The sequence below is a fragment of the Gorilla gorilla genome, chromosome 12 (genome assembly GCF_029281585.2).
Source record: "Gorilla gorilla gorilla isolate KB3781 chromosome 12, NHGRI_mGorGor1-v2.1_pri, whole genome shotgun sequence".
Taxonomy (NCBI): domain Eukaryota; kingdom Metazoa; phylum Chordata; class Mammalia; order Primates; family Hominidae; genus Gorilla; species Gorilla gorilla.
Genome location: NC_073236.2, coordinates 100687876 through 101206657, shown reverse-complemented (window position 1 = coordinate 101206657; position 518782 = coordinate 100687876). Strand labels below are relative to the sequence as shown.

Genomic DNA, 518782 nt, shown 5'->3' with positions numbered 1-518782 from the left:
CATTTGGTCCTGTGGACCCAATTAGGTCTTTATGAAGATCAGTGTTAGAAGACAAAGGAACTTTCTCATGCCATATTGTCAGATTCAGCATGTACAGCACCGAGACCCAGGTAATAAAGGATAGAGTGGGCTGGAGGCGTTGCCTTCATTTCTACACAGTGGGAGCAAAGCAGTCCACCAAGTGCTGTGAAGCACAGGGCAGCAGAAAATCAGAAATTACAGGAAGGACCCCATCAACAGGGCCAGCGCCTCCATCCAACAGATTTGGAACAAGGGACTTCTGCCAGGAGACTGGACCTTCATAGGAACATGAGCAGACTTGTTCCTAAGGACATACAGGAAACTTGCTCACAACTCCCAGATTAACTGGTGGAGATTTTGTGAGGGGAAGTTATTGAAACCTTTCAGTTAGGCATTTAGTGTTATTATGACTTTTTTTGGTTTCCATGGGTTGACTAGGTATGGGAACATTCCAACTACCTCTGATTTACAAAAAAAAAAATCCCACCAATTCCCAGTTTTATATTTCACAGGTGTCCCTCACTTTAAAAATAAGTATTTCATAAAAGTTCGCTATAAATAAGACGTAAAGCAAATTCTATTTTCTCATAGGTAGACATTTTTAGGTATGATTTACATAAGCAGTCATCATTAAATTATTTTTCAACGGACAAAAAATTCCAATAAGTGGATCAAAAACTTTTGATAATGAAGGACAGTGAGATGAAGGCTAGCTCAAAGTAGGCTGGGCACTGCAAACCAATAGAGACACATCCCCGACTCTAAAAGTATTCCTCCACCATTGGCCACTGCCGTGGTCACAGTTACCAGATTGTCAAGTTAATATTATGAAGCTGTGAAGTAACAGTGTAATAGCATCACTTCTGCAGGTACTATGATCATTAGTCTGAATTAAAGTTCACTTAAAGCTACATAGAACAAATCAGTTCTGTGTCCATTCTGAAAGTTTAGAATGTTTTATATTGAATGAGGTGATCTGTGTTAGGGGCTATGCTAGCCAGCACACAAGGGCAAGATTCTAATCCATCGGTGGTAAGTGAACCTGTAATGGACAGCTCTCATTTTTAATAGCCAGGTTCCTCCTTCTTATGATAGAACTCTCTTTCCTGTGAGGAACCCGATCCATGTGTCTCAGCTGGAGCTGAACTCTCACTTGGGGCTACACAGCCATCATCACAAGAGTAGGCAAGTGACCCGACCAAGCCAACCAGAGTTCCCCATTTCCCTAGTCTGCTTGGTTGTTCCAGAGAGATATACGTGACCAAGTAGAACATATCAGAATCAACCCCAGGAGTTTTTTATCAGAGCTATTGGGAAAGACTGGCTCTTCTTACCAGATTTACTAAGCTAAGAACATGGGAGCCTGGGATTGGAGAAGCTCAGAATGAAGCTGCAAGAGGTAAGCAGAGCTAGGAGACAGAAAAACAGCCCTAAAGACATCATCTGAGCCCCTGGATCCCAGTTCTGTCTAAAGCTGGTTCCACGTTGACTCTTTTTTTCTCCTACCATCCACTCAGGAACAGTAGGCTTCATTGCTCCAATCCAGACCAGTTTCCCAAGGTCATCAGGAGTAGAGACTCCCAGCATTTCCCAGTTCTGGGTTCCTGGGGTTTCTTCCAGGCAGTGGTGCCAACAAAACAATTGGTGGGACAATAAGAATACACAAACACACAATTCACTGTCTTTGTTAACTTTGACCAAAGTCAGGGCGAGAGAGAACAGTTGGAAGTAACTACAATCACTATCAAGCCTGCAGAGTCTAACTAAACCTTTTTATGTAACATAAATTATTTTCCTTCTGATATTATTCTTCTATTTATTTTATTTTATTTTATTTTAGACAGGGTCTCACTTTGTTGCCCAGGCTGGAGTGCAGTGGCACGATCTCGGCTCACTGCAGCCTCCGCCTCTTGGGTGCAAGCGATCTTCCCACCTCAGCCCGCCAAATAGCTGGGACTGCAGGTGCACACCACCTTGCCTGGCTAATTTTTTTGTATTTTTTGTAGAGGCAGGGTTTCATCATGTTGCCCAGGCTGGTCTCAAACTGCTGAGCTCATGCAATCCGCCCACCTTGGCCTCCCAAAGTGCTGGGATTACAGGTGTCAGGCACGGTGCACCCAGCCAATATTGTTCTTTTATCGGTGGCACAAATCACTTTCAAAGCTCCACTCCAGATAGTCCCCCAAGATTCAGTTAGCTAGACCACCTATAGTTTTGCCCCTAATTGTTGTTTACTTTATTCAATGTGGTCTTTGTCATTATCATAAAGAGGATGTTCTATTGTCAGAACTGGAAGGGGAGCAAACAGCACACCACAACTTGAATGGAACTTGAATCATACCAGGTGAAATTCCCATGGATTCTTGGCTCCCTTTGCATTTGTTTTCACATAAACATTCTGCAATTTCTGCCAATTTGTGTCCTTGCTTTCTCTCCCTTTCTAAAACTTCTGGCTGACAGGTTCACTTTGCCCTGAATGTACTGATTTAACTCATTTTACTTCTACTAACTAACCTAAGGAGCTTTTCTTCCTCCTACATAATAGATTCACGCTCTGAATTTCTCCTTTAGATCAAAAGTGTCCGTTCAACTTGAACCACCCACTTTAGTGAACCAATAAATTCCTCTTTTGGAATTCCTCTTTTGTAATCCTACCTGTTTGGGTAGGATTTCTTTCACCAATAAGTGATTTGAGCTCCTGCCACAATCCGCTGAACTAGTCAATTCTTCTCAGGGGTTTTCATTCCTACAGCCAACTATTGGGATGCTACTATGGTTTGAATCTGTTTCCCAATATTCATGTGTTGGAAACTTAATTTGCCATTGTAACAGTATTAAGAGGTGGAGTCTTTAAGATATGATTAGGCCCCGAAAAAAATGTTATCTCGGGAGTGGGCTCCTGATAAATAGATAAGTTTGGCCCCCATCCTGTCTGTTTGTCCTGTGTGCTTGCTTGCCCTTCTGCCATGGTTATAACACAGCAAGAAGGCCCTCATAAGATGCAGACCCCCCAACATTGGACTTCTCAGCCTTCAGAACTATAAGAAATAAATTCATTTTCTTTATAAATTACCTAGTCTGTTATATTCCATTATAGCAACATAAAACAGACTAGGACAAATGCTCACTACCATACATTCTGGGATTCAAAATAAAGTTAACTAGAAAAAGGAAGGAAAACATGGTAGAGTGACCACACTTCTGTGCCTCCTCCCAAACACCAGTGACACAATAGTAAAGGAATACACAGAAAAGAGGTTTTAGCCCCCAGCAACAAGTTGGAGAAGAAACAAGAACAAAGAATATTCAACAAACTTAGCGAAGATGGAAAGTGAATGGAGAAGTAAAAATGACTTAATAGGATAGAGGAAGTGGAAATCTAAGCATCTTGGCGGGGAATTTCAATGAGTAATGAGCTGTAAACAGTCTCAGTGCTTGCAGGCAGCAAGAGCCACAGAAGGTAGAAGTGAAGCTGTGACTCCAAGATTATTAAGATTGGAGGGCTACATGTGTGGGAAATGGTTGGACTTCCAGTCTCCTCAACAACTCTCAAGCAGCCAGACCCCTCTCTGCTCACTACCCCAAAAGAGAATGGAGGTTCATATTCTGATTAACCCAGCAGTCTCTGAACTTGAAGATTAAGCCACATGCAGGACAAAATGAGTTACAGAGCTGAAAACTGTAGTTTCATGTAAGAGACTATGTACTGAACTGTGAACATGTCAGGCATGTCCCTTTCCTGCTCTCAAAATGCCAGTAACCAAGCATGTACCTACCCCCACCCCATGCCCCACCACCACCAAACCTAATCAGTCTTCTGGAGAAACTGGATAGTCCCAGAGAAACGGCCTTCAGGCTCTGACATTACAGGGTTCCCCAATAATAAAGCTGGTCCTCCATCTAATCATCCTACAGAAAAGCCCTTTAGGCAACACACATTGCCAATGCACCCAGAGTTTCCAAAGAGGCTTTTTAGGAGGCACTCTTAAAAATAATAGCCAGCCAAGGATCCCAGACATTTCAAAACGGTCTGCAACATGAAACACAAATACCAAAACAAACAGAGAAAAATGGAATTCAGATGTTAGAAACCAGAGAGTTCTTGACCCTGGAAAGAGTAAAGTCAAGTTACAATCACTGTTTGTGAAGCTGTTTGATCAACAGAGTTAGTGCTGCTATGGCTACAGTCTCATATCGCCAAGGATAACATTCAACTACAAGTAACAGAAAACCAGACTACAATGGCTTAAACAAACAGCCGTTTATTTTTATGACATAACAAGGAGTTGGAGGTAGCAGCTGCAGGCATTGATTCAATATCTCAATCGTGGCAGAAATGGCACCTCTGTAATTTTCCACTCTTTTCTTCAGGGTCCAAGATAGCTGTTGCAGTTTCAGGAATCACATATATATTGTTCAAGGCCACAGAGGGAAAAAAGGAGGCAAAGATGGTACCAACTATATCTTTCTTTATTGTATCATCTTATTGGCCAGAACCATGTCGTGTGGCCCCCGATTTGGCTGGAAAAGTTCGTATCTATACCAGGAAATGCCATTGCTGCCCTAATAAAATTAGGATTATCTCAACAAGAAAGAAGTGGGAAATAGTCACTAAACAGGTAACTAGCAGTGTCTATCACAGTCTTCAAAAAAAATTGTTGTTCTCTGGAATTTATACTTTCATAAGATCATAAGTGATTTTTAGGTGGCGATATAGAAGAAAGACCTGGAAAATGTTGATGAAACTAAAGGTACAGATTCTGGTGTTTTATCTTTCAGATGACAAGACTTTAGCCTTTTTATAGCTGACATCACTTAAATGTCTTTCCTGTAACGAAGACCAGGAAGAAGCCACAGTACCACAAAAATATGAGGCTATAAAGAGATGGAATTCAACCTAGATGACCATCAGTGGTGGACTGGTTAAAGAAAATGTGGTAATATACACCTTGGAATACTATGCAGCCATAAAAAAGAATGCAATCATGTCTTTTGCAGCAACATTGATGGAGCTGGACACCATTATCCTAAGCAAATTAACTCAGGAACAGAAAACCAAATACTGCATGTTTTCACTTATAAGTGGGAGTTAAACATTAAGTATACATGGACATAAATAAAGGAACAACAGACACTGGAGCCTCCTCGAGGGTGAAGAGTGGGAGGAGGGTGAGGATCAAAAAACTACCTGTTGAGTACTATGCTTATTACTTGGGTGAGAAAATAATCTGAACACCAAACCCCTGTGACATGCAATTTACCCATGTATAAAACCTGCACATATACCCCTTGAAGCTGGAATAAAAGTTGGGGGGGAAGAAGGGACATATTTTAAAGGGAGCGAGAACTTTAGAAATTAACAAATAAATGCTCACAAAATTGAAAAAAATATATATATGTGGCATTTCTATAACATTTTCCAGCCGTATTTCCTACCTCTAATTTCAGTTTTGGGTTTCTACACACCTTCTTGTATATGGTAAATGTTGGCTCACCAATGGCATCAAGAACAGCACCACCACAATTGCTGTAAGAATTCTCGGCCGGGCGCGGTGGCTCACGCCTGTAATCCCAGCACTTTGGGAGGCCGAGGTGGGCGGATCACGAGGTCAGGAGATCAAGACCATCCTGGCTAACACGGTGAAACCCCGTCTCTATTAAAAATACAAAAAAATTAGCTGGGCGCGGTGGCGGGCGCTTGTAGCCCCAGCTACTCGGAAGGCTGAGGCAGGAGAATGGCGTGAACCCAGGAGATGGAGCTTGCAGTGAGCCCAGATAGCGCCACTGCACCCCAGCCTGGGCGACAGAGCGAGACTCCGTCTCAAAAAAAGAATTCTCATAGGTGAATATTTGCATTTAATATCTACAGTATGTTCCAACGTAGCTATAAGAAGTATACTATAGACTCAAATGAGAACATTACACATCATTACGCACCAACAGTTCCCATACTCATGTCCAGTATAACCTTATTCCAGTTAGAATTCCAAATGCAGAGATCTTTGTTTTGCTTCTATTAACAGTGCCTGGAATAGTGCTGGAACCCAGTAGGGCTCAATGAGTATTTGTTGAATGAATGACTGAATCTCTTCGGTCATTTCCCTTTTCTCCTTACTTCCCTATTCCACCTCCCGCTTCTTTTGCAGAAGAAAACCACAACATGTCTGACATGTGAGGGCCTTGACCACAAAAGATAGAATTGTCCCCTACTTCTCATTATATGCTATAGTATTTTCACATTGTGCAGCCAGCAAAATAGTATTACCAGTCACCTACAGATCGTTGAATGTCTAGAATTTTAAAATTATACCTAAAAGATATGATGAAGAAAAATAATTTGCATAGGCTTTACCTCTGCTCCTAGTATGTGTAAAAAGCATACTGTTATGGTTGTTTGTGAATGGATTCTTCCTGATCTGTGTCACGGGCAAATGCTCCTGTGTTCTTTAGGGTATAGTTTTAAGGAGCAGGGAGTGAGGTGGTCAGGATAGGATGTGTCTGCAAGACCGAATACAACACAAGTCTGAAGCAGGACATTTTTAAGCAGCCATTTTGATGTAGCCAGGTCAAAATGGCCCTGTATAAGCGTAAAATCCCGGTTTTGTTTTTTTTTTTTAAGTGCAAGTAATGGATTCAACAGACATTCTTGAACTTAGTTCACCTCCTATCAGCACTATCACTAAGGTACTACCTACAAATTTAATGAGGTTTTTTTTCTGAACTGAGAATAATGGAATCTGTTTGGTGTGTGTGTGTATTTTTCTCTCCAACCAGAGTCTAATGTATATAAGATCAAGGATAATGTAATCAGGAGGTCTACAGAAAGCAGGCTGTTCATCCTCTAGTGTAGAACAGTTAAAAACTCCATTTAGGCCGGGCGCTGTGGCTCACGCCTATAATCCCAGCACTTTGGGAGGCCGAGGCAGGCAGATCATGAAGTCAGGAGATCGAGACCATCCTGGCTAACACGGTGAAACCCCGTCTCCACTAAAAATACAAAAAATTAGTCAGGCGTGGTGGTGGGCGCCTGTAGTCCCAGCTACTCAGGAGGCTGAGGCAGGAGAATGGTGTGAACCTGGGAGGTGGAGGTTGCGGTGAGCCGAGATCACGCCACTGCACTCTAGCCTGGGCGACAGAGCGAGACTCCATCTCAAAAAAAAAAAAACACACACACACCATTTTAAAAAATTTCTCTGGCACAGTGGCTCACGCCCATAATCCCAGCACTGTGGGAAGCTGAGGCAGGTGGATCACCTGAGGTCAGGAGTTCAAGACCAGCCTGGCCAACATGGCAAAACCCCGTCTCTACTAAAAATACAAAAATTAGCCGGGGGTGGTGGGGAGCACCTGTAATCCCAGCTACTTGGGAGGCTGAGGCAGAGAAAGTTGCTTACAACCTAGGAGGTGGAGGTTGCAGTAAGCTGAGATTGCACCACTGCACTCCAGCCTGGGATATAGAGCAAGACTCCATCTCAAAAAAAAAAAAAAAAAAAAATTCCCCTTTTTAGTACAAGAATCCAAGATCCTATAGCAATTCATTTTCCTATCACCCAAAGAGATTTCATCAAGCTTTACATTATTTAATAATTTTATTACTAATATTAATCATACTAATTAATTATTATTTTACCATCAGAAAAAGTGGGCCATTAATTTTTCAGCCTGGAGGGATTAGAAAGAGGTCCTCAGCTCCACAGCCCCTGTCACTTTGGTTCCTTCAGAGGCAGTTCACTGGTCATTTGGGACAGCATGTGATTTGCATGAGGCCTGATAAGCCAAGGAGGAGCAATTGTGAATAGTCCATCAGGACTGGTCACTATGGAGAAAAAGACAGAAACAAATAGATGTCTACCACTTAACTGCTGTGGCCTGTGAGCACCAGAAGACAATGTGTGCCTCGCTAAGGGGGAGTAAAAGTCAAGGTGGAAAAGTGAATCTGAGATGAGAACTGGATTCTAGATTCCAACTATTTGAAAACTGACCAGCCAATCAAAAGTCTCATAGTCTAGGCTTTTAAACAGTCTTCTGGATGACCGAGTCATGGGGACAGATGTCCAGTGGCATCCTCAGGATGGCAGCTCAGTGATACTGGATTGCAGCATTCCGGGGCAGTAGGGGGAGGGGCTTCAGATCCAGTTGGTATCCAGGATCTTTGCTGGTCTCTGCTGTGGAAGGACTAGTTTGGTCTTATTCCTGGATGATGACCCCTGAATGAAAATGTTCCTTTCTCTGCCACTCATGCTATTCTGCTGCCCCCACTGATGGAGTTGATGGTTTTGTCCATTTGCATTTTCATCCTGAAGTCTCTAAGTACATGGCTCTTTGTCCCAGCACATGCCTCTATTCAGTGTGTGCTGGTAAATGTTTAACTGGCTATCTCCAAATTACTTCTTGTCCTCGGGCCCCTAACTGCTCCGGGCTGTCTCTAGCATGCCTCTCCTAGGACTGTCTGTTACTCTGGCTGTGCCCCCATGGACTCTACCTAATCTCCGAATACACCACATGTCAAGCATTTTGTCAAGCAGTTTACATATATGAACTCATGCAATCCTTACAGCAACTCTGGCAAGTAGATACCAGAGGGCAGAGTGTCTCAAAGATCGCACAATGTTTTTTCTCTGGTCTGTAGGTAAATAGAGCTGAGAGCTTAGGGTGGCCAGAAGCAGACAGGGACTCCAGAGAGCGGCACTGAGAAAATTGATGGTGTTGTCCCACACTCCCTTCCCCTTCAGCCCTCTTCTCATGCAAGACTGTGTTACTGGCCAAACCAGAGAGGAGCTGGGAAACAGGCAGCCTTGCTATCACCTCCTGGTCCCACTCCTAGCCTCCACACCCCCATCTTGATCAGCCGCATTCACTTTTTTTTTTTTTTTGAGATGGAGTCTCACTCTGTCACCCAGGCTAGAGGGCAGTGGCGCGATCTCGGCTCACTGCAACCTCCACCTTCCAGGTTCAAGCAATTCTCCTGCCTCAGCCTCCTGAGTAGTTGGGATTACAGGCATATGCCACCACGCCCAGGTAATTTTTTGTATTTTTAGTACAGATGGAGTTTCACCATCTTGGCCAGGCTGGTCTCGAACTCCTGACCTCAGATGATCCACCCGCCTTGGCTTCCCAAAGTGCTAAGATTACACACATGAGCCATGGTGCTCTGCCCCCATTCACTTTTTCAATAAATATTTATTAATTGTCTTTTATGGACAAGGTACATATGTCTTTTATGAACTAGGTATTTCAGGGAATGCAATTGTGAGTAAACCATGATTCTCATTTGTCTTCTGAGTGATTATAATCTAGAACAGACGAGATGTGTACACAAATTACGATTTTTAAAATTTGCTACTTTGTAAGTGTCAGAACAGTTTTAAAGACAGTGAATCAAACCTCTTGTGTGGCCCTAACCCCCAAATGCTCTGTAACCATCTCTCATAGCTCAAGAGCAGCTTGCATTTAGATGGGTGATTTGTCATTTAAAGAAATATGTCAATCACCATTAAAGATACATGGACTGAACATGGAAAAATGAAAATGGTTTATTTTTTTTTTGTTTGTTTGTTTTTTTTTTTTGAGACGGAGTCTTGCTTTGTCGCCCAGGCTGGAGTGCAGTGGCGCGATCTCGGCTCACTGCAAGCTCCACCTCCCGGGTTCACGCCATTCTCCTGCCTCAGCCTCCCGAGTGGCTGGGACTACAGGCGCCCACTACCACGCCCGGCTAATTTTTTGTATTTTTAGTAGAGACGGGGTTTCACCGTGTTAGCCAGGATGGTCTCGATCTCCTGACCTCGTGATCCGCCCGCCTCGGCCTCCCAAAGTGCTGGGATTACAGGCGTGAGCCACCGCGCCTGGCCGGTTTATTTGTTAAAGTACTGGAATTATGGGTGATTTTTCCCCACTGGTTTTGATTTACATTACCATTATATAATGGTGCTTGAGCTTTGTTATGTTTAAAAGGAAAAGCTGAAATTGTTGTCATCCACAACCCAGCTCCAGGGACTGATTCCCAAGTTAGCTTAGCTCATCTCTGAATTAATCTCCTGAGGATCTGAGAAAACTCTATAGAGTTCCACAGAACACTGCCAGCTTTACATAGTCACAGGAACATATCTTTAAACCATTTGAGGATGTTTTCTATATTGTATGTAACATGAAATGGTTTTTAAATGGTGTTAAACCTTTGAAAAGTGATGTGCTTGTAGAACTGTCTTCTTAAGACCCATTGTGGGATTTTTCCCCTCCCCCCACATCCTTTTGATGTCAGTGATAACAGTCCCACAAGGGCACACTGTCAGTTAACTAGATAGGAAGCTTCGTTAGGCAAGCAGGTGTCAGCAGTGGCACGATCTACTAATTTATAAATGAGTGTATTAGTCAGGGTTCCCTACAGGGACAGAACTAATATATATACGTATACATAAATGGGAGTTTATTAAGGAGTATTGACTCACACAATCACAAGGTGAGGTCCCACAATAGGCTGTCTGCAAGCTGAGGAGCAAGGAGGCCAGTCCGAGTCCCAAAGCCTCAAAAGTAGGGCAGCCAACAGTGCAGCCTGCAGTCTGTGGTCTAAAGCCCAAGAGTCCCAAAGCTGCCCTCAAACAAAGACTTGCAGTCTGATGTTTGAGGGCAGGGGGCATCCACCACAGGAGAAAGACGGAGGCCAGAAGACTCAACTAGTCTAGTCTTTCCACTTTCTTCTGCCTGCTTTTTTTTATGGCCATGCTGCCAGCTGATTAGATTGTGCCCACCTAGGTTGAGGCTGGGTCTGCCTTTCTCAGTCCACTGACTCAAATGTGAACCCCCTTTGGCAACACCCTCACAGACACACCCAGGAACAATACTTTGCATCCTTCAATCCAATCAAGTTGACACTCAGTATTAACCATCACAATGATCATTACCTGACTACTTGCATTTAACACCAATCTAAGCCAAGAGTCCTCTGATGAGAAACTGGGCTCTACAAATATGAAGAAAGATTTCTCTGAGCCCTTGGCAGCCAATAAGCTACTCCCATTAACAACCTCCCTTATACTCTGTATAGGATTCCCCACTCATAAAGAAGGGCATGGGGACTGCATCAGCCTTTAATAAGATATGATTCCTGAAACTGCAATGACCATCTTGGACCGTGAGAAAACAAAGGAGAAAATCACAAAGGTGCTGTTTCTGCCATAATTGGGATATTGAACCAATTCCTGCAGCTGCTACCTCCAACTTCTTGTTTTGTCACAATAATAAATGGCTATTTGTTTAAGCCATTACAGTCTGGTGGTGGGTTACTTGCAGTTGAATGTAATCCTTAGTGATATGAGACTGTGGCCATAGCAGTGCTAACATTGCAGATCAAACAGCTTTACCAGCAGTGATTGTAACTCGACTTAACTCTTTCTAGGGTCAAGAACTCTCTGCCTTCTAACATCTGAATTCCATTTTTCTCTGTTTCTTTCAGTATGTGTCTTTCATGTTGCAGGTTTTCTTGAAATGTCAGAATCCTTGGCTGATCATTAGTTTTTAAGAGTGCCTCCTAAAAAGGCTCTTTGGAAGCTCTGGGTGCATTGGCAAGGTGTGTTGCCTAAAGGGCTTTTCTGCAGGACAATTAGATGGTGAACCAGCTTTATTACTGGGGGACCCTGTAATGTCAGCAGCAGCCCCTCCAGAGAGATACTTCCACCATTTCTCCTCATCAGCTTCCCCCTCCACTGTTCCCAACCCCAACTCCAGCCTCTCCAGTGATCTGAGACTTTCAGGAAAGAACTTAGGGAAAATAGATCTTTATTTTAGAGGATGATATGGCCAGAGCGTATCTGAAGCTCTGTGTCAAGTAATGTTATAGCAGTGCTCTATAATTCTTGTTGATATCACAGTGTTCTGTACTCAGTGACAGCCTAACTGGAAAAAATTTAAGTAATAATAATGATATTTGACATATTAAGAACACACCATGTGCCAAGCAGTTCGTTAAACACTTTATACGTATTAACTCATTAATTCTACCCAGCCAAGTATACGCTTGGTATCCCATTGTACCAATGAGGAAAGGGAGGCTAAGAGGTTACATAACTTGCCTAGAGTTACACACCTAGTGAATGGATCATTGGAATCAGGTTTTTTTGTTTGTTTGTTTTTGAGATGAAATCTCACTCTGTTGCCCAAGCTGGCGTGCAGTGGCGCAATCTCAGCTCACTGCAACCTCTACCTCCTGGGTTCAAGATATTCTCCTGTCTCAGCCCCCTGAGTAGCTGGGACTACAGGCACGTGCCAACATGCCCGGCTAATTTTTGTATTTTTAGTAGAGACGGGGTTTCCCTATGTTGGCCAGGCTGGTCTTGAACTCCTGACCTCATGATCCACCCACCTTGGCCTCCCAAAGTGCTGGCATTACAGGCAAGAGCCACCGCGCCCAGCCTGGAATCAGGTTTTCTTACAGTGCAAGCACTTGGCAGGTATAAGCAAATTATCTTTGGCAGGACACACTTTAAACCCAGACTTTGAAGAATTCTCACAAAGTTCCAAGGAACATGACCTCACAACAAAAAATTACATAACACGCAAAGAAACAAGCCACAATATGTGACAGTCATCAGAAACAACAGCAAAACCAGCTTGCAAAAACTTTTGATATTGGATGATCAATTATAGATTTATTTTATAAATATATAGAATGTATTTAACATTGAAAGTATAAACAGGAGAATATAAAAACTGACAAAGTAGATCTGAACAATTAGAATAACTAAAAATTAAAAATTTTAATTGAAATAAAAAATCAAAGGGACTAGTTAGCATATTAAAAACAGATGAAAATTTAACAGTAGGCTGTCATGACCAAAAAAAAAAAAAAAAGAGAGAGAAAATCCGTCCAGGCACGGTGGCATATCCCTGTAATCCCAGCACTTTGGGAGGCCGAGGCAGGTGGATTGTTTGAGCCCAGGACTCCAAGACCAGCCTGGCCAACACAGTGAGAACCCATCCCTATCTTAAAAAGTAAAAAATATTTTTTTTTCTTTTTCTTTTTCTTTTCTTTTCTTTTATTTTTTTATTTTTTATTTTTTATTGATCATTCTTGGGTGTTTCTCGCAGAGGGGGATTTGGCAGGTTTACAGGACAATAGTGGAGGGAAGGTCAGCAGATAAACAAGTGAACAAAGTTCTCTGGTTTTCCTAGGCAGAGGACCCTGCGGCCTTCCGCAGTGTTTGTGTCCCTGGGTACTTGAGATTAGGGAGTGGTGATGGCTCTTAACGAGCATGCTGCCTTCAAGCATCTGTTTAACAAAGCACATCTTGCACTGCCCTTAATCCATTCAACCCTGAGTGGATACAGCACATGTTTCAGAGAGCACAGGGTTGGGGGTAGGGTCACAGATCAACAGGATCCCAAGGCAGAAGAATTTTTTCTTAGTACAGAACAAAATGAAAAGTCTCCCATGTCTACCTCTTTCTACACAGACACGGCAACCATCCGATTTCTCAATCTTTTCCCCACCTTTCCCCCCTTTCTATTCCACAAAACCGCCATTGTCATCATGGCCCGTTCTCAATGAGCTGTTGGGTACACCTCCCAGATGGGGTGGTGGCCGGGCAGAGGGGCTCCTCACTTCCCAGTAGGGGCGGCCGGGCAGAGGCGCCCCTCACATCCCGGACGGGGCGGCTGGCCGGGCAGGGGGCTGACCCCCCCCACCTCCCTCCTGGACGGGGCGGCTGGCCGGGCAGAGGGGCTCCTCACTTCCCAGTAGGGGCGGCCGGGCAGAGGCGCCCCTCACCTCCCGGATGGGGCGGCTGGCCGGGCGGGGGGCTGACCCCCCCACCTCCCTCCCGGACGGGGCGGCTGGCCGGGCGGGGGGCTGACCCCCCACCTCCCTCCCGGACAGGGTGGCTGGCTGGGCGGTGGGCTGACCACCCCACCTCCCTCCCGGACGGGGCGGCTGGCCGGGCTGAGGGGCTCCTCACTTCCCAGTAGGGGCGGCCGTGCAGAGGCGCCCCTCACCTCCCGGACGGGGCGGCTGGCCGGGCGGGGGGCTGACCCTCCCCCACCTCCCTCCCGGACGGGTCGGCTGGCCGGGCGGGGGGCTGACCCCCCCACCTCCCTCCCGGACGAGGTGGCTGCCGGGCAGAGATGCTCCTCACTTTCCAGACGGGGTGGCTGCTGGGCGGAGGGGCTCCTCACTTCTCGGACGGGGCGGCCGGGCAGAGACGCTCCTCACTTCCCAGATGTGATGGCGGCCGGGAAGAGGCGCTCCTCGCTTCCTAGATGGGATGGCGGCCGGGCAGAGACGCTCCTCACTTTCCAGACTGGGCAGCCAGGCAGAGGGGCTCCTCACATCCCAGACGATGGGCGGCCAGGCGGAGACGCTCCTCACTTCCCAGACGGGGTGGCGGCCGGGCAGAGGCTGCAATCTCGGCACTTTGGGAGGCCAAGGCAGGCGGCTGGGAGGTGGTTGTAGCGAGCCGAGATCACGCCACTGCACTCCAGCCTGGGCACCATTGAGCACTGAGTGAACGAGACTCCGTCTGCAATCCCGGCACCTCGGGAGGCCGAGGCTGGCCGATCACTCGCGGTTAGGAGCTGGAGACCAGCCCGGCCAACACAGCGAAACCCCGTCTCCACCAAAAAAATACGAAGACCAGTCAGGCGTGGCGGCGCGCGCCTGCAATCGCAGGCACTCGGCAGGCTGAGGCAGGAGAATCAGGCAGGGAGGTTGCAGTGAGCTGAGATGGCAGCAGTACCGTCCAGCTTCGGCTTGGCATCAGAGGGAGACCATGGAAAGAGCGGGAGAGGGAGACCGTGGGGAGAGGGAGAGGGACAGGGAGAGGAAGAGGGAGAGGGAGAGGGAGAGGGAGGTAAAAAATATTTTAACTAAAAAATATATCATTAGTGTACTAGAAGATAGAAGTCAAGAAGTTTCTCAGAATACAGTACAAAGAGAAAAAGAGTATCTTCAAAAACCCTCTAGCAGGTGGTACATTAAAATCATATCCATTAAAACCAGAAATTTAAAAATGATGGCTACTATCATCATATCTATCAAATATTGTACTAGGGGTCTGAGCAGCCCAATAAGATAAGAAAGAAAGAACTGGGAAAGTAGAAGGAAACTACGGTTATTTGAAAATGATAGAATCTGATGGAATAATCTCCAGATAAATTCTTAGAATAAGTAAGGTTCTTGGATACAAAAATCAGTTCACAAATATCAACAGCATTTCTATAAAGTGTAAGATATAATAAAATTAATTTTTAAAATGCCATTAAAATGGCAATGAAAACTATAAAGTGATTAGAAATAAATCCAGCAAGTTATTTTTATAACAGCTATGTGTGGAACAATATTGCATTTGTGTCCTATTACTGCTGTAACACATGACCACAAACTTGGCATCTTAAAACAACCCAAGTTTATTATCTTACTGTTCTGGAGGTCAGAAGCAGGAAAGTGTCTTCTGGGCCAAAATCAAGTTGTCATAGCCGCATTCTTCCTGGAGGCTCTAGGGGAGAACCTTTTCATCACCTTTTCCATATGCTACAGGCTGCCTGCATTTCTTGGCTAGTGGCCCCTTTCTTGATCTTCAAATTCAAACCCTGCTTCAGTCCTCACATCTTCTCTCTGACTTTGACCCTCTTGTCTCCCTCTTATAAAACCCTTGTGATTACACTGGGCCCATCTAGGTAACTCAGATGTAATGTAACATATCACAGGCTCTGGGCATTAGGACATGGACATCTTAGCAGGGGGCATTATTCTGTCTACCACAAATATAAATGGAAAGACACATCTGGTTGTTTTTTGTTTTTTTTTTTTTTTGAGGTGAGGTCTCACTCTTAGCCCAGGCTGGAGTGTGGTGGTGCAACCACGGCTCACTGCTGCCTCAATCTTCTAGGCTAAAGCAATCCTCTTGCCTCAGCCTCCCAAGTAGCTGGGACTACAGGCATGTGCCATCATGCCCAGCTCATTTTGTATTTTGTGTAGAGACTTGGTCTCACCATCTTTCCCAGGCTGGTCTCGAACTTCTGGCCCCAAGTAATCCTCCTGCCTCGGCCTCCAAAAGTGCTGGGATTGTAGGCATGAATCACCACACCTAGCTAAGACATATCTTTTTCATAAACAGAACATCATAAAGATGTCTGTTCTCTCAAATTGATTTATGGATTCAATGCAATTCTGAATCATACTCCATTAGGGTTTTTTTTTTCATTAAACTTCACAAGTTTTTTCTAGCATTTATATGAAAGAACTAAGTGCCAAGTATAGGCAAGACACTCCTGAAGAACAGGTGTAAAGATCTGCCCTACTGGATATTAAGACTTAATATGAAGCTATAATAGTTAAGACTTAGTGGTATTGACCAGAGACAAATCCGCCAGGAGAACAGACTCATGTAGAGACCTGATATGTAATAGAACTGTACTGCATCAGGTCATAGAAGCATGCATACACTCTAATTGCATTGATACAAAAGTTGAAAACAGGAAATATCAAGCAATATATTACTTAGAGACACACACACACACACACACACACATATGTATGGTAAAACTATAAAGAAAGGCAAGACATAAAATTTAAGACTGGTAACCCCAAGACTTGGGAAGGTTGAGACTGGGGAGTTTTACATAGTGCTTTCCAAAGTACTGCTAATGTTCTGCTTCTTAAGCTGAGTGTCAGGTATAGAGGTGTTAATTTTATTATTAGTCTTTTTTTTTTCTTGAGACAGAATCTCACTCTATCACCCAGGCTGGAGTGCAGTGACACAATCTCAATCTCAGTTTACTGCAACCTCTGCCTCCCAGGTTCAAGCAATTCTCATGCCTCAGCCTCCAGAGTAGCTGGGATTACAGGCGCGCACCACCATGCCTAGCTAATTTTTGTATTTTTAGTAGAAACAAGGTTTCACCATATTAGCCAGGCTGGTCTCGAACTCCTGACCTCGAGCAATCCTCCCGCCTCAGCCTCCCAAAGTGCTGGGATTACAGGCATGAGCCACTGAGTCCAGCTTATTATTAGTCTCTAAATTGTGCAATATGTTATAGATACCCTTTTGTTTGAATACTATCTTCATATTTTTAATATAAAAGGTAATCTGAGTTCATTTAAAAATTTTGTTTAAAACAAGTTAAAATGCATAAAAACAATGTAAAGTTAAAGTATCAGTGTTGTATCCCGTTCATATAAACTATCAGATAAATATTAAGACTACATTAGAAAATGGCATAGAAGTCATTAATAAACAAATTCACACAAGAAGAAATCTAAATGGCAATTAAATATATGGTATTTTAAAAAAATCTTCCATTGATCTAGTAGTTAAAAAATTAAATATTTAAATATTATCGCCTCTCTAATTCAAAGGGGGTTAAATATATCATATTGGTTGTTGGTATGATACTGCTGATAGGCAAATACATTGATAAGAATTTGTGAAAAACAATTTATCAATACCTATCAAGCGTCCTAAAGTGTTTATGCCCTTTTGTTAAATAATACCATTTCCAGAAATCTGTACTAGAGATAATTCTTATATATCAAGAAATATTTTTGTGACCAAAAAAATAGTATTAACTGAATGCTTATGCTGGTGCCAAGTATGGTGCTAAATCCGCCCCATAAATTAGGAGACTTGGGTTACTGCCAACACTACTCAGCCTGGAGATACTAGGAGGGTCAGGATCAAAACCCAGCAGTGCGATTCCACAGCCCATATTTTTAGGCACCACACCACACTGTAGCATTGCAACCTGGTTTCTAATTGTTGAAAAAAAAAAAATTAATGATTAAAAAATCAGTGTGAGACAATTATTCAAAATGAAAATGAAAGAAAAAAACCTAGAAATGACCTGAATGTTCAGTAATAGCCAAATAGCAAAATTAAGCATGGTATATTTATATGTAACAGGCAGGGAGAAAATAGTCATTTCAGAAATTTTAATACATGGAAAAATACATCTTAAAATTGAAGAAATGTGGTATTGTGATTCAGTGCAAATGTATCACTGTTATAATTAAACTAAAAATTAAAATCCTACTGATAGTGGGTCATAGTATCATCTTAATCATCTTAGCAAAGAACCACAAATTGTTTTCTTGTTTGTTTGTTTGTTTGTTTGTTTGTTTGTTTTTTAAGATGGAGTCTCGCTATGTCTCCCAGGCTGGAGTACAATGGCGCGATCTTGACTCACTGCAACCTCCATCTCCCGGGTTCAAGCAATTCTCCTGCCTCAGCCTCCCGAGTAGCTGGGATTACAGGTGCCCACCATCATGCCCAGCTAATTTTTGTATTTTTGTAGAGATGGGGTTTCTCCGCGTTGGCCAGGCAGGTCTTGAACTCCTGACCTCAGGTGGTCTGCCCACCTTGGCCTCCCAAAGTGCTGGGATTACAGGCGTGAGCCACTGCACCCAGCCCACACATTCTTTATTTCTATTTTAATTTAATGTGAATAGATAACACATTCATTCATTCACATTGTCCAAGCAGCAAACAAGTATAAAAATATACACAATAGAAAGTCTCACCCCTACTCTGCTCCAGGGCCCAGTGGTTTCCATTCTCAGCCTCAATTGGGTTATCAATATTAGCAGTTTCTTGTCTGGCCTTCCAGAAGGCTGTTCCTAGTCAAAGACAATATACATTCTTTGTCCTCTTCTTTTTTTATACAAATTACAAAATACTATACACATTTTTCCAGCAAGTTACTTTTTGCATTTAATAGATCTTGAAGATCTGTCTAAATCAATACAAAAGCACTTACTCATTTTTAACAGCTATATAGTATTCCACAGTGTAGCTATGCCATAAATAATTTAAAAAGGCCTGTACTGATTGACATTTATGTTGTTTCCAATTTTTTTTCTGAAAAACTTTTCTGAAGTGACCATTTCTTTTGCTGTTACAAAAAAAAAAAAAGCAATGAATAATATTCCTTCAATACTATCTCTAGAAATCACTATTGAAAGTATAATAGAATGCTGGGTCCAAATGTACATATATTTGTAATGTTTAAAAATAATTTTAACTTTTGGGCCAGGTGCGGTGGCTCACGCCTGTAATCCCAGAACTTTGGGAGGCCGAGACAGGCGGATCATGACGTCAGGAGATCGAAACCATCCTGGCTAACATGGTGAAACCCCGTCTCTACTAAAAATACAAAAAATTAGCCAGGCTTGGTGGCGGGCGCCTGTAGTCCGAGCTACTCGGGAGGCTGAGGCAGGAGAATCGCTTGAACCCGGGAGGCGGAGCTTGCAGTGAGCCAAGACTGCGCCACTGCACTTCAGCCTGGGCGACAGAGCAAGACTCCATCTCAAAAAAATAATAATAATAATAATAATTTTAACTTTTATTTTAGATTCAAGGGGTGCATGTGCAGGGGTACATTTTAGATTCAAGGGGTTCATCCCCATGTTCGTTACACCATGGGTATATTGTGTGATGCTGAGGTTTGGGATATGAATGATTCCCTAACCCAGATAATGAGCATAATACTCAATAGTTAGTTTTTCAACCCTTGCTGCCCTTCCTTCCTCTCCCATCGAGTAGTCTCCAGTATCTTTGTTGTCTTCTTTATGTCCCTGAGTACCCAATGTTTAGCTCCTACTTATAAGTAAGAACATGCAGTATTTGGTTTTCTGTTCCTGCATTAATTTGCTTAGGATAATGGCCTCCAGCTGCAACTATCTTGCTGCAAAGGACATGATTTTGGTTTGTTTCTGTTTGTTTGTTTTTGGCTGCACTATTGTAATTTTAATCGATACTGCTAATCTCTAATTGGCTAACATCTTGATGCTGTTAGGCTTCCTCCCCAAGAACATGGTCTACCTTTCCATTCGTTCCAGCCTTTTTTTGTGAAGGACAACACAATTTGGATCCACTGCTTTTCAAAAAGCAGTGTATATATGCAAAACTTTATCTACCAATGATTTCAGATATGCACCCCAAAAAAAGTTAAAAGGAAATGGGTCACTATGTTAATATGAAATAATCTATCAGGGCAGGTGGGATTTGGGGTTATATGGGATATAGGTTATATGGGTATTCTTTATTCTTTCTTACATTTTTCAATTTCTTGCTTTATTTTGTTTTATCACTTTTGTAATAAAACAAAATAAAGCAAGAAATTGTCACCCATACCCTGGGCAATAGAGCAAGACTCTGTCTGAAAAAAAAAAAAATCTTTTTTCTTTAATCACAGAATAGTCAATAACTTTCAAAGTAATAAAATTTAGCATCATTCACCAGAGAAAAAGCAATATAAATCTATGAAAGTTTGCCCCAAAGGATTAGATACTTTGAGATGAAATTTTAAACTCTCTAGATAAAGCACATTCCCCCTGTGACCTAACCATGTTCCTATATCAGATGACAAACTCATGAAAGACCAGTAAAGAGGAAGCTGTACCCTTGCTCTGAGTTTGACCTTTCTCAAAGCAGAATGTGGTTTTGCTAAAATAAGAAAAGAATCTGTCAAGGTCACGCAGTACTTGATTATTATCTTACAAAATTTGGCAGAAGTTTTGCCCTAAACGTATCAGCAATACTGACAATTCCATTAAAAAATTTATTTAAGCTGGTGCCACTGCTGCTGATGCATAATCTCATTTTAGGAAACTTCATTGTTTTTGGAAATTGCAGTTTTAGAGATTCGTAATTTGATTTTTAAGTAGGATAATTTAAATAAAGATTGCCTGAAAGGAAAAATTCTAATATAATTGAGACTCATTCGAGGAAAATTTTACTGAAAATTTCCTTTAGGGGACATTTCGTATGTAGTATAAATGACTTTTCCCCTTTAGTCAATTTTTATAATAATTCTTTTTTTATGGCCCCAAAGCTTTTGTTTGCTGTCGTCATTATGTTTTGTATGTTTGAGATGGGGTCTTACTGTGTCACCCAGGCTGGAATGCAGTGGCACCAATCGTAGCTCACTGCAGCTTCAAAATCCTGGGCTAGGCATTCCTCCTGCGTCAGTCTCCCAAGTAGCTAGCACTACAGGCACATGCCACCACATCTAACTTATTTTTTTTAATAATTTTTGTAGATACCAGGTCTTGCTATTTTACCCAGGCTGGTCGTAAGCTCCTAGCCTCAAGTGATTCTCCTGCCTTGGTCTGCCAAAGCACTGGGATTACAGGCATGAGCCGCTATGCCTCAAAACCTCTTTCTTCTTATTTTGGGAAGAAGAAAAGATGGAAGAAAATGAAAGCAGGTCTTAAAATCCTGGGGAAGCAGAGGAAAGACCATCCTTAATTATATTAAGGGCTCATCCTAGGCAAAATTACAAGGAAATTTCCTTTTCTTCTGCTATCATACATCCCAGTATCCTTTCCAACTTACCTGTTTTGTATTTCTTCAAACTGTTGCTCCAAGTCAGATGTCAAACATGGACAACTATCTAATAAACAAATTCTCACTGAGATGGTTTCCCTTTCCAAAGAATATTCAGATTTCTAAAGACCAAACAAACATAAGTCTGATAGTGGTATTTTAGAAAATATGAGAGAGCATGGGTGCAGTGGCTCATGCCTGTAATCCCAGCACTTTGGGAGGCCGAGGCAGGTGGATAACTTGAGGTGAGGAGTTCGAGACAAACCTGGGTAACATGGTGAAAACTCATCTCTACAAAAAGTACAAAAATTAGGCAGGCATGATGGTGCACACCTGTGGTCCCAGTTACTAGGGAGGCTGAGATGGGAGGATTGCTAGAGCCCAGGAGGCAGAAGTTGCAGTGAGCCGAGACTGCACCACTGTACTCCATCCTGGGTGACAGAGTGAGACCTTGTCTCAAAAAATAAAAAATAGAAAGAAAATATGAAAGGCTGTTGGAAAAACATAGGAGGCTCTTATCAGCATCCCTGACTCACAACACACAGGTTAGTCACATATGCCGCCTGCTTAAGATTAGTCCCAAGTGTCCAAAATGCCCTAGAGAAAATATCTTGATTATTTCTGCCTTCAAATAAAGAGGGAAAAGATTTAAAGTGACAGCATATAGGTTTTGTTTTTTGAAGCAAAAGAAAACATCCAAATCACACGTCATTAGTGTTTCATTTAATGCACTCAAAATATGTTTAAACTATTAGATACAGGAGATTCACAAAATAGTCATAGAAAAGTAAAAAATGAAGATATATACCACATCCAATGTATATCTCAGTACCAGAAATAATTAATCCTCCCAATTATAGGAGGATTTTTTTGTTACTTGGCAGCTCACTGAGTTTTTCTAGATCAGGGACAATGAAAGCTCCCACCTACTATAGATTTTTATTCTCCTGGCTGGGTGCAGTGGCTCATACCTGTAATCCCAGCACTTTGGGAGGTCAGGGCAGGTGGATTGCTTGAGGCCAGGAGTTCCAGCGAGACTCCATCTCAAAAAAAAAAAAAGATAGTGAGTGAGTTTTCATGAGATCTGGTTGGGTAGGACCTCCCCTTTCTTTATCCTGCTCTGCCATAATAAGGCGTGCTTGCTTCCCCTTCCCCTTCCGCCATGATTGTAAGTTTCCTGAGGCCACCCAGCCATGCTTCCTGTACAGCCTGTGGAACTGAGTCAATTAAATATCTTTCTTCATAAATTACCCAGTCTCAGGTAGTTCTTTATCACACTGTGAGAACAGACTAATACAGTTACCAAGGGATTAAGATGCAGAATTGTAGCAGGGAGAAGTCAGAATATATGTAGGAGAGAGCATCCCACTAAATCTGATGGCTAGAGGGGACTCACAGACCAACTTCTTCAAGGCCTGGTGTCTGGGGATACAGCTGCCACCTGGCTTACCCCAATCCAGCAGGGAAAACTGGAAGTCCCAAGATTAAGATCAAGCAGCAAGAACTCCATTCAAAATAATGAAAGAAAGAAAGAAAGGCCGGGCACGGTGGCTCACGCCTGTAATCCCAGCACTTTGGGAGGCCGAGGCGGGCGGATCACGAGGTCAGGAGATCGAGACCATCCTGGCTAACACGGTGAAACCCCGTCTCTACTAAAAATACAAAAAATTAGCTGGGCGAGGTGGCGGCCACCTGTAGTCCCAGCTACGCGGGAGGCTGAGGCAGGAGAATGGCGTGAACCCCGGGGGGTGGAGCCTGCAGTGAGCCGAGATCGCGCCACTGCACTCCAGCCTGGGTGAAAGAGCAAGACTCCGTCACAAAAAAAAAAAAAGAAAGAGAGAGCGAGAAAGAAAGAAAGAAAGGAGGGAGGGAAGGAAGGAAGAAAAAAGAAAGAAAGAAAGAAAGAAAGAAAGAAAGAAAGAAAGAAAGAAAGAAAGAGAAAGAAAGAAAGAAAGAAAGAAAGAAAGAAAGAAAGAAAGAAAGAAAGAAAGAAAGAAAGAAAGAAGGAAAGAAAGAAGGAAGGAAAGAAAGAAAGAAGGAAAGAAAGAGGGAGGGAGGAAGGCAGGCAGGCTGGCCGGGCGCGGTGGCTCACGCCTCTAATCCCAGCACGGTGGGAGGCCAAGGCGGGTGGATCACGAGGTCAGGAAATCGAGACCATCCTGCCTAACACGGTGAAACCCCGTCTCTACTAAAAATACAAAAAAATTAGCCGGGCATGGTGGGGGGCACCTGTAGTCCCAGCTACTCGGGAGGATGAGGCAGGAGAATGGCATGAGCCCGGGAGGTGGAGCTTGCAGTGAGCCGAGATCGCGCCACTGCACTCCAGCCTGGGCGACAGCGAGAGACTCCGTCCAAAAGGAAAGAAAAGAAAGAAGGAAAGAAAAGAGAGGAGGGGAGGGGAGGGGAGCGGAGGGGAGGGGAGGAAAGAAAACAAAAGAGACAGGAGGGAGGGAGGCAGGGAGGGAGGGAAGGGAAGGAAAGGCATTCATGACACAGAATAAAGAAAATAGTAGGAAGTATGAAAATGAAATTCAAAGGAGTCACAGCAGATTTATGGCAGGGGAGGAGACAGAGATGAGAATGTGATGAGGGTGAGGGTCAAAGATACTTCACATTTATTGGGGACTATTTTATCGCATACATATAAAGCCTAAAAGCAAATATGTCAAGACACAGATAACTCTCAATTCCATGAGGCAAGAAAACTTTATACTTATCTGTATTTTTAACTTATTTAAAATTTTTAAAAATGGAAGAGATTGAAGTAGAAGGGGGTGCATTCGTAAAGGATTCCTGAAGAAGATGAATTTTGAGTGTGTATGCAATGTACCCCTAAATGTAAAAAATGGACCTTGGAGGAGTTTTCCTTTTGGATACTGTGACAACACAGAAAGCGCAATTAACAGTCCCTGTTTTTCAGAAGCTAGTTTGAGATATAAAAATTAGCTATGTGAAACACTCAGTGACCAATATATACTCAGAGTTTAAAGTTATCACTTATTACTAATAAAAGAGAAAGCAAAAAATTACTCAGAATGAATGATTCGGAATTTTTCATGACCCCACCTCAAATACATCATCTATATTTCTTTCAACTTTCCCACCACTATCATCTATACCTATGCCATCATCACATAAATGATTCCTTTGGAATGGTCTTAAACTAAAAAAGAAGGAAGGAAGAAAAGGAGGTAGGGAGGGAAGGAGAAAGAGAAAGAATGGGGGTACAAAGGAGGGAGGGAAGGAGACAAAGAGGGAGAAAGAGAAGGAGGGACAGAGAGAGACAAGGAGGAAAGAGAGCAGAGAGCTCAATATATGTCCAGGTAACTCACTAATGGGCTGGATTATCTTTCATTTTAGAAAAAAAGGAAAAAGCAGATAAACCCACAATATCACAGTGGACAAAAAGAAGTTTTCTTTTTTGAGGGACAAAAGCAAAAGTTGTCCTAGAAGGATATAAGTCTCTAACCCTGTGACTAAAATATACCAGAATATTTTTGGCTCTTTTGGGTTGGCTATTTTTATGAATATATGATTTCAACAAAAATCTTCCCTCCTCATGTTTCCCAATCCTGTGTGTATCCACCGAAGTGCCTGATGTCATTTTTTCTGTTAGGTCTTTTTCTTTTTAAGAATAATTCATGGCCAGCGCTGTGCAACCCTCCAAGTGTGAAGTGACAGCCTTGTGTGTGACACTTTGCCCTCCCCAAGTTTGCATTTTTGACATTAAAGCTTACTTTTTATTAAAAAAAAAAAAAATTCATGGCCAGGTGTGGTGGCTCACGCCTGTAATCTCAGCACTTTGGGAGGCCGAGGCAGGAGGATCACCTGAGGTCAGGAGTTCAAGACCAGCCTGGCCAACACGGTGAAACCCCGTCTCTAATTAAAATACAAAAATTAGCTGGGCGTGGTGGCAGGCGCCTGTAGTCCCAGCTACTTGGAGGCTGAGGCAGGAGAATGGTGTGAACCCGGGAAACAGAGCTTGCAGTGAGCCGAGGTAGCGCCATTGCATTCCAGCCTGGGCAACAGAGGGAGACTCCATCTCAAAAAAAAAAAAAAGAATAATTCATTTCATTATCTTGCTATCTTTGAGTACCATGGTATCAATTAACAACATAAGCCACAGGACATCTGACAACAGGAGATGTCGCCACAGCTGCAGAACTCACCTAGGCCATAAAACTGCATTTACATTTTGTCTTTTAGAGTTTGAATAAAATCTGATTTCATTACTATGCTATTGAGCACATTTATAGTGTGAGCATTCATAAACACCCCTCCATGATAAGATGACTCAATTGCCCTTTTTTCCTGAACTGCTGAAGCCTGAGATGCTACCTGTGAACAGCCTAAAATGTGAGGTCAGAGTCAGGCCAAAAGTATTAAACAGTATGTCTTTTCCAGAGAAAACTTTTAAAAAGAAATTCTGATGCAGATAAAATATTTAAATGAAGGGGGAAAGTAAAAACATTCAAGTCACTCTGAAACTAAATAATGGTAAATTATAACAGCTTTCAACAATACTTAGTTCTCATGAAAAGTATTTATCATGGCAACCATTGCATGAAATTGCTCTTAAACAAGGAATAAATTCAAGAGATCTATTGTACAGCATGGTGACTACAGTCAAAGACAATAATATTGTATTCTTAAGAAATGCTAAGAGAGTGGATGTTAAGTGTTCTCACTACAAAAATGATAACTATATGAGGTAATGCATTTGTTAATTAGCTAGCTTTAACCATTCCACAATGTATATATACTTTAAAACATAATGTTGTATAAATTATTATAATTTTGTATCAATTTTTAAAAATTAATTTGTTCAGCAGCAATAAAAAATAATTTATTTTTAAAATAAATTTTAAATTTTAAAATTTTCAAAATTTTTTAAATTACGGGTGGCTCATGCCTGTAATCCCAGCACTTTGGGAGGCCGAGGTTGGCAGATGACCTGAAGTCAGGAATTTGAGACCAGCCTGGCCAACATGGTGAAACTCCATCTCTACTAAAATTACAAAAATTAGCCGGGTGTGGTGGTGGGTGCCTGTAATCCCAGCTACTCAGCAAGCTGAGGCAGGAGAATCACTGGAACCCGGGAGGTGGAGGTTGCAGTAGGCTGAGATCACTCCATTGCACTCCAGCCTGGGAGACAGAGCGAGACTCCATCTCAAAAACAAATGGCCAGGCGCAGTGGCTCATGCCTGGAATCTCAGCATTTTGGGAGGCTGAGGCGAGCAGATCACTTGAGGTCAGGAGCTCGAGACCAGCCTGACCAATATGGCGAAACCTTGCCTCTACTAAAAATACAAAAATTAGCCAGGTGTGGTGGCGGGCACCTGTAGTCCCAGCTACTCAAGAGGCTAAGACAGGAGAATTGCTTGAACCCGAGAGGCAGAGGTTGCAGTGAGCTGAGATTGTGCCACTGCACTCCAGCCTGGGCAATAGAGTGAGACTCTGTCTCAAAAAACAAACAAACAAACAAAAAAAAAAACAAACAAAAAACAAAAAATAAATTTGAAGAAAATTGTTCTTGAACAGTTCCCAAACTATAACAAAAAAGGGAAGCAAGAGAAGGTTATCTCCTAGAATTATACACTTTCCCTACACATGCTTGTCCATTTTTATGAACTTAAAAGCTCACCTTAAAAATAATAGCACCCTTTGACCCAGCATGTCACTTGCACTCCTAAGTACAAATATTAGAGAAGCACTCACAAGATAATATGTACATAAACGTACATAGCAACATTGGAATTACAAAAATTTGGAAACAAACTACACTTCCATCAATAAGAAGAAAGTTAAATGAATTATACATATAACTCATACAAACTACACAGCACTTATGAAACTGAATAACTTGAACTACATATAACAACAATAGTTAATCTCACAAATAAAAAGTTGAGCAAAAAAGCAGGTTGAGGAAGATTACAGTATGTAGCACTAAGCCAGACATGATGGCTCAGGCTTGTAATCCAAGCTACTCAGGAGGCTGAGGTAGAAGGATAGCTTGAGACCAGCCTGGGAAACACAGCAAGACCCTGTCACTTAAAATGTATGTATACATTTTTTCATATTCATATGAAATATAAATATTTATATATAAATATATATTATCTATATATATTTATAAAATATGTAGCACTACTAGAAGTATACCAAATAAACATTTTGGCATAAGGTCAATAAATTGAAATCAATATTTAGTTGAGGAGAAAATGAATATCAACATCAAAGAATGATTTCTGGGGTACAAGAACAAACCTGAAATTATGGCCGGGTGCAGTGGCTCACGCCTGTAATCCCAGCACTTTGGGAGGCCAAGGCAGGTGAATCACCTGAGGTCAAAAGTTCAAGACCAGCCTGGCCAACATGGCAAAACCCCGTCTCTACCAAAAATACAAAAAAATTATCCAGGCACAGTGCTGGGCACCTGTAATCCCAGGTACTCAAGAGGCTGAGGCAGGAGAATCACTTGAACCTGGGAGGCAGAGGCTACAGGGAGCTGAGATCACACCATAGCACTCCAGCCTGGGCGACAGAGTGAGACTCCATCTCAAAAAAAAAAAAAAAAAAAAGAAGAAGAAACCTGAAATTATATTTAAAACATTGATGACTATTGTATTATTAATTTTAGTAGTAATTGCATCATAACACATGAACAACTATTTCTTTAGCACTGTCAGATGCTGTGTTGCTCTCGTAGTCACTGATCTACCCATGTGTGATACCAAAAAGACACTCCTTTGCACCTGAGGTCAGTTGAGGAGCAAGATATTTGGGGGGTCATCTAATTTTTCTCTGACACTTTTTTCTTTTCTTTATATATTTTATATTTTTTATTAGGTTTAAATCAAAAACTGATTCATTATAGATGTTGTACATGAATTTGGAGTTTTTTCTCGGTGAAATTTTGAGATGACAAAGTTAATATTCTACTTTAAATATATCCTCATTAAGGCCAAGTGCCGTGGCTCACGCCTGTAATCAGCACTTTGGGAAGCTGAGGCAGGTAGATCACTTGAAGTCAGGAGTTCAAGACCAGCCTGACCAACATGGTGAAATCCGTCTCTACTAAAAATACAAAAATTGGCTGGGCATGGTGGCAGCTGCCTGTAATCCCAGCTACTCAGGAGGCTGAGGATGGAGAATTCCCTGAACCTGGGAGGCGGAGGTTGCAATGAGCCAAGACTGGGCCACTGTGCTCCATGCTGGACGGAGTGAGACTCGGTCTCAAAAACAAACAAACAAACAAACAAACAAAAAATTATCCTCATAAAGAGAAAAGAGGCCAGGTGTGGTGGCTCATGCTTGCAATCCTAGCACTTGGGGATGAGACGGGCGGATCACTTCGGGTCAAGAGTTTGAGACCAGCCTGACCAATACAGTGAAACCCCATCTCTACTAAAAATACAAAAATTAGCCGGGCGTGATGGCACAAGCCTGTAGTCCCAGCTACTTGGGGGGCTGAGGCAGGAGAATTGCTTGAGCCCGGAAGGTGGAGGTTGCAGTGAGCTGAGACTGTGCCATTACACTCCAGCCTGGGTGACAGAGCGAGACTCTGTCTCAAAAAAATAAGTAAATAGGCTGGGCGCAGTGGCTCACGCCTGTAACCCCAGCACTTTGGGAGGCCGAGGAGGGCGGATCTCAAGGTCAGGAGATTGAGACCATCCTGGCTAACACGGTGAAACCCCGTCTCTACTAAAAATACAAAAAAGTAGCCGGGCATGGTGGCGGGCACCTGTGGTCCAAGCTACTCGGGAGGCTGAGGCAGGAGAATGGCATGAACTCGGGAGGCGGAGCTGGCAGTGAGGCGAGATCAGGCCACTGCACTCCAGCCTGGGCGACGGAGCAAGACTCCGTCTCAAAAAAAAAAAAAAAGGAAATAAATAAAATAAAAAAGAGAAAATAATTTCCAAATAACACTTTTTCTTGAACACTCATGATCTAAATGGAATTTAAAAGCTAAAAGTCAAATCGAGTTCTTAAAGATTATTTGTTTTGGATACTAGTATACAAACAACTGTAAAATGATTGAAATTATAATATAATGTCTATTATTCTAACGTATTATTATTTTTATAAGGAGTTATCAAGTCAATAAAAATCTACCGTTCTTCCTAAAATTGTCAACTAATACACTGTCAATATTTTTAACTATTTATTTCCCTATTTAACTATTGAAAAGTTCTTAATAATTTTGTACGTAAATTAACAGCTTTCAAAATAGTAATTATTACCGCATATTCCACTTGCAATAATAGACATACATTTGTACTTCACCCTACTGAAAATCTCAACATACACAGGAATACAAAGATATTTTCACTATGAGTTACATCTAGAATATGCTTACCTATGTTTGAAAATGACTTTCCAGCTATTAACAATAAATTGAAATAACATGTCTTGTTTGTGTAACTGATACCATGGCCTAAATGACTATGATCTGCCTACACAATCACATGATCATTGGTTGGGCCTCGACCGCTGAACCAAGTGCCAGAAACTACACTGAAATAGGCATTCCGCTGTTTGGCTTTCCAAAACCCAAAGCTGAGGCAGGAATTGTAGTCCTTCCCTCATCTTGAAGTTTAAAATATGCAGAAACAACCTTATTTTGTTTAGGGAGCACATGAATATTTATCACAGTTATAAAGATATGCCTGAGAATAGACATGAACCCAAGGCATAAATTTGATTCTTTTTGGGGAGAAGGTGGGGAATGAAATAGGGGAAAGATACACAAAAGGGCCAATTGTGTTTGTAGTGTTTTTTGTTTGTTTGTTTTAAGACAGAGTCTCACTCTGTCACCCAGGCTGGAGTGCAGTGGCATGATCTTGGCTCACTGCAACCTCTGCCTCCCAGGTTCAAGTGATTGTCTTGCCTCAGCCTCCCGAATAGCTAGGATTACAGGTGTGTGCCACAACACCTGGCTAATTTTTGTATTTTTTGTAGAGATGCGGTTTCGCCGTGTGGGCCAGGCTGATCTTGAACTCCTGACCTCAAGCAGTCCCCCGCCTCGTCCTCCCAAAGTGCTGGGATTACAGGCATGAGCCACTGCACCTGGGCTGTAATGTTTTATTTCTTAAGCAAAATTTGGAACTTGAATTTTTTTATTCTCTATCCTTTTTTTGCACGCCAAAATATTTTAATAGCAAAAGGATAAGAAAAATAGCAGCTAAGTAAAACCTGTGATTATTAAGAAGCCCATACATTCTAGAAGCCAGAAATATTACTTTCTCATTTATGAACTTTCTAATTTGGAAAAAATATTTGAAAATAGGAACTTTTCTTCAGAGATGACATTGTTGGTTATTAAAGTGATGCCGACTACATTCACTCTGCCAGAGCCTAGTAAAGCAATCACTGTGACAATGGGTTTTGCAAAAGAGAAGATTTATTCCCAGGGCAGCCCAGCAAAGAGGTGGAAGAATAGCTCTCAAATCTGCCTCTCCAAAGATAAGGCTTAGGAATATTTACGGGTTAGAGAAGTGGGGTGGTCTAAGGCATGGGGAAAGGTGACTGGCAGTGGGGAAAAGGAAGTAATCAGTGATCTGTGTACGCACAGTCCAGGTTCGTGGCTCTTCACAGGATGCATGTTCAGAAAACAGTGGTGTTAGCATGATTTGAAGGTGGAGTTTTTGGCCCTCTGACATCAAAAGACCACATCTCATGCATTTGAACAGGTCCAGTTGAACGGGAGGTGGTCTCAACCGGTTTGAACAGAACAGGAGCTGCTCTCAAGTTCCTGACAAACAACTTAAGTAACTGTTACCATGGTGACACATACATCACAAATGTTATCAGTAAGGTAACCAGTGAAGGTTAAGTAATAGCATTTAACAGCATGGCTTTTAGATATATGGGTGAAAAAATTAGCAAAAAGCAACCAACCAAAAGAAAGCCAGGGCAGGTTAAGTTTGGCAGACCTAATCAGATTAGCCCTTCAGTTTTGAAAGCATCCACTTAATGAGTGATTTATGTAAATCTCAGAAAATAAGATAAAAATAAGAAAAAGCTAACTTTATAGTCAATCATTTTACTTTTTTTTTTTTTTTTTTTGATACAGTCTTGCTCTGTCGCCCAGGCTGGAGTGCAGTGGCGTGATCTCAGCTCACTGCAAGCTCTGCCTCTCAGGTTCACACCATTCTCCTGCCTCAGCCTCCCGAGTAACTGGGACCACAGGCACCCGCCACCATGCCCTGCTAATTTTTTGTGTTTTTAGTAGAGACGGGGTTTCACTGTGTTAGCCAGGATGGTCTCGATCTCCTGACCTCATGATCTGCACACGTCAGCCTCCCAAAGTGCTGGCATTACAGACATGAGCCACCATGCCTGGCCTTTATTTCATTATTTTATTTTTTGAGACAAGGTCTTGCTCTGTTGACCAGGCTGGAGTGCAGTAGCACCATATCTGCTCACTGCAACCTCCACCTCCCAGGTTCAAGTGATTCTCTTGGCTCAGCCTCCTGAGTAGCTGGGACTACAGGCGTGCCACCCTGCCTGGTTAATTTTTGTATTTTTAGTAGAGATGGGGTTTTGCCACGTTGGCCAGGCTGGTCTCGAACTCCTGGTCTCAAGTGATCCACCACCCTAAGCCTTCCAAAGTGCTAGGATTACACGCGTGAACCACCTCCTCTAGCCTACCGGGTCATTTTAAACCGCAAACTGATACAAAATGTCTCTCTCCTAAAGCAATCATAATTAAAGGCAAAAGAAAACAAATAGTTCAAAGAAAAAGAAACTTGGTAGTGCGTCCGGAATTGGTGAGTTCTTGGTCTCACTGACTTCAAGAATGAAGCAGTGGACCCTCGCAATGAGTGTTACAGTTCTTAAAGATGGTGTGTCCGGAGTTTGTTCCTTCTGATGTTTGGACGTGTTTGGAGTTTCTTCCTTCTGGTGGGTTCGTGGTCTCGCTGGCTTCAGGAGAGAAGCTGCAGACCTTTGTGGTGAGTGTTACAGCTCTTAAGAAGGCGTGTCTGGAGTTGTTCATTCCTCCCGGAGGATTCGTGGTCTCCCTAGCCTCAGGAGTGAAGCTGCAGACCTTCGCAGTGAGTGTTACAGCTCTTAAGGGCAGTGCAGACCCAAAGAGTGAGCAGCAGCAAGATTTATTGCAAAGAGCCAAAAGACAAAGCTCCCACAGTGTAGAAAGGGACCCCACGGAGTTGCCGCTGCTGGCTCGGGCAGCCTGCTTTTATTCCCTTATCTGATCCCACCCATATCCTGCTGATTGGTCCATTTTACAGAGAGCTGATTGGTCTGTTTACAATCCTTTAGCTAAACACAAATGTTCTCCAAGTCCCCACTAGATTAGCTAGACACAGAGCACTGATTGCTATGTTTACAAACATTGAGCTAGACACAAAGTGCTGATTGGTGCATTTACAATCCTCCAGCTAGACATAAAAGTTCTCCAAGTCCCCACCCGACTCGGGAGCCCAGCTGGCTTCACCTAGTGGATCCCTCGCCAGGGCCGCAGGCGGAGCTGCTCGCCAGTCCCACGCTGGGCAGCCCGCACTCCTCAGTCCTTGGGCGTTTCGATGGAACTGGGCACGGCAGAGCATGGGGTGGTGCCCATCGGGGAGGCTCCAGCCGTGCGGGAGCCCACCAGGGGTGGGGGGCTCGGGCATGCCAGGCTGCAAGTCCCGAGCCCTGCCCCGCGGGGAGGCACCTGAGGCCCAGCGAGAATTTGAGCACGGTGCGGCCGGGCCAGCACTGCTGGGGGACCCAGGGCACCCTCCGCAGCTGTTATCCTGGGTGCTAAGCCCCTCACTGCCTGGGGCTGGCGGTGCCGGCCGGCTGCTCGGAGTGCGGGCCCGTTGAGCCCGCGCCCACCTGGAACTCGCGCTGGCCCGCGTGCGCAGCGTGCAGCCTCAGTTCCCGCCTCCACTTCTTCCTCCACACCTCCCCGCAAGCAGAGGGAGATGGCTCCAGCCTTGGCCAGCCCAGAGAGGGGCTCCCACAGTGCAGCGACAGGCTGAAGGTCTCCTCAAGCGCGGCCAGAGTGGGTGCCAAGCCCGAGGAGGCGCCAAGAGCAAGCAAGGGCTGCCAGTACGCTGTCACCTCTCAGTAGTCTGATCCTGATTGAAACTAAATGAACAAGATTCAAAACTGCAGTCGTTAGGAGTAAATAAGATCTGTCTACCTTAAGTGGTAGTAACTCAATATCAAAAGCCAGCACACTGGGATGCCCCCTCACTTCTGTTTGGGCACAGCTTTCTTTTCTACTATTATCTGGTACAAAACTGGTTTTCTGTACATCTCCTCAACCTCTGACCAGAAAGCCTTGGCCCTGGAACCTCCTGGTGATAGTTGTTTGCCTGTGTTAAATAACAACCTCATTTCCTGTTTTCTCTTTTATCTCGACACAACAGGTACAGAGTGGAGGATGTGACAGTTAGAGGGAATGTTGCAACAATAATGAAAGCAATTACTCTTGAGTCTTAGGGCTTCCTTGCTCGTTTTCGTTTCAGTAGATTATCTCTTATGAATAACACTTAAAGTGGACAGGGCTTGTACAGATACCAGGGGAGAAGAAAAGGCACGTGACTCCAGTGTCACTATCAATGAGCAGCTTGTTTGGCCGCTTCTGGCGTTGGGTAAATTTTCTGTTTTTAACTAAAGCCTTACTTATAATCAGACCCTCAGTTTCTTTCTTTTCTTTTCTTTTCTTTTTTTTTTTTGAGATGGAGTTTTGCTCTTATTGCCAAGGCTGGAGTACAGTGTGTGATCTTGGCTCACTGCAACCTCCACCTCCCAGATTCAAGCGATTCTCCTGCCTCAGCCTTCGGAGTAGCTGGGATTACAGGCGCCCGCCACCACACCTGGCTAATTTTTGTGTTTTTAGTAGAAACGGGGTTTCACCGTATTGGTCAGGCTGGTCTCGAACTCTTGGCCTCAGGTGATCCGCCCTCCTCAGCCTCCTAAAGTGCTGGGATTACAGGCGTGAGCTACTGTGCCCGGCCCCGGACCTTGAGTTTCTTTTTGAGTTTTGTAATTTTATATCTACTTTATGTCTTTATAAATCTCACTTACCTTAAAGAAAGGCTGAACTATAAGACAGCCAAGATTTAGAAAACAGTATGATTATTTAGGACAGTGAAATGAGGAAAGAAATGAAGTGCTTAGAAATTTTGCTTTCACTAAGTGCGGTATGGAATCAGTTCCTTCACAAAAAACTCTCCTACAGTAAATGAATTGCCTTTCATGATATATTTAAATTTAAGTATCTACCCTGCAGCTCATTTTCATAGTGTGTTCTACTGACTTTCCAGCAGAAAATCTGGCTCTTTTAAACATTTTTGCTCAAATAGAAATTAAATGAGCGGTTGCCTGGCGGTGGGGTTTGGGGTGCAGATAGGATTGACTCCTATGGGGTGGGGGTTACTTTTGGAGATGATGGAAATATTCTAAACTTGGATTTTGGTGGTAGTTGCACAGTTCTGTGAATATGCTAAAACCATCGAATTGTACACCTTAAATGGGTGAATTTTATGGTATGTGAATTATATCTTGATAAAGATGGTTTTAAAAAAATCTATTCTGGGCCGGGCGCGGTGGCTCAAGCCTGTAATCCCAGCACTTTGGGAAGCCGAGGCAGGCGGATCACAAGGTCAGGAGATCGAGACCATCCTGGCTAACACGGTGAAACCCTGTCTCTACTAAAAATACAAAAAAATTAGCCGGGCGTGGTGGTGGGCACCTGTAGTCCCAGCTACTCAGGAGGCTGAGGCAGGAGAATGGCGTGAACCCAAGAGGCGGCGCTTGCAGTGAGCCGAGATCGCGCCACTGCACTCCAGCCTGGGCGACAGAGCGAGACTCCGTCTCAAAAAAAATATATACATATATATATTCTGGAGGAAGAATCTAAAAGAGAGAAGACTGCCATAAAAGAGAAGTTAGAGGTCTCTTAGATTTGAGTGATTTCTTTGCTAAACCGAAGAGGCCAAGAAACCAATGACAGACTTTGAGGTTTTTTAATCCAAAATTTCCTGCCGGGTGTGGTGGCTCGTGCCTGTAATCCCAGCACTTTGGTAGGCCGAGGCAGGGAGATCACTTGAGGTCAGGAGTTCAAGACCAACCTGGAAAACATGGTGAAACCACGTCTCTACCAAAAATACAAAAAAACTAGCCAGGCGTGGTGATGGACGCCTGTAATCCCAGCTACTCAGGAGTCTGAGGCAGGAGAATCACTTGAACCCGGAGGCGGAGGTTGCAGTGAGCTGAGATCATGCCACTGCGCTCCAGCCTGGGCAATAAGAACAAAAAACTCCATCTCAAAAAAAATCCTAACATTCCACCATTCTCTCTCTCCACCTTCTATCAAGGTCCTTCATTATTTATCTAATGAGTAATCTCACCCAATACAGCATTGTGATAGACATTGGGGATTCCTGTTCTCTTGCCCTTTTCTGCTATTTAAAGGCTGAAAAGCAAAATTTTCTGTTTTCCTTTTTTACAGCCAAAGGTGGCTATATGATTTACTTCTGGCCAATAAAATGTAAGGTGTCTCTTTCCAGATGAAAAGGGATAGATACAGCTGGAAGAACCCTGCTTCTTCTGTTCCTGTTGCCTCATCCCCCTTTTGCCTGTCTAGAAAGCAGATATAAGGCCTGGAGACGCAGCAGCCAATTGGTAACATGAGGTGTCAAGCATGATGATAAAAGTCCCTAAGCTAGGAAATGCAGAGCAGAAAAACTAAAAGAGCCTTGGCCCTTGGGTGCATTTCTTAGCAGCTACACCAGCATTGCTCCGCTCTTGGCTTCTCAATACCTAAGAAAAATAACTTTTTTTTTTTTTTTTTTTGAGACAGAGTTTTGCTCTTGTTGCCCAGGCTGGAGTGCAATGGCGTGATCTTGGCTCACCGCAACCTCCACCTCCCAGGTTCAAGCGATTCTCCTGTCTCAGCCTCCCGAGTAGCCGGGATTACAGGCATGCACCACCACACCTGGCTAATTTTGTATTTTTAGTAGAGACGGGGTTTCTCCATGTTGGTCAGCCTGGTCTTGAACTACAAACCTCAGGTGATCCGCCGACCTCAGCCTCGCAAAGTGCTGGGATTACAGGCGTGAGCCACCATGCCCAGCTCTAACTTTTTTGTTAATGTACCGTTATTTGCCGTTGAAACCAATATCCTGTTATTTGTGAACAAAAGCACTTAAATAAAGGCCAGGAGCGGTGGCTCATGCCTGTAATCCCAACATTTTGATGGGCAGATCGCTTGAGCTCAGGAGTTTGAGACCAGCCTGGGCAACATGGTGAAACTCCATCACTACAAAAAATACAAAAAATTACCCGGACATGGTGTCACATGCCTGTAGTCCCAGCTACCCAGGAGGCTGAGGTAGGAGAATGGCTTGAGCCCAGGAGGCAGGGGTTGCAGTAAGCCAAGATCTTGCCACTGCATTCCAGCCTGGGTGACAGAGGGAGACCCTGTATCAAAAAAAAAAAAAAAAAAAAGAAAAAGCAGTCTAATAAATCAACTCTGAGATGTTCATATTTTACAATTATGTAAACATGTCAGTGTCTAAAGTGAGTTTGTTTTAATGACCAAGGGCTGCTTCTTGTGCACACAAAAGAGCATTTGTTGTTAATTGGGTTTTTAATTATTATACAATTTATTGAAGAAACAAATTTTTCTTAAATTTTTAAGTTTAATTTAAAATAGTTCAGCTTACATATAGATGTAATAAGTGACATACTAGAGATCCATGCAAAAAGAAAGAAAAAGAAAACATTGTTTCACAGAGAAGCATTTGAGCTAGGCCTTAAACAATGAGAAAAAAAGAAAATTTAAGGCAGAAAAAATAGCACATGGGGTCCTAAAAGGGTGTATTATGTTAGATGTCCACGTGAGGCAGGAAAAATAGAGATGAGGCTGGAAAGTAAATGAAGGCCAAATTGCTTAAGGTCTTATTTAAACCAGACTAAGCAGCTGAAAGTTTATCCTATAGAAAATTGAGGTTGGGCACGGTGGCTCATGCCTGTAATCCCAGCACTTTGGGAGGCCGAGGCGGGTGGATCACTTGAGGTCAGGAGTTCAAGACCAACCTGGCCAACATGGTGAAACCCCATCTCTACTAAAAATACAAAAATTAGCTGGGCGTGATGGCTGGCGCCTATAATTCCAGCTGCTCGGGAGGCTGAGGCAGGAGAATCACTTGAGTCCGGGAGGCAGAGGTTGCAGTTAGCCAAGATCACGCCACTGCACACCAGCCTAGGCAACAGAGCAAGACTCTGTCTCAAAAAAAAAAAAAAAAAAAAGAAAAGAAAAGTAGAAGCTCTTAAGGGTTTTTTATGATCATATGGACATTTTAGAAAGATGCTCTGCAGCTGTGAGAAAGAGACTGGAGGAGGCCATAGGTAGAGAGGCTATTTGGAGACGATTATAGTATAACTAATGATAGAGGACACGAGTCTGAACCAAGAGAAGACTCCACTGCATAGGCTGCAGCAGGCCACTCTTACTACAACACCAGGGCTTCATTCTAGGTCCTACTGTTCACCACACAGAAACCCAATCACTGGGGCAGTGAGTATTGCCAGGGAAGAAGGCTTTAATCGGGGGCTACAGCCAAGGAATTGGGAGATTAGTCTCAAATCCATCTCCCTGATCAACTAAAATCAGGGGTTTATATAGCAAGGAAGAAATGAAACTACATGCAGGAAAACAGAAATAGGGAGGGGTGAGGAAAAGGAGTTGGTCAACAGGAAGCAGGTGGTGAGTTAGGCAATCATGATGGGTGAGGTGTCTGGCATCTCACTGTCCTGATGCAGCAACCTGGTAAGTTTCAGCTTCCTGATACTATCTGGGAGGCATGATGGTTGGTTTCCTGAGAATGGAACTCAGATAAGACAAATGGAACTTACTCAAGTTTTAAGACTAAGAGGATTAATTCATATGTTTATTCAGAAGAAACTATAAACATTAGTTGTATGGGACAATTGGGCAGGTTTCACAACCTGGGCAGGTTTCACAACCAGGGCAGGCGACAAGTGGGGGACAAAGCAGAGGCTAAGGTTCACAGTCAGAGCTGAGGGCAAGTCAAGTCTGTAATGGAAAGGGGGCCAGTGTTCCCAAGATGCATTGCCAAGGCTGTGCAGGACCACGGGACCAGTGCCGGACCTGCAGGACCTTCAGTTCAGGACCACATGCTAACTGCTACAGGCTGCAGCTTCAGAAGCCAGCAGAGCACACAGAAAACAGGTGGACAAAGGAGAGAGAAGGCGGGGGACCCAGAAGGGGCCTGTGGCTCTTCCTGCTGTGGTGAAGACTCATAAGCCATACTAGTCTCTCTTCTCCATACATCTGTTCACCACGTTAAGAGAAGAAGCAGGACGACCGGGAGATTATTGAGATAATTCATCCAAGAGAAACTGAACATAGCTAAAGGAATTATGTCAATGATCAGCATTACCATGCTTTAAACCAGATTGGACATTTCAGTCATCTTCACCACCACCAAAAACAACTAATCAAGTGAGTGGTGGCTTGAGAGAAGACCACAGCAGCTGTGGACAAACTGATAGGAAAACCCATTTCATCTGCACAACAAAGTTGGAGCACAAGTTAAATTATGCAACTCTCTTGGGGAGGCCAAGGCGGGAAGATCATTTGAGGTCAGAAGTTTGAGACCAGCCTGGACAACATGGTGAAACCACGTCTCTACTAAAAATACAAAAATTAGCTGGGCATGGTGTTGCGCACCTGTAATCCCAGCTACAGGGGAAGCTGAAGCAAGAGAATCGCTTGAACATGGGGGGCAGAGTTTTCGGTGAGCTGAGATCGCACCACTGCATTCCAGCCTGGGAGAGAGCAAGACTCCAACTCAAGAAAAAAGAAAAAAAAAATTGTGCAACTCTGATACAGAGGCATAGAAAAAAGAAGAGTTGAAGATACAAACATTGGTTGATAATATCCAGCACTGTCCAGGGAAGACACTGAATCTGAGGAGCATCAGCAGTTCGTCATCAGAGATGAATTCCCCCTTGTGAAGCATGGACCTTTCCTTGGGCTCCTACATTTCTTAGCCAGCTCTTTGCAGCAACTCATGCTCATAAAATGGCCCTTGCTTTTTTTGTTTGTTTGTTTTTGTTTTTGAGATGGAATCTCGCTCTGTCACGCAGTGGCATGATCTCTGCTCACTGCAACCTCTGCCTCCCGGGCTCAAGGGATTCTCCTGCCTCAGCCACCCAAATAGCTGGGATTACAGGCGCCCACCACCATGCCCAGGTAATTTTTGTATTTTTATTAGAGACAGGGTTTCACCGTGTTGTCCAGGCTGGTCTGGAACTCCTAACCTCAGGTGATCCACCATTCCTCAGCCTCCCAAGGTGCTGGGATTACAGGCATGAGCCACCACGCCTGGCCGGCCATTGATTGTTAATTCATCTAATTCATCATCACCAGTTCTTCCATACTAGGAAAGGGAGATTAGAACATTCCAGGCCCTGGAAGAGGATAATCTCTTTTAAATAGATAGAATAGGCTTTTATCCTATATACCAGTCCTTAAAAATGTAGCTGGGGTTAGTCTCTAAGCAGGACGAATCCCGGGGCACTGACAATACTGAGTTTCTTGCCTGAAAGGCTGAGGACCAGACCCTGGACTAAAAGGTGAATTTACACCCTGGTGATCACTTGGCTAATTTCTCCCAACAACACCTCTACCTTCCTGTCCTGTCCCTTCCATCAATGTCATGTCACACTGCGACTCCACCTTGGATGAATAAACAAACTCATGGAAGTACAGCACAGTTTGGCCAGGTGCACATACTTCCTCCAAGCTCCTATTCTTGCCCTGTGACACGCTCCATGTGTGTTGGCCAAGCTGTGGCCTCACAGACTCATCCCTAAATCACCTCCCATCACCTATTCCACTCTATTCTGACCTACTGTCAAAGTTCTGGCTGCTGATTTTTATATTCCTTCTATTTATTTTCCCACTGTTGCTGTTGGATTTGGATTTGGCTTACTCAGAAAGCCCTGAGTGATGCCTTTTCTATTTCAGCCCATCTCCCTCTATACCAGCCCTGAACAGAAGGGCTGTTCTCCTACCCAGCCCTCCCTGGCCTTGCAGACAGGACTTAGGACCAGAGAGCCGTCCAGGGGACATTCACCACATCAGAAGAAGGTCAAATTGGCATCAACCAAGCTAGATTCAGCATTAGATGTGGAGGCTCCAACAATCTCCAGAGCCTTTGGCCAGGCTCTACCTCAGGGATCTGAGATCAGCATATTCTACAGAGAGACAGGGACACATTCAGCAGGACTGCTGATTCCCCAGGGAGGCTTTGAGAAAGTAGTGCTTCAGGAAGCAGCATCTGGGAGCTGATGGTGCTCCTACTTGGTAGCACAGAGCTGTCCTGTCCCTCCCACTGTTCCAGACGCAGTGATGATGGAGCAAAGAGCACTACACTGTGGCTGCAGCAGCTTGAGCTCACAGCCAAGTCACACAAGCTCAACATGTTCCCTGCCCATTACATACTATTTGGGGGTAGACATTGGAGCCAGGCAGGCCTGAGTTTGAATACCAGAGTGACTCTTCGGCCCCAGTCCTCTTTGAGCCTCAATTTCTCAGCTACGAAATGACAGTGGTTATACCTCCCTCACAGATTAAACCACATAAAAATGCATAGCATGCACATCGCTTGATACAGCAGACACTGACCAATGTGAATTCTGATTCCTTTTCCTGAGAATCTGATTCCAACCTGTGGCAGAATCTCCAGGATCCTAAAGTAGACGCGCTCCGCCGAGCCATCCTCTGTAGTCAGCCATCCTTCTGCCTGGCCCTTAAGGAAGAAGGCCAACCTGAGTCAGATGGGGCTCTTCCTTCAGAGCATGACTGAATAGGCTTCATGGGAAGGAGTGGTGCTGGGGATGAGGGACTCAAAAAAATGTATACCCCTTTGTTTTCAAACTTCAGTGAGCGTGGTAATCATTTAGAGAGTTTATTAAAAATAGAGGCCAGGGGCTGGGCGCAGTGGCTCACGCCTGTAATCCCAGCACTTTGGGAGGCCGAGGCGGGTGGATCACCTGAGGTCGGGAGTTCGAGACTAGCCTGACCAACATGGAGAAACCCCATCTCTACTAAAAATACAAAATTAGCCGGCCATGGTGGTTGCCTGTAATCCCAGCTACTCGGAAGGCTGAGGCAGGAGAATCACTTGAACCCGGCAGGCGGAGGTTGCGGTGAGCCGAGATTGCGCCACTGCACTCCAGCCTGGGCAACGAGAGCAAAACTCCGTCTCAAAAAAAAAAAAAAAAAAAAAAAATAGAGGCCAGGGCCAGGTGCAGTGGCTCACGCCTGTAATCCCAGCACTTTGGAAGGCCAAGGTGGGCGGATCACTTGAGGTCAGGAGTCTGAGACCAGCCTGGGCAACATGGCAAAACCCCTTCTCTACCAAAAATACAAAAATTAGCCTGGCATGGTGGCACACACCTGTGGTGCCAGCTACCAGGGAGGCTGAAGCATGAGAATCTCTTGAACCCGGGAGGCAGAGGTTGTAGTGAGACAAGATCACGCCACTGCACTCCAGCCTAGGCGACGGAGCAAGACTCTGTCTCAAAAAAAAAAAAAAAAATAGAGGCCAGGTCCCTCCTTAGACTTACTGTTATTAAATAAAATTTAGAGGAGGCCATTGGTTTGAACTGAGCTCCTGCACTAGGCCTGACAGACCAAACCAAAATAGTCACTCACACTGAAGCTCCACCCCACCAAGTTGAAAATAAGTTGTTTATCTGACCTTCCCAGAAATTGAGAGTGAGATAATAGCCCAGTACCCAAGCTATTTGAGCTGATATGATAAGAAAATCTTCTCTACTTTAACCTTTACAAGGAAAGGAAATTTGAAACCACCAATCCACTTTTCATTTTCTGTTTCTGCTTCTCTCCCCACTTCTCTGTTTCTAAAGCCAACCTCCTCTGCTCAGCTTATCGGAACACTCATCGTATTTTATGGAATGAGGTATTGCTCGATTCTAGAATTGTAAATAAAAGCCAAGTAAGATATTTAAATTGGCCAGGTATAGTGGCTCACACCTGCAGCCCCAGCACTTTGGGAGGCTGAAGGAGGAAGATCACTTGAGCGCAGGAGTTCAAGACCAGCCTGGGCAAAACAGTGAGACTCCATCTCTATGAACAACCATTTTTTTGTTTTCTTTTTTTGAGACAGGCTTTCCCTCTGTTACCCAGGCTGGAGTGCAGTGGTGCAATCACAGCTCACTGTAGCCTGGATCTCCTAGGCTCAAGTGATCCTCCTGTCTCAGTCTCCAGAGTAGCCAGGACTATAGGCATGCACCACTATGTCTGGCTAATTTTTTTTTTTTTTTTTTTTTAAGTAGAGACAAGGTCTTATGTTGCTCAGCTGGTCTCAAACTCCTGAGCTTAAGCGATGCTCTCACCTCGGCCTCCCAAAGCACTGGGATTACAAGCGTAAGCCACCATGACTGGCCTACAAAATTTTTTTTAAGAATTAGCTGAGTGTGGTGGCATGAATCTGTAGTCTCAACTATTTGGGAGGCTAAGGTAGGAGGATCGCTTGAACTCAGGAGGTCAAGGCTACAGTTAGCTATGATGGTGTTACTGCACTCCAGCCTGGGCAACATAGACACTATCTCTAATATATATATAGTCTTGTCCCTTGGAATCGCCTGAGTTATAAGGGTTTTTTTATATATGCTAATGAGATGGCTCAAGATTGGGGGGCCCTCGATAGCTTCAGGATGAAAGCTGGTTGCCAGAAAAACCAACCAAGAGATTTGAGGATGAGAACTGTCAGCCCCACTTCCCTAGCGGGTGAGGAGGGATTAAAGGTTGAGTTTCATTATCAAACACAAAGACTTGATTAATCTTGCCTAGGTAATGAAACCTCCACAAAAACCCCTAACCAATAGGTTTGGTGAGTTTCTGGGTTGGTAAACATATTGATGTGCCGGAAAGATGGGGCACAAGAGACGGCACGGAAGCTCTGCGCCACCCCACTCCCATATCTTGCCCTGTGCATCTTTTTCATTTGGCTTCCCCCGAGTTTTAGCCTTTATAAGAAACCAGTGAGCACATGTAAGGTATTTTTCTGAGTTCTGTGAGTCATCCTAGTGAATTAGCAAACCTGAAAGGAGGTCATGGAAACCCTCACATTTGTAGTGGTCTGGGCAGAAGTGTGGGTAGCCTGGGCACCCTATTTGCAGCTGGTATCTGAAGACACGGGCAGTCTTGTGAGACTGAGCCCTTTAACTTGTGGGATCTGACACTAACTCCAGATAGGCCATGTCAAAATTGAATTATGGGACACCCAATTGGTGTCATAGAATTGGTTGGTGTGATTGGGTGTCAGAGCTGGTGTCAGAAAAAAACACTGCACAGGAGCTTGTCACATTTGCCCTCTCCTGACCTCGCCTGGCCCTTGCATAACCACACATCTTTATAGAATGTGGTTAAACTCAGAAGAAACTGCCAATTCCACTGCAATTCTCTGACCTAGATTCAATGTTAGCCTTTTGAAGAAACACAGAAGCGAGGCTTACATTTCTCTATTCAAGCCTGCCCGAGGCAGGGCTGGATTAGTCTGCGGGCCTCTGACCTTCTGACTACAGTCCACACTGTACCCAGTGGGCTGTTCCAACAGACCACGGAGCACAGGGCCTCTGCTCTAGAACAGGGCGGAACACACTTGCTGGCCATCTAATGGACTCACTGCCAGTCCTGACTGTGGAGGGACCCTGTCTTGTAAGCCTGGCCATATGGGGTCTGCCTGGCCACATGGGGTCTGCCAGAGCCGTCCTATCTGGCTAGATTCTTTGCTCTAGTTCCTCTCGGCCTTTTATCAGTAGTTCAGCTTTTCCTAGGGCCGCACAGTTGCTGAGATAAACTCACTCAGCCATTTCCACTTGCACGTGCCCCAGGAGCCCAGGCAAAGGCTCTGCTGAAAAGACTTCCCTCTTGCCCCTGAGGTCACAGCCATACTTCTGTCCCAGTGTGCGGTTAAACGCCATCTCCCCTCCTTGCCTTTCCCTCTCTCTCTCTCCTTCTGGAGAAGCCACACAGTTTCGTCAATCAATGCCACCTATCTTAGTCCGTTTGTACTGCTGTAACAAAACTACCTGAGACCGGATAATTTATCAACAGCAGAAATTGATTTCTCACAGTCCTGGACGCTGGGAAGTCGAAGATGAAGGTGTCGGAGGGCTTGGTGCCTGGTTAGGGCCAGGTCTCTCCTTCTAAGATGGTGCCTTGAAGGCTGTGTCCTCACGTAGTGGGAGGGAAGGAAGGGCAAAAGCATCTAAACTAGTTCTCTCCAGCCTCTTATAAGCCACTAATCCATTCATGAGGGCAGAACCTTCATGACATCATCACTTCCCAAAAGACCTCACTTCTTAATACTACCACAGTGGGGATTAAGTTTCAACATGAATTTTATAGGGGATACATTCAAACCACAGCACCACTCATCTTGGTGTACCTACTGGCATACTTGAAACCATTCAAAAGGGCTTCATTCTCAGTTTGTTTTTGTTTTGTTTTTTTCAAAAATGTGGCATTTCTTGACAGGAACTGCCTCTGCTATGACCCCATTCAGAACAAAGTTAATCTGGTCAATGAGTGTCTCCCCCACCTGCAAGGAAGAATTTGGTAAGAGATGGCACAAAATCAAGGGTCATGACTGAGGCTCAAAGAGCTGTAGAACTCCAAGTGGAATGTGCTGGCCAAGCTTCTACTTTGAGCAGAGGCTGAAGTCATCCATAGAGAGGCTTTCCTGGAACTACAGGGATACACTGCAGAACTCTCCCATTAATTAGTGGAAACTCCTACCAGCTGCAAAGTCATCCCTGGGGACCTCATCTGCATACGACTTGGGATAGTGCCCCAGGTAGCTCCCAGTCATTGGTCCAAGGAAATTCCTTACTGTAACTACACTGGGTCAGTGTTGACTCCTGGAAACCTCTCCTTCCAACTGTCAGTCTCCTGTGACGTGGAGTTCTCCATGTCTTTCATGGGAGCCAGCTCTGCGAGGGTTGGGGGAAATCCTGCATGGCTTGAGCACTTCTGTTGACAACCCATTGCCATCAAAGTGGTTCTTACTCTGTACCACCACCCTCTGGGCATAATGAACATCTCTGTCTAGAGCTCTTTCGGACCTTCCCACTGCGATCCTCAGGGTCCCTAGCTCCACACTCATAAGTGCACCATCGTCTGGAATAAAATTTCTGTGTTCTTCTATATCCCAGGAAATCGTCTGACTCCTCTGTTTTCTCACCTTGGGTCATGCCTGAAGTGTATCTGACACCCCAGATGTGTGCTCATAAACACCTAGCGACCAGTACACACCCAAGACACAGGCTCAGATTCTCAATGTATATGAAGGATGGGAGGAAAGAGGATGCACTGCCAACCCTCCAAGGTCCCAGGAAAGTATATATTTAAATACGATCAACTATTAATAAAGAATGCAGCAGAGTTCTAGTTATTCCCCCAATGTCTTCTCCTTTTTGCTACATTAACAGAATGCTTAGATTAATGATTATACATTTCCAAACCTACCCTGCAGTTTGATATGATTATTTGAATATAAGTTCTGGCCAATGGAATGTGAGGGGAAGTGATGTATGGAACTTTCAGGATATGTCCTTAAAGAAAGGGGCTGGCCAGGCGCAGTGGCTCACACTTGTAATCCCAGCACTTTGGGAGGCCAAGATGGGAGGATCACTTGCAGTCAGGAGTTCGAGACCAGCCTGACCAACATGGTGAAACCTCGTCTCTACTAAAAATACAAAAATTTGCCAGGCATGGTGGCACATGCCTGTAATCCCAGCTACTCGGGAGGCTGAGGCAAGAGAATCACTTGAATCTGGGAGGCAGAGGTTGCAGTGAGCTGAGATGGCACCATTGCACTTCAGCCTGGGCAACAAGAGCATGGCTCTGTCTCAAAAAAAAAAAAAAAAAAAAAAACAAAAAAAAAACAAAGAGAGGGGCCATGCCACTTCTCCAATATTCCCTCCCCTGTCCCCTTTCTTATCCTGCTGTGGACATGGTGGCATCCTTGGCCAAATGGACTTCAAGCCATACCCCACACCCTAGGGATGGTGAGACAACTAGTTAGAAGAGGACTAGGTCCCAGATTACCATAGTGAGCACAGCTACCATACTAATCAGCCAGGGCCCTGATCATCACTGAACATCCTTTTTGGATATGCCAAAGAGGCAAAAAGAAATGGCCTGACCGCTCTTTAGTTGGCCATTTCCCAGGGTTACGTTTGCATGAGTAGCCTTGAGGGATGAGGTAACATCTCCCAGACAAAAAGCAGGCTTGCTTGCCACTCTGTAAAAATGGTAGATTTCAGCTGCAACGTGAGTCCACTATGTGTACAGTGTTCACCTGGTTCCCTCTGGGTTGTCTTCTTGGGTCTTGGAGGACATGGGGAACTAGCCCCAAAATGATGAGTATGCTACTTGTTGTGCAGTGAGTAATAAAATCCTTTGTCTCACCCTGCCCAGCCTGTTTTGCAATTTTTAATATTATATAAATGATAAATATGTATCCTTTTGTCACTGCTTTTTTTGCCCCCCCCCTCCCCCACTTAACATTGTAGTTATGAAGTTCATGTCTGAGGATCTGTGGAGTCGTAGCACAATCATTTTCCTGTTTTCTCAACTGCCATTGCATGGATATACCACAATTTGCTTATCTGCTCTTCAACTGAAGAACCTGAAGTTGTTTCCACATTTTTATTCTTATACATAATATGGCTATAAATATTCTTACACGCATATGCAAGAGATCATCCAGAGTATATTATACGGAATGAAAATGCTGGGTATTCATGGGGTGTTGCTGGTTTATGTGCAATTTGACTTTATTATATATCAACAATTTGTCCTTCAGAGTGGTTTTACCAACTAAGACATCCACCAGCTGTGTATAAGAGATGCTTCACATTCTCTCCAGCATTCAATCATTCATTCAACACATATTTACTAGTGATCTACTAGTTTGTTCTACTTATGGGTATGCAGTAGTGACAGTTCCCACTCTCTTGGAGCTTCCATTCTCTTGGCATGAGATATCCAATAACAAATAAACAAATTAATACATAATACATCTGGAGGTGATAAGTGCCTTTTTTTTTTTTTTTTTTTTCAGACAAAGTCTCACTCTGTTGCCCAGGCTGGAGTGCAGTGGCGTGATCTTGGCTCACTGCAACCTCTGCCTCCCGGGTTCAAGTGATTCTCCCGAGTAGCTGGGATTACAGGCATGTACCGCCATGCCTAATTTTTTTTTTTTTTTTTTTGAGATGGAGTCTCTCTCTGTCGCCAGGCTGGAGTGCAGTGGCACGATCCCAGCTCACTGTAACCTCTGACTCCCCGGTTCAAGTGATTCTCCAGCCTCAGCCTCCCGAGTAGCTAGGATTACAGGCATGCGCCACCACGTCCAGCTAATTTTTGTATTTTTAGTAGAGCCGGGGTTTCACCATGTTGGTCAGGATGGTCTCAATCTCCTGACCTCAGGTGATCTGCCTGCTTGGCCTCCCAAAGTGGGATTACAGGCATGAGCCACAGCTCCCTAATTTTTGTGTTTTTAGTAGAGACAGGGTTTCACCATGTTGGCCAGGCTGGTCTTGAACTCCTGACAAATGATCCACATTCTTCAGCCTCCCAAAGTACTGGGATTACAGGCGTGAGCCACCGCGCCCAGCTGAGTGCTTTGTTTCTAGGCTCTATGGGTACAAAGGAGTAGCCTTTCTTCCTGGGGCCTTCTTTACTTACAGTAAGTGAATGCAACGCCCTCATGAGCCCAACATGACCTAATTTAAGAAAACAACATTTTAAAACTTGTAATTACTATAAAATTACAAGATGAACATTTTACATTCCGTAATGTGTTAAAATATACAGTATTTTGGAACCCATGATCTCAGATGACCTATATAATACCAGGCAGCATATAAGGAAGTGGTGAAGTATTCCCATCTTTGCAGTCATGCTGCCCAGAATCAAATCTTGGTTTCCTGACTTACCAACCTTGTGACCTTGAACTCTGTAAATTTAACCTCTCTAAGTCTCAGTTTCCGTATCAGATAATAGTGCCTGAGTCATAGGGGTGTTTATCATGGTGCACAATAAGTTTTTAGCATGGTGTCCAGTACATTTTACTACCAGTCAATTAATAATAATTGAATAGGCCAACCATGTGACATTATTTCTCTTTTACAGATGAGGAAACTGAGGTTCTCAGTAGCTGAACAAATTGTCCAGCCAGGAAGTACTGGTGCCTCTTTAACCCAGGTCTTCTGATACCAGAGCCAATTCTCTACTACAACATTGCTTATGTATATGAATGTATCAGGATTCATCCAATAATTATTTATTGAACATCCACTATGTGATAGTTACTTGGTGCTTGGTGCTAGGAAATTCTAAAATAATCCTAACAGGGCTAGTCATCTTTGAGCAACCCTGAAATTACACATATCCTGAGGCAGGTTTCATCCAGCATTGGCTGTTAATGAAGTGTGAAGCTTTTATTTTCACTTTCATGGGGGATGGAGATGAGGATTGTATCACATTTGACTGTAAGCTCCTTGAAGGCAAAGACCAACTTTTACTTATCAGTGTATAACCACTAGTTAGCACAGTGTCTAGCACATACTCATTGAGTATTTGATGAATGAGCAACACACCATACAGTCAAATTTAATCCATTTTCCTAAATAACTTCTCACATGCAGCAAACCATGCAGTCAAATTTAATCCATCTTCCTAAATAACTTCTCACATGCCCCCCACAATGCCTTCCCCAGCAGTTGCTCCAAAATCACTGATGCAATTGAGTAGAATTAAACTATGAAGGCTTGGTGCAGTGGCTCACAGCTGTAATCCCAGCACTTTGGGAGGCCAAGGCAGGCGGATCACTTGAGGTCAGGAGTTTGAGACCAGCCTGGCCAACATGGCAAAACCTGTCTCTACTAAAAATACAAAAATTAGCCGTGCATGGTGACGTACACCTGTAGTCCCAGCTACTTGGGAGACCGAGGCAGGAGAATAGCGTGAACCTGGGAGGCAGAGGTTACAGTGAGCCCAGATTGTGCCACTGCACTCCAGCCTGGGTGACAGAGGAAGACTCTGTCTCAAAAAAAATAAAATAAAAAAAAATTGAACTGTGAATAATTCTACCTCTTGTAAACTTGATGAGATTCTCTCAGATTCCTAGCTTCCAGTACAGGTAGTTTTTGTTGTTGTTGTTGCTGTTGTTTTTGAGACAGGGTCTCACTGTGTCACCCAGACTGGAGTGCAATGGTGCAAATTTGACTCACCAAAACCTCTGCCTCCCAGGCTCAAGTTATTCTCCTGCCTCAGCCTCCCAAGTAGCTGGGATTACAGGCATGCGCCACCATGCTTGGCACATTTTTGAATTTTTAGTAGAGATGGGGTTTCACCATGTTGGCCAGGCTGGTCTCAAACTCCTGACCTCAAATCATTCACCCACCTCAGCCCTCCAAAGTGCTGGGATTGCAGGCGTGAGCCACCAAGTCCAGCATGTACAGGTAGTTTTTATCTGAAATCAAGTATAGTGAGTTTGATTTGCAAAAATATATAAGTTGGGCTGGATGTGGTGGCTTGTGCCTGTAATCTCAGCATTTTGGGAGGCTGAATCAGGAGAAAGGCTTGAGGTCAGGAGATTGTAACTAGCCTGGGCAACATAGCAAGACCTCATCTCTTAAAAAATTTAAAAATGAGCCAGGTGTGGTGGCACATACCCATGGCCCCAGCTACTTGGGAGGCTGAGGCAGGAGGATTACTTGAGCCCAGGAGGTTGAGGATGCAGTGAGCCATGTTTGTGCCACTGCACACCAGCCTGGCTTACGGAGCAAGACCCTGTCTCAAAAGATAAATTAAGTAATTAAAATAAATTAAAAATGGGGCCAGGCGCGGGGGCTCACGTCTGTAATTCCAGCACTTTGGGAGGCCGAGGCAGGCGGATCAAGAGGTCAGGAGTTTGAGACCAACCTGGCCAACACGGTGCAACTCGTCTCTACTAAAAATATAAAAAATCAGCCAGGAGTGGTGGCACGTGCCTGTAATCCCAGCTACTCGGGAGGCTGAGGCAGGAGAATCACTTGAACCCAGGAGGCGGAGGTTGCAGTGAGTGGAGATCGCACCATCGCACTCCAGTCTGGGTGACAGATCAAGACTCCATCTCCAAAAAATAATTAATTAATTAAAAATATGTAAGTCTGGCCAAGCACGGTGGCTCATGCCTGTAATTCCAGCACTTTGGGAGGCCAAGGTGGGTGGATCACCTGAGGTCAGGAGTTCGAGACCAGCCTGGCCAACATGGTGAAACCCCATCTCTACTAAAAATACAAAAATTAGCTGGGCATGGTGGCACATGCCTGTAGTCTCAGCTACTTGAGTGGCTGAGGCAGGAGAATCACTTGAACCTGGGAGGTGGAGGTTGCAGTGAACCAAGATCATGCCACTGCACTCCAGCCAGGGCACAGAGTGAGACTCTCAAAAAAATATATATCTATATATACGTAAGTCAAACTATTGAGTCAGGAAGCCGATAGTTGAGTAAGCAACAATAACAAAAATATACTCATGGAAAGATAAGGAATGATTTGAGACAGTGGCTACTGAGTGCCCATTAAGAAGAACTGACAATAAACAATGTTGGAGTTCAGAGAACTGACAAAGAGAACAGGAGTGTGGTAATGGACCAACGTGACTGGAGAGAATCTTTTCCAGGTCTTTTTATAGACAAACTGTGACTCAGTTTTGTTATTATAACTCAGAGAATTTTCTCTGCATAGCAGCTTGTCAGTAGCTTAAAACTTTGTGTTGTTTTTATTTTTATTTTATTTTTTGAAACAGGGTCTTGCTCTGTCAGCTCAGCTGGAGTGCAGTGGTGTGATCATGGCTCACTACAACTTCAACCTCCCAGGCTCAAGCAGTTCTCCAGCCTCAGCCTCCCAAGTAGTTGGGACCAGAGAAGCCCACTACTACACCCAGCTAATTTTTTTTTTGAGACGGAGTTTCATTCTTGTTGCCCAGGCTGGAGTACAATGGCGCGATCTCCACTCACTGCAACCTCCGCCTCCTGGGTTCAAGCGATTCTCCTGCCTCAGCCTCCCGAGTAGCTGGGATTACAGGTGCCTGCCACCATGCCCGGCTAATTTTTGTATTTTTAGTAGAGACAGGGTTTTACCATGTTGGTCAGGCTGGTCTCGAACTCCTGACTTCACGATCCGCCCGCACCGGCCTCCCAAAGTGCTGGGCTTACAGGCATGAGCCAACGTGCCCAGCCTAATTTTTTTTACTTTTAGCAGAGATGAGGTCTCTCTATGTTGCCCAGGCTGGTCTCAAACTCCTGGGCTCAAGTGATCCTCCTGCCTTGGCCTCCCAAAGTGCTGGGATTACAGGCATGAGCCACTGCATCCGGCCTGGAGTGATTTTATGAAAGCAGGGTCTGACTCCTCCCAGGAACAACACACCCTGCCATTTCTGTGTTGAATGAGGAGGTGGTGGCAGCCTCCAAGAGCTCAGGTTTCCTCACGCCTGGCTTCCCAAGCACTCAGTTTTGGGGACTTACCTCTATCTGATAAGAGACAGACCTTGGCTGGGCACAATGGCTCACACCTGTAATCCCAACACTTTGGGAGGCCGAGGTGGGTGGATCACCTGAGATCAGGAGTTTGAGACCAGCCTGACCAATATGGTGAAACCCTGTCTCTACTAAAAATACAAAAATTAGCAGGGCATGGTGGCATGCACCTGTTAGTCCCAGCTACAGGAGGCTGAGACAAGAGAATTGCTTGAACCCGGGAGGTGGAGGTTGCAGTGGGCTGAGATCACGCCACTGCACTCCAGCCTGGGCAACAGAGTGAGACTCCCTCTCAAAAAACAAACAAAAAAAACACACACACACAAAAAACAGACCTTATTCTTCACCTGGCCACCCTGACACCTCCCCTTCTAGTTAGAGGAAATGCTACCTACTTCAAGTAATTCTCCTTTTTTTTTTTTGAGACAGAGTCTCTCTCTGTCGCCCAGGCTGGAATGCAGTGGCATGATCTTGGCTCACTGGAAGCTCCGCCTCCCAGGTTCACACCATTCTCCTGCCTCAGCCTCCCAAGTAGCTGGGACTACAGGTGCCCGCCACCATGCCCAGCTAATTTTTTGTATTTTTAGTAGAGACGGGGTTTCACCATGTTAGCCAGGATGGTCTCAAGCTTCTGACCTTGTGATCCACCTACCTCGGCCTCCCAAAGTGCTGGGATTACAGGCATGAGCCACCACGCCAGGCCAGTAATTTTCCTTTTACATAAATGCCATAATCACTTTTCCCTTTACCTTATAATCTCATCCCCAGGCCCTTACCCCAAAATAAAAATAAATACCTCCTGAAATTTGACAGTGCTTCATTTTCTAGATTACTACCTTGCATCTGACTTCCCTGCAGATGGAGAATTGCCCCTAGATTTAGGGGTTTTGTTTGTTTGTTTTTAAGTGCACAGATATTCCTTTAGAGTTTCACCGTGGGATAAAAATAGGATATTAGGGTGAGAAAAATCAAGGTTTGTGCCTGACAGTTGATTCAAGCACAAGGTAATCCTATTTGCGACAATATGTTAGTTAAACCCTTCAAAGGAAAATGAAATCGAGAAGTGTACTCCTTACATTTTTTTTTTTGAGACGGAGTCTCACTCTGTCACCCAGGCTGGAGGCAGTGGTGCAATGTCAGCTCACTGCAACTTCCGCCTCCCGGGTTCAAGCAACTCTCCTGTCTCAGCCTCCAGAGTAGCTGGGACTACAGGCACATGCCACCACGCCTGGCTAGTTTTTTTAATTTTTATTTTTAGTAGAGATGGCGTTTCACCATATTGATCAAGCTGGTCTTGAACTCCTGACCTCAGGTGATCCACCCGCTTCTGCCTCCCAAAGTGCTGGGATTACAGGCGTGAGCCACCGGGCCTAGGCCTCTTTACATTTTAGGGAGACATCATGGTACAATCATTTTCTACCAAATGGAGTAACAAGAGCTTCCGTAGAGACATTTAGCATTGGGCAGGCAAATACATTTATTTCCTTCTGTAACAGCATGTGCTTGGCAGAACACTGAGAACTGGAGGTTGAGAAAAAAAAAGTGGTCTTCCTGCTCACTTTCCTAAGACATCCTTGCTAACACAGCATTGCCAAAGGGCTTGTGTGTGAATCACCACAAAGTTAAGTGGCTGATGAAACTGAGAGTTTATGAGAATTTCTGATGAAGCAGCACATAGGAGTGCCTGTCGGTTATTGTATGAGTGTGATGCAGTCTATAATTGGACTTGTTTGGGTCTTTTTATTATTATATGTTGAGCTTCACTGAAGCCTGTTGCAAGCTTTTTTATTTTTCCTTTGCTATCAGAATTCTTCTGCTTCATGATGGAAAATTGAGGCTTTATGGCAAGAATGCTAAATATTCCTTAAATTACAGACAGAAGAAGCTGAGAGATAGTTATTATGTTTTATTAGCATCTGATTCCAGGCACATAATCCCAATTCTCATAATTTCCTAATCAAAGATGCATTTCATTTCTGCACTCACCCCAGTCTAGTTGGATACCCTCTGAAGTACCCAGGAACCAAGCCAAGAGCAGTATCAAGAAAAGATAGATGATTATGCAGATGGCTTGAGTAAAACTTGTCTTTAGGCTCCCAGCACCCTCCCACTTCCTAGGCTCAGTACTCCTCTAAAGTTGCCAGACTTAGCAAGGAAATACATAGGTGCCTGTATGTTATCTCATTAAGGCCCTTAATAGCTTTATCTTAATCCTTCTGCCACCAGAGCCTATTTTTTTGGGGAAAAAAAAATTCAGATTACTCATCAAGCCTTAGAGCAATATTTCTCTAAATCTGGTCCCAGATAATCTGCAGAAGAATAACTTGGGAACATGAAAAATGCAGATTCCTGAGTTTCACCCTAGACTTCCAGAATTAGAAATTCCAGAGGTGGGGACTCGGAATATGCATTTTAAATGTCCTCAGCAAATTCTGAGACACAATCAAGCAAGACAATTATTTAATAACCTTAGTGTCTTTCCTCTCCAACTGTACATACCTGAAGACTCCATCCTACTTGTAGAAAAGGAGATAACAAAGGTTCAGTACCTGGCATTTACAAGGACCTCAATAAATACTCGTTCCCTGAATCCCTTCTTAAAGGAACTGTGGACTTCAGGAGCCAGAAGACACCAGAGGTCCCTTTCCAGTCCCTTGAAGTAAAATAAGTCTGAGGCTGTCTCTAATCACCTCCGCACACCGAGGGCCTAATCCATCTCCCTGACCCTGTCTGGTCCAAGCTCCTCGAGGCTGGCAGAGCTTTGGCCGTCAGGAGAGCCTTCTGGGCAGTGGCTCTAACAGAACCATGTCCAGGACTTCATCCGTGGGACAAAAAGAATGAATCTTCAGTAAGTCTGTGTGCAGAGAAGCCTGAAATGATTTACCTCTTTTCTAAACTACTACTGTACTTTGTTGTTGTTGTTGTTGTTTTGAGACGGAGTCTCGCTCTGTCACTCAGGCTGGAGTGCAGTGGCGTGATCTCGGCTCACTGCAAGCTCCGCCTCACGGGTTCACGCCATTCTCCTGCCTCAGCCTCCCGAGTAGCTGGGACTACAGGCCCCCAACACCACTCCCAGCTAATTTTTTATTTTATTTTATTTTATTTTATTTTTAGTAGAGGCGGGGTTTCACCGTGTTAGCCAGGATGGTCTCGATCTCCTGACCTCGTGATCCGCCTGCCTCGGTCTCCCAAAGTGCTGGGATTACAGGCGTGAGCCACCGAGCCCTGCCAACTACTGCTGTACTTCTTACCCCCTGTATCAGAGTTAAAATCGAATTTTCTCCCAAGATCGGTCTCACTGTAAGTCTGCTATCTGTATTTTCCCATTCTTCGTCTGATAGCCACCGACATTAATGACCAGCTCATTACATGTTGAGGTGTGGGGAGATGGGGGTAGAACACTGTCAACCCAGGATTCGAGTTTAGAAAGACTACAAGCCCCAAAATGCAATTTCACCTCCCAAAAACTACCATTCCCAACATGCAATGCAACCAGGACGAGCCAAGGAAAAGAAGTGCAAGTGTGGCTGCAAAGTTTGCCCCTCTTGTTACCCTCAGGCAAATGATTGATTTAGAAAGGCCCCAGGGGCTATTTTTTTGCAGGAACGGTCACTTCCTAAATCCAGGCAAGGAAAGGGAGGAGTCTGAGCCGAGTCACGCCCCTTCTCCTGTAAACTTGGATCGCCTCTAGCTTAGCGAGCACTGGAGTTTGAAGAGCGGGCAGTGGCTGCACACGCCAAACTTTCCCTATGGCTTCGGTGACCAGGGCCGTGTTTGGAGAGCTGCCCTCGGGAGGAGGGACAGTGGAGAAGTTCCAGCTGCAGTCAGACCTCTTGAGAGTGGACATCATCTCCTGGGGCTGCACGATCACAGCCCTAGAGGTCAAAGACAGGCAGGGGAGAGCCTCAGATGTGGTGCTTGGCTTCGCCGAGTTGGAAGGTGGGTTGAACTGTGCCCTGGGCTGCGAGCAGGCCCCAGGCCCACGCCACATACCTCCCGGATCTAGCGGGCCACTTGCAATGCGAGGGACCAAGGGGGAAAGTCGCCTAGCTTGGGACTGTCTGACTTGCAAGCGCGTGCATCATAGAGGGCCGTGTGGCCATCCGGCATTTGGGAAAAACTATAATAAATAAGCTATGGGAGTTGGCCTCTGGTTATCCTTTCAGGCTTTGCCCCAGTTAACGTAAAAGGTCAGCTGATGGTATGATACACTTCAGCGATCCTGGAGCGATCTTTGAACTGCCTAATCTTTGAACTGCCTGATACTTGGAGAAGGCTGGAGAGGAAAGAGCAGGCAAGAGGGGGTGTGGCTCCCACTTCTTCCCTTCTGAAGAAGGAAATTCAAATACTTGCCTCTTCTACTTCCTTCTTCCTTGATCAGATTCTCTTTGAGGCCTGGTTGTCTCAGAAATGCTCCAGTAAGCTCAGTGGTTGCCTAGTACACCAGCTACCCAATAACCATTTAGGAACAAAATAGAGAAGACCAACTCAGTGTCTTCTCAGAGATCAGGTCTCCTACCAACTAGGATGGACTTTTATCCCAGAATCCATGGGCAATTAGGATCAGGCATTAATTAATACATTTGAAAACTCTATTAATCCGATGACCTCATTAAACAGGACAGACAAGGTCCCCACTCTTGCGGTTTGGCTGGGGAGATAGACTTTAACTCAATAATTGCATAAATAAAGAATGACAATTGCAGCTTGATTGCAGCAAAGGAAAATGTACATCATGCTCTCTTAGCACCATGGTGTAACTAGACAGAAAATGAGGTGTGAAATAAAGCTGGCAAAGGGAAACTGAGAGTTAATACTCTCTGCTCAGTGGTTGGGGCGTAGACAAATTCTGCTGCAGAGGAGGTTTGAGGTTTTCCTTTTGGTGTGTCATTCTGTCTGTTTGGTTCTTCAGATATGTAAGATATGTAACTTGGCTCATGGTTACATGTTGGCCAGACCAGCCTGGCCAGCATGGTGAAACCCTGTCTCTACTAAAAATACAAAAAAATTAGCTGAGCATGGTGGCACGTGCCTGTAATCCCAGCTAGTCAGGAGGCTGAGGCAGGAGAATCGCTTGAACCCAGGAGGCGGAGGTTGCAGTGAGCTAAGATTGCACCACTGCACTCCAGCGTGGGTGGCAGAGCGAAACTCTATCTTAAAAAACAGAGAGCAAATTTCAGATTCCTCAGAGAAAAAAACAAAACTCAGCTTTCTGTTGAACACCACCATGCCCGGCTAATTTTTTTGTGTTTTTGGTAGAGATGGGGTTTCACCATGTTGGCCAGGCTGCAGGTGGGCACCTGTAATCCCAGCTACTTGGGAGGCTGAGGCAGGAGAATCACTTGAATCTGGGAGGCGGAAGTTGCAGTGAGCCGAGATCGCGCCACTGCACTCCAGCCTGGGCGACAGAGTGAGACCCAATCTCAAAAAAATAAAAATATACTCTAACCTTTCCCTCTGCCTTTCTGTGTAACAGCTGACCATAAAGAAATTAAGACCCTCATTCCAGAGGGGTCCTGCCCCATACCCGGAGGAAGGAATGCTGCATGGGGAGGCCAAGAAAAATCTGAACACAGGCCTTGCCGAGTTTCCCCACTCACTCTATTAGCAACAGATCTTACCCTTTTTGTCCAATCATATTTCTACATGGCTGTCCATGCTCCATTGGACCTAAGCATAGAAATGGATTGTTTTCCTTGTATCTGTGGGTCTTCATTCTGAAAGCTCCCGTGTCACATAAAACTATAATCAAATAAATTTGTTTGGCTTTTTTATGTATTTTTTATTTTTTAGAGGTGGAGTCTCGCTCTGTCACCCAGGCTAGAGTGGAGTAGTGCAATTACAGCTGACTTGCAGCCTCAAACTACTGACCTCAAGCAATCCTCCCACTTCAGCCTCCCAAAGTGCTGGGATTACAGACATGAGCCACTGTGCCCAGCTGTTTTGCTTTTCTCTTGTTACCCTGTGTTTGTTGTAGAGGTGTGGGCTGTGACTCTTACAGGGGAGATATACAACACTCTGTTACTATTTTGATGGTGCTCTGATACTACATTTCTAGCGCATTAAAACCTATGTTAACAATAAACTGGTAACAGTGGTTGTTAAGAAAGGATCCTGGGTACCCAGGGTGCAGGGGATGGGAAGGAGACGTAATTGTCACTGCATATTCTTTTAAACCATCACAGTATGTAAGTATATGTAAACAAACAGAGGTAAATAATTTAAAGTAATAAAACTTGACAGAGGCCGGCATGGTGGCTCACGCCTGTAATCCTAGGAGTCCAAAGTGGGAGGATCGCTTGAGGCCAGGAGTTTGAGACCAGCCTGGGCAACATAGTGAGACCCTGTCTCTAAAATAAATAAATAAAAATAAATAAATAAATAAATTTAAATTAAAAAAATTTTTTTTAAAGACTTGACAGAATAAGGGGTTATCTTGACATTACCATATCCCAAAAATGGTTTTGAGCCATGCGGAAGATCTGAGCGTGGATAATTCCATGAGACATGGGCCTTTTGTAACTGCAGAGTTAGATATGAACAATCTCCAATTTCCCAGACAGGTTATATAAACTCTTTGGATGACAGCCATAACCAGAGGTCAGAATGGTTCAGTTTCTCCCTGGGAAAATGAGATTTTTTTTCTTTCATAGAATTCTAAAGAAGAAAATTATATAAATTTTTAGTTACAGTAAGAGAGGAGACCACCCCTCATATTGTCTTATGCCCAATTTCTGCCTCCAAAGAAAGAAGTAAAAACTAAAAGGCAGAAACGAAATCCACAGGCAGACAGCCCGGCACTACGCCATGGGCCTGGTAGTTAAAGATCGACCCCTGACCTAACCAGTTATGTTATCTATAGATTCTAGACATTTTATGGAAAAGCAATGTGAAAATCCCTGTCCTGTTGTGTTCTGTTCTGATTACCGGTGCATGCAGCCCCCAGTCAGGTACCCCTGGCTTGCTCAATCGATCACGACCCTCTCACGCAGACCCCCTTAGAGTCGTAAGCCCTTAAAAGGGACGGGAATTGCTCACGCGGTGAGCTCGGCTTTTGAGACGCAAGTCTGCCTTCTTTAATCCGGTGTCTAAGGAGTTTTGTCTGCGGCTCGTCCTCCTACAACAGCCTAGAAAAATCAGTAATGCCTCCTATGAGTTTTTCTACCTTTTTTTGTATTTAAAAATGTTTTTTGCCAGGCACGGTGGCTCACGCCTGTAATCCCAGCACTTTGGGTGGGTGGATCACAAGGTCAAGAGACGGTGACCATCCTGGCCGACATGGTGAAACCCATCTCTACTAACAATACAAAAATTAGCTGGGCATGGTGGCGCATGCCTGTAATCCCAGCTATTCGGGAGGCTGAGGCAGGAGAATCACTTAAACCTGGGAGGTGGAGGTTGCAGTGAGCCGAGATTGTGCTACTGCACTCCAGCCTGGTGACAAAGCGAGACTTCATCTCAAAAGAAGAAAAAAAAAAGTTTTTCTTTTTTTTTTTTAGTGCCGTGGCGCTATCTCGGCTCACTGCAGCCTCCACCTCCTGGGTTCAAGCGATTCTCATGCCTTAACCTCCCAAGTAGCTGGAATTACAGGTGGGCACCACCACACCCGGCTAATTTTTGTATTTTTAGTAGAGACGGGGTTTCACCATATTGGTCAGGGCTAGTCTCAAACTCCTGACCTCAAGTGATCCGCCTACCTCAGCCTCCTAAAGTGCTGGGATTACAGGTGTGAGCCACCAGGCCCAGACTAAAAATATTTTTCATCGGCATGTCCCACCTACAGTCATTATGATTTCTTTCAAAGCCTGTGCTGAAAATATTTGCTTATAAGCCACAGGTATAAACAACCTACCCATACAATCATTGAAACGCCTTCCTTTTCATGTTTCCCCCAGTTACCACCAAAGACCTGGCTATTAACTGCCATGAGAGGCATTAAGGAAAAAATAGAAAAAGTAAATTTAGTGCCTTTAGAAAACCTGGGTTCAGAAGCAGGGATGAGGGAAAAAAAAAGGATCAGGTTAGAGGCTGCAGTTTATTGTCGCTCACGCCCAGGAGCACCCTGGTGGGAGCATTGAAAATTCCTGGTTTAAAGTTCTGCTTCCTTCCTTAAAGCTGTGCGACCCCGGGCAATTTACTTAAACTCTCCAGACCTATTTTCTCACGTGAAACAAATGGATTGTGATGATTTAATGAGCTATGGGCTGTGATATGTGTCTAACCATATCTGACCACATATTTGATACGTCTCTGACCAGAGTGAGTAATTAATCATTTTTATCCCCTTTCTTTCCTTTGCCCCCAAATACCATCTCTGACTCTACTAGAACTTTTTATTTCACTTAATTAACACTGCAAAAAATGGCATGGAGATTCAACTAGGACAGCAGCAAGCAGCCACTAAAAAGTATATAAATTATCTGAGATTACTAAAGTGCTTATTAATTAAATTGTTTTCTTCATATAACCAAAGGATAAGTCATTCTGTGAATGGGGGTTTTGACTGAGAGTGGCGAGTAATTTTATTTCAGACTTTAGTGCACTCTGGCTAATTTTGGGCTGTCCAAATTGGGTATCACAGTGTGGTCCTTGGGTTGTTAGAGGAGTGGAAAGGGCCATATCCCATGATTAAGCATTTATTAATTTATTCTCGCCAGTGCCTTGCCCAGGAAAAGGGGCGAGCGTTTCCTCTACTCTAAGCTCAGCAATTGACTTGGTTAAATCAACATTCATGGCTTGACCTAGGAACTTTGAACATTTTCATGAAAAACAGTATTTTCTGCATTTCAAAACAAATTTTTAGCCATGCCTTATTCGGGATTTGGGGATTGTCACTTTTTGTAATTCCGATTTGATGTGAAAGCTTAGTAACTGTATTAGTCCATTTTCACACTGCTATAAAAGAACTGCCTGAGACTGGGTAATTTATAAAGAAAATAGGTTTAATTGACTCACAGTTCCTCATGGATGGGGAGGCCTCAGGAAACTTACAATCATTGCAGGAGGCGAGGAGGAAGCTAGACAGATCTTACATGGCAGTAGGAGAGAGACAGAAAGGAGGGGAAATTGCCACTTTTAAATCATCAGATCTCGTGAGAACTCACTGACTATCACAAGAACAGCATGGGGGAACCGCCCCCATGATCCAATTACCTCCACCAGGTGGGATTACAATTCGAGATGAGATTTGGGTGGGAGCACAAAGCCAAAGCATATCAGTAACATTTGAAGGTAGTATAAAATTTATTTGTTCTAAAGGGTTTTTCAGAGACAGGATTTCTGCTGTGCTTAAATTCTTAAAAACTATTCCTCCAGGGGCACAGTGGCTCTCACCTGTAATCGCAGCACTTTGAGAGGCCTAGGTGGGAGGATCACTTGAGCTCAGGAGTTCAAGACCAGCCTGGGCAACACAGGGACACTCTGTCTCTAGAAAAAATACAAAAAGTATCCAGGTGTGGTGGTGCATGCCTGTAGTCCCAGCTATTTGGGAGGCTGAGGTGGGAGGATCACCTGAGCCTGGAGGTCAAGGCTGCAATGAGCCGTGATGGCACCACTGCACTCCAGCCTAGGTGACAGAGAAAGACCCTGTCTCAAAAAAACAAAAACAAAAACCAAAAAACCCTGATAATTATGGGGAAAAACAACAACAACAACAACAACAAAAAACCCCTATTCCTCCAAACCAACGAACTGGCCTGGCAAGTGCTTCTTATCTCCATGACGTGATTGTTTTTGGGTAGTGGTCACTTGTAAGGGAATTCTTGCAAGCCCATGTGGTAGGAGCCCTGCTGTTGGCTTTGTGGTTGTCTCCAACACCCAGTGTGCCTCTGGCAGAGAGCGGGAGCTCAGTGTTCACTTGTTGAATGAATCAAAGTAGGACTCAAAAATCTCCACTGTCAAACATCTTGTTTTTTAGAAAAAAAATTCTGCTTTTCTATAATTTTTGAGCTTCTGAAAAGCGGATGAAAAAAAACCAAGGAAAGATTGTTTGGCTCTTTGGGACTCCTTTTGGTTAACCAGTGTATGGGCTTTTAAAGCTATTTTCAAAAAGAGAAGAAGGTGGGGAGAGGTGGGAATAGGAGAGAGAGAGATCAGCCTGGCCTGTGCCTAGGGATGGAGGTAAGGTTAATAACCAGAAAGCCTGCACTTTTCACATAATTTGATACTGAAGAACATGGACTCATGAGCTAGACTGTCTGGATTCAAGTCTTGGTTCTGCCACTACTTAGGTGTGTGTTTTGGGGCAAGTTATTTAACTTTTCTGTCCTCAGTTTCCACATCTGTAAATTGGGATAGTAATAGTGTCTACATCATAGAAACGTTCTGAGTATGAAATGAAGTAAATGTAGAGCACTTAGAAAGTGGCTGGGACACACTTTGGGAGGCCGAGGCAGGTGGATCACCTGAGGTCAGGAGTTTGAGACCAGCCTGGCCAACATGTTGAAACCCCATCTCTATTAAAAAAAAAAAAAATTAGCCGGGCTTGGTGGCGGGCGCCTGTAATCCCAGCTACTTGGAAGGCTGAGGCAGGAGAACTGCTTGAACCCAGGAGGCAGACGTTGCAGTGAGCCAAGACCGCACACTGCACTCCAGCCTAGGCTATAAGAGCGAAACTCCGTCTCAAAAAAAAAAAAAAAAAAAACATTCAGTAAGTGTTAGCTATTATGATAGTCAATGGGCAACACTCTGATGCACCTGCATGTTAGCAAAGAAGCAAACCAGCAAAGGCCTGGAAGAGAAGGATTAATGTTTAATTTGTACCCAACCGGTTGGGTAATGGAAACCTGTGACCTGTGACTGGCCTAATCAGCTCAGGGTCTGTATCCTGAGAGCCTCTCCATCCCTTGAAAAAATAGTTCATATGCTTGAATTGCATTCTCTGCTGATCTGAAGTAGACATGACAGATACAGAGTACCACGGGAAAAGGGAATGGAATTCAGAGGACATCTAAGTGAAAACTAGAGTGGAAAGTAATCTTGGTAATACTACAGAAAACAATCTCCAGACCTTAATCTTTTCCATCGTAAAGTAAGCACAGAGGAACTTAAAGAGAAGAAAAGTACCATAATATGCCCACACCCAAAGTTGTAAGTATGAGGACGCTACTTTGCTTTTTACAGCCCCTCCCCTAAAAAGGCCCCAAACAGTTTATGCTGATTATTATACCATGTAGCCATCAAAAGTAATATGGGGCCAGGTGCGGTGGCTCATGCCAGTAATTTAAACACTTTGGGAGGCCAAGGCGGGAGGACCACTTGAACCCAGGAGTTTGAGACCAGACTAGGCAACACAGGGAAACTCTGTCTCTACAAAATAAAAAGTAAAAAAATTAGCAGACATGGTGGTATATACCTGTGGTCCCAGCTACTCCAGAGGCTGAGGTGGGAGGATCATTTGAGCCTGGGAGGTTGAGGCTGCAGTGAGCTATGTTGGCTCCACAGCACTCCAGCCTGGGCGACAGTGAGATCCTATCTAAAAAAATAAAAAGGAATATGGTCTGGGCGGGGTGGCTCACACCTGTAATCCTAGCACTTTGAGAGGCCGAGGCAGGTGGATTGCCTGAGCTCAGGAGTTTGAGACCAGCCTGGGCAACATGAAGCATAGTAGAAACCCCGCCTCTACTAAAATACAAAAAAAAAAAAAAAAATTATCTGAGCATGGCGGCATGTGTCTGTAAGCCCAGCTACTCAGAAGGCTCAGGCAGGAGAATTGGTAGAACCCGGGAGATGGAGGTTGCAATGAGCCAAGATTGCACCACTGCACTCCAGCCAGGGCAACAGAGCAAGGCTCTGTCTCTAAAAAAAAATAAAAAGCAGGCCGGGCGCGGTGGCTCACGCCTGTAAGCCCAGCACTTTGGGAGGCCGAGGGGGGTGGATTACAAGGTCAGGAGATCGAGACCATCCTGGCTAACACGGTGAAACCCCGTCTCTACTAAAAATACAAAAAATAAGCCGGGCATGGTGGCGGGTGCCTGTAGTCCCAACTACTCGGGAGGCTGAGGCAGGAGAATGGCGTGAACCTGGGAGGTGGAGCTTGCAGTGAGCTGAGATCGCGCCACTGTACTCCAGCCTGGGCAACAGAGCGAGACTCCATCTCAAAAAAAAAAAAAAAAAAAAAAAAGGAACTCAAAAAAAATAAAAAGGAATATGGTAGATATGTCATGACCTGGAGCGATCTGAAGATATTTGATAAATGAAAAGTTGCAGAACAATGTACGATTATAATGTGATACTCTATAGTATGATTCTCTTTATATGGAATATGTGTGTTTGTGTATTTGTATATTTGCTAATATGTAGTTAATTCAAATTTTTAAATGAAGTGTACGTGCCAGACTGTTAATAGTGGTTACCATTGGAAAGGAGGGGAGTGGAGAGGTGAAGGAAGGCTTTTGTGTTTTAGTCCTTGTTTAGGTTGCTAGACTTCACAAATAAAAGTACAGGATGCCTGGTTAAATGTGGATTTCAGATAAACAGCTTATACTTTTTTTTTTTTTTTTGAGACAGTCTTGCTCTGTCGCCAGGATGGAGTGCAATGGCATGATCTTGGCTCACTGCAACCTCTGCCTCCTGGGTTCAAGCGATTCTCCTGCCTCAGCCTCCCAAGTAGCTGGGACTACAGGCGCAGGCCACGACACCCAGCTAATTTTTGTATTTTTAGTGGAGATGGGGTTTCACCATGTTGGCCAGGATGGTCTGGATCTCTTGACCTCGTGATCCACCCTTCTCAGCCTCCCAAAGTGCTGGGATTACAGGCGTGAGCCACCGCGCCTGGACACAACTTTTAAAGTATAAGTATGTCCCATGTATAATGATAACATGAACATACTTATACTAAGCAATTATTTATTGTTTATTTGAAACTCACATTTAACCAGGCATTCTATATTTCCTCTGGCGAGCCTACTCTATATCCTTGTGTATTACCTCTCTTTAAAGGATATTTTAATGTACTAATTATGTGATAAAAAAATAAGAAGAGAAAGAATAAGATCGTTTCCCCTCAAGACCACACGAAAAGAGAAAAGGAGATTACAAAGCAGTGTTATACAGTCCCCCTTCAACCATAGTTTTGCTTCCTGCAGTTTCAGTTACTCAGAGTTAACTTTGGATTGAAAATAGGTGCATACACTACAATAAGATGTTTTGAAAGAGAGAAAAGCCTGGGTACAGTAACTCACGCCTTTAATCCCAGCACTTTGGAAGGCCGAGTTGGGCGGATCGCCTGAGGTCAGGAGTTCGAGACCAGCCTGGCCAACATGGTGAAACCCCGTCTCTACTAAAAATACAAAAATTAGCTGGGTGTGGTGGTGCATGCCTCTACTCCCAGCTACTCAGGAGGCTGAGGCAAGAAAATCACTTGAACCTGGGGGGTGGAGTTTGCAGTTAGCCAAGATGGGGCTACTGCACTCCAGCCTGGGCAACAGAGTGAGACTCTGTCTTAACAACCACCACCACAACAAATAGTTTTATAAAAAGAAAGAAAAAAGCACACAGATGCATGTACTAAAAGATGGAAGAGTGTGTGCACATAAGAATATTAGCAGTGGCTCTCTCGAGTGATGAGATGAAGGATAATTTCAGTTTTTTCTTTGTGCTGTATAAAATTCTTTACAATTTTGTATAATGAATATTAATTACTTTTGGAAAAGGAAAGGATCATATGTAATGAAAGCCATTTTCTGTGATTCATTGAGGACTTTGACATGCCCAAGATGTTACCATGTGCAGCATTCCTCTGAAGAAGGTGGGGGACAGTGGCATGCAACACACCTTTGGATTGAGGGGTTTGTGTGTGTGTGTGTGTGTGTGTGTGTGTGTGTGTGTGATGGAGTCTCGCTCTGTCGCGCAGGCTGGAATGCAGTGGCGTGGTCTCGGCTCACTGCAAGCTCCACCTCCCAGGTTCATGCCATTCTCCTGCCTCAGCCTCCCGAGTAGCTGGGACTACAGGCGCCGGCCACCACGCCCAGCTAATTTTTTTGTATTTTTAGTAGAGACAGGGTTTCACCATGTTAGCCAGGATGGTCTCGATCTCCTGACCTTGTGATCCGCCTGCCTCGGCCTCCCAAAGTGCTGGGATTACAGGTGTGAGTCACCATGCCCAGCCTGAATTGAAGTTTTAAAAGTGCTGTCATCCTTTGTCCTTGCAGGATACCTCCAAAAGCAGCCATACTTTGGAGCAGTTATTGGGAGGGTGGCCAACCGAATCGCCAAAGGAACCTTCAAGGTGGATGGGAAGGAGTATCACCTGGCCATTAACAAGGAACCCAACAGTCTGCATGGAGGAGTCAGAGGGTTTGATAAGGTAAGTACGGCACATGTGACTGACTTCCCTTTAGGCTCACTTTACGCATACCTTCTGCTTGCCAGGCACAGTCATAGGCCCTAGAGCACATGTGTGGTGAGATACAGGAAAGAGGCCCCTCCCATGGTTCAGGGCAGCAGGTGCAATGGGCATGTGCTAGGACCCATCCTTCTCTAGTTCATCTGTTGGAACAGACAGGGGAGCCCCAAGAGAAAGGATGTCAACCTTTGACTTAGGAAAAATGAGAAACAACTTTCTCACAGTGTTGAGATCAGGGAGTCGGGTTGAAGAGATGCGGATTGATAACAGTATCTTCCACTTATTGGACAAGACATTGACATATATTATCTCTTACTCTTACTAAAACTCTGTGTTATCACTAAATGGGAAAACTGAGGCACTGAAAGGCCACATGGCCAGGCACAGTGGCTCATGCCTGTAATCCCAGCACTCTGGGAGGCCGAGGTGGGCAGGTCACCTGAGGTCAGGAGTTTAAGACCAGCATGGCCAACATGGTAAAACCCCATCTCTACGAAAAATACAAAACTTAGCTGGGCGTGGTGGCGGCCACCTGTAATCCCAGCTACTCTGGAGGCTGAGGCAAGAGGATCGCTTGAATGTGGGAGGTGGAAGTTACAGTGAGCTGAGATCATGCCACTGCACTCCAGCCTGGGCAATAGAGCCAGAGTCTGTCTCAAAAAAATAAAAAATAAAAAATAAATAAAGGGCCACATGACTCCTAAGTGGGACAACCAGGGCTGCCTGGCCCAAAACACTCATTCTTACACCATAGCTGCTGGTGTCCACCCAGGCTGCATGGGTGCCCCCGTCCAACATGCTTCCCTGTAGCTGTCATTAAGCCCCCCGCCCCATGCAGCATGGCCCTGCACCAAGGCCTGCCCTTCCACTGAAGTGCCTCATGCCTCAAAATCATATCAGATTCTCCCCAGTTCCTCCTCTCCACATGAAAACGACCATTCTTTAAGCAGATCCCTAGAAAACAAGGTCAGGAAAGCAAATTGATCGAACAGCTTCTCCCTGGGGTGGGAGTGCTTGGCCTCCTGCTTCCTAGCCCCATGGGAGTCTATGGGTTAACCCCAGTGATTGCTCTCTTACTAGTCTAATTTCAGGCTGTGCAGGAGTAAATTTCAGTAGTTAACTTTCTTTTAAATTATACCACCCAGGTTATTTGCTAGAGAAGAGCCAGAGAAGACAGGAACATGTATGGCCACTAATGGCCACAGTTTCTTCTCTTCTGCCTCTAACCACCACTTGTCCTGCAGAAGGAGGCTGGTGGCTCTGGCTTCCCCGCTTCCATGAGCTTCCTGCTGGTGGCCTGGAACTAGACTGACTGCCCCATAGGTTTCCCTTTCCTCAGTGATGGCATTCTTCATGCCAGGGAGGCAGAGGGCAGCATGTGCTCTGCCAGTATTAGGGCAGAGTCTCTAGAACATGCCAGGATCATGAGCAAACCCCAACCAGAGAAAGTAAGGCCCAGCCTGGCTTCAGACAGGGATCTTCAGAGGAGCCTTAGGACAGCACCTCGTTCTAGCTTGCCCCTGCTCCCCCTGTTCACTGTGGCATTTTCCGTGGTGTTGCTTAACTTATATTCCCTTCAAGAACGCAGCGAAATCGTGAGTGTACCTAGCCTTCAGTGCAGTGTGCCCTTGAGCCCCTTCTGTGAAGCAGGGGGCACAGTAGGCCAAGGACTCCTGAGGCTCACAGTATAAAGAGGGAGGTGGACTCTTACGTGATAACTGTTAAAGGCGAATGGCCACAAGCACCATAACAAGCCAGAGAAGACAGGAACATGTGTGGCCAACAAGGTGCTGTAGGAACTGGGTGTGAACAAATGAAATAGCAGCCTAGGAGATAGGATTGGAACTGGCCTTGAAGAGCCAATAGCATTTCATTCAATACATGGATATGGGAGAGAATGACTGCACAGTGGCCCTGAGAGGGGTGGGGAAAGACTTTGAACTCTTTTTTTTTTTTTTTTTTTTTTTTTTTTGAGGCAGAGTTTTGCTTTCGTTTTCCAGGCTGGAGTGCAATGGCGCCATCTCAGCTCACCACAACCTCCACCTCCTGGATTCAAGCAATTCTCCTGCCTCAGCCTCCCAAGTAGCTGGGATTACAGGCATTCGCCACCATGCCTGGCTAATTTTGTATTTTTAGTAGAGACAGGGTTTCTCCATGTTGGTCAGGCTGGTCTCAAACTCCCGACCTCAGGTGATTCACCCACCTCGGCCTCCCAAAGTGCTGGGATTACAGGCATGATCCATCGCACCCAGCCACCAACACATTTTTTTTTAAGATGACAGTTGAATAAGATTTGAAATGGTATAAGAAGATCTACAGCTGCAGAGTTTCTGGAAATTTGGAAACTACAGGCTCAGGGAAATCCTTCCATAAATAGGAATTATGCTTAACCAATCATATTGGTTTACACAGAAATCTTTCCATTGTGTCCTTTCTCTACAAAAGAAAAACTAGGTAGCGAGTTAAGATTTCATTTCAATTATTTAATTCCTGAAATGTTCCATTTGGGATATTCTATTTCTTTTTTAATTACACATATAACAGGCTTCATATTTTGAGTATCTTGAAAGTTCAACCTTTCTGGGAGCTAACTAGGGTGTAAAATGAATTTTTCACTAAGCTCAGTGAAAGTATTTCACATACCAGCTGCCTTCACTGTAGGTGAAGGCAGAGACCTCCGTTCCTGCTGGGTTCTCCTTCCTGGCAAATGCCACGTCTGTGAGAGCAAAGTGGACAGATCCTGGGCTCAGAGACCACTCCTGTGGCCCACAGAGGCTATTATCTTTCAAGTCTATAGAGTTTGGCCTCAACTCTTCTGTTGAAAAGGAAGATTCAAACAAAAACTTCACTGAGACTAAGATGTGGAATAGAGCAGACAGCCAGTCCTGAGTTTGAACCCCAGCTCTGTCACAAATAACATGTATAACTTTATTTATTTATTTATTTTTTGACACGGAGTCTCACTCTGTTGCCCAGGCTGGAGTGCAGTGGTGCAATCTTGGCTCACTACAACCTCCACTTCCGAGGTTCAAGTGGTTCTCCTGCCTCAACCTCCCGAGTAGCTGGGATTACAGGCATGAGCCACCATAGGTGGCTAATTTTTGTATTTTTAGTAGAGATGAAGTTTCACCATGTTGGCCAGGCTGGTCTCGAACTCTTGACCTCAAGCGATCTGCCCACCTTGGCCTCCCAAAGTGCTGTGATTACAAGTGTGAGCCACTGTACCCAGCCACATGTGTGACTTTAAACAAGATTTTTTTTTCCTTCTAAACAATGGACAGGAAGTATGAAACTCCCCACCCCTCCGACACACACTAGGAATGTAGAAGGTAGATGTGGGTATAAGTTAACTCCACTGAACTCAATTTGCTCATCTGTAAAATGGAGGTAAATAATATTTGTTGAAGCCACATGAAATTGCCAGTGTTCAACTGTTTTGACCTACAGTGATGGTCATTTCATTTGGGCAACCAAATCTTTACCTTGCAAGATGATTTATGTAAAGCACCAGGTCATTGACTATCGAGCACTCAACAAATGGGAGGTCTCATGCCTGCAACAGGCCCCTTCTTTAGTGATCCCAGAGCTCTCTAAAGGCACTGGGAATCTCTGGCCAACTCATCCCCTGATAGTATAGAGTAAAGGAACAGTCTCAGGATCCAGTCCAATGCCACACACTAGCTGTGTGGCCTGGGGCAAGCGGTTTATCCTCACTGAGCCTCCATTCTTTCATTATTCAATGAGGATGATGTTACCTACTTTAAGTCTGCTTTGAGACAGATAGACAGTGTCTGTGAAGTTTCTAGCAAAGAGTCTTGACTCATCATGGGCACCGGATAAGTGTTCGTTTTCCCTTCCCTATAAGTGTAATCTTGGAGCCTCTAGGACAAAGTTGAGAACAGCCACTATGTTAATCCAAGATTCCAATTCCTATTTCCAAAAGCAAAATGCCTTTTATTTATTTATTTACTTTTTTGAGACAATGTCTTACTCTGTCACCCAGATTGGAGTGCAATGGTGTGTGCGATCTCGGCTCACTGCAGCCTCAACCTCCTGGGCTCAAGCGATCCTCCCTTCTCAGCCTCCCGAGTAGCTAGGACTACAGGTATGCACCACCATACCTCGCTAATTTTTTAAACTCTTTCATAGAGATGACATCTCACTATGTTGCCCAGGCTGGTCTTGAATTCCTGAGCTCAAGCGATCCTCCTGCCTCAGCCTCCAAAAGTGTTGGGATTACAGGCATGAGCTATTGCACCCGACCACACAAAAAAACTTTAAAAATAAACTCTTCTTCATACTTTTTTTTGCCAGTCTTAGAATCATATTTTCTGGAACAAGAAGAAACTTCGAGATAATTTCTTCAACCCCTTTATTTTATGAAAGAGATTAATGCCTAGAGTCACACAATGAGCTAGGGACAAATGAGGCCCCTCAAATCAGGACTCTTGACTTGTAGGCTACAACTCTTCTTAATGGCACAAATGCCTTATTTGTTTTGAACTCTGCCTAGGGAACACAGAGAGCCTTGTAGGGATTTTAATAAATATTTGTATATAGTACCCCTAGGAGACAGGGGCTGATTTATTAAAGTTTTTTTAATACTCTCAGCAGATATTGCTATATGGCATTTAGCAGAGTGGGGCTACAAGATTAAAAAAAATCAAATAAAAATCATCAAAGAAGAGGAGAGGAAAATATTGTAGACACGCATCGTACAAAGTTAGAGAAAAGAGAATGGGGAGTGTGAGAAGGTAGAGAAAAACAAACATTTGTAATAATTAAAATCCAGGGACCAGGTGCGGTGGCTCATGCCTGTAATCCCAGCACCTTGGGAGGCCGAGGCAGGTGGATCACTTGAGGTCAGGAGTTCGAAACCAGTCTGGTCATCATGGCAAACCCCGTCTCTACGAAAAACGCAAAAATTAGCCAGGTACAGCGGCTCATGCCTGTAATCGTACTCAGGAGGCTGAGGCTTGAGAATCGCTTGAACCTGGGAGGTGGAGGTTGCAGAGCCAAGACTGTATCACTGCACTGCAGCCTGGACAACATAGTGAGACCCTGTCTCAAAAAAAAAAAAAAATCCAGGCTATCATTAAAAAGTCTTAATTGATTGTATAACCATTTTCCTTGTGAAATCACTTGTCTTTAAATATTGAAATATGGCATTTAGCTTGAGGTTGGAGCAACTACACAACTTTGAAAACACTTTTTTCCAGGTGCTCTGGACCCCTCGGGTGCTGTCAAATGGCGTCCAGTTCTCACGCATCAGTCCAGATGGTGAAGAAGGCTACCCCGGAGAGTTAAAAGTCTGGGTGACATACACCCTGGATGGCGGAGAGCTCATAGTCAACTACAGAGCACAAGCCAGTCAGGCCACACCAGTCAACCTGACCAACCATTCTTACTTCAACCTGGCAGGCCAGGTAAGTGAACTTGTTTCTTCTTTCCTGCTTCGTGCTTTGTGGAATGTCCTGGGCTGTGGCTAGACAGATCAGAGCAGTGTGGAATTGCTGTGGCATTGAGGTCACCCTCATGATGATGAAAAGGGCCCAGCAGAGGGCTTATAGTAGGTGCTCAATAATTGAAAATTATAGAGAGAGACAGAATGATTACATTGTACTGCCAAGAGAAGTACCTGTTTCCCGTTTGCTTCAGACAAGTAACTAGGTGTTTCAAGAACTCCCTCTCAGAATCTAATTGTAACATGTGCTTATATTTGCTTCCCTTATTCCACGTCTACTCCCCGCAAATTTGTTCCAATTAAGGTGCCTTCCACCCTTGGAGCTTTGGAAATGGGCATGGTCCAGCTCCTTTAGATATGCTGCCAATATGTGTGTGCTTCCCCTGTGAGCCTGCCAGCTCCTCCCAGGGGTTTGGGTGGGCCAGTCCTGCCCTGCGCAGTACCGTGGAAAGAGCACTGCACTTGGATTTAGAAGACCTGGTTTTTTTAGCTTAATAAAGGCATATTCTCAATTTCATAGTAATAACACTACCTACTATTTGTCAGCTGCTGTTAGAAGCCCTTTATGAAGTTGTTGGTTAAGACACTAAAATCAACCCAGCAGAGGGATAAACCCCAGTGGGGGACCACTTGAACTGCCCACATAAGAGTGCTGTAGAGCTGCTGACAACCCCCCTGAAGTGATCCTTTCTGAACTACCTCATTCCCTCCTAAAGGTAGCAGTTTAGCTCACTGAGGAGGATATCATATCAGACAGAATAAAAAGCTTAGCTAAACTCTGTAGATTATATCTATTACTTCCTCTTTATCTGAAGAACTCATCATTGTCTACTATACTTGACTCACTTTGGCCTGATTTTCTACCGCAAGATGGTGTTCACAGTCAGCTAGTAATATCTCACCTTTTTATACTGTTTCAGGAGTTTGCTGATGATCTGCTGGATTCTGTTTTCTAGAATCTTCCCAAATTGCAGAGTTAATTGGTTCTTGTAAAATTTCCAAAGTTCTCCCTTTAAAAAAGTTGACCCTTCACTTGTGTGTTCCTTATCCTCAGGAGCTTTCACCATCCTTCTTGAAATCTTAAAAAGAAGGCCAGGTGCTGTGGCTCACGCCTGTAATCCTGGCACTTTGGGAGGCCGAGATGAGTGAATCACCTGAGGTTAGGAGTTTGAGACCAGCCTGACCAACATAGCGAAACCCCGTCTCTACTAAAAATACAAAATTAGCTGGGCATGGTAGTGTGGGCCTGTAATCCCAGCTATTCGGGAGGCTGAGACAGGAGAATCACTTGAACCTGGAAGGCGGAGGTTGCAGTGAGCTGAGATTGCGCCATTGCACTCCAGCCTGAGCAACAAGAGTGAAACTCCGTCTTTAAAAAAAAGAAAAAAAAATCTTAAAAACGAAACAAAAGACAAAAACAAAACAAAAACCCTCAGACCTAAGAGGCTCTACTTCTTAAAATAAGTTCAGAAAGAAACGAGAGAAATAGAACAAAGTATTGTTTTATGTAGGTAATAAACTAGGTGATAATTCTGTTTTTTACATTTTTTGCATACTTAGGACATCCTATTTAATAATAGGGAGGGGAGATCTAAAGGAATAGATTAGAAATAAAAAGAGAAATTATGCATGCAGTATTCCATCTGCCAGTGTGTTCCAATGAAGGAGACAATATGGGAATGTTAGGTTTACTAAGGCTTTTTACCACTCTTCCAATCCTGCAGGGACTTGGAGTGACGGGTATTTCTGAATCTCTTTTCAGAGGCTGAATAGTTTCCTAGATCATAGACCCCACCCAAAAGCGCAGTCAATGAACTTCCTTCCATATACCACAGATTGAATATCCCTTATCCAAAATACTTGAGGCCAGAAATGTTTTGGATTTTGGAGATTTTCAGATTTTGGAATATTTGCGTTATATATACTTATTCGTTCAGCATTCCTAATCCGAAAACTCGAAATCTGGAATGCTCCAGTGACTACTTCTGAGCGTCACGTTGGCACTCAAAAAGCTCAGATTTTGGAGCATTTCAGATTTTAGGTTGTCCTCTTTTTTTTTTTTTTGAGGTGGAGTTTCACTCTTGTTGTCCAGGATGGAATGCAGTGGCACGATCTCGGCTCACTGCAACCTCCACCTTCTGGGTTCAAGCGATTCTCCTGCCTCAGCTTCCCTAGTAGCTGGGATTACAGGCGCCCACCACCACGCCCAGCTAATTTTTGTATTTTTGGTAGAGATGGGGTTTCACCATGTTGCCCAAGCTGGTCTCGAACTCCTGACCTCGGGTGATCCACCCGCTTCGGCCTCCCAAAGTGCTAGGATTACAGGCGTGAGCCACCGCACCTGGCCCCAGATTTTCAGATTAGGGATGTTCAACCTGTATCTTAGTAAGCGTAGCTTGAATCCACAGCCACTAGCTTCAGGTTTGAAGGTGGATGGGGGCACCAGCCTTCCAAGGCACTCCGGTAGGAGTGGATGATCACCAAGCCAGACCTGGAGTCAAGGGCCTCTGCATCTTCAGAATATCTCTTGCCATACCTTGAGAAGCATTATCATGTATCTCAAACCCTCCCCAGGCACATAGCTCAAAACCTGATATTTAAATTAGTCAGCTCATCTTATATATTTTTGTTTGTTTTTTAAATTTAATAAGTGGTATTTTTGTTCTATTTGGGCCCAAGTATTGCTCATCACTTCTAAGTTTGAGGGTTGGAGACCTGGGGAGGAGGGGAGAACTGGCTTTGTCAAAGAATATAAAAGGTATGTAGGTTGCAGGTCGTTTTTTGTTTTGTTTTATTTTTCTGTTCCTTCCTGTGCCTAACACAAAACTGGGATAACTTTTTTTTTATTGAAACTTTACCTAAAGACCTGGGTGTGGTGGCTCATGCCTGTAATCCCAGCACTTTGGAAGGCCAAGGTGGGAGCATCACTGGAGCCCAGGAGTTCAAGACCAGACTGGGCAACATAGAGAGATCCCCATCTCTAAAAACAAACAAACAAACAGGCTGGGTGCGGTGGCTCACGCCTGTAATCCTAGCACTTGGGAGGCCAAGGTGGGCACATCACTTGAGGTCAGGAGTTCAAGACCAACCTGCCCAACATGGTAAAAACCCATCTCCACTAAAAATACAAAAAATTAGCTGGGCGTCGTGGCACATGCCTGCAATCCCAGCTAATCGGGAGGCCGAGGCATGAGAATTGCTTGAACCCAGGAGACGGAGGTTGCAGTGAGCCAAGATTGCGCCACTGGACTCCATCTTGGATGACACAGCGAGACTGTGTTTTTATAAACAATAAAAACAAACAAACAAAAAAACAACGGAAACTTTACCTAAAGAGTTATGAAAGCAGGTCTGGGGGAATTCGAGATGAAAAGCAATAGCATGTGGTACATGACAGGTAGACATGTCATTAAGGACCCAGGTTCTTCCAGTTTTCCATCTGCTTCCTCAGTATTTTGGCTTTTGTCTTCAGGCTTGTCCCCTCATGGGCACAGCTCGAGGAATCACCTCCTCATATAGTCACATCCAGAGACAAAAAGACCTATTCCATTTTTCATATCTCTAATGTCCTCTTTTTAAGAAAAAGCAATGCTTTTCCTAGAAGCCCTCCAGCCAACTTTCTCTGATTTCTCATTGGCCAGAAGTGTGGCCTATGCTCTGCCTAACCCAATCGCCAGCAAGGGAATTAGGCCATGATAATTGGCTTAGACCAGTCAAAATTTGCCCTCTGGGAATGGAGCGTGGGTGGGTCCTCTTCCCTGAATATCTGGTCTAGCATAGGATAAATCAACAAGCCTAGTTTCTGCCTGGGGGCACAGAGTTGCTGGTAAAAGAGTTGCCATGGCTTGTGGGTAGTAACCCACAGTGTCTGTACCCTCCTGCTAGAGGTGATGAGAGCTGAGTTAAGGCTGTGGTAGTGACATTGCACAATGTCTTTAAAGTCCCCTGCAAATCATAATGGGCTCTATAAATGGTTAATGTTACAAACAGGTAGCAGCCAAGCAAAGTTAACCAAAACAAACACTGAACCCAGAGATGGGCCTCAAGGTCTGTTTGTGAATCAGCATTTCTTGCCAAGTTTTCATCAGCCTTGAAAGGAAATGATTCCAACAGTAATATTCCACCAGAGTAGATAATTGCATTTTTCCAGCCTAGAAGAGTCATAAAAAGAAGCATGCATTTTTATTTTTATTTTTTTGAGACAGAGTCTCACTCTGTCTCCCAGGCTGGAGTGCAGTGGCGCAATCTTGGCTCACGGCAACCTCCGCCTCCCAAGTTCCAGGGATTCTCCCGCCTCAGCCTCTGGAGTAGCTGGGATTACAGGCGCGTGCCCCTGGCTAATTTTTTGTATTTTTAGTAGAGATGGGGTTTCACCATGTTGGCCAGGCTGGTCTTGAACTCCTGACCTGAAGTGATCCGCCCATCTCGGCCTCCCAAACTTCTGGGATTACAGGCCTGAGCCACCATGCCTGGCCACAAAGCATGCATCTCTTTAATGAAGGAATGTTACTACCGCTTGGTGACCCAGTGACCCTTAAGAGGGTGGGTGCCTGATGAATGTTCTTTTCCTTCTCCTCCTAGGCTTCTTCCTAAATCTCAGGCTCATCAGTTTATTTGGAGTGTGATTTTCATGTTGATTCATTTCTCTAGGGCTTAAAAAAAAAAAAAAAAACACAGAAAGTGGAAATTTCTTTCTTTCTTTCTTTCTTTCTTTTTTTGAGATGGAGTCTCGCTCTGTCGCCCAGGCTGGAGTGCAGTGGCGCGATCTTGGCTCACTGCAACCTCCGCCTCCCGGGTTCACGACATTCTCCTGCCTCAGCCTCCCGAGTAGCTGGGACTACAGGCACCCACCACCACGCCCGGCTAATTTTTTGTATTTTTAGTAGAGATGGGGTTTCACCGTGTTAGCCAGGATGGTCTGATCTCCTGACCTCATGATCCACCCACCTTGGCCTCCCAAAGTGCTGGGATTACAAGCATGAGCCACCGTGCCCGGCCAGAAAGTGGAAATTTCTAAGCAGCTTTATTTATAATAGTAAAACACTGGAAGCAACCCAAAAGTCTATCAACAGGAGAATGGATAAACAAATTGTGATACAGCCATACAACGGAATACTACTCAACAATACAAAGGAATATAACATGGATGATCCCAGGAGCATTATGTTGTGTGGAAGTAACAAGGCACCAAAGAATATATACTGCATGGTTCTGTTTCTAAGGAGGCAGGCACCTAGGAAACAGAGTGAAGACCTGAATTAATGCTAGGCCAGGAGTCTGGAGAATGGCTTTGCCTCCTGCAGGTGTCCTCATTGGATGACATTACACAGCCTGTGTTCCTCCAGGCTTATTTGTGCACAGGAAGTATGGAGGTGCTTCGGTCCATCTGGGTTCTCCTTTTCTAACACGATTCAGCTCTGTATGTGGGCTGCAGCTCCCAGTTTAGCGCCACCAAGGCCTGGAACCCAACCTTCACACCCCTTGTCTCGACTGACCCAAAGCCCTCTGTGTTGAGCTGAGTAGTGAACAAATAGGGCCAAGGAAATACAGTAGTCCCAAATTCTCTTCCCTCAGCTCCTCTCCCACAGTCCCAGGGGCATCTCCAGGTGCTGGCACCACCCTGAGGCATGAGAGGATGGCAGTAGAGAGAGCCGCACAGAAGAGACATCCTCTCTAGGCTAGACCTGCTCTAGGCAGGGGTACAGACCCTCTCCCATCTTGGACCTGCTGCCCCAGCTCACAGCAGGGTGAGCTGTAGAAAGTGCAGAGGAGAGGCCTTTGCCCTGGCTTTGTCCCCCACTCACTCATACCTCTGCCCAGCACACACCCACTGGGAGAAAACAAGAGCATCATAGTTCTTCTGGCCAGGTGTGGTGGCTCAAGTCTGTAATCTCAGCACTTTGGGAGGCCAAGGCAGGCAGATTACTTGAGGTCTGGAGTTCGAGACCAGCCTGGCCAACATGGTGAAACCCCATCTCTACTAAAAATACAAAAATTAGCCTATCATGGTGGTGGGCACCTGTAATCCCAGCTACTTAGGAGGCTAAGGCAGGAGAATTGCTTGAACCCTGGAAGTGGAGGTTGCAGTGACCCAAGATTGCGCCACTGCACTCCAGCCTGGGCGACACAGTAAGACTCTGCCTCCGAAAAAAAAAAAAAAAGAGAATTGTAGTTTTTCAGAAAAAGAGCCTACTAGTGGTGTAATTAAACCAGTTTCTGTCGTGTTTAGACATGCATTCTCATGGTCTCTAAAATCTTGACCTTTCTTCTCAGAATTACTCAGTTGGATTGTGTGGGCCAGTCTTTCAGACCATAGAATCTGTTTCCAGCTAACCTGTCCTAAACCTGTCTCAAAAAAACCAGTCGGCTAGGCACAGTGCCTCACACCTGTAATCCCAGCACTTTGGGAGGCTGAGGTGGGTGGATCACCTGAGGTCAGGAGTTTAAGACCAGCCTGACCAACATGGTGAAACCCCATCTCTACTAAAAATACAAAAATTAGCCAAATATGGTGGCACACGCTTGTAATCCCAGCTGCTCGGGAGGCTGAGGCAGGAGAATTGCTTGAACCTGGGAGGCAGAGACTGCAGTGAGCCAAGATTGCACTACTTCACTCTGGCCTGGGCGACAGAGTGAGACTCTGTCTCAAAAAAAAAAAAATGTGTACTGGGTGCGGTGACTAACACCTGTAATCCCAGCACTTTGGGAGGCTGAGGTGAGCAGATCACCTGAGGTCGCGAGTTCAAGACCAGCCTGACCAACATGGAGAAACCCCGTCTCTACTAAAAATACAAAATTAGCCAGACGTGGTGGTGCATGCCCGTAATCCCAGCTACTAGGGAGGCCGAGGCAGGAGAATCACTTGAACCCGAGAGGCGGAGGTTGCAGTGAGCCGAGATCGCGCCATTGCATTCCGGCCTTGGCAACTAGAGCGAAACTCAGTCTCAAAAAAAAAAAAAAAGTGAAATGTCAAATATCCCCTGAGGGACAAAATTATCCCCAATTGAGAACCACTAGTTTAGCTTATCTTTGAGCATTCACTAAGCAAAAGCCCTCACTTGGTTTCCCTTCTGCATCTTCTGGTGTGAAGCTTTAAAATATGTTGCTATTGATAATATAAAATAATATTTGTACTAGAAACATGCATGTATAAAGTTATTTGCCGATTTGCAAACAACACAATGCACCTTTCCTAAACTGTTATTCACAAGGACCCTGGAAAAGGTAGAGGCATCATTAGCCCAAATTTATTTTATTTTATTTATTTTGAGATGGAGTTTTGCTCTTGTTACCCAGGCTGGAGTGCAATGGCGCGCGCGATCTTGGCTCACCGCAACCTCCACCTCCCGGGTTCAAGCAATTCTCCTGCCTCAGCCTCCTGAGTAGCTGAGATTACAGGCACGTGCCACCACACCTGGCTAATTTTGTATTTTTAGTAGAGACGGGGCTTCTTCTTTTTGGTCAGGCTGGTCTCGAACTCCTGACTTCAGGTGATCCGCCCGCCTCGGCCTCCCAAAGTGCTGGGGTTACAGGCATGAGCCACTGCACCCGGCCTCATTAGCCCAATTTTAAACCAAAGGAAATGAGAGTCTATGAGGTTAAATGAATTCCCTGGGACCACTCAGGAAGAGCTGGAACTAGACCCCAGGCCTTCTGACACTGACCAGTACACCAGCCTTTGACTCCCCTGAAAAGGGCAGGCTGCATCTTCATGGAGGAGGTGGGCAAATTCTCAAAAGCAGGGACTGCGGTTCTGACACCTGGGCTTCTGTCATGGAGCAGAGAGTGGGGCCTCTGTGTGGAAACTGGGCTAGAGGGGGGTGCCAGGTGCACCCCCAGGAGTGAGCCTGGAGCAGTACCCTGACCTCTCAGGATGTGTGTGTTCCTGGTTACCAGCCATTGCTCTTCTGTTTGCCTGGCAAGTGAGAAGAATAGAAGAAACACCTCCACTAATAAGCCAAGGTCCAAAAGTCTTTCAAACCACTGTGGTCTCTGACTTTTCACCTTCATATTCTATTTAGAAAAGAAAATGCATGCACACTTGAAAATTTCTTCCAGATTATCTGTTGCTATTTTGAGGCCTTATCTACCTCCACTTAAATGATTATATTTAATCATGACCATCAGCCAAACAAGATTTTAAAAGTTTTTGTCAATGCCTGAAAACATTTTTGCAAGATAAGTTAAAAAACAAATATATGAAATAAGACTAAGCAGAAAACCTTTCCCCTACCTTTTCCTCCCAGGGTTCCCCAAATATATATGACCATGAAGTCACCATAGAAGCGGATACTTATTTGCCTGTGGATGAAACCCTGATTCCTACAGGTTGGTGAATTTAACCTTTTTGTGTTATGTGGGATCATGGATTGGCTCTCGAGGCCAAGAAAGGACATTAGTGGAGAAAGTGGTGAAATCTTAATAAAGTCTATAGTTTAGTTAATAGAATTATTCCAGTGGTAATTTCTTAGTTTTGATATGTGTACTGTGTTTATGTAAAATGTTAGCATGAGGGAAAGCTGGGACAGAGATGCAGTATTTTTACCACTTTTCTGTAAGTCTAAAATTATTTCAAAATTTCAAAAATTTTTTAAAAATGGTGAGTAAGATAATACTTTACTGGGGCTGGGCACGGTGGCTCACGCATGTAATCCCAGCACTTTGGGAGGCCAAGGCGGTTGGATCACTTGAGGCCAGGAGTTTGAGATCAGCCTGAGCAACATGGTGAGACCCCGTCTTATTTTTTTTTAAGATTAAAAAAAAATTTTTTTTAACGCAAAAGAAACTGAAGTTAAAAAAAATTTTAAATGAGCTTACTGGATACTCATCTTACACTAGGTAACAGCTTTTGTTTTAGTTGGCTTTTTTGGGAGGGGGGCGGTGCGGGAGGGGATAGGGTCTCATTCTGTTGCCCATGCTGGAGTACAGTGGCACAATCTCGGCTCACTGCTGCCTAGACCTCCTCCCCAGGCTCAGCTGGTTCTCCCATCTCCACTTCCTGAGTAGCTGGGACCACAGGCACACACCACCACGCCTGTTGTATTTTTAGTAGACACAGTGTTTTACCATGTTGCCCAGGCTGGTCTCAAACTCCTGGACTCAAGCAATCTGCCCACCTCAGCCTCTCAGAGGGCTGGGATTACAGGTGTAAGCCACCGCACCCGGCCACTTTGGCCTCTTTAATGGGTTGAGTTTATGGCTGCTAGTTCAAACTTTTTACGAGGAAGAAAGGTAAGCATGTGAGCCTGCATACCCAACAGCAACTTCAGGTAACAGCAGGCATTAGGAACTCCCATAAATATAGTGACTACAAAACTAATTGGAATAATAATGAAAAATTGAGCTCAATGGGGTCAAATTTTTGGCATCACAGTTTTTGAATATTTTCCTGGCTCGAGGGCTGAGTTTAAAGGCTTTTCTGTTTGTCTTGGTAGCATGTGTCATCTTGTGATATTTACATGACTCAATAGAAGGGCATGAGTAAGCTGGCCCATCTGGTCCTAGAGGCAGAATTACTGCAGTAGAACTATATGTTGTGAACTGCAAGGAAAAAATAGTGGTGGCTGCTGTTTTGTGACTGATAAGGAAGAAAGTGAATCAATTAGCTTATAAGTGGAGGTTATGAAATAAGTACATGTTTATTTGTGTATATTTATAAAATCTTCTCATGCTATCCGGTTGAGTTGATCAGATGAAAATCACAACAGGGCATAATTTGTGCATTTAAAGGCCTGTAAAGGCCAAGTTATTTTACTTGATTGTAAAAAATCATTGTGGCAAAGCACAGTAGGGCTTAACATGCACTCTAATGGACTGCATAAAACTTGTGTTCGCTGGGTATGGTGGCTCACACCTGTAATCCCAGCACTTTGGGAGGCTGAGGCAGAGGAGGATCACTTGAGCCCAGGAGTTCGAGACCAGACTGTGCAACACAGTGAGATCCCATCTCAACAAAAAATTGAAAAAAAAAAAATAGCCAGGTGTGGTAACACGCACCTGGGGTCCCAGCTACTCAAGAGGCTGAAGCAGGAGGATCTCTCGAGCCCAGGAGTTGGAGGCTGCAGTGAGCCGTGATCTCTGCTGCACTCCACCCTGGGCAACAGAGCAAGACCCTATCTCAAAAAAAAACCTAATTGGGAATATATGTGTTATATTTCAGTAGTTTTTTTTTTTTAAAAGACCAAACTACCATTTATAATCACCGTCTTTTCATGAAAGAATATTTTAGTACCATAAAAGTGTAAACAAATTTAATCTCAGAATAAGGAACAACTCTTTATGTTGAATTTATGTAGCTTTTTAAAAAATAATATGGTACCACTTGGAGCCAATACTATAAAAAAAATAAATAGCAGATTATCCAAATGTATCTCAGTCTTCTGGGGACCAGTGAAAATGTTATCACTAACTCATAATTGAGAACTAGTAATGGATCTGTAAGGCCACTTCTATTTCTTGCATTCTCCAATTCTACGAGGCTCCTAGCATGACATTTTACTGCTATTTCCACAACTCTTCAAATCCTTTAGAGCTCTATCATTGAAGTAAATAAGTTGCTGCAACTTCAGAGCACATGAAAAATTTGTAATTCTCTCCTACCTATCCATACTTGAGTCAGACCTACATGTTATACCTGTTTGCCGAGTGACACTTAAACAGAAATTGTAGTATTGTTTTCTCTTTTCTCAGAAGTCCTTAAGAAACAAGCTAATTGTCTGATTCCTCTGAAACTTCCTCCAAAAATGGGTGGTAGTAACTGCTACCCTGCACTTTAGGAATGTAAGAATTCACATGTCTGGCCCACTTTCAACTGAGAACAAATCTCTAGGAGCCCAGATTTTCTCTCTTTTTTTCTTTCTGTTTTGTAGAGACAGGGTCTCCCTATGTTGCCTAGGCTGGTCTTGAATCCCTAGGCTCAAGCAATCCTCCCACCTGGGCCTCCCAAAGTGCTGGGATTACAGGTGTGAGCCACCACGCTGGTCCTCATCTGACTCTTAACACTGATCAAAAGCCCATGAGCTTAATTTTGAAAGAAATCCAAAAGGCTTGCCCATCATTTGATCATTCAGAAGTGCTTCTGGGCTCTCTAGGAGTTGGCAGTCTATGGGAGGGGTCAGCCAGAATTGTGTCCATTAATCTGGAAAATATCAGGATAGACATAACTAGGAGACTTGGCACAGAGGGCAGGCACTGCTGAGGGGGCTTCCAGATAGAGGAAATGAGAGTTAAATAAAACCTGGAAGGGAAAGTGGAAGTTTGCCAGGGAGTGAGGAGGAGAAAGGTGTTCCAGATAAAGATGAACAAGCGTGGGCGGTGCAAGAAACAGCAGGACTAGCCCAGGGAAGTGCTGTGCTTTTGAAGCAAAGCATTTGGGGCATAATTTTAGTGGCAGAGAGTGGATGGGCCTGGAGAGGTTGATTGGGGCCATGTCAGATCTGTACCAGGCTCTGTGGAACTGCAATCCCTAGGGTGGCCCTGGATGGCCCCAGGCTGGCCTGGAGCTCAAGGCCGATCCACATAGCTGACTCACAGGTGTACCTGAGTCCAGTCTCAAACTTCAGCGTGTTCTGCCAGAGCTGGACTGAACCACGAGGCCACTTTCCTGAGACGTGCTACAAGAACCTGTTAGACCAGGTCGGGTGCAGTGGCTAATGCCTGTAATCCCAGCAATTTGGGAGGCCGAGGTGGGCAAATTACTTGAGATCAGGAGTTCGAGACCAGCCTGGCTAACATGGTGAAACCCCGTCTCTACTAAAAATTCAAAAATTAGCTGGGTGTGGTGGTAGGCGCCTGTAATCCGAGTTACTTAGGAGGCTGAGGCAGGAGAATCGCTTGAACCCGGAAGGCAGAGGTTGCAGTGAGCCCAGATCACGCCACTTTACTCCAGCCTGGGAAACAGAGCGAGACTCTGTTTCCAAAAAAAAAAAAAAGAGAGAGAGAGAAAATAACCTGTTAGACCAGCCATACTCCATTAAGACTTCTCAAAATAAATATGCGCCATCTACCGACTGTGGTTTTGTTGAATTGAGAAAAAGAAGATACTGATTATCTGTGAGATAAGGTGAAGCTTTATGATAATAATAGCTAGTATTTCAGGGAGGACTTTATAAATAATTCATACCACAAGCCTGTAAGGTAGGTTCTGTTCATTTTTCTTATTTAACAGATGTGAAAACTATAGAACAAGGAGTTAAAGTACCTTACAGAGGATGACCCAGTTAACAAGTTGGGGAAAGCCAGGATTCACACCAAGGTAGTCTGGTATTAGAACTCAGGCTCTTAAGTAGACCTGCACTCTACAGATCTCACAATGTGGTTAGATGTCAAGAAGGTTTGGTGCCAGGCACAGTGGCTCACACCTTTAATCCCAGCACTTTGGGAGACCAAAGATCGGTTGAGCCCAGGAGTTCAAGAGCAGCCTGGGCAACATAGGGAGACCCTGTTAATACAAAAAAATTTTTTGAATTAGCCAGGAGTGTTGGTGCATGCCTGTGGTCCCAGCTATTTTGGAGGCTGAGGTAAGACGATTGCTTGAGCCCAGGAGGTCAAGGCTGCAGTGAGCTGTGATTGTGCCACTGCACTTCAATGTGGGTGAAGAGCAAGACCCTGTCTCAAAAAAAAAGAAGATTTGGGAGGTAGGGGAGAGGCAGAAAGGAGTGAGGAAAGAAAGAAAAGTAAATTAATTTCTTTACTATATAAATACCCAAGTGCAACATATAGTCAAGAAATGAGAAGTAAGCCAAAACAAAGAACAGACTTTTGCCAGCTGTCAATCCTCAGCTCTTTTGCCACCTTTTGTACAGGGAGCCTCCCCAGTCCTCTCACTGTCTCCTCCTTGTTCCTTCCTCCCTTCAAGTTATTTCTACTTTTCTGCAAAGAAAACAGGAAACCAAGTTTGTTTAAATTAAATATAAGAAAGGGAGAGAGAGAAAGAGGAAGGAAGGAAAGGAAAAAGGGAAGGAGGGAGAGGTTTTCTTGAAATTAAAGAGCATGAATTTAAGTGTCTGGCCTTGTCAGTCTGACAAGAAAGGGAAAGTCAGGCTGGGCGCAGTGGCTCAAGCCTGTAATCCCAGCACTTTGGGAGGCTGAGGCGGATGGATCACGAGGTCAGGAGATCGAGACCATCCTGGCTAACATGGTAAAACCCCGTCTCTACTAAAAATACAAAAAATTAGCCAGGCGTGGTGGCAGGCGCCTATAGTCCCAGCTGCTCGGGAGGCTGAGGCAGGAGAATGGCATGAACCCAGGAGGTGGAGGTTGCAGTGAGCCAAGATCGGGCCACTGCACTCCAGCCTGGGCAACAGAGCAAGACTCCGTCTCAAAAAAAAAAAGAAAGGGAAAGTCACCTCAGGTGTCATTGTTCTGTTGCAACATATGGTGTTCCTGACAGATCCCTTGTCTTTCTGGTTCTTGGTTTTCTCATATGCAGAATCTTGTTATGACCAAGTTGTGTTGAAAGTTCACATTCTTTAAGTATGTATGTTGGTCATCTCTGTTGAAGATGATAGAAAAATCACCTTCAGTAGAAAATTTACAAACAGGCCAGGCACAGTGGCTCATGCTTGTAATCCCAGCACTTCAGGAGGTGGAGGCGGTTGGATTTTTGAGCCCAAGACTTTGAGACCAGCCTTGGCAACACAGTGAAACCCCGTCTCTACCAAAAATATAAAAATTAGCCAATCTCACAGCCCAGTCTCAAAATAAATAAATTAAATAAATAAATAAATAAAGTTTCAAAAAAAGAAAGAAAACTTACAGACATAGTCAAAGAAAAGCTGTACCATTTACAGGGTGGCATTCAGCTATCTGGAGCAGTCCCTTATGGTGGGTACTTCATTTATCCTGGGGAGATGCTGGATAATGAGTTCATTTTAGACCCTTTGCTCTACCTGGCTTTTCCTGGGGTGGCTGCTTGGTTGTGCTGAAACCCTCAGAAATCAACAGTAGAAAACTTCTCTAAAACAGCTTTGGCCTTTTTGCATATGAACGACTTTTACTCCGTAAATCAGTTATTTTGCTTACCATCCTAGTCCTCTGCTTTCCACCCCAAATCCTTGTTTATGTGTTTGTGGTTTTGTTTATTTGCTTGTTTGTTTGTTTTTTGAGATGGAGTCTCACTCTGTTGCCCAGGCTGGAGTGCAGTGGCTCGATCTCAGCTCTCTGCGGCAACCTCCACCTCCCGGGTTCAAGTGATTCTCCTGCCTTTGCCTCCTGAGTAGCTGGGACTACAGGCGCGCATGCCACCATGCCCGGATAATTTTTGTATTTTTAGTAGAAATGGGGTTTCACCATGTTGACCAGGCTGATCTTGAACTCCTGACCTCAAGTGATCCACCCTCCTTAGCCTCCCGAAGTGCTGGGATTACAGGTGTGAGCCACCACACCCGGCCTGTGTGTTTGTTTTTTAAATCTCTCTTCTTAGGGTCATGAGATTTCTCATTAATTTCACTTAGAGCTCCTGGAGAGAAAAGCCTCTATTATTGTCACTATAACAGTAAAAAAAGTGTAGAGATTTTTTTTTCTTTTGAGACAGAGTTTCGCTCTTGTTGCCCAGGCTGGAGTGCAATGGCATGATCTCAGCTCACTGCAACCCCCACCTCCTGGGTTCAAGCGATTCTCCTGCCTTGGCCTCCCAAGTAGCTGGGATTACAGGCATGTGCCACCACACCTGGCTAATTTTGTATTTTTAGTAGAGATGGGGTTTCACCATGTTGGTCAGGCTGGTCTCGAACTCCTGACCTCAGGTGATCCACCTGCCTTGGCCTCCCAAAGTGCTGGAATCACAGGCATGAGCCACTGTGTCCAGCTTTTCTTTTCTTTTTTTTTCTTTTTTTTTGAGACAGGGTCTCTTTCTGTTGCCCAAGCTGGAACACAGTGGCACAATCATAGCTCACTGTAATGTCAGACTTCTGGGGCTCAAGCAATCCTCCTGGCTCCGCCTTCCAAATAGCTAGGATTACAGGTGCACATCACCGTGCCCAGGTAATTTTCTCTTTTTTTACACGAAAATGTCTCAACATGGATTTTTTTTTCTTTTTTGGCAGAGATGATGTCTCACTATGTTGCCCAGGCTGGTCTCAAACTCCCTGCCTCAAGCCATCCTTCCACTTTAGCATCCCAAAGTGCTAGGATTACAGGCGTGAGCCACCCCAGGCTGGGGTGCAGTGGCGCGATCTCAGCTCACTGTAACCTCTGCCTCCCAGGTTCAAGCAATCCTCCTGCCTCAGCCTCCCGAGTAACTAGAATTACAGGCACATGCCACCATGCCCGGCTAATTTTTGTATTTTTAGTAGAGAGGGGGTTTCACCATGTTGGCCAGGATGGTGTCGAACTCCTGACCTCAAGTGATCCACCTGCCGTGGCCTCCCAAAGTGCTGGGATTATGGGCATGAGCCACTGCACCCGGCCCCACAGAACTCTTCAAATGCACCTAGTGTCACAAGAAAAGATAGCTAAACTGTGTCTGAAAAAGTGGCTTATGTGGGGAAATTTGTGATGGATTTGGGGAAACTTAGGGTAAATTTTAAACATAAGGCCTTTTGTCAGATTACCTACATTCCTCGGATTGTGCGTGGGTTTGTCGCAGATGCTTGATGTGACAAATTACACAGCTTCTATTGCTTCATTTGATCAGCCGCCCGTTGACTTTCAGCCCAGTCCTGCAGGGTTGCTTCTCAGATTGTATCTTTCTGCAAGACAAAGGTGTTTTCATAGTCTCTCCTTAACTTCTCCCTTTTGTGGCTATTAATTTATACTTATATGTTTTTCAACTCCTTATTTTTGTTTTCTCTTTATAAAAGTTTTAACGTGTGCTATTCTTGAGGGAAATACTGATGCATATCTAAACTTTAGGGGTGTTTTTCACCCTGGCTACAGACACTCGGTAAATAATTTTTCAGGTGATGGGAAAACACATCATCATGAGAATGTAGCAACTTTTATTTTGCAGTAACTGTTAAAATTGTGGCCACAGTGCTCAGTAAAAGGGGACCTTCCCCCTGTAGGTGTTTGGGGAGGAGTGACGTCCTGTCCTCCATTTTGTTAGTAACCCACTTATGGATGGGGCATTATCACCTAGAAAGAAAAGAGATACCATGGTATGCAGTTACAGGGAGCCGGAGCAAGAGCAAGACAAAGAAATTCCCTTACGTCTTCAATGCAGAGCCGGCATTTAGACCTCTACCCCAGGCAGGACCCACAAATCTTTGGCAGTCATGAGCACCTGTTTTGTTCCTGCCTTCTTCCTGTTGGCAATTTTGGGTTTTGGGGTTTTTTTTTTTAGACAGAGTCTCACTCCATCACCAGGCTGGAAGTACAGTGGTGCAATCTCGGCCCACTGCAGCCTCTGCCTTCCGGGTTCAAATGATCCTCTTGCTTCAGCCTCCCAATTAGCTGGGACTACAGGTGTGCACCACCACGGCCAGCTAATTTTTGTATTTTTAGTAGAGATGGGGTTTCGCCATATTGCCCAGGCTGGTCTCAAACTCCTGACCTCAAGTGATCTGCTCACCTCAGCCTTTCAAAGTGCTGGGATTATATATATATTTTAAATAAATGAATAGAATTCATCACCTAACTTCTAAAGCTACCTCTGTAGATGAAATTCCAGCACTTAGGAGTCAGCAGTAGTGTATTGAGTGCATGGCCCTTGCTCACAGGTGCTTCTTTCCTGTCCCATGGCAGGTGGCACCAACAGAAGGTTTCTGCAAGGCTGAGAGCTCCTTTTACCCATGGACCAGAAGCAAAGTTTGCAGGTACACTGTCAGGCTGTGTTTGGATGTTAGCAGTTAATTTAGCTTTGCGTCTTCAGAGCAATTATTCTTAGCTACTTAAAAAAAAAAAAAAAGGAAAAAAATGACACCCATAAAGCATTTGCTGCTCCATAGGATGGGAGCACACTCTGTTGTTGGGCATTTGAGTCCCTCTGGCATGTGTTTTCTATGTTTATTGTTGTCAGGGCTGTCCCTGTAGTTTCCCAGAAGTAGAACTCCCTGAAGCTATTTCCCAGAAAGGACAGGGGTGTAGATAATGGATGTCCAGAGACAAAGAACACTGCAGTGCCAGATCCCTGTGCTGCTTTGTCAGACATTTGTTTATATATTATTTTGTTTGTTTGTTTTTGAGATGGGGTCTCACTATGTTGCCCAGGCTGATCTTGAACTCCTGAGCTCAAGTGATCCTCCCACCTCGGCCTCCTAAAGTGCTGGGATTACAGGCATGAGCCACTGTGTCCAGCTGTTATTATTATTATTATTATTTTGAGACAGAGTTTTGCTCTTGTTGCCTAGGCTGGAGTGCAATGGCACATCCTCGGCTCACTGCAACCTCCACCTCCTGGGTTCAAGCAATTCTCCTGCCTCAGCCTCCCGAGTAGCTGGGATTACAAACGCCCACCACCATGCCCAGCTAATTTTTGTATTTTTAGTAGAGACGGGGTTTCACCATGTTGGCCAGGCTGGTTTCGAACTCCTAACTTTAGGTGATCTGCCCACCTCGGCCTCTCAAAGTGCTGGGGTTACAGGCATGAGCCACCGTACCTGGCCCCAGCTGTTATTATTTTTAATTGATACCTAATACTTGATACCTAATACATATTTTATTGATACCTAATACATATTTACAGGGTACATTGTGATATTTTGATACATGTTTACAATGTATAAGGATCAAATCAGGGTAATTAGCATATCCATCACCTCAAACATTTATCATTTTTTTTGTGTTGGGACATTCAAAATCTGCTGTTCTAGCTATTTGAAAATATACAATAAGTTGTTGTTAATTATAGTCACCCTATAGTGCTTTAGAGCACTAGAACTTATTCCCCCTATCTAGCTGTACTTTTATTTCCATTAAACAACCTTTAGGCTGTGTGCGGTGGCTCATGCCTGTAAACCCAGCACTTTGGGAGGCCGAGGTGGGTGGATCACCTGAGGTCAGGAGTTCAAGACCAGCCTGGGCAACATAGCAAGAACCGTCTTTAAAAAGAAAAGAGAAGAATATTTAAAATTTTATTCACTGATCATTCAGTAGCATATTGTTTAATTTCTGTGTATTTGTACAATTTCAAAAGTTCACCTCGCTGTTGAGTTCTAGTTTTATTCCATTGTGGTCAGGAAAGATACTCGATATAATTTCAATTATTTTAAATTTGTTGAGACTTGTTTTGTGGGCTAACATATGGTCTATTCTGGAGAATGTTTCTTGTGCTGATGAAATAATGTGTTTTCTGAATCTGTTGGATGAAATGTTCTGTAAATGTCTCTTTGTTAGTCTAAAATGCAGGGTTTTTTGTTTTTTTGAGAGAGTCTCACTCTGTTGCCCAGGCTGGGAGTGCAGTAGCATGATCTTGACTCACTGCAACCTCCACTTCCCAGGTTCAAGCAATTCTCATGCCTCAGCCTGCCAAGTAGCTGGGATTACAGGTGCCCGCCACCACACCCAGCTAATTTTTGTATTTTTAGTAGAGACAGGGTTTTACCATGTTGACCGGGCTGGTTTTAAACTCCTGGCCTCAAGTGATCCGCCCACCTCAGCCTCCCAACGTACTAGGATAACAGATGTGAACCACCGCGCTCAGCCTAAAGTGCAGTTTAAATCTAGTGTTCTGTTGTTGATTTTCTGTCTAGATGATCTGTTCAGTGCAGAGAATGGGGTGTTGAATTCCCCAGCTATTGTATTGGTGTCTATGTCTCCCTTTAGATCTAATAATATTTGCTTTATATTATATATCTGGGTGCTCCAGTGTTGGGTGCATATATATTTAGAATTGTTACCTCCTCTTGCTGAATTGATCCCTTTATCATTATATAATAACCTTTTTCTTTTTTTTAATCGTTTTTTACTTGAAGTCTGTTTCATCTGATGCAAGTACAGCTACCCTGCTTGCTTTTGGTTTCTGTTTGCATGGAATATCTTTTTCCACCCTTTCAGTCTATGTGTGTCTTTACAGATGAAGTTAGTTTCTTGTAGGCAACCGTAGTTGGGCCATGTTTTTTAATCCATTCAGCCAGTCTATATATTTTAAGGGGAAGAGTTTAATAAGTTTACATTCAAGATTATTATTGATAGGTGAGGACTTCTGTCATTTTGTTAATTATTTTCTGTTTTTTTAAATATATCCTTTGTTCCTTTCTTCCCCTCTTATTGTTCATCCTTGTGATTGGTGGTTTTCTGTAGTGGTAAAATTTGATTCTTTTCTCTTTCTCCTTTGTGTATGTGCTCTACCAGTGAGTTTTCTACTTTTTTGTGTTTTCTTGATAGTGATTATCATTTCACTTCCAGATGTGGGACTCCCTTGAGCATTTCTTATAAGGCTGGTCTAGTGGTGATGAATTCTGTCAGTTTTTATTTGTCTGAGACATGTCAGGCATTTAGCTTCGGGACCTGATTCTAGTTCCCTGCCCTGTGGCAACAAGTAGAAACAGATCCCTGGTACCCTGCTTAAGTATTACACCAGCTAGATGTGAGCAGATGAGAAAAATCAAATCCTTCTGTTTTGCCAGGGATTAATTCATTCTCAGGATTGTAAATATTACATTTCACCTTTCACTTCACAGAACTGTAGAATTAGGAGGTGAGCTGGGCAGCCTGCCCAGCAAGACATTATGATGTATACAATACAGTGCACTACTAAGGAGGTGTCTTTAAAGGCATTTACAGCACACAGTTTTTTTTTCCTTATAATTTTGCTGCTCTTTATTTGTAGTAGTAGATAAGGAATTAAGGAAGCAAAAATGAGTGCTTTGACTAGGTCTTTTGCCTTTGAAAGTAGCATTAGTAAAATCCCCTCTTCTTTTTTATTCTTATAAAATTTACCCAATTCACTCTGCCCCCCAGCCCATCTGTGTTCACTTGCTGTTCTTGCTGCTCTCAGTTTTTAAAAGCTTATTCTAAAATTACATGAAAGCAACCCCATTTTGACAAAATTAGAATTCTGGTAGGAAACGCTTGCCATGAGGCTGTGGAGAGAGGCCCAGCAAGACTTTTGTATTTTATTTCAACCTCTGTCGGTTAAACCTACAGTTCGGTAGATGATATAATTACCTCTCTGGGGCAGGTCTCTATCTCTGCCTTGGAGAAATAGCAAAGTCCAAAGTAGTCTCCTCATTCAAAGATGTTGCAAACGAAGGCTGTTTTGATCTTTATGTATTAGCATTTGGGTGTTAATCTTTCTGGAGCTCCTGACAGAAAATTCCTTTAAATTTATTATATAATTCTAAAATATTGGACATATTTGTTTCAAGCATCTGTCAGTATCCTTACTCTTTCCATTCCACTCCCCACTGCCTTAATTAGTCATCAGGTCCTACTGATTTTTAACTCCTAAGTATTTCTCAAATCTGTCTCCTCAGTATGTATTGTTGGTTATATAACTTCATCTCCATTTTCACTGTGCTGCTTTAGACTATCTTTTCTTGTCTAGATTAGTGCCTGGCTTATATTATGGGCTTCATAAAGTGGGATCAATGAATGAATGATTCATAATCTGGACAACTGCACTCTAACACTTAACTGGAAAAAAAAAATCTTAAGATCTATCTTCCATGTAAAAGCATCTATCTAAAATGCAAATCTTACTTTGATAACCTCCAGGTTAATAAACCTCTTAGACGGCTCCCAGGCCTCCCCAAAACCATCTCTCATTTCACTGATCAAAAAAATAAAAATTTTAAAATTTTAAAACTAAAAAAAAAAATTGAACATTTCACTGGTCAAAAAACAAAAACAAAAATGATCTCCGAGCATGCCTCCCTCACACCCCACCCTGCTGTGCCTCCCTTTCCCACCCCCAGCCTACAGAGACCACCCAATAACCTCTTCTTTGCTACATAACCCTTACCCTCCTTCTTCAAGAGTCATACTTTCTCCTTAGAAACTTTTCCCCCCACTTTCTGGAAACTGTAGATTCTTTCTTGCTTATGGTTTTTGTAATGACATCAGCCATTTAGAATTCATGATGTGCCCAGTCTCTGCTATCTGCCTCTCCACAGAGCTTGCTCAGATAATCCATCAGGATTTAGTCACAGATCCAAAGTAGGGAGCTAGAAGGGAGCTTCAGGCTTGGTCTCTTTGGGTTGAAGCTAGAAAACTAATCTATACTGAACACAAAAATGAAGCTGAGTAATAGCCAACCTATACATCCTAGGAATTAACTATTGCTTTTTTTGCCCCCAGACAGTCTCTCCACACTCCTCTCTCCTTCTTTACATTTGTTTTAAACACTATATATATACACTTTATTTATATATATACACACTTTATTTATATATATATACTTTATATATATATAATATATGTAATTTTTTTTTAATTAGCTGGGCATGGTGGGGTGTGCCTGTGATCCTAGCTACTCAGGAGGCTGGGAGGCTGAGGTGGGATGATATGTGGGATTTTATATATATATATATATATATATATATATATATATATATATTTTTTTTTTTTTTTTTTTTTTGAGACAGAGTTTTGCACTTGTTGCCCAGGCTGGATTGCAATGGTGCGATCTCGGCTCACCGCAACCTCTGCCTCCCAGGTTCAAGCGATTCTCCTGCCTCAGCCTCCCGAGTAGGTGGGATTACAGGTGTGCACCACTATGCCTGGCTAATTTTGTATTTTTAGTAGAGACGGGTTTCTCCATGTTGGTCAGGCTGGTCTCTAATTCCCGACCTCAGGTGATCCACCCACCTTGGCCTCTCAAAATGCTGGGATTACAAGCGTGAGCCACCGCACCCAGCCTTAAACATGGTATATTAGCCCAACACTGAGTGAGAACTGGGATTCAGAAAACCAAGATATAGGTCTCCGTTCTGCCATCCACTAGCTATGCTATGAGTCAGCCATGAAAATTCTCTGGGCCTCATTGACTGAATCTGTAAAATCTGACTTGATGAGGATTATATTCATTGAACTCTGAGGTCCTGTCCATTTCTTACACCCTGATTCAAAGACCGCACAGAATCTCTAACCCAGATATTCTTAACTAGGGTTCTTGTATGTCTGGGAAGATGATGAAAGAACTTCAAGGGGATCATGAGCTCTTTAAATTCTATATAAAATCCAAGGCTGGGCGTGGTGGCTCATGCTCGTAATCCCAGCACTTTGGGAGGCTGAGGTGGGCAGATTGCCTGAGCTCAGGAGTTGGAGACCAGCCTGGGTAACATGGTGAAACCCCCTGTCTATGAAAATACAAAAACAACCAGCTGGGTGTGGTGGCATGTGCCTATAGTCCCAGCTACTCAGGAGGCTGAGGCACAAGAATTGCTTTGAACCCAGGAGGCAGAGGTTGCAGTAAGCCAAGATCGTGCCACTGTGCTCCAACCTGGGAGACAAGGAGAAACGCTATCTCAAAAAATAAATGAATAAATAAATAAATAAAATAAAATAAAATAAATTCTATGTAAAATCCTTCGTGAACTTGCTGCATCGCCTTGGCCCACAAAGGGGTTTTTTTTTTATCTTTTTTCCTCTTTCAAAGTAATGATAGTCTATGGTTGCCCTACTATGTATTCTCTTTTTATTATTTTATTTATTATTTTATTTTTTTAGAGACAGGATCTCACTCTGTTATCCAGGCTGGAGTGCAGTGGTGCAATTATAGCTCACTGCAGCCTTGGCGTCCTGGGCTCAAGCGGTCATCCCACCTCAGCCTCCTGCATAGCTAGGATCACAGGCATGCCCCCACCATGCTCAGCTAATTTAAAAAATATTTTTTTTGAGGCTGGGCACAGTGGTTCATGCGTTTAATCCCAGAACTTTGAGAGGCCAAGGCGGGAGGATTGATTGGGTCCAGGAGTTCAAGAACCTGAGAAATACAGAGAGACCCCATTTTTACTACAAAAAAATAGAATCAAAAAATTAGCCAGGCCCAGTGGCATTCACCTGTAGTCCCAGCTACTTATGAGGCTGAGGCAGAGGATTGCTTGAACCCAGGGGTTCAAGGCAAATTGAACTATGATTGTGCACTGCACTTAGCCTTGGTGACACGGCAAGACTCTGTCTCCATTAAAAAAAAAAAAAAAAAGTAAGGCTACAGATAAGAAAGTACTTGGATAACGGTAAAAAAGTTAAACTCATGACATTGGACCCTATGAAATGTGCTTACCCTAGAGCTGTTTATTGCATGATAGGTCCCTGCTAGATAGTATTCAAGGTTTAATGCAAAAACTCCAAGGACCTCTCTTGGTAGCAATGGTATTCTTTAAGACGGCACATTACTGAATCCTTCCTGTAAAATGGTCACAAGATCATTTTTATGAGCCTCTAGAATAACTCCTGAAGCTACTCATGTTCCCTACTGGAAAACACATTACTGTTACAAGATTGGCAAACATGAACCAGCACGGTAGAAATCTGGCAGGAAGAAAGCTCAAAATTTAGCACTTGGCCAGGCGATGTGTAATTCCTGTGAAAATTGCAGGCTAACAGTCAGTGAATTTGTCAGAAGGGGAATTATTTGCTAGAGCTCTGACCACCACCCTTGGAGAGCTGATGGTTCACATCTACCCTTCCTCCAGCCCAGGTCTGGACAAGGGCTGCCTCTAGTTCATTCCTGGTGCGTAGCCATCCTTAGTGGTCACTACATTCTGAAGGGGCTTAGTGGGACTGTGGGCCTTGGGCAATGGACCTGATGTTAACTCAAGTAAGTTCCCAGAGCAGATTTGTATTCAGTTCAGCTAACATTTATAGAGCACCTACTGATTGCTACATGCTGCCTGAGAGATAGAGAGGATGGAACACTGTCTCTGCCCTTGAGAAGCTCAGAGGGATGGGGAGAACCTAATGTGGTCAGAGCAGTTGTAGAGATAATGCCTGTGGGACTGAAGGAGTGTAGAAGCCAGGGTAGAAAGAGGCTTCTCAAGATTGTCCTGAGCTGTGAGAAGCCTCTCAGTGTCTGTGAGGATCTAGCCACAAGGAGAGTGAGAGTACCAAAGCACAGAATGCAGGAGTGGTGATGACTGTTAAGCCAAGAAGCCAAAGAGGCAGTTGGGCAGGGCAAGGGCTACAGTGCAAAATTTAAGGCAGCGTCCACTCCCAGGGTCGTGCATGTGCAGGGTCAGCACCTGAGAGTGTGTGTCTTCTTAAATTTTGCACCCTAGGCACCTCATTTGCCCAGCCCTACAGTTGGGTACAGTCGTGATTGTCTTTCTGGGCCATGCCGATGAGCTGGGATTTTTTTTATTTTTTATTTTTGACGGAGTCTTGTGCTGTTGCCCAGGCTGGAGTGCAGTGGCGCAACCTCCCCCTCTGGGTTCAGTGGTCCAACTTCCCGCTCTGGGTTCAAGCTATTCTCCCACCTCAGCCTCCCGAGTAGCAGGGATTACAGGCGTGCACCACCACATCCGGCTAATTTTTTTTTTTTTTTTTTTGAGACAAAGTCTCACTCTGTTGCCCAAGCTGGAGTGCAGTGACACGATTTTGGCTCACTGCAACCTCCACCTCCCAGGTTCCAGCGATTCTCCTGCTTTACCTCCCAAGTAGCTGGGATTACACGTGCCCGCCACCCTGCCCAGCTAATTTTTGTATTTTTAGGAGAGACGAGGTTTCACGATGTTGGCCAGGCTGGTCTTGAACTCCTGACCTCGTGATCCACCCGCCTCTGCCTCCCAAAGTGCTGGGATTACAGGCGTGAGCCACCGCGCCCGGCTGGAATTTTAACTTTAGATCTTGGAGGGCTTTCAAGCATTCTAAGCTGGGAACTGACCTGTCAAGATTGGCATTTTAGAAATATCACCCCAGGTTGGGCGTGGTGGCTCACACCTGTAATCCCAGCACTTTGGGAGGTCGAGGCAGGTGGATTGCTTGAGCCCAGGAGTTCGAGACCAGCCTGGGCAACATATCGAGACCCCATCTCTACAAAAAAAAAAAAAAAATTAGCCAGGTGCTGTGGCCCACACCTGTAGTCTCAGCTACTCGGGAGGCTGAGGCTCAAGGATTCCTTGAGCCAGGGAGGTGGAGTTTGCAGTGAATTGTGATCCAGCCTGGGTGACAGAGGGAGATCCTGTTTCAGAAACAAAGAAATATCACCCCAGCAACTGTTCTGGTGGGACGTGACTGGAGACAGAGACCAGTTTAGATGCTGTTGTTGGAGCTGGGCACAATGGTGTGTACCTGCAGTCCCAGCTACTCAGGAGGCAGAGGCAGGAGGAACACTTGAATCTAGGAGTTCAAGTCCAGTCTGGGCAACATAGTGAGACTCCATCTCTTTAAAAAAAAGGGGGGGCGGGGGGTCGCTATTTTAATAGTCCAAGCAAGAGATGAGACCCAAATTAAGGGTCAGGTGGAAGAAGGCAGTTTAATCATATTTAGGAGGTAAAACTCAGGAGGCCTGAATTGAATGCATAGATGAGGAAGCAGGAAGGCTGTGTGATGACCCCGGGACTCTAGAGCAGCTGCTGGTCAGTAGAGATGGGGATGTTCAGTGAGTCGTGAGTAGGGGAGGAGGGGGAGCTGGCATGGGGGGCTGGGAGAACTATGGATTTGATCTTGAAGTATTTGAGGTTAGGGTGCCTGTGGGGTGTACATCTCCCCTGTACACCTGACCTTACACTTCCAGCAGCTGGATGCATGAGTGTGACGTTAGAGAAATGAGAGCTGGAGGCATACATCAGCGTGTACTTTGTAGATTAAGCCACGTGGATTTCCCAGAGAGGAATCATAGATTGAGGAGAGCAGTGGTCTGAGGACCAAACCCTGGGAAATTCTAGGAACCAACCACCAATATTTAAGGTCCAAAAAGGGTCTACCTTAAAGTGCCAAGGGAGATGGCCAGGGGTAGAAGGCAAAGAAGGAGAGGTGTCTAGAAGTCTTGGAGTGACCAACAGTGTCAATACTCCAGGGAGTCAAGTGGCAGGAGACCTGGGAACCTGCATGGTTGTGGTGGTTGTTCTCCTGACCCCGTTTAAGAATGTAACAGAGTGGTCAGGGCAGAAGCCAGACTGTAACCGTTTGAGAAGTGACAAAAAGTGAGGAAAGATTCAGGAATATAGGCCAATAACTGGTTCCCAACTAGGCAGCTTTCTTGAATACGGAACCCTGCCAGGCACAGTGCCTCACACCTATAATCCCAGTCCTTTGGGAAGCTGAGTCGGAAGGATCACTTGAGGCCAGGAGTTCAGGACACAGCAAGACCTCATCTCTACAAAAAAAATATAAAAAATTAGCAGCCGGGTGTGCTGGCTCATGCCTATAATCCCAGCACTCTGGGAGGCCGAGGTGGGTGGATCACTTGAGGTCCACCGAGGTGGGTGGATCACTTGAGGAGTTCAAGACCAGCCTGGCCAAAATAGTGAAACCCTGTCTCTACTAAAAATAAAAAATTAGCGAGGCATGGTAGCACACACCTGTAATCCAAGCTGCTCGGTAGGCTAAGACAGGAGAATCACCTGAAGCTGGGAGGCAGAGGTTGCAGTGAGCCGAGGTCGTGCCACTGCACTCCAGCATGGGCAACAGAGTGAGACACTGTATCAAAAATAAAATAAAATAAAATAAAATAAAAAAGCCTGGCATGGTGGCTTGCACCTGTAGTACCAGTTGCTTGGGAGACCGAGGCAAGAGTATCTCTTGAGCCCAGAGAGCTAGGGGCTACAGTGAGCTGTGATCACACCACTGCACTCCAGCTGGGTGACAGAGCAAGACCCTATCTCTAAAAAAATAATAATAATAAAAATAAATAAAAAAGAACCCTGGGCCCCACCTCAGAGATTCTGATTCATTTGCTTTAGCACAGGGCCATGGAATCTGTCCCAGCATCCTAGAAGCTGCCTCAGTGAGTTAACAGAAAGGACTGGTATTGAAAGTGCTGTCGCCTGGGCACGGTGGCTCAAGCCTGTAATCCCAGCACTTTGGGAGGCCGAGGTGGGCGGATCACGAGGTCAGGAGATCGAGACCATCCCAGCTAACACGGTGAAACCCCACCTCTACTAAAAATATGAAAAATTAGCCAGATATGGTGGCGGGCATCTGTAGTCCCAGCTACTCAGGAAGAATGGCATGAACCCGGGAGGCGGAGCTGGCAGTGAGCAAGATCATGCCATTGCACTCCAGCCTGGGTGATAGAGCGAGACTCTGTCTCAAGAAAAAAAAAAAAAAAAGAAAGTGCTGTCAACAAGCTGTGACAAAGAGAAGGCTCCTCTGTGAGGCAGGGAAGTGGGGTCAAATAACAGTTTTGTTTTGTTTTGTTTTGTTTTTTTTGAAGGAGAGGAGCTGATTTAGGACAAGTAAAATGGTTGTCAGAGAGCAGAGGAATCCAGGGAAGGCTTGAGACCGTGAATCTGTGGTGGCCTCAGCCGGTGCTTCTGCGGGCTTTCTCCAGCTCTCTCGGCAGGGCGGAGTCAGAAGCAGAGAAGCAAATGGTGGGATGACCTCAAGTTGGGGTTTTATCAGAGAGGAGGAGCAGGAGGACAGGGTGTAAGGCAGATCAAGGAGTGTTACTAAGGGTCTCAGGTCCTAGACAGTGGGCCTAGACAGGTAGGCAGTGAGGGTTGTGGGGGACAGGGAAGACGCGTGGCAAGGGGCCCTGAAAACCAGGGGAATATGGCAACATCAGGGGCCTGGCAGTCCCAGGAGGGGAGCAGGTCTAGCAGGAATGCCCTTGCGCCTGTGCAGGAGAACAGCAAGACTAGGAGGCTGCAGACAGACAGTGGGTAACTGAAAGGTGAACTTTCTACTAGACAGCAAATCCCTGGATGTCATCCTGATGGATCTAAGATGAAAAATACCCCACCATGAAAATGCCTTACATGGTCCCAACCATGAAGCGTAAAATTGCCTTTTCACCTGAAAACGACCTGCAGCTTGGTTTAGCATTTTATGCTTCGGATGTCATGTAACATCCAGAAGCAATACCCTCCCCCGTTGCAAGTCAAAGTAAAATCAGAAAATGCTCAGTGGAAAGGAAAAAAAAAAAAAAACCATAAGACAAAAAGCCAGCAACAGAATAAAGCCGCAAACCCAAAGCAGCAGCAGAGGAAAGGGAAAAAAACCTGCAGCATAGACAAGCTTTGATGTTGTGTGATCTGTGAAAAATGTATAGAAATGTTACCTTACCAAAAAATTCCCAAGGTGCTTTTCTGGCCAACCACTGGAAGGAAGTAAAAATTCCCACCCGGGGTGTTACTTTTAATTATCATCCTCTTTATGTTGTTTCCTAAAATAACAACAGGCATTCTAGAGATGATTTACCAAGATGGCTTAATGAGGTGTCAGATGAGTACCTGTGCCCACGAGCCCCTTTACCGCAGGCCTCCTTATGCAAATTTGACTGACTCTTCTGAGCCCGACTAGATAAAGAAACAGACATAATTGGAGCAGCTGGGCTGGAAGCACAGCTGGGCTATCCCCATGGAGACCAGACTCTAGCACCACGTGCTCTTCCTGCTGCCCCAGTGTCCCTCCCAACTTTTGCTTTTCAGAGTGGCAGCCCACCTGAACCTGGGGCTTCCTCAGATGATCTCCACATCAGTGCTTGTCAGCATTCATGTGCACACAGATCACCTGTGCAACTTGTGAAAATGCAGATTCAGACTCAGTGGCTGGAGTGGAGCCTCTGGATCTATGTGTCTAACAAGCCCCTGGGTGATGCATGTGGTCATCAGATGGTCCTAGGTCCACACTTGGAGGAGCTATTTAGAGCCTAGAAAATAGTTACTCCCCTATCCAGTGTTTGAGTCCCAGACTTCTGCATTCTGCCAGCACTCAGATGCTTCTGGGACAGGATGCTTACTGTCCATCTTGGGTCAACATGTCAGAAAGGCCTTCCTGTATTGAGCTGAGATCTGTCTACCTAGGGCTCACCCTCACCTGGCCTACTTCTGGGCCTTGGATCCTATGTAGCAGGCTTAAGGCATTAGAAAGTGGCTGGCATGTCCCCCAAGTATTTTATCCAGGCAAAACATGCCAGGTCCTCTGGCTATTATTTTAAAAATTTGTTTTAGAGACAGGGTCTCACTATGTTGCCCAGGCTGGTCTCAAACTCCTGGGCTTAAGTGATCCTCCTGCCTCAGGCTCCCAAAGCGCTGAGATTACAGGCATGAGCCACCATGCCTGGTCTTGGCTATTTTTCTTATGCTATGGTTTGGTCATACTGGTCATTTCCTTCTTTTTCTTTTTTTTTTTCTTTTTTTTTTTTAGAGGGAGTTTCACTCTTATTGCCCAGGCTGGAGTGCAATGGTGCGATCTTGGCTCACTGCAACCTCCGCCTCCTGGGTTCAAGCGATTCTCCTGCCTCAGCCTCCCGAGTAGCTGGGATTACAGGTGCGTGCCACCACACCCAGCAAATTTTTGTATTTTTAGTAGAGACGGGATTCACCATGTTGACCAGGCTGGTCTTGAACTTCTGACTTTAGGCGATCCACCCACCTAAGCCTCCCAAAGTGCTGGGACTACAGGCGTAAGCTACTGCACCGGCCCCTGGTCATTCCCTTCTGATCCTGCTCTATATGTCTTTAGGCCTCTCCTCTTGTGATACCCATGCTGCAAAAAGTAGCTTGGGACTGTCACCACCTCATTACAGATAGCCTTTTTTTTTTTTGAGACGGAGTCTCTCTCTGTTGCCCAGGCTGGCATGCAATGGCGCAATCTCGGCTCACTGCAACCTCCGCCTCCCAGGTTCAAGCGATTCTCCTGCCTCAGCCTCCTGAGTAGCTGGGATTACAGGCGCGCACCACCACACCTGGCTAATTTTTGTATTTTTTAGTGGAGACAGGGTTTCACGACGTTGGTCACGCTGGTCTCGAACTCCCAACCTCGGGTGATCCGCCCACCTCGGCTTCCCAAATTGCCTGGATTACAGGCATGAGCCACCACACCTGGCCTTACAGATAGCATTTATGTGACTCATGTTGAACTTGCTGTCAGCCATCATCCTTAAATTCATTTTCACACATGCTGTGGATCAGCCACATTTCTTCCTAGTCAGTTATTATCATAATAATTATACTTAATACTTATGAGAGTTAGTATAGCAAGGTGGTTAAGAACATAGTCTCTGGAATGAGACTGCCTAGTGAGAAGCACTATGATTAGCACTGTGTGTTATCTGTCACCATCACCATCATCATCATCCATCACCATCACTATCACCACCATCATCATTAACATCACCATCACTATCACCACCATTATCACCATCACTGTCACCACCATCATCATCATACCACCACCATCATCACCATCCCTACCATCATCACTACAACCACCATCATCACTGTCACCATCATCATCACCAGCACCACCATCACCATCATCACCAGCACCACCATCACCATCATCACCATCACCATCATCACTACAACCACCATCATCCCCATTACCATCACTATCATCATCATCACCAGCACCATCATCACTATTACCACCATCATCATCATCACCATCACTATCACCATCATCATCACCATCACTATCATCACCATCATCACCATCACTATCACCACCATCATCACCATCACTATCACCACCATCATCATCACCATCACCATCACCATCATCATCATACCACCACCATCATCACCATCCCTACCATCATCACTACAGCCACCATCATCACCATCACCATCACCATCATCATCACCAGCACCATCATCATCACCATCACCACCATCACCATCATCACCATCATCACTACAACTACCATTATCCCCATCACCATCACTATCATCATCATCACCAGCACCATCATCACTATTACCACCATCATCATCATCACCATCACTATCACCACCATCATCATCACCATCACTATCATCACCATCACTATCACCACCATCATCATCACCATCACTATCACCACCATCATCACCATCACTATCACCACCATCATCACTATCACCATCATCACCATCACTATCACCACCATCATCACCATCACTATCACCATCATCATCACCATCACTATCACCACCATCATCATCACCATCACTATCACCACCATCATCACCATCACGATCATCATCATACCACCACCATCATCACCATCCCTACCATCATCACTACAACCACCATCATCACCATCACCATCACCATCATCATCACCAGCACCATCATCATCACCTCACCACCATCACCATCACCATCATCACTACAACCACCATCATCCCCATCACCATCACTATCATCATCACCAGCACCATCATCACTATTACCACCATCATCACCATCACTATCACCACCATCATCACCATCACTATCACCACCATCATCACTATCACCATCATCACCATCACTATCACCACCATCATCACTATCACCATCATCACCATCACTATCACCACCATCATCATCACCATCACTATCACCACCATCATCACCAGCACCATCATCACTATCACCACCATCATCATCATCACCATCACTATCACCACCATCACCATCACTATCACCACCATCATCACATCACTATCACCACCATCATCATCACCATCACTATCACCACCATCATCACCATCACTATCACCACCATCACCATCACTATCACCACCATCATCACCATCACTATCACCACCATCATCGTCACCATCACTATCACCACCATCATCGTCACCATCACTATCACCACCATCATCACCATCACTATCACCACCATCATCACCATCACTATCACCACCATCATCACTATCACCATCATCACCATCACTATCACCATCATCATCACCATCACTATCACCATCATCACCATCACTATCACCACCATCATCACCATCACTATCACCACCGTCACCATCATCACTATCACCACCATCATCACCATCACCACCATCGTCACCATCATCACTATCACCACCATCATCACCATCACCACCATCGTCACCATCATCATTACTATCACCATCATCACTATCACCACCATCATCACCATCACCATCACTATCATCATCATCACCAGCACCATCATCATCACCATCATCACTATTGCCACCATCATCATCACCATCACTATCACCACCATCATCACCATCACTATCACCACCATCATCACTATCACCATCATCACCATTACTATCACCACCATCATCATCACCATCATTATCACCACTATCATTATCACCATCACTATCACCACCATCATCACCATCATCACTATCACCATCATCACCATCACTATCACCACCATCATCATCACCATCACTATCACCACCATCATCACCATCACTATCACCACCATCATCATCACCATCACTATCACCATCGTCACCATCATCACTATCACCACCATCATCACCATCACCACCATCATCACCATCATCATTACTATCACCATCATCACTATCACCACCATCATCACCATCACCATCACTATCATCATCATCACCAGCACCATCATCATCACCATCATCACTATTGCCACCATCATCATCACCATCACTATCACCACCATTATCACCATCACTATCACCACCATCATCACTATCACCACCATCATCACCATCATCATCACTATCACCATCATCACCATCACTATCACCACCATCATCACTATCATCACCACCACCACCATCATCATCATCATCACCATCATCACTATCTTAAGTAAGTGCTTTGCCTACATTTACTGATTTAATTCTCATAACAACTCCATGTTGTAGGGGCTGTTGTTATCCCAGTTTTACAAGTGAGGAAGTGGGGCCTCACAAGATTATATTTTGTGCCCAGGGTAACAGTGACAAGAAGCTAAATCTGAGCAGTGTCCTTTGGTTGGTTTTGTTTCATTGTTGACAAAAGTCCAAGACCATATCTGTTCCTGCTATTCATAAATTTCTTCTTTTAGTCAGCATTTTACCCTTACTTTACACTATCTTTTGGATTCCTGGTTCTGTCATCCCAAGTGTATCTGCCTCCTAGCTTCATGCCGTCTGTTATATTGTGAGAAAAATATGTATCTTCACCTAGTCATACACAAGGTCAGAGGCCATGTGGCAATTCCCTACAGATTCTGCTCACTGAAGCCCTGATGGTGCATATCTCCTGAAGCTCCCTGAGCCTGTAGTCTTGTAACCCACTCAGAGAAGCCTAGAGAGTGGTCAGGCATGATTTGTATTTGAACATATTTGTATTTGGTTCCTGGGAAACATGTTTCCTCTTCGCTTTCAGGTCTCCATTCCAGAATCCTTTCCAAGATGGACAGCACCCTCCAAATTTATAGTTGCTGAAATCAGTCCTCTGGGCAGGGCCAGATGCAAGGAACAAATAGAAAGCAGGGTCTGCAGAACACACATCCCAGAGGGGATAATGACCAGTTAATCCCCGCAGATAGTTAGATCTAGGAGACTGTCCCTGGGCTTCAGGGCTCCCTGCCTCTGACTCCAGCAGTGCAAATGAAAGCCTCTATGTTCCCACTAAACCACAGGGACTGAGCAGCCATGGTGTTGCCTGCATTTCTATAAAGGAGGAGCGCAGGGCAGCAATCTCATCAGAGGGGAGGCTGGGGCTGGCCTCGAATTTAGATTGTATGTTTATTTGCGGCGATGTGCAAGCAGGGGGTGCCCTCATAGAGATTACAGGGGCTAAATCCCCCACATAAAACCATTTTGTGCCACTGCTCCTGTGCCAACTGACCAGAAAGGCTAGACTGATTTCTCCCCTCTCTCCTTTCCTGGTTCTGTTCTCTGACCCTGGGTGATTAATGTAACCTAGCTGTGTTCAATTACCCACCCTTTTCACGATGCTGGGATGTCTGCTACATGTCCCTGGTGCCCTTCTTGGCTTCCTGTGAGTTGTGACTGTGGGAGCCTTGCGACTTTTGGAGGAGAGCAGGAGGCCCTGGGTCTGCCATCAGCATGGGCTCCCTAATCACACCGTTGTCACTGGAGCCTGCCCAAGCTGCTGGGAAGTAGCAAAACCAGCATGCAGGGAACATTCTTCCACCCCAGTATGTTCCCCTCATGAAATCATCAAGCAAACCCTGAATGCCTTCTCTTGGTGTGGTCAGGCAGAAGGGTTGTCTCTCTCATACTAGAGCAGTCAGTGGCCATTGGCTGACTGAGCCTAACGGCAGATCTAGAAAGATTTGGAGAAGGCTATCTTGGTTCTCTTAGAACAGCATGTGGCCCTAGCAGTCCTCCTGTTCTTGGACAGTGGTGCCCCATCATGCCATGAAAACTGATGGGGCAGACAGGGGAACTCCAGCCAGAAACGGGAAGTGTCTCAAACCTTAGTGAAGTGATCTTGAATCACTGATTTACAGGGCTGATTTTGACACATTATTCTCAGGAAAACAGTGGTTTAGGGCATGGTCTCAAGCTCTGTCTAGGTTGAAATCTTGTCGGGTGTGCTGGCTCACATTTGTAATCCCAGCACTTTGGGAGGCCAAGACAGGAGGATTGCTTGAGCTCATGAGTTTGAGACCAGTCTGAGCAACATAGAGATACCCCATCCCTACAAAAAAATTAAAAAATTAGGTGGGCATGGTGGCACACACCTGTAGTCCCAGCTACTGAGGAGGCTGAGGCAGGAGGATCACTTGGTTCCAGGAGGTCGAGGTTGTGATGAGCTGTGATCGTGCCATAGCACTCTGGCCTGAGCAACAGAGCAAGACCCTGCTTCAAAAAAAAAAAAAAAAAAAAATTTACCAGCTGTGTGATCTAGGACAATTTATTTGAGTTCTATAGGCCTCATCCAATGATAATAATTGGACTTACCTTATTGGTTGTGACAACTAAATTTAAAAAAAAATACATGTAAAGTGCTTAGAACAGTTCCTGGCATTTAGTAAGAGCTTTGTAAGTATTAACTATTATTAGTACCATCATCATCTTTATTGCCACTATTTACTGAGTGTCTAATATGTACCAGACATATCTAAACACATATAGTACATGCATTATTAGCTCATTTAACTACTTTGGGGTTTTTTTGCGGGGGGTTTGTTGTTTTTTGAGATGGAGTCTTGCTCTGTTGCCCAGGCGGGAGTGCAGTGATGTGATCTCTGCTCACTGCAACCTCTGCCTCCCAGGCTCAAGCAATTTTCCTGCTTCAGCCTCCCGATTAGCTGGGACTACAGGCGTGCACCACCACACTCAGCTAATTTTTGTATTTTTAGTAGAGACAGGGTTTCACCATATTGGTCAGGCTGGTCTTAAACTCCTGACCTCAAGTGATCCGCCCACCTCGGCCTGCAAAAGTACTGGGATTACAGGTGAGCCACTGCGCCCGGCTGAACTACACTTTGAAACAGGGTTTAACCCTGTGCTTCAGTTGAGGAAGCTGAAAATGGGAGAGTTCAGTAACCTGCACAAAGTTACACTGGTAAGTAATTGGTGAAGTCAAAATGTAGAATCAAGGGGTTTTTGTTGTTTATTTTTTGTTTTGGAGACAGGGCCTTGCTGTGTTGCCCAGGCTGAAGTGCAGTGGTGCAATCACAGCTCACTTTAGCTTCAACCTCCTGGGCTCAAGTGATCCTCCCACCTCAACCTCCTGAGTAGCTGGGACCACAGGTATGCACCACCACACCTGGCTAACTTTTGTATTTTTTGTAGAGACAGGGTTTTGTTGTCCTGGCTGGTCTTGAACTCCTGGGTTCAAGTGATCTGCCCACCTTGGCCTCCCAAAGTGCTGGGATTATAGGCATGAGCCACCGTGTCCGGCCTGCAATCGAGTTTTCCTAACTCCAGAGTTACGCTGTTATTTCCCTCTGCTACTGTCCATAGTAACAGCCATATTACTGAGTACTTACCACTTGCTGAGTAGGGTGCTGGGCACTTTACATGCCTTATTTCATTTAATGTTCGCAATAATCCTATGAGGTAGAGTCTCGTTATCCCCATTTTACAGATGAGGTAAGCAAGCTTCAGAGAAGCTAAGCAGCCTCCACAAATTTATACAGCAAAGAAAGCCAGCCTTTAAATCCAGGCCTGCCTGACTCTAAAATCTGTTCTATTGAGTTTAACTGCCAAACAGGTGAGCAGGATGCTCCTAGGAGGGTGGTAACAGTGATTGGTAATCCATGACTTCTGGGATCCACTGAAACCCAGGGATATGCAGTTTGCCTAATCAGCCCTATTTTCTGAGCTATCATTAGGGACAATTTTCACTTTCTCTGATGCTTCATTTCCCTGCAGCTTCTGAAAGCTGTTGATTTGCTCAGATTAAGACCAGCTTCTGTGCCTTTCGCGTGTCAGATTGTTGTGTACGTGTTCAAGAGTATGGAGGAATCATAAACAGTCCAGAAGGAGGCCCTGGTGTACTACACAAAAGTTTTTACCACATTGCTATGGGAGGAATCTGTGTTGCTTGAGCAAACACTTGAGGTTATGTGACTGTGAGATTCCAAATGTGCATTTCAACATCAGGTCATGACGGTGCAACTTGTTTTGTGATGAATAGCACTATAAGTAGAACATATTCTATAGACCAAGGATTCTTAGCCAGGGATGCATGGCAGGGTTTCAGAGGCTCTGGGAACATTCTGTATGTGTTTGTGCATTTTACTGGAGAGAGATCTCATAACTTTTATAATATTCTCAAAGGAGTTCATGACTCAAAAAAATCATTTAAAAACCATTGTTCTCAATTTTAAAATCACTAGAAGAGGAAGCTTCAGAAAACAGAATAAGCCAGGCACAGTGGTGTGTGCTTGTAGTCCCAGCTACTCAAGAGGCTGAGGTGGGAGGATGGCTTGAGTCCAGGAGTTTGAGGCTGCAGTGAGCTATGATTGCACCTGTGAATAGCCACTGCACTGCAGCCTAGGCAACATAAGAGACCCTGACTCTAAAGAACAAACAAACAAACAAACAAACAAAAACAGAAACCTTAAGTACTCTAATGAAAATGACAGTGTGCCCTGGAGGCAGAAATGCACCTTCCTTTTTGCATGAAAGATTTACGCTATGGGGCCGGGCACAGTGGCTCATGACTGTAATCCCAGCACTTTGGGAGGCCGAGGCAGGTGGATCACCTGAGGTCAGGAGTTCAAGACCAGCCTGACCAACGTGGCAAAACCTCGTCTCTACTAAAAATACAAAATTAGTTAGGCATGGGGGCACATGCCTGTAGTCCCAGCTACTCGGTAGGCCGAGGCAGGAGAATCGTTTGAACCTGGGAGGCCGAGGTCGCAGTGAGCCAAGATCACGCCATTGCACCCCAGCCTGGGCAACAAGAGCGAAACTCCATCTCAAGAAAAAAAAAAAAAGTTTATGCTGTGATTAATACCTGGTCTCTGTATTAAGGGAGTGTGTGTGTGTGTGTGTATATAAAACAGAGTGAGAGAGCACACACACTATGTGCCAGGTAAATGCTAATATTAGTTCCATTTTTCTTTTTGAGACAGAGTCTCACTCTATCGCCCAGGCTGGAGTGCAGTGGCACCATCTCGGCTCACTGCAACCTCCGCCTCCTGGATTCAAGCAATTCTCTTGCTTGAGCCTCCCAAGTAGCTGGGTTACAGGTGCACACCACCATGCCTGGCTAATGTTTTGTATTTTTAGCAGAAACAGGGTTTTGCCGTGTTGGCCAGGCTGGTCTCGAACTCCCGGCCTCAAGTGATCCCCGCCGCCTCAGCCTCCCAAAGTGCTGGAATTATAGGTGGAAGCCACCATCCCTGGCCTTAGCTCCATTTTATGAATGGGGAAATTGAATCTTACAGAGGCATAGAAATACCCAAGATCAGTGAGTAAGTCCATGTGAGCCCTAAGACAGCTTGCATAGATTTGTAAAGCAAAATACGGAACAAATTATATAAAACCATTTTCTTTTTTTTTTTTTTGAGACAGTCTCGCTCAGTAGCCCAGGCTGGAGTGCAGTGGCACAATCACAGCTCACTGCAGCCTTAACCTCCTGGGCTTAAACGATCTTCCCACCTCAGCCTCCCAAGTAGTTAGGACTACAGGCATGCACCACCATGCTTGGCTAATATTTTCTGTTTTTTTGTAGAGACGGGGATCCTGCTATGTTGCCCAGGCTGGTCTCGAACTCCTGGGCTCAAGAGATCCTCCCATCTCAGCCTCCCAGAGTGCTGAGATTACAGGTGTGAGCCACTGCCCCCAGCCAGAAGACAGTTTCCAAATAACATGCTTAATATTTGTACAAGTATTTCTTTTTTTCTTTTCTTTTCTTTTCTTTTCTTTTTTTTCTTTTTGAGATGGAATCTCCCTCTCTCGCCCAGGCTGGAGGGCAGTGGCGCAATCTCAGCTCACTGCAACCTCTGCCTCCCAGGTTCAAGTGATTCTCCTGCCTCAGCCTCCCAAGTAGCTGGGATTACAAGTGCCGCCACCTCGCCCAGCTAATTTTTGTATTTTCAGTAGAGACAGGGTTTCGCTATGTTAGCCAGCCTGGTCTCGAACTCCTGACCTCAGGTGATCTGCCCACTTCAGCCTCCCAAAGTGCTGGAATTACAAGCGTGAGCCACTGCTCCCAGCCCAAGTATTTCTTTTTTAGGGGAGAAAAAATTATTGGAGAAAATTTCTTTCCTACTCATTTCCCAAATTTTTCTAGGAAGTCTATGTCAGATTTCCTTTCTTTTTTCTTTTCTCCCTTAAAATAATTTTTAATTGTTATTATAAACAGAATGTGCCTGTGCTGAGGAGTGTCTAGCAGGACTGTGGTTTTATTCCTGCACTGTCTACTGGGTTGTGTGAAGATGGACTAGAAAGAGGATCTGTTGGGAAGGAAGAGTCTAAAAATGAATGAACGTCAAGAGTCAACGACTCTTACAGCATCTAAATTACCGTCTGTTCCTCTTCTCAGAGAGTCAGTCATGAGGGCCACCAGGCAGGGAAAAAACTGACTTCAGATCATGAGAAATTAAAAGCCTTTTAATTAAAATTCACCCAGGTGAGAGAGTGTTCATGGCCAAATATTACAAAAAAAGCTATTTTCCTGTAATCAGTGCTTGGTCAGAAGTTCATAGACCCAGTTCACTTTCTACCCCATTTCTTCAGTCTTCCCCCTCAAAATTAAGTTAGCTCTAGGAGCCTGTAGAATGTGTGTGGCATAAATGTGTCTTGCCTGTGCTACAGCTGCACTTTCACTGGTGGCTGGAGCCAGTCCTGTGCGTGTTCTCTCCTGCACCTCATCAGTTAGCCAATCCCAATTTACCCTCCAAGATTAGGATCCTGGCTGGGCGCGGTGGCTCATGCCTGTAATCTCAACACTTTGGGAACCCGAGGTGGGTGGATCACGAGGTCAGGAGTTCAAGACCAGCCTGGCCAAGATGGTGAAACCCTGTCTCTACTAAAAATACAAAAATTAGCCAGGCGTGGTGGCAGGTGCCTGTAATCCCAGCTACTCGGGAGGCTGAGGCAAATAATTGCTTGAACCTGGGAGGTGGAGGTTGCAGTGGGCCGAGATCACGCCACTGCACTGCAGCCTAGGCAACAAAGTGAGACTTCGTCTCAAAAAAAAAAAAAAATTAGGATCCTGGCTGGGTGCAGTGACTCACACCTGGGAGCACTTTGGGAGGCTGAAGTGGGCGGATCACTTGAGGTCAGGAGTTTAAGACCAACCTGGCCAACATGGTGAAATCCTGTCTCTACTGAAAATACAAAAATTAGCCGGGTGTGGTGGCGGGCACCTATAATCTCAGCTACTTGGGAGCTGAGGCAGGAGAATCGCTTCAACCCAGAAGGTGGAGGTTGCCGTGAGCCGAGATCACGCCATTGCACTCCAGCCTGGTCGACAAGAACGAAATTATGTCTCAAAAAAAAAAAAAAAAAAAAAGATTAGGATCTGTCACACCTCAGAGAACCTTTAGTGACCCCCGAGGCTGAGTTTGATGCTGCTCCCTGCTCCCCCCAGAGCCTTAGGAATTTCACTTTCCTTGCATGTCTCACACTCTCCTGTAAATGTTTATTGTTTTGGCCAGGTGCGTTGGCTCACACCAACACTTTGGGAGGCTGACCGGGTGGATTGCTTGAGCCTAGGAGTTTGAGACCAGCCTGGGCAAGATGGTGAAACCCCGTCTCTACTATAATAATAATAATAATAATAATTAGCCAGGCGCAATGGCACACACTTGTAGTCCTAGCTACTCGGGAGGCTGTAGTGGGAGGATCACCTGAGCCCAGGGAGGTCAAGCCTTCATTGAGCTGTGATCATGCCACTGCACTCCGCCTAGGTGACAGAGTGAGACCTTGTCTCTAAATAAATAAATAAATTTTTATTGTTTTAATCTGTCTCTTCCACCAGATTCTAGGCTTTCTGAGGTCAGTTTAATGCCTGGCACATAGAAAATGCTCAAAAATTGGTAAACAACAAATTTGTGTTTGTTTTTTCCCCATCCAAAAGTAATTGCAAGGATTAATGTTCTTAAGGTATAATCACGTGAAGGCACTTCTATGTTTAAAAAAAAAAAAAAAAAAAAGGCAGGGGGTGGGGGCAAGGAGGAGCCAGGGAGGAAAATTAGTCTCCTGTCAGAATTTGTGAAGTCAGTGCTAGGAGGTGAAAACATCACCTCTTAGATGCTAGCAGTATACTAGCAATCTATTGCTATACAACAAATTACTCCAGCACTTTGTTTATTATCTCTAATTGTTTCTATTGGCGGGGAATTTAGACAGGGCACATCTTGTCTCTGCACATGATGTCTAGGGCCTCAGCTTAAAAGATTAGAACAGGGCTGGAATCATCAGAAGGCTTGTTCACTCACATGTCTGGCAGTTGAGTTGGCTGTTGGTTGGAGCCCTTGCTGGGGCTGTCAGCCAGAACAGCCCACACACAGCCTCTCCACGTGACTTGAGCTTCCTTACAGTATGGTGGCAGGGCTCCAAGGGCAAATGTCTTGAGAGAGAGAGAGAGGGCGAGGCTGGAGCCTTTTACATAACCTGGCTACAGAAATCACACAGCATCACTTGGCCACATTCTTTTGGTTAAGGTGGTTAAAAAGGTCCATCCAAGTTCAAAAGAGGAAACACAGACTCCACGGCTCAGTGAAGAAGTGTCAACATCACATTGTAAGGAGATCATGTGGATGGGATCTAGACTATTGTGGCCATCTTTGAAGAATGCAATCTGCCACAAGCAGTCATGGGGAAATGGCCAAATTCCTCATAATAGAATGTGGGTGTGAATCTCTTATGTAAGACAAGAGATATGAATCAAGGCAGATGGATTTTGTGAAGGCAGTGAGTTTTTCCTTCACTTTCAGAGTGCAGGTAATTATAACTCTGTCAAGAATGCAAATAGAAAGAGGAAGGTTTAATATTTTGTGACAGAGATCTGGAATGTTATAAAGTCCTATTTCCAGTGATCAGATCTACTTCATCTTGCAAAAATGAGGCAGTTGTAGTGGCTAGAGAAACACCCTCATGAACTCTCTTTGTTAAGTCATCCCCCCTCCCAGTCACTTCCACCTCTTCCTGGCTTACTGTCACTCTAACATCACTCTTGTCATAATCCTTGATTATTTTCTTATCCATGTTGGTGATACCCTGACCACTCTGCTTCTTTTTTGAGACGAGCTCTCACTCTGTCACCCAGGCTGGAGTGCAGTGGCATGATCATGGCTCTCTGCAGCCTTGACCTCCCAGGCTCAAGTGATCTTCCCACCTCAGCCTCCCTAGTAGCTGGGATCACAGGTGTGCACCATACCACACCTGGCTAATTTTTAAATTTTTTGTAGAGACGGGATCTCACCAGGTTGCCCAGGTTGGTCTTGAACTCCTGGGCTCAAGGGATCTGCCCGCCTTGGCCTCCCAAAGTGCTGGGATTACAGGCGTGAGCCACCGCGCCTGGTCCACTCAGCTTGAGATCCACTCATCCAATGATCTTGTCCTTCACCCTTCTCAGCTGCTCACTTCTTTGACTTTGTCATGACCTGTCTTTGCAACCTTCCATGATCGCTATTCTAGATGTCTTTCAGCTCCAATAATTCTTCAGCACCACAAGAACATACAGTTCTTTGGTATAACTACTACCTTTTCACTGTCCCTCCCCAACTATGCCTTCCCTTCCCCACCCCCCGCCCCCACCTAGAACAGAAGTGCATCATGCGGGCCAGGTGAGGCGGCTCATGCCTGTAATCCCAGCACTTTGGGAGGCGGAGGCAGGTGGATCACTTGAGGTCAGGAGTTCGAGACCAGCCTGGCCAACATGGTGAAACCCTGTCTCTACTAAGAAGTTCATCATGAGAATCACCCCTCTGCACACACTCAACTCTCTTGCCCCCTCCCTCCTTCTTGTGTGCTCCTAATAAACCCAACCCTGATTAACCCCACCCCCTACACCCTCCACAGCTGTCACCATGCAGTTTCTGGTCTCTGTATTTATGAAAACAACCTCTAGTGGGCCCTTGATGCTGTCTGCAGTCAGACATTCTCTGAAATAGGGCATGAGCTGCTCCTCTGGCCCAGAGCTGTAACCCTACATTGTTGGGTCAGAGCCCCTCATCTGCCAGGCACTGCTGCCCAGACCTTAATACACACCCATCTGGCCTCCAGGAGAATAAGAAATCCTCTTCAGAAACTGCTTCTCCCTGCCGACACCCCTGGCTTTCTGGTGGCTTCAGAACTAAAGTCGGAGGATGTGACATTCTGTCTGAGGGTACCCCTTCCATTTCCGCTTCTTTTTCCTGAACACTCAGCATTGCTGAGAGCTATTTTGACAGCTCCTTCTATTCTTAGCACCAAAGCACAAAGTCATATATGCAGATAAACCAAGGCTAGAAAAACTGCATGTTCATTTTCTAAATTCTTAGTGAGAAAAATCAAGAGCACCTGTCGGGGTTGGGGGCGTAAGGGGCTGTAACCAAGTCGGACACTCCAGAGGGAGGTGGAAAGTGCCTGAGTGGAGATTCTGACACTATGCAGATGTGTCACCTCGGGCAAGTCCCTTCAGTTGCCGGGGGCTCAAACTCACCATCTGCAAAGTAAGGGGACAGGATGAGGGAATTCCTAAGCCCCTTTCTAGATCTTTCATTCTTCATCACCAGATGCTACAATATACACAGTTGCCTCTGGGTTTTTTTCTGCCTCTCCTGCCTTCATTCATCAGTTTTTCAATCAACGAAAGGCTCTGCTTCATGCCCAGAGGGTACAGAGATAAATAGGGCACAATTCTTGCCCTTTAGGAACTCACTTTCCTTATAGACAAATCACTTGATATATTGGTTATACAAACTGGGTCATTGTCATACCCAACTAACTCAGAGTTGAGAGGCCGGGGGAAAAGAGCAGTTAGGGTACATAGCACCTGCTCCAAGAATTGATTTTTCTGCAAAGCTGAAACAGTCTGCTATAACCCTGAGACCAGTTTCACCCTAGTAATCGCTAAAACGACCTGCTGTGACTCTAACACTAGTTTCACCTGCTGCTGTCACTCACGAGTCAGAGTCTGCCAGCTCCCAGAAGTTTCTTTAGTGCCAATAAGCGTTCTTTCAGAACAGTATGTAACATTTCTCTTTCTAATAAAACTCCCGGCCAGGTGCAGCAACTCACGCCTGTAATCGTAGCACTTTGGGAAGCTGAGGCAGGAGGATCACTTGAAGCCAGGAGTTCAAGACCACCCTGGGCAACATAGTGAGACCTCATCTCTACAAAAAATTTAAAAATTATAGCTGGTGTGGTGATGTACTGCAGTAGTCACAGCTACTCGGGAGGCTGAGGCAGGAGAATCCCTTGAGCCCAGGAGTTTGAGGCTGCAGTAAGCTATGATCAAACCACTGCACTCCAGCCTGGGTGAGAGAGCAAGACACTGACTCAAAAAACAAACAAAAAAAAGCAAAATCAAAAAATATGTATATCTAATAAAACTCCCAACCTTCTCTTTGTTTTCCAGACATGCTGAGGACCACCTAGGCTGTGTGTGCACTCTGAATTGCAATTCTGTGATTCTCTCTTTTTTTGAGACTGAGTCTCACTATGTTGCCCAGCCTGGAGTGCAGTGGCACAATCTCAGCTCACTGCAAGCTCCACCTCCTGGTTCAAGCAATTCTTCTGCCTCAGCCTCCAGAGTAGCTGGGACTACAGGCACACACCACCATGCCCAGCTAATTTTTGTATTTTTAGTAAAGACAGGGTTTCACCATGTTGGCCAGACTGGTCTCGAACTCCTGGCCTCAAGTGATCTGTCCATCTCGGCCCCCCAAAGTGCTGGGATTATAGACATGAGCCACCACGCCTGGCCAATTCTGTGATTCTCAAATAAAACATTGAGAGATTCATCTCTATATTTTATTTGACTTTGACAAATCCTGTAATTATGTCATAATATGATGAACGTTTTGAGAAAAGTCTGTTCTAAGTATAATGAGAACAAAGAAAAAAAAGATTGGTCCTGGCTATAGAGGTTAGAATATTTCACAAGAAGAAGTTATGTTAGAGAATATTCTTGAACGATCAATTAGACTTTGCCAGAGTGTGGTGGGCATAGGGGACCCAGAAGGAACATTCATTCTAGTTATGAGAAAGGGCCCAGAGACATGGCAAATCTGGGGGACAAATTCCACATTTTCCATATACCTGATCATTAAGCACATGACCAAGTGTGTCAGTGCATGAGGATGGACAAGATAGATTGGAGCCTTCACTGTTTTTTTCTTCTCATTTACCAAAAATTTCATCATTTTAGAATTGTGCCAGTTTTCTAATTTTAAGTCAGGGCTTCTTTGTCATGCTTAAAGTCTTACCCTCTGTGCTCTCTGCTCTGTATTCTATATGGTAGCCTGAAATCTGGCCCTGTTATATATATTTATTTATGCCAGACTCCTGAAGGTGTTCAAGCATATCATTTATCAAATATTTCCATGTAATGTGGCAGCTAATAACAGCTTCGTTTTACAGAGGGAAGAGCTGAAGCAAACACTGATTTGTAGATTGCTTGGTAACAGGAAAGAGACCTGATGTATGCCCTCTGTCTTTCCTTCACAAAAATTTTGTAGCTTTCTTTGTTTCTTCAAGCCTTCTACCTGTAGTTATACTTTAAGGGAGATAATTATAAGCAATTTTGATTGACCGGAGTCGATCACACTAGGACTGTCATAAGGGTTAGATTTTCAGTTGACTGTGGCTTTAAGGAAGAATTAAATATTGTAACACCATTTAAAGTTATAGAAGAAAGCATAAGTTACCACTCAGAATATAGGTTGGTAAGACTAAAATCTTCCTAAGCCCATGAGAATACCTGCTTTTTTTTCCAAGTCTAATTGTTTCATGAAGAATTGCTGAGCATGGTGGCTCATGCTTGTAAACCCAGTACTTTGGGAGGCTGAGGCAGGAGGATTCCTTGAGTCCAGGAGTTTGAAACCAGCCTGCGCAACAAAGTGAGACCCCCATCTCTACAAATAATTTAAAAATTAGCCAGGGGTGCTGGTACATGCCTGGGGTCCCAGCTACTCAGGAGGCTGAGACAGAAGGATTACCTAAGCCTGGCAGGTCGAGGCTGCAGTGAGCTGTGATCATGCCACTGCACTACAGCCTGGGTAACAGAACGAGACCCTCGCTCTTAAACACACACACACACACACACACACACACACACACACACACACACACATATGTATATATATAATTGGGCATACACCTGTAGTCCTAGCTACTCAGGAGGCTGAGGCAGGAGGATCACTTGAGCATAGCAGGGCCCTGTCTTTAAAAAAGAAAAAGAAGAATTATTGTTGCCTTTTTCTTTTCATTTCTTTTCTTTTTTTTTGTTTTGTTTTGTTTTGTTTTGTTTTTTTGAGACAGAGTCTCACTCTGTCTGGAGTGCAGTGGTGAAATCTTGGCTCACCACAACCTCCATCTCCCGGGTTCAAGCGATTCTTGTGCCTCAGTCTACTGAGTAGCTGATATTACAGGTACGCGCCACCACGCCTGGCTAATTTTTGTATTTTTAGTAGAGACGGGGTTTCGCCATGTTGCCCAGGCTGGTCTCAAACTCCTGACCTCAAGTGATCTGCCCACCTCGGCCTCCCAAACCTCTGGGATTACAGGCATGAGCCACCATGCAAGTCTGGGAGGTAGTTTATCATGTAAACATTGCAGGACAAAAGCATACCCAAGTGGGTCACACTGCTATCTAGGATTTGGCCTTTGGCTTTCAAGATCCAAAAAGTTCAACTATGAATTCTGCCAGAACTGATGAGGGTTTAGAGGATGTAAAGCAACCTCTTTCTATTGTGTCTCTAGCACCATCTACTGGGAAACAAAAGTGCCTTTATTAAAATACCTTCAGATGAAAGTGTCAGCAACCTAACTCAGGTAGCAGAGGAAGGAGAAAAGGGGAGGAAAGAGAAGCTCAGAGCAGATTCTATCTAAGAAAAAGAGGATTAAATGCTTATATATAGATGGAACCACTAAAACAAAAATAACAAACCTTCTAAATTTAAATTATCAGAAATGCACACAAGCAAACACAGGCCATATGGTAAAAGATTTTTTTTCTTTTTCTTTTTTTGAGACAGGGTCTCACTCTGTCACCCAGACTGGAGTGCAGTAGCACGATTTTGGCTCACTGCAGCCTCGACCTCCTGGGCTCAAGTGATCCTCCCACCTCAGCCTTTCTAGTAGCTGGGACTACAGGTGTGCACCACCATGCCCTGCTAATTTTTGCTTTTTTTTTTTTATAGAAATGGGGTTTCATCATGTTGCCCAGGCTGGTCTTGAACTTCTGAACTCAAACGATCCCCCCGCCTTGGCATCCCAAAGATTTAAAAAGAAAAACAAAAAACCAGAAGTCATAAAAACAGAAAGTATACTATAAAGTATAATGACAGAACTAACAACAGTTAGAACACACACACACATATGTGTTTATATATATACATATATATATATATGCTGTATTAATGCAGTTAAATGTGCCTATTAAACAGAGTCTCTCAATTTTGTGTGTGTGTGTGGTTTTTTGTTGTTTTTTTTCTTTTTTGAGATGGAGTCTCACTCTGTCACCCAGGCTGGGGTGGGTGCAGTGGCACAATCATAGCTACTACAGCCTTGAACTCCTGGGCTCAAGCAATCCTCCCACCTGAACCTCCTGAGTAGCGGACTACAGGCATGTGCTACCACACCCAGCTAATTTTTGTATTTTAGTAGAGACAAGTTTTCACTATGTAGGCCAGGCTGGTCTCAAACTCCTGACCTCAAGTGATCCGCCCACCTTGGCCTCCCAACGTGCTGGGATTACAGGCATGAGCCACCCCGCCTGGACAAGTCTCTCACATTTAATCCCAACACAATGCTGTATACAAACCAAGTGACTCAGAATAAGAATGCAAAAGTAAACCAGACAAATGCAAGCCGAAGTAGTCTCGGCCGGGCTCAGTGGCTCTTGCTGTAATCCCAGCACTTTGGGAGGCCGAGATGGGCAGATCACCTGAGACCAGCTTGGCCAAAACGGTGAAAGCCCGTCTCTACTAAAAATACAACAATTAGCTGGGTGTGGTGGCAGGCACCTGTAATCCCAGCTACTTGGGAGGCTGAGGCAGAAGAATCGCTTGAACCCGGGAGGCCAAGGTTGTGGTCAGCCGAGATCACGCCACTGCACTCCAGCCTGGGCAACAAGAGCAAAACTCTGTCTTAAAAAAAAAAATTGGTTGCATGTGCAAATATTCCCTATTTAAAAATTTGGCCAGATCACACCTGTAATCCCAGCACTTTGGGAGGCCAAGGTGAGTGGGTCACTTGAGGTCAGAAGTTTGAGACCAGCCTGGCCAACATGTTGAAACCCCGTCTCTACTAAAAATACAAAAATTGGCTGGGCATGGGGGTGTGCCCCTGTAATCCCATCTGTTTGGGAGGCTGAGGCGGGAGAATCACTTGAACCCGGGAGGCAGAGATTGCAGTGAGCCAAGGTTGAGCCACTGCACTCCAGCTTGGGCGACAGAGTGAGACTCCGTCTCAAGAAAAAAAAAAAAAAAGAGCAAGGAGTCCTTTGTGCACTTCCCAGATTCTCTCGGTTGAACAGTGGACACCCAGACACCAGGATGGTATCGCCTGGACCTCAATGTCTCACTTGAGTGCTTCATACCTAGGCATCCTGAGGCTGTATGTGAACTCAGAACTCCAGTCTTCAGGCACTAGGAAGACTACATTTCTGAACAGCAGTTCTGAGTTTAAGAAAAGAAATGGTGCCGGGTGCAGTGGTTCACGCCTGTAATCCCAGCCCTTTGGGAGGCCGAGGCAGGTGGTTCACGAGGTCAGGAGTTCGAGACCACTCTGGCCAATGTGGTGAAACCCCGTCTCTACTAAAAATACAAAAATTAGCTGGGCATGATGGTGCGTGCCTGTAGTCCCAGCTCCTCGGGAGGCTGAGGCAGGAGAATCACTTGAACCAGGAGGCAGAGGCTGCAGTGAGCCTAGACCGGCCATTGCACTTCAGCCCAGGCAACAGGGGGAGACTACGTCTCAAAAAAAAAAAAGAAAAAGGAAAAAGAAATGAAATGTCCTCTTTTACTCAGATAGATTTGTGTGTTCTCTCAGCATTTAGGAACCCACAAAAGCAGAACCAAATGTTTTAAATGACTGGCAATTGGTTCTTCTTTTACTTTTTAAATTATTTTAATGGTAAGGTACAAGTTCCTGCTTTTTCTTAGCCTCCTAAGATTTCAGCCTTACTTTGCATGCTACTTCTCTCCCCTAATTACAGTGGAAGCCAAGTTCCTAAAATTGCCATTTGACCATATGAAAGGGAAAAATAATTATCACCCTAAAAGAGTATGTTAACCTCCTAACATTTGCATTTACCTTTAAAATATATGAGACAGCTCTGGGACTATAAGAAAACTTTTTAGGCCGGGCATGGTGGCTCACACCTGTAATCCCAGCACTTTGGGAGGCCAAGGCAGGTGGATCACCTGAGGTCAGGAGTTGGAGACTAACCTGGCCAACATGGTGAAACCCCATCTCTACTAAAAATACAAAAATTAGCTGGGCATGGTGGTGTGTGCCTGTAATCACAGCTACTTGGGAGGCTGAGGCGGGATAATCGCTTGAACCTGGGAGGCGGAGGTGGCAGTGAGCTGAGATTGTGCCATTGCACTCCAGCCTGGGCGACGAGCAAAACTCTGTCTCAAAAAAAAAAAAAAAATGTTTTCTTGGCTGGGTGCAGTGGCTCACGCCTATAATACTAGCACTTTGGGAGGCTGAGGTGGACAGATCACCTGTCAGGAGTTCATGACCAGCCTGGCCAACATGGTGAAACCCCGTCTCTACTAAAAATACAAAAGCATGGTGGTGTGCACCTGTAATCCCAGCTACTCATGAGGCTGAGACAGAAGAATCACTTGAAACCAGGAGGCGGAGGTTGCACTGAGCTGAGATCGCGCGCGCCACTGCCCTCCAGCCTGGGTGACAGAGCAAGACTCCATCTCAAAAAACAAAACAAAACAAAACAAAAACTCAACCGTAACATTGTTTAAGGCTCTGAAACAGAGCCCTTTTCTTTTCCTCCTCAAGAAAAAATGGCTGGAGTGATTTGGCCTGCTACAGAGGAAACTGGTATTCTCTGTACTTGGTGCAAGGTTCTAGCACCTGGCTGTTACTTACTCCTGGGTGGGCCATAATTTTAAGAGGAAGTGGACCTCTGCCATCATCTTATCCTGGGGTTTTCCACCTGAGCTGCTAAGAACCTGTACTTGATTCAGCTAGAACAACTCTGGCTTTTATATATATGTTGCTATATATTTATGAGTATGTATTTTCCATTGTCCCTTGGAATCCATGGAAGATTGGTTCCAGGACCCCCTACTGATACTTAAATCATTGGATACTCTAGTTCCTTCTATAAAATGGTGCAGTATTTGCATATAACCTGAGCCCATACTCCCATATACCCTATTTATTTGAGGGTTTTTTTTTTCTCTTTCCCACCCTCTCCATATTTGTTTTTTAAGACAGTCTCATTCTGTTACCTATGCTGGAGTGCGGTGGTGCGATCATGGTTCACTGTAGCCTCAACCTCCTGGGCTCAAGCAATCCTCCTGCCTCAGCCTCCTGAGTAGCTGAGACCACAGGGACACATCACTATGCCTGGCTAATTTTTTACATTTATTTATTTATTTATTTATTTATTTATTTATTTATTTATTTATTTATTTTGGTAGAGATGGGGTCTATGCATGTTTCCCAGGATCTAGGCGCCCATCTCCTTAACAAATTAAAATGAAGGCGGAGAGAGTAGAACCAGTGAGCCTTTGTGGAGGCTCTATATAAAGATGAGACTTGGGCATTTATCACCTTTGTTTTCTGTCTCTTCCCATCAGGAGAAGTTGCCCCAGTGCAAGGAACTGCATTCGACCTGAGAAAGCCAGTGGAGCTTGGAAAACACCTGCAGGACTTCCATCTCAATGGTTTTGACCACAATTTCTGTCTGAAGGGATCTAAAGAAAAGCATTTTTGTGCAAGGTTAGGTACTTTTCACTTCCTGAGTCTGTAAGGAAGAAATGACACCAAGTCCTATTTTCCTTTGGAGCTTTTCCTCTGGCCATATCAATAGCATTTACTATGCTACAGGTGACCCAATACCACATCCCATATTTTGTCAAAGCTCCCATGGCACAGGTGAGCTCTGTAGAATTTATCCCAGTCCCCCACCTGCCATTACCCCTATTCCCCCTGCTCGGTGCCCCCTCTCTGCCTCTCTGCCTGTTCTTTAAGGCCCATTTTCTCTTAGAAGCCTTAACTCTTCCTAGTGAAGTCATGTCGGCTGTCACTGAACTTCCAGACCCTTTGTGCTTTCTCGATCTGTGACTTATGCCTGCCTACTCCATGGCCAGTTGGAGGCTAGGCATCTCCTGCAGTACTCACCGCCTCCAGCCTTGACCAATAGACACTTGTGTGCACGCTCTCGCCTTCTCACCAAATCCCAGTTCCTCATGCCATTTCATCTTTGTGAAGCCCTACCTCTACCCCAACACCTAATATCATCCTTGGCACTAGCAAATAATGAATAAATGTTTGCAGAATTAACAGTTGTGTGTGTGTGTGTGTGTGTGTGTGTGTGTGTGACAGAGTCTTGCTCTGTCGCCCAGACTGGAATGCAGTGGCGCGATCTAGGTTTACTGCAACCTCCGCCTCCCGGGTTCAAGTGATTCTCCTGCCTCAGCCTCCTGAGTAGCTGGGATAACAGGCACGTGCCACTATGCCCAGCTAATTTTTGTATTTTTAGTAGAGATGGGGTTTCACAATGTTGGTCAGGCTGATCTTGAACTCCTGACCTTGTAATCCACCCACCTCGGCCTCCCAAAGTGCTGGGATTACAGGTGTAAGCCACTGCACCCAGTCAACAGTTTTTAAATAAAGCAGAAAAAATGACTCAAACCAAATAGTGACAGAAAGAAGATCAAAGACCTTCTCCGGGCTGGGCGTGGTGGCTCATGCCTGTAATCCCAGCACTTTAGGTGGCTGAGGTGGGCAGATCACTTGAGGTCAGGAGTTTGAGACCAGCCTTGCCAACATGGTGAAACTCTGTCTCTACTAAGAATACTAAAATTAGCCGGGCATGGTGGCGCGGGCCTATAGTCCAGCTACTCGGGAGGCTGAAGCAGGAGAATCGCTTGAACCAGGGAGGTGGAGGTTGCAGTGAGTGGACATCGCGCCACTGCACTCCAGCCTGGGTGACAGAGCAAGAGTCTGTCTCAAAAAAAAAAAAAAGAAAGAAAAAAAACCCTTCCCTGACTCCGAGCCCCAGCACAAGGCCCCAGCAGTGTTCCTGCAGCTCCACCCCACTTTCTTCCTCTGTGCTCTTACTCACATTCCTCTCCCCACCCCGGGAGACCCTCCTGCTCTCTCCCCATTTACCCAAATCCTAGCCCTCCTTCTCCAGGCATCTTTCTCAGAACCTCTTGGTTGACTACCTGTGGTGGGGATATTTTAACTATTTCATGCATGTGTTTTGCCTCTCAGTGAAACTATAAGACCCAGGCCTTTTTTTTATCTATATCCCTTCAACACCAAGTGCAGGACCAGGCAGGAAACTCCCCTCTATAGAGGCCTGGATTTTTATGTTTTATTTTGCTTTGTTTTGTTTTTGAGACAGGTCTTGCTTCATCACCCAGGCTGGAGTGCAGTGGCGAGACCACAACTCACCTGCAACCTTGACATCCCAGGCTCAAGCAATCCTCCCACCTCAGCCTTCCAAGTAGCTAGGACCACGCGCCTGGCTAGGTTTTTAAATTTTTTATTTTTATAGAGATGAAGTCTATGTTGCCAGGGGTGGTCCCAAATTCCTGAGCTCAAGCAATCCTCCTGCCTCAGCCTCCCAAAGTGCTGGGATTACAGGCGTGAACCACCATGTCCAGCTAAGGCCTGATTTAAAACAAACAAACAAACAAAAAAAACCACAGTGAATCTAGTGAAAACCCACAGCAGGACTGTTGTGAGGGGAGACCTAACTGAAAAACAGCCTGTTTAAGTCCTAGGGAGGGGGACAGTTTAATTAGAAAAGCTTCTCTTCACTTTCATGAGACAGGGCTGGTTGTTTTGCCAGGTCAAGCAGAAACCCAATTCTTTATGAAAAAGAATCTCAGCCGGGCATGGTGGCTCACGCCTGTAATCCCAGCACTTTGGGAGGCTCAGGCAGGTGGATCACCTGAAGTCAGGAGTTCAAGACCAGTCTGGCCAACATGGTGAAACCCCGTCTCTACTAAAAATATAAAAATTAGCCAGGCATGGTGGTGGGCACCTATAATCTCAGCTACTCAGGAGGCTGAGGCAGGAGAATCACTTGAACCCAGGGGGTGGAAGTTGTAGTGAGCCGAGATCACGCCACTGCACTCCAGGCTAGGCAACAGAGCAAAACTCCATCTCAAAAAAAAAAAAAGAATCTCAGGCCAGGTGCAGTGGCTCTCATGCCTGTAATCCCAGCACTTTTGGAGGCTGAGGTGGTCAGATCACCTGAGGTCAGTAGTTCAAGACCAGTTGGGCCAACATGATGAAACCCCGACAATACTAAAAGTACAAAAAATTAGCCGGATGTGGTGGCAGGTACCTGTAATCCCAGCTACTCTAGAGGCTGAGGAAGGAGAATTGCTTGAACCAAGGGGGCGGAGGTTGCAGTGAGCCAAGATGGCACCACTGCACTCCCCCCTGGGTGACAGAGCCAGACTCCATCTCAAAACAAACAAACAAACAAACAAAAATTAGCTGGACATGGTAGTGTGCACCTGCAGTCCCAGCTACTGGGGAGCTGAGGTGGGAGAATTGCTTGAGCCCGGGAGGCTGAGGTTGCAGTGAGCCGAGGTCGTGCCACTGCACTCCAGTCTGGGCAATAGAGAAAGACTCTATTTCAAAAAAAAAAAAAAAAGAATCTCAGCCTCTCCAGGACCTTCCTCTCTCCAACCTGGCTGCTGCCTTCCTCCCTACTCCCCAGCTGGCAGGAGTGAGTCTGTTTTGTGATGCCCCAAAGAAGCTACTGAGGATCCTGAAAGCCACCTGCTCATGCCTTGCCTTTGAGACTGAAGAATTTTCCATCATGCTCTTCCTACCTTCATCTCCTCCTTATATCTTGTCCCTGCTCTGTGGCTGGGTCTGATTCCTGTCTCAAAGCCGCTTCCCAGCTTCTACTCCTCCCCGCCTGCTTTTCTGCCCTGGACTCATGTTGTTTGTATTCTTACCAGGGTGCATCATGCTGCAAGCGGACGGGTACTAGAAGTATACACCACCCAGCCCGGGGTCCAGTTTTACACGGGCAACTTCCTGGATGGCACATTAAAGGGCAAGAATGGAGCTGTCTATCCCAAGCACTCTGGTTTCTGCCTGGAGACTCAGAACTGGCCTGATGCCGTCAATCAGGTAATGCCACAGGCTGGCTTTTCGGAGTGGAGTTGTGTCCAAGGTCATACTATACGACAGAGTTCACTACACTCGAATCAGCTTGTATGATTCAAAAGTTCATGCTTTGTTTGTTTGGTTTGTTTTTTGAGACAGAGTCTCACTCTTGTCGCCTAGGCTGTAGTGCAGTGCCACTATCTCAGCTCACTGCAACCTCCGCCTCCTGGGCACGATCTCAGCTCACTGCAACCTCCGCCTCCTGGGCACGATCTCAGCTCACTGCAACCTCCGCCTCCTGGGTCCAAGCGATTCTCCTGCCCCAGCCTTCCGAGTAGCTGGGATTACAGGCGCCTACCACCATGCCTGCTTAATTTTTGTATTTTTAGTAGAGACAGGGTTCCACCATGTTGGCCAGGCTGGTCTCAAACTCCTGACCTCAGGTGATCCACCTGCCTTGGCCTCCCAAAGTGCTAGGATTATAGGCGTGAGCCACTGTGCCCAGCTCAAAAGTTCATGCTTATTCTCTTCTGCAAGTCACAGAAAACCCATAGCCAAGCTACTGACATGGGATTTACATGGTTTTAAGAAAACTCAAATTTTGTACCTTCAAAGCCTTTATCCAGTTTGTTTCTCCTTACCAATACCTTCTCGTTTTCTGCAGCCACACTTAAGGAGAGCTTCCATATCGTCTCCTCCTATGTGCTCCCTCATAACTTTCTTTTCTGGTTGTTACCTAGAGCAGTACTCCTGAAAGTGCCAGCCCACAATAAGAAGCTTGCAGCTTGGGCTGGGCAAGGTGGCTCATGCCTGTAATCCCAGCCCTTTGGGAGGCTGAGGCGGGAGGATTGCTTGAGCCTGAGATTGAGGCTAACCTGGGCAACACAGGGAGACCCCATCTTTACAGATTATTAGAAAAATTAGCCGGGTGTGGTAGTGCACACCTGTGGCCCCAGCTACTTGGGAGGCTGAGGTGGGAGGATCCCTGAGCCTGGGAGGTCAAGGCTGCAGTGAGCCATGATCACACCACTGCACTCCAGCCTGTGCAACAGAATGAGACCCTGTCTTTAAGAAAAAAAAAAAAAGAAAAAGGGCCAGGTGTGGTGGCTCACACCTGTAATCCCAGCACTTTGAGAGTCTGAGGCAGGTGTATCACTTGAGGTCAGGAGTTCGATACCAGCCCGGTCAACATGACAAAACCCTGTCTCTAGTAAAAATAAAAAAATTAGCTGGGCATGGTGGCAGGTGCCTGTGATCCCAGCTACTCAGGAGGCTGAGGCAGGAGAATCGCTTGAACCCAGGAAGCGGGGTTTGCAGTGAGCTGAGATCGCCCCACTGCACTCCAGCCTGGGCAACAGAGCAAGACTCCATCTCAAAAAAAGAAAAAAAGCCTACACCTTACACCAGATTATAGATCAACACACTGCTTCCCTTCATCAGGAAAGCCTTCCTTTAACAAAGTGTGCTTTTTTCACTCTGATTAAAGTTCTTTATCTCACTATGAGCCAACCATAAACAGTTCCCGCACTGGCAGCCATCCACAGAGCACTGGTCTAGAAGCCCGTCCAGAAGCACACCCAAATGGTTAATGTTGCAGCCTGCGGTGTCAAGCATCACCTGTGTTGTTTCCCCCTTCACAGCCCCGCTTCCCTCCTGTGCTGCTGAGGCCTGGTGAGGAGTATGATCACACCACCTGGTTCAAGTTTTCTGTGGCTTAAGAAAGTGTGAAGATATGATCCAGTCCAGGGCTAGGCTCAGCCACTTGTCTCCTGTCCAGAAAAAAGGTGAAGATTAAGAAGCTTTCAGAATGATTCTATGGATTAAAATCATACAAATGGTGGCTGTTGTGAGAATCAGTCTGGGTACTGATTTCCTTTTCCAGTGACTGGCTCCAGGCCATGTCTAATGACCAGCTCGATTCCCTGTGCAGTTCAGAGGGCAAGTGAACCCAACCAACAATGTCGTCTTCTAAGCCCTGACCCTAGCCAGGGACTCTCATGCTGCTGTTGGCTCCATCTCTCCACACTGCCTCTTTCTTTTCAACTTTTTGCCCTTCCTTTCTTTAAAGCTATTCTCACATTGCTTTTATTTCCTCCTCCTTCACCTCCAACCACTGTCAGCAGCACTCCGGAGTTTTCAAATGTCACATTAGCCTCACCCTGCATGCTAGGAGATGGACCTGTCTCTATACAGCAGTAGATGATTGATAAGTGAGGAAACTGAGGCTTACAGAGGTTGAAGACCAACAAGCTAATAAATAAAAAGTTGAGGCCGGGCACGGTAGCTCACGCCTGTAATCCCAGCACTTTGGAAGGCTGAGGCAGGCGGATCACGAGGTCAGGAGATCGAGACCATCCTGGCTAACACGGTGAAACCCCGTCTCTACATAAAAAATTAGCCGGGTGTGGTGGCACGCACCTGTAGTCCCAGCTACTTGGGAGGCTGAAGCAGGAGAATCGCTTGAACCTGGGAGGTGGAGGTTGCAGTGAGCCGAGATCATGCCACTGCACTGGGCAACAGAGCAAAACTCGATCTCAAAAAAAAAAAAAAAAAAAAAAGAGGGAAAAAAAACAGCTCTCTCTCTCGGGAGAGGGAGGGGACTTCCGAGAGGAAAAGGCCTGCAAGAGCCTTTGGGTTAACTGAGGAAGCACAGCCCGGCCAGCGCTTGGGAAGAAAGGCAGGCAAGCACTGGAGACAGGAGCTATTAGGGTGAGGAGAGAGCCTTGCCTTTCACAGCACAGTGAGGATGACATTGCACCAGGGACAGAGATTGTATGTGACAAGGCTGGGGGCTCCTTCTTTCCTAGACAATCAAAGTATCGGTGATGGGTTTTGGTTGGTGATTTTGAAAAAAAAAAAAAAAAAAAAAAAGTAGTTATAGTAATGTATACTGTACTGAATTGAAATAAAACCAAAATCTGCATCTTCAGAAGACTTGTTCCTTTACTTAGCTTGAAATCTCTCAGGCGTGGACTTTTGGGAAATGGACCAAGAATATGGGTGTGTTCTGGATTCTACTTTGCCCTCCAGTGGGAGCCCTGGCATTTTCCTACCTAACAGGAAAGCTATCTCAGTGGAAGTAGCTTTCCACACTTCCTTTCTTTGTAACTGATAATAAACCAAAGATCTTGTTTATTTTTTAATTCACTTCAGCATGGATTTTCTGAGCACCTGCTCTGTACACAGCCCTCTGCTGGGTCTGTGAAGGGATTCAGGTCAGGTGTGATGCTGCCCACGGCAGCCAGTCAGGCGAGGTACATGCTCAGTTGTCTTCTCACTGGTGAGGTTAACTTTGGTGACTTGAGCAAGATGCTGCCCGCAGATCTCTCCACTCTTATTAAAGTTACCAATGTATACATTAGCCAAGAGGCCTCAGAGGTGAACTATTAAGCTGACTGCAACCCAGCTACCAATTTGATTATTAAATTGTTTGATGCAGGGTTCTCATACTCTAGGTGCCAGCAATCATTTAGGAAATCCCAGAGAAGAAGAGAATGAACATTTTCTTATTCACAAGTGTAGAGTTGCCAGTTGCCCCTGCTTTCTGTGTCCTGACCAAAAGTCACAGAGTGCCTTGACCTTTGTCACCTAGCCAGCTGCAGATTTTTCCTAGCAGGCTTGAACCCAAACCGGGCCTTGAACATTCCCAGGCACTGATAAAGCTGTCTAGGTTGTTCCCTAAAACACTAAAAGAAACTGGCACTGGGCCGGGCACAGTGGCTCACGCCTGTAATCCCAACACTTTGGGAGGCCAAAGCGGGTGGATCACCTGAGATCAGGCATTCAAGACCAGCCTGGCCAACATGGTGAAACCCCGTCTCAACTAAAAAAAAAAAAATACAAAAAAATTAGCTGGGCATGGTGGCGGGCGCCTGTAATCTCAGTTAGTCGGGAGGCTGAAGCAGGAGAATTGCTTAAGCCCAGGAGGCGGAGGTTGCAGTGAGCCAAAATCACACCATTGTACTCCAGCCTGGGTGACAGCAAGACTGTCTCAAAAAAAAAAAAAAAAAAAAGAAAGAAAGAAAGAAAGAAAAAGAAAAAAGAAACTGGCTCTGGCCCTGAGCCAAATTCCTTTAACTGTCATAGAAACTCCCTCACTGCTGATATACCTGGGCAGAACACCCCTTTTCTCTCTCAAAGATTGCTGCAGCACTCTGTAAGGAAGTTCCTCTAATAAATGCTTTGGATTGATCACCCTGGCGCTTAGAGCTTCTTTCTTTGAAATCCCAGCCGGCCCTATCTCGAGATAGTTTGGAGCACTCCCTGATGGGGTCTCCCCTGCTGCCACTATGGGGGCAATTCCAGCCCTGGATCCACTGAGACAAAACAAAGAAATGTAACAACTACAAATTAGTTCTTAATGTAATGGCCTCTAGGTTTGAGAATGCCAAATTAATTAGCCAAGTACTTTGTTTTCTTCTGTCGAAAAAGATTATTGTTTTTATAAGAAGCCAAGTCTACAGTAGTCCAAGTAAGGATATTCATTGCCTGTAGGGCAGCTGAAATAAGTTACTGGCCTTTAAATTAATGGTGTTTATAAAAGCAAGTAAAAAGGCGGCCAGGCGCTGTGGCTCACATCTGTAATCCCAGCACTTTGGGAGGCCAAGGCGGGTGGATTGCCTGAGGTCAGGAGTTTGAGACTAGTCTGGCCAACCAGGTGAAACCTGGTTTGAGACCAGTCTGGCCAACCATCTCTACTAATAATACAAAAAAATTAGCTGGGCGTGGTGGCGTGCACCTGTAATCCCAGCTACTCAGGAGGCTGAGAGAGGGAAATTGCTTGAACCAGGGAGGTGGAGGTTGCAGTGAGCCGAGATCTCGCCACTGCACTCCAGCCTGGGCTACAGAGCAAGACTCTGTCTTAAAAAAAAAAAAAAAAAAAAAAGGCTACATTTGTCACACCATGCATCTGAGGGAAGCAAAAATTTAGAGAAACTCTTTTTGTGGCAGCAACCAATCTGTCCTTTTTCATGAAACACACGATAACTTTGCTTGAGAAGCCCTTCCATGTGCTTCTAAGACATAGATTGTGACATGTGACAGCATGTGCGCATAATTGGGTGATTTTATGATAAAATCGCTGAAGGCCCCAGCAAGAAGTAAAATTTTATAAGGTGCTGGACGCAGTGGCTCACGCCTGTAATCCCAGCACTTTGGGAGGCCAAGGCGGGTGGATCACTAGGTCAGGAGTTCAAGACTAGCCTGGCCAAGATGGTGAAATCCCGTCTCTACTAAAAACACAAAAATTAGCCAGGCATGGTGGCAGGTGCCTGTAATCCCAGCTACTCAGGAGGCTGAGGCAGATAACTGCTTGAACCTGCGAGGCGGAGGTTGCAGTGAGCCTAGATTGCGCCACTGCACTCCAGCCTGGGTTACAGAGCAAGACTCTGTCTCAAAAAATTGTACAAGGTAAGATGTCATATTAAAATAATTACACAAACACTGCTGTGAAGACTAAGATGTCATGCTGTGGAGGTGGAATTGGAGAGTTTACGAAAAGTAGAACATGAAAAAAATGCAGGACTACCAGCACAGGGCAGGAAGGAAGCCCAGCATGTGTCCTGGTCCCCGGCCAGTTCCCATTTTCACTCTTAACCATTTTAAGCAATTGGATCACCAGTTTTCAAGAGGCTGTTTGGACAGGAGTGCAATCCTTTCCCAATCAAGGCATTTCCTGCTTAACTCAGTTATGCAGATCATCATTAAAGTCTCGTGCTTTGGGCAGCACTTCCAGCTATAGTCAGGCAAGGACGTCAGCAAATCCTCTCATTATAGTTCGAGCAATTAAAATGCTGAAAAAATTTGACGAAACATTTTTGTTGTTGTTTATAGAGATGGGGGGGGTCTTACTATGTTGCCCAGGTTGGTCTTGAATTCCTGCCCTCAAGCAATCCCCCCTCCAGCCTCAGCTTCCTAAGTACCCACAACTATAAGCACGCACCACTACTCCCAGCTCAAAACAATTTTGGTGTTCTGGAAACAGACATAAAACCTTCCAGTCTGAGATATGTTGTCTGAAAAACTACTGAGCTTTGAGTAGGAATAGTGGGAGTCTGTAGTGTTCTTGTCTGGGGCTGTTCGCATCCCCTCACTCCTCCAACTCAGTAATTGTGAAGGTTCTGCTGAGGCAAAACAGAACATGAGGACAAGCAAGCAGCTGTGGTTGAAAGAGGGTTTACTCCATTTGGAGGTGTGAGTGGCAGCCATACCCAAACCATCATCAATAGAAGTAACAATCCCAGTGCTGTGCAGGCAGGGAGGGCCTATGGCTCTACTGGCCTGAGGTTGCAGTCGTGGCTGCAAGCAGATTTTTGGCTGATCGGAGGCTGGGTACATGTGCAACAGAGATGAAGGGCTCAACAAAAAGTAAAACTTAAGATAGACTTGAAAGCAGCCTGAATATTAAAATTACTCACCTACCTACACACAGACCCATCAGCAGAGGACAGAAGTCTGACTGGTTGAGGTGTCAGCACAAACTCTCCAGAAAGTGGCTGCCCCCTAAGCTGTGCAGACACAAGGCAACCCCCTAGAATTTTAAAATAAGCATAAGAAGCTGGGCATAGTGGTTCATGCCTGTAGTCCCAGCTACTTAGGAGGCTGAGACAGGAGGGTTGGGGTTGTTTGAGCCCAGGAGTTCAAGACTATAGTATACTATGATCCCACCTGTGAATAGCCAACTGCACTGCAGCCTGGACAACACAGGGAGACTCTGTCTTTTAAAAGATAAATAAACACGAGAATGTTGAAAACAAAAAAACAGAAAAACTGGAGATTATAAAAAGGAATCAAGTAGGCTGGGGCCAATGGCTCACGCCTGTAATCCCAGCACTTTGGGAGCCCGAGGCAGGCAGATCACCTGAGGCCAGCAGTTTGAGACCAGCCTGGCCAACATGGCAAAACCCAATCTCTACTAAAAATGCAAAAATTAGCTAGGTGTGGTGGTGCACACCTGTAATCCCAGCCGCTTGGGAGGCTGAGCCAGGAGAATTGCTTGAACCTGGGAGGCGGAGGTTGCAGTAAGCTGAGATCATGCCACTGCACTCCATCCTGGGTGACAGAGTGAGACACTACCTCAAAAAAAAAAAAAAAAAAAAAAAGGAATCAAGTAAAAGTTTGTTGAAAACAGTACAATGATGCATAAAAAGTTAACTAGAGAGGCCAGGCACAATGGCTCACACCTGTAATCCCAGCACTTTGGGAGGCTGAGGTGGGCGGATCACTTGAGGACAGTAATTCAAGACCAGCCTGGTCAACCTGGCGAAACCCCATCTCTACTAATAATACAAAAATTAGCCAGGCATCACCACGTGCCTGTGCCTGTAATACTGGGAAGCTGAGGCACGAGAATCACTTGAACCCGGGAGGCAGAGGTTGCAGTGAGCCAAGATCACGCCACTGCACTCCAGCCTGGGCAACACAGTGAAACTGTCTCAAAAAAAAAAACAAAAAAATAAAAGTTAACTAGAGAGAGTCAGAAGTAGATTTGAGACAGCAGAAGAAAGAGTAAGTGAACTTCAAGGTAGATTAATAGGAATTATTCAATCTGAAAAACAGAAAAGAGACTGAAGAAAACTGAACAGAACCTCAGAGACCTGTGAGAAAACAAGCACATGAGCGTATGAGTAATGGGAGTCCAAAGAGAGGGACAAAAAAAATAATGGCAAAAAACTTCCGAATTTGATGAAAACCAATTATCTATAAATCTAAGAAGCTCAACAAACTTCAAGAATAGAGATTCCCATCTAGATACACCAAACTGTTGATACATTTAAACTGCTGAATGTTAAAAGCAAACAAAATTTGAAAGCAGCAAGAGAAAAATGACTCCTCGCTACAGGGCACCACCAGCACTAGTACAATTAACAGCTGACTTCTCATCTGGAACAATAGAGTCCAGAATGCCGTGGAATGACATGGTCAAAGTGCTTCAAAACCAGAGATTCAATTATCACCCACAACTATCCTTCAAAAGCAAAGGTGAAATAAAGACTAGGGAATTCATTGCTAGCAAGCCTGCCTTATGAGAAATACTAGAGGAAGTCCTCCATACTGAAATTACACCAGAATCCATGGAAAGAAATAAAGAAGATCAGAAATAGTAAATATATGGATTAATAAGAAAGACATTGTATTTTTTCATTTATTCTCTTAAAAGACGTAAGATTAGCCAGGCATGGTGGCTCACGCCTGTAATCCCAGCACTTTGGGAGGCTGAGGCAGGCGGATCACAAGGTCAAAAGATCAAGACCATCCTGGCCAACATGGTGAAACCCTGTCTCTACTAAAATTACAAAAATTAGCCGGGCATGGTGGCATGTGCCTGTAGTCCCAGCTACTCAGGAGGCTGAGGCAGGAGGACTGCTTGAACCCAGGAGGCAGAGGTTGCAGTGAGCCAAGATCATGCCACTGCACTCCAGCCTGGCAACAGAGACTCTGCCTCAAAAAAAAAAAAAAGACGTTAAGATTGCACAAAGCAATACTTGTAACACAGTAGTATCAAGTTTAGAATACATAAATATAGCATAAAAGAGGGAAGAGTAAAAGGAAATAGCATTGGAGTATTTCTGTATTTTACCAGAGTATTAATCAGAACTAGATTGTGATAAGATTCAACCACTAACTAAAAAATAGTTTTAAAAAATCAAGAGGAATTAAGTAACACACTTTATTTTTTATACTAAAAAAAAATATTTAGGCCAGACATGGTGGCTCATGCCTATAATCTCACCACTTTGGGAGGTCGAGGCGGGTGGATCACCTGAGGTCAGGGGTTTGAAACCAGCCTGGCCAACGTGGCAAAACCCCATCTCTACTAAAAATACAAAATTAGCCGGGCATGGTGGCGCATGCCTGTAATCCCAGCTACTTGGGAGGCTGAGGCAGGAGAAATCGCTTGAACCCAGGAGGCGGAGGAGGTTGCAGTGAGCGGAGATCATGCCACTGCACTCCAGCCTGGGTGGCTGAGCAAGACTCTCAAAAACAAACAACAACACACACACACACACACACACACACACACAAAACGCCGTCCTTCTCCTTCAGTGCCCTGCCAGGGCTTATTATCTTTGTGACAGAGTGTAGGGGGAGTTTAGGTCATCATACAGACCTGGTAAATACTTCTCCAAAATTCCTTAATAGAGGGCCAGGCACGGCGGCTCACACCTGTAATCCCAGCACTTTGGGAGGCTGAGGTGGGTGGATCACCTGAGGTCGGGAATTTGAGACCAGCCTGATCAACATGGAGAAACCCCGTCTCTACTAAAAATACAAAATCAGCCAGGCGTGGTGACACATGCCTATAATCCTAACTACTCAAGAGGCTGAGGCAGGAAAATAGCTTGAACCCAGGAGGTGGAGGTTGCGGTGAGCGAAATCGCGCCACTGCACTCCAGGCTGAGCAACAAGAGCAAAACTCTGTCTCAAAAAAAACAAAAAACAAACAAAAAACAAAAAAACAAAATTTCTGAATAGAATGTTAACTTTTTTTTAAAGATGATTATTTCTTTGAGCACAGCGACCTCTACTGGTACTAATATAAATTAAAATGCAGTTTCTGTTTTTTTCAGTTTCTTTTCCAGCATGGGATCATTTGGAGACAGAGAAACCTAGAGGACAATAGTAGAATCCTTCTTTGATTCACATGTGAGTGCTGCTACTTCCTTATTATAGTAGAATAAACCAGGCCAATCTTCCAATAACTAACACCACTTCCAGAGCAGTGGTTTTCAATTCTGGTTGCGTATTAGAAGAACCAGGGGAGAAGCGACGCACTGTGGCTCACACCTGTAATCCTAGCACTTACGGAGGCCAAGGCCGGTGGAATGCTTAAGCCCAGGAGTTCGAGACCCACCTAAGCAACATGGCGAAACCCCATCTTTAAGAAAAAAATACAAAAATTAGCTGGGTGTGGTGACATGTGCCTGTAGTCCCAGCTACTCAGGAGGCAGAGGCAGGAGGATCACCTGAGCCCAGGAAGTCAAGGCAGCGATCATGCCACTGCACTCCAGCCTGGGTGACAGATGCTGTCTCAGAAAAAATCACCAGGTGAAATTTTTACATTAATACCCAGGCTTCACCCTCAGTGATTCTTTCATTTGAATGTCTTTAAGCACCCTGGGTGATTTTAGTCTGCAACTAGCAATCAGAACCACTACCCTAGAGTAAAAGCTTTCCCTAGTATGGTCTCATTCATCAGTTTTATGGTAAGTGCGTAAATGTGTTTGGCTAGAATTTGCCCCCTAGCTTCACAAAGCACTTCAAGGAAAGAGTCCTGGATAAGTCAGGCTTCCCAGACCAAAAGTCTATCTTGGTAAGGCCCTGGCAACTCTACAAATAATCTTGGTACCCAAGATCTCCAGAGATAAAATTGTTTTGAAAGTTGTAAAGTTGAAGACAAATATCTAAACCAGGGCTGGCAAATATTTTCTGTAAAATGAAAAGGAGAGTAGATTTTACAGGCTTTGTTGGACTTTGTCACAACCACTCAACTCCACTACTGTTAGCACAAAAAGTGACAGCCCATAAGCAAACGTCATAGCTGTTTCCATAAAACTTTATAAACACTACAATTTAAATTTCACACAACTTACATATGTCATAAAATGTTACAATTTTTATTCTTTTTCAACCACTTCAAAATGTAAAACAGCCGGGAATGGTGGCTCATGCCTGGAATCCCAGCACTCTGGGAGGCCAAAATGGGAGGATCACTTAAGCCCAGGAGTCCAAGAACAGCCTGGGCAACAAGGCGAGATCTCTACGAAAAACTAAAAAAAAAAAAAAATAGCCAACTGTGGTGGTGCACGTCTGTAGTCCCAGCAACTCGGGAGACTGAGGTGGCAGAATCACTTGAGTCCAGGAGTTCAGAGGCTGCAGTAAGCTGATTGTACCATGGCACTCCAGCCTGTGTGACAGAGAACCTGCCTCAAAAAAAATAAAAATTTATGCTGAGGCCAGGCGCGGTGGCTCACGCCTGTAATCCCAGCACTTTGGGAGGCCGAGGAGGACAGATCACCTAAGGTCAGGGTTCAAGGCCAGCCTGCCCAACATGGCAAAACCCTGTCTCTACTAAAAGTACAAATTAGCAGGGCGTGGTGGCAGGCACCTGTAATCCAAGCTACTTGGGAGGCTGAGGCAGGAGAATCACTTGAACCCAGGAAGCAGAGGTTGCAGTGAGACAAGATCACACCACTGCACTCCAGCCTGGGCAACAGAGCGAGACTCCGTCTTAAAAAAAAAAAATCTACGCTGAAACACCATTTTTCAACTTGAGATTGGTAAAAATCAAGTTTGATAGCCCATCAGGTAGGAACTGATACAAAGAAACAGGTACTCCTATACACTGCCATGAAGGCAAACCAACAGTACCCAGCAAAAATTATAATGCACATACCCTGACTCAGCAATTTCCGAGGATGATCTAGGTAAGTATGTTCACCTATGATATACTGTACAGTACATCACCTGTCAATGATGTACAGTACAGTACATTCACTGCAACACTAATTTTTTTTGGAGACGGTACAGTACATTCACTGCAACACTAATTTTTTTTTGAGACGGTCTGTCGCCCAGGCTGGAGTACAGTGGCGCAATCTCAGCTCACTGCAACCTTTATTCAATCAGGTTCAAGTGATTCTCCTGCCTCAGACTCCCAAGTAGCTGGGGGATTACAGGCGCGAGCCACCGCACCAAGCAAAAAAAATTTTAAAAATTAAAAATAAAAACTGACTGATTACTCATCAGTGCTAGGCTAGAAGTTTAGAACGAATGAGTCTGGAGCAGCACTTCCAATCAGTGACAATCAATTTGGCAGTCCCAATCACAGGAAACAAGTGGGGGATGCATCAAAGCTTATTTTGAAATGCATCTATGAGTAACGGGTGCCAAGTTGCACATGACATAAGAGGTATTGGCCCAAACAGCCCTTTTCCCCACAAGGCTGGAATTTGTTTAAAACCATTTTTGCCCCTACCCCTCCTCCACACCTTTTTATCCTTTCTATACTCATTTCTAGGACGCTGCTAGCTGCCCATCCTAAAGCTACAGGATTAATGCCTCCTACTTTTGGCTGAGAGCTCCCACTTCCAAAAATTAAGTATCAGGATTATTTGTTCAATCTCTGCAGATTTATTGTTGAGTAAACTTATCTTTAAATAATACAGAACAATTAAAGCTAACCAAGTGCAACAGATAAATAAGCCTGCCAGTTATACACATAACTTTATACCAACCATAATTCAGCCAGTCAAAATTCTAAAAACAATCCAAATAACTTCCAACATACTAGCGATCAAACTACCAAATAAACTTGATGCAGACCAGTATTCCCAAGTTGCAATGGTATCCAATGACTTTGCTGAAATGCATAAAATGGACAAGCCTAGGTATCTGTGCAACCAGCAGGTTTTTTTTTTTTTATACCAAGGCTAGAGAATGCCTGGTAAAAGCTTGACCAGAAAACTCTCAAAAGTAACTGTTACTGCCCTACTATTCTTAAGATATTTAAAATTTGAATAAACAACCTACTGGCTATATAACATTCTAAGGTCTACCAGATGCTACCAAAAAATATTAGCTACATGGAGTGTTGCTAAATATAGCTTGAGATTTACAAAACCACTTTAGTCTCGTTGACATTTCTGATTGACATCTTTAATTACTTTGCACCAGCCTGGCAAAATACAAGAATGTTGTGGTTGGGAACTGCAAAACCTAGCTTGAAGATTAACAACAGGTCTTTGCTCAGAATAAGACAATCCATTTGAATTGATGAAGAGTATCTGGGCTGGAAAATTTTGCAAAGCTGGTTTACATGAAGGTGTTTTGTCCCAATTTCAGACAATTCCTCAAACATGCATTTTTTGGTATAAAACTGGTTAACTAATGTAGAAAGCAAAGAACAAGACCATTGAGTAGAACTCCCCGTATCTTGGGGAGTCCTAATTGACACTATGCCACCTAGTAGCCTGAAAGCTGCAATTAGAATAAAGATCATCCAGAAATCAGTTTCTATTTCTCATACATTTAATCAGTTTCGCTTAGTTCCTGTCTGCTCATTTAGACATATCAGTGGTCCTACTAGCTTCACCACTGATCATACAATACCTACTAACACCAACTTCAAATGGATTAGCTAACTTAAGGATCTGTCATGATGCATTCATGCTGTATTATAGGGGACTCAGGTCATCTTACCCAAAGCTACAAGGGTAAAATGGAATATTCAAAGTCCCTTAAGATCCTGGCCAAGTTTTATGTATAAAATAGTGATGTTCAAGACTTAACCAACACCTTTCAATTCTGAATGTAGGTATGTATGAATAAGGTTAACAATTATAACGTCTGACTCTGAAATTTATCAAATTAAGAAGTGTTAATATTGAACACAAATCAAAAATCTAGTTAGAAACATTTTATTTAAATGTGCCAAATAAAAACCCACATTTTCAGGCCATATGATGTTAATACATTCAACAAAAATTTATATTATCTTACTGCTGTGAATTTACATAGTAATCCAGATCCATTTTGATTAGATGGTTGAATTATCTTTCCTAGGTTACACTTTACAGACATCACAAATCCCTTATAATAATGTAAACAAAATAACTTTTCCCTAAAGGGTGAACTTGAGAGCTTCAGTCCATTCTTTCAGGACTTGCACTTCTGCGAGGACTTCCTGATGGGGAACGACTAAAAAGAAAAACATTAGGTTTGGATCCAATTAGTGTCAATTGAAACTCTCATGTGCATGTACTAACTTTCAGTAACTTCAAAAGTGGCCTAAGGCACTAATTTCCTATAGCAAAGACCTAAAAATGATATGAGACTTACATATATTCATTTTTTGTCCCTGGCTTAAGATTAGGCTACCCTGGCCAGGCACGGTGGCTCGCACCTGCAACCCCAGCACTTTGGGAGAGGCCGCGGCAGGTGTTCACCTAATGTCAGGAGTTTGAGACCAACCTGGCCAACATGGTGAAACTCCGTCTCTACTAAAAATACAAAAAATTAGCCAGGCTTGGCGGTGGGTGCCTGTAATCCCAACTGCTCAAGAGGCTGAGACAGGATAATTGCTTGAACCGGGGAATCGGAGGCTGCAGTGAGCCAAGATTGAGCCACTGCACTCCAGCCTGGGCGACAGAGCAAAAGCTCCATCTCAAAAAAAAGAAAAAAAAATTAGGCTATCCTCCTTGTCAAAATTGCAAGGTCAACTTGCAGTTAAATATGACAACTATTTTAAGTTTTCTGGTCATTAAGAAGCACTAGATAAATATAACAACTATTTGAAGTTTTCTGGTCATAAAGAAGCACTAGGCAGGTAACTATTTGCAAGACTTTTCTCCACACTTTGTATCTATTGTACATGTGGGGAAAAGGCATCTATCTTACCAAAATTTCTACCAAGTACTCATAGGACCAATCACATCTTAATAATCACCCTAACATTTTATGACTAAGCATTTCCAGCAAAAGTATAAACTAATATTACTGAATCAAAAAAAAAGAATTATTTCAGAAACTTAGCATAGTATTTTAATCTATATAGCACCAATTCTCCAAAGAGCTCAAAGACTGCAAAGCAGTAAGCAAACAAATTCTGCAGAGGCCACACTTGACAGGCAAGATTTGGCAACAAAACATTTAGCTTACCTTCTTTTTGGAGATGGAGATCTGGACTTTGATCGGCTGTCAAAACATGAGAAATTCTATTAAAGAAAGAGTACTAACCAATCCCTTTCTTGTAGTCACCAATACCGTAAAACCCCCAAATGTCCTAAGCTTAAAATGTCAGACTGCACTTAAACTGAAAAACATCCTACCAGTTGTTGCTAACAAAAGCCAATCTTTCAACAACTGTTTTTCAAAAAATGACTCAATTACTACATCATGATTAATCTTTTACATTCTGCTTTAAGCGCATCAATTTGAGGATGCTTCTCCATGCACCTATCAGTTCTAACAAGGGCCTCTTTAATATAATCCCCAAAGTCACAAGCTTCTTTCCTACTATAGTTTTACATTCCCTTGTTCAGGGAAAGTCAGCCAGTAATAAATAAGGACATACATAAATAAGGTACTGTGTTCCCACTAAAACCTAAGTTTAGAGTTAACACTTAAAATTTCAACAATTAAAAACACTTTGAACTCTTTGGATATTGGTGCCATATAACTAGAAAAGCATCATCAAATTTTTACCCTACCTGCTTCTTGGTCGTGAAATAGACCTGGATCTTGATCTTGACCTCGACGGGGATCTTAATAAAAAAAGGGAAAAACACAATTATATCAATCAGTACAAAGGAATTTCCTTAACTACTCAACACTGTATTAGGTTGGTTAGGCATAAAGAAGCTAAAACTAAACAAGATGCAACACTTGCCTTATTCTATCTAACACACTGTCAAACAAACTGTTACCAGACATAAGGAACCACCATTTCAACTACTTGTTTCTATCACTCAATTGGTTAGTTTCTGTACAGGAATAACACTCTCAAACACTGTGTAATATCCAAGGGAAATACATGGTTTTCATTTGATGAGACTGGTATGAAGGAAGCAAAACTAACCTCACTTAAGGCACAGATCCCTCAGCTGGGCACTGTGGTACACAATGGCAGTCCCAGCTACTCAGGAGGCTAAGGCAGGACGAAAATAACCAGACCCCTGAACTGAGACTAATTCAGGTGATAAGGCCAGACGAAAAGAAAGCCACCCCCGTTAGTAAGGCTTTATTCCTGGATCAAGTTATGTTTGAGAGCCATCAATCTGTCAGACAAACCAAATCAGACTGACATATCTACCTTTTAAATTTATCTAAAGAGATGGTTCATAGCTTTCTCAAATAGACCACAAGATTCAGAATTCCTGCATTTAAAGGTTTTGTGCTATTAAACAGCAATTTAACTCCCAGGAGCATTCTGTACCACGGTTTTATCGTTGGTACAGATAACAATATTGTTAATTACATGTTGCAATACTTATTTTACAATTTTTTCCATTCTATCTCCTTTTAAGGCCTTCTACAAAGAGTAAAGCTTTGGTTCTTTAGTTTTTTCAGGTCTGAAACTGTCTAAAAAAAAAAAAAATCCACATTCATTTCTGTGTACACACTACTGCCCTAGTCAACTTTCCAGTGTCTCAAATCAACCCCATCATTCCAAAAATGAGAAATGTTTCTACTTGCTTCTGATCTCTTTTCCTGGTTCTAACAGGCCTTTTTGTCGGGAAAATCAATTACCATCTTTCAGAGCTAGTATCATCTAATCTGAAGCCAGAAAAGTTTATAGCAACATGCCTACCCAGAGCGTTCACTAGAACTGTATTGCTTGGGACCCTTCTCTACCACACGGCCTAACAAGCCTTAAAATCTCTAGTAGCCCTTTTCTTCATCTGTAAAACTAGGTTAATATTTATGTTACAAGTTACACATAAATTCCAAACTTTTACATCTCAAATATTCCCTGAAGCAATCCATTTGAATTATGTCCTTAAGACACTCTACTGCTAAGATGTGAACAATCCAAACACAAGTAAGGAAAAAAAGTGTTACATACTGGAAATACCTCGATCCTTTTATAGAACCAGACCTAGATCTTCTGAGTGAAGCTGATCTTGATCTACGAAGAGAGATAGATCTTGATCGTCGAGGAGATGCTGACCTTGACCTAAAATAAACAACTTTAAGTCCATCTCCACAGTTTTTTTTTTTTGGCCTGTGAAGACTTCAACTGGGGAACGGTGCAGTGGCTCATGCCTATAATCCCAGCACTGTGGGAGGATCATTTGAGCCCAGGAGCTTGAGACCAGCCTGGGAAACAGTGCAAGACCATTTCTACAAAAATAAAAATTAGCTGGGTATGGTGGCAGAGCCTATAGTCCCAGCTACTCGGGAGGCTGAGGCAGAAGGACTGCTTAAGCCCAAGAGATCACCAAGGCAGCAGTGAGTCGTGGTTATGCCACTGTACTCCAGCCTGGGTGACAGAGCAAGACCCTGTCTCCAAAAAAATAATAAGCTTTTTCTGTGTTGGACTACCAGTGAATTTAATAATAATACAGAAAGACTTCAGTTAAACAAGATCTCACCTTCGTCCCCTGCTCCTGCTGCGTGAGCGAGAGTATCGCCTTCCTCTGGATCGAGAATGTGATCTAGACCGTGACCTATTTTTCAAGTTAGAGAAAAAACAAAATGTCAGACAATAACTCGTTTTTAAGAGTTTGTGTGCCTCTGCTGAAATCAAATCTCAAAACTATTTAAATTTAGTGTCTCATTTGGAAATAAACTCTGGGCCTATTAGTTGTTGAGTATTTTTTTTTTTTACTACCTAAAAAAAGATTTGTTAAAAGCTGAATTACAACTTAGAATTACATAATATAAAACACTGTAATGTGTATTTAAAATAAACCTTGCAAGTTTGCAGGTCGACCCTCTTTGGCCCATGGTCTAGTAGATCTAGACGATCTAGAAGTATCTATAGCCGATCGCTGCATCTAGATGTTTTCTTCAATCTAACGACGATCAAACTGACAGCCAAATGAGCCAGGTGAGGCTTGATTGACGCAAGAAGATTTTTCTAGTTGGGAATGTGGTCAATCTGGTGTTCCTCTTTCTAAACCGGAGGGGGGCCCCAATTGTAAGCCAAATTTACTGTTACGGCGATCACCGTCTCAAATTTTCTGCCCTTTAAAGAATAAGGTGAAGCTAGGTGTAGATGACTCGAGGGGATCTGGCCTCTTATGCTGATCACCTCAAGGTCTAGGAGGATCTTAATTGTCGGATTTGCAAGGCGCCTCAGCATGATATCATAAGGCTCGTGACATTCTGAATCAAGGCGACTGACTCAAACGAAGAAACCTGAAAGGTTTTGACCAGGTTGATTATTAATATAGTAACATTTTTTTAATTAAACAAAAACTGTAAAATACACCTGTACAATTAACATTCAAGTTTATAGAAAAACACTAGTTTCTGCCTTGCTAATAAAAGAATTACTTGATTAACTAGAATACCAACCATTCCTTTATTAAAATAAATACCTGCTTCTTCTTCGCCGGCTGTAACGATGACAATCATAAGCATAATGTCCCTTTTCGCCACACTCATAGCATCTATCATTTGGATCAAAGGGACGTCGGGCAGGTGGTCTATCAAAACGTGATCTCCGAGGCATGCCTGTCGATAGTTCAACCCTCACTCGGGAGCCACAAATCACCCTAATAAAAGCAAATTAACAAAATTCTAAAGTTAAAAATATATTCAGGACTTATAGATTTAAAAAGAACTCTTTCCAACCACTCACTCTTTCCAACCACTCCTTCCCCCCAACAAACTCTGGCGGTCTTTACCAAGCCCTAACTCCATCTCCGCTATCTTCGTTAACCTTCGTGTGCCTTTAGCATTTAACACTATGACCAGCTATTTAAGGTCTCTTCCAGACTTCAGAATCCAAACTTAGCAGTAAGTTCATTATCTAGCCACAGTATATTTTAATGAACAGAAGATTCATAACATCTTACTTACTTTCCATCCAGTCCTCGTACTGCATCTTCTGCATCTCTAGGATCTTCGAATTCCACAAAGGCAAATCCTGGAGGATTTCTCGCAATCCATACAGTTCTTAAAGGACCATAATAACTGAAAGCCCTTTCTAACTCTCCTTTGCCAGCGCCAGTTCCCAGGTTACCAACATACACCTTGGTTTCTGTTTAAAAACGCAAATAGAAGAATGCACGTTATGCAAAATCTGGCCCAAGTTTCAATTACTTACTTGCCTTAAAACGGGCCATCCTCAAGATTGGGTAAAGCACATTTAATGCCCTCTATCCAAGACTAAACTTAGTCGTAAAACCGGTGAAGGTCCGCAAATCCCTGAGAAACTAGACTTTTGACAAAATTCTTAACGTTCTAAATAATGCGGGGTTACCCTCCCGAACACAAGCAGAGATGCGTGGTAGGATACACCGAGGCGTGGGGCGGGACTTGGCCCGGCCCCGCCCCACCCATGAGTCTCGGCAGCCCCGGGCGCACCGGGAGCGCGCAGGCCCGCAGCGGCAACGGCGTCGGCGGCGGGAGGGCCTCGGTAGGGGCCGGGCCAGGAGAGCAACCGTCCTGCGCCGGCTCTCGTCCTCCGCGGCAACCGTCCCAGGCACAGGCTCGCCCAAGACTCCAGCTCCCCGCCCCAGAGCCATAAACCGCGCTCGAAATAACTAAAAAAAACCCAGCCGCCAGTCGCAGATTACGTCTCCATTCCCATTCCGCAATTTAACCGATTGTTTGACGAGAACATGCAGCTCACAGCTGCCAATTTCGTTCTGTCTCAAACACAACCACGATCTTACAGCTGCGGCCAGATCTGTCCGCTGAAGTGGCGGGAAAGCGCTGAGGAAATGCGCCACCACGGTCTTCAATGTGCGCAAAATGGCAGCCGCCGCCGAGGGCGGGGGGAGGGGGGCCGGCGGGCGGCTCCGAGAAAAGCAACGCGAAAACCGTCATCTCAACCCAGCTTTAGGCTGGATTGGGCCACAAAAATGCCCAAGAGTACGGAACTCGGCAGAGATGTACACCCGCCATCCCGTCTCCCTTCAGCACCCCGCCTCCGCTGCCTCCGGCTTCGTCTGGCGTGCTCCTAAGCCGCCATTACGCACGCGGAATAACCGTCTCCCAACCGCCGCGCCAACCCTACGGCCTCGCAGTGCTCACTACGCCCACACCAACGTCCCTCACCGGACTCCAACTTCTTACCTCCTCCGTACCGCCCGTAACGCGACATGATGACCGACCCGCGTGCTCGGCTCTTTAGCAAGCAGCGCCCAGGGCTCCAGTGACGCAAAAGCTAACACACAGCCTCACCCGCCAAGAGTCCCGGCGACACTACGAGAGAGAGCCCGGGTTCGCATTTATATATGCGGCCGCTGCGCTTTGCGCATGCGTCATCTCGTTGTTCTGCGCGGCACAAAGGAGCTGGGCGGAAACAGCCAAGAAACGACGCGGAAGGAACTGAAGAGACTAACACGCGGGTCATGGGCGGAGGGATACGTTTCTATGGGAACGCCACGATCTCTCCCGTAAACCTGAGGCCTTCCCCATGCTGTCCCGCCCCCTTTTCTCCCCGTTTTCTACACCCTCCTTGTCTTCCTTCCCGTCTCCCTACCCTCTGCCTCCTTTCGTTTTTCCCCAGGCTAGGGACCCTCAGCCTTAACAATCTTAGTACGGATGCATTAGACCGGCCTATGAAAGGCTGTACAATTTAACCGCTGATGTTGCAGCCGTCGCGCCTTTCTGCTAGGGGACCTGGCCTAGTCAGCTACTCTGATCTTTGGGGCTCATCAGAGGTAATCGAAGGTTTGGCCATGGTGAAAAGTCCATGAACCCCGCCATTCTGAGTAGTGGTTTTTACCCTATAGACCTTGACGCACCCAGGGACTGGTGGTAAAGCCTCCTGTCCTGGACGCCCCCTCCAACTTCTTTTGAACCAGTCACCAGTTTGCACCACCACGGTCTGAGTTCTTGGAGTCTGAAAGACAAAGGAATAGAGCTGTGGGGTCCCGCTCCCCCCTCCCCCCTTTATATTGAAATTGTGACAAAACCCTGAATGTTTAAAACATTTTGGCCAGTGACAATTTGGAAATTATTTGCATCTGAAGCTCAAAGTAACTGATTGGCTTTTCCTAATGCTTTCTGCTTTGTAACACGTGTGATCCACCAATACTCAGATCCTGAGGACTGGGACTCCTAAGTCATCTTTGTGTATCTCCACTCAGTGGAAATAGCAGCCTTGCTGCTCAGCCACTCAACAGTACCAAATAAATGCAAAACTTCTTTACATTAGAATTGCTCTAGACACCAACTACAGATAGAGAAAAAGTTCTTTTTTGCTAGAAACATAGACATTACATCGTAAATTCTTGGAATACACAGAAGTTGGAAATGTACATAAAAAAAGACATTTAGGTATTTGCATTTTTATCTTTTTCATCTTTTGCAACTTCATTTGGTGAGTATAGGTGTGGAATGTAGAGTACAGGGAAAGCAGGCCTAGTTGGTGAATAAAGCATGGATTCTCTCCATGTCATGCTATGATTTTATGCATATTTTTTACGTTGATTAAGTTATGGAGAGAATTAATCTGTGTCAGGAAGATCTCTAAGAAGAAAATAGAAGCTCTGTAGAGTATATGTGCTCTCCCTTAGTCTTGGTGATTTTTTTCTTAACAAGGTTCTTCTCAAAAGAAACAATAATTATAAAGATCTATAGGTTCTTCTCAAAAGAATTAAACAATAATTATAAAGACTATATAGGGGCCGGGTGCAGTGGCTCACGCCTGTAATACCAGCACTTTGGGAGGCCAAGGCGGGCAGATTGCCTGAGCTCAGGAGTTTGAGACCAGCCTGGGCAACACAGTAAAACCCTGTCCCTACTAAAATACAAAAAATTAGCCTGGCGTGGTGGCGTGTGCCTGTAGTCTCAGCTACTCTGGAGGCTGAGGCAGGAGAACTGCTTGAACCCAGGAGGCGGAGGTTGCAGTGAGCTGAGATCGTGCCACTGCACTCCAGCCTGGGCGACAGAGCAAGACTCCGTCTCAAAAAAAAAAAAAAAGGATTATATGGTCCCTGAAAGATAAAATATAAATTCTGTAAAGCCTCACTAAGTTGACTTTCTTCTGTTAAGAAGCTATGAAAATTACTGTTGAGGCAGCATGCAGTGGCTCATGCCTGTAATCCCAGCACTTTGGGAGGCTGAAGCTGGCGGATCACCTGAGGTCAGGAGTTTGAGACCAGCCTGACCAACATGGAGGAACCCCATCTCTACTAAAAATACAAAATTAGCTGGGCATGGTGGCGCATGCCTGTAATCCCAGCTACTCGGGAGGCTGAGGCAGGAGAATCACTTGAACCTGAGAGGTGGAGGTTGCGGTGAGCTGAGATCTTGCCATTGCACTACAGCCTGAGCAACAAGTGCAAAACTCCTAGGCCGGGCGCTGTGACTCACGCCTGTAATCCCAGCACTCTGGGAGGCCGAGGCGGACGGATCACCTAAGGTCAGAAGTTCAAGACCAGCCTGGCCATGGTGAAACCCCCGTCTTTACTAAAAATACAAAAAATTAGCCAGGCGTGGTGGTGTGCACCTGTAATCCCAGCTACTTGGGAGGCTGAGGCAGGAGAATTGCTTGAACCCGGGAGGTGGAGGTTGCAGGGAGCCGAGACTGCGCCATTGCACTCCAGCCTGGGCAACAAGAGTGAAACTCCATCTCCAAAACAAAAGAGCAAAACTCCGACTCAAAAAAAAAAGAAAATTACTGTTGAGCCAAGCATAGATAACTGCTTGAAAGACAGTGCATGTTATACTGTATAATTCCTAATAAACCTCAATAAACTTTTTTTTTTCCGATAAACTTTTTTTGACTCTGAATACAAAGTCTAAGTCAGGCTTTGTAGCTCATGCCGGTAATCCCAGCACTTTGGGAGGTTGAGGTGGGAGGATATCTTGAGGCCAGGACTTTGAGACCGGGCAACAGAACCAGACCCCCATCTCTACCAACAAAACAAAACAAAGTCTATAGTTGTACTAAAGAAATTTCTAAGCAAGTAACAGTAAACAGAAGCAGTTTTAAAATTTATAACCAATTGCTTTCAAATCCTGATTCACAGACATGCCTGTCTTGCAGACAGGTGTTCAATAAGCTAATTACATACTATTTATTCCTATGAAAGCAGGGCCAGTACAAGGCCAGGCTTTGTTAATCTGGTTACCATGAAAAAATAATAGTACTGTATACTATTTCCATAGACTATTCTACTTTCTACTGAACACTCTTTCTCTAAGAACAGGCAACCAATTCTTTTCACTAAATGTCAGTCCAAATCAGGGAGATTTTGCTGTGCAGAGAACTTTTATTCCTGCTGATTCTTGTTGAAATCACATTCACCCACATAAGTTTCTGCCTCTAGAAATCTGTTAAATTTAGATTACATTCTCAGATTGTTTGAATATGAAAACTACTTTATTCAAATATTATAATATTTCCTAATATGAAATATTAGTTATTAACATGTTACTATTGTTAAATTTTAACAATATTATTAGTTTAGGAAAGGGGAGTAATTCATAAGCCTTTTACAGCAGTTTTCAAAATGTATCTGCATTTTCTACATTTGGTATTTCCAGATAAATATTAAAGAAAAAGTTCCCTTTTTAATCTTACTTCTCTCACCATTTCAGTTTCACTTTTAAGTCATTATCACCATTTGAGCTTGGATGTGAAAACGTTAAAACAAGAAAGGAAAAAAAATTTAAACCTTTTGCACATTAATCTATTTTGTTTGTTTTTTTGTTTTTAAGGCAGGGCAAGGAGTGGACAGACCTCAGACTCCGCCTCCTGGACCCCAACTTCCCCCTCTGCCACACCAATAATCTATTTTTAATATAAATAAGTAGTCTATGCTAACAAATACTAGTCTTTAATATGTATTTATTTATGTGCTGTGTATGTGTGTACTGTAGGTCAAGCCAAACGGCTATGTTCAGCTTTTCTTTTCTTTTTCAACATTTCATGATTTTCTGTTTCCTCTAGAATGCTGTTAGGACATTCTGGGAAGGAAGAGGCATGTTCATAATTCTTTCATACTGTATTAAGAAACTAATTTCTCATTAGCCAAGTACAGGAGAACCATCAGTACTAAAAGATGAGAGGCTAGAGACAGCAATAGTTAAAGAACTGCAGTGCTTTGACCAACTTCAAGAGTGAAACTAGGAAAAGGAATAATGTGATGTAGGAATGCCCCACTGATACAAATATTACCTAAATGGATGGTTTAGGTGTGTAAAACAATCTAGGTAATGGCGAGGTTTTCTGAGGAATGTCACGTTGTATTATGAAACGGCCGGGTAAGGTGGCTCATGCCTGTAATCCCAACACTCATGAGACAGAGGTGGGTGGATCGCTTGAGCTCAGGAGTTTGAGACCAGCCTGGGCAACAAGGCAAGACCCTGTCTGTATTATTTTTTTTAAATAATTTTATTATTTTTAATTATTTATTATTTATTTATTTATTTATTTTTGAGACAGAGTTTCGCTCTTGTTGCCCAGGCTGGAGTGCAATGGCGTGATCACGGCTTATTGCAACCTCCGCCTCCTGGGTTCAAGCAATTGTCCTGCCTCAGCGTCCTGAGTAGCTGGGATTACAGGCATGTGCCACCACACCCAGCTAATTTTGTATTTTTAGTAGAGACAGGGTTTTTCCATGTTGGTCAGGCTGGTCTCGAACTCCCGATCTCAGGTGATCCGCCTGACTTGGCCTCCCAAAGTGCTGGGATTACAGGTGTGAGCCACCCTGCCTGGCCCAGGGGCTGTTTTTCTAAAGAAGGAATAAAGGTATTTATGCATAAAAATACAATGGACTGAGCCTAGTGGCTCACACCTGCAATCCCAGCACTTCGGAGGCCAAAGCAGGAGGATTGCTTGAGTCCATTTCAAGAGCAGCCTGGGTAATATGATAAGACCCCCATCTCCACAAAACAATTAAAAAACAAAGCCAAAAACAACAGTAAACAACCTTCCATGGTACATAATTGGACAGAATAATTCTAGGAAACGGTGGGGTGGGTTTTTGTTTGTTTGCTTGTTTGTTTTTAAGACAGGGTCTGTCTCCCCGATCCAGGCTGGAGTACGATCTCAACTCATGCAGCCTGGAACTCGCAGGCCCAAGGGATCCTCCCACCTCAGCTTCTGACTAACTGGATCTACAGGCATGCAACAGCACTCCTGGCTTTTTATTTTTTTGTAGAGATGGTGGGGGTCGGGGAGATGGGGAAGGGAATCTCACTGTGCTGCCCAGGCTGGTCTGGAACTCCTAGGCCCAGGCCCACTTTGGTATCCCAAAGTGCTGGGATTACACGAGTGAGCCACTGCGCCTGGCCTCTTTTTTTTTGTTTTGTTTTCTTTTTTTTTTTTGAGATGGAGTCTTGCTCTGTTGCCCAGGCTGGAGTGCAATGGCATGCAACCTCCGCCACTCTGGTTCAAGCTATGCTTCTGCCTTGGCCTCCTGAGTAGCTGGGATTACAGGCCCATGCCACCACGCCTGGCTAATTTTTTGTATTTTTAGTAGAGACAGGTTTCACCATGTTGGTCAGGCTGGTCTTAAACTCCTGCCCTCCTAATCTGCCCTCCTCAGCATCCCAAAGTGCTGGGATTACAGGCGTGAGCCACCGCGCCCGGCCCCATGAATCTTTTTTAAAAAATCACATTCAAGACTGGGTGCGGTGGCTCACACCTGTAATCACAGCACTTTGGGAAGCAGAGGCAGGCGGATCATCTGAGGTCAGGAGGTTGAGACCAGTCTGGCCAACATGGTGAAACCCCGTCTCTACTAAAAATACAAAAATTAGCCAGGCATGGTGGCATGCAGCTGTAACCCCGACTACTTGAGTGACTGAGGCAGGAGAATGGCTTAAGCCTGGGAGGCAGAGATTACAGTGAGCTATCGTGACATTGCACTCCAGTCTGGGCGAGATAGCAAGACCCTGTCTCAAAAAAAAAAAATTAAAAATCACATTCAGTTTTATACCTTCCCAGTCACTATTTGTGACTGTCTGTTTTCTTTAAAAGTCCTGTAGTATTGACATTTTATTTTTTGATAGATTTGCAAACTCAAACTATTTCACTTCTATAGTTACATGAGCCAATTCCTTACACTAAATCTCGATAGATAGATAGATGATATAGATATAGATATCCTACTGGTTTTGTTTCCCTGGAGAACCCCAACTAATACAACGCATTGTGCCATAAACAATTTTCCAAGTCATTAAATGTTCTTCTACAACGTTTTGTTTGCATAGTATTCCATTAATTAGGAATCCTCTAGTAAGAAGTTTAGATTGCTTTCATGTTTAATCTTATAGGTAATGCTGAAGTGAAAAACAACAAGTCTGCAATGGTATTCGATTCTCAGTACCTTCCTTAATACTGGATGTTAATTTTTTAATCTGCCAAATTTGATTTTAAAAATGGATTTTTGGGCCGGGCATGGTGGCTCATGCCTGTAATCCCAGCACTTTGGGAGGCTGAGGCAGGCGGATCACGAGGTCAGGAGATCGAGACCATCCTGGCTAACGTGGTGAAACCCTGTCTCTACTAAAAATACAAAAATTAGCTGGGCGTAGTGGAGGGCGCCTGTAGTCCCAGCTACTGAGGAGCCTGAGGCAGGAGAATGGCGTGAACCCAGGAGGCAGAACTTGTAGTGAGCTGAGATTGTGCCACTGCACTCCAACCTGGGCGACAGAGCAAGACTCTGTCTTAAAAAAAAAAAAAAAAAAAAAAAAAGGATCTTTTTGGCCAGGTGTGGTGGCTCACGCCTGTAATCCCAGCACTTTGGGAGGCCAAGGTGGGCAGATCACAAGGTCAGGAGTTCGAGACCAGCCTGGCAAACATGGTGAAATCCCGTCTCCACTAAAAACACAAATATTAGCCAGGCATGCTGGCATGCACCTGTAATCCCAGCTGCTCAGGAGGCTGAGAAAGGAGAATCACTTAAACTCGGAAGGCAGAGGTTGCAGTGAGCAATGATCATGCCACTGCACTACAGCCTGGATGACAGAGAGAGACTCCTGAGACAACAACAAAAAAAAGAATCTTATATTTTTTAATTTGTATTTTGTTGATTTACAGTGAGGTTGAACATTATGCTTATTGGCAATTTGTTTATGTCCTTTGCTGATTTTTTTCTGCTGGGGTGTATGTTCTAGCTTACTGATTCATAGGAACTCTTTCTACTTTAAGGACATCAGTCCTTTGTATTCACTGGTATATTTTTCTGACTTTTGTAGTATTAACAGTTAAATTATTACTTTATCTTAAGTTTGTTATAGTATATGTATATTGAAAATAATCATAACGATCTGGTAAATGTTAATTTAGGTTGTTTCTTTTTTTTGAGACAGAGTATCACTCTGTTGCTCAGACTGGAGTGTGAATGGCGCGATCTCAGCTCACTGCAACCTCTGCTTCCCGGGTTCAAGCGATTCTTGTGCCTCAGTTTCCCAAGTAGCTGGGACTACAGGCGTGTACCACCACATTCCTTACCTCAACTCCTGATCTCAGGTGATCCACCCGCCTCGGCCTCCCAGAATGCTAGGATTACAGGCGTGAGCCACTGGTCCCAACGAGCCACGTGCCCGGCCTAGGTTCTTGTTCTTGTTCTTTTTCTTTTCTTTGTCTCACTCTATCACCCACACAGGTCACTGTGGGCTTGACCTCCCCAGACTCAGGTGATCCTCCCACCTTAGCCTCTAGAGTAACTGGGACACAGGCATGCCCCACCACATCCGGCTAATTTTTGTATTTTTTTGTAGAGACAGGGTTTCGCCATGTTGCCCAAGCTGCACTTGAATTCCTGGGATCAGATGATCCTCCTACCTCGGCACGCCTCTACCTCTGCCTCTCAAAACGCTGGGATTACAGGCGTGACCCACTACTCCCAGCATAATTTAGTTTAATTAAGTGTCAGTCGTAATCAGTGGTGAAGACAGATACAAGAAACATAATCAGAAGACAAACGTTTAAAAATACAGGCTGGGTGCAGTGCCTCATGCCTGTAATCCCAGCACTTTGGGAGGCTTAGGTCGGAGGATTGCTTGAGCCCAGGCTTGAACTCAAGCTTGAACTCACTTGAGTTTGAGACTAGGCCAGGCATCATAGAAATACTTCATCTCTATATATAAAAGAAAAGAAAAATAAAAATGTCACATTAAAAAAAATAGGACTGGGGGCAGTGTCTCATACCTATAATGCCAGTACTTTGGGAAGTGGAGGCAGGTGGATCACCTGAGGTCAGGAGTTTGAGACCAGCCTGGCCGATATGGTGAAACCCTGTCTCTACTAAAAACACAAAAATTTGGCGAGGGGTGGTGGCTCTCTCCTGTAATCCCAGCACTTTGGGAGGCCAAGGAGGGTGGATCACTTGAGGTCAGGAGTTTGAGACTAGCCTAGCCAACATGGTGAAATCTTGCCTCTACTAATAATACAAAAATTAGCCAGGTAGGGTGGCATGAACCTGTAATCCCAGCTACTCGGGAGGCTGAGGCAGGAGAATCGTTTGAACATGGGAGGCAGAGGTTGCAGTGAGCTGAGATCGTGTCACTGCACTCCAGCCTGGGTGATAGAGCGAGACTCCATTTCAAAAAAATAAAGGAGAAAAAAAATTTCCCTTCTAATTGGCTACATGGCTTTTCCACTCAGAACTGAGCCTGTCAGATAAATGTATAATTAACCTAGCTTTTATTTATTTATTTCATTTTTATTTCTTTTGAGACGGAGTTTTGCTCTTGTAGCAAGCTAATTGGCTGTGCCTGGCCTGATAAATGCTTGTTTTTGCACTGAAGATTCAGTTATGTTTCAGGTTGTTAGCAACAGTAATCACTAACCTTTTCAAAGCTAGGTTAAGGCCAGGTGCCATGGCTCATGCCTGTAATCCCAGCTTGCTATTTGTAATTAGCTTTCCATTGTACCCACTCCCTCCCCAGTTTCCAGGTATTAAATGACTCCTAGTAGAAAAAAAAGATTTCCTACCAAATACTATATTAATGCTGTGATAACAACTGTTAACATTTGAATTTCTTTTTCTTTCTTTCTTTCTTTTTTTTTTTTTTGAGATGGAGTGTTGCTCTTGTTGCCCAGGCTGGAGTGCAATGGCATAATCTCGGCTCACTGCAACCTCCGCCTCCCGAGTTCAAGAGACTCTTCTGCCTCAGCCTCCCGAGTAGCTGGGATTACAGGCACCCACCACCATGCCCGGTTAATTTTTGTATTTTTAGTAGAGACGAGGTTTTGCCATGTTGGCCAGGCTGGTCTCAAACTCCTGACTTCATGATCTGCCCATCTCGGCTTCCCCAGAGTGCTGGGATTAGAGGCGTGAGCCACCGCACCAAGTCTGAATTTCTTTTTCCTAACAGAAACAATGCTAGGAAATCTTTCTAGGTTTACACAACTCTCTCCGTGTCCAAAGTTCTATATAACTGACCATAACGTTTCATTTCATTAAAAGTTAGTTTTAGGCCAGATGCAGTGGCTCACGACTGTAATCCCAACACTTTGGGAGGCAGATGCATGTGGATCACTTGAGCCCAGGAATTCGAAACTAGGCCTGGGCAACATGGCAAAACTTCATCTCTACAAAAAATCCAAAAAAAAAAAAAAAAAAGGTAGCTGGGTGTGGTGGTGCATGCCTATAGTCCTAGCTATTTGAGAGGATGAGGTGGGAGGATCTCCTGAATTTGTGAGGCAGACGTTGTAGTGAGCTGAGATTGCACCACTGCATTTCATCCTAGGCAACAGGGCAAGACTGTGTCTCAAAAAAAAAAAAGAAAAGAAAAATAGAGAGCTACATAAATACATTCCCTTTTCCGGCCAGATTCTTGTCCCCCAAGGCCTTCCCATAGAGAAATTTTACGACTATCACAGTACAGTTCTACAACACAAATATAGAAAACTTGATCTTACGAAATTGATATGTTGGAGGAATGGTTACAAAAGAATTCTTTTGCTTACAAAGGATTTACTTTGCAGTTTTTTATTTATTTATTTATTTTTTTGAGATGAAATCTCACTCCTGTCCCCCAGGCTGGAGTGCAATGGCACGATCTCAGCTCACTGCAACCTCCGCCTCCCGGGTTCAAGTGATTCTCCTGCCTCAGCCTCCTGAGTAGCTGGGATTACAGGTGCCCGCCACCGCGCCCGGCTAATTTTTTTTTGTATTTTTAGTAGAGACGGGGTTTCACCATGTTGGCCAGGCTGGTCTTGAACTCCTGACCTCAGGTGATCCGCCCGCTTTGGCCTCCCAAAGTGCTGGGATTACAGGCGTGAGCCACCGCGCTCGGCCTATAGTGTTTTTAAAAAAAGCATTTTTTCCTCATCTATAGTTAAATTTAGAAATTTTTTAAAAAGCATATTTTGTTTAGTACATTCCAAATGATTTGAACTTTTCAGAAATGCATCTTCTGGGTAACTAAAATTATTTTTTGTTCCCCAGTTTTCTGACATAGATGATAATATCCTAATGCTGCACCTTACAGCTGGTTGGTTGTTTGCCTCTATTTTAACAGCAACACCTCAGACTGAGCTTTGTGTGGAAGAAGTGACCTCAATCAGGAGATCAGGAGCTACCCTCATTACAACCACATCACTCCACTTCCACTTCAGATATTTCTCATCTGTAAGTGGGGAAACAAATATGTCACTTACTCTAAATAAAATAAAAAGTAATCAGGAGGACGAGTTTGAAGATACCTGTGAAAGTATCCCTGTGGCAACAGCAATGAATCTACCATCTTCCTTGGAAGAATGTACCACTGGATTATATTTATTTCTAAATAACAGATTCTCAGATGCAATAAATCTCATTCATCCATGGTCTAAAAACAGCATGTACCATTCCCTAATGTATGGTATCCTTATGGTTGTCAAGGCCGTCCTGACTTTTGAGCCACAGGATTTACAGATTGGAATGATAGCTGCAAAGGACGCTTTGAAAACCTGTGGTAATTTCCGAAAAAAAACTAAAATGACATTGTCTCATCTAGTAAGTAGACAGGGAATAACAGCTATCACAGAAGAGGAATTGCATGCAGAAGTCTGTTATGCTGAGTGTTTGATCTTGAAATCCTTTATGTCATGTACACAGGATGAAAGCATGCTTGCTTTTCTTAAAAGAGGGATCGGTGTTGGATTAAGTTACCAAATATACAAAGACTGTCAACAAGTATTAACACAGATATCTGACAACCAAAGCAAAGCCCACAAACACCTGGTTGGAGGTATAAAATTTGGACTTGGAGCATTCAATCTGATGTTATCACTTATGCCACCAAGGACACTTAAACTACTCAATATTTTTGGATATTCTGGTGATAGAGAAGTGGGCTTGGCTTTGCTTCATGAGAGTGCATCTGAAAACCATATAAATAATATCTTAAGTCTTTTGACTCTACTCTTTTATTACAATTATATCTATGTAGTTTTTGGTGTTGAAAAGGTTTACAATTCTGCTACAGAGGATCTCTTCCTAGTCTACCTCAAGAAATTTCCGAACTGAGTCATATTTAAATTTTTCCATGCACGTTCTAGTATGTTGAAAGGAGATTTTGAAAATGCACAGCTAAAATGACAGGAGTGCATTTTTACTCAGAATGAATGGAAGCAGGTTCATCACCTCTGTTACTGGGAATTCATGTGGTGCCACATTTTACTGCAGGATTGGAGGCAGGCTTACCACTATGCCAATCTACTGTCTCAACACAGCAGATGGTCCAAGGCAATATACATGTACAGTAAAGCTATCATCCTGGCTTTGCTTCCTTCCGATTTTGTGAAATCAGCAAGTGAGGATATGAACTCTCTCTTCTTAAAAGTGGAAAGCCTGAAAATTAAATTTTTAGGCAGTTCTGTGCCAATAGAGAAGTTTGTTGCAGAGAAGGGTCAGTGCTATGGTACTGCAATCGGCTGGTTTACAGCCCAGCCCCTTCTGGAGTTCATTTATGCCTGGAGTGGTTTCCGAGTCATGAGCAAAAAGAATGAGCTTATTTCAAGCTGGCTATCAATAATCAACAAAGGAGAAGATCTTTTACAAGAAAATCCACATAAAGAGTATGGCACAGATGACATAAGTTTATTAAATTTACTGAAAGGCCTATGCCTGAAACACTTAGGCAAATATTCAAGGGCTGAGTATTACTTTAATCGTGTCATTCAAAAGGAGAAATTATTAAAATATGACCACTATTTGGTGCCATATACTTACTATGAACTGGGAATCTTACACTATCTAAAAGGAGACTATGCCAGAGCAACAAAAAACCTAGACAATGTAAGAAATTACAAAGACTATTCCATGGAAGCCCGATTACAGTTTAGGACCCACATAGCACTTGAACAAATAGCCAAAGAAAATGACTTAAACACAAAGTGTGGTTTTGTTTAGTGTAAGTGAAATATCTACAGTGAGCAAGTAATTAACAGGTAGAAAAATCATATCTTTGTGGAAAAAAATCCAAGGGGGGGCTGCCAAGAATCTGATCAGTAACGAGAAAGGAATGGGCCTTGACTTTTCCCTCTTTCTTTCTCACACTTATAAAATGCGATGTCTTAGAGGCAAATGAGGTGAAGCACATTCTTGAAAAAGAAAAGGCAAATGAAGTACATTTAAAAAAATTCTCTCCTATGTTATAAATTTGTCAATTATGTTAGATAACATTTTCAAAACCTCAAAAACATTTTTAACATCTCACTAGATAATGTATACAACTCACTATGCTAGGGATCCCAGTGCCCTATACATATTTTTATTTAATTGTTTTTCTCTCAGCATTAGTGCCATCTTCTTGGAAACCTCTATGCCATGAGAACCAAGTGGAGGAAGACGTGAATGCACAGGCTGAAGTGCAAAAGAAGAAAGATGAGGCAGACGTCCAAGTCAACCAGTAGCTTGTGTACCCAGAAACATGGAATGCCAGAGGCTGGAGATGCTGGTACAAGTTGTTGGACTACATGCTGCTGTCTAAGTGGATCTAGAGCTTCCATCACCATCTGATCACGGAAAGCACCTCTGAGACCCACCTTGCTTGTAACCAAAACAGCCCATGATGGTTCTTTGCCCTGGACCTGTCACATTCTGGACTATTTCTGTGTTCACTTGCGGCTGAGTTTAAAAAACAAGCATGCAATAAATCACCTCTTCTGCTGTCTTAGCGAAGAATTAAAAAATTAAAAAAAAAAGACAAATTTCCAAACAATGATGCACTGAATGGCACAGACTCTGAATGATTTTCCCTTATACACAATCATTTTTATTGGCTTTTTATACCAGAGGGGCTTGTCCGCCCTGTGTGATCAGTAGTATTTCTTACCCTTTTTTAGTAAGAAGCAGAATGTGTTTATAATTTGCCACAGGATAGAGAAGAAAGCCCTCTCCTTATTTTACACACACATAAACTCTTTGAAGATAACTGGGAGAGGCCAAGAGGATAGATACACTGGCTGTCAGAGGAAGAGTTTTGTTACCATGTAACCCTCCCTTTAGTTGTCCTCCCTAAGGTGTAATTCTTAATAAGACCAGCTCTTCAATATAATTAAACCGATTGCATCTATCCATTGTGAGTGGGTCAATCTGAGAGTAAATAGCAGCTGTAGGGATGGGACTTGGTATTGTTTTACTTGCCTTAGGGATTGAAAAATGACCTAATTTCCAGGTCATTAAGTCTGGCTAAGTGTGTCTTCCTGGTAGTCACCCTTTGAAACAGAAGTTGCGCCGGGCATGGTGGCTCACGCCTGTAATCCCAGCACTTTGGGAGGCCGAGGCGGGCGGATCACGAGGTCAGGAGATTGAGACCATCCTGGCTAACACGGTGAAACCGTCCCTACTAAAAAATACAAAAAAATTAGCCGGGCATGGTGGCGGGCACCTGTAGTCCCAGCTACTTGGGAGGCTGAGGCAGGAGAATGGTGTGAACCCGCGAGGCAGAGCTTGCAGTGAGTGGAGATCACGCCACTGCCCTCCAGCCTGGGCGACAGAGCGAGACTCTGTCTCAAAAAAAAAAAAAACAAAACAAAACAGAAGTTGCTAGAAAAGCGTAGCTTACTAAAAACACATCAATGAAACATGCTACCTTAATACTTTGGGTATCCAAACAACCAACTAAAACAAGATGAGGAACTGGTATTTCAAGATTTAGCAATGTTTACTTTTAAAAACATTTTCCTCGTAAATTAAAAATAGACTTTGAAGTGAATAATTGTGCTTCAGTTATTCTTTATTATTTAATTAGTATGGTTATAGTGGTTAAGAGGGCAGGTTCTGGCCTGATTACCTGAATTTGTATCCTAGTTCTGCCACTAACTAGCTGTGTGTGGCCTTGGGCCTCTGTATCTCAAATTCCTTGGCTATAGAATAGGGATAATAATAGTATCTGTCTTGTGGTTTTGCTATGTTAAGATCGAGCTAATAAACATTTATTATTATCATTACTACTACTACTACTACTACATTGTTCTGCAGTGGAGGGAACTTTCTTTGAAAAAGCAAAGGTCCTGTTGTTACTTGCTTTGTCAATCTGAAATCTGACCTGTTAATTTACTTTTTCTGTTCTGTTTATTTTGGTTACTTATGAAACAAGAAACTCTCTGCCTAAATAATGTTTTTGTGTTTTGTAAAGTATTTCAACTTCTTCCAATGAAGAGCACGTTTATTAATTGGTTAAAGAAATATGTATTGAATGCCTACTGTATGCAGGTACTGAACAGTGCTGAGGATATGAAGTATGGTTTCTCTCCTGACGGCCTTATTAGGGAGATAAGTTAGAAAAGGGTTTTGTTTGGCCAGGCACGGTGGCTCACGCCTGTAATCCCAGCACTTTGGGAGGCCGAGGTGGGTGGATCACTTGAGGTCAAGAGTTTGAGACCAGCCTGGCCAACATGGCGAAACTCCATCTCTACTAAAAATACAAAAATTAGCCGGGCATGGTGGTGCTCGCCTGTAATCCCAGTTACTGGGGACACTGAGGCATGAGAATCACTTGAACCAGCGAAGCGGAGGTTGCAGTGAGCCGAGATTGCACCACTGCACTCCAGCCTGGGCGACAGAGTGAGACCCTGTCTCAAAGAAAAGCAAAGAAAAGGGTTTCGTTTGGGTGGAAACGCTCAAAACACAGGGATTAGACAGGCATTAATTTGTCCCAAACAAAAGAAATCTGAAGGTAGGTAGTTCGGGTGTGATAGTTCATGGCTTTTTTGATTTTTCTTTTATCTGTCTACTTAGCATGTAAGCCTTATCATGAATGTCTCCTCATGATGGAAAGAGGCTGCCTCACCTCCAGGCCTTATGTCCAAGCCAGGCAGGCTGAAGGAAGAATGGTAAAGGGACAAAAAGATCTTTCTCCTTCCTAGAAGGTATTGCCTTTTTTATTCCAGAAGGGATGGCCTTCTTAGAGACTTCCATGTGTATCTCATTGGCTAGAGGTATTCATATGGCCAGTCCTACCTGCAAGCGAAACTGAAGATTTTCAGCTTTGAAGCCTCATAAGAAGGTTGTGGGAAATGGTTAAGTGAACCAAGCTACATTCAGCAGCTGCCAAAACATATCTGTCAATAATAAGAAGCTACCAAGTGGTATCAAGGGACACAGTTAAAAAGGGTAGTAGGTCGGGTGCAGTGGCTCACATCTGTAATCCCAGCACTTTGGGAGGCCGAGGCAGGTGGATCACTTGAGGTCAGGAGTTCGAGAAGAGCTTGGCCAACATGGCAAAACTCCGTCTCTACTGAAAATACAAAAAATTAGCCGGCTGTGGTGCCGGGCGCCTGTGATCCCAGCTACTCGGGAGGCTGAGGCAGGAGAATCGCTTGAACCTGGGAGGCGAAGGTTGCAATAAGCTGAGATGGCGCCACTGCATTCCAGCCTGGCAACAGAGCAAGACTCCGAGTCAAAAAATGAAAAATACAATAAAATTAAAAGGGTACTAGGCGGAGTTTCCAGATAGCTGAACACACAGAGATTCCTGGAGGGTGGTGCACCCAGGGAGGGCACAGACACTCCACGTCCCATCCCCCATATGCATTTTTTTCTTTCTTTTTTTTTTTTTTTTTTTTTTGAGACAGAGTTTCACTCTTATCGCCTAGGCTGGAGTACAATGGCATGATCTTGGTTCACTGCAACCTCCACCTCTCAGGTTCAAGTCATTCTCTTGCTTCAATCTCTCCAGTAGTTGGGACTACAGGCGCACACCACCACGCCCGGCTCATTTTTGTATTTTCTGTAGAGATGCGGTTTCACCATGTTGGCCAGGCTGGTCTTGAACCCCTGACCTCAGGTGATCCACCCACCTTGGCCTCCCAAAGTGCTGGGATTACAGGTGTCAGCCACTGGGCCTGGCCCCCCATATACATTTCTTCATTTGTATCCTTTATAATATTGTTTATAATAAACTGGTAAATGTTGGATCAGGTAGTGATGCATATAGGAGTACTGAGCTTGAAAGAATCATAAGAACTGGCCCAACATGCAGAAGAAATAGAAGCCAATAGCATTGCTGTCACTGCCCCTTTCTTTTCAAACCATGAAACAAAGATGCTCTGATTAATTTTCTAATGGAGGCAGCTGCTGCTACCCCTGCATTTTATTACTATCACATTCCTGCCTTGACAGGGGTGAAGATTTGTGCTGAGAAGCTGTTTGATGAGATTCAGCATAAGAGCCCCACTTACTTTTTTTTTCTTTTTTCTTTTTTTTTTTTTTTTTTTTTGGAGACAGAGTCTGGCTCTCGCCCAGGCTGGAGTGCAATGGCACCATCATGGCTCACTGCAACCTCTGCCTCCTGGGCTCAAGCAATCCTCCCACCTCAGCCTCAAGAGTAGCTGGGAATACAGGGATGTGCCTCCACACCCAGACAAAATTTTGTATTTTTTGAGGGGATGGGGTTTCACCATGTTGCCCAGGCTGGTCTTGAACTCCTGAGCTCAAGTGATCTGCCTGCCTTGGCCCCCAAATTGCTGGGATTACAGGTGTGAGCCAGTGTGGCCGGCCAAGAGCCCCACTTTCTAAAGGCTGAAATTCAGTGACACAGATCTTAGACTTCGGGCAATGCGTTGATCAGAATCGCCAGCAATAGTTGACCTTCCTTTTGAGGGTGGATGAGCAACTGTTGAGTGCTCTGGTGATGGGAGCAACTGGAGCAGTGGGCAGATTTATATCGACAGATTTATAAACTTTTTAGTCAAACTAGGTTTTCTAGTGTCACAGATCAAAGCCATCATGACTCTGGTCCCTGCAGTGGAAGTGGGCCCACCCCATCTTCCGCTGCAGAAAGGCTCTAGGGAGTTTACTGATAGTGCTGAAGCCAAACTAAAAAGCTTGGATTTTTTTCTTTCACTGGCTTAAAAGATGGAAACTTGGAAGCCTATAGGCCAGTTCCTGTCTATCCAATCAGGCTGTGTGCATTAAGATATAGTCTACCCTAAATAGTGCATTCTTTTCTCAGGGACTTTTTAGAAAAACTTGAACTGAACTCTCTCCTAGCAAATGAAATCTTGCATCAATCAACAGATATTTAAGTACTTACTATGAGCCTTAAAAAGGTTTATTTTAGGCCGGGCACGGTGGCTCATGCCTGTAATCCTAACACTTTCGGAGGCTGCTTTTGGGAGCTGGAATTAATCAATTACAGTTATCTTTATTTCTAGTTCTTAATCTGATTTTAAAGTTTTCTACTGGACGTAGTGGTGCACGCCTGTGGTCCCAGCTACTTGAGTGGCTGAGGTGGGAAGAACAGTTGAGCCCAGGAGTTTGAGGCTGCAAGTGAGCTATGATTATACCATTGCACTCCAGCCTGGGTGACAGTGTGAGACCCAGTCTCTCAAAAAAGAAAGTTTTCTAATTTTAAACCACTATAATGTACAATATTTTTTTTGGTGGTGGTGGTGGGGGAATGTAATTTCATTTTAATAAATATCCATTTGGAATCTAGGTAACACTGAGCTACAGCATTTAGACAGGTACTTTAAAACCAAATTATAACATGACTGAACTATATACAACTATGAATGCACCAGCTCATTTGGCTGTTCAGTCTAACTCTAGAGCACATGCTTTCAGATTAATTGCAATATCACTGTTTTCTCCCAATACACTGTTATAGGACCAATAGGTTTGTATGCCCACTGCACAGTAACAGATCCATTACACTGAGACATCAGGGATGTGGCATAGAGTTTAATGATGGCAGGGTGCCAAGTGAGGAGATGAGGAGACGGGAGGAGATTTTCAAACCCATCTATCCAAGGAGTTCTGAGCTTGGGTTTTTTTCTTTTTTTTTGAGAAGGAGTCTTGCTCTGTCGCCCAGGCTGGAGTGCAGTGGTGCGATCTCGGCTCACTGCAAGCTCCGCCTCCCGGGTTCACGCCATTCTCCTGCCTCAGCCTCCCGAGTAGCTGGGACTACAGGTGCCCGCCACCACGCCCGGCTAATTTTTTGTATTTTTAGTAAAGACGGGGTTTCACCGCGTTAGCCAGGATGATCTCGATCTCCTGACCTCGTGATCCGCCCGCCTCGGCCTCCCAAAGTGCTGGGATTACAGGCGTGAGCCACCGCGCCCGGCCTTGTTTTTTTTTTTTTTTTTTTTTTGAAACTGAGTTTTGCTTTTGTTGCCCAGGCTGGAGTGCAATGGCACGATCTTGGCTCACTGCAACCTCTGCCTCCCAGGTTCAAGAGATTCTCCTGCCTCTGCCTCCCGAGTAGCTGGAATTACAGGCGTCCCACACTACGCCTGGCTAATTTTTTGTATTTTTAGTAGAGACGGGGTTTTACCATGCTGGCCAGGCTGGTCTCGAACTCCTGACCTCAAGTGATCCACCTGTCTCAGCCTCCCAGAGTGCTGGGATTACAGGCGTGAGCCACCATGCCCAGCCTTGGGCTCGGGTTTTAAAGGCTATCATGTAGGGCAAGGGGCCAGAAATTTGGGGTTATCAACTGGTCGGGGCAAAGGGGATGAAATCATCAGGATGTGGAAACTGCATTCTTTGGTGAATCAGCTTTTTGTGAGGTCCCTCAGACCAGGTGGCATCAGCGAGGTCCTGCAGATCAGCTGGCATAGGAGTTTTACCAGAATGTGGTATCTAAAGGCATGTGTCAAAGGGAAACCCTTTAGTAATGTTCAAGTTATCTCTAGAGCAGTTAAGGGGAACTAAAATCTTCTAACGGGGTCTACATGATCCTAGGATAATAGGCACCAAACAACTATGAGGAAACAGGTCCGGGAGCAAGCTGACCTCAGGATTAATGCTGAATGTGCTGCAAACTTGGTTTACTTTTGTTTCTTCCCCGATTAATCTTATAAAGTTTATAGGGGCGGTTTCAACATTGGAGTTAGATGAGGACTTGCTTTAGTTCTATAACTAAAAGGTCTTTTCTCACAACAAAGCAAAGACCTTCTGCAAAGATGAATTTAAGTTTCCACTTCCTGCAATGTAGGAAACTTCTCAAAGCTCAAAGTTTCAAAATTCCAAAGGGCTCTTGAGGGCCTTTTCCTCTTCGAAATCCTCTCTCTCTCATTAGAGAGAGAGCTGTTTTCTTTTTTTTTTTTTGAGATGGAGTCTCGCTCTGTTGCCAGGCTGGAGTGCAGTGGCGCGATCTTGGCTCACTGCAACCTCCGCCTCCCGGGTTCAAGCAATTCTCCTGCCTCAGTCTCCCGAGTACCTGGGAATACAGGTGCCCACCACCATGCCCCAACTCCTGACCTTAGATGATCCACCTGCCTCGGCCTCTCAAAGTGCTGGGATTACAGTCTGGGCCATCGCGCCCGGCCCTTAATCTCTTTTCTAACAAAATTTGGTGTATGCTGTGTTTTTTCTTTTAGACAGGGTCTTGACAAAGTGTTGGGATCACGGGTGTGAGCCACTGCACCCAGCGAAGTGCTCACATCCATTCAGTTTAATTTTTAGTGCCAGTTTATTAGAGCTTGGAGAAGGTACCTCACTGTCACTTTCCTGTACATAAACACAGATATAGTGCTATTGAAGCACTTTTTCCTTCTTTCTCTTTTTTTCTTAACATTTCCATTAAACAGATGATTTTTTTTTCTTTTTTTTTTTGAGATGGAGTCTCGCTCTGTCACCCAGGCTGGAGTGCAGTGGCGTGATCTTGGCTCCTTGCACCCTACCTCTCCTGGTTTCAAGCGATTCTCCTGCCTCAGCCACCCAAGTAGCTGGGACCACAGATGGGCATCATCACACCCGGCTCATTTTTGTATTTTTAGTAGAAATGGGGTTTCACCATGTTGGCCAGGCTGGTCTCAACTCCTGATCTCAAGCAATCCTCCCGCCTCAGTCTCCCAAAGTGCTGGGATTACAGGAGTGAGCCACCACACCCAACCAAAGCATTTTCATGCTTGGAAAACAATCTTACCTTCACTTTACTGCTAGGGAAACCAATCCTCCCTCTCTGAGGTTGTAAAACCTTCCCTCTGGGCAGGGCAGATTACAGCAATCAATTTGGAGACACCCTCTCTAAAATTGGATCTTTCCTTCCTTCCTTCCTTCCTTCCTTCCTCCCTCCCTCCCTCCCTTCGTTCTTTCTTTTTTTTCAATGTCTTGCCCTGTCGCCCAGGCTGGAGTGCAGTGGTGCAGTCTAAGCTTACTGAAACCTCTGCCTCCCAGGTTCAAGCGATTCTTGGTTCCTTGGCCTCCTGAGCAGCTGGGACTACAGGTGTGCACCACCACATTCGGCTAATTTTTTGTATTTTTAGTAGAGATGGGGTTCCACCATGTTGGCCAGGCTGGTCTCCAACTCCTGACCTCAAGTGATCCACTGGCCTCGGCCTCCCAAAGTGCTGGGATTGTAGTCATAAGCCACCTCTCCCAGCCTAAAATTGGATTTTCTTTCTTTCTTTTTTTCTTTCTTTCTTTCTTTCCTTCTTTCTTTCTTTCTCTCTTTTTTTTTTTTTTTTGAGATGGAATCCTTCTCTGTCGCCCAGACTGGAGTGCAGTAGTGCGATCTCAGCTCACTGCAACCTCCACCACCCGGGTTCAAGTGATTCTCCTGCATCAGCCTGCCGAGTAGCTGGGATTACAGGCTCAAGTCACCATGCCTTGCTAATTTTTGTATTTTTAGTAGAGATGGGGTTTCGTCATATTGATCAGGCTGGTCTTGAACTCCTGACCTTGTAATCCTCCCACCTTGGCCTCTCAAAGTCTTGGGATTACAGGCGTGAGCCACCGTGCCCGGCCTGGATTTTCTACTAGAGAGATGGTTGTTCTGGAGTCTTTTTCGTAATACTATTAGTCTAAGCAGGAAAGTATATTTTACATAATGTCTCATGGTGTAGCTGCTCTGTACTTCACTATTTTCCCCATATCCAATTTCTCAGCATCCTTTCTAATATGCTAATTTAATCATATCATCATCCCATAAATCAAAATTTCCTCATTCTCTGTAGCTTATTTACTGATTCTAATCCTTTCTAATATACTAATTGAATCATGCCACTCCATATATCAAAATTTCTCCATTGTCTATAGCCTATTTACTCATTCACCAAATGAGTGAATGTTTGAAAGTAATTAGAATAGTGCCTGGCACAAGTTCTAACAAACAGAAGTTTGTAAAGAAGTGGCCGGGTACTGTGTCTCACCCCTGTAATCCTAGTACTTTGAGAGGCCAAGGCTGGCAGATCGTTTGAGCCCAGGAGTTCAAGACCAGTGTAGCAACACAGTGAGACCCTGTCTCTACAAAAAATTACCCAGGCATGGTGGAGCGTTCCTGTAGTCCCAACTACTTGGGAGGCCAAGGCAGGAGGATTGCTTGATCCTGGGAGATCAAGGCTGCAATGAGCCGAGTGACGCCACTACACTCCAGCCTGCATGACAGAGTAAGACTGTGTAAAATAATAACAATAATAAATAAATAAAATAAAATAAGTCATTTTGGATTTGGCAGAGAAAGGTATGTGTGTGTTTGTGGGTTTGAGGGTGAGGCAGGCAAACCTTTGGAAGGAGATAGAGGAGAAGTAGAAAAGAAGAGAATGTGAGGAGAGGGACACCAACTGGTGTGAGAGAGGCTCTAGGGGGACCAAGGGTAAGGGCTGACCTAGGAAAGGAGGTGGCACCATTTGAACTCAGTGACAACCAGCTACAGGAGAGGGCCATTCTGAGAACTCGTATTAGGAAGTGGGCTGGGCAAGTCTCTTAGAAGTCAGTGATTTGCATCAGCAGTTCCCGAGAATTTTACTTAGGAGGCTAAAGGGGCAAAAAGGTAGGGAAATTGCCCCAGTCTCATCACCTTAAAAAGGGTAACTGGCCAGGCAGGGTGACTCATGCCTGTAATCCCAGCAGTTTGCGAGGCCGAGGCAGGAGGATCGCTTGAGCTCAGGAGTTAAGAGACCATCCTCGGCAACATGGCAAGACCTTGTCTCTACCAAAAATTAAAACAAACAAACAAACAAACAGAAAAACATTAGCAGGGAGGGCATGGTGGCACATGCCTGTAGTCCCTGTTACTCTGGAAGCTGGGACAGGAGGATCACTTGAACCCAGGAAATCCAGTCTGCAGTGAATCATGATCCTTGCACTGCACTTCACCCTGGAAGAAAGAATGAGACCCTGTCTCAAAACCAAAACCAAAAACAAAACTAAAAAAGATGGGGAGTAACTGAAGTTTACCTTGACACTAGTTTCTACTTGTAGAATACACACACACACACACACACACACACACGCACAAAGGCCAAAGTCTTTCATTCTGGAGTATAGAGTATAGCTTAAAATGAAAATGTACAGTTTGTTGGCGGGGCACGGTGGCTCACGCCTGTAATGCCAGCATTTTGGGATGCCGAGGCAGGCAGATCACAAGGTCAAGAAATCGAGACCATCCCGGCCAACATGGTGAAACCCCTTCTCTACTAAAAAAATACAAAAATTAGCTGGGCATGGTGACAGGCGCCTGTAGTCCCAGCTAGTCAGGACACTGAAGCAGGAGAATCGCTTGAACCCGGGAGGCGGAAGTTGCAGTGAGCTGAGATCGTGCCATTGCACTCCAGCCTGGTGATAGAGCGAGACTGCGTCTCGCTAAAAAAAAAAGAAAAGAAAATGAACAGTTTGTCACATGTTGGTTGTAACTCTTTTGGACTGAATTTTTACGAGTTCAAGTGTTTCCTTCACACTGTGATAACAATTGGCACTTATATGAGCTCTTTGTAGATTTACAGAGGGCTTTAACCAGCAAAATCTAAGAATCCACTAAAACTACATTAATATAATCAGCCAATCATGCAATGAATAAAGGCTATGGGAAAGATTCAAATGATGACAATAAGAAAATATACTTTGAAGATTATATGGAACCTAAATCTCAAGGAGTAAGGGAAAAGCTGATTAATTTTTGATGTTTTCTACACCTTTGTTTAATAGTGTTTTCATTTGGTTTTTGTAAATCTCCCTTGGTTTTTACATTTCCAGGAATTCAGCGTTTACCACCTTGTACCATTTTTCAGTCCTAAAAAAGATTCTGGATCATGCCAGAAGCCAGTTAAGTGCGTGACCAGAAATCCGTAGCAGAAGCAAGTCTTTTGCACTTTTCCACTGGAGGGGTTTATAGAGTGATCTGCTAGAAAAAATTCAACCCGGTTTGGTTCATTTCTTTCCAGCTTCTGCACCTTTCTCAAGATTGTACTGAGGGCACATCCCAAAGGAGCAGGCATTTTAATAGCCTATACAAGCCAAGCAAACAAGAAATACCTTGGCCGTGTCAGAGGCGTTGGAACCAGAGTGACTCCGTTTTGAGTGAGGGCTAGGAAAATGAGGCTGGGACTTGCTGGTCTGCATTCTCAGAAAGTTAGGCATTCCCAGCCTCTAGATGTTTATGGTTAAGGGAACAAATTAATAACGTTTACCGCCGGGCGCGGTGGCTCACACCTGTAATCCCAGCATTTTGGGAAGCCGAGGCGGGTGGATCACTTGAGGTCAGGAGTTTGAGACCAGTCTGGCCAACATTGCAAAAACCCGCCTCTACTAAAAATACAAAAATTAGCCAGATGTGGTGGTGCATGCCTGTAATCCTAGCCACTAGGGAGGCTGAGGCACGAGAATCGCTTGAAGCCGGGAGGTGGAGGTTCCAGTGAGCCTCGATCGCACCATTGCACTCCACCTGGGTGACGGTGTGAGACTCTGTCTCAAAAAAAAAAAAAGAAAAAGTTTACTAAACAGACCCAGACTTGGGAGTGTCCAGATATCCCAATACCTGGAGAACAAAGGCATTCCTAATTTTGCTTTAAAGATGATAGTATTGATGCTTGAAAAATATAGTAATTAAGAAAATTAATCCTTTATCATAAACCCTTGTAGCAGAGCGCATCTCCTCATACATAGGACTATTGTATCTAGGGTAGACACTTTCCTCTTACTTTCGGGAACATCCTACTCTGTCTATGGAGCAGCTGTTCTTTCACCACTTTACTTTCTTAATAAACTTGCTTTTGCTTTGCACTGCAGACTCGCTCTGAATTCTTTCTTGCGCGAGATCGAACAACTCTCTCCTGGGGTCTGGATCAGGACCCCTTTCCTGTAGCAACCCTATCGCTCTTCTCCACGGCACGTTCACCTCACATTCCTAGAGCTTTAGGATTTACTCTGAGGGTTCATGTGCTTTGATTCTAAGGCAAAAGTGCATTTCCAAGTCTACTATCATTGAGGACCCGGCACGAGGTTTTTCCTCTTTATTTATTTTTATTTTTAATTTTTTTGAGACGGAGTTTCGCTCTTGTTGCCTAGGCTGGAGTGCAATGGTGCGATCTCAGCACACTGCAACCTCCGCCTCCCGGGTTCAAGCGATTCTCCTGTCTCAGCCTCCTGAGTAGCTGGGATTACAGGCGCCCGCCACTAGGCCCGGCTAATTTTTGGTATTTTTAGTAGACACGGGGTTTCACCATGTTGGCCAGGCTGGTCTCGAACTCCTGACCCGTCTCGAACTCCTAATCCACCCGCCTCGGTATCCCAAAGTGCTGGGATTACAGGCGTGAGCCACCGCGCCCGGCCGCTTTTTCCTCTTTAAAGAAAAAAAGATTATTTGAACTGTCCATCGTGGCAATGGAGAGGGATAGCCCTAGAGGACATGGCGGCTCATTATTATTATTATTATTACAGAACAATCTTAGACCCTGTCCGCACCCTGCACTCGAGGCCCCGCGACTCTCAGACCTCCAAGTAGGACTACAAAACAGAGGATTCTGGGGGAAGGAAGTGACGATCGGCGCAAAGCATGCTGGTCTCAGGCGGGCTCCGCTCAACGATCCTTCCTCAAAGCATGGTTGCTGAGTACCCAGTGTTGCGAGGAGTTTTTTAACTGGTATTTTTCTCGTTTGTCAGGGTTAAACGTTAAGTACCATTTGGTTTTGAGTACAGTGTTAGGTATCGTGTGGCTGCAGGACAGGACCAGAAATCTAAGCTCTAGAGCTGTAGCCGCTGCCCCCTTGTTTGTGCATCCTTCAAACAAATTTTAAGGGGCAGTTGTCATAAATCGGGGGTGCCTCTCGATGGCGGGATCCAGCGGAGACACAGAGCCAGAGAGCGCGTGGGTGGATATTAGGAGAGTTCTCTGCTTCATTTGAGGAGTGAGGTGAACTCCTTTGATCGATGGAAGGAAAAGCAGAGTTGAAGGGTTTGAGCATCATCTGCAGGCCAGAGTGAAAGCGATTTGGAATGTGGTTGTGGATCGGAATAGACCTGTGCCAGATGAATTTCCTCAGACTGCACCCGCGGCAAATCGGTGACCCCTCTGCTTTAGGCCGAATTGTACATATTAACTATTTTCCTTTTTCTGATAAAAATTCTCAAGCAGCCTTTACACGTGTTCTTTTCCCTAACTATAGTATCAGTTCCTATCAGTACATGCATTAATACTTAATTGTATTAAGTAACTTATTACGAACTTGAGGCAAATCACAGATGTTCTCTGTCTCTAGGATAGGATGGAGATTAGGGATAAGACATTTGCTTACGTGGAACATATATTAACCAGCACTGGTGGTGGTTTCAGATCTAGCCAGGTGGCAATCATGAGTGAATGGATGAAGAAAGGCCCCTTAGAATGGCAAGATTACATTTACAAAGAGGTCCGAGTGACAGCCAGTGAGAAGAATGAGTATAAAGGATGGGTTTTAACTACAGACCCAGTCTCTGCCAAGTGAGTATGCATCCTACTTGCCTGAAATCTTGACACCCCTTTGTGCTGCCTGTATCCTATAGACAAACTAAGAAAGCAGATAAATGAAAAGCTAATTATTAATATTTTCATATAAGAATTTTTTGTTTGAGACAGGGTTCTACTGTCAGCCAGGCTGGAATGCAGTGGCGAGATCTCGGCTCTTTGTAACCTCCACCTCGCAGGTTCAAGTGATTCTCCTGCCTTAGCCTCCTGAGTAGCTGGGACTACAGGCATTTGCCACACGTCTGGCTAATTTTTGTATTTTTTGTGGAGACGGGGCTTCGCCATGTTGCCCAGGTTGGTCTCAAACTCCTGAGCTCCAAGGATCTGCCCACCTTAGCGTCACAGAGTGCTGGCATTACAGGCTGAGTCACTGTACCCGGCCGACATATGAGAACTTAACTGCCTTTGAATCTAAATGCTGTTCTGACTATGGATTACCTTATCAGACCAGGCAACTTCATAGAAATTGGGCATAGAAATTATTCTTACTATATATATATATATATATATATATATATTTTTTTTTTTTTTTTTTTTTTTTTTTTTTTTTTGGAGGGGGGATGAAGTCTCACTCTGTTGCCCAGGCTGGAGTGGTGCAATTACGATCTTGGCTCACTGCAACTTCTGCCTCCCAGGTTCAAGTGATTCTCATGCCTCAGCCTCCCCAGTAGCTGGGGTTACACACATGTGCCAACATGCCCCACTAACTTTTTGTATTTTTAGTAGAGATGGGGTTTTGCTATGTTGGCCAGGCTGGTCTCAAACTCCTGACCTCAGGTGATCTGCCCACCTTGGCCTCCCAAAGTGCTAGGATCATAGGCTTGAGCCACCGTCCCCAGCCTATAATTTTGTTTATAAATACTTCACTATATCTCTTAAAAGAAAAGGACTTTAAGGCCTGGTATGGTGGCTCACGCCTGTAATCCCAGCACTTTGGGAGGCCGAGGCGGGTGGATCACGAGGTCAGGAGATCGAGACCATCCTGGCTAACATGGTGAAACCCCGTCTCTACTGAAAATACAAAAAAAATTAGCCGGGCGTGGTAGCAGGCGCCTGTAGTCCCAGCTACTCGGGAGGCTGGGGCAGGAGAATGGCATGAAGCTGGGAGGCAGAGCTTGCCGTGAGCTGAGATTGCGCCACCGCACTCTAGCCTGGACGACAGAGCGAGACTCCGTCTCAAAAAAAAAAAAAAAAAAAAAAAAAAAATATATAAGGACTTTAAATAAATATAACCACAAACACTTTTTTTTTTTTGAGATGGAGTCTCGCTGTGTTGCCCAGGCTGGAGTGCAGTGGTGTGATCTCAGTTCACTGCAACCTCCACCTTCCCAGTTCAAGTGATTCTCCTGCCTCAGGCTTAGCTGGGATTACAGGCGTGTATTTTTAGTAGAGATGGGGTTTCACCTTGTTAGCCAGGACGGTCTCCATTTCCTGACCTTACGATCCACCCACCTGACCTCCCAAAGTGCTGGAGTTATAGACGTGAGCCACCTCACCTGGCCTTTTTTTTTTGAGATGGAGCCTTGCTCTGTTGCCCAGGCTGGAGTTCAATGGCTCGATCTCGGCTCACCGCAATCTCTGCCTCCCGGATTCAAGTGATTCTCCTGCCTCAGCCTCCTGAGTAGCTGGGATTACAGACGTGTGCTACCACACCCGGCTAATTTTTGTATTTTTAGTAGAGATGGGGTTTCACCATGTTGGCCAGGCTGGCCTTTGAACTCCTTACCTCAAGTGATTTGCCCGCCTTGTCCTCCCAAAGTGCTGGGATTACAGGCGTGAGCCACCATGCCCGGCCTAGTTATTGTTTTTTTAACTCTAAAAGTTAAGTCTACCGTGCCTTCTTTTTTTTTTCCACGACAGAGTCTTGCTCAGGCTGGAGTGCAGTGGCACGATCTCGGCTCACTGCAACCTCTGCCTCCCAGGTTCAAGCAATTCTCTGCCTCTGCCTCCCAAGTAGCTGGGATTACAGGTTACTGCCACCACGCCCAGCTAATATTTGTATTTTTAGTAGGGATTGGGTTTCACCATCTTGGCCAGAGGTTGGTCTTGAACTCCTGACCTCGTGATCCACCCGTCTCGGCCTCCCAAAGTGCTGGGATTACAGGCGTGAGCCACCGCGCCTGGCTACCCTGCCTTCTTTTCTAATACACATTTAAGGCATTCATAACTTGTTTAATCCTTTAATTGTATCCCACAATGATTGGCTGTAGGCTGGGCAAAAAGTTTACCTATTTAGGATCCTTAGTGAATGTTTGTTGAATAAATGGAAGCATTCATTGGTGACAGGATTAATTTCAAACAGAGTAGAGTGTCATCTGTTATTTTAGTGACCTACTTGGGTTGATGATGCCTCTAAACTTACTTTTCCTCCAAAGTATCGTCCTTGTGAACTTCCTTGAAGATGGCAGCATGTCTGTGACCGGAATTATGGGACATGCTGTGCAGACTGTTGAAACTATGAATGAAGGGGACCATAGAGTGAGGGAGAAGCTGATGCATTTGTTCACGTCTGGAGACTGCAAAGCATACAGCCCAGAGGATCTGGAAGAGAGAAAGAACAGCCTAAAGAAATGGCTTGAGAAGAACCACATCCCCATCACTGAACAGGGAGATTCTCCAAGGACTCTCTGTGTGGCTGGGGTCCTGACTATAGACCCACCATATGGTCCAGAAAATTGCAGCAGCTCTAATGAGATTATTCTGTCACGTGTTCAGGATCTTATTGAAGGACATCTTACAGCTTCCCAATGAGAGGCCAGGAAGTGTGAACATACTGATAGAAAAAGACTATATTTTATCCCTCATAAAATGTTTTAAATGTAAATGTACATGACTGTGTGTGTGTATGTGTGTGTGTGTATAATTCTTTGTTGTTTTGGTAAAATCAGAGGAGTGGGTTATAAGTGCTAATTTCCTTGGGAAATTAATGAACTAGGGCAAGTATAGCATCCCATGCATAAAATTAGCACAGGGACATCAGAATTGTATGGGTCTTCTTTTTTCTTTTTTTCTTTTTTTTTGAGATGGAGTCTTGCTCTGTTGCCAGGCTTGAGTGCAGTGGCGCAATCTCAGCTCAGTGCAACCTCCGCCTCCCAGGTTCAGCCGATTCCCCTGCCTCAGCCTCTCCAGTAGCTGGGACTACAGGCGCGTGCCACCACTCCCAGCTAATTTTTTGTATTTTAGTAGAGATGGGGTTTCACCTGTATGGGTCTTTTCTTGTGATGGGGTTACACCCCCATTTTTGTTAGGCAAGAAAAGCATTTGGAAAAAATGTAACATGTTAGATTCAGTATAAAATATTATGGTAAGATCATGGTCTTGTTAAGTCTTTTCACTAACTGTATGTGTCTGTTTTTAAAAGATTTGTCTTGGCGGGGCGCGGTGGCTCACACCTGTAATCCCAGCACTTTGGGAGGCCGAGGCAGGTGGATCATGAGGTCAGGAGATCAAGACCATCCTGGCTAACACGGTGAAACCCCTTCTCTACTAAAAATACAAAAAAATTAGCCGAGCGTGGTGGCAGGCGCCTGTAGTCCCAGCTACTCAGGAGGCTGAGGCAGGAGAATGGCATGAACCCAGGAGGCAGAGCTTGCAGTGAGCCGAGATCGTGCCACTGCACTCTAGCCTGGGTGACAGAGCGAGACTCCGTCTCAAAAAAAAAAAAAAAATTATTGGAACACAGCATTACCTATTGAATTACAGTTTTCTGGTTTTTTTGTGGAGTTTTTGTTTTGGTTTTTGAGATGGAGTTTCACTCTTGTTCCCCAGGCTGGAGTGTAATAGTGCAATCTCGGCTTACCACAACCTCTGCCTCCCGGGTTCAAGCAATTCTCCTGCCTCAGCCTCCTGAGTAGCTGGGATTACAGGCATGCGCCACCATGCCCCACTAATTTTGTATTTTTTTAGTGGAGACGGGGTTTTTCCATGTTGGTCAGGCTGGTCTCAAACTCCCGACCTCAGGTGATCCGCCCGCCTCGGCCTCCCAAAGTTCTGAGATTACAGGTGTGAGCCACCGCGCCCGGCTGTTTTTTGTGGGGTTTTTGTTTGTTTGTTTGTTTTTGAGACAGAGTCTTGCTCTGTCACTCAGGCTGGAGTGCAGTGGCACAATCTCGGCTCACTGCAACCTCTGCCTCCTGAGTTCAAGCCGTTCTTCTGCCTCAGCCCCCCCAGTAGCTGGGATTACCAGGCACATAGCACCATGCCCAACTAATGTTTGTATTTTTAGTAGAGACAGGGTTTCACCATGTTGACCAGGCTAGTCTCGAACTCCTGACCTCATGATCTGCCCGCCGTGGCCTCCCAAAGTGCTGGGATTATAGGCATGAGAGCCTCCGTGCCTGGCTTTTTTTTTTTTTTTTTTTTTTTTTAAAGAGGGTCTTGATATATTGCCCAGGCTTGTCTTCAACTCCTGGGTTCAAGTGATCCTTCCACCTTGGCCTCCCAAAATGCTGGGATTATAGGTGTGAGCTGCCATGTCCAGCTGTAAGAAATATTTTAAAATATTTAGGCTTCAGGGCCTTTGAATACAGGCCCTGATAACATAGGTATTTTCCTGCATAGTTGTCTAATAACAAGATGGTATAGCCCAGTGCTTCTTGCACTTTAGCAAGCATCAGAATCAGCAAATATTTAGGTTTCAGGGCCTTTGAATACAGTCTGATAACATAGCTATTTTCCTGCATAGTTGTCTAATAACAAGATGGTATAGTCCAGTGCTTCCTGCATGTTGGCAAGCATCAGAATCAGCTGCAGGGCTTTTCAAAACAGATTGCTGGACCCTCCTCCCAACAGATTCTGATTCAGCAGTTCTAGTTGGGACCCAGGAATTTGCATTTCCAACAGACTCCCAGATAATGATGTTACCGTTCCCAGACCACACTTGCAGAAGCAGTTCAGAAACTTTAGGGGAACAGAAAGTTCCTCCCTCACGGCTTCAAAGTTCCATGATCCTGAAAGCAAAATTTAGCACACATCACCTTTCTCCTAGTGGCTAAGACTCTCCTGTTCAAACCCTGGATGTCTTCAGAAAGCAAATAGAAGGGGAATATGAACAGACTGAAGTCAGCAAGGAAATGACTCTGACAAGATGAGGGAGGCCTTTGAAAAGGAAGAAGCCAGCCGGGCGCGGTGGCTCACTCCTGTAATCCCAGCACTTTGGGAGGCCTAGGTGGGACGATCGCTTGAGGCCAGGATTCGTGACCATCCTGGGCAACATGGTGAAACCCTGTCTCTACTAAAAAAAAAAAAATAGCTGGGTGTGGTGGCGAGCGCCTATAATCCCAGCTACTCAGGAGGCTGAGGCACTCGCTTGAATCTGGAAGGTGGAGATTGCAGTGAGCCGAGATTGTACGCATTCCAGCCTGGGCAACAGAACGAGACTCTGTCTCAAAAAAAAAAAAAAAGCCATGTAGGAAATTATCCACAGCATCAATTGGACTTGATTTTGGCTCAGGGACCAGGCCCGGTGCCTTGATATTGGTAGATTTATTTGCCATCAGACTAATGAGCTGGGGACGTTGACTGTTTCCTGGCAACTGACTCCTCTGATTGTGTAAACAATTTGCCTGCAAACAAAACCTGAGTGCTTGAAAGGGTAAGTGATCCTGATCTGCCATAGAAACCTTCATGCTTAGGGAGTTTCCCTAGCTAATTCCTCAGCTAAGATTCTCCCCAGGAGTTTCACTCACCTGTTTCCAGTTCCTCCTTTGGGCTGTCAGCATCTGTGATTCCACATTCCCCAGAGGGAGATTCCTCCCCAAAGCTGGTTGTATTTACTGCCAGTCCTGGGCGGTAGCCAGGGCAGTCTTTGAACACATTATCAAGAATACTTTTTAAAATAAAAGGCTGTTTCGACTTCCACTGTGTGTTTTTTTGTCTCCTTGGAAGCAAAGTTTCCAATGTTTGCACTGATTTCTCACCATCCCCTTTTCATCTGATTTCCTAAGTCCACTTTTTTCTTCTAAAGATACTGAAGTTGATTTTTCCATGCACTTAGTTTTTTTTAAGTGACATTTAAAACATTCAATCAATTGTTTTAATTTGCTGAGAATTGATGAAAATTTCACAATCCTTTTTTTTTTTTTTAAGAGTCAAGGTCTTGCTCTGTCACCCAGGCTGGAGTGCAGTGGCGCGATTATAGTTCACTGCAGCCTCAAACTCCTGGCCTCAAGCAATACTCCCACCTCAGCCTCCTGAGTAACTAGGACTACAGGCACACACCACCCATGCAGCTAATTTTTTTTTTTTGAGACGGAGTCTTGCTCTGTTGCCCAGGCTGGAGTGCAGTGGCACGATCTCGGCTCACTGCAATCTCTGCCTCCCAGGTTCAAGTGATTCTCCTGCCTCAGCCTCCTGAGTACCTGGGAGTATAGGCGTGGACCACTACGCCCAGCTAATTTTTTGTATTTTTAGTAGAGACGGAGTTCCACCAAGTTGGCCAGGGTGGTCTAAAACTCCTGATCGACCCACCTCGGCCTCCCAAAGTTCTGGGGTTACAGGCATGAGCCACCACACCCGGCTCTCATTAAGTGTTTTTTCAAGCAAGAATAAAATTATTCCAGTACCCATACATGTTTTTCGCTTTTGCATATTAATATCCTTTAAAGATTTTTAGGTAATTGTAATCAATGTATATGCTTTTTTCTTTGTTTCTGTAGTCTTTATTTATTTATTTATTTATTTTTGAGATGGAGTTTTGCTCTTGTTGCCCAGGCTGGAGTGGAATGGTGAGATCTCGGCTCACCACAACCTCCGCCTCCCGGGTTCAAGTGATTCTCCTGCCTCAGCCTCCCAAGTAGCTGGGATTACAGGAATGCGCCACCATGCCCGGCTAATTTTTGTATTTTTTTAGTAGAGACGGGGTTTCTCCATGTTGGTCAGGCTGGTCTCAAACTCTTGACCTCCGGTGATCCGACTGCCTCGGCCTCCCAAAGTGCTAGGATTATAGGCATGAGCCACTGCACCCAGCCCATATTTTTTAAATAAAATTGTGATTACTTAGACTTTGCTGAGTTTTTTATTTTTAATTAATTTTTGATACAGAGTCTGGCTCTGTCACAGGGGTTGGAGTTTAATGGCAAAATCATAGGTCACTGCCACCGTGACTGCCTAGGTTCAAGCAATCCCGCCTTCAGGTGCAGGCCACCAAATGGGCTAATTTTTTTTTTTTTTTTTTTTTTTTTTGGCAAAGAGGAGGTCTGGTTGTGCTGCCCCGCCTGGTTTTGAACTTCTGGGCTCAAATGATCCTCCCTCCTCAGCCTCCCAAAGTGCTGGGATTACAGGCTTGAGGCACTAACCACACCCAGCCTTTGTTTTTGATGACACCCATTCTAGTTAAGTTGTGAAGCAGTATCTCCTTGTGGTTTCGTTTTGCATTTCCCTGGTGACTAAGGATATTGAGCATCTTTTCATGTGCATATTAAACCATTTGTTTATCTTCTTTGTTGAAACGTTTATTGAGATATTTTGCCTTTTTTTTTTTTTTTTTGCAACTTCTTCCAGGAAGGCACTAATTTTTAAAATAGGGTATTTACTGGCTGGGCGCAGAGGCTCACGCCTGTAATCCCAGCACTTTGGATAGGCCGAGGCGGGCGGATCACGAGGTCAAGAGATTGGGATCATCCTGGCCAACATGGTGAAACCCCGTCTCTACTAAAAACACAAAAATTAGCTGGGAATAGTGATGTGCGCCTGTAGTCCCAGCTACTCGGGAGGCTGAGGCAAGATAATCGCCTGAACCTGGGAGGCGGAGGTTGCAGTGAGCCAAGATCACGCCTCTCAAAAAAGAAGATAAGTGATTTGCAAATATTTTCTCCCAGCCTCTCTCATTTGTATGTTCTTAACGGTGCTTGTTTTTTGTTTGTTTGTTTGTTTTTGGAGACAGGGTCTCACCCAGTCACCTAGGTTGGAGTGGAGTGGCACGATCTCAGCTCACTGCAACCTCTACCTCCTGGGCTCCCACCTCTGCCTCCAGAGTAGCTGGGACTACGGGCGCCACCATGCCTGGCTAATTTTTACATTTTTCTTTTTTTAGAGACAGGGTCTCCCTATGTTGCCAGGGCTGCTATGGAACACCTGGGCTCAAGCAGTCCTCCCACCACAGTCTCTCTAGTAGCTGGAACCACAGGCACACCCACCATGCCCAGTTAATTAAAAAGTTTTTTTTTTTTGGTAGAGGAAGGGTCTTACTATGTTTCCCAGGATGGTCTGGAACTTCTGAGCTCGGCCTCTCAAAGTGCTGGGATTACAGGCATGAGCCACAGAGCGCCGCCTGAGAAAGTCTTAAAAAGCACAATTAAGAGACTTGGTTGAATCCCTTAGCTCCCTTTTAATTTCAACAGACATCCATACTCTTCAGACCCTTCTGGAGGCTAAATTATGGTCCAGATTGAATTATTCAAATAACTTGAACCTGGGAGGTGGCGGTTGCAGTGAGTCAAGATCACACCACTGCACTCCGGCTTGGGCGACAGAGTGAAACTCTGTCTCAAAAAAAAAAAAAGTATTCAAATAAACTTTAGTTCTCTGTTCTCATGTATCCCTATTTATCTTTGTATTCTGAGTTCCTAACAGGGTGACTGACACATAGCACTTCTTTAAAATATGTTAAATTGAAATTTTAAGGCCAGGTGCAGTGACTCACACCTATAATCCCAGCACTTAGGGAGGCCGAGGCGGGTGGATCAATTGAGGCCAGCAGTTCTGGCCAACGTGGTGAAACCCCATCTCTACAAAAAAATACAAAAATTAGCTGGGCGTAGTGGCTCACGCGTGTAATCTCAGCTACTCGGGAGGCTGAGGCATGAGAATCACTTGAACCTGGGAGGTGGAGGTTGCAATGAGCTGAGATTGTGCCACTGCACTCTAGCCTGGGCAACAGAGCAAGACACTGTGTAGAAAGAAAGAGAGGGAAGGAGGGAGCGAAATAAATTATAAGCATAAACATGGAGGGCATTTTTGCAACCCCAATATGGGTTTCGAACTAGCCAAGTGGCAAACATTAGGTATAAACTGGACAATTGGATTTTTTTTTTTTTTTTTTTTTAGATGGAGTTTCACTCTTGTTGCCCAGGCTGGAGTGCGATGGCGTGATTTCAGCTCACCGCAACCTCCGCCTCCCAGGTTCAAGCAATTCTCCTGTCCCAGCCTCCCGAATAGCTGGGATTACAGGCATGCACCACCACGCCCAGCTAATTTTGTATTTTTGGTAGAGATGGGGTTTCTCCATGTTGGTTAGGCTGGTCTCAAACTCCTGACCTCAGGTGATCAGCCTGCCTCGGCCTCCAAAAGTGCTGGGATTATAGGCGTGAGCCACCGCGCCTGGTGGCTTTCTTGTTAACTAATCAGATTTCATGCTTCAGTTAATTCAGTCTTAGTCATGCTTATTGTAAAAAAGGATGGTATAAATATTTATGAGCTAGAAGTAATAGCAAGAGCTGGAGTTTGAATGGGAAGGTGCACAGGTGAATTTCAGAGACAGAAGGGCAGCATTAACAGAAACGTTTCTAATTACTAATTGTTTTGCTCTTGGTCTATAATCAGTGGATGAGTTTCTTTACCACATGGGATAGTCCCTTGGTGCCCATCCTATAGCATGGCTCCTGATTTGTAAAGACATCTGTCTTCTAAGGAGCATAGCATGTCTTTGCTGTTCTGTCTGGTAATCTTACTAATAATCAAGTCCTAAAACAAACGGATTTTTCCAGTTCACGCTATAGGAGAAGGGTTACTGAGCCTAGGAACTAAAGTTTTTAATCAGGCTCACTTTAAACATCCTACAGTCAGCCAGGTGCGGTGGCTCATGCCTATAATCCCAGCACTTTGGGAGACCAAGGCGGGTGGATCACCTGAGATCAGGAATTCGAGACCAGCGTGATCAGCATGGTGAAACCCCGTCTCTACTAAAAATTAGCCAGGTGGTAATTAGCGTGGTGGTGAGTGCCTGTAATCCCAGCTACTCGGGAGGCTGAGGCAGGAAAATTGCTTGAACCCAGGAGGCGGAGGTTGCAGTGAGCTGAGATCATGCCATTGCACTCCAGCCTGGGTGACACAGTGACACTCCTTTTCAAAGAAAACAAACAAAAAACAACAAAAAAACAAAAAAAATTCTACATTCATAACCCTCTAGAGTCATATACTTTAAAACAAAACAGGCTGGGTGCAGTGGCTCAAGCCTGTAATCCCAGCACTTTGGGAGGCTGAGGCGGGTGGATCACGAGTTCAGGAGATGGAGACCATCCTGGCTAACACGGTGAAACCCCGTCTCTACTAAAAATACAAAAAAATTAGGTGTGCGTGGTGGTGGGCGCCTGTAGTCCCAGCTACTTGGGAGGCTGAGGCCGGAGAATGGCGTGAACCCGGGAGGCAGAGCTTGCAGTGAGCAGAGATCACGCCACTGCACTCCAGCCTGGGCGACAGAGCAAGACTCTGCCTCAAAAAAAACAAAACAAAATAACAAAACAGGCCGGGCGCGGTGGCTCACGCCTGTAATCCCAGCACTTTGGGAGGCCGAGGCGGGCGGATCACGAGGTCAGAAGATCAAGCCCACCCTGGCCAACATGGTGAAACCCCGTCTCTACTAAAAATACAAAAAAAAAATTAGCTAGGTGTGGTGGCGGGCGCCTGTAGTCCCAAATACTCAGGAGGCTGTGGGAGGAGAATGGCGTGAACCCGGGAGGCGGAGCTTGTAGTGAGCCGAGATTGTGCCACTGCACTCCAGCCTGGGCGACAGAGCGAGACTCCGACTCAAAAAAAAAAAAAAAAAAGCATATTGGCCAAAGTCGACTAGGTTGGACTTTGTTCAAAGATAAGGTAACAGGGTGTGTGTGTGTGTGCATGGGTGTGTTTTAAACATTTTAATGTGGGCCCAAGTGTGATAACTTGAATTTTGTAGTGCAGAGGTTTAGCAGTGGTAGCATTCACATACAAGTCATGTCTTCACATTTTCAAAATAAGTGATTCTGGCCAGGCGCGGTGGCTCATGCCTGTAATCCCAGCACTTTGGGAGGCCGAGGCAGGCAGATAACCTGAGGTCAGGAGTTTGAGACCAGCCTGGCCAACATGGTGAAACCCCATCTCTACTAAAAATATAAAAATTAGCCGGGCATGCTGGCAGGTGCCTGTAGTCCCAGCTACTCAGGAGGCTGAGGCAGAAGAATTGCTTAAACCCAGGAGGCAGAGGTTGCAGTGAGCTGAGATTGCTCCATTACACTCCAGCCTGGGTGACAAGAGTGAGACTCCATCTCAAAAACAAAAACAAAAGAAAAGTGATTTTTTTGGTAAAAAGCCAAAACAATATTTAATGGTAGAACATGTTTTTAAAGTAAATGTATCCCTATTCATCTGTGCCAGGCTTTTCTCATTTGTACATATAATTTCTTCAAATTCTTAAGTACTCAGAATTCTTGATAACAACACAATGTACACACAAGCTCTTATTCACACAGTACATATTTATTAGAGTTGATTTGGCAGAGATTTTCACTTTATTTTTATTTTATTTTTTTTTGAGACAGTCTTGCTCTGTTGCCCAGGCTGGAGTACAGTGGCACGATCTCTGCTCACTGCAAACTCTGCCTCCTGGGTTCAGGCAATTCTCCTGCCTCAGCCTCCTGAGTAGCTGGGATTACAGGCGTGTGCCACCATACCTGGCTAATTTTTTTTTGTATTTTTAGTAGAGACAGAGTTTCACCATGTTGGCCAGGCTGGTCTCGAACTCCTGACCTCAGGTGATGCACCGGCCTCGGCCTCCCAAATTGCTGGGATTACAGGCATGAGCCACTGTGCCCAGCCGAGATTTTCACTTTCTGTAGTTCAAAATATATTTTCATTTTCAGAGATGTCTATGGGCATAATTTACACCTAATAGCTATTAGACTTTGTTAGTGATTACTTATCTCATTTTGTTTAAAGCAAGGTTTTCTTCACCTTGGCTATATTGACATTTTGGACTGAGTAATTTTTTCTTTGGGTATCCTGTGCCTTGTGGGATATTTAGCAGCATCCCAGGCCTCTAAGCACTAGATGCCAGTAGCACCTCCCACCCCACAAGCTGTGAAAACCAACAATGTCTTTGGACATTGCCAAATGTTTCCTGCCCCCTCAAAACTGCCCCCATTTGAGAACCATTTGTTTAAAACAAATAAGAACTACATTGAGCCGGGTACAGAGGCTCAAGCCTATAATCCCAGTACTTTGGGAGGCAGAGGTGGGTGGATTGCTTGAGCCCATGAGTTGGAGACCGGCCTAGGCAACAGCAAAACCCCGTCTCTACTAAAAGTACAAAAAAAAAAAAAAAATTAGCCCAGCATCGTGGCGCATGCCTGTAATCCCACCTACTAGGGAGGCTGAGGTGGGAGGATCACTTGAGCCTGAGAGGCAGAGATTGCACTACTGCACTCCAGCCTGGCCTACAGAGCAAGACCCTGTCTCAAAAAACAGAAAAATAAAAGAACCCCTACATTGTCTGCCAGGTGAGGAAACTTCTTTATACTCTTTGTACAGGATAGGGCCCCATATTTGTTAATCTCTATGGACAAATAAAGTCTTATTTGAAAGGTTAACAGGCATTGTTGTTAAAATACATTTCAAACTCAAGGATGGACCAGCCTGGGCAACATGGTGAAACCCCAACTCTACAAAAAGTACAAAAAATTAGTTGGGCATGGTGGCACATGTCTGTAGTCCCAGCTGCTCCAGAGGCTCAGGCAGGAGGATCCCCTGGGCCCAGGGAGGTTGAGGCTGCAGTGAGTGGTGATCGTACCACTGCACTCCAGTGGCATTGGTGTGAGACCTTGTCTCAAAAAAAAAAAAAAAAGAGGAACCAAAGGATGGAATGAAGCAACACTTCCTCAAAGTGGAATCTCAGGACATAAATGGACCTTCTTGGCTGCTATTCTGTCTTTTATTATTATTTTCTTTTTGTCCACCTGAACATTCATGTCTTTTATGAGGAATAAAATGTTCATGTTTTTTCTAAGGAAGAAAACCAGACATGGATAATCTCTATAGTATAAATTCATTCAACATAGAAGAAAAATAACTCCTTCAGGCCATTTTCAGTAAAACCTAGGATGGAGAAGGTAGCAGTAACTGCATTTTCTGAATAAAGGAATAATTAATGACACCTCACTGAAATGCTCTTGCTGAGAATGTTTATTAAATAATAATAATATATTATGATGATTATTATTATTATTTGAGACAGAGTCTTGCTCTGTTGTCCAGGCTGGAGTGCAGTGGCACAATCTCGGCTCACTGCAACCTCTGCCTCCCGGGTTCAAGTGATTCTCCTGCCTCAGCCTCCTGAGTAACTGGGACAACAGGTGCGTACCACCACGCCCGGCTAATTTTTAAAATATTTTTAGTAGAGACGGGGTTTCACCATATTGGCTACGCTGTGCCTAGCCTCCTGACCTCGTGATCCACCTGCCTCGGCCTCCCAAAATGTTGGGATAGCAAGCGTGAGCCACCGCACCCGACCCAATTATATATTATTATAACTGACTTCTCAATATTGTGTTTGTAGCATATCAGGGATCATTTTAAACACTGATTTTCATTGCTAGTAGTTATGAGATCGGGCTGAATTTCTAAGACCACCCCTTAGAAGTTGGTTTTCCAACAAATGCCTCATAATGGTTTTTGTTGCCATTTCTCTCCTAAAAAATTCAAAGAGGTGAAAAAATCTAGGTGACTAGATTCTAAGCCATCCCTTATCATAGCTGTCTCAACTGGAGCCCTGTGTCCTGGCTTATTTAGTCAATTAGCCAGGCATGAACTGACTCAGGAGCAGCTCCGGGGCTAGCCTAGATGGGGCAAAGAGGCTGAACTATCTGGGGGAACAGGTTGTTCATGTTTTGGTTGCTGCCCTGTATCTTTTTTGTTTGTTTGGTTGTTTGGGACAGGATCTTGCTCTGTCACCCAGGCTAGAGTGCTGTGGCACAATCACGACTCACTGCAGCCTCAACCTCCTAGGCTCCAGGTGATCCCCCTGCCTCAGCCTCCCCAAGTAGCTGGGACTACAGGCACACACCACCATGCCTGGCTAATTTTTTTTGTATTTTTTGTAGGGACAGGGCCTCCCTATGTCATCCAGGCTGGTCTCGAACTTCTGGGCTCAAGCAATCCTCCCGCTTCAGCCTCCCCAAATGCTGGGATTACAGGCTTGAGCCACCATGCCTGGCTGTCCTGCATTTTTATGAAACAACACCATGGCCAACATGGTGAAACCCTGTCTCTACTAAAGATACAAAAATTAGCCAGGCATGGTGGCGCGCGCCTGTAATCCCAGCTACTCAGGAGGCTGGGGCAGGAGAATCACTTGAACCTGGGAGGTGGGGGTTACAGTGAGCCAAGATGGTGTCATTGCACTCCAGCCTGGGCGACAGGGCGAGATTCCATCTCAAAAAAAATAAAATAAATAAAATATTTGTTTTACTTCTATTGGAATCTAGCAAGGGAACAATATTAATAAAATACTTGCTGTGAAATGAATCTGCTCTTCTATTTTGTACTATGACTAATTGGGAAGATCTTAGGAAATGAGATGAGCTAAGCATTCTGATCGAAGGGGTCAAAGGCTGACAAAGCATGAGCTTTGTCTTCTTCCTCCTTGAGTTCCATATCAGATTATTAACAACTCAAACTCCCTGGCAAGTAATGAACTTTGATCTTTATCCTCCTATTTAATATTATCTGAGCAGCTTAATTTAGATAAAACTAAGCCTAGCATGTGGATCTGTAGGCATATGGTAATGTTAGTTCCTTTTCCTTTCTGGGCAATGGTTTGAACATGGTCCTAAGAGGTTAACATAAAATAAGATTTTGTGGGCTGGGCACAGTGCCTCATGCCTGTAATCCCAGCGCTTTGGGAGGCCAAAGCGGGCAGATCACCTGAGGACAGGAGTTCAAGATCAGCCTGGCCAACATGGTGAAACCCAGTCTCTACTAAAAATACAAAAATTAGCCGGGCATGATTGTATGCACCTGTAATCCCAGCTACTCAGGAGGCTGAGGCAGGAGAATCAATTGAACCCGGGAGGTGGAGGTTGCAGTGAGCCAAGACTGCGCCACTGCACTCTACCCTGGGTGACACAGCGAGACTCCGTCTCAGGAAAAAAAAAAAAAAAATCTTGTGAAAGCAATTTGTAAAATTAAAATACAGCAAATGTAAGGCATTAAGACTGAGGATGTGATTTTTCAGGTGCAGCCCAGGCTGGCTCTGTGGGGACTCCAGTCTGTGTTGTGTTTTCTTGATTGCAAGGCCCATAGCAGGTGAACTTGGGGCATCACACTATTGAGGTTGTCTCGTGGATGTCACTCAGTTGCCACATAAATAATGAATTCCTGGAGGCAGCAGAATATGCTCATACTGCATTATGCTTGAACAAGCCTAGGCAGAGGTTGGCTTTTTCCTCCTAAATCACACGGGAATTAAGCATAATTCCTCTGGCTTATTTTCCCCCACATGCAGGGGTAAAGTTTGCTTAAAATACTCTGCTAGTTAATAAATACAAGGCTAGTTGTTGTTTTCAGAAGTTAGATCTTGGTCACGAATCTGTGTCAGTCAATACTTGCATGATCACAGTACAGAGGTGCCCTAAATGGAAACAACGTGGAAACAGCTCATTCAGTTTGTTGTCAGAGCAATAGTTTCAGACTGTTCCAGAGTGATAAGCTTCTTCTATGTCTTTTGGTCCCATAAATGTAAAGCGATGGAATGACTGGGTGAACAGCTAACCGTGATGAATCATTAACATGGAGAGACTTTCTGCTGTTTCTAAGCTGTCACCTCTAAAATTATTTATCAAAGACATTGGTCTTAGATGAGATTTGTAGCCAATCACTTATACCTAAGGGGCTTTAAAATCTTACAAGTTTTAATCATTTGTTTATCAAAGAGCAGAAGGAATCTGCACTTTGGGAGGCTGAGGCAGGTGGATCACAAGGTCAGGAGTTCAAGACCAGCCTGGCCAAGATGGTGAAACCCTGTCTCTACTAAAAAGACAAAAAAATTAACCAGGCATGGTGGCAGGTGCCTGTAATCCCAGATACTCAGGAGGCTGAGGCAAGAGAATTGCTTGAACCCGGGGGTGGAGGTTGCAGTGAGCCGAGATTGTGTCAGCCTGGGTGACACAGTGAGACTCCGTCTCAAGAAAAAAAAAAAAAAATCCTTGAAACACTATACTGCATTCTGATCTTTCTTTCTTTTTTTTAAGACAGAGTTTCGCTCTTATTGCCCAGGATGTAGTGCAATGGTGCGATCTTGGCTCACTGCAACCTCCGCCTCCTGGGTTCAAGTGATTCTCCTGCCTCAGCCTTCCAAATAGTTGGGATCACAGCATGTGCTACCATGCCCAGCTAATTTTGTAGTTTTAGTAGAGATGGGGTTTCACCATGTTGGTCAGGCTGATCTCAAACTCCTGACCTCAAGTGGTCCACCCACCTCGGCCTCCCAACGTGCTGGGATTACAGGCGTGAGCCACCATGCCCGGCCTGCATTCTGATCTTTCATCATAAATAAGTAATTCTATTTCATTTCTTATTTCATTATTTTAAAAATGAGCTTAAGAAGTTTAGTCTTTGGGGCGAGGATATTCTTACTCAATGCGTTATGTCAAGGCTTCCCAACCTTTATCACATTCTGGCACATCTATACCATGACAGTATTCGTGCATCTATATGTGGTTGGAAGTGACCATTCAAGAGCTGGCTTTCCCGAGGGAATCAATTTCACTGGGTGGAAAGTTTTGCTGTTAATTATCTCCCAGCTGAGTGCTCTGGGGCAAACCTGTGTTAAATGCTGCAGGCCCACTTGGGCAGATGGCTCTAGCTAGGGTGGCATGAGCACCACTGTAGCACCAAGAGTGAAAACTGATCGGTTTTTTTTGTTTTTGTTTTTTGAGACGGAGTTTCGCTCTTGTTGCCCAGGCTGGAGTGCAATGGTGCGATCTCGGCTCACCACAACCTCCGCCTCCCAGGTTCAAGCAATTCTCCTGTCTCAGCCTCCCGAGTAGCTGGGATTATAGGCATGCGCCACCACGCCTGGCTAATTTTGTATTTTTAGTATAGACAGGGTTTCTCCACGTTGGTCAGGCTGGTCTCAAACTCCCAACCTCAGGTGATCCACTCGCCTCGATCTCCCAAAGGGTTGGGATTACAGGCGTAGCCACTGCGCCCAGCCGTGAAAACTGATTTTTAAAAACTTTTTTAGGCTGAGTGCGGTGGCTCGCGCCTGTAATCCCAGCACTTTGGGAGACCGAGGTGGGTGGATCACGTGAGGTCAGTAGTTCGAGACCAGCCTGGCCAACATGGTGAAACCCCATCTCCACTAAAAAAATACAGAATTAGCCGGGTGTGGTGGTACGTGCCTGTAGTCCTGGCTACTTGGGAGGCTGAGGCAGGAGAATCGCTTGAACTCAGGAGGCGGAGGTTGCAGTGAGCCAAGAACCCACCATTGCACTCCTACCGGGGTGATAAGAGTGAAACTCCGTCAAAAAAAAAAAAAAAAAAAAAGGAGAAGAAAACTTTTTTAGAGGCTTAGTGCAGTTTTCTTCATTTCTTCTAAAGGTCTCAGCCTAATCAGTTCTGTAATAGGAGCCTTGTTTCAACAGCAAGTCAGAATTTGGATTCTGTGGGTGCTTGCATATGTATGTTTTTTATTTAAAGCGATGACATGAATCGATGCCTTTTAAAAATACTGCTTAGAGTCTAAGCTCTTCAAGTGCACCGAAGCTTAAATATACTTGATAATAATCATTTTGGACAGCCAAGCAGACTTCCTGAAAACTTAACTAAAATAATACCTTGAAAAGTGAATACCTTTCACTGATTTCACTGAGATGGTTTTGATTTAGTTTGAATTCTATCCATACTATGGAACCTGTAGTGACCCTGTCCTGAGGTCCATTTTTTAATTTTTATTTTTGAGACAGTGTCTCACTCTGTCACCCAGGCTGGAGTGCAATGGTGCAATCTCGGCTCACTCCAACCCCCACCTCCCATGTTCAAGTGATTCTCCCACCTCAGCCTCCCGAGTAGCTGGGACTATGGGCACCTGTCACCATGCCCGGCTAATTTTTGTATTTTTAATTGAGATGGGGTTTCACCAAGTTGCCCAAGCTGGTCTTGAACTTCTGACCTCATGTGATTGGCCTGCCTCGGCCTCCTAAAGTGCTGGGATTACAGGCATGAGCCACCGTGTCCGGCCCTGAGGTCTAAACAAACATACAAATATTTTTTCTACTCAGCAATTTGGGATCCTTCCTTGCCACACTGATAGATGTCCAGGGAAAATGTAAATCCCCTGATGTTTTTCCAAAATGCCAGCGCCCCATTAACCTAACAGGTGGTTGAAAATAAGCAATTTCATGGAAAGCACTGTGGTGGCTGTAAATCCGATGGTAACCGTTTTGACCTCATCCATGCCAACTCTGCCCCAGGAATACTATTAAAATTCTCCTTCGGTGATTCGTGTCTGGGTGAGTTGATAAGAGAGAGTAAAGATTCCTAAATGTAGAACTATGAAGACATCCAGATTGTTCTGCTTTTAAGAATAGGAGTGTTATCGATAAGACTAGCTTGCATTTTAATACCAAAAGAGAACTCAATCAGTTTTTTTAAGTTGACTTTTAATGAGTAAAAATAAAAATCCCTCACAAGTCAAGTTTACTCAGTAGCCAATAGCCTAAAATGAAATTTTAATTTTGCTTGTTCACATAATTTTGGGTTTTTTTCCCCTTCTCTGTTCTGACTTCTCTCAGTCGAGCCTTGGCGACAGGAAAAGAAAAAAAAAAAAAAGGCGTATTTCTCTTCATGCCCCTGTCTCACCCCAGTAAAAAGTAGGAGAAAAAGAATACACAGATTAAAACAGAATTGTATTATACATTCACTTTTGAGTGAGTTATCAGGTGAACTTAATTCACTCCAGAACAGTCACAGAGACAAAGACAGGCAAGCTGGGTTTTAGGCTCTCACCCTTGACACTCCAAATTGTGCTGGGAGTGGCCAAGGCTTTGTTAGAAATGGCCCTAAGGGTATACACACTGCCTTAGCTGTCTTGGGCTGCATGCCCTGGGCTCCTCCACCAGGGCCAGCCCCAACAGGTCTTTAGTTGGAGGTAGAGGTTCTGCTGTTATTTCCCAGGTGAGCTAGAAGCAGGTGAGTAGCAAGCACTCTCTAAGACTGCTTTTTATTGTGTGGTGACAAGTTTCACAATTGTGCTGATGATCCGGGATCCTCGAGGACACATACACAGATCAATGCTTGGGTTTTTAATTTTATCCTGGAGAAGCTGATCAAGTTCGCAACGAAGCTCCTTTACCAGTTCAGCCACCTAAAATGAAAGCTACAATATAAGCAGTGCTTGGAGGAACAGGCAGGATAGGTTATTGGAGGGAAATACCCCAGTTATGATTACCATTATTTAGATTTCTGGTACTAATTTTAACTCCATTAGGAGCAAAAACCCTAAATACATTTTCATTTTGTAATAGACTAAATGAGGTCCATTGTAAAAAAGTGCCTCTATCACATCTCATCTAAAGAAAAGATTCGGGCCAGGCGCAGTGGCTCACGCCTGTAATTCCAGCACTTTGGGAGGCCGAGGTGGGCGGATCATGAGATCAGGAGTTCAAGACCAGGCTGGCCAACATGGTGAAATCCTGTCTCTTCTAGAAATACAAAAATTAGCGAGTTGTGGTGGCATGCGCCTGTAATCCCAGCTACTCAGGAGGCTGAGGCAGGAGAATGGCTTGAACCCAGGAGGTGGAGGTTGCAGTAAGCTGAGATCACGCCATTGCACTCCAGCCTGGGTGACATAGCGAGACTCTGTCCCCCCCGCTCCCCAAAAAAGAAAAGATTCAGTCTGGAAGTATGGCTTTTATATAGTGTTGTCCATATTAAAGTTTGGTCAATTTTTATGATTTATTCCACGAGGAGAAGCAGGAAAATGGGGAATTAAAAGTGGTAGACAGGGCCGGGCACGGTGGCTCACGCCTGTAATCCCAGCACTTTGGGGGGCCGAGATGGGCAGATCACCTGAGGTCAGGAGTTCGAGACCAGCCTGACCAACATGGAGAAACCCCGTCTCTTAGTACTAAAAGTACAAAATTAGCTGGGATGGTGGTGCATGCCTATAATCCCAGCTACTTGGGAGGCTGAGGCAGGAGAATCGCTTGAACCTGGGAGGCGGAGTTTGCAGTGAGCCAAGATTGCGCCATTGCACTCTAGCCTGGGCAACAAGAGCGAAACTCCATTTCAAAAAAAAGAAAAAAAAAGGAAAAGAAAATTTACTGATCACTGATCACTCCACTGCAGACCTTGTTGTCTCAAAAAAAAAAAAAAAAAAGGTGGTAGATAGGCTGGGCCGGGTGGCTAACGCTTGTAATTCCAGCACTTTGGGAGACTGAGGCGGGCAGATCACCTGAGGTGGAAGTTTGAGACCAGCTTGACCAACATGGAGAAACCCCATCTCTACTAAAAATACAAAATTAGCCAGGCATGGTGGCACATGCCTGTAATCCCAGATACTTGGGAGGCTGAGGCAGGAGAATTGCTTGAACCCGGGAGGCAGAGGTTGTGGTGAGCCGAGATTGCACCATTCCACTCCAGCCTGGGCAACAAGAGCAAAACTCCATCTCAAAAAAAAAAAAAAAAAAAAAAAGGTGGGCCAGGCTCAGTGGCTCACGCCTGTAATCCCAGCACTTTGGGAGGCCGAAGTGGGCGGATCACAAGGTCAGGAGTTTGCGATCAGCCTGTCCAATATGGTGAAACTCCGTCTCTAATAAAAATACAACAATTAGCCGGGCGTGGTGGCTCATGCCTGTAATCCCAGCACTTTGGGAGGCCAAGGCGGGCAGATCACCTGAGGTCGGGAGTTCAAGACCAGGCTGACCAACATGGAGAAACCCCGTCTCTACTAAAAATACAAAATTAGCCGGGTGGTGGTGTATGCCTGTAATCCCAGCTACTCGGGAGGGTGAGGCAGGAGAATCGCTTGAACACGGGAGGCAGAGGCTGTGGTGAGCCGAGATGGCACCATGGCACTTCAGCCTGGGCAACAACAGTGAAACTCCATCTCAAAAAAAAAAAAAAAAAAAAAAAAAATTAGCCGGGCTTGGTGGTGTATGCCTGTAGTCCCAGCTACTCAGGATGCTGAGGCAGGAGAATTGGTTGAATCCGGGAGGCGGAGGTTGCAGTGAACCGAGATTGCGCCACTGCACTCCAGCCTGGGTGACAGAGCAAGACTCCATCTCAAAAAAAAATAAATAAATAAGTGGAAGATATTAGATGAATCAAAAATCTCTGTAGCTTTGGGATATACTGTATGCTTTTATGGCATTTTGCTTATGCTGATGTTGTGGCACTGTAGACATCTTCCCAGCATCTGTTTTGCCCCTTCCCCACTGTATGGGAAACATACAGTTTGGACCCTGCTCTAACTCAGGTTCAGACTGTGAGCCTTGCCAGGGTGAATGGCTCAGGTACTCCAGGTCTTCAAGTTCAGGACATCCCTTTGGTCACAGGGATTGGTTTAGGAGGGGAGCTTTGATTGAGCTTGTAGGCAAGAAAGTTTCTGGCTCTTCTTCTGGACCATATGCTGCATACATGTGATGCCAGGAGCTATTGCAGCCCTTTCAATACCACTAGGTTAACCACGTTTTTGTCACCACTCAACTGCTAAATCAAACCAACGTTGCCTGGCCTTCTTGACATGGACTATCCAGTAAGGTAGCCACTAGTCACAAGTGGCTTATCTAATGTCTATATGAAATGTGGCCAGCCCAAACTGAGATGTGCTGCGAATATAAAATATATACCCGATTTTGAAGACTTAATATGAAAAGGTAATGTAAACCATCTCAATAATTTTATATTGATTACGTGTTAAAATTAAAACATTTTGGATGTATTAGGTTAAATAAAATATATTAAGATTAATTTCATCTATTTCTTTTTACTTTTAAAAATGTGGCTACTAGAACAATTAAAATTACATATGTGCGTCACATTATATTTCTGTTGGACACTGCTGCTCTGGACTTTAAAGTTAAATATGCCAATCAATTTCTTTTAATGTTTGAGTTGGCATATCTGCTTCTTGTAACATAAGAATTCTAACAGATGCAGATATTAAAATGAAGTTTTATTTATTTCTTTTTTTGGGACAGAGTCTCACTCTGTCACCCAGGCTGGAGTGCAGTGGTGCAATCATGGCTCACTGAAGCCTCAACCTCTTGGGCTTGAGCAATCCTCCCACCTCAGCCTCTGGCAGCTGGGATTACAGGTGTCCACCTGAAGTTTTATCTATCTATCTATTTATTCATTTATTTGAGACGGAGTCTCATTCTGTCACCCAGGCTGAAGTGCAGTGGTGCAATCTCGGCTCACTGCAACCTCTGCCTCCTGAGTTCAAGTGATTCTCCTGTCTCAGCCTCCTGAGTAGCTGGGATTACAGGCGCCCGCCACCACGCCCAGCTAATTTTTTTTTTGTATTTTTATGTATTCATTTTTTTGAGATGGAGTTTCCCTCCTGTTGCTCAGGCTGGAGTGCAATGGCGCAATCTCGGCTCACTGCAACCTCCGCCTCCTGGGCTCAAGAGATTCTCCTGCCTCAGCATCCTGAATAGCTGGAATTACAGGCGCCCACTACCACACCTGGTTAATTTTTTAAAATTTTTAGTAGAGATGGGGTTTCACCACATTGGCCAGGCTGGTCTCGAACTCCTGACCTCAGGTGATCTGCCCACCTCGGCCTCCCAAAGTGCTGGGATTACAGGCGTGAGCCACCGCACCTGGCTGAAGTTCTGTTTCTTAAATATGTACTCTCCATGAAATGTTTTTCACAGAGACTCCATATAGGGAATAATTGAGACCTGAGAATAAATGAAGAATTCAGACCCATTATCTTTTTCTCAAAATGGTAGTGGTGGAATCAGGGTGGTTTTTATTCATTTATTTTTGCTTATCTGTATTTTCTGACTTTTCTCTGGTGAACATCTATTATTTATATAACAATAAGGAAGGTCCAGCACCCTCACTTTACAGCTTCTGTCCTAGCCTTTTATACCAACCCCAGCCCGTACCAGACTTCCCCTCACAGTGTGCTTTCTGGAACTCTTACTAGGGCTCCACTCCGGGCTTCACTTCAGCCTCACTCTTTCTTAGTGTCCCATTGTAGACCATCATTCATTTTTTTTTTTTTTTTTTTGAGACGGAGTCTCTCTCTGTTGCCGAGGCTGGAGTGCAATGGCATGATCTCGGCTCACTGCAACCTCTGCCCCCTAGGTTCAAGCGATTCTCATGTCTCAGCGTCCTGAGTAGCTGGGATTACAGGCACCCACCAACATGCCCAGCTAATTTTTGTATTTTTAGTAGAGACGGGGTTTGACCATGTTGGCCGGGCTGGTCTCGAACTCCTGGCCCCAGATGATCTGCCTGCCTCGGCCTCCCAAAGTGCTGGGATTATAGATGTGAGCCACTGGGCTCGGCCACCATCATTCATTTTTAATTAGCTCTGTTACCTTGGTCCCTAGAGGAATGCCCTTGACTTCATAACTTCATATTGTCAAAGCCTCTCATGGCCTGAGCCTCATAAAACAGACCAATTCTGCCTTTACCTGATGGGAAGCAGCTACAAAACGGATCCAACCATCATCCAGGGAGACAACGAACTCTCCTCTTTGAAGCTGCACATTCACTTGGCCTCCTCCAAACAAGACCAGCGGGTACACAGACACCATGCTGCAGTCTCGGATGAATACTCGACTAGTTTTTATCTTCTCGTGGTACAACAGGTAGGGGCTGTCAAAGTGTCTCACCTGTAACAAAAAACCTCAGATGATGACAGTGATGTCACTGGCAACAAAAAGGGAACACCCCCCCAGTCTCGTGGATTTAAATACTGCCTATTAATGACTCCCCAAATTTATCTATAGCCCGTGACTTTCCTGAGCTCCAGATTTGCATGTGTAACTATTGACTTGCCATCTCCTCTTGGACATTTAATACATATCTCACACTTGTGTTAAAAAAAAAAAAAAGCTTTTATTTTTTAAATTTTTTCGTAGAGATGGAGTCTCACCATGTTGCACAGGCTGGTCTCGAACTCCTGGGCTCCAGCAATCCTTCTGCCTTGGCCTCCCAAATTGCTGTGATTACAGGTGTGAGCCACTGTGCCTGGCCCAGATGGAATTCTTGATTCTTCTTCCTTGCAGTGTTCCCTATCTCAGGAAATGATGCTCCCATTCACCCAGCTGCTCAGGCCCCCAATTTAGCAGTCATCATTGACTATTTTTTTCCCCTCACACCATCTACACTGTCACTAAGTCTAGTCAGCTCTCTTTTCAAAATACAAAATGCCTTGACATATTCTCACCACTTCTACAGCTACCAAATTTTTTTTTTTTTGAGACGGAGTTTTGCTCTTTTTGTCCAGGCTGGAGTGCAATGGTGTGATCTCGGCTCACTGCAACCTCTGCCCCCTAGGTTCAAGTGATTCTCCTGCCTTAGCCTCGAAGTAGCTGGGATTATAGGCGCCTGCCACCATGCCTGGCTAATTTTTGTATTTTTAGTAGAGACAGGGATTTCATCATGCTGGCCAGGCTGGTCTTGAACTCCTGAACTCAGGTGATCTGCCTGCCTCGGCCTCCCAAAGTCCTGGGATTACAGGTGTGAGTCACCACACCCAGCCTTTTTTTTTGAGATGCAGTCTCGCTCTGTCACCCAGGCTGGAGTGCAGTGGCATGATCTTGGCTCACTGCAACCTCTACCTCCTAGGTTCAAGTGATTCCCCTGCCTCAGCCTCCCAAGTAGCTGGGACTACAGGCTTGCACTATCACACCTGGCTAATTTTTGTATTTTTAGTAGAGATGGGGTTTCACCATGTTGGCCAGGCTGGTCTCAAACTCCTGACCTCAAGTCATCCGCCTGCCTCGGCCTTTCAAAGGGCTGGGATTATAGGCACCCAGCTACCAATTTAGTAAAAACCATTGTCATCTCACAGAAACCACTGTGATGCCTTCTTGAGTGCTCTCCCCACTTCTAGTTTTGCATTTTTATAGTGTCTTTTCTGCCCAGCAATCAAGGTGATCTTTTAAAAACATAAGTCTGGCAGGGCGTGGTGGCTCACGCCTGTAATCCCAGCACTTTGGGAGACTGAGGCAGGTGGATCACCTGAGGCCAGGAGTTTGAAACTGGCCTGGCTAACATGGTGAGACCCCGTCTCTACAAAACTGCAAAAATTAGCTGGGAGCGATGACGCATGCCTGTAATCCCAGCCACTCAGGGGGCTGAGGCATGAGAATCGCTTGAACCTGGGAAGTGGAGGTTGCAGTGAGCTGAGATTGTGCCACTGCACTCTAGCCTGGGTGACAGAGAGAGACTCTGCCTCAATAAATAAATAAAATAAAAATAAAAATAAAAACAAAAACAATAAGTCCAATTATGGCTCAAAACCCTCCAATGGTGTCCAAGGATAAAAATCTCAAGTCCTTGCCATGGCTACCAGATCCACCCAGCCCTACCCCACCCCTGCCTACTCGTCCCCATGCATCTCTCACCACTCTCACCCTTGATCATCCCTCTCCACTGGCCTCTTCATGCATTTACTGGAACACACCAAATACACTCCCACCTTGTGATGTTTGCACTTATGTCCTCTGCTGGAATGTTTCTCCTTTCTCTCTATCTGCATGACTTGCTCTTCATTTAGGATTTGCTCAGTTGTTTTCTCATCCCGGAGTTCTTCCCTGACCACCCCACGTGCAGGGCCCCTCTCCTGTCACTCTCTGTCTCTCTATCCTGCTCTATTTTGCTTTATAGCATTACCTGAGATTCTGTTTACTTATGTATTGCCTGTCTCCCTCACTAGAACATAAGCTTCTTGAGGGCAGAGACTGTGTCCATCTAGTTTCTTCCACTGTCCTCAACAGCCTACAACAGTGCCTGGCACAGATTAGGCACTAGTAGATATTACATGGATACATGAACGATTTGGATTCTCAAAAGAGGAGTAGTTCTTTCTTGAGAAACATGCAAAACAACAACAACAAAAAGTATATATAAAAAAGGAGGGGGTGTGGAGCTAACTCAGGCGTCTGGTTCCTAACAGGCTGAAAGGGCAGATGACCTCCTGACCCTCCAAGTCCTCTAAGCTTAAGGAAATCCTTTCCAGGCTTTGTGAACATGGTCCTCAGTAGTTCCAGAGGATAGAGCAGCCTGAATGTTTCAAATCTGGTGACAAGGCATAGGAAGGGCCATGTAAGGAGTCATGTGAGAGTGTGTGGTACACTCTGGATATGAAGATTTAAGCAGGGAATTGACATAGTCTAATTGATGTTTTGTAAAGGTAATTCTGGCAGCAGTAGAGTAGTAGAAGGTTGGAGACAGAAAGCACCAGATGTAAGATTATTATAAAATTTCAGGCAAATGATGTTTGGGGTTTGAGCTAAGGAAGTGGCAGTGGGGATAAAAGGCAAATCTTAGAGATGTCAAAAAGGAGGCATTCTTGGGACCTGGTGACCAACTGAGTTGGCATAAGAAAAGAAGTGGGAGTCTATGTGACTTCAGGGTTCTGGTTTTGATGGTATCATTCCACCAAGACAGCACAGAAAGAGAAGAGTGAATTGGGGATCATGAGTTTGATTTTTCAGCTTTTATGTTTGAGATGACTAAAAGACTTCTAGCTGATGTTTTCCAGCAGGAGAGCTCAGAAAAAAACTGCAGGTCTGGAGAGACAGATTTGGGGTCTGCGTCTGTGTGTAAGTGGCAGTTGGGATGTGTAAGTGCTGTTGTGCCTTTGGTGGTTCAGGAAGAGGGCATGATGGTGAGAGAATAAGGACAAAGGATAGAACCACTGTTTCAGAGCAAAGGAAGATAAGCTAATAAAGGAGATAGAGGGGATGAATAGAGAGAGAGAAGAAAGTGATATTTCAGAAGCAAAAATAACATCCAGGAGAATTTCAAGAGGAAGACAGATTAGCAATGTCAAATACCATGTGAGAGGTGGCATGATGAGGACCAAGGGATGACACTGGCTTTGACAACTAAGAAGTTATTTGTTACTTCTGATGGGTTTAGTGAAGTGGTGGGGGCAGAAGCCTCACGGTGGCAGGCTGAGAGCTGAGGAAGTGGTATGCAAGAATAGGTCATTCATTTCCTTTTAAGGCACAGATTCAGTGATGTAATTAGCTCATGACTTCAATTACCATTGCAAAGAAACAATTTTATATCTGAAAGCAGGCTTGAGTACTTTTTGGTATTCAGTAGAATTTTCTTCAAATGGAAATAGTCTTTCCAGAAATAGTCCAATTTCCAGTCTGTTTATTCTTATTCAATCTTCCCTCAGTCAGTGGTACTGCTGGGGACAGCAAGTGATAGAACATGGTGTGGCTGAATTTAAGGAATTGTGTTTCCTACCCCAGGACGACCTGTAAACATTAAGTATACTCCACCATTCTGACCTGATAGTTCACTGATGAAGGGTGAATGTGTACATATCCATCGTTCTTGGTGACAAACTTCAACTCAGCTGATTTTGGTTGCATTCTGACAGCTCCGGTACTGGTCTTCTGAAATTTTCCTTCTGGGCTTTTCACCTAAACAACAAGTATTTGTAAAAATAGACATATAATATATATATTCTCATAGAAAGTATCTCTTGGCACAAAAGCACAAAACCAGTCTTGCTCAGTCTTGCTTGAATAGCTTTCCTGTTTGTTCCCTTTCTTTCTTATTGTTTCCTTCTGAAAGCAGAACAAGCACATGCTTTTTTTTTTTTTTTTTTTCCCCACCAAGAAATATGAATATAGGTGCAGTGGCTCTGGGTGACTATACCACACTGAGGCCATGTGGGAGAAAACTATATTCATATTTTGGGTCTGTACTGATGATCAGGTGCAGTGACCCAGCTGATGACACTGGACCAGAGATCTGAGTATCCCAATCCCAACATATTTCTTGTTTTTTTTTTTTTTTTTGAGACCGAGTCTCACTTTGTCTCTCAGGCCAGAGTGCACTGGTGCGATCTCGGCTCACTGCAACCTCTGCCTCCCAGGTTCAAGCAATTCTCCTGCCTTAGGCTCCCAAGTAGCTGGGATTACAGGTGTGCGCCACCACACCCAGCTAATTTTTGTATTTTTAGTAAACATGTGGTTTCACCATGTTGGCAAGGCTGGTCTTGAACTCCTGACCTCAAGCGATCTGCCTGCCTCGGCCTCCCAAAGTGCTGGATTACAGGCGTGAGCCACTACAACCGGACCAGTAAATATAATTTTTTTTTTGAGACGTAGTCTCCCTCTGTTGCCCAGGCTGGAGTGCAGTGAAGCGATCTGGGCTCACTAAAAGCTCCGCCTCCCGGGTTCACGCCATTCACCTGCCTCAGCCTCCCTAGTAGCTGGGACTACAGGTGCCTGCCGCCACACCCGGCTAATTTTTTGTATTTTTAGTAGAGACGGGGTTTCACCGTGTTAGCCAGGATGGTCTCGATCTCTTGACCTTGTGATCCACCCGCCTCGGCCTCCCAAAATGCTGGGATTACAGGTGTGAGCCACTGTGCCCGGCCTTTTTTTTTGAGACGGAGTTTCGCTCTTGTTGCCCAGGCTGGAGTGCAACGGTGCAATCTCGGCTCACTGCAACCTCCGCCTCCTGGGTTCAAGTGATTCTCCTGCCTCAGCATGCACCACCACGCCTGGCTAATTTTGTATCTTTAGTGTAGAAGTGGTTTCTCCATGTTGGTCAGGCTGGTCTCGAACTCCCGACCTCAGGTGATCTACTTCCCTCGGTCTCCCAAAGTGCTGGGATTACAGGTGTGAGCCACTGTGTCTTCCCCTTTTTTTTTTTTTTTTTTTTTTTTTGAGATGGAGTCTTGTTGTGTCACCAGGCTGGAGTGGAGTGGCGCGATCTTGGCTCACTGCAACCTCTGCCTCTTGGGTTCAAGTGATTCTCCTGCCTCAGCCTCCTGAGTAGCTGGGACTAAAGGTGCACACCACCACACCCAGCTAATTTTTGTATTTTTAGTAGAGACAGGGTTTCACCATGTTGGTCAGGATGGTCTCGATCTCTTGACCTTGTGATCCACCCACCTCAGCCTCCCAAAGTGCAGGGATTACAGGCGTGAGCCACCGCACCCAGCCAGTAAATATCATTTTAATCTTCTCTTCCAAATTTATATTTATATATAGAAAAAGAGAAAATCATAAACAAATAAAATAGCTTGAAAATGATGTATTTTCAATGATGTCTTGAAAATAAACATGTCTTGAAACTAAAATAGAATCTTTTTTTATAGCCTACTTTTTTAAACTTAATATATTAAGAACACTTTTCCATGTTGTGACATATTTTCCTAAAACATAATTTTTGATGGATATATAAGACCTTGTTGTAAGAATTTATAATAATTTAACCAATAAATACCCTGTTTTTTCAAATTTAGATTGTCTGCAAATATAAAGTGCTGAAATGAATATTCTCCTAGCTGTATCTTTGTGTATATATGCAATTGTTTCCTAATAACAAATCCCTAGGAATAAAACTGCTATCTAGAAAGGGGGTATAAACTTATATTCCCACCCAGAGTAAGAGTACTCATTTTGGGGGGTTCATGACAGCACCAGCATTATATTATTTATTTATTTGCATTATTATCAAACAACTATTTATTTATTTTAATCTATTTTTGGTAGAGATGGGGTCTTGCTATGTTGCCCAGGCTGGTCTTCAATTCCTGGCCTTACGCAATCCTCCCACCTGGGCCTCCCAAAATGTTGGGATTGTAGGTATAAGCCACCTTACCTGGCCTATTTTTAATTTTAGGGACAGGGTCTCTCTGTGTTGCCCAGGCTGGAGTGCAGTGGCTATTTACAGGCACAGTCATAGCTAACTGTGGCCTTGAACTCCTGGGCTAAAGTGATCCTCCTATCTTAGCCTCCCAAGTAACTGACATTACCAGTGCATGCCACCACGTCTGGCAGTATTATAATTTTTAAAAAGTTTTGCCTACTTATTATTTTTTGAGACAGTGTCTCACTCTGTCACCCCGGCTGTAGTGTAGTGGCACAATCACGGCTTACTGCAGCCTCAATTTCCCAGGCTCAAGTTTTCCTCCCATCTCAGCCTCCCGAGTAGCTGGGACTACAGGCGTGTACCACCATGCCTGGCTAATTAAAAACAAAGTTTTTTTGTAGAGACAAGGTCTCACTCTGTTGCCCAAGCTGGTCTCAAACTCCTGGCCCCATGTGATCTTCTCACCTCAGCCTTACAAAGTGCCATGAGCCACTATGCCCAGCCCGGTTTTGCCAATTTAAAAAGTAAAAAGAGGCTATTTCTTTCTGTTTTTTTTTCTTTTTTTTTTTAGACGGAGTCTTGCTCTGTCACCCAGGCTGGAGTGTAGTGGCACAATTTCAGCTCACTGCAACCTCTGCCTCCCAGGTTCAAGCGATTCTCCTGCCTCAGCCTCCCAAGTAGTTGGGACAACAGGCACCCGCCACCATGCCTGGCTAATGTTTTTTGTATTTTTAGTAGAGACAGGGTTTCACCATATTGGCCAGGCTGATCTTGAACTCCTGACCTTGTGATCCACCCTCCTCGGCCTCCCAAAGTGCTGGGATTGCAGGCGTGAGCCACCGCACTCGGCCTTCTTTGCTGTTTTAATTTGCATTTCTTCTTACTAGTAACACTGAATATAATTTTTGTGTATGTATTATCTGTTCAGTCATGTCCTTTGCCCACTTTTCTATTAGGTTCCATTAGATCTTTGATTTAGTCTTTATTTATTTATTTTTTTGAGACGGAGTCATGTTCTGTAGCCCAGGATGGAGTGCAATGATGCGATCTCTGCTCACTGCAACCTCTGCCTCCCAGGCTCAAGCTATTCTTCTGCCTCAGCCTCCCAAGTAGCTGGGATTATAGGCACACACCACCACGCCCAGCTAATTTTTGTATTTTTTAGTAGAGATGGGGTTTCACCATGTTGGCCAGGCTGGTCTCAAACTCCTGACCTCAGGTGATCTGCCCACCTTGGTCTCCCAAAGTGCAGGGATTACAGACGTGAGCCACCGTGGCTGGCCTTAGTCTTTTTTTTTTTTTTTTTTTAATTGTCATTTTATAGCTCCCCACTGTAGCTGCCCCTCACCCTTCCTTTTGATGACCATTTCAGTGGGACCAGGGAACAAAGCTGGGGCCCGGCAGCCCCACTACACTCTCAGCCAGGGAGAACAAGTCACAATTACAAATTATCACAACAATTAGTGCCTGTACTAGGGGAATCTGCAAAGTGAGGTGGCCCTAGCTCCCCATTGTACCGGGGTCTATTTGGCAGTGACCTTGCTTTGGAGATGATGATATTCCTTCATCCTGAGGGAACTGATGTTGATGAGACTGGTGTCACCGACTGGCTGGCTCATCATTGCCCTGCACATTCATGCTCACCTGCTCTCCACTGTAGAGAGACAGTGGGGGCTCCTGGCAGAGGATGTACACCTGGCCCTTGAAGATGGACACCTGCACTTTCCCTTCCACTCGGTCCTGGGACTTGGCGATGCAGTGGTGGGCAAAGTCACACTGAGGGTTGTGCCAGAAACCGGTGTACACCAACTCAGCAAATTTCAAGCCCAGGCCTTGTTTGATTTTGCGCACTTCCTGTTCCATGGCAAAGCCCTCAATGTCTAAATGAGGGTGGTAAAGGATGGTGCCAGCTGGGGTCTTGCAGATACCTCAGGACTTCATTTCAATGAAGCGGTTCTCCACGATGTCAATATGGCCCATGCTGTGCTTGCCTGCGACTTCATTCAGGTACATGAAGAGCACCAAGGAGGTCTGGTGGGTGGTGCCATCCTTGATGCTGGTCACCTTCACAGGGACCCCTTTTTTACTCAGTCTTGAAAATGTTGGGGGTGTTGGGGGCTTTGGCCAGGTCCTGGATCTTCATGTAGAGACCTGAAGGTGCTTGGTTCTTGGGGTTCTCCAAGATTCCAGCCTCGTGGCTGATGTGCATGAGGTTCTCGTCCATGTTCCATGGGTGCTTCAGAGTGACTGGGATGGGAATCCCATGTTTCTCTGCATATTCCATCAGATCACTGCGGCCCTTGGACTGGTTGTAGAACTCAGGGATCCTCCCGGGAGCAATGACCTTAATCTGGGGGGCCAGCGAGTAGCAGGCGAGCTCAAACCAGACCTGATCGTTCCCCTTTCCCATGGCACTGTGGGACACATACTTTGCCCCCTCCCACTGAGCAATTTCCACTTGTTTGCGGGTGATGTAAGGCCTGGGAAGAGAGGGGCCCAGGAGGTAGCAGTCCTCATACAGGCCGGATGAACTCCTCCACGAACTCCTTGCTGACGTCCTCAGTGAACACCTTTTTGGACCCAAGGTTCAGTGCCTTCTTCCTGGCTTCCTTGAAGTCTTCCTTCTGGCCGATGTTGGCCAGGTAGGCAATAATGTCATAGCCTTGTTCCTTCAGCCACATGAGGATGCAGGAGGTGTCCAGGCCGCCACTGTAGGCCAGAACCACGGAGCCTTTGCTGAACATAGCATCTGGGATTGGAGGTGCACTTCCTGGTGCCTGGAATCTGTCTTCATGGCTCAGTGAACCACTCGGGGCCTGGGGAGCAAAGGCAGGCGACAGAACAGGGCCCACGTCTTTCTTATTGGTGAGTTCTTAGATATACAGTCAGATATATCTCCTTTTCCTTTTTGGTTTAGCCTCAAAACTATATTGTCACCTAAAACTTCTTATACCAGATTTATGTTCTTTGTTTCTACATTTTAAGTGTCCAAATGATTTTTCCCCACATTCTTTTTCTTTTTCTTTTTTTAGAGACGGGGTTTTGCCATGTTGCCCAGGCTGGTCTCAAACTCCTGAGCTCAAGCAATCCGCCCACCTCAGCCTCCCAAAGTGCTTGGATTATAGGCATGAGCCAATGCTCCTGGCCCCCACATTCTTTTTTAAATAATCTTTTTATTTTGAAATAATTATAGACTCACAGGAAGTGGCAAAATAGTACAGAGTTCCTTGTACCCTTCACCCAGCTTCCACCAACGGTAAGACCTTACATTACTAGAGTATAATATAAAAACCAGTAAATCTATATCCAAATGAATTTTTTCCCTTTCATAACCACACTACAAAGCACAAACAATTTTTTTAAAGTACATTTCAAATGGTTTGAAAAGCATACAAATGCTAAGCAGAAAATGAGCCATAAATCAGTCAGATGTTAACTGAGGATTTAATAAAAAAAGTTAAGGCTTTGAAAAATGATTCAGTATTCTGCCAAATTGAAACTCTTTGGGGGAAAATGGTGCCTTGTTAGGGATGGATAATCAAAACTCAGGTAAAAGTCCAAGAGCACACTCAAGTAGGGTTTCCAGAAGGCTGGCCACAGGTGGTCTTACGGCAAAGCACTGATTTTTTATTTTTATTTGAGACGGAGTTTCGCTCTAGTCGCCTAGGCTGGAGTGCAATGGTATGATCTCGCCTCACCACAACCTCTGCCTCCCAGGTTTAAGCGATTCTCCTGCCTCAGCCTCCTGAGTAGCTGGGATTACAGACATGCACCACCACGCCTGGATAATTTTGTATTTTTAGTAGAGATGGGGTTTCTCCATATTGGTCAGGCTGGCCTCGAACTCCTGACCTCAGGCGATCCGCCCGCCTCAGCCTCCCAAAGTGCTTGGATTACAGGCGTGAGCCATCGTGCCTGTCCCTTATTTACTTGTTTGTTTGTTTGTTTTTGAGACAGAGTCTCGGTCTGTGGCCCAGGCTGGGGTACAGTGGCATAGTCTTGGCTTACTGCAACCTCCGCCTCCTGAGTTCAAGCAATTCTCCTGCCTCAGCCTCCTGAGTAGCTGGGATTACAGGCATGCACCACCACACCCAGCTAATTTTTGTATTTTTAGTAGATACGGGGTTTCACCATGTTAGCCAGGCTGGTCTTAAACTCCTGACTTCGTGATCTGCCCAACTCGGCTTCCCAAAGTGTTGGGATTACAGGCGTGAGCCACCATGCCTGGCTATTTTACTTTTAGTCCAGAGTAGAGAGTGTAAGATAAACTGTAGTTGAAACAAGTTTCCAACTAACATAGAAAGTTAGTTATATATAGGTTGGCCGACTGACATTTATGTCTATTTTAATTTTTGGAATATCATATGTCAGAAGGATTAAAAATTTTATACAATAAATGTGTTATTGAATAATGTATCCAAACAGATTTTGGGAACTGAAGGATTGAAAATGTATACTAAGTTTTTTTTTTTTTGAGACGGAGTCTCCCTCTGTCACCCAGGCTGGAGTGCAGTGGCGCGATCTCGGCTCACTGCAAGCTCTGCCTCCCGGGTTCATGCCATTCTCCTGCCTCAGCCTCCCGAGTAGCTGGGACTACAGGTGCCCGCCACCATGCCTGGCTAATTTTTTTTGTATTTTTAGTAGAGACGGGGTTTCACCGTGTTAGCCAGGATGGTCTCGATCTCCTGACCTCGTGATCCGCCCGCCTCGGCCTCCCAAAGTGCTGGGATTACAGGCGTGAGCCACCGCACCCGGGCGAAAATGTATACTAAGTTTAAAAGGGTGTGCGTGTGTGCACACACGTGTATATATCTCTTTAAGATTATTAATATGCACATCTTAACTTACATCACTTGGCTACAAATCAAACAAAAAATGGAAAGATCTAGGAAAAATGTTTTGTTACCTGCACCACATTTGGATACAAAGCAGCACACAGCATTGCTGATATCAGCTTGGGGTTCTCAGCATTTGAGTTTGCCTATGAGAAAAGTACAGCATTAATTAACAAGTGATATGGCTATTTCTTTTTTTTCTTTTTGAGATGGAGTCTTGCTCTGTCACCCAGGCAAGAGTGCAGTGGCGCCATCTCAGCTTACTGCAACCTCCGCCTCCCAGGTTCAAGCGATTCTCCTGCCTCAGCCTCCCGAGTAGCTGGGATTACAGGCATACACCGCTATGCCCGGTTAATTTTTGTATTTTTAGTAGAGATGAGGTTTCAGCATGTTGGCCAGGCTGGTCTCTAACTCTGGACCTCAAGCAATCTGCCCACCTCAGCCTCTCAAAGTACTGAGATTACAGGCGTGAGCCACTGTGTCTGGCTCTAATATGGCTATTTCTGTCTGTGCCGTAGGATTTACCGTTTTATTATATTTGATCTCTATCTTAAAGCAAAAAAAAGAGCATCTAGTTTCTATCTCTTTGCTAGACAAATTATTTCTAAGTAAAAAAACAAATCTACTGGACCACAGTCACACTGGACCCACTCCAAGGAGCCTACAATGACTTTCTAGACTTTTGCAAAGCGTTACAAAGCTAGTGTTCCTGAGTATAAATGGAGAAAAAAATTATGGTTCATGAGATGTTCAGAATCTCCAGAAAGTGCTAACTGCACTCAGAACACAGGGGCATCAGGTTCATCTTACAGAAGTGCTCTTCCTATAGTTATAGAAAAAACTGTCTTTTGTTAGAAAAAATGCTGGCCTGATTTGAGAAAATTCTACCGGAAGTCTATTTTATCTCTTATGAATTTATCAAGAAGCAGCATGAAATTTAAAAACCAAAAACAACAGCAACAATGAGCAGAAAACCCTCTTTTTTTTTTTTGAGACAGAGTTTCGCTTTTGCTGCCCAGGCTGGAGTGCAATGGCGCGATCTCGGCTCACCGCGACCTCCACCTCCCGGATTCAAGCGATTCTCCTGCCTCAGCCTCCCGAGTAGCTGGGATTACAGGCATGTGCTACCATGCCTGGATAATTTTGTATTTTTAGTAGAGACAGGGTTTCTCCATGTTGGGCAGGCTGGTCTCGAGCTCCTGACCTTGAGTGATCTGCCCACCTTGGCCTCCCAAAGTGCTGGGATTACAGGCATGAGCCACCGTGCCCAGCCCCCTCTATTCTTATGAGTGTTAGCTGACACTTAAAAAAATTTTTTTATACTTTTTTTTTTTTTGAGACAGGGTTTGGCTCTGTTGCCCAGGCTAGAGTGCAGTGTCTCAATCTTAGCCCACTGCAGCCTCTGCTTCCTGGGATCAGATCATTCTCCCACCTCACCCTCCCACATAGCTGGGAAGACAGGTGGTACACCACCATGCCTGGCTAATTTTTTTGTAGAGAGATGAGGGATTTCACCATGTTGCTCTGGCTGGGCTCGAACTCCTGAGCTCAAGCAATCCACCTGCCTCAGCCTCCCAAAGTGTTGGGATTATACGCACGAGCCACCATGCCAGGTCAGCTGATATTTATTTGTGTAAAGCAGAAAATCAAGAATGCCATTAACCCACTGCTCAAAGGCTTAAGTGAAGAAGAATGTCTACAAGTGTTCCCAGGTTAAGATTGTATTTAGGTGCTAATTAAAGAGAAATAAGAACCAACTCCACATTCTTTACCTCTTCTCCTGTGGCATCTAAGACACCATCTCCTCCTTGGGCCCTTTTCTCAATTTCCCTTGCTCTGAGCCCTTCCCTTGCAAACCCTATATCCGATAACAGTTCCGTGAATTGTCGTTTGAGGCTGGCCATTTCCTGAAAGAAGTGGAAAAACCTTTAAGCAAGGGCATCAGCATAACAAAGTGTTAAGTCTTACAAAAATGAATGATTACAAAAATGCATTATTTCAGGGGGTAGCAATGAGGCTCAAGTGGATTCATTCCTCAGGTATGAAGAGGATCTTGTCTGGTCATTTCCAAGAAGCAGCTTTCACTTACGCAAACTGGCAGGCAAACTGAAACAGTTATGCAGAAATGCAAAAATTCAGTAAATCCAAGGATCATTTATTTAACTCTAGATTACAATTTTAAACACTCTCATTGGATTTTGGGTAGGTCTAATTTTCCACGAAATTCTTAGGACAGCAAAAAATGCTGTTTGTTTTGACTGGAATTCCAAGTGCTGCGGCACTGTCTACTACCTAGCTTTTCCTACTTGCATTTTTGCTCCTGTCCTCTCAGTTCCTTACTCAGGCCTAGAGTGGTTCGTGCTCTCAGTGGAACTCAGCAGAATGTTTCCTCTTTCTCCTTCATTATGGTCTTGCTGGCTCATCTCTTTTCCTAGGAATAGGGACATCATTAAGTGGTTCAAGATTTTTTTTTTTTTTTTTTTTTTTTTGAGACAGAGTCTTGCTCTGTAATCCAGGCTGGAGTGCAGTGGCGCAATCTTGGCTTACTGCAACCTCCGCCTCCTGGGTTCAAGTGATTCTCTTGCCTTAACCTCCAGAGTAGCTGGGGCTACAGGTGTGTGCCACCACGCCCAGCTAATTTTTGTATTTTTAGTAGAGACGGAGGTTTCACCATGTTGGCCAGGCTGCTCTCGAACTCCTGATCTCAGGTGATCCGCCCACCTTGGCCTCCCAAAGCGCTGAGATTACAGGCATGAGCCACCACGCCCGGCCATGGTTTAAGATTGAGACGCTCCTTTTAGTGGCTGAGCACAAATGTGAGAAAGAAAGCACAAACTTCTTTTTCTTGTGGCTACTGTTCTCACATAGGCTGCACATCAGACAAAGAGAAGGAAATAATAATCATTCAAGGAACTGAAAGCTAAGCAACACTACCCTGTCTCTCAATGATGGTTTAAGTATTTTCTTGGAATGTCTCAAGTATACATGGATAACTAGAATATAATTAGGAGTTAAATATACCGCAGTTTCTATTTCATGACAAAGTTTTAATTGAAATCTTAATAAAAACAATCCTACAATCTAAGTTGAAGTTTAGTGAAAAGATGCAACTCTTGTTTGATGGACCTTATAAGTCACAGCAAAATCTACGCATATCCTAATGAAAAAAAAATTTAGTAGGAAATATAATTTAAAAGAAATATCCTCATCTTATATTTAAGCATCTTAATGACTTGAGAAAATATTTCTTATTGCCCTGTACATATAAACACCGCCCCCCGCCCGCCTTTGATTAGTGATTCTCAGCCTCCCAAGTAGCTGGGACCACAGGCGTGCACCATCACGCCTGGCTAATTTTTATATTTTTTGTAGAGATGGGGTTTCGCCATGTTGCCCAGGCTGGTCTCGAACTCCTGGGCTCAAAGGTTCTGCCTGCCTTGGCTTCCCAAAGTGCTGGGATTATAGGCATGAGCCACTGTACAGGGCCCCAAAATCTTTGAGTAAAATATGCTTTGCAAAGATGTGTGCCATCATTATTTTGGCTTCTCATACCACTTTGGAATTTATTTATTTATTTATTTATTTATTTATTTATTTATTGATTGATTGATTGAGACAAAGTCTCCCTCTGTTGCCCAGGCTGGAGTGCAATGGCACAATCTCAACTCACTGAAACCTTCATCTCCTGGGTTCAAGCGATTCTCATGCCTCAGCCTCCCGAGTAACTGGGATTACAGGTATGAGCCACCATGCCCAGCTAATTTTTTGTATTTTTAATAGAGATGGAGTTTTGCTATGTTGGCCAGGCTGGTCTTGAACTCCTGGCCTCAAGTGATCTGCCTCCCTTGGCCTTCCAAAGTGCTGGGATTACAGGTGTGAGCCATAGTCCCTGGCCTCATCACTTTGGAAGGGCACCTAAAACACTGTTGCAACAGGAGACAGAAGCCCTGTCTACATTATACAGAAGATAAGACATTTTTTATTTTTATTTTTTGAGGCAGGATCTCCCTCTGTTGGCCTAGGCTGGAGTACAGTAGGGCATTCATGGCTCACTGCAGTCTTGACCTCCCAGGCTCAAGTGATCCTCCCACCTCAGCCTCTGGAGTAGATGGGATTACAGGCCCATGTCACTAGGTCTGGCTGATTTTTGTATTTTTTGTAGAGATGGGGTTTTGCCATGTTTCCCAGGGTGGTCTCAAATTCCTGGGCTCAAGTAATCCTCAGCCTCTCAAAGTGCTGGGATTACAGGTATGAGCCACCACGCCCGGCTAAACATTTTCTTGTATACTCATTATATTCACATAGTAGGTTCTGATAGATGTAAGAAAAATTAACAAAATCTGGTTCAGTATTAGTTCTTTGGTTTTGGGGAGAGGGGAAGGGGATTAGAGATGGCCATGGACCCCTCTGAAAAGCTGATGAAAGCTATGGTCCGTCTCTCCAGAATAATGCACATATGTATAAGCATACAATTTTGTATACAATTTCAGGGGCTTAGGGATTCAGGTTAAGAATGCCTGGTGTAGCCCGGTGTGGTGTCTCACACCTGTAATCCCAGCACTTTGGGTGGCCAAGGCGGGCGGATCATGAGGTCAGGAGTTCCAGACCAGCCTGGCCAGCATGGTGAAACCCCATCTCTACTAAAAATACAAAAAAATTAGCTGGGCATGGTGGCATGTGCCTGTAGTCCCAGCTACTCAGGTGCCTGAGGCAGGAGAATCACTTGACCCCGGGAGGCGGAGGATGCAGTGAGCCGAGATCGCACCACTGCATTCCAGCCTGGGAGACAGAATGAGACTCTGTCTCAAACAAACAAACAAACAAACAAAAAAGAATCCCTGGTGTAATTACTGAAAAAACTGACTTCCAGTAAGCAGCAATCTTACTGCCTATATTCTACCCTATCTTCCACATAAGTAAACAAAAATTCACCACAAAGAGGAAAAGGAGGTCAGTGGAAAGGTTCAGCACAGAAAGCCTGATGCCACAGTGCGGGAGTCCATTTTACACGGCTGGTAAAGCCAAACATATTCCAGAAATAACATTTGCAATGTTAAGACAGGACACATGAGACAAAGTCACAGCACCCTCTGGTGAGCTACTCTAATACAAAAATGAAGAAAAAGCCACAGACACAACTCACCTGCAGAACTCTTCCGGACAAGAAGTTTTGTCTGCAGTAATTATAACTTGCACGCACGCCTTCTTTTGTACTTAGCTGCCATCCCTAAATTTTGGAGAAAATCAAACTGAACTTACTCAGTCTTTAGTGCCAACACTGGTAATAAAACTAAGCTATTAGGTTATATACTTACCTTATACGCTCGTAGAAGGGCCAGATAATCACTGTTTGCGAATGCAAATTCCAGCTTTTTCTGGTTAGCTTCTTCTTTTTTATCCCAGGGAGATACCTAAAGGAGAGAGGAAAATCAGATTTAAAGAACACTTTTTTTTTTTCAAAGACAGGGTCTTGTTCTGTTGCCCAGGCTGGAGTGCAGTGGTGCGATCATAGCCCACTGCAACCTTTATCTCCCAGTCTTAAGCAATCCTCCTGCCTCAGCCTCCCTGGTAGCTGGGACTACAGGTATGTCCCATCATGCCAGCTAATTTTTTAAAATTTTCGGTAGAGACGGAGTCTCACCATGTTGTGCAGGCTGGTCTTGAACTCCTGGGCTCAGGCAATTGGCCCACCTCGGCCTACCAAAGTGCTGGCATTATAGGCATGAGCCACCACACCAGGTCCTACAGGACACTTTTTATCTGAGGTTTCAAATGGCATTTTCCCATTGCTAAAGCCAGATGCCTTGGGAAAGGATTTTGTGTGGAAAAAGTGTAATCAGTGGGTCAGCTAATGAAAGGCAATTATGACGGTAAATGGCAAGCTCACAGTCTTTGCTCTGTCAAGTCTGCCTGCCCACCCAAAATAAGCTCTTCTGGGTCTTTTAGTTCCAAGTGGCAAGAGTCATCAGAGAGCCACTCATTCTAAAGCTATATCTAAAACCTAACATTCTGTTATCTGTGTTCTTTATTTTACAGATTCTTATTCGTCTTCTACGTTTGAGTCTCCCTTGCTTCTATACCCATAACTAGTGTTTTACTCTTATTTATTGTTTTACTTGAAAATCTACACTGGGAAGAATCCTCTTATTTTATTACAAATGTTTACAAGTCTTCCTTTTCCCTACAAATGTGTAAAATCAGCAGGGAAGTTAATTTTCACCACTTTACACATACCGATTCATTAATCCAATAATATTTCTCTACCTTCTCAGGCTCTAAAGATATCAGCATGAGCTGCAGTAGTTTCTCATGGCAATCTAAACCAATGCCCTAGTTGCAACACCACTGAAAATCATTCTAAACCAACCATAGTGCTTCTCTCTAATTTTTGTATATTTAAATAATCTTATAACTAATACAATAGCAATAAAATTTTAATTTCTACTTGAAAGTAAAATTCCTTCCTTTTTAGACAGGCCAGTGGGAAAAGGATTGCACGTGGGAGATTAATATTATGTTTACAGAGTCCAGCAAAGGACAGGTGCTCAGTTTTGGCCAAGGATGACATCAATATTTCTTTTCTTTTTTTTTTTTTTCTTCAGATCACTAAACGAAGGCAGACATCAACATTTCTGGATTCAGAGTCCAGAGTGCTCACCATTACACCATGGAACCTCAAACCAGACATCAACATCTCTAATGAGTCTTTCTTTATTCCAATAAAAGAAAATGGTCAGTGAGAGGTTGGTTTAGATGATTTGGGAAAAGGCAATGGAAGTCCTGTTCACAAGGTTGATACTGTGTACCCCCAGCAAGTTATGTCACCTCTTCTGGTCCTTGGTTTTATCATTTCTTTTTTTCTTTTTTTAAAGAGTAGTCAAGTCTCAACAATCAATTGAGATAACTCACTACCACTGGACCAGCTGGTTTATAATTTGTTGTTAAGTCAGGGAGCTGGACTAAGATATTTTTGCAGATCTGTGAGTTTATAATTCGATGACATATAACATTAAAACTGAAGAAACTGAATACATCCATTTATTCTCCTAACTATATAAAATAAGCCATGATAAAAATAAAGGCAGATTGCTTATCATGAAAGGACCAGTAAAAAAAGATTTTTTTAATGAAGGAAAAAAAAAAAAAAAGGCAGACTGACACTCTACCCAACAGCAAAAAATCCTTTCTTCTCAAGTATACGTGGAACACCCTCCAGGACAGACCATATGCTTGACCATAAAACAAAGCTCAATATGTTTTAAAGAGGATTGAATAATAAAAATATGTTCTCTGTCCACAATAGACTGAAATTAGAAATAATGAAAAAAAAATTGCGAACTCACAAATATATAGAAATTAAACAACCCATGCCTAAATAATCAAAGGGTCACAGGAGAATAAAAAGGAAAATCAGAAAATACTTTGAGATGAATGAAAAGGAAAACCAAAATGTGTGGGATGCAGCTAAAATAGTCCTTAGAGAAAAACTGAGAGCTATACATGCTTACATAAAAAAGAAAGATCTCAAAACAAGAACCTAAACTTCTACTTTAAGACACTAGAAAAAGAAGAGCCACCTACACCTTAAGTAAACAGAAGGAAGGAAAGAATAAAGAGCAGACAGTAAAGAAATAAAGAACGGAAAAACAATTGAAAAAAATTAATAAAACTGCCAGGCACGGTGGCTCACACCTGCAATCCCAGCTCTTTGAGAGGCTGAGGCAGGCAGATCACAAGGTCAGGAGTTAGAGATCAGCCTGACCAACATGGTGAAACCCCGTCTCTATAAAAATACAAAAATTAGCTGGGCATGGTGGCACACACCTGTAATCCCAGCTACTCGGGAGGCTGAGGCAGGAGAATCGCTTGAACCTGGAAGTTGGAGGTTGCAGTGAGCCAAGACTGCACCACTGCACTCCAGCCTGGGCAACAGAGCAAGACCCCATCTCAAAAACAAAAAATACAACCAAAAGTTGATTCTCTGAAAAGACAAAGAAAATTGACAAATCTTTAGCTAGACTGACCAAGAAAAAGAGAGGGAAAGCTCAAGTTACCAGAATCAGAAAAAGGGACATTATTACTAGCCTTACAGAAATAAAAAGGATTATAAAGGGACATTATGAATAATTATATGCCAATAAATTAGATAAGTTAGACAAAATAAAATTCCTCGAAAAACATAAACTATCACAACTGACTCAAAACAACTGACTCAAAAAGAAATAGACAATCTGAAGAGTCCTAGAACTAATGAAGAGATTGAATTAATAATAAAACAACTACCCACCAACCCTCCCGCTCCACCACCCCCCGGCCCAGGTGGCTTTATACCACTGAATTCTACTAAACATTTAATGATAATTTTTTTTTTTTGAGACGGAATTTCGCTCTTTTTGCCCAGGCTGGAGTGCGATGGTGCGACTGGCTCATTGCAACCTCTGCCTCCCAGGTTCAAGCGATTCTCCTGCCTCAGCCTCCCAAGTAGCTGAGATTATAGGCATGCACCACCATCCCAGGTAATTTTGTATTTTTAGTAGAGACGGGGTTTCTCCATGTTGGTCAGGCTGGTCTCAAACTCCTGACTGCAGGTGATCCACCTGCCTCGGCCTCCCAAAGAGCTGGGATTACAGGCGTGAGCCACCACGCCCGGCCCTAAAGAAGAATTAATATCAGTTGTTCTTTTTTTTTAGACGGAGCCTTGCTCTGTCGCCAGGCTGGAATGTGGTGGCGCGATCTCGGCTCAGCAACCTCCGCCTCCCAGGTTCAAGCAATTCTCCTGCATCAGCCTCCCAAGTAGCTGGGACTACATGTGCACATCACCACACCTGGCTAATTTTTTGTATTTTTAATAGAGACAGGGTTTCACCATGTTGGCCAAGCTGGTCTCGAACTCCTGACCTCAAATGATCTGCCCGCCTCAGCCTCCCAAAGTGCGGGGATTACAGGCATAAGCCACCGCACTTGGCCTGGATTACTTTTAATAAGTTATCTCTCTAGTTCTCAGTCTTTAATTGGAGGGTGGCTCTCTTTGAGGATTGGATGACATTGTTCCCTAAAAAATCTTTTTGTTTGTTTTATTTGTTTTTGTCTTTTCAGAAATTTATTTCTTACCTTCTCCCTCCCATGCAGATGCGCTCTAAAAATTCACATCTAACATACAAGCAAATTTTTAGGGGGCTCACATGCCCTTGATTCCCCCATGGTCCCCTTAGAGACCTATGGTCCTCTTAGAGACTCCAGTTTAGATGAATGTTGTTTACTTACAAACGGAGACTTAAAAGCCAAACTGGCAGCAATGGTGAGAGCAGGATCCAAACAGCGGAAGATAGACCCAAACAACATTAGTTTGCCAATTCTCACATCCACGGGCAGAGAGGCCAAATGATACCCAAGAGGGGTCAATTTTTCATCTGGAGTTAATGCTCCTAAGTCTCGTAATCGTATTTTTGAGGCGCGAAGAGAATCGGTGTGTGGAGGTTCAATGAGCCGAGAGAACACAGACTGGAGATTATGAGCACTAAACATCTCTAAAATTTTAATTCTGAAAAGGAAACAAAATAATAATTTGTCAATTTTATTTCTGGTGGGATGACACAGAGGAATAATTTCTTTTGTGAGTGATAATAATTTACAAGTTTAAATAAAAAATTTTAAAATCTCATGTTTTCTACTTCTACCAATAAACCACAAAAACACTTTCAGATTCTGAAACTTATTCATATTCAGAACAAAATTCTCTCTATAAACTTTCAAAATGCTTCTTTCCATAACAGTGGGATCGAATTATGAAATAGAGTTCATGACAAAAGATAATAAGTGTTGGCAAGGATGTGAAGAACTTGGAACCCTGCACGTTGTTGGTGGGAATGTAAAATGATGCAGCCACTATGAAAAACAGGATAGAGATTCCTCAAAAAACTAAAAATAGAACTACCATATGATCCAGCAACCCCACTTCTAAGTATACATCCAAAAGAATTGAAGTCAGAATCTTGCAGAGAGGCCAGGCGCAGTGGCTCACGCCTGTAATCCCAGCACTTTGGGAGGCCGAGGTAGGTGCATCATTTGAGGTCAGGAGTTCAAGACCAGCCTGGCCAACATGGTGAAACCCAGTCTCTACTAAAAATACAAAAATTAGCCAGGCATGGTGATGTGCACATGTAATCCCAGCTACTTGGGAGGCTGAGGCAGGAGAATCACTTGAACTCGGAAGTGGAGGTTGCAGTGAGCCAAGATCGTGCCACTGCACTCTACCCTGGGTGGCTGAGCAAGACTCTGTTTCCAAAAAAAAAAAAAAAAGAATCTTGCAGAGCAGAGATACTTGCACTCCTGTGTTCACTGTAATATTATTCACAATACCCAAGATGTGGAAACAACCTAAATGTTCATTACAGATGAGTGGATAAAGAAAGTGCAGTATATACACAGAGTGGAATACTACTCAGGCTTAAAAAAGAAAGAAATTCTGCAATATGCAACAGTATGGATGAAACCTTGAGGACATTATGTTAAGTGAAATAAGCCAGTCACAAAAAGACAAATGCTGGATGGTTCTACTTGTATGAGGTATCTAAAATAGTCAAACTCACAGAAGCAGAGAGTAGAATGGTTGCCAGGGGCTGGACATGAGGGGAAAACGGAGAGTTGCAGTCCAATAGGTATAAAGTTTCAGTTTTGCAAAATGAGTAAGTTCGAGAGCTCTGCTGTACAACATTATGCCTATAGTTAACGGTACTGTGTTGTAAAATTAAACATTTGCTAACACGGTAGATCTCATATTAAGTATTCTTACCATAATAAAAACCGGACATGATTAACTTAGATAGTTCTGACTGCTATACAATTAAAGGTATTTATGAAAAAGGTTTAAATGATCCACTTATTTCTTCTCACATCTGAAGTTGCAGTCATTATTTATTTATTTTTATTTTTTGGGGGGGGATGGAGTTTCATTCTTATTGCCCAGGCTGGAGTGCAATGGTATGATCTTGGCTCACTGCAACCTCCACCTCCCGGGTTCAAGTGATTCTCCTGCTTCAGCCTCCTAAGAAACTGGGATTACAGGCGTGCGCCACTATACCTGGCTAATTTTATATTTTTTTAGTAGAGATGGGGTTTCACCATGTTGGCCAGGCTGGTCTCGAACTCCTGACCTCAGGTGATCTGCCTGCCCCAGCCTCCCAAAGTGCTGGGATTACAGGCATGAGCCACCACACCCAGCCCAAAGCTGCAGTCATTGTTTATAAAATTAATCTGCATTGTGTCCTGCCTTGTGATAGCTCTTCAAAAACCAGTGTTTTAAATTATGAACTTCATTCAGAAAAAGAGTTCTCATTAAAAAAAAAAAAACAAATTATGAATATCAGCAACTTAGAGAAAAGTGCAACATAAACAAAAAATTTTATTTACTTCACATACAGCTCCTTTTTAAGTTGCCAATCTATATACACACAATTTTACATTTTTATTAACATGTATATTTTTTGGTACCTAGCCTTTTCTCACTTAATGTAGTTCACTTTAAGACGTGAATTGACAGTAATCCACTTACTTAAATTTCATTTTTATTTTATTCATTTATTTAATTTTTATTTTTTGAGATGGAGTCTCACTCTGTTGCCCAGGCTGGAGTGCAGTGGCACGATCTCGGCTCACTGCAACCTCTGTCTCTTGGGTTCAAGCGATTCTCCTGCCTCAGCCTCCCCCAGTAGCTGGGATTACAGGCACGCACCACCACGCCTGGCTAATTTTTTTTTGTATTTTTATTAGAGATGGGGTTTCACCATGTTGGCCAGGCTGGTCTCGAACTCCTGAACTCAAATGATCTGCCTGCCTCAGCCTCCCAAAGTGTTGGGATTACAGGCGTGAGCCTTGGCACCCAGCCCATTTTATTCATTTATTTTTGAAATGGGGCCTTACTCTGTCTCAGAGGCTGGTGGGCAGTGGTGCATGGCTTACTGCAGGATCAACCTCTGGGGCTCAAGCGATCCTCCCATCTCAGTCTCCCAAATAGCTATAGGACCACAGGTGCGTGCCACCATGCTCAGCTAAGTTTTACATTTTTTTGTAGAGATGGGGTTTTGCCATGTTGCCCAGGGTGGTCTCAAGCTCCTGGGTTCAAGTGATCCTCACACACTGGCCTCCCAAAGTGCTGGGATTACAGGTGTGAGCCACCACACCGGGCCTACAAATGTATTATTATTATTTTTTAATATTCAAATTTTATTTTATTTATTATTATTTTTTTGAGATGGAGTCTCACTCTGTCACCCAAGCTGGAGTGCAGTGGTCCGATCTCAGCTCACTGCAACCTCTGCCTCCTGGGTTCAAGAGATTCTCCCTCCTCAGCCTCCCAAGTAGCTGGGATTACAGGTGTGCGCTATCACACCCAGATAATTTTTGTATTTTTAGTAGAGATGGAGTTTTGCTATGTTGGCCAGGCTGGTCTCGAACTCTTGACCTCAGGTGATCCACCTGCCTCGGTTTCCCAAAGTGCTGGGATTATAAGCGTGAGCCTCCATGCCCGGCCCTACATATGTATTCTTAAGCTCTATTTTAGGGCCATGCTCTGCAATGTAAGAGATCTTCATGTGCAGAAATGTAAAAGGAATGGTAAAGGCAACACTAAGGATCTCTTTCTTTGCAAATAAATGAGATTATTGGTGGTCATTCTTAGCCAAATATCTTCTAGAAGTAAAAGGAAAACATGGAACTTAATAGAGTGAGAAACATTTAGACCTTTTGGAAGCAAAACACAAAAAACCAGATGTCACCTTAGACACAGTTGTTCCAGTGGCACTCTTTGTATTTCTGGTAGCTGTTGTTTTAAAAGCTGGTGATTGTAGTGATGGCTAGTGAATAAATGGAAGCAGACCCCAGATGCAACACGGCCTGCTCGGCCTTTCCTTTGTAGAGCATTAGCTTGAGATACAAAGGTGTCCTCTAGACTTTCCATCCCTTTGCTGGCATCATATCTATAAAGAAAAAGAAAATACAAATTGAGTCATTTTATAAAAACATGGCCAAGACTGCTTGCTATGGACAGAATAGATGAACCAGCTTCCTCCTGTAGAGGGACACAGTGCCCTGTATATTCTGGGATAGTTGAGTCCCTGGTAGGAGCAGCTAGTGCTGATTTAAGGGCATCAAGTGCAGAGTTTCCCAAACTACTCAGTTTCTTTATTCAACCCTTTTTCATACAAGCACATATAAAATCACATGACAACTAGAGAGAAAAAGCAATTCATTACTTTTCATCCCCATTTGATGTTAAGGTCCATGGTCCTGGCTACAGAATCATTCGCACATCCACGTACAGTTTTCATAAAGTATTTTTTCATACAGTAATCCGTGTAGCTTAATAGCATTAGCCACTAACAACTGTGTCTCCCTAAATGAAGCATTTTTAGCCCCTCTCTTACATCACCACAAGACGGAATACCTCTTTTCTTTCATTTTCCCAGAATCGATAACATAGACAACATCATCGATGGTTATGGATGTCTCAGCAATGTTGGTGGAAATTATAATTTTAGTTACTCCTGCAGGAGGTTTTACAAACACAGCCTGCTGCTCTTCACTGGATAAAGATGAATGAAGTGGGTGAATAACACATCTGGAAGGAAATAAAAGCACATGAAGTATTCTAGCACCTGGCACCGAAACTAGATTACAGTGGGTGAATTTCTACTAAAACCAACAATATGACTTCAGGTATTAGCAACTTCCCCACAACCTGTCCTCAGAGCTCAGCTCTTCTACATAGTAAAGTCTTGGCCGGGTACGGTGGCTCACACCTGTAATCCCAGCACTTTGGAAGGCTGAGGCAGGTGGATCACCCGAGGTCAGGAGTTTGAGATCAGCCTAGCCAACATGGTGAAACCTCGTCTCTACTAAAAATACAAAAATTAGCCAGGTGTGTTGGTGGGCACCTGTAATCCCAGTTACTCGGGAAGCTGAGGCAGGTGAATCACTTGAGCCCAGGAGGCAGAGGTTGCAGTGAGCTGAGATCCTGCCATTGCACTTCAGCTTGGATGACAATAGTGAGACTCTGTCTCGAAAAATAAAATAAAATAAAAGGTAAAGTCCTTTCTGATTTTTACAAAATGTTTACTTAGTTCTAGGAACCAAAAACCTCATACCAACTTGGGAAAAATGTTGGAGTGTAATTCAGTAGTAAATAATGAAGAGGAATAAATAATTGATATTCTACAACCAACAAGCCTAGTGCAAACTAACCAGCAAAGAATTATTCTTCCTTTAAATACAAGATGAGCCTGTAATCCCAGCTACTTGTGAGGCTGAGGCAGAAGAATCACTTGAACCTGGGAGGCGGAGGTTGCAGTGAGCCGAGATCACGCCACTGCACTCCAGCCTGGGCCACAGAGCGAGACTCCGTCTCAAAAAAAAAAAAAAAAAAAATATATATATATATATATATATATACACACATACATACATACACACACACAGAGAAGACAGGCAATGACAATGATGTAACCTCAGAAACTTCACTCTTACATTTTAAGGGAGTGTTCGTTTGTCAAATAGTTTTCCCCTTAAAAATGAAGACACACCCAGTGTGTCTTGCTCCTGGAATAGGAACTATTGATGATTTTCTCTCATAATGGTAGGACTTCTTTGTTGTTACTAATGCTGCCTTTCCCCCACCTTCCCCCCCACTATCTGGGGCTCTGACATCTAAAATTACATGCAAATTTGCTGAGTCACTATGCTAAGTGAAGAGAATTTTTTTGAAACGGAGTTTCACTCTTGTTGCCCGGGCTGGAGTGCAATGGTGTGATCTCAGCTCACCAAAACCTCTGCCTCCCGGGTTCAAGCTATTCTCCTGCCTCAGCCTCTTGAGTAGCTGGGTTTATAGGCGCCGGCCACCACACCCGGCTAATTTTGTATTTTTAGTAGAGATGGGGTTTCTCCACGTTGGTCAGGCTGGTCTCGAACTCCTGACCTCAGGTGATCCGCCCGCCTCAGCCTCCCAAAGTGCTGGGATTACAGGCATAAGCCACTGAGCCCGGCCAATATTTTTCTTTAATAAAAGGGGAATAACTGATTTCCTGCAGCAAATAGGTTTGCTCATTTCCAGCTGGCATAAACAAATGTATGCTCGAAGACTGGTGCTCTTCCAGGGTCTAAAGAGGGTGATGATATCTTTAGAGGTAACTGCAATGGATGATTAAGAATATAGAAAGCAATTAGCTTACCGATTACTACGTCTGTTGTTGAAAAGAGAATTAGACTGTAGCTGTTCGTAAAGCATTTTGATTTCTGCTAGTCCTGGTAAAAATACAAGTATAGCACCTGGGTATATAAAAAGAATCAATATGTGGGTAAGCATAGGCACAGAAAAGAAACAAGAAAAAAATTTTTAAAAAAGAATATGATAAATGAAGCAAATGAAAAACTAATATAGATTATAAAGCTGTTTTTAACCAAAATATGCAATAATCTGAGAATTTCGCCTGTGGTCTCAGCTACTCGGCAGGCTGAGGTAGGAGGGTCGCTTGAGCCAGGGAGGCGGAGTTTGCAGTAAGCCAAGATTGTGCCACTGCACTCTAGCCTGGGCAACAGAGCGAGACCCTTTCTCAAAAAAAAAAAAAAAAAAGAGAAATTTTCACTATCAGTTTTATTTTCTTTGTAAAGTCCCAGAGGATTTAAACAAATAAATAATTACATGTTTTATATATTCTCTGACTTAATAAGGACAAAATGGAGATTTATCTTTCTATAACCAGAAAAACTGAGGTGTGGAAAAGTATAATGTCTGTCAGTATAATGCCAAGAATTATTAGCTAAGCTCTTTTTTTATTTTAATTTTTATTTTTTGAGACAAGGCCTTGCTCTGTCACCCAGGCTGAAGTGCAGTTGCGCGATCATGGCTCACTGCAGCCTCAACCTCCTGGGTTCAATTGATTCTCCCGCCTCAGCCTCCTGAGTAGCTGGGATTACAGGCACACGCCAGCTAATTTTTGTATTTTTAGTAGAGACAGGTTTCACCATGTTGGTCAGGCTGGTCTCGAACTCCTGACCTCATGATCTGCCTGCCTTGGCCTCCAAAAGTGCTGGGATTACAGGCATGAGCCACTGCGCTTGGCCCCACTGGCAACTTTCTATTTTTTTATTTTTTTAGAGACGAGGTCTCACTATACTGCCCAGGATGTTCTTGAACTCTTGAGCCCAAGCAATCTTTCTGCTTTAGCCTCCCGAGTAGTTGGGACTACAGGCATGCACCAGCACAGCTGACCTTGACATTCTATTTCTATAGGAAGAGTTATTCTCCTAACCTTATAAGACAGGAAGACTATTTTATTAATAAATAAAATCCATAAACATTTTACTGGAAATGAGAAAAAGAAACTATAATTGACTGGCCAATCTGGTAATCTAAATTCAGATATATTTTAGAGACAGCCCATTAACTAATCATATCATGTTAACAGTTTATGGGCTTTTAAATTTTACATTAAATAAAATAAGCATGAAAACTGATTATAGTATATTTCTGCGTGAAGAGCAGTCACTCAGCAATAGTCACCTTCTTTTGTGCTTTATTCAGGGAGAAAAATGGTACTGTTTTCACCAGCCCCCCTTTAATCCCACAAATATTTATTGGGTGCCTATGTCAGCTCCATGTGAAGTGCAATGGGATATAAAACAAGCATCTGTCAGCAGAGAACTCATGACCTATTATTCAGTCATAGTTATCCTTCCCACTAAATAAATGAGGAATCTGAATTACCACAAAACTGGAACTCTGATGAAGGCTGAAAGAGATCTTATAGTATTTTAAAAAATACCTCATAGTAACAAAGAATGTTCACATATATTATCCCATTTAATCCTCATAGCCATCCATTGAGAAGGTTATTAGTGGCCAGGCATGGTGGCTCAGGCCTGTAATCCCAGCACTTTAGGAGGCTGAGGTGGGTGGATCACCTGAGGTCAAGAGTTCAAGACTAGCCTGACCAACATGGTGAAACCCCATCTCTACTAAAAATACAAAAATTAGCCTGGCATGGTGGTGCATGCCTGTAATCCCAGCTACTTGGGAGGCTGGAGGCACGAGAATCACTTGAACCCAGGAAGTGGAGGTTGCAGTGAGCTGAGACCATGCCATTGCACTTCACCCGGGGCCACAGAGTGAGACTCCGTCTCAATAAAAAAAAAAAAAGAAGGCTACTAGTACCCCTACTAGTGACTCAGTAACTTCAGACTCAGGTCACAGAGTTAGTAAGCATGGAGCTTGGACACAAACCTAGGGTTTCTGGCATCAGATCCATGTTCTTTCCATTACATACCCCATGATCCTCTGCTAAAATGCCACAAAATTTTATTGAGGTCAGGTGTGGTGGTTCATGCCTGTACTGTAATTACAGCACTTTGAGAGGTTGAAGTGGGAAGACTGCTTGAGCCTAGGAGTTTGAAACCAGTCTGGGCAACACAGGGAGACACCATCTCTACAAAAAATTAAAAATTTAGTAGGGCTCGAGAGGCTGAGGGAGGTTGTAGGATTGCTTAAGCCAGGAAGTTGGGGCTGCAGTGACCCGTGATCATGCCACTGTACTCTAGCCTGAGTGACAAAGTGAAACTCTGTCTCAAAAAGAAAAATTAAAAAAATTATTTATTAAAAGATAAGCAAAAAGAAAAATACAAAGGAAAAAAAAGCCACAAAATTAAACAATGATGAAACATACTATTATATATGGATTGAAAAAATTTTTGTCTATATTTTTATGTGCCTCATCTGTCCGGGATATCTTTAATGTTCACAAATATGTCACATATGTCACTGACTTCCTAGTCACTATATCTACTCTGCTTTAAATTTAGGTAATTTTCTTTCTTTATTTCTTTCTTTTTTTTTTTTTGAGACGAAGTCTTGCTCTTGTCCCCCAAGCTGCCAGGCTGGAGTGGAATGGAGGGATTTTGGCTTGCTGCAACCTCCGCCTCCTGGGTTCAAGCGATTCTCCTGCCTCAGCCTCCCAACTAGCTGGGATTACAAAATTTAGGTAATTTTCTAACATTTCTTCTTCATTTCTGATTTTTTTGCTATGCTTGATTTTTTTCAATAATAGTCTTCTCCTTTGGAATGAAACAACATAGGCTGGGCATGGTGGCTCACGCCTGTAATCCCGGCACTTTGGGAGGCCAAAGCGGGCGGATCACCTGAGGTCAGGAGTTCCAGACCAGCCTGGCCAACATAGTGAAACCCTGTCTCTACTAAAAAAACAAAAAAATTAGCCGGGCATGGTGGCGTGCACCTGTAATCCCAGCTACTCGGGAGGCTGAGGCAGGAGAATCACTTGAACCCGGGAGGCGGAGGTTGCAGTGAGCCAAGATCACACCATTGCACTCCAGAGCGAGACTTCATCTCAAAAAAAAAAAAAAAAATTACAAAAATTAGCTGGGGGACATGGTGGTGCACACCTGTAGTCCCAGTTACTCAGGAGGCTGAGATAGGAGAATTGCTTCAACCTGGGAGGCAGAGGTTGCAGTGAGCTGAGATCCCACCACTGCACTCCAGCCTGGGCGACAGAGCAAGACAGTCACAAAAAAAAAAAAAAAAAGAAACAAGATATTCAGTCCAGTGAAGTGATACTGTATTAGCCAACACTCACTACTTGCCAAGTAAAAATAAGGTATTTAAATAATTTTATATGGCTCACAAGTCTCTTTAGACAACCACACAGCTGGCCGGGTGCACTGGCTCACGCCTGTAGTCCCAGCACTATGGGAGGCCAACACGGGCGGATCATCTGAGTCAGGAATTCGATACCAGCTTGGCCAACACTGTGAAACCCCGTCTCTACTAAAAATACAAAAATTAGCTGGGTGTGGTGGCACATGCCTGTAGTCCCAGCTACACGGGAGGCTGAGGCAGGACAATTGCTTGAACCCAGGAGGCGGAAGTTGCAGAGCCAAGATTGCACCACTACACCTCCATTGCCTGGGTAACAGAGACTCTGTCTCAAAAAAAAAAAAAAAAGAAAAGAAAAGAAAACCACATAATGATTAAAGTGTAAGCAGAAGAGAGCAGCCATTCTCATTTCTCTTAAGTTCTTTATGATCACATAGATTAATATATATATATATATTTTTTTTTTTAGAGACAGAGTCTTGCTCTGTTACCCAGGTTGGAGTGAAGTGGCGCAATCTTGGTTCACTGCAACCTCCACATCCTGGGTTCAAGCAACTCTCCTGCCTCAGCCTCCCAAGTAGCTGGGATTACAGGCGCCCATCACCATGTCTGGCTAATTTTTAGTAGAGATGGGGTTTTGCCATGTTGGCTAGGCTGGTCTCGAACTCCTGACTTTAGGTGATCCACCCACCTCGGCCTCCCAAACTGCTGGCATTTCAGGCATGAGCTACCATGCCCAGCCAACATAAAGTAATTTTTTGATCTATTATTCCATTTAATCATTACATTCATTTAGTCATGCAACAAATATTTACTCTGTACCTAAATGCTGTAGGCACTGTTCTAGGGTCTGAGAAATACAGTGGTGAACAAGAAATGTCTATTCTTCTTTTTTTTTTTTTTCTGAGACGGAGTTTTGCTGTTGTTGCTTGGTGGTGAGCCACTGTGCCTGGCCGAAATCTCTACTCTTAAGGAGCTTACATCCTACTGAAGTATGCAAAACTCCAATTTCAGACAGTGTTAAGTGCTACAATGAAAATGAATTCTTTTATTTTTTTTTGAGGTGGAGTCTTGCTCTTGTAGCCCAGGCTGGAGTGCGGTGGCGCGATCTTGGCTCACTGCAACCTCCGCCTCCCGGGTTCAAGAGATTCTCCTGCCTCAGCCTCCTGTGTAGCTGGGATTACAGGTACCTGCCACCATGCCCAGCTAATTTTTGTATTTTTAGTAGAGACGGTGTTTCTCCATGTTGGCCAGGCTGGTCTCGAACTCCTGACCTCAGGTGATCCACCTGCCTCGGCCTCCCAAAGTGCTGGGACTACAGGTGTGAGCCACAGCACCTGGCCTATTTTTAGATATTAGGATAGAGTAAGGGGATTGGGGCAAGACAACAGATAGGGTGGTCTGTAGAGGTAAATTGAGGAGAAACCTGAAGAAAATAAAGGATTTAGTTAAGAGAAGATTTGGAGTATTCATTCTAGGGATAAGGGACTGCAAGTGAGGTTAAGAAGGCTACTGGGATGGGAAGACAGTGAGTAAAGTAGCGATTGCTCTGTGTTTAGTACAGTAGTAGTAATAGTGTTTAACTATAATAAGTGTTCAGTTGATCCTTGAACAACATAGGTTTGCACTGCATGGGTCTACTCATTGGCAATTTTCTTTCAATGAATATATTGGAAAATTTTTGGAGATTTGTGACAATTAGAAAAAAACTAGCACACAAACTGCATAGCCTAGAAATATGAAAAAAAATTAAGAAAGAGATATGTCATGAATGCATAAGACATATATAGATAGTAGCCTATTTTATTATTTATATCATAAAATACACACAAACCTATTATAAAAGGTTAAAATAATCAAAACTCACACACACACACTTATGGACCACACCTGGCGCCATTTGCATCTAGAGAAATGTGAACAAATGTAAAAATGCAGTATTAAATCAGGCCGGGCATGGTGGCTCATGCCTGTAATCCCAGCACTTTGGGAGGCTGAGGTGGGTAGATCACCTGAGGTTGGGAGTTCAAGACCAGCCTGACCAACACAGTGAAACTCCATCTCTACTAAAAAAATACAAAATTAGCCGGGTGTGGTGGCACATGCCTGTAATCCCAGCTACTTGGGAGGCTGAGGCAGGAGAATTGCTTGAACCTGGGAGGCGGAGGTTGTGGTGAGCCGAGATCACACCATTGCACTCCAGCCTGGTCAACAAGAGCAAAACTCCATCTCAAAAAAAAAAAAAATAAAAATAAGTGGTATTAAATCAAAACTGCATACAATGAACTATAATACAGTATACTACTGTAATAACTTTAAAAAATGATTTTGTAGCCACCTCCTGTTGCTACTGCAGTGAGCTCAAGTGTTGTGAGAATCCACTTAAAAAATGTATTGTGACACTAATCATCTCCAAGTAAGTCATTTGTTTTGTCAGAATATTGTATATCATAGTAAAAAGTGATCTCTGTGGTTCTTGTGCATTTTTCATTGTGTTTAGTGGAATACAGTAAACCTTGAATAACATCATGGCTATACGAAGTGCCACTAGTGATGCTGTAAGTATTCCCGAGAAGCAGAGAAAAGTCATGACATCACAAGCAAAAGGTGAATTGCTCAATATGTTCCGCAGATGGAGGTCTATAACCGTGGTTGCCTGCCATTTCCAGATAAATGAATCCAGAGTAAGGGCCATTGTGAAAGAAGAAAAAGAAATTTGTGAAGCTGTCACTGCAGCTATGCCAGCAGGTGTGAAAATCTTATGCTTTTTGAGAAATACCTTTTTATCTCATTGAAAATGCAGTTTTTATGTGGGAGCAAGATTGCTATAAGGCATACCTGTATGAGTCAAGAAAAAGCAAAGTATTATACGACAACTTAAAGCAAACGGAAGGGAAGGATCTAAAGCTGGGAAATTTAATGCCAGCAAAGGATAGTTTGACAATTTTAGAAAGAGGTTTGGCTTTTAAAATATCAAGATAACAGAAGCAGCAGCTTCTGCTGACCAAGAGGCAGCAGATAATGAGTTCCCAGATGCCATTAAGAAAATCATTGAGGAGAAATGTATCTGCCTGAAAAGGTTTCAAATAACTGATGAAAGCACCCTCTTCTGGAAAAAAAATGCCACAAAGGACATTTATTAGTAAGGAAGAGAAGTGAGTACCAGGATTTAAGGCAGGAAGGGATAGGCTAAATCTACTCTTTTGTGCAAATGTAGTTGGGTTCATGATCAGCACTGCCCTGTCTATAAAGTTAACCCCTGGCCTTGAACAGAAAGAAGAAACACCAGCTGCCAGTGTTCTGATTGTACAAGAAAGGCTGGCCAATGGGAACCCCTTTTCTGGACTGGTTCCATCAATGCTTTGTCCCTGGAATCAGGAAGCACCTTGCCAAAGTTCTTTTCATACTGGACAGTGCCACTGGCCACCCAGAACCCCATGAGTTCAACACCAAAGACACCGAAGTGATCTACTTTTCCCTAAATATGTCTCTAATTTAGCCTCTATATGAGGAGTTCATGAGGACCTTTAAGGCTCATTATACAGGTACTCTATGGAAAGGACTGTCAATGCTACGAAAGAGAATTCTGATAGAGAGAACATCATGAAAGTCTGGAAGGATTATTCCATTGAAGATGCCACGGTTGTTATTGAAAAAGTGCGAAAGCCATCAAGCTTAAAACGATAAACTGATGCTGGACAAAGCTGTGTCCAGATGTGCATGACCTCACAGGATTTATAAGACAAGTGAGAAAATCATAAAAGAGACTATGGATATGGAATAAAGGTGGGGAGATGGTGGCAGTGGTGAATGATTTCAAGATATGGATCTTGGAGAAATTCAAGAGCTAGCCAACACCACACCAGGGGAATTAACAGAAGATGACTTGATGGAGATGAGTGCTTCTGAACCAGTGCCAGACAATGAGGAAGAAGATGTAAAAGAAGCAGCAGTGCCAGCAAACACATTGACATTAGACAATCTGGCAGAAAGACTCAAGACTGCTTTTAACTTCTATTATGACGTGGACCATTCTATGATAGAGCACTGAAACCAAAGCAAACAGGGGAAGGATTGGTACTATATAGAAACATTTTTAGAGAAATGAAAGAGCAAAGTCAGACAGAAATTACAATATGTTTCCTTAATGTTGCAATGAGCGTGCCTGCCTCTTCTGCCTCCCCTTCCACTTCTTCCACCTCTGCCACCCGAGACAGCAAGAGGAATCCCTCCTCTTCCTCCTCCTCCTCCTCAGCCTACTGAATGTGAAGGCAACAAAGATGAAGACCTTTATGATAATCTGCTTCCACTTAATGAATAGTAAATATATTTTCTCTTCCTTATGACTTTTTATATAACATTTTCTTTTCTTTAGTTTACTTTACTGTAAGAATACAGTATGTACGCCAGATGCAGTGGCTCACGCCTGTAATCCCAGCACTTTGGGAGGCCAAGGTGGGCGGATCATGTGAGGTCAGGAGTTCAAGACCAGACTGGCCAACATGGCAAAACCCTGTCTCTACTAAAAATACAAAAATTAGCCAGGCGTGGAGGTGCACACCTGTAGTCCCAGCTACTTGGGAAGCTGAGGCCAGAGGATTGCTTGAACCCAGGAGGAAGAGGTTACAGTGAGCTGACATCATGCCACTGCACACTCCAGCCTGGGCAAGAGAGTGAGACCCTGTCTCAAAAAAAAAAAAAAAAAAAAAAAAAAAAAGAAACAAAAGAGAATACAGTATGTAATACATATAACATACAAAATGTGGTGTGTGGTTTTTTTTCTGTTTTTTTGAGACAGGGTCTTACTCTGTTGCCTAAGCTGGAGTGCAGTGGTGCGATCATGGCTCATGGCAGCCTCCACCTCTCAGGCTAAGGCAATCCTCCCACTCCAACCCCTTGCTGGGACTACAGGCATGTGCCACCACGCCTGACTGATTATTGCCCTTTTTTGTAGAGATGGGGTTTCACTGTGTTTCCCAGGCTGATCTTGAACTCCTGGACTCAAATGATTCACCTTCCTTGGCCTCTCAAAGTGCTGGGATTACAAGTGTGAGCCATTGCACCTGGCATGTATTATTATAATTATAATGTCATCAGTATTAGGGGTAGTATCTACTAAGCCTTAACTATACTGTGCTAAGTGCCTTACATATGGTTTCTTTTAATCCCCAAAATAGTTTTACATAACAGGATTTATTACTGTCTTCATTTTACAACAAGGAAATTGAAGCATAGAAAAGATAGGACTAGGCCGGGCACGGTGGCTCACGCCTATAATCCCAGCACTTTGGGAGGCCGAGGCAGGTGGATCACCTGAGATCAGGAGTTGGAGACCAGCCTGGCCAACAGGGAGAAAACCTGTCTCTACTAAAAAATACAAAATTAGCCAGGTGTGGTGGCACATGCTTGTAATCCCAGCTACTCAGGAGGCTGAGGCAGGAGAATCGCTTGAACCCGGGAGGCGGAGATTGCAGTGAGCTAAGGTCACGCCATTGCACTCCAGCCTGGGCAAAAAGAGCAAAACCCTGTCTCAAAAAAAAAAAAAAAAAAAAAAAAAAGATAAAGACTTTATTCAAGGTTACAAGATTCCTGAATAGCAGAGCTGGGAAGTTTACCAGACTGCAAAGCCTGTATTCTTAACCCCACTGCCTTGTAGCCTGTGTGCAGAGTCTGCATGTAATTCAAGCACTCATGAATAGACTCCCATTTAGCCAAGGACTAAGTATTTCAATTGTCACTCAAGCCTGAATAAAGAAGCAGTTACCTGGAGGGTAGGAGTGCTTTCCATCCACAATCCACTCTAATAAGGCCTCTATTAATTCAAGATTCACCTTTTCAAAATCCATGATGGACATTGTTTTGATGACTGACTTGCTAACCCCTGAAAGAAAGAAAGGTAAAAATGAGAAGGATATTTATACCTTGTTGATGTATTTTATTGTATATTTATACCATATACAATATGCCTGTGAATTAGGTGAGTGTTGGTTTAATAGCACAGATATTAACATTTAATGTACTGAAATGAATTTTTTTCTTTTCTTTATTTATTTAGAGACAGGGTCTTGCTCTGTCACCCAGGCTGGAATGCAGTGGTGTGATCACAGCTCACTGCAGCCTCGACCTCCCAGGCTCAAGTGATCCTCCGATCTCAGCCTCCTGAGAGGCTGGGACTGCAGGCATGCACCACCATGCCTGGTTAATTTAATTTTATTTTTTGTAGACATGGGGTCTCGCTGTGTTGCCCAGGCTGATCTCGAACTCCCGGGCTAAGGCAATCCTCCTGCCTCAGCCTCCCAAAGTGCTGGGATTACAGCCACCACAACCAGCCCACTTTTTTCTTTTAGTTTCCCAGAAAATCCAGCCTCATCAGAAGTAATTTTTGCTTGAACAATGACCCAAAAAGCAGGCTCCTGCCCCTGTTGGAAAGACCCAGATGGGCCAGTTTTTACTCTCCTCATTCCTTCCCCTCTTTTACCCTTCAAATATTTATTGAAAGCTTAAGTTCTGGAAACAAAATTCAAAGTCAAATACATTTTAGAAACTTCTTCTAGATTCAATCGAATCATGAATGAGATATGCTGGAAGTCCAGGTAACACTAACCTATGGCAATCAATGGACAGAGACCACAGCTTTCACCAGCATTTTTATAACAGTGACTCGCTGAACCTTTAGGTTCCTTTGAGAAAATGATAAGTGATGGATCTTCCCTGAAAAATAAATGTGATTGTAATATCTTCATTAACACCCATGGAGTCTACTCATAGACCCTCACAATCTCCCCACTCACAATCTCCTAATCTATCTGTGATCTGGTAAACGATGTAGTTCTGTAGGATGTACTACAAGCCTCGGCTCTTTTATTTTTTTATTTTATTTTATTTTTGAGACAGAGTCTTGCTCTGTCACCCAGGCTGGAGTGCAGTGGTGTGATCTTGGCTCACTGCAACCTCCGCCTCCCGGATTCAAGTGATTCTCCTGCCTCAGCCTCCTGAGTAGCTGGGATTACAGGCACGTAGTACCACGGCCAGCTAATTTTTGTATTTTTAGTAGAGATGGGGTTTCACCATGTTGGTCAGGCTGGTCTCGAACTCCTAACCTCGTGATCCACCCGCCTCGGCCTCCCAAACTGCTGAGATTACAGGCGTGAGCCACTGCGCCCGGCCACCTCAGCTCTTTTAAAAGCAATAGTATATTGTTGGGGTGACTAACTCTTCAAAGACTGCTGCCCTTTCTTCTCAGGCTCTCCTAATGACCTATCGCCCTAACTACAGTCTAACTGGAACAAAATAACTATAGTTGGTACCAAGGAAGGGAAACTTCCTATATGATGCTGAGAAGTTTGAAGAGGGACAAAAGCAGTTTCGGCTGGGCGTGGTGGCTCATGCCTGTAATCCCAGCACTTTCAGAGGCTGAGATGGGTGGATCACCTGAGGTCAGGAGTTTGAGACCAGCCTGACCAATATGGGGAATCCCCATCTCTACTAAAAATACCAAAAAAAAAAAATTAGCCAGGCATGGTGGTGGGTGCCTGTAATCCCAGCTACTTGGGAGGCTGAGGCAGGAGATTCGCTTGAACCCAGGAGGCGGAGGTTGTGGTAAGCCAAGATCGCGCTACTGCACTCCTGCTGGGCGACAAAGCGAGACTCCGTCTCAAAAAAAAAAAAAAAGGAGTTTTGAAACAATGTTGTTCTGGTAGAATGAATACCATGTTGGTCAAAAATGAAAAAAAGGAAGAAACAGGCTGCACAAACAAGGGTGTGGTTGGGTGAGAAAGGTGGAGCAGAATCACTTTTCTTTGCCAAGATTCCAAAAAGCCAGACTTTTCAAAAAGAAGAAAGGATCAGCTAATCGAAAAAAGAAAACTGAACATAGTTTTGTTTTTTAAAATTATTATTATTGAGACAGGGTCTCACTCTTCTCCTCAGGCTGGAGTGCAGTGGCGTGATCATGGCTTACTGCAGCCTTGGCCCTTGGGGTTCAAATGATCTCTCACCTCAGCCTCCTGAGTAGCAGGGACTATAGGTGCACACCACCACACCAGCTAATTTAAAAAATTTTTTAAGAGACAAGGCAGCACCATGTTGCCCAGGCTGGTCTTGAACTCCTGGGCTCAAGCAATCCTCTGGCCTCAGCCGCTCAAAGTGCTGGGATTATAGGCATGAGCCACTGTGCCCAGCCAAATCAATAATATATTTTAAATGACTGATCATTAATTTTTTCAAAGAAAAACTAGAAAATGCCTTAAAAATTGAGCTAGGAAACATTATTTAATTTTCTGAAAGGTGAAAGAGAACATTGAGATCAACAAGTTCAAGGCATTTTTTTTTTTTTTGAGATGGATTCTTGCTCTGTTGCCCAGGCTGGAGTGCAGTGGTGCAATCTGGGCTCACTGTAGCCTCCGCCTCCTGGGTTCAAACGATTCTCATTCCTCAACCTCCCAAATAGTTGGGACTACAGGTGTGTGCCACCACACCTGGCTGATTTTTGTAAGGACTTTTTTTTTTTTTTTTAAACAAACAAACAAACAAACAAAAAACAGAGAACCAGAAGCTCAGAAAAGCTAAGCAATCAGCCCAGTACCATACAGAAGCTGGTGGCAGAGTCATGTTTCCTCACCTCAACTCCTCCATTCTCCTTCCTTAAAAAGGGGGTCCCAAAGGTACTTTCTGAACTTTAGTAACCTTTGTGCTTAAAATTAGAAAGTCATGGATCAGATTCAGTGATAATTTTAAAAGAAAACTCCAAAATTTTGAAAGAAGCCAAAGGGATTTTCTTTTTTTTGAGACAAGGTCTTGCTCTGTTGGGGCTGGAGTGCACTAGTGTGATCATAGCTCACTGCAACCTTGAATCCCTTTGCTCAAGCAATCCTCCCGCCTCAGCCTCCTGAGTAGCTGGGACTACAGGTGCCAACTACCATGCCCGGCTAATTTTAAAAAACATTTGTAGTAGAGACAAGGTCTCAATATATTGCCCAGGCTGGTCTTGAACTCCTGGGCTCATGTGATCCTCCTGCCTCAGCCTCCCAAAGTGTTGGGATTATAGGCGTGAGCCACCGTGCCCAACCTCAAAGGAATTTTCTTGTTCCATAATTTAATGGAATAAGGGAATTTGAATTATCAGTTGGTATGACGTACAAAAAGCACACAAATTTTTTAGTTAGACATATTTTAATTAGAATCATGGATCTGTACTTACTAGCTGGGCACTATCCTTGTGGGTTTGTATTATACTCCTCTAAATGAGTCCACTTTATAGATAAGGAAACTGAGGCACAGAGATGATAAAGAACTTGCTCAAGATCATTAGCTGGTTTTATGAGAGCCTTGGGAGTTGAACCCAGATCTATAAAACACAAGTCCATTCTCTTAGCTTTACATCTCTCAATATTGCGAAGATGAAATAAAATGTTAGGGAGCTATGCTTATCTTCCTAAACAACAGAATAATGGCTAATATCTTAATTCCTTGGTGATTACCATTCCACATCCAGGATTGGGAACTGTCTTTGGTAGATACAGAAAAAGGAAAATTCATTTGCCTTGTATCCTACAGAAGCAGTAACGGGTTGGAAGCTCTTACTCATTAACAATAAACACCCTTTTTTGGGAAGAACTAAGAACAGGGTGACAGTCTACGGAAAAAGGAGAAAGAAGGGCAGCTGAGACCTGCTTGTAGTCTAGGCTTCAAGGAAGAAAGCAAAAGTAGTGATCCTGGGGTTTCTATGGGCTCAGTTTAGCTTATATGGATAGAAGACCACATAGGAACAAAGAGTAGCCAGCTAGAGTCTGGCATGGGAGGAGGAAGTACCTAATAACATACATAAAAAGCTCAGCACAGGGTAGGCCTCAAAAGATGTTATTTTAAAAGCCCACGAATAATGCTAAAACTATTGGGATATTAAAGGATTTTAAAATCATGTCAAATATTGCTTCACAAATGACTTATTAACTACAAAAGAAATAGTAATTACCAGGGGAGAAACCTAGCAAACATTACCTTTACCAAGTGAACAAGTTAACATTGCCAATAATGGGACAAGCCAACACCACAGGGCCCATGTGCCCTTTGATATGATGCATTGAGAAATCAAGATCGTTTTTGGGATGCTCCAGCCAAAAATGTATAACCTAAATTTAATCATGGAAAAATACTAAACCCACATGGATGGACATTCCACAAAATAATCTTCAAAAATGTCAAGGTTACTAAAAGACAAAGGATGATGAGCTGTTCTAGATCAAAGGAGACTAAGAATACATGACTGAATGTAATATATGATCCATGATAGGATCCTGAATCAGGAAAATACAGCAAAAATAAACATTATTGAGATAATTGTTCAAGCCTGAGTATGGACTGTGAATTATATAATTGTATCAGTGTTAAATGTCCTCATTTTGATCACTGTACTGTGGTTATGTAAGAGAATGTCCTTGTTCTTAGGAAAGACACACTAAAGTATTAAGGGTAAAGGAGCATCATATCTGTAACTTACTCTCAGGAGATTCAGAAAAAAAAAAAAATACATGAACCCAGAGCAAATGATAAAGCAAAAAATGAAGTAAACATTAACAACTGGTGAATTGGGGTAAAGGATATATGAGAGTTCATCGTTTAGCCTTGCAAACTTTTCCATAAATTTGAAATCACATCAAAATAAAAAGCTACAAAATGTACAAGAATATAACTTATATTTTACTACCTCACAATTTTTCTCTAATGAGCACATATTTCTTTTATAATTAGAAAAAAAACCCATTGGCAAATATAGTAACAATTGTATTCTAAATATGTATCTGAACTATTTTTCTAGGTTTAAGGTTGCTCTGATGAATTAAAGGCAATGTAACTATGAAACAAGAATCATATTTTTCTTCTTCCGAATCATGGTAAGAAAGAATACTAGAAATCTTTGGCATAATTATAATATTCCCCCAGGAGGCATGTTACCTTTATAGCGGGCCAGGAGCTGCTTAAAATCTAACTGTTGATCTGGCACTGCATCTTTGACAGAATCCTGATCCTGGAGGTGAAGGGAGAGCCTCAGGTCTTCTTCCACTTCTTCAAATGCAGTTCTGTTCCGCCTTGCTTTAAGCTTTTCCTTTGAAATCTGTTTCATGGACCGCATATACGGGCTCCCATCCTGTAATACATACCTGAGAAAGACAAAGGAATGTGGTTGTGTGTATGTGTTTCTGTTGGTGAGGAGGGAATGAATTCACCTGTTTCACGTGCTCGTTCAGCAAAATGTCACTGTTTCTGCCCAATTCATGTGCCATCCTTCCACCAGGCCAGGATTCTGGCTGTACCCTATTTCTGGTTGTGAACACACTGCAATGCTTTTAGGTCTGTCTCGGAGACCAGCTAAGAATTTGGAGAAAAGCTCTATCCAGGAATAATGGCATGGACATTCAGAAAACACATTTGAGTTATAGCCTTAGTAACACCCCTCTTCATTTTTGATTTTTCTTCGGCAATCTTATTGATCCTCTTGTTTCTATGATAATTCCCAGGCAGCTGATTTCCTTTTGTTGCAATCAAATTTGGACCCAAGTTTCTAGCTGTTGGCTGAACATCAACCTAAGACTATTCTTAAAACATTTCAAAACTCTTACAACTGGATAGTTTAATATTTGTTAGTGACAATACTATTAGACATCATGGCAAAGCAGAAAAATGAATAGATTTGGAAACAAAAGCTCTGGATTTGAGTTCTGTCTGCCACTAAACCAATCTGCCATGAGACTTCCAACAAGTCAATTTCAAAAGGCTTTACTTTCTCATGTTTTGGGAAATTGGCATAGGTAAGTGGCTCGATTTTTTTTCCCTGGAGCCTCAAATGTTGCTCAAAGCCCCAAGGAAAGGTAAGGGAATGGGAGCAAAGTAAGTAACTGGGGGCTATTCTTTCAGCCCAATCATTCTTGTTTTATGTTTCATTTCTCTATGATTTCCTATAAGATTTCATTTGCATAAAGTGTACTGTAGCTTTTTTAAAAAAAGATTTAAAAACCTATGATTCTATAATCCTGACTTCCTCCAACCCCTTCTCTCCATTAAATGCCAACACTCTTTTCACATTCACCGTTTGTTTGTTTATTGAATATTTACTGAATGCCTATTTTGGACAAGGGACTATGGTGATGGTGGTGGTATGGTATAGAAAAATAAATATACTTTCAAGGAGCTTACAAACTAGTGAGAACAGAACAAAACAACACACTATACTGTAAGACAGAAATAAATGTTATTAGAGGCACAAGAAAAGTATTCTGTGACTTCTAAGAAAGAAATGATTAATTTTTAATAGCAGAAAATAGGAAATTTCATGGAGGTAGCATTCAAGCTGGGTGTTAAAGAATGACTAGAGAAGGAAGTGGGAAAAAGAAATACAGATAGTAATAGTATGGCATCTTTCAGAAATAACAAGTAGTCTGAGAGTGCTAAGGTTTTGTAGGTAGGAAACTAAAGAAGGAAGGGAACTTAAATATTGGCTGGGGTCAGATGATATGGGCCTTTAGTGTCCACAAAGTGTGAGTGATAGGGAACCAATGAAAATTTCTAAGAAGAGGAGGAATGTGAACAATTCTATGTTTAAAGATAATTCTGAGCCTGGGCAACATAGTGAGACCTTGTCTCTACTAAAAATAAAAAAATTAGCCAGGCGTGGTGGCACACATCTGTAGTCCCAGCTACTTGGTATTCTGAGGTAACAGGATCACTTGGGCCCGGAAGAACAAGGCTGCAGTGATCTATGATAGCACCACTGCACTCAGCCTGGGTGACAGAGTGAGGCTGTCTTAAAAAAAAAAACAAAAAACAAACAAAAAAAAACCCTATATATATATATATTCTGGAAGCAGTGAGTTTGAAAAAGTAAAGACAGGTAAACTAGTTGAAAGATGATTTCCTCAGAAACTCATATTCAATGGTAGTGGGATACGGCCCAGAAAATAATAATTCTAATAAGCTCCCTAAGTATCCTTATTGCACATTAAAGTTTGAGAGCCACTGGTTTTGGGTTTTTAGCTTGAGAATATAGTACCATTAAATGAATATGGAATTAGGAGGGGGGCTTATTAGAGAAGGAAGGAACAGAGAAGGAGAAAAATTCTGACTTGTATTTAAGCTGTCAGATATTAGGGGTGTTTCATTCTAGAGCTCAGAGGTCAGGAATGAAGATACTGATCTGGGAGTTCTCGGCACAGGGATGACAGCTGAAATCACATGAGTCTAAGGTGGCCAAGGGAGAGTTAATAGTGAGAAGAAACAGTGCAAGGAAAATCTTGCGGAATCCTCAAGATCAAAGACTAAGAAGAGAAAGTAGGGCTTTCAAAGAAGAGAGATCTGTTTATATGCAATACACATTAACATTTTCTACCTAGTACTTACAATTGTTTATACAGATATCTTAACACTCAGGCTATACTGCAAACTCTATGCGAGTACAATGATGATGATGATAATAATAGCTAACTTTTTTTTTTTTTTTTTTTTGAGACAGAGTTTTACTCTGCCGCCCAGACTGGAGTGAAATGGCGTGGTCTCAGCTCACTGCAACCTCTGCCTTCCAGGTTCAAGGGATTCTCCTGCCTCAGCCTCCAGATTGGCTGGCATTACAGGCATGCACCACCATGCCCAGCTAACTTTTGTATTTGTAGTAGAGACACGGTTTCACCATATTGGCCAAGCTGGTCTTGAACTCCCGCCCTCAGGTGATCTGCTCGCCTCAGCCTCCCAAAGTGCTGGGATTACAGGTGTGAGCTACCACACCCAGCCAATAACTGCTAACGTTTGAGAGCATGCACTATGTGCCAAGCACAGTTCTAAGCACTTTGCAAGTATTAATTCATTAATTTTTTAATGCTCTCAGCAGAATCAGCAAGAATAAATTCATTAAAACTAAAGTACAGAGAGATTAAGCTACTTGCCAAAGTTATAGTAAGTAGAGGGGGCCAGGCATGGTGGCTCATGACTGTAATCCCAGCACTTCGGGAGGCAAGGCAGGAGGACTGCTTGAGGTCAGGAGTTTGAGACCAGCCTGGGCAACATAATGAGACCCCTGTCTCTACAAAACCATTAAAAAAAATTAGGCATGGGGGTGTGTGTCTGTAGTTCAGCTACTCAGGAGGCTGAAGTAGAAGGACTGCTTGAGCCAGGTATTCGAGGCTGCAGTGAGCTATGATTACACCACTGCACACCAGCCTGGGCAACAGAGTAAGACTCTATCTCAAAAAAAAAAAAAAAAAAGAAAGAAAGAAAGAAAAAGTAAGTAGAGGGATTTAAATATTGGCAGTCTGTTTGCTGAAAGAGAGGGGAGAACAAAATATTCAAACAGAAAAAATTGAAGAAAATCACTTCTTGGCTTTTTGGCTGAAATCAAGTATAGAAAAATTAGAAAAAAAGACTAACACATGTATTAGTATTCTGGCACATTGAGGGTCAAATATTATTCTGTTTTCAAAGTTTCACTGAATCTTTTTTTTTTTTTTTCTCAATAGATGGGGGTCCCAATATGTTGCCCAAGCTGGTCTTGAACTGGCCCCAAAGGATCCTCCCACCTTTGCCTTCCAAAGTGCTAGAATTACAGGCATGAACCACCATGCCAGGTCATTTCACTGAATCTTAATTAGTATCTTCCTTACCTTGTCACAGCAATTGCATCTTCCAAAAAAAATTGATCAACAGGAAATGTACGACCTAGAAAAACAAGGAGACAAAATAGAAAAGCCTGAGAACACCCATTCAACCATCTTGAAATAGTTTACATATATAAAATTCTCTTAAAGCTTGTCATGCTAACGTCCTATTTGTTCTGTGGTCTTAAAAGTATCAAGAAGAAAAGTTCTGGTAACAGAAATTGGAAAGGGCAGACTTCAGTCAGTAAACAGAAGCAGTGTACAGGCAGAGAAATGATCCTTTGCTAAGACTTTTTTTCTTTTACCTGTTACACCTTTCATACCCTCCCCCCGGCCCCCGCCACTTCCACCATAGAGGACCTTTAAACATTCAACAGTTGTATTCTAGATCAAACACAAAGTTTCTTCCTTAGATTTATTGCCAGCATTCTCTATAATTAAAACAAACTGCACTATTTTTTATCAGTCAGTGTTTCCAAAGTGTCTTTTTAGTATTCAATTGAAGAAGGATAAATCAAAGCTCAGGGTGATAAATTAATTCCACAGTGAGACTGTGGAAGTGCCCAAAGAAAACACAGACTGTCCAACCTCACTTTCTGCCAGAGTGGACCAACATCCAGAAATTTAGCAGAATCCAGAAATGAACAAATATACTGTCACAGACACAAGTTCCCTCTTTATGACAGACTGCCACTATCAACTTTGATGTTAAACACAATGGAATGCTAGAAATAAGTAACTATGACTTTTTTTAAAAGTCCCCTAAAAAAATTAAAATCTCCCAGCAATGGCCGGGTGCAGTGGCTCACGCCTGTAATCCCAGCACTTTGGGAGGCCGAGGCGGGCAGATCATGAGGTCAGGAGATGGAGACCATCCTGGCTAACACAGTGAAACCCTGTCTCTACTAAAAATACAAAAAATTAGCTGGGCGAGGTGGCGGGTGCCTGTAGTCCCAGCTACTCGGGAGGCTGAGGCAGGAGAATGGCATGAACCAGGGAGGCGGAGGTTGCAGTGAGCCGAGATCACGCCACTGCACTCCAGCCTGGGTGACAGAGCGAGACTCCGTCTCAAAAAAAAAAATCTCCCAGCAAGATATGTTACCTCCTTATCAGCTGCATTATATGGTTTATGATTTTATGTTATAAATGAATCGCTTCTCTAGAAAGAGGTATAAATATCTACTTATGTCTCAAACTTTAAAATAATTATATTTGCTTATTAGAATGATACATATTTAATGATGCATTTTATTCACCTGGTATAGTAATAACTGGGCAGGAATTAAAATAGTCTGAAAAAAGCTCAGCGTTTAGAGTCGCACTCATTAAAATAACTTGAAGACCTGGCCTCTGCGATACAATGTCCTTCAAAACTAGCAGCAAGAAGTCACTAGAGAAAATAAAAGAAACACCTGAGGATCAAACAAATTCAACACATGAAAATTAGTAACTTTTACTATATTTTGAGCGAGAAATGTGTAAGATCTCTGTGAAAAAAAAAACCATTAACATTCATAGAACAATATGTCCTGTTCTTGGATGTGAAGCCTTACTATTACAGGTTGAATATCCGTTATGTGAAATGCTTGGAACCAGAAGTGTTTCAGATTTCAAATTTTCTCAGATTTTGGAATAGTTGCATATACATAATGAGATATCTGGGGGATGGGGCCTAAATCTAAACAAGAAATCAATTTATGTTTCATATATACCTTATATACACAGCCTAAAGGTAACCGTATATAATATTTTGAATAATTTTGTCTGTGAAATAAAGTTGGTGTACATTGAACCAATGGAGAGCAAAGGTGTCAGGTGTGGAATCTTGCCACTTGTAGTGTCATGTCAGCACTCAAGAAGTTTCAGATTTTGGATTATTTCTGATTTTTGGATTAGGGATGCTCAACCTGTATAAAGATATAAATTCTTTCCCAAAGAAACCAAATCCAGGCAGTACCAATCAAAATCCCAACAGGATTTATCATCAAATTTTATAATTATTATTTTTTTACTCTTAGCTGGTATAGGGTACAAATTTGATAATTCTACTTCTTGATATCTACGTGTACCACAAAGAGGCACATACAAAGATTTTCATTATAGCATTGTTTGTAATAATAAGACAATAGAAACTACCCAAATGTCCATCAACTAACTGATAAATGGTTAATTATAACAATATCATCCAGTCTATGAAATAACATGAAGCAGATACAAGGAATAAGGTAGAGCTCTAGATAATAACATGAAAACATCTCTAAGACATATTTTTAGTAGGAAAAATCCCAAGTTGCCTGGAATAATATGCACGGCAGAGTAACACCACCCTAATTGGTCTCTTGGCCCTTGCCCCCTTGCAATCTGTTCTCAATACAGCCAACCAATAATGCTCTTTGAATGTCAGTCTGATTGTGCTGACGGGGTGCGGTGGCTCACACTTGTAATCCTAGCAGTTTGGGAGGCTGAGGTGGGAGGAATGCTTGAGGCCAGGAGTTCAAGACCAACCTAGCCGATATAGCAAGACCCCATCTCTTAAAAAAAAAAGAAAAATCTGATTGTGCCACTCTTCTGCTTAAAATCCAATGACTTCTCATTAGAATTCTTACTAACAAGGCTCTATATGGCACGGTCTACACCCCATGCTCCCCATCTTTTTCTAGTGCTCTCCCGTTCATTCACTCAGCACCGGCTCACTGTTCTCCTTGCTGTCTTTGAGGCATGCACCTTGGGTCTTTTGTACATGTTATTAATCTGCCTGGATTACTGGGCTTCTCTTAGCCCTTCACACAGGTAGCTCTCTCACTTCCTTCAAGTCCTTACTCCAAAGATAGTTTTTCAGTGAGGACTTCCTTGGCTACCTTATTTAAAATTTCAAATGCCCTCCTCCCTTAAATTTCTATTGTCTTTTTTCTGCTTTATTTTTTCTTCTTAGCACTTACCATATTCTGTATTTTACTTATTTATCTTGCTTATTGAGGAGCTCTCCCACTAGAATAGAAGTTCTACAAGGACAAGAATTTTATTCACTACTGCAGGATCTACAACAATGCCTGGGACATAGTAAGTACTCAATGAATATTCATTGACTTACTAAATGAATATATCATCTGTGTAAGAAAAAAAGGTCAGAAAACAAAAGTAACTATTTCTAACAAAGTAAACATCTATATCCATGCATAGAAAGATGTACTACAAGTTTACTTCTAAGAAAGGAACTGAGAGTGGTTTGGGAGTAGTAAGAGGGACTTTCACTTTATCTATAACATTTTTCTTTCTTTTTTTTTTTGAGACAAGGTTTCGCTCTGTCACCCAGGCTGGAATGCAGTGGCGTTATCATGGCTCACTGCAGCCTTGAACTTCTGGGTTCAAGTGATCCTCCTGCCTCAGCCTCCTGAGTAGCTGGGGCTAATTTTTTTGTTTTTGTTTTTATAGTAGAGATTGTGTCTCCCTATATTGCCCAGGCTGGTCTCAAACTCCTGGGCTCAAGTGGTCCTCTTGTCTTGGCTTCCCAAAATGCTGGGATTACTGAACATATAATCAGTAATCCCAGAATGGAAGGCCTGTAGGTGTGAGCCACTGCACCTGGCCTGTTTGAGTTTTTAATGAAAACATATTCTTATACTACTTAGCTCTTTTTAATGAGCTAATTTAATTACATTTATGACTATTTTTGTTTCTTTTTCAGGGAAAAGGGAAATAATCCAACAACAACAGGCAAATGGTTAAGTAATTTATGGTATATCCAGACTTCAGAATTTCCTTATGAAATTCTTACTTTTACAGATAATTCAGCTGGGTGTGGTGGCTTACACCTGTAATCCCAGCACTTTGGGAGGCCAAGGCGAGCATATCACTTGAGCTCAGGAATTCAAGACAAGCCTGGCCAACATGGTGAAACTCCGACTCTATTAAAAAAATAGAAAAATTAGCCAGGCCTGGTGGCATGCACCTGTAGTTCCGGCTACTTGGGAGGCCGAGGCAGGAGGATCGCTTGAACCTGGGAGGTGGAGGCTGCAGTGAGCTGAGACTGCACCACTGCACTCCAGCCTGGATGACAAAGACTTTGTTTCAAAAAAAAAAGATAATTCATTAATTCATGCTATCATTCTGTTAATTCAAAAACAGCACAACAAAACTATATAATCCCAATAGTGTTTGTGGAAATACATCTCTCTTTCTACCATATCCCTCTTCTAACTCCCAATATACTCCCAGAAGAAAAGAGACTAAAATTATAACATGTAACTAGCAATTTTATAAGGGACAGAGATTCTTCTTTTACATTTTTTGGTATTTACTATATGCTTTAGAATGATCATGTCATCTCTGTGATTAGAAAATTTATTAAAATTTCAAACTAACACAACTGTCACCTTTCTATATTCAACCTTTAATCTTGTCAATATTTTTACTGATTTTTGTTCCTAGATTTTACTAGTTTTTGCTTTTTTCAGTCAGAGTTAGCAAATATTCCCCTACTTTTCCTTGTAATTTATATACCCTTTCTTGTAAACTGGTATTTGTAAATATTTGAAGCACCCTTCTCCACTGTGTAATTAATCTTTATTCAGATGTGAACATCTTTTGAATTTTTAACATTCATATTCTACAGATCCTTAGGTTTTATAAAAATCTTTCTCCTATTTTAGCCAGGAACCAAATCCAGTGCTATGTTCTCATTTCTTCAAGTTCGTGGAAGTACAAATGTTATAGAATCCAAAGCTACTCTTCATATTCAAAATTATACTGGATATAGGTTTCCCTAAAAGTTTAAACTTATCTTTATAAATCAATCATTTAAATACCATTAATCTGAGAGAATGTTTTATTTGGCTTCCTCTTCCAAGTTGTTCAGTGATTTTGTTAAAAAAATTTCTTCTTTCAGATGTTCATTTCCAACAGTGGCAAAATGACATTATTTACCATTAATTTTTTTTCCCATTGTTTTCTGGAGTTTCTACAAAAAGATTATTTGCCCCTTAGAGATTTCCAATGTTTTCTGTATAGTCATTTAATATTTATTATTGTCTTGTTCTAGGAATTATTTCTTTTTCTTTTGGTTCATTCTTTTTATCTAAAAGTCTTTCTTTAGTTTCTAATTACTTCATATTTCTTATTTACTAATAATAGTAATGTATTATTTCTTCTAATAGTTCTTCTGGTTATATGCCTTCTCTGTTCAATTCCTTTTTTTTTTTTTCTTGCTCTGTCGCCCAGCCTGGAGTACAGTGGCGCAATCTCGGCTCACGGCAACCTCCGCCTCCCAGGTTCAAGCGATTCTCCTGCCTCAGCCTCCCGAGTAGCTGGGACTACAGGCGCCTGCCACCAGTCCTTTTTTTTTTTTTTTTAATGTTTTGCTTTTAGCTATTTTCTGCTTTCCTATCAGTCCACCAAGTTTACTTAGACTTTTTTTCTTCTTCTCAAGATATTTATTGTGGTACAATACTTTGTGGGAAAACTTCATAATTTTCACAGGACTTTCTCTTTTTTCCCACTAGTTTTCTTTTACTGCTCTAGGGCATGATCCACATGACAAACTATGATTAATGCCATCCATCTTCCTGGCCCTCCTCAGTACTTAAAATATTGAGACTTTTAATTTTTTTTTTTTTTTTTTAGAGATGGAGTCTCATGATATTTCCCAGGCTGAAGTGGCTCTTCACAGGTGCAATCATAGCATACCACAGCCTTGCACTCCTGAACTTAAGCAATCCTCCTGCCTCAGCCTCCTCAGTAGCTGGAACTACAAGCATGCACCACTGTGTCTGGCAAGAATTTTTATTTTATGCCTCACCCTTTAATGACTTCTAATTTCATAAGATAAAATCCACATGCTTTATTATTCATGGTGCTTAAGGCCCTGGAAGGTCTGGCTCCTGCTGCTTCTTCCCTGTGCTACTTTCCCCTTTGCTGCTACACAGCAGGTGCACTGGGCTTCCTTGTTTCTGGACTCACAAAGCCCCTTCCCACTGCAAAATCTTCAAACATACTTTCCTTTCCCCCATTTGTCACCTGGGATTCCTTCTCATATTTCAGTTTTCTTTTCTTTTCTTTTTTTTTTTTTTTGAGACAGGGTCTTGCTTTCTTGACCAGGGTGGAGTGCAGTGGTGCTATCACAGCTCACTGCAGCCGCAACATCCTGGGGGCTCAATTGATTCTCCTGCCTCAGCCTCCTGAGTAGCTGGGACTTTAAGTGTGAGCCATCACGCCTGGCTAATTTTTTTTTTTTTTTTTTTTTTTCTGTATCCCCAGTAGAATGACAACTGGCTATTTTTTTTTTTTTTTTTTACTTTTCGTGGAAACATGGTCTCACTATGTTGCCCAGGTGGGGCTCCAACTCCTGAGCTCGAGCGATCCTCCCACCTTGGCCTCCCAAAGTGCAGGGATTATGGGTGTGAGCCATTGTGCCCGGCCATACTTCAGTTTTGAATTTAAATTGTCATCTTACAGAGATATGATCTTTGAGCATCTATGGGTCTCTCCCTCCAAACACAGCATGCCGTTTATTTCTTCATAGTGCTTATTCCAATTTACAATCATTTGCTTGTTTACTTGTTGATTATTTGTTTTTTCTACTGGACTGTAAGAGATGAGGGGGAGCCATACATGCTTGTTCATCACTGTATCCCCAGCAACTAATATATCACTTGGCATTTAATGCAGGCTGAATAAATACATGAATCAATATCAGGACTGAATGGCCAAATAAACAAGGAAGAAGATACATTCAGCCACAGCATGCATGACATCTGTTATTTCTACTAAGTATGGTATTCAACTTAGCATAATGCCCAGGATGGTGTGAAGTATACCTTCTAACCTAACAGGATGACTCCATCTAATAAGTGATGAGCATGTGCTGTCCTTTTTAGTGTTACAGACCCTGGAGATGAAGAAAGCAGTTGCTCTTCTCTAACATAGGCCTTCCTTGTGGCAAATTATCATTACTAGCTGCATGAAACTGAATTGGAACTAGAAAACAATTTTTTCTGCCATGCCTTCATTTCAGGTGAGTGTGTGTTCCCTGGGAAAGTCTTTGTTTTACCTTTCTTCTGTCCTCTCATGAACTTCATCAACAATGATATGGGAAACTCCTTGTAGAGCTGTATCTCCTTCTAGCCTTCTCAGCAGCACTCCCGTGGTGCAGTATAACAGTCTGGTGGCTGAGGACTTACACATGAAAGGGCAATATAAATCATTAATAAAATTTTCAAAAAAAGGAAACATTACTGGAAAGCCATTTTGAATGGATAGTGATAAAAAATATTGAAAACACCAGCAGTTCCATTTAATAGGAAACCATACTAAACATAGTTTCTTGCCAGGGACAGTAATAAAAGCCTTTCTACTTCATATCAAAATGTTAAGATTTTCATAAAAAGCATTAAAAAACAGTGAATAATGAAAACAGTTCTCAATCTGTCTGCTCCTTATTTGGTTAAATGGATTATGTCCCAAGTTCAAGAGCAAAACAGTCTTTACTAGATGACTTCTGCCAATAAAAAATAAAAAGCTTTACAGAGGAAATTTAGTACAACCAAATAAGAGTTTTTTTGTTTTTTTTTTTTGAGACGGAATTTTGCTCTTTTTGCCCAGGCTGGAGTGCAATGGCGCAATCTCGGCTCATTGCAACTTCCGTCTCCCAGGTTCAAGGGATTCTCCTGCCTCAGACTCCGGAGTAGCTGGGATTACAGGCGTGTGCCACCACACTCGGCTAATTTTTGTATTTTTAGTAGAGATGCGGTTTCTCCATGTTGGTCAGGCTGGTCTCGAACTCCCGACCTCAGGTGATCCACCTGCCTTGGCCTCTCAAAGTGCTGGGATTACAGGTGTGAGCCACCGCGCCTGGCCATAAGAGTTCTTATACCAAAATATTTCTAAATATTTAAATAAATGATTACCGAAGGTAATCATTAATTTAAAAATAACCTGAAAGTATATATCCCAAATTGCCCATAAATCTCCTAACCCCCAAAACTTTTTATACCTAAAAATCATAAATTTCTGTTACCAGGAAATAAGCAGAGCAGACAAACCTTGACACTTTCTAACCGAATCTGGTATCCCACGGTCAGACCCACCCTCTCTGCTCTTTCTTTAGCAACGCGTTCAGCAACAGAGATTGCAGAGATTCGTCGGGGTTGGGTACAGATGATGTTGGCTACCTTCTCAGGTGGTCCATTCAGAGAATCATCCAGAATAAACTGTGGAATTTGTGTGGTTTTCCCACATCTGTATATTAAAACAAATAAGTCCTAAAATGAAGTTTTCAAGGGCTAGTTAACTAAAGAAGCAATCATATGGAATGAGAAAAGTGATAAAGCTAATTAGAATAAAAGTTGTTCAGTTTCAGGTATTTTCTAAAACAACCTCCTGACTTATTACCAAGAGATGGGAAATTCTAGGAATTTGCACTCCAATCAAAAGGACAATCAAATAATAGTTTAGTAACGTTTGTAAAATTGGGACTATTGAACAGACATTAAATTAAGGTCTGTAAATGCTTCTAGGAATGTAAACTCTACACATGAACCCCAAAGAAAAGGAGTATTAGCTTATGATTATCAAAATATTTTATAGGTATTAATTTAGCTATGATTAGGCTGAGGTTAAAAAGATAAACTAGAAGATACAAATTATTACCATATCACTGAGTCTGGACACAAATATAATTATTAAATTGTATACTCTTGAATAAATAACTAAATTAAGTCTGCAATTTGTCCCTGCTAAATAGGAGAATGTAAAACAGGAAAAATAACGCACCATAATTCAGTTGTTTTTAAAAGAAAAATAAAGGCTGGGTGTGGTGACTCACACCTGTAATCCCAGCACTTTGGGAGACCGAGGCAGGCGGATCACTTGAGGCCAGGAGTTCGAGACCAGCCTGGCCAACATGGTAAAACACCCCTCTCTACTAAAAACACACAAAAATTAGTGGGTATGGTGGTGCACCGTAACGGTGCGCCTGTCTTCTCAGCTACTTGGATGGCTGAGGCATGAGAATCACTTGAACCCAGGAGGCAGAGGTTGCAGTGAGCCGAGATCATGCCACTGCACTCCAGCCTGGGTGACAGGAAATCAGAATAAATTCAGAAGATAAAAAGCTCTCAAGCTAAATGTTCTAGAACTATCCTTTAAATTTAAACATGAGCCTTGTTAAAAGTCTTCAGCTGGATTTTTTTGCCTTATGTCTCAAGGCAGATGTATATAATATCTATAAATCCAGCTACAGTTTTTAACAAGTTGAACTGGTTATGGTAACCAGGGTGCATATAATATTTATAGATGAAAGCTGCAGATGAATAAACTGCATTCTTACCCAGTCATACCACTTATGACAACCACCTGGTGCTTACGCAATAAGTTAAGAATGGTTTCTCTTTCTTCCCAAGCAGGGAGTGATTGCCTCTCTTGCAGAATGGACTGGAACTGTCTGGAAGCCTAATAAAATCAAAGATAAGATATCAGTTGGGTTGCTTTTTTTTTTTTTTTTTTTTTGAGACAGGGTCTCACTCTGTTGCCAGGCTGGAGTGCAGTGGTGTGATCACGGCTCACTCCAGTCTCCACTTCCCAGGCTCTAGCGATCCTCCCGCCTCAAGCTCCCAAGTAGCTGGGACTACAGGTGTGTGCCACTATACCCGGCTTTTTGTATTTTTTTGTAGAGACAGGACTTCAGTATGTTGCCCAGGCTGGCCTTTTCAAACTCCTGTGCTCAAGAATCCACCTGCCTTGGTCTCCCAAAGTGCTGGGATTACAGCTTTTTTTTTTTTTAATTATAGAGACAGAGTCTTGTTATGTTACCCTGGATGGTCCTGCACTCCTGGCCTCGAGTGATCCTTTGTTGGATTTGTTGGGATTGGATGTAGAAGACTTTATTCAGAATGCTGCTCAGAGAATCAGCCAGAATGAGTTGTGGAATCTGTACATTAGTTTTCCAACATCTGAATAAACTGAAAGATTTTCTGGGTGAAATAAAGCCCTCTTGCTTAGCACATATCCGGTTCTTCCCAACAAGAGTCTCTATACCAGTACTGTCCAATAGAACTTTCCGTATTGATGGAAATGTTCTATACCTGTGCTGTCCAATACAGCAACACCTGGCTACATGTGGCTATTGAGCACCTGAAATGTGAAGAATAGTGTTACTGAGGAACTGAATTTTTAATTTTAATTAATTAATATAAACAGCCAAACATGGGTAGGGGCTACCATATCAGACAGCATAGCTCTAAACAATATCAGATTTTTACCTAGATCAATAATAGAAAAGCACTCACTAAAGGGTTATTTTTGGGCAGTCACTACAACTATATAAATCAATTTCATATTTAATGGCCAATGCTATAAAAATTGCCTTGTTTGTTAAAACTCTGGCTATACTTTTGAATACTGTAATAAATTTACAGGAACATGCTATTTCCTACATATAATTTTATCATAAACTTATCACACTGATCAAATTGAATATCTAATTTTTTGTTTCTATCATCTTACCTACAGTGCAATTTATATACATTCTGATGTTCTATGGGTATTGTACTACATATGTGATGGTGTTACATGGTGTCAAAAATCAGACTCACAGAACTTTAGAACTGGAGGGCCCTTAGAGAGCATTTAATCCAATTCCCATATTGGTTAAGCAACTTGCCTCTGTCCTATCTCTAACTTTGCCCTCAGGATTCACTTATGAATTCTTTTAAAATAACCTTCATGTGAATGGGGTAAAAACAAAATGGACTTTAGAAACAGAATTGGCTAAACCACTTACTAGCTATGTGATCTTGGGCACATTATTTATCCTTTGAGTCTTTGAAACAGGGTAAAAGTCCTTCCTTATCCTTCTCCTTTTATATATTAATTTTTTCTAAGGTAAATCGCAGTATTTGTTTTGTTTTGTTTTTAGAGACAGGGACTCATTATGTTTTCCAGGCTGGCATTGTCTCAAGTGATCCTCCTGCCTCAGCCTTCCAAGTAGCTGAGACTACAGGCATGTGTTACCACGCCCGCCTGGCTCTAAACCACAGTATTTGTTTTTATTTTGTTTTGTTTTGTTGTTTTGTTTTGTTTTTGAGACGGAGTCTTGCTCTGTTGCCCAGGCTGGAGTACAGTGGTGCAATCGTGGCTCACTGGAACCTGCACCACCAAAGTTCAAGCAATTCTTGTGCCTCAGCCTCCCAAGTGGCTGGGATTACAGGCACCTGCCACCACGCCCGGCTAATTTTTGTATTTTTAGTAGAGACAGGGTTTTGCCATGTTGGCTAGGGTGGTCTTGAACTCCTGACCTCAGGTGATCTGCCTACCTCGGCATCCCAAAGTGCTGGGATTACAGGTGTGAGCCACCATGCCCGGCCAGTAAACCACAGTATTGATATTCCTTTTACATACCAGATTGTCTGTCACAGTACCAAAGGCACATGACTCTGAGACTATTTGGCATATATGTGTGTGTTTGCTATGTACCAGCTATAGGATTTTCCAAAACCATCTAGCATATGCACTTAAGTTTGCTGTGGCCTGTAGAAACTTTGACCACTCAGGGAGAAAAAGAACCAAAAGAATATTAGGGAGGGTAGCCAAAGCTCCCTAATTCCTAATCCCATCATCCAGATATTAGGGAGGCAATGCTACTCATTCTCTCAGCATACCATACCTGTTTCATTCGGAACTGCTTGCAGATTTTACCATTTTCAGCATGTACTGACTTTGCCTGCCAGTCATATCTTTTGGAAATCTTTTTCTTAAGGTTCACATAGCTTTCATTCTCTACTATAACAGGTGCAGGACCGTCATCCTCATCTGACTCCTCAGATTCTGATGCTTTTTCAACTTGAAGGAAAAAAAAGAAAACATTTCAGTACGGAGCCCTTCCTTTAACAAAAGGGGAAAGTCACTGTCTAACAGAGTATCAACAACAAAAAGTCAAAATGGAGAAAAAGTGAAAACTTGAATAAAGTAAGTTCATTCATTTCTAGTATTTCTATTTCTAAAGAACTTAAAATGCATCCTCAAATAAACTTTTATCAAGCATAAACAAAGTAATTAACATTAAAAGAATTAGCAGTGAATGTTTCAACTGTATGCAAGTGTCCCCAAATCCCAACATAAAACAACATAAATATCTATCAAATGATGAATCAATGAACAAAATGTGGTATGTCCACATAATAGAATATTATTCACTAATAAAAAGGAATGATGTAGTGATATGTGCTAGAACACGGATGAACCTTGAACACATTAGCTAAGTGAAAGAAGCCCATCTCAAAAAGCTGCATATTGTGTAATTCCATTTCTATGAAATGTCCAGAGTAGGCAAATCCATAGAGATAGACAGCAGATTTGTGGTTGTGAGGGGCTGGGGGAAGGTGAAAATGAGGAGAGACTGCTATGGGTACATGGGTACAGGGTTTCTTTTGGGGTTGATGATAACGTCCAGGGATTAAAAGGTGGTCATTGTTGCATAATTCTATAAAAATACTAAAAACCATTGAATTGTGTATTTTAAAAGAGTGAATTTTATGGTATATAAATTATGTCTCAATAAAACTATTATTTTAGAAAAAAAGTCCATGACACATAATTTTCATTTCCCAAGGAACACATTTGAATCCCATGCGCTAGAAGCTGCCATCTGGGAGTGGGTCAGGTGGTTAGTGAGTGAATCTGGCTAACTGACCAGCAGCCACATCTCAGAACAGTGTCACTGTTCTCTACCCATTGAAGTTTACCCAAGGACTCTTACGAAATAATACAAACTTTTGTTTCTCTGGAAGAAAGATAGATGGCAACCAATAAAAGAGGATCCTTTTTTTTTTTTTTTTTTTTTAATTAAGAAATAGAGTCTCACTCTGTCTCCAAGGCCGAAATGCAATGGCTCACTGCAGCTTCTACCTCCGAGGCTGAAGTGATTCCCCCACATCAGCCTCTTGAGTACCTGGGACTCAGAGGAGTGCACAACCATGGCTGACTAGCTAAGAAAATATATATATTTTCTAGAGATGGGGTCTCATTATGCTGCCCAGGCTGGTCTCAAACTCCTGGGCTCAAGCAGTGCTCTTACCTCAGCCTCCCAAAGTGCTGGGATTACAGGCATGAGCCACCACACCCAGCAGAGAATTCTTTGAAAGGGGCTTACTTGTGGTGTAAGAATCTGCATAGCAGGCCATGTGCGATGGCTCACGCCTGTAATCCCAGCACTTTGGGAGGCCAAGGCAGGTGGATCACCTGAGGTCAGGAGTTCAAGACCAGTCTGGCCAACATGGTGAAACCCTGTCTTACTAAAAATAGAAAAATTAGCCAGGCGTGGTGGCGGGTGCCTGTAATCCCAGCTACTCAGGAGGCTGAGGCAGGAGAATCGCTTGAACCTGGGAGTCAGAGGTTGCAGTGAGCTGAGATCATACCACTGCACTCCAGCTTGGGGGACAAGAGTGAAACTCCATCTTAAAAAAATAAAAATAAAAAGAATCTGCACAGTAAACCTAGATCTAGACAAAGCTAGAAGCCTGCACAAGTATTTGAGGATTTAGGGATTCATAGAGCTATCCCTAAAGAATTCTGGGGGTCTAGTACACCAAAAGCAGGAGGGTATGGATAGTGGTATAGAAAGCAAAATATCTCTAAAAATTCATTTGAAAGTAATTCAGTATACAGTACAAGAACTAAACACAAGAAAACCAAATGAATTAAATAAAACAGATTTTCTGAGAACGTACCTTAAGGTCCTTCCAAGCCTCGGATTTTGTATAGTTAAACATACATCACTACAAACTTTCAATTCAGGGAGCCCAACCACAGCAACACAATTGAGCCTTACAATTAAAGTCAGATACAATTACAGTTCAGGGAATTCTCATTCCCTTTTGCCCATGGGACTTAATGGCTTGTTCAGCTTGTTCAAGATCACTAAGCCATCCTAGACCAGCCTTAAAAGCTTTGACTTCTAAATCCATCATTCTGAATGCCTCCCTCCACAAAATCAATGCCTTACATACCTTCTGGAATTTGATTAGAAACAAAAGAATTATTTGGAATCACTGGTTTATGACAGGCAGGATTATTTATTCTGGTCCTAGAGGGTACTGGCAGAAAGTTCACAGGAGGGACACTATACTTGTGGTGGGTATTCGTTAGTAACTTGACTATTTCCGACTCTTCCTCTAAAAGGGTTATCAAAGAATATACGACAGGTTCTGAAGTTTCCGCAAATGTCAAGGCCTTGTCATAAAGAAACTCAGAAATATGTAAACGACAAGCCAGAGGTAGGTTCTCATTGGTGGAATAAAATGCCACGAGGGGAGCTTGGTAGGGATATTTGTGGTCTTTAGAAAATCGAATTTCAAGTTCATATAAAAAAGATGCATCTTCATTAGCATTAAGATGAGAATCATCTACACTTCTTTCTACTCTTCCAACAATTTGATTTGGGGGCACTTCATGTTTGAATTTGCATTTTGATCCAAATTTACAATTTCCTTTGAGGTAAAATTTACAGATTTCAAGTGAATTCTCTTGTACATTTTTGGTGCTTTCTTTTGGCTTGGATTTGCGGAATCTACTTGTCAGATACTCCAGTTCTAACCCAATGGTCCAGACTCTGTTCTGAATTCTTTCCATAAATTTTTCTCCACAGATGGACTTGAGAGCAAATGCCTCTTCCTGTCGCTGTTCCATACACTCATCCAAGCTTATCTGGTTGACTGCCTCAGAGATCTTCATCCTCTCTCCAAATGTCTCTGAAAAACACTGGGTAAGGAGATGCTCTAGTGATGCTCCCACATCTCCATCACACATCCTCAGGACCGCTTGACAGCGTTCAATATTGAAACCATACCTGTCAAGGGCAAAACATGACAAAAATGACACATAAAAAGCAGTATCACACCATTACAGTAAAATTCATTTAAATATGCTTAGATGAAGTTATGACTATACATAGGCAGGGCTTGTATTTTGAAAAAGCATCCCTGACAACAATAAGCCCTCCTGAATGACCCCTTCTGATAAGATAGAATATTAGGCCTATCAGGCATTGCTGGAACCCACATAATAGGAAAGTACACAAAGAGGGGTAGTGGGTTTATATGATTTCGGTTTCCTTGAATTCTTTCCCAACTCCCATATATGATCAAAGCAATCACCTGGAAAGTTTTTGCACTGCAAATGGGGAGACTGTAAATTCTGGAACATAAGGCTCCACTGAGGCTAAGCCAGCATATTCCAAAGGATCCAAGTCGGGAACGAGGGAAGGTTCCTGCCCAGCTGGCCAGTACCGCTCATCGTTACAGCAATCAGGCTCATCATCTTCCTCCTCCCCAGAAATGCCTCTTCTAGCAAAGGCAACATTTTCATATATTAGATATTACTTTCTACTTACTTCAAAGAAAAATTTAGCAAAGGTCTAAGAATTTAATTCATAGGATCCTGACTACTCTTCAGTTGCTGATTTAATCTTATATTGAACTATTAATTTATATCTTGGCAATTAACATTTACCAGGCATTTATTAAATGCCAGGTACTGTGTTAACTGCTTTATATGAACTAACTCCTTTAATCATCTTCCCAATAACTGTACCAAATACTACTGGAATGTCCTTTTTTTTTTTTTTTTTTTTTTTTAGATGATCAACTAAAACTCAGAGAGGATTAGTAACTGCCTAGGTTACACATTAAGGAGCAAATAGAGATTTTGCCAAAGGCAGACAGATTCCTGTGTTCTTAACCACAGAAACCTTGGCTATTCTCTCTCTTCTCATTCATAAAAAAACTATCCCTAATTGTTTGTTTTGCTACATAATCTCCCTTTCTAAATCTAAAACAGATAAGAGATTTGTAGATAGGATGGAAAATGAGCTGTTCATGACTGGCCACTAATTAATTCTGGTAAATGGAAAGAAGGAATTAACTTCTCCAACTGAAATCCAAAGCAAAAGAGCCGAAATGCAGTAGAGTGGGAAACGACTAAGATTTAAGAGTAAAAGCTTTCTCTTAGGCAGACAGTCATGACAAGCAAATCCTAAGACTGCACCTGACCGAGTCAATATTTGCTCCTTGAACACTACTTCTACTTGTTCATTACAAGGGTTTATCTGGAAGGTTACAGATAAATCAGTTACTGAATCCATATGAGCACTGCCCTGGAAAAAAATAAAGATAAAAAGGCAATCCCATGGATGTTGCAAAACAAACTCACTCTAAAATTGTGGCTGAATAATTATTCTTGTATTTCTCTTGGCTCACTTTCAACTAATTAAATGGCCACAATAGAATCAGTACTGACACAGCATTCCAAAGATGCACAGGACCTTCACACTGCCAGTATGTTTTCCTTAATATAATAATTGACTCAAATAAAACAATTTACTCAGATCCAGCATCAGCATCTTGTTCTTGCAGGTCTCGGAGAAGAGCTTTCACTTTCTCTTGATTCTCAGAAGTCATATGTAGAGTCTGAAGGGGTACTTTGGCTTTGGGTTTCCATTTTGGGCGTGACTCTCCTTTGCTTATGTTACTGTTGCTAGGTCTATAGAGAACAAAAGAGCAAAATTACACACATACCTTCAATCAGAACTTTTACACTCTCCTCAGGGGTCCCCAGATATACACAATACAAACTGGATTGTCAAGTATCTTACAAAAGATGACAATGAATGTGAGGAGATTCTCCATTTTCTAAAGTATTTACCAGACTTCATTATATCAGACCTGCTGGAAAAAAACCTTACCAGATTCTTGGCCAGGCACAGTGGCTCACGCCTGTAATCCTGGCACTTTGGGAGGCTGAGGCTGGTGGATCACCTGAGGTCAGGAGTTTCAGACCAGCCTGGCCAACATGGTGAAATGCTGTCTCTACTAAAAATACAAAAATTATCTGGGCGTGGCAGTGTGCTCCTGTAATCCTAGCTACTCAGGAGGCTGAGGCAGGAGAATCACTTGAACTTGGAGGTGGAGGTTGCAGTAAGCCAAGATTGCGCCACTGCACTACAGCCTGGGGAACAGAGCGAGACTCCGTTTAAAAAAAAAAAACAACAAAACTTAACAGATTCTTAATCATTAATTCTGGCTTCACTAACTCAAGAATCCTTGGGAAAAAGCAATGCTAATGATGGTTTCCTCTGCACTATAGGACATGAAGAGCATTTCATTTCATTCTGCATTAAAATCTGAAAACCACTGAGTTTCATTCTTCCTTGTGAATATTAAGGCCCTATTTCTAAAATACCCAATTATCTTTATTTCTGATTATTTAAAAAAAAAAAAAAAAGGCCAGGCGCATTGGCTCACACCTGTAATTCCAGCACTTTAAGAGGCTGAAGTGGTAGGATTGCTTTAGCACCAGGAGTTCGAGACCACCCTGGGCAATATAGCAAGATCCTGTCTCTATTTAAAAAAAAAAAAGAAATAAAAAATTACACAGCATATATAATCTCTTATGATTTGTCTGATCATTAGGAAATGATCAGTTAAACATGAGGAGGAGTTGGGAGTTTCACATGTTCCTATCTTAAAGTCATCCTTTATCTTAAAGTCAGTCTTTCTATTTGTAAACTATATGCCAATCTCTTTAATCTCCTCAAGGAAATCATTCCAGCACTTATCCCCCTTTCTAAATCACTGGTTTTTCATTCTTCTTTGGATCATTCCCATCAGCATACAGACATACTATAAGGTCTACCCTCTTAAAAAAATGAAACCAAGCCAAATCCTCCCTTGAGTGCACATCTCCCTGTAGCTACTGACCCATCTCTCCTCCCTCTAGCTCCCTTATAGTAAAACTTCTCATTTAGGTTATCAAAATCATTGTCTCTGTCTCCATTTGCTTTCCTCTTCTCTCTGAAACACAACCCAATCAGTATTTCCTATGCTACTACAGCTCTTGTCAAGGTTAACCATGATACCCACATTGTCAAATCCAGTGGACAATTCTTAGTGCACATTTTCCTTGACCTACCAGAAGCATTTTTCCACAAATGTGTACCCTCTTTAAGCATACAATTCGATCTTATTGGCTACTCTCCTTTAAAACACCTTTGTCCCTTGGCTTCCAAAAACCACTCTCTTAGTTTCCTACTTCATTGGCAGCTCCTTCTCAATCCCCTTTGTTTTTCATACTTTCTCTTAGCTTTATTTATTTTTTAACTAAAAATTTTTATTGATACATAATAATTGTACATTCTTTATACAGTTGATAATGGTTTGGCTGCAAGTCAAATCTCATCTTCAATTGCAGTTCCCATAATCCCCACATGTTATGGGAGGGAACTGGTTGGGGGTAGTTGAATCATGGGGGCAGTCTCCCCCATGCTATTCTCGTGACAGTGAGTAACTCCTCACGAGATCTGATGGTTTTATAAGGGGCATCCCCCTTCACTTGGCTCTCATTCTTCTTTCTCCTGCCACCTTGTGAAGAAGGATGCTTTTGCTTCCCCTTTCAGCATGATTGTAAGTTTCCTGAGGCCACCCCAGCCCTGTGGTACCGTGAGTCAATTAAACCTCTTTCCTTTATAAATTACTCAGTCTTCGGTACGTCCTTATAGCAGCGTGAAAATGGACTAATACAGGGGTACATGTGCTATTTTGATACATGCATACAATGTGTAGTGATCAAATCAGGGTAATTAGGATATCTAACACCTCACACATTAATCATTTCTTTGTGTTGGGAACATTCCAAATTCTCTTAGCTTTAAAACCTAGAGTGTCCCAGGGCTCAAACATCAGATACCTTCTCTATTCAATTTTATCCAGACTCAGAACTTTAGCATTTATCTATAGAAGACTCATACATTTACATCTCCAGCCTAGATCTTTTTCTTGAACCTCAGATTTATATATTAAATTATCTATTTTATATCTACACTTGGAGAACATCTCCTAACTGGTCTCCTTGCTTTCAACTCATGCCCCTTTATAGTTTATTCTCTACAAAGCATACCCAGTCAATGCTATTGAGTATAGATTCATAGACTGTACACTGCACAAAGGTTCCTGGCTGGGAGGGAAGAAGAGGGAGGAAGGGACAGCAAAATCCGGTCCATGCTCTGCTGGCTAAGCCATGATCCTGGTGTGGGGCTATAACTGTCCAAAGGAAGGAGCACCATTTTCTAATTCACATAAAGGCATATACTGAATAGAAACAACTCTGGCCAGACTGACTGATAATATCACACACCCTTGCCTCAAACCCTCCAAAGGCCTTCTGTCTTACTTCATGCAAAAGCCAAAGTCCTAATAATGGCCCATGAAGTCCTATACAGTCTGGCCTTTCTGACCTAATTGCCTACCACTTGCCTTCTTGCCCACTCATTCTAGCCACATGGTTCTTTGCTATTTCCTAAACCTTCCAAGCACATTCTTGCCTTAAGAAATTGCTATTCCCTCTGCCTTGAATGCTGTACACTCAGAACTTCACAGCTTATTCCTTTACTTACTTCTTGCCTCTCTTCACGTGATACCTTATTAGGGGGGCTTTCTACATAAATTAACAATTCTATTTTGGTATTTTATATCCCTGTTACACTCGTTTATTTCTCTCCATAGCATGCGCCACCTGGTAATGTTATACATTTGTATATGGTTTTTCTATCTCAAATCCCATTCTATCTAGATAAGGACAATATTTTACTCCCTGCTGCAATTCTAAGTCCCTAAAACAGTGCCTGGTGCATGGTAGGCATTCAGTAAATACTTACCAAATGAATGAACATCTACGGACTCCAAGAACCTATAATGTCCATGTTTTGAAAAACTATGGAGCTGCAGCTAACTCAGAAGTTAGGTTCTTGGCTAGGCACAGTGGCTCACGCCTGTAATTCCAACACTACGGGAGGCCAAGGAAGGAGAATCGCTTCAGCCCAGGAGTTCGAGACCAGCCTGGGCAACATAGAGAGACTATGCTGCTTGCTATTTATAAAGTCTATAGTAGTGTACAGTAATATCCCTAGGCCTTCACATTCACTCACTACTTCCTCACTGACTCACCCAGAGCAAAATCCAGTCCTGCAACTTCCATTCATGGTAAGTGCCCTACATAGGTATCATTTTTAATCTCTTATACTCTATTTTTACTATACCTTTTCTATAACTAGACATGTTTAGATACACAAATACTTACCATTGTGTTATAAGTGCTTAGAGTATTCAGTACAGCAACATGCTGTATAGATTTGTAGTCTAGGAGCAATTGGCTACATCATATAGCCTAGGTGTGTTGTAGGTTGTACCATCTGGGGTTGTGTAAGTACATTCTATGATGTTTGCACAACAATGAAATTGCCTAACAATGCATTTTTCAGAACACATCTCTGTCACTAAGTGATGCCTAATTGTAGTTATACTGTATAACATGCAATAGCAAAACATTTACTTTTATTAAATACTCATTAGAATTACTAGAATTCCCATAATTTATTCATTAGTTAAAAGTTGAACAGGAGAGAAACCTAGATAAGGCATCTGTTACTGGTCACCACATGTAACACCATCAGATGATGGCTGATTTGGCTGGAAAATACACAGCTCATCAACTAGAAAGACACAGTACAGTCATGTTGCACTTTAGGCTGTTCAATGTTTGTTTTTTGAGATGGAGTCTCTGTCACCCAGGCTGGAGTGCAGTGGTATGATCTCAGCTCACTGCAACTTCTGCCTCCTGGGTTCAAGCAATTCTTCTGCCTCAGCCTCCCTAGTACCTGGGATTACAGGTGACCGCCACCATGCCTGGCTAATTTTTGTATTTTAGTAGAGACAGGATTTCACCCTATTGGCCAGGCTGGTCTCGAACTCCTGACCTCAAGCGATCCACACACCTGGGCCTCCCAAAGTGCTGGGATTACAGGCGTGAGCCACCGTACCTGTCCATGTTCAATGTTAACATCATCATTTTAACATCAATCTATGATGCATAAGGAATACTTAAAATAATTTTCATCACACTATTTCTGTATTTACTTTCCTAGTAACACTGGGTATAATAGCAGTATTACACTCAATTCACAGCGTCATGCAACCTACATACACACAAAAGCTGTTATTTCCCATCATGCCTTCAGAAAAGGGTTACAAAGAGGAAGACAATTAATTTGACCAGAATTACTTGATTTTTTTTCCCTTCTCAGCCATCTGTTGTCCCATACATTAGAGGTTGATACCATTTCCATATTTAAACATTCAAAGAGTTATAATGACCTGGAAGGGCGCCTTGATTCACTGAAGATACAAAAGTCATCTCCATCATCCCATATTCTACTGGAGGCCTTTCTGTTGCCGCCACCTCCACCACCACCACCGCCACCGCCACCACCACCACTCCCATGAGATTTACTGGCGTGACTCCTGCCCCCTCTTCCTCCTCTAGAAGACCCTTTTCCACCTCCTTTGCCTGGCTTGCCTTTTCTTCTTACTGAAGAACTCATTTTCACCTGCAAGAGAAAAAAATTAATGTAGACATCATAAAACCAGACATGTATGATAATCCTTTGTTTGCCAAACTTATGAATATAGGCTACTTTAAAGAAACAAAGGAAAATGCATATGTAAAAAGAGCTGTTCTTGGGGCAGGATTCTGAATCTGTTCCAGTGAAAAAATTTTAAAACTACAAAATAAAAAGAGCCAGCCAGTTTAGGGATAGTATGGATAAATCTTCACAAAAGATTTATAAGCACTTCTACCTCAGGACTAATATTTAGTGAATGTCTCTGATACAGATTTCTAAACTAAAGTTGTACATCATAAACACATGGAGAAGTGTCAAAATACACATGTCTAGGCTTTAATCCTAGATTCTCATTTGGTTAGGTCTAATTTAGAGTTTTATTTATTTATTTATTTATTTAGAGATGGAGTCTTGCTCTGTCGCCCAGGCCGGACGATCTCAGCTCACTGCAACCTCTGCCTCCTGGGTTCAAGCAATTCTCCTACCTCAGCCTCTGGAGTAGCTGGGACTACAGGCACCTGCCACCACGCCCAGCTAATATTTGTATTTTTAGTAGAGATGGGGTTTCACCATGTTGGCCAGGCTGGTCTCGAACTCATGACCTCAAGTGATCCGCGCACCTCAGCATCCCAAAGTGCTTGGATTACAGGTGTGAGCCACTGCACCCGGCCTAGCATAGGATTTAAAAAATCCAGTTGAGAAGTTTTCATGTATTTAATATATGTTTTGAAAAAATTTAAATTTATATATGCTCTATCAGGAACACAGCTTGGGCTCAGAGATTCTGCCAAGGGCAAAAGGGAAGTAGGCCATAAGACAGATAGCTCCTAATCTTTTTCCAAAGGACTGACTCCATTTACAATGGAGTGTGGAGAAGTTCAAACCTAAAGGTGCTTTCAAGAATAGTGAGGTTGTGGGGAAAGGGAGATTACAGGATTAAATGAAGATGTAGTTTAGACTGTTGGCCAACTAGTTTGCAGGAAGCAAACCAAGGAATAATATCACTAGGAAGTTCCTTTTTGGGATTAGAACAAGTATTAAACTGGGATCTCAGAAACTATTGCTTCAAAGAAGCCATACTTTGGTTGGATTAGTTTGTAAAGGAATTTACTCTCCAGAGCATTGTTGAAAACAATTCAGCAATCAACCATGGGCGTACCCAAAGCTGTACCTCCCAGAGGAGCAACAACAGAGGCTTAAAATTGTAGGAGGCAAATAGACTTCACTAAAATATTCTAGCCAGTCACTAAAAATTAAACCAGCAAATAACAATAAGAAGCCCCTGAAAGGGGAGAATCAGTACCCAGAGTTGTTACAGTATGTTATCCAAAATGTTCAGTTAACAACAAAAAAGTCACAAGGCATGCAAAGAAACACGTATGACCCATACACTGGAGAGAAAAAGCACAAACTGCCTATGAGTGAGATCAGATGTCAGATTTAACAGAAAAGGAGTTCAAAATAGTCATTATAAGTATGTTCACAGAAATAAAGGAATGCACAATTAAAGCAGTAAAGGAAGGTATGATGACAATGTCATATCAAATTGAGAACATCAATAAAGAGATAAAAAATTATATATATAAAAAGAACCAAATGGGAATTCTGGAGTTGAAAAGTATACTAATTGAAATTAAAAATTCGCTAGAGAAGCTCAACCATAAACATGAACTAGCAAGAGAAAGAACTGATGAACTTGAAGACAGACTGACATTGATTATGCAAGCTGAAAACAGAGAGAATGATAAATGAAGAAAAGTGAACAGAGCCTTGGAAAAATGTGGGACACCATCAAGGGTACCATATACATATAATGAGAATACCAGAAGGAAAGGAAAGAAAGAAAAGAGCAGAAAAAATATTCAAAGAAATACTGGTAGAAAACTTCTCTGATTCATTAAAAATCAATAACCTCCACATGCAGGAAGCTCAATGGCCTCCAACTATTAGAAAATAAACACAGAGATGCACAAAATAGACATGTTGCAATAAAAATGTTGAAGGTCAAAAGACAAAGAGAAAATCATGAAAGGAGTAAGAGAAAAACAACTTATCACTTACAAGGGGGAACCCCAATAAAATTAATGACTGATTTCTTCACAGAAACAATAGAGGGCAGAAGGTAATGACATATATATTTAAAATACTCAAAGAAAAAAATAGGGCTGGGCGTGGTGGCTCACGCCTGTAATTCCAGCACTATGGGAGGCCAAGGCGGGCAGATCACGAGGTCAGGAGATTGAGACCATCTTGGCTAACACAGTGAAACCCTGTCTCTACTAAAAACACAAAAAATTAGCTGGGTGTGGTGGCACACACCTGTAGTCCCAGCTGCTTCAGAGGCTGAGGCAGGAGAATCACTTGAACATGGGAGACAGAAGATGCAGTGAGCCGAGATTGTGCCACTGCACTCCAGCCTGGGTGACAGAGTGAGACTCCGTCTCAAAAAAAAAACAACAAAAAAAAAACAACAAAAAAAAACAAAAAATAGTTAACCAAAAATCCAGAAAAGCTATCTTTCAAAAATGAAGGTAAAATGAAAACTTTCTCAGACAAACAAAACCGAGAGAATTTGTTGTCAATAGACCCACCTCACAAGAAATACTAACAGTTCTTCAAGTTGAAGCAAGTATCCCTGGATGGTAATTTAAATCTACATGAAAAAACAAAGAGTACTGATAAAGGTAATTGAGTAATTATTTTTAAAAATCCACATTTATATTGGACATTTATTTATTTGAAAACCAGTATAAAAGTATTGTCTCTTCTTTTCTCTGAAATGATTTAAAAAGCAATTATATAAAATAATATGTATATGATATAATGTTGGGCCTGTCACCTATATGAAGGTAATATGTATGTAATATATTTGCCAGTAACAGCACAAAGAAGATTGGTGGGAGCGTAATTGTGCTGTGCTGAGAAAATGACTACAGACAGTAAAGTAATACTTGTAACAAGTATCGTTGGGTATATAACATTAATAGATATAATATGTATAACAATACTATAAAAAGGAGGAAAGGAATAGAGCTATATAAAAGTAATACTTCTATGTATCTGTCTTAGTCTGTTTTCTGCTATAACAGAATACCACAGACTAGGTAATTTATAAACAACAGAAGTTTATTTGTCTCATGGTAATGGAGGCTGGGAAGTCCAAGAGCATGATGCTGGCATCTGCCGAGTGTCATCTCATGGTGGAAGATGGAAGGCAGAAGTGGGCACGATACAGAGAGAGGTACCAGCTGCCAGACTTATTTTATAATAACTCATTCTTTTTTTTTTTTTTTTTGAGACAGTCTCGCTCTGTTGCCCCGGCTGGAGTGCAGTAGCATGGTCTCGGCTTACTGCAAGGTCTGCCTCCCTGCTTCATGCCATTCTTCCACCTCAGCCTCTGGAGTAGCCGGGACTACAGGTGACCGCTGCCGGCTAATTTTTTGTTTTTGTATTTTCAGTAGAGACAGGGTTTCACCGTGTTAGCCAGGATGGTCTCGATCTCTTGACCTTGTGATCTGCCTGCCTCGGCCTCCCAAAGTGCTGGGATTACAGGCATGAGCCACCGCGCCCGGCCTAATAACTCATTCTTGCTATAACTAACCCACTCCCATGCTAGTGACATTAAACCATTAATAAGGGCTCTGCCCTCATGATTGAATTACCTGTTATTAGGCCCCATCTCCTAACACTGTTGCATTGGAAATTAAATGTCTAATACATGAACTTTGGGGGTAAACATTCAAACCATAGCAATATTGCTGGAATTAAGCTAATATAAATCTGAAGCTGTTCATAAACCCCAAAGCAATCACAAAAATACTACATTAGAAAATATTCACTTAATGACTAAATGCAAATGAAAGCATAAAGTAAGAACAGAAGAAAAAATAGACACTGAGAAATACAGACATCCAAAAGTAGAATAGAGTTAGATGTAATTCTCAGTATATAGACAATAAAAATAAATGTGAGAGAATAAAGCAGTCCAATCAAAAGACAGAGATTGTCAGACTTGATTAACAAACAGAATCCAAATATATTCTGTCTGCAGGAGAGGCACTTTAAATTCAAAGACACAATAAATGAAAAGTAAAAGGATGGAAAAAGATGATCTTGCAAACAGCAACTACAAGAAAGGTGGAGTGGCTATGTTAATAGCTGACAAAACAGACTTTAAAGCAAAAAAATATTACTAGAGATAGGGATATTTCTTAATGATAAAAGGGTTAATCTGCCAGGAAATGATAACAATTAAAAACACATATGTACCTAATAATAAGGCACCAAAATACACAAAGCAACAACTGACAGAAATGAAGGGAGAATTAGACAATTCAATAATAAGAGTAGGAGACTTCAGTACCTCACTTTTAATGGTAGAACAACTAGACAGAGGATCAACAAGGAAATAAAAGACTTGAACAACACTCTAACCAACTAGACCTAATAGGTGTCTATAGAACACTCCACCCAACAACAAACTATACATACTTCTCAAGTACACATGAAACATTTTCCAGGATAGACCATGTTAGGTGATAAAAGAAACCTCAATACATTTTTTTTTTTTTAGACAGAGTCTTGCTCTGTCGCCCAGGCTGGAGTGCAGTGGCGCAATCCTGGCTCACAGCAACCTCCGCCTCCCAGGTTCAAGCAATTCTCCTGCCTCAGCCTCCCGAGTAGCTGGGACTACAGGCACCCGCCACCATGCTCCCTGACTAATTTTTGTATTTTTAGTAGAGATGGTGTTTCACCATGTTGGTCAGGCTAGTCTCGAATTCCTGACCTCAGGTGATCCGTCCACCTTGGCCTCCCAAAGTGCAGGGATTACAGGCGTGAGCCACTGTGCCCAGCCGTAAACCTCAATAAATGTAAAAAGAAAGAAATAATATGAACTATGTTCTCCAACCAAAATGGAATTAGAAATCAAAAGCTAGAAAAAATTTGGGAAACTCACAAATATGTGGATATTAAACTAGGTCTTCCTAGGTATTCCTTTCTTCAAAATTCCTGATGATTATACATATGTATTCAGTGTTTATCTTAAGTTCGTCTCTCCTTTCTACTCCCAGAAAGCTCTTTGAAAATAAGACCATGTCTATTTTGATTACCACTGTACCCTTAACACAGTGCCTAGCATATGGTAGGAATTCAATATCTATTTGTGGAATGAATGATTGAAGGTTGAAAAAACGACTTATGTGGGAATGGAGATTTGTTCATCTATTTATTCATTCCACAAATATTTATTGAGCACTTATTATGTGCCAGATCCTAGGGATACAACAGCAAAAAAGACAAAATTTCTGCTTCATGAAGCTTACCTTCTAGAGGGTAAGACAGACATTAAACAAATAGATATATATTATAACTTAAGTGCTATCAAGGAAAAAAAAAAACCCTGAGGCAGTTATTTTAGATAGAGTGGTTGGGAAAGGCCTCTTTGAGATTTTAAAGGACATCCGGAAGAAATTGAGAGAATGAGCTATGAAATAGTCATCCCTCGGTATACACAGGGGATTGGTTCCAGAACCCCCATGTATACCAAAATCCACGGATACTCAAGTTCTCCAGTCAGCCCTGTAGAACCTGCATAGAGGAAAAGTTGGCCCTCTGTATGTGGGTTTTGCATTCCAGGAATACTGTCTTTTCTTTTTTCTTTCTTTCTTTTTTTTTGAGACTGGATCTTGCTCTATCACCCAGGCTGCAGTGCAGTGGTACGATCACAGCTTACTGCAGCCTCGATCTCCTAGGCTCAAGCAATCCTCCTGCCTCAGCCTCCTGAATAGCTGGGACCACAGGCGCACCACCACACCCAGCTACTTTAAACATTTTTTAGTAGAGATGAGGTTTCGCTTTGCTGCCCAAGCTGGTCTTGTACTCCTGAGCTCAAGCAATCCTCTCACCTTGGCCTCCCAAAGTGCTGAGATTACCGGCATGAGCCACTGTGCCTAGTTGAAATACTGTATTTTTTTTTATTTTTATTTTTGAGACAGAGTCTCACTCTGTCGCCCAGGCTGGAGTGCACTGGCGCAGTCTCAGCTCACTGCAACGACCACCTCCCGGGTTCACGCCATTCTCCTGCCTCAGCCTCCTGAGTAGCTGGGACTACAGGCACCCGCCACCATGCCCGGCTAATTTTTTGTATTTTTAGTACACCGTGTTAGCCAGGATGGTCTCGATCTCCTGACCTCGTGATCCGCCCGCCTCGGCCTCCCAAAGTGCTCGGATTACAGGCGTGAGCCACCGCGCCCGACCTGAAATACTGTATTTTCAATCTGTGTCGGGTTTGAAAAAATCCACCTGTAAGTGGAGCCGTGTAGTTCAAACCCATGTTGTTCAAACGTCAACTTTACTCACAAAAATGTAGAGTCATTAAAATCTTAACAGGCAAGAAAAATAACAGGTCAAACTGAATTCTGTAAGGTTGTGCACCAATAATTACCTATTATTTCTAAAATTTAGGGAAATGAAATAACAAATCAGACAGATTAGAACTTCATCTCAAAAACCATGCAGCCCAGGTAAATTTGTGTACTGAGAAACATTAGGAAAAAGCAAGAGGATACTTACGCTGATTCAAAACAAGTTGTCTCACACCAACCCAGAAAATGTTACTTTTACAACTAGATCTGAGATATGCGCTTAACATTTTAAACGAAGATTTACTGACTGTAATGGTATCCAATACCACTCTCCCAGAGTTTTCCAGGGAATAGGAATTAGGTTGTATAATCCACTTGGTTAGATTCCACTATCTATTCCATCTAGCCCGGGAAGACTCCAACTATCTTTCTTCACCATGGATACAGGGACCTAAGTTTGGCTGTAAGAGTATTCTTTGTTTGATAGCCAAGGCACTGAAAAGTGACTACACACTACTCTCCTCCCAGGCAGATCTCTGACTGATCACAATATATCCAGCTCCATCCAGATATCCAGATCTCGTATCCTTTTTCGAACTCACATCGTCCCCACCCTTCTCCCCAAAAAAGCCACACAGACGGAGACAGAGAATGGAGCCTGATCCCTTCAATCAACCCCTTAGCCTGCTCCAAGCCTGAATTTCACGCCCCGCCCCCCCGGCCCCAACCTGCAGTTTGAGCGTGGACAACCTCAGCGGCAGAGCTCGCCTTGGTCCGGTACCAGTGCCTGGGATCCTGCTGGTCCAGATTCACCGGCCCCAGGCAGACAGGATGAAACACACTGGGCCGCGATGCTCCTCAGATCCCGACCACTCCTGGAGCAGGAGGCGGCAGACACACTGACAAACAGGGTGACGCGCACAGCGTGCGCACAACGCGCATCACTTGTCCGCAGAAGTGGAAGACGTACCTGGCTCGCAGAGTTGGGTCCCGAGCCGGCTGTCGGGAGGTGCTGCCCAAGGGTCAGAGGTCCAAACTGGACTTGGCCACCCTCACGGTTCTCACTTGGAGCAGCCCTGCGGTGGCCCAGCTGCAGCGGCACAGCCCCGGCGCCTTCTGATTGGCTCAGCTTCAGCCCCTCGCGTATTCGCTTCCGGGTGAGAGGTGCCCGGTAGCCCCAGCAACCAAGTCGCACCTGGAGCTGTCCTAGCGCCTAGTTCTCTCCCGGCCGCAGAGCTGGCCACCCAGGGGGAGTCGCAGTGTTTGGAAGATCTCTCTAACACCTCTCGGCCAAGTGAGTGCCCCTCCTCCTAACGACCCGGGCAGAGAAGAGCTCCTTTAAGTCGAACTAGCGTGGAGTCAGAACCTGCTTGGCTCCCGGTAACTCCTGTGGGGGTGTGATATGTTTCCTGACCGTCTAGCCGAGGGGCACGGGGGAATCCCTGGTCTGGGAATCTAGCTCTGATTCTGTTGTTAATTCGCTGTTGAGACACCCGAGGCGCGTGCCAACCTCCCTGGGCCTCAGTTTCCGCTATGGTGCCGGGTGGTCTCTGTGAGGTTCCCTCTAGCTCTGACATTCCCAAGTTTCGAATGTAGAACATTTTAGCGGCAATTGAAAACAGTCCAGTTTCTGATATGATTACGTTTAATGCTCTGCTTCATAGGCACTTAACGATTCCTTCCGAAGTGCCCTTCATTCACTAGACGTTCTGTTACTATTAGTACTAAACACGGAGTCGGACAGTAGGGTGAGAAGAGATTTGACTAATCTGCCATCCGTGTCCTGGAGGAACTGGGTAGGATAGGGGATCCCGATACAAAAGCATGGTTTTAATAGAACCTTAAGTACTACAGTAGGAACAGGCCCAGAGTGCCGTGGGGGTTCCTGAAGGGGTCTGAGGTTGACAAGTAATGAGAAGAAAGGCTTTGTGGGAGAGCTCATACCTGAGCTGGGGCTACAAGAATACAATAGCTAATATTTACAGAGTTTAGACACTGGGCTAAGTGCTTTAACTAGATTAGCACATTTACTTAATTTGCCCCATCTAAGGATGAGGAAACTGAGGCATAAGATAATTATTTGTCCAAGGCCAAAGAAAATGGTGGAGTCTGGATGCAAAGCTAGGTAGTCCGATGCCAGAGCATGAACCCCTACTACTCTATTTTGCCAACTCTTGAGGATGAATAGCCGTTAACCAGGTAAAGAAGAGAAGGGTGTTCCACCCAGAGTACAGCATGGCATCTGTGGGAAACTACAAGCAGGTCTGGTAATCTAGTTAGTTATCATTAATTAAACGCTTAGAAAGTAGCTCTGACGCCTGTAGTTCCAGCTACTTGGGAGGCTGAGGCAGGAGAATGGCGTGAACCCGGGAGGCGGAGGTTGCAGTGAGACGAGATCAAGCCACTGCACTCCAGCCTGGGCGACAGAGCGAGACTCCGTCTCAAAAATAAATAAATAAGAAAGAAAGTAGCTCTGTGTCCCTGCTCTCTTGGAATTTCAAATCTTGCAGACATGTAAATAACTAATTAATGAGCACACATGGCAATTTCTATATACCACCATACTTCACCCTTTATCCACAACCAAATCTTAGAAATTATAGGGAAAAAATAAGCAGACATAACTAAATTCAGATTTTTCTAAGATTTAGTGTTAATTAGTGTCTACATTTAACCCCTAAATGAGATCAGAATTCTAGCAAGATTGCTCTCTATCCTCCACACCATTTCCATATTGATATTACCTGAGTTTTAGTTACAGATTCTTTTTTTTTCTTTTTGAGTTTTTAATTTTGGTGGAGATGGAATCTCACTATGTTGCCCAGGATGGTCTCAAACTCCTGGGCTGAAGCAGTCCTCCCACCTCACCCACCCAAAGCGTTGGGATTACAGGCATGAGCCACCAGATTCTATTTTTAAAACTTAATTTTTTTTTATTTTATTATTTTTTTAAGACAGAGTCTTGCTGTCTCACCCAGGCTGGAGGGCAGGGTGTGATCGGACTCACTGCAGCCTTCACTTCCTGGGCTCAAGCGATCCTCCCGCCTCAGCCCCCCAAGTAGCCTGGATGACAAGCATTCAACACCACACCCAGCTAATTCTTGTATTTTTTGTGGAGAATGGGTTTCACCATGTTGCCCAGGCTGGTCTCGAACTCCTAGGCTCAAGCAACCCACCCTCCTCAGCCTCCCGAAGTGCTGGGATTCCAGGCATGAGCCAGTAATTCATCCTACCAGTGTGCCTGCCAGTTTCCATGATTTTAGACTGATAGTTTCTTTGGATGTAGAATATTAGGTTGGAAATAATTTTGTCTCGGAATTTTAAAGACATAGTGCCATTTTTTTTAAGAATCCACTGTTGCTAATGTCAGTCCTTTGTAGTTTATTGTAGGTAATCTGGTTTTTGTTTGCTTGTTTTTAACTAGCCTAGCTGGCCTTTGGTCTTTATGTCATGAAATTGTACTGTAACCTGTCTAGGTGTGGGATTTTGCTTAGTTCCCATTTGTAGTCCAAGCAGTCATTTTCTTCAGTTCTGAGAAAAATTTGGCTATTTATTCAAATATCCCTTATTCTTTCCCTCTGGAATTCTTATTAGACTGACAGTAGCCTTTTGGATCCACTTTCCATTATTTTAAAATTCTTTGTGCTACTTTCTTTTTTTTTAATTAAAAAAATTTTTTTCCAGCCATCTCACTCACACTTTGTGCTACTTTCTAAGCACATTTTTCAGCTTAATGTTCCAGTTCACTAATTTGTTTTCAATCGTATCTATTCTGCTTTTCATCCCTTCTAAGAAGTTTTATTTCACCAATTATATTATTCATTTCCTGGATTGCTAATTGTTTTTTGTTTTTTATAATCACCTGTTCCTATTTCAAGGATACTAATACTCTCCCTTTCTCTCTGAGGATGTTACAGTTTAAGTCCTCTACCTATTGTGTTAACTCTGTTTCCTCAGTGATGAGCCTCCAAGCCTTTCTCAAGTGGTACCTAAATTAATTTTTAAATTCCCTTGCCCCACCCGTAAAGACTGATTCAGTAGATGTGGGGTAGAGAGAAGAAACTTAGAAGCATCTCAGGTGATTCTGAAGGATGGGCCTGCATACCCTCTCTACATAAGTTTTCTTCAGTATCGGAAAATACAGTTTCTAATGTTTTAGTCCACAAAGTGTCCAGGGATCTGAGGCCCAGAGTCCCCCTCAGTCTTGCGGTCCTCTTTCTTCCTTTTTCACTTGGTCTCCATTCCAGTCTCATTCTGTGTGGACCTACCAGCCCTTCCCCACTTGCTATCTTTATTTTCCATTTCTTCCTACTGCCAATTTAAAGATTCCTCACTCCACCTTACCTCTGTGGGACAATCAGTAAATCATATGGGCTACCAAAGAGAAATAAAAACATATCCACACAAAAATCTGCACACCAATTTTTTTTTTACTCCTAGGAAGCTGTATGTTTTGAAAATGTACATCAGTGTTTATAGCAGTATTATTCATAATGGCCTCAAACTGGAAACAACCTACATGTCCATGAACTGATGAATGAATAAACAAAATATGCTATTTCTGTACAACATATTTATACAATATACTTGGCTATAAAAAGGAATGAAGTACTGATACACGATACAACATGGATGAGCCTTGGAAACATTAAGTGAAACGAGCCAGACATAAAGGACCACATATTATATGATTTCATTTATAAGAAATGCCCAGAATAGGCAAATCCCTGAGGCAGAAAGTAGATTAGTGGTTGCCAGGGGTTTGGGGTTGTCGGGGGAGGGGTGTTTGAGGGGAATCATAATGGGTAACTGCTAATGTGTACAGAGTTTCTTTCTGGGATGATGAAAATATTCTAAAATTAGATTGTGATGATAGTTGCACAACTCTGAATATACTAAAAAAATCAAATTGTATTTTTTTAAAGGGTAGATTTTGTGGTGTGTGAATTATATATTAATAAAGCTATCATAATAAATAAATTTTAAAAGAGATCATCTAGGCAAAATTGTTTATTTCCCCGGGACCCTACATTAGACAATGGAAATACCAAGTAATCATGATATGATGTGATCTTGAGAAGTAAGTCCATTTGGATAGTGCTGAAAGCACATTGGGTATAGGTCTTATGACATAAGAATATTTACACTTGGTTGGGTGTGGTGGCTCACATTTGCATCCCCAGCACTTTGGGAGGCTGAGGCGGGAGGATCGCTTGAGCCCAGGAGTTTGAGACTGGCCTGGGCAATGTAGTGAAACCTTGCCTCTATCGAAAAAAAAGTAAACTTATGTCACTGTTTTTAAATCTTGTAAAACAGCTTCAGAAGTGTATAAGATCAGCTTTATCTTTCCAAATGGAGACAAGTATGGTAAGCATACGCTTCAATTACTTTTTCTGCACAGAAAATTAAATAGCTTAGGAATAAAAAACTGAGACTGTTAAATTTTATAAAACTACTATTAGGATATTAACTTTATTAACTAAAATAACAGAAATCCTAATAGATAAAGAGCTTTTAAAATCAAAATTCCAATGCCTTGGAAACCTATGGGATCTGTCAATCTTCCTGGCCCTTGAGTCTCAATTGTTACAAGATGTTCTATGTCCATGGATTTACTCATCTCCGGTCTCACTGGTTTCAGTGCTAGGGAGCCAAAGAAACCCATGAGGTGTAGTTGCGATTAGGCCCAGACATAACTATTCTCATTTATAATCTTCAGTATTTCTCCTCTGTTTAGATGGTGACTGCACAAGAACATCTTCTGGAATCTACGAGAGAAATGGAATAGGTATTCATACCACTCCTAATGGGATTGTCTACACAGGAAGCTGGAAAGATGACAAGGTATTATTGTTGTTTTTAATACTGGCAGTGGATAAATAACCCTGTGGGTTTAGTGATTCCAGGCATTTCACCATTAATCAAAAACTCCTATGAGTAGACTATATAATAAAAATAACAAATGATCATATTAACATATATTAACTTATGAGTAATATTAAATTCACTGTAGAAAGCTAATCATCGTTACTTTCTTTCTCATCTCCTATTCATTCAGTAAAGCTGAATCCGTTACATAATTTTCTCATTTAATCCTCATAATAACCTCATGAGATAGGTACCATTAATACTCTATTTTACAAATGAGGAAAAAATCAGGCTCAGGTTTCTTGCCCAGCTAGTAAATGATAAAACAGGAAAGTATACCCTGGTCTGCTCAAATCCAAATTTGAATTCTTAACAACTACTTTGTACTGGTTTCCTGAACTAACTAAACTGGTTGCCCTTTAAGATTTCTGATACATTCAGGGTATCTTGAGGACCCCTATTATCTTCATCATGGACCACCTGATGTTCAAATGTCCCAGATCCAGAACATTTGATTTACTGGGCTTCACAGATAGATACAGATGAAGGAAAATGATAAAAATGTTGTCTTTATACTATGGAAATAAAGGACAATACAAAGTTGGTTAAGTAATAATTAGCAGATGATAGACTTATATTTGTACATTTTTTAAAGGTTCTCGGGAAACTGAAGATTAGTTTCTAAGGTAATTTCCTTTGTTACAAACAGATGAATGGTTTTGGAAGACTTGAGCATTTTTCAGGAGCAGTATATGAAGGACAATTTAAGGATAATATGTTTCATGGACTGGGGACTTACACATTCCCAACTGGGGCAAAGTATACTGGAAATTTCAATGAAAATAGGTAAGCTTAAAATAAAAAAAAATCACTGCATTTCTAAAAGATTCTTTTCTGGTATGTTTGCTTAAATTCTTATTTATTTATTTATTTATTGAGACAGAGTCTCCCTCTGTCATCCAGGCTGGAGTGCAGTGGAGTGATCTCGGCTCACTGCAACCTCTGCCTCCCGGGTTCAAGCGATTCTCTTGCCTCAGCCACCCAAGTAGCTGGGTCCACAGATGTGCACTACCACACCCAGCTATTTTTTGTATTTTCAGTAGGGACGGGGTTTCACCGTGTTGACCAGGCTGGTCTAGAACTCCTGACCTCAAGTGATCTGCCTGCCTCGGCCTCTCAGAGTGCTGAGATTACAGGCGTGAGCCACTGTGCCCAGCTGCTTAAATACTATATTTAGTTAATTCTAAATATTCTTTTATGATATAGTTTCTAAAAATTGTTGGAGGCCAGGTGCGGTGGCACAGCACCTCAAACATCATTGATAGTCAGGAAATATTTGTTGAATAAGTGAAGTAATTAAGCTAGATAACCGATGTAAACTTTTCATTTTTTTAACTCATTGTTTTGGTTTTGTGTGAACCTAGATTATGTGATCCTAAAATCTTGGACACCAAATAATTGTTTGTGTTTGTTTGGAATAGTACGTGGTTTTTTTTTTTTTTTTTTTGGTTTGTTTGTTTTTTTGGTAGGATATGAAAGCAGGATGCTGGGTTTAAAAGCAAAGCTTGAAAGTAGAGGATATAATCTTCAGACATAGTATATATTATGCTAGAAAATCTTATATCTGGACTGTAAATTATTCATCTTTGTTAATGGAAAACTTATTTTCTACTGTTGCAGGGTGGAAGGTGAAGGGGAATATACTGATATCCAAGGACTAGAATGGAGTGGTAACTTTCATTTTACAGCTGCTCCAGACCTGAAATTAAAGCTTCACATGTAGATGTGATGTTAAATTAAAGTTGAAATGTAGTAATTGAAGCTTCTAGTTGTAAGGAAAGCAACTTAATCTGTTATATGAAATGACTTCATACACTACCCCTATAAGTTTGCCAATAAAACCATCACTTGCTTACACCTTTTTGAACTTTATATTCATTGTCTTAGAATTAGTTTAAAATAAATGACATGATTCAATTCAGTCTGCTTATTATAATAACTATGGCAGAACCATCCAAATCTTGGCAAAGTTGATTTCCAATCCTCTGTTTGAGTTTTGTCATCTTTTTTTTTTTTTCTAGTTTGTGCTTGGGTGTCCTGGTCAACATCCGACCTCTTTAAAAAAAACACTTTTTTTTTTTTAGGCTGTAATACATTTTATTCATTTCTTATTATTTTCTAACTTTTATTTTAGGTTCAGGCATACATGTGCAGGTTTGTTATACAGGTAAACTCATGTCACAGGGTTTGTTATACAGATTATTTTGTCCCCTAGGTACTAAGCATAGTACCAATAGTTATTTTTTCTGATCCTCTCCCTCCTCCCAACCACCATCCTCAGGTAGCCCCAGTGTCTGTTGTTCCTTTCTTTGTGTCCACAAGTTCTCATCATTTAGCTCCCACTTATAAGTGAGAACATTCGGTATTTGGTTTTCTCTTCCTGTTCTGTTAGTTTCCTAAGGATAATGAACACAATTTTAAGTGTACAATACGTTATTGTTGACTATAGGTACAATGTTGTACAGCAGATCTCTAGAGCTTATTCATCTTGCTTGACTGAAACTTTATGGCCTTTTATTAGTTACCTCTTATTTTCCCATCACCCCAGCCCCTGGTAACCATTATTCTGCTCTTTGATTCTATGAATTTGACTATTTTATTTTTCTTATTTTTTATTTTTTTGAGATGGGGTTTCACTCTTTTTGCCCAGGCTGGAGTGCAACAGCGCAATCTTGGCTCACTGCAACCTCTGCCTGCCGGGTTCAAGCTATTCTCCTGCCTCAGCCTCCCGAGTGGCTGGGATTACAGGCACATGCCACCATGCCCAGCTAATTTTTGTATTTTTAGTAGAGATGGGGTTTCACCATGTTTGCCAGGCTGGTCTCGAACTTCTGATCCACCCGCCCTCAGCCTCCCAAAGTCCTGGGATTACAGGTGTGAGCCACCCCACTCGGCCACATTTGACTATTTTAAATACCTCATACTTAAAAGTGGAATCATATAGTACTGGTGTTTCTGTGACTGGCTTATTTAGAATAATGTCCTCAGGGTTCATCCATGTTGTCACAAATCACAGGATTTCTCTTTTAAGGCTGAGTAGTATTCCATTATATGTGTAAACCACATTTTCTTTATTCATTGTGGTGGACTGCTGCTATATGAGTCAGCAATCCTACTTCTGGGTGTTTATCCAAAAGAATTGAAGCCGGGTGCAGTGGCTCATGCCTGTAATCCCAGTACTTTGGGAGGCCAGGCAGGCCAGGAGTTCAAGACCAGCCTGGCCAACATGGTGAAACCCCATCTCCACTGAAAATACCAAAAAATTAGCCAGGGGTGGTGGACGTTTAGTTTGTTTCCACATCTTGACTATTGTGAATAGTGCTGCAGTGAGCATAGGAGTACTAATATTTATTTGAGATCTTGATAGCAATTCTTTTTTTTTTTTTTTTTTTTTTTTGAGATAGAGGAGTCTCACTCTGTTGCCCGGGCTGGAGTGCAGTGGTGTGATCTCGGCTCACTGCAACCTCTGCTTTATGGGGTCAAGCAATTCTTGTGCCCTGGCTACCCGAGTAGCCAGGATTACAGGTGTGGTCCACCATCCCTGGCTAATTTTTTGGTATTTTCAGTAGAGACAGGGTTTCACCATATTGGCCAGGCTGGTCTTGAACTCCTGGCCTGCCTGGCCTCCCAAAGTGCTGGGATTACAGGCATGAGCCACTGCACCCGGCTTCAATTCTTTTGGATAAACACCCAGAAGTAGGATTGCTGACTCATATAGTAGTTTTTTGTTGTTGTTATTTATTTATTTATTATTATTATTATTTTAATGTGGACCACTTCACAAATCTGCATGTCATCTTTGCACAGGGGCCATGCTCATCTTCTCTGTATCATTCCAATTTTAGTGTGTGTTCTGCCAAAGAAAGTACAGTAGTTATATTTTTAATCTCTTGAGGAACTTCCATAGGATTTACCATAGCAGCTGCACCATTTTGCATTCCCAGCAACAGTGGGCAAGTGTATGGTAACCCAGTTCTTCCCACTTTCTTTCTGTGCCCTTACTGAAAATCACAGAGTACCTTGACTGCTCTGTGACCCAGCTGGCTATATGTTTTTCTCAGCAGGCTTGAACCCAAACTGGGCCTTGAACATTCCCAAGCACTGAGAAAGGTATTTCGGTTGTTGCTCAAAACACTGAAACTGGCCCCCAGCCCTGAGCCAAATTTCTCAAACTGTCATAGAAACTCCAAACTCTGATCCCCTTGCTGCAGACATACCTGGGTAGAACATTCCTTTTCTCTCTCAGCAATTGCTGCAGCGCTCTGTAAGGAAGTTTCCCTAATAAATTCTTTGGACTGATCACCCTAGAGCTTAGAGTTTTTTCTTTGGTATTCCAGCCAGCCCTATCTCAGGACAGTTGGAGACTCCCTTGTGGGAAGTCCCCCTGCCACTGCTTTTGGGGTGATTCCAGCCGAGGATTTGAGGGTTTAGAGAGACAAAACAGCAAGGGTTCAATTTCTCCACCTCCTTAGCATTTGTTTTTTGTTTTTGATGATAGCCATCCTGTCTGGTATAAGGTGGTATCTCATTGTAGTTTTCATTTCTATTTCTGTGATGATTAGTGACATCGAGCATTTTTCCAAATACCTATTGACCATTTATATGTCTTCTTTGAAAAAATGTCTGTTCAGTTCCTAATCCATTTTTAAATCAGGTTATTAATTTTTTTTACCATTGAGTTGTAAGAATTCCTTATATATTTTACAGATTAAATCCTGATCTGATATATGATTTGCAGATATTTTCACCCATTCTGTAGGTTGTTACCTTTTCACTCTGTTGATTGTTTCCTTTGCTGTGCAGAAGATTTTGGTTTGATGTAGTTCCACTTGTTTATTTTTTGTTTTGTTGCCTGTGCTTTTGGTGTCATTATCCATGAAATCATTGCCAAGATCGATGTCATGAAGATTTTCCCCTGTTTCCAACAACACATGGAAAGGGTCATATACCATGACCAAGTGAGATTTATCCCTGGGATGCAAGGATAGTTCAACATACGAAAGTCAACTAATGTGATATTCCACATTAACAGAATAAGAGGACTAAAATCACGTAATCAGCTCAACAGATGCAGAAAAAGCATTTAACAAAATTGAGAACCTGTTCATTATTTTAAAAAAAACCTCTTAACAAATTAGGAACAGAAAGAAATTACCTAAACATAACAGAGGTCATATATAAAAAGGCCACAGCTAACATCATACTCAACAGTGAAAAACTGAAAAGCTTTTACTCTAAGATTGGGAACAAGGCAAGGCTGCTAACTCTTCTCACTTCTATCTTTAAAAAAGTATACATTAAAGGAGACTATCAAGAAAATGGAAATACCATCCTCACAATGGGATAAAATACTTGCAAATCATATCTGATTGTCAGAAATTTGCTTAATATAGTCACTGCCTAAGCATCCATTTTTAGGCCTGACATAAGTTGTCTGACGTCCAGTCATATCCCATTACTCTTGGCCTAGTTAAAACTTTCCTTCCTCTTGTAGTTGTTTGCAATACAGCCCACTTGTTCCTTACCCTGCTGACCCAAAACCCAACACATCCCACAGGTGCTGACCATGATAAAACCTAAAGGTCAAAATAAGTCATGCAAAAATAAGTTCCCCCTTTCCACATGTTTTCTTTAAACTAGCCAATCCACAACCCCAGAGGGAAATCCTAAGGGATAACATCCGTGGACCTTAATAAAGGTGTAGTCCTGTGGTCTTCTCTCTCACCCCCACCCCACTGGTTGAGCTCACTGCTACCTCCAGATTTCCAGAAACCATAGCAATAAAAATTATGACACCGATAAAAAGTCTAGTTTCCAAAATGCATAAAGAACTTTTACAACCCAACAATTTAAAAAACCTCAATTTTTAAAATGGGCAAAGAGGCAGGGGGCAGTGGCTCACACCTGTAATCCCAGCACTTTGGGAGGCCGAGGCAGGCAGATCACCTGAGATCAGGAATTCAAGAGCAGCCTGGCCAACATGGTGAAACCCCATCTCTACTAAAAATACAAAAAATAGCTGGGCATGATGGCGGGCACCTGTAATCCCAGCTACTCAGGAGGCTGAGGCAGGAGAATCGCTTAAACATGGTAGGCGGAGGTTGCAGTGAGCCAAGATCGCACCATTGCACTCCAGCCTGGGCAACAGAGCGAGACTCCCATCTCAAAAAAAAAAAAAAAAAAGGGCAAAGAATTTGAACAGATGTTTCTCTGAAGGAGATATACAAATAGCCAATAAGTAAACAAAAAGATGCTTAACAACCTTACTCTTCAGGGAAATGCACCTTAAACCTACAAACCCACCGTGAGATACCACTTCACACCAACTGGGATAGCTATTTTTATTATTATTATTTTATTTTAAGTTCTGGGGTACATGTGCAGGATGTGCAGGTTTATTACATAGGTAAATGTGTGCCATGGTGGTTTGCTGCACTTATTAACCCATAACCTAGGTATTAAGCCCAGCAAGCAGTAGCTATTTTTCCTGATGCTCTCTCTTCCCCCACTTCCACAACATGTGTGTTGTTCTCCTCCCTGTGTCCATGTGTTCTCATTGTTCAGCTCCCACTTAGAACATGCATTGTTTGGTGGGATGGCTATATCAAAAAAAAAAAAAACAGACAATACAAAGATTGGCAATGATGTGGGGAAATTGGAGGCCTCACACATTTCTGGTGGGAATATAAAATGGTGCAGCTGCTGTGGAATACATTTCCTCAAAATATTAGACATAGAGTTACTACGTGACTCAGCAGTTCCTAGGTATGTACCCAAGGGAATTGACTTGCACACGAATGTTCATAGCAACATTATTCATTGCTATAGTCTGAATGTGTCCTTCCAAAATTCATGTTTAAACCTAATTTCCTCACGCCTGTAATCCCAATACTTTGGGAGGCCAAGGTGGGTGCATCATTTAAGGTCAGGGGTTTGAGACCAGCCTGGCCAACATGGTGAAACCTCCTCTCCACTAAAAATACAAAAATTAGCCAGGTGTGGTGGTGTGTGCCTGTAATCCCAGCTACTCGAGAGGCTGAGGCACAAGAATTGCTTGAAACTGGGAGGTGGAGTCTGCAGTGAGCCAAGATGGCGCCACTGCACTCCAGCAGGGGCAACAGAGTGAGACTCTGTCTAAAAACAACAACAACAACAGCAAAAACCTAATCTCTACTGTGGTAGTATTAAGAGTTGAGGCCTTTAGGAGGTGATTAGGTTATAAGGACAGAGCCCTCATGGATGGGATTAGTGCCCTTATAAAAGAGATGTGAAGGAGATTGCTTGCTTCTTCTGTCACAAGAGAATGCTGCAAGAAGGTGCCATCTTTGAAGAAGAGAGCAAGTCCTTACCAGACGCTAAATCTGCTAGTGCCTTGATCTTGGACTTAACAGCCTCCAGAACTATGAGCAATACATTTCTGTTGTTTACAAATTACCCTGTCTAAGGTATTTTCTTATAGCAGTTCAAATGGACTAAGACATTTATAATAGCCCCAACTGGAAACAATCCAAATGTCCATCAACTAATGAATGTATAAACAAAATGTCCACATAATGGAATATTATTCAGCCATAAAAAAATGAAGTACTGATACTACAACATGGATGAATTTCAAAAACATGGTACTGGCCAGGCAGGTGGCTCATCCTGTAATCCCAGCACTTTGGGATGTCAAGGTGTGTGGATCGCTTGCCAGGAGTTTGAGACCAGGCTGGGCAGCATGGCAAAATCCCATCTCTACAAAAAATACAAAAATTAGCCAGGTGTGGTGGCACATGCCTATAGTCCCAGCTACTTGGGAGGACTGCTTGAGCCCAGGAGGCAGAGGTTGCAGTGAACCAAGATCGTGCCACTGCACTCCAGGATGGGTGACAGAGCAAAACCTCATCTCAAAAACAACAAACAAACAAACACTGTCTAAGTGAAAGGAGCCAGTCACAAACGGCCACATATTATATGATTCCATTTATGTGAAATGCTCTGAATAGGCAAATCCTTAGGGACAGAAAACAGATTAGTGGTTGCCAGGGGAGGAAGAAATTGGGAGGCATGAGGTTTCTAGAATTAGACAGTGGTGATGGTTGCACAGTCTTGAAAATGTACTAAAAACCACTGAATTGTTCATTTAACAGGGACAAATTTTATGTATGATATGTAAATTATGTCTCAATTTCTTAAAAAGTAGATCTGTGTGTTGTCATATATTCTATGTCCAGAAAACTTCTTTACTTTTTACATAAAATAATTTAAAAATTACCAGAGCAGTATATGTCAACTACATTTAAAAAATTACAATAAAGACCTGAATGTTTTTGCTGAAACTCTATATTCTAAAACTAACAAAAAATAGTGTACACAATAGATAACTTCTTTGTCATATTTCTCTATTCAAAATCTTGTGAATATTTGTATTTCTCAATATGTTATTGCCAAAAGATGTATATTTTTATTTTTTGCTGTACTGGCACAAATTTGGGTTACAATGTCTTCTAAAATGTTAAAATAAAAATGGCATTTTTGTTAGTTTCTCATAATAATAGCTTTATGGCTAATTTCGAAAGACCCTATTTGTAAGTTTTCAAAGATACATTTTAAGAATTGGACATTTTTGTATATGTTGCTTAACATTAGCTGGCATGGTTTTAGAATTAAATATTATTATTATATGGAAATTTATGAAGAGACAAATACTGGACAAGTTAAGATAAGGTGAGAAGATGTTTTCAGGGACCAGGACATATAATTTAAATTCAAAAACTTCTGGAAAATATAGAAAAGTATCTGCTTTGCTGCAAAATAAATTTTCCCTAATTTTTTTTCAATTTATTTAAGGCAGCAAGATATATATTTTACTCTTAAAATATTTAACTTGTATTGCTATGTTAACAACTTTTCAAAGTACAACTTTTCAATTTTCTAATATACCAAAGATATTCCTCCTAAATGGGTTTCTTCCTTTTTACTCATTGAAACTAAATGCAGTTCAGTTATTTGATTAGTTGATGCTAGGATTTGACCTGGAGCTTATATAATTAGAAGAGACACTAGTTTTCCTCATTTAAAAGCCTGGTTAGCATACTACGGTCTCGTTTCAGGGGAAGTCAAGCCTCTCTACTGCTTCTGTTTATAACCTTTAAGTTAATTCAGAACCCAGATAAGCCTTGATCTGAGGATGATATAACCACCGCAAGCAACATGGGGTAAGTATGCGCTTTTATACGCTTTAAGGGGCACTGAAAGGGGAAACAATTTTATAAGAGATGAAAACCCATCAATCCTTACCACATGGTGTACTAATTTAAATCCAATATATGCTAACATTTATTTAAGGTAGCCATTCAAAGAAATAACTTTTATTTAAAAGTTATAACAATTTGTAAAACATTTATTTCCTTGCTTAATTTTTATATTATGTCTTAACTGCGCTTTGCAGGTTATCAATAAACTGGAGACTGAAGTTGTTCTGCATATTAATAAATATAGTTGAAGATGAGTTAAATTTTGAGAGCAGTCTTAAAGAAAGGATGCTAGGCAGCGTAAATCTGACATGGACATGCCTCTTTGGGATTAAGAATAATTAAAGAATGAAAAAGATTAGGGATGGAGGGAGATTGGTTTATTCCTTTCTAACACAGAAAAAGAATAGGGGAATCTTCAGCATTCACTCCCCTGTGTACAGAACAAAAAACACATCCTGATTGAAAATGTGTACTGATTAATGACATGGGGGCTTTATTGGTGAAACCTAATTCTAAACACTTCATGGGGCTTTGGTGTGTAATGAGAAGAACTGAGTTTCAATTAAACATTGTCTTAAGTGAGAATAGCGTTCTATTATAATTAGTATTGGAATTATGTGAGTTTTTATATGTTGAAATAGTATTCTGAATATGTAGAAATCTCTATATCACCCTTTTATATTTTTAATAGCCCCTTTTAATACAAAATCATATTGCCGTAAATGGAATAGCTATTTCATTGAAGGCTACTTCTGAAGGATTCAACACAATGATCAGAAATTTATCCTAGAGAAAAAAGTTTTTGATGCACATTTATTCTAAACATTTTTCACAAACTGAATTAATTAATGTCTACATTTTTCATAACCATGGGCTCTGGAAATGCAATCTAAACTCATTTGAAAACTCAGAGGCTTTTGAAAGAAGATGACCATATTGGTTTTTTTTTTTCTTTTTTCTTTTCTTTTTTTAGACAAGGTCTCACTTTGTCACCTGGGCTCAAGCAATCCTCCCACCTCAGCCCCCACAGGTAGCTGAGACCACAGGTGCACACCACCACACCTGGCTAATTTTTGTATTTTTTGTAGAGATGGGGTTTCGTCATGTTGCTCAAGTTGGTCTTGAACTCCTGATCTCAAGCAGTCCTCCCACTTCAGCCTCCCAAAGTGCTGGGATTACAGGTGTGAGCCACCATGCTCGGCCTTATTGTTAACTTTTTCTTAATTCCCTTTATTTACCTTCCCTTTTCTCTGTGTATAAGGGTGTACTTCAACACAGCAGGCCAGTAATAAACTAAGCAATGTGGATACAAAGATCAACTGATCTTCCTCCTTCCCTTCCTCTCTCCTTTCCTCCCTTCCTCTCTCCCTCTTCCTTCCTTTCTTTTTCTTTAATGACAGCAGTTCTTAACCTTTTCGGTGTCAAGAATTGCTTTTAGAATCTTCAGAAACAAGTCCACCATTTCTGCCAAAAAAAAAAAAAAAAAAAGTAAAATCACACAAAATTTTGCATACAATTTCAGGAGATTTACAGATGACCTGAAACCCTATTCCTGGGACCACAGGTTAAGACCCTTAGACTTTGATTTTAGGACTGGAGTATGATTTGTTCAATATTTCTCTTTGTTTGGATTTTTATAAATGTAAGAATCTTTAAGTTCATAATTCTTGCTAATCTTCTCAAGGACAGTGTGGAAGATTCCCCACCCACCCCCCACACAATTTACATGAGTGTGAAACATAGTTTAACCAACATGCATCACATTACTGCTGCTGGGCCCCAAGGACTTGACTAATCACTTGTGCCTTTTGAGAGTACCAGGAATCACCTTGGGAGTCATGGAATGAAAAAAAACCCTCACTATGTTATTTGTAAAGCACTTTGAATGCCCCAAATAAGATGAAAGAAACAAATCATAAATGCTAATATTACAGAGAGCACTCTTCTGATTGGTATGTTCATGATTATTTTGTTGTCTGTTCATGCCTTTACTGACAAAAAGACAGGGTAGTAAGTATTAACATCTGTTTGAGTCTTCCTAAAATAATCAGAAAAATAAAGAAAAAGTGGCAGCTAATCGGATTCTCAAATTTATCCATTTGAGGAAATCTCTAGAATTTATTTCCTGAGAATGAGGGAGTAGCTGTTTTGGATTTGTCTTTGGGGCCTACTTATCTCAAATGATTTGAGGATATAATTCCCTTATATGGGGCAATGCCAGCCCTTTCCACCTTTCCCCAGGCTATGCTGGCATGGTTTTAGCAAGCAATGAAGAAGCAAATACTGGGAAATTCTTACGCTCTCTAAAAAAATCTCCTCCTCGTAATTTTCACTGGGTTTTTTATGGAGTGTGTGAGTAGGTGGGGTGGGTAGAGATGGTGCCTAAAGGTGGGTAAACAGATAACTGGGGAAGAGTAGAAAAATCTAACTGACATCTGCTAAGTACCATAACACCCGGGCAAAGGATGAACAATGGGAAAGAAAGGATGGTTGTATTTCTTTTTTGAGATATTTTTAAATGTGCTTTCCCCATCTCCTAGCAGAGTTAGTCAGTGCACCCCCAATTGACAAAAACAAAAGTTAAGGCTCTGCTAAAATTGTAGAACCAACAAGTTCATTATTATAGCATATTCAGCCTTCTTTTAGTCTCCTGGTTCAAATAAGTTAGAGTAATTTTAAAAATTATCTTATGACATATTTCCTCCTTCTGAATCTGAGAATGACTATCCAACTCTTTTTCTTGGGTGAAGCATACATTTGGCTCATGGAGCAACCTTTGAAATGTCGCTTCTATCTGTGCCCTCCTTTCCTTTCTAAGAGTCACTTCCCTAATTCAGGTCATCATTATCTTTTACTTGAGTTATTAAAGGTGCCTGCTCACTGGCCTCTTTGCAGCTGCTCTTTCCTCTATAGTACCACTAAGTCATCTTCTTACCAGAGATATGTGATCTTGTTATACCTCTGCTTAAACATTTTCAATGACTCATTCTCTCCACTGCAGAGCAAGCTCCAAAGAAGAGATTCAAGGCCCTCTATCTGCCCCCAATCTACCTGTCTAGCCTCAACTTCTACTCTACCTTCTTTGCTCCCTAGGGTTCCTAAATCCACCTAGGCCTTGTGCTTTGTTCCTCTGGTAATCCTTTTTTTTTTTTTTGAGACAAGGTCTCACCCTGTTGCCAGGCTGGAGTGCAGTGGCACAGTCTTGGCTCACTGCAACCTCTGCCTCCTGGGTTCAAGCAATTCTCCTGCCTCAGCCTCCTGAGTAGCTGGGATTACAGGCACCCGCCACCATGGGCTAATTTTTGTATTTTTAGTAGAGACAGAGTTTCACTATGTTGGCCAGGCTGGTCTCGAACTCTTGAGCTCAAGCGATTTACCTGCCTCAGCCTCCCAAAATGCTGGAATTACAGGTGTGAGCCACTGTGCCTGGCCCCTCTAGTGATCCTCTTTTGACCATTGCTACATATCCTGCAAAGCCTGGCTCAAATCCTATCTTCTTAATGAAGCTTTCTCTAATCCCCACAAGGGAATTCATCTTTTCTCTGAAAATTTTAGGCACTTTACACTTTTCTTTTTCATTTGTCACAATCCATTGTATGTTACAGTTATTTGTGTGTCTCATCTTCCCTTCTAGACTGGAAGCAGAAACAATGGCATCCTTTCATTTCTCCTAGCACCTGGTACAATGCCTTTTATGTGGTATATGCTTATTAAATACTTGTTGAATGCACGTGAACTCTGTTTAAACCCCTAAAAACTTAATTTTAGCCAGACTTTCTTTCTTTTTTTCCCAAGTGAGTTGCCTCATTTTCCAGGTTTCTATCTGAAGAGCTCAAATGAGTGAGTAGTATCTAAAATGTAGGCAATTCAAGGGAGATAGGGCACAAACAAGGGTTGGAGTGAAGACTTTTAAAGTCTGAAGACTGAAGACTGAAGACTGTTGTTAATAAGCAGAAAGCACACATAGGCTCCAAGGAAATATAAGAAAACTTTCCAGAATTAAAAATCGTTCTTGCCAGGCTGGCTCACTCTTGTGATCCCAACACTTTAGGAGGCCGAGACACTGGGATCATTTCAGCCCAGGAATTCGAGACCAGCTTGGGCAACGTGGCAAAACCCCATCTCTACCAAAAACAAAAAACAAAAAACAAAAAAATTAGCCAGGCATGGTGGCATGCACCTGTAGTTCCAGCTACTCAGAGGCTGAGGCAGGAGGATTGCTTGAGCCCGGGAGGCTGAGGCTGCAGTGAGCCACGATTACACCACTGCACTCCAGCCTGGGCTTCAGAGAGAAAACCTGCCTTTAAAAAAAAAAAAAAAATGTTGCTTTTGGGCTCTGGATAGCTTCCTAGAATGCCAGCATATCAGTAAAGATTGAGTTAATCTGTATATGCTGGGGAAAAAAAAAAGAAGAAGAATAGAGGCTTAAACAAGCTAGAAGTGGATTTCTCTCTTACATTAAAAACAAACAAACAAACAAGCCCACAAAGGTAGGCAGTCTAGTGCTGTTAGATGAGTTCCTTAGTGAGAGGCCCCCAGGTTCCTCTCATCTTGCTCTTCTGCCATCCTTAGTATATCACCTCTTGGTCCAAGACAGTTGCTAGGTCTCCATCTATCTCACTGATGTTCAGCCAGCAGGAACGAGGAATGGGGAAAAAAGTGTGTTCTCTCTTTCAGGAGACTTCCCAGTGGTCACTCAGTGTTTCTACTTGTATTGCATGGGTAGAAATCTAGTCTCATGGTTGCACTTAGCTGTGAGGAAGAGGGGAATACAGTCTTTTAACTGGGTTTCCAAAAAAAGAGGAGAATGAATACTGGGTGGCAACTAGCAGTGTCTGTCAGAGCCAGTATCAGGCCTTACATGGCCTCTTATATTCCTTTAGACAAAGTACAGCATTATGTACAAAATTAATCTTTTAAGAAAAAAAAATTAGTAAAATTAAAGGAAAAAAAGAGCAAGCCAAGCTGGGAATAAACAGATTCACCCAGAATAAAGGCCTCTTGATTAAGTGACAAAAGGTGACCAAGTAAGGCTTTGCCCCTCCCTGCACTCTATGTCCCAGTCTCCCTCCCTCCAGGCTTCGTGTCCCTGAATCTTCACATCCACACTGTGAGGCAAGTATTACTATTACTAAGCCAATCATACAGGTCAGGAAACCGAAGTCCAGGAAGATTCAGTGAATTGGCCAAACTGCCTGTACTGCAGCAAAAATTATATAAATCACAGAATGGTTTCTAAATAGATTTGTTCTTAATTTTGAGTATAGATCACTTCAATTGGCGCCTAAAGAAAAACCTATTACAAACAAATTTCACTTGTCACTTGATGTAGGTGATTTAATGTGGAATATTAGAAAAGACTCTAGATTTGTGGCTTTCAATATTTTACGGTCATATCAACTGCTTTGAACTCTTCTGATTCAGCAAAGCCCCCTAAGCCATGTTGGAGTTCTCCAGCTGTGTTTTTAAATACATAGAAATTTATTTTTATTAGTCCCCCAAACATATGAATACTGAGGTGATTGTACTTGCTCAATACCAAGTGACTTAAAAATTAAAAGACTAAAAGAAACAAAGACTTTTACTTTTTTACTTTATATGTTTTTTACCTATTAGAAATCTTTAACAACAGTGAATTGCATATATAATAAGAACTTTTAATTACAAAATTATAGGAAAAAATGATGGTATAAAATGCAAGGTAGCTATCATTATCAATGGCGTTTTTTTTTTTTTTTTACAGAACTTCTAGAGAAAACAAGAAGAAGACTTCAAAAAACATGCTGTGATGTCTCCCAGTGGAGACAGGGCACGAGGTGAGTGAAAATTGCAAAGAACTGTTTTCTAATAAGAACACAGGCAAACTGAGAACTTAGCTTAAACCAGTGATCATTATTGAAGCAGAAGTATTATAAATTTCTTTGTAGAATTTTATAACCATTCTTGGTTTGATAACCATCAAATAAACAAATTGTGAGATTACTTAATTAGCTAGCAGTAAGGGCAAATAGCCACCTTCTAAACCAGCTATGTTACATCAGACTTGATTGCGTATATGAATGCTAATAGCATTGAGACAAGAATGAACTATGTTTTTTTGTTTGTTCGTTTTGTTTTGTTTTGTTTTGAGATAGAGTCTTGCTCTGTCGCCCAGTAGTGCAGTGGTGTGATCTTAGGTCACTGCAACCTCTGCCTTCCAGGTTAAAGCAATCCTCCTGCCTCAGCTTCCCGAGTAGCTGGGATTACAGGCTCACGCCACCATGCCCAGCTAATTTTTGTATTTTTATAGAGACAGGGTTTCACCATGTTGGCCAGGCTGGTCTTGAACTCCTGACCTCAAGTGATCTGCCTGCCTTGGCCTCCGAAAGTGCTGGGATTACAGGTGTGAGCCACTGCGCTCAGCCATATTATGTTTTAATTAAGTTCTATTTTGGATGTCTTTGATGATTGTGAAAAAGAGACAACATCTACTTTCCATTCAAGTGATGTATTCTGAGTTCCTACTTCATGCTGGGCTTTGTCACTTAATAACCATGTGGGCTAGGTAACTATTATGCCCGCTTGACAGTTGAGGGAGCATAGGCTTAGGAAGATTAACTTTCCCAGGTCAAAAAACGAAATAAGTAGCAGAGCTGGGATTGGAAGCTAGATGTCTGACACACTTAAGAAAAAGTCTCATAATTTAAAACATTATTTTTAAATTTCAAAACCCAAAAGTGCTCATTGTAAAATAAAATACAAACATGATCATGACAGAAGAGTTTAAGTAAGATTTAAAAGCCCATCATCCTACTCCTAACCCCATTCCTCTTTCCAAGCATAACCACTGTTAGTAGTTTGGTATAAATCCTTCCATATCTTTCTTTTTGCCCGGCGTACTTTTCTTTTTTTCTTTTTTTGAGACTGAGTCTCACTCTGTCACCCAGGCTGGAGTGCAGTGGCACGATCTTGGCTCACTGCAACCTCCACCTCCCGGGTTCAAGTGATTCTTCTGCCTCAGCGTCCCGAGTAGCTGGGACTACAGGTGCACACCACCACACCCAGCTAATTTTTATACTTTCAGTAGAGATGTAGTTTCATCATATTGGTCAGGCTGGTCTCGAACTCCTGACCCAGTGGTCCGCCCGTCTCGGCCTCCCAAAGTGCTGGGATTACAGGCGTGAGCCACCACACCCAGCCAACCCAGTGTACTTTTCATAGTACACTCGGCAAGAGAAAGATATGGAAGGATTTTCACAGTATCACACTTGAATGTATGAAAAATATCCATACTTTTCACAGTATCACACTTTCTATCCACTTAAATAAAAAAACAGAGGAAGTTGAATTTACTATATATCTTTACTAGAATAAGCAGCAACCTCTAAACAATAACTGAAATGCTCATTCAGCTAATATTAGGCATCTATCTGTAGAAACTCAAAGAACTCTAGAACTCACTGTCTGGTTCCCAGGGACTCATAATCTAGTGCAGTGGTTTCTAAGTTTATTTTTGAGACAGTAATTATAGACTCCTTTGAGAAACTGATGTGAGCTCTGAACTCTTTCCCAATAAGAAAATGAACCTATAAAATTTTGCCTATAATTTAGAGGATTTGTGGAAACCTTGGGAGTATGGACCCCTGATCTTGTAGAAGTGAGACTTTTAAATTTATAGTTTGATAGAAATACTATAATGGAAGTGTAGACAAGATGCTATACCACAGCACAGAAAAACAGGGCTGAACTCTCCTGGGTCATATCAAGAAAGCCAGGGAAGAATGACATTTGCACAAAATATTGAAGGACACTAGGAGTTTGACAGCTAGCCTGGTGCAGGGGAAGGATGTCCACAGATGGAACAGCCCCAGAGGCTAGAATGGATGGGGAACCATGACTGTCTTCGTGATAGAAGCCCAGTATGTGCATGGGAGTGACTAAAGATGAGTCTGCAGAGCTGGGCAGAAGCCAGAGCACAAAGGGGTTGGTCCGTTGGGTTAGGACATTTGAACTTCAGGAGTCACGGAACGATTTTGATCAAGACTTTCATTGGTAGGCAGAAAGTCTATATTAGTGCATGGCTAAATAAATCATCATGAGAATAATAATTTGGATGATGGAATAAGGTATAAAAAGTAGACGAGACCACTTGATTCTGATTTTGGAGGGGATCATTGACTAAATGATATATTACTTAAAAAGATATATTGCTCAAATCAAATTGAATTGATTGGAAAGCCATTGCTTTTACAAAGGAAGTTGGGAGAATAAAGTTCTGAAACTGTATGAGAAAAAACAGGTGCGTGTCAAACACAAAATTTGGGCAGCACATTGACTCCTTGGCTGCAGTAAGTCCCATGCACAGGCAAGCTAGTATCAGTCACTCAAGGTGGATCGCTCACTCCTGATTCAGCCACTGTCATGCCCTCTGCTGTCTTCCAGGCGCTCCAGATGGGCCACGTGACTTCCCATTGACCCTTCCATCTACAACTAGCAGGAAAGAGAAAGAGGGTACAGTGAGTCAGGTTTTTAACATCTCTATATTAAGCACGTATTGCTTTTATAATTGAGATTTTAAAGCAATGTAGTATAAAGCAAGGCTTGCAGATAACATCATAGCTGATTCATTTCTATTTGGCTGTACTTAACCTAATATACTTAAAAAAAGGAAAATATTAGTTTTACATCCTGCTTCTTGGCACTGGCTTCATAAAGTCTCAAGGATATTTCACTTGATAAATACATCTTATTTATTATTCATTTAAATTTTTTACTTATCAGATACTGTAAAGACTTGGAAGAGTAAACTGTGCATGTATTGCATATGCTATTTTATATGTGTAATGTATCTTATAAAACATTTTTGAAATACAAAGAATCATTTGGTCTTTGCCAAAGGGTAGTGCTCTGAAAGATTCTCAGACATGTTTAAATAGTGAGCTTTGTTAAGCCAAAATTTACAATTTAGGTGAAGTAGCATTGATTTTTCCAGTTTGCCTTTTCTAACTCATTAATTTTTTTTTAAAAGAATGGTCTTCTTGCTATTAATATGAATAAATAAACTTCTGTGGTTTTTTTTAGGGAAAGAAATAATTGATTATAAACATCTCCTGAAATTAAATTCAACTTAAACTTGTGTTGAGTGCCCACTGCGAATAGTTCCCATGTCAGAGGAATGTGAACAAATAATTTAAATGTAGTTATCTTTAAAAGTCCAGCTAATTTTGCACTCTCCTCCATAAAATATCTGATCATTAAAAATATTTGATAATTTTTTAAATTGCTGAAAATTAAGTAAAATTGCTAGTGTAAACAGTAAAATTGCTAGTATAAAGAGTAAAATTGCTACTATAAGGAGATATGCCATGTTTATCCTGAGGCTTCAAGTCCAGCACTCTGGTATCATAAGATATTATGCTCAGAGAAATAAGCTAGCACCAAGCAGCAAATACTACATGAGCTCACTTATATGTGGAATCTAAATAGTCAAACTCATGGAAGTCAAGAGTAGAATGGTGGTTTCCAGAGGCTGGGGGTGGATGGGTGAGGGGGTGGAACAGAGACACGTTGGTCAAAGGGTACACATTTCAGTAAGACAGGAGGAATACATTTTTGAGATCTATTGCATAACAGGCTGACTTTAGTTAATATATTGTATATTTCAAAATTGCTAAGGGAATAAAGTTGAAATGTTCTCACCACAACAATGACAAGTATATAAGGTGACAGGTAGGCTAATTAGCTTGATTTACTTATTCTATGTTGTATACATATATCATAACATTGCACTACACTTTCTAAATATATACAATTATAATTTGTGAATTAAAAAAAGAAATTAAAAAAAGGATCATTACCTGCCAGGTACAATGGATATGAATATGAAATGGTCAGCTGGGCACGGTGGGTCATGACTGTAATCCTAGCACTTTGGAAGGCTGGTGGGGGAGGACTGCTTGAGGGCAAGGAGTTCAAGACCAGCCTGGGCAAGAAAGTGAGACCTCACTTCTACAAAAAATAATTTAAAATTAGTCTGGTGTGGTGGCATGCACCTGTAGTCCCAGCTACTTGGGAGGCTGAGGTAGGAAGGTTGCTTGAGCCCTGGAGATCGAGGCTGCAGTGAGCTAGGATTATACCACCGCATTCGCTCCAGCTTGGGCAACAGAACAAGACCCCATCTCTAAAAATAAATAAGTAAATACATAGAGACTATTGCCTATAATTCCTGGCAGGAAGAAATACCAATAATGCAGTTTGAGAATGTAGCAGAAGAGGGATTGACTAATTATGACTTAGAGGATAGGGGCAAGCTTCATAGAGAAAGAGGTGCTTGAAGTGAGCCCTGAAGATGAGAAGTATTTCATTAGATAAAGAAAGATGTTTGAGGGATAGAAGATGGGAGGAACAAAGGCACAGAGGCATGAAAGTGTTTGGTGAAAGGCATGAACTGTGATCATCTGCACATGTATATCACATATGCTAACTACTACAAAGTTTTATTTGAATTACTCTGAAATAGAGGAACAAACCAAGTGAATTCAGCTAGTCCAGTCACTAGCTGTTACAAGTAGCAAAATCATATCAACCAATGTCTAATTGGCTACCGGGACACACCAGGAGCTCCTCCCAGACAATCTTTCCAGATTCTGATTAGAGGAGCTGTCCCATAGGATATGGGGAGGTGTGATTTGCAGAGCCGACGAGGTGGAGTTAGTGAGATGGGGTTTCTGAGATTTAAGATTAAGGTCCCACAGACAGAGCTGAATCAAGATACCTGAGGCAGATTAAAAGTCTGGCACTTGCTTGAATGGATTTTCTTTCAATATCTCACACTTGAATGAAGACAGGGTGATCTCTTCCTGGAGGAAGGGTGGAAGAGGAGGCTCCCGAGAGCAGTACTCAGCTTCCTGTCCAGGATCAATAACAGTTCAGCTCTGGCCTCACACTTGCTACACCACTCAGCAAAATGAAAATCCCGCAAGAAAACCAGACTCAGCCTTCTTTGAAGGCTGAAAGCTTTTTAGTGACCATGTGTTGCTACTCAAGTCTGCATTTAGGATACCCCACTCTCACTCCAAACACACACACACACACCTGCCCTCAAGGGGCTTATCGGAGCATTTCTTTCTTTTTATTTATTTATTTATTTATTTATTTATCTTACTTTTTTGTGATCAGTAAAACTGCCAGAAGGAAGCATTCTTTCAATCACACAAGAGACTTTCCTTAAGAGAAATCCTGATAAATCTAGTTTTCTCCTTCTCACATTTCGGGGGATGTTTTAGCACCTCTGATAAATTGGTGCCAGGGCAGCTCCTTTATCCCGCTCTAACCCCAACTTTAGGCCCAGAGTTGCCAAGCAGCTGGTTGCTGGTGGGCTCCCTTCCTACCCACTGCTGGGCTGAGGCTGTGCTGTGGATGGGAGCGCTCCATTCTGACGGCTGCAGCAGTAACCAGCTCCCGGGTGGGGCTCACTTCTGAGCTCGGTACTTCAGACCTTGGAAGCTAACACATCCCTATCCTGGAAGACCTTTACATCTGGACTCCTCAGGAGAATTCTGCATTTGCTTCTTCTCTTATCTCTACTGATCTCAGGCTAGAGCTGAGCTTCCAGCTTTGTACTAGGACCAAAATGCAAAGCATAGCAATAATCACAACTGGAGTCTTACGGTCGTTCCAGAGACTGAGCCAGCAGACTCAGAGAGGGTAAATAATTTTCCCAAGGTCAACCAGCTATTTAAATCATGGACTTGGGATTTGAATTCACATCTTCCAGACTTCAAACTCAAATTCTTCATTTCTACTCCCTATTAACAACTAGCATGAGGCCGGGCACGGTGGCTCACGCCTGTAATCCCAGCATTTTGGGAGGCTGAGACGGGTGGATCACAAGGTCAGGAGATCGAGACCATCCTGGCTAACACAGTGAAACCCCGTCTCTACTAAAAATACAAAAAATTAGCTGGGCGTGTTGGCGGGCGCCTGTAGTCCCAGCTACTCGGGAGGGTGAGGCAGGAGAATGGCGTGAACCCGAGAGGTGGAGCTTGCAGTGAGCCGTGATCGCGCCACTGCACTCCAGCTTGGGTGACAGAGCAGCCTGGGTGACAGAGCAAGACTCCATCTCAAGAAAAAAAAAAAAGAAAGAAAAACAACTAGCATGGTTCTCGGTGTTGCTCTCAACTGGCTGAAGTATTAGCTGAGAACAGATTAAAGTGTGTTTTTAAAAATCTCTCAAGATTCTCGAGAATAGAGTCATAATGTTGACGACAGGCAGTGAGGTTGATATATTTGGGCAAGGCATCTGACCTGACAGCCATTTTATACCACTTACTTCTGAGGCCTGCCTCACTGAGATTAAAGACGTGTTATCCGATTCCATAATCACCATATGTATATAAGAAATTGGGACTCTGTAGTGAATCATTTTATTTTTTCTGTCAAAACAGGAGCTTATGACTTAGCCAAGTCACTTATCCTCTCTGGACCTCATTTTCCATATTTGTAAAGTGACAGGGCTTGGCTGGCTGATCTCTGTATAATCTTTCTGTTTAATTTTCTTTACCACTCTACACTGATTCCTTAGCTAAATATTGCAAGTAGTTATGGTGGGTGCGGTTTTATTTCGTTTGGTCCTTCCGAACTGTGAGATTGGTTTATTCATTTATTCAGCACCTATTTATTCAAGGCCTATTCTGTGCTGGACACTGGTTTAGGTCTTGGGGAATACAGAGTGAACAAAAATGTCCAAGTCCTCATGAGGTGGCAATGATAAGCCAAGATGGTCAATGAGCAAAGAAATATATAACATTATCATTTGATTGGTAAATGTTGTGAAGAAAAATAAAGCAGTGAAAGGGAGATAGGGTATAGAGGCCAGGACTCCTCTCTTATATGTATGAGTCAAAGAAGGCCTTTCTAATAAAGTGACATTCAAGCAGAGACCTTAGATCTTTTTTATCCTTGATGTAGGGTAGTAGGATATTGTAAATTTGAGAAGATTCTGAAGTTGCCAAGAGATAGGAAAGAAATAGGCCTTGGTGGAGATAAATCACAGCCTGAGGTTCAACCTAGCTCTTCTTCCTCATATCCCTTATAGCCCAGGATTTCCACAAATGAGCTTCTCTGGGCTTCTGTGATTCCAAACAGTCTTTTAACATTTTAATGACTTCTCAAGTGTGTTGCATGTACTTACTTATTTATTTAATTTTTACCAATGGGCAATTAACAGTACATTAAAAAACTATGATAACTGAATTTACAGGATTTTAAGAAGCAGGGATCTGTTTTGCATGTGAGTTTTACATCCAGATTTATACCACACGCTAAAGGAAGGGCCTAAGCTAAAAAATGTATAGGAAGAAGTTAAAGATGCAAGGACTAGGCTGGAAATACTATTTTCAAAGGGATAGATTTTTTTTTTTTAGATTTATTCTGCATCTGCTGGCTCATTCAAAGCCCATCACATAATTTGTTTTGGAGACAGGAGCATCCAGGAGCAGATGAATGGCAGACACTAGGGGCCAAAGGCAAGCCCTCCAGGTGTTAAGAGGAAAGAAGTGGGCAAACACCAGGCAGTAAGGATTCTAAGGTCTATTCCAAAGTGGGTGAAGGAAGAAAAGGATTGAGTTTTCTTCTAAATTTTAAACACTAGAATCTAATATACATAACAAGGACTAAGCTATTGCAGATCATCCTATTTTATGACCCTGTAACTCTGCAAATGCCCTTTAGGGCCTAGATAGAACACTAAATCCTTTTGTTCTACTCACCCAGTCTGGATTTTCTTCTACCAATTATTTCTCCTTTAATCTCTACATCCATGATTTTTAGATGCGAGAACACCTTATCAATTAATTATCAATAATTCATTAATTGAGGGGGATTATTTGCTAGATAGTTACCACTGCCAGTGTTTAGGACAGTTTAGTGTCTTTGTCAACAAACCTTTATTGAATTTCTACCCTATGTTAGAATATATCCTATGTACCAGGGATAATAAGAGGTGGAAAAAATAGCCTCTTTTCTCAAAGAAGTTTACGATTAACTTAGAAAATGAGATTATTTACATAAAATGAATAACAGTAGAAAAATTTGTTTTGATTCCTATTGAGTTTTACAGTTATTCCAAGAAAGGAAGGATAATTTCCCATTGGATTGAAGGGGGAAAGTTCTAGAGAGGGAATGGGCCTACATTAGACTTTGGAGAATGAGTAAGGATTTGTCCATTGGAGTGGGATGAGCAGGGCAGACCAGGCAGCAGGGAGAAGGAGAGACAAAGTAGAAATGCAAGTGGCAAACAAGGCTGAGGCAGCTGGCAGACCTCCTACACATCAGAAATGAGGCTGGAGGGGCAGGCCAGGGACATTGTGGAGGACTTTGAGATCTCGATTTTATTTTATGAAGATGAAAAAACAGGCCGGGTGCAGTGGCTCACTCCTGTAATCCCAGCACTTTGGGTGGCCAAGGCAGGCAGATCACCTGAGGTCAGGAGTTCGAGAACAGGCTGGGCAACATGGCAAAATCCCATCCCTACTAAAAATACAAAAATTAGCCAGGCGTAGTCATGGGTGCCTGTAATCCCAGCTACTCCTGAAGCTAAGGCAGGGAGAACTGCTTGAACCTGGGAGGCGGAGGTGGGCAGTGAGCTGAGATTGCACCACTGCACTCCAGCCAGGGAGACAGAGCGAGACTCTGTATCGAAAAAAAAAAAAAAAAAAGGAAAAGAAGAAAAAGAAAAGAAAACGCCTATTGCAGTTTTTGAGCAGGAACAAAAGATCATGTAAGTGACATTTAAAGGAAAACAATCTACTAGCAGTGAAGAGGATGGATGAACTAACTAGGATGCTCCTAGAGACGTTTAGGCATGAAGCAGTCAGGGCTGATCCAAAGAGGCGACAATGAAAAGCAAAGGAGAAAATGAAAGACACCTTACCAAGGAAGACTCGTAAGGATTTCAGAGCTGGTGAATTTTAGGATGAGAGGCGATCATTCCGAGGTCTTGAGAGTGGGTCAGTGGTGGTGCTAGTGGCAGAGCTAGGGGAACCTGAAGGGGGAGCCTGGAAAGGTTAAAGATACCAATGTGATTTCAACAGACTGAGATTCAGGTGACCATGGAACAGCCCAGTGACAATATTCGTTGGAAAGAAATATAAGGGTGATCAAGAACATTCATTTAGCCGAAAAAAAAAAAAGGCAGTTTTGTTTCCTTTCCTTAAAGACCTGAATACTAAAACATAGGTAAAACTGCATAGTGAAAATACTAGTGATTGAGAAATGATGAACTGTTTAGCATAATTTCAGTTTAGGGTAAGGTGATGATTTGTTTGGATTAAACAAAAGAACAGTTACAGAAGGCTTTGGGGGCTGGAGGGCTGGGGAAGGGAGGCCATTGGTTGTGATATCACCATGTTACCACACTGCTGAGTGATATTTGGAATTACCCTGTTAAATTTTAGCCTCAGCATTTTAGAGCTACCAGGACTTTGAAACCCTCCTTATACTACAGATGAGGAAATGGAAGCCCAGAGAGAGTGCCTGGCTTTCCTAAGGCCCCACAGTAAGAAGTCAGTGTTAGATCTCAGTCTAGTATTCTTCTATTCCCAGACTGTATGGGCCAGCAGGTGCCCTGCCTTCCTGACTCTTTGAGGAACCCTTTTATTTAGTTCTACAGCAGGAAGCCTGATGAAAATGTTCATAGATTGCATTATCAGAAATCAAAATGGAAGACCCTCTGAAGAGCATTAAAGGCAGGAAATGGTGTGGGGCAGCGTCTGTGCCCTGTTAGATCAACTTGTCTTCAGGTGAAGGAATCATTTTCCAGTGGCATCAGAACAAGATGAAATGAGCATAATCTGCACAGGGACTGACTGCCTTACAGAATGCTTAAGCAGCCCTAGAATAGACTTCAAGTGAGGTTGTTCAGTATCTTTCCTCACATACTTTAAAAAATGCTGAAGAAGCCAGGTGTGGTGGCTCATGCCTGTAATCCCAACACTTTGGGAGGACCAGGTGGCCAAATCACTTGTGCCCAGGAGTTCGAGATCAGGGCAACATGACCTGGGAAACATGGTGAAACTCCATGTCTACAAAAAAATACCTAGGAGGTGGAGCCAAGACTGTGCCAAGATTGAGCCAAGATTCTGCCACTGCACTCCAGCCTGTGTGACAGAGCAAGACTCTGTCTCAAAAAAAAAAAAAAAAGAAAAAAATTCTGAAGAACAGGATTGCTATCTAACTATTTGGGACAAAGGAGAAGTATGTAATTCAGTTTGGAGGTAGGGGGATGGAACACTTCTCTTCTTTTTTTATTAACTTATTCCTGTCCCAACTTGTTCCAAACGAGGAAATTGAAATAATGCAACAATAGATTGAGGAATCAAAAAATAGCTTCTTAGCAAAACCAGCCCCAGCATGTTCTGGTCTCCTTATGGAATGTCTCTAGCCCTTTTCTCATTGTTCCAAACTTTTCAGATGTGGTAAAAATGTACTAATTTGTGGGGTTCAGTATGCCTTAGCTCTAGGGAGGGCATGTATGAGGTAAGCTGGAATTATAAAAGAAATAATCAAACTAATGATGAATTTACACTTTTCATTGATCAACAAAAATGTTGACTCTTTCCCATATCTAGGCTTCTGCTGCTGGACTTTGTGATAATAATCGGTTATAAGATGAGACTTGGCTGGGTGCAGTGGCTCATGCCTGTAATAATCCCAGGACTTTGGGAGGCCAGGGCAGGAGGATCGCTCGAGCGCAGGAGATTGAGACCAGCCTGGGCAACATGGTGTAACCCTGTCTCTACAAAAAAAAAAAAAAAAAAAGGTCTGGGTCTGGTGGCAGCTACTCAGGCAGCTGAGGTGGGAAGATTGCTTGAGCCTGGGAGGTCAAGGCTGCAGTGAGCCATGATTGCACCACTGCCTGGGTGACAGAATGAGACCCCCTGTCTCAAAAAAAGATGATCCTTGGTTTAGGTGAGGAGAGCTGACAGATGACAATTGAGGAGAATGGCCAAAGCAGGCTTCATAAAGGGTATAAGACATGAGTTGCCCTTTGAGGGTTGAGCAAGACTTGGTTGACAGAGAGCAGAGGGTTGTAGGACCGAGATCCCCAGGTAGGAATGCCTAAGGCCTGTGAGTGGACTAGTTCTGTAGGGGAAAGTGCTGTGGTTTTAGTACCCAGGGACCATCGCTGACCCCTGTCAAGTATGCACGGGCTGTGGGCTATTTTTCTAACTGAACTCATCCATTTTCAGGGTTTGACTATGATTTCCAACTTTTGAAGGCTTTGCTCACTGGGAGTCTTTGTTCACTGGGCAGTAGTGGGAAATTATAGTCATTCTGAAGATTGGATTGTACTCTTTTTCTCCTTTCTAGCTGTTCTGAGAGCACCAAAGGCAGCTCCAAATTGGATGTCATTTCATCTGAACTATGAAAAAAATTCTCCCAGGAGGGCCAGCAGTAACCTAGTTTCCCCTCTCACCTAAATTAAGCTTTGGTGACTGATGATCCGTTTCACAAGGTACTACTAACTCAGCCACCTGGTTCAGATCTTGGGAGTCCTGCAACTGCCTGTGATTTAGCAGAAGGAACATTTCCTGAGGACTAAAGTTTTTCCATGTTAATGTACCCCTCTGCAAATCAGGGCCATCTCTAGGACTGGAGGGAGTTGTCTCTGGAGCTCAGGGTTCTTTCCCTCCAGCATTTCCCAGGAGAGCACTCTTGTCCTTCTTTGTCTTTCCTTCCTATCAATTGGGACTTACTTAGTGAAAGTATAGTGACAGTCACTTTATTGTCTTTTTAAGTAGATATTAACATTGTACTGGGGCTCTCTACCTCTTGCACAGTGTCTCTGGGAGGATTTTTTTTTTTTTTTTTTTAGACAGGGTCTCACTCTGTCATCCAGGCTGTAGCGCAGTGGCACAATCATGACTCACTGCAGCCTTGACCTCCTGGGCTCAAGCGATCCTCCCACCTCAGCCTCTCAAGTTGCTGGGACTACAGGTGCATGCCAACATGCCTGGCTAATTGAAAAAAAAAACAAAACTTTTTGTAAAGATAGGGTCTCACTATGTTGCCCAGATTGGTCTCGAACTCCTGGGCTCAAATGACCCTTTTGCCTCAGCCTCTCAAAGTGCTGAAAGTTATAGGCTTGAGCCACCGTGCCTGGCCTCCAGGAGGCTTTTAACTTCCACTCAGATGAATCCAGGGAGAGAATCTGTTTGAAAGATTGAGATTAAAGAGAGTCAAATCAGGATAAGAAAAGAGATGAAGCATATCTTCCCTGACCAGGCACAGAGGCCATGAGACATTCAGGCTCACGAAATCTGGTTCTGACACAGTTAAGTATGTCAAGTATTAAAATGAGTCAGAAGAGCCCCTGGAAGTGACTTTCAGCCCTGATCTGAAACTTTTGATAAGTTGTTATGTCTTCAATGAGGCATTTTTAAACTTAAAATATCTCTGGCCAGTGGTTGGTTTTGTGTGTGTGACAGCATGCTGATGTTCTTTTTTTCTTGACTGATGTAGACACATGTTAACTCTACCAATTTACTCTATCCTGACTGATCTTAGGTGAACAACGACAAAAAATTAACATGCCAGTGGAGTGAGGATGGAAGGATCTTTGTTATTTCACTTCTGAGCCTTCTGTGCTCCTGAGCTATGGAATTACCTATTCTCTGTGCTTTGCTCCTATTCTCACTGGCTCTGGGCACTTTGGCGTTGCTGGCCATGATGAACATCACTACAGTTAGTTTTGGTGTGGGACCATTTACTAGGAGAGCCTGCTCTCTCTTGGTTTTTCAAGCCAGGGAGTGGGAACAAGGGGATATATTTCTGCCAGTGGAACTTTGCTTGTTAAAATAAAATAGGGCTTTTTTCCTAATAAAAATAATCTTCAGGCCAAACTCTCTATATTTACCACTAAGTCTTTATTGTTGATGTGAAGCAAGTTGTAGTAAAAAGCGTGTTTCACTGGTAGTCTACTGCATGAGAATTCAGGTCACTTCCATAAATATTTGTTGAGAGTATGTTGAGAATGGTGCCAGGAGCTGGAGACAGAAAGAGGAATGAAACTCCGTGTATACCCCTTAGTTGCTCACAGTCTGGGGAGGGGACAGCCATGCAGGCAGTTAACTAAGGAGGGGTGATGGCCTTGTGACCTGGTTCAGTGGCAGGAGCCACCTTGTTTCTAGCAGCACCCATATTTGACAAAGGGTCACGTAAGGGGCTGACTTGAGCACCAAGGACCATTTTCAAAATAAGGCCACTTATTGTTTGAGATGTCTGATGGCAGAGTCCTATTTTAATTCTTTTATTTATTTCATTAAAAAAAATTTTTTTTTTTAGACCAGGTCTCACTCTGCCACCCAGGCTGGAGTGCAGTGGCTGTATCATGGCTCACTGCAGCTTTGACTTCCTGGGCTCAGGTGATTCTCCCACCTCAGTCTTCCAAGTGGCTGGAATTACAGTAGTACACCACCACGACTGGCTAATTTCTTTTTTTTTTTTTTTTTTTGTATTTTTTGTAGAGACAGGGTTTTGCCATGTTGCCCAGGCTGGTCTCCAACTTCTGGGCTAAAGCTAACTGCCTTCCTTGGACTCCAAAAGTGCTGGGATTACAGGCATGAGTCACTGTGCCAGACCCCTATTTTAATTTTAATTCTTTAATTTATAACCTTTGCCACTTTAAATTGCTATGTATTCAAGGATGATTTTTTTTTTTTTTTGGTTGTGGGCATAAAAAGCTGCATTTTCATTGAGGTATCCTAGTTTTAAGCACTTGTGTATCTGCATATTGTGAGAATTGTCTTATCTCCTTACCATTTTGCTTCTAAGGGTCACACTGTACTCTTTGTTTTCTTGCGTTACATTGATTAATTAATTCTATTAATAGTTTTATAACCATTAATTTTTATTTTCTAGAACAAACTTTGCTGATCATAGTGTTATATTTTTGTTTTCTGACATTTTATTTAGAATACGTATAGTTATTTATTTATTTATTTATTTATTTATGTAGGCTATCCTAGAGTTGGTCTCAGAACCTCATAGAATAAATTTAGCTATTTACATATATTCTATCTATAGCATAGACTAAATAACACAGACGCTGTTATTTATAGAACCTTCCTGTGATATTATGCTGAATCATTTCCTATTGGGGAGTAGATATTTGACCTTCTCTTTTAATATTTTCTGCAGGTAGTTGTTCTGGATAAAAAGATTTCTACTGTTTTTAAAACAAATTTCAATAATGTATGTTTTCCTAGAAAATTATCCATTTCATTTAGCTTTTAGAAATTATTGGCGGCCAAGTGTGGTGGCTCATGCCTGTAATCCTAGCACTTTGGGAGGCCGAGGCAGGCGGATTGCCTGAGCTCAGGAGTTCAAGACCAGCCTGGGCAACACGGTGAAACCTCGTCTCTACTAAAATACAAAAGAAATTAGCTGGGTGTGGCGGCTTGTGCCTGTAGTCCCAGCTACTCGGGAGGCTGAGGCAGAATTGCTTGAACCCGGGAGGCAGAGGTTGCAGTGAGCAGAGATCCTGCCACTGCACTCCAACCTGGGTGACACAGCAAGACTCCGTCGCTACAAAAAAAGAAAAAAGAAAGAGAGAAAGAAATTATTGGCAACAAATATTGCATATTGAATTTTACAAATAATATTTCATATTCTGTGAATTGGTGGTTACATCCCTCTTTTTAGTCCTACTTTGTATTATTTCTCTTTCTCTCAATCTCTTTCTCTCATCAGACCTGCCAAAACTTTCTTCCTTGTATCAGTCCATTCAACCAGTTTACTCATATGGCTATCAGAGCCCACACAGGAATTGATACCTTTTTTTAATGACAATGGTACCTTAAAGTGGTACCTTAAATTAGAGTACTTTGAAATACTGTGGCATGAGGCAGTTTATTTAAAGTTAGAGAAACATAGAAAGACTACTGGTCTTACTTGAAGCGACTTCCAGTGTAACTTTGGGCAAATAATTTGTACGAGCTATGGCTTCCTTGGGTATAAAATGAATGGAACGTGTGTTTGGCCCACTGCACAGCATTGCCGTAGTGATCAAGTGAGATAACATACATGAGAGTGCTTTGAAAACTACGAAGCATGAACAAACAGGGTGTTACTGTCACAAAATAATGTTGCTTTTAGGCTCTATAGAAAAAAAAAAGCAAATAGCCCTTTTCATAATGTTTATAGCATTTTTTCTACACCACAAAGATCATATAGACTCTCTTCTTGAAAATGGCTACAGGATTTGTCCTGATGAATTATTTTAGTTTCAGGGGAAAGTATTTCCTCATCACCCTCCCCCCAGCATAAAAAGTTCCCATTCTACTAAATTAGAAATGTGCACTAAAGACCCATTCAATAAAGGACACTGAAATGGAAATTAACTCAAGTCTGCTTTCAATTAATTTCAATTCCCCAAAGTGCCAAACTTTCCTTTTCTGTCACAGCAGTAATTGGAAAGTAATAGACAATCCTCAGTTTTTGTAGTCTTATGTGTGTATGTGGGGAGGAGGGTACACGTTCTAGGTCAGTCTAGGGGAGGGTCAGGAGACTTTTCAGTATTCTTTAGGTTTCTGTTAACTTATTATTTTAAAAAATTTTTCTGAATTAATTTTACACAAATATGGCTATAACTTCTTATTGTTTCAACATTCTTATTTCTCTATATCAATAATTTTAAAACCTTTGTTTTTAAACAGCAGAAACTGATCTTCAAAGGAAATCCTTCCCCGCCAGGCACTGTGGCTCATGCCTGTAATTCCAGCACTTTGAGAGGCTGAGGCAGGTGGATTGCTTGAGCCCAGGAGGTTGAGGCAGTGAGCCATGATCATGCCACTGTACTTTGGCCTGGGTAACAGAGTGAGACCCTGTCTCAAAAAATAAAAAAATAAAAAAAGGAAGTGCTTCCCCCAAAGCTGTAGTACGTGAATCAGACAAGAACAGAGAGGCTCTGGTTGAAGGGGGTAAAAAGGGGGACCCAGAACCCCACCAGCTTGGTGGCTTCCTCTCTCCACTCAAGACAGACTCAAGAAAGCCTGGGCTTCAAAAAATATAAACTGAAAACCATGGCTTTGTAACATGATCAGGCATGATATAGAGACCAACAGGCTCACTTAACATTATTTTCCCCAGTGTCTGCCAAGGCCTGAATGGGTGTTTTTAGAGGTTAGCACTGCAACTGTAGAGACGGAAAGAAATGAGGAAGGTCAGGGAGGAATAGGAGCCACATTAACTTGGTGAGAGGCATGTGGCAGCATCTGATGGTTATTTATTCAAAGGCAGGCAGTGATTCAAGGGCTATCAAGGGCACAGTGAAGAATCACTAGGCTCAGAGTGAGAGATTCCCAGTACAAAATGAAGAGCAGACTACAAGTGAGATCTCAAAGGGACTTTCATAATCATAGCAAGGCTTTTTCCAAAATAAGTCATATTACCTTTCTGTGTAATCCTGTTATTAAGCTCCCTTTTAAACTGTACCCTTTAATACATATTCATTATTACAGTCATTCTCGTCAACCTAGAAATTCTGTTCTGGAAACTTAAGAAAAAATGTCCTAAATATGAAGAAAAAGGACTCTATTCCTTTGTATATCCATTTATTATAGTAAAAAATGAAAATTACCCTAATAATTGGGGGAGGGAAAGAAAATGATGACATGTTTTCTCAAGCAACTATTTCTTAGTCAATAAATATAATGATTTTTGAAACTATCTGGAGAAAGCCAGGAGTAATAAATGAAAGAACCAGTTCTGAAATCATATGGACCTGCCTGAATTACAATTCTGGCTCTGTATGCCATGATCCTGGGCATATTATTACCTCATTTTCCCAAGCCTCAGTATTCTCATCTAGAAAATGGGGATAATGATACATCCTCAACAGAATCAATATGAGAATTTAATTAAATGAGAAAATATAAATAAAATATGAAGCATCATGTTTGGCATATAGCAGCTGTTCAACAAAAGTTCATTCTGTCTCCACCATTCCTTATATAGCATATGGGAAAATGCTTGTGCTCTGTCAACAAATTTTTTTTTCTTTTTTTTTTTGAGACAGGATCTTGCTCTGTCGCTCAGGCTGGGGTGCAGTAGTGCAATCGTGTCTCACTGCAGCCTTGAGCTACTGGGCTCAAATGATCCTTCCACCACAGCCTCCCAAGTAGCTGAGACTACAGGCTTTGTCAACAAATTTGATGAACTTAAGGAAATACGTAGTTTCCTAGGAAAATACAAGTGACTAATTAAGTTGAAAAGCTGCCTAGATAAATTTCTTTTGAAGAAATTGAAAAGGCCTTGAAGATCTGACTACTTTTTTAAAAGATCAAATGGTTTCATAGCTCTGCTCTATTATCTTTTAAAGAACTGATAATTCCAATGTAATTGAAGTTTTTATAGGTTATAGAAAAAGATGAAAAACTTCCAATTCATTATGGCTAACATAAGCTTAATGACAAAATAAAATAGAATAAAAAACAAAAACAATGTACCAGCTGGGCAAGGTGGCTCATGCCTGTAATCTCACCACTTTGGGAGGCCATAGTGGGTGGGTCACTTGAGACCAGGAGTTTGAGACCAGCCTGGCCAACATGGCAAAAACCCATCTATATTAAAAATACAAAAAATTAGCTGGGCGTGGTGGCGCATGCCTGTAATCCCAGCTATTCAGGAGGCCAAGGCATGAGAATCACTTGAACCCAGGAGGTGGAGGTTGCAGTGAACCGAGATCGTGCCACTGCACTGGGGGACAGAGTAAGACTCTGTCTCAGAAAAAAAAAATAAAAAGAATATTTCAATAGCAAAAGTGACCACAAAGTCAAAAGACAAAAAGATAAATGGGAAAAATATTGCATATAACAAATAAACAGTTAATACGTATTATTTAGAAGCTGTCACTCCTTGGTTAAAAAAAAAAGGCAGATAACCCAAAAGAAAATTAGGCAAATCAGAGGATTAGATAATTGACAGACGAGCAAATCTAAACTTATAGTAAGTATATGATACAGAGATGCTCAATAGCACCAGCAATCAGCAAAAGTAGCTATAAACTATCACTTGTCACCCATCTGACCAACAAGAACTAAAAATGTTAACATCCACTATTGGCTGGAATGCAGGAGAAAGGTATTCAGGCAATGAATATTCCTGGGGGAAATGAGAATAGTTATAGCCTTTTTGGAAAGCAGCCTAGTCACATCTATGGAAACTCCACATAAATAAAAGCACCAACATGTAAGGCTCTATGTACCAAGATGTTTGTTGCGGCATTGTTTGCCATGGCAAAATAATGAAAATAAAGGGAATGTTCATCAGTGGAGAAATGATTAACACAGTTCATTTGTACCATGGAATATTATGCAGTCATTACAAGTAATTTCTTAGGGCCAAGTGTGGTGGCTCACGCCTGTAATCCCAGTACTTTGGGAGGCTGAGCCAAGCGGATCACCTGAAGTCAGGAGTTCAAGACCAGCCTGGCCAACATGGTGAAACCCATCCCTACTAAAAATACAACAATTATCCAGGCATGGTGGCACACACCTATAATCCCAGCTACTTGGGAGGCTAAGGCAGGAGAATAGTTTGAAACCAGGAGGCGGAGGTTGCAGTGAGCCTGGATCTCACCACTGTACTCCAGCCTGGGCAACAGTGAGACTGCATCTCAAAAAAAAAAAAAAGTAATTTCTTAGATCTATATCAATTAACTTGGAGAGATTGCCACAATGTATTACGTGGGAGTGAGATGCAGAGAAGTACAATATATAAACCTACAATAACAACCCCACTCCATATATGTATATTCTGTATATGATTTTGTGCAATTATATGAGGATGGAAAAAATACCAGAGATTATTAACATCAGTTGGGATTGGGGAGGAACACTTTTATCTCTGCTCAAACAGCCACAATAAAAACAGTATAAATAATAATGGTCCATTTTTTTTTAATTTTTAAAAAGTTTTTTCTTCATGTATTTTATCTGTACAACAATAATGATCCTATGTTTATTTTATTTTTTCCATTACAGAGATGGGATCTTGCTATGTTGCCCGGGGTAATCTTGAACTCCTGGCCTCAAGCAATCCTCCATCCTTGGCCACCCAAAGTGCTGGGATTACAGGCATGAGCCACTGCACCCAGCCATGGTCCAATTTTTATTTTTATTTTTTTTTTTTTTATTTATTTTTTTTTTTTTATTGATCATTCTTGGGTGTTTCTCGCAGAGGGGGATTTGGTAGGGTTACAGGACAATAGTGGAGGGAAGATCAGCAGATAAACAAGTGAACAAAGTTCTCTGGTTTCCCTAGGCAGAGGACCCTGCGGCCTTCCGCAGTGTTTGTGTCCCTGGGTACTTGAGATTAGGGAGTGGTGATGGCTCTTAACGAGCATGCTGCCTTCAAGCAACTGTTTAACAAAGCACATCTTGCACCGCCCTTAATCCATTCAACCCTGAGTGGATACAGCACATGTTTCAGAGAGCACAGGGTTGGGGGTAGGGTCACAGATCAACAGGATCCCAAGGCAGAAGAATTTTTTCTTAGTACAGAACAAAATGAAAAGTCTCCCATGTCTACCTCTTTCTACACAGACACGGCAACCATCCGATTTCTCAATCTTTTCCCCACCTTTCCCCCCTTTCCATTCCACAAAACCGCCATTGTCATCATGACCCGTTCTCAATGAGCTGTTGGGTACACCTCCAAGCCGGGGTGGTGGCCGGGCAGAGGGGCTCCTCACTTCCCAGTAGGGGCGGCCGGGCAGAGGTGCCCCTCACCTCCCGGACGGGGTGGCTGGCCGGGCAGGGGGCTGACCCCCCCCACCTCCCTCCTGGTTGGGGCGGCTGGCCGGGCAGAGGGGCTCCTCACTTCCCAGTAGGGGCGGCCAGGCAGAGGCGCCCCTCACCTCCCGGATGGGGCGGCTGGCCAGGCGGGGGGCCGAACCCCCACCTCCCTCCCGGACAGGGCGGCAGGCTGGGCAGTGGGCTGACCCCCCCACTTCCCTCCCGGACGGGGCGGCTGGCCAGGCGGGGGGCTGACCCCCCACCTCCCACCCGGACAGGGTGGCAGGCTGGGCGGTGGGCTGACCCCCCCACCTCCCTCCCGGACGGGGCGGCTGGCCGGGCTGAGGGGCTCCTCACTTCCCAGTAGGGGCGGCCGGGCAGAGGCGCCCCTCACCTCCCGGACGGGGCGGCTTGCTTGGCGGGGGGCTGACCCCCCCACCTCCCTCCCGGACGGGGCGGCTGGCCGGGCGGGGGGGGCTCCTCACTTCCCAGTAGGGGCGGCCGGGCAGAGGTGCCCCTCACCTCCCGGACGGGGCGGCTGGCCAGGCGGGGGGTTGACCCCCCCACCTCCCTTCCGGACGGGGTGGCTGGCCGGGCGGGGGGCTGACCCCCCCACCTCCCTCCCGGACAGAGCGGCTGGCCAGGCAGAGGGGCTCCTCACTTCCCAGTAGGGGCGGCCGGGCAGAGGCGCCCCTCACCTCTCGGACCGGGTGGCCAGCCAGGCGGGGGGCCGAACCCCCACCTCCCTCCTGGACAGGGCGGCAGGCTGGGCGGTGGGCTAACCCCCCCACCTCCCTTCCGGACGGGGCGGCTCGCCGGGCGGGGGGCTGGCCCCCCCACCTCCCTCCCGGACGGGGCGGCTGGCCGGGCGGGGGACTGACCCCCCCCCCACCTCCCTCCTGGACGGGTTGGCTGGCCCGGCGGGGGGCTGACCCCCCCACCTCCCTCCCGGACAGGGTGGCAGGCTGGGCGGTGGGCTGACCCCCCCACCTCCCTCCCGGACGGGGCGGCTGGCCGGGCTGAGGGGCTCCTCACTTCCCAGTAGGGGTGGCCGGGCAGAGGCGCCCCTCACCTCCCGGACAGGGTGGCTGGCCGGGCGGGGGGCTGATCCCTCCACCTCCCTCCCGGACGAGGTGGCTGCCGGGCGGAGATGCTCCTCACTTCCCAGACGGGGTGGCTGCTGGGCGGAGGGGCTCCTCACTTCTCGGGCGGGGTGGCTGCCGGGCGGAGGGGCTCCTCACTTCTCAGACGGGGCGGTTGCCAGGCAGCGGGTCTCCTCACTTCTCAGACGGGGTGGCCGGGCAGAGACGCTCCTCACATCCCGGACTGGGCGGCAGGGCAGAGGTGCTCCCCACATCTCAGACGATGGGCGGCCGGGCAGAGAGGCTCCTCACTTCCCAGATGTGATGGCGGCTGGGAAGAGGCGCTCCTTGTTTCCTAGATGGGATGGCGGCCGGGCAGAGACGCTCCTCACTTTCCAGACTGGGCAGCCAGGCAGAGGGGCTCCTCACATCCCAGACGATGGGCGGCCAGGCGGAGACGCTCCTCACTTCCCAGACGGGGCGGCAGCCGGGCAGAGGCTGCAATCTCGGCACTTTGGGAGGCCAAGGCAGGCGGCTGGGAGGTGGTTGTAGTGGGCCAAGATCACGCCACTGCACTCCAGCCTGGGCACCATTGAGCACTGAGTTAACCAGACTCTGTCTGCAATCCCGGCACCTCGGGAGGCCGAGGCTGGCTGATCACTCGCGGTTAGGAGCTGGAGACCAGCCCGGCCAACACAGCGAAACCCCGTCTCCACCAAAAAAATACGAAAACCAGTCAGGCGGGGCGGTGCGCGCCTGCAATCGCAGGCACTCGGCAGGCTGAGGCAGGAGAATCAGGCAGGGAGGTTGCAGTGAGCTGAGATGGCAGCAGTACCGTCCAGCTTCGGCTCGGCATCAGAGGGAGACCGTGGAAAGAGGGGAGAGGGAGAGGGAGAGGGAGAGGGAGAGGGAGAGGGAGAGGGAGAGGGAGAGGGAGAGGGAGAGGGAGAGGGAGAGGGAGAGGGAGAGGGAGAGGGAGAGGGAGAGGGAGAGGGAGAGGGAGAGGGAGAGGGAGAGGGAGAGGGAGAGGGAGAGGGAGAGGGAGAGGGAGAGGGAGAGGGAGAGGGAGAGGGAGAGGGAGAGGGAGAGCTCCAATTTTTAAAAGAAAGTAAAATGTTTATGCTATAATATAGGTGGGAAAGGTAGTTACAAAATTTTAGGTAGGCTTCATTAATAATTATGTAAAACATTCCAGAGAAAAAATATTAACAGGCAATACAAACAAGTGATCATGATAGTTGTTTAAGTAGAGGCGTTATAGTTGCTTTGTCCCCTGTATAGTTTCCAAATTTTCTCTAATATAGTTTTTTTATTGACTTTTTTTTTTTTTTTTTTTTTGAGACAGAATTTCGCCCTGTCCCCCAGGCTGGAGTGCAGTGGCGCGATCTCGGCTCACTGCAATCTCTGCCTCCTGGGTTCAAGCAATTCTCCTGAGTAGCTGGGATTACAAGCGTGTGCCACCACGCCTGGCTAATTTTTAAATTTTTAGTAGAGTGGGGTTTCACCATGTTGGCCAGGCTGGTCTTGAACTCCTGGCCTCAAGCTATCCACCTGCCTCGGCCTCCCAAAGTGCTGGGATTACAAGCATGAGCCACCATGCCTGGCCTCTAATGTAGTTTTGTTCCTTTTGTAATTTACTAAATAAAATTTCTAACTTACTATCCATCACACGTGTTTATTATGTCTCATGGTGGCTCATGCCTGTAATCCCAACATTTTGAGAGGACAAAGTGGAAGAATTGCTTGAGGCCAAGAGGTCAAGAACAGTCTGGGCAATATGGGGAGACGCTGTCTCTACAAAAAGTGAAAAGTTAGCCATGAGTGCTGGCACATGCCTATAGTCTGAGCTGCTTGGGAGGCTGAGGCAGGTGGGTCCCTTAAGCCTAAGAGTTCGAGGTTACGTTGAGCTATGATCATGCCATTGCACTCCAGCCTGGGAAGAGCAAGACTCTGTCTCTACAAAAAATAAAATAAAAGAAAGTATTATGTCTTGAAATAAGTTGTCATATGTACATATGTGACCATATGAGCATGGGGATATTCTAGCTCAGAAAATGTGTAAGTTTTCATTTTACCTATGATATATGGATTTTGTTGTTGTTGTTGTTTTCAATTAGTTGTAGACTAACGACTAAATCTCCAGGAAAAATCACCCACAAAAATCCCATAAATATATGGCTTTGCATATTTAAAGATTTTCTTCCCCCAAATAGTAACAGAAATCACTTCTAAAGACCGTTTTTAAAGCCGGATGGCTTTGGGCAGGCCACTTCTCTTCCCCTCCTTAGGTCTCATTTGCTTCTTTTACAAATGAAGAACTTGGATAGAATAATTTTCTCAGAGTCTCTTTGGCTGTAACATTCTGTGATTTAATTATATTCATCCTAGAATGGATTAGATATCAAGTAAATTAACAATTGCTAAGGAGAAGAAAGTTTTCATCTTAGTAATATTTGTATCAGCAATGAAAAAAGATTCAAGATAGTTAGGAAAGATGCCCTAGTTTGACATAACTTTTATGCTTACGTGAAAAATGTGAAAGAGTTTAAACAGCATATGGCCTTGACTTTGGGCTTTTCTTTATATTCCTCATTTATAACCATGTAGCTATTTCCCAATGGCTTTTTACCTGTGTGTACCCTCCCACCCTGCCAACTTATTATTTTGCTTTATAAACCTCAGTATGTGAATAAAAAAGTCTTTTTCTTTTGGTTTGGACACACTCCATATTTTATAATAAAGTCTTTTTTTTTTTTTTTTTTGAGACAGAGTTTCGTTCTTGTTGCCCAGGCAGGAGTACAATGGCACGAGCTCAGCTCACTGCAACCTCTGCCTCCCAGGTTCAAGTGATTCTCTTGCCTCAGCCTCCTGAGTAGCTGGGATTACAGGCATGCGCCACCACGCCCGATTAATTTTGTATTTTTAGTAGAGACAGGGTTTCTCCATGTTGGCCAGGCTGGTCTGGAACTCCTGACCTCAGGTGATCCACCCACCTTGGCCTTCCAAAGTGCTAGGATTACAGGTGTGAGCCACTGCACCCAGCCTTCTTTTTTTTTTTTTTGAGATGGAGTCTCGCTACGTCACCTAGGCTGGAGTGTAGTGGTGTGATCTCAGCTCACTGCAACCTCTGCCTCTCAGGTTAAAGTGATTTTCCTGCCTCAGCCTCCCGAGTAGCTGGGATTACAGGCACCTGCCACCATGCCTGGCTAATTTTTGTATTTTTAGTAAAGACGGGGTTTCACCATGTTGGCCAGGCTGATCTCGAACTCCTGACCTCAAGTGATCCGCCCACCTCAGCCTCCCAAAGTGCTGGGATTACAGGCGTGACCCACCGCATCGAGCCCATAATGAAGTCTTAAATCAACTTTCTTCAGGTATAATTTATGTAAGATAAAATGCACCCAATTAAAATATACATTCAATGAGTTTTGGCAAATTTGTGCACCAATATACCACTAACACAATTAAGCAGTAGAACATTTCTATCATCCAAAAAAGTTTCCTGTGCAGCCAGGCATAGTGGCTCATGACTGTAATCTGAGCACTTTGAGAGACCAAGGAAGGGAGTCGCTTGAGCCCAGGAGTTTGTGACCAGCCTCAGTAACATAGTGAGACTCCTGTCTCTACAAAAATAAAAAAATTAGCCAGGCATAGTGGCATCCACCTGTAGTCCTAGCTACTCAGGAGGCTGAGATGGGAGGATCACTTGAGCCCAGGAGTTCAAGGCTCCAGTGAGCCATCATAAGGCCACCGCACTGCAGCCTGGGCAACAGAGCGAGACCGTGTCTCAAAAAAAAAAAAAAAAAGTTTCCTGTGCCATTTCCCAGTTATCCCTCCACCTCCTGCTCTAGGTAACTGTTGATCTGCATTTTGTCACTATAGATTAGATTTGTCTATTCTAAGTGATGAACAAAGTTTAAACTTGAGTTTTCTTAATCTTCGATAGTGTTCATATATTTGTATTGTTTCAATCAGGTTTCTTAGTTGTAAGCAACAGAAAACAATCTCTGGCTGATTTAAGCAGGAGAGGAATTTGTTGAAAGGAGATGGACAGCTCATGGAATTGCTGGGAGGCTGGAGAATCGAGTTTGGGATTCTACGGCCAGCAGCAATGCCTAAATCACATAGTACAACTGTCCTAGTGAGGAAAGCACTGAAAGCAGAACCTTGAATTTCCTAATATGTTTCTAACAGATAATGGTCACCACCACTACCCTCGCTGCCACTGCTGTCTTAGAAGGTAGAAAGAATATCAAGTATCTGCCTTAGGAATTCTTTTTGCAACTGCCAGTGTTAATTGGGGTAGGTGCATCTGAGTGATATGTCCCAGGTCATGTATCTATCATGCCTTAGCTGCAAGGGAGGCTAGAAGAACCTGGCTTTTTCAGCCTCTACAGTGGGAGGCATCTGATCAAGTCTCATAAGGCAGGGGAATTCTTCAAACTTAGGAAGGGGTTAAAATGCTGGATGGCTAAAAAGAGGGCCAGTATCCACAACACTGACTGTGTGTTAGACTGCATTCTGACCTTGCAGCTTCATGTCTAATGGTCGTGTCAGACACAGCACATTTGCTAAGCATTTCCTGGGTGCAAAGGAGTCTACCAGATGCCGAAAGTGGGGACAAGGCTATCAAGGAACATACTATTTAATGGAATAGAAACAGATGTATTGGCCTTCATATCTGCTCAAGTTTTTTCTCCTTAAGATAATTTTCCTGGGGCTGGGTGTGGTGGCTCACACCTGTAATTCAGCACTTTGGGAGGCCAAGGTTGGAGGATCACTTGAGCCTAGAAGTTTGAGAACAACCTGGGCAACATAGGGAGACCCCATCTCTACAAAAAAAAAAAAAAACAAATCCAGGTATGATGGCATATGCCTGTGGTCCCAGCTATTTGGGAGGCTGAGGTGGGAGGACCACTTGAGCCCAGGAGGTCAAAGCGGCAGTGAGCCATGACTGCATCACTGCACTCTATCCCGGGTGACAGAACAAGACCCTGTTTGAAAAATAAATAAATAAAATAAAATTTCTTTAAAATATAACTTGCTAATCAAACCAATAGATCTTAATTAATGGATTTGATCCAAATAAGAATGTAGCATTTTGAAAAACTACCCTAAATTTGAATAATGAATTTCATATGTATTCACAAAATATTTACCTTTATGCTAAATGTTTACTTAATTTAATATTTTTCCTCTTCTGAAATTTCATGTACCTCAAGCTGTGTTCATTTCAATTTTTTTACTAATATATGAAGTAAATACAGTTTCTTTGACAGTTTTACTTGTTATCCCTTACTCTTGATTTGAATTGACAGGTGCAGGGAAGAGGAGGTGGCCTGAGCCAGGACGATGAGGATGCAATGTTGAAGAATAAGCTGGAGAAGAGAAGTAACCGGCACTATGGAAAAAACCAAAACAAAGCAAGGTCAGATTTTTCCTATGTCTTGCTTTAGGACTTAGGATTCGAGGAATGTAGGTTTTTGTCTTGTCTTACCACTGTCTCGAGACATGACAGTATGTTAACTATTTTCATTTCCCTATCATCATATAATGACTATGAAGAATATAGACTGGGTGCTGAAAAAATAGGAAATGCTATTAGAATTTGGTCTGTGTTGTTACTTTATTTTTCTTAGCAATAGCTTTAGGACTCCCTCAGAACAACATGCTGGGTAAGGCCAAGATACAGATTCAACTACTAGACATCTATCACCTTCTAGACTAGCCTAGAAGCATGAATGCTTTCTCTTTTAATCTTTACCATATAAAAACAACTATATAGAAGTAGATTCTCTTATCATCTCCAATTTACGGAAGAGGAAACAGTCATAGGGAAGTCAGGTGACAACTGCAAAGTATCAAAGTTAGGTCTGGGATCTGGATCTTTCCTCCCAAGCCCTGATTCCTGTTATTATACCAGGCTGTTGGGACATAGTATGAAATTGTCTAAATAATCTATTCAAGCTTATGCAGGAAGTTTGGGTAACCTCAAATTATATCGATTTTATAGGGACAGTCTTCTGTGTGTATAAATCCTGGGCTAAGGTTATGTATTACTTATGGACTTAAATACCGAGGTTGGAGGGGTTTCCTGTACCAGCATGCCTTAGGAGAACAATATACACATCCACACAACCAAATGTTTGCAACCAGGGGCTTCCTCTATAAACTGCTTGATGCATACAGTGTGACACACTGGAGATGAAGCTAAACAGATAAGCAACGAGCTGAATGTTTTACATGGATTGCCTCATCTTTATGGCCAACCAATGTGGTGCTGAAAAGTACATTCCAGGCCAACCTCTTTTTCTCTCTAGGTTGTGAATGGTTTCTTTTCTTTTCTTTCTTTCCTTTTTTTTTTTTTTTTTTTTTGAGACAGAGTTTTGCTCTTGTTGCCCAGGCTGGAACGCAATGGCACGATCTCAACTCACTGCAACCTCCGCCTCCCGGGTTCAAGCGATTCTCCTGCCTCAGCCTCCCGACTAGCTGGGATTACAGGTGCCTGCCACCACAGCCAGCTAATTTTTGTGTTTTTAGTAGAGACAGGGTTTCACCATGTTGGCCAAGCTGGTCTTGAACTCCTAACCTCAGGTGATCCGCCCGCCTTGGCCTCCCAAAGTGCTGGGATTAGAGGTGTGAGCCACCACACCTGGCCTGTGAATGGTTTTCTACAACCTAGCACTTCCTCTGTGTGTGCCCTGTGTTTCTCTAAGTCTAGTATTATACATTACTGTTTTCTTCTGCCTGCATCCTTCCCAGAACCTTTCCATTGACAATTCCTTTTATCAGCCCTGTTGCCCAGGAGGACAGCAAGATTCCCTTAGCTGAATTTGGCAGTGACAGCAGGGCAGAGTTCAGAAGTCTGTCAAAGATCAGAGGTGGGAGAAGTAGAGGATATTTTATGCAAGCTCGCTGAGGTCACTAAGTGCCTGGTGAAGAGCCGCCTTCCTGACTGTAGAACTGTCCCTGCAGGTCAATTCCAGTTAGCCTCAAGAACGTAAGGGAGACACTTCCTGCAAATTCCTTTGTGGCTATTTAATAATCACACATCATTCAGTTTGGTTGAGAAACTTCCCTACTGTAGTAGAACGTGGTTTTCTATTGCAAGAGTATATCAGGCAGATAATGGTTTAGTGATTAGGATGTGTGAATATGGACACCACCTACTTCAGCTCATTTTTTGTTCCCCTGGAATCATTGGTTTCTTGTCATGTGGGCACAAATGTAGGATCCTGTAAGTTCCCTTATTCCCTGCATGTATCTGGAGGGGATAGGGACAGAATGAGTAGTGTTGATTAAACAAAGCTCTTTCTCCCTGCAGGAGAGAATGAACATATGCCGGTGAATAATCCTTCCACGCAGATTTACCAGGTAAAGACAAATTGATTGTTTCGAATGCTCCCATGTATAATAGCAATGACTGACTATTCTTTATGTGTAGACGTTTTTAGCACTCACAAGTGCTTCCACATATATCGTTGCACTTTTTCTCTTAACAGGGCTGTGAGACAGGCACCTCAGTGGGTCCCGCCACTCACAGTGTACTTTGGAGAGAACTGATTTTTTTTTGAGACAGGGTCTTGCTGTGTTGCCCAGTCTGGTCTTTAACTCCTGGGCTCAAGCTCAGCTTCCTGAGTAGCTGAGGCTATAGGTGAGCACCACTGTGCCTGGCTGAGAACTCATTATTGAAAGACAAGTTATCTCATTTATAAAATGCAGCACTACCGCCCCCACCTCAGCTCTGCTTCTCTTGCCTGCTGCCCCTGTCGCCATGGCCATTACACTGCAAGATAACATTTCCATCAGAGAGGAGAGGGCAAAATCTGTTTTTCTTACTTTTCTATTTTAGCAGGGAGAATTGAGAATGAAAAGGGGGGTAACATTGCAAATGTTCAAATATCTGTACAGGAAAAACTTTCAAGCTCTTTTTAAACAATGGAAACAATTTGCTTTACAAGGAAGATAAAAGTTCTGCAAAACATCTTTGCAGTAAGAGTCATATGAGATTGTTTTGGTCCTCTAAGTGGTATTTACTTGGCTTCTGTCTCCCAACTGTAAATTTAAAGCACATCTCTGTTCTTAAAAATCATGGAACTTTATTCTGACATAATTTGTAATATAAAAGCAGCTTGGGCTAGGGAAACCAAACCCATGCTTCTCTACAGACTTCAGGCAGTGCTGTCTGAAATATGTGAAAAGGAAGAAACATTGACAGAGCTTCGTGGGAGTTGGGAGAAAGGATGCTTTCAAAGTTGATCTAAGGTTTTAAGCCCTGGTAACTAGGAAAAAGAGTGCTCTCACAAGCAGAAATACAGGAGTCCAGAAGGGTAGATAGTTTAGGGGAAACATTATTTAGATTTGTCGAGTTTAAGTGACAGTAAAGTGAAAATGACAACTACTTCCCAGAATTATCATGTAAGAGACCATTGCTATAAACCAAACTAGGGCAAGTCAACACAGGATTATGAAAACATTATTTAACCATATTGCCCCTAGACTCGGGACAGCTGTAGGATGAATGGGGGAAAGAGCCTCATTTCAACTGAATACGCATTTATTGAGCAGTTACTATGTGTAAAGTCTACTGCTTGGCCTCATGGCAGATTAAACAGATGAAACAGACATTCTCATTGATTTTTATGTGTCCACAGCCTGAAAAACACATAGAATAATAGCTCTTACAAGGTAGGCTGTTGAAAGGATTGCGATAGAGGCATTGATACAATTCTGTGGGGAAGGAATGAATTAGTATTGACTGGAGGATTTGAGCTAGGTACTTAAGGACAAGTTGATCATTTGACAAGTAGGTATAGGTAAGGTTGTTTTGGGCAGGGGGACTAGCTTGAACAAAGGCCTAGAAGCAAAAAACGGGTCTTCACTCAGTGCTGCTTTGATGCTTCACTGGTCCAAGTCCTCCAGACGCTTTCCCTGCCCACTTCCCCTCTGTTCTCATCTGACCTGTGTATAACATTTGAATGAGTATGTGTACCTCTTTAAAGTCAGGTATGATTTAAAGTCTGTTATAGATTTTATGTAGGTCACTCCCTGAATGTTGGCTAAATATAGCTGCAGTGGGGGTGGCCTCATTATCTTATTGCACTACAAATCCTAGTACATCTGTTCGCAGTGGAACACACAAAGCAATGGAAGTGAAGTTGGTCTATATGACCTCTGTGATGCTATTATAACCCCATCCTTGTTTTAAAAGAACACTTCCTAAGCCCCAGTCTGTTTACTCCAAGCAACATTTAACCAAAAGAAGAAGAAGAAAGGGGAGAAGTAAAGAAAGAAGAAGAGAAAGAGAAAGAAGGGAAGCTGGGGAGGAGTTAACCATAATAGAATAAAATCTATACTAGAAGGGAGGGCACCAGAAGCAAAATATAATATTTTGGTAATTCTCTATCTCATTTTATTTTCTGGATAGATCTTATCCCACCTGACATTATCGTATGTATCACCTTGTTTGTTTTTTAATTTTCTGTCTCCTCATCTAGAATGTAAGCTCTAAGGGCAGGAATTTAGTCCATTTTCCTCTCTGTTGTATTCTCAGTGTAAAGTACAATGCCTGGCATATAATACATATTCAATAAATATGAGTTGAATGAATGAATGGATGACTATATTACAAGATGTCTATATTGCTTTGAGCCAAGAGGTCTCATGCAGTCATTCAGTCTTGTGCCAAACAGTGTTGGAAAGATTTTGTCTGGTTCTTTGGAAAAAAAGAAGAGATCCTCACTTCATACCCTAATCAAAACAAATGCCAAAGTGGATTAAAGGTTTACATATAAAAAAATTCAAACCATAAAATTTTAAAATAAGTGAATATTTATTTTGTCTCCAAATGTGAAATGTCTTTCTAAGTTAAAAAGCACTGGAAGAAATCACAAAGAAAGAGATTTGAGAATTCATCCACTTTACAATTTAAACTATTTCCATCATGAAAATATTTTAAACAAATTCAGAGGCAAATAACAAAATCAGAAAGACACAACAAATATTTCAAAGGTTTAATTATAAATAAGTAGTTCATGAAGGTCAATAAAAATGGAAACTTCTAAAACCCTAGTAGAAAATTAGTAAAGAACACAGACAATTTACCAAAGTAAAATTATAGATAGCTAAGAAAAAGTTGAAGCTCAAAGAAGCAATGATTAAAATAAGGAGTATTATACTTTGACTAATTAGCAAATAATAATTAATAATATTTAGTTCTGGTGAATGTGTGTAATTGTTAGAAACTTTTAGAAAAGTCTATTCCCTATTTCCTTTTTCTCTTATCCTTTGTCCACTGCACATACCCCTCTCAAAGTCGTTGAATCAGAGCTCTTTTCCCGAGTCAGGTGGTCTTGTTTCACCCTAGATTACTTCATTTTGCATATAGATTATTAAAATTATGATCCCATTAACATGAGAGGGGATCCCATAATTAAGGCAACAGATGTGGTAACTGCACAATTTAGTGCTAGCCCAACACTCATACTAATGATTTCAACTCCAACTGTGTTTTAAGCTCACTTGTAGCCTTAGGAATGTAAACACTGTGGCTTCTTCTATTTCTATTGTTTTATGTATTTTATTATTCAAGTTATGTTTTTCTAAATCCATGAATTTAGGACATTACATATCATATATAATGTTTCCCAGAATATACAGCCATATTGCTATAACTTTTCAAATCCTCTGGTCAAATATAATTTGTATAGTTACTAATTAGTTGAATATATTGCCTCTGTGATATAGTAGCTTCCCCTTTGGGTCATCTTTGACCCACAGGCATTTCATATTAAGGAATTTATTCTAAGGACATAATCTGAAATATATACAAAATTTTAAAGCAAAAACATAGTATGACAGCATTAGTTACAACATTGAAAAATTACAAGCAACATAAATTTCCAACAAAAGAGAATGGGTAGGTAAACTCTGGCAAATTCATAGGATGGGATATCATGTAGCCATCAAAAGTAGACATTTAGAAAAATTTTGAAGGCTACTGTAAATGCCTTATTAGAATATTAGGAGGGAAAAAAGAGAGGTAGAATCAAAATGTATCTGCAGTGTGATTTCAACCATATAAACATCTGCATTTATATGCATAGAACAAAATAGAAGGAAATGTGAGTGTTAATGGTTATACTGAAATAATGAAATTTGGAATGATTCTACTTGGCGATTCTCTTTTTTCTTCATTTTTCTCTGTAATGAAAATAATTTAAGAAAATAAGTGATGTGCCAAAAGGACCTCTAATTGAGACACTATGGGAACCAGTCCTACAGTAATAGGTTTCATCGTCAAAACTGCCATTGAAAGTTTTCTAGGATTTGTAAATCCTGATTGAGACTCAGTCTCTTTTTGCCATTGAGGAATGTTCTTCTGATACTAGAGAAGTTAACTCTTCTAGGCCTGTGGTGTATCCAGGGATCAATAAGCACACCAGGCTGCATGTCAGTCTCAATAAGGCCCTGCAAGAATTATTTGAAGGGTCAGCTTCTGCAGGGAATGTAGAGGAGTAGATATGGGAAGTTTACTCTCGACATTCAGACTACTTGCTGCTCACTTTGTATTTTAAATAATTGGAAGATGGAAGTTGGCAGAAAACTCGTGTTGCTTCTGCAGTGACCCTGGTTTAGGGGGAAACCCAAGCAATTACCTTCGCCTCCTTGCCATCATGTATGTGCCACTGCGAAACACCTGGATTTTGCTTTTATAGAATCATAGGAATTGGGAGGTTTCCCAAACCTTGACATTTATGACTTTGCAAGGTTCCCAAGGTACAGGTCCAGTCCCCCTAATTTACTTCTTGGTAGCCTCCTGGCCTGGGTAATGTGGCAAAAAGGAAGAAATGTCCATAAAACACAAGTTGAAATTTGTGAAAATTAAGTATGAGGCCTGAGGGATCTTTCATGAAAAAAAAAATTGGAAGACACTGACTAAAATTCATCTTAAGAAGAGTTAAGAAGCCAAGAAAAGAAAGAAAATTGAGAATCAGAAATTGAGAGCAGGAAATAGGAAGAATTCGGACTCCTCTCCCCTATTTCTCTGAGCCTAAGATGCCCTCTGTGGTACCGTAGGCTTCGAAGTACAAGTCTTCCCTGAACCTACCTCCAGTGGGAGCCCGCCTCCAGCGGCAGGATGGAGGGATCATAACCTCTCTAGAGCAGCTTCATGAAAAAATCAACGAGATGAGGAACGTGTTCAACTCGCTGGAGAACAAGGTAGACACCCATTTCTAATCCTTGGGGTGGGCTGTGGGCTGTCAAAAAAGAAAGCTGAAGAGAGAGCAGAGAAAAGATGTTAAGATCGTGTCTTCACAGTATTCATAGTTTACAAGGGAGTGGTCAGGGTTGGTAGTTGAAAACCGCTCTGTAGGGGCTAAAGATACTAAGATCCCTCAGCATCTTAAAAGTGACATGTTGTATCAGGTGTGTGTTCTCCTGATGGCTTCCCCTCCCGGGCTGGTCAGGGCTGTGAAGCTGTTTACAAAGCAGTAGCAACACTTCAGTGGCAGGCACCCATGGAGCTCAGAGTAATATGTTGGTAGGAAATGGGCACATGACTCAAAAATAGCCTCAGAATTCCCAGAGTTCCTATGTCACCTGGCTGTTAGGGGAAAATTTTAATAATTTTTTGAGAGCTGGGGTTCTGCAGGGAGGAAGGTCCTTTTCCTAGGAGTCTGCTGCTGCCTTTTGGTCTCTGCAGAAAACTGCCTAAGGGAGCAAGGATAATGAAACCTATTTCTGTTGGATAGTGGTTCCCTTTTTATTTTTTTTTTCCAAGCAGGAAACCTAAGTGAATGTCGCTAAGAAGAATGTCAGCTTTCCTTCTTCCAATTTTAAAACTCACATACATTTTTGATTTAATGTTATATAGCCATCAATTTTGTTTATTTTGCTCACAGAAGATACATTTACATAATGAAAAATTACCAGATCAGAAAGTGGTTGATCTGGTGATTTAATCCACCAGGATGACTGAATTAGGACATGAGCCAAAATCCATTGCAAAGATTAATTATAATTAAAACTGATTGAAATGAAAAATAGATTGCTCATGATGTTTCCCAGCCTTCTAGCCCCAAATACTTGACAGGCCCTGCTTTTTTCCTCAAAATGATCTCTCTGATTCCTCTTATTGCTCTCTATTCCCAGCAATCCTTTGTAAGGCACAATGAACCACAAAATCCTATATTTTAAAAATGTGATATAGGAGACAAAGTCACTGTATAGTGAGTGGGAGGTGCCATTGCAGGTGGGAATCATGTGGATGACCTGATTCTGAAAATGTTCAGAAATACACATTCAAAGAAACTTTGTTAAGGTATCTGGACTTTAGTTTTCATTCCTTTAAAGTAAAAATACTTGAGGCCGGGCACAGTGGCTCATGCCTGTAATCCCAGCACTTTGGGAGGCCAAGAAGGGTGGATCACCTGAGTTCAGGAGATCAAGACCAGCCTGACCAATATGGTGAAACTCCGTCTCTACTAAAAATACAAAAATTAGCCGGATGTGGTGGTGCATGCCTGTAATCCCAGCTACTTGGGAGGCTGAGGCAGGAGAATCACTTGAACCCGGAAGGCAGAGGTTGCAGTGAGCCAAGATCATGCCACTGCACTCCAGCCTGGGCGACAGAGCAAGACCCTGTCTGAAAACAAGACAAAACAACAACAACAACAAAAACTTGATTATAGGATAAATCTTCTAAATGGTTCTGTTTTAAAGAGACATGTGGAGCTAAGAGTTCCTCCACTTGATAGAGTGTAAGATCATAAATGTCAAGAAAGTAATGTTATTATCCTGTTGTTACTATTAACTTACTGTCTGTTGAAAATGCTTTTTTCATTTGTTCAATAAATAAAACTGAACTTTAGAAGTGCTCCATTTTCTCCACATTTCTGTTTGTGCTTAACTTTTTGATTTACCACCTAAAGGGGGAGAAGAATGAACGTTTCTTGAACATCTGTGTACCAAGTATGCGCTATGGTAGGCAGCTTACCTACATTTACTCAGTTAATTCTCAAGGCAGCCCTGTGAAATAGATATTATTATAGCTATTTTATGGACGAGGAAACTGCTACAAAAAAGTTAACCAACATGCCTAAGGTCCTAGTACTTTAGGGTAGAACTAGGATTTGTACCCTACCTGATCCAAAACACCTCTTTCATGATGTCAAAGTTGACCTGCATGACCAGGACTGACTGCTGGAGATGATTCATATCACCATCAACAATATTCTGAGCTCCTACCGTACCCTACCAGATATTTCTTTGCCTTCCTTATGAGTTAAAGCCCACCGTCATTGAAAATACTGTTACCTCCTTTCCCATGATATCATCCAAGAGTATTTTTTTTAAAAAAATCTTCTTTCCTTTCAGATAAATTCTCAGTTATGCTTAGTTGTTACTCTGTTTATTCTTTAATTTCTTAAGAAAACAAGAACTGAATTTCCTTGCCTCTCATAATAACCAGAGAGAATATGACCCATTTTCTTCTTTCACAGAATTCAAAGAGTTATTGGATAAAGATTCACATACATGTTTCTTTTCAAGCAAATCTCATTTTAATCAAAGGTGTTAGAATAAATAGAAGCTTGCAGAAGCACTTGTAAACTTAATTAACAGCTTGCTTTCTTGTCATTTATCAAGCTTCAGCATATGCTATATATAAAGAAGACACTCTTTTTCTTAGATAAATGGGGCCAGGGTTGTCTTAAGTTGTCCAAACTGAAGTACACTAGTAAATGAGGTCTGTAGATTTTCAGGAGGCTTGTTTCTCAAACAAAAGAAAAATTCAAGGTCCAATGGTGCCACTTACAGTAATTTCCAGCAAATTGAATTAACTTTTCATGCATTATTTAGTTGCAGGCCCTAGCCTCTGAACTCAAAACTGGTTTCACAGAAGCAATGCAAGAACTGTCAAGAATTCAACATGGAGAATATGCTTTGGAAGAAAAGGTTAAGAGCTGCAGATGTTCCATGGAAGAAAAAGTTACTGAGATGAAGAATTCATTAAACTATTTCAAGGTAGGCCCCTCTTTAATTTCCCTGCTGACAAGAGAATTTTGGTCTCAGTAACAGGAGTAGAAACTTGCCTTTTTCTGGCTGGGTGTGGTGGCTCACGCCTGTAATCCCAGCACTATGGGAGGCCGAGGCAGGTAGATCACAAGGTCAGGAGTTCAAGACCACCCTGGCCAATATGGTGAAACCCCGTCTCTACTAAAAATATAAAAATTAGCCGGGTGTGGTGGCAGGCGCCTGTAGTCCCAGCTACTCGGGAGACTGAGGCAGGAGAATTGCTTGAGCCAGGAAGTGGAGGTTGCAGTGTGCTGAGATCACGCCACTGCACTCCAGCCTGGGCGACAGAGCAAGACTCTGTCTTAAAAAAAAAAAAAAGAAAGAAAACTGCGTTTTTCCATAGCAGCCAAATATAAGAACTTTTCCTCTGGGCCATTCATAGTTATCATGGAAAAATATCTTTCATGTTTTCTTTTTTGGAGCTCTGTGTTAAAATTTGAGGCCACGATGGAAGTAAATTTTTTAATCTCTCATTCATTCATTCATTCAATAAATATGTATTAAAAGTGTACAGTGTGCTAGATTATGTTATATACTTTTACCCCATGTACCACTTTAAAACATAGCAATTCTTATTTTTTAGGAAGAGCTGAGCAATGCCATGTCGATGATCCAAGCCATCACTTCCAAACAAGAAGAAATGCAACAGAAAATCGAGCAGCTTCAACAGGAGAAGCGAAGAGAATCTCGAAAAGTTAAAGCCAAGTGAGTGTCTTTTAAAAATGTACCAAAGGCAAACCCATAAGCAATGGCTTCTGCAGAGGCACCTGGTACACCTTCCCCACTATCAGTGTATAGCTAGCTGGCCACTGTGCTCCACAGCTTGGCATGCGATGGAGGTTATAGAATTCTAAAATTGGTTAATACCAAAGATGGATGGTACCTATTACATAGAAAAATCCATTTAATACAATATGTAAAATGAAAGTGACATAAAATGGCATGAATGCTTTGATTACAAGTGTAAAAATACGTAAAATAACAACTAGAAAGATATACTTAAAAATAATGATAGTTGTGTTAAGATAGTGGCACCATCAGTGATTTTCTTTTTTTATTAACTTTCTAAAATGTCTCTAATGAGATTATTATTTTAATTCTAGGGTTGAAAATAAATTTATGTTAAACGATGTCTGGACTAGGTTGAATCAAGTAAAGTTTCACCATTAAACATATATAATCTTTATTGCTACTTATTTGGTTTTCTTTTTCCTTTTTTCTTTCTTTTCTTTTTTTTTTTTTTTTTTTGGAGACAGAATCTTACCCTGTTGCCCACGCTGGAGTAGTGGTATGATCACAGCTCACTGCAGCCTTGAACTCCTGGGCTCAAATGATTCTCCCACCTTAGTCTCCTGAGTAGCTGGGACTATAGGTGTGGCCATCACGCTAGCTAATTTAAAAAAAAATTATAGAAATGGGTTTCCTTATGTTTTCCCAGGCTGGTCTTGAACTCCTGGGCTCAAGTGATCCTCCCACCTTGGCCTCCCAAAGTGGTGGGATTACAGGCATGAGCCGCAGTGCTCAACTTACTTATGTGTTTTTAATATTACCAAATTGAAAATAGAAATGTAGGAATAATATGTGTGTGACCCTGGAGAATAGGTTGTTTTCAGGAGAGGACCTGCTGCTTCCTGATACTTTTGAGTTGCATTGCTAAGCGAATATAAATCATTTCAAGCAAATTGTCACCACTGCAAACTCTAAAGATCCCGATGATAAGGAAGCCAGCAACAAAAAAATAAGAATGTGGATGTTATAATTAGAAGGGTGATTTGTAAATATTTGAAGTTTTTTCTCCAGCTGAGGTGATGAATTAAGTTGAACCATATGAATTGCTAGTATTTGACCACTTTTAATTTTCAAAAATAGCAATTTATGTAGTTCAACCTAATAATTCAGACATTTTCTTGAGTTGTTCTGAACTGAATCTCCTCGTAACCTATCAGATATTAAGAACCAGAATAGCCTTGTCTTTGTTTCTCTTTCCTAGGAAAACTCAAAAAGAAGAGCACAGCTCACAGGCCGGGCCTGCCCAAGCACAAGGAAGTCCTTTTCGTTCTATCAATATCCCTGAGCCTGTTCTTCCAAGCGAAGACTTTACCAACCTTTTGCCTTCTCAGGCCTACGAAAAAGGTACAGTTCACAAATCATACTGAATTAATCAAGTATTTTTTTCCCAATTCCCCCAATTAAGAATGGGCTTAAACCCTCCATCTTTGTTAGAAGAAAATGGTGTATTGCCTAGAATTTTTCTGCTTGTAACTGGAATTCAGAAGAATCCAGAGGATCTAAGGGACCACAAGAGTGCCCAATTTTAAATATTTTTTTTTTGGTGTGTGTTCGGGGGAATACTAATCTGGATACTTCTAAATTTCAATTGAATTAAAAATAATTTATTGTACAATCATTACTATGCTAACCCATAAGACAGAAATGTTAGAAAAAAATCACTTACTCTAACAAGTCATTTTATTGGCAGTCTAACTCAGCACCTGTCTTTCTCTGGAAAACCAGAGCTGATGCTGCCTGTGGGCTGAAACAGTTACCAATCTCATTCCTGACCTTAGGGATGTTAGAACAGATATTAAAAAATGGTATCGAAGAAACTGGCTTTCCAGTGGAAGTCAGAGTTTTGGTTATTAACTTACGTTCAACTCAGGAAAAGTAAAAAACAAAAAAAATTTGCCATGTCTTTGTATCCTCAACCATGTCTAGCAAAGCACCTATACACAGAAAAATAAATGTAGATATTAACGTTGTTTAGATGACATTTCCTCTGATTTATGGTCTCACGTAGAAAGTCCTCAAAAGAAAGACTCAATGATTTCTCAACTGTCAGTGTGTCAAAGACAGGGTTGGTGGTTTTCTATGCTTAAGACGAATGGAACAATTTGATTTATATACTCATAGACAATGTGTATTCTGAATAACTGAATCTAAAAATCTAAATCAAGTGGCTTTTAACTGGCATACTTCAAAGTAAAGATTTGCCTTTTTAATATTTTTTATTATCATTTTTATTTGAGACAGAGTCTCGCTCTGTCACCCAGGCTGGAGTGCAGTGGCACAATCTCGGCTCACTGCAACCTCTGCCTCCCGTGTTCAAGTGATTCTCCCACCTTTGCCTCTGCCTCCCAAGCAGCTGGGTCTACAGGCGTCACCATGCTCGGCTAATTTTTTGTATTTTTAGTAGAGACAGGGGTTTCACCTTGTTGGCCAGGCTCATCTTGAATTCCTGATTTCAAGTGATCCACCCGCCTTGGCCTCCCAAAGTGCTGGGATTACAGGCGTGAGCCACCATGCCCGGCTTGCCTTTTTATTTTTATTTTTTTACCTATTTGCGTAATTCATTGAGAGACTGATAGGTGCAGCCTGGGAAAACTCACTTGATCCATCTGGGGACTGGGTTCATTGCAGGTGGCTCTATTTTCTTTCCTCTAGGACATGAACAGCTCTACATAAAAGGATGATCCTCGCTGGGAAAGAGTATAGTATAGGATAGGCTTAGAATGTAAAAGTCAGTTCAATGCCAGGTCTGGAGCAGCTAAACATGTTCATAAGATAAAAGGTTAAAAATTATCTTTACAAAGTAAATTTGTGCATGTTTAGACAATGTGTAACAGCCCCCAGGGACTTAAATAATCACAGAATGTGTGGACTCCACTGCAAACAGCTGATCCAGATGATTTCAGTGCCTACATGGATTTGAATGAACTATTTATTTAGTGGCAATTCCTCCTTCCTTTCCTCCTGTATAGACGTGGTCATAGTTTATTCTACTGAGTTGCTGCAGAAATTTAAGAATAATGTGCCATGATAAGACATTCTGCACATACTTGGTGGCAGCTTGTGTTAAAACTCAGGGCTCAAGAACCAAACACTCAGAAAGTCTTGGCTTATCCACTGTTGATAAAATGGTACAACTGTTATCTATTGTCCCAAAATTCAGTAGCTTAAAATAGCAAACATTCATGGTTCACAGTTTCTCTGAGTCAGAAATCTGTGCACAGCTTAGGTGCGTGCCTCTGGCTCAAGGTCTCTCATTAAGGCTGTAATCAAGGTGCTGGCCATGGCTGTCATCTCACGTGAAGGCTCTACTCATGGGGGATCTATACCAAGCTTATCACGTGGTTATTGGCAGGCTCCAGTTCTTGTAACCTGGGCCTCTCCAAGTTGCTGCCTTACAATTTGGCAGCTAGCTTCTCCCAGGGCAAGTGATCTAAAAGAATGCTCAATACAGAAGCCACAGTGTGTTTTTTTGTTTTGTTTTTTTTCTTTTTTTGAAACAGAGTTTTGCTCTTGCCGCCCAGGCTGGAGTACAATGGCGCGATCTCGGCTCACTGCAACCTCCACCTCCTGGGTTCAAGCAATTCTCCAGCCTCAGCATCCTGAGTAGCTGGAATTACAGGCACCCACCACCATGCCTTGCTAATTTTTGTATTTTTAGTAGAGACAGGGTTTTGCCATGTCTCTGGTCTCAAACTCCTGACCTCAAGTGATCTGTCCACCTTGGCCTCCCTTGCTGGGATTACAGGTGTGAGGCACCACGCCCGACCCATAGTTTTTTTATAACCTAATCTTAGAAATGGTATTCCATTTTTTCTGTCATATTCTATTCATTAGAGACTAATCAGTAAATCCAGCCTTTACCTAAGGGAAAGGATTACATAAGGACGTAAATGCTAAGGGGTGGGGATAATTGGAGCCATCTGGAGCTGCTTACCACAAATGGCTGATGGCCCCATCTGAGAAGGCAGCCAATTTATGTGAGCCATGATGCAACATCATTTATGTGCCTGATAACTGTAGAACTTGTCAGTTGAAAATGTCATTTTACAGGCCCAAGTATACCTTTCCTTTAGGTTCCCTTCCCCACCCAAGAAACTCTCAAGATGTTTAGCCTCCCTACTCCTGACATATTCTTGCTCGAGAAAATTGAAAACTAATTTTTTTGAAAGATATGGTTTTATTATCCATCTCTTCTTTTTTACTTTGTATTTATTCTACCCGCTCAATATTGGCTTTCATCCTTACCACTCCTGATAGTTTTTGGTACCCTTGATACCCACCTTCTTGAAACATTCTCTTCTTTTGGCTGACACTGTGCTTCTTTGATTTTACACCTACTTTCTGGATGCTCCTTCTTAGATTCTCTTTGATTCCTCATCACCCTCAGAATAAAGTCCAAGTTCCTTAACACAGTTTACATGGCCGTGTTTTAACTTGTCTCTGCTTTTCTCTTCAGACTTATATTTTGTTACCCTCAACTTCTCCCTCTGCATTCAAGCCACCCTGACGTTTTCCCTCCCTCCATCCCTCCCCCTTCTCTCCCTCCCTCCCCCTTTTCTCTCTTCCTCCTGCTTCTCTCCCTCCCTCCCCCCCTCCCTCCCTCCATCCCTCCCCCTTCTCTCCCTCCCTCCCCCTTCTCTCCCTCCCTCCCCCTTCTCTCCCTTCCTCCCACTTCTCTCCCTCCCTCCCGCTTCTCTCCCTCCCTCCCGCCTCTCTCCCTCCCTCCCGCTTCTCTCCCTCCCTCCCGCTTCTCTCCCTCCCTCCCGCCTCTCTCCCTCCCTCCCCCTTCTCTCCCTCCCTCCCCCTTCTCTCCCTCCCTCCCCCTTCTCTCCCTTCCTCCCACTTCTCTCCCTCCCTCCCGCTTCTCTCCCTCCCTCCCGCCTCTCTCCCTCCCTCCCACTTCTCTCCCTCCCTCCCGCCTCTCTCCCTTCCTCCCGCCTCTCTCCCTCCCTCCCGCCTCTCTCCCTCCCTCCATCTCAGTCACTGTTTTAGGTGGTAAGATATAGGAATGAACAAAACAACAAAAATTCCAGCCTTCATGGAGACTTTCCTCTGAGGCAAGCAGACAATAAACAAGATAAGTAAGATATGTGGTATGTTAGAGAGTGATGAGCTAAGGAAAAAAATAAGTAAAGAGGAATTGTAATTTTAAATAGAGTGCCAGGCAAAGACCTGAAGGAAGTGAGAAAGTTCGCTTATGGGTACTGAGGGGAAGAAACGGAGCAGCCAGTGTCAGGGTCCCGTGAGAATATGACTGACGTGTTCAAGGAATACCAAGAAGACCAACGGGGGTAAAGCAGAGTGAATCAGGGAGAAAACAGTAGGTGCAGTTAAAAAAAAAAAAAAAGAAACAGCAGGCATGAGTTGGGGGCAGATATTCCAGGGCTGTATGATCATTATAAGGGCTTTGGCTTTTACACTGAAATGGGAGCCATTGGAGGGCTAAGCAGAGAAGTGATAGGGTCTGGTTTATTCTGTTTTTGAGACAGGGTCTTGCTCTGTCACTCAGGCTGGAGTGCAGTGTCACAATCTTAGCTCACTGCAGCCCCAACCTCCTTGGTTCAAGTGATCCTCCTATTTTAGCCTCCCAGGTAGCTGGGACCACAGGCACATACCACCATGCCCAGCTAATTTCTGGGTTTTTTTGGGGGGAGGGGGTGGGGGGTAGAGATGGAGTTTTGTCATGCTGCTCAGGCTGGCTTACATTTTAACAGTACCATTCTGTCTCTTTTTATTATTACCATCATACCACTGCCACCACCATTATAGTTAAACAACTATTTAACTCTTACAATATGCCAGGTAGAACTTCAAGCAGTTTACAAATACTAACTTATTTATTTCTTATTGTAATCCTTGAGGTAAGTACCACTATTATATCTTTTTACAGCTGAGAAAATAGCACTTGCCACACTATACTGTAATTTCTTTTTTTTACTGCTCTGCCTCCCCCATGAAACTGTAGAATCTCTGAGTCTGCCCCCAGTGCCAGGCTCGTGGAAGGTGCTTAGTCCATGTTAGTGGAATGAATGCTGAATGAATGCTTTCCTTTCTCTGCAGCCCAAGAGTCCAGATCTGTTCATGTAGGAGACAGTAATGTAAAAGGAATGATGGGTCCTGGTAAGTGACTGTTCTCTTAGTTTTCTTTTCTTCCAGCAATTCCATTATTTTCCACTTCTATCTTCCCTGCTTCCACTTCCTTAGTTTCAAACCAGGCATGAAAGAACTCACAAAAGATAAAGTTATGAAGTTACGAAGATTCCAAGATGTGTACTAGAGCAGGTCAGTGACTCATTTGAACCAAGGAGAGAGAAGGGCTAGGGAAGCTTAAGACAAAACCAGTATGTTTCATTCTTTCTGGCTTATTTCAGTGACTAATAAATTCACATTTGCCAAAAACGTGCAGGTGAATGTAGCATGATGTAAGTTTTCCGTGGATCACACACTGTATAGTTTAATTCAAAAGTAACTTACTTTTACATCTGGGTAGTGCAGGTAATAAAGGACTAAATAATAGAAAAGAAACAAAAGAAGATAAAAGAAAACAAAATTTAAAAAAGGATTTACTTAATTGACAATTCACCAGGATTTTATAAATTATTTAAGCTTCCCTCTCTCCTTCCTTTCTAGCATTAGGGTCAAGCGAAAAATGGCCAAATAAGACATTGTTTTTGGCACCCTTCCTCCTCCTCTTTCTGTTTCTCTTCCCAGGAGTGCTCCAGCATCTGGTGTGCTCACCTGAAAGGAAGCAGATATAAGGAGTCAATACATACTATAAATTAGCTATACTATTTGATAAATTCATTTAAAAAACTCCTTGTATAGTAAAGACTATGTATAAAGCATAGAGGATGTATAGACTAGAAACAGAGGGAACCCCGTGCAGCTGTGGACACTTTTAATCCTTAATTGGTATATTTAATCCTCAAGGGATAGTTGTACCCAAACAGAGGCAGATTCGTTAAGAGTTAGCAACAAGGCTGGGCACGGTGGCTCATGCCTGTAATCTCAGCACTTTGAGAGGCTGAGGCAGGTGGATCACCTGAGGTCAGGAATTCAAGACCAGCCTGGCCAGCATGGTGAAACCTCGGCTCTACTAAAAATATAAAAATTAGCTGGGCGTGGTGGCACACACCTGTAATCCCAGCTCCTTGGGAGACTGAGGCAGGAGAATCGCTTGAACCTGGGAGGCAGAGGTTGCAGTGACCCGAGATCGCCCTATTGCACTCCAGCCTGGGTGACAAAAGTGAAACTCCGTCTCAAAAAAAAAAAAGTAACAAACTTTTTTTTTTTTTTGAGACGGAATCCCACTCTGTCACCCAGGCTGGAGTGCAGTGGCACAATCTCGGCTCACTGCTTCCTCTGCCTCCCGAGTTCAAGCCATTCTCCTGCCTCAGCCTCCTGAGTAGCTGGGACTACAGGTGCCCGCCACCACGCCCAGCTAATTTTTTATATTTTTAGTAGAGACAGGGTTTCACCATGTTAGCCAGGATGGTCTCAATCTCCTGACTTCATGATCCGCCTGCTTCGGCCTCCGAAAGTGGTAACAAACATATTTTTTAAAAAGATTTTGATAGCAGTTTTCTTTGTTTCCCCGCCCCTCCCCCCACCCCACCAGGAGTGAACCCAACAACTCCAGAAGCAGAAGAAAACCTCAAGTCTTGCCTCTCGGCTGATATCCAGTCCAAGGGCCATCTCCCATCTGGCATGTGGAGGCAGCCTAAGGATGGTAAAGAATGGGGTGAAGAATACGTCACAAAAGACCACCCAGATAAACTCAAGGAGGCTGGCCAGGGTAGACACAGCTCCTTGGAAAACGTTTTATGTGAAACCTCCTTAGCTGGTAAGTTCCAAGGGGGAATGCAGGCTGATAGTTTAAAGAACAGGATGTACCAGAGCTTTGAACTCAAAGGCGAGAATCCTTGCAGTTTAGATTCAGTGGACACATGAGGCCACCTAGTTCCTGGTTTCCTTTTCAGATGAACTAAAGCCTATAGAGGTAAAGGGACTCATTAGAGGTCACAGGGCCAGTGACTACCACCTTGATTCTGCATGTTCAAGACACTTAGTAATGGAGTGCTGTGGGCAGGAGGGGGAAGGCATAAGGTTGGTGGAGAAGAAGGCAGAACTATTTAGCCAGTGATGTGGAATCTTCTAGAAACAAGCCTTTCATCAACAGTCTACCACCAAAATATCACACACTGCAACAGAGCCTGTCCTCCCTCCTTTTTCCCTCCCTCCTTCCCTTCATATCACAAAGTATTGCTGAACAATTACTGTGTCAGACAATGGCATTTCCCCTGGCTATTTGGGGGGAGGTAATTTTTAAAAATTATTTTGAATTTTTAAAGTCAAATACATGAAAAAAAAGTATTAAAAGGTTTGTTATGAAGAAGAGCGCCAACAACTTTAAACTCTTTTGACAGTTTTTTCTGGTACTTGCTTCAATGTTTTCTTTTCGGGGGCATGGGGGAGGGAGAATGGCAGGCTCAGGCTGGGTACGCAGCCTGAGTACCCTGGGTACCCTGCTTCTATGTTTTTAAAAGATGTTTAGCCAGGCATGGTGGTTCACACCTATAATCCCAGCACTTTGGGAAGACAAGGTGGGAGGATCCATTGGGCCCAGGAGTTGGAACCAGCCTGGGCAACATAGTGAGACCCCTGTCTCTACAAAAAATAAAAAAACAAAGTAGCTGGGCCTCCCGGCATGTGCCTGTGGTCCCCGCTACATGGGAGTCCAAGGTAGGAGGATCACTTGAGCTCAGGAGGTCGAGGCTGCATTGAGCTATGATAGTGCCATTGCACTCCAGCCTAGGCAACAGAACAAGACTCTAACTCAAAAAAAAAAAAAAGTTTTACACTATTTTTTTTTACTAATACTTTATTGAAGGTGAATTTACATAGAGTAAAATTCACAGAGCTTACATTTAAGCTAATAGACATTTTACATGTGTCTATCCCCTGTGATCACCACCCAGATCAAGATATACAATATTTCTGTGCATGAAAGAACCTGAGAAAGTTCTTTCATGCACTTTGCCAGTCAATATCCACCCAAAGAACCACTATTGTGACTTCTATACCACAAATTAGTTTTGTCTGTTCTTAAACTTCATGTAAATGGAATAATACAGTGTACTCTTTTGTGTCTGGCCTCTTTCTCCCAACATAATGTTTTTTTAAAAAGATTTATGCATATTTTTGCACACAATTCATTCCTTTTTATTAATCACATTGAATGAATTCATCACATTTTTAAAAATCCATTCTCCCATTGATGGACATTTTTTTTTGAGACAGAGTCTTGCTCTTTCACTGAGGCTGGAGTGCGATGGCGTGATCTTGGCTCCCTGCAACATCTGCCTCCCAGGCTCAAGTGATTCTCCTGCTTCAGCCTCCTGAGTAGCTGGGATTACAGGCGTGCACCACCACATCTGGCTAACTTTTATATTTTTAGTAGAGACAGGGTTTTCACTGTGTTGGTCAGGCTAGTCTTGAACTCCTGATATCAAGTGATCTGCCTGCCTTGGCCTCCCAAAGTGCTGGGATTACAGGCGTAAGCCACTGTGCCTAGCTAGCTATGAATATTCTTGTATAAATTTTTTTTAGCGGGGGGCTGTATGCCCTTATTTCTCTTGGGTGTATACCTAGGAGTAAAATCTCTGGGTTGTAGGTTATGATTATGTTTAACTTTAAAAGAAAATGTCAAGCAGTTTTCTAAAGCAGTTGGCCAATACTCCCACTAGCAATGTTTGAGAGCCCAGTTGCTTCACATACTTTCCAATACTTGGGAAGGATGGTTAGTCCTTTCAATGTTAGCCATTCTCAGGGATGTGTACTGGTATCACACTGTAGTTTTAATTTGCACTTCCCTGGTGATTATTAGTATTAAGTATGTTTTTATATGCTTATTGGCTATTCATATATTCTTCTTTTATAAAGTGCCTAAGTCCATTGCCCAACTTTTTTTGAAGCAGGGTCTTGCTGTGTTGCCCAGGCTGGAGTGCAGTGGCATGATCACAGCTCACTTCAGCCTTGATCTCCTGGGCTTACGTGATTCTTCCTCCTCAGCCTCCCAAGGAGCTAGGACTACAGGTGTGCACCACTGCACCCAGCTGTCAATTTTAAACTCTTAAAATAGCTCGTGACTTTCTTGTCTTTCTAAGAAACCTTTGCTATCTCACAGTTGTGAAGGTACTCTGGTATGCTTTCTTCTAAAATCTTTATAGTTTTAGCTTTCACATTTAGGTCTATGACTTATGGTGAATAAATTTTGATGTACAGTGTGAGAAAGGGCTCCAGGTTCATTTTTTTTCCAGATGGCTATCCAGTTGTTTCAGCATCATTAATTGAAAATACCTTCTGTTTCCCATTGTTGTATGTAGAAAGTCAAGTGGTCTTATATGGGTATCTAATTTTAGACTCTCTTTTTAAAAATTCCAATTATCAGATAATTGACATCTTGACAGTATTGAGTCTTCCATTTAAAGAACATGGTATATCTCTTCATTTATATAGATCTTGAATTGTTCTTAGCAATATAACAGAAACTTTACTATTTACATCATCAATGTTTTTAGTTTTTAATTTATTTTTATCCATTTAGTTTTTCAGAGGTGGGGGTTTCCCTTTGTTGCCCAAGCTGGCCTCAACATCCTGGGCTCAAGTGATCCACCTGCCTCAGCCTCCCAGGTAGTCAGCACTACAGGCACAAGCCACTATGCCCAGCCATCTTTTTTTTTTTTTTAAAGAGCATTTGCCTCCATCATCCTATTCTGCTTTGGCCCAATGTACTCCCATCATCCTGGGACTTTCCAGTCTTCTTAAGAATTCCCTTTATATTTCTCCTCTGTTCGATTCCTGTTTGTTGCTGTTGTTGATTTTTTTCATCTTCTGTATCCTTGGTTTCTTGGTTTACTCCTGGTTTTGGTGGAACACATCATCCAGTAGTTTCCACATATGTAATCACTTGGCGGGTCCTTCTTGCCGGCTTGCTGTGCAGGTGGAGCTGATTTACTGCAACTGCTGTATTGCAATTGAGAAAAAGTTGAATAAACATACAGCAAGCTATGCAGCAGACCAGAGTTTATTACTCAAATCAGTCTCCCTGAAAATTCAGAGACTGGAGTTTTTTTAAGGATAATTTGGTGGGCAGGGGGTTATGCAGATGAAATCACAGGGATGTGGTCCTCATATGCTGAGTCAGCCTCTGGGTGAGGGCCACAGGACTAGTTGAGTCATGGGTGTGGGTCCAGGTGGAGTCAGTCAGCTTCCAGAAATGCAAAAGTCTGGAAAAATGTCTCAAAAGACCAATCTTAGGTTCTACAGTAGTGATGTTATCTATAGGAATAACCAGGGAAGTTACAAATCTTGTGACCTCCAGAACAATGGCTGATTATCATTTAACTATGCCTACATCTTAGTGTAATTCATAATATGAATTCATAATTCATAATCCTAACCTTTTGGCCTTTCTTTAGTTTTTCTTTTTTTTTTTTTTTCACTGCTGAATTCTACCAAACATTTATTTTATTTTATTTTATTTCTTTTTTATTTTTTATTGATCATTCTTAGGTGTTTCTTGCAGAGGGGGATTTGGCAGGGTCACAGGACAATAGTGGAGGGAAGGTCAGCAGATAAACAAGTGAACAAAGTTCTCTGGTTTTCCTAGGCAGAGGACCTTGCGGCCTTCCGCAGTGTTTGTGTCCCTGGGTACTTGAGATTAGGGAGTGGTGATGACTCTTAACGAGCATGCTGCCTTCAAGCATCTGGTTAACAAAGCACATCTTGCACCGCCCTTAATCCATTCAACCCTGAGTGGATACAGCACATGTTTCAGAGAGCACAGGGTTGGGGGTAAGGTCACAGATCAACAGGATCCCAAGGCAGAAGAATTTTTCTTAGTACAGAACAAAATGAAGTCTCCCATGTCTACCTCTTTCTACACAGGCACGGCAACCATCCGATTTCCCAATCTTTTCCCCACCTTTCTCCCCTTTCTATTCCACAAAACCGCCATTGTCTTCATGGCCCGTTCTCAATGAGCTGTTGGGCACACCTCCCAGACGGGGTGGTGGCCGGGCAGAGGGGCTCCTCACTTCCCAGTAGGGGCGGCCGGGCAGAGGCGCCCCTCACCTCCCGGACGGGGTGGCTGGCCGGGTGGGGGGCTGACCCCCCCACCTCCCTCCCGGACGAGGTGGCTGCCGGGCGGAGACGCTCCTCACTTCCCAGACGGGGTGGCTGCCGGGCGGAGGGGCTGCTCACTTCTCAGACGGGGCGGTTGCCAGGCAGAGGGTCTCCTCACTTCTCAGACGGGGCGGTTGCCAGGCAGAGGGTCTCCTCACTTCTCAGACGGGGCGGCCGGGCAGAGACGCTCCTCACATCCCGGACGGGGCGGCAGGGCAGAGGTGCTCCCCACATCTCAGACGATGGGCGGCCGGGCAGAGACGTTCCTCACTTCCTAGATGGGATGGCGGCCGGGCAGAGACGCTCCTCACTTTCCAGACTGGGCAGCCAGGCAGAGGGGCTCCTCACATCCCAGACGATGGGCGGCCAGGCGGAGACGCTCCTCGCTTCCCAGACGGGGGGGCGGCCGGGCAGAGGCTGCAATCTCGGCTCTTTGGGAGGCCAAGGCAGGCGGCTGGGAGGTGGTTGTAGCGAGCCGAGATCACGCCACTGCACTCCAGCATGGGCGCCATTGAGCACCGAGTTAAGGAGACTCCGTCTGCAATCCCGGCACCTCGGGAGGCCAAGGCTGGCAGATCACTCGTGGTTAGGAGCTGGAGACCAGCCCGGCCGACACAGCGAAACCCCGTCTCCACCAAAAAAATACGAAAACCAGTTAGGCGTGGCGGCGCGCGCCTGCAATCGCAGGCACTCGGCAGGCTGAGGCAGGAGAATCAGGCAGGGAGGTTGCAGTGAGCTGAGATGGCAGCAGTACCGTCCAGCTTTGGCTCGGCATCAGAGGGAGACCGTGGGGAGAGGGAGAGGGAGAGGGAGAGCCCTTTAGTTTTTCAAAGCCAGTTTGGGTACCAAATTGGAGGGTGTGGGGTTGGTTTGGGGAAGGGCTATTATCATCCTTGCTTTAAGTTGAACTATGAACTAAATAAATCCCAAAATCTCAGCCTATGCTCAGGAATGTACAAGGGCAGCTTGAGGTTAGATGTAAGATGGAGTCAGCTATGTCAGATTTCTCTTGCTGTCATAATTTTGCAAAAATGCTTTCACATAGTTGATTAATAATTTGGCCAAATAAGACATCTTTTTTCCTCATGATTTTGAAGCAATTGTTCCACTGTCCTCTAACTTCTAATTTTGCTATTAGGAAGTCCAGTACCATTCTGATACTCAGTTTTTTGCATGTTACCTGATTTTTCTTTTTCTTTTTTTTTTTTGAGACGGAGTCTTGCACTGTCACCCAGGCTGGAGTGCAGTGGTGTGATCTCAGCTCACTGCAACCTCTGGCTGCCAGGTTCAAGCAATCCCCCTGACTCAGCCTCCCGAGTAGCTGGGACTACAGCCGTCCACCACCACACCTGGCTAATTTTTGTATTTTTAGTAGAGATGGGGTTCACCAGGTTGGCCAGGCTGGTCTCCAATTCCTGACCTCGTGATCTGCCCGCCCCGGCCTCCGAAAGTGCTGGGATTACAGGTGTGAGCCACTGTGCCCAGCCCGTTACCTGATTTTTCTATCTGGTAACTTTTAGGATCTTGTTTTTATTCGTGGTGTGCTAAACTTTCACAGTGATGTGATATGCCTTGTAATGATGTGAGTCTTTTTTATTAATTTTGCTGGGCACAAGGGCCCTTTTCTCTGGAAATACATGTCTTGGGATTTTTTTTGCCTGTTATTAATTTGATAATATCTTCTCATCCATTTTCTTTCTTTTTTCTGAAACTTCTACTAATTTGATGTTGGATGTCTTGGACTGATTTCTCAACTGCCATCTTTTGCTCTTCTATTTTTCTTCAATACATTTTTTTTTTTTTTTTTTTTTTTGTTTGAGACGGAGTCTTGCTCTGTCACACCCAGGAGGAGTGCAGTGGCATGATCTCGGCTCACTGCCACCTCTGCCTCCCGGGTTCAAACTATTCTCCTGCCTCAGCCCCCTGAGTAGCTGGACGACAGGTGCACACCACTATGCCCAGCTAATTTTTGTATTTTTAGTAGAGACGGGGTTTCACCATGTTGGCAAGTCTCGACGTCTTGACCTTCTGATCTGCCCACCTCGGCCTCCCAAAGTGCTGGGATTACAGGCGTGAGCCACCACGCCCAGCCCCTCTTATCTTTTTTTTTTTTTTAAGAAAGGGAGATTTCTTTTCTTCATCTTCTACCCTTTTAATTTTTTCTATCTTTTAAGCAATGTTTAAAAGTTTCTCCTTTTTAAAAATTAGCCTCTCTTTTTAAAAATAGCATCCTGCAATTGTTAAATGACTGGAATATGTTTCTTATATTTCTTTGAGAATATGAATTGTAAGATTAAAAATTTTTATTCTTTTGTATCCTGCATTGTCTCTGTTTCTTCAGGGTCCCCCCTCCTTATAAAAAAAATATACGTGTATATGCTTTTTTCTTCTCATTCTTTTATCGTATAAGCTTTATGCAAATGTATGAGTATCCTTAGCTAAATGTATGTAAGAAAGAGCTCTTAGAAAAACTCTGGAAATTTTGTATTGACCGAGCTTGTCAATCAGTGGGCTTCATTATAGACAGGCTAATCAGATGGCAAATTAACTTTTGATAATTGACCTCTTTTTGTTTTTTGAGACAGAGTCTTGCTCTGTCGCCCAGGCTGGAGTACAAGGGCGTGATCTCAGCTCACTGCAACCTCCGCCTCCTGGTTTCAAGCAATCCTCCTGCCTCAGCCTCCCGAGTAGCTGGGATTACAGGCGTGTGCCACCACATCTGGTTAACTTTTGTATTTTTAGTAAAGATGGGGTTTCGCCATGTTAGCCAGGCTGGTCTCGAACTCCTGACCTCAGGTGATCTACCTGCCTTGGCCTCCCAAAGTGCTAGGATTAAAGGCATGAGCCACCATGTCCGGCTGATAGCTGACCTCTTTGTGTCAGTGTCTGTGGATCTTTTTCCCTTGGGCAGTTCAGTTTCTCAAGTGGAAGACCCTCCAATTTCCTGCCTGAAGAGTTTAAACCTGGCTTCTGGCACTCTGGGATCTACAGGGGAAGGAGGCTGAGGGAAGTCTCACTGTTCAGTATGAAGCCTTCCCTGAGTCCCTTTGTTTTCATTTTAGCATCTGAACTCTACTATGTCTAAAGTCTTTAGCCCAGATCCCAGAAACCAGGGCTTCTCTAGTTTCATTTTTCTTGTTTGCCATGGGGAGGAAGTGAGGAAGCCATCTGGTATGGGGGTGAGGATCTGGAGGTTCAATTGCCTCATATGTATACTTTCAATGATTGCTCCTGCTTTCAGCATTGTCCCTTATTTGCACTATCTATATTGCCCCTGGTGTCTCCAATCCTTGAGCTTTCCAGATGCTTCTCAGCAGATTTTCCAGCTGCAGATGGGGACACCAAGACTTTGTGCCCTTTGCTGTGCTGAATGAATTACTGCGCCTCCATTCTGCTTTCTACCTTTCAAAAACTTGCAGATAGTTTTTTTTTTTATTGCTTTCAATATCCTTTTATCACTTTTATTGCTTGCATTTAATGGGATTTTAGGAAGAAATGGTTAATATCAAGTCCTCTTTGGTTTGTTTCTAAAGCTAAAAGACAGACTGTGGCCCTGGAACTGCTTGAATCTGAAAGAAAATATGTCATTAACATCTCTCTGATCTTGAAGATAAAAGCCACATTCCAGGGGTCAGATGGAAAGAGGAATTCCAAAGAGAGAAGGTATCCATGCACTCATTGCCTTTGCTTTTCAGATTGATTAGGATTTAAGGTAAGTGGTTTATTGTTTCCACTTTGGGATTTCTGGGGCCTATAAAGAGTTCCAGAAATAGTCTTTGAAAAGAGAAGAGGCAGTGATGGCAGGTGTCTCGGTTCACTTTGTGCTGCTATGACAGAATATCGTAGACTGGATAACTTTTAATGAACAGAAATTTATTCTCTCACAATTCTGGAGACTGGGGAGTCTAAGATCAAGGTGCTGGCAGATTGAATCTCTGGTTCCAAGATGGCACTTTGTTGTTGTGTCTTCCAGAGAGGAGGAACATTGCAGCCTTACATGGCAGAAGAGCAGGAGAGAGCAGGAGAACCCACTCCCTCAGGCCCCTTTTGTAGTGGCAATAATCCATTCATAGTGCGGAGCTCTCACAACCTAAACACCCACGATAGGCTCCACCTCCCAGTACTGTTGCATTGGGGGTTAAGTTTCCAGCACATGAATTTTGGGGGACACATTTAGATCATAGCAATAGGGAACCCCTGGCAAGTCTTAAACTTAGATTTTCATCAACATAAGAAAATGAGTATAGTCTCCTGGGCCTTCAGTGTCTCTAACATGTCTTTTAAAAACTTAAAGGAGGAACAAATGCTACAGTGAGGGAGGCATTGGTCTCTGTTGCCATCTGCATGGAGTCCCCATGGGTCACAGGTCTCTTAGAAGCACAAGAGAATGAATGTGTGGCAAACCGAAGCACTCAGTGGCCATTAGAGAAATGACACAGGGCTGATATAACTCTGGACCTGGGCCTTATTATTCATGTGGGTGATCTTATGGTACTGGGTAATGCATGGGTATGTGTGTGTGTGTGTGTGTGTGTGTGTGCTCATAGGGTCTGCCACTGGTTGTAACAGCACGCTTTCCCAATGTCGCAACACTCCACCTATATCTGTTCATAGTCTAGATTTTTTTCTGTTTCCCTCTCTGTTGGGAGAAAGCAGGAGGGAGGAAAGTAAGACTTGGTGAAAAAGATTAATGTAATGAATATATAATAATCCAGAAAAATTGAGGAAAAGGCCAATCCAAAAGAATGGAAAGTCTGGATTATGGACTACTGTGGACATATGTGGCATTATTACTTTCAACATTCCATTGGGTAATATACACTGGTGGTTCATAAATTCTGAATCTACCCAGGGAAGCCCCTAATTATATTTTCTTGCTCCTTACCATCCCCCCAAATCTATTTGACTTGGTGGCTGCCAACAGTACACTCAAAACACACGCTGCCCTCCTACCTAAATGACCGAGTGAGGCACTACTCCCTGACAAACCCACGAGTGGCCTATTTTCAAGAGTTATTTTACTACAAAACAGAGGTAAACCAAATATGAAGCAACAAGAACAGAAAGGCCAAGGTGACCCAGCTAAAGCTGTGACCATCTGGACTGGGCCTCACCTCTCAGATACTGCCCAGATTCTCAGCCATCCTTCCTTCCCCATCTGGCCCTTCCAGTTCCCCCTCCTTGACCCTCCCAGCTGCGCTGCAGGCCTCTGGAAGTCTCTATGGGCTCCAGCTGTCTTGCTGTTGCCAAAGACCTACTCAGTTTATGGTAATGAAATCTAAAGGTGGTGTACCCTTTGGTGTGGCTTTGCTTCCACATAGAAAATTCTAAGCCAGCAGCGTCTCTTCTTAGTCTGAAAATCTGGGGAGGCGGGGTAAGTCAGGGAAAAGAGAAAACTGTTTACTGTGGAAGGGAGTAGTAAGCAGCTGCTCTGCTAGGCACTTGATTCATAACTTCACGAAATATTTAGCAGAACCCTGTGACCCCTACCTTACAGACGAAGGAACTAAGGCCCAGAGAAGCTTAAAGCCGCAGAACCAATTAGTGCCGGGATTCAAACGCAAGCCTGCCCGACCCTGTAGTGTGTGCTTATACATCATACCACTTCCCCAAAGCCACTGGCTTCATTAACAGCAATGTGTAAAGTTTCTCAGAGAGCCAGAAGCATACAGTTGTCTCTTCCTATTTCAAAATTCAGTCTTCCCTCTTGAACAGCCTGTACGTTTTTACTTCAGATCTCAGTTGATTTGTTAAGTGGGACTGCTAGATATGTTGTCTAGCCCTTGTTGCAAGCCTCCAGCAGGCGGGAGGTCATAGGGGAGAGACCAGACCCTGCAGAAGATTTGGGTAGATAAAGAGAAGGCCCTTATTGACTTGCTGCCACTTCCTATTTTTCTAAGTTGTTCTCTTATGACCCATCACTGGGAGGAAGGAGTAGATCTCTCCCTCAAATCCTACGAGATTGAAAAATTAAAGCTATCATACAATCCTCTATGAAAGTAAGATCATAGTTATTTCAAGATATCTGCGATAATGCTATTCATGTTAGTTATTTGCTAGACTAACCTTCTTTTTTCTTTGCATGGACCAAGCAGAGAAAAGCTTCAACCCCACCCTCTTCGTTAGTACTGAATGTGAAGTCTCTGTTTCTGAGCTTGGTGGTACTGCTGTTTTTCTATTTTAGGGTTAGATTTTCATTATCCTCCTCCACTCATTATCTTTCTTCTTTTTTTAAAGCTTTCCTGAAACCTCTGTGTGTACTTTATTTATTTCTTTATTTTTTTGAGGCAGGATCTCACTCTGTTGCCCAGACTGGAGTGCAGTGGCATTATCTCGGCTCACTGTAACCTCCACTTCCCGGGTTCAAGCGATTCTCCTGCCTCAGCCTCCTGAGTAGCTGAGATTACAGGAACACACCACCATGCCTAGCTAATTTTTATATTTTTAGTAGAGATGAGGTTTCACCATGTTGGTCAGGCTGATCTCGAACTCCTGACCTCAAGTGAGCTATCCACCTCAGCCTCTCAAAGTGCTGGGGTAACAGGTGTGAGCCACTGTGCCCAGCCTTTGTGTGTACTTTAAATAGACCAGCTGAAGGAAATACAAAGCAGAATGAGATTGTTCCATTTCTCTATCGGCATTTTTCTCCATGCAAAGATGAAAAGAAGTATATTAACATTTACTAACTTTCCCATCACAAACCACAAGCCTTCAGCACTTTTTACCCCATTGGAAAGTAAGCTGGGATGCAAATAACCTCCACTGCAAGTACAACTTGACATTCAAGCCTGAGGTGGCCACATCTTCTCCAACCTATTAAATAAAACCTTAGGTTTTTCCTAAAGAAAAGTGAGTCACTCAAGAGCTTCCTCAGCCTGTTTGAAGCCAGCCGTGCCCCTGGCTGAAAGGGCTGGAAGTTGCAGGGGCACATTGCTGCTGGCTGAAACCTGGGCAGAACTTGAGGGCTATGATTCATTTGTTTGTTTTGTTTAGAGACAGGGTCTCTGTCTGTCGCCCAGGCTGGAGAAGGGTGCAGCGGCCCAGTCACAGCTCACTGCAGCCTCAAACTTCTGGGCTCAAGTGATCCTCCCACCTCAGCATCCCCAGCTGGGATTACAGGCATGAGCCACCCTGTGCTCTTATACATCATACCACTAACAGCTACTTTTTCAGTTTATTATAAAGACGGTGTCTTGCTCTGTTGTCCAGGCTGTCATTTGTAGAAGGATCACAGAAGTTGGAGTTCTGGGCTTTTTGGCTCTGACTCACCTAGGTAGAGCCACAGCCTCAGGATCACAGTTCTGTCTGAACACTTATGGAGGGAGCCGTGATCAGCTCAGCAGGATTGTCAATTAGCCTTGTAAGCTAAACTCCAGTGCTGTGTCCACCAAGAGCTCAACAAGCTTCGTGCTACAGATCACCACCAGGTGGCACACGTTTAATGATCATGCCCATCCAGGGTGGTGGGAACCTGCTACTGCCAAGCTCAGGAGTTATTTTGGCCTCATTCTGGGCTGGCAAAAGCTAAGTTATTAACCTGAAACTATAACTGGATTTTTCTTGCTTGCTTTTAGTGTATTTCCCTCATTGATTAAGTACTATATTGTTAGGAGATAAAAACTTTGAAGGCTTTAGAAATAATAAACTACTAATGTTGCCAAAATTTCATCCCCAGTAAGGAATAGGAAAAAAAAAGCTGAGCTCTGAATACTTCGTCTTCATGAAAAAGTTGCTTCTGGGCGTCAGGTCTGGCGCCAGGCAAAAGAGTGAAACAGGTGAAGTGTGGCTGTACTTCTTGCCGTCTTTCTCCCTTTGCTCTCTGTCTTCTGATTTCACACTCCTCCCTAATTTCAAATAATACCCTTGTTAAATTTTTTTAAAAGGTTGAAAGCCCGTTTTCAATGTTTCGTATAGAATCCACTGTAGGTCATTGTTTTTCATGTAACTTATGTGCTTCCACAATACTTGATGGAGGCCTTAGCCTTCTCCAACCCCACCCTGAAATCTCAAACAGTCATCCCGGTGGGCATTCCAGGAGGAGATTGGTACCAGCTCTCCCATTCTCCAAGTACATTGACCACAGTGTAGCAGAATGCAGCTCTCTAGAAAGAAAGGGAGAAGGAAGGAAGAAAGGGAAGGAGAGAGGGAGGGAGGGAGGGAGAGAGGAAGCGAGGAAGAAAGGGAGGGAGGGAGGGAGGGAAGGGAATGAAGGAAAGAAAAAGGAAATCGATAATCCAAGACATATTATATACATATATGGACAATTCTTCACAAAGTCAGATCTTCCCATGGTGCCCTAATATCTTCCAGGGTCACACCAGGACTATTACACAAAGTCATTTACAACCACTGGGTAGGAAGAAATCTTTTGCACCTAGATCTTTGGCTGGTGCAGCATTTTACTCTTTCAGTACAATCAGTTGTGTTTTTCTCCATCAGGTTTATGGTCTTCTCCCAGTCAGTATACCCCCTAGCTACCCCTCCAAATTCCCCTGTGACCTGGACAGGGATTTCTTTGATCTCCTAAACCCACTGTTCCATTGTAAGCGCTCAGGTCAGGAGGCCTCTCCTCTTTTGTACCTGTAGGGGATCCAGGCACAGGAGGTGGAGGGAGTGGAAGATGGGAGTGGAAGGCTTCCTCATATCCTTTCACAGGGGGCTAGGTACCCTATTCTCGTGTTTGTGTGTCTCCTCTGAGCTACAGTCACAGGGGTCACTTTGCTTTGCTTGGAAATGAGTTGCAAAAAACCTCCTCTCGATCTGGCATCCTTCCTATTGTTCCAACAAAGGTTTGCTTGTTGGGAAAGCACCCCAGTTGTCCACGAGTTTACTCTCATTTGACCCTGGGGAAATATTCAAGTAAGTTCAGATCAACCAGACCATCTCTTTTCTGTTTGTTAAACTTGCGGTGCTGAAAGCATAAAGGGACCTACCTTAAGTCCCCAAGTTAGAGCTCCAATCCTTGCTGTAACCCAAAAAAACTCTGCTTCTTTTTATTTTTTTCCTCCTCTTTTCTATAGGCCTCTAATCACATCACTCTTACCCAGCTAGTCCCCCTTCCTCTTCCTCCCATGATTCTCTATCTCTCCTCTCCACCCCACCCTTCTCTGACGTCTCCCTTCTTCCCTTCATTACTTCTGAAAAAGGGGGGGGGGGGGAAAAAGGAGGTACATTGCAAGATGGAGAAGAGAGGGATGGAAGGGTAGAAAAAGTGCTTTGTAAAATTCCAGGGAGTAGCAAGCCAGGCCTGGTCAGTAGCTGTGTTAGGCCGTTCTCACATTGCTATAAAGAATACCTGAGACTGGGTAATTTGTAAAGAGGTTTAATTGGATCACGGTTCTGCAGGCTGTACAGGAAGCACGATGCTGGCATCTGCTCAGCCTCTGAGGAGGCCTCAGGAAACTTACAATTATGGTGGAAGGCGAAGGGGAAGCAGGCATGTCACAGGGCGCAGCAGGAGCAAGACAGAGAGACGGGAGGCGCTATGCACTTTTAAACAGCCAGAATTCATGAGAACTCACTCACTATCACTATCACTTGGTGGGACAGTACCAAAAGGGATGGTGCTAAACCATTCACGAGAAATTCACCCTCATGATACAATCACCTCTCACCAAGCCCCACTTCCAACACTGGGGGTTACATTTCAGTATGAGAGTTGGGTGGGGACACACATCCAAACTGTATTAATAGCCTACCCAGACAAGACTGTCCTGGCCCAGTATTCCTCTTAGAAACTGAAGAAAAGGAAAAAAGAAACCCTCTGATACCCTACAACTCCCTGAGCTTTTTAGTTGCCAACTTTAAACAAATTTTCCTACTTACCTAAATAGCAGTCTCCTACTGGTAGCTGAGAATGGTCATGTAGATGCCACCTCAGTGCTGCATCTACAACACTAATTAGAATAGACTATTTTGCACATCGAATAGGAATAGCTCTAAAACGTTGAAAAAGGTATCCCTTAGAATTTCCACTGCGTGTCATTTAAATGAGCATGTAAAAAGGTCTTTCAAGTGATGTGCTCTTTATTTATTTGTATCTTATTTATTTATTTATTTATTTATTTATTTTGAGACAGAGTCTCACTTTGTTACCCAGGCTGGGGTGAAGTGGCGTGATCTCAGCTCACTGCAACCTGTACCTCCTGGATTCAAGTGATTCTCCTGCCTTAGCCTTCCAAGTAGCTGGAATTACAGGTGCACGCCACCATGCCCAGCTAATTTTTGTATTTTTAGTAGAGACAGTGTTTTGCCATGTTGGCCAGGCTGGTCTCGAACTCCTGACCTCAGGTGATCCGCCCGACTCCCAGAGTGCTGGGATTACAGGTGTGGCATGCCAGGCCTCTTTATTAGTTCAATACACATTTGTTTAGAAGCCATTAGTAAAGGTTTTTTTTTTGTTTTGTTTTGTTTTTTTTTTTTTGTAGTCGGGATATCTGCTATTAGGTGTGCAATGAAAAACTTTAAAAAATCCTAAATGCAGGCCTGTGACTCACAGTATGTTGGATGGCTGGGAGAATGGGCCCTGCTGCACGTATTTTTGTAGGGTCCTTTCTTCTCTACATCTTGTTTGTGTGATTCCGTCTCTATTCTGTTCCAAGCCTCTTCCCTGGCTCTTTACGGTACCTCGTCCAGCAGCACCTGGATCTGCTTCACGCACTGCAGGAAAGGGTCCTGAAGTGGCCACGCCAAGGCGTTCTTGGAGATTTATTCCTTAAGTTAACAAATGACGAGGTAAGGTTTTTTCTGCCCCTCTATACATTTTACTTATACGGATTTGTGTCTCATTTGTCTACTTCTCTTAATAGAGAATCTAGAAGCAGTGAATTTCACAGCTAGAACCACTGAGATCTAGTCTAACTTTCTCATTCTACATACAGATCATGGAATGATTCAGAGAGATTTAAAAGCCTTGCTGAAATCACCCCGCTAGCTAGGTAGTTGGAGATGTGTGACTTTCAGAGCCCTAAGTTAGGTCTTCTGACTTCTAGTTCATAACTTTCCACTGTACTATAACTGCCTCCATTGAATACGCATGTGGATGTGTGTATGTATTGTGTGTGTGTTTGTTTTTATATAAATGTATGTATATATATTTGTGGGCCGGGTGTGGTGGCTCGTGCCTGTAATCCCAACACTTTGGGAGGCTGAGGCAGGAGAATTGTTTGAACCCAGGACTTCAAAACTAGCCTGAGCGACACAGCAAGACCCTGTCTTTATTAAATTTAAAAAAAGTATATATACATTAAAACATGTATATATATGCATCTGTGTATATATATACACAAATATATATGCATCTGTGTGTATATATACACAAATATATATATACACACATGAGATATATACACACACATGCATATATATATACACATGAGAGTTTGTATATACATGTGTATTTTCACACACAATTTTCATTCCTTGGAGATTTTTTTTAAAATGTGATGGGTGGCTATTATCTTGAATTTTGCAATCTCTATAATATCCTACAAAGAAAATATGATCCAAGCCAGAGGCTGCAAACTCAAATGCCTACAGGGCCAGACAGTGGCATAAATGAGTGAAGTGAACACAGTATGGACTGGTGTGAAGTGTGAGCTGCAGTGGAGCAGCTGTGTTGTTCTACAAGGAATAGCTACTCAGCTTTATCCAATCATTATGCAGGAAAAAAGGACTAGAGTTGCCAGAGCTTCTGATATTTTAAGAAAAGCTGGAAATCCAGAATTTTGTGGGAAATTTTCTTATTTTTAAAAGATTGTGTGGGCTAATTAAAATTGGTCTGCAAGCCAGACTTTGCCTGAAATCAATTTCTGTGTATCAATTATTCTCAACTGTGGATAACAATACAAAGTTTACAAATTATTTTCTTCTACAGACTATAGTGCGTATAATGTACTAATATCCTCTAATATCATTTTTACTCACTTGTGTTCAGTATGCTTCCTTTAGCTGAGAATTATTATAACTTTAGAAGCTGAGAATGATTTTCCTAAGGGGATAATGCATAGATAAATATGCAAATAGTGGAAATATGCAATTACTAGAAAATGTTGTGAACTACTGATCTGGATGACATGAAGTGGGATGGGCAGAGTCCCTCATCTGGACGTACATGATTGACTGAAATGAAACGGAATTACAAAAATAAAAGATACATTTTTATTGTTAAATGACTAAAAAAATACATTTTCAACTTACATGAACCTCCCTCCTCCCTGGTTTCATTATTTCACTTTCTCTCATTAGGGAGGGGATGCTGAGTTTTGATTCCAAAGCAGTAGGAATGTTTACCTTAAAACCAAAATTTTTTTTAAGAAACATTTTTTTTTTTTGAGCCAGAGTCTCACTCTGTCCCCTAGGCTGGAGTGCAGTGGCGCAATCTTGGCTCGCTGCAAGCTCTGCCTCCCGGGTTCACGCCATTCTCCTGCCTCAGCCTCCTGAGTAGCTGAGATTAGAGGCACCTGCCATCATGCCTGGCTAATTTTTTGTATTTTAGTAGAGACGGGGTTTCACCGTGTTGCCCAGGCTGGTCTCTATCTCCTGAGCTCAGGCAATCCACCTGCCTTGGCCTCCCAAAGTGCTAGGATTACAGGCGTGAGCCACCGTGCCCGATCTAAGATTAATTTTTTAAAGCCTCAAAATATATAAAATGAAGAACATATTAAATGAATAAGATACTCTCTGCAAAGTACTCTTCTTTTACATATATGACTCTATAAAAATATTATAGATCCTGTTTTCAGGTTCTTACCATGCATTTTTGTGTTTGTTTTAAAGAATAATTTCTTGGATTATTATGTTGCCTACCTAAGGGACCTGCCTGAGTGCATCTCATTGGTTCATGTTGTAGTCCTGAAAGAGGTGAGTTAACGCCATATATATGCTATCCTTCATCTGCACATGGCATCATATGATGTTGCTCATCCACCCAGTCAATACAGCGCATGCACTGTGCTTTCTAGGCTGGGGAATGGCCTGAACACAGCCACTAATACCACTACCTGGCATTAAAGGAACTCACTTGAGGATCAGTGCCATTGTGTTGGTCCTCTCCCTGCCTTACTGACCCTCTGTTCCATTCCGTTGGAACTATAGACAAACTATAGTTCTATAATGGGCATTCTATGCAGAGATCTCCAGGCTGCAGCTTACATGCTGTATGTGGTGGGTTTTTTTCCAGTCTCAGAAGATGTGAATCTGAATATTAAACTTCAGTCATCCTTTGTCAGTTTATAAGATCATAAGGTGGCTCTAGTCATGTTGCTTGAAGTATTGCTACTGCAATGATACATCAGGTGCTCAGTAAGCACATACACACCTATAACAACTTAGTTATTTCAGATCAATAGGAAAAAACAGTATCAGAAGCCCTAACACTAAGAGTTAATCAAATTTCACAAGAGATGAGAGGCTCTGTCTTACTAAGTTTCTACTTCAACCCCCCACTACTCCCAACCCAGTATAATGCCTACCATGTTAGCTTTCAGCAAATATCTGGGAAAGAGAAGAGAAGGAAAAGGAAGGGACGCAGAGAAAGTGCAGCATGTTTTCTGCGGCCAGGCCAGCTAACTAGGTTCTAATGACACTCCCTTTTCCGTTGTCCTGAAGCGCCAAGTCTCCCTTAGAGCCTGTTACTACACCATTGTCATGATTACTTGCTGGAGAGTCTTAATGAATTAATTCAGCTCAAATATAGTTCATTGAGTGCCCGCTTCTGTCTGGAACTGCGCTGAGTGGAAGGAGAGGGTAGTTTGGAAATTTGGGTGGATTCAAAATAAGTATATGATATGCTCCCTGAGGGAGAAGAGCTGTCTCCTAGGGCATGTCCCTGAACATGTGGCCTCTCCTATGAGAGATCAATGCTCTATGACAATCTCTGGGAAGAAAATGCTCTGGGAGGAAACCCTTCCTACCCTGGTGGGACTGATTCGAGGCTCTGCTGCCACAGCTGGAGGAACACTGAAGAGTGACTTGACCTTTCTTTCATTCAGGGTGATGAAGAGATTAAATCTGACATCTACACGTTGTTTTTTCACATAGTCCAGCGCATCCCTGAATATCTGATACATCTGCAGGTAGGCATGGGTGGGAAAGCCACCAAACTGATTTGCATGCTAAATAATTATCGGTTTTGGCTCCCAACTGAGAAATACTGTAAAGCCTCAAGAATCATTAATATTTCTAAGAAGTGTTTATTTAGATTGTTATGATTACCCGATAACCCATAATACCCTGTGGTATGAGCTAAAACCTTTTTTTTTTTTTTTTTTGAGACAGAGTCTTGCTCTGTCACCCAGGCTGGAGTACAGTGGTGTGATCTTGGCTCACTGCAACCTCTGCCTCCTGGGTTCAAGTGACTCTCCTGCATCAGCCTCCCGAGTAGCTGGGACTACAGGCATGTGCCACCATGCCCAGCTAATTTTTGTATTTTTAGTAGAGATGGGGTTTCACCATGTTGGCCAGGCTGGTCCTGAACTCCTGACCTCAAGTGATCTGCCCGCCTCAGCCTCCCAAAGTGGTGGGATTATAGGTGTGAGCCGCTGCAGCCAGCCTAAAATCTTTCTTTCTAAAAATTTTCAGCTCATGATGCTTACCTCTGAAGTTCTATCTTTACTTACCAGCAACTTCCACCTCAGCTGATCCAGGATCTTTCTAGAACCACTCCTGCTAGATTCTAAGCACCTCATCCAGTTCTTTCCATTTTGGTTTTACAGCTATCTAAATGCCACCACCTGACATCTAAATATCCATCTAACCTGTTCACTTAACTGCTATCCTGACTACTTTCTTTTGGCATGGGTCCAAGGTTCTACCATGCCATGCTTAAGCTTTATGTCACAGAAGAGGCATGAAGATGATGAGCTGATGTCTTCACATCATTTTCCTGCAGGACTTGTGATATCCTGGAGGAAGAAGAGTTGAAAGAGAGGTTCACTAACCCCCACCAGACCCTCTTCTTCCCACCACCCACCTGTTCTGGTTTAATTGCTGACTGATCTTCTTAAGTAATTCAATGAAAGCGTCTTAGAAATGCTTGGGATTAATTTCAGGTAGAAGTAGTCCAGTAGTCCAGTATCAAAATATCAATATTGAAAAGACTTTTTTTTTTTTTTTTTTTTTGAGACAGGGTATGGCTCTGTTGCTCAGGCTGGAGTATAGTGGTGTGATCTTGGCTCACTGCAGCATCAACCTCCCAGGCTCAAGCAATGCTCCCACCTCGGCCTCCTGAGTAGTTGAGACTACAGGCACTTGCCACCATGCCTGGCTTATTTATTTATTTATTTATTTATTTTTATTTTTTGAGATGGAGTCTCACTCTGTCGCCCAGGCTGGAGTGCAGTGGCACGATCTCAGCTCACTGCAACCTCCGCGTCCCGGGTTCATGCCATTTTCCTGCTTCAGCCTCCGGAGTAGCTGGGACTACAGGCACCCACCACCACAACCGGCTAATTTTTGTGTTTTTAGTGGAGATGGGGTTTCACCGTGTTAGCCAGGATGGTCTCGATCTCCTGGTGATCTGCCCGCCTTGCCTCCCAAAGTGCTGGGATTACAGGTGTGAGCCACCACCCGTGCCCTGAAAAGACTTTCAATTGTATATAGCTTTAGATCCTAAAAGCATTTTCTCACAATAATGATCTTATTTAATCCTTTCAACAATCCCATGAAATAGGTATTATTGTTGTCATGTTTTACAAGAGAAAATGCAGGGCCAAATAAGTTAACAATTTACCCAAGTTAACACACCTATAGTAGGTAAAAAAAACTAGGACTGAAACCCAGGTTTTGCAAATAGTAGAATATGGCAAACAAGCCCTGGTTCTACTCTCTGACTTGAGTTCAAATCTTGCCTCCATTATTTACTAGATGTGTGACCTGATGAAGATCATTTACCTTCTTCGTACCTCCATTTCCTTACTTGTTAAATGGAGTTTATAATGGTACCTATTTAAGCAGGTTGCGGTAACAATTAAATGAGATAATATACATAAAGGGCTTACTACCTGGCAATAGGAAGTACTCGATACATTTTAGCTTTCCCAAATCCAAGTCCTAGGCATGTTCCACTACAGCACAGCGGGGAATGTAACAGGAGGGGCCACAAGGCTTGATCATAAACATTCCCCTCCCTCGCCTGCCTTGATGCCTGACGTTCTCATCATTGGTCTGGCTCTTTTGAGTTAAGGCACTACTTATAGACAGTAATCGTTAGAATGCCGCTATTATTTCAGAGGTCCAATTAGGAGATGCTTCTAACTTTTCAGATGAAATTATTTTATGTTCACATTCAACTCAAACAGGTACGATAGTCACTTATTTTCCGTTGGTATGATAGAGAGCAGCCAGTTTGACCTTTCAGCGTATAATTAGATGGGGGTCATGTGTATTGTTCATTGTTTTGATTAAATGGCTATGAATCTCCCACAATAGATCAAGGTGAGGTGCAGAAGAGAAAAAACAAATTTTCATGCTGATTATGCAATGCTACTTCCTTTTCCCCTCCATCCAGAACGTCCTGAAGTTCACAGAGCAGGAGCACCCTGACTATTATCTACTACTGGTGTGTGTCCAGCGCCTCCGAGTATTTATCTCACACTACACCCTGCTGTTTCAATGCAATGAAGATTTGCTTATTCAGAAACGGAAAAAGCTCAAGAAGTAAGGTTCTGATGGTGTGGTCTAGAGGGTCGAAGACCAGTTACTATGGGTGTCTTTCACAAGTAACCACGTTGTGTGTTAAGTACCTGAAATGCAGTGGTGGGAGGTAGAAGGAAAGAGAGAAGGGGAGAGAAGGAGCTAGTCAGACTGGCTATAGGAGCAAGACACTGACTACCCAGTGGAAATTATTTTAGCAAAAAAAACACCTCACTCTACTGCTTACATAGACCCCCTCTCATCCCATGTTGCTAACCACCTCAAAAATAGTTCAACTGCCCTAAACTTGCCTGGTTCAAAACTGCAGTTAAAAGGCCACAACATAGTTTTCTTTATTAATTCAACAGATATTTATTGAGCACCTATTGTGTGTCAGGCACTGTTCCATGCACTGAATATAGTGAAAGGAACAAAATGGCCCCAACCAAATCTTTGCCACATGGAGCTTCCTTTTTAGAGTTGGACAGTGAACAAATAAGTAAGATGGTGATATGTGATATGGATAAAAATAAAGCAAATAAGGGAGAGGAATTTCAGATAGGTTTTATATTAGGGAGAAATAGGAAGTGTTGATTAGGGAGGATCTGATCTTCGGAGGGAACAGAAGCAACCCACAGCACAGCTTCCTAATGACCTGGATTTCCTTCAATTTCATCCCAACTCCTGTGGAGGAAAACAACCATTTCTGTAGAAGCCTCAGACCAGAAAAAGATGCTGTCTCCCAAGCCAGGATTCCTGTTATGGAAGATGTCTCTCCATACCCCCAACCCCTTCCCCCAAGCTCTTTTCAGCCAGTGAATCAGCTTCCCTAGTCCTGCCAGCTTGCACCCTATTAAGCAAAGCAACTTAGTTTGCAAAGGCCCCTGGAGATAGAGACCTTCACAGCAAACTTTATCTGAGACATCTCTCTATCTTTTTTGGCATAATATGTGTTCAGAGAGCCAGTTTGCCACTGTACAACCTGAGAACTGTTACCTCCATTCTGTTAGGTCATCCATGGCGAAGCTGTACAAAGGGCTGGCTTCCCAGTGTGCCAATGCTGGGCAAGATGCTTCCCCCACTGCAGGTCCTGAGGCTGTCCGTGACACTCGGATCCACTCAGAAGAGTTGCTGCAACCCTACCCTTCTGCTCCCAGTTCTGGCCCTGCCGTCACGTAAGCACCTGTTGCTGTGGGAAGGTTAATGCCAATGCCTTTGGGACCCAGCCAGTCTGTGTGGGTTAGCAGGGCAGCCTAGATTCCTCCATCCCCTTTCCCTATCAGGCCTGTATGTGCCAACCAAGCAGCCAACCCGATTCTTGGGTCCCAGAGGAAGGCACTAATGTTAAGGGACAGGTGTAGAAAGTGGGAAGAGAGACAGAAAGTAGATATTTACTTCATGGGTCACTTCAACTCTTGAGGCAGTTACAAAACTTCATCTTCTTTGAAATGCAACAAATAGAGCCAAAATATGAAACCCCTAGAGATTATACCCAGACTGAACAATATGGCTGCCACTGCACTCTGCGTATGGAAAATAAAACCCCCAATCTTTCTTCCAAGTTAAAAGAGAATTCAAATGAAGTCAATATTTTGTTTCACTCTTTCACATGTTAACGTGAGACCTAATTTTCATTTTCAGACCACCAGAGTAATATATTGGTTTTAGCATTTATATTTGCATTGTTTTTATTTTTTTTGAGACCGAGGTACAATGGCATGATCTCAGCTCACTGCAACCTCCGCCTCCCAGGTTCAAGGGATTCTCCTGCCTCAGCCTCCCGACTAGCTGGGATTACAGGCGCCTGCCACCATGCCCGGCTAATTTTTGTACTTTTAGTAGAGACGGGGTTTTACCATGTTGGCCAGGCTGGTCTCAAACTCCTGACCTCAGGCGATCCGTCTGCCTCGGCCTCCCAAAGTCTTTATGCATTTTTGTGGTAGAATTAAAATATGAATACATAAACTAGCAGAATAACCACTTCTGGTCAGTGTCCACTTATATCTGTCAATTTAAGTCCAGAACAACTGGACATCCCATCTGATGGTACCCTATCCTAGTTTGTAAACTGTGTAAATTATCCATTACCCATGACTCCAAAACCAAAAACCCTCCATGAAATTGGGCATATCGAGTGACAGCTTTTACATGTTGGTAATTCTTTGTGGGTGGAAGTTTGAGATGAATTATATAGCATGCTTTACAGTGACAAGGAATATTTTAAAATTTTTATTATGAAAATTTCAAATTTACATAGAAGAGTTCAGTGAACTCCACATGCCCTCATCCAGATTCAACAGTTATCAAGATCATGCCACGTTTACTTTATCTAGGAACGTAATTTGTTTCGGAGTGTTAAGATCCACAAGTCGAACAGAAGTTGAGTTTCCATTATTTCGTATGACTCTGCTAGGGCAAGCAAGGGAGAGAAGAGAGTTGAAGGTGTGCCTTGGAGCACCGCAGGTCGTGAGGAGGGTCAGGGCTTCCACGCGGGGTGATGACAGTCCCTGGCCCGCAGGCCATTTCCCAGAAGCTCAGACAATACCTTCGGGCCTCCGCTCGACGGACTGCCTTGTCCACTCTCCGCCTGGGAACGGGGGTTCGTGGGAGCGCCTTAATGGAAGTTTGTGGAGCTCGGGAGGTGGCATGCACAGGCGCCTCGGAGCGCGGCCCCGAGGGGCGCCGGCAGGCGAGAGGCCTGCACTAACCGGCCGTAAGCACACCTCTTTTGTACTCTGTTTTCCCCCTAAAGACATCTGATGCCCCCAGTGAAGAAAAGCCAACAGCAGCAAAGCCTGATGGAGAGCATGCAGCCCGGGAAGCCCAGTGACTGGGAGCTGGAGGGCAGGAAGCACGAGCGGCCCGAGAGCCTTCTGGCACCGACGCAGTTCTGCGCAGCCGAGCAGGACGTCAAGGCGCTGGCCGGGCCCCTGCAGGCCATCCCGGAGATGGACTTCGAGCCCTCTCCGGCGGAGCCGCTGGGCAACGTGGAGCGCTCCCTGCGCGCCCCGGCCGAGCTCCTGCCCGATGCCCGCGGCTTCGTGCCCGCGGCCTACGAAGAGTTCGAGTACGGCGGCGAGATCTTCGCGCTGCCCGCGCCCTACGACGAGGAGCCGTTCCAGGCTCCGGCCCTCTTCGAGAACTGCTCGCCCGCCTCCTCCGAGTCCAGCCTGGACATCTGCTTCCTGCGGCCCGTCAGCTTCGCCATGGAGGCCGAGCGGCCGGAGCACCCGCTGCAGCCGCTGCCCAAGAGCGCTACGTCGCCGGCGGGCAGCAGCAGCGCCTACAAGCTGGAGGCGGCGGCGCAGGCGCACGGCAAGGCCAAGCCGCTGAGCCGCTCTCTCAAAGAGTTCCCGCGTGCGCCGCCAGCCGACGGCGTGGCCCCACGCCTCTACAGCACGCGCAGCAGCAGCGGCGGCCGCGCGCCCATCAAGGCCGAGCGCGCCGCGCAGCCACACGGCCCAGCCGCCGCCGCCGTCGCCGCCCGCGGCGCACCCAGGACCTTCTTCCCCCAACAGAGGTCCCAAAGCGAAAAACAGACCTATTTGGAAGTAAGGAGGGTAAAGTAAAACCGAACCGAAACCCAGAGCGTCGACGACCCCAGGCCTAGATCTGCAGGAAGCATCCCGAGTTCTCCTAGCGTGGAGGGGAGCGGGGCCGGGCCAGGCTAGGGGGCGGCTGCGCGAGCCGTCGGCGGGTGGAGGCGGAGGGAGAGCAGGGGCAGCCCCCGCGCCCTGCGAGCTGTAGGCTGCTGGGCCCTGGAAGGCGAGTGGCAGCGCCTGTTCTCCAGTACCAGGACCCAAAGAGCTTGCCTCATATGGTACACGAGGGATGGCAGAGGTAGCAGAGAAGCCCGCCACTCTTTAGACCTGATTAACACACACGCATTTAGGGAGTTATGGGTAATCTCTTCCTGCTTATGTGAAGAGTTGCACTTTTTTCAGAGCCCCACACGCAGGTCCCGGGCCAGTGTGTTTCTTCTGTCTGTGGGGTGTCGTTTTTATGTTGAGAATATGGAACACGGTGCGCCAGCCTACCCCGCTTCCTCCCGGCAGCATTCTTGCTTGTAGCTAGGGAGGAGGCAAGTTGCCCTAGCTCAAGGTAGACTCGCTGCGCAATTTGCTGCAAAGCCAGCTTTATTTCTGCTTGCTTTTCTTTTGACTGGAAAAGAGTGTCCTATTGATTTGCAAACTCTGTTGGGACAGGGACATCCCAAAATAGAAACACCTTCTTTGGCCTCAGTGAATGTTAAGGTATTCTGATGGCCAACCCCTGTGTCTGCAGGTCTACAGGTGTTTGATATTTTGGTGTCTAATTGTGGTGTCTGCAAGCCTGGAGGGCATTTAAAGAGGTCTTTAAATACTTATCCATGAAGTGCTAATAGTTTCTGAGCAAATAATTGCTCTGATCTGATTAAGCAGAGCATAAGTAACATGATAGCTCTGACCTGTGCGACCACCCTTCCGTTCCAACTATTCTCATTTTCGAATGGAAACAGTGATGACACTGACTTTTCTCATTCATTAATTTTTCAGCAAACACTGAGTTCTTGTCTTGTACCAGGCTCTATGCTAATTGCTGAAAATTCAGAAATAAACCAGTCTCTATCCTCCGGGACCACTGGCTTAGTACAGCAATGAGACACAGGAACACAGAATTATGTAATAAACTGGGAGCACATGGGAGGGATATTTAAAACCTTTGGGGTCATGGTGGTCAGAGAAGGCCTCCTAGATAAGTTGAATGTCCGAATTAGATTGTAAAAGCTGCCTAGAAGTTGGCTAGGGGAAGAGTGAGGTAGGGAAGCGTGAGAAAAGCATGGTGATGCCTTTTCTCTGGCATACTGTGCCATGTCAAAGTGGTGGAAATTAGGCCAGAGGAACAGGAAGGGGCAGGATCATGAAGAGCCTTGGAGCTTGCTGCCCACTTGCACTCCAGCAGTGAAAGTCTGTGTCTGGTCCCTGCAGAGGACAAAAACATGTAATAGTGTGCTCAGCTAAAGCTGCTGAGGTTCCCTTCGGTTCTCAGATTTTCCTCTAGCTCTGATTTTCAACTCCAAGCTTTGTAAAATTTGATTAGGCAGAATTTCTTGGAGAAATCAATCTTAGGCATGTGTCAGAGTTTAGAAGTTTATTGAAAGGGGAAGTAAATGGAAATTATAGTGCCAATTCAGTGTGACTTGGGATAAGCAGAGGTTTACATACAAAACCTTCTAACTAGTATAGTCTGTACTGTAAAGAACTTTTATTTCATATGTAATAACAATGTCCTTTTGTAGTTGATTTGTGAAAAATTTGGGGTTCAACAATTGTAAGGCAAAAACCATAATCGGAAATATATCTGAGAAGCAAACAATGAGTAATATATTTGTGGCTGTTTACCAGACATACCAAATAACAATAAACAATGTATCAGGAACCGTTAATTGCACATACTGGCCAGCAAGTTTCATCTCCTAACAGTGTAAGACATGCGTCAAGTCAGTTCAAAATGAGATACCAAGAAAATTGCAAATGGAAGTCAGTTAAAAGAGGCATTTTCTCTAGCAATATTGTTAAAATTTTCAAGCATGCAAAGTTCCCATTACTTATTTCTGTTTCTGGACACAATTTTTCTTTCTAAAAACTTAAAAGGCCCTGGTTGTGGCTGGGTGCGGTGGCTCACGCCTGTAATCCTAGCACTTTGGGAGGCCGAGGTGGGCGGATCATGAGGTCAGGAGATCGAGACCATCCTGGTTAACACGGTGAAACCCCGTCTCTACTAAAAATACAAAAAAAAAAAAAAAAATTAGCCGGGCATGGTGGTGAGCGCCTGTAGTCCCAGCTACTCAGGAGGCTGAGGCGAGAGAATGGCGTGAACCTGGGAGGTGGAGCTTGCAGGGAGCTGAGATCGCATCACTGCACCCCAGCCTGGGCAAAAGTGTGAGACTCCGTCTCAAAAAAAAAAAAAAAAAAAAAGGCCCTGGTTATTAGGAGTCCTAGAGAGAGGTAGCATGCAGAGTGCAGGTGGGCAGAGACCATGTGGGTATACATATGTGCATGGGCATATATGTGCATGTCTGCATGTCTAAGTATATATGTGCATGTTTGTATGTGTTGGAGGTGATGGTGGAATGGTGTTTTAGTTGCAAAAGATAAACCCCTCAAAAGCTCTATCCTTAAAGGTATCAACTCTTTGCTTTTGAGATGTGCAAAACTTCTAGTGTTTCATCCCTTTAAGTACTCTGTATATCTTTCACCCAGCCCAGCAGAGCTAGCCGATACCTAGTCTTTAGTGTTTTGTCTCTTTTAGAGTCAAGAAAGAAGATGGTATGCTCTAGTGAGAACACATGACTGTCAGGAGCTCTAGGTTCTAGTCCTGGCTCTGCTGCCCAGTAGCTGTGTGCTTTTGGACAAGTCACTTGGCTTCTCTGTGCCTCCAGTTGTCTCAAAATAAAACAACCTATCTCACAGGGTTGTTGGGAGGATCAGGCCAAAGAAGATACAGTTTTTGAGTAGGCTTTATAAAGTATGAAATGCTATTGAGATCATGGTTCCATAGAACGATTTTCCTTAAACCATTAATAGATTTAGTCACTAAATAGTCTCTAAAAGCCCATTTCTCCAAATATGGGGGTGTTAGCAAATGCATTGCCTGGGAACTTGTTATAGATGCAGAATTTGCACCCCAGACCTACTGAATCAGAATTTAGGATCATTCGCAGGTGATTCATATAAACATTAAGTGTAGGTGGGCAGAAGCATGCCTTAAGTCAGTGGTCCCCGACTTTTTTGGCACCAGGGACCAGTTTTGGGAAAGGCAATTTTTCCACAGACTGTGGAGGGGGAGGTGGTTTCGAGATGATTCAAGTGCATTACATTTATTGTGTACTTTATTTCTGTTATTATGATGTTGTAATATATAATGAAATAATTATACAACTCACCATAATCTAGGATCAGTGGGAGCCCTGAGTTTGTTTTCCTGCAACTAGACAGTCCCATCTGGGGGTGATGGGTGAGAGTGACACCTGAAGTGTGTCACTTATGTCCAATCTACTCTGTAATCTCATTTTGGTTGCTGTCACTGCAGAAAACCCTGCTTCACAAAGATGGGATGCTGGAAATGGAAGCAGGCTTTTCAGTGCTTTGTGGCAGTCTCATGATATTCTGCCTTGACTTTAATCCAGAATGTATGGAGATTTGAAATAATCTCAAACCTACTTTTAAGGCCACCAGATGCAGCTGTACCATTGAAGTTCATCAACTCACTTGCCACTGTAAAGCCTGCCACCAGATGCAGCTTAATTGTCACTTGCCACTTACTGATAGGGTTTTGATATGAGTCTGCACGCAATTGATTTATTATGGTCTCTGTGCAGTCTAACCTCTCTGCTAATGTTAATCTGTATTTGCAGCCACTCCCCAGCACTAGCATCATTGTCTCAGCTCCACCTCAGATCATCAGGCATTAGATTCTGCACAACCTAGATCCCTTGCATGTGCATTTCACAATAGGGTTTGTGCACCTATGAAAATCTAATGCCACTGCTGATCTGACAGAAGGTGGAGCTCAGGCAGTAATGCAGGCAATGGGGAGCGGCTATAAATACAGATGAAGCTTCGCTTGCTCACCCACCCCACTGCTCACCTTCTGCTGTGTGGCCCAGTTCCTAACAGGTCACAGACTAGTACTGGGAGTTGGGGACCCCTCCCTTAAATCATTCGTTTTCAAATCTAAGTGTGTGTAAGGATTACCTAGGCCTAACTGCAGAGATTCGGATTCAGAAAGTCTGGGATGGGGCTTAAGAAGCTACATTTTAAATAAAGGCCCAACCTGATCCTGTAGTCACAGGACCGCACTGTAAGAAACACTGCATGTCTGGCTCCATGGTCTAGTTATGAATCTTAGTAGAATCTCAGAGAATTTCTGTATCTGCAACCCCCAGTTTTCAAAGTCAGACCCATATGTTTCCCGAAAAAAAAAAAAATCCACCCTCACACTTTGCTTCTCTGTCAGCAAGCAGTCACCTATCTAATTCATGAGACTTTTAGGGCATCATTGGTGTGGTTTTTGCTTTGACTTCTTGGGGTTCTCTAAAGGTTATTCAAAATTCAGCAGCTGTTTTTAAAGTTGCTTTTATAGTCACCTCAAGGTAAATACTTTGTTCATATGGAATATAAACATGTATATAAGTGCATATCTGGCTTATATGCATATAAATGTACATGCACTTCTATTTAGCACATCTCACACTTAGAAAAAACGAGAGAGGTCACAAAAGATACAGCCTTATTTTTAACTTATTTTACTTTATACTCCAAATAGCATGGGTTAAGAATTGTAAAAACTATATTACAGGCATATTTTCAGGTTGAAAGTATTAGTTGACATTTACTTCTAAACAGGTCTGACTTCTCAAAAATGCCTTCCCTCGATTATGCTTAAAATGGAGAGTTAGGAACATGAGTTTAAAACTAGCATTACAAGTAAGGAACATCCTTATTTTGTAGAAAGAGAAACACCTAGAGATAAGAGGGGACTGCTACTGGTTTTCTAGCACGACAGTGTTGGTGTCAAAATAAGAATTTATTCACTCGTGGAGGACGTTCTTGCAGTCTTCTTTTAAAGTCCACTTTTTAAACATTAGCTAATGTTCTTTATTTCCTTATCTTTAATTATTGTTATATATTACACTAGACTATTTGCCTTGATACATAGAAAATACTACACTCAGCAGGAAATTATCCTCTTTTCGCCTGCTGGTTTCTTCATTAGCCTAGGTTTGCTTTAGTTGGGATTGGGTGCCCACTGGTAGTCTTTTGGCATGGGAGAGGAAAGTCACAACACTACAAAATTGTCCCATAGTCAGGATCCATAATAACGTTGGAAAGGAGTAAAGAAAAAAATCCCTCTTTTTTGTTTCCAGGAGATGCATTTAGAAGATACTACCAGATTCTGTCCCAAAGAAGAAAGAGAAAGTGAACAAACATCTTTCAGCGATCAAAATCCCAGGCAAGACCAGAAGGGGGGCTTTCGCAGCTCCTTCCGCAAGCTCTTTAAAAAGAAGTGAGTAGCCCTTAGACAAGACAGCATTGTAACTCATTTCCCTTTGAGCTAAATCTTGAGGTTTTAACAATAATAAGTATCAAGTAGCCTGGTCTCACACAACTGCTTCAAGTACAGTGCCTGCACCCAGTAGCCACAGTTCCGGCGGGGTGAAAATGTTTCTCATTGTAATATCCCAGAGTAGAAGCAAACTCAGCTCTCTGCCCTGCCTCTTCTGTCTTTTATCCCTCCTTCCTTGTTCCCAAAGTCATGTGTCTTGAGAGGAGTGGGCAGAGGTGGTTCCCTTGAGAAATGAGCTGGTGACAATCAAAGCCCCTTTAGACTGGGAGGAGTGGGATCCACTATTGGGGTTGGGTGTCATGGGTGCTCCATCAGATCTCCCCATCTGTGGAAAGTTTTCTAAGGGATCTCAGCACTTCTGCATTTAGGGGCCTGTTGTCATCCTGGGTGCTAATTCATGTTTATTGGGACTTCTGTTAGTGCTTTCCCTGAATGAGTGGATTTGGCTTGGCCCTAGTTAGAAATCACTTTAATGGAGTTTCTGTATTCCATAGGAGGCAAAAATAAGGCATTTTCCTCCTGTGGTCCTTCTGAGATTCTAAGTCGTTGTTGTATAAAACATCACCCACAGGCATTTTGGTCAGCACTGTCTTACAGTCTGGGAGGCAGTGGCCAAACCCCAGCATAAAATGTAAGGAAGAGAGAGGTGAGCATTAGCATTTGACTGTAGAGGGATCTGCCAGTCCAGCCACTGCCTGCCTGAGAGACTGCTGTTTCAATCTCCACTGGCTCAGCCTACCTCCCTCTCCCTTAGAGAGATTTTCCCTGCTGCTTAGTTACTCTTGGTGGAGGATGTTCTTGCAGTCAGTTTTAAATAACAAGTCTTCATATTTTAGTAGATGGAAAAGTTAAACAGAGGCATTATTGCTGCCTTTGGAGAGTTGCCAATAAGTGAAGAAGCACAGGGAAATCACCTTTTCCTTGAAGGTCGAGGTCACTGGCTGATTTAGACTGTGGTCCTGATGGAGGAATTGGGGGCAACCCTGGAGTGAGGACTTTGTTTTTGCTGGTTTGTTTAATTGTAATTATCCTCCTGTGGGGAGGGTGGTAGTGAGATTAGTGGGCCTCTGACTGTTGGTCTCTGCCTGTTGTTACTGGAGAAGGGGGAAGAGGAAGGAAGAGCGACAGCTCTGCATGTAGCTATAGCCCTGCATTCTCTCTCAGTTTTGCTAAGGAACCCAGTGCATGCTTGCATGCTGCTTTGCTGGATCCTCAACTCACCTTACTCAGGGTTTGAAGAGTTGAGAATTGTATTCCTCTTTCTAGGATCATATAGACTTAGATCTTTCTTGACCTAGCGCCAACATCTGTCAAGTTGACAGGGGTGGGAGAACCTGGAAACAGACACCTCTCCAGCCCACCCTGATTTAGACTCCTGAATCTTTCTTGAGACGGAGTCTGGCTCTGCTGCCCAGGCTGGAGTGCAATGGCGCAATCTCGGTTCACTGCAGCCTCCGCCTCCCGGGTTCAGGCTATTCTTCTGCCCCTGCCTCCTGAGTAGCTGGGATTACAGGTGCCCGCCACCACGCCCTGGCTATTTTTTTCTTTTTTTTTTTTTTGTAGAGACAGGATTTCACCATGTTGGCCAGGCTGGTCTTGAACTCCTGACCTCAAGTGATCCGTCTGCCTCGGCCTCCCAAAGTGTTGGGATTACAGGCGTGAGCCACCGCACCCGGCCAGACTCCTGAATCCTTCTAAGGACTGCAAAATCCTAAGGGCACAGCTTGAGCCTATCTTTTTTTTTTTTTTTTTAAACCACAGTATTCCCAAAACAAACAGCCATTTTTTGCCCACTGTCATTTATAATGACTGGGTGCTGTCTATTGGAAAACAATGAGCAATAGATTCACCACTGGTCCCTTTACTAATTCCTATTTATCAGAGAGATGTAAGAAAATGTTTTGCCAGTGACATGAGGCAGAGGGAGTGGATTTGTCCTCTCTGGATTCAGAGGGCAGAACTAGGAGCAGTCGCTAAGAGGAAGAATTTCCTAAAAATGCAGCTGCGTGGAACTGGAGCTGGCTGCGTCATGAAGGAATGGATTCATGGGATGCCCCTGGTCAGGGATGCTATGAAAGTGGTCCCTGCATCGAGTGGGAGATTGTTTAAAAAATCACCAGAGTCCTTTCTAGTGTGGAGATTTGCTTTATCTGTAGTTTGACTTTGTTGTAGCTTGATCTGAGTAATCACATCTTTATATCACCTGAAACAAGAAATTAGTGAAGCCTTGGGACCTATAATTTTGAAGCCCTAGCATGTAGAAGACCAGGTTTTATCTTTCTGTAGCTCCCCACTGACCTTGGTATAATGTAGAGGACTTGCTATGGGCTCTCCAAGTTCATGTTGGTTAATTGCTGTCAGTCCTCTTGTGGCTGTTCGGGATTCTCCTTAGATAAAGAGCCAGTGGATTCCCTTAGTCCTCTTGTCCTTTCTCATCGATCAGTTCCTCCTGCATCAATCATGTTGCCACCACCAATACTGGTGCTGTCCTTTGTATTTAAAATCCGAAGTGTTGTCTGAGTGGAAGTAAAGGTGGAGCCACAAAGAAGACTGTCTGTCTGGCAGGATTTCCTGGCTTTTTAGATCTGGCCTAGGGCAGTCAGTACCATCAGGTGCTTAGGGTGCTGCAGTGGGCACTTTGGAGACTTTGCATGGGTTGAAGAGGCAGCTTAAGTAGCGTTTTCTGAGTGTTTTCATATGAGGACCATGGAAAATTTGCTCCATTATAAGGTAGAGAGGAAGGTCAGGGAGGCCCCAGTGTAGCACAGGAAGGGCAGTGGCTTTTAACTCAGATGAGAACACACCATTCTTCTCATCAAGTAAGCATTCAATCTTACATGCATGCACTATGCAAGACACTTGTATAGGAACCATGAGCGACATAGTCCCAGCCATTACACAGGAACTTGCACTCTGAAGTCAGGCCTGTGGACAGGTATAGGAAGGAACCAGAAGAGACATTCAGCCGATTTTCCTCCTGCGTGTCAGGAGGTCAGGCTGGCAGCAAGCCCTGGGACTTTAAGAAGTGGCCAATCCTGAGTACTGGAACCATTGCAGAGCCTGGCCTCACAGGTCCAAATGGGCCAGTGCCAGCAAAGCCACTTGTGTCATGTCTGGGGCTTGCTACCTTCCTCCCCCACAGCCCTCTGGAGGCTCATTCCTGTCTACACTGACACACTTTTTGTTCCATAGGGGCTTGTTTGGCTGGTGGCCCCACACACCCAGAATGCTGCTTCGGGATGAAGCTAGGCATGGAGCCAGATGCAACAGAAAACCTGAGAAAGGGTTCTCTTCCCTCTGAGGCTGGGAGGGCCGAAGGCTCATACCCACAAGGATTCAAAAGGGAGAGTCAAGTTGACATCATTAAAAAAATCCTGAAAAATGCCCAAAATATTTGGGGAAAAGAATGACCTTCTGATTGTTTCCATCTCAGGCACATTTGTCCTGGGCAGACACAAGGTCACATGTCCCTGAAAGGTATCCATAATTGATCAGAATAAAGGCTACATATCTTAAAGTTTGGAAATGTTAAGTGATTTTACACATTTTAAATGAGGATTCTTAGAGGGAACAGACTTACTGTGGTAGGCTGATGTTAGCTAGACCAGTACTTATTCCCCTGCCTTTGAGGCAAACTGTCCCATTCTAGAAGGATCTATACAGAGGCTGTCAAAGACTTAAACCTAGATTATTGTGAAGTCTGAGGCAAATGATACTTCATCTTAATAGATACATCTTGCAACACTTACGTTAACCCATATTCTTGATGGCAGATGTGGCAGTGGGGAAGAGGATCACATGAGATAGCTTAGGAGTAGGGAATGTAGATGGTACTCTCTCTTTTTATCCTTAAATTTTGGGATAGTGGAAGATAAGGAATATGGCTTCCAAATGATTAATTCTACTTCCTCGCTCATTCTCTTCCTCTTTAGCACTTTAAAATTTACATGTGTCAGAGTGTCTCCCTTCTCGTCATCACCCTCCATTAATCCCATCACTGTCTATTTTCTTAATCACACACAGAGAGAGTACTTCTACAGGGCCCCGTATGTAATCATTTTATCTCAGTGAATCCTCTTCTTTTGGTGTCTTCCCAGCAGTTTTTGTATATGCCCAGCTTCAGCTGTTGAACAGACCATGTAATAGAAAGCAGGGCTGCTAAAGAATCCATTGATAACTTTATCTCACCTATTCTGTCTCCTTAAAGCTCATTTCAAGTCCCTCTCCCACTTTTACCCACTTTGGGGTTCTCTCTCATTTTCCATTTCATTTCCTATATAACTTGAACATTAAAGGGGATAATTGAAGGGGTAAACATTTTAGATTACTTAACCTTAATTACAAATGTTTCTCAATAAGCCATTTGAAATCAACCATTCAATTAAGTGTCTTCAATGTACTAGGTTCTGTCCAGCACAAAAGATGTAAGAGAAATAGTTCCTGCCCATTAGGAGCTTACAGATCAATTTAAGGATAACCTAACTATTGATACAAGGTATAGTACGTAGCACATAGTAGGCACTCAACAAATATTTATTAAATGAATGCTCATTTGCTTTGGGCTCTCCAAACTCATGTTGGTTAATTGCTGTCAGTCCTCTTGCAGCTGTTTGGAATTCTCCTTAGGTAAAGGGCCAGTGGATGCCCTTAGTCCTCTTGTCCTTTCTCATATATCAGTCCCTCCTCCATCAATCAGATTGCCTCCACGATACTGGTGCTGTCCTTTGTATTTAAAATCTGAAGTGTTGTCTGAGTGGAAGTAAAGGTGGAGTCACACAGGGCTTTTGCTTTGATTACCAGGGCTGACTGACTGGCCGACAGGATGGGTGTTTCCTTGCCCCTTTACTTCTTGAGACAGATGCATGTCTCCTAAAGCTTTCAAGGAGGATAGTCTTTCCAATCAGAGAACCAAGCCTTCTTAAATCAGAGGTTTTTGCAGCACTGGATTCAACTACCCCCATCCCCAGCTCCAAACAAAAGGTTTATTTATAGCAAATCTAGACTTGGTATGACCTACTGAATTTGCTATTTTCTTTGTCACTTGAGTGAAAGGAAAAGTTAGCAACAGGTCTGTTGTCTTTTCCTCTTTCCATCAAATACTTGGATGGTTATGTGTCAGTATGTCCTGGCAGCCATGGTACCCTTCCCCAGCGAGTGTTTGCCTGTCCCTACAATGTCTGCTCAGATGTGCCCTGCGGTTGGCCACGGTGGCTCCAGGAGCTCAAAAGCCATTTTTGTTTTATAGAGAAAGGGAATAAAAGCAAATCTGCTGGCCTTTTCTCCTTGATCGTGCAGGTTATTTCCTAGTAATTTAGGTATGCAAGGTATGCACTACTTCAGAGCCTAATGGCCACACCTTTGGAAGAGTCCAGGTGGCCATGTACATGTAAGCGTTATAAAGAGGTCAGTTAAAATGATCTTTACAAGGATGAAAATGAGCTTTTAGTCATGGCTATAGTAGAATGCTGGATTTTGAAAAGGATGAGCAATTTAGCTGTTAGTTTAATTAATATCAAGAAATGCAGAGAAATTCAGACATTGGAGACATAGGGAAGGTACAATTTGTGAGAAGAGCAGTTAAAAAAATTTAAGCTGAGTTTATGGACTTTGAAAACTAGACAGGGCGATTTTGGCATTTGTTTCAGAAATGGGAACGCAACTGGTGAAGATTTCTGTGGTCCTTGGGGCTGGTGGTGACATCAAAGCTTTCCTATTTTCAGGTAAACACTAAACAGTTGCATGTTGGAACCATCAAAGTGTGACATGTTGGGTTTTGGATAGACCAGATGTAGCTAAGAGGGGAAATACGAGGCAAAGATTTCAAGTTTTGAGTAATGACTTTCTGATGAGAAACTGTCCTGTGGGGGAACAAGAAGAAATAGCAGCCCAATTCAAATCCTGCCCCCAACCTCCTGCCCCTAAAACATAGGCATTCCTAGTCTTCTGAATAATGGAAGACATAGAGAAAGAATGAGATGGTCAAAAATATATCTTACTAAATTTGGGGCACAACTGCACTAATCAGGGATGATTTGAACTGGAGGTAAGGGGGATCTGTGAAAGACAAGAGAAGGCCCGGAGTTTTAGGGTGGGCCATGTGGAGGCTCTTTCAAGGGAGAACTCGGGGGGTTCCTGAAAAGGAAGAGAACCTCTTCCCACCCAGATATCTTGCTTGATGAGTATCCAGATGTACTGGAGTTGAGAGATAGAGTAGTTTTTCCTCTCTGCACTGGGATGTAGTGGAAAAGTGTTCCTTACCAACCAGAAGTAGAAAGCATGGTGGGCGGCTATGGCTTCATCTGTGATATTGAATATCAGAGGGCAAAGTGAAAATATCTAGTCAGTCATCAGGTTTCCAGACGTTAGGGTTTTTAGTCTTTGTGGATCCAACTTCTTTCTTTGAATAATGTAAAGAGATGTTTGAATTCTGCCCATTAATTCAGTAAATGATAGTCATGATTAACTTATCTAATAACAAGAGTGAGGACTCAACAGTAGCAAACCAATGATAGTGCAAGGACTCGGAGGCCCTGGATCCTTCTTTGGTGGATAGTGGAAGCATACCTGACAGCCTCAGCATATGGAGAACTTGGTCAGTTGTATAGAAGCTTTGGACAAGCAACTTCATGTCTAACATCACTTTCATACACCCTGCATGAGGTTTTTTGATATTGGTTCTTAGTGTCTGGACGAGTTTTACCCATTCTAGGTCAGAGTTTAAGCTAGCCAAAGGGCCCCAGTCTAGCTTATCAGAGGTTATTTCCAGAAAGCCTCCTCCCTCCAGGGACTTCTGACATGAGAAAACTGGAGAAGGTGCAGAGCTGGAATGGATTACCCAAGTGGCTTAACCAAGATAAAGGAAGAATGCACCCTCGACTGGGGACTCAAATGGACTGATCTGAGTTGTTGACTATTGATTGGCTTTGGTCTCTTTTGTGGTAGTTGAGATTATAGTATCTCTGCAATCTGATTACTGTACGAATTTCTGCATTCTACCAAATGTAGCATATATGTGTGGTTGGCTTCAATAAATCTTTCATTTAAAAATGGAAACAAGCAAGAGTTTGTAATGTAATGCCAAATTCAGTGAAGGTCCTTGATAACCTTGGTTGAGAACCATGATTTCCATCCATTTTAATTTAAGATCCTTGATAATTTGTGGAGTTGTTACTTCATTGAATCAAAAACAGGATTTCTTGAATTTTCTGAGCTTTTGTTCCCCTATTATGATGTTATTACACAATATCTTACACTGACATATACAATTGTCACAATTGTCCCCATAAAGCATTAGAAAGATATTCTCTTTATGTTCAATGCAAATCTTAGATACACATGTCCTAAGTCATGAAATTCAGGGGAGTAAAAAGTATTCCAGTTCTAGGAAGCAACGGTTTTACAAATGCAAAACAATTGGGATAGATAAAAATATTTGAAAACAATTAAAACCAAATCAACCTGTACTTTATCTGTGTGCTGAGATTTTAGGTCCAGTGGATCAGAATACAGGGAAAAAACTAATGAGAATCCCTCAATGGATCCTTCACCCACCAAACAAGATTTCTTCAGAAACCGACTTGCTCTTGCAAATGACCTTGACCAAGGAACAGCTGTGTAAAACATACTTAAAGTTGTATTGTCAAGTGGTAAGATGAGGATAAAAAGCTTGTATATATCTGTGTAGGAATATATATATATTGATGTATAAATCCCTGAGGAAAACTAATATAAATACTTACACATGAAACTAAACATACAAGACATTGAAGAGATGAAGGTTAGTTTCTGGTTAAGATCTGGCTTTTTGAACCTCAACAGTGGGGAAAAGGGAAATGAAGACTTTTCACATCATTACAGAAAAACACAATAAATTTGGAGGAAAATAAATGTTTATAAGAATGAAAACTTCCAACTTGAAGTCATTCCCCGAGTATAATACTGAGCATGTTCATATTTAACATGGATTTGAATTTTATGCTTCCTAGGCATTTAACTTATTAACTCATCCAGTGTTCTTAGACTAATATACACTATGTTAGGGGCCAGTTCTGTCTTGCTTCATGTCTTCCAAAAACCCTAAGGCAATATCTAACATCCCTTAAGGCAAAGGATTAATTAACAGAACTGTATTTTATATGTTGCATATCTGAGTTATGGAGAATTTGTGCTTAAACCATGATTCAGAAGGTTCAAAGCTTAAAAACACATTGATCTCCAAACTTGTTCTGTGATTATGGAAATCAGTAAAGGGAACAAGGATTTCTGTAGAAACTGGGAAGAGAGGAAGGCAAAGAAACATTTTCCCTTGTGTGGGTTGAGCTGAGGATGGAAACAGTCCAGTCTGTGTTTTATTGAGTACTCAGTATTCAAGACCCACTAGTGATCTTGAGTGTCACACACACTCACGACCAGATGGACCAGGAAAAAAGCAGTGATTTAGCCACATCTTGTTAAGAAGACTTTCTGCAGCCTGAAAAGAAGGTGGCAATAGCACCAAAACTTCCATGGCTCACACACAGCAGTTGCTACAAACAGCAGGTCAAAGTGAAAATTCAGGATTGCAGTACTTGACTGTTTTCCTATTTTGTAAAGAAACCAAGCTCTTAAAGCTTAGATAGAGGAATCAAATTGCAACGAGGCCTGCCTGGCTCTGGGGTGATAAAATGTGCTCTGTTTCCACATGGATATGTGCAAGATGGTCAGCATCCTTGATATGCCCCAAACATCAGATTTATAATAGAAAAAAAATTGGGTTTAAACAATTTGTCTTTATTCCCAGGCAGTTCAGTATAGTAAATTAGGGGTATTTGGTTTCTGTTCATTCAAAATCTTGGTACTCAAACTGGTGTCTTCAGAAGCTGTTCCTCTATTGAAGCGTTTGTTGATAAAATAGGCAAAGGTTCACATGTAAGTGTTGCAAGTTTTCTTCTCCTTGTCTGATGACAAATTAGGAACTCACCTGCGTTTTGAATAGTAGTTGTCTGGAACACATAAAGGATCACTGCCAAGTTTTTTGAGTTTCCAGTATCTAAGTTTAAGCCAAGATTTTTGTTTCCCAGAAGTTTATGAATTCATTTGAAATTAGATTTTTCTCTTATTATCTGGCCGGCAGTGCTTGCAAGCACAATGCCAAATCGACTGGACGTGGAAGGTGAAATACTACAGAAGTCACAATCTATTAAATAAAATGTTAACATAATAAAATTCTTTTCCCTTTCATCTTCTGTTTATCACTAAAATTGATCAGTTACTAGAAAGGTTTAAAAACTATCACACACCTCACCAATTTTATTTTGGCAGCATCCTCTGAAAAATCTTGATGCTACATCTGTAGCGTAACTCCAAAATAATTGAGTTGTATTTTATGAAACTAGCTTATGAAACTAGTAATAATTAACGCTGCTACTTACTTACTTACTCTCCAGGTGAGTTCCCATCACTTGATACCTGGAGTTTTCCTGAGGTTTCTAACTGTCTCCAAGTACTCTTTGCTCCCATCTATCCTGCATGTCTCTAATACGGTATTCCCAAATACTGCTTTATGTGAAACTCTTCTGTTTTTACTTGTCTACAGTGAAATTCCAAACTTCTTGATGTGACATCCAAGGCTTGCTCTCTCCAGTAAGGCTTTCTTTCTTTCTGGCTACCATCTCATATTTTTCAGAGTCCTAGGTGGACTGACTTACCTCAAGTAAACTGGGTTTTTACCATTTCCCAGTCAGCTATGCACCTTCCCCAGGCTCACTCTTGCTTCATGCCCTTTCTCTAGTTCTTTCCTCTCTGCCGATCTTAAGACCCGGTTTAAGTCTCTTCATCTTTTTGTGACTTCTTGTGGTGTAACTTGTTTATCTCTTTATGTGTTTGTTGTGTCTTCCCAGTAAGAATGCAAGTCCCCTCAAGGGCAGGAACTATGCCATGTATTTTTAAATTCCTTTCCACCTCTAGAAGACTGCATAGTAGGTGCTCAATAAGTAGCTGATGCCAACATTAATGGTGGTGCTTTAATAAGCAGAAAGCTACAGAAAATAATTTTTACTCTTAATTTGACAGAGAATTCAGTTATCACTCTACCTCCCTGCCTTTTTTTTTAAAGAAAAAATATCAGTCATGAAGGAAATAAAATATAGTTGCCTTCAGAAGCAGTTAAAGCCACCACTGCCACTTTCACAGCATCTAGCATTAGAAAACATCTCTCCAGTTTAAAAAAGGTCGTAGCTCACTGCAGCTTCAGACTCCTCAAGCAGTCCTTCTGCCTCAGCCTCCTGAGTAGCTAGGACTATGGGTGTGCACCACCACACCTGGCTGATTTAAACATTTTGTAGAGACAAGGTCTCACTATGTTGCCCAGGCTGGTCTCAAACTTCTGGGCTCTAGCTATCCTCCTGCCTCAGCCTCCCAAAAGGCTGGGATTACGGGTGTGGGCCACCAGGCCTGTAATGTAATGTTGCATTATGGCCTATTAATGTAATGTTGCATTACATTAAATAATGCATGGATGGAGCAGTGTGGAAAAGAACTTGACAATGACTACATCTGTGACCTCCAGCCCTCTGGAGAAGTGCACTTTACATAGGAGACCACAGATGTCTTTGAGAAGTATTTGGGTTGATAATCAGAAAGAAGCACTCTACCAAAAGATGAAGTAGATATTTTGCACAGGCTAGGAGTCGCAATAGGCCCTTTCTACAGGCTTGCGAGATCAATATATATAGGCCCAAGCAAGGACTGCCCTCCTTCTCTGACTACAGAATTGGAGCCTTTGAGAACCAAGGATTTGTGGACCAGTACTCTAGGGTTCTCCCCAGTGGGCTATTTCATCCCATAAGAAATAGTTTAGTCTGGGACCTGAAACTAGAACATCAGGGAAACCCTTTGAGCGTGTTTTCTATAGCACCTCATGTCTCATTTCCTCACTGCCTTTAAGACTTAATACATCACCTCCATGAGGGCACTTGTAGAAAATGCAGATTCCTGGGCACCATTGCAGTCCCACTGTATTAGAATATCTGGAGGTGGGGGCCTGGAATCAGCATTTTTAAACTTTTAGGTTCGGGGTACATGTGCAGGGTTGTTATACAGGTAAATTGTATGTCATGGGGGTTTGCTTTACAGATTATTTTGTCACCTAGGTAATAAGCATAGGACCCAATAGGTAGTTTCCCAAAGGAATCTGCATTTTAATGCAGTCCTGCGAGTCATTTTCCCACTGAAATTTTAGAGATACCACCTATTAGACCAATAAATAGTATGATCTATATGTAAGTTTCAGCACTCAGATTCTATTCATAGACTGCATTTTAAAACAGAATAAAGAACTGATTCTTGAGATACAGAAAACAAACTGTTCATTGAAACCCAGTATTTTTGTATTCGTAATTGTCTGTAACCTTTGCTATCACACACAGTAAGATTCTGATTTAAGAATATACATATGCATATGATCATTACTCTATAAATTGGTAAAATTGACTGTATATTCCAGATAACCAATTGCATGCACTTAGAAAAATGACAAATTTTTCTGCATTAAGTTGTATCATAAAATTAGGTCTAGTTTTCAGATTAAACTTTTTCTTGAAACATCACCATTAATAACTTTCTGCCTGAGCCTAGAAAAATAATGCTTTTGGTACAGTTGGGATTCTCTTATCCTGAAAGTTCATTTGGAGGTGTGAGAGCAGCATTCTCAGCATCTGAGCAGCCTGATATTTATAGTATATGGGCTGGTGAGTCTCACCTGGTGGGGATGGGTTGGGAGGAAAGGAAGGGAGAGGTACAGTTTTTCAAATAGGGGTATGGATAAAAAGAAGGTTGAGAAAACTGATGGAGACCTATATATTTTAAGGGAAAAAAATAGAAATTGATGTGTAACACTACAGCTGAGTTTTAAATATAGAACATAAAGGGATGAATTTAGGCAATACTAAAAATATCTTTGTGGGAGATTGTCAGATGTTCAAAATAATCAAAATTTTTATTCCCAAACCAAGTAACTTTAAAATCTGTTGTTTTCCAAGAGCTTAGTACATAATCTTTAATAAGTCATCTAAACTTGTTCCTTATCTACAAAATAGAGATTTTTATGCCTTCTTGCCTCATTCCCTTCAGGTATGTAGTAGCTGTAAATGCTCTTAATTCTTATCAAGAAAACTGAATGTGTTGGGTTTCGTCTCATGTATGTAAGCCTATCTATCTGAAGATATTAATAGGATCTACTGTAAAGGACTGTTGGTAGATACCATCTGTGCTTCTGTCTCTTCTCCTCATTATCACATTTTTCTTTTCAACTGGGACAAACCCTTCAGCATTTCTCCCATCTTTAAAGCAAAAGAAATCCTCTCTTGACGGTTCTAGCCATGCCCCAGTTTTCTGCTTCCCTTTCATAAAACTTCAAAGAGGAAACTGCTCCAGTTCCTCTCTTGCCATTCTTTATCATACTAGGGCCCAGGCTTTTGCCCACACCACTCCCCTGAACTGCTTGTGTCAAGATCACCAATGACTTCCACATTGTCAAACAAATGGTTCCTTCTCAGTCATCTTACTCTATCAAGCAGCATTTGACAGGCTGATCACGTCGTCCTTCTATCTTAACTAGGCCTCAAAGACACAACATACTCCTGGTTTTCGTTTTTCTTCACTGGGAGTTTCTTCTTGGTCTCCTTGCTGATTCGCCATCTATTCCTGCCTTTTTTTTTCTTTTTTTCTTAATTGTTTAATTTTAGAGACAGGATCTCCGTGTTGCCCGGGCTGGAGTGCAGTGGCTACTCACAGGCACAAGCATAGCTCACTGTAACTTCGAATTCCTGGGCTCAAGTGATCCTTTCGCCACAGCCTCCAGAGTAGGTGGTGTTACCAGGCCTGGCTTGTCCCCTCTCTTTTAACATTAGAATGCCCCAGGGCTCTCCTTTGCTTAGAGCTCTTCTTTTTCTAGTCTATACTCAGTTCCTTTGTGATTTTATCCAGTCTGCTAGCTTTAATATCTTTATGAAAGTGACTCCCAATTCACTATCTTTAGCTTATTCTCCCAAACTCCAGACTAACATCTTCAACTGCCTCCTTGACATCTCTGAAAATGTCTAATACATTTATTGAACTTAGTATGTCCAAGCCTGCTTCAACCATATCTTCCCCACGCCAGTTAATGGTAAATTTAGCCTTCCAGTTACTCTGGCCAAAACCTTGAAGTCATCTTTAACAATTCTGTTTTTCTTACACCTCACATTCAGTCTATAAGCATATTGGCTGTCTTTAAAATATATCTAGGCCCTGACCTCCTCTTATAAGGCACCTCCACTGCTATCACCCTGGTCCAAGCTATTTTCTATTGGGTTAGCCTCCCTATTCCCACTATTTTATTCTCAACAGGGCAGCCAGAGTGATCCTGTTAAAATGTCAATCAGATCTTGTCCCTGGTTACTCTGCCACTAAGAAGTCAAAAGTCATTACAAGGGCTTTTAAAGCCTTAAGTGAGCTTTGTCAAACCTCTGATGGCATCTCCTTCTCTTCTGCCCACATTTATTCTTCTCCAGATACAAGCAGCGTCACTCTGCCTCACATGTACCAAGTACGCTCCTGCCTCTGGGCTTTTCACTGGCTGTTTCCTGTGACTTGACATAGTCTTCTCCCAGATATATGCATGTCTTGTTCCCTCACCTCTTCCAAGTCTATTAATGTCATCTCTATGAGGCAGGCTTCTGACCATCCCATTTAAATTTCACCTCCCCTGGACTTCCACATTCCCAGTCACCATATCCTTTTTTGTTCATAAGTAAAAACATTCGAATGTATAATATATTTATTTATTATGCTTACTACTTTTTATTGTCTGCATCTCCTCACTAGATTATAAAACCACATGATGACATGTACTTTTGCCTGTTTTGTTTATTGCCGTATTCCTAATATCAGAATTGTACCTGAAGAATAAATATTTGTTGAATGCTGAATAGTCAGATGGGCCCTTATCAAATGCTTATAACCTAAGGTCACTCAGAACTAATTTAAGTGATGATAAACAGCAAAGGAAATCATAAAGAATCAAATTATGAGGGCTTCAGGATAAGCAACCAACCTCTTAAAAGATACCTAAAAGCCAGTCAACTTTGACAATGCATCCCTCGTAACTTTAGTTAGCATTTACTAAGCACCTACTCTGTGAAAGGCATGTGCTTTGCACATATGACCTTTAAACCTCATAATAGACTCAAACAGTACATCTGTTAACCTCCTTGTATTGATGAGAAACAGATTAAATAACTAACTTCTGCAAAGTCACTCATGTAATAAGTAGTGAAACCAGAAGGTGAACACAGACATAATTCCAAAGCACCTGCTTGTTTCTATCACATTGATTCTTCCTTTTCCTGATGAGTTACTGAGGTAGAGAAATTAGCTTTTAAGTGGGCTATAGTTTTTCTTGCCTCCAGTAAGAATCAAGAGTCCTAAAATGTTAGAATGGCCATAAACTGCTTTTTTGGAATTGTACTCTATATTGAAGCCATCCTTCCCTCTGGACACCATGTGCACCTATCAGCAAAAAGGCAGGCTTAACTATGGACTGTACCAAACAGACTAATCTGTGATGACCTAAGAGGATTAAAATAAATTAAAAAGTAAATCACTGGGTTAAAGCTCACAAGAAGTGACAATTCAAGAGAAAATTCAGAATCAAGTTTAATAAAAACATTATTTTCCTATAACTATTAAATTTATTACCTAGAATATACTCGATAATTCATGCTTGGACTGCCACATGATATTGGCTAAGTCATCTCTTTTCTCTAGGCCTCATCTACCTTAATTTTTAAATCAGGGGATTGGCTCTCTAAGGATTCATCAATTTTTACATCCCATAGTTCACACTGAATGACAGTACATTTGCATCATTCTTTAGTTACAACCCTAAACTCACATTTTCATGCCAAGCCTAGAAAAAGAAAGAATTGCTAAAGGTCAGGCTACCTCATTCCAGCAGATCTCAGCAAAAGCTGCCTGTCAGGGAACGTGATATCTCAAAACTTCTTTTATGGAATACAAATGCCTTAGCACTCTGAAACTTCATCCAGGTGACACTCAAGGTCACTTTAAATTACTAGTTTTCATCCCAAAGGCCTCCCACTCACTACAATCAGCAGATTTGACACAGAGGGAAATGTGGAACTTCTTTTATCCTTTTATAACTTGATACAGGAAAAAAGTGCCTCCAAAGAAAGACCACAATAAAAATGCAAAATATTTCTATATGGCATATATGAGCTAAATGAGAATCACTAATGATTTCAAAAATACTGCCCTCTAAAATAAATACATGCAAAAATAATACACTTGTGGGCTATGTAAGGCATTTTTCTTTATTATTTTTAAGTTTATCTTAGTAATGCCAGAAAAATAACAGCCGTTATTTTCACTTTAAATGCAAACCAAATACTGCTGCACACAGAGTACAAAGATTACCTATGAACATGGTTAGGTACAAAGGCCATATTAGATGTATAGACCACACTTTGTTCTTACATCAAAGTAAGACCAACAGAGCAATTTTTTGACAATTATTTTAGCAAATAACTGTGCTACTAAACAAAGGCAAATACACATATATACACAAACACGTCTCAACTAAAATTATACATGTCACTTTGACAAACAAATTCTCTGGTGGTTTCACCAGATATTTGCACCCCAAAGTTCCCTGCCCAAATCCCGCCCCCAAATGCTGACTTGATCTGAAGAAAAAAATTAGAGATGTTCTTAATTAAAGGCACATTTGGCAGCTACTGAAAGTGGCATGCATCTGGCACAGGTGCGCTCTCCCTAAGCCACACCACATGTACCTTCCATCTGTTATGCATCTTGTTTCTTTGAGTGGTAGTCCAATGTGACCCACTGTTAGCTAATTTGCTTTACAATTCTGCAGCAATTGGCTACTTAATGCACTATTTTCATTAAAGGCAAAAGGGAAATTTGCTCACAGTCGACAGAAAATGCACTTTACGGTGTCAAAAATGGAAAATAAGGCATGGAATTTACTAAACAAGTTACAAGTGCTTTTGTTGTTTAGATTTATAATATAGACTTCATGCTTCTTAAGTAGAGCTCAAAATATTTCATTGGCTCATGTATAAGGGATTATGAAATAATTTTAAAAGTTAGTAATGAGATGTTTCAAAGAAGAAAAATATTGAATAAAGTCATCATGTTCCCTTATAAATAACTTTACTGCATAATTCTTTCAGCCAAACCAATATTAACCTTGTGATGTTTAGTTACTGGTAAAGATTAATGTGCAATACAACAGGACCTATACTTGCGTAGTCACACAATATATGTTAAAATAATAAGTAAACCTATTCACAGCAGCAGAATACCAAGAAATAAATGGTTAAACTGTTTCTTTCTAAATCTGAAGGAACAAAAAGGTTTTCCTCAATATGTACAACACTAATAAATTGGGACACTCCTATTTTGCTGAGTCACTTAAAAATCTGAATTTAAGCTGTCATATTAGAAGACAAACAGTGAAATACAAGATTAAGCTAAACTTGAGAATTAAGATCATGACCATAAATACCAACTAATTTTTGGTTTACATAAGGTAATTTTTGATTTATGGAGGGAAAAAAACCTTTAAGAATTTAGAATCATAATATAGCCTCCAGCTGACATAGTAATTGTTCTCTGGGCTGTTGTTGACTGTAGTATTAGTGTGGCATGCTCTTTGTCAAATTCAGATCCATTAAAGCATCCTTGAGTTGTTAGAGAATAGTAACCTACTAAACATAATTTGATGCCCAACAACCTTTAATTAAGCAAACTCTCAGTGTATGTTTCCTGATAATGTGTAGTCTTAAAATACATCAGCCTTGAAATATTTTCATTTCTAGAAGAAATGTTCCACATTTTGGAATGTGGTTAACAAAAAGTCATGCTGCATTTACCCCCTTGTAATGTCCAGGATTCAAAAGCAGAATTTTGTAATGATGCATTTATCTCCTCGGCCATTTCTGGTCCCTGATTAAATATATTTTCATTACTACAAGGATAAATTTGTCAACTAGTTAATGTTTCATATTGAGAAGAAGGCAAGGATACCATTTTCTCACCTCCACCTAAGGGCATCCAATTGGCATTTTTCTAATCAGTTACCACTGCAGAAAATATTTTTACCTAAATGTAACAGTTCAGAATAAAAATATCCTCCATCCACAATGCATGTAAAACTGTTGCACAGTGAAGTGGTCTCCTAGAACCATGGGGTAGAAGAATAGTTCCCTTTGGGAGAAATAAGATTAGAACTCCAAATTTGAATTTTTCCTCTTTACAGACTAGATAGGTTGAAAAGGGGTTATCACCTTATTGAAGGCTAACACATTAGCCGAAGACATACTGAAGGGGGTCCAATGTGACTTTTACCAGGTTCTCATTTGGAATGGGCCTGGGGCAATTAAAAAGAGAAGTAATCCATGAGACATAAAAAGAGAAATCTTAGGGACAATGAGGCTGGCCCAGTAAAAAGTCCAGGGAGATTCTGGACTGTCTATCATGATTAGTTGTAGCGGCTCTAGTAAGTTGGCTCACATAAATACTGTTGAATGGATGGTCTTAGGGACACTTTGCATCCAAGAGGGGATTTGAAATTAATGTTTTAGGACGCTTTTCAAAGAGGAAATATTTTATAAAGAGAAAAATGGCTACCATCATAGGAATGGTACAGATATTGAAAAAGGATTCAATTCTAACAAATAAATAAGAAAATAGGATAGACTGCTTAATGACGGTGCAGTTAACATACCTTCTGGTCTTAAAGGACTACATACTGTACTATCGTGATGTACATTTTATGCTCTAATAAATATCATAGGAAATTATTAAAGTACTAGGTTCCCACCATGTTGCAGCACTTCTAAAAATGTCTCTAATGGTGTGGTTAACAGAATTGCTGAAATGTTGCTTCATTATTCAGAGGATACATGCAGATGCTGATGAACCAGATAACTCTCTAAGGATGGAATACTGCACATTTCACAGACATTATAGTGGAGATTAATAAAATGTTTTCTCTTCAACAAGGTGCATGCATTTCAGTCACAGTATTTGTTAGACTCAGAAGAACAGTACATACGCTTTATGAATAATCCATATTATGATAGTAATGATGCAGGTAGATGTTCTATTATGAATAGTTTTGATAAAGCAGAAAACCTCAAGCAAGGTAGAATGTTCAATATAAACCTTAACAAACTGTATACATTTTGCTTAGGAACTTAAAACTTACAAAGTTCTGCTTAAAAGATACCCATCCTATTCTAACCAAGTATCTTCCTATATGCCAAGCTGTGACTTTAGATCATTCTTTAAGATTAATACATATATCCAGAACTAGAAACCAAGGCGTACCACAAAACGTGCTTTTATGTTTAGTGTTTTTGTGTGTTTTTCAACTAAAAGAAATAAGAATCAACCATTTTCTTCATATAATAATTTAATATATGCCAGCCAAACAAAGTATTTGTATCTTTATTCAATTAAATTAAAACAGACCTGCCAGGTATATTATATAACATTCACTATATACATATGATTTAGGCAATGCAAGATAATTCTAGATATGCTGATTACTCAACTATGTGTAAAACATGAGCGGTGTCAGTGATGCCCAGCAAGTGCTCCTTTTCACATTGGGTGCCTGCATTTCCATGGTATGGTTAGAGGGATAGCTACGAGCCATGACATGGACTACCAGTAAACTTTTGTGGGAGAAGGAGGGAAAATGACAATCTAGCATAGATTAACAGTCTCCTAAATGCAAATAGAATACTTGACAGTTATTTTTTTTTAAAAAGTTGTTCTGTCATGTTAATGACACAAAACTTCTCTTTTTTGAAGGCAACACCACCACATTTTGTTTGGGTGTGTGGGGACAGGTGGGGGGAATGCTCTTAAAATTGGTACAATTATTCCTAAAACAACAACAACAACAAAAAAGTACCTCTTTGGTGAAGCCTCGGTACCCATTCAGTTCACCGTAATAATCTGTAAACAGGACTGTAGTACAGTGCTGGGCCTTGATTTCAACAAGGTCAGGTACCACAGCCTTTCCTCACAGTCCTTTGAGTGATTTTTAAGAAAATATTCTAAAGTAGAAGAGTAAAGCAAAGGAAAACAAAGGAAGATATTAAGATCCCTGTTTAAGTTTTTTTTTTTTAAAAGTGCATAATTTGAATTACAAAAACTGTCATGTGGGCCTGCTGGACACTAGACTGTGTTTTCCATCCCTTTAATGATCACTTCACAAAAGATCACTTCACAAAAAGAGGACTCCTGCCTATTGGCCAGAAAAAGTCCCTTTATGATTTTCAGGTGCAATCAGTTGTCCAATTCCTCTAGGTCGGTCTTTCCATATTCTAAACTGGAATACCATTTCCATTTTATAATTACATCTAGGTTAAAATTCATTGTCTTATACTGCATCTTGAAGAAGAGTCGTTAGTGTTTGGAGTTCTCATTTTAACTCCTCAGTGCTGGCACATTCAGTGCATCCATTGCCAGCAATGGATTTGGGGCTAGGAAAATATACATCCCAGTACAGAGGAACTCAGGAAGAATGGGCATTCTCCAACAGTGGTGGTCCATCTCTGTGCATGGATGGGTGTGTGTGCTCCCTTTTGTAAGTTTTTGGAGGGAGTTTAGGGATATGTTGAGAAGTGCTTTGTCGTGGAGGAACAGGCGGCCCAGCAATGGAATGAAGGTCCACTTCTTGTGTCAATGGTGGTGATGGCAGATGCCTTCTTGTGCCATGAGGAGAAGGTGTTTGAGGAGGAGGTGGTGTAAAGGGGGAAGGGCTGTTTGGGAAGAAGGCATTGCCATGGTCACTTTTTTTGCCCAAAGGGGGAGGTTGGAGATGTAGTGGTGAGCTTGAGAAAACATCAGGTGTCCTCACAGGTTCTCGTGGTGGTAATAAGGGAGGGCTTTCAGGAGGGTCTGAGATAGAGGTCCGGTCTGATATTGAATATCGTGGTGAATAGGCTTTTGATGTGGGTTGCCTAGGAGGAATGGCTGGGGGACTGTCCAAATGCTTAGACATAATCTAACAAATGAAAAGAATAAAATACACATTTATTAATAAATTTATGAAGTATCATGACTATAAGAATTAAGTTGGGGTTTTCAAACATGTTATTGGCAGGATGCTAAGTGTGGAACAGGGAGTTTTGCCATATGTTTTCTTTTTAATTAAAAAAAAAAATTTTTTTTTTGAGACAATGCCTTGCTCTATTGCCCAGACTGGAGTACAGTGGTGCAATCATGGCTCACTGTAGCCTCAACTTCCTGGGCTCAAGTGATCCCCCGACCTCAGCATCCCAAGCAGCAAGGACCACTGGCATGTACCACCATGCCTGGCTAATTTTTTTCATTTTTTGTAGAGTCAAGGTCTTGCTCTGTTGCCAAGGCTGGCATATGTTTTAAATGGGAGGTTCTGTCAATTCATAGAAAAAAAAAGTTTGCCGTAGTTTTTACTTAAATTTTTTTCCTCAAAATTTTGTTTGCTACTGCTTGCTTAGCTTATCACTCAATCTAAGATCATTTCTAATTTAGCATAAAGTAACTATTTTATAATTTTAAGTTAACTATGTTAACATTCATGAAGTTCTACAAAGAGTGTCTTGTCTTGACTTATCCTGGTGCTCTGCACTCTGGACAGCTTAAGAACTAATGAATTAAGTTTAACAGCTGGCCAAAAAGAAAAAAACAAAATTAAATAAGTAGAAATAATAGCTATTTTGAGCCTTTGGGGTCTCTTCCAAACCCAGAATTTTCATGAAAACTCCATTTAAAAGTATGTCAGATTTACTATTAAGGGCTCAGATAAGTAAATTTTAGCATATGTCAAAATCCAGTTTGACTTATAATGTGCCTTCATACAAAGCTTCAGGACTTTTTCTGTATGCTTTTAAAGAACTGCTTGAAACCAAATTCCTCTTACTTTACAGATTAAAACTTTTGTTTTTTTCTGAAAATAACCATAGCCTTAGGTTTACAAGGGTCTTGAATGCATACCAAAAAACTACCTTCAGAAGAAAGAAACATTACTGCATGCTAAATCTATATGTAATCCTTGTTTAAACTATTAAGCCTGTATACTCTGAAATGTTAACTTATCCTAGTGAGAACTAAACTAGACAGCCGTTTATTATAATGTAACTGTAATGATTCCAATTTCTACACAACAAGATTTCTTACTTTACCTTAGATGGTGAAGATTCTGCTGGGGCAGATTCTGGTCGTCTTCGTGGAGGAACAGGAGGAGGGACAGGCACTTCATCAGTGCCTTTGGTTAAACTTATAGATGATACAGAAGCAGATCCTGTAGGATGTTAAATTTTTAAGAAAAAGTCCACAGGAATTTTATTTCATTTATTTACCTTGAAAAGTCTTAGCTGGAAATTGCTTATAGTTAAAAGTAATGTGTAGAAATACCAAAAGCTGTTCAATAAACCAATACCGAATAGTATTTCATTAAAGCAAACTGCCATAAAAGCATGCAGACATTTTTTAGCAGAATATTTAGAAAAAAGCTGCCTAAGGTATTCTGTTATTTTGCCTGAACAAAATAACATTCCCATGGTTACTCTATTATTGAAATTTTTAATTGAGTCTGATTCTCAGATGTCTGGGAGACAGTGAGCTACTGAAAATCTTTGGAATGGTAATTTTTAGATTCTATAATGGGTTCATTTTTTTCTTTGACTTTATTAGAATTTATAGAACTTCCCCACCTTACTGGATAGTCCCTGGGAATAGAGTTTGTGCTCTTAACCACTCTCTCCGATGTCTCTCCCTAGCATTTCTCTCAAAGGATGCAAGGGAAAGAATCATAGTGTCTAGGTGAGGGGCCTCTCCTCATTTTGTTTAGTTATAGGCTCTCCTTTGCCTATCAGCAAAAAGAGGCTCATTATACTCTAAATCCAAAAATTTTAACGGTGATGGCACTATTCAAGACAACGGAGGCAGCCCTGACCATGAAAACAGAAATTACATTAAAATCTAGTGAATCTGATTTAAGAATAAGTTGGTGGACTGGCACAAAAAAAGTAAGTAAAGCTACTAATTAGAACCTCTCTTACAGACATTTGTGGTAACAAGAACATAAGGTAGGCATATAAATACACTTTGGAAAACAACACTTAAGTTGTGTATACCTACTATAAAAAAAGATGTGAAAAAAATACTTAAATAAACCATCATTCAAAATTATATTGGCAGTTTTTATTCCCTTTAAGCATTAAGCTTTTTATTTTGTCATATGTTATAAAATATAGAACTTAAAAAGAGTACTTTGTGTACTGATATTATTTAAATGATCAACATTTTGATCACCTACCTTTTTTCTTAAGAATATACAGTTAATTCAGCTTGTAACTAGTATTTTCCATTGTACATATTTTGAAATTGTATGAAAGGACAGCAAAAAAATATTAGCTTAAATAATTAAAATAATGGAATTTAGTGACTTGTTAGTTTACCTTAAAATTAAAATGGAACTTTATTTTGTTTATCAGTATTTAGGCTATACTTTGAATAATTACAATTATAAGAAAGTTCTTCTAAAGTCAAAAGCAGTTGTCTATAATCTATCCTGCCATCAGGCTAAGTATATTTTGTGATTTAGAAACTGCATGTAGCTGCCAGCATTCCCATATGCGCATGCATGCTCTTGCCTTTTTTTTTTTTTTTCAAAGTTGAGCATTAAAATATATTTAGAACTCTATAGTTGGAAAAAAGAAATGGTTAAATGTGGAAGCCACTTATTTAATATGTTCTTTTAAGAGAGAAACAAGGTTTTATAAAAAGCATGAAAAATATACAAATTTAAGCAAATCACTTATGATCTAAAGATAGCACAAGTGAAGGCCTCACTTCTAGGATGTTGCAAGCAAGGTACCAATGCTGCCAGACCCAAGAAGAGTTTTAGCAGGAAAGGTTACACTTGGTTTGATTTTTAAAGCCAAAGCAAGAATTATGAGTCTTAAACCAAATATACTAACTTGGGCCATGGGGCAGAGTAACTTGGATAAAGACGGTATCATTGCCTGTGAAAGGAAACAAGAAAAAGTAGATTTTTTTTCTTTCATTGATATATTCAACTCATCTGCAAAAATTTGTATTATGATGAAAATGTTATTGTCATTGTAGTTTTAAAGAATGCTGTAACAGTTTATAGTAAAACCTCATTACTACTTACTTTTGAGAAGAAAAAAATATCATATTGGGAATTTAAGATTCCTTTTAGCTTTACTTGATTTCATAATTATTAAATGAAAAACATTCATAAAAAATCGTATATTACTGAAAGACTTTAAAATGTAGAAACCCAATTCAAGCAAAAAGTTCAGCTGGATGTATATAAATATGCCATTTAGTAAAGATTATTTTGAAAACTCAAACTTGTGAAACAAGTAATAAATTTATTTTATGTAAGTTGAAAAATAAAAAAATTACTAATTATATGTCTTTGAAAAATGTTCTTGGGATATATAGTCTCATCACAAAATAAGTAGCACTTTGGATATAAAACAAGCTTGAAATTGATAAAGGGTTTTTCCTTTTATAGTCATAAACTTTTTTTTAAAGCCATTAAACATTTGGTGCCTAGACTCATTTTACATAGGAAATTCTGATAAATTTAAATTTAGAAAGTCTAATTTCAACAATATTAATTATTTTAAGAAAAAAACTGAAAATCAAAAGCAAAAGCCCCAAGAGCATTAAAGTAGGAAAATTGAGACAAAAAGCTAGGTGATCTATACTGATTCTAAATCAATATAGTTGTTTGTTTGTACAGTGTCTCATATTAACAACAGATGGAATAGATAACGTTATAACATCCAAGAGACTAAAATAATACTAGACTGTGGTAATTTTTTTTAAATTCAGATTTTTTTTTTTTTTTTTTGCACAATAGGCAATCCCTCACATAATTTGGAATATTAAGTTTATTCAAGCATATTTGGTCAGAAGGAGGATGATCTCACGTTCCAGATTTCTAGGCAGCCCTAATTTCAAATAATCTGTCCCATTATCTGATTTCCGTATGTACTGATATTTATTTGGAACCTATGATTCCTAAGTGTAGCAATCCAGCTAATTCTAATATTACCTTTCAGAAGATTAAAATTCATTTTTATACTCTGAAATTACATGAAGCTGTTGCTCTGCCGATGATTTTCTTTACTATTAGCCACCTATAATTGAAGATTGCCTGGTTGTAAAGGGGAGCCAGAGATCTGACGTAATAGAGATTAAAGGAGTATCTAGCTCTAGCGTTTACCTACTTATATATGTCCCACTTTTCTTGGAAAAGAAATAAACATATCTCCTGGAGATACGCCTCAAGAACATGATAGTACACTTAATACAATACAGGAATAGGAGTAAAATCAAAACACAAGCTCATGACTGTTAAAACTATAGTCTTTAATTGTACGTATGCATGCACACTTGTGTACACAGATGTAAACTTGGCTTTGAGTATATTTATATATAGCACAGGCTTAGACTCATGCATTTGGTAAATTTGGGGCACTAGTTGTCTTATTGCCTGGAAAATACTATAAAAATTCTTTTAGAATTTTACATGCACTAATCAAGAAATATATGCTAGAAATTCTTGTCAGTTAGATACTGAGCAAATTTACTGATAATGACTTAGAAGTGAAATCTAATTAATTTAAAAAACAGTATTAATTTATTAAGCATAATCCCAGATGACAGACAAATGGTCCTCAATCTTGGCTGTACATTAGAATCCTATGGGAAGTTTTTAAAAAATACTGATACCAGGTACCAATGCCAGTCTAGTGTGGGCTGGGCCTACATATTTTTTTTAAGCTCCTCAACCGATTATACTATACAGGCAGGGTTGAAACCACTCTTAAAGATACTCCCCAGTTTATAAAGGAGTCATTCTTGATAGAAACAAGCATTTTTCTATAGAAAAAAAAACATATGATAGATAACTTCTTAAACTCACAAAAGCCTGGTAAATGCAAATATATTTGGGATTAGAAACTCATCACCTACACCAATCTTCCAGGAGGAAAAGCCTTGCATTATCAGCTTGACATACTTGTAATACATTCTTTTTGTTGTTAAAGAGTGCCCTAAGGGATGGAAATAGAGAAGTCAGACCTCTGACTCCCATTTATGACCAGGCAATCTTCAAACAGGAAGGGAAAAAGAACATTTCATCATTTTCTCCTCTCTATTATAGCAGCAGAAACAAGTAGTGAGCCAGTGGTCTTTTCTCTTTTCTCAGCAACTGTCGTCATCACCGCAAAGGTGGACCTGGCCAGGGCAAGGTGTGGAACAGGGCTATGAATGTATATGTGGCAGCACTAAGTATGTGGCCACTTCTCTGCCCTGTCTTTACCACAACGCTTTCCATGACCACTCTTGCTCATTCTGAGGTCATCATCTTTCTATAAGCCTCTCCAGTATTTATGTCTTTACCACTTTTTTTGGCATTTAACTGTGAATCTCTTTGCACTATGATTATTTTCAATCTCTCAGTAAGACTGCAAGCTTTCCCAATGAAGACGTGTAAGTGTTTAGCAAGGAATAAGATATGCAGCAGATACTGGCTGAAATAATTAATTATAGGTTTAAAAGTAGATTATTTTGGGAAAAAACCGTAAGAGTAAAAAAAGAATAGTATTATAACTGATAAAAAAAAAATTCTAGTCAAACTTTGCCTTTTGAAAAACTTAAACAATGGAACTTTGTACTGCTTTGAGTGGAATATGTTGGGATGACATATGACTGTAGTCAAGGCAGTTCTTTTCTGCCAGACCCTGAGGGAAACTGAGGGAAACAAGGAAGTAGGTATTCACTCTGGTGGCAAAACAGTGGGTAGCAAGTTGGAGGCTCTGGGTGATCCTCTGGCACTCGCACATCTGTTAGTTAGGCAAAAGTGAAGACAAAAGCATGTGGAGGAGACCTTTAATACACAAAAGCATGTGGAGGAGACCTTTAATACACAAAAGCAACTGATAGGTTTTAAGTAAGGGATTAGCAGAACACAATGGATGGCTTTATATTACACTGGTTTATTTGATTTCAAAATCAGTTATTTTCAGTTTTTAACCAAAAACAAAGGGAGTAGTAATAGGGTTTTTCTAATCATAAACAAAGAGAAATTGAGAAAACCCTCAAGTCTAAGATTACAAAGCCTAACTCCTGAAACAATGTTTTCTCCACCTGTCCAGCTGTTTAAGTTAATACTGTTAACTTAATGCTATTATAACTGTTTATAACAAAGCAGGATCCAGAGCAATGCATTCTAGAATGATTTCTTCTTCGCTGCTTAGCTAGTCATTTAAAGATTCAGCAATAGTAGAGAACTTAATATGCTTATATCCTGTTTTTTCCACCACTTTCATTTTTAGCTACTTAAACAAAGAGAAGTAGAATTTGCAACTGATGGCTTTTATGTGGTTTCAATAGTTCACTTATTTGAGAATCCTTAATGATACAGGCCTATAGCTGTCTGCTTTAGGGAAAAAATCCTGCAAACAGTTAAATGGGTCAGAATAAATAATGATTTTAAGTCAGATATACTGAAAAGGTGCTGGTTTCATTTCATTACTTAATTTAGGGGGTTGGCAAGCTGGGGAGAATAAATGGGAATCTTTTTTTACTTGGTGTCTATTTGAACTTATCAAAAATATCTGACAGCTTACTATGTGTATCACATGACTCCATGGCGGGGCACAGTGGCTCATCTATAACCCCAGCACTTTGGAAGGTTAAGGCAGGAGGTTTGTTTGAGGCCAGAAGTTTGAGATTAGCCTTGGCAACACAGCGAGACCCTATCTCTACCAAAAATTTTATAAAATTAAAAAAAAAAAAAAAGACTCCATGACCTTCAGTCACCAAATAATGCCAAGTCATAGTATTCTCAAGACAAATACACTTTATTTATTTTAAGACAGGGTCTCACTCTATTGCCTAGGCTGGAGTGCAGTGGCATGATCACAGCTCACTGCAGCCTCACACTCCTGAGCTCAAGCAGTCCTCCCACTTCAGCCTCCCAAGTAGCTGGGACTACAGGTGCACACCTCTATTCTCAGCTAATTTTTTTATTTTTTAGGAGAGATGGGGTCTCGCTATGTTGCCCAGGCTGGTCTCAAAGTCCTGGCCTCAAGTGATTTTCCCACCTTGGCCTCAAGTGATTTTCCCACCTTGGCCTTCCAAAGTGTTGAGATTACAGGTGTGAGTCACCATGCCCAGCCCAAATATACTTTAGATGGCCCAAAGACAACAAAGACTACTGGGTAACTACAGATGTATGTATACTACAGGAATAAACAAATAGGATTCTGGACCAAATTTCAAAATAATATACTACCAAAGAATTATTTTAAGTATATTTTTAGTTACATTTCTTCCAACTGAGAGAATCTTAAAAATCGAATTTGACCCCCAGAAGGCACGGAAAAAGTATTTTGTCTTAAATCAGAAAGCTAATTAGCAGACTGGGATGACAAACCAGAAATTCTAACTTCGAGGTTAGTGCTTCTCAACCTCCTCCCCCATAATAATGTCATGCTGCCTCTAGTATTAGATTCTAGTATGTCAAATTAGGGGGAACTTGATTAGCACATCGAGCTAAGATAGCCAACGGTAAGGGCATGTGGAAATGGTCATGAAAGAGTTAAAGGTGACTGGATTGAAGTTTTGATTTAATAACGAACAAATGAAAAAGGGTTCTTAGAAGAGCTTTAAAGTTTCATATGAAATTAATTTAAAAAATTACTGGTGATCTAGATTGAAAAGGTAGCCTTTCAAAAGGTGAGCTGTACAGTCCGGCAACCACTAGCCACATGTGATTATTGAGCATCTGACTGTGGCTTGTCTGAACTGAGATGTGCTGTAAGTATAAAATGCACGCTGGATTTTAAAGATTTAGAACAAAAAAAGGGAATGTAAAATATCTCAATCATAAATTTTTATACTGATTTCATGTTGAAATGACAATATTTCTGATATACTGGGTTAAATAAAATGTATTAAAGTTATTTTTGCTTTTCCTAATGTGGCTAACTAGACATTTGAAGTTATACATGTGGCTCACATATTTCTATAGGACAGTGCTGGTCTAGAAATAAGAGATGGATAAGCAGTAGTGTGCAGTCTATGAGATTTGTTTCGCTGCACTGAAAAGCATAGATAGTGTATTAGCAGCCATTATATACCATCAGGGGACCACTGGGTAGACGAAAAGGGCTTAAATCTGATACATTGCAAAATTAAAAGCTACTAAAGAATTTGGTGGAGAGTAGATGGTGTACCCTGCCTAGTATTCAAATACATGTTAAGTATCCTTTATCTGAAATGCTTGGGACCAAAAGTGTTCTGTACTTCAGAATATTACATCATACTTACTGGTTTAGCATCCCTAATTGAAAAATCTCAAAACTTCCAATGAGCATTTCCTTTGAGCATCATGTTGACACTCAAAAAGTTTTGGGTTTTAGAACATTTTGGATTTTGGATTTTTGGATGAGGGATATTCAGCCTGTATAATAATTTTGGAGCCAGGCAGCATTTGAAACATGGGACTAAAATTACTTGCAGATTTTAAGAGTGATCTTTGTCTCCTCTGGATAAGAGGAATGCATTTGAAAAGCTCAAATGAAATTTAAGCTGCCAATTTTACCACTAGGCTTTTCATTAACATATAATAAATTTAAAGAGGGCTGTTCCAGCAGATTTTTTAGAAATTTCAAGTTGGTGGAGTTTAGAATTTGTCTTATATTTTTATAATGTTATCTTTTGAAATGGCATTTGACTTAACTACAAGTTCACACATACACAAAAATAACAGAGATTCTTTTTTACCTCTAGCATGTATAATACTAACAAATACCTTAATGCACTTAGAATTTTTGCACCTACTTGAGTGAAAAGGGCTCGAATGATCGGAATCAAATACACTGCAAACATCTGTGGTACTGGAAGCACCAGAAGCAGGCGGAGGTGTTAACGGTGTTCTTGGAGAATTTGGTGCAGATGCTGTACTTTCTGTTTCACTTTCAGGGATCCTACTATAACTAATTTTCCTTGGCTCCTGCTGCAGAGGTGTGGGATGCCTCATGGTACCTGGTCTTGGGTTTGATGGACGAACACCAGGAGATTTTAGGGGATAGCTATATTTTTTTGGCTGTAGACATATCAAAAGAAACACAATACTTTAAACACTGTAGTAGAAAGGAAGGTTTTTCTATATGTGCCTGGTAAAATTCAGCTAATATACAGGAAAATCATAAATCACTAATAAGGACATAATTATTCAAATAAAAGTAGAACATTTAAAGCATTAACATTCTGTTTTGCTAAAGCCCTGGTATCTAAATTGTTAAAGAATGCATTTCTTTAAATAACTAAGTTTTAGTCCTATAAATACTAAAGTATTTGTTATTTTAATACATTTGGGTAGAAGTTTTTCTAAAATGTATATTTCCCTGGTTTTTAAAACAGACTATTTTGAGCAAATTTAACCTTGTTGAAAAGCCAGGATCATCACTGTGAATTACAATACCTTCCTATTCTGTAATACAGTGATGCCATCAGGACCATTTGAGATATTTACGAATACATTAAATTGCCCAATTTTCATTTGTGTATGTATGTTGGTTTTATTGCATTTTCCTTGCAAAATGATCATTTCTCAGTGAGTGCTTCACTGGATCAGATTATATACCTATTTCTAATTTTCTATTTTTAATCCATCTTATTAAAAACTGAACAAGGGCTTGAGAAATTTTGCTGTCAGGCAATTGCATACACTTTAATTAAAAGACATTATGTGATTTATCTTGGTCACTTAGAAGCCATCTATGTTTAATTCAGGATTCTTGACTTTTTTTTTTTGAGACAAGTCTTGCTCTGTCTCCCAGGCTGGAGCTGGATAGCCATGGCATGATCTTGGCTCACTGCAACCTCCGCCTCCCGGGTTCAAGTGATTCTCCTGCCTCAGCCTCCCAAGTGGCTGGGACTACAGGCTCCCGCCACCATGTCTGGCTAAGTTTTGTATTTCATTAGAGACAGGGTTTTCACCATGTTGGCCAGGCTGGTCTCAAACTCCTGACCTCAGATGATCCACCCGCCTCAGCTTCCCAAAGTGTTGGGATTACAGGCACGAGCCACCGCGCCCGGCAGACTTTTGACTTTTTTATGAACAAGAGAGTACATAGTCAAATCAGTGAGTTGGTGATTCTATTCATAAATTTGGCTGGGCACTGACAAGTAACAAAAAACAATGGAAACTCTATTTTCCCAAGAAAGTATTGTTAGCAAAACTTGGTATTTTATGGCTCATGATTCATGGTTGAAAGTTCTAATAAGTCATTACTTTTAAAATGTCATAAGTAGATATTTTATTACAAGTGAATTGGTATAAATTCATTAAAATTCCTGTCTTTAAAATCTTAACATTTTTTGGGGTAAAAAAAATTAAAAACTTACACAACATTTGCTCAATTTCATCATCTTTGATATCAGGATTTACTCAAATTAATATTAACATTCATTTATTTGGAAGGAAGTGGGATATTCCTGGACATAATTATTAAGTACTTTTTCATTACTTTTAACTATCACATGTATACTTCATCCCTGAATACCTTTATGGAAAACTATATAACACATATGGTAGTAATGACATCACCAGATATAGATAACAACTGAAAAAAGTATATAAATGTAAAAGAAATACAAATATACAAATGCTTACAAATCTTGGGAGAGGCTTAGGGTTTCGTGGTTCTATTTCTAGGGATTTGTTGAAAAGATAATCTGTAAATTCCTTCTCCATGCTATTTCCCATCGGATTCAAGTTTTCAAAGAACCTCTAAAATAAATGTAAAGAAAAAATTATTAATATTCAAAATTATAAATTCAGTTTGAAATTCATGGAAAGTTAAGAAAACATTTAATACAAGTAAATTTGAATTATTTCTTTTAAGGTTTATTTTACTTTTCCTCCCCTATAAAATAAACCTGCCTTTTATTAGTTTATAAACTTAATCAGAAGTATGAATCTTTAAATAATTCAACTTACTTTGATATCTGATTCTACTCGTAAACAGTAAGGCTGATTTTGGTACTGCTGGATCTCTCCTGTTATTTCTGCTACTTTCCTCCTTTTGCTAAAGTTTATAAGCTCTTTTCCATGTCTTTTTAGGACCTCAGGGTTGCCTTCTTCTGTTTTCAAGATATTAGTGAGATAAATTCCTAGAAGATATAATGGAATGATTTCAAGGATAAAGAAGGAAAATGCAGGTTTTTTTCTGTCTCATTAATTGTGGGTATATTACACTGTACCATCTCAGTTGCCAAAACAAAAGAACCAAGGCTCAGATTTCCATGATATGAAAACAGCAGCTTAAGAGAAAGTATCTGTGAAAGACTTAAATTTTATAAACATCCAAGAAAAAGGGAGGGAGACCAAGTTTAATAAAATTAATAGATTTGTTAGGAAGAATAATCAATTTTCCATACCCCCTCCAAGCCATTGTTATTTAATATAAATCACAGTTTTGTTAAAGGAACTTTAAGAATAACTTCGTCACTAATGACACATCATTTTTGGCAAACAGGAAAAATACTAAATTCAGAGGATCATAGTTTCTGCTTAGTCAGCTCTGACGGCCACACAAGAGGTTGTTATGATTTGCAGTTGAGAAGTAGTACTATTTGGATAGGCTTACTCATGGAAATGTGGAAGGTTTTGCAAGCCTGTCAAATGTGGGACTGCATACGATTTATGTAAATTCTGGTCTTCAATAGTTTCTAGACTTAGTGGCAACCTAGTAATTGATTTCCTGTTTCCCCATCACTACAGTTGTACACTGGACGAGGAGGAGAATGAACAAAATAACAGGCACTTTCTATTCTAGCATAAAGGCTCTGGAACCAGTTCTGCCGCTTTCTCTGTGTGTGATCTTATTTTTTTTTATATTTTATATTTTATATTTTTTGAGATGGAGTCTCACTCTGTCTCCCAGGCTAGAGTGCAATGGCACGATCTTGGCTCACTGCAACCTCCTCTTCCTGGGTTCAAGCGATTCTCCTGTCTCAGCCTCCTGAGTAGCTGGGATTACAGGCATGTGCCACCACACCCAGCTAATTTTTTTATTTTTTAGTAGAGACGGGGTTTCACCATGTTGGCCAGGCTGGTCTCAAACTCCTGACCTCAGGTGATCCACCCACCTTGGCCTCCCAAAGTGCTGGGATTACAAGCGTGAGTCACCGCGAGCAGCCTGTGTGTGTGATCTTGTGCAAATTGCTTAATTAGTCTCTCTGTGCCTCAGTTTTTCTCATCTGTAAAATGAGGACAGGAGGGTTGCTGTGAGAAACAAATGAGTGAATATATGTATGAGCTTAGAATAGAGCCTGACGAAAGTTAAGTATTAATTAGCCGTGGTTGTGATTGTTGATGCTGTTGTTGCATCTTGCCCTAATATTCTTATGCTTCTACCTTTTTCCCTAAAGTACTGATTACAATGCTTTGAGGAGAAAAAAGATCCTATCTGAGTTCGTTCACTCCCCACATGTGTACGGATTCTCTGCTGTAAGCCAAGTCCTGCATTAGGTACTGCAGCTACAAAGATGAGAAAGACCTCCAGCAGTCCAGTGCTTAAGGCGTTCCTGACCTCAGGGATCCAGAGCTTTGAACTGTTGGCTACTACAGTATAATTTGCTAAGCGCTACATACTAGGAGGTGCTATATTAGTAGTAATGCATAAGATGCTATGAGAGCAAAAAGGAGATATTCCAAACTCTGTCTTGAGCTGGGAGGACTAGAAAAAACATCACAGATGAGATAATGTTTAGAATAAGTCCCCAAAAATGAGAAGTGTAATGAGTAGAATAAGGTAGAAGAGCAGTCTAAGCAAAGCAGCAGTGTGTATAAAGGCATTCATTCATGATGAAGCTTGCTTGAAAGGCATACTTAGAGATAATTTGCTCTTTAGTATGGCTAGACCATAGGGGTTTGGTGTGTGGGGTAGAGGAAGAGTGGCAGGATATGAGGATAGACATAGGCAAGAGCTGGGTTTGTACTTCTAAATGCTTTTGTGGTAGAGGCATACCACAGAAATCTTTGGCCACATCCTTGGAAAGATAAAAGGATCCAAATCAATATTGAACAGATCAGCAATAATGAAATCTGACATCAATGCCTGTTTGGTTTTTAAAAGGATCCAGTTATTAAGTGCATTAGTTACTTGGTTATTTCTCAGCACCTGGGCTATGCCTGATGATACATTCATAAGACAAAGTGACTGTGTGTTCTAGTAAGCACAGGCTTTTTTATTTTCACATCTGCCTGTCATTTGGCTTTTATTTTTAGCCATTTATACTGTCCTCTACACAAGTTGCATAATCCACTCAGCTCAGTGTTCAGTCTGACAGACATGTCCATAAGAGTATGCATGCTCAATGGCAGCCCAAATCAACCTTCCATATTGGTCACAAACTGATGGCCCATCTGTGAAGAGTTTATGGGTATTAGCACTTGGACTGGGTCATGAAGTGCCTTTTGTCAAATAGCTTAACTTTTATCTAGGAGATAATTAGGCAATTAGAAGGATTTTGTTTGCATTCTAGAAGGATTACTCTAGTTGTACTATGAAGCCTGGTGGGTTGGAAGGAGTTAAGACCAGTAACAGGAAGAGCAGTTAGTAGGCTAACAATAGTCCTGGTGAGATGATGAGGGCTGCCCTAGTGTCTATGGGGATAATGGGGAGTGGATAAATATTTAAGAGGTAGACTCCCCAAGAACTGATTAACTGGTTTGGGGAGGAAATGGGGGCAGTGGGAATGAAGACTCACAGCTTTGTTCTTGAAAGCACACTTGAAGGAAGTTGTGAAAATGCTTATAAGTAGCACTTTGGTACAGTTCGGGATGAAATTTGGAAATTATTTTATGCCTAACTGATGGCTAGCTAAAAGAACAAATGATCACAGCAGTGGTGTCCAAACTCTGATCTTACACTGCATCAGTAAAAAATATTTAAGCACATATCCTCACTTTCTCCCTATATACACATATATAGTTTAATAAAAACATAGCATATATGTATGTATGTATAACATAAACCTGAGAATTATATATTAGTAAAGCTTAGGTTTTTTTGTTCATGTTTTAAAAAATATATAAATAGAAAGTCTAGTTATTCCTGTACTTCAATATATCATTTAACATACCCTACCTCTGGAGGCAGCTCTTCTAGGGAAAGAGAAAACAGCATTATGACAAAGAAGAGGGCTGAGGTTTCACCTTTTTTGCTGATGTCTTTCCCATCCTTCCCAGGATAAAGTAGCTGCTTAGGATTCTAGGCTTCTATGGCATTTGTCCACACTTCAATCTACACTTTTCTACAATACAGTGTTATACTTACTACACTTACTACACTTATTTCTCTGCTCTTTCAAGGGAACAGAAACTATGGAACTATATCTTGTCTATTCTTAGCATGTAGCTCTGGGCATAACACATAGAGGCATTCAGCAAATGTTTTTGATTGAATGAAAGAAGTATATTATTTCAAAATAGAAGAGAGACATTTAAAAGATAGGCCAGGATATGAGAATCAATTCTAAAATAGCTGGAAAGCAAGAATGGAGACAAAGCAAATTTACACATAACAGAAGGAGGACACAAGATCAGAGCTGTGTAAAAGCAAAGGGCAAAGCCAGTGCTAAAGGCTTGGATGTTTCATGACAAACCTGATTAAGGTACATCCTCCTTTTACCTTAGAAAAAATTCTATTTTTGAAACAGAGTCTTGCCTTGTCACCCAGGCTGGAGTATAGTGGTGCGATCTTGGCTTACTACAACCTCTGCCTCCTGGCAGGTTCAAGCGATTCTTGTGCCTCTGCCTCCCGAGTAAGCTGGGACTACAGGAATGCACCACCATGCCTGGCTAACTTTTGTATTTTTAGTAGGGATGGGGTTTTGCCATGTTGGCCAGGCTGGTCTTGAACTCCTGGCCCTAAGCAATTCGCTCACCTCAACCTCTCAAAGTGCTGGGATTACAGGCTTGAGCCACTGCGCCCAGCTGAAAAAATGCATTTCTTAGCCCACCTATCCATTTTCCTATCAGTAGAATATTTTAGTTTATGGAGAAAAACTGTGTTATAGACCTGAAACATCTGGCAGAGCTTTGGAAGGAGTAACTGCCCTACTTTTATTCTTTAAATGGTGGTTGTGCCAGCAAAAGATGGGAATAATGCTGGTAAAATAATAGAGGAAGTATCAGCTACTATCCCTGACCCTCCCCCAAAGAAGGGGTTTGAAAACCAGTATCCAGAATTTAGGAAAAGAATCTGGAAGGAGTTTCTATAAACTACCATATAGACAGGATGGAATTCAGAAGCAGCAATAACATCTGGCTTTACCCACCGGATCAGAACTGTATGAAAGGCTGTCTAACTCCAGAGACTGATAACTTTTAGCTTAAGAATAGCACAGATAGGGCACCAAAACTGACCAGGGTCAGTTGTAGATAAACTACCTTAAAGGAGCAGAGGCTCAGGAACTAGGAAGATGAGCAAGAAGAAAGGGGTACGAAGGCTGGCAGATGGGCTGCACCTATTAAACTTTGTGTTTCTATCAAACTACCTACATGTTTGTATTCACTCAATAAATCACACAGCTCACCTTAAAACACCTTATGAAATCATACTCTAAAGTAGGTCTGAAACTTCCTTCTTTCACTTAAGAACATGTTATGGCCAGGCGCAGTGGCTCATGCCTGTAATCCCAGCACTTTGGGAGGCTGAGGCAGGTGGATCACCTGAGGTCAGGAGTTTGAGACCAGCCTGGCCAACATGGTGAAACCTTGTCTCTAGTAAAAATACAAAAATTAGCCGGGTGTGGTGGTGGGTGCCTGTAATCCCAGCTACTTGGGAGGCTGAGGCAGGAGAATCGCTTGAACCCGGGAGGCAGAGGTTGCAGTGAGCCGAGATCGTGCCATTGCACTCCAGCCTGGGCAACAAAAGTGAAAGTGTCTCAAAAACAAAAGAGAACATGTTATGAAGATCAGTTAAGTTTATAAAGATCTGAGAGAGGACTTTGGACAGTTTCAGTTTGTATGAATAAATACCAACCATTAGGATGTTACAGGAGCAGGGGCCAAATAGTGAGTCAGTGAGTGGGTCCTGAGGTTTCTTTTCATGTCTGTGTACCAGAGACCACGGGATATCATGAGTAGCATGACTATAAGCTAGGTGAGCAGACTGACTGTGTATTTTTCACTTTTCTAAGCACCTGACGTAGTCCTGGTACTTAGTAGGTATTCAAGAAATATACGTTGACAGATTGAATGACATCACGTCAGATATATCCAGAGCCTTTCCAGTTCCTCTTAAACGAACTGGTAATATATTTAAGCAAAAACATATAGGCTTTAATATTTTACCAGGAAGAGAAAATCAATGAACTCAATATTTTTATCAAGAATGTAGAGGGTCAGGCTGGGTACGTTGGCTCACACCTGTAATCCTAGAACTTTGGGAGGCCAAGGCAGGTGGATCTCTTGAGCTCAGGAGTTCGAGACCAGCCTGGGCAACCTGGTGAAACCCTGTATCTACAAAAAATAAAAAAATTAGCCAGGCATAGTAGTTTGTGCCTGTAGTTCCTCCTACTTGGGGGATTGAGGCAGGATGACTGCTTGAGCCCATGAGGTGGAGGATGCAGTGAGTCAAGATGGTGCCACTGTACTCTCTAGCCTGGGTGATAGAGTGAGACCTTGTATCAAAAAAAAAAAAAAAAAAAGAACGTAGGGGTAGGGGAAAAGTCCTCAGGAAAACTAGGAATTAATAATGATTTTTTTAAACCTCATAAAATCAGCAGATAATTAGAGACCTTATCTTTTTGGAGAAAAAGTAAATTAAAGCAAGTAAGCAAAAACAGAAATGAGAAAGATATATTACAAATAGGGGTAATTAAAAAAAGTCTGTAGATATAAATTGAAGGCTAGTATTTTTAAAATAATGAAAGGAAGCAATGCTGTAGCAAGAAGGATGCTTTCTTAAAATGATAAAAACCATCTAATCAAGCAAGTAGTAAAATTATACTTTATCCCTGCTAAAACTGAGTTTAAAACAAGCTGCTTATTTCTGCCATTATTTTTAAAGCTTTGTTTGGGAAGTTAATGACCAATTATGTAAGGTGTAACACAGAAATAAGGTCAAAGGAAGAGACACTGTATCATATTTTGTAAACATGATTAAATATTTAGAAAACCCAAGGAAATTAAAAATTCTTGGAATTAAAGGTAACTTAATGAATACCATTCAAACCAAAAATACCCAGGAAAAATAATAAGGGGAAATGCTAAATATAATAAATGTTCTTTACAAATTAATTGACAGATTGTTCCAGTTACATTTGGGGGCATCCCCCCCACTCAAACTTATAAAGTTCATTTGGAAAAATAGGCAAAATTGGCCAAAAAAAAAAGGACTGAAGAAACCCTGAAGAACCAACTTTATCATCTGTGAAAACACTATATAAAGCAGGGTTTCTCTGTCTCAGCACTGCTGACTTTTTGGACTGGATACTTATTGGCTGTGGGGAAGTGTCCTATGCATTGCAGGATGTTAACAATATCTCTATCCTCTACCCACTAGATGCCTGTAGCACCATCCCAATTAGGACAATTAAAAAAAAAATTGTCTCCAGGCATTGCTAAATGCTCCCTAGGGGGGCAAAAACTGCCCCCTGCTGAGAATCACTGATTATAAAGTGACACTCCTTAAAACTGTGGCAGGGGTATAGGAAGTCAGTGAGATACAATACATATTAAAGAAGGAGGTCCCTGGCCGGGTGCGGTGGCTCAAGCCTGTAATCCCAGCACTTTGGGAGGCCGAGGCGGGCGGATCATGAAGTCAGGAGATCAAGACCATCTTGGCTAACACGGTGAAACCCTGTCTCTACTAAAAATACAAAAAGAAATTAGCTGGGTGTGGTGGTGGGCACCTGTAGTCCCAGCTACTTGGGAGGCTGAGGCAGGAGAATGGCGTGAACCCCGGGAGGCGGAGCTTGCAGTGAGCTGAGATGGCAGCTACTGCATTCCAGCCTGGGTGACAGAGCAAGACTCTGTGTCAAAAAAAAAAAAAAAAAAAAAAAGGAAGTCCCATATGTAAACAGGGAAAAAGTAGAATCATTCAATAAACCTGGATTAACAAATAAATAATTTGGGTGGGGAAATAAATTTGAGTATTTCATAAGATATCAAAGATACTTCAGTTTGGTATTAGAGTTAAATATAATTTTGAAAGTCATAAAAAAGCTAGAAGAAAATATGATTATTACTAGATTATATGAACTTTCTAAGGTTAGAAACAATAGAAACCAGAATGAGAGGACAGATGGTAGAATTTAAAACTAATACATGTCAATGAATAAAAAGTAGAAGGCAGATTGTTTGCAGGAGATATGAAAAATGACATGGACAAGAGGAAATGCAAATATTAAAGAATGTATGATAAAAATCTCCACAGTACTCAAAGAATGGAAATTATTGCAACAAATAGCTTAGTAGTTGTAATAATAGAAATGAAAAAAAAAAAGTATCCAAAATTGGAAACCATGGGATGAAATTTGCTTTGTCATACACTTGATGGCAGCATAATTGTCATACACTTCTCATGGCAGCCTTTCAGAAAGCAACTTAAAATTACATATCAACAGTTTAAAAATGGACACCTTTTAACCTATGTATAGTAGTCCCTCCCTTATCCAAAGGTGATATGTTCCAGGATCCCCGGTGGATACCTGAAACTATAGGTAGTACTAAACCCTATACATACATATACACATACATACATACCTATGAGCTTAATTTATAAATTAGGCACAGTAAGATTAAAAATAGCTAATAATAAAATGGAACAATTATAACACTCTATTGTAATAAAAGTTACATGAATGTGGTCTTTCTCTCCCAAAATATCTCATGTTTTTGGACCACAGCTGACCATGGATAACTGAAACCGTGGAAAGTGAAACCGTGGAGATGGGAGCACTACTGTAATTCCTCCTCTGGTTATTTGTCTCAAGAAGATATTTTCAAATACAGAAAAATAGTATAAATGAAAATGTGAATCAGAAAATTATTTGGAAAGCAAAAAAGCTGGAAACAATGTGTCCAATCACAGGGTACTGGTTAGAACAAATTGTCCAACTTTATGGAATATTATGCAGCCATTATAAATAATTAAGATTATTTAATAAAATACAAAAATATAAGATATGATAAGTGAATAACCTTAATATGCACATCATACAATTACAATTATATACAATGTGCACAGCAAAAAGATTAGAAGTAAATACAAAAATGGTTGCTATAAAGCCCAAACAATAAAATGTGGGAAAATATATTAAAAGTATCAGGACATAACATTGTTATATGCAGTGGAATTTAAAACTATATAAAAAATATAGATGAGGAAAAGGCTAGAAGAAACTATAGCACATACTAAAGAGACTATAGAGAGATCATAATTTCTATAAGCATTCAAAAGAAGGATCATCAGAGCATATACTCAGGCAGAGAAAAGATGAGAGTAGCAAAGAGATATTGAATACATGAAAATAAAGGAAATAAAGAACGGAAAAAGATAGAGGAACCTACAGAAAGGGAGATTCAGGTGGTAGATTCAGTCCTAAAAAGGAAGGAAAAGGTACTTCCTTCCTCTGATGCAGAAGGGGAAAAATAGGAGAGGATGAAGAGAATAAAATTTTGATGTGCCAGAGGTGTGGGTCCAAAGGCACAGCAGGCACACTATGATTTTTAGCCATGTGAAACTGTTTACAAAAATGATTATAAATATAGTTGAGTTTGGCTATGCCTCTGCTGTATTTAGTTTATTAAAATGCAATTAAAAAGGCTTTTATAAATATAAAAACACAAGTATTATATAATATCTAATGGCTGCCTAAGATGAAAATAGAAAATGAAATGTATATTAGACTTCACCTTAAGTCTTAATGAGAAAAATTCTAAAGGGCTTCAGGTGCTAAATATTGATCAAACAAGTATTTTCTGCTGGCATATTACACATGTAATTATTCAGTCATTTAATGAAATAAGTGTTTTGTTTTATCCAGAAATGCAATAAAAATTCAGAAAGAAATACTTACCAAAGAAAGGCACACATGGTGGATTAATAGACCTGAGTTTTGCCAAATATTTCTTATAGTGATCTTCACTCAATTCATGAGCTTCTTCTAAAATTTTCTTCTGGCGACTTGGTATTTGCTATAAGGAAAAAAAATAGGCATAAGTTTACAAAAGGAATCAAAGGTCTTGTCAAAAAAAATACTAGGCTAACAGAAATGCCCAAATACAACAGTATCAATTTGATTTTATGACTGTAACATTGCTTCAAATATTGCGTCAAATAAATTATCTTCATAGACCTCAGTATAAACTTAAAGTGTGTGTGTGTGTGTGTGTGTGAGAGAGATCTAGTTTATCATGTCATTCCTTACATAATTATGTGAACATTTAATTGTACATTATCTTACAAATTAAGTGCCGAAAGTTTTTTCTTCTAGCTTAGGCTGGGACCTGTGAATACATTTTAATAGGAATGCTTAAATTTTAAAAAGCAACCAATTCATTACAAAACTTAGATAATTCAGTCTTTTAATCTACTACTGAAAAGACAAATGAGACATTTAAAAATTAAAGATAATAATTGTTAAAAATCTAATTTTTGTAATAGGGAATGAAAGTTCATTTTAAAAACACATGTAGAAACCTACCTCAAATGTGTGGTCTAGTCTGTAAACAGGTGATGAATTCATAGCACTGACAACCTCAAGGACACCATTAAAGTTGTTCAACTCTTGAAAGACTTGTAGAATCTCAATAATTCGACTCACCACAGCTACTCTTTCTTCTAAATTTTCAGTTTCTACAATACATCTGGGAATAAAAAAAAAGTGAACTAAAGGTTTTAGAGTTTTTCCAATAAAGTTATAGCTTAAAGAATTTAGTAAATAAAATAATGTAGAGAGTAGGGGGGTGGCTATAGTATAACTACTGTAGAGAAGACACATTCAGGGTGACTGATAGAAGGAAGGCAGTGCGTCCAGTCAGGCATACTGCTCTTTCCTGTCTTCTAGACTGTTACAGTCAAACAATCATTTTCCTATTATATTTGGTGCATCCTCTATTAGCATCAGAATTAACTGGTGAGGCCACTATCTTGTGGAATGTATGTAGGTCTTTGCGAGGTCTTTGTGATGTGGGTGTATTCTAGTAGAATTCAAGAATTCTGTTGTGTTCTATTCTTCATCTAATTGCAAGATTTTAGTGATTAATGCTCAATTTCTTTCTTTCATATATTATTGGCTACATACATTTCTAGGAACAGCATTAAATGTAATGGCAAAAACTGCAATTACTTTTGCACCAACCTAATATATAATTGCATTGAGATTCTGGACTTGTGGTTTGATAGTATGAGGAGCTTCACTGAGTGAAACTGGTAAAAATTATTAAAACACACACACACACAAACACGCACATGCACACGCACACACCCACATTTAAAGTCTCTAGTAATGGTCCTGAGAGCAAATGGCAAAAGAAACATCTATTCAGGAAAATCTACAAAAATTTGGTAAGAGAGGGGAGAGAGTCTGTGGTATTTGAACCAAGACTGGTCCCTCCCTTCTTTCTCCCAGCTCAGTGAGGGTGAACTGAGCATCTACTCCAGATTCCTGCAGTCAAGAACACCTAGCTCCCAGCGAGGTGCAGGAGCAGGACTTCAGTTTTCTCATCCTGTCCCTGCTGCCTGTTGCTGAGGCCAAGTCCCAGTTGAGTGCAGCTGAGAAGTGGGAATACCCTTTTTTGCCCAACTTCCACTTATGGAATGGAGACTCTACCTTGGGTGTGATGTTTTGAGCATACTGAGAAAAGAGCCCTTCCTCTGGTTCCTGAGGGCGTGGTTCCATGCCAGAAGAGGCAGGTAAGAAGACCTCAGGCTACAGTAGCATCCGTCTGCCACTCTACCTGCTCAACCAAGCACTTAGCTCCTAGGGCAGAAGTGTCACTCAGAGAAAAGCTTGCCATTGTTCCCCAGCCCCAGAGCCCTGTTTCAAACAGATAGCTCCTAATTTCTTGTCATTTGCAACAAAGTATAAAGTAGTTTAAATTTAATGGTGCCCTTAGGAACAGTGGAAATTGTGGAGAAAGGCAATGGGGAAGAGATTTGTGGATCTAATGAAGATACACCCTAGACTGTAGGCAGAGTAGTTTGCAGGAGACAACTAGGAAAGAAGACGGCTGAGAGGAGCCCTCCTGGGGTCAGAACAAGTATCAAACAGAAATCTCAGAAACCATTCCTTCAAAGGAGCCACAATTTGATTGCATTATTTTGTATACCATTTATGCCACCAGAAAATTGTTGAAAACATCAGAGCAATCAGCTGGCAAATTGTGGAGTTTCATAGCTGGGTGTGTGTGGTCAGGTAAGGAGTGGATGAGTCTTTCCAGTACCACTGCCATGCAATAAGAAGCCCTGGAAAGGGGGCTGGGGAAGGAGGAGCAGTACTCAGAGTTGCTACACTACATTACCTGAAATGTCAGGTTTCCAGCAAAAACAGATTAGGTATGCAAACAAATAGGAAAGTATGACTCTTACATGGGGCAGGGGTGGGGCGGAGGGGGTGGAAGGAACAGAAACTGCCTGTGAGAGCAACCAAATGTCAGATTTAACAACAGTAACAAAAAAGATTTCTAAGTAGCCATTATGAATACGGTCACAGAATTAAAGGAAAGCATGAAAAAGAAGGAAAGGAAGGTATTGATGACAATGTGCATCGAAGAGAGGATATCATTAAAGAGACAGAAACTATAAAAAGGAACCAAAGGGAAATTCTGGAATTAAAAAGTACAATAACTGAAATAAAAACTTACTGGAAAAGCTCAATAGTATATTTGAACTGAAAAAAAATATTAACTTGAAGATAGAGCCATTGTTCAAAAACGAAGGTAAAATAAAGATTTTCCCAGATAAACAAAAACTGAGAGAATTTGTTGCTAGCCCACCCTCCAGAAGAAATACTAAAGGAAGTTCTTCAGGCTGAAAAGCAAGTGATCCCAGATGGTAATTCGAATCCACACAAAGACCATCAGTAAAGGTAATTGTGTAATTATTAAAGACATTTTGTAAATGCGTATTTTTTCTCATTTCTTCTCATAACTGACTTAAACAACTGTATAAAATAATATAAACATTGTTGAATTTATTAACATAGAAATGTAATATATTTGTAATATGTTGCCAATAATACACAAAGAAGGTGGGTGAGAGCAAAGCTTTAATGGGCTAAGAGGATGATGACAAATGGTAAAGTAATAACTGTAACAATGTATTGTTTGATTTGCATCATTAATAAGATGTAATATGTATTACAGTACCACAAAAAAAGGGAGAAAGGGAATAGAGCTACATAGGAGTAATATTTCATATGTCACTGGTATTAAGCTACTATAAGTCTGAAGCTGATTCTGATAAGACGTGTATGGTAAACTGTAAGGCAACCAGGCAACCACTAAAAGGACCTCAAAGTTAATGAAAAAAATTAATGCTACATTAGAAAAACATTCAACATTTTCTAATGACAAATATTATCATTTTCATCAACACTCAATGCAAAAGAGGAGGAATAGAGGAAAAAGACATGAGACATATAGAAATAAAATTGCATTGGTCAGGAGCGATGGCTCACGCCTATAATCCCAGCACTTTGGGAGGCCAAGAGGGGTGGATCACTTGAGGTCAGGAGTTCAAGACCAGCCTGGCCAACGTGGTGAAACCCCATCTCTACTAAAAATACAAAAATTAGCTGGGTGTGGTGGTGTGCGTCTGTACTTGCAGCTACTCAGGAGGCTGAGGCCTGAGAATTGCTTGAACCCGGAAGGTGGAGGTTGCAGTGAGCTGAGATCACACCACTGCACTCCAGCCTGGGCAACAGAGCCAGACTCTGTCTCAAAAAAAAAAAGAAAAAGAAAAAAAGAAAATTAAAATTAGGTGAGTGTGATATCACACACTCGTAATCCTGGCTACTCTGGAGGCTGAGGTGGGAGGATCGCTTGAGCCTGGGAGGTGGAGGTTTCAGTGGGCCGATGTGCCACTGCACTCCAGCCTATGTGACAGAGCAAAACTCCGTCTCAAAAAAAAACAAACAAAAAAATTGCATTGAAATTCATAACATAGCTGACAGCTATAAAATATAAGAATGCTAGGAATACTTACTTCTCAAACCACAGAGTGAGGTTGGTGGTATGTCGAATCATTTTCAGAAGATTAGGAGAGTTAATTTCTTTGTCTTCTTTTGTCCACACACTTCCAACTAATTCTGATGGCTGTACAGCTCTAAAATCATCAATACATAATTCTACATGACACTTTTTTCTCTAATATAGACATTGTTTTATTAAGTAAAGGAGACAAATAAAAACTAAACTCTCATATGAACTTTCCTCCTCTTATACCAACAGAAAGGTCTGTGAAAACAAGGCATAACAAAAAAGTGTAATTATGCATATTTCCTTATGGATTTTTTTTTAAACTTTTTTTTTTTTTTTTTTGAGATGGAGTTCCACTCTTGTTGTGCAGGCTGGAGTACAATGGCATGATCTTGGCTCACTGCAACCTCCGCCTCCCAGGTTCAAGTGGTTCTCCTGCCTGAGCCTCTTGGGTAGCTGGGATAGGCGCCCGCCACCACGCCTGGTTAATTTTTTGTGTTTTTAGTAGAGACAAGGTTTCACCATGTTGGCCAGGCTGGTCTCGAACTCCTGACCTCGGATGATCCACCCGCCTTGGCCTCCCAAAGTGCTGGGATTACAGGAGTGAGCCACAATGCCCAGCCTTTAAAAACTGTTTTTAAAAACTATTTTTATGGAAATACCTGTGTACTTTTAGCGTTGCTTTATAGTAGCATTTTGCTTTGGGCAAGGTTGAGACTCCTCCATAATATCTTTCCCAGCACTTATAAACATTATTAATAAATTAGGGTGACAAAGTAGACATTTAAGTAATGATGTCTGTTATAATCAGTTCAAAGAGGGTACAGTAATCAATGCATTCACACATCTTTTTTTTTTCTTTTGGTCTAAAGGAGGAGAGGAAAAAAACCTACCACAAAAGGGTCCTAGGAAATAAAATAGATTCTAACACTGTAATTTTCAGAAATATGATTTTTAGTGGGAGATCTATAAATTTAGCTCATTTTCTCATTTAGTTATTAAAAAGTGAATAATTTAAGATTCTAAATAGTCTCCATTTAAAATCAGAAGGACATTTTTGAGGTAATTACATCAATGTAGTATGATAAACTAAAAAAGACTATAATGGCTCTAAGTTCACAATAAAGCAGTGGCTAACATTTATTGAGCCCTTACTTTGTGCGAGGTAATGTACATATATTGACTTGCAAACCTCAAATCAGCCCCAGGAGTAGGTACTATCAGTAGCCCCATTTTACTCTTGAGGAAAATAAGGGGCAGAAGGATAAAGTCACACAAGGAGGTTAAAGTTGCCCAGGGCCAGCAATTGGTAAAGCCAGGATTTGAACCTAGCCTTACCAACTAGGGGTGAACACAGAAAGACAGAAGGTGTAAATTCAGCTAGAGGGACCAGGGGAGTGAAAGAACAGGAACTGCCTGCCTGGCCTTATTACTAGACACTTCATGTAATATTTCAGTTAAGTCTTATGAAAACCCTATAAGGCAGAAATCAGTATTTCATTTTAAAAGTTAACTCTTTTGAAATGATTTTTCAACTTGAATGTTAAGTTACGTACCGGTATAGATCTGATTCAAGTAAAGTGAGTTGTCGAGCAATTTCTATTGGGTGTAAGGTGAGCAGGTCAAAAGTCTCTATGTGCCCAGGTCTGCTTATATGCCACTCAACTGTGGGAGGTGAACTCTGAAATGTAATATTATGACCTGGTCCATTGTCTCTTGCAATTTTTTTCCTTTGGATTATTTTAGTGATGGATTCAACCCATTTTTTCATTGCTTTACCTGCAATACATTATATTTTAAATAATATTTAAATATTCTTTAATATTTTATATTTTAAAAATGGTTTAAAATCACACAGATGACACCTGAATGTATCTTTGCTATAAAAAGTTCAAATGATCAAAATGAAAAATGCAAGTTCTCTTTTTCCATTTCCCGGTCCCCAATCCTAATCTTATTCTTCTTCATTTGGGTAACCACTGTTAATAGCCTGGTATGTATTCTTCCAGATCCTTTCCAAATAAAATTAGAACGTACTTAATTTGTAGAGATTGTCCATCCCATTGTTCTGATCTTCAGTTTAATGTATTATTTTATAATCCTCCAAGAAAAGGTATATCTTATGTAAATCACAAGATTTATAAGGATAGATTATACACAATATTCATCTAATTAACACTGCATTTTATAAACCAATAAATATCAGTGCCAGAGGACTGATTCCTTCATTTTTAGTGTGAGTTTTGATGTGGCTCTGTTTTATATTGTACATGAAAGTACTATTATTTAACTATTTTCTGATTATCATTTAGAGCATACAAAGGAAATAAAAATAAGTTCATCTAAGACATCCTTAGAGCCATACACTCACGTAATCTTTAAAACTAGAAGGAAAACCTTAGAGATCAATAAACCTAGCTCCTTATGTTATTGATAAGAAAACTGAAGTCTAAAGAATCTAAGTGATTTTGCCCAAAGTCACGTATCTGATTAGTGACAGTGTTAGACACAGACTCTCAATTTAATCCACTCTGCTTCCTCTCTGATTCTATTTGCCTGTGGCCCACTCGACCTCCATCAGTGGTGTTATAATGGCACAACGTAATTCCCAAATGCCCCCATACTTCGGGATATATGTGAAGACTTGGCTTAATCAACTCTAAAATAATCAGTAAGTTGAGTCACTAAATGAAAATACATTGGATCAACAGGGTGACTGTTGAGCAATTTGCAGGTCTAAATGCTATTTGATGAAAATTTTTAACTTTTTGAAATGGTTATGCTGGTACTATTATAAACATCTTACATTACTGAGCCCCAATGACATCAATTGATAGTCACCGTGTTGGTACTTTTATTACATATAAAACTAGGCACCTAAAAAAAAAACATACCTCTTACTGTTCCAATAAATTCTTCCATTCGTTGCAAAAGATATGCATCTCTTTCAAAATCATAGAAGTGGTGCTCTACCCAGTGCCGACATACATTTAATACTCTATGGCATTAACACAGAATTGAATTACATGGGAATCAAACATAAATGTTTATCACAATGCACAGTACAATACAAATGAAAATGCAGTAACTCTTACCAAATTAATCTTATCAGTGTGCTTAACACTTCCAAAATTCTATGTTAAGGCTTATACTATAATTTCTGATAACTGCTCTAATTAGTAAATTTAATTTACTAATTTTATTGTCACCCCTCTCCTTGTTTGGGAAAGGTCCTTATATACTTCAACATTGAAATGAAAGTTTGATAAAGACTTATTTACTTCATTTATTTAATGCTTACCGCAGTTGCACAGGCTGTATATATTCTTTTCTAAATCTTTTTAGTTCTGCACTCAAGGGTTGATCTCCATTCTCTATAGCTATGCGATCAGCTTCTGTCGGCTCAGGCTCTGGAATTTCAAACCTAACATAAAATAGAACAAATTAATGAAAAGACTAATTATATCGAGTTATACAAATAGAAAACCACAAACGTTTTCACCAGTCAGCAAAATCAAGAGAATACTGTAAAAAATTACTGAAGATATGCATATCAGTGTAAACAAGTGAGACTCCTATAGTATTAAAGGCTAATAAAATTATTTTAAAATTTTTAAAAGAAATTAGTACTTGCCAATATAGATAAAACTAACTACAAACAAAATAAAGAATACATGCAAATTCTAAAAATAAATGTGACTATAAAGTTACGGGACTGATACTCATTTTTGGTCTGTGGAATTACTCTAAATCAGGTGACATAATCACTGTTAAGGGTAATTCCAGAAAAACTGACTGCTCTTTGTTTGGGTACATGAAATATTTTCCTTCCATCACAGTATTTGTTCACTGACAAGTTCCATTTTACTCAACATGAAGTATGTTTGAAAACTTACTTAGAACATCTAACTCATCAGAATTTGAATTTCTTGACTCTATAAATTTTATATAGATCTTTAGTTCTGTAAATTTGAAATTTCAAATACTGAGTTTTCACATACAAAAAAGAATATTTTTGTATTGAAATAATAAAAGCTAACATTATTATAAAATAAATGTTCATCTAAGAGATTTTATTTATTGAAAAAGTGCTTGTGAAGTATATTTTAAAGCTCATCTAACATTTCTGAAAAAGATCTTAGCTCAATCCCTTTTTTAACAAAAAATAATGAATTTAAATATTTTTTAAATGGACAGACCTTTCTATTATAAGACTCAGTAGTTCTTGAGGTTTGCAAAAGGATCTGTATGTTGTAAGAAATGTCCGAACAAAATTGGGATCTAAGAAGAAAAAGGAAAAATATCTTATTAAACTCTTTGATTCAAAATGATTAAAACTGTTATGTACATTTTCAAAACAGATCAAATAGTCAAGTTTAAAAGTTCCAAAATGTTTTGCCAAGTAGAAGGCTTTGGACTTGGTAATGCACTGCTAGCTTAGTGCCTCCTAAATTAGTGGTGATATTAAAACTTTACATCAACTTATTTCTTGCCCTCTGCACACTGACAAGATGATCTTAAACTCATCGGCCACAGGAATGAGCAAGAAAGAAAAGCAAAGGTAAAGCAGGGAACCAGGCTCCCCTCCCACCTGCTACCAGGATCTCAAAGTATCACCAGTTGGTTTATCCCCCTTATAAAGAGAAAGGCCACAGCAATAACCCATTACTTTTCCTTACATCAAGATGAGTTTATCTAGGATTACTTATCTAGCTTTCTTTAAATCATGTTAACAGAGCATACAACTGGAAATTGGAACTTATAAAGTAGTAGCTAAAGTTAAATACAGTTTTTAAATTATTTGCTAAAAATCTCAACTACTTAAAGATGCTTACAAATACTTATAAGCTATTAAAACTATTAAATGTGATAGAATATGTTGGTTTGGTCCTATTCTAACCTTTAATTGCCTTTATTTCAAGTAGTCACAATGAGAGGTCAATCATAAATATAGGAGTCTCCAGTCCCTTCCATGAAAGGACCTACTTTTCATTCACATCTCCATGAAGTAAAACAAGAGGGTGAGTGTGATCACTCCCCCAGGCCTGGCCTACTCCCGTTTCTCCTTAACAATATTCTCCTAAGTTGTGGAGAAAGGAAGGCTGCTCTCACCAGCACAAGAGACTTGGGCTGTTGTCTTCTGCATGAAGAGGGGGAAAGACATCTCCCATAATAGGGGGGAGAAATCACTCACTTCTATAACTCAGATTTTATCAAGGCCCACATTTAATTGTAAATCTTTTTTTTTTTTTTTTTTTTTTAAAGGAGGGGAAAGTTCAGTAACTTGAGTCTTTTATTGGGAGCATTCTTTTCCTATTTGTATTAGGGACTGGTAGACTCCAATAGTAAATTCATAGAGGGTAGCAGATGCCTTTATTTCTGTTAGGCTACATAATGTGGGTCAAAGTTTTATAAGAAGCACAATGTCTTTTATTAGCATAGGATTTAGCAAAAGCAGAATGTATTTGTTTGGAAAATTTTGATTTAGGCTGATTCTCACTAAGACCCACCCTAGGTTTAGCCTTAAAATAAAATGTTTATAATAACTTTTTCCTCAAAAAGCAAATTCATGGATTTATCATAAAACAGAAATATACTTCCAATCTATTGATATGTGGTCATCGAGATAATAACTGATTTAAATATCAGACAACCTTGAATTTAAAATACTATTTTAAGTTAAAGATTTACAGAATAAAAATACATTGGTTTTAAATGTCCCCTTCTCCTTTAGCTTTATACCTTCTGAGGCTAGAGTGGGTTACTGATAAAAGTAATTTAAATACATATAATCCTTTAATAATTTCCTCTCTGTTGGTATTTTATTGTTTGTCTTCAGTTACAGAGTTCCTCAAAAGTTAAAGACTAATGTCTCATCCAGAAGAAAAGATATTAAAACAGAAGGCTGTACAAGATTTTAATACAGAGATTTTTATCGGTTTCATCACAATCTTCCCTTTCAAGAATCTTCTTCCTGTTCTGCAAATCTATTTGTAAGGTGAGGCTACTCAAAACAGCATGTTTAGGAAGCAAAAGCAGTGGCCACTAGAGAGATGCTGAGTTGTCACTGTTGGAGAGAGCCCATACCCTCAGTACAGAGTACTCCAAGCATCCTTGACCTGTGTTCCAAATTTAGGATGCCCTCTCCCTTTTTAAAGGAAAAGTTTATTTCAGTCTAAAAATCTAAAATCAACACTCACCTCCATATTTTCTCAAATGCCATGAAAATCAGGCTAAAAAGTTGAGGGACATCAAGAGGAATTTTAAGTTGAAAAACAGAATAAAATCAAGTTCTAAGTGACTTAAAGTATGTTTTAAGAAAACTGTGGCTATGTTTAAAGGCAAGCTATTTCTAAACAGACTTTTCATCTTCTTAAGCCAAAACTTCTGGCCATTTCAGTTCTTTAGTAATTGATTATAATGCTGGGAAAGCCATGATGTGTCTCAGTGCCACAGTCAAATGGGATCACACCAATTCTTGGTCTATTATGTAACATTCTCAAAGAACTTTGACATAACTTATTTCATATGATTTATGTGAGGTGAGCAGGGCTGGAAGAGATGTAACTAGACTTATCTAAGGTCATACTGTAGAGTGGCAGAGATGGACCCAGAACCTAGATCATGTGATTCCTGATTTAGTGCTCTTTTCTATCATATCGTATAACCTCCCTGGATTAAAGAAACCCTTAAAGTTTCCACAGCTGTGAGATCTAAATATAAAGAATTAAACCTTGAGTTATATAACCACTATAGAAATTTACATGAATGATTAACTCAGAATGTACCTGTACTGCTAATCTTGGTTAAAGGCACCAGAAAGTCACTGAAAAATTAGCAGTCTAATTGTGATTCTGTAACTCTTGATCAGCCTTCTTCTAGATTTTAGGAATTAACAGCTGTACCTTCCTGTATGCTATACTGTATGCTATACAGGGTTTCTGCAGCTGGCAGTGAAATAAACACTCCCATAATCATGACTGTTGTATTAGGTTCTAGAGTTGTTTTTAGCTTGACTGGAATTAAGAGTAGTCTTGCCAAAAAGACAAAAGCAGCAGAAACTAAAAACAAACCAAGAAAATCTGGCAAAAATTTAAGTACTTTCAAAAAATATCTTAAAGGCTGCATATAGTCCCAGGCTTGTATTAATTTATATTCTATTTTTAGTCTAAAGCAATGAAAAATTGCTAATGAATGAAAAACATATTAAGACGACAAAATACTTATATTTGAAATTTTACACAGAAAAGCATAAAAATTCCAGACATTATTTTTATTTCTATTGGATTTGTTTCTCCATTTCAATGACTGTAACACACACCATGTCGCTAACCACTGGAGACCTTTATCTTACTGATGATGTAAAGAGCTAAGATAATATAAACAAATGCCCATCAATAAGGACAGGTTATATAATTTTGTAAGAAAACAGAATACCTAGTTCCATTGATTAGGCAATGGTAAAAGCTAAGTTTTATACTGCTGTTGTTAGTTATGGAGCAGCAGTTATCTACCCATATTCTAAAACCATGTTGCAGAGAGAGATGAAAGGTAAACACATAAAAATACAAAAGCCAGTCTGGGTTTGGCTTTAAAACATAAGCAAAAACATATAATCTTAGAAAAAAATTAAAAATAGCCCATTTTTATATTCTCCTTTCTGTTTATCACTTACTTGTGGAGATAATTCCACAAAGTTCTTTCTCAAACATGATCTCCTGATGAATTTCAATATGGTCAACAACCAAAACTTTTTCTACAGTTTTTCCCCCTCATCATTACAGATAACATTACTTTGCTACTTGACTCTCAAATCCCTGCGCTAAGGTTTCCACCATGTTCACTAGTTGCTCTGCTTCCCCCAATCAAAACAGCTAGGTTATTTTCAAACAGAAAATAACCGGGTTATTTCAAACAGAAAATAACCGGGTTATTTCAAACAGAAAATAACCGGGTTATTTCAAACAGAAAATAACCGGGTTATTTCAAACAGAAAATAACCGGGTTATTTCAAACAGAAAATAACCGGGTTATTTCAAACAGAAAATAACCGGGTTATTTCAAACAGAAGCTGTAGTTATTTTTTTCTGCTGACGTTCTGTCTCTGTTTTCCTCACTATAAAACCATTATTTGATATTTTACTGCACAATACTTCAAAATTTTAGGAACTCAGAGTATACCTACATTAGTGTTCAGAATATAGATTGGAAGTGATAATCCAATCCTTTTTCCTTATGTGCCTATTTTGATTGACATGACATTTTATTTGACAAGGTCAATGAAATTTGTATTTATTACATAAAAAAGTTATTTATGTAAAGACCACCCCACCCCCAACCACCATAGTAAAACAGTTATAATCAGGATGTCTGTTCATGTGATAATTCTCCCTTTAATGCAGCCATTTAAAAAGCTACAAGAAACAATAAGCTCCTCAACAAGGATTTATAAACAATCAGTCTTGAATTCCTTAAAAAAGGAAACAGACGCTATGCTGACGCACAAACACTTTTTTAAAAAATCAGAGAGTATAAAAATAGAACAGCGCTGCCCTATAGATGAAAAATTGTTCAAAAGATTTAAATAAGTTAAAACACCGAAACTGAGCTTATATAGGACACAAACTCAAAATAAATCTAATTCAGGTTTTTGAGGCTTTTCCATATGAAGGTATAAAATAGCAGTAAATACTTTAAAGAAAACGATCTTCTGGCTTAAGTTTTTTCAGTACCATCTTCTGGAAAAGAGAAATTCCCAGGCAAGGGAAACACCTTTTCCCTCACTTCAATATGCAAAGCTTTTATTTCCCATAAAATGTCAATTCTGAATTATTATCCTTACTTCAGGGTCATCTCATTTTTCTAAAATAGACTACCAAACTGGACACAGCACCACCTACCATTTATCTACTCATGTTGTTTTAGGTCTCATTAACTTGTACTTTGTTGCCTACAACAACTCTGTAACAGATGTGAAATTCCTACTCTCAACTTTTTATTTGTGCATATTGCTTTGTGCTTTCTTACTTAGGATAAGGAAATAGTCTCTTCATACCATTGCCAGATTTAGAATGATTCATCCAATTGGATAATTTTTCCCCTAGTTTTTGGGACAAACCCCAAAGTTCTGATATAGTTAGCAAATTATGATACATCCAGAAACACTGAATTTGAGAGACAAGCTATAAATTAGATTCCACATAAGACCCTGTTGCAATCTTTTAAGCAAGTTAACCACTTTCTAATTCACCTAAATTTAAATTTTTCTTTCCACAAAGCTTTCCCTTTAGCGAGCAAACTACATCAATAGACTAATGATTGGGTTTTGTAAAAAAATAAAAATAATAATAATGACCAGTATCTATACATAAAAAATCTATGCATTCCAATGGAAGTGTATCTATAGTCAGAGCTTACCTATATCCTATTTCAAGAAAAAAAAATTACTGACAATATCTTCATAGTACACACGTTTGCCCAGAAATGAACAAGCCATTTATATTATTGGCAGTTCAAACCAAGGAAGTAATTTATTTGTTTATTTTTTTTGAGCTCACATCTGTACCAGATCCTTTTACTTAATTATTAACACATATAAGTTAAAAATTACAACATATTCTATTCATGAAAACAATCACCTTATATGAGTCAATGTAACATGGTAGAAAATACACTCTATTTAGAGTCAAGAAACCTAATTCTTGACTTGTTCTGGAATTAACTCATAATAGAACTTCTGGGAAATCATATAATCTTCAGGGGCCTTGGGATTTGTCTACAAAGTGAAGGCTTGGACATCTCTTTTAGCATTAGAGATCTATAGCTCCATTTTGTACATTACTGTTAAAATATTTGAGGGATAAAGTTGGCTGACACCACAGTGAAGTCTGAATAAAGTAAGGTTAAACCAGTTTCTCTTCTGTTTTTATGACAATGTCTAACCAAACTATAATAATCTAAAAGATGTCTGTAAGTGGTGTCTTATAGTATTCTTTAAATTTTCTCATGTATTATATCCAATGTCTTTTATTACAATTCTATATAATAAAATAAAAATGTGTAAGTTAAATGTTAGCTTTGTTTCAGTGTAAGCCACAACCTGTACTGTATGTTCTCCAATAAACATACCTACTAACCAAATCACAAATCCTTTTTCTTTGGGGAGGCTGAAGAAAGATGAGAGGAGAAGAGCAGACCAATAGTTCTTAAAAACAAATGGTAACTTGATCTGTTACCATTGTAGTGAGGCCTTAAAAGTCCATTTCAGTTTTACAGGTTCATAGATGGTCTATTAAAAACCATTCTATGTTGCCAGTAATAACTTCAGTAACAGACCTTACAGAATAGCCCAAATAAGCTAACAGTTAAACCTAATTTGTGTGTACTGTAAACCACAACTCACGAAAGCTGCTTGTAGACTCCAGTTTCACCAGTAATATATTTATGACATAAATTAAAATATTCAGTTAAGCTTCAAAAGAAGACAGAAAAGAAAAATGTCAAAAAACTTAGCCACAACACTGGCCTTTTATTTCTCAAAAAATTATTGGAAGGAATTTTTTAAAAACTTACTTTAAGTAAAATAATCTCATCAACTTAAATTTTCAATACACTTAACTTTGGCAGAGTTCTATAAATCTTGAAATTTAAGTGTTTTATATTCATTATAAGTAAAAGCACTCAAAATATTACTCTATACCAAAGCTAAAAATTGATATAGAAAAGAAGTATCAGACAGAAATAACTAACAAAACATCATTACAAAACTACCATGTCCACGGACTTTACCTAACATTGTACACATTAAGGAAAGAAGACTTTCAGGACTACAAAACAAGTATCAGCTTGTTCCAGTTAATTTTGCTTTAAAGTGTCCACATTTAAAAAAATAAATAAAAGGGACAGTTCCCCAGACAATAGTTGTAACCATTCTTCAGCTGCTTATTAATAATCATAAATTAACTTTGTGAAATATAGCAATTTAGAGAAAACTTCTATCACTCAATCAAGTCTTACAGAAACAATTACAAATTTTGTAATTTGAAAATGTTTTCCTGCCCAAGTATCACTGACTTGTGACAGTAAACACTAGTGGTAAGTCTTCTTATGATGCTCTACAGGAAAAAAAAAAAAAAATTAAAACTTCTTTCTTACAAACACAGAAAAATCTAAAGATTAATTTTACTCCAAATGAGTCTAGGAACCCCAAACAAAAGTACTTAGGATGAAATGATAACGTTTAGAATGCTCACGTTATAAAAATTCTATGAGTCCTCTAAGGGGACTTAAAAACCAGGAAAATGTGGCAAGAAGGGCAATTTGAACTTTTATAGCCTTAAAAATCCCTTAAGCAGAAAAGAAGTATTTTGCAATCACAAATTTTGGGTAACTGAATAAAAAACATTTTTATAGTTGTAGTCTAGATCATAAAGAACATAGAAAAGGTTGGTGAAGCGCAACTAAATTGGCAGGTCATACTACCGAAAAATTGAACCTCTCAAAAAACAGCTTTATATGGAAAAAAATGACAATAACCTATTTGTTTTTCATGTAAAATCTAGGCAGCCTATTTACATTTCCTATGATTTTTTAAATTTTTGGGTCAGTAAAATAAATACACTGACTATAGACATTTCTAGGTGAAAAATTATAATAAAACTGGAATCCTTGGCTTCCAGGATTGCAACATTTAATATTAAATAATCAGGTTTAGGAGTGGAAACTGAGAGAAAGCAATGCTGTGTATATTTGTACTACCAGCACAATTTTGTTATATTAAAATTTTTATTTATAATCTCAGTAATGGAAAAAGAAGAAAGAAAAAAAGATAAAGGAGTAAAAAACTTTTTAGATCCCAATAATGATGATTTACTACTAACTTTAGTCTTGTTTCTGTCACTTTCTAACTGGATAAATTTAGCCAAGTGACCTCATTTTCTCATCTATAACTGAAGGTAAGGTTAAAAAAAAGTATTTAAGTGTAGCAGAAAAAGTAAAACATTCCAAAGCAATATAAAGTGGGGTATTTTTAGTCAAAGAAAAGAGGTCTTTGGTTGTTAGTTTCTTTTCTATTTTAGGCACAATAACCCATGCAGGAAAGAAAATCAGTTTGAAGCAGGAAAACAAAAGTGACAGGCAACTTCATAATTCTTACCTGCGTACATATGGTACGTAAGCCTCTCTATAAGTTTAATAACAGTTCCTGCTTTGATAATTGGAATTCCAGCCTTGGGCTGCATGTTCTCTTCAAATATAATATTCTCTTCAGAGTCAGGCTCTGCAAATCTATAAACATCAGCACTAGGCAGCCTCATCTGCTCCTCTTTCTCTTCCTGTAGCATTGTTACATCAAGCATCCTTTCCAGTGTACTCCGGTACTGTAAAGATATCAATGCTGCCATCCAATTGTTTTTCTCTTCAGCTGACTTGGCAGAAAATATAACACTATTTTCATCTTTTAAAATTATTTCAAAAGCATGCTTGTATTCATTGGTGTCATCTTTATCATTAATTTGTACCTTTCGCATAAAAAACTTTTCTTTAAGACGATATTCTGCATTGCTAGCACCAGGAAGTCTTGGCTGCCCATGATTTGATTTACAGCAAATCATTAAGCCATCAAAGAGAAATATGTGTCTCTCATGTTTGGCTCCTACACGTGTAAGAGTTCCTTCCATTATAAATTCATTACAACACTGTCCAATGTCTTTTCCCTCCCAACCATCAATATTCTTCTGAATCTCGTTCATTTTCTTGATTGCTAGTTGTTTCCCCTTCATTTGCTGACTATAAAACCGACATGCAGATTCACTGGAATAAAGAAAAAGACATTATTAGTACACAGATGACAGAAAACCTACAGTTCATGTAAGTAAGGGAAAGTGTAAAAGTAGATTTTTACAAGTCTCACTGAGAAGGTATTCACTAATTCCCCAAATAGATTAGTATTACAAAATTACACAATTTTGAAAATTAAAGCAACCTAGAAATTTTTTTCAGTGTTCTAAAAAGCACAATGATTGCTGACAAAATTCTCCTTAAATGTAACTAACAAAATGATTATTTCTATCTTGGCTACTAAATATTTAGAATGACAGATAATAAAAAGTAGCCCAATACAGTAAAAAAAAGTAATCTGAAAGATTAAATTATTTAGAAGAGTTTAAATGGACAAGACCCAAAGCTAAACACATGTAGCACATATTATAATTAGGAAAGTGGAAGCAATGTTATCTGAATTAATGCCTCAAGTTATATAATCCCTAAAATAAAGGACACTAATAATTTTACTTTGACAGAATAACTATGCCAACATAAATCTACCCGATACATTTTACTCTGTCTCTCCTTTAGCTTACCAGTTGACTCTCAGGAGGTCTTGTCTGGGAGTATGCAAGGAAAATGCACAAATATGAAAGGTTTTTCAAACAATAACAATTCTCTTGGCTTTGATGTCACTTCCTCTAAAAGACGAGGCTTGTCACTAAAACTATTTTCTTCATTGTTTACTTTAGGAGGGAACTGGGATCCCTGAATTTACACCACAATATTCAGGGTAAAAAGAAGGATATTTTAAAAAGTAAAAATATTCACCTCAGTCTTCGTTTTGCAAGACTTTTAGAACATATTTTTTCCATACCACTCTGAACATTAAGCAAAGCTGTTATTGCTTGTTTTAAACATTCCTTGTCTTCTTGATCTTCACTTTTTTCTTCTAACTGCTGTAAAGCCAAAATGACAAATCTGAACCAGTAGTACATTTTTGGATAAAATAATAATAAACTCATTTAAGGATAAAAATAACATTTATTCAGCTGTCACCACAATAAAAATTTTAAATGTGTCATCAAATATTCTTTTTAAAAGTGTTTTTCTTGTGTGTTACTATTAATACACAACCAAGTTTTCTACATTAAAAGACCAAGATTAGCAGTGTTAAGATGGGTTACATCTTGTGACAGGCAGTAATATGTAGTTTTTCAAAGTGCATACCACTGAAAAGAAATGGGGAGCATAATCGATCTACTGAATTATCATAGGAGTTAGCATACCACTAAGCATGTAGACGAGGTTTTTTTTTTTTAAGTGTGGAATTTGGTCTTAGGTTTCTGACCCCTATATTATTGTTATATAATACTGAGATGATAAGGAAGATAAATATACAGAGAACGATGCAATATAGTAGAAGGAATCTCAATTACAAAATCTAGGATCAAATTTTGACTCTACTTCTGTGTGACCTTGGGGCAAGTCACTTGATCTCTGAGTCTTACTTTTCCCATTTGCCAAATAAGGCTTATAAAAAGCCTACCCTGCCTACTTTTAGGGGTTGTTATTAAAAACCAAAGCACTTTGTAAATGGTAACACACAATGTAAATGTAAATGGTTTTCTTTGTAATTATACTACAGAATTAACAATAGTATAATAAAGAACTTTGTCCATATCCACATTAAGATTTTGAGTGAAGCTGTAATATACATATTTGTGAAACTGAAACTCAAGCATATTTTCTATTACTGGCAAATATCTGTGTCAGACAGAACGTCTCTACTTAAGAACTAAGTCATCAGTAACTAACTGTCATTACAGTAAGGTGGCTATGATTCAAGCAAGCACTTAACAGATGTATGAGTCACAATAATTCACTCATACATCTAAACCTGTTCCTGGTTACCAAAAGGAAAAGTTAAGAAATCACATACTAGCTGGCTGCAATGGCCTATGCCTATAATCTCAGCACTTTGGGAGGCCCAGGTGGGAGGATCGCTTAAGCCTACGAGTTTGAGATACCGTCTATTAAAATAAAATAAAATAACATTTTATCAATAGAGTTTTCATCCAACAATTTAGGAATACCTACTCTCTATCATAAACTAAAAGACTTGAGATATACAATCATGAAATATTCAAAGTGATTTATAAAGAAGTTTATTTTTCTTTTTTTTTTTTTAGATGGAGTCTTGCTCTGTACCCCAGGCTAGGGTGCAGTGGTGCGATCTCAGCTCACTGAAACCTCTGCCTCCCAGCTTCAAGCAGTTCTCCTGCCTCAGCCTCCCGAGTAGCTGCGATTACGGGTGTCTGTCACCACGCCTGACTAATTTTTTTTTTTTTTTTTTTTACTTTTAGTAGAGACAGGTTTTCACCATGTTAGCCAGGCTGGTCTCAAACTCCTGACCTCAAGTGATCTGCCTGCTTCGGCCTCCCAAAGTGCTGGGATTACAGGCGTGAGCCACCATGCCTGGCTAGAAGTTTACTTTTCAATTAGCTTAAGTATTCATTAGTACATTAGTACTTTAAGGATTTTGTGTTTTTCACAGGTATTCCTTAAAGGTCAACAACACATTCCTTTCTGCTTCAATTGATAAAAATCAGTTACATGCATGCGCACGCACATACCACATGCACTGATGACCTGTGAAAAGTAAACAGATTTCTTACTTATATTCTAAACCATTTTTATTAAAATTTACTTAAAATACTTTAATGGTCAAATATTCTAGAAGTAATGAATACCATATTGTAATGTTTAATACTTAGCTTTTATTATCCAGATTTCTTATATTCATTATTAAAAACTCACCATACTTTCTACTAGAGGCATAATCTACATTTTTAGGAAAATTTTCAGTCTTAACTGTGTTAAGTAAAAGAAAAATTTTGGCTGGGCACGGTGGTTCATGCCTGTAATCACAGCACTTTGGGAGGCTGAGGCAGGGGGATCACGAGGTCAGGAGTTTGAGACCAGCCTGGCCAATATGGTGAAACCCCGTCTCTACTAAAAACACAAAAATTAGCTGGGTGTGGTGGCACACGCCTGTAGTCCCAGCTACTCGGGAGGCTGAGGCAGAAGAATCGCTTGAACTCGGGTCAGAGGTTGCAGTGAGCCGTGATTGTGCCACTGCACTCCAGCCTGGGCAACAGAGTGAGACTCCATCTCAAAAAAAAAAAAAAAAAAAAAATTTATTCATAACAATTCTCAACATAAAAAGGGTAATGAAAGATATTTTCCAAAGGATAAGAGACTTTAAAAGTGTACATATTAATACAAAAATCAAATATCTTTTATTCATAATATTGTTCTTCAATATGGCCAGCTAGATTAAAGAAAGCCAATGGCCAGGGTTCATAAAGAAAGATACTAGGTTTTTACTTAACAGATATTACTAGCAGGCTGAAGGCTGGAATCCAGGTAATCTCTCAAAGTACCTTCCCATCCCTATCATTTGAAACTATTTGCCTCTCACATGGCAGAATTCTGGGAGACAAATAAAATGTTACCATTAAACATAATCAAGTTTAGTCTTTAAAGCAGCAGATAATCTAACATTGAAAGCTATATACCAGGGGTATCCAATATTTTGGCTTCCCTGGGCCAAACTGGAAGAATTATTATCTTGGGCCACACATAAAATATACTAACACTAATGAGAGCTGATGAGCTTTTTAAAAATTGCAAAAAAATCTCATAATGTTTTAAGAAAGTTTACAAATTTGTGTTGGGCCGGGGGTTAGACAAGCTTGCTGTATACCTTAAGAAAACGCAAATTTAATGAAAGCACCACTGAACAATGAATTAGTTCAGAGTTGATTGAGAATTTAATCACTCAAAAGCAAAGCCCAGAGAAATTCAAGTCAGTAAGATACAAGGCAATTTTTCAGTCTTAAATAACTAACAGGTAGCAGAATATTGAGCATTTGATATTTTGTCCTGGATAAATTTTTTATATTTTTAATTCAGGAAAACATACCTAATGGTAGACAAAATATATAATTCTCATACACATAAAAATATTTATAAAAGAAAAAATCCACTTGGACATCCTTTGATTTTCTATCCTAAAAATGTTTCAAGTTTTGGAATCGTGTATCTACTATTTAACTGTAGCATTTTACATACAGAATATTCTGGTATCTCAAAAATGTTAATATTTTAAAAGCCACAAACCCAAAGTACATTTCAAACCCATAAAACTTACCTGATGAAATACTTTTAAAATGTCATTTTTACCTTTATAACATTAGGCAAGCCTCTAAAATAAATTTCAGTGTAATAAATGACCTTTCTTGTAGCATTTTTTGCTTCTTTTACTTAACATAGCTAATTTAAAGTTGGCACTGGTGCAAAATAATTCAAGCTAACTACCATCAAAAGGGTGGCTTATTGTGGCTACAGAGACAAAGCAGTGGCAATTAGTATGTAAATGAGACTCAACAAAGCAGCATCCTCTTGTTACCAGTGATATTCAATACCATGCTTTTCATGAGTGCCTATTTAATAATAATGTGCAACAGTAACAATTACATTTGTATAAAGGCAGTTTATTTGAATAGTTTACAAAAAAGTACTAAGTCCTGAGATTATATTACCATATGAGATTGTACTTAAACTCATCTAGGGAATCATATTATTATTATTATTATTTTTCTTTTTTGAGATGGAGTTTTGTTCTGTCTCCCAGGCTGGAGTGCAGTGGCACAATCTTAGCTCACTGCAACCTCTGCACCTCCTGGGTTCAAGCGATTCTCCTACCTCAGCCTCCAGAGTAGCTGGGATTACAGGTGCATGTTACCACACCCAGAAAATTTTTGTATTTTTAGTAGAGACGGGGTTTTGCCATGTTGGCCAGGCTGGTCTTGAACCCCTTGGCCTCCCAAAGTGCTGGGATTACAGGCATGAGCCACTATGCCCAGCCAGGAATCATATTTTAAAGCAGAATGAAAACTCATATGCTCTATTGAGATGATAAAAGTTAACTTTTCACAAGAAAGAAACCACTTTTACCAGTGACTAATTTTTTTGGTCCCTTAGAAATAAGTAAAGAGGCAATAGTCAATATGGTGTGTTGCATGTGCAAAGGAAACCCTGGGAGATAAATGGGATTAAATGTAAGGAGCTGTCAAAAGAAAAAGCTACAATGAATATAAAGAATATAGCAGTATTCAGGAGACTAAAACTCAAGATTGTTTGATACATAAAAAATAAATTGTTGTACCCAGTGCATTTTATATGCTCAATTCACTCACAATCATATAATGGCTTCCCTTTGATTAAAAAAAGGAATGCTTGAATTCGTTTTTATTCCTTGGAATTAATTTCCTCCAACGTGGCATTGTATACAACGAAGGACTACCATTTACTTGAAGGCACTAACAGGCAGGTCCAGGATCCACAATTCTTGACTTTCAGTCCCGTGACTTTTCACTATAATAGGTACCCAAATAACTGAAATGACTTTGAAAAACCTCAATATTCACTAAATAAAACCTATTCCATAGAACAGGTAAATTGCAATGCACAAGAATGACAAAGTATACAGCCAAGAAATATACATTATAATTGTCTAACATTTGGGATATAAAAATAAAGGATCTCCATTTATTTTAAATATTATATACATAGAGTTCATCACAACGTAAGAGAACACAAGCAAAGATTAGGTTCACATTTCGATTTTGGAATGTTATTTGTATACCGTTTGATGAGACACCACAGTGGATTACAACATAGAAAATGCAAAGAGTAACACTTGATTTACTAGCCCTCTTAGCAAATGTATGAAATATTACCCAAATTATTCCAGAACTAATTAGCTAACTGCTGAGTAATTCAAGCCTTTTGCTCCTGTTTGCCATGACATCATTTTAAACATCCTACTAAAAGCTGAGGGAAAGAAAGGTCATGACATTCAAATAAATTATTATTTTATGGTACCAGCACACCTAAAAGGTATGGGTGGAGAAGATGAAATTCTTAATTAAAACGAAATTTCAATTCCAAACATTAAACAGGCAATCAACCCTAAAAAATGTTAGGATATGTCATTTATGAAAACATACCTTTTAAAACCACCTCTCTGTTCTAATCAGAGAAAACATCACTAACTACAAATGCACCTCACAGCTGTCAAGTTTATTTAAAATTAAAAATTGGCCAGGTATAGTGGCTCACACCTGTAATCCCAGCATTTTGGGATGCTGAGGTGGGCAGATCACTTAAGTCCAGGAGTTCAAGACTAGCCTGAACAACATAGCCAGATGCCGTCTCTACCAGAAAATAAAATTAGCCAGGCATGGTGGCGCACAACCGGAGTCCCAGCTACTCAGGAGGCTGAGGTAGGTGGATTAATTGAGCCTGGGAGGTTGAGGATGCAGTGAGCAGTGACTGTACCACTGCACTCCAGCCTGGGTGACAGAGTGAGACCCTGTCTCAAAAACAAAACAAAACAAAAAACAAACCCCCAAACACCAAAACCAAAAAATTAAATTAAAAATTGGAGTAATACAATAGTCAGCTGTTTGTTTACAATGGCTCCTGTGGTACACTATCCTATGTTTAACTTTAGACATTCAACATTTGTGGTCAGCTCCAATACCATGTAGCTTTGAGCCCATGGTTTCTAGATAAGAATTTCTGAATTTAGAAAGCTGGTTCAAGGGAATGTACACTGGAGAGAACCTCCATTCGTTCTCCACCAGACTCGGTGGCTTACGCCTATAATCCCTGTACTTTGGGAGGTCTAGGTGGGAGAAGCCCTTGAGCCCAGAAGTTTGAGACCACCCTGGGCAACAGAGCGACATCTCATCTCTACAAATAAAAATTTTAAAAAATTAGCCAGGCGTGGTGGCATGTGCCTGTGGTCCTAGCTACTTGTGAGGCTGAGGAATCACTTGAGCCCAGGTGGTCGAGGTTACAGTGAGCTGTGATAGCACCACTGCAATCCAGCCTGGGTGACAGAACAAGACTCCATCTCAATAAATAAATAAATAAAAATAAAAATATAAGATCAGGATGAAACGATTAATTGGCCTAACGCAAAAAAAGAAAACAGAAAAAAAAAAAAAGCGAAAGACGGGAAAAAAAAAAAGGCTGGGTGCGTTGGCTCATGCCATTAACCCCAGCACTTTCGGAGGCCAATGTGGGAAGATCCCTTGAGCCCAGGAGTTTGAGATCAGCCTGGGCAACAAAATGGGACCTTGTCTCTACAAAAAAAATAGTTTAAAAAATTAGTTGGGCATGGTGGTGCATGCCTGTAGTCTCAGTTACTTGGAAGGCTGAGATGAGAAGATTGTTTGAGCCCATGAGTTCCAGACTGTAGCAAGCTATGATCACACCACTGCGCTCCAGCCTGGGTGACAGAGCGAGACCTATCACTAAAAAAGAGGGATGGGGGTGTTACGGGGAAGCCAGCGTATAAAGCCAATGTAGCCAGTGTATATGCTGGAGAATCAGAACAACAAAAATTTAATTTTTATAGTGTACCAAAAACTTATTGTTAAGGGTTGAATTGTGTCCCCCATGAAAGATATATTCAAGTCCTAACGCCTGGTACCTATGAATGTGATCTTCTTTGGAAATAGGATCTTTGCAGATGTAATCAAGTTGAGATGAGATCATCTTGGATTAGGGTGAGCCCTAAATCCACTGACTTGGTGTCTTTGTAAGAGAAAGGAAAGCGAGATTTGGATGCAGACACATAGAGAAGAACGTGAAGCTGTGAAGAAGCTGATGTGCAGATGGAGGCAAAGACGGGAGTGATGGCATCTATAAGCCAAGGACCACCAAGAATTGCTGGGGTCCACCAGAAGCTAGGCAGAGGCAGCAGGGATTCTTCCTTAGAGCCTTTAGAGGAAGTGTGGCCCTGCCCACACCCTGATTTCAGATTCCTCACCTCCAGAACCGTGAAAGAATAAATTTCTGTTGTTTATAAGCCTCTGAGTTTGTGGTACTTTGCTGTGGCAGCCTTAGGAAACCAAATACACTCATGTACACATAACAACATAGACTTCAACCTGAATTTTAAAATAGAGGGAAACTTACTTTCCCTTAGGTTACAAAGACCCAGCATACAAGAAAAAGAATAGGCAATTCTCTAGGGAATTCAAAGTCATCCTGGATGGTTTTTTTCTGAGGTTTGTTTGGGTGCGTCTTGGGGAGAGGGAGATAAAATCCCATGTCTAAGGAACAAAGAAAAAGTTAATACTTTTGTGGAACCAAACATGTACTGATTTGCTAACCTTTAAAATATTGGTCAGGCCAGGTGTGGGGGCTCGCACCTATAATCCCAGCACTTTGGGAGGCCGAGATGGGCAGATCACTTGAGGTCAGGAGTTCGTGACCAGCCTGGCCAACATGGCAAAACCCTGTGTCTACTAAAAATACAAAAATTAGCCAGGCACAGTGGCGGGCGTCTGTAATTCCAGCTACTTGGGAGGCAGGAGAATCACTTCAGCCAGCGAGGCAGAGTTTGCAGTAAGCCAAGATCGTGCCACTGCATTCAAGCCTGGGTGACAGAGTGAGACTCTGTCTCAAAATAAAATAAAAATAAAATAAAATACTGGTCAATATATTTACTTAGCCCCAAGAAAGAAATCTAAATTTGTTTAATGAAGTAAATTAAACTTCACATACAAAAATCACATTATTGAAGCAATATAGTTTTCAAAAGGGCACAAAGGAAGTTTTTTTACTTCATAAAAAAATTAACTTTAACTTTTCAAGTTAAAGAGTCTGAAGACTTGACTGCTATCTTTAACTGCTGAAGGAAAGAGTATTTTTTCAGTGTCAGTAGCATTAAAGTCACACTATTTTTAATTTATTTTTTAATCAACAAGTAAAAATCGTATGTTTATGGTATATAATAGGATCTTTTGATAGATGTATATAATCTGGAATGGCTACATCAAGCTACTTAAAACATGTGCATTAACAACATACTTTTTTTGTGGTGAGAACACAATATCTACTTTCTTAGCAGTTTTCAAATATGCAATGTATTGTTATTAACTGTAGTTACCATGATGTACAGTAGATCTCTTGAATTTACACCTCCTAACTGAAATTTTGTGTCATTTGACCAGTATCTCCCTACTCCCCTACCCTCCAGCCTCTGGTAACCACCATTTTATTGTTTCTTTGTGTTCAACAGTCTTATACTATTAACAGCTAAACTTATCTTTTGACTTTGTAAAGTTTAAGGCATTCTACCTAAGTTTCCAAAATAAAGGTAATTATATAAAATTTACAGTTAAACTTTCTTTAAAATATAAGACATAAGAATTTAAAGGAAAATGTATATATATTTTTTGCCATTCATTTTTTAACAAGCATTTACTGAATGCCTAAATGCCAGACACTGTAATACGTATGAGAGTTCAAAGATAATAGGGCTCCATTCTTCACAGAGCGAACAGTTGAATGATAAGGCAGACAATAAAAATGGAACAAGTTCTCTAAAGAGATGTATGTAAAGAAAGGAAGGAACTCACTCTGGGCATGACGACTCACACCTGAAATCCTAGCACTTTTGGGAGGCTGAGGTGGGCGGATCACCTGAGGTCAAGAGTTCGAGACCAGCCTGGCCTACATGGTGAAACCCTGTCTCTACTAAAAATACAAAATTAGTCGGCTGTGGTGGCACACACCTTTAATTAATCCCAGCTACTCGGGAAGCTGAGGCAGGAGAATCGCTTGAAGCTGGGAGGCAGAGGTTGCAGTGAGCTGAGATCACGCCACTGCACTCCAGCCTGGAGAGGGTAGAAGAGGAATTCCAGATAAATGGGAAAAAAGAACAAGCGAAGAGGGAGTAATATGAACCGGGATACCCACGGAACCCTGAACACATTTGGCATATCCAGGGCTGCTAGGAAATTCTTTTCCTTCTTTTCTTTTTTTTTTTTTTTTTGAGATGGAGTTTTGCTCTTTTTGCCCAGGCTGAAGTGCAATGGCGTGATCTTAGCTCACTGCAACCTTCGCCTCCCAGGTTCAGGTGATTCTCCTACCTCAGCTTCCTGAGTATCTGGGATTATAGGTGTGCAGAAAAAAAAAAAAAAAGTGATGAGAGTCTTGTGGACTAATCAGGCAAAATTTCCTGCCCAATATACTGCTAACTTTGCAATATAACTTAGGCAGTAATACGAACCAGGGATACACATGCTTAAATCAGTAGAAATCTTAAATTGCTAAATGATGCACTTATTAAAATTCTATTAATGTAAGTTATAATTTTAGAAATGTTAATTGCCTACACTTGAAGGAGTAAAAATTTCTTTTATATTATTAAGATGATTGGGTTTTATAGCCTTCTGAACTTTCATCAAAGCTTCTTGGGTTCATTTGGAGGGGGAGGTTGTTTTGTTTTGTATTTTTGAGACAGGGGCTTGCTCTGTTTCTCAGGCTGGAGTACAGAGGCATGGTCATGGCTCACTGCAGCCTCGACCTCCTGAGCTCAAGTGTTCCTCCTGCTCAACCTTTTGAGTAGCTGGAACCACAGGTGTGCACCACCATTCCTGGCTAATTTTATTTCTATTTTTGTAGAGACAGGGTCTTGCCATGTTGCCCAAGCTGGTCTTGAACTCCTGGGCTCAAGAATCCTCCTGTCTTAGCCTCCCAAAGTGCTGGAACTACAGGCGTGAGCCACCACACCTGGCATTCTTGTTTTTATTTATAAACTGATAACAGCCTTAAGATTTTATATGGCCTTTGAATGTTTCTGAATTTCATTACAGGCTCAGGTTAAAAAAAAAAAAATCCCGTTATTAGAGAAACCATTACAAAGAAAAATTCTATATAACAAAACAGTGTGTAAATGTCCCATTATAACTATAGTTAGTAATAATGAATTCTTTCTAAAGATTTTACATACTAAATGCTTCCTCTCTTGATTATCCTCTTAAGATACTCATCCTGTATTTCCAAAGACCTTAAATGGTATGCTATTGCTAAGAGCTTTGTCATTTCTGCCTAGTGATTAAAAATACCTTTTAACTGCCTTAGTCCTTTCTCAATGTAAACATTCCTAATTGAGAAACCAAACTGAATTCCAAGTGACTACTATGTAGTGCAGAGACCTGAGAAAATGTAAGGATGAGAGTTCCTCCAGTTTACTGTTAATAAATTCACAGACCTTCTATTCATTCATTGATTCATTACAGAGAGCCCATTTTATCATCTGCAAACTATAAATATGATTTCCAGTAATACATTCTCCGTGAAAGAATCATGATACTAAACAGAAGTTTTCTTTGATGAAACAAATACTCATTTGAAAGCTAAAGAAATAATAACGCTATTAATGCATGTCTTCTTTTGTCTTTACAAGGCTAGTCCATTAAAGGTAGAGAGAATATCACTTTGAGCTACACTATTGCATTATAATTTATACAGACTTTTATTTAATTTCAGTATATAACAGGAAAAGAAAAAAGAGACAACCCCTTTCCTTTCAGTCAGTGCTTAATATTTTGAACTGTGATCAAATGGGCAATTTTTACTGAGATTATAGAAATTTATTGTTTCTAAAGTAATGATAAACAGTTTAATACAGATAGTTGCAAACTTGAGCTATGAAAGTCAGGTAAACTAACCTTCCCCATTACTTTGGCCTTATCCTCACACTGGCTCCCTTATCCTCACACTGAGTCCCTGAGTCTGCTGAGGTTCCCACATGGAAACTGCGATGCATAAATCCAAGGTTGTTTTCAAAGAATCAGCCATGTAAACAAAAAGTAAAGGTACAAGATAAAAATATCTGACAATTGCTTTAACATTCACTAAAAAAACAAAAAACACAAAACAAAAAAATTAAAAAACAACAAAAATAAAATTCACTACTAAAACGAGAAAATATGCTACTCTTTTGCAGACTGATTTCCATTTGCTTCTTAACTGGAAAAAGAAAACAGAAACACACTAATGTGCAGGGTACTCACACAATAATTTACAAATGAAGTAGCAAAAAAAAATTCACACTTGAATATGTTATAAATAACAATAAAGAGTTTTCTTACCTTCAAAAGTTCAAAGTAATGGAGACAGTGGTAAACAGGGGCCAGAAGCAGCCTGGGTAAAACATATTGAACAGCTTCTTTGAAACCTTCGCCTATTGACTGGAAAAAAAAGTGATTTAATTTTTTTTTTAAGTTTACTTTTCAGACATTGTACATCTTGATTTAAAAATTACTATACCTGCAAATAAAGTGCTGCCCCAGGCTTTGATAACTGACTAAGGAAACGATCATGAAAACCAGGTCGCAAAATATCTCGAGCATACGATTCATATGGATCAAATGCCAGTTCCTTAGAAAATAAAGAAGGTAAAACATAAATAATCTACCATTACAAACACAGAAAGATTTCATTATGGGGCACGACTATGCGAGCACAATTATGTATTTCTTTGAAAGTCTCTAAGCAAAAATTATATGACTACTAATTATAATTTTAATAGAAGAGATCCCAATATTCTCAAGTAAGAGAGTAAATCAGTTCTTTCTGATGAATAATAAAATCCTTATATGTTATAACAGCTCTCATTAAAGGTTTCCAGTAGAGTATTATCAACAAACATGGCCACAAGAGTGGGCAGACTTTTCGTTCTAGAAAACAAAGCTTAACTTGACAACAACAAAGAATATAGATATGTACAACGAGGTAAGGTATACACATTTAGAATACTGAAGCCAGACATGTTTTTATAGTTCTCAGTGGTGGACATGTACTTTCGTATTCTATAAACCAGAAGTAACAGTTCATGTCATCTAAAATTCATTGTGATAATTTCACAAAACAATTAAACAAAATCCGAACTGCCCAAAATTTTGCCATCATTAATATCACCAATCAATAAACTAAATTCTAATGGCTCAGTTAAAAAGACCAGAATCTACTGGTTTTGAAGATTTCTGGGGAAAAAGAGAGTAGGTATCTTGATTTTAGCGGGAGAAATAGAGTCGCTACTCTTCTATCTTGTATAGAACTATTATGAAAATGGTGCTCTAGATTCTAGCATGAGCTCATTTCCATAAAGGGTAATTCTAGCAAGAGGAATAGGACATCTAGTGGAGAAGCATAGTAGAAAAAGGCAGAAGGGAATGAAACAATGAAAGGTGGTTATGAATTAAATCACCCTTAATGTTATTTTTCAGATTGCTTTTTTTTTGAAACAGGATCTTGGTCTTACTCTGTCACCCAGGCTAGAGTGCCGTAGTGCAATCTTGGCTCACTACAACCTCTGCCCCCTGGGCTCAAACAATCCTCCCACCTCAGTCTCCTGAGTATCTGGGACCACAGGCGCACACCACCGCGCCTGGTTACATTTTTTGTGTATTTTGTAGGGACAGGGTTTCTGCCATGTTGACCACCCTGGTTGTTTTTTTAGTTTTTTCTTTTTGGGACGGAGTCGGCCAGGCTGGAGTGCAGTGGCGCGATCTCGGCTCACTGCAAGCTCCGCCTCCCAGGTTCACGCCATTCTCCTGCCTCAGCCTCTAGAGTAGCTGGGATTACAGGCATCCGCCACCACGCCCGGCTATTTTTTTTTGTATTTTTAGTAGAGACAGGGTTTCACCGTGTTAGCCAGGATGGTCTCTATCTCCTGACCTCGTGATCCGCCCGCCTCGGCCTCCCAAAGTGCTGGATTACAGGTGTGAGCCACCGTGCCCGGCCTGACCAGGCTGGTCTTGATCTGCTGGACTCAAGTGATCCTCCTGCCTCAGCCTCCCAAAGTGCTGGGATTACAGGTGTGAGCCACTGCACCTGGCCTCAGATTGCTTTTTAAGAAATGATTGAACAGTAATACCACCAGATCAGAAATCAGAAGACGTGAGTTCTGGTTGTTGCATTTTGCAATATGGCATGTAAACTTCCAAGTCATACTGGATTCCTCGAGCTGGCTCTTAGTTGACTTCCCAATTTTTAACTCCTTCAACTTTCTTCTCAACTAAAAATTGCTATCATAATATAACACCAGAAATTGGAGTCTATTACGTTTTACAGAAATTGATAGTGAAGTTTCAAAAATAACAAGAGGATGGAGTCAGGCATGAATACAGTGGACGGAAAAGAAGACTAAAAATGTGAAGAGATGCTTATAGCTTAGGTCTCTTCCAATTCAGAAATGATCATATGCCAAATATCATAATGTATACATTCATCTATAAGTTGCTTTTTATACTCAAAAATTTTTCAAGATTCATCTATTGATTCATACAGTTCCTTTCAGTTTATTTTAAAACTCTCTATAATATTCTACTGTATGAATATATCAGTTTTCTCTAATCCATTCTCCACTGATAGATAACTGTTTCTTGTTTTTCACAATTATAAAAAAAAAATTCTGTAATTTGCACTTGGTATGCAGGTACACTTCACTTTATGGTGCTTCACTTTATTGTGCTTTGCATATATTGCCTTTTTTTTTTTTAACAAGTTGAAGATTTGTGGCAACCCTGTGTGAAGCAAGTCTTTTGGCCCCATTTTTCCAACAGCATGTGCTAATTTTGTCTCTGTGTCGAAATATTTCAAACTTCTTCACCATTATTATTGAGCCAGTGTTCACTTACCATTCTGAAAATCCTAGGGCCCTTAAGAATTATGCTAAATCTACTCTGGCTGTGCCCTATAAATGGAACAGCAAAGCCTGGATGATAGTACAACTGTTTACAACATGGTTTACTGAATACTTTAAGCCCACTATTGAGACCAACAGCTCAGAAAAAAAATATTTTCTTTCAAAATATTGACATTGCACCTAGACGCCTAAGAGCTCTGATGGAGATATACAAGGAGATTAATGTTGTTTTCAAGTCTCTTAACACAACATCCATTCTGCAGCCTATGGATCAAGGAATAATTTTGACCTTCAAGTTTTATTATTTCACAAATATGTTCTGTAAGGCTGTAACTGACATAGATAGTGATTCCTCTGTTGCAGCTGGATAAAATCAACTGAAAACCCTCTGGAAAGGATTCACCATTCTAGATGCCACTAAGAACATTTGTTATTTATGGGAAAGGTCAAAATATCCACATTAACAGGAGTTTGGAAGAAGTTGATTCCAACTCTCAGGGATGGCTTTGAAGAGTTCAAGGCTTCAGTTGGAGGAAGTAACTGCAGTTGTGGTGGAAATAGCAAGAGAAATAGGATTAGAAGTGGAGCCTGATGATGTGACTTGAACTGCTGCAAGTTTATGATAAAACTTGAATGGAGAATTTGCTTCTTATGGATGAGCAAAGAAAGTGGTTTCTTGGCTGGGCGCGGTGGCTCACGCCTGTAATCCCAGCACTTTGGGAGGCCAAGGCGGGCAGATCACGAGGTCAAGAGATCGAGACCATCCTGGTCAACATGGTGAAACCCTGTCTCTACTAAAATACAAAAATTAGCTGGGCATGGTGGCACACACCTGTAGTCCTAGCTACTCGGGAGGCTGAGGCAGGAGAATCGCTAGAACCCGGGAGGCAGAGGTTGCAGTGAGCCGAGATCACACCACTGCACTCCAGCCTGGCAACAAAATGAGACTCCATCTCAAAAAAAAAAAAAAAAAAAAAAAAAAAAGTCGTTTCTTGAGATGGAACCTACTCCTGGTGAAAATACTATGAACATTTTTATGACAACAAAGGACTTAGAATATTACATCAACTTAGTTGATAAAGCGGTGGCAGAGTTTGAGAGGATTGACTCCAATACTGAAAGAATTTCTACTGTGGGTAAAGTGCTATCAAACAACATCACCAGCTACACAGAAATCTTTCATAAAAGAAAGAGCTAACAGTTGTGTCAAACCCCATTGTTGCTTATTTTTTAAACTGCCAGTCACCCCAACCTTCAGCAGCCATCAACATCAAGGCAAGACCCTTCACCAGCAAAAAGATTATGACTCATTGAAGGCTGAGAGGATTATTAGCGTTTTCTTAGCCGTATTTCTAAATCTAGGTATATATGTTGTTTTAGACATAATGCTACTGCATGCTTACTAGACCACAGGATAGTGTAACCATAACTTTTATATGCACCGTAAGCCAAAGAAATAGTGACTTGCTTTATTGTGATATTCACTTTATTGCAGTAGTCTGAAACCTAAGCCACAATATCTCTGAGGTATGCCTGTATAACTTAGTGTGCACATATGCATGAATATTTTTTAGAGCATGTAAACTAGAAGGGGAAGTTGCTTTCCAAAGTGATTATATCGATTTATATACTTAGCAGCAGTGATTTTTCCCAGTTGTCCACTTTCTTGTCAACATTTGATACTATCAGACTTAAAATTTGTTAGCCTGATGTTGTGAGACTATGCCAGTGTTAATTTTATATGTATTTCCCTGATTATTAGTAACGTTGAGAATCTACTTATATGGTTGTGCGCCATTTATTTGTATCTTCTCTTCTGAGAATTGTTTATTAATAGCTTTTGACCATTTTTATTAGCTTGACTTTACACGTTAAATTTATAGTTTTTAAAAAAGCTTTATTGAGATAAAATTCATATACATTCACTTCACCCATTTAATGGGCAAAATTAGATTATTTTTAGTTTAACAGAATTGTGCAACTACCATCATAATCTATTTTGGAATATTTTTATCACCCCCTCAAAGAAATCACACACTCTTCAGCTATTACCTCCCAATCCCCTAAACCCCTCAGCCCTAGGCAACCATGAATCTACTTTTTGTCTCCATGGATTTGCCTATTCTGGATATTACATGTAAATGGAATCATACAATATGTAGTCTTTTGTGACTGGCTTCTTGCGTTCAGCATAACATTTTCAAAGTTCATCCATGTTATAGCATGTTTCAACACTCCCTTTTATTTTTTTATTTTTTATTTTTTTGAGATGGAGTCTTGCTCTGTCGCCCAGGCTGGAGTGCAGTGGCGTGACCTCGGCTCACTGCAAGCTCCGCCTCCCAGGTTCACGCCATTCTCCTGCCTCAGCCTCCCGAGTAGCTGGGACTACAAGCGCCCGCCACTACACCCGGCTAATTTTTTTTTTGTATTTTTTAGTAGAGATGGCGTTTCACCGTGTTAGCCAGGATGGTCTCCATCTCCTGACCTTGTGATCCGCCCGCCTTGGCCTCTCAAAATGCTGGGATTACAGGCATGAGCCACTGCGCCCGGCCTAATTTTTTTTACATTGTGGTAAAATATACACATGAAAATTTCCATTTTAGCCATTTTTAAGTGTACAATTAAGTGGCATTAATAGACAATGTGCAACTGTCCATTTCCAGATCTGAACTATTCTATCATCCCAAACTGAAACTCTGTATCCATTAAACAGTAACTGATCGTTGCCTCTTCCCCGTAACCCTTGGTAACTTCTATTTTCTGTCTCTATGAATTTGACAACTCCAGTTACCTCATATTAGTGGAAACATACAATATTTGTCCTTTTGTGTTTGGCTTATTTTATTAGCATAACGTTTCCAAGGTTCATCCATGTTGTAGCATGTATTGGAATTTTATCCATTTTTAAGCTGAATTATATTCCACTGTATATTCTACTGTAATGTATTTACCATATACATTTAATTTAACCATTCATCTGTTGATGGACATCTGGGTTGTTCCCAGCTTTTGGCTATTGTGAATAATGCTGCTATAAATGTTGGCATACAAGTATATGATTGAATCTCTGCTTTTAGTTCTTTTGGGTATATACCTAGGAGTGAAATTTCTGGATCATATGGTAATTCTGTTTAACTTTTTGAGAAACCAGCAAACTGTTTGCCAAGCAGTTGCTCTGTTTTATATTTCTATCAGCAAAATGCGAGGGTCTCAAATTCTCCACATCTTCATGAACACTTGTTACTTTCCCTTTATTTAAATTTTAGCCATCTTAGTAGATGTGAAGTGGTACTGCATAATGTTTTTTCTTTTAGAGATGGAGTCTAACCTTGTCACCCAGGCTGGAGTGCAATCATGTGATCATGGCTCACTGCAGCCTCAACCTCCTGGGCTCAAGCAATCCTCCCACCTCAGCCCCCGAGTAGCTGAGACCACAGGTGCACACCACCATCCTGGGCAAATTTTCTAATTTTTGTAAAGACAGGGTCTCACTATGTTGCCCAGGCTTCATAGAGGTTTTGATTTGCATTTCCCTAATTTCTATTGATGTTGAGCATTTTTTAATGTACCATGTTGGCCATTTATATATCTTCCTTGGAGAAATATCTATTCAAATCCTTTGCCCATTTTTAAATTGGGTTATCTTTTTGTTATATACACTGAATACTATTCTTATCAGAAATATCATTTGCAAATATTTTTTCCCTTTCTGTAGGCTGTCTTTTGCTTTCTTGATGGTGTCCTTTGAAACACAGTTTTTAATTTTGAAGAAGTCCAAATTATCTACTTTTTCTTTTATAGCTTGTGCTTTTGGCATTATCTAAGCATCCTTTGCCAAACTGAAGATTCAGACCTGTTTTCTTCCAAGAGTTTTACAGCTTTAGATCTTACATTGTCTTTGATCCATTTTGAGTTAATTTTCGGATATGGTACACGGTTCCAACTTCATTCATTTGTGCTTCCCTTATAACTATGGTGTCTTTTCTTGAACAGAAGTTTTAAAACTTAATCTCTTCCTTTCTGGTTTACTCTATGTGTTAAGAAACCTTCCTATGTCAAAGTCATAAATATGTTCTCCTATATTTTCTTTTGAAGTTCTACTCTTCATTTTTAGATTTTTAATCTGTTGAGTACTTTCTGTGAATTATGTGTTATGGAATGAATTTTTTTCCATTTAACCAGGTATGACCCGGTGTCATTTATTAATGAGTTCATTCTTTCTCTACTGATTAATGTAATATCTGTCACATTTCAGGAGAAGTATCTATGTATATATTTTTTTCAGGGCTCTTTATTCTGTTCTGCTACCTAATTGTTACCTGCACCAGTACTACACTCTTGTTTACTCTGGCTTCATAGTAACTCTTAATATGTGGCAAGACTTTATCTAACAGGTACTTTACGTAACAAGTACTTCAGGGGACAAGAACAAGTCCCCTCAACTTGTTCTTCCTCAAAATTGTTATTTTTGCTCCTCATTCTTACCATGTGAATTTTAGGATCAGCTTGCTATGCACTAAATTTGTAGATTATCTGGGGGACAACTGGTATCATTACAGTACTGAGTCTTTCCATCCCTGAACATAGTATATATTTCCATTTATTCAGATCTTCCTTATGAATCTAATTTTATTTATTTATTTATTTATTTTGAGATGGAGTCTCACTCTGTCACCCGGGCTGGAGTGCAGTGGCACAATCTCGGCTCACTGCAACCTCCGCCTCCCGGGTTCAAGTGATTCTCCTGCCTCAACCTCCTGAGTAGCTGAGATCACAGATGCCCGCCACTACGCCCAGCTAATTTTTTGTACTTTTAGTAGAGATGGGGTTTCATCATGTTGGCCAGACTGGTCTCAAACTCCTGACCTTGTGATCCACCCGCCTCAGCCTCCAAAAGTGCTGGGATTACAGGAGTAAGCCACTGTGCCCAGCTAATTTTATGATTTTTTTTTTTTTTAAACAAAGGTCCTGTGTATCTTTAGTCAGGTTTATTTCCAGGTACTTTATGGTCTTATTTCTATAGTGAATGTAGTCTTTAAAAATATTATATATTCAATGGACTGTAACTGAGCACAGTAATGCTACCAATTTTTACAGGCTGATCTTTTATCCAATAGCTATAATGAACTTGCCAACTAGTTTAATATTATACAAATTTTCTTGGGTTTGCTATATAGATAATTATACTGACTACAAATAGGACAATTTTGTCTTGTCTATTCCTTTTCTGTCTTTTTGTATTGGATAGTACTCGCTATTAGAGTGAATAGAAGTGGTGATAGTGGTATTCTTTTCTAGTTTCTTAGTTTTGCTATAGTTTAACCACTATTATATCTCTTACAGACTTTTAGTAAATGTCCTTTATTAGGTTAAGAAAGTTCCCTTCTATTTCTTGTTTGCCCAACATTTTAAAGAAATTCATGAGTGAATGTTTAATTTTAAGAAAGCCTTTTTCTTGAGATTTTAACCTACTAAAGTAGAATACTACATTAAAACTTTAAAATGTCAAACCACGTAAGAGTAAACATCATAAGATATATAGACATGTTTTATTGTATCATAAACTGATTTTTCATTGCCATTTCGTTGATATCTGAGAATGTCTCATAGTTTTTTCTTTACTGTCGTTATCTAGTTTTGATAATGTATTCATACAATCCTGATAAACTTGTTAGCCTTCATGTTTCTATTCATTGTAACAATTTGCAAAAGAGTAAGATTAACTGTTTCCTGAAGATTGGCAAAACTCATTGTCACATGCTGTTTTCTGTCGCTATAACTAAATACCTGAGACTGGGTAATTCATAAAGAAATTTATTTACCACAGTTTTGGAGGCTAGAAGGTCAAGACAGGCAGGTGCATCTGGTGAGGGCTTTCTTGCTGGTAGGGACTCTGCAGAGTCCTGAGGCAGTGCAGGGCATCACATGGCAAGGGAACTACAGCATGTCAGCTCAGGTCTCTTTCTATTTTTATAAAAACAGGCCTGCCATCATGGGGGCCCCACCCCACCCTGATGACCTTATCTAATTCTAATTACCTCCACAGGCCCCACCTCCAATCAATATATACAGAAACTTCCAATACATAAAATATGGGGACACATTCAAACCATAGCATTCACAACACCTGGTCTATGCCGCAAGTCATTTGTTGAAATACACTTTTGACTATTCATTTTTTAATGTTTTTTAACTTAGGACATTGATGCTACTCTTTTATATATTTTAAAGGTTATTTCATTACAGTTCTAAAACATTTTGAAGTGGATCTTAGTGTTCTTTCATGATTTAAAAAACAGGCCTGGTACGGTGGCTCACGTATGTAATCCCAGCACTTTGGGAGGCCGAGGCAGGTAGATCACTTGAGGCCAAGAGTTGGAGACCAGCCTAGCCATCATGGCAAAACCCTGTCTCTACTAAAAATATGAAGATTAGCTGAAAGTGGTGGCACAGTAATCTCAACTACTGGGGTGGCTGAGGCATGAGAATTGCTTGAACCTGGGAGGCGGAGGATGCAGTGAGCCAAGATCACACCTAGTATGTGTGTTTCCTTTTCCTGTTGATCAGCCATGAGAACTTTTGTTATATCAATTTCTAATTCATTAATTCTGTTCCGTTACTTCCTTACATATTATTCTCTTAGGTGTATCCTGTTATCTTTCTTCTTTCTTGGTTTGAAAGCTTAACTCATTCATTTTTAATTATTCCTATTTTTTCAAAAAATGTGTAAAACTGTAAACTTCTCTGCAAAATTTATAGTTGAAACTTAATCCTCAAGGCAACAGTATTAAGATATATACAGCTGACCTTTGAACAACCCATGGGTTAGACCTGCATAGATCCACTTATATGCAGATTTTTTTCAACCAAATGAGGATCAAAAATACAGTATTTGTGGGATGTGAAACCCTTGCATACTGAGGGCTGGCTTTTCGTATATATGGGTTCCACAGGGCCTATGCAAGTTTTGCAGGGCTGATGTGGCACTTGAGCATGTGTGGATTTGGGTATCTGTAGGGAGTCCTAGAACCAATTTCCCACATATACTGAGGGATGACTGTGTACACACACATGCACACACACACACACACACACACATTCTGTTGTCCCTTTTATCGGTGAGGGATTGATTACAGGATCCCATGCAGATACCAAAATCTAGGGATGTTCAAGTCCCTGATATAAAATGGTATATTTGCATATAACCTTCAGAGGATTCCCTATATTACTTCTATCTAATATAATGTACGTTATGTAAAGAGTTGTTATACTTTATTGTTTAGGGTATTGTAATGTACCCTGATGTAATGTATTGTAATGTGCTCAACATTATGTTAGCACAGATACAATTATGCTTATTTTTCCCAAAAAATATTTTCAATCCACAGTCGGTTGAATCCACAGAGGTGGAAGCCATGGATATGGAGGGCTAATTGAGTGTGAGGGAATGAGAGAGAGAAAGAGAGAGAGAGAGAGAGTGTGTGTGTGTGTGTGTGTGTGTGTGTGTAAAATCAAATGTGTTAGTCTAATCTTCTGTAGCCTAATGTTTTTTCTGTTTGATCTTTTAATTTCTGATGGAGACCTGTTACAATTTCCTATGATAGCAATTTTTTTCATTTCTTATAATTCTGTCAGTTTCTACTTCTTATATTTTGAGGCTTTATAATCAGGTGCATACACATTAATGGTTGTTGTATCTTCATGATAGTATCCCTTTTACTGTTAGGAAGTGTTTCTCTTTTTTCCTCCTCAGTGCTTACTTTGTGTAATTTTATCAGTTAATTTGAATTAATATTGGTATACAGGTTTGATTAGTTTTTATATGTTATGATATTTCATCCCTTTATCTTAAAATATTTCTGTGGTTCTGTTTTAAGAAAATCTTTTATAAGCTGCATAAAGTGGATTTTATTTTTATTTATTATTCATTTTTTTGAGACGGAGTCTTGCTCTGTCGCCCAGGCTGGAGTGCAGTGGCATGATCTAGGCTCACTGCAACTCCGCCTCCTGGGTTCAAGAAATTCTCCTGCCTTAGCCTCCTGCGTATCTGGGATTACAGGTGCACACCACCATGCCCAGCTAATTTTTGTATTTTTTTTTTTTAGTAGAGACCGGGTTTCACCATGTTGGCCAGGCTGGTCTCAAACTCCTGACCTTGTGATCCACCCGCCTCAGCCTCCCAAAGTGCTGGAATTACAGGCATGAGCCACTGCACCAGGCCTAAAATGAATTTTTAAAAATCAAATATAATTACTCTCTTTAAATAGGCTGAGTTTCATCAGTTTGTATATACTGAGTTACTAATGTAGTTGGATTTTTTTTTATATCATATCATTTTATCTTCATTATCATTGTTTTTGTTTGCTTCATTCTTTCCTATTATCAGTGAAAATGATTAAAAAAATTACTACAGTTCCTTTTTCCCTATCTGTACATTATAAGCTACAGGTAGTATTTCTGTTCTTTTGGTGATTTTCCTACGTTTTTAAAAATAAATACAGTTATCTATAGATTTTTCAAGTTATTCTTCTATCACAAATACAAGTCCACTTTACATACTGTATATTTTGTTACTAATACATAGAAATATAGTTTAGTCTTTCCAAGACGAAAAACTTTAAACTTATTTTTAAAACTATTCGGCAATTCATTAAATTTATCAACACACTTTGTAATTATTTATTTATTTATTTTGAGACACTGTCTCAGTCTGTCACCCAGGCTGGAGCACAGTGGCATGATTTTGGCTCACTGAAACCTCAACCTCCTGGGCACAAGTGATCCTCCTACCTCAGTCTACAGAGTAGCTGGGACTACAGGTGCGCACCACCACACCTGGGTAATTTTGGTGTTTTGTAGAGATGGGGTTTCACCATATTGCCCAGGCTGGTCTTGAACTCCTGAGCTCAAGTGACCTGCCCACCTTGGCCTCCCAAAGTGCTGGGATTACAGGTGCAAGCCACCGGCCTACATCTACCAATTTCTTTTTCACCATTAGTTCTTGTATTTCTTGACTTCCCTTTGAGTAAAATTTTCCTTCTTGCTAAAGAACACCATCCAATGCATCTTATAATGAGTGTCTACACGTAGTAAACGCTCTTGGTCATTGTATGTTTGAAATGGTTTTTATTCCTCACTTCTTCCTCATTTTTGATAAATTCAGGAATAACTTCACATAAAGTCTGTAATTTGATGACTTTTAACATATGTATACAATGCATTTCTGTAACCACCACCCAGATAAAGAAATAGAACATTTCTAGCACCTCAGAAATCTTCATGTTTCCCAGTCAACCACTACTCTAATAATCTGTTTCCAAAGATACATGTTTCTGAACTTCCCATATATCAATATATATGTACTTTGAGTCTTATTATACTCAGTATTATCTTGCTGCTTTTATCAGCAGTTATTCTTTTTTATTGCCAGATAGCACTTTATTGTGTGAATATACCACTAATTATCCCTTATGAATAAACCTACTGTGAACATTCTTAAATATGTCTTTCAGTCAACGTAAGCACTCATTTTTGTTTGGTATATGCCCAAGCGTTAAAATGCTGGGTCACAGGGTACATTGTATACTTAGCTCTAGTAGATATGCCAAACGGTTTTCCAAAGTGGCTGTACCAAATTACACCCTAGCCCCCACCAGCAAGTAGACTTCCAACTGCTCCATGGTTTCAAAATGCATTTCCTTGATGAGTAACAATGTTGAGCATCTTTTTTGTGTGTGAAGTACCTACTTAAGTCTTTTGCCTATTTTCTGAAAAACGAAACAGAACAAAAAAACCCTGAAGTTTTAGTTATTGATTTGTAGGCATGTAGGAGTTATTTTGTTTTTGGGTTGTTTGTTTTCTTTTCCAGACAGTCTCGCTCTGTCGCCCAGGCTGGAGTACAGTGGTGTGCTCTTGGCTCACTGCAACCTCTATCTCCCGAGTTCAAGCAATTCTCCTGCCTCAGATTCCCGAGTAACTGGGATTGCAGGCATGCACCACTATGCCCACCTAATTTTGTATTTTTAGTAGAGACAGGGTTTCACCATGTTGGCCAGGCTCGTCTCAAACTCCTGACCTCAAGTGATCCACTGACCTCAGTCTCCCAAAGTGCTGGGTTTACAGGCATGAGCTACCGTGCCCAGCCAGGAGTTCTTAATATACCCCAGATATGAGTCTTTCATTGGCTATGCATATTACAAATATTATCTTCCAGTCTATAGCTTGCCTTTTCATTCTATTAATTTTGTCTTTTGATGAATGGATATTCTTACATCTAACGAAGTCCAGTTTATCAATTTTTTTCTTTCATGGTTAGTGCTTTTGTGTCCTGTTTAAGAAATCTTTGTGTATTTCAGAGGTCACGAAGAACACTTATGCTTTCTTCTACAAACTTGATTATTTTAAAATTTGTCCTCATCCTTGAATAATACTGTAGTTGGGTAGAAAATCCTATTCTACCTTAGTACTTTAAAGATATTACTCAACTGACTGTTAACCTCTGTTGTTAAAGAGAAACGTGCTGCCATTCTAATTATAGTTCCTTCGCAAAATATTTTGTCTTAACAGCTTTTAAGATTTTCTTTTTTTTTTTCTTTAAGACAGAGTCTTGCTCTGTCACCCAGTCTGGAGTACAGTGGCATGAACTCAGCTCACTGCAACCTCTGCCTCCCAGGTTCAAGCAATTCTCGTGTCTCAGTCTCCGGAGTAGCTGGGATTACAGGTTCCCACCACCATGCCTCGCTAATTTTTGTATTTTTTAGTAGAGATGGGGTTTCACCATGTTGGCCAGGCTGGTCTCGAACTCCTGACTTCAAGCAATCCACCTGCCTCAGTCTCCCAAAGTGCTGGGATTACAGGCATCAGCCACTGGACCCAACCCAAGATTTTCTCTTTATCTTTGATGTTCTATAGTTTCACTGCCATGTTTTTAGCTGTGTGTTTATTTTTATTTGTCCTGAACGATATTTGGAATTCATTTTTGATCTGGGAACTAATGTCCTCATTTCTTGAAAATTTTCCATTTTTATCTTTTCAAATATTGTTTCTCCATCACTCTTTGTCTGGAACGCCTATTAGATGTATATTAAACCTCTCAGTGTATCCTTATTACTTTTTTTTGAGATGGAGTCTTGCTCTGTCACTGGACTGCAGTGGTGCGATCTCGGCTCACTGCAGTCTCCACCTCCTGGGTTCAAGTGATTCTCCTGCCTCAGCGTCCCGAGTAGCTGGGATTACAGACATGTACCACCACGCCCAGCTAATTTTTGTATTTTTAGTAGAGATGGGGTTTCACCATATTGGCCAGGCTGGTCTTGAACTCCTGACCTCAGGTGATCTGCCCACTTCGGCCTCCCAAAGTGCTGGGATTACAGGCGTGAGCCACCATGCCTGGCTATCCTTATTACTTCCAATTGGCCTTTCATATTTCTTATCTTGGTCTGTGTGTCACATTCTCAGTGAAGTCCTCAATTCCATCTTCCAATTTACTAATTTTATCCTTGAACTGGGTCCAGCAAATGTTATACTACATGAGTTATTTCAATGCTTGTATATTTAATTCTCGAAATCTCTGTCTTTTGATATCTAGAAATCTGCTCATTTCCTTTCCACCTATTTTTGTTTCACAATATCTTCTTTATAAATGGATTGTATTCCTTTTTTTTTTTTTTTTTTTTTTGAGATGGAGTCTCACTCTATTGCCCAGGCTGGAGTGCAGTGGCACGATCTCGGCTCACTGCAAGCTCCGCCTCCCGGGTTCACGCCATTCTCCTGCCTCAGCCTCCGGAGTAGCTGGGACTACAGGCGCCCACCACCACTCCCGGCTAATTTTTTTAGTATTTTTAGTAGAGACGGGGTTTCACAGTGTTAGCCAGGATGGTCTTGATCTCCTGACCTTGTGATCCACCCACCTCGGCCTCCCAAAGTGCTGGGATTACAGGCGTGAGCCACCGCGCCCGCCCAGGATCATATTCCTTCACTTATCTCTTTCAGCATCCTAAACTTCTTTTAAACTTTTTGTATGTCTATTATACAAAATCAATTTCATCTGGAATAAATTCATGTTGTAATTGTTGATTTTATTAATTACCATTCTGAGAATTAGAATTTGCCTTGTTTTTTGGAATTTTGTATTATATGCTTCTTAGTGGGAGACTTAATGTTTTGTTTCCTTTTTTTCTCCCATTATGATCACTCTTCCAAACCAGAACCTGCTCTTAAAATGACTTTGGGGGTTCAGGCTTCATATTGACTTAATATTTTGGGAAACTTTGTTAAGTTATTATTGTAAGGCAACGATTTTGTCTCCCCACATCAAGTCCACAACTTTTTAGAAAACTTTACTGTAGATACCAGGTTGGCAGATTTTCCCAGCATCCTGTTATAAGGAGGGACTTGAGCAAGAAATCTTGCTCTGGCTTTCATGGAACACATTTGAAACAATTCATTGTCCTTAACAGCCTAAACACCCAGATACCAGAGTTCACTACCTTGAATGTCTATTCCATTCCTGATCTTGTTTTCTAGTTATATATATATTCCATATTTTTCTTTTTATACTTTATTACTTATGTGTGTTTGGAGCAGGAATGGAAGGGCTGTGGTGATGCTTGAACTTACCATTCTATTTTGCCTGAAAGTCTTAATTAAAAAAATATTTTACAAGCTCAATGCTGTATCATAATGAGTGGATTTTAGAGTGAGAACACAGCAAATGCTAGAAACCTCAGAATGACTCTTAATGCTAACTTATTAGGACTGACTCATGTTATTTTAGCATTTGAAATATCTGAGGAGTTAGTTACCTGTCTTTCTATCTCGTGGTATCTGAATCACCCAGGTCCTGGACCTTATTGTCCTATTTACCTCATTCCTATTCTAAATAATAATGCACTTATCACATACTGAGTAAGCTTACTATGTGAAGGTAGATAGGTAAATATTTCAGATAGGTTATTTAATTTTTCACAAAAATCCTGAGATTACAGATCGAGTATCTCTTACCCAAAATGAAGTGTTTAAGATTTCAGATTTTGGATTATTTGTATTATACCTACTGCTTCAGCACCCCGAGTCTGAAAATCCCAAATCTGAAATGCTCCAATGAGCATTTCCTTTGAGCATCATGTTGGAATAGTTTCAGATTTTGGAGCATTTCAGATTTGGGATTTTTGGATTAGGAATACTCAACCTGTATTATTCTTATTTTACAAATGAAGATACGGAGGTTTAAAGAAATGAAATAACTTGCCACTGGTCACACAACTAATAAGCAGCAGAGCTTAGACTGGAACACAAGTAATCTGACCTCAGGTGCAAATTCTGTGGTCTCTTACTTAATAGTCATTCATTGATATATCTTAACGTTTTACAGTAGGCCATTGGGTGACAGCTGTAATACCTCCCCTTGGCGGTATCGGTCTTTCTGTAATTAACAAGAGACCACTTTTTCTGTTTGTTAAGATAACAGAAACATATGTTGACAATGACCCTATGAAAAAGGAACAATAACAGATAGTCAACAATTAGTATCTATGACTTTAGCTGGAAAGAAGACTCTCAATTTTAATGTAAATGTAGGCTTTTATGCAGATTTTCGGGTATATAATTGAAGTACTTACCTCTGCTAAGTCTTCAAAGCAGCTTCCTACTAGTGGATGGGGACTGCCTTCATCTGTCATTTCTACTGTATCTTCTATATGGCCCAGTAACTTTACACTAAGTTCATGTATATCTACTATGCGACTAAATATATTTTCTACATCCTGTTTGGGGGAAAACACATTAATTCAGTGAGGCTGTATTATTATAATATTAAACAAATTTTGAGCCAATAAGTCATTTTATAATCACAAAATTTAACATGTCAGACACAGTGAAAAATTTTAATGACTTACAAATATGAATAAAGGACAATTCAAGAATTCCTTCTGCAAAGATGTACAATTTGCAAATACATTTCTCTAGGTCAGTGGTCTTGTAACTTTCTGGTCTCAGGACTCCTTCACACTCTTAAAAATTATTGAAGATTCTAAAAACCTTTTGTTTATAACTATGTATTTCAATGTTTACCATATTAGAAGTTAAAACCAAAAATTTCAAAAAATATTTAATTCATTAAAAATAATAAACCCATTATGTGTTTAACATAAATAGCACTTTTATAAAAAGTAACCAAATTTTTTTTAAGCCATAACAAAAAACATTTAGTAGAAGAATGGCAATGTTTTACATTTGCAAATCTCTAACATGGCATACTAGAAGACAGCAGGATTTTCGTATCTATTTCTGCATACAATCTGTTGTGATACATTATTTCGAAGTATACGAAAAATCTAGCTTTTCTGTGTAATTTTTTTATTGAGATAAAACTCACATACCATAAAATTCACTCATTGAAAGTGTAGTTACTAGTCAATGGTTTTCAATATTGGTTGTGCAGTCATCACCAGCATCAAATTCTAGAACATTTCATTACCACAAGAAGAAACCCTATTTTTTTGGAAGGTGGATACCTAAATACCCAGTACAGTCACTCTCCATTCCTTTCCTCTCCCCAGTGCCTGACAACCACTAATCTACTTTGTCTCTATGGATTTGCCTATTCTGGACTTTCCATATAAATAGAGTGACTATCCTTTTATAATCCTATACTAAAATTCAACAAATGATAGTTTCTTAAGGGTTAGTTGCAATGTAGAATCTGCAACCATATCCATTTTGTATTTAAATTAAAATTGGTTACTATTATTTGATTTCTTTTTTTATCAGTGACTATATTTATCAAGTTGACTTTGAGGCACAGTTTATATAAGAAACTCCTATTTTAAATGTTCTTTTGGTGAGATTTTGTGTAGCTATTCACCCTTCTAACCATCAGCACAATCAAGGTACAGTACCTTTTCATCGTCTTAAGAAGTTTCCTTGTCCCCCATTTCCATCAACCCTTACTATGCCTCACTCCCAGGAAACCTGTGATCTCCTTTTTGTCTCTATAGACATGTCTTTTCTAGAATATTAAATAAATGGAATCATATATTGTCTTTTGTGCCTAGTTTTTTGCTTATATTTCTGAGATGCACCCATGCTGTTGCACGCATAACTATTTCATTTCTTTTTATTCCTGAGTAGCATTCCACTGTATGGTCATACCACAGTTTGTTCATAGATTCACCTGCTGATGGACATTTGGGTTGTTTCCAGTTTGGGGCTATTACAAATAAAGCCGCTATGAACATTCATGAACCAGTTTTTGCATGGACATGTTTTCATTTCTTCTGGGTAAAAACCTAGGAGTAGAATTGCTGGGCAATATGGTTAGTTTATGTTTATTGTTATAAAGAACTGCCAAACTGGCCAGGCACGGTGGCTCACGCCTGTAATCCCAGCATTTTGGGAGGCCGAGGCTGGTGGATCACTTGAGGTCAGGAGTTCGAGACCAGCCTGGTCAACATGGTGAAACCCTGCCTCTACTAAAAATACAAAAATTAGCCAGGCATGGTGGCACACACCTGTAATCCCAGCTACACGGGAGGCTGAGGCAGGAGAATCGCTTGAACCTGGGAGGCAGAGGTTACAGTGAGCCAAGATCACGGCCCTGCACTCCAGCCTGGGCAACAGAGAGAGACTACGTCTCAAGAAAAAAAAAGAGAGAGAACCACCAAACTGTTTTCCAAAATATACTAGTTTACTTTCTCAGGTAATGTGGGAATTTTATATTCCCACAAGCAGTTGCTCCATACCCATTTCAACTTTTGGTATTATAAGTCATTTACATTTTAGCCTTTCAAATGAGTATGTAGTAGTATGTCATGGTTTTAATTTGCATTTCTGTAATGATTAGTGATGTTGAACATCTTTTGATGTGCTTTTTGGCCATTTTGGTTCTTGATTTTTGTGTCCTCAGAAACCTTTGCCTCTTCTTTACTCTTTTTTTAAAGCAACTTTATTGAAACATTATTTAGAAACCATGCAGTGTATCCATTTAAAGTGAGTAATTTAATGGTCTTTAATATATTTACAGATTTGTACAACCATCACCATAATCTACTCCTTTATTTTTTAATGTTCACTCATCGCCATAGCTTGAGCCCAATCCCAGCCTCTGTAGTGAGCACTGTTTCTCTTATCAGTCATTTATGGCTGTGTGGCTACAGTTCCAGGAATTACCAGTGTGTAATTCCTATGACAGTCTCACCTGTTCTCATTCAGCATTTCTTCAGGACCCAATTAGGTTAGTTTGATTACTATCTTAAGATCAGTAATCCTTTGTCTAAGTTTCAATGTTACTGGCCCCTTCCTTTGTGCTCCCAATACTACTGCTGTCATACTTCTAATATGGTAATTACCATATTTTATTGCAATTTATAGTTTATATCTCTGTCTTGACTAGACTAAACTTAAGGAAAGGAACTCTTTTTTTTTTTTTTTTTTTTCTGAGACGGAGTCTCGCTCTGTCGCCCAGGCTGGAGTGCAGTGGCGCGATCTCGGCTCACTGCAAGCTCCGCCTCCCAGGTTCACACCATTCTCCTGCCTCAGCCTCCCGAGTAGCTGGGATTACAGACGCTCGCCACCACACCCGGCTAATTTTTTGCATTTTTAGTAGAGATGGGGTTTCACCGTGTTAGCCAGGATGGTCTCCATCTCCTGACCTCGTGATCTGCCCGCCTCGGCCTCCCAAAGTGCTGGGATTACAGGCGTGAGCCACCGTGCCCAGCAGAACTGTTTCTTATTCATCTTTGAATCCCTGCTGCCAAGCATGGTACCTGACAATACAGTTGGCATTGATGAAGTGTAGGTTGAATGATTCAAATGACTCAAACAAAAATATCTTCCACCTAAACAAGCAGCTTTATCCTTTGGAGTACATGGACAATTCTGTGAATTCATTTTCACTTACATAATCAGTCTACTTTGTATTTTGTCTCTTAATTTCTAATGTTAAATCTCTTGAAACTGTTGTAAAACTTTGTGATCATGAATTAAGTCCCACAACTTAAAAAAATTAACAAATTAGTAATCATGAACTATACAACTTCAAATTTGAAGTGGTCATGCAAATTTCACAACACATTCAATGACAGGCATATATACAATGATACTTACATTAGCTGAAAACAATTTTGAATTGGAGACAAAGGGCTCTCTAAAAACTTTTATAATTAGATTTAGTTCCCTTATATATTGTCGAATTTCTGCCATAAATGCTTTTACCAAATCATAGTAAGTTTGTTCTCCTGAGGTGGAAGGCTCTTCATCAGTTAAAGATAATATATTAATATCTTCTACATCTTGATGAAACATATCCATCAATACCTATACAGTCAGAGATATAAAAAAGTATAATAAAATATGAAGCTTTCGTAGAATTTGATGTGAAATGCTCTAAGTTCTCTGAATGAAGTTCTTAAATGATAAAAAAGCAGACAAGCAAATTTATCTTCTTGGATATATTGCCAGCATCCCTCCACAGCTTCTCTAAAACAGAATTCGACATCTGATATCACTTACTACACTCCTCCAAGTTCTCTATCACTACTAGTGTTTATCTGTCTGTCTCTCTTGTTAACCTATTACTTCCAATTTGTTTCCAGATCCTGTCTTTAATTTCCCCGGTTTTCTCTGTTTTATACCCTGCCATCATCACTTTATTCCATGGCCTCAGTATCTCATATTTAAATGTTTATAGCTATCTATTTGGCTGATTTTCCTACATTTGTTGGGAATAGGTCAAAATAAGCTATTATTTTCTGCAAGAAGTCTACTGTTACTACTCTTGCTAGAACACATCTTTCCCCTTCTTGCGAACTTCTACAGCATCATATCTCTATAACACAATAAAATAATATTTTATCTTGTGTGCTTTCTGATTGTTTCATGAATATAAGTATACCTTCATCAACTCTGGAGCCTTGTTTTATATATACTTATCTTGCATCTCCTCTCTGTGTAAACATGTAGTAGGTACTCAAAAATATTTTATTTATCTGATTCATTAAAAAGCATCAAGTATTTCGTATTCGTGTCTTCAGTTAAAAATACCCAAACATTTGAAATTCTTCTTCAAATCAGGTGGGTTTTTTCACTCTATATGGCCACATTCTCAAAGAACAAATAAATACTAAAACATAATTTAGTGGAATCAGTAATCAGAAATAATATTCCAAATCAGTAAGAGTATAATGAGGAAAATGGAATGAAATGCTTCATCAGAAAACATTTTCCTTTCTGCAAAGTTGTTTTCATAAAGTGAACATCCTTAGGTAATGACTAAAAGCTTTAGACTCAGAGAGACCTGGAGTTCAAGTCTAGGCTTTGAAACTTCTCAGAAAATTCTGGACCAATTTCTTTATCCCTGTGAATTTCAGTCTCCCTTTTATAAAATGTAGATAAGATCACTTAACTTAGAGGAATATCGTAAGGACCAACGGAGATAAGCCACATATATGCTTAACCTTCAATAAGTGTTTGCTCTTATTATTATTATTGTAAAACCACAAAGTAGTATCTGAAGAAAGCTAGGTGCTGAAGTAGAACTATCGTTTTGTGGTTTTACATTTTGAAAAATTGTTTTTAAGTAAATCCATAACCTTATACATCTTTCAATCCAAATAAATTTTAAGAAATTAACTACTAGCCGGGTGTGGTGGCTCATGCCTGTAATTCCAGCACTTTGGGAGGCCAAGGCGGTCAGGAGTTCGAGACCAGCCTGACCAACATGGTGGAACCCTGTCTCTACTAAAAATACAAAAAAATTAGCTAGGCATGGTGGTGTGTGCCTGTAATCCCAGCTACTCAGGAGGCTGAGGCAGGACAATCACTTGAATCCAGGAGGCGGAGGTTGCAGTGAGCCAAGACTGTGCCACTGCACTCCAGCCTGGGCGACAGAGTGAGATTCCGTCTCAAAAAAAAGAAAAAAGAAAAGAAATTAACTATTAAGAGATTACTCTAATTAACCCTAGTTGTAACAGCACAGAAGAAAAAAACTGCATGACATATTTAAACACATTTTAATATTATATATCTAATATCTTATTTCTATAAAGTGGTATCTTGAATCCCTACTATTAGGTTAATGGAGATATTCCCCAACACATAATACAATTTTATTCTATATGAATAGTATGTTAGTATCTAATAAGTCATAAAAAGAAACTTAAGAAAAAAATAGAAAAGCTCAGTTTCCTACCTTGTCAGCACACATTGCCACTTTAATATCTTGTTTTGTAATTTCATAATGCCGTATATTTCTTACATAATTCCCAACCAGCTTTAAAATGTCGGCAGAAATGTATTCTAAGACTGCTACTATGTAAACAGAAACCTGGTGGTCAATTTTATAACCTAGGACCTCCTGCAAAATTAAAAGAAAAGCATGTTTAAACATCATATACTGTACATTTAACACACTGATTAAAAATAACATATTTGCACCTTAGCTTACACTTTTTTCCTGAGGCCTGTGCTTACCAACAACATTTAATTGTAAGTGGTTCAACAATGAATAATATATGTATTACTATTGAAAATGTAAGCTAAGAAAAGGCAAGGCAAAATTACCTCTAATGATGTAAAATACTTAAGCGGAGATTACAAATAGATAATCCCTAATCTATAAAGGAAGGCCCAAGTTTGGGGAAGGGAGCAAATGCTCTTTGTTACCTAATTCAGAATACCTGGAAGTAACTATAACAAACAAGTTTTTTCTTTTACAAAAAATGAGAGTTAATATATTATTGGTATCTAGGAATCTCTACCAGGCTTATACTTTTAACTTTTCCAAGGGAAGATGAGCTCCCCAAAACCATAGCGGGCATATTCCTGGTATTCCTGGCAATTTCTACGAAAATAAAATTCATGTTATGTCCTACTGAATAATGGTTGCTGTTAAGAAAATGTTAAATAGCCCTAATATTAAACTTTGAAGAGAATATGGGCTTTTGTGGGACTGGTCTGTTCATACAGAATAACAAATTCTATTTTCCAAACAACGCATTTAAGGGAAAAAACAACTTTGAAATAAGAAGTTTGTTACAAATTGGAGACAGGCTGCATTTACCTTTTAGGGTATATAAAAACTAATAAGTGTATCATGATAAAGGTGTATTAAAATAAATTGAAATGATATTCACAATTAGCACATAAAACTCAAAATTTAGGATTATTAACATAATATTTATATACCTCAATTTGTTAATTCCCTTAGAATACAATTCAACATATGGCCAATGAAAATCATGAAGAGAATGATGAATGCCTTTTCCATAAGGCAGTTATTTCTATTCAAAGAACTGAATGCAAAATACAACCTTAAACTCATTCAAGTGTTTAACTTTAAATTTTGGACAACATCAAGCAAACCTGAACTTTCTAACACTATCACTTAGAGTCTTGTGAACTTGGCCTAGAAGTTACTTAATCACTTTCTGCCTCTGTCACCTCATTTACAAACTGTGGATAATAATAACTTTGTTGAATAATAAAACTCAGACAATGTATACAAGTATTAGCATTTTGTCTGTATTATAGTATGTACAAAATTACTGGCATCAAAGTTTTTAATTATTATAATACCTATATTTTTGTTGTGAAAGATAATAGTAGTTTGTTACATTAACTAAAATAGAAATAGCATTATTCGAGCTTCCAGCAGTTATTCTATTAGTTCTACAGAGATTCAACTGACTGACTGACTTATTTACATGATAAGTAGGACTGGAGAGTTTAGGTGATCTTTTTGTTCCAAGATTACACATAGCCTTGTAGCCTTTTCACAGAGGTCTCTACACAAAGTACTAACATCAAAAGGATTTATAGGAACACTTAGGTCTAACCAACAAGAAAGGAGGAGTTTTATAAATTCTCTTTGTGGTCCTAATTACATCTGAGATAAACAAAATCCACAATAACTTTCTTAGTCCTCTCAACTTGCTTATTACTATTGATATGAAATTACTTTAAATCATGTTGCCCAGTTTATATTTTCTTATTATCATAGCATCCCTTCCCACCACATAAATCTCTGGAAAACTCAGAATGAGAGAATTTTACTCTTAAGTTGACTCAATTATCCATAAAATATATTCTTATTGTATAAAAATGGTGGGTTTTATTTTTCCCTTAAAAGGCAAGAAGGCAGTAATTCAGCATTACCTTTAATAAAGGATGAATTTTTTCTACTGGGAGAGATAAAGGGTTTCTTCGCTTCCTCTTTTCAATAGCTGATTGGGCATCAGCTATTGCCCATTTATCAATTGGATGAGGGAAACTTTTTTGAACACGTTCCTTGGAAAATAGGAAAATAACAACTAAGCAAAAAATATATTAAATAGTGCTCTTCACTTAAAATTTACTTTTAAAATCAAAGAATACCAAAAGTAGAGCTTTTCACATGTGGTATAATTTACATTACAAACATATGAAGCTAAGAGAAAACAGTAATTGTCAATGTATTAGTTCCTTAATTAGACAATAAGAGACTAAACATTCTTTCTATTATCTAGGAGGAATATCACATCCTGAATTTCAACTTCACTGTGATAAAGCTAATTACAAGAATGAGTAGAAGCTACTTTAAATAGTACTTGTATAAAATTTCAAGGAACACCACCCAAGATCAAGAAGTAAATATCTAAATCCAGTTCTCACTCACTTGTCCTTACTTTCAGTAGTAATTACATGCAGCATTTTTCAATTGAAACCTCTACGAATATTCTTTATCCACCATGCAAAGGCACTTCAAAACTATTTACAAATCATGGAAAGCAATGGTTTGCATTGGTGACAGCAATTTTAACACATTGTAGTTTCTTTAAAGTCCTCCCATAGTCATTCGTTTTTAACAAAATACTTCAATTTAATTTCCAGAAATTCTTTAGTTAAAATTTCCACTGAGAGTGAAAGAACTCAGATTGCTATCACAGCTGAATTTCCTTCCTTATTAAACTAATATAATTCACTTCAAAAAGGCGCTTTCATCCTCTCAAAACTTTAAAAAATCCACTTGCAGGATACCATAACTAAAACCAGTAGAGGTCGCTATTACATAACTTTTACACATGTGTTTTGAATAAATGAGTATTCAACTAGTATGTAAAAACTACTAGATGAAATTAAACATCATCATAATTATAAATCTGAATAAAAAGTTTTATTATTTGCTAGTAAAATGGAAAATTAAAAAAGTGTGATGCCATGTGATGCCCTTGGTGGTGAGGGAGGGGTGGAGAACACAATGATTCTTGGAAATCTTAAGAGCAAATCTATAAATTAAGGAGTGTAATCCATTCAATTTTAATAAATTTTGATGTATGTCCAAGGCTAAGTCAGCTTCCAAATAAAGTTATTTTAATTCTAATTAATGGCATTAGAAGCATGTTGAAAGAAATTATAGCAGTTAAAAATGGGGTTTACAAACCTTTTCAACTGTCTAGTTGAAAAGCTGTTTGCCAGGACACCAGCCTCATGCAGTAAAAGGCAATACAAAGGCCCAAAATATTGAGGAGGCATCGCAGGTGAAAAGGGAGAAAAGGGAAGGGGTAAAGGGAGAGAAGGGAACATCCAAAACAAGAATTCTTTTCTTTTTTCCAAGTTTATTTTACAGACTTGTTAATCCAAAAATGACAAGATATTTAGGACAAACTTACGTGGTTTTCAGTTAAAATGTTTATAGTGATGGGTTTAACCCATGATTAACTAAGTGCAACCATGGTACAAACCTAATAATGTTATGACCCTGTGGCTTTCCAACATTTTTTAAAACCTCAACTCAGAGTAAGAATAAATTTTCAACACATTTTTACATTATACCCTTACATACTGCACACATACTCAAATGAAACAGTTTCCTAAAACAAACCTGTCCTTATTATATGTAGCACACTGGCATTTTCTATTCTGTTTTTTATTTGTATATTTATTTATTTTGAGACAGAGTCTTGCTCTGTTGTGCAGGCTGGAGTGCAGTGGTGCAATCTCAGTTCACTGCAACCACCACTCCCAGGTTCAAGTGATTCTCCCACCTCAGCCTCCCAAGTAGCTGGCATTACAGGCGTGTGCTACCATGCCCAGCTAATTTTTGTATTTTTAGTAGAGATGGGTTTCCCCATGTTGGCCAGGCTGGTCTTGAACTCCTGACCTCAGGTGATCCATCCACCTCAGCCTCCCAGAGTGCTGGGATTACAGGTGTGAGCCACTGTGCCCGGCCTGTTTTATTTTTTAAAATGAGGGTTGGGCAATGCACTAAAGTAATTTTATGACTTACTAATGGCCATGACCTGGAGTCTAAAAACACTGGTGCACAGTGTAGACATAAAAGCAGTAGAAAAAAGTAAAAATAAAAAAATAAAAGCAGTAGAGAAGGACAGAAGTTGAACTCAACCTAATAATTAATTCTAAATAGAGTTACATGTCTTTGAAAAAAAAAAAGTCACCAGCGGTGGAATTACAGAGACTAACTGTAGGCAGGGGTTGAGGCAGAAGAAAAAGAAAACAGAACAGCAACCCCTGTCCATATCAATTGTCTACCTCATTCCAGGTTTATTGTTTTGAGGAAGGAAAGAAGAGGAAAGAAAATCTCAAATGATTTTTAAAAAGGCAAAGTGGTAATAATGAAGCATAGCACATTTTAAACTTACTTACAAGGGTATTAATGAAATCAAATTACCAAATACATACTTAGGAGACAATGTTAAGGGTCAAAATGCATGCGGAAAGATTCGTAGGGTTAAAAAAAAAAAAAAAACAACAAAAGGTGTTTCAAATGTGGAGAGGCCAAACTGAAGGAATTACTTTATTTCTTGTAGTGGCAAATTTATAATTTTATGGTAAAATAAAATTTCTTTCACATTTTATATTTCTTTACTTTTTATTTATTTTGGGGGGGGAACAGGGTCTCGATCTATCACCCGAGCTGGAGTGCAATGATGCAATCATAGCTCACTGGAGCCTCAACCTCCTGGGCTTAAGTGATCTCCCTGCCTCCGCCTCCCAAGTATCTGGGACTATAAGTACCTGCCACCATGCCCAGCTAATTTTGTTATTTTTAGTAGAAATGAGATCCTGCTATGTTGCCCAGGCTGCCCTGGGCTCAAAGTGATCCTTCTGCCTTGGCCTCCCAAAGTGCTGGGATTACACACATGAGCCACTGCACTTGGCCTTCATGTATTTTTAAAAAAAAGCCCAAGGAGGACTGAACAATGAAAGATTCATGAATTAGAATACTATTACTCTCCTAATTTCAAGATTAATAATTTTATTTGTATTAAATGAGAAACTCTATCTTGATTAATATCTAGTACCTCTAGGAAACATTAATGAGATACAGAGCTAAGTTGAAGATTCACCTCTATTATTAGCAGAACCCTGTCTTTTCCTTTACATAATAAATAGGTTTAAAAAGATAATCTTGATCAATTCCAATATAAATATTCTAGGTCCTATATAAATTCCTACATATGTACTTCAGTTAAAAAAAAAATCAGATCCCCACATACTTTGGTATGTGTGGGAGAAATTTGTTTTTGTTTAGAAAGGTAGAAAATATGGATAAATTATTTGGGGAATCTAAATGTTAATGGAAAGCTTATTAGAAATTATAGGGACTTGGCTGGGCGTGGTGGCTCATGCCTGTAATCCCAGCACTTTGGGAGGCAGAGGTGGGCGGACTGCTTGAGGTCAGGAGGTCAAGACCAGCCTGGCCAATACAGTAAAACCCTCTCTCTACTAAAAATACAAAAATTAGCCAAGCATGGTGGTGCTGGCTTGTAGTCCCAGCTACTCAGGAGAGGCATGAGAATCACTTGAACCTGGGAGGCGAAAGTTGCAGTGAGCTGAGATCACACCACTGCACTCCAGCCTGGGTGACAGAGGGGAGTCTCTGTCTCAAAATAAAAAAAAAAAAAAAAAAAACAGAAAAGAAAGAAAGAAATTATAAGGATTCTTTAGGATTCCAAGGGAAAAAAAGCTAAAGAAAAAAAATGAATGGAAAACGAAAGCAGACGTTTTACATTTTACGATGAAGGGCTAATGACAAAAAAAAGTCTAAGATAAAGAAGTTAAAAAAAAAAAAAAAGCCTGAGATGAATGAGGGAGAAGAAAAATGTATCACTGTCCTGAGAAATCAAAGCTGGTTAAATATAGGTACATATAGACCAGAAAGGGAAGGAACAACAAAGGAAATCAGTCTAGTCAAGTAAAGAACAAGTGCAATTATGAAAGGACAAGACCTAAGAAATTAAAGAATATACTTTACTAGGGTCATAACACAGGAAAAAAATATTAGCTTTTGCCTCTATTTTTTCAAAGTTTAAATACAGAAAATTATATTTATTATAAAAGAGGGAAAAAAATAGATTGGAGCAATTTTTATACTATCTTTTAATACTTGAATGAATTGGAATCAACAGAGCCAAATAATATACACCCTTCTTCTGCCCTCCCAGAGCATTAAAATATATATAATACAGTTGGCCTTCCATATCCATGGTTCTACATCTGTGGATTCAACCAACCGCAGATCAAAAATATTTTTTTTAAATAAAAAAATACAAAATTTAAAATACAATGTAATAACTATTTACATAGAATTCAATTTTTTTTTTAAGAGTTAGGGTCTCACTCTGTCACCCAGACTGAAGTGCACTGGCATGATCATAGCTTCCTGCAGCCTTGAACTCTTGGGCTCAAGTGATCCTCCCACCTCAGCCTCCTAAGTAGATAGGAGTACAGGCACAAGCCACTACACTTGGCAACATTTACTTTTTATTAGGTATTATAAGTATTCTAGAGATGATTTAAAGCATATGGGAGGGTGTTCATTAGTTATATGCAAATACTATGCCATTTAATATAAGGGACTTAAGCATCCATGGATTTTGGTATCTTGAGGCAGCAGCCTGCAACCAATCCCCCATGGAAACTGAAGCACGACTCTACTTCCTTATTCATCTGCAACACTGCCTGATGGTAAATACTAATATATTGGCAGTACCGATTAGTGATTATTGGCTACATCAATAAAACAAAATTCCGTTCATTTGGACTATGATACTTTATAATTTGTGATAATCTGTAGTACGATTTATCAAAACTTTTTAATTACCATCAGCAAAACATGTATGCAATCTATCTGTTTTCAAGTACTTTTGAAGCACCTATTTTCCTAAAACTATACAGCAACTAAAAATCACCCTTAGACATATCCCCTAGGAGCTACCAAATTAAGCAGTAATTGCTACCATACTTTGAATTATGCTTATACTTTAAAGCAAAGTGTATTCTTTAAACATTTTTTTTTTCAAACTTCTTTTTTCTTCCTTTTGAGACAGGGTCTCACTCTGTCAAGAGTGCAGTGGCGCAATCACAGCTTACTGCAACCTCAACCTCTTGGGCTCAGGCGATCCTCCCACCTCAACCTCTCAGGTGGCTGGGACTACAGGCATGTAGCCCCGTGGCCAGCTAATTTTTTGTATTTTTAGTAGAGACAGGGTTTTGCCATGTTGCCCAGGCTAGTCCTGAACTCTTGGGCTCAGGCAATCTGCCCACGTTGCCCTCCCAAAGTTCTGAGATTACATGTGTGAGCCAGCCACCACACCGGCCAAATTTATTTACTCCTTAAATTGATGTATAAAACTGTACATGTATATCATGTATAACATGATGATGCTTAGAAGTACATATACACTGTGGAATGGTTAAATCTAGCTAATTAACAAATGCATTACCTCACATAGTTATTTTTGTGGTGAGAACAATAAATACCAATTCTTAGCATTTTCAAGTGGTGTTAACACCTCTTAATACCACCACAGTGGGGTTTAGGTTTCAACATGAATTTGGGAGGGGCACAAACATTTGGACCATAGCAAATGGTGTCTTACATTCTTTTATCAGGAAATAATTTTCCATTTTCCTCATTGACTAGGATTCAGTATTTCTTTAATACACTTACAAAGCTTTGTATTAAAATAATAAGGGGCCATTTGAAGAATATACCATCATTAACTATAGTCACCATGCTGTACAATAGGGTCTCTTGACCTTATTCCTCCCAACTGTAAATATGTATTCTTTGAATGAATCTTCCCCAGTTCCCTTTCTCTCCAATCAACACAGCCTCTGGGAACCATTATGAAGCGTATTCTTCAGAAAGATTTTTAAATGTGTATATTCTGCTAATTCAGATTGATCTATTTTTAAAATACATTTTTTTTTTTTTTTGGAGATGGAGTCTTGCTCTGTCACCCAGGCTGGAGTACAGTGGTGCAATCTTGGCTCACTGCAACTTCTGCCTCCCGGGTTCAAGTGGTTCTCCTGCCTCAGCTCCCGAGGAGTTGGGATTACAGGTGCCTGCCACCATGCCCAGCTAATTTTTTGTATTTTTTTTTTTTTAGTAGAGATGGGGTTTCACCATGTTAACCAGGCTGTTCTCAAACTCCCAACCTTAGGTTATCCGCCTGCTTCGGCCTTCCAAAGTGCTGGGATTACAGGTGTGGGCCACTATGCCCAGTCTCTGTATGCATTTTTCTTATGTGACCCTCAAAACTTAAGAAAAATATTTTATGACTCATCCCAAAACACACTTAGGGCTTGCTAAATTTAGGGCCCTTATTATTTTAATAGAAAGCTTTGTAAGTGTATTAAAGAAATATCGAATCCTAGTCAATGAGGAAAATGGAAAATTATTTCCTGATAAAAGAATGTAAGACACCATTTGCTATGGTCCAAATGTTTGTGCCCCTCCCAAATTCATGCGGAAACCTAAACTCCACTGTGGTGGTATTAAGAGGTGTTAACATCACTCTTCCATTCTCATGTAAAGTCCTGCTACCATTTTGTCCAACTTTATGGTTTACATTAGGGACACACAAAATACCCTGGCCTCTTAATTCTATAAAGACCTCATCTTGGGGACCTTCACCCCTGGTCTAGCCATATCCTGCTTTGTAACTATGTTACTTACGAAATCTTACATTCAAACAACTCTTTCTCTGATCTCAATCTGCTCTATTTCTCTCTTTCAGATGTCCTAATATTATCAGTTCTCTGACCTTACTGAGAACTCTAGTACCCTTTTCTCTCCATGTTTTTCCATTATATGTGCCCTCTCCTACCTCGTATTAGAATGCATGCTCAAAAAGCTAGACTTTCTGGTTAAAAGTCTTGGCTTCACTACTTAATAACTTGGGCAGGTTATTCAACCTCTCTGTGCTTCAGTTGAATCATTCATTCAACTTATATTTTCTGAGTGTCTTCTCTGTGCCAGATATTGTTCTAGGTGCTGATGATTCAACAGTGAACAACAACAAAAAAAATCCCTGGAGCTTACATTCTAGTAGGGAAAAAACTAATACCATCTTGATGGGATTATTACAAAGTTTAAATGAAATGTAAAGCATGGAAGTATTCAGACTAGTGCATAATACTATATAGCAAACCCATCAGCTATTATCACATTTCACTTTTTTCCTTATCCAATTTCGATTCATTGATGCTCTTCTCAGCAGTTTCTCATTGGATATGCCTGTCTATCAATCCCTCAGCCTTCAGGGTAGAAGGACAAGGCCTGAGGTTGCTAGAGATTACTTCCTACCCAATCACACATAAAACCCAATGTTTTATGTGTGCCATAAAAACATTACTTTCTATGTGTGTTGTGTCCTGAAAAGGTTGCAAAGCACTGCCATTACCAGTTTTTACAATTCCCTTGCCCTGCTGTTCTCCTGCTATACATCCATGAGGAAACACCATTCAGTCCAACTATCTTTTTTTGTGCTCACACTTGAGTGCTGCAAAAGCAAAGTCACAGAAACCCAAAGATTTGAAGTACTGTACACTTGAAGTCATTGAAGTCAAACGGTCCTTCATCATTGCCAGGGAACTCTTTCTATTTCTAGCTGTATCTCCCATTTTCTACAGTTGGTACTTCAAAAACCTTATTCTTCTCTCCAACTTTCGACTCCTTCCGAACTCAGTTTAGATATATCTTTTTCTTGGAAGCTATCCCAAACCCCAAAGCATCTATCAGTTGCCCCTTTCATGGTTTCCCATATACTCTTTACTCACAGAATATCACATTATGTTACTGACTACATATCTGTCTGTTATCTCCATTAAATCACAAGCCCTAAAAAGACAAGGGCCATATCATCTTTCTAAGAGATTACAGAACCTCCTTCCTAGGTGTTTAGATGTTTCCCTCTCTCTCAATTGGTGGGAAATAATTCACTTGCCACCTAAAATACATGTAACAACTGAAGATCAAAACATTAACAGAAGTCTTTTTGGAATGTTAGCTGGCTTTAATAAAAGAAATGCTTGGACATATGCCACTCCTAAAGGTATGGGTATATCATTCTATCATCAAGAAATTGTTTGTTTTAGCTTACAAACAAAAAAATGTATAGTTTAACAGCTAGAATATATACAAACTATCCTATATGCAATACAGGTTGATTATCCCTAATCCAAAAATCCAAAATCTGAAACTTTTAGCATTCTTTTTTTGGAGTCATGGTTCCACTCTTTCATTCAGGGCTCACCGTAGCTTCGATCTCCTGGGCTCAAGTGATCCTCCTGCCTCAGCCTCCTGAGTAGCTGGGACTACAGGCACATGCCACCATGCCTAGCTAGTTAAAAACAAATTTTTTTTAGAGATGGGGTCTCACTTTGTCTCCCAGGCTGGTCTCAAACTCCTGGGCTCAACTGATTCTTCTGCTTTGGCCTCCCAAAGTGCTGGGATTACAGGCTTGAGCCACCACATCAGGCCAAAATCCAAAACTTCTAGATGCTGACATGATGCTCACTGGGACACATCAGAGTTTGGGTTTTTGGATTTGGGATGCTCAACCAATAAACATACTGCAAACATTCCAAAATCCAAAAAAAAAACCTCAAAATCTAAAACACTTCTGTTCCCAAGCATTCTGGATAACGGATACTCAACCTGTAAAGAGTTAAATCCAGGCTTCATTTTCTTATATACCATATATATAGAGAGAGCAAATTCTTTCCCTGTTCACTGACATTACAACAAACACACAAATTAGATATAAAGTAAATACAAGACAACATTTGTCATACCTCTACATCTGAAGCACTTCGGGGCTGAGCTTGGCATAGCATATTTAATAATTGCAAAATTAATTCTTCTACATACTGAAGAGCATCATCATTAGACTCGAGAGTAGGATGAACTTGCCCCTGGACCTATAAACAAAAAGCAAAGTAATTAAAATGTGGATTCCATATCATTAAACAAATTTTTAAAACTTTAAAAAATGTGGGTTTGTGGCCGGGCACGGTGGCTCATGCCTGTAATGCCAGCACTCTGGGAGGCTGAGGCGGGCAGATCACCTGAGGTCAGGAGTTTGAGACCACCCTGGCCAACATGGTGAAACCCGGTCTCCATTAAAAATACAAAAATTAGCCGGGCCTTGTGGTGTGCGCCTGTAATCCCAGCTACCCAGGAGGCTGAGGCAGGAGAATTGCTGGAACCCAGGAGGCAGAGGCTGCAGTGAGCCAAGATCTTGCCACTGCACTCCAGCCTGGGCAACAGAGCCAGACTCTGTCTCAAAAATAAGAAGTGGGTTTGTACTTAAAAATGTGGTCTGGCTTGCAAATACAGATTTGAATGATACTGACCTAGAAGTCAGGAGTTCTCAACCCTTTTTCCCAGCCACATGCTTATATGCTCCTGGAGATCCAGTTTACCTAACTAAATAATTTCAGTATGTTTTTTCTCATACTATGGTTACAATATGATGCAGAAATGGGGAAAGGAAGGGAGAAGCTGAGGTGATGATAAAAGATACAGTTTGTATATTTTTGCCAGGAACCAGTTAGAACATTTATTCAACATTCTGCTTGGGCAAAACCGACCTCCTATGGGCCTCTGACTGTGATTTAACTTTACCATTCCTAATAAATGATAAAATCCAGGAGGGGCATGTCTCATCAAGTTCACCAGTGTATCTATGGCAGCAAGCACTGTGCAGGCACGCATATTACAAGCTTGATAAATTTAAATAATATTTGTGAACACAAAGTCACCCTGTATCAAAGGACACAAAATTTGTGACTGTCTATACTTCAGGAATATTGGTGGCCTAAAAATCTTTACCTTCTTTCTCCTCAACCATTTCTTTAATTTTTTTTTTTTTTTATGAAAAGTTTTACTTAAGAGTCCACACTGGAAAGAAGCCTTGACCATTTCTTTAGTTGAGTCTCAGGCCAGTGGCCTCTGTAAAGCTTGCATGTTAATAAACAGCATGATAGTCTTTACTTGCATCCCTTTGTTCCTCCCTAAATAAATGGCAAGAAAAGACAGTTCCAGGAGAGAAACAATACATGTTCCAAAACATGCTCAACTCTCCATCAGGTGGTAGGGCACTTACTGGATGAAAGTGCACAGTACTCACTGGCTCAGAGCACACAGTATGGCCTGTCCTACTACACTTCATTAGCTGAGAGGGTGTGACAGCCTCAGTGTACAGGGAAAATTTTATAAACAGTGTACTAGACTGAGTGTGGTGGCTAATGCCTATAATCCTAACACTTTGAGAGGCTGAGGAAGGAGGAACACTTAAGGCCAGGAGTTCAGGACCAGCCTAAGCAACACAGGGAAAACCTGTCTCTACCAAAAAGCAAAAAAAGAAAAAAAAAGCCCAGTAGGGTGGCACATGCCTGTAGTAGTCCCCACCTACTCCAGAGGCTGAGGTGAGGTGGAAGGATCGCTTAAACCCAGGATGCCAGGGCTGCAGTGAGCTATGATTAAACCACTGTACTCCAGCCTGGCCAACAGAGGGAGACCCTGTCTCAAAACAACAATAAAAGATAGTATCCTACATAATAATTTTTTAAAAGTACATATATGTATATATACATACGTATGCATTCATATACATTTTAAAGGCAAATAGCATTGTAACAATCCAGAACTGCATGAAGAGGTACTACATAGAGTATGAGCTTTAAAACAAAATTTATTCATTTTTTATTTTTTTGAGACAGGGTCTCACCCTGTCACCCAGGCTGGAGTGCAGTGGTGTGATCTCGGCTCACGGCAACCTCTGCCTCCTGGGTTCAAGCAATTCTCCTGCCTGCACCTCCCTAGTAGCTGGGATTACAGGCACCTGCCACCACGTCCGGCCAATTTCTGTATTTTTAGTGGAGACGGGGTTTCACCACCTTGGCCAGGCTGGTCTCAAACTCCCGACCTCAGGTGATCCACCCGCCTTGGCCTTCCAAAGTGCTGGGATTACAGGCATGAGCCACTGTGCTTGGCCTAAAACAAATTTTTTTAACAATTTAATTTTACAGGTGAAGAAACCCAGAAGGCTTAAATCATTTGCCCAAGAACTTTTGATCATATTGAGTACAACAATTACCAATCTGATTATAATTTATCTGTTTACAAGTATCCCTGTTAGGTGACTGGATGGTTGTACAGTTAAAATAATAGACAGTGTGTACTAGAGCCCAGAATTCATAATTCTGAGTTCTGTGCTCTCCATTCACCATACCACCACACTCTGACTAATGTGTGTAGGTATCAAACCATATAAACTTATTCCTCTTCAATACTTAGCATGACCTTTAAAAAAAACAAAACTGGAACTTGCAAAAGTTTTCTTTTTGTACACTGATTTGCATGCCCCCAATGGCTTAAACTGTCTTTTCAGATAACCTTTATCTTAATGAACAACATCTTCATTTTGCAGTGAATGCTACCACCACATGGTAGGCTATTTCTATCTGGTTCTCAGTCAAGTTCCTTTCATTTCTGAAACTCTTTCCTGAGTATTAGGACATACTCTATTCAATTTCTTCCCTAATTTCCTTATTCCTTTTCCATGTCCTTGTAGAGTTCCATATCTTCCTCCATTCCTCCACCCCTTCTACTCTTGTATGTTCACTCCCTTCTCTTCTGCCCCCTAAGTAACCTCATTTACTTCCACATTTAACAGTCACCTGCATGGATAACCCCAAATCTATCCCTAGTCCTGATTTCTCTCCTCAGTTTTAGACCCAAACTTCAAATTACCTGTAGGATAGTTCCACCTATTCTACCAAAATCTCAAACTTAACATGAAAAAAAGAAGAACTTAAGTATTTTAGAAAAACACAATATAGACTGCTCCTGATTTCACTTAGATGTAGCCCTAGAAAATGTAGCTGTAATTGGGGGTTACATTCCAGTTCAAAGCCCCAGCATCACATAAACTATAGCTACAGATTTATAAAACCACAGACTCAGAGTTAAAAGGGACTTTAGAAGTTATTTAACTAAGTCCTCTATTTATTGTATTTATTTATTTGAGATGGAGTCTCGCTCTGTCACCCAGGCTGGAGTGCAGTGGTGCAACCTTGGCTCACTGCAACCTCCACCTCCTGGGTTCAAGCAATTCTCCTGCCTCAGCCTCCCAAGCAACTGGGATTACAGGTGCCTGCCACCACGTTGGGCTAATTTTTTTTTAGTATTTTTAGTAGAGACCGGGTTTTACCATGTTGGCCAGGTTGGTCTCGAACCCCTGACCTCAAGTGGTCCGCCCACCTCCACCTCCCAAGGTGCTGAGATTACAGGCGTGAGCCACTGCACCAAACCAGTCCCTCTATTTAGATGATGAGAAAGAAAAATGATACACCCACAATCCTGTCGCTAACTAGTAATACTGCAAATATTGAACCTGGGCCTCCTGGCTCTTTCCACTAAACCCTTGACTGTTGAACCTGGAGGAATCTGCGGAGTACCCTAGCGTACGGAGTGGATGCCCATGGACCATATCTACTTATATAGTGGGCTTCCATATAAAACTTGGCTTGAAGTATGTTGTCATACTATTTAATAAACATCTATCTCATGTCATAAATGCAACTACAGTCCTATAAATCTTTACAATTTGAAAAGGGAAAATCATCATTGGTTACACAAAGGATCCCAATGTTTATAAGTTACATAAAATTATATTAAAAATCTGATATAAATCTCAAATGTTAGAGAAGATAATAAATGTTAAAATGAAAATATTTCATCAATAATTCGAATTACCTTTTAAAAATATCACAGGCCTTTGAAGAAGGGGTCTAGGCATTCGAAAAGATGTTTTAGAAAGTATTCAAGAAAGTATGATTAAGTTTTTTTAGTAAAGTTCACTGTTTTTCAAAGAAACCCATGTATATAATTCTTCACTAATATAGCTCCATTTCCAGCTGCTCTTCAATTTACACTTTATGCTAATGCAATCTGAACTATCTGCAGTTTGCTAAAACACGGCATGCAGTTTCACTCACACTGTTCCCCATGCCTGTCATTCATTCTCTCAACTTTTTTTATCTGCCTATTTGGCTTTTTTTTTTTTTTTTTCAACTTGTTTTCTTTGTCCTTTTCTTCTTCTAAGCTATTTGAATTTCAAAGCCCAGATTACACCCCATTTAGGAAGACTTCCTTGTTTCTTATCTCTAAGGCAGAATTAATCTCATTCATTTAACTGATTTGTTGAATCTATTAAATACTAGACCCTCTGTTAGGTACTGGATATACAGATATGAATCAAATATAATCCCTGCTTGTATGGTCCTTATACTCTTACTGGGTTAATCCCTATACTATATACCACATTTCTGTTATTGGGTTTTATCATGTTGACTTATAATTACATGTTCCCTTGTCTGTTTCCTCTTTTGGATAGTGATGTTCCAACTGGGCAGGGCTTTATGTACTTATAATTTTCTCCTTGCTTTTCACTCTAAACCCCTGACATTCAGGGGATACTCAAGGCTTCTGTGTTATAGAGGTGAGGGGAATAAAATATTTCTTTCTTGGAATTAAAATTGAAAAGGTGTGATGGTAAGACTAGAGAGTCTGTTTGGTTGTTTGGTTGATTTCAGGAGCACAAGCCTTTAAAGCAGAAACCATTCACAACACAAAAGCAGTTAGAACTAAAACAGATGTTAATTATGCAGAGTTGTATATAGCCACAATGCAATGAAAATGCAATGGTTAAAGACAACAACGTGATACTGCTTATAATTCTAGCACATATAATTCAAATGTTAAGTTTGGCACTTTGTATAAGCAAAATTTTGGAAATTCATATTCAGTTTTATTTATTGATGGTTACTAATATCCAAATAAGAACTATTAAATAAATCAAACAAAGAATTAGTCAGCTTAAACAGAAAATAACACATGATGCCAACTGCACTTCTAAGCTTCTAGACATTAACCTTTTTCACATCTTAAAATCTGTCAAATGGGAATCACAAAACTCATCCATGTATTTAAGAGATCAATAAATTGTTTTACCCCCTTAAAAACAAAAATAAAACTTAAAAACTCTAACTGAAAAACAAAGGCAACGGTCCATACTTAAAAGGCAAGCAGAGTACCAACTCCTAAAAATATACAGGCTGTTCTTTATTCTTTCAAGAAGATGCTGTTAGGATATTTCTTTAAAGAGCAAACAGAAGTAGTATTATATTTCACATGTAGGCAGAATAAACACACTTCTATTCCATGAGACAGTGTTACAGCCAAAGTGCTCCATTCCATCATAAATGGTACTCAGAGACATTTAATAGATCAAATGATCCAAGTTATTTAACTCTATACAGAATAGGTTACCCTGTCAAATCTTACGGCAGTCTTCAGAAGCCATGTACAGCTGATTCAGAGTTGCATGTGTGTTTATGAGCAATTATAAATAAGCATTTCAAATTGGGTCTAAACTATGTGGGTTTTCCCGGTTTTGCCATTTAATGGCAAAACATCAATTACTTTTGCACCAACCTAATAGTTTTCAAAAAACATTACATTTTATCCTTATGTTTACTGACACAGAAAATTTCATATACTTCTTTATATTTTCTTAAAGTAATTTAAGTACAATTAATGCAAATACTTTACTAAATAATTAACAACAGCCTTAATAAGAATTTTATAGTAACTGTTCTTTTAAGGAGTAATCACTATATTCAATTAAAGATGAAAACTCTTGAATTATAAACCTTCCTTAAGGACTACTTGATTCTATCTTGACAGTTCATTTTGTCTCTAGTAAGTTCCAGCAGATTCTGAAGCAGCTTTGTTGGCTATTATTGCCAGGTTTTGTGGAGTCTGAAAAGGCAAAGGGATTTAGGTGTATATCAATTCCTAGTTGTTTGATACATGAGTTCTCCAAGTGTATTCAGGAACCCCTTGGGTATACTGCCAGAAAATACTCTGTTGAATTCTGATGAATCTTTCATATCCCTTGCTAGCTAATGGCTTTCTGGAGAATTGGAAAAGCTTCTAAATTATGCTCTGTCATGTCTTGAGCTCAGATCTGTTACTTTTATTTAGAAATATAAAGACAGAATTTGAGATAAAACGTAATAAAGATCGGAATAATCAAATCTCTTTCTTAGTGTTACAATTTTTTAGTCAATGTTTGATGCTTTAGGTGCTTATCACTCTGAGGTTAAAAAACAAGGCAAAAATCTTTCATCAAGAAATAAAATTTAAGACCAGCCTGGGCTGGGCGCGGTGGCCTACGCCTGTAATCCCAGCACTATGGGAGGCCGAGGTGGGTGGATCACCTGCATCAGGAGTTCGAGACAAGCCTGAGCAACATGGTGAAACCCCGTGTGTACTAAAAATACAAAAATTAGCCACGTGTGGTGGTGCCCACCTATAATCCCAGCTACTGGGGAGGCTGAGACAGGAGAATCGCTTGAACCCGGGAGGCAGAGGCTGCAGTGAGCTGAGATCGTGCCACTGCACTCCAGTCTGGGTGACAGAGTGAGACTGCATCTCAGAAAAAAGAAAAAAAAAAAAATAGACCAGCCTGGCCAACATGGCAAAACCCCATCTCTACCAAAAATACAAAACTTAGCCAGCCGTGGTGGCGCACACCTGTAGTCCCAACTGAGGCAGGAGAATTGCTTGAACCCGGGAGGCAGAGCAAAAGACAAAAAAAAAGACAAAAATCAAACAAATCAGAGCACTTACATCTTTCCCATAAATAAAATAAACTAAAAATATTTTCTCTGGCTGGGCACGGTGGCTCATGCCTGTAATCCCAGCACTTTGGGAGGTCGAGGCAGGCAGATCACCTGAGGTCAGGAGTTCAAGACCAGCCTGACCAACATGGAGAAACCTTGTCTGTACTAAAAATACAAAATTAGCCGGGTATGGTGGCACGTGCCTGTAATCCCAGCTACTTGGGAGGCTAAGGCAGGAGATTCGCTTGAACCCGGGAGGCAGAGGTTGTGGTGAGCCAAGATCGTGCCATTGCACTCCAGCCTAGGCAACAAGAGCAAAAGTCTGTCTCAACAGGCAAAAAAAAAAAAAAAAAAAAAAAAAAAAAAGGCATAGAGACTAAGAACAAAATGATGTGTTGGGGAAACTAAGTTGGACCATGGACCAAAAAGTACATGTAGGGAGACTGGAAGGCGCAGGTTGTATATCATGCTAAGGAGTTGGGAAGTGATCAGGGTAGCAGAAAATAATTGTAAGGTTTTAAGTGAGACACGGACATAATTGGACTGTTTGCTGAAGTCAAAAATGTCAGTATGAAGGATCGGTTAACAGAGATGAGGTTGAAGGAAGCAAAACTAGTTGGAATGATGCCACAGGCTCTATAAGAAGAGAGACTGAAGACCTGGACCGAGGCACAAACAGTGGGAGGTGGGAAAGAAGGGCCTGTTAAGGTAGAAGGAGGTAGGCTTGGATAACTATTTTTTTGGGTGGTGGGGGCAGCAACAAGAGCGAACCACCAACTTAGGACAGGAAATACTAGAAGACAATATTTTCCAGGAAAGATAAGAAATTCAAGTTTGACATTATGAGTTTAAGGTTCTTGTATTACATCTAGGGAAACAAACCTGAAATTCTTTTTTTATCAAGTGGCTCCTAAATTTTTTCAGCCTTTTTTTCTCCTCTAAAAGAAGGAAAGAAATAAAGAAAAGCAACAGTTAATAAATAAATAAAAAACAAACTTGAAAGTCAGGTGTGGTGGTTGACGCCTATAATCCCATCTACTTGGGAGGCTGAAGCGGGAGGATTACCTGAGTCTAGGAGTCCGAGACCAGCCTGGACAAAACAGACAGACTCCATCTCAAAATATTATAATACATTTTTTAAATAAAAAAAATAAAAAACAAAGTTGACACTTTGAAAAGTACTAACAGAAAAATTGCTAAAAGATCAAGAAAAAAAGAGAAGGCACAAATACTACTGTATTATACACAAGAAGGAGGGGCATAACTACAAATATAGCAGTTTAAAAAGAGAAAATTATGAAAAACTTCAAATCAAGCTTTGAACATTTAGGTAAAGTGAACAAATTCCTAAAAATTATAAATTATCAAAACTGACTCAAAAAGAAATAAAACATTTCTAATGGTTTTCTAATCATTAAAGAGATTGTATCAAAGGTTTAAAATCTTCCCACAAAGAAGGTAATTTTACCTTTCCAGAAATAGACAATTCCAACCTTATACAATGTGTGCTGTGTACAACTGACATTAAACCAAACCAGCGCTATCTAGGAAAGAATAACTGTTCATGGACATAGATGAAAAAAAATCATAAGCAAAAGTAGCAAACTTGGCTGGGTGTGATGGCTCATGCCTACAATCCCACCACTTTAGGAGGCTGAGGCTTGAGCTCAAGAGTTCGAGACCAGTCTGGGTGTAACAAGGCAAAAACCCATCACTACCAAAAATACAAAAATTAGCCAGGCATGGTAGCACACATCTGCGGTCCCAGCTACTGGGGAGGCTGAGGTGGGAGAATTGCTTCAGCCCAGGAGGCGGAGGTTGCAGTAAGCCAAGATCAACCACTGCACTCCAGCCTGGGTGACAGACTGAGACCTTACCTTAAAAAAAAAAAAAAAAAAAAAGCGGGTAGCAAACCAAATTTAGAAATGTTTAGAAAAGATACTACACCATGACCGACTTGGGCTTATTTCAGGAACTGACTGAGACCGGTTCAACAAAAGTAAATCTTTTGTGATTCTCACATTAACAGATTAAAGGAGAAAAATGACAATAGATGCAGAAAAGGTAACAATTCATGGTTCCTAACAAATATACAAGCAAAAATTCAGGGCCTAGAAATAGAAGAACATTTCCTAAACTTGATAAAGGATATAAACAAAAAGTGTACAACAAAAATCATAATCAATAGTGCAATACTAACAGAACTACCTTTAAAACCAGGGACAAGACAAGGATACCTACTATCACAATGTCTACTCAACATTGTCTGGAGGTCCTAGCCAATAAGATAAAAAGGATTGGAAAGGAAGGAATAAAACTGTTATTATTTGCAGGTAATATAATTATTCTAATTGAAAATCCAAAAGAATCTATAGAAAAATTACAAGAGTTAATAAGTGAGTTTAGTAAAATTGTTGAAATAATCTATAAAAGATAGTTGCACTCCTACATAAGCAACAAACAGAAAATATAATTTTTTAATGATAGTTGCAAAAATAAAGTAATAGAATAATTAGGAAAATAATCTTATAAAATGTGTATAAAACCTTTATGGGCTGGGCTCAGTGACTCACACCTGTAATCCCAGCACTTTGGGAGGCCAAGGCAGGTGGATCACCTGAGGTCAGGAGTTCGACACCAGGCTGACAAATATGGTAAAACCTTGTCTCTACTAAAAATACAAAAATTAACTGGGTGTGGTGGTGTGCATCTGTAATCTTAGCTACTTGGGAGGCTGAGGCAGGAGAATTGCTTGATCCCAGGAGGCAGAGGCTGCAGTGAGCCAAGATCGTGCCAGAGTGAGACTCCTTCTCCAAAAAAAAAAAAAAAGAAAGAAAATCCTTTATGAAGAAAAATTTTTAAACTTTAATGATTGACATTTAGAAGACCTTAAATAGTATTAAGGAAGTACCATAATATCTCAAGATGTCAATTCTCCCATACTCTAAACATTATAATTCCTATTAAAATTGAAACAATTTTCTGAAAAATTGAGATGCTGATCCTAAATTTAGAAGAGCCAAGAACAACTAAGGCACTCCTAAAGAAAAATCAGGCAAAAAACTATTTTTCCTGCCAGATAAAGACACGATTACGCTACAGTGATTAAGATACTAAGATATTAGTGCAGAAACAGAAAGACCACCATAATGGAGAGCTTGTATACAGATCTTGTATGAAAATAATATAAAACAAAGAGCCAGTAGTATAGATTCATGAGGAAAGGATGGATCATCCAATATATAGTGCTAGGACACTGGCAAATTATTCCCTATCACACACCATATATAAAAACCAACTGAAGATGGATCAAGTACATAACGGTGATAAGCAAAAGATTCAGAAACTTTTAGTAAAAGCATAGCAGGATATCTTTATAACCTGAGTTAGGAAAGAATTTATTTAGAAAGACACAAGAAGTATAAAATGAAGAAAAATTCTAATTCAATTTCATTAAGAACTACTGCTTAATCAACATACCACAAAAAGTGGAAAGATAAGTCACACACTGGGACACATATAACCTACAAAAGAAATATCCAGGATAAATAATAACAAAGTTTTAATAAAAACAAACCCTCAGTTTTCTAAAATGGGCAAAAGTCATGTACAGACATTTCATGGAAGGGGAAACACAACTGCCCCCTAAATATTAGGAAGGTGCTCAGCCTCAATCTCGATCTCAATCTCAAGCCTCAGCCTTGTATTTATTTGTATTCAAGTAAATACAAATAAAAACCATAAGACATTATTTTACACCTACTATTTTGACAAAAATTTTAAAATCTAAGAATATCAAGTATTGGTAAAGACATAAAGAAATGTGAATTTTCACCCATTACTGGTGGGAATATAAAATAACAATTTGGATTAAAGTTTAACATTACTTAGTAAAGTTAAATACACACACACATTATGATCCAGCAATTCTACTTCTAAGTACATTGTTGGAGGAGTCCCCAACACCTGGCTGCCAACCAATAAATCTCCTCAAACCCCATTAGGAAACAGGCCACAGAGCAGGTGAGCAGCGTACCGGGGAGCATTACCACCTGAGCTCTGTCTGTCAGATCAGCAGGAGCATTAGATTCTCATTGTCATGGGACCGTGAACCCTACTGTGAACTGTGCATGTGAGGGATCTAGGTTGCACACCTTATGAGAATCTAATGCCTGGTGATCTGAGGTGAAAGAGTTTTATCCCGAAAACATTCCCCCACCATGGAAAAATTGTCTTCCACAAAACCAGTCCCTGATGCCAAAAAGGTTGGGGACTGGCCGGGCGTGGTGGTTCATGCCTGTAATCCCAGCACTTTGGGAGGCTGAGGCAGGCAGATCATGAGGTCAAGAGATCGAGATCATCCTGGCCAACATGGTGAAACCCCACCTCCACTAAAAATACAAAAATTAGCCAGGTGCGGTGGCATACACCTGTAGTCCCAGCTACTTGGGAGGCTGAGGCAGGAGAATTGCTTGAACCTGGGAGGTGGAGGTTGCAGTGAGCCAAGATTGCGCCACTGCACTCCAGCCTGGGTGACAAGAGGGAGACTCTGTCTCCAAAAAAAAAAAAAAAAACCCCGTCTCTACTAAAAATACAAAAATTAGCCAGGCTTGGCAGCGGGTGCCTGTAATCCCAGCTACTTGGAAGGCTGAGGCAGGAGAATCACTTGAACCCAGGAGGCAGAGGTTGCAATTAGCATCAGTGCACTCCAGCCTGGCCAACAGAGCAAGACTCTGTCTCAAAAAAAAAAAAAGAATGTTCATAGTTATTAAATTAATAAATATTGGTAAATATTTTTATAAAAACTTGCTTATTCAACCTTTTTTGGTAAAACCAATTTTTAAAAAAAATTTTGTAGGTACATAGGTGCATATATTTATGGGGTACATGAGATACTTGATACAGATATGTAATGCATAATAATTACGTCATGGTAAATGGGGTATCCATTCCCTCAAGCATTTACCCTTTGTGTTACAAACAATCAAATTATACTTTCAGTTATTTAAAAACGTACAATTAAATTATTACTGACTAGTCACCCTGTTGTGCTATCAAATACTAGGTCTTATTCATTCTAATTACTTTTTGTACCCAGTAGCCATCCCCACATCCCCGCTACAAAACCTGCCTGTTCAATCTTTAAGACTAATTGGAAATAGTAAATAGTTAATTATTAATATTTAATTCATAAGAGTTTTTTGGTGGATTTTGTTTTTAGATGGGTTTTTAGATTAGTTGAGGACTGCTACATTATAGAACTCTTATATGTGTACAACAGATGAACAAGCACAAAAATGTTAACAGTAATGCTTGAAAAGCAAAACTTGTAAACAACCAGAATGTCCATCAACATTAGAATGGACCAATACATTGCAGTAGATTTAGAAAATGAATATTACTTACCAGCGCAAATGAATGACCTAAAAGTTACACAATAACATAAATGAAATCTCCAAAACATAAAATGGGGCAAAAATGTAAGTTACAGAACAATAGAAACAATATGATTCATTTATATCAAGTTCAGAAAAAAGCAAAACCAAACTATGTTCATTGTTTATTAATTTATACTTATGTGACAAAACTATAAAGTAATTTAAGTAGTTGATTAATCTAAAACTCAGCTATTACCTCCAGGGGAGGGGAAAGAAGATGCAATCAGTAAGGAAACCAAAGAAGCCTTTAAAAGTATTAGAATTTTTTTTTTTTTTTTTTGTGAGACGGAGTCTCGCTCTGTCGCCCAGGTTGAAGTGTAGTAGTGTGATCTCGGCTCCACCTCCTGGGTTCAAGCGATTCTCCTGCCTCAGCCTCCTCAGTAGCTGGGATTACAGGCACGTGCCACCATGCCCGGCTAATTTTTGTATTTTTAGTAGAGACAGAGTTTCACCATGTTGGTCAGGCTGGTCTCAAACTCCTGACCTCGTGATCTGCCCACCTTGGCCGCCCAAAGTGCTGGGATTACAGGCATGAGCCACTCTGCCTGGCCAGAAATACTTCATTTTTTAACCTGTATGTTAAGTACATACATGTTCATTTCATTATTATTTAAACCAGCAGTCTCCAACCTTCCTCTGGCATGAGGGACTGGTTTTGTGGAAGACAATTTTTCCACAGACTAGGAGGAGGTGGGTGGGGAAGCATGCCTAAAGTCAGTGGTCCCCAACCTTTTTGGCACCAGGACCAGTTCTAGGCAAGACAACTTTTCCACAGACTCGGGTGGGGAGGATGGTTTCGGGATGATTCAAGTGCATTACATTTATTGTTTACTTTATTTCTATTATTACATTGTAATATATAATAAAATAATTATACAACTCACCATAATGTACAATCAATGGGAGCCCTGAGCTTGTTTTTCTGCAACTAGACGGTCCCATATGGGGGGGAATGGGAGACAGTGACAGATCATCAGGCATTAGATTCTCATAAGGAGTACACAACCTAGATGCCTCACATGCACAGTTCACAACAGGGTTCGCGCTCCTGAGAATCTGATTGATGCCTCCACTGATCTGAAAAGAGGCAGAGTTCTGGCGGTAATGCGAATGATGGTGAGTGGCTGTAAATACAGATGAAGCTTTGCTCACTCACCCACTGCTCACCTCCTGCTGTGCGGCCTGGTTCCTAACAGGCCATGGACCAGTATCAGTCTGTAGCCTGGGGGTTGGGGATCCCTGATTTAAACTGAACATTTAAACTGAGGTTATATGCACTCTTTTCAATGTATATTTCAAAGCTTTAAGAAATTAAAATAATATTTTTCTAGTTTTGAAAGTCTTAAGTATTTTCTTCAATGAATGTTACAAAACATAAACAGTATATCACTTTTTAAAGTAAACAAAAATACTCCTATTTTTAATCTGGATGCTGAGTATTGAGAAAAACAAATAAATTGATACAACTATAAACGCGGTCCTGGTATTTAGGCATATGAGATTTTTACAAGTTTTTAACTGCAATTTTTTTTTTTGCACTGATAGCCTAGCAATAACCAAATTAGAATTTGTTGGCTATCAATAAATAATATTTTATAAGCAACAGAAACCATTTAAAAACTTGGAAGAATTGTGATAGGCTAGCTAAAATACAACCTACAAAATAATTTTTGTAAGGCCAGGAACAGTGGCTCATGCCTATAATACCAGCACTTTGGAAGGCTGAGGCAGGTGTATTGCTTGAGCCTAGGAGTTCAAGACCTGCCTGGGCAACAAAGTGAGACCTTGTCTCTCCAAAAAAAAAATTATAAAAAAATTAGCTGGGTTTGGGTGGTCCCAGCTACTCAGGAAGCTGACCCCAGGAGTTCAAAGCTGCAGTGATCCATGATTTTGCCACTGCACTCCAGCCTGGAGTGGCTGGAGACCCTGTCTCAAAAACAAGAACAAAAAATAATTTTTGTAGCTGTAATGCAAGATAGTGTTTATTTATTAGTAAAGAATGTTCATAGTGGCTGGGTGTGGTGGTTCAGGCCTGTAATCCCAGCACTTTGAGAAGCGTGGGCGGGCGGATCACTGGAGGTCAGGAGTTCGAGACCAGCCTGGCCAACACGGTGAAACCCCGTCTCTAACAAAAATACAAAAATTAGCCGGCCATGGCAATGTGCAGCTGTAATGCCAGCTTCTCGGGAGGCTGAGGCAGGAGAATCACTTGAACCCTGGAGGCGGAGGTTGCAGTGAGCCGAGATCGCGCCACTGCATTCTACCTTGGGCAACAGAGTGAGACCGTCCTCGATAAAAAAAAGAAAAAAAAGATAAAGAAAATTTGCCAAGCACGGTAGCTTACGCCTGTAATCCCAGCACTTTGGGAGGCCAAGGCAGGCAGATTACCTAAGGTTAAGAGTTCGAGACCAGCCTGGCCAACATGGCGAAACCCCGTCTCTACTAAAAATACAAAAATTAGCCAGGCTTGGCAGCGGGCGCCTGTAATCCCAGCTACTTGGAAGGCTGAGGCAGGAGAATCACTTGAACCCAGGAGGCAGAGGTTGCAATTAGCATCAGTGCACTCCAGCCTGGCCAACAGAGCAAGACTCTGTCTCAAAAAAAAAAAAAAGAATGTTCATAGTTATTAAATTAATAAATATTGGTAAATATTTTTATAAAAACTTGCTTATTCAACCTTTTTTGGTAAAACCAATTTTTAAAAAAAATTTTGTGGGTACATAGGTGCATATATTTATGGGGTACATGAGATACTTGATACAGATATGTAATGCATAATAATTACGTCATGGTAAATGGGGTATCCATTCCCTCAAGCATTTACCCTTTGTGTTACAAACAATCAAATTATACTTTCAGTTATTTAAAAACGTACAATTAAATTATTACTGACTAGTCAGTCACCCTGTTGTGCTATCAAATACTAGGTCTTATTCATTCTAATTGCTTTTTGTACCCAGTAGCCATTCCCACATCCCCGCTACAAAACTTGCCTGTTCAATCTTTAAGACTAATTGGAAATAGTAAATAGTTAATTATTAATATTTAATTCATAAGAGTTTTTTGGTGGATTTTGTTTTTAGATGGGTTCACATATGCTAAGCAGTATAGTAGGCATCTGGGAAAAGCAGAATAAGACAAAGTTCCAGTCCTCACAGAACTTACATCACTTGCTCTATTGTTAGCTTTGTGGTACTGCATCTTTTCCTTTTCCTCTACGTTTCTGGCAAAAAAAAAACAAAAAAACTGGATCTATGTTAATGAAAGAATAAAGAGAAACAGAGAAAAACCCCAGAGGTATCTTACGGTAAATTTTACTTTAAATTTATTAGAGTACAGGTTGAAATCTAGCTAGGTCTGAGGCTCAAAAAAGAGCTTAGTGCTCGCTTTGGCAGTATACTGAAAACGAAACGATACAGAGATTAGGATGGCTCCTGCGCAAGGATGACATGTATATTTGTGAAGCGTTCCATTACTTTTATTTTAATTTTTTTTTAAAAAGAGAGCTTAAGGCCGTAAACATGGATCTGGAATTCAACCAATCACCTACAGGTGTCAAAGTCAAAATAAAAATGTAGATGCAAACCTCTAAATTTAACGTTTTATTTGGGAAGAAAGAATTGTACTTTGGGGCATACACGTAGACTGGGTGGTCTTCAGTATGTCCAAATAACAAAGATATGGTTGGGGGTTTTATAAAGAAGAGGAAATGTTATATGTGGTCTTGATAGAAAGTTTATCGGTATTAGTAAGGCTTTGGGGAGCTGGCAAACTCCAGTTGGTGAGCAAAATTAGTCCCAGAGTTGTAGCAAGTTATCTCAGCAGACGTAGATAAAATTGGTTTTTGTTTATATAAATAGGCAGTTCTAGCTGCTGGACTTGCAGAGAATTACATTTCTAGACCAATGTTACAGACCCTGAATGCTTTTTCCCCTTGGCCCCTCTACTGATTTAGTTGGGTATGACAAAAATGACCCAATTCGGATGATTAACTTTCACACAGGTAATAGAAATAGTACAAGCAGATAAAAATCTCCCAGTCCAAGGTGGACAGGAGCAATTTAAAGCAGAATGGAATCTAGTGAAGCACCTACATCCAAGCAGCAAGCAGATGAAGATGAGGCAAAAGAATCAGGAAATGGTGGTTAGGGTATATTCTTAAGGAAGTCAGGAGAAGTAATATACAAAAACCAGTCTCCAGGAGCTTCAAATGTTGCAAAACGCAAACAGAATATTTTTAAAAGAACAATTAATGTAGCAATAGCACATAATTAGTGGCCTTTGGAGAAGAATATGAATAGAGTAGCTGGAGCAAAACCCAAATTATAAGCAGTTGAGGAGTAGATGGGAGGAGAAAGATGGGAAGAGGGATCCTCAATATAGACTGTTCTTGGAAAAAGTTATTCTCATACCTTACAAGTAGAAATGCTAACTGATAAGACTTTTTGAAAAGTAATCTGGCAACCACTATCAAAATTAAAATACATCCTTTGCCCAGAAAATCCACTTTTGGGAATTTATCCTGTAAAAATAAAAGGATATACATACAAAGATTTTATTGCATGGTGGCAAAAAACAAAAATAATGTAAATGACCACCAGTAAGGGAATGGTTGGATACATTGTGGAATATGATTGTTATGGGCTGAATAGTGTCCCTCCAAAATTCATATGAAGTCCTAAGCCCCAGCACCTCAGAATGTGAATGTATTTTGAGATAAAGTCTTTAAAGAGGTAATTAAGTTAAAATGAGGTCATTAGGGTAGGCCTGAATCCAATCCAAGACTGGTATCCTTAATAAGAGGAGAAAACTTGAACACAGAAGAAAGACCACGTGAAGAAACAGGGAGAAGACAGCCATCTATAAGCCAAGGAGAGAGGCCTCAGAAAAAAACCCACCAACATCTTCATCTTGGGCTTCTAGCCTCCAAAACTATAAGAAAACTAATTTCTGTTGTTTAAGCCACTTAGTCTGTGGTACTTATTATGGCACCCCTAGCAAACTAATACAACTATATATGTAGCCATTAAAAAGAACAAATTAGAGCTATTAAGTGAGGTATTCTTAAGTGAAAAAAGAAGGTATTCTTAAGTGAGAAAACTCATTAAAAAATGTAAAATACAGAGAATTCTCAAAAAAAAACCACATATACATATATACACGTGTATGTGTAATTATAAATTAAGTATATATTTATACATGAGCAGGACAGCATGGAGAAAAATATGGAAGAATATAACCTTTGTTGTCAACGTGGGTTATAAATGGTCCTGGGCAAGGCAGGGATGTGAATAGAAGAGAAGAAAAAGGGGGAAAGAATGAATCATTCCTCCCCCAAAGCTCTACTAAAAATTACTCATATTTGTGCACATTTATAACATTTATGTCTATGTGTATATAAAATAAAATATAAATTTAATTAAACATTTTCATTGGTATGTGGTTTACGCCAGTGTATATATTAGCCATGGGAAAGACATATTTAAAGTCCTTTCCCACAGAAAATAACTATACACATCAAATTCCAAACATGTGTCAAGTGCTAAATTCATATCATTTTTCATGTGTTTTGCTTTAAAAACAGTATGACCTTCCTAAACAACTTTTTAAAAATATTACTATGTGATAACAGAGTTCCCACCAATAAAGCAAGGAACTGACTCAAGAAAAGAGTCTCTGATGATTTTTTAGTTCCTCTTCAACTATGCTCTTTATCTTCCAAAAGTGGCATGTATCCCTTTATCAATGATGTCCTGACACAGATGGGGCGCTTTATCAAATTCCCAGTGTTTTCTCTGCTAGTGTTCCCATCTATCCTATCCTATTTTTATTTTTATTTATTTTTTTGAGACAGGGTCTTACTCTGTCATGAGGTTGGACTGCAGTGTCGTGTTCACAGCTCACTGCAGCCTTGACCTCTTGGGCCCAAGTGATTCTCCCACCTCAGCCTCCTGAGAAGCTGGGACTACAGGCATACACCACCATGCTCAGCTAATTTTTCATTTTTTTGTAGAAATGGGTGTCTCACTGTGTTGCTGAGGATGGTCTCAAACTCCTGGGCTCAAGCGATCCTCCTGCCTCGGCCTCCCAAAGTATTGGTATTCCAGGCATGGGCCACCACACGCAGTTATCCTACCCTATTTTAAGTTTCAACCACATTTTAAGAGGTATTTTTAAGCTGGAATGGCAATTCACAATACATGTGATGTGTGTCTACTGTCTATCATTGGCAGTCTTCCTTAAAATGCCAACAGATAGCAACTGTGATCCAAGTGTCTTTCTACTATCTTCACCAATTAATTTGCCCATAACCTCTAAGCAGTAGATTCTAGTTTTTAGTAAACCAAAGCCATAACAAACAAGGAAAAAAACTTTTCAAATTCAAACTTCTCCAAATGAATCACGTTCCTTGATATACGACCACTTCACAGTAAACTGATTTACTAGATGAACTAAACAGATTGCTTCATATTTATAGAAACCATCATTTCTAGACAATAAAACGGTCAATGTCATCTGTGAATTCCACCTACAAATTTTTATCAATTTTCAGACTTTCTGAGTAATGGAAAGGCTATATCCCAAATATGATATATGCACACATTCAAAAGATAGTATAAGAGACACAGCCCCCATCCTCAAGGAGCTTAGAAGTACAATAGGGGAACTAGACATTAAACAAATAATTTAAACATAATAATAAACAAAAGTATAACTATGTAAGAGGCAGAGTAGTAAAAAGGTTAAGTGTGGGCTACATTGCCTACATTAAAATCTTTGTTCTTTCAATTACCAGACTGTAACCCTGCACGAATTACTTACTCCTTCTGGTAATATTACATACCAATATATTGTCAATCTTTAATAAATGTTACCTGTAGCTATTATTGATGTTCTTGTTAAAGTACAGGATACCATGAGGCTACTAAATGGGTGCCTAAGTTAATCTAGTGGTTCGGAAAAGATTAAAGTTGAAAGCTGAAGGGTGAGCAGAATTTAGGTGAAAAGTATATTGGTGAAGTGAGAGGGATAACATTCTGGGCAAAGGAAGCAGACTATATACAAGTGAAGGGAAAAGTAAAGGAAATGAAATGAGAGCTAGGTAGGGCCCAGATCACCGGCCAGATACAGGTGCATATACTAGGATAAGGAATACTGTAAGATGAGCAGATGTTTTCATAAGTGGGAGAGGGAACGAGATCAAGAGTTCTGGACTCCATTATGCTTGAGATCTTTCAGACATGCAATTAGCAAATAGGCAGTTTAACATATTAGATATTGGTAAGCAAGCTGAATTACATTTTTAATAATTTTATCATATAATGCCCTATCCTATCAAAATAAGAAGTGGTTAGATATTAAATCACTATAAAATAACAATGCCCTTCCCCCAACAATTCCATGTTGGTAAACAGGAAGGCCAGAGGAAAATTAGTGTAAAACAGGAACACTAGAAATGGCTTTTCCCCACATCTTTCTACTTTACTAAAACATGGCTGGATGTTCTAGGAAAGGAAGGGAGTCTGCTGACTCCTGGGCTCAACTGTGGCAAATACATTCTTCAAAATGGAAATAGTCACAGTTGCATTGTTGTTCTTTTTTTTTTTTTTTTTTTTTTTTGAGACGGAGTCTCATTCTGTCACCCAGGCTGGAGTGCAGTGGCACGATCTTGGCTCACTGCAACCTCTGCCTCCCCGGTTTAAGCAATTCTCCTGCCTCAGCCTCCCAAGTAGCTGGGATTACAGGCGCCCACCACCACATCTGGCTAATTTTTGTATTTTTAGTAGAGACAGGGTTTCGCCATTTTGGCCAGGCTGGTCTTGGAACTCCTAACCTCAGGTGATCCACCCACCTCAGCCTCCCAAAGTGCTGGGATTATAGGCATGATCCACTGCATCTGGTGACAGTTTTTGAAAATTATAGTATTATGCACAAATGGTTGGGTATAGAGGAAGAAAAACTGCCAAAGAATCATAGATCTGCTTTAGATTTCCAGATAAATCATATTAATTAGTATTTATTAAGTATTCACATAGCAATACTTCATAAGAATACTTTCCTAGACAAAATAAAGTATCTTAGTTTCGTAAATATTAACCACTGCCAACATGGCAAGAACAGTGGAGCTGTCATATGATAACATTCATGTTTACATAATAAAGTGGTCTTAAGTCTATGGTTCATGATTAACTTAGTAATTTTACATTTTTGTCACAAAACAATTAAACACAGAATATTTACAATGGCCTGAATAACACCTGCTCTTTTCTTGGAGACTGCTAAGAGGAGTTGTAATCAGATCTATCTTGGACATCTGACTTTATCTGTATGATCTTAGGCAACTCATTCAATCTCCAAAGTCTCAAGCGTCTCGCCTGAAAATGGCAATTATCACCACCAGAGGATAACATGATGATCAAATGAGATCACATATCAGAAAGTGCTTTATTTTATTTTTGAGACAGAGTCTCTGTCACCCAGGTTGGAGTGCAGTGGTGCAATCTTGGTTCACTGCAACCTTTGCCTCCCCTCTCCTCCCAGGATCAAGAGGTCCTCCCACCTCGGCCTCTACAGTAACTGGGACTACAGGTGTGTGCCACCATGCCCAGCTAATTTTTAAAATTTTTTTAGAGATGGGGCTTAGCCACATTGCCCAGGCTGGTCTTGAACTCCTGGGCTCAAGTGATCCTCCTGCCTCGGCTTCCCAAAGTGCTGGGATCACAGGCCACTGCACCCAGCCGAAAGTGCTTTAAAATGTGGTAGAATGCTAAATAATTATTAGTAGTCATTATTCACATTACCACATGAAGTAATGTGTAAATATTAACAGCTGAATTAAACATAAAAATCTAGATGAAGATTATACTTTAATTCCTCAATCTGATAAATTTCTCTTTAAAGATAATACCAACAAAATCCAGTTTACCCCACTTTCCATTAGATAATCCCACATATCAGTGGTTCTTAAACCATGCATAACAATAAACTGAAAAGCTTTTTTCTTTTTTTTTAAATGCAGGATTCTGGGCCCGACCACTAGAAATTCTACTTTAGTATGCCTGAGATGGAGCGAAGGAAGTGACTTTTTTTTTTTTTTCAATTGTGGTAAAATACACACAACACAAAATTTACCATTTAACCATTTCTACATGCATAATTCAGTGACACTGTTGTGCAACCATCACCACTATCCATCTCCAGAACTTTTTCATCATCTTGGCCTGGAACTCTGCACCTGTTAAACAATAACTCCCCAATTCCTCCTCCCTGCAGGCTCTGGAAACTACCATTCTACTTTCTGTCTCTATGAATTGAACTATTCTAGGTATCTCAGAAGTGAAATCATATAGTATTTGTCCTTTTATTTTTGGCTTCTTTCACTTAGTAAAATATTTTCAAGATTCGCCCATGCTGCAGCATCAGAATTCTATTCCTTTCTAGGGCTGAATAGTATTCTATTATATGCATGTATATACTACATTTATCTATTCATCTGGTAACTGAAATGTGGTTTGTTTCTACCTTTTGGCTATTGTGAAAAGTGCTGCCTATAAACACTGGTGTACAAATATCTGTTCAAATCCCTGCTTTCAATAGCTAGAAGTGGAACTACTAGATCATATAGTAATTCTATGTTTAGTTTTTTGATGAACTGCCATACTGTTTTTTACAGAAGCTATACCATTTTAGATTCCCACCAGCAATGCACAGTTTCCAATTTCTTTACATCCATGTGGTTGTCCTTTGGTTTTCATTTTTGGTTTTTTATTTTAAATAATCGCCACCCTAATTGGTATGAAGTGGTATCTCACTGTGGTTTTCATTCCCATTTCGCTAATGATGAGTGTGCCTTTACAAAACAAAACAAAACACCTCTCGTGATACTGACAGAGTGGCCAGTTAAGAGATCATATTCTTCATAAAACACTGATCCAATATTAGGCAGCCCTCAAAATAGGGAAGAAACGAGCAAGAAAGTTGACTCATAAAGTAGCGTTCAAAAGTAGCCAACCTGGCCCGGCACAGTGGCCCATACCTGTAATCTCAGCACTTTGGCCATCCCTGGCCAACATGGGCAGATCACCTTGAGGTCAGGAGTTCAAGACTAGACTGGCCAACATGGTGAAATCCCATCTCTACTAAAAATACAAAAAATTAGCCAGGCATGGTGGCACACACCTGTAATCCCAGCTACTCGGGAGGCTGAAGCATGAGAAGTGCTTGAGCCTGGGAGGTGGAGGTTGCAGTGAGCCATTGTGCCATGGCACTCCAGCCTAGGCAACAAGAACAAGACTCTGTCTCAAAAAAAAAAAAAGAAAGAAAGAAAAGAAGCCAACCTAAAAAAGCTCCCAATGACCAATGCTGCAACAATTTACACAACAAAATAAGTAGCAATAGTATTGGATTATAACCCAAAAAGTAAAATAAATGTCCTTGAGTCTCCTACTAGAGGGCAGTGACTGTCTCACTCATCTTCATATCCTAACACTTCCCATGTTCATGGTACTAGTATAGTCAATCAACTGATGTAATCTTGGCTTTCATTTATCCTCTCTTTCTGAGATCTGAGTCTCACTCTTTTTATTGAAATAATCTATTTACAAAAACTCTGGGCCAGGCACAGCGGCTCACACCTGTAATCCCAGTACTTTAGGAGGCAGAGGAAGGTGGATCATTTGAGGTTAGGAGTTCGAGACCAGCCTGGACAACATGGTGAAATCCCATCTCTACTAAAAATACAAAAAAAAAAAAAAAAAATTAGCCAGGCATGGTGGCACGCGCTTGTAATCCCAGCTACTTGGGAGGCTGAGGCTGGAGAATCACTTAAGCCTGGGAGGCGGAGGTTGCGGTAAGCTGAGATCACACCACTGCGCTCCAGTCTGGACAACAGAGTGAGACCCTGTCTCAAAAAAAAAAAAAAAAAACACTCTATGCATAAACACTAAATGCAGATTACTAAATAGCAAATAATTCATCTTCAAATGGTAGCGCCTAGGGCTAGTTTAGTTCAACAAACTCTTATCAAGCACCTTTTAATATGCCAATCCAGAGAAATGTCTGATCCAACTTTTTCCTCTATGATCATTTTTCTTCTTTGTGGGGGCTGGGGGCTGGTTGACATAGTAACATAGTAACTGAGCTCTTACATACAGTATTTTTTGTTTGTAAGAATCTTTAGCAGGCCTGGTGTGGTGGCTCATGCCTGTAATCCCAGCACTTTGTGAGGCCGAGGTGGGCGGATTACCTGAGGTCAGGAATTCGAGACTGGCCTGGCCAACATGGCAAAACCCCATCTCTATTAAAAATACAAAAATTAGCCAGGCGTGGTGGCAGGCGCCTGTAATCCCAGCTACTAGAGAGGCTGAGGCAGGAGAATTGCTTGAACCTGGGAGGTGGAGGTTGCATTGAGCCCAGATCGCGCCATTGCACTCCAGCCTGAGCGACAGAACGAGACTCTATCTCAAAACAAACAAACAAACAAAAAAAACCAAAAAACTTTAGTGCTTATTGCATCTTTTTAATGTATAGTTTATGTATATCAGTGCTTTTCAAACTTAAATCACCTAGCAATTTTGTTAAAAATACAGCTTCCAATTCAGTAGTTCTTGGGTAGAGCATTTTTTGTTGTTGTTGTTTTGTTTGTTTGTTTTTTGAAACAGAGTCTTATTCTGTCACCCAAGATGGAGTGCAGTGTTGCGATTTTGGCTCACTGCAACCTCAACCTCCTGGGTTCAAGCGATTCTCCTGTTTCAGCCTCCCGAGTAAATGGGACTACTGGTGCACGCCACCACACCTGGCTAATTTTTGTATTTTTAGTAGAGACGGGGTTTCACTATATTGGTCAGGCTGGTCTCAAACCCCTGACTTCAGGTGATCCACCCGCCTCGGCCTGCCAAAGTGCTGGGATTACAGGTATGAGCCACTGCGCCTGGCCAAGCATTTGGTATTTTTATCAACCTCTCAGGTGGGACCAACACTGCTAGTCTGAGGAATGTCCTTTGTGCAGTGAGAGTGTACACATCTGTTTATTTGCTGGATTTTTACCTCCTCGAGGGTAGTGAGCAAGTCTTACTTTGTACCCTAGTTCCTGGTACTTAAGCAGCTCAAGTACTACACTGTGAATAAGTGAATGAAATTACATAATGCAGTGTGTTCTACTTTTGATGTTTCACCTGTGAATCCAAATGAAAAATTCTACTTTCCCATACGTATAAATAATCGTCTATAAGCCCCTTAACTCTTTTCCAACTCCTTTTTTCTACTGTTTTAGCTCAGGAAAGCCTCACCTCATTCATGAACAAAAAAATGAACTTAAACATAACGGGATCACTCCTATTGGCATATAAAAGAACTCAAAACAAGAAAAAAAAAGTTTTCCTTGTCCTCACATCCCCCAGTGTTCACCACATTCTTTGCCTTTCAGAGGCAGATTCCTCAAAAGGATCTCCACAGTCACCTTTTCTATACCAGCCCCCCAGGCTTCTCCACCCAGGGCTGTCATGGTCACCAGGGGATGCCATTCTATAATATGGCCAGGACTAAATCCCTGCCCGCATCTCATCTGACCTCTTGGCAGTATGACAGTTGACCACTTCCACTTTCTTGCCACTCCTTCTTCATTTAACTTCCAAGTCACCATTCTCTCCTAATGGTTTACTCCAATGGACACAACATAGCCCAATTATGATCATTTCTCACCACCTACACTACTACTAGTTCATACTGCCATCACCTCTTTCTTCTAAAATAGTCACTTTGCTTCATTATTACGCCCACAAAAGTCTGTTTTTCTTCACAAATTGACCATAATTAAATTTTCAACTTAAGTTTATGTCGCTCCTTCGCCTAAAATCCTCGAGTGTTCTACTATCACTAGTGCTAAAGCCCTACATGAAGTGGTCCCTGTCTCTGTCTCCAAACGTAACTTTTCTCACTCTTCTTCACATATGCTATACTCTAGTCATACTAGCTTTTTTTCTTTTTTCTTTTTGGAGACAGGGTCTCACTCTTTCACCCAGGCTGGAGTGTAGTGGGAGGATCATAGCTCACTGCACATACTGCTTGTCTTGATGTTTCTTGCACATCCCAAGCTTGTCTTGCTTCAAGATCTTACACTAACTACCCTCTTCTAGGGTGCTCCTCCACCAGATTTTTTGCATTATTGGCTGCTTCTGAACATTCTGGTCTCTTCTCAAATGTCACCTCCTCAGAGAGGCTGTCCTCGACCATTATTTTTAAGAGTACCCCCTGCTCTCCTGCCTCTCAGACCCTACTTATCACAACCTCCTTTATTTTCTTTATTCTACTTACTGTTATCTAAAACTACAGTATTTCTTTGTCTATTTATTTGTCTGCTTTCTCCTACTAGAATGTAAGAGACTTTGTCTCATCACCCGATTTCTCCTGGTATCTAGAACACTGCTTGGCATTTCTGTTGGTGGGTTGAATGAATAAATGAAATGATTAAAAACCAAAACACACTAAATAAATTTATAATTCAAGAAAAAGCAACTTGAAATTTTACAAAACTAAAAGAAATCTGAAAGTGTGATATGAAATAAAATATCTTCAAAGCAAGACAAATTTAAATCCACTTGAAAGCTCTAAATTAGTTGTAAAAATAGTCTCTCCAAACTAGGCATTTGAGAAAAACTTCGTAATACTTAAATTCCCAAATTAAAAGTTTAAAATGAAAATGACAATTTACTTCTAAGTATCAAAGTGCTACAATGTTAACTTCAGAAATTTAATGAGGCAATATTACTTCTTTGGTAAACTGTGACTCTTAAAAAGCCACGTTAAGCATATACAAAGATGTCAAAAAATCAGTTATTAATACTATAGAAATACTTTTTTAAATAAATGCATTTTTTAAACTAACATGATTTAACAAAAGGATCTCTAACCTTCCAATGATCTTGAAAGATAGGCACTATTTTCCCCTACACATATAATGAAGATATACAGGCCATTCTTCCGTATGTGAATAATTAAGACCTGGGTTAGAATCTTTCCTATTTCTATCATATTTTCCTGAAATGCATGATCATCTATGTGGTTAGTTCTTAGTAAACTACAGTAGTAAACAACTTCTAGTGTTATTGCAATGAGGAGGCACATTTCTGTACTCTATAGCAAAGTACTGGCAATCCAAATGACTTGGTATCACTTACACTTTCACTTCCACCAAGACATAACACGGTCAGAGTCTGACATAAAGGTGTTGAGTGTTTCTGATTACAATGCCATTGCCAAATATATAAGCAGTTCTGTTCAGAGATAATTTTCACACTCAACAAATATATTCTGGTAGGTCTTCACTAAATTAAGATTATTTAACACAATATCTAATCTATTTGTTAAGAAATGAGAGGGAATGACAAGCACAAAAGCCCAGAGACAGGAGATTGTTTAGGGGAGCAAACAGCAAGGAGACCAGTGTGACTACAGCAGAGTCAGCAGAGCTGGAGATGAGATGAGAGAGATAGTAGGAGGCCAGATCACGTAACGACTTTGACTTTTGAGTGTGATGGAGTGGCAATTATGGAAAGCCAAATAGAAGGCCTTTCCAGTCTCTCTAAAAGGATACATTGCTACTTTTACTGGAAGGAACAAAAAGTTCATTGCTATAGTTTCAGATTCCATGTTGCAATTAACCTAAAAGAAACTACCACTTGTGGGGTTTGACATTAAAGAAAAATACAGTATTGATAATATCTGAAAAAGCTGTTACATACCTTAACTCTTTTCAAATACTGAATGTAGGAGGCTGAGTTTTTCTTCATATATTTCAACTAAAACAGCATATCACAAACCGGTTGAATGTAGAAACAGAAAATGAGAATCCAGATCGTACTATTAAGAGATTTGCAAAAAATACTAAACAATGCCACTCTCTGCTAATTTTTGTTTGTTTGTTTTGGAAAACAGTTTTCTCTTTTTCTTTTTTCTTTCTTGGAAAACAGTTATCTTAGTATTAAAAATGTTACTGTTGTTAACATGTAATGGGTTCATTATTTTTAAATAAATCAGTAATTATTGAAATTTTTTCTTTTATTTAAAAATTGATGGGTATAACGCATACAAACAGTACTTTTGGGGAGCCTTGATAATTTTTTAAGAGTGTGAAGGGGGCCGGGTGCGGTAGCTCACGCCTGTAATCCCAGCTCTTTGGGAAGCCGAGGCGGGTGGATCACGAGGTCAGGAGTTCAAGACCAGCCTGACCAAGATGGTGAAACCCCGTCTCTACTAAATATACAAAAAATTAGCCAGGTGTGGTGGCGAGAGCCTGTAATCCCAGCTACTCAGGAGGCTGAGGCAGAGAACTGCTTGAACCCGGGAGGCTGGGAGGCGCAGGCTGCAGTGAGCCAAGACTGTACCACTGCACTCCAGCCTGGACGACAGAGCAAGACTCCGTCTCAAATAAATAAATAAACAAATAAAGACTGTGAGGGGGTTCTGAGACCAAAAAACTTGAGAACTACTATCTACCAATCTAAGATAACCCTGGAATAACATTCCCAATTACCAGTAACAATTTCTAAGGACTCTTTGTTTGGTTAACTATGAAAAATCTATTTACAAATAACTTAGCCACATACAGCCTCTTTGTAAGGATACATTGCTACTTTTCCCTATTCCCCTACCAAAACCACAAGCCATAAACCTGTTAGTCCAGTGGTTTTCAAAACTTTTAGATGGAGAGAAGCTCCCAAGAGAAATCTTCACTGAGCCACAATATATAATACAAATAAAAGTAGGGCCAACCAGGTTAAAATGGGGATGGTGTCCTCAGTCTCCAGTTCATCCTTCCTCTCAGCTACCGTAACAGCCACGTAAGGCACTTCATACAGTTAGACTGAATGAAGTTTAAAAACCTCTGTTACAAACCAGCTGTTCAAATTTGCTGCTTGCAAAAGTTTCAGAAAGATTCTGGCATTGTTTCACAATGATCATTTTCAACTCCACCCTCCAGTAGACACCAGATGTATGGTGTTTGCATCTACACAGAGAACCACAAAACTGTTTATATCTCAGAGAATTCTCAGACTCCTGAGAATATCTAGAGATTCCAGTTTGAAAAACTACTTGAGGACTGGTAGATGGGTACAGGTCAACCTGAAAAGGCTTCCTGTACGAAGACACACTATGATTAAGCTAGGGGAAAAGTCTTAGCGCAGAGATGAGAGATTCAGTTAGGAAAAGCTAAGGTAAGGCATATTTCCTAGGTTATCAAGAGAACTAACAGCCAGGCAAAATGTGGCTCATAAGTACCAGAGTTCTGCAGGCTACATTTGCAAGTTTGTGTTTGAGACACTGAAATAAGTCCTCATTCTCCTGAATCTGGGGCAGAAGTGGCGTTTCCTACTCTAATGAGTTCTCTATTCTAGTCAAAATTAAAATGATGAAAACACACCAAGCCTTAATAGGAATACTTGCTTCTGAGATAAAAATTATTTCAGTTCCACATATTCTGAAATTTATATAGGATAGAGCCATGTGCAAAGAGGACAGAGAGGAATCATTAGAGTTTTAACAATGAAGCAGGAAAATTATTTTAGCAACATTACAGAATGGTTGAGATAGACTGTTGGGTATGTAGAAGTCTAGGTATGTGCTGACCAAAGGCAATTAGGAAATAATTTCACAAGTCAGTCAACGGTGCTTTCAATCTCTTTTTAGTGTTTAATAGCATTTTCTATGCATTTTACAGTTGATACCTGAGAAGCTAGATGTTTATGTGGAGCTATCTGGCTACCCAAATTCCTCCTATAAAAGAAACAATGCAGATCATCTAATTTAGAAAAACAAACCTTGATTGACTACTAAGGTGAAGGGCTAAGGAAAAAAGATTTTAATAATTCAGTAAGTATTAAAATGAACATCTACAAGCTATAACCTAGACAGGGGAAAGCGAGACTTTCTCCTTAAGCAGACTTGGCTAGAGATAAAATTTTTAAAAGAAGGAAGAGGACAGCCTTATATTTTTACATTACATATCCCTTCCTCATCATTCCCTCTAAACTTTCTAATAGGTTTAAGACATCTCTAGGAAACAACCTGTTCATTCTACTCAATTTTACATAAGTTTATTGATGGAAATCTGTGCCACATCTCACTAGCACATACTCTTCAACTATCTTCTTTCTCATATTAAGAGCAGAATAAAAGAGATGCCTATGAGACATACTTTTTAAAAATTATTTATCAGGCTAAATTCATGTATTACTTTGGTGTAAAATAATCAAATAGCATTTAGCACAGAATCAAGTCATTTCAAATATCTTAAGCTTATTTATTACCTAATAAAATGTTACCAAAGAGATCTGTATTTGAAAGTCACTAAAAATATCTTGGCTGGCCGGGCACGGTGGTTCACGCCTGTAATCCCAGCACTTTGGGAGGCCAAGGCGGGCGGATCATGAGGTCAGGAGATCGAGACCATCGTGGCTAACAATGTGAAACCCCGTCTCTACTAAAAATACAAAAAAATTAGCCAGACGTGGTGGCGGGCGCCTGTAGTCCCAGCTACTCGGTAGGCTGAGACAGGAAAATGGCGTAAACCCAGGAGGTGGAGCTTGCAGTGAGCCGAGATCGCACCACTGCACTACAGCCTGGGCAACAGAGCGAGACTCCATCTCAAAAAAAAAAAAAATCTTGGCTGAAATACATATTTACTTTTCTTCAAGCAATATAAAGAATTGCCAGAAATAAAATCCCTAAGAGCTACCTATACCTACCAATAATTAGCTACACAATCTTGGATTAAGAGATTTAACCAATCTCTATGAGGGATGGGGAGAGTTGGATGATCTATAAAATCTCCTTAAGCTGTAACATTCTTTACTATTTTCTTAAACTCAAGGAAATTCATGAGGATCTGACAGGAGACAAGCCTATGGAAAAAAGTAGACTTTATGTATGGCAAGAGTTTTAAAAGAAATCCAACAATTTAGGCACCAACCATGACTATATAACACTTTATATATACAAATATATGCAAATTGAAGAGATGCAAATATGAGCTATAAATTAAAATTTCGTCATTTTTATCAGGTAGAATTTCCTACATATCAGCATATAGCTAATTCTTTATGACAGTTATAGGGACCATTAAGGAAGTGGTCCATGAACCAAAGCATCAACATGTTCTGTTAAAAATGTAAATTCCTGGATGCCCCACTCAAGACTTTCTGATTCAGAAACTCTGGGAATGCAGGCTAGCAAAGAATGTTTTAACAAGCTGTCCAAGTGATTCTGATGCTTGATAAAGTTTGGCAACCACTGATCTAAAGCACAAGACCTCTTTTTTTTCTTTATTGAGATGGGGTCTCGCTCTGTCACCCAGGCTGGAGTACAGCAGTGCCATCTCAGCTCATTGCAACCTCTGCCTCCCAGACTTGGGCTCAAGTGATTCTCCCATCCCAGCCTCCCCAGTAGCTGGGATTACAGGCATGCACCATCATGCCCAGCTAATGTTTTGCATTTTTGGTAGGGATGGAGTTTCACCATGTTGCCCAGGCATGTCTTGAACTCCTGAGCTCAAGCAATCCACGTGCCTTGGCCTCCCAAAGTGCTGGGATTACAGGTGTGAGCCACTTTGCCCAGTGAAGTTAATTCTTAACCCTTGATTAAAACAGTTTAAGTGCTGAACATTATTATTTCTTGGAAATTAAATGTCTAAGCTTTAAATTAACTATTTTTTAATTTACATATTTTTATTAGGAAATGTTTATATCAGTACAGCAAAACTAAATTTTAGAGACACTGGGCATCATTAGTTTAGATATCATTAGTTTATTACAAAAGAAAGACATGAAAATTATTTTTACATGATAGAAGATTTCAGAATTACAGAATGGGCAGCTTCATGTTGATGCCATTTCAATATGATTTATTTCAGTCCATATAGTTTGCAAGAATGTCACCATCTTTAAATGAGAAGTAATCCTTGCTGTCTAGAACTACTTTGGTGCCTACATATTCTGGGAGAACTCTATCTCCAACTTACATGTTAACTGGTTAACTCTCCACCCTTTACTTTAGAGTCTGATCCAACATCTACTGTTGCTTACAATACTTTTCCTTGAGATTTTTCTGGAAGCATGTCTCCTTTGGTTACAGTTTCAGGCATATTCCTTTCATCAATACATGGTCATACAGTGGAAGAAACCTTCTAAAAGCGTGTGCTGACAAAACTCCCACTGCTACAGCTTGTACTCTACTCTCCTAAATTAACTATTTGTTATTAATCACAATACTATATCTATAAGAAGACTTCACTTCACATAATGGGAAAAAATACTTGCAATTCATATATTTGATAAGGAACTTACATTCAGAATATATAAAAAATTTGGCCAGGTGCGGTGGCTCACGCCTGTAATCCCAGCACTTTGGGAGGCCGAGGCAGGCAGATCACGAGGTTAGGAGATCAAGACCATCCTGTCTAACACAGTGAAACCCCATCTCTACTAAAAATACAAAAAATTACCCAGGTGTGCTGGCAGGCGCCTGTGGTCCCGGCTACTCAGGAGGCTGAGGCAGGAGAATTGCCTGAACCCGGGAGGTGGAGGTTGCAGTGAGCCAAGACTGTGCCACTGCACTCCAGCCAGGGCAACAAAGCGAGACTCCACCTCAAAAAAAAAATATTCTTACAACTCAACAGTAAAAAGACAACCCAATTTTAAAATGGGCAAAGGATCTGAACAGATATTTCTTCAAACAAGATCTACAAATGTTCAATACGCACATGAAAAAATGTTCATCATTAACTATTAGGGTAATACAAATGAAAACCACAATGAGATATCACCTCATATCCACTAAGATGGCTAGAATAAAAAAGACAAGTGTTGGTGAAAATATAGAGAAACTGAAACCCTTCCACACTGCTAGTGGGAATGAAAATATGCAGCTATTCTTAATAGCCAATAGGTAGAAACAACCCAAATGTTCATCTATTGATGAATGTATAAGCAAAATGTAGTATACGTCAATGCAACACAATACTATTTAGTCGTAGAACAAAATGAAGTACTGATACATGCTAAAATATGGATGAACCTTGAAAACATTTTGCTAAGTGAAAAAAGGCAGTCATGAAAGACTACATATTATGAGTCCATTTATATGAAATGCCCAGAACACACAAATCCATAAAGACAGAAAATAGATTAATGGTTACCTGGGGCTGGAGGTTTGGAGGATGATAGCTAAAGGGTATGGAGTTCTTTCTGAGGTGATGAAAATGATTTATAATTGATTGTGCAATAGTTGCACAGCTCTGTAAATATACTAAAAACTACTGAATTGTATAGGTTAATACTAGTTCCTTGATATTTTTTTGGATGGCATACCATAAGCCCAGGCAACAAAAGCAAAAATAAACAACTTGGACTACATCAAACTAAAAAGCTTCTGCACAGCAAAGGAAACAATCAACACAATGAAAAGGCACCCTACAGATTGGGAGAAAATGTTTACAAACCATATATCTTTTTTTATTGTTTTGGAGACAGAGTCTCACTCTGTTGCCCAGGCTGGAGTGAAGTGGCACAATCTTGACTCACTGCAACCTCCGCCTCCCCAGTTCAAGTGATGCTCCTGCCTCAGCCTCTGGAGTAGCTGGGATTACAGGCCCTGCTAATTTTTAGTAGAGATGGGGTTTCCCCATTTTGGCCAGGCTGGTCTCAAACTCCTGACCTCAAGTGATCCACCTGCCTCGCCCTCCCAAAGTGCTGGGATTACAGGCATGAGCCACTGTGCCCGGCCAAGACTGTTTTTTTCTGAAGAAGACATACTAATGACCAACAGGTATATGAAAAGGTACTCAACATCATTAATCATCAGAGAAATGCAAACCAAAACCACAATGAGATATCATCTCACACCTGTTAGAATGACTCTTTTGGTAAGAGATAACAAGTGTTGGTGAGGGTGTGGAGAAAAGGAAACCCTTGTAGACTGTGGATGGGAATATAAATTGGCACAGCCATTATGGAAAATAGTAATGGAGGTTTCTCAAAAACTTAAAAATAGAACTACCATATGACCTAGCTGGGTATGTACTCAAAGGAAATGAAATCAGCACCTGGTAGAGATATCTGTGCTCCTGTGTTCATTGCAGTATTAGTCACAATAGCCAAGTTATGGAAACAATGTGTCAATTGACAGATGAATGAAAAAAGAAATTGTGATACACACAGATACACACAATGGAATATCATTCAGCCTTAAAAAATGAGATACTGCCATTTGCAACTACATGGATAATAAACCCAGAGGACATTACACTCAGTAAAATAAGCCAGACACTGAAAGAAAATGCTGATGACATCGCTTATATATGGAAATCTGCAAAAAGTCTAACATATAGAAACAAAAGAGCAGGCCAGGCGTGGTGACTCATACCTGTGATCCAAGCAGTTTGGGAAGCCAAGGCAGGAGGATTCCTTGAGACCAAGAGTTCAAGACCAGCCTAGGCAACACAGTGAGACCCTGTCTCTACAAAAAATTTAAAGAAAAATAGCTGGGTGTGGTGGTACACACCTTTAGTCCTAGCTACTTGAGAGGCTGAGGAGGGAGGATCACTTAAGCCCAGGAGGGGGAGGTTGCAGTGAGCCGAGATTGCACCACTGCACTCCAGCTTGGGCAACAGAGTGAGACCTTGTCTCAAAAAAATAATAAAATACAGCAAGGAGACATGGAGAAAAACAAAAACAAAAACGTGTTTAACTGTCTTTTAGTCTATTTGCATTGCTATAAAGAAATACCTGAGGCTGGGTAATTTATAAAGTAAAGAGTTTTACTTGGCTAACAGTTCTGCAGGCTGTACAAGAAGCGTGCCGCTAGCATCTGCTTCTGGTAAGGACCTCAGGAGGTTTCCAATCATGGCAGAGCCAAAGGGGGAGCAAATGTGTCACATGGCAAGAGAGAGGGGAAGTGTGTCACGCTCTTCTGAACAACCAATTCTCACATGAACGAATAGAGCAGGAATTCACACATTACCTCTGGGACAAGGATGGCACCAACCCATTCATGAGGGACCTGCCCCATGACCCCAAACACTTCCCACCAGGCCCCCACTGTCTAACACTGAGATGCGAGACTGGAGGTGGACAAATTTCAACATGAAATTTGGAGGGGTCAAATATCCAAACTATATCAAACTGCAAAAGTAGTTTCATTATTATGCCTAGATCAACTGTTGAACAACTAGATGATACAGAAATAAACTTTATGCATAGCATTATATGTATCCTGACAGCATTCTAGGCACCCATCCTAACTATACCTAGTTTGAATTATATTTATTTAGAAACTATAAAAATTTTGTTCCAAATGTTGAAATTTCTGACAAAGCAACATTTATATTAGGAATATAAGGAAATGTTTAAAATATACTTAAACAGAAAACAAACTAGCAATGTCTCCTTCATAAAATGCTTGACAAACTTCAGAATAATTTTTTGCTTTTAATTACCAGCAGTATATAGGGAAAAAGGATTTTCAAAGTTGAGGACTTCCTAAATGTACTCCAGGTAACACCAGGTGAAGGTGAGGGAACAGCTTAATGCTACTCACTGCTTGCACAAAAGAAAAAATCATTTTTTATGACCTGCCTATGTATTGAGTTTCATTTTGATTCTTTTTTTAATTAAAAAGTACTACTTTAGGCCAGGCTCAGTGGCTCATGCCTGTAATCCCAGCACTTTGGGAGGCTAAGGTGGGCGGATCATTAGGTCAGGAGTTCGAGACCAGCCTGACCAACATGGAGAAACCCCATCCCTACTAAAAATGCAAAAATTAGCCAGGCGCGGTGGCAGGCCCCATAATCCCAGCTACTCGGGAGGCTGAGGCAGGAGAATCGCTTGAACCTGGGAGGCAGAGGTTGCAGTGAGCTGAGATCATGCCATTGCATTCTAGCCCGGGCGACAGTGTGAGACTCTGTCTCAAAAAAAAAAAAAAAAAAAAAGTGCCACTTTGGCCCGGTGTGGTAGCTCAAACCTGTAAACCCAGCACTTTGGGAGGCTAAGGCAGGAGGATTGCTTGAGCCTACGAGTTCAAGACCAGTCTGGGCAACATAATGAGAGTTCATCTTTACCAAAGGGGAAAAAAAATTAGGTGGGTGTGGTGGTACACACTTGTAGTCCTAGCTACTCAGCTAGACTAGGTTGAGGTAGGAGGATTACTAAAACCCAGGAGGCCAAGGCTGTAGAGAGCCGTGATCATACTACTGCACTCCAGCCTGGGCAATAGAGCAAGACTCTGTCTCAAAAAAAAAAAAAAAATTCTGCTTCGTTTTAAAAGGGTTATTGAGGGGAAACAACAAGGATTTTGAAGTCCAGAAGATCAGGTTATATAGATTCTGGAAAAGAAAGACTGGTGCGGCCGGGCACGGTAGCTCACGCCCGTAATCCCAGCACTTTGGGAGGCTGAGGCTGGTGGATCACTTGAGCTCAGGAGTTCAAGACCAGCCTGGCCAACAAGGCAAAACCCTGTCTTACCAAAAATACAAAAATTAGCCAGTGTGGTGTGTGGTGTGGTGGCATGCACCTGTAGTCCCAACTACTCAGGAGGCTGAGATGGGAAGATTGCTGGAGCCCAGGAAGTTGAGGCTACAGTTAGCTGTGATCGCGCCACTGCACTCCAGTCTGGGTGACAGGGCGAGACCCTGTCTCAAAAAAATAAATAACTTAAAAAAAAAATTTAAGTAGTTGTGTTTCTATGCATCTGCAATGAATAATCTGAAAAAGAAATCAGGAATGCAATTCCATTTAACATTGAAAAGAACAATAACATCTAAAAGAGTACCTAGAAAGAGATTTAACCAAGGAGGTGAGTTTTACCCTGAAAATTACAATACGCTGCTGCAGAAAATTTAAAATAACCAAAATAAATTAAAAGCCATTCTGAGTTATTGAGTAGGAAGGCTTAATATTGTTGACATCAATACTACCTAGAGCAATGTACAGATTCGATGCAATCTCTATCAAAATTCCAAAATCTTTTCTTGCAGAAACGGTAATGCTGACCCTCAAATTCACAGAGCTGCAAGGGACACTGAAAAGCCAAAACAATCAAGAAAAAAAAAAAGTTGGGACACTCACACTTTCTGACTTCAGAACTTACTACAATGCTACAGTAATCAAAATAATATGGTACTGAAAAAGCATAGACATATAGACCAATAGCATAAAACTGAGCATACCAAAATAAACTGATATATCTATGACCAACTGATTTGTGCCAAGTCCATTCAATGGAGAAATAAGAGCCTGCTCAACAAATGGTGCTGGGACAACTGGATTTCCACAAGCGAAAGAGTGACGTTGGACTCCTAACTCATACCAAATACAAAAATTAACTGAAAATATATCAATGACCTAAATATAAGAGCTAAAACCATAAATCTCTTAGAAGAAAACACAGGGGCAAATCCTCATGACCTTGGATTTGGCAATGAACTCTTAAGATCTGACACAAAAAGCACAAGACAATGAAAGAAAAAACAGATAAATCTGACTTCATCAAAATTAAAAACTTTCGTTCATCAGAGGACATTATCAAGAAACTAAGGGTTTAAATGAGAGAAAATATTTGCGAATCATATATTGGATAAAGGTCTAATATCAAGAATATATAATAAGGATCTCCTAAAACTCAACATCAAAAACACAAACAACCAAATTAAAAAATGGGCAATGGTCCAGGCTCAGTGGCTCACGCCTGTAATCCCAGCACTTTGGAAAGCCGAGGCGGGGGTGGATCACCTGAGGTCAGGAGTTCTAGACCAGCCTGGCCAACATGGTGAAACCCCGTCTCTATTAAAAACCTAAAAATTAGCTGGGCATGGTGGCAGGTGCCTGTAATCCCAGCTACTCATGGGGCCGAGGCAGGAGAATTGCTTGAACCGAGGAGGCAGAGGTTGCAGTGAGCCGAGATCACACCATCACACTCCAGCCTGGGGGACAAGAGCAAGACTTCACCTCAAATAAATAAATAAATAATTTAAAAAGGGGCAATGAATTTGAATAGACATTTCTATAAAGAAGACATACAAATGGCCAATAAACACATGAAAAGATTAGAGAAATACAAACCAAAAAGACACCAACTAAGATGGGATAAGAAAAGAAAGAAAATAGCAAGTGTGGGCAAGTAGGTAGAGAAATTGACATGTGTACATTGCTGGTAGGAATGTAAAATATTGCAGCTTCTGTGAAAAACAATATGGCAGTTCCTGAAGAAGCGAACCACAGCGAATTACAAAAACAACCCAGCAATTCCATTCCAAGGAACATACCCAGATGAATCGCAAATAGGGACTTAAACCAATAATTGTATGCCAATGTTCACTGCAGTATCCAGTTTAGCCAAAAGGTGCAAAATGTCCACCTGAATAGAGTATTACTGAGCATTAAAAAGGAATGAAATTCTGGTACATACTGCAACACAGATGAACCTTGAAAATATTATACTAAATGAAAGTAGACACAAAAATACAAATATTTTATTATTCCAGTTACATTAAATATCTAGAATAGTAGATATTCTATTGTATGGTAGAGACAGAAAGTAGATTAGAAGTTACTAGGGATTGGGAAAGAATAGATGGTAGTAATGGTTGCACAACATTGTGAATGTAATTAATGGCATTCAATTGTACATTTCAAGTGGTTAAAATGGCAAATTTAATGTTGTATAAATATATTTTACCACAATAAAAAAAAACAAAGAAAAAGTTATTAAATGTTCTATAGAAATCAGCCCTAGCAAAGCTCTTAAACAAAACATCTGTGAATTATCAGTAAGTGCATTCCATTACAAATTACTGAGCCATACATAGAAAATAATTGTTTCAGGCATTAAAAAAGAACAACTGAAATTTAAGTTAGCTTACTACAAAAAGTTTGTATCAATTAAAAACAACTTATGTTCTGTCAAGACTTGTTTTTCATTTTTTTTAATCCTGAACTATTTTTTTTTTTTAAATAGAGATGGGGTCTCACCATGTTGCCCAGGCTGTCTCAAACTCCTGGCCTCTAGCTGGTACAGCATCCTAAAGTGCTGGGATTACAGCTGTGAGGCACCAAGGCTGGCTGCCAAACTACTTTCTATATACTAGGATTGATCATATTTACAGGTGGGCTGCTTAACTCATATGGACAGATTACAGATTTTTTTTGAACACCACATATAAGTTTCATAAAAGCAACAATTATGTTTTATTTTTAAATTTTATATCCATGCTTGCCATACAAATAGTGCTCAACTAATTTGGTAAATAAAATCAAACCAGTGGCCAGGCCTGCTGGCTCACTACTGTAATCCTAGCACTTTGGGAGGCCGAGGCGGGTAGATGACCTGAAATCAGGAGTTCAAGACCTGCCTGGCCAACATGCGAAACCCCGTCTCTACTAAAAATACAAAAAAAAATAGCTGGGCGTAGTGGCAGGCACCTGTAATCCCAGCTACTGGGGAGGCTGAGGTAGGAGAGTCACTAGAACTCTGGGTGCAGAGGTTGCAGTGAGCCGAGATCGCACCATTGCACTTCAGCCTGGGCAACAGGGTGAGACTCTGTCTCAAAAAAAAAAAAAAAAAAAAAAAATCAGTCCAGGTGTGATGGCTCACACCTGTAATCCTAGCAATTTGGGAGGCCCAGGTGGGTGAATCTCCTGAGCTCAAGAGTTTGAGACCAGCCTGGGCAACATGGTAAAACCCTGTCTCTAACAAAAAATACAAAAAAATTAGCCACGCATGGTGGTACGTGCCTGTGGTCCCAGCTACTTCGGAGGCTGATGTGGGAGGTTCACTTGAGCCTAGGAGGTGGAGGCTGCAGTGAGCTGAGACTGTGCTACTGTACACACACACACACACACACACACACACAAATCAGCATGAAGCATTAAAGTAGCATTAAAGATTCCTCAAGTAATCTTCCTGTTACAGTTTTAAAAAAAAACTTTCTTAAGTAACATCTGAGTAATTCAGGGTCCATAAAACCAAATCTTTAAATTACTTATTTTCCCATGTATATCTCCACTCCCAACTCTAACAGGAAGTTACCAGAATTTGACATTCTGAGGAATTTCATTCACTGGTTTGCACCTGTCTGCCTGTGAGGTAGCCCAGACTAGCAAGGAAAACCAACAAGGAGTCATCTTCGTGGCCACATGGTTGGACTATTCAGGAACTTACTGCTGGTTTGCCTCAAGTACTCCTGGTTCACCAGTTCATAGAGTAATAATTTGGGGTGTTACTTGAATTGTTTTCTTTTGTCTTACTGTTCTGTTTGTAGTTTTGCATATTAAGTATTTAATTACATAAACATTGAATATGAATGCAAAGTTTATATGATTAGCTACTGAAGTAAATTGTGTACCATTAATTTCAATGAAAATTAATTTCTGACTTCTAAGAATTCACCTTAAGGCATCCTTTTTTTTTCTTTTAAGTACAGGGGTTTTTTGGGAACAAATTACCCACCTGAAATGGGGAAAAACTGTACTTTATCCCGAATTAGGCAATTCATAGCCAGAGATGACCCTAATTGATCATGAGAATGAGCCTCTCAGATCTCTGACTACAGGAAGGATAATAGACTGAGTGCTGCAGCAGCTGCACTCAAATCCATCACTGTGTTTGTGTCGAGGCCAGTTTCTCACTAGCTCCTCCCAGTCACTGACTGAGCATGGCAGGCCTATTCCTGGGAGACACATCATTTTTCCAACAGGCACCTTTCACTCAAAGACTTTCTGAGGCCTTGCAAACTTTCCTTAGTATTGCACTACAGTCTAAGACACTTTCACTCAAAGTTCCTTCCTTCCTTACCTCTCTTTTAACTTGGAGTCAGACTTTCATCAGTCTGACAACTCTCCCTGTCTCCTTCCTTTTCCCCCCTCACAAGCATTTCACCTAACAAATTTCTTATGTGCTTAATCCCATCTTGGCATCTGCTTCTAAGAGGTCCTGGACTAATACAATGACAAAGGCTCCCCTTGAAGCATCACACTAAAAAAAAAAGAAAAAAACCTAGCCATTTTACATTAACTATTTCTAAAATATAGTATTTGCTTCCCTATTTGCTAAAACAAAATATACTAAACATGACTATTCCAAAATTCTGTAGGTACTAAGAATATGAAGAGATTCACTCTACTTAGGGGATGGAGTTGTAGTAGAAAGGCTTTGCGGAGGAGGTGGTGTTTGAAATGTACTTTAGAGCCATCCTCAAAGCCTTGAGGCTATACCTGCCTGTGATTATCAAGGACAGTCCATCAAACAGGCCTTCCACGCTTGGATATCTGCCAAAGAGTAAATCCCTCCTATCACAATTCTCTCACAGCCCTCTAATCTCTAGAATACTGATGGTGCCTTAGTCTCCCTCCAAACGTGATCCTCTCCCAATATTCCCCCTTTCATCACCATCCCCACTTAGACACCTCAGTCAGAAACCTGGGAATCCTCTCACTGCCCTGCTCAATTCAATCACCAATCTGCCTCTAAATCTCTCTAATTAATTTGTCCACTTTTCTCTATCCCCACAGCTATTGCTGTAATCAAAGCCACCTATCATCCCTTCCATGAACTACTGCAAAATCTCCTCAACTGGCTTTCCTGCCTACAGTTCAGTTCCCATTTAATCCATGCTCCATACAGTCTGCAGCAGTCCTTCAAAATTCATGTGTGTCAGCTCCCTGCTTAAAACCCTGCAGTTGCTCCCCACTGCTGACAAGATAAAATGCAATAATTTGATTCACACGATCTGGCCCCCACTCCAGACTTCAGCTACTCAGAACTCCAAAAATGCTGAGTTCCTCTTGGCCTCCAAGCTACCACAAATCCTTGGAATTTATTTCCTCCTAATCCTTAACTGGCTAACTCTCATTTCCATTCACTCATTCATTCATTCATTCACCCATTTATGGTCCCACTTCCATTTAAAAAGTCACTTCTGGCCAGGCACAGTGGCTCACTCCTGTAATCCCAGTGCTTTGGGAGGCCAAGGCAGGAGGATCACTTGAGGCCAGGAGTGTGAAACCAACCTGAGTAACACAGTGAGACCCTATCTCTACAAAAAAATTTTTAAAAAATTAGCCAGGAGTGGTGGTACACACCTGTAGTCCTAGCTACCTGGGAGGCTGAGGTGCAAAAATCGCTTGAGCCTAGGAGTTCAAGGTTACAGTGAGCTATGATTATGCCACTGCACCCCAGCCTCGGTGACAGAGTAAGACCTGGTGTCTTTAAAAAAAGAAAATTATATGGGCTGGGTGCAGTGGCTCACATATGTAATCCCAGCACACTGGGAGGCTGAGGCAGGTGAACTGCTTGAGCTCAGGAGTTCAAGACCAGCCTAGGCAACATGGTGAAACCCCGTCTCTACCAAAAATACAAAAATTAGCTGGGTGTGGTGGCATGTGTCTGTTGTCCTACCTACTCAGAAGGCTAAGGTGGGAGGATTGCTGGACCCCAGGAAGTTGGGGCTGCAGTAAGCCATGATCGCACTACTGCACTCCAGCCTGGGTGACAGAGCGAGAACTTGTCTCGAAAAAATAAAATAATAAAATGAAATAAAATAAATTAGATGTCACTTCCATCACTTCCAAACATAAGCATACAAGGACAGTCTCCTAGCTTCTCATTGCCACTTAAAGACCATTAATCTCAGCCAGTTCCTTTATGGTCTGTGCTATCTTTCCATTAACCAGCATCTTTTAAAATTCTACCTTTTTTAATGCAACAGAACCCTTTTTTTCCAAATGAAATTCTATGCAAAGCCCCAATATGTAAAAGGGCTGAGCTCCTCAACTTAAAGTAGGTGATTTCAAAGCCCTGTCCGTTCAGCCTCCCTCTCTCCTGAGATACTTCTTCCTTAAAAACCTAAGGTTCAGGACAATTAGAGCACCATCGTACTGCATTATACTTCCTACTCAAAAAAGGCAACACACTGGAATATAAAGAGTTGTCTTTGAAGCTATTCTGACTTAGGTTCAAATCCTGATTCTACTCCTTACTAGTCATAACATCTTGTGCAGTTTGTCCTCATAAAATCTATTTCCTCAGCTGTACAACTGGGACATTACCACCTTCAAAAGTCAATGGGTAGAACAGAGATAAGCAGGTACACAATACTGCCTAGGATACTGGCACATAGCAGGAACTCAATAAAATACTATCTGCCATGGTTTATTAACACAGGAATGAAAGACTAACATTCAAAAAGATCTAGAAATACTAAAACATAGCTTTTAAAAGAACAAAATTGGAGTATTACACTACATAACGTCAAAACTTACTATAAGTAGAGAAATCAACAATTAGATAAATGGAGAATGGAGAGCCTCGAAATAAACTGACACAGAGATACAGATACAGCTGTGTGTGTGTGCGTGTGTGCGTGTGTGTGTGTGTGTGTGTGTGTGTGTGTATGTGCATGTATGTATATAGTCATCCCTTGGTATCCATGGGGGATTGGTTCCAGGACCTCCCTCAGATACCAGAATCTGCAGATGCTCAAGTCGTAATCCTACAGGAAATGGTGTAGCATTTGCATACAACCTGTGCACATCCTCCCACATACCTTAAATCATCTCCAGATTACTAATAATAACTAATACTATGTAAATAGTTGTACTGTATTGTTTAAGGAGTAATGACCAAAAAAACTGTACAAATTTAGTATAGATGCAATTTCCCCCCATCCTCCTCCCGCAGATACTTTTGATCCACAATTGTTTGAATGCACAGATGCAGAGGACTGACTGCATATATACATACACACGTGAATCATGTAATTTTCATAAAAATATCAACACAATCCAACAGAGAAAAGAAAATCTCTTCAACAGGCTACTACTCTAGGCATACTGCCTATAGCACAGCCCTGCTCTGCAAGGAGCAATAAAAAAAAAAAAAAAGAAGAGGGTCTCTTCAACAGATAGTTCTGAAATAACTAGATATCAGCATTAAAAATAAATGTATCTCAATTCCTACCTTGTATCACAACACAACAATTAACTTGAAATGGACCACAGAGTCTATGAAAGCTAAAAGTATAAAGCTTTTAAAAGACAACATTAGGAAAATATCAGCAAAGGGTTCTTAGATATAAGAGAGCAATAACCTTAAAAGAAAAAAACATATATTTGACTCCATCAGTATTAAAAACTCCTGGCTGGGCACAGAGGCTCACACCCGTAACCCCAGCACTTTGGGAGGCTGAGGCAGGTAGATCACTTCAGGTCAGGAATTCAAGATCAGCCTGGCCAACATGGAGAAACCCCATCTCTATTAAAAATACAAAAATGGGCCAGGCATGGTGGCTTATGCCTGTAATCCCACTTTGGGAGGGCGAGGCAGGTGGATCACCTGGGGTCAGGAGTTTGAGACCAGCCTGGCCAACATGGCGAAACCTTGTCTCTAATAAAAATACAAAAATTATCCAGGTGTGGTGGCACATGCCTGTAATCCCAGCTAATCGGGAGGCTGAGGCAGGAGAATCACTTGAACCCAGGAGGCAGAGGTTACAGTGAGCCGAGATTGTGCCACTGCACTCCAGCCTGGGCGACAGAGCAAGACTCCATCTCAAAAAAAAAAATAATAATAATAAGATGGATTCAAGGATGAAGGGATGGATAGGCATGCCATAGAGCAAACATAATAAAATTATAATAAAATGTTAATTATAAAATCTGAGTGATGGGTATACGGGTGTTACTGTACAATTCTTTAGACTTTTCTGTGTATTGAAAAATCTTCATGACAAAATGTTAGGGTAAAAACTTTATCACAAGACAAAATTCTAAAATGAAGTACAAAGTTTCTTCCTATTTTGTCTATAGCTGTAATAAATACTACATCAGAGGAGGTGAGAAGTTGCCACTTTTACTATTATTTGATTAAAACATCCTTACTGCTGTTACTTCTGGACCTTCCTGCCACTCCTAGAATACAGTCTCCCTCTCTGCTACAGTACACTCCATAATCTCTGTGGACTTCATCATCATTCCCATATGCAACCCAATACATCAACTTTAGAGCCCCTAATTGTCTTACCTGCTTCATCTCTGGAATCCTTTTTTTTTTTTTTCTTTTTTTGAGACGGAGTTTTGCTCTTGTTGCCCAGACTGGAGTGCAGTGACACGACCTTAGCTCACTGCAACCTCCACCTCCAGGTTTCAAGCAATTCTCCTACCTCAGCCTCCCGAGCAGCTGGGACTACAGGCACGCACCACCACATCCAGATAATTTTTGTATTTTTGGTAGAAGTGAGGTTTTGCCATGTTGGCCAGGCTGGTCTTGAACTCCTGAGCTCAAGTGATCTGCCCTCCTTGGCCTCTATCTCTGGAATCTTAAAACTCCAAAATATAACAATTGTCATCATCTCTAATCACAATCCCCTATCTACTCCCACTACCCTTCTCTTCTAACTCACCAAGATTTTGAATCCATGGAGCCCTAATTTTTCTTCCAATCCATTATTTCTCTTATATACCCTTACTTCCTCTCTATCACTTAAAATATCCCTATCTTCTTAATCTCTACTGCCGCTACCTGCAACCAACTGTCTTCTCTCCTGGCTTACCTGAACAGATAAGTGCTGTTGGAGGAAAATCTCACAACCACCAGATGAACCCTACTCTGAGTTTATGGTCTCCACATTCAGCGCTGCTGAGCAATTCCTCTCTCTCCCTCTCTCTCTTGCTCTTTCTTTCCCATGGCTCACTGCAGCATCAGCCTCCTGAGCTCAAGGGATCCTCCCACCTCAGTCTCCCAAGTGGCTGGGACTACAGGTGCGTATCACCATGCCAGGCTTTTGTTCTGTTTTGTTTTTTGGTAGAGACGGTGTTTCACCATGTTGCCCAGGCTGGTCTTGAACTCCTGGTTTCAAGTGATCCTCTCACCTCAGGCTCCCAAGTGCTGGAATTGCAGGCATGAGCCACCGCACCTGGCCTGCAATTCCTTTCTAAGGCACTGGTTGGCTCCTCTACACTCCACAGCAGCAATTCCCAGACTTCATTATTCCTTCTGAATTCCTTACTACTTTCCCTTTCTTCACTCTGTAAAAAAATTTTGCCTTTCATTTCATCATGAAAATGGAGGTGATTTGGCCAGGTGCAGTGACTCATGCCTGTAATCCCAGCACTTTGGCAGGCCGAGGTGGGCAGACTGCCTGAGCTCAGGAGTTCAAGACCAGCCTGGGCAACATGGTAAAACCCTGTCTCTACTAAAACACAAAAGATTAGCTGCGCGTGATGGAGTGTGCCTGTAATCCCAGCTACTGGGGAGGCTGAGGCAGAGTGGCTGGAACCTGGGAGGTGGAGGCTACAGTGAGCGGAGATCACACCACTGCACTCCAGCCTGGGCGACAAGAGCAAGACTCTGTCTCAAAAAAAAAAAAAAAAAAAAGAAAAGAAAAGAAAATAGAAGTGATTATTTAGCATGAACTCCCTGCTCCCCAAACTACAAACCCCTCTTTATCACTTTCCCTCCTATATCTCATAAGAAAAGACGTCATCACCCCTGCCAGAGGTAGCATCACTTAGTGTTTTATTAATTAATGTATTTAGAGACACAGTCTCACTCTGTAACCCAGGCTGGAGTGCAGTAGCCCAATCATAGCTCACTGCAGCCTCAAACACCTGAGCTCAAGCAATCTTCCCACTTCAGCCTCCTAAGTAGCTGAGACTACAGGCATGTACCACCATACCTGTCTTTTTTTTTTTTTTTTTTTCCTTGTAGAGACAGGGTCTCACTATGTGGCCTAGGCTGTTCTCAAACTCCTCCTGCCTTGGCCTCCCAAAGTGCTGGCGTCAATAGCATGAGCCACCATGCCCAGTCAATATAGTGTTTAAAAATACAGATTTTAGAGTTGGGGGAGGGAGGCCATGGTGCAAAAATAAATAAATAAAAGAATTTTAAAAATAAAGATTCTGTAACTAAATTACATGGGCAAATTTAACTTTCCAAACCTTGATTTTCTCTCCTGTAGAAAGGAAGCCGTAATAGTATCCTATGAGAATTAAATGAGAACACAGGTGAAGTGCTTACCTTATCTCCCAAACAGTTCAAGGCAAATCCCATTGCTTTGTGTTCCTGAATCTTCACCAGCATTCTCTATTAGCTCCTTCCTCAAAGGCTCTTAACAAGTTTTTGTCATCTCCAAGCAAGAAGCAAAAATGTCTTACCCAATCTTGAATCTCTTTTTTGCCTCAGCACTATCTCTTTTCCCTTCCTTTCCAAGCTTCTAGAAAAAAATAATCTGAGCAAAAAGGTCAGCGCCCTTGCTATTCTTACTTTTCCCATGTTCTTCCATCTTCTACTGTCACAATAAAACTGCTCTGACATAGTGACCAATGACCCCTTAGCTGCCAAACTTAACACTTTTCAGGCCCTTTGACTTTTCTATAGCCTGGTATGATCAATGACTCTTTCTTTTCTATTTTTCTTTCTTTCTTTTTTTGAGACAGGGTTTTACCCTGTCACCCAGACGGCAGTGCAATGGCACGGTCATGGCTCACCTCAGCCTCAACATCCCAGGCTCAGGCAATCCTCCCACCTCAGCCTCCTGAGTAGCCAGGACCACAGGTGCGTGCCACCAAGCCTGGCTAATTTTGTTTTTTTGTTTTTCTTTTTCTTCTTTTCTTTCTTTCTTTTTTTTTTTTTCTTTTTTTCTGAGATGGAGTTTCACTCTTGTTGCCCAGGCTGGAGTGCAATGGCACAATCTCAGCTCACCATAACCTCTGCCTCCTGGGTTCAAGCAATTCTCCTGCCTCAGCCTCCTGAGTAGCTAGGATTACAGGCATGCGCCACCACGCCCAGCTAATTTTGTATTTTTAGTAGAGATGGGGTTTCTCCATGTTGGTTAGGCTGGTGTCGAACTCCTGACCTCAGGTGATCCCCCGCCTCAGCCTCTCAAAGTGCTGGGATTATAGGCGTGAGCCACCTCGCCTGGCTGATTTGTTTTTGTTTCTTTTTGAAACAGAGTCTAGCTCTGTCACCCAGGCTGGAGTACAGTGGTGTGATCTCAGCTCACTGCAGCCTCCAACTCCCAGGATTCTTGTGTCTCAGCCTCCCGAGTAGCTGGGATTACAGGCGTGCACCACCACGTCAGGCTAATTTTTGTATTTTTAGTAAAGACAGGGGTTTCACTATGTTGGCCAGGCTGATCTCAAACTCCTGACCACAGGTGATCCACCTGCCTTGGCCTCCCAACATGCTAGGATTACAGGTGTGAGCCATCGCACACAGCTAACTCTTTTCTTGAAGCATTCCTCTCTCAACTTCTCAGACACTAGGGTTTCATTCCTTCTGCCTGACTCCTTGCTTCTCGGTCTCCTTACATCATTCCTTTTCCTCTGCTATCTCCCTATACACTATTTTCCACTCCCTTCCCCCACTTCTTATGCCAGCCCTTTTTCAGTCTTACTCAAATCATTTTCAGCGTGTGGTCTCATCTACTTTTTAAAATACCTTCATTGAGGTACAACTGACATACAATAAACTGCAGATATTTAAAATATACAATCTGAAAAATTTCAGGATATGTATACACCCCTGAAACCATCAGCACAATCAAGATAAGTAAACATAAAAAGCCTCTCCCTAAACAACCACTGATCTGCACTAGTTTGCACCTTCTAGAATGTTCTATAAGTAGACTCATATAGTATATACTCTTTTTTTGGTTTCCCTTCTTTCACTGAGTATGATTATTTTGAGATTCAGCCATGTTGTCATTTGTATCAAGTTTGTTCTCTCTCTTTTTTTTTTTTTTTTTTTGAGACAGGGTCTCATTTTTTTGCCCAGGCTGGAGTGCAATAGCACAATCACACCTCACTGCAGCCTTGACCTCTCAGACTCAAGCAACGCTCCCACCTCAGCCTCCCAAGCAGCTGGGACTACAGGCTCATGCCACCACACCTGGCTAATTTTTTTTAAATGTTTTGGCTAATTTTTTAAGTTTTTTGTAGAGACAGGGTTTCATTATGTTACCTAGGCTGGCCTGGAACTCTTGGGCTCAAGTAATCCTCCCACTTTGGCCTCCTAAAGTGCTGGGATTACAGGTGTGAGCCACCACACCCAGCCAGTTTGTTCCTTTTTATTGCTGAGTAGTATTCCACTGTTTGTATCACAATTTGCTTATTCATTCACCTGTTGACGAACATTGGATTGTTTCCAGTTTTTCACTGAAAAGAGATGCCATGAACATTCATGTATAAGTCTTTGTATAAGCTTCATCTATATTTATGGCTTTACTTACACATCTAGAAGTTCCAAATCTGCTTCATCAGATACCAACAACCAATAGTATTCCACTGTTTGTATCACAATTTGCTTATTCATTCACCTGCTGACGAACATTGGATTGTTTCCAGTTTTTGACTGAAAATAGCTGCCATGAACATTCATGTATAAGTCTTTGTAGAGGCTTCATCTATATTTATGGCTTTACTTACACATCTAGAAGTTCCAAATCTGCTTAATCAGATACCAACAACCAATAGCCAGTTGGAGAAGTTCACTTGAATAACCCAAAAAGACTTTTAAGTCAACATTTCCAAAAATCATCTTATTATGCCACTCCTCTCTCCATCCTAAGAGCTTCTCCTACATTCTCTATCCTGACTAAAGACAATCAAGTCAGACACAAGACTATTCCTGTTCCATTCCCATTCCCCCAATCACTCAGTGAGTTACTAGATCCTGTCAATTTTGCCTTGTAAACATCTTTCAAATAAAATCCACATCCATATTTCCATCCTTGTTCAAATGCACCCTTAGTTCAAATGTGTATTATCTCTTGACTGGACTATTAAACTAGGCTTCTAACTTTTCTCCTCACTTTACGTCTCATTCTTCTCCAAACCATTTTCCATTCTATGGCCAAAGTGAATTTTCTAAAATTAAAATGTGCTGTTACTCCCCTGCTTAAAACTTATTGGCTGGGCACAGTGGCTCACCCTGTAATCCCAGCACTTTGGGAAGCTGAGGCAGGCAGATGGCTTGAGCCCAGGAGTTCAAGACCAGCCTGGTGAAACCCCATCTCTACAAAAAATACAAAAATTAGCTGGATGTGGCAGTGTGCCTACAGTCTCAGGAGGCTGAGGTGGGAGGATCGCTTAAGCCCAGGAGGTGGAGGCTGCAGTGAGCCAAGATGGCACCACTGCACTCCAGCCTGTTAACACTCTGTCTCAAAACAAACAAATAAAACAAAAACAAACAAAAGAAACTTTATCAATGGCCTCTAATTACCCAAGAAAAAATTTAAATTCCTTAGCTTAACATATATAAAAACTGTTCATAAACCAGTTGTCTCTCCAGACATGCCCTGCCACTTCCCATCATGTTCTAATTTAGTCTTTTCTGATTATGTCATTTACTTTTTTTTTTTTTTTTTTTTTTGAGACAGAGTTTTGCTCTTGTTGCCCAGGTTGGAGTGCAGTGGTGCAATCTCGGCTCACTGCAACCTCCGTCTTCCGGTTTCAAGCTATTCTCCTGCCTCAGCTTCCCGAGTAGCTGGGATTACAGGTGCCCACCACCACGCCAGGCTAATTTTTGTATTTTTTAGTAGAGACGGGGTTTCACCACATTGGCCAGGCTGGTCTTGAACTCCTGACCTCGTGATCCGCCCACCTTGCTCTCCCAAAGTGCTGGGATTACAGGCGTGAGCCACTGCGCCCGGCCCTGTCATTTACCTTTTTAGCCTGAGTGTCAAGGGCAATACCTGGTCTATAGTAGGCATGATATATTTCTGCAATAGATAAGATAGGACTTAGACTCATAGATGCGGTGAAACAGATACAGTGGGACATTCCAGCCATATTCAGGAAAAGTAGCAGTCCGGACTGGCTAAAGCAAAAAGGAGATAAAAGATTATGGTAGACAATCCAGTCAGAAAAGCAGGATGAAGCCAGATATCAATTGCTGTTAATTCCATGCTAAAAAGTGCAGTTTAGCGTAGGTTGAACTCAAAAGACATCAACAATTCTGAGTGTGACATGTTCAGAAGTGTCCTATAACTGGTGAGATTTGAAAAACAGAAGGTGAGGTGGGGGCCAGTGGACCCCATTAAGAAGTTATCACAGTAGTCTGAGAAAGGAGACTCAATTAGAGAAGTCGGAGGAGGAATAGCTAGAAGAACATGTCAAAGGGAAATGAACATACAGGCTCTACCTGAGTGTGCACAGTAATACAAAGAAGCCAGAGATGACCCCAACATTTTAAACCAGTCAAATGTAACAATAAAGCCATTAATCAAGAAGAAAAACTGAAATGACAGGTGGAGGAGAGAAGTGATAGTTTTAGTTTGTATATCCCCTCACCTATTTATTCAAATTGAGTGCCTACCAGATGTCAAGCACTATAAGTATGGGGAATAAAATGAGGGTAAGATATCATCCCTGTTCTCAAGGAGCATCCAATCTAGTTATAGGCAAGTAAATAGGAACTTAAAATTCACAGAGCTAGGACAGGGTGCAAAAAGAAAACAAAGGAGTAATATCCAACTCAGCCCTGATGATTTGAGAGTTCAGGTTGAGTGAGTCCAGAAGGATGAGTAGTGTTGGACCAGGCAAAGAAGGATGAAGGGACTAGCATATCCAAAGAGCCTCAGGTAAGAGTAAGAGAACACAAGTCGGATGTATCTACAAATAATTGAATAATAAATCAAAGGAAGAAATCAAGATATGGAGATATCCACATGAAATGTCCAGCAGGCAAGTAAAAACGTAGGTTTTGAGCTACCAACAGCATATCCAGATATGAAACATACTGTATTTTCAACCTTGTTTAGAATCATTGTTAGTGGCTATTTAAATAAGAATTGGAAGAACCTTACATATCAGCTAGATTATGTACACTTCCACCTCCTCCTATCACTTCTACTGCAAAAGTATCTCTAACTTAAAGTCAAAAGCTGTTTTATGTAAATATGCAAAAAGGACAAGTGGGGGCTGTGGTAAAGTGGAGATACATGACCTGTCTAAAGAAGGCAGCCATTTACTCAACTCCAGCAGTTTAGTGCCTCGCTTGAATACAGGCCCTAAATGACAAGACCTTCCTATTCTTCAAGAAAAGCTGAAAATTCCGGTTTTATGTAATATCTCCCATTTTCAAATATTAGCAACTAATTACATTTAAAAATAAAACAACACTATGACAGCCAAAGAAAATGCTTCTGTGGACAGATTTCAGCAAGGGCCACTAGTGTGGCAGAATTAAACAATGTCTGTCAACTCCTACAATATTCTTTCCACTGCTTCAAAGGATCCTCAGCTGATACCTTGGTGATTCCCCTGGGAAAGGAGCTGCTTTTGCCTCTAAGCAAAATGGCCCCTATTTGGCAATACTTTATGAGTTCCTTTACACGTTTTTAAACAATTTCCATGTCTCCCCTTACCCTATCCAGACACCAGCTTCTAGCATCACAGAGACCTCCTACACCCCTTCCATTACAAGCTAAGAAGTCAAACTTGCAAGTAAAGCAAAAGTAAGGAGTGAGAGCCTGATGGGATTTCTAAGGAGTAAAGTATGTAAGATATATGGCATCTTTTTTTCTTTTTTTAAAAAAAAATTGCATAGATGTTTGTGACTAGTCAGACACTTGAAGGGGAAAATGTCCGTAATTTAAGTCAGAAATATATGAGCAAATTCTCCTGAAAAACCAAATAGTTTCCACTGTAAGACAGCAAGAGGGACCGGAGGAGAACAGGGCAAAAGGGAAAGTAAAAGTTACTGGCCTTTGAGAAATATCAGACACCTTTTAATGTTTAGCATAAAAGGTAAAACATAATCTCCATTCTTAGTAGAAGCAGTTAGCATGAAACATTCTTTGAGCAGCAAGAAACTGGGATTTAGAAACACTATTAGAAGAGTAAAGCAATCTTTACAGAAAAGGTAAATGAAGAAAAGGAAACAAAAACAGTCTGGTAGTCACACTGCTGCTTTAGAAGCTTTAAAAATGTAACAACACTTCCTAATTATACTAAAACATTTAAAAGCACAGATCGGGGGTATGTAACTTCAGGTAACAATGTAGCAAACTTAAACATACAAAGGCTAAAAATTCTTAACAAGCCAAATGACAGCACCAAGAATCTCGAACGCTGCAAAAAACAAAACAAAACCCCCCTGAAATTCGTAGCATGTGCACCAGCCCCTGTTAATCGGAGGAGCGGGGGAAACCAGGAGAATGAGGAGTGATTACTGACGGCGAGCAGAGCAGGCCACGCTCCTACTGGCAGGCGAGCTCGCAATTCCTTTGAGCAAGCCTTACGGCCAGGGCATTCTCAAGCCACTAAAACGAGCTTACTGGACACCTAAAACGGTAGGCTGACAGCAGCTCCGGGCTAAGACCAAGAAGACGGAAAAGTGGCCTGCTTTGACCTCCGCTGAAAACTGAGGCTCCTCCAACTGTTGTTGTCCTGGAATCAAAGGGCAAAGCATTCACCTCTCAGGGGTTGGATTATCCGGATAAACTCCCCCCGGCTCCCTGCGGCATTCCCACACACCCGGTGGATGTCAACACCGACAGCCAGCCGTATGAGGGGGGCCTCTCCGTGTGCGCCGTCCTTTTGGAGACGCGGCGAGACCGGGAAGAAAGACGGCCCTGCGCGCGCCCCGCCTCCCCAGCCCTTCCCCAGCGCCCGCGCTGGGAGGCTGCGGCCGGGAAGCGGGGTCCCGCGTGCTCCTCACCTTTTTCAGCGCAGGCACCAGCAGTCCCCGCCACTTGGGCGCGTTCTCTTCGCTGAAAAATTCGTAGGGCAGCTGCTGCGCCTGCATGGTGCCCCCGGGGCGCCTCCGGGCGGGGAGAGGGGCGGCGGCGGCCGAGCCAGGGAGCCGCGAGAGGGCGAGCTCGCAGCGCGGAACAGGGCCGCGGCCCCACCGGACGGCCCGGCCCCCTCCGGGCGCCGCGCAGCCGGGCTAGCCCTGGCGAGGGGGCTGGGGGGCGAGGCCCGCCCCTGGCCACCCACCAGACACAGGTACCAGCCGTGGAGAACGGACGCGGCCCGGAGGCGGCGGCATCCCGCACCACCGCCCCGGGGCCAGGCCCCCCGCCCCTCCCCGGCCCGCCGGCGCCGCCCCGGGCTGCCCTCTGCCGCGGCCGCCGCCCGCCCGCCGGGGCTGCACTCCCGGGCCCGGTCTGGCCCCGCGGCGGAGCTGGCGGCTGGGGGAGGACGTGGAGGGACGCTCCGGCCGCGGCGCCCGCTCCGCGTAGTTGGGACTCCGAAACGCAAGAGCCCCGGGCGGGGCGGAGCTGGGGCGGAGGTCTCGCGGGGAAGGGGAAGGACCGGAGGTCGTTGCTGGGGAATCTGGCTGCCCTGAGGTGCCGCCACCGCCGCCGCCGCCGCCGGTGTAGCGCTGGAGCTTCCTACTAGCGAACTGAACCTGCTCGCTACTGAGCATGCGCTGCCTTGCTGGACTGGTTCGCTCCGGGTTTTCCGGCTCCCGGTGAAGGAGGAGGAAAGCTCGAGAGAGAGAAAGAGAGAGAGACAGAGAGAGAGACAGAGAGAGAGAGAGGAGAGAGAGAGAGACAGGGAGGGCGCCCGGCCGGGCTGTGGCTGCGCTCCTGGGGGCTGCAGGGGAGGGGCAAAAGGGCCCGAGAAGTCGCACCCTGGCAAAGTGGGGCCTGCAAGGGTGGGTGATGACTAGGGTAAAGAGGCTCCCCATTGTGTGGTCTGGCCGTGAGGGCTCCCACCCCTCTCGGAGTCCCTGGGCCCTTCGTTTCGGAAAGGGGTGTGTATACTTTGTTCCTGAACACGAAGATAAGGACTGCCCAGAGCACGCAATGTATAGTAAACAGACTGGACAAAAGATACAGGTGCTCTGTCACGAAACCTACTGCTCAGTATCTGCTGAGTAGTAGAAGTGATTGCGGTGTTTCTAACTGGTCTTTCCACAAAATAATAAAATGTGTACGTGTAGTATTGATTTTGTGTGCATGTTTTAGATTCCCTCTGTTCATCTTTTAAACCCACTCCAGAAATGAACTCCAGTAAGCACTTTCCTCCAGTGGATATCGAGACCTCTTT

At 41.7% G+C, this 518782-nt stretch overlaps 8 protein-coding genes, 1 long non-coding RNA gene, 1 other non-coding gene and 3 pseudogenes across 34 annotated transcripts; 7 read left to right on the top strand and 6 right to left on the bottom strand.

The window, feature by feature from the left end:
- Positions 1-55440: 55440 nt before the first annotated feature.
- On the top strand, positions 55441-135085 carry GALM (galactose mutarotase). 2 transcript variants are annotated; one of them, XM_063695948.1, is made up of 7 exons: positions 55441-55882; positions 66094-66248; positions 71507-71713; positions 79998-80079; positions 121871-122012; positions 125225-125399; positions 134945-135085. In XM_063695948.1, the coding sequence occupies exons 1-7, from the start codon at positions 55693-55695 to the stop codon at positions 135011-135013; spliced, it is 1020 nt and encodes a 339-aa protein (XP_063552018.1). In that variant the 5' UTR covers positions 55441-55692; the 3' UTR covers positions 135014-135085. The 2 variants fall into 2 exon arrangements, with proteins under 2 accessions (XP_063552018.1, XP_030862827.2); XM_031006967.3 differs by lacking the exon at positions 134945-135085 and adding an exon at positions 127016-128307 and having other exon boundaries at positions 55443-55882.
- Positions 135086-137484: 2399 nt separating this feature from the next.
- On the bottom strand, positions 137485-145391 carry SRSF7 (serine and arginine rich splicing factor 7). Of its 4 annotated transcripts, none has more exons than XM_019021192.4 (8): positions 145125-145391; positions 143904-144084; positions 143420-143596; positions 142469-142543; positions 141949-142050; positions 140585-140638; positions 140034-140069; positions 137485-139073 (listed from the first exon to the last, which is right to left on the bottom strand). In XM_019021192.4, the coding sequence occupies exons 1-8, from the start codon at positions 145150-145152 to the stop codon at positions 139019-139021; spliced, it is 708 nt and encodes a 235-aa protein (XP_018876737.1). In that variant the 5' UTR covers positions 145153-145391; the 3' UTR covers positions 137485-139018. The 4 variants fall into 4 exon arrangements, with proteins under 4 accessions (XP_018876737.1, XP_004029157.1, XP_004029158.1 ...); XM_004029108.5 differs by having other exon boundaries at positions 141940-142050; positions 145125-145349; XM_004029109.5 differs by lacking the exon at positions 140034-140069 and having other exon boundaries at positions 141940-142050; positions 145125-145331.
- On the top strand, positions 145286-159161 carry LOC101136066 (tetratricopeptide repeat protein 39B-like). Its single transcript, XM_019020695.4, is given in 2 exon segments — positions 145286-145447; positions 155408-159161. Coding segments are annotated over 2 exon segments (2109 nt in total). The 3' UTR covers positions 157355-159161.
- Positions 159162-161356: 2195 nt separating this feature from the next.
- On the top strand, positions 161357-162381 carry LOC101136439 (N-acetylneuraminate lyase-like; annotated as a pseudogene).
- A 7755-nt stretch (positions 162382-170136) lies between these two features.
- Positions 170137-173937, top strand: GEMIN6 (gem nuclear organelle associated protein 6). The gene is made up of 3 exons (XM_004029110.5): positions 170137-170252; positions 170943-171089; positions 173489-173937. Exons 2-3 carry the CDS (start codon positions 170962-170964, stop codon positions 173862-173864), a joined length of 504 nt encoding a protein of 167 aa, XP_004029159.1. The 5' UTR covers positions 170137-170252; positions 170943-170961; the 3' UTR covers positions 173865-173937.
- Positions 173938-189778: 15841 nt separating this feature from the next.
- DHX57 (DExH-box helicase 57) lies at positions 189779-268072 on the bottom strand. 5 transcript variants are annotated; one of them, XM_019021186.4, is made up of 24 exons: positions 267801-268072; positions 260218-260450; positions 255395-255553; positions 254170-254358; positions 253024-253862; positions 250683-250858; positions 248349-248470; positions 247063-247258; positions 246072-246196; positions 240283-240416; positions 239033-239087; positions 235341-235546; positions 230152-230268; positions 220954-221050; positions 219174-219347; positions 218506-218706; positions 214997-215273; positions 211048-211143; positions 210876-210959; positions 207505-207639; positions 205804-205878; positions 198575-198709; positions 194732-194932; positions 189779-190446 (listed from the first exon to the last, which is right to left on the bottom strand). In XM_019021186.4, exons 2-24 carry the CDS (start codon positions 260442-260444, stop codon positions 190303-190305), a joined length of 4164 nt encoding a protein of 1387 aa, XP_018876731.3. In that variant the 5' UTR covers positions 260445-260450; positions 267801-268072; the 3' UTR covers positions 189779-190302. The 5 variants fall into 5 exon arrangements, 4 of the variants coding, with proteins under 4 accessions (XP_018876731.3, XP_055233714.2, XP_055233717.2 ...); XM_055377739.2 differs by having other exon boundaries at positions 267559-267944; XM_055377742.2 differs by lacking the exon at positions 260218-260450 and having other exon boundaries at positions 267801-267944.
- Positions 200868-205795, bottom strand: LOC129531556 (argininosuccinate synthase-like; annotated as a pseudogene).
- Positions 267992-274615, top strand: MORN2 (MORN repeat containing 2; the record flags this gene model as incomplete). Its single annotated transcript, XM_019021190.4, has 5 exons — positions 267992-268124; positions 272147-272197; positions 272568-272674; positions 273408-273544; positions 274379-274615. Coding segments are annotated over 5 exons (531 nt in total), but the record flags the coding sequence as incomplete, so codon positions are not given.
- Positions 274616-276520: 1905 nt separating this feature from the next.
- LOC115933704 (U6 spliceosomal RNA) lies at positions 276521-276623 on the bottom strand. The gene has a single exon (XR_004069558.3). It is a non-coding gene; the product is annotated as a U6 spliceosomal RNA (small nuclear RNA).
- Positions 276624-281811: 5188 nt separating this feature from the next.
- On the top strand, positions 281812-427786 carry ARHGEF33 (Rho guanine nucleotide exchange factor 33). 15 transcript variants are annotated; one of them, XR_010130000.1, is made up of 20 exons: positions 281812-281958; positions 287741-287813; positions 290419-290487; positions 314173-314282; positions 316179-316228; positions 323717-323881; positions 324516-324637; positions 325923-326065; positions 330782-330841; positions 332340-332564; positions 340441-340570; positions 347509-347641; positions 349685-349768; positions 350899-350982; positions 353415-353563; positions 354550-354714; positions 356292-357099; positions 362448-362587; positions 412822-412980; positions 427343-427786. XR_010130000.1 is itself a non-coding variant. In XM_063695943.1 (20 exons), the coding sequence occupies exons 4-19, from the start codon at positions 314258-314260 to the stop codon at positions 368342-368344; spliced, it is 2535 nt and encodes an 844-aa protein (XP_063552013.1). In that variant the 5' UTR covers positions 281814-281958; positions 287741-287813; positions 290419-290487; positions 314173-314257; the 3' UTR covers positions 368345-368367; positions 370136-370252. The 15 variants fall into 15 exon arrangements, 14 of the variants coding, with proteins under 14 accessions (XP_063552011.1, XP_063552009.1, XP_063552013.1 ...); XM_063695943.1 differs by lacking the exons at positions 412822-412980; positions 427343-427786 and adding exons at positions 368293-368367; positions 370136-370252 and having other exon boundaries at positions 281814-281958; XM_063695944.1 differs by lacking the exons at positions 412822-412980; positions 427343-427786 and adding exons at positions 368293-368367; positions 370129-370198 and having other exon boundaries at positions 281814-281958.
- Positions 330641-349959, bottom strand: LOC109025749 (uncharacterized). Its single transcript, XR_002004701.3, has 3 exons — positions 349929-349959; positions 347404-347620; positions 330641-331459 (listed from the first exon to the last, which is right to left on the bottom strand). It is a non-coding gene; the product is annotated as an uncharacterized lncRNA (long non-coding RNA).
- On the bottom strand, positions 377984-518151 carry SOS1 (SOS Ras/Rac guanine nucleotide exchange factor 1). 3 transcript variants are annotated; one of them, XM_004029111.5, is made up of 23 exons: positions 517446-518151; positions 464407-464532; positions 455479-455610; positions 453515-453679; positions 451432-451641; positions 447948-448091; positions 431949-432059; positions 431771-431869; positions 420576-420703; positions 419137-419792; positions 411182-411263; positions 410284-410406; positions 409877-409980; positions 408539-408761; positions 406990-407109; positions 403487-403649; positions 402860-402977; positions 393765-393937; positions 393438-393554; positions 391601-391865; positions 385690-385734; positions 383890-384008; positions 377984-382730 (listed from the first exon to the last, which is right to left on the bottom strand). In XM_004029111.5, exons 1-23 carry the CDS (start codon positions 517530-517532, stop codon positions 382239-382241), a joined length of 4002 nt encoding a protein of 1333 aa, XP_004029160.1. In that variant the 5' UTR covers positions 517533-518151; the 3' UTR covers positions 377984-382238. The 3 variants fall into 3 exon arrangements, with proteins under 3 accessions (XP_004029160.1, XP_063552003.1, XP_018876729.1); XM_063695933.1 differs by lacking the exon at positions 517446-518151 and adding an exon at positions 468374-468652; XM_019021184.4 differs by lacking the exon at positions 385690-385734.
- LOC115933599 (uncharacterized) lies at positions 480125-480223 on the top strand (annotated as a pseudogene).
- Positions 518152-518782: the final 631 nt, after the last annotated feature.

Bases quoted from the DNA above. Each gene is read 5' to 3' on its own strand.
- SRSF7 (XM_004029108.5), bottom strand. From the start codon at position 145,152: ATGTCGCGTTACGGGCGGTACGGAGGAG. The intron at 142,051-142,468 runs GTGAGATCTTGT...TGTTTATTTTAG, and splicing joins AGCAGGAGCAGGGGACGAAG to GTCAAGGTCAGCATCTCCTC. The intron at 140,070-140,584 runs GTAGGGTAAAAA...ATGTTTTGACAG, and splicing joins ATTTCACGACCAAGAAGCAG to CCGATCAAAGTCCAGATCTC.
- GALM (XM_031006967.3), top strand. From the start codon at position 55,693: ATGGCTTCGGTGACCAGGGCCGTGTTTGGAGAGCTGCCCTCGGGAGGA. The intron at 71,714-79,997 runs GTAAGTGAACTT...TTTTCCTCCCAG, and splicing joins ACTTCAACCTGGCAGGCCAG to GGTTCCCCAAATATATATGA. The intron at 125,400-127,015 runs GTAATGCCACAG...CCCCCTTCACAG, and splicing joins GGCCTGATGCCGTCAATCAG to CCCCGCTTCCCTCCTGTGCT.
- ARHGEF33 (XM_019021185.3), top strand. From the start codon at position 314,258: ATGGAAAAAACCAAAACAAAGCAAG. The intron at 323,882-324,515 runs GTAGGCCCCTCT...CTTATTTTTTAG, and splicing joins ATTCATTAAACTATTTCAAG to GAAGAGCTGAGCAATGCCAT. The intron at 326,066-330,781 runs GTACAGTTCACA...CTTTCTCTGCAG, and splicing joins TTCTCAGGCCTACGAAAAAG to CCCAAGAGTCCAGATCTGTT.
- DHX57 (XM_019021186.4), bottom strand. From the start codon at position 260,444: ATGAGTTCTTCAGTAAGAAGAAAAGGCAAGCCAGGCAAAGGAGGTGGA. The intron at 205,879-207,504 runs GTAAAGAATGTG...CTTTTCTCATAG, and splicing joins TAGATGCCACAGGAGAAGAG to GCAAACTCAAATGCTGAGAA. The intron at 198,710-205,803 runs GTAACAAAACAT...CTTGTTGTTTAG, and splicing joins TGTATCCAAATGTGGTGCAG to GTGAAAAGCCCAGAAGGAAA.
- GEMIN6 (XM_004029110.5), top strand. From the start codon at position 170,962: ATGAGTGAATGGATGAAGAAAGGCCCCTTAGAATGGCAAGATTACATT. The intron at 171,090-173,488 runs GTGAGTATGCAT...TTTCCTCCAAAG, and splicing joins ACAGACCCAGTCTCTGCCAA to TATCGTCCTTGTGAACTTCC.
- SOS1 (XM_004029111.5), bottom strand. From the start codon at position 517,532: ATGCAGGCGCAGCAGCTGCCCTACGAATTTTTCAGCGAAGAGAACGCG. The intron at 409,981-410,283 runs GTAAGCATTAAA...TTAATGCCATAG, and splicing joins ATACAGCCTGTGCAACTGCG to AGTATTAAATGTATGTCGGC. The intron at 382,731-383,889 runs GTAAAGTAAGAA...TTCATTTGTTAG, and splicing joins CAGAATCTTCACCATCTAAG to ATTATGTCTAAGCATTTGGA.